This window comes from Heterodontus francisci, chromosome 3 (genome assembly GCF_036365525.1).
Source record: "Heterodontus francisci isolate sHetFra1 chromosome 3, sHetFra1.hap1, whole genome shotgun sequence".
Taxonomy (NCBI): Eukaryota; Metazoa; Chordata; class Chondrichthyes; order Heterodontiformes; family Heterodontidae; genus Heterodontus; species Heterodontus francisci.
Window position 1 is genome coordinate 141,050,045 of NC_090373.1, and position 576,716 is coordinate 141,626,760.

Genomic DNA, 576,716 nt, shown 5'->3' on the forward strand with positions numbered 1-576,716 from the left:
CTGTACAATTGAAGCAAGACTTCCTTATTCCTGTACTCCAATCGATTTGTAATAAAGGCCTACATGCCATTTGCCTTCCTAATTGCTTGCTGTACCTGCATGCTAACTTTCTGTGTTCCTTGTACCAGCACACCCAAGTCTCTTTGAACATCAACACTAACAAGTTTCACATCTTTTTAAAAATATTCTGCTTTTCTATTCTTATGACCAAAGTGAATAACTTTACACTTCCCTACATTATACTCCATCTGCCATTTTGTCGCCCACTCACAACATATCTTTCCACCTACCTTTGTATCATCAGAAAACTTAGATACATTACTCTGACTCTTCATCAAAATCATTAATATTGATTGTAAATAGCTGAGGCCCCAACACTGATCCTTGCAGCACTCCACTATTCACTGCCTGCCACCTTGAAAATGCCCTGTCTATGCCCACTCTTTGCCAGTATATTACCCCCAACTCCATTGAGCCCTTATCCTGCCTATTAACCTTTTGTGTGACACCTTATCAAATGCCTTTTGGAAATCCAGATATACAACATCTACTGGTTCTCCATCATCTACCCTACTAGTTATATTCGCAAAAAACTCTAATAAATTTGTCAAACAAGATTTCCCTTTAGTAAAACCATGTTGACTTGTTCTAGTCATACTGTGCTTTTCTAAGTGCATTGTTAAAACTTCCTTAATAGTAGATTCCAGCATTTTCCCAACGACTGATGTTAGGCCTATAGTTCCCTGTTTTCTCTCTCTTCCCTTTCTTGAAAAAGAGCATAACATTTGCCAACTTGCAATCTGATGGGACCATTCCCAAATCTAAGGAATTTTGGAAAATCATAGCTAGCGCATCCACTATCTCTGCAGCTATCTCTTTTAAAACCCGAGTGTATAGGCCATCAGGTCCTGAGTATTTATCGGATTTTAGTCCCTTAAGTTTCTCCAATACTTTTTCTCTGCTGAAATTAATTTCCTCACTCTTTTTAGCCCCTAGGTTACTATCTATTTCTGGTGTGACACTTGGGTCTTCTACTGTGAAGGTAGACACAAAATATTTGTTCGAAGATCTGTCATTTCCTCATTCCCCATGTTAATTTCTCCTGTCTCTGTTTACTTGGGATCAACATTTACTTTAGCTACTCTCTTCCTTTTTATACACTTATAAAAGCTCTTACAATGTTTTTATATTACTTGCTAGTTTGGTCTCGTATTCTATTTTTTCCTTTTTTATCAACTTTTTGGTGGCCCTTTGCTGGTTTCTAAAACACTACCAATCCTCAGACTTGCTACTCTTTTTTGCAACATTGTAATCTTAATACTATGCTTAACTTCCTGAGTGAGCCACAGACGGGTTTTTCTTGCTGAGTATTTGTTTCTCAATGGAATGTATTTTTGTTGAACATTTTGAATTTTTTCTTTAAAGGTTCCCACTGACCATTTACCTTTCAGTCTATTTACCTAATTTACCTTAGTCAGCTCTCCTCTCATACCTACGTAATTGGCTTTGTTTAAGTTTAAAATTATTGTTTGTGATTGGAGTATGTCACTTTCAAACTTAACATGGAATTCAATGGTATTATCGCTATTTCTCAGTGGATCTTTTACTATGACATTACTAATTAACCCTGCTTCATTACACAATACTAGATCCAAGATAGCTTTATCCTTAGTCGGTTCCACAACGTACTGCTCCAAGAAGCAGTCCCGAAAACATTCTACAAACTCGACCTCTAGATGACTCTTGCCAATTTCATTGTCCTAGTCTATATGAAGATTAAACTCCCCTACAATTATAACATTGCCTTTGTTACAGGCTGCAATAATTTCTTGTTTAATGCTCTGTCCAATTGTATAACTATTGTTAGGGGACCTATAAACTACTCCCACCACTGTTTTTCAGTTCTTTCTATTCCTAATTTCCACCCATACTGATTCTACTTCATGACCTTCTGAGGCCAGTTCCTTTCTCTCTTATGTCCTTATGCCATCCTTTACTATCAGGGCTACCCTCCTCCTTTGCCATTGTCTGTCTTTCCGAAATATTGTGTACCCTGGAATAGTTATTTCTGACCCTTGATCACCATGTCTGTGTAATGGTGAATAGATCTAAATTATTTACCTCTATTTGTGCAACTAGCTTATCTACCTTATTGCAGATGCTTAGGCATTCAGATAAAGACCCTTTAACTATTTTTAAAAAAACTACAATTCCCTGCAACGACCTTATTCCCTGATGTACAATTTTTGTTAAACTCTGTCCCTTCCCGTCCCATTCTGCTTGTCTTTACCCACAACACTATACTGTTCCGATGCCTTGACCTTTCTCTTTGGATTTCTAAATTTCCCTTCACCCAAACCCTCAACCCCTCCCCCCACCCCCCTTAGTTATCTCTTAAATTTGTACGCTCTGACCATTCCTGCCACACTCTGATTATCAATTCCCAGAAATTATCTTTGAGATTCTTTTTTTAAATTTAGCCCCTAGCTGCTCATACTTACGATGCAAAACCATTTTCCTAGTCTTATCCATCTTGTTGGTACCCATATGGACCATGACAACTGGATCCTCCCCCTTCCACTGCAAGTTCCTCTCCAGCCTTGAGCAGATGTCCCAAACCCTAGCACCAAGCAGGCAACACACCCTTCTGGACTCTTGCTCTTGGACGCTGATCACTGTGTCTACCCCCCAAACTATACTGTCTGCTACTACCACTACATTCCTATTTACTCCCCCACTTGAATGGCTTCCCGTACTACAGTGCCATGGTCAGTTTACTCATCTACCCTGCAGCCCTCGCTCTCATACATACAAGTTGAAAGAACCTCAAATCTTTTGGACAATTGCAAGGAGAGGCTCCTCCACTTCTGACTTCACAGTCACACCCTCCTCTCCTTGACCGCTGACCAAATCAGAAGACCCTATCCGAAGGGACGTGACTACCTTCTGGAACGAAGTGTCCAGGTAATTGTCCTCCTCCATGATGCATCGCAGTGTCTGTAGATCGATCTCCAGCTCATTAACTCTGAGTCAAAGCTCTTTGAGCCACAGACACTTACTGCAGACGCGTTTGCCATGGACCACACTAGTGTCTACCAGCTCCCGCATATTGCAGGCGCAACACATCACCTGCTTTGCCATCTCTATTATGTTAATTTATTTTTCTTAATTAATTTATAATTAATAAACCCCACTACTAATAAGCTTTACTATTGCTGGTATACCTTACTAATAAATTACCTGAGTCTCAGAAGATTCTAATTCTTCCAATTAATGTTATAGTAATTAATGTATAGTAATGGAAGATGGCAGGATCCCCAAAGACACATTGTACAGCGAGCTCGCCACTGGTATCAGACCCACCGGCCGTCCATGTCTCCGTTATAAAGACGCCTGCAAACGCGACATGAAATCGTGTGACATTGATCACAAGTCGTGGGAGTCAGTTGCCAGCATTCGCCAGAGCTGGCGGGCAGCCATAAAGACAGGGCTAAATTGTGGCGAGTCGAAGAGACTTAGTAGTTGGCAGGAAAAAAGACAGAGGCGCAAGGGGAGAGCCAACTGTGCAACAGCCCCAACAAACAAATTTCTCTGCAGCACCTGTGGAAGAGCCTGTCACTCCAGAATTGGCCTTTATAGCCACTCCAGGCGCTGCTTCACAAACCACTGACCACCTCCAGGCGCGTATCCATTGTCTCTCGAGATAAGGAGGCCCAAAAGAAAACCCCAATTAAAATTCCTTGGTTTAGATGAGGAAAAAGAGAAAGTGTTCACCATCCAATCACTTACCTTCTTTGCTGGAATGTCACACGTCAATTCTTCTTTCCCCCTTTGCACTGAATTCCCGTGTGAACCAAATTCCCACCTTCACACTCTGACTACGCCTCACTCAAAGTCTCCATTCTGTGTGCCGATTACTTAATCAGACGTATGTGAAAGAGGTGAACCAGAAGACACAGATCAAAAGGTGATTAGTAAAAGAACCAGAGGCAACATGAAGATTTCTTTTTACACAAAGCAAGTTGTTGTGATCTGGAATGCATTGCCTGAAAGGGTGCCGGTAGCAAACTTTATATCAACTTTCAAACGGGAGTTAGATAAATACTTCAAAAAAAATTAAAGGAGTATGGGGAAAGAGCAGGGGAGTGGGACTAATTGGATAGCTGTAGCCAACTGTGCTCACACTTTTTTGGTAAAGTGCCTGTCAAGCAAACAGGAGGTCCTGGGCTCAATTCCCAGCAGGGTCTTACTTTGCTTCTATTTCTTATGTTTTTATTGCAGGAAGGTCGAATTGAGGTAGATCAATGGTGGAGCAGACTCGAAGGGCCAAATAGCCTACTCCAGCTCCTATTTATGTAGCTACAATGGACCAAATGGCCACCTCCTGCACTGCATCACTCTGTGATTCTAAATGAGAATGAGATCAAGATGTTAGAGAAATAGAATGGAAAAGCAGTAAAGTTATGTTAAACCTACAGAATCATGGGGCTGAATTTTAAGTGCTTGCGGGAGCTTGAAAAAGCGCGTGGCACATGAAAGATGTACCGCGGAGTCGCCACAATATTACATGCCGCGGCTCATTGGTGTGGAGGGGGTAGAGCATCCGCCCCCGATGACAAATGGATTGGCGCTCTGTCCCCGGCAACGGCGTCCGGTGCCACCGTGCAGGCACCTGCATCATTTCTAAAAGGCTTCAGATCCTTCAGTCTCGTTTAAATTTTTAAAGGTCCCGTTTCAATAAAACCTGCAGAAAAATTTTATTTCAATTTTGATTCCCCTCTCCCACCCCCCAACTGAGTCCTCATTTAATAAATTTACATATCCCCCCCCAGTAAAGCACCTTTTGATTTTCTGAACTTTCCCCCACAACTTCAGCACCTATGACCCTCAACCCCTACCCATTATCCCCACAACCAATAGGTCTCCCTGCTCACCCCACCCCACCGAGAATTTCACTCCTTCTCCCTCCCCACCAGTGTCACACCTTGGATCTCCAAATGGAGATCCGAAGGCATGCGAGTCCAGCCACCAGTGGGAATATCGATGTGGGGCGGCCGTTGGGACAAGCTAAGTTGATTTGAATTTATTTACATATTAAAATGAAGATTCCGCCATGGGGCGGCTATGCGGAGGTCTCGCTGCCGCCGGTAAAATGTGGCAATGCCTTCCCGGCATCAGGGCGGGCCTCTCCAGGAAGTATTTTCCGGGACCCCCTGCCACGACCCCCAACATCAGCGAGCTGGTACAATTCAGCCCATGGTGTCATTTACAGCACAGGAGACAGCCATTCAGCCCATCATATCTATGCCAGCTCTCCACAGGGCAATCCCGATCGATCCACGTGGTCCTGCAAATTTATTTCCTTCAAGTGTTCATCCAATTTCCTTTTGAAAGCATTGGCTCCACTTCCACCACCCTTGTGGGCAGCAAGTTTCAGGCCATTACAACTCACTGCATAAAAAAGAGCTACATCACATTCCTCCTGCATCTCTTACCCAAAACCTTCAGTCTGTGTCCCCTAGACCCTTGTACAGTTAATGGGAAGTGTTTCCTTATCTCAGCCTGTCATAATCTCGTATGCCTCTATCAAATCTCCCCTCAATCTCCTTTGCTCCAAGGAGAACCCCAGCTTTTCCAGCCTAACCTTCTAACTAAAATTCCCCATCCCTGGAACTATTCTGGTAAATCTCCTCTGCACGCTCTCATCCTTCCTAAAGTGTGGTGACCAGAACTGGACTATTTGAGGCCTAACCAGAATTTTATTAAGGTTCAACAGAACTACCCAGCTTTTGTACTCAATACTTCTACTTACAAAGACCAAGATCCCATATGCTTTGTTATGTCCTGCCACCTTCAATGATTGATGTACATCAGTCACTTAGGTGAGACCACAGTTCTGATCTGCATATTAGAAAAAGGATATAAAGGCACTGGAGAGGTGCAAAAAAATGATTTAAGGTTGAAAGGTTATAACGATCAGTAAAGACTGAACAGACTTTGATTCTTTTCTCTAGAAGAGAAGGCTGAGTGGTGACCTATGAGAGGTCTTTAAACTTGAAGGAATTCGACAGGGTAGCTGTAGAGAAGATGCTTCTACATTGGCTTTGGAGGGAGTCCAAAACTAGGGACCATAAATATAAGATAGTCATTAATAAATCTAAAAAGTAATTGAGAAACCTTTTACCCAGAGATTGGTTAAAATGTGGAACTCATTACCACGGAGTAGTTGAGGGGAATACCATAGATGCATTTAAGGGGAAGCTAGATAAGTGCCTGAGGGAGAAAGGAATGGAAGGATCTGTGGAATGTGACAGGAATTTTATACAAGAAGTTGCTGTGAGCAAATTGACTGCTATGTTTTCCTATATGTTAACATGTCATTGGCCGTGAAGCACTTGGGAAACAAAGACTCAATGAGTGATCCTGTCTCACTGTTTCCAGTAGCACATAGTACAATCAAAGATGACAAATAGCTATACGAACTCTGAATAGAATATGTTGAAAACAAACAAGGCAATCAGGGAGGCCAATTAAATTTTATTTTTGGTTTTGAAATGTGCCAATTTGTAGGAACAGTACACGAGGAACAGTTAAATGTTGCAGCAAAATATCTTTATTTTCAAGGATGCCAGCATTGCTTCTGGAAGATACCAGTTATATTCCTCATTTAACAACCAGGCAATGCTATGTATTTTTTTTTTAAATCACTGGTAAATAATTGATGACTTGCATAGGGATAAAAGAAAATGTACCATCATCTCTATTCCAGCTTTTGAGTTTACACATTTGACCATCAGGTAGAATTATCATTTCTAGTATTATTGCAAAGCTGGACTAGAAAGATGCACTTGCCAGTGCATGACCCATTCTTTCAAAGATATCTAAAGTACTCAAAAGCTGGTGAGATGGTATTTAAGTGATATTTGTGTAGCCCACACAATATATTAGACCCAAAATGAAGTCACAGGATCAATAATTTCCCCCATAGAAGTGTAAACATCTCCATACTTTGTTTTTATCTGTGCTCTTAGAACTAGCATTCTAGTTATATGACATTTTAATAGCTAATTTAAGGAAACTTTTCCAAAACAACTGCATCTCAGACAATTACCAACAAATTTTGTATTTGTTCAGACATGCTGCTCAGAGCTCTTTTGTAATTTATGGCAATTCACAGTTGCAATTGACCAGTACCTGTCAATGTAATAATGGCCATTAACCAAGTCACAGATTAAATGACATATTATAGACTCGGACCAGGAAGATGAAAATATTTTTTGAAGAAATGTTTGAAATAGTTCTGTAAACAGGCAGAAATGGTGGTTTACAGAAAACAATCCAGATGTACAATACTGATGAAAAAAAAATCAAATTAACAGAGAAGGTCACATCCCTTATATTCTCAATAAAGATTGGCATCTGAAGTATAATATGGGTTTTTAACTCAATTGAAAAATGCTGTTTTTAAATCAAAGGAAATGCTCATTGGACTCTTGTACATCTTGGTTTGTTGTAGGGTCAGGACTGAAGTGAAGAGTCCAATTACCATTACTCTCCTAGAAATCCAGGAAAATACCCACAAAGGAACTGCCACATACTGGCCACAGTACAACCTCACATTGCAAAGCAGGAATAGAAAGTGTAGCAGATTTTAGTGATACAGCACTGAAACAGGCCCTTCGGCCCTGAGTCTGTGCCGACCATCAACCACCCATTTATACTAATCCTACACTAACCCCATATTCCTACCACATCCCCACCTGTCCCTATATTTCCCTACCAACTACCTATACTAGGGGCAATTTATAATGGCCAATTTACCTACCAACCTGCAAGTCTTTTGGCTTGTGGGAGGAAACCGGAGCACCCGGAGAAAACCCACGCAGACACAGGGAGAACTTGCAAACTCCACCCAGAATTGAACCCGGGTTGCTGGAGCTGTGAGGCTGCGGTGCTAACCACTGCGCCGCCCACTTTCAAAATGGAACTGTCAGAAATTTAGATGAGCTGACAAATGTCAATGTATAATTCATTGTTCCTATTGGTATTCACATTTTAGGCAATGATTGGGCAAATTGGTGAGGGAAATTATCAAAGCTTAAAAAAAAGTTCATCAATGGTATTTAGAGCTCAACAATTGCAAGAACCACAAAATTTGTATATCAACCTAGAGTTATTCTGTTCAACAGACCAAATTGTGGAAACACTTTGCTCTTTCTCTCCAACTAGAGCTTTAGTTAAATTTGGTGACAGACTTTAAAATTATTCACATTATATATTAAACACCCAGTAAGATGAAAGTGCATCTTGTTGATGGCAGTATCCTTCAGTAGTGCAGATAAAAGCAGTCACTTTTAAAAGCAGTGCTTGAATCATTCTATTTTTTTTAGCCCAAAGTTTTTTTTTCTTGTCAAGAACATGTTGCAGATTGTCAAACATCGTCAAAGGGGGTATATAACTACAGCTGTTTCTTGCATTCAGAGGATGTATAACTTTGAATGCTCAAGCTTTTACCTTGAGTTTTCCCCTTTTATATACAAAATATAACATTTAACTCTGCCCACCAACTGGTACAAGGCAACAAATTCTCATATGAAACTATAATTCCTTTCTTTCAAATTGAGTATATGAAAATATACAAATAATTACATGGTTACACTAATATACACAGTCCCATTTCATACTAGCACCACTTGCATATGGTTATCCCAAAAGCACTATGAGAAAATTACAATTGTCTAAAATGCAGGACTTTCTGCTGCAACAAATTGAATCTTGACTGAAACATTCTTAATTACAATGTTTAAGCTAACCTGAACTGCTCTTGAATTATGCATTAACTTTTAGTAAAGTCTTTAAGTGGACAGTCATTATTTCCTTACTCTCATCAGGATATTCAGTATGTGCTCCTACCCAGTGACTGGGTGGCTTAGGTAGAACACTGGGAGACGGTGGCTCACTAAACTTTGGCCCGGCATAGTTCTGATCTCCTTGAAGGCTCAGCACAGACTTCAGACCAACTTTCCGTAATTTTAGATTTTTGGAGTAGCTTCCAGAAATAATCGGCTTTTCCCCCTCTTTTTTGAGAATGTTGCAGCGTTCAAAAGAGGGAGCATTCTGACTATGGTTGTTTTCATTTCTTTTTATTGAAGTTTTTCTCAACAGTAGGTTACGCTTGTTTCTTTTCTTGGTATTTAAGGGTTGGCAGTACTCTTCTGTTTTATTTACACTATACATGAATTGTGGGTGTGGAGCTATTGCTTTATCCGATCTTCCCATGTTCGACTTAATCACCTAAATCAAAAAGAAAAAAGGATACATGAAATAAGTACAATGAGCTCCAATTTGACTACAACTTGGACAGAGCTTCAGCGATTACCTGAATTAATCTATTGCAGGTAGCAGGTATTCGCCCAATAGTCTCCCAAAGTTGGAAAATCCTGCGCAAGACTGACGATCAGCTCTGAGCCTCAAGCCCCTTTTTTGCAGAAACTAGTTTCCACTGTCCTATACATGACTCTTCCCCTTTTCAGTCCACCTCCACCCCCTCCCCACACCCCTCTAGAGTAAGGCGGGGGGTGCATCACCAGATAGAAAAATGGCACCGAGCAAAAAGGAGCTGTAAACAGCAAAGAAACACCTGCTTTAAACCCGACCCCCACACCACAAACTCCACGAGCTGTCACCGGGGTAACCGCGGCCTCTGGAGCCATTGGTCGCCGGACAAAGCACACTGATTGGTTGACTGTTACTGGCCCGGGGGGGACAGAAGAGCGCGCGTGCGTCCCGCTCGCCTCGCGGTGCAACCGCTTCCGAACAGCGGCAGCTTTTAAATCCGTTCGTCAGCTGGAGCTGCCGGCGGCTCGGCTTCCGACTGTCAGCCACCCTCCTCAGCGGCAATAAACAGGCGCGGGCAAGAAAACGTAGGCGGCGGGATTGCCAAATTCAAATAAACATTTAACGGAAACCCCTCCTCCACAGGCATATAAAACACTGTACCGACCGAGCGCTCGGCGGGGTATGAACCTGTAGAGTCTCCAGGCCATGGGCCCTCTTACCTTGCCCTCGTCTGCGGGTGCCACCGAAGAGCTGGCCATCGCTGATGGTGTTTTCTCACCAGCCGACGGCTGTTGGGTTTGTCTCTGGAGCAGCGCGGCGGACGAAGAGCAGCGGATCTTCCAGCTCCGGCTCACCGCCGCCTTGGTCTGATGCTGGTGTTGCTGCTGTTGGTGGTGGTGCTGGCGATGGTGGCAGGCGGCGACGGTCTTTGAGGTTCTGACGGGTAGAGGACCGGGTGGTGATCGGGGCACGGGTAACGGGTGCATCGCGACCTTACGCCGCCTCCTCCTCCGTTTCCGACTTGTGGCTAAAATCCCGAATTCAGCATCTGAGGTGCGACGGCCAGCGGCAGAGGCAGTCACCATGCAACGGGTGGCCCCCGTCTATCCGTACAACAACTTGGTGGGAGGAAACCTGCGCTGGCCTCCGCACTCGACACCTTTCTCCGTCGGTTAAAGGAAAAAGTTTCAAAGTCCGTAGGCTGAAAATGGCGGCGGCTGGACTGAAGCGACTTCCTGCGATTGTTCGCTCACTCGTAAACCCTCCCGCCTCCGACTCTTTCCCCTCCCAAAGAGATATATAAATCTCCTGCCTTAGGCGCCTTTATTAACGAATGGACGAGAAGGGGCCAGCTCCCGTTTACAGACAAGCACGACCATAAACACCCAGCAGTCAATCTGATCTCCAAACAACAGCCCCGAAGAGGCGCTGGGCGGCCACAGGACGTTATCACTCACGCTCCACTCACACGGCGTCGACCAATGGCAGCGCTCGGTGCTCGCATCACGTGATGGCCGTCACGCCGCGCGGGTTTTCCCGGCCCTAGCAACCGTGATGTCATCGGTCTGAGGTGGCCCCGGGGGGGAAGCGAAACAGAACCTTGGGCAACGGGCTCTCCTGACTGATTTCACTCAGGGCTTTCACGTAACGTGCTGTGAGTGCGTCGAATCGTGCGGAATGATATCTGTGAGGTTTCTTTTAGTATTTCATCCCAGTTTAATTTTTTGTTCTATTTGCTGACGCTCCTGCCGTCGTGTTTACGGTTGGAATTTGGGCGAGGAGAGGGGTTGATTTCGTGACGGGACTTTCCGTCCGCTGGAGCCGTGACGTCTTCGGGGCGAACTTCCTGAAACTTTGGGTCAAGTCACATCGAAACTTGGAATCCGACTGAGTGACGCTTTCTGTATTCACAGTTTTTGTGGCAATCATTTTCACTTCTTTCAGCATGGAATTTCCCCAAATCGCCGGGATTAGACGGATTCATTGCATGTTAATACGCATTTATTTTCGAAAAATTAAAACCGGGGAAGTGTTAAATGACTGAAAAGTTAATTGATTTCTGAATTTATTTCACGCATCATTACGCCAATATAAGTCTCGGAAAATAAAGTTTAAGAGAGGAACAAGATTTATTCCAATTTCTACCTGTATCTAAAATTCCACAAGCTTTTGAATTTTATAAACCGTTGAATTTTACTTATATAGAAAGTCTAAGCTGATTCTACACCATGTGGTCATTTAACCGTGTCACCAGGTTTCTTGGAGGCACCCAAGAACACGTCGTTGGCACCAGCTGGACCTCATCGTCACAAGGTGAGCCTCTTTAAACAGCGTTCAAATTACACGCAGCTTCCACAGTGCGGACTGCGACACTGACCGCTCCCTGGTGTGCAGCAAGGTTAGCCTCAAACCAAAGAAGTTGCATCACTCCAAGCAGAAGGGCCGCCCGCGCATCAACACTAGCAGAATTTCTCATCCACAGATGTTACGTAAGTTTCTAAATTCACTTTAAAAAGCCCTTCAAAACACTCCCACAGGGGATGCAGAGATCAAGTGGGCCCACATCAGAGACGCCATCTATGACTCAGCAATGACCACCTATGGCAAACGGGTGAAGCGGAATGCAGACTGGTTTCAATCTCACTTTGAAGAGTTGGAACCTGTCATAGCCGCTAAGCGCATTGCACTGTTGAACTACAAGAAAGCCCCCGGCGAGTTAACATCCGTAGCACTTAAAGCAGCCAGAAGCGCTGCACAAAGAACAGCCAGGCGCTGCGCAAATAACTACTAGCAACACCTATGCAGTCATATTCAGCTGGCCTCTGTCACCGGAAATATCAGAGGAATGTATGATGGCATTAAGAGAGCTTTTGGGCCAACCATCAGGAAGATTGCCCTCCTCAAATCTAAATCAGGGGACACAAACACTTGACCAACGCAAGCAAATGGACCGCTGGGTGGAACACTACCGAGAACTGTACTCCAGGGAAAATGTTGTCACTGAGACCGCCCTCAATGCAGCCCAGTCTCTGCCAGTCATGGATGAGCTGGACATACAGCCAACAAAATCGGAACTCAGTGATGCCATTGATTCTCTAGCCAGCGGAAAAGTCCCTGGGAAGGACGGCATTACCCCTGAAATCATCAGGAGTGCCAAGCCTGCTATACTTTCAGCACTGTACGAACTGCTTTGCCTGTGCCGGGACGAGGGAGCAGTACCACAGGACATGCGCGATGCCAATATCATCACTCTCTAAGAACAAGGGTGACCGCGGTGACTGCAACAACTACCGTGGAATTTCCCTGCTCAGCATAGTGGGGAAAGTCTTTGCTCGAGTCGCTTTAAACAGGCTCCAGAAGCTGGCTGAGCATGTCTACCCTGAGGCACAGTGTGGCTTTCGAGCAGAGAGATCCACCATTGACATGCTGTTCTCCCTTCTCCAGCTACAGGAGAAATGCCGTGAATAACAGATGCCCCTCTACGTTGCTTTCATTGATCTCACCAAAGCCTTTGACCTCGTCAGCAGATGTGGTCTCTTCAGACTACTCGAAAAGATTGGATGCCCACCAAAGCTACTAAGTATCATCACCTCATGCAATGACAATATGAAAGGCACAATTCAGCATTGCGGCGCCTCATCAGACCGCTTTCCTATCCTGAGTGGCGTGAAACAGGGCTGTGTTCTCGCACCTACACTGTTTGGGATCTTCTTCTCCCTGCTGCTCTCACATGCGTTCAAGTCTTCAGAAGAAGGAATTTTCCTTCAGGCGGCAGGTTGTTCAATCTTTCCCGTCTAAGAACGAAGACCAAAGTACGGAAAGTCCTCATCAGGGAACTCATCTTTGCTGACGATGCTGCATTAATATCTCACACTGAAGAGAGTCTGCTGAGCCTCATCGACAGGATTGCGGCTGCCTGCACCAAAGTTGGCCTAACCATCAGCCTCAAGAAAACGAACATCATGGGACAGGACGTCAGAAATGCTCCATCCATCAATATCGGCGCTCACACTCTCGAAGTGGTTCAAGAGTTCACCTACCTAGGCTCAACTATCACCAGTAACCTGTCTTTCGATGCAGAATTCAACAAGCGCATGAGAAAGGCTTCCTCTGCTATGTCCAGACTGGCCAAGAGAGTGTGGGAAAATGGCGCAATGACACAGAACACAAAAGTCCAAGTGTATCAGGCCTGTGTCCTCAGTACCTTGCTCTACGGCAGCGTGGACGACGTACGTCAGCCAAGAGCGACGTCTCAGTTCATTCCATCTTCGCTGCCTCCGGAGAATACTTGGCATCAGGTGGCAGGACCGTATCTCCAACACAGAAGTCCTCGAGGCGGCCAACATTCCCAGCATATACACCCTACTAAGCCAGCGGCGCCTGAGATGGCTTGGCCATGTGAGCCGCATGGAAGATGGCAGGATCCCCAAGGACACATTGTACAGCGAGCTCATCACTGGTATCAGACCCACCGGCCGTCCTGTCTCCGCTTTAAAGACATCTGCAAATGCGACATGAAATCCTGTGACATTGATCACAAGTCGTGGGAGTCAGTTGCCAGCGATCGCCAGAGCTGGCGGGCAACCATAAAGGCAGGGCTAAAGCGCGGCGAGTCGAAGAGACTTGGCAGTTGGCAGGAAAAAAGACAGAAGCGCAAGGAGAGCCAACTGTGTAACAACCCCGACAACCAATTTTATCTGCAGCACCTGTGGAAGAGTCTGTCACTCTAGAATTGGCCTTTATAGCCACTCCAGGCACTGTTTCACAAACCACTGACCACCTCCAGGCGCTTACCTATTGTCTCTCAAGACAAGGAGGCCAAAGAAGGTCATTGGTTGGCATCCTTCCATCTATGAAAGTTGATGGACGCACAACAAACAATCCATTGAGGTGGGTTGTCTTCTTTTGGCACGCCTTTGCTGATGGCTGTGGAGGCCAATCCTTGAGAGGCAGGTTCTGCCACAAGTGCTACATATGAAGCTGCCAAATGACGCTGTGAGTTGTTGTTTTTGACATTGGCGCCTGTTGCCATGTTGTAGCAATTGGTCAACGTGGTACTGAATACCAGTCCACAGGATGTGTTGCCGTTTTCCTCTTTTACCAGCTTGTGACTCCTGTGTGTGATAGTCGACTTTGAGGGCCTTCGTGTCATGCTTGCCAGCATCCTTGAAGCAGATCTTTGGGCGCTCCAATAGTCGTTTGGCCCCGGCTACCTCACCATACAGAAGGTCCTTGTGTATGCGACTGTCTTCCATCCTGCGAATGTGTCCGATCCACCAAAGCCGCCGCTGTTTAATTAGTGCCAACACACTTTGAGGCTCTGCATTTGAGAGGATTGCTGCATTTGTGATTTTGTCCTGCCAGGATAATGCGCCGCTGACAGCGAAGTTGGAAATTATTGAGCTTTTCCTGGTAGCTGTAAGTCACCCATGTTTCGCAGCTGTACAACAAGGTGCTGAGAATACAGGCCTTATAAACCATCAGCTTGGTCCTAAGCATCAGCTTGGTGTTATCACATGTGCGTTTTGCAAATCGGCCAAAGGTGGTAGCTGATTTCCCTATGTGTGTACCGAGCTCTGCATCAAGGGACAGGTGCCTGTCATCATGCACTCAAGGTAGCAGAATTTGCTAACCACTTTCAGTGGGGTGCTATTTAGTGTGATTGGGGCAGAAATGCAACATTTTGTCCCATGATCACGGTTTCTTGATGCTTTGGTCAAGGAGAACAATTTACAGGTACGGGAGAGACAATCCATGAGTCTTTGTAGCTGAGTTTCCATGTGAGTTACTATCACAGCATCATCAGTGTAGGGGAGTTCTCTGATCAGGACATAATGTGTTTTTGTCTTTGCTTTCAGCCTTGATAGATTATAGAACTTTCCTTCTGACCTAGTGTGCAAGTAGACTTCTTCCATATCTGCAGGGAAGGCAAAGGTCAGGAGCATGGAAAAGAAGATGCCAAACAGAGTGGGGGCTAAGACATAACTCTGTTTCATTCCATTCTTCACTCTAAAACTGTCGGAAGTGGAGCCATAACACTGTACAGTGCAGTGCATGTTGCCATGGAAGGAGCGGATGAGACAGAGGAGCTACTATGACAAACAGTCGCTACAGCAGCCTGGTAACCGGCGCCAATGCCGAAAACAACAACTCACAGCATACCACAGGAGGCACATTCCGCTTGGCCAAGCTGTCCTGCCATTACTTATCTTTACAATGAAGTTTAGCTAATGTAGTAACTTACCAGCTATTTGCAATCAGCTTTATCCCCTGTACCGTTGAGGCTGAAAAGGCAGAAAAGAAAGAGACCAAAGAGCACCTACCCCAACCCCCGCCCCCCCCACACTCAACTCACAGCCTCACTCTATGCAACCAGCACTATTCCAGCTAGTAATCACTAATAAATTACATCCTAGGGCTTTATTTTAAAGAACCTTTTTGTTTCCTCTGCTCTATCTAAGCTACCACCCACTGACCAATCAGCCCACAAAATTCCAGTATGTCACTGTTAGTTTTTTTTCTCCACTTATCAAACAGAGTGCGCAGCGACACAGCCAGAGAGCATGCCGCTGATTGCTGCTGCCCCGGACTTCGGGTAAGTGAGGGCCTCGAGCCCTGCTCTTTAATTAAATATCTCTGCTCCGGTCCTGGTTCCTCCCAGGTCCGCCGCTGACTACCGCTGCCCCAGACTTCGGGTAAGTGAAGGCCTCGAGCCCTGCACTTTATTTAAACAGCTCCGCTCCAGTCCCGGTTCCTCCCAGGTCTGCTCCTGCCCCGAACTTCAAGTAAGTGGGAACAGTTTCTCCCCATCTCCTCTGTCCAGACCCCTCATGTTTTTGAATACCTCTATCAAATCACCTCTCAGCCTTCTCTTCAAGGAAAGCAGTCCCAACTTCTCCAATCAATCTTCATAACTGAAATTCTTCATCCCTGGAACCATTCTCATAAATCTTTTCTGTACTCTCTCCAATGCCCTCACATCTTTCTTAAAGTGCAGGGCCCAGAACTGGACGCAATACTCCAGCTGAGGCCGAACTATTATATAAATTCAACATGACTTCCTTGCTCTTGTACTCTAAGCCCCTATTAATAAAACCCAGGATACAGTATGCTTTATTAACCGTGCTCTCAAGCTGTCCTGCCACCTTCAATGACCTATGCACATGTACACCTAGGTCCCTCTGCTCTTGCACCCCCTTTAGAATTGTACCCTTTAGTCTAGTGCCTCTTCCCTGCACATCCTCCAATGTGTGAATATCGCTCTCTTGTGTCTCAGTCACCAGAATTGGTGCCATCTGATCAGCCATAAAATGATACAGCGCAAAAGGAGGCCATTTGGCTCAATGTTCCTTTGACATTAATTCAATTAGTCCCATTCAACTGTCCTTTCCCCCTAGTCCTGCAAAATTTTACGCTTCAAGTATTTATCCATTCCCTTTTGAAAGTTATTATTGAATCTGCTTCCACCACCCTTTCACGAAGTCCATTTCAGATCATAACAACTCGCTGCATAGATTTTTTTCCTCATGTTGCCTTTGGTTCTTTTGCTAATTACATCAAATCTGTGTCTTTTGGTGACCGACCCTGTTGCTACTGAAAACAGTTTCAGTTGAAATATGAGTCAACACTAAAGCCTGGCTACCTGACCCGAAGCCGACTGCAAGTGTCGGGTCGGATTTGTTTTCCGTGTCCAGCATTCGGGCTCAGGTCGGGTTGGGCTGCACTGTACTGCTTTGTTTCGTATTGTTTTCATTTTAATCTACGTTTTTTATCTGTTTCAGTAATATGTTAGTTGGGTTGGGTCGGGCATTTAAAAAAATTAAAGGACTCTGGCCTGGGTCGGGTTCAGGTTGGCTGTTGTTGGGTCGGGCCCGGGTCGGGTTTTAACTTTATACCCGAGCCAGGCTTTAGTCAACACTCCAGAGATAGTGGATGCATTGATTATGATTTTCCAAAATTCCCTAGATTCTAGTATGGTCCCAGCGGATTGGAAATTATCATTGTCAGCGGGAATGAATCTGAAAGAATCACTCGACACTCGGGTCTGTTCCAAACGTCAAACAGTTTATTGGGTTACACCGGTGGGGAGTAGGTCACTGGGCCGTCCAGATTCCTCTCCACCGAACAAAGGAAAATCATCAATACTTACACAGTTTCAAACAGTTACTCAGCCCATCCTGGCTGGACATGGTCCAATCATAGTGATTATAGATGATATACATTGATTATTGGAACCAATGAAATTCGTTACAACCATTTGGGGAACTGCGTGACCAGTTCATGGACAGCTAGGGTGTTACTCATGAACTCATGATCTCTTCCAAACCCCCTTATCCACTGTCCTTGGGTCTTATGTATACATAACATCTTATCTTAACCTTGTTACAGGCTGGTATCTTTGTCAGCATTCCATAAGGGCATCTGCTAGAGGCTGCTTGATTAGAGATATTCCGCTGAATGAGCTTTTTTCTGTTTGAATCTGTGTGAATCAGCCCTTATAAGGAATGTAGTCAGTTAGCTAAGTCCCATGGTGCCTTGCAAACATTTCATTGCTAGTTAGAATTATATGTCATTGGTTATTCGTATAATATTTATTGCTGGTGCCTCTGCCCTGGGGATACACTTAAACAATCCCCCCTTTCGGTAGGAGACTAGCCCTAGTCCCCTTAACCGACACTATTTGTTGCCCTTTTTTTAAACTGCCTGGTATTTCCTGCCTCAGACATGCTGGCCAGTCTCATGATTTCAGGAATTCCGGTCGTTCTCGATCAAATTAAGGTGATCCAAATGACTCTGTCCCCAGGATAGGCAAATCATCTCCTTGCTTTCGCTCTGGTTTTCATCCCCTATCGTCGTACATATTGCTTGCATGATCGGCAGGCCAGTGTGCCCCATGTTATGGCCAGTATCAACTGTATCCCTACCAGTACGTGTGATAGTATCCGAATCCAGGGGTAGATGTTCACATTCATCCCCCAGTCCCAAATCTTCTCCCACCAACTCTGCTTCTGCAATTCTGTATCAGTATCTTTCTCCAGATTTTAGATTTTTGTCTGCAGTTGGTGGTAAAGCTTAACGGATTGACCCACCCTGAGCCTTAATTCCCTTAATACTTTGGCTAAGTGCGGGATGGGGGCCTGTTCTGGCTCCTTATAATCCTGTAGGTGGTTATGAAGTTGATCGATGACGTTAATGATTTCAGTACCTCTGTGCTCAATCTGAATGATTCGAGCTTGTCCTATAGCAACAGGTCGTAAAGGCAAAAAGCAAAAGTTTGGATCTGGGATAGGACATTGTAGGTCATTACAGCAGTAGGTACTTTCTGTGGTGGAGACGCAATGTTTTCCTTTACCTCCGTAGCCTGTTCTGGCGAAATGTATGGGGGCAGGTATGATTTCTGTGACACAACCATCGGTTCGATTGAACCCACATTCATCCAATTCTCCCTGTCCCACTGTAATGTCCCCCCTTTGCTTGCATCCTATAAGGGAGATTCCATATAGTGTATTGTTTCTGAGTATGGCGGAGGCTTCAGTTAAATAGTAGCGGAGGAGGTGTTACCCCGTATGACCCCAATATTTTCCAATTGGTAGTGGGGAAATGGCCCTGAGTCCTGTGTGACTATAGGGATCATCAGGACTATTCCCACTCCAGTAGCTTCTCCCATTTTGCAATCTGGGATCACTGGGTATACTCTGGTGAGTCCCTTCAGAGTACAATTGTCCAGTGTCCCTTTTCTCTCGGCTAGTCGAGCCAGATGTGGGCTGTCTATCCAATCGGGCACTCCCCCCCTGCCCTTGGATCTGATCGAGGTTGTGTCGTATCTGTCCCACCATCCACAAGCCATAAGTGTGACAGAGTTGTCCCTACCTTAGCTTTCCGGCATCTTCCTTTTCTCTATCAATGAGGTGATTGATGGTTTTGGCATGGGTTTCTAATATCATAATTCCATCTAATTATATTCCCATGCCCTCCTCTCCCAGATTGGCCTGATTCTCCTGATTTTTCTCTGCTCTCTCTAAGAGCTCCTTTATTACTCCTTTAAGTCGTTCCACCTTTTCATTTAGACCTTGTATATGTCAAGTGAGTTTATTACGGAGGTACCGGTATTGAATCCGGTAGCAATATCGTTAACTATTCCCCTTTTTGTTCTATAAAGCTGATCCTGGCCTCGAAATCTAGTGGCACCCATGGCACCGGCAGCCTGCTGCATTACAACCTTACTTAATGCACTATACATATTTCTCGCCTGTTCTGTACAATACTCCGGCATTTGTATTCCCGAGATATTGATCAGGACAGGCACAATCTCTTGGTTTAACATTGTCATATAATATTTCGCCTTCGTTAAAAAGTACAATTCCGTTCTCTGGTCCTTTAGTGATTATGGGACATGGCAATTCCTCAGATTGGGTGGTGCTTATTACGGGACGTGGCATCGGAGGGGGAGGAAAACATACATACAAAGGTAACACAGCTTCCCCCACCTCCTCATAGTATCCACATAACCCTACCCCCTTTCTATAGGTAGCTGTAGGCTGAGGTCCGACAGGTGGTGTGTAGATTATTCCGAACGCGCACCTATCAGGCTTTCTTGTTTCTCTTCGTCGGATGCAGCTGACTGTTGTTGCATCAGTAGAGCACTGTATGCATACTTTATCTTTTCCTGAGTGAACTTGGAACCATGCATTAAAATAAGTTTTATCTCTACTCCAGTCCTTGGCTGCTGGGATACATATACCATCAGTGAAATTATACAAAGCCCCATAGTTCATGTAGCTACGTTCCTCTTGTGTTTGTTGTAGCTCCAGTGGTGCATCAGCATTCTCTTGTGCTTGTATTCGTCTCAAAGTTCCCAGTATCACGAGTCCCCAGAGTCGAAGTGTCCACTGTTGTTTCATTGCTTTGGATGTTTAATCTGGGGATTTAACCAGAATAACCTGGTCGTCACCAGCTGTTAGTTCCTGGTCTACTCATTTCCTCACCTGTGTGGGCCGAAAACGTTCTATTGTTTAAGGGTTAATAGCTGTGTCATTTTATAATTGTACCATCTCTATCTCGTCAAGTTCCTGTCTGTGCTGCTGTCGGATTTGCATCTGAGCACGCTGTGCTCGTGCCTGCATGGTGATCCATTTGAATACCATCCGGTTAACATCATCACCACTCCCAGTCCCCCGAACAATCCATTCTCTAATGTGTTTTGCCACTCCTGGTATCATATGGCATACCAGGTGGTCTCCATGATAGGCACTATCTCGGGCTCAGCCATCATTCCCTTGATTATATTTTTTCAGTTCAGTAACTCAGTGTTTCCACTGGCTCTTCCCTTTTATATCGACACATGCACAGGTGTCACTAGTCATGATAATATCATATGGTCCGGTCCACTTTGGGGCAAATCCCGCCTGTTCAGGGGTAACCCGTACCAAAACTTTATCCCCTATTTGGGGTATAGGTTGGTCGGCCTTATCCTTGTTCTGTACCTCTAGGTCTCGTATGGTCTGCTGATCGCTCACCTCCTGTCGCATCTCCTTTAACTGCAGATATAATTGTCTTGTGTATTGCCTGATTCGGTCTCGTAGGGGTCCCATATCCTCCCCGCCTACTATGATGCTTTCGGGGAGTTGCATAGCCCTCCCTGTCATAAGTTCGAAGGGGGTCAAGCCTGTCGTTTGGTTGGGTGTGGCTCTGAGTCTCATTAATATACAGGGCAAGACGTCTACCCACCCCTTTCCGGTCTCGGAGATGACCTTTGCTATAGCCGTTTTTAGAGTGCGGTTCATTCGCTCCACCATTCATGACCTGTCCTGTAAAGTGTGTGCCCTGGTCTGAGTCGATTTGGAGGGGCACCCCCCCAGCGCGGTATATCGAATGCAAGGATTCGTGCTACAGTGGAGGCCCTGCAGTCCTTGTTGGGGAATGCTTCAATCCACCGGGTGAACTGATCGATGATCACCAGACAATACCTTTTTCCTCTACTGTTAGGTAGAGGCCCGGTAAAATCACTTTACAGGTTTTCCCACAGGCCTTTAGGTCGGGGCTGATCTGCCATTTTAACCTTTATGGGTTTCCCCGGGTTATGCTGTGCGCATATTATACAACGTTGGCAGTGTTTCGCCACGTCTCTCCCTACACCGGCCCACACCAGTCTTTAAGCAGGCAATTCAGCATCCCATCACGTCCGGTGTGGCCCGGTTCATGGTATAGTTTGAGTAACTCAGTCTGTATGGAGGATGGGGTGACTACTTGTAGTCCCTTTCACCATACCCCATCTCCCCCAATAACTGCCCCTTGATGTTCCCATCGGGATCGTTCTTCCGTGCTAACCTCTTCCTGTACTCCTTTAATGTTTAATTCCCTTGGTCCTAGCACGGCTACTTGAATGGCCTGTGGCACAGCCCTTTCTGTGGCATTCCGGGCTGCCTGGTCAGCTGACATGTTTCCCTGTTGTTCCTTACTTTCGATTTTCTGATGCGCTATGATTTTTATTACGCCTGCAGCGGCTGGTCGCTTAACTGCTTCTACTAATTCTCGAACCACGTTCTCGTGCTTAATATGTCCCCCACCTGACGTTATATACCCTCGTCTACTCCAGGCTGTCATATAATCATGTACCATCCCAAAATGCATATCAGCTGTCTGTAAACACATTTACGCGCTTTCCATCTGCTAAATTCAAAGCTTCAGTTAAAGCCACTAGTTCCGTGACTTGGACAGATATCATCCCTTCCAGTCCTCCTTGTAAGAGGATTGTGCCATTTTGATCTACCATGGCCCATCCCGTACGGAACTGTCCGTCTATATATCGTCTGGATCCATCGACATAGAGGGTTAGGTCGGGATCTGTTAAGGGTTCGTCCGCTATTTCTCCCTCTACTTCTTGATCTATTTCTGTCTGGCACTGATGTGGCTCTCCCTCAGCTATTATTCCCTCTGCTGGGTTGAGCCCTGTATCTCTAATGATTTTTATCGACTGGTCTTTTGGGAGGCAGTACTGCTACCTAGTGGCCCGTCGAGCATCGGACACTGTTTTCAGTCTCCCGGTGTTCAACAACTTCACTATAGTGTGTTTGGTATGTATAATCAGCTGCCCAGACATTGTGACGGGCTCGCATACTCTTGCTGCCCAGGCTGCGCAGTCGAGGGCAGCTACGCATTGGTGGAGCCCTCTAACTACCGGGGATTCTTGTGTGGAGTAGTATGCTACTGGTCTCATTGCCCCTCCCATTTCCTGGGTTACTACAGCATTACAGAAACCTCCATCAAGATCATAATAAATATGGAATGGCTTTGTCATGTCTGGTAGTCTGAGGGCTGAGGCTGCAAGCTGCCCAGCCTTTAATTTACTGTATTCTTCCTCTTGCTCAGTTCCCCATTCCACTTGTTCCATCCCGGGCTTTCCTCCTTTCACTAAACGTTGGATAGGTTCCGCCAGGGTAGAGAATTGGGGAATAAAATTTCTGTAGTAATTGAACAAGCTCATCACTCGCCGTACCCCCCGCACTGTCGTGGGTCGGGACATAATAGCGATTGCCGTTTTGCGTTCGGCGGGGAGGGTTTTACTTCCCTGACTTATGTCCCAAGTACCGTATTCGAGTCTGGCCAGTCTGTGCCTTTTTTGGGTTAATCTTGAACCCTGATTTTTCTAATGTCCTTAATACGTTTGCCAGGGCCCCTAGGTGCTCTCGGTCAGTCACCGAGGCTATCAGGATATCATCCACGTACTGTAAGACAGTACTATTATATGGGGCTAGGTCACACCCTTCCAGGGCTTTACTCATGATCCGATGAAAAATGTTTGGGCTATTGTGGAACCCCTGTGGGAGTCTGGTCCAAGTGTATTGTTTACCCTTCGAGGTGAAGGCAAACTTTTCCTGAGACTCGGGGTCCAATGGGATTGACCAAAATCCATTTGCGATATCTAGAACTGTAAAAATCCGATGTTCCAGGTTTAAACCGTTGAAGATAGTGGCTGGGTTGGCTACGATGGGGTGCTCCTTGGGTATTACTTTATTCAGGGCAGTACAGTCTATAGTTAACCGGTAACTCCCGTCGGGTTTTTTAACTGGCCATGTGGGGGAGTTCGTGATTGACACTGTTGACTGTAAAATGCCCTGTTCTACCAGATTCCCTCAGTTGCCTGCATGGCTTCTGGTTTAATAGGGTATTGTTTGAGAGGCGGGTGTGGCGGTCCAACAGTTTTTTCTGGCGTGGTTTTGATGAGACCGCAGTCTTGTTTGCTCTTGGCCCTGATTCCTGGTATAGCTTGACATAGTGTTCCCAACATCCCATCTCCAGACCAGTCTCTGGCCAAGGTATTAATGCTGCCTATCATTGCTATATTTCTTAGTGGGATCCATTTTCCAGTTATTTTGCCTTTGTGTCCCTTTTTTGTCGTCCAGATTATTTGTCTATTCTGTGCGTCTACTATTGTGCCCAGCTCATTGAGTAAGTATTGTACCTTCCGGGTTTGGGCACACCCAGAGCTGGACCGGCAGCATTATACCCTCAGTTTCTAATATCTGTGTTTCGCTTTTGTATGCAATGGTTCTGCTGCCCCCTACTCCATGTATCGTAATGGAGTGTTGGGTAGTGGGCAGGTCGAGGTTAGTCAAGGATACCGATGCTCCCGTATCTATTAACATATTGCATCACCGACCCCCTAACGATGCATCAATCCACATACGGGGATCGGATCCCTGCCTGGGGGCCGATGCAACTCATTGGGACTGTGTTTGTCGTCGAGTCAGGTGCTGTATGATGTCTAACAGCTGTTGATTACTCATTTTACTGGCGTCTGTGACTGTCTCGTCGGTCACCTTTCCCTTCTTTTGTTCCTGCTGGGCTCCCTTTCCTTCCTGTCCACACCCTCCCCTTTGTCCAGCAGTCCTTTATTTCATGCCCCATTTTATTACAGTTCTTGCATTTCTTGTGGCTATCACGCCTTGGGACTTTACACTCAGTGCGACGATGCCCTGGTTTATTGCAGTTAAAACAGGTTTCTGTTGTTTTTACAGCGGTTGCTTTGCAAGCTTCAGTTAGGAGAGTGGCTACTTTGGATTTTTGTTGATTATCTATGACGGTAGCCTAATTTTCCAGGTCATCATAATTATTGTAATTTACCAGTCCCGTTTTCAATATTGCCTGGTGAGCTTGGCTTAATCCGTCCCTATATAACTGGAGAAATGCCGGATATTGTCGATCTACATTTGCCATGCCACTGTGCGCTAGGAAAGCTTCAAACTTTCTAATCCCATATTCCTGCGATCCTCCCCCTTTGTTCTGGGTCACCCCTACTATCGAATTCCAATTTACGGGGACATGACCTAGGATGGCTGTTACATCGGCTTTAAAAGCAGTCATGTCTTGTTCCTATTGTTGTGGGTCGGCAGCCAGGTCCGCACACCAGGTACCATCCCGGTGAGTGGCCTGCAATCGTTCCCAATAGTTCTCAGGCATTTTGGTCCTGACTAATCCTGCAACATCCCGATTGTGGAGATTGTGACAGATTTGCATTTCTTTAATCTTCTGCCTGAAAATTGCATTGCTATGGCGGGGTTTTAAGAGTGGCAGTTTATCCAGTAACTTCATAGTATCCCCAGGAGACAGGGATATATATGCCATTCTTAACTGGTTGAGCTGGTTGCCCTGGGTGACCGCCCCACCCCGCTGCCCCTCGTTGTGCTGGGACCCCGGGGATGTATTCCACCTTTGCGGGAGCTGTTTTGGCTGAATTCGCCAGGGCGTAAGGGGGTGGGGTGTCTCCTCCTTCTTGGCTATAATTATATGCCTCCTCATTTAGGGATCCCCAATCAATGTCATCCTCGTTAGGCGGCGCACTAGGGCTGCCTGTCGGCGCTGGCAGGACTGTCCATCCGGACATGACAGTTACCTGCTGCTTCCTATCTTTTACATACTGATTTACTTGTTCTGTTAGTTTTACATGGGCATGAAGAATTAGAACCCAGGCTTTTTCATCCTTGTCTTTCGTTTCCTTCTTCCACCACTCCCGCTGGTCAGCCGGCGGGTCGTGGGTTTTCCAACCTGATTTAATCATTTTCTCTGTTAATTTTTTATGTTTCTCTGCCAAGTGGCGGATAAGGGACCCTTCTGGCCCCCATTCGAACTTTAGCTTTTCTATCTTTTCACTTTTTGGATAGGATTAGAACCGTTAGAAATCTACTCTCAGAGGTCCGCTTTCAATCTAGCGCAACTTGTAGTAGACCGTCTCCTGGCTAACTGTCGGGACACAAGTCTGTCAGTATTTTGTACAACAAGCTTATGATATAATTCTTCAATACTTTAAGCAATTCCTGACAGCGCTCTACGTATCTTAATGAAGTACCTACCACAGTTTGACTATAGATCAGACCCTGTTCACAGGTTTGAAATTCGTTGGTCGCTGAACACCACTCGGTCCTGGGATAAGTTTTTAGCAGTACTCATTATGAGTAAATATACTCACCTGGTATTTCTGATGGCATCAAACGACCGCCGAATCCTGCCGCCTATGCCAGACTGTTAGCAGGAATGAATCTGAAAGAATCACTCGACACTCTGGTCTGCTCCAAATGTCAAACAGCTTATTGGGTTACGCCGGCGGTGAGTAGGTCACTGGGCAATCCAGATTCCTCTCCACCGAACAAAGGAAAATCATCAATACTTACACAGTTTCAAACAGTTATTCAGCCCATCCTGGCTGGACACGGTCCAATTATAGTGATTATAGATTACATACATTGATTATTGGAACCAATGAAATTGGTTACTAGGCATTGAGGGACTGCGTGACCAGCTCATGGACAGCTAGGGGGTTACTCATGAACATGTCTTCCAGACCCCCTTATCCACTGTCCTTGGGTCTTATGTATACATAACATCTTAACCTTGTTACAGGCTGGTATCTTTGTCAGCATTCCATAAGGACATCTGCTAGAGGCTGCTTGATTAGAGATATTCCGCTGAATGAGCTTTTTTCTGTTTGAATCTGTGTGAATCAGCCCTTATAAGGAATGTAGTCAGTTAGCTAAGTCCCATGGTGCCTTGCAAACATTTCATTGCTAGCTAGAATTATATGTTATTGGTTATTTGTATAATATTTATTGCAGGTGCCTCTGCCCTGGGAATACACTTCAACACAAATGTAACTGCAATTCAAGAAAGGAGGGAGAGCAAAAACAGGGAACTACAGGCCAGTTAGCCTGACATGATTCATCAGTATAATGCTGGAATCCTATTCATAAGGAAGCCTTAACAATGCACTTAGAACATCATAGTATGATCAGACAGAATCAACAAGATTTTATGAAAGGGAAATCGTGTGATGTGCCATCGCTGTGTAGGCCAGCATTTATTGCCCTTGAGAAGATGATGGTGAGCTGCCTTCTTGAACCTTGAGGCATACGTACTCCCAACAGTGTGGTTAGGAAGGGAGTTCCAGGATTTTGACCCAGTGACAGTGAAGGAACGACAATATAGTTCCAAGTCAGGATGGTGTGTGGCTTGGAGGGGAACTTGAAGGTACTGGTGTTCCCATGCATCTGCTGTCCTTGTCCTTCTAGGTGATAGAGGTCGCAAGTTTGGAAGATGCTGTCGAAGGTGCCTTGGTAAGTTGCTGCAATGCATCTTGTGGAAGGTACACACTGCTGCCACTGTGCGTCTGTGGTGAAGGGAGTAAATGTTGGAAGCTGGCGAATGGGGTGCTGATCAAGCGGGCTGCTTTGTCCTGGATAGCGTGAGCTTCTAGAGTGTTGTTGGGAGCTGAACCCATCCAGGCAAGTGGAGGGTATTCCATCATACTCCTGACTTGTGCCTTGTAGATGATGGACAGCATTGGGGAGTCAGGAGGTGAGATACTCGCCGTAGAATTCCCAGCCTCTGACCTGCTGTTGTAGCCACAGCACTTATGTCAATGGTAACCCCCAGGATGTTAGTAGTGGAGGATTCAGCAATGGTAATGCCATTGAATGTCAAGCGGAGATGGTTAGATTATTGTTTGAGATGGTCATTGACTGGCACTGTGTGACGTGAATGTTACTTGCCACTTATCAGCCTAAGCCTGGATGTTGTCCAGGTCTAGTTGCCTCTGGACATGGGTTGCTTCAGTATCTGAGGAGTTGCGAATGCTGCTGAACATTGTGCAATCATCAGCAAACATCCCCACTTCTGACCTTATGCTGGAGGGAAGGCCATTGATGAAACAGCTGAAGATGATTGGGCCTAGGACACTTCCCTGAGGAATTCCTGCAGTGATGTCCAGGGACTGAGGTGACTGACCTCCAAAAACTAGAACCATCTTCCTTTGTGCTAGGTATGACTCCAACCAGTGGAGAGTTTTCCCCTTGATTCCAGATTTGCTAGGGCTCCATGATGCCATACTCGGTCAAATGCTGCATTGATATCAAGGGCAGTCACTCTCACCTCACCTCTGGAGTTCAGCTCTTTTGTGCGTGTCTGGACCAAGGTTGTAATGAGGTCAGGAGCTGAGTGGCCCTAAAGGAGCATTTTCAAGTGCGGCAAGGATCAGTGCTGGGGCCCCAGCTATTTAGAATCTACAGTCATGACTTATAAAAAGAGACAAAGAGTAATGTATCCAGGTTTGATGATAATACAAAACTAGGTGGGAATGTAACCTGTGAGAAGGACACAAAGAGACTGCAAAGCGATATAGACAGATTAAGTGAATTGGGCAACAAGGTGGCAGATGGAGCATAATGTGGGGAAGTCTGCGGTTTTTGACTTTGGTAATAAGAATAGAAAAGCAGAATTTTTTTTTAAAGTATGAAACTTTAAATGTTGATGTTCAGAAATTTGTACAAGGAGCTCAAAGTTCATATGCAGGTGCAGCTAGCAATTAGGAAGGCCAATTGCATGTTGTTTTTTGCATGAGGATTTGGAGTACAAGAACAAGGAAGTCTTGCAATAATTGTATAAGGCTTTGCTGAAAACACACCTGGAGTACTGTGCGCATTTTTAGTTTCCATATCGAAGGAAGGATGTGCTTGCCTTTGAGGCGGTACAGTGAAGGTTCACTAGGTTGGTTCCTAGATTGAGAGGGTAGTCCTATGATGAGAAGCTGAGCAAATTGGGCCGATACTCTCTAGAGTTTAGAAGAACATGAGGTGATCTCCTTGAAACATACAACATTCTGAGACGGCTTGACAGGATAGACACTGACGGGTTGTTTCCCCTGGCTAGGGAATCTAGGACAGGGGGGCACAGCCTCAGGATAAGAGGTTGCTTATTTAGAATTGAGATGAGGAGAAATTTCTTCACTCAAAATGTTGTGAATATTTGGAATTCTCTACCCCAGAGGCTTGTGGATGTTTCATCATTTAATATATTCAACGCTGGGATAGATACATTTTTGCCCTGAACCACAATCCATTAGTTCCATAGTCACCGTTGCTGATACTAACTTTTTTATTTCATCAACTGAATTTAAATTCTTCAATTGCTGTGGTGAGATTTGAACTCACATCTTTAGACTATTAGTCCAGGCCTCTAGATTACTACTCCAGTAACATAATCACCATGCTGCCATACCCTATCTAATGCTACTATCCTCATTGCTTCTTACATTTCCAGGTTTTGTGCCATCTGCAAACTTTGAAATTTTGCCTCCTATACCCAAGTCCAGGTCAGTATTATTATACCAAAAAGAGCTGTGGCTTTAGTACCAACCTCTGGGGGAGACCGGTGTATACTTCCCTCAAATCTGATAAACAACCATCCACCACTACTCTCTGCCTTCTGTTTTTTAGCTGATTTCCTATCCATGCTGGCATTGCCCTGCCCCTTTAATCCCATAGAAATTGATTTTGCTAACAAATCTATTATGTGGCAATATATCGAATGCCTTTTTGAAAGTCCATACGAACAATATCAAATTGAACTATGTTTGTCAACCTCCGTTATTTCATCGAAGAACTCAATCAAATCTGTCAGACATGATTTGCCTTTAACAAATTCATTTTGGCAGTCATTTATTAACCCATTTATAATTTTAAGTCTTGTTATCATTCTGGTGAATCTTCACTGTACTCTTCCAAGACATTATATCTTTCAGTGCCTAAAACTAATTGCAGTAGTCCAGATGAGGTCCGGCCAATGCCCTCTATAAATGAAGCATCACTTCCATTACTTATGAATTCCATCTCTCTTAAGACAAATGTTACGACCTGATGAGGAAGGTGTCTAGTGGTCCCTCTCAGCCTTCACCTGGTCTTACTGTAACAGGGTTTAATTTTTAAAACACTGTGTTTTTAGCTCCCCCTTGGTGAATCCTTGATTACCGCTTTCCAATTATAAGGCAAAGAAACCAGCACAAACAGGTTTTCTTAGGCTTAAAGAAGAAAAGTTGAAATTTATTAAACTTGAACTTAAACTTTAATTTGGTTGACGCCTATGGATACACAACACGCCCACGCTAGCAATGCAAATAGAGACAGAAAAGAGCAGAAGAAAAATAAAGTGGAAAAGTTTGAGGCAATATCTGAAGAATTTTTGTTACGATTCTTTGAGCTCACTGTAGAATCCTTGATTGTACAAAGAACAAAGTACAGTACAGCACAGGAACAGGCCATTCGGCCCTCCAAGCCTGCGCCGATCTTGATGCCTGCCTAAACTTGGGTGGAAATTAGAAACTCTAAGAAGAAAAAGTCATTGATAGGCGTAGTCTATAGGCCACCAAATAATAACATCACATTGGGGCAGACAATAAACAAAGAAATAACTAATGCCTGTAAAAATGGTACGGCAATTATGGGGGATTTTAATCTACATGTAGATTGGTCGAACCAGCTCAGTCAGGGTAGCCTTGAGGAGGAATTCGTTGAGTGTATCCGTGATAGTTTTCTTGAAGAGTATGTAATGGAACCGACGAGGGAGCAAGCTATCCTAGATCTAGTCCTGTGTAATGAGACAGGAATAATTAATGACCTCATAGTTAGGGATCCTCTTGGAAGGAGTGATCACAGTATGGTTGAATTTAGAATACAGATGGAGAGTGTGAAGATAAAATCCAATACCAGGGTCTTGTGCTTGAACAAGGGGGACTACAATAGAATGAGGGAGGACTTGGCTAAAGTAGACTGGAAACAAAGATTTTATGGTGGGACAGTTGACGAGCAGTGGAGGACTTTCAAAGCAATTTTTCAAAGTGCTCAGCAAAAGTATATTCCAGTGAAAAGGAAGGACTGGAAGCAAAGGGGTAATCTGCCATGGGTGTCTAAGGAAATAAGGGAGGCTGTTAAATTGAAAGAGAAGGCATACAAAGTGGCCAAAAACAGCATGAAACGAGAAGATTGGGAAAACTTTAAAGGTCAACAGAAAGCCACAAAAAGAGCTATAAAGAAAAGTAAGATAGAACATGAGAAAAACCTAGCACAGAATATAAAGACAGATAGCAAATGTTTCTATCAATATATAAAACGAAAAAGAGTGGCTAAAGTAAACGTTGGTCCTTTAGAGGATGAGAAGGGGAATTTAGTTATGGGATATGATGAAATGGGGTAGTCCCAGCAGATTGGAAAACAGCAGATGTGACGCCACTGTTTAAAAAGGGAGGTAGACAAAAGATGGGGAATTATAGACCGGTTAGCTTAACCTCTGTAGTGGGGAAGATGCTTGAGTCTATTATCAAGGAAGAAATAGCAGGGCATCTCGATAGAAATTGTCCCGTTGGGCAGACGCAGCATGGGTTCATGAAGGGCAGGTCATGCTTGACAAATCTTTTGGAATTCTATGATGACATTACGAGCAAGGTGGACAATGGGGACCCAGTGGATGTGGTGTACCTAGATTTCCAAAAGGCCTTTGACAAGGTGCCGCACAAGAGGCTGCTGCATAAGATAAGGATGCATGGCGTTAGGGGTAAAGTATTAGCATGGATAGAGGATTGGTTGACTAACAGGAAGCAGAGAGTGGGGATAAATGAGTGCTATTCTGGTTGGCAATCAGTCACTAGTGGTGTGCCTCAGGGATCGGTGTTGGGACCGCAATTATTTACAATTTATATAGATGATTTGGAGTTGGGGACCACGTGTAGGGTGTCAAAGTTTGCAGATGACACTAAGAGGGCGGCACAGTGGCGCAGTGGTTAGCACCGCACCCTCACAGCTCCAGGGACCCGGGTTCGATTCCAGGTACTGCCTGTGTGGAGTTTGCAAGTTCTCCCTGTGTCTGCGTGGGTTTTCTCCGGGTGCTCCGGTTTCCTCCCACAAGCCAAAAGACTTGCAGGTTGATAGGTAAATTGGCCATTATAAATTGTCACTAGTGTAGGTAGGTGGTAGGGAAATATAGGGACAGGTGGGGATGTTTGGTAGGGAGATGGGATTAGCGTAGGATTAGTATAAATGGGTGGTTGATGTTCGGCACAGACTCGGTGGGCCGAAGGGCCTGTTTCAGTGCTGTATCTCTAATCTAATCTAATCTAAGATGAGTGCAGAGCAAAGTGTGCAGATGACTGTGAAACTTTGCAGAGGAACATAGATACATTGAGTGAGTGGGCAAAGGTCTGGCAGATGGAATACAATGTTAATAAATGTGAAGTCATTCATTTCGGTAGGAGTAACAGTAAAAAGGATTATTACTTGAATGGTAAAAAGTTGCAGCATGCTGCTATGCAGAGGGACCTAGGTGTCCTTGTGCATGAATCGCAGAAGGTTGGTCTGCAGGTACAGCAAGTAATTAGGAAGGCAAATGGAATTTTGTCCTTCATTGCTAAAGGGATTGAGTTTAAAAGCAGAGAGGTTATATTGCAGCTGTATAAGGTACTGGTGAGGCGGCACCTGGAGTACTGTGTGCAGTTTTGGTCTCCTTACTTGAGAAAGGATATACTGGCACTGGAGAGGGTGCAGAGGAGGTTCACTAGGTTGATTCCGGAGTTGAGGGGGTTGGCTTATGAGGAGAGACTGAGTAGATTGGGATTATATTCATTGGAATTCAGAAGAATGAGGGGGGATCTTATAGAAACATATAAAATTATGAAGGGAATAGATAAGATACAAGTAGAGAGGATGTTTCCACTGGCAGGTGAAGCTAGGACAAGAGGGCATAGCCTCAAGATTAGAGGGAGCAGATTTAGGACTGAATTAAGAAGGAACTTCTTCACCCAGAGGGTTGTTAATCAATGGAATTCCTTGCCCAGTGAAGTAATTGACGCTTCTTCAGTAAACGTTTTTAAAGCTAAGGTAGATATCTTTTTTAACAATAAAGGAATTAAGGGATACGGTGAGAGTGCGGGTAAGTGGATCTGAGTCCACGAAAAGATCAGCCATGATCTTATTGAATGGCGGAGAAGGCTCGAGGGGCCGAACGGCCTACTTCTGCTCCTAGTTCTTATGATCTTATGAACTAACACCTTCTGCACTTCCGGGGACCGTATCCCTCTATTCCCATCCTATTCGTGTATTTGTCAAGATGCCTCTTAAACGTCATTATCGTACCTGCTTCCACCACCTCCCCCGGCAGCAAGTTCCAGGCACTCACCACCCTCTGTGTAAAGAACTTGCCTCGCACATCCCCTCTAAACTTTGCCCCTCTCACCTTAAACCTATGTCCCCTAGTAACTGACTCTTCCACCCTGGGAAAAAGCTTCTGACTATCCACTCTTTCCATGCCGCTCATACCTTTGTAAACCTCTATCATGTCGCCCCTCCACATCCGTCGTTCCAGTGAAAACAATCCGAGTTTATCCAACCTCTCCTCGTAGCTAATGCCCTCCAGACCAGGCAACATCCTGGTAAACCTCTTCTGTACCCTTTTCAAAGCCTCCACATCCTTCTGGTAGTGTGGCGACCAGAATTGCACGCAATAGATAGATAGATCTTGCTTTTTATTGGGGCCCAGTATTCTTCTTAAACCTTGTTCGCTGTAGAAGACTTCTTTCTTGGGGGTTCATGTGTTTTCAGTGGATTTGGAAGCTTGTGAGAAAAATTTGGGGGCAGACAGGAGAGATCTCAGTCCAGGAGCAAACAGTCTTTCTGAGTTCAAACTCTCTGTGGCCAGTTCAAAAACCCTGGAACAGCCAATTAGTCATGTGACCAGCTGGTCTAACCAGTCCTGGATTATATCACCTTAGCAAGCTCTGGAATGCTCCTCTTACGCACAATACCTGGTGATCAAGGTCCATTGTGGGTTGAATGTGCCAGGGAATGGCTGCTTTCTCCTTCCAAGCACTGTCTGTTAATATGCAAATGTCTTTTCCAGCCACAGCTGATCTGTTTAACAAATCCTTTGCTCGCTCCAGCAACAGTTTAAAATCAATGTTCATGACAAACTTAGTGTGCCTCATCCTTGGCAGGTAGGGGCCTAGCATGACATAAAGGTCAACATTTCATTAATGTTTTTGATTACTTTTTGTATCTATGTGATCTGGTGAATGCAGTGTAGCACATTACGCCTTGAAAGGTGCTACATAAATGTAAGTCTTTCTCACTTGCACCCCAAGTGCCACGGCCCACCTTGTCCCTTTCCCATCTCTCTCTGTACATACCCTTTCTTGGCTTCACTGTTACTGCCTCGCAAGCTCCTTTCCCCTCCCATCTGGTTTCCTGCACTTACTCCCACTCCATCACTTCACTCATTCACCTCACCTATTGCCTTCCCCTTTCCACCTGCTTACTCATTAACGTCAAATTCTGTCTGTGTATTAGAGTATTTCAGTTGGTACACTTTGGAAAGGCATGAATTTGAGTAGTTTTTTGTCCAAATGTTTAAATGAAAGGTATTAATCATTTTGACTTCAGAAAGCATCAACAGTGCTGATGAATAGTCTGCACCTGAGATTTTAACTTGTCTTAACTGCAGGCCCTGTTGAATGTTTACAGAATTTTCAGTTCTTTCTTCCACATCGGCAGTTTTTTGCTTAGATTGTTAACTGTTTTACTAATTAAAATTGAAAATCATTATTTTTAAAGCAGTCATGTGTCTGTTTAAAATTCAAGAGGCCCAGACACAGTTATAGAAAGTAGAATTTTCTGTATTTATTTTATATATTTATGGATCTGTAGCACATGATCTTATTGAATGGCGGAGCAGGCTCAAGGGGCCGAGTGGCCTACTCCTCCTAATTTGTATGTTCGTATTCATTTATTGAAGAAAAAGTAAGTCACAAAACACTTAATTCAATGTTTTCAGAACTTTCGTAGAAACTTAGCTGTCAATGTTGTCAGATCAGTATGTGACCTACCTCACTCCGACTTCTGACAAACACCAGAAATCTATCACTAAGCCAATCCCAACATTCTGAACCCCAATTCACCAAACCCTACCAGGCATCCCCCTCCATAATGCCACTGAATGCCAGAAACCCAATGCTTAAAATGGATTGAAGGATATAGGAACAGGGTGGGGAAATGTGATTAAAATATTTGCTTGGCTGGAAGGTAAATACTGACATGGACAGGTTGTAATGCAATGTTCCTTCCAAGCTGTGTGGCTGAAAGTTCCCACGCAGGCTGTGCACAAGTTGGCCCCTTTAAGTAACTGTGTGTGCGCAGCCATACAAAAAAATGTAATGGGGCCACACACTTAAACAAATTGCCTGCACACTTCAAAAACACGTTAGCAGGTATGCTGTTTCTATGTATTTATGAGTCCAAAGGTTGCCTAAAATTGTTCTGCTCCCACAATTTTAAAGTACTATTCCAGATCAACTGGTTGCTTCAGTGATGATGGTGTATGGTGTTGAAAAGCCACTCAAATCCAAGGAACAGGATGCTGCCATCAAGCCAAAAAGACATTCTGCCTACCAGACAAATGACTAATGTGGTATATGAATTCCAGTGCTGGTATGATGTCAGGAATGTAGGTCGTACGTCCCAACGATTGATGGATTGTATCAAAAACCAATCCCTTTGGCTGTTTGCAATAGGCAGAGGTGGATGTGATTCCACGATTGAACAGCACTGACTGAACAATCCTGACTCTGCTAAAAATTGCACTAACAACCAATTTAAGATTATTAGTCAGGCTTGCTAGAAGCTACATATATTCATATGCAGGGACTTGTCCTCTGCAGGTAAAAGGAACATGTCTAGGCATAGCACCTTTTATGAATTAACAAAAACGTGGGGGACAATGGTTCCCTGGTGCATTCTCCATGACAATGCCTCAACCAATCAGCGCCCTTTTCTCATGCAGTATAAATTGTTGCTTCCTTTGAAATTTGGCATTCTTGCATCTGTCCTGATGAGTGCATGATGAAAAGTTTCGACAACATGTCTCCTTTTTCAGCAATACTCAAGTTCAGTACAAATAGGGGCACCCCTATAATTTACTTAGAAAAAGCATGATCCTCAGAATTCACAGGTCCAGGATGAGTGTGATCTGTGGGATGGCAACTCTGGCTGTCTACATCCCTTCCATGGTCTTTTCTGTGCCCTGGGAAAGAGAATGCGAGTCATACACTGTTTAATTGAAATGGAAAATGATATGATTTACCATCAATGAAAGTTTCCTTTAAATTAAAAGCAGAAAATGCTGTAAATGCTCAACAGCTCAGTGTCTGTGGAAAGAGAAATAGTTAGTGTTTCAGGTCAGTGACCTGAACTGGGCTGAGAAACAGGCCAAAAATTTGCTCTCCAATTAATGGTCAGGTTAATAGCACTTGTCGTTATTTATGAACAAATGCCACAGCAACTTCTGGCAAGGGCAGATGCATGATTAAATGTGGAAATTGACAAGTTGCTGTCCGAGATGTGTCAGTCTGCTGTTTGTTTTGCGAAATTGACATCTTGCTGTTTGGATCCCCATTCAAATACATTAAGTGACATGAAGTTCTTATACTTGCAGGGCGGACATGCAGTAAAGTCGCCACAGAGTGTTAAGCTGTTAACTCAAGTCTAAGTAACCTTTTAATAACTTGATAAGTGTTAATTACTGCCAGTCAGCCTCCCTGACACTGAAAATTAACTATTAAAGTGTAGACTCTCATTCTTTCAGGTTTTAATTGTTGGAGTTTAAAAATACTATTTTTAAACTCTTTCTTTCTATCACTTTTCTCTCTCAGTCCAACTTTTCCCTCACTTTTTATTTCTCTTTCTGTACCTGATTTGAAATTGAATTCACCCACTCCAAATTACATGTTAAAAAAAATAAAAACAGAAAGTGCTGGAAATACTCAGCAGGTCAGGCAACATCTGTGGAGAGAGAAGTAGAGTTAACATTTCAGGTCAGTGACCTTTCATCAGAATTGGCAAAGGTTAGAAAAGAAACAGGTTTTAAGCAAGTGAAGGGGGTGCAGTTGGTGGAGAAGCGAACAAAAGGAAGGTGTGTGATAGGGCAGAGGGCAGGATAGATTAAATAACAAAGCTGTCCTGGGGCAAAGGCAAAGTGCGTGTTAATGCTTGTGGTGAAAGACAAAGCATTAGTCCAGAGAGAGTGTTAATAGCAGAATAATGAGCAGCTCTGTCTATGTGAAAAACAGGCACATGGTTAAAAAGTTAAAAAAATTTAAAAGAGGCCAGTTGTGCTCTTAAGTTATTGAACGCAATGTTCAGTCCGCAAGGCTGTAGAGTGCCTAATCGAAAGATCAGGTGCTGCTCCTTGAGCTTGCAGCTTCACTGGAACACTAGAGTAGACCAAAGACAGAAATGTTGACATGAGAGTGGGTGGGGGGTGGTGTTGAAATGGCAAGCGACTGGAAGCTCGGGGTCATGTTTTTGGACTGAGCAGAGGTGTTCTGCAAAGCGGTCATCCAATCTGTGGTTGGTCTCTCCAATATAAAGGTGACCGCATTGTTAGCAGCTAATAAAATATACTAAATCGAAAGAAGTACAAGTAAATCACTGCTTCACCTGGAAGGAGTGTTTGGGGTCTTGGATGGTGAGGAGAGAGGAGGTAAAAGGGCAGGTATTACATCTTCTGCGATTGCATGGGAAGGTGCGGACCAGGGTGTCGCGGAGGGAATGATCCCTTTGGAATGCTGATGGGAGGGGAAGGGAAGATGAGTTTGGTGGTGGCATCATGCTGGAAGTGGCAGAGCATGATCCTTTGGATGTGGAGGCTGGTGGGATGGAAAGTGAGGACAAGGTTCTGGGAGGGAGGGAAAGGGGTCAGAGTAGCAGTGTGGGAAATAGGTCGGACACGGTTGAGGGTCCTGTCAATCACAGTGGGAGGGAATCCTCAGTTGAGGAAAAAGGAAGACATGTTAGAAGCACTGTTGTGGAAGGTTGCATCATCAGAACAGATGCATTGGAGACAGAAACTGGGAGAATGGGATGGAGTCCTTAAAGATTATGCAGCCTTACAGAACAGTGCTTCTGACATGTCTTCCTTTTTCCTCAACTGAGGATTCCTTCCCACTGTGGTTGACAGGGTTCCCAACTGTGTCCGACCCATTTCCCACACTCTGCCCTCACGCCTTCCCCCCCTCGAACCTTGTCCTCACTTTCCATCCCACCAGCCTCCACATCCAAAGGATCATCCTCCGCCATTTCTGCCACCTCCAGCGTGATGGCACCACCAAACACATCTTGCCCTCCCTTCCCCGTCAGCATTCCGAAGGGATCATTCTCTCCGCGACACCCTGGTCCACTCCTCCATCACCCCCGACACATCATCCCCTTCCCATGGCATCTTCTCATGCAATCGCAGGATGTGTAACACCTGCCCTTTTACCTCCTCTCTCCTCACCATCCAAGGCCCCAAACACTCCATCCAGGTGAAGCAGTGATTTATTTGTACTTTCTTCAATTTGGTATACTGTATTCACTGCTCACAATCCCTGTATATTGGGGAGAGGAAATGCAGAATGGGTGACCGCTTTGTGGAACACCTCTGCTCAGTCTGAAAGCATAATGCCGAACCTCCGGTTGCTTGCCATTTCAACCCCTCCCCCCCCACTACCCCAACCCTTCTTGCTGCCATGCCAACATTTCTGGCTTAGGCCTACTCCAGTGTTCCAGTGAAAATTAATGCAAGCTCAAGATGCAGTGCTTGATCTTTCAGTTAGGCACTCTACAGCCTTGCAGACTGAACATTGAGTTCAATAACTTCAGAGCATGACTGGCCTTTTAAAAATTAAAAAAAATTTAACCATGTGCCTGTTTTTCATGTAGACAGAGCTGCTCATTATTCTGCTATTAACTCTCTGGACTAAATCTTTGTCTCTCACCACAAGCATTAACACACTCTTTGCCTTTGTCCCAGGACAGCTTTGTTATTTAATCTTTCCTGCCCTTTGCCCTTTCAAACACCATCCTTTTGGTCTCTTCCCTACCAACCACCCCCGCTTCACTTACTTAAAAGGCTGCGTTTGCTGACAACGCCATTACTAGGTGGCGCTGCAATGGCACATGCACAAAAGCAGCCTGTGCCACGAAAATGTCACAGTCTCTGACATCAGGCAGCTGCCTGACTTAAAGATGGCGCTGCTGAAATAATCACACGATGGCAACCTAAATACATGGCAGCACACAATGGCCGGAGGGGAGGGAGCGAGCGGGCTGGGGAGGGAGCGAGCCAGGGAGGGGAGGGAGGTGGCGGGCGGGCGTCAGTGGTTGGGGGGGGGGTGGGTGGGCCGGCTGCTGTGAGCGAGCGGGTGGGGGGGGGGGGTGAGTGAGCAGCTGGGTGGTGGGGGTCCGGAGTGGGCGGCGGGGGAAAGGAGGAGAGCACACCCGCCACCAGCAAGGTCTTTGGCCGCGCTGTCCCCACACCCGCTCTCTCCCCGCTCCCCAGACCCCCTCTCCCCCCACCTCTGCTCTCTCCCTGCTCCCCAGACCTCCTCTCCCCCCACCCATGTTCTCTCCAGCCCGGATCCCTCCACCATCTGCCCGCGTTACACGATGACGTCATCTGTGCATGCGCTAGCAGTCCTGGCACTGCGGAACTCAGCGAATGCGCAGCGGGTAGGACCCAATCTTCGCAGATTGGTGCAGTTGGATGACGTAAGCTGCCGGCTGCGTTGTCAGTAATCACTTTGTACTTAAAACCTAATTCTTTTCTAACTTTTGTCAATTCTGATGAAAGGTCACAGACCTGACCTGCTGAGTAATTCGAGCACTTTCTGTTTTTATTTCAGATTTCCAGCATCAGCACCACCCCCCTCCCCTACCTCAGTCTTTGTTTCAGTTTGAATGGTTAAGGAGTTATACAGTTGCTTGACCTGTTCACCCAGATTCCCTGCAGTGCCATCTTCCACTTCCAGTAGTAACTTGCAGGGCAATATATCATTGACATTAAATGGTCGAGGGTTCGTGGACCTGTCACAGCAATTTTTGGACGTGAGTTAACGTTTCAGACGGGTGAGCACTTTATGTTGTTATTTCAGATTTCCAGCATCCGCAGTCTTTTGCGGAGCCACTTGCAGAAATTTTATTGCTCCAATCCAAATGGGCACGGACGAGCCCTGATGCTCGAGAGCGCGCAGGCGCGGTGTATTGTGCACACGCAGCGCGGGGAGGGGGCGCGCACTTTCTGTCCCTCGGTGCCCGCCGGCGTCAGGCCGGTGACTGTGATCCGTTCAAAGAAAGCTCCTGCAGCCGCAGCCAAGCCTCGGAGCCGCTAAACTCGGGTTCATACCCTTTTCCTCGGCTGTTCAATCTTTAAAAAACAAAACTAAAGTGCCGGGATATTTAGGGGAGCGGCAGGTGGCCCAACCGAGGCCTCCAAGCCTGGGCCTTGCCTCTGATGTGAGGGAGGCAGCGAGGGAAGGGAAGGGGAACCTGCAAACAACTCGGCGGCGACATTTTTTCATGCTGCTGGTGGCGGCCGGTGCTGGAAAGGGAAAGCTTGTGTGGGTGTAAAATATCAGCATGTCAAACAGCGCAATCCCGCCGCGATGGCTGCACTGTCCGAGGAGAGGACAACCGGTGGCAGGTGGGCTTGGGGTTTGTTATCTCTGATCAGTTACATTGCAATGTAATTCACAATGTTCAGATCCACATCTGTGCACTTCGACTTGGGCCCTGGTGATAGCCGAATTGAAATGACTGGTGATAGCCGTGGTATTTAGCATCCAATCGTAGGTAGCAAATTTCAAAGAAGTTTAAGAGAGAAAGTTTTTCACGTGTGGGTGGGATCCTAATAACATTCATTGCGTTCTGTCTTACAAACCAATGGGTCAGCTCGTTCTCGGAAACAAAGTGTTAGTATTGTTTATTTATAAACTTACTTTGTAGCTGCTTAAATGTTGTTGAAACCTTTTTTTTTTAGTTTAAATTAAGCGGAATCTTGTCACAGTAAAATGCAGTATTGGTGGTGTATTTACTCCAGTGTGGTTTGTTCAAAACTTTACTGAGTACCAAACACCCTCGAACGCCTTCTCGTGCTTGTAACTAGTGGGTTCATTTGAACCTGGTGTAGATAGTTGTACAATACATCGACGATTTTTCTTCGCATAAGTACAAAAGTATAAATGTGAATAACTGTAAATATTCACGAAAAATTGAGTAGGAATAATTCACCACGTAGCTGCACGGCAAAAATGTAGACAGTCGAGCAGAACAATGTACTCTGTCGTTGTGAATTCCTTGTCCATATGACCTCTACCTGTAATAAATAAATCTGAATCAGAAAAGTTTGATTTTAGGTGTGGGAACAGGAAATTGAAGGAAGGGAGGGAGCTAATAAACTCTCCTTAAAAACTGTATCTGCTAAACTTCCTCAGATATTTTCAAATGGATCACAGGTGGGGGAGGAATGGACAATGAAATTATTAAAACCACATACAAGTGTTGAATCGGTTGTGAAACTATTGGCTTAAATAGTGTGTGCTGTATTTATAAATACAGTGCTACCACTGGTTGCTCTGACTTCAGCACTGGCTGGAGTCAAAGCTAGCACAAAGGAAGATAGTTGTGGTTTTTGGAGGCCAATTATCTTAGCCCCAGCACATTGCTGCAGGAGTTCCTCAGGGTAGTGTCCTAAACCCAACCATCTTCAGCTGCTTCCTCAATAACCTTCACTCCATCATAAGGTCAGTTGTGGGGATGTTCGCTGATGATTGCACAGTGTTCAGTTCCATTCATAACTCCTCAGTTAATGAAGCAGTCCATGCCTGCGTGCATCAAGAACGGCACAGCATTCAGGCTTGAGTTGAAGTGGCAAGTAATGCACAGACACGACCGGTGAAATGGCCTCCTTCTGTACTCTAACCGTTGTGTGGCACTAATGTTAGAATCATGCAAGTGCCAGGCAATGACCATCTCCAACAAGAGAGAATCTATCCATATCCCCTTGACTATAATGGGATCACCATTACTAAGGGGCGGCGCAGTGGTTAGCACCGCAGCCTCACAGCTCCAGCGACCCGGGTTCAATTCTGGGTACTGCCTGTGTGGAGTTTGCAAGTTCTCCCTGTGTCTGCGTGGGTTTCCTCCGGGTGCTCCTGTTTCCTCCCACATGCCAAAGACTTGCTGGTTGATAGGTTAATTGGCCATTATAAATTGTCCCTAGTATAGGTAGGTGGTAGGGAAATATAGGGACAGGTGGGGATGTGGTAGGAATATGGGATTAGTGTAGGCTTAGTATAAATGGATTAGTATAAATGGGTGGTTGATGGTCGGCACAGACTCTGGGCCGAAGGGCCTGTTTCAGTGCTGTATCTCTAAACTAAACTAAGTCCCCCACCATCAACATTGACCAGCAACTCAGCTGGACCAGCCACGTACTGTGGCTACAAGAGCAGCTCAGAGACTGGGAATTTTGTGCCGAGTAGCCTGCCTCCTGACTCCCTGTTTGCCTGGATGAGTGCAGCTGCAACAACACTCAAGCTTGACACCATCCAGGGTAAAGTTGCCTGCTTGATTGGCACCCCATCCATCACCTTAAACATTCACTCACTCCACTACTGGTGCATTATTACTGCAGTGTATACCATCTGCAAGATGCACTGCAGCAATCTGTCAAGGCTCTTTTGACGGCTGCTTCCAAACCCATGACCTCTACCACCTAGAAGGGCAAGGGCAGCAGGCACAGGTTTCCCTCCAAATGCACAGACAAAGATTGCAGTGGGAAACACTAAACTGAGTTTTCCTTTGTCCACTCTGGTAGTTCCTAGAGTCATAGAATTATACAGCACAGAAATAGGCTCTTCGGCCCATTGTGTCCATGCCGGCCATCAAGCACCTATCTATTCTAATCCCATTTTCTAGCACTTGGCCCATAGCCTTGTATGCTATGGCGTTTCAAGTGCTCATCTAAATACTTCTTAAATGTTGTGAGGGTTCCTGCCTCTACCACCCCTTCAGGCAGTGCGTTCCAGATTCCAACCACCCTCTGGGTGAAATTTTTTTCCTCAAATCCCCTCAAAACCCCCTGCTCCTCACCTTAAACCTGTGCCCCCTGGTTATTGACGCTTCCGCTAAGGGAAAAAGTTACTTCCTATCTATGCCCCTCAACCAGGTCCCCTCTCAGCCTTCTCTGCTCTAAGGAAAACAACCCTAGCCTATCCAGTCTCTCTTCATAGCTGAAATGCTCCAGCCCAGGCAACATTCTGGTGAATCTCCTCTGCACCCTCTCCAGTGCAATCACATCCTTCCTATAGTGTGGTGACCAGAACGGTACACAGTACACCAGCTGTGGCCTAACTAGAGTTTTATACAGCTCCATCATAACCTCACTGCTCTTATATTCTATGCCTCGGCTAATAAAGGCAAGTATCCCATCTGCCTTCCTAACCACCTTATCGACCTGTGCTGCTTCCTTCAGTGATCTATGGGCAAGTACACCAAGGTCCCTCTGTACTTCCTAGGGTCCTACCATGCATTATATATTCCCTTGCCTTGTTAGGCCTCCCAAAATGCATTACCTCACACTTCTCAGGATTAAGTTCCATGTCTAAATCATTAATGCACACTACAAACAGCAAGGGTCCCAGCACCAATCCATGTGGTACACAACTGGTCACAGGCTTCTAATCGCAAAAACAACCCTTGACTATCACCCTCTGCTTCCTGCCACTAAGCCAATTTTGGATCCAATTTGCCAAATTGCCCTGGATCCCATGGGCATTTAACTTCTTGACCAATCTCCCATGTGGGACCTTATCAGAAGCCTTACTGAAATCCATCTAGACTACATCAACTGCTTTACCCTCATCTACGCACCTAGTCATCTCCTCAAAGGTCAATCAAATTTGTTGGACATAATATCCCCCTGACAAAGCTATGCTGACTATCCCTGATTAATCCCTGCCTCTCCAAGTGGAGATTAATCCTTTCCCAACCACTGATGTTAGACTCACTGGCCTGTAATTACCTGGTTTATCCCTACTACCCTTCTTGAATAATGGCACCACATTCGCTGTCCTCCAGTCCTCTGGCACCTCTCCCGTGGCCTGAGAGGATCTGAAAATTTGTGTCAGAGCTCCTGCAATCTCCTCCCTTGCCTCACATAGCAGCCTGGGATGCATCTCATTTGGGCCTGGGGATTTATCCACTTTTAAGCCCGCTAAAACCGCTAATACCTCCTCCCTTTCAATGCTAATTTGTTTGAGTACATCACAGTCCCCCTCCCTGATCTCTACACCTACATGGTCCTTCTCCATAGTGAACACAGATGAAAAGTAATCATTTAAAACCTCACTCGCCTCCTCCGGCTCCACATTCAGATTGCCACTTTGGTCCCAAATGGGCCCTACTCTTTTCCTGGTTATCCTCTTGCCCTTAATATACTTATAAAACGCCTTGGGATTTTCATTTATCTTGCCTGCCAGTGTTTTCTCATGCCCCCTCTTTGCTCTCCTAATTACTTTTTAAAGTACCCCCCTACACTTTATATACTCCTCTATGGCCTCTGCTGTTTTCAGCCCTCTGAATCTGCCATAAGCCTCCTTTTTATTTCCTTATCCAACCCTCTCTATCCCTTGACATCCAGGGTTCCCTGGACTTGTTTGTCCTACCCTTCACCTTTGCGGGAGCATGTTGGCCCTGAACTCTCAATGTTTCCTTTATGAATGAGTCCCACTGGTCTGATGTAGACTTTCCTACAAGTAGCTGCTCCCAGTCCACTTTGGCCAGATCCTGTTTTATCATATTGAAATTGGCCATTCAGGTTCCGATGGCATTAAAGGTTCAAAATGTGAAGCTTTGATGTGCTGGTCAACATTTTTCCCTCAATTAAAACTACCAAAAATAGTGTTGCGACCAGGTGAGAAAGGTGTCTAGAGGTCTCTTTCAGCCTTCACCTGGTCTTATTGTAACAGGGTTTTAATTTTTAAACACACTGTGTTTTGATTCCCCTTTGGCGAATCCTTTTTCACCACTTTCCAATTATAAGGCAAAGAAATTAGCACAAACAGGCTTTCTTGGGTTTAAAGAAGAAAAGTGAAATTTATTAAAACTTAAACTCTAATTCAGTTAATGCCTACAGATACACGCCGCATCAGCATACATATACGATACACACATGCAAATAGAGACAGAAAAGAGCAGAAGAAAAATAGAGAGGTATGAGGCCATCTCTGAAGAGGGTTTTTTGTTGCTGTGCTTCGAGCTCGCTGTAGTCCTTGCTTGTCGGTAGATCTTGCTTTTCGTTGGGGCCCAGTATTCTTCTTAAACCTTGTTCACTGTAGGAGACTTTTCTCTCTTGGGGTTCAAATGTCTTCAGTGGTTTCCGAAGCTGGTGAGAGAGATGAGAATAGACAGGAGAGAGGTCTTTTTCAGTCCAGGAGCAAACCGCTTTCTGCTAGCTTTAAAATTCTGTGGCAAGTTCTTATTCAAAAACTCTCAACAGCCAGTTAGTCATGTGATTAAACTGGTCTGACCACGTCTGTTTGTGTATTCGGCCATCTTAGCAATTAACCTGGAATGCTAGCTTCTCCACCTTCAACGTCTGGTAATCAAAAGTCCATTGTGGATTAAATTGGAGCGGGGAGTGGCCCCTTTGTCCTTTCCAAGTACTGTGTGTTACTATGCAATTGTCTTTCCATTCAAGGGACTTTTTTTTTAAAACAAGTTATTTCTTTACTCCAGTAACAATTTAAAAATCAATGTTCATGTGGCAAAATTAATGTGTCTCATTCTTGGCAGGTGAGGGCCTGCATGACAGGTTGGCGTGTCATTCGTGTTTATGGGATCTTGCTATATGCAAAATAACTGCTGTATTTACTGACAACACGCCCACTGAGTTTAGAAATAATTTTTCTAACTAAAATGCTTTGGGCATTTCTCTGTCAAGTAATATGTTGGTTATAATAAAAGGTTTAAAAAAAATTTCTTTTCAGCAATGTAATTGTCACGTTGTAGGTCTTTCTGGAACTTCCCTAGGCATGGGCAGTAAATGCTGGTCTTGCCAGCAACACCTACATCCCATGAATGAATAAAAAAAAATAATTATTGAAAAAGAATAGACTTTTTATCAACTGTGTGCGGCACAGATTTTAGAGCACCAAGAGTGAACATCTACGCTACCACTTTTATTTAAAGCAATTCGGTACAATGTAAAGTCAACACAGTAAGAGTTATCTTGTGGTGAAATGCAACCTGCTTGTTCACCAAAGCTAGTTGGTGTGCTGGAGATATGGCGAATATCACAGCACTCCAGGTTATTTATGGTGACTGTGTCATCTTGGAGAGCAAAGATGGTGGCTGTATTCATTTTTCCAAAACCAACTGTCTCTTTTTAAATAAAAGCAAAATACTGCGGATGCTGGAAATCTGAAATAAAAACAAGAAATGCTGGATCACTCAGCAGGTCTGGCAGCATCTGTGGAAAGAGAAGCAGAGTTAACGTTTCGGGTCAGTGACCCTTCTTCGGAACTCCAGATGTGGTCTCACCAATACCCTATTTAACTGTAGCAAAACATCCCTACTTTTATATTCCATCCCTTTGCAATAAATGACAACATTCCATTTGCCTTCCTAATAACTTGCTGTATCTGCATACCAACCTTTTGTGATTTATGTACCAGGGCACCCAGATCCCTCTACCACAGAGTTCTGCAGTCTCTCTCCATTTAAATAATATGCTGCTTTACTGTTCTTCCTGTCAAAGTGGATAACTTCACATTTTCCCACATTATACTCCATTTGCCATTTTTTTTACCCACTTGCTTATCGTACCTATATCCCTTTGCAAACTCCTTATGCCCTCTTCACAACTTACTTTCCTACCCATCTTTGTGCCATCAGCATCTTCAATCTTCCTTTCTTTTCTGAAGTCCTCGACCATGGAGGCACTACCTAAATCCATGCCCATTTTTCCTTCAGCTCCCAGGTTGAATCTCTCTGGTCAGGTTCTAACCAAAGCCACAAATGCCATCCTTGGTGACTTGGCACGTTTTCCCTTCTTGATCTCTCTGCAGCTTTTGACATGGGTGACCCCACTATCCTTCAGTACTTTTCATCTATTGTCCAACTCAGCAGGACTTCCCTTGCTTGGTTCCACTGTTAACTGGACTGATTGTAGCCAACAATGGCTTCCTTTCAGTACAGTTTCATCCAGATCTTCCTGTGACTCCTACCTTTTGCTCATCTATCTGCTGCCCCTTGGTGACATCATCTGTTGACATGGGGCAACCTTGATGAATTGCTGCAGTGTATCCTTTAGACATTACATGCTGCAGCAATGGAGGGTGTCGATACTGAGCATGACTGCCACTCTGATGATCTGCGCTGTCCTGGATAATGACTAGCTGCACCTATCTGGGCAAGTGGAGGTGTTTCAGTGCCGTGACCAGTCTTATTTAGATAGTGGAGAGCTTTTGAGAGATTGGGAGTTGATCCATTCATCACAGAATGCGCAGCCTCTAACCTGCTGTAGTAGCCACAGCATTTATGAGGCCGACCCTATTGAGTTTATGGACAGTGGTTACTCTCCAGGGTGTCGGGTGGTAGAGACTTGATAATAGTAATGTCATCGAATGTCAAGGAGAGTTGGTTAACTTTTCTCTTGTTTGAGATGGTCATTACCTGGCACTTATAGCACAGATGTATCTGCCACTGGTCATTTCAAGCCCAGATGTTTTTTTAGGTCCTGCTGTTGGCTGGTATGTGCTGCTTCATTATCAGAGTAGATTAGGTGCATGGAAGTTATAGTTTTGACGACCGATGATAATACCAATGAAAAATAGGTGCCTACATCAATAAGAACAAGGTATGTGTGAATTGGATTGAAGGAGGTTTTACACTACTGCAGTGGCATTGATTCCCTTACCTGGGTCTTCCACAGTTGATGGCATTCCCAAGTGTAGAACACTTAATGTACCAGTCTGGTGTCAACACCTTTTCATGGGTCTGCTGATTTGGAACAATGATCTTGCAGCTGATTGACCTTCACTTTTGCCTTGCATTAATGGTGCTCACCCAGAACTCGGACTACACTGATCCATGATATAGAAAATCTGCTGAGACTCTTGATGTGGCAGTCAAATAACAACACCATCACATTTATAATATCTTTCTCTTGTCAGGAAATGAATGCACTCAAAGCTCAAAAGCAATACTGTACACTTAGTATGCAGCTGAGTTCCCTCCTGCCCCTGTCCCCCTTTCCCAGCTTCATAGAAATTAACATTTGAAACGTAGTAAAAACAGAAAATGCTGGAAACATGCAGCAATCCAGGCAGCATCTGTGGAGTGATTAAACAGAAGGTTAATGTTTTTGACTAATGACCGTTAGTTATTCCAAGTCGGCACTATTTTGCTTTCTCCCTGAAATATGTCTGCTGGAGTTGTGGTAAGTGCACAAGGATAGCCATTTCATCATAACTTGTGTCCCTACAGTTGGTAGTTTTATGCTGGAAGATTTGATATACTTCTCCCTCAATCATTGTTCACTGCTAGAACTTTATGTTTGGTACTTGGGCGGACTGTGCCCTCTTGGAGGTTTGGAAAAAATGGAAAACAGTTCCGGGCTTATGTGTCCAAGGCAGACATGGGCAGTCAGGAGGACTTGTTTGTGAATACTGCAAATACCAATTGCAATTACAAAAGACAGCCTACTTTTTTCAAATATTTTCCACAAGTAAGAACAGAAATATTCTTGTAATCTGAAAGTCTGTATATTACATAAACATTAAATGAAATAGAATCCCTTGCAAAGGATGTTGATTTATTTAAATCTCCTTTACACATTACTGTGCAAGGAGCAAAATTAAATTTGCAGTTCCATTTTGGTAAGTGGAGTTCCAGCTAGAATTATGCAAAACCCAATGCATCATGTATGCTGAAAACAAGATGATCTAAGATGTTTTTTCTGATTCCTCCTTTGTGTGCAAATAATTCGTGATGGTTGTGAAAGGGAGAGAAATAGGAAAGATGTAATATTTTGATTTACATTTCATGGTTAAATGAATAGAGATAGGAATCCAATAATGGCATCAGTGAGCATAGGCAAGATGTTTTAAAAGTCTATAATTAAGGGTGGGGTGACTGTGAGCACCTTGAAAATTTTCAGCTGATCAGAGAGAGCCAGCAGGGATTTGTAAAGAGTAGGTCATGCCTGACAAGCCTGATTAAATTCTTTGCAGAGGTGTCTTCAAGAGTGGACAGGGTACTGACTATGGATATTATTTATATGGACTTTCAGAAGGCATTTGATAAAACCCCTCATAAGGAACTGTTAGCTAAATTTGAAGCTTGTAGAATGGAAGGCAAGATATTGAACTGGTTAGGAAATTGGCTGAGCGGCAAGAGGCAGAGTAGGGATAATGGCGGCACTCTAATTGGCAGGATGTATCATAGGAACATAGAAAATAGGAGCAGGAGTAGGCCATTCGGCCCTTCGAGACTGCTCTGCCATTCATTATGATCATGGCTGATCATCCAACTCAGTAGCTTGTTCCAGCTTTCGCCCCATACCCTTTGACCCCTTTAGACCCAAGAGCTATATCTAACTCCTTTTTGAAAACATACAATGTTTTGGCCTATCATAAGGTTTAGACTGGTAATGCAGAAAAGCAAGGAATGATAGAAGGCAGAACGGCTAGATTGGAAGAGGGCAAATTTCAGTGTGACGAGAGGGGTCGGAGCAGGTCAGAGGCTGGGAATTCTACAGTGAATAACTCGCCTCCTGACTCCCCAAAGCCTTTCCACCGTCAAGGCACAAGTCAGGAGTGTGATTGAATACTCTCCAGTTGCCTGGAAGAATGCAGCTCCAACAGCACTCAAGAAGCTCGACACCATCCAGGACAAAGCAGTTTGCTTGATTGACACCCCATCCACCACTGGCAGCAGTGTGTACCATCTACAAGATGCACTGGAACAACTTGTAAGGCTCCTTTGACAGCAGCTTCCAAACGTGTGACCTCTACCATCATAAGAACAAGGATAGCAGGCACATTGGAACGCCACCACCTGTAAATTCCCCTCGACCTCGCACACCATCCTGACTTCGAATTATCTCGCTGTTCTTTCACAGGGTCAAAATCCTGGAACTCCCTAACAGCACTGTGGGTGTACTTCCCACAGTTCAAGATGGTGGCTCACCACCACCTTCTTTGGCCTCCTTGTCTCGAGAGACAATGGGTAAGCGCCTGGAGGTGGTCAGTGGTTTGTGAAGCAGCGCCTGGAGTGGCTATAAAGGCCAATTCTAGAGTGACAGACTCTTCCACAGGTGCTGCAGATAAAATTAGTTGTCGGGGCTGTTACACAGTTGGCTCTCTCCTTGCGCTTCTGTCTTTTTTCCTGCAAACTGGTAAGTCTCTTTGACTCGCCTCGCTTTAGCCCCGCCTATATGGTTACCCGCCAGCTCTGGCGATCGCTGGTAACTGACTTCCACGACTTGTGATCAATGTCAAAGGACTTCATGTCGCATTTGCAGAAGTCTTTAAAGCGGAGACAAGGACGGCCGGTGGGTATGATACCAGTGACGAGCTCGCTGTACAGTGTGTCCTTGGGGATCCTGCCATCTTCCATGCGGCTCACATGGCCAAGCCATCTCAGGCGCCGCTGGCTTAGTAGTGTGTATATGCTGGGGATGTTGGCCGCCTCGAGGACTTCTGTGTTGGAGATACGGTCCTGCCACCTGATGCCAAGGATTCTCCGGAGGCAGCGAAGATGGAATGAATTGAGACGTCGCTCTTGGCTGACGTACGTTGTCCAGGCCTCGCTGCCGTAGAGCAAGGTACTGAGGACACAGGCTTGATACACTTGGATTTTTGTTTTCCGTGTCAGTGCCCCATTTTCCCACACTCTCTTGGCCAGTCTGGACATAGCAGAGGAAGACTTTCCCATGCGCTTGTTGATTTCTGCATAGAGAGACAGGTTACTGGTGATAGTTGAGCCTAGGTAGGTGAACTCTTGAACCACTTCCAGAGTGTGGTCGCCGATATTGATGGATGGGGCATTTCTGACGTCCTGTCCCATGATGTTCGTTTTCTTGAGGCTGATGGTTAGGCCAAATTCATTGCAGGCAGCGGCAATCCTGTCGATGAGACTCTGCAGACACTCTTCAGTGTGAGATGTTAATGCAGCATCATCAGCAAAGAGGAGCACCCTGATGAGGACTTTCCGTACTTTGGTCTTCGTTCTTAGACGGGCAAGGTTGAACAACCTGCCACCTGATCTTGTGTGGAGGAAAATTCCTTCTTCTGAACTTGAACGCATGTGAGAGCAGCAGGGAGCAGAAGATCCCAAACAGTGTAGGTGCGAGAACACAGCCCTGTTTCACGCCTCACAGGTTAGGAAAGGGGTCTGATGAGGCACCGCTATGCTGAATTGTGCCTTTCATATTGTCATGGAATGAGGTGATGATACTTAGTAGCTTTGGTGGGCATCCAATCTTTTCGAGTAGTCTGAAGAGACCACATCTGCTGACGAGGTCAAAGGCTTTGGTGAGATCAATGAAAGCAACGTAGAGGGGCATCTGTTGTTCACGGCATTTCTCCTGTAGCTGGCGAAGGGAGAACAGCATGTCAATGGTGGATCACTCTGCTCGAAAGCCTCAGGGTAGACACCCTCAGCCAGCTCACCACCACCACCTCCATGGAAATGAGGATGGCCAATAAATGCAGGCCTTGTCAGTGATGCTCTCATCCCATGAATGAATATAAAGAGAAAGCACCACACCTTAGGAGGGACATGTTAGCATTGGAGAGAGTGCAGCGTAGATTTACCAGAATGATGCCTGGACTACGAGTTAAATTACGAGGTGAGGATACAGGACTTTAGGGTTGTATTCCCTTGAATTTAGAAGATTGAGGGGTGATATCATTGAAGTTATCAAGATATTGAGGGAAATAGTGTTAATTGTGTGATTATATGCAGGTGAAGGGAGTTAATTGGGATTTTAGTTGAGCACGTAAACACAGACACTCACTGGGACTGAGAGGGATTTGTGTGTACAGCTACATGTTTGTAATCCTTTTATTCTGCACAATAAATGTGAAACTGAGTAAATATAGGCTCCAGTCTTATCCTTCTATAAAAAGCTTTCTGGACTGTAACATGGTAACAAAGGATGGTTGCCTAAAGCTGAAGGTTGGAAAATAGGATTTTTTTTGGATAGGAAACTAAAGTCTCAAGGGCCATTGTGAAAAATACGGCAGAAAGCAAATGCAAATTGTCAGGGTATGATTACCCTCTGGTGTTTTCAGAATCTGAACCATATGACTAGTGGAAGAGTGAAGTGGATATGTGGACACGGGTTACATCTCGATCAAAAAGGAAACAAGGTATGTCCTTGGCGTTGTCACTTCCTACCAAAAGTAAAATCGGAAGTAAACTGTTTTCTGAACTGGATGCTCGTCATTTGGATACTGATGAAGGGTTGAATCTTCAGTTAGGATTTTTGGATGAAATTTACAAGAAAGCTGACCTATTGAATGTGTATGAGGTATGGTCAGACTTTGGTAGATTTTGGAAAACAGATGGTTATTCGGTGGAGGGATACACTTTAACAGCCTGTATAAAAGATTGAAGAAATTCAATTTGGAGATCCCTGGTTCAGTGCTAGCTTTTAAATTGCTAGATTGTGCTACGGTGTCACATATGGACAAGCTTCTGGTTCTAATTGGGGTTTGGTTCTTGGACAGAGACTCCTTGTTGGACCAAATGTTTGGAATTTCCCCCAGTCCTGGTAGAACAAACGGAACGCTCTCCGGTGCCACAAAGAATGGAGGACTCAATGTTTACAAGATTTAGAAATAATCCAGGTACTTGAAGCAGGCCCAAGTACAATGGAAGAGTTAAAAACAAGAGGAATGAGGATGAAAGCAGGTCTGAATATTACAATGGAAGACAGGGTTGGAATAGCAATCAAGAGCAAATGAATCCCAGGAATGCCCAAGGAACAGTGCTTCAGATGTGACTCAATGTATCATTATGCAGTGAACTGCCCTAAGTGGAGGGGCAGACTCTTCGAAATAACACATGATGCAGAAAATTCTGAGGCAGCAGAGGAAGATACTGATGGATCTTAAGGAATTGTACTAGTCACAAGGAGTTTTAGTCCTGTGATGAATGTGTTGGTTGCGGATTCATTCAACTGTACAGTACTGGATAGTGCTTGTACATCGACGGTATGTGGAATTGATTGGTTACAGTGTTATCGGGATTCACTCAGTAGTGAGGATTGACGCAAGGTTAAGGAGTATGAAAGTTCTACCAGCTTTTGGTTTGGTGATAACACATTGAAGTCACTGAAGAGAGTAGTAATTCCATGTAAAGTAGCGGGTAAGCCACTTTATCAGTACTGATGTAGTCTCCAGTGAGATACCTTTTACTCTTGAGTAAGCCTTCGATGAAACTTGATATGGAGCATGATGAGGCAATTGTTTTGGGAAGCCAGTGAATTTGCAATTTACCCAGTCAGGGTACAAAACCTGATATTTCTAGTCAGAGTATTAGAGAAGCATTGATGGCATCAGGTGTTACGAATCAGAGTTAAAAGGCAAATTATCTTAAAGTTGCACAGGCAATTTGCACACCCTTCTTGTCAGAGATGACAAACCCTACTAAAAGATGCAGGTGTGATTAAAGAGTATACGAGGATAATAGAAGAGATTAGTGAAAAGTGTGAGATTTGTAAAAAGTATCAGAGGACACCATTACGTCCTATTGTCAGCCTTCCATTGGCATGTGACTTTATCGAGGTAGTTGCCATGAATTTGAAGATATGGAACAAAGACAAGAATATGTTCATTAAACATTTTATAGACCTAGCAACTAGATTTAGTCTTTCTACAATAATAAACAGTAAGGACAAAAAGGTGATTATAGACAAAATTATGGAGAAATGGATAGGGACTGGACTTGAGGCACCAGCTAAGACTGACTGATAATGGAGGGGAATTTGCCAGTGACGAGTTCAGGAATATGTGTGAAAACATGAACATTATGATTATGAATACTGCAGCTGAAAGTCCTTTCAGCAGTGGACTTTGTGAAAGGAATCACGCAGTGGTGAATGAAATGTTATATAAAATCTTGGCTGACCAGCCAAACTGCAAGTTGACAACTGCCCTGGCATGGGCGGTTCATGCAAAGAATTCACTTCAGATGGTTAGAGGATATAGTCCCTATCAATTGGTCTATGGGCGGAATCCCAATTTGCCGCCTTTGCTGTGCAACAGTCCTCCTGCTCTAAAAGGTACTACAATTAGTTCCATTTTTTTCTACATATTTGAATGCTTTACATGCAGGGTGGCGGGCTTTCATCAAGGTTGAGGTCTGAGAGAACTTGCAGAGCTCTGAGGTATCGTTTAAGGCCATCTGAGATGGAATTTCATTCAGGAGATTTGGTCTAATATAAAAGAGAGGGCCATAGGGAATGGAAGGGCCCTGGTAAGGTAATTGGTTGGGATGGTAAGACAATAGTTATCAAGCATGGAAATCAAACTGTTAAGGTTCATTCTTCACGATTAATCGGGTTTGGTTACAAAATCTCTGAATCTGAGAAGCTGATAGAGGGAACAGGCACCTTGTACCTCAAATACTCATGTTTTGTGATGAAGGTCCTGAGGCACAGGGAGATCAAGAGTTGGATAGTAATGTAACCGATCATAATGCTCAGGAAAGAGCTCTCACATCCAAAGGCCAGTTGCCTCGAGTAGGTACTCGGGTGACATATATTCCAGAGGGGTCTGATAAATGGAGGGATGCGACAATTGTGGGGAGTGCAGGAAAATCTACAGGCAAGTTTAAATATTGGTTAAATGTTCAAGATGATGGCCAAGAGCTAGGGCCATGGACTGGCTGAATGGGGTGAAAGAGTGGAGGATAAGAAAGTACAGTGCAAGTTTTGATAGTGGGTCAGGAAGTGACTCTTGTGTAAGGAAGCGATCATGTACTGGAGAAAGAGCCTCTGATGAAGTGTGAGGGAGATCTTCTAGCAGTAGTTCCGAAAGACATCAACGTGCTAATAGAGGCTGTAGTATAAACAGAGTACACAATGAAACGAAGGCGAGAGAGCAGTCTCGGAATAGAACTGGAAGCAGAAGTCCTCATGATCGTGAAGCTTTAGTGGCTGCCAATAAACTTGAGGATAAACTAATAAGAGAAGCAAAACATAAGGAATTAGAGAGTTGGAGAAAGTTTGGAGTCTATTCTGAGCTATCAGATAGGGGACAGCTGGTCTTGTCACATAGATGGATTTGTACTGAAAAAGTCCTTCCCGATGGAACTTATAAGGCTAAAGTGAGGTTAGTTGCGAGGGGTTTTGAAGAGCGATTGGGGGATATCGATGTTAGAGTGGACTTTCCCACAGCTGGAAAAGTAATCCTAAAAATCTTTTTAGCTCTTTTGGCAACATATTCGTGGGGATGTAGATCCATTGACATAAAAGCTGCATTTCTGCAGGCTGATACTTTTCAGAGAGAAATATTTCTGAAACCACCTAAAGAGGCAGCAGATGCAGAAGGAAAATTATGAAAACTGAAGAAATGCCTCTGTGGCCTTAATGATACTTCCAGGATGTGGTATTTCTCGGTGAGATCTGTTTTGTTGAAAATTGGTTGTGTTCAACTAAAAGCAGATCCTGTCATATTTTATTGGTATCATAAAGGGAAACTTTCAGGCATGTTGATGATTTCTTATGGGGTGGTACTGCGGATTTTGAGAAATACGTTATTAAGATTGGGAGTTGGGCTTGTGGGGCCTTTAAATATATTGGTTTAGATCTTAAGCAGAATAAGTTTTAATCACCACCTTCTCAAGGGCAATTAGGGATGGGCAATAAATGCTGGCCTGGCCAGCGACGCCCACATCCCATGAATGAATTAAAAAAAAAAGTCTGGAATATGTTTGAATCAACAATCATATTTAGAGTGTGTTACTCCCATCCCGGTTAATCGTGTTTGGTCATCGCAGAAAGATGATGATTTATCTAAAGCAGAGATTGAGCAATTGCAAAGCCTGGTTGGGCTCTCAGGCTAGGCCTGATAGTTTTGATGTGCTGGAGTTAAGCATGATGATACAACATCCAAAAGTTGAGAATTGTTTTAAGGGCAAATAAAATGTAAAAAAAAAATTAAATCTGGAGAAATGTGTATGACGAACATATGAATTAGGAGCAGGAGTAGGCCACTCGGCCCTTTGAGCCTGAGTGATGCTTCATATGCTAATCTTGCTGATGGGTATTTGAATGCAGCTGACTTTTTAATATTTCTGATGTGAAAAAGGGAAATGTTGTACTTCAGCTTGGGAGGCTAAGAAAATAAAACTGGTTGTTAAAAGCACGTTAGCTGCAGAAACACTGGGTCTTGTGGAGGCAGTGGGCATGGGGTTCTATTTGTCAAATATGTTGGGTAAAATTCTGAACAAGGGACATCTTGAAGATAGGATACCCATTGAATGTTATGTGGATAATCGTTCTTTGTGGGGCAATGTACACTCTACAAAAAGTGAGTGAGAAAAGACTACGTATTGACGTCACTGGATTGAAACACATGCTGGAGAGAAAGGAAATCTCCAAACTTAAATGGATAGATGCAAGTCATCAGCTATCCAATTGTTTCACAAAGAGAAATGCAAGTGCAAAGAAATTGTTGGAGGTGCTGGATGAGGGGCGTCTCACAATGTTTAAAAAAAAACATTGTGCCCAATATGGAATTTAATTTTGATTCATTTTCAAGTATTCTTTGAGCATGTTAATCTAAGTTGTATTGTAAAAGAAAGCAAATCTGTTAATTGTATGCAGGTGAAGGGAGTTAATTGGGGTTTTAGTTGAGCACTTAAAAGCAGACATTCACTGGGACTGAGAGGGATTTGTGTGTAGAGCTACATGTCTGTAATCCTTTTATTCTGCACAATAAGTGTGAAACTTAGTAAATATAGGCTCCAGTCTTATCTTTCTATAACAAACTTTCTGCAGTTTTACAAATAGATAGGAAAACTATTTCCAATGTTTTGAGAGCCTGGCGCTAGAGGGCTAAAAATTAGAGCCAGACCTTTCAGGAGTAAAATTAGGGAACACTTCTACATGCAAAGGGTGGTAGAAGTTTGGAATTCACTTTTGCAAATGGCAATTGATGCTAGATCAATTAGTTTTAAATCTGAGATTGATATACCTTTGCTTAACTAAAATCTCCAGGGATATGGGGCAAAGGCAGGTATCTGCATTAGGGTGCATACCAGCCATGATCTCATTGAATGGTGGAGCAGACTTGAGGTGCTAAATGGTCTACTCCAGTTCCTGTGTTCCTTTCATTGAATTATGAAGGATATTTGAGTGAAATCCCCTTGTGCATTAGCAACGCTATGCCTGACACAGTTGCCTCCTTTGTATGAATCCATAGGGACCTCGCTCAACAGCATACAACTGGGATGAGTGGAAACGCAGTCACTTTTATAAGTTTCTCATGCAATGGACTCCTTGATTATTCCACATTGCTTTCCATGCATCCATATTTGTGAGGATTGCTTTGCTGTTAAGATCTCATGTCAAATCCAATTTAAAGCAACCATGATACTGATCTCTAGATGTAAAAGGGATCATCAACAAAGCTTTTGTAAGGTTAGATTTGCATGCATTGAGTTTGGGGAAACAATTTGTCTGAAGTAGAGGAATTCTGCTGCTAAAATAGTCGAAAGGAAGAAACCATAACTACGGAAACAGCCTGGACTGTTACACAGATGACAAAAATGTCCTATATTGGTTTTTAATCTCATGCATATTTCCCTGTAAGGAACAGGTCTGCTTTAGTTATAATTAGGAACAAACATTATTTTTATTTTTATTTATTTAAAGATACAGCACTGAAACAGGCCCTTCGGCCCACCGAGTCTGTGCCGATCATCAACCACCCATTTATACTAATCCTACACTAATCCCATATTCCTATCACATCCCCACCTGTCCCTATACTCCTGCCACCTACCTATACTAGGGGCAGTTTATAATGGCCAATTTACCTATCAACCTGCAAGTCTTTTGGTGGTGGGAGGAAACCGGAGTACCCGGCAAAAACCCACGCAGACACAGGGAGAACTTGCAAACTCCACACAGGCAGTACCCAGAACTGAACCCGGGTCGCTGGAGCTGTGAGGCTGCGGTGCTAACCACTGCGCCACTGTGCCGCCCGTGTTTTTGAAAATATTTGAAAAATATTTTTGAATAAATACTTAAAGGACTATGTGTTTACAAATTGTATTCATTTATTAGTAAACCATTTTTCTTGCTGTGTAAATTTCTGTTCCCCCAAGGTTCATGCATTCAGCATGCACCTACCCCTAACTAAGAGCAAGGGTGGACATATTGCTCAAAGTTTTCTGGCAGTGTCATTCTACACAGTCCAACAGTTCCTTTTTATAATTTGTTTTAATTTTTGAAAGATAGGTGGTTCTTTATGGGCACTGCTTTCCTGTGGTGTTGCACGCTTCCCTGCGGAGAAATGCCTGTCTTCTGCTTGACACCCCTCCCTCCTTTTGGTAGCCCAATGGAGGGCGAGTACTTTAGTCTAAATAGTAATGGTCATAAGCTCAACCCACATCACTCATACAATTATAAAATAGTACAGTACAGCAGATGGCTATTTGGCTTATTATACCTGCTCTTTTAAAGAGCTATCCAATTAGTTCCACTCCTGCTGTTACTCTGTAGCCCTCCTTGATGCAGTTTGCTGAACCACCAAGCTGTCATCTTCCAGTATAAAATATCCCCCTCTTGTTTCTGGCTGAATCAGATTGTTTGCGACCTCTGTGTCGTATTTGACACCTCTATTGCAAAGACGCCTACTCCCACTTCCCATAACATCACCTGGCTCCATCCTTGTCTCAACCCATCTATTGCTGAAACCCTCATTAGAGCTTTTGTCATCATGAGACTTGACTATTGTAATATAAAAACAGAAAATGCGAGAAACACTCAGATGAGAGGTTCTGATGAAAGGCCACAGACCTGAAACGTTATCCCATTCTCTCTCCACAGATGGTACCAGACCTGCTGAGTGTTTACAGCATTTCCTTTTTAAAAATTTATTATTGACTATTGTAATGATCGCCGGCTGGTTTCTCATCCTCCACTCTCCACAAACTTACGCATGTCCAAAGCTCTGCTGCCCGTATCCAAATATGCATCAAGTCCCACTCACCCATCACGCGCATGATTGCTGACCGACATTGGCTTTTAGTCTCCAAATGCTTCCAATTTTAAATTATTCTTTTACTTGTTTTGCAATCCCTTCTTGACTTTACACTTCCCCTATCTCTAACCTGCAGCCCTGCGTCCCTCCAACTCTAGCTTCTTGCCCATTCCCCCACACCCATTGGCAGCCGCAACTTCAACTGTCTAGGCCCTAAGCCTTGCACTTTTTCATCCCTCTCTTGTTCTTTCAGACCCTTCTTAAAACTTACTTCTTTGTTACCTCCCCTATTATCTCCTTTGGCCCGGTGTGAATTTCTGTCCAATTATGCTTCTGGTGAAGTGCTTTGGGATGGTTTCCTATATTAAAGGCACAGTATAAATGCAAGTTGTTTATGATGTACTATTTGATCTCCCTTATGTTAGACATGGCAAATCAGAGAATTTGGTCACTCTTGACTGTCACTGATGTCTTTGGGTTAGGGATTCTCATCTGTTTGTGCCTCTGCCTCTTTCTCTGCCCCCTGTAACTCTCTTTGCTTCTCCCTCCTCTTTTATCTTTCCTTTTGGATGGGAGGTAGCAGCTGATGTGGTGGTGAAAGGAGCTGTATTTGGGGTGGGAGGTGTCGATTCTCAGCAGTTCAATCACCTCACACCCATAACCTAACCAATCCCCCCACTCCCACGTGCACCCATCAAGAGTGGCTGCTGAGAGGCTAAATGTACCTCCCAGCCTTCTTCCTTCCATCCCTCTGATGCCTATCCTCCGCCTCTATCTGATTCCCTCAGAGGCCATGTCTACTTTTGGAATTTATCTTTTTTAAAAAAAAAAGGAAATCAAATGCCCCTCCCCATATCTCTCTCATCATCCCTCCCCACTCTGTCTTCCCGCCCTCACACTCTCTTCCGCACTCGTGTCTCCCCACACAAGCTTCTTGTGAAACTATCATAGAATGTAAATGGGTTAAATGTGACTCGTATATTGCAGAATTATTTGTGGTTGAATGGGGGACTTATTGCATCCAAGGACTTTCACCATAATGGCACACGATAGTGACAATTGCCTTACTCAATCTTTAGTGTTTGAGGAGTGCACATTTAATAACCTGGTATAAATTGTAGCTGAAAACAAACACCAATACTGAAACAAAGCAGGAGAGACTTGCATTTATATAGTGCCTTTAATATCGATGGAGGATTGACCACAAGCTTTGTCAAAGAGTGGGAGGTGGAGGAACTTAGAGAATTCCAGAGCATGGGGCCTAGGTGGCTGAAAGCACAGCCACAAATACTGGTGTAAAGGAGGACGGGGATTGTAGTTAGATGAATAGAGAATTTTGGTGGGGGTGGGGGGTGGTTACGGTTGGGGGTTGTCAGGCTACAGGACATTATGGAAGTTGAGAGGGATTTAATCCTGAAGGATTGTAATTTGAGATGTGTTGGTGGTTGACCAGGTACCAATGAAGGTCATTGAGGGTAGGGTATCGGCAACAGTGTTTTGGATGTACTATACGGACATGGGAGGGTGAGGAATAGCTAACAAATTTCTCTTGTCCTCCCTTCTCTTTTCCACCTTTTGATCAAGTGTGATATTAACAAGAAGTGCTGAAACAGGAGTGTGGACTCCATAAAATCTATTTGTGTCATTTATTAACTTAGTTTGGTTTTCTCTCATATTTTACAGGAAAGTTTTTGCCCCTGAAGACCATGTTAGGAGCAAGGTATGATGATCAAGTCCCTGAAGAGAATCGATTCCATCCTAGTATGCTTTCAAATTATCTAAAGAGTTTGAAGGTAAGTAACCAAATGTATGTCATAGAGCCATACAGCACTTAAACAGGCCTTTTGGCCCACCGGGTCTGTGCCGACCAACAACCACCCATTTTATACTAATCCTACATTCATCCCATATTCCCTACCACATCCCCACCATTCTCCTACCTACACTAGGGACAATTTACAATGGCCAATTTACCTATCAACCTGCAAGTCTTTGGCTGTGGGAGGAAACCGGAGCACCCGGCGGAAACCCACGCGGTCACAGGGAGAACTTGCAAACTCCACACAGGCAGTACCCAGAACCGAACATGGGTCGCTAGAGTTGTGAGGCTGCGGTGCTATCCACTGCGCCACTGTGCCGCCCAGTGGCACAGTGTCTTGAATGTGTTGCTGTAGAATGCTGCAGGTTAAACTGATGAGGTAGGGTCACATTTTAATTCAAATACCAAATGAACACTCTGGTTTTTATTGAACAGAAAACTTACTGAATTGTAACTTTAATGTAGAGAGACTGCTGGTCAAATATCCATCAAGTGAGACTTGTTAAGATGCTGATAGTCTTGAGAGAACTGATGAGTGATGGCAGGTCCTGTGGATTGGGAACAAATTAACTTGATAGCCATTTTTAAAAGGATAGCGATAGAACTCTTGGTCTTTTTACAGATACTGTGTAGAATACTGGAATTTATTAGATCTAAGCTCAAGGATTTCCTGCATGGGAACCTAATCGAAAAAAAGTTAAATTTAGATCATGGCATCCCAAACAGCAATTAGCTAAATGACCAGATTAGCTGATTTAGTGGTGTTGCTTGAGGGCTAAATGTTTTTTTTATTCTTTCATGGGATGTGTGTGTTGCTGGCAAGGCCAGCATTTATTGTCCATCCCCAGTTGCCCTTGAGAGGGTAGTGGTGAGCTGCCTTGAAGTGCTGCAGTCCGTGTGGTTGTAGTTACACCAACAGTACTATTAGAAAGGGAGTTCCAGGATTTTGACCCAGCGACAGTGAAGGAACGGCGATATAGTTCGAAGTCAGGATGAGGTGTGGCTTGGGGGGGGGGAACTTGTTCCCATGGATCTGATGCCCTTGTCCCTCTAGGTGGTAGAGGTCACGGGATTGGAAGGTGCTGTCGAAGGAGCCTTGGTGAGTTGCTGCAGTGCATCTTCTGGATAGTATACACTGCTGCCACTGTGTGCCGGTGGTGGAGGGAGTGAATGTTGAAGGTGGTGGATGGGGTGCCGATCAAGCGGGCTGCTTTGTCCTGGATGGTCTTGAGCTTCTTGAGTGTTGGAGCTGTATTCATCCAGGCAAGTGGAAAGTATTCCATCACACTGCTGACTTGTGCCTTGTAGATGGTGGACAGGCATTGGGGAGTCAGGAGGTGAGTTGCTCGCTGCAGAATTCCCAGCCTCTGACCTGCTCTTGTAGCCACAGTATTAATGTGGCTGGCCCAGTTAAGTTTCTGGTCAATGGTAACCCCCAGGATGTTGTTGATGGGGGAAATTCAGTGATGGTAATGCTGTTGAATGTCAATGGGAGATGGTCATTGCCTGGCACTGGTGTGGCACGCATGTTATTTGCCACTTATCAGCTCAAGCCTGAATGTAGTCCAGGTTTTGCTACATGCAGGCATGGGATATCTTCAGTATCTGAGAATTTGTGAATGGTACTGAACATTGTGCAATTATCAGCGAACTTCCCCACTTCTGACCTTGTGCTGGAGGAAAGGTCCTTGATGAAGCAGCAGAGATGGTTGGGCCCAGGACAATTCCCTGAGGTACTCCTGCAGCAGTGTCCAGGGGCTGAGATGATTGGGCTCCAACAACCATGACCATCTTCCTTTGTGCTAGGTTTGACTCCAACCAGTGAAGACTTTAATTTTGCTAAAAGCTCCTTGATGCCACACCCGGTCAAATGATGCCTCATCACTGGAATTCAGCTGTTTTGTTCATGTTTGGACCAAAGCTGTAATGAGGCCAGGAGCCGAGTGCCCTTGGCAGAACCCAAGCTAAACATTGGTGAGCTGTTTATTGCTGAGTAAGTGCTGCTTGATAGCACTGTCAATGACATCTTCCGTCACTTTGTTGATTTGATAGGGCAGTATTTGGCTGGATTGAATTTGTCCTGCTTTTTGTGGACAGGACATACCTGGGCAATTTTCCACATTGTCGGCTAGATGCCACTGTTGTTCCTGTACTGGAACAGTTTTGCTATGGGCACGGCTAGTTCTGGAGCACAAGTCTTCAGTACTACAGGCAGGATGATGTCAGGGCCCATAGCCTTTGCTGTATACAGTGCCTTCATCGGTTTCTTGTTATCACGTGTCGTGAACCAAATTCACCAAAGACTAATATCAGTGTTGCTGGGGATCTCGGGAGGAGGCCCAAGGTAGATCATTCACTCGGCACTTCTGGCTGAAGGTGTTGAAAATACTTCAGCCTTTTGCACTGGAATGCTGGACTCCCTCATTATTGAGGATGGGGATTTTTGTGGCGCCTCTTCCTCCGGTTAATTGTTTAAATGTCCGCCACCATTCACGACTGGATGTGGCAGGACTGTAGAGCTTTGATTGATCCATTGGTTATGGGGTCGCTTAGTTCTGTCTATCACATGCTGCTTCCGCTGTTTCGCATGGATGTGGTTCTGTGTTGTAGCTTCACCAGTTTGGCACCTCATTTTAGGTATGCCTGGTGCTGTTCCTGGCATGCTTTCGTGCACTCCTTATTGAACCAGGGTTGATCCCCTGGCTTGATGGTAATGGTAGAGTGGGGAATATGCCAGGTCATGAGGTGACAGATTGTGGTGGAATACAATTCTGCTGTGGCCCACTGCACCTCATGCATGCCCTATTTTGAGCTGCTCGATCAGTTCTGAATCTATTCCATTTAACACAGTGATAGTGCCACACAACACGATGGAGCGTATCCTCAGTGTGAAGATGTGACTTCGTTTCCACAAGGACTGTACGGTGGTCATTCCTGCTGGTACTGTCATGGGCAGATGCATCTGCGACAGGTAGATTTGTGAGGAAGAGGTCAAGTAGGTTTTTCCCTCTTGTTCTCTCACCACCTGCCGCAGACCCAGTCTGGCAGATATGTCTTTCAGGACTCTGCCAGCTTGGCCAGCAATGGTACTACCAAGCCACTCTTGGTTATGGTTGTTGAAGTCCCCCACCCAGAGTACATTCTGTGCCCTTGCTACCCTCAGTGCTTTTCCAAGTGATGTTCAACATGGAGAAGTACTGGCTCATCAGCTGAGGGAGGGCAGTAATCAGCAGGAGGTTTCCTTGCCGATGTTCGACCTGATGCCAAGAGACTTCATGGGGTCCGGAGTCAATGTTGAGCACTCCCAGGGTGACTCCCTCTTGTCTGTATACCACTGTGCGGCCTGGTTTCATTCTTTTTCTACTTTTCTGTAGCGGTGCAATAGAACTGAGTAGCTTGCTAGGCTATTTCAGAGAGCAGTTAAGAGTCAGTCACATGGCTGTGGGCCTGGAGTCTCACAGATCAGGTAAGGATTGGCAGATTTCCTTACCTAAAGGAGAGATGGGTTTTTATGACAATCCAGTAGTTTTATGGTCACTAGTACTGAGGCTAGCTTTTTATTCTAGATGTATTAATTCATTGAATTTAAATTCCACCTGTGGTGGGATTTGAACCCGTGTCTCCAGAGTGTTGGGTCTAGGTCTCTTGATTACTAGTCCAGTATCGTTCACGCTACGCTACTGTCCCCATAGTGTGCCATTTTCTCCAAAATCCTGTCACTTTGACAGTGGGCAGTAACTCTGCATTGTGCTTATAAAATGTTGAACGATGTTTATGGTTAGTTGTATAACACCTGAATAATTTGAGTGAAACATTTTTTTTACATTTGTTATGTGTTTCTTTTAGGTGAACATGGGACTCTTAGTTGATTTAACAAACACAAGCAGATTTTATGACAGGGCTGAAATAGAGAAAGAAGGAATTAAATATGTCAAACTACAGTGCAAAGGGTAAGTAGTACTTTATCTGCTTTAGTTTTATTGGAGAAATAAAATCCTGGTATGTTGATTTTTTAGCCTTTGTAAAGAAATGAATGAGAAGAGCAAGAAGGTTACAAGATAAATCTGCAAGGCCTCTGGATACTTAACTAAATTTCTCGAAGTCAAAGAATTTAAAATAGTTATTTAATTTGAAACATCATGCAAAAGATTACCGAATAGCTATTTTCGAAACTATGACCAAGATGCCATGTAAATTGAGCTTTCTGTTTGATTTTGGTATTGCTAGCAGCATGCCTCTTATACCGATGTCTGTCTATTGCTGTTTTAACAAATTCTCAACTTTATCAAATTGAAGTATTCACATCAAAGAGTAAGTTTCCACAGAAGACCTCCAATAGCCATAGCCATCTTCCTTTGCGCTAGGTTTTCCTTGATTGTACCTGCCAATAATTTTTCATGTCCTGTCTTTGCTTTTCTAATTTCCTTTTTTATCTCCCCCCTGCACTTTCTATACTCCTCTAGGCTTTCTCAAGGTTTTATGATCGTCATAAGCTTTCTTTTTCTGCTTTAACTTATCCCGTAAGCTTGTGTGTACATGTGTGTACACTGTGCCTGTAGAATCTTGCTTTTGAATGCCTCCCACTGGTTTGCCACTGATTTTCCTTCAAGTAGCTGTATCCAGTCCACTTTTGCCAGATCACCTCTCAGCTTCTTAATATTTGCCTTCCCCCAATTTAGAACTCTTACTCCTATTTATCTTTGTCCTTTTCCATTATTATGCTAAAAGTTAGTGTATTATGGTCACTATCTCCAAAATGGTCACCTACTCTTACTACTTCCACTTGCCCAACTTCATTACTGAAGACTCATCGCTGCAGCACTTACTCCTGCTGCTGGGTGGTGCTACATGAGTGAAGATAGATATGCAGTATTGTGTGCAGTGTTGCAATTTTGATTTCTGTTACATTGTTTCTAGAATCTGTATTAAATGTCAAAAATTAAAATCTTAATGTGCCATTGTGGCATTTTGAGGAATAGAAAGTGGGGAAAACAAGTCAGATAATTTGGAAGTAATCAAATATTGAGTGAACTGAGAATAAAAGTGAATTTGAAAAAACCTATGAAAAGAAAATAGTTGAACAGTATCCAGATAGTTACAAGAAAATAATTATTTCTAATTTTCTGGCTCAGTGATTTAGAAGTCTGTATCAATGGTAGCTTATGCACAGTGGTCCTGCTCCATTAACTAAAAAGAATTCTCTATTTGCGTTAGGAAATATTTTTACAAGCTAAAGGTTGCTCTGCATTAAGTTAAGCTTAAGATTAAAAATGGCAGGAGATCTCAGACCCGTGTTATGCTCCTCTTGATCAATGTGGGAGCTCAGGGACACGGCTGATGTCCCTGACTCCTTCACGTGCTGGAAGTGTATCCAGCTGCAGCTCTTGTTAGACCGCATGACGGCTCTGGAGCTGCGGATGGACTCACTTTGGAGCATCCGCGATGCTGAGGAGGTCGTGGATAGCACGTTTAGTGAATTGGTCACACCGCAGATTAGGATTGCTGAGGGAGAAAGGAAATGGGTGATCAAAAGGCAGAGAAAGAGCAGGAAGGCAGCGCAGGAGTCCCCTGCGGTCATCTCCCTCCAAAACAAGTATACCATTTTGGATACTGTTGAGTGAGATGGCTCACCAAGGGAAGGCAGCAGTAGCCAGGTTCATGGCACCGTGGCTGGCTCTGCTGTTCAGAAGGGTGGGAAAAAGAGTGGAAGGGCTATAGTTATCGGGGATTCGATTGTAAGGGGAGTAGATAGGCGGTTCTGTGGTCGAAAACGAGACTCCCGAATGGTATGTTGCCTCCCAGGTGCACAGGTCAGGGATGTCTCAGATCGGCTGCAGAACATTCTGAAGGGGGAGGGTGAACAGCCAGTTGTCGTTGTGCAGATAGGCACCAATGATATAGGTAAAAAACGGGATGAGGTCCTACAAGCAGAGTTTAGGGAGTTAGGAGCCAAGTTTAAAAAGTAGGACCTCAGAGGTAGTAATCTCAGGATTGCTACCAGTGCCACGTGCTAGTCAGAGTAGAAATGAAAAAATAGTCAGGATGAATGCGTGGCTTGAGAGATGGTGCAGGAGGGAGGGGTTCAGATTTTTGGGACATTGGGACCGGTTCTGGGGGAGGTGGGACTATTACAAATTGGACGGTCTACACCTGGGCCGGACTGGAACCAATGTCCTAGGGGGTGCTTTTGCTAACGCTGTTGGGGAGGGTTTAAGCTAATGTGGCAAGGGGATGGGAACCAAATGAGGAGGTCAGTGGACAGTAAGGAGGTAGTAACTAAAGTCTGTAAGGTACTAGATAATGAAGTCAGCGTGGCTAAGGGGAAGAGTAGGCAGGGAGCAGATGAAGAACGCAAAGGGAGTGGTGGTCTGAGGTGCATTTGTTTTAATGCAAGAAGTGGAGTAGGTAAGGCAGATGAACTTAGGGCTTGGATTTGTACCTGGGAGTATGATATGATATAAAGTAATAAGGTAATTAACTAAGTAGAGATGGCTGGGCAGGTGATGTGCTGTAGCTGTATGATGTGGGAGCTGGCTGACCCCATTGTGAACGGCAGGGACCAGATCTGCAGCAAGTGTGGGTTGCTGTAAGAATTCTGGCTCAGAGTTGATGATCTGGAATCTGAGCTTCAAACACTGCGGCACATCCGGGAGGGGGAGAGTTACCTGGACGTTTTGTTTCAAGAGGCAGTCACACCTGGTAGATTAAGTAATTCAAATTCAGTTAGTGATCAGGGACAACAGGGTGTGATTGCAAGTGAGGCAGGTAGGGGGATCCTGAGTTCAGGAGTGGAGGAGCCTCAGCCTTTGACCTTATCCAACAGGTACGAGATACTTGCTCCCTGTGTGGATGAGGAAAAGGGCTGCGGGGAGGATGAGCCAACTGACCATGGTGCAGAAGGTCATTCAAGAGGGGGGAGCAAAAAGACAAGTGGTAGTTATAGGAGATTCTATAATTAGGGGGATAGATAGTATCCTTTGCAAGCCGGATCGGGAGTCCCGCATGGTGTGTTGCCTGCCCGGTGCCAGGGTGCAGGACATCTCTGACTGGCTTGAAAGGATATTGGAGCGGGAGGGGGAGGATCCAGTTGTTGTGGTCCACGTTGGGACTAACAACATAGGCAAGGCGAGGATGGAGAACCTGTTTGGGGATTATAAAGCACTAGGGGCGAAATTAAGGAACAGGTCCTCGAGGGTCATAATCTCCGGATTACTGCCCGAGCCACGTGCAAATTGGCTTAGGGATAAGAATATTAGGGAAGTAAACACGTGGCTAAGGGAGTGGTGTGGGAAAGAGGGGTTCCATTTCATGGGGCAATGGCATCAGTTTTGGAACCGGGGGGATCTGTACCGATTGGACGGTCTCCACCTGAACCGATCTGGAACCAGTGTTCTAGCGAAACGGATAAATAGGGTGGTCTCTAGGACTTTAAGCTAGTGACTCGGGGGGAAGGGAAAGGGAAAACGACAGGGAGTATGATGATAAATAAAAAGGTAAGCAGCAGGCTAACGTGTGCAGGAGGGTTGAAGTTCAAGGCAGACTATGAAAGAAGCAGAAAGGAAGGTTAGCTCAGGAGTTATTATTAGAGATGTTGGGAATGGTGAGGGTAAGAAAGCTAGCAGAAAGGCACTTTACCTGAATGCTCGTAGTATTCGTAACAAGGTTGATGAGTTAACGGCACAAATCATGACGAATAAATATGATTTGGTAGCCATTACGGAGACATGGTTACAGGTTGGTCACGACTGGGAGTTAAATATCCAGGGGTACCAGACTATTCGGAAGGACAGACAGGAAGGTAAGGGTGTAGCTCTGATACTCAAGGACGACATCAGGGCGGTGCTGAGAGATGATATAGGTTCTATGGAGAATGAGGTTGAATCCATTTGGGTGGAAATTAGAAACTCTTAAGAAGAAAAAGTCATTGATAGGCGTAGTCTACAGGCCACCAAATAATAACATCACATTAGGGCGGGCAATAAACAAAGAAATAACTAATGCCTGTAAAAATGGTACGGCAATTATCATGGGGGATTTTAATCTACATGTAGATTGGTCGAACCAGCTCAGTCAGGGTAGCCTTGAGGAGGAATTCGTTGAGTGTATCCGTGATAGTTTTCTTGAACAGTATGTAATGGAACCGACGAGGGAGCAAGCTATCCTAGATCTAGTCCTGTGTAATGAGACAGGAATAATTAACGACCTCATAGTTAGGGATCCTCTTGGAAGGAGTGATCACAGTATGGTTGAATTTAGAATACAGATGGAGAGTGTGAAGATAAAATCCAATACCAGGGTCTTGTGCTTGAACAAGGGGGACTACAATAGAATGAGGGAGGACTTGGCTAAAGTAGACTGGAAATAAAGATTTTACGGTGGGACAGTTGACGAGCAGTGGAGGACTTTCAAAGCAATTTTTCAAAGTGCTCAGCAAAAGTATATTCCAGTGAAAAGGAAGGACTGGAAGAAAAGGGGTAATCTGCCATGGGTGTCTAAGGAAATAAGGGAGGCTATCAAATTGAAAGAGAAGGCATACAAAGTGGCCAAAAGCAGCATGAAACGAGAAGATTGGGAAAACATTAAAGGTCAACAGAAAGCTATAAAGAAAAGTAAGATAGAACATGAGAAAAACCTAGCACAGAATAGAAAGACAGATAGCAAAAGTTTCTATAAATATATAAAACGAAAAAGAGTGGCTAAAGTAAACGTTGGTCCTTTAGAGGATGAGAAGGGGAATTTAGTTATGGGATATGATGAAATGGCCGAGGCATTGAACAGGTATTTTGTATCGGTCTTCACAGTGGAGGACATTAATAACATGCCAGTAATTGACAAAGAGACGAACGTAGGTGAGGACCTGGAAACAATCATTATTGCGGAAGAGGTAGTGTTGGGCAAGCTAATGGAGCTAAGGATTGATAAGTCTCCTGGCCCTGATGGAATGCATCCCAGGGTACTAAAAGAGATGGCGGGAGAAATAGCAGGTGCACTGACGGTAATTTTCCAAAATTCGCTGGACTCTGGGGTAGTCCCAGCTGATTGGAAAACAGCAGATGTGATGCCACTGTTTAAGAAGGGAGGTAGACAAAAGATGGGGAATTATAGACCGGTTAGCTTAACCTCTGTAGTGGGGAAGATGCTTGAGTCTATTATCAAGGAAGAAATAGCAGGGCATCTCGATAGAAATTGTCCCGTTGGGCAGACGCAGCATGGGTTCATGAAGGGCAGGTCATGCTTGACAAATCTTTTGGAATTCTATGATGACATTACGAGCAAGGTGGACAATGGGGACCCAGTGGATGTGGTGTACCTAGATTTCCAAAAGGCCTTTGACAAGGTGCCGCACAAGAGGCTGCTGCATAAGATAAGGATGCATGGCGTTAGGGGTAAAGTATTAGCATGGATAGAGGATTGGTTGACTAACAGGAAGCAGAGAGTGGGGATAAATGAGTGCTATTCTGGTTGGCAATCAGTCACTAGTGGTGTGCCTCAGGGATCGGTGTGGGGACCGCAATTATTTACAATTTATATAGATGATTTGGAGTTGGGGACCACGTGTAGGGTGTCAAAGTTTGCAGATGACACTAAGATGAGTGCAGAGCAAAGTGTGCAGATGACTGTGAAACTTTGCAGAGGAACATAGATACATTGAGTGAGTGGGCAAAGGTCTGGCAGATGGAATACAATGTTAATAAATGTGAAGTCATTCATTTCGGTAGGAGTAACAGTAAAAAGGATTATTACTTGAATGGTAAAAAGTTGCAGCATGCTGCTATGCAGAGGGACCTAGGTGTCCTTGTGCATGAATCGCAGAAGGTTGGTCTGCAGGTACAGCAAGTAATTAGGAAGGCAAATGGAATTTTGTCCTTCATTGCTAAAGGGATTGAGTTTAAAAGCAGAGAGGTTATAGTGCAGCTGTATAAGGTACTGGTGAGGCGGCACCTGGAGTACTGTGTGCAGTTTTGGTCTCCTTACTTGAGAAAGGATATACTGGCACTGGAGAGGGTGCAGAGGAGGTTCACTAGGTTGATTCCGGAGTTGAGGGGGTTGGCTTATGAGGAGAGACTGAGTAGATTGGGATTATATTCATTGGAATTCAGAAGAATGAGGGGGGATCTTATAGAAACATATAAAATTATGAAGGGAATAGATAAGATACAAGTAGAGAGGATGTTTCCACTGGCAGGTGAAGCTAGGACAAGAGGGCATAGCCTCAAGATTAGAGGGAGTAGATTTAGGACTGAATTAATAAGGAACTTCTTCACCCAGAGGGTTGTTAATCTATGGAATTCCTTGCCCAGTGAAGTAGTTGACGCTTCTTCAGTAAACGTCTTTAAAGCTAAGGTAGATATCTTTTTGAACAATAAAGGAATTAAGGGATACGGTGGGAGCGCGGGTAAGTGGATCTGAGTCCACGAAAAGATCAGCCATGATCTTATTGAATGGCGGAGCAAGCTCGAGGGGCCGGACGGCCTACTTCTGCTCCTAGTTCTTATGATCGTATGATGTTATTGCTATTACTGAGACGGTTGAGGGAAGGGCACGATTGGCAACTTAATATCCCAGGATATCGATGCTTCAGGCGGGATAGAGAGGCAGGTAAAAGGGGTGGAGGAGTTGCATTACTGGTCAAAGAGGATATCACAGCTGTGCTGAAGGAGGGCACTATGGAGGACTCGAGCAGTGAGGCAATATGGGCAGAACTCAGAAATAGGAAGGGTGCGGTAACAATGTTGGGGCTGTACTACAGGCCTTCCAACTGGGAGCGTGAGATAGAGGTACAAATATGTAAACAGATTATGGAAAGATGTAGGAGCAACAGGGTGGTGGTGATAGGAGATTTTAATTTTCCCAATATTGACTGGGATTCACTTAGTGTTAGAGGTCTAGATGGAGCAGAATTTGTAAGAAGCATCCAGAAGGGTTTTCTAGAGCAGTATGTAAATAGTCCAACTCGGGAAGGGGCCATACTGGACCTGGTGTTGGGGAATGAGCCCGGCCAGGTGGTTGAAGTTTCAGTAGGGGACTACTTTGGGAATAGTGATCACAATTCCGTAAGTTTTAGAATACTCATGGACAAAGACGAGAGTGGTCCTAAAGGAAGAGTGTTAAATTGGGGGAAGGCCAACTATACCAAAATTTGGCAGGAGCTGGGGAATGTAGATTGGGAGCTGCTGTTTGAAGATAAATCCACATTTGATATGTGGGAGGCTTTTAAAGAGAGGTTGATTAGCGTGCAGGAGAGACATGTTCCTGTGAAAATGAGGGATAGAAATGGCAAGATTAGGGAACCATGGATGACAGGTGAAATTGTGAGACTAGCTAAGAGGAAAAAGGAAGCATACATAAGGTCTAGGCGGCTGAAGAAAGACGAAGCTTTGGAAGAATATCGGGAATGTAGGACCAATCTGAAACGAGGAATTAAGAGGGCTAAAAGGGGTCATGAAATATCTTTAGCAAACAGGGTTAAGGAAAATCCCAAAGCCTTTTATTCATATATAAGGAGCAAGAGGGTAACTAGAGAAAGGATTGGCCCACTCAAGGACAAAGGAGGAAAATTATGCGTGGAGTCAGAGAAAATGGGTGAGATTCTAAACGAGTACTTTGCATCGGTATTCACCGAGGAGAGGGACATGACGGATGTTGAGGTTAGGGATAGATGTTTGATTACTCGAGGTCAAGTCGGCATAAGGAGGGAGGAAGTGTTGGGTATTCTAAAAGGCATTAAGGTGGACAAGTCCCCAGGTCCGGATGGGATCGATCCCAGGTTACTGAGGGAAGCGAGAGAGGAAATAGCTGGGGCCTTAACAGATATCTTTGCAGCATCCTTAAACACGGGTGAGGTCCCGGAGGACTGGAGAATTGCTAATGTTGTCCCCTTGTTTAAGAAGAGTAGCAGGGATAATCCAGGTAATTGTAGACCGGTGAGTCTGACGTCAGTGGTAGGGAAGCTGCTGGAGAAGATACTGAGGGATAGGATCTATTCCCATTTGGAAGAAAATGGGCTTATCTGTGATGAGCAACATGGTTTTGTGCAGGGAAGGTCATGTCTTACCAACTTAATAGAATCCTTTGAGGAAGTGACAAAGTTGATTGATGAGGGAAGGGCTGTAGATGTCATATACATGGACTTCAGTAAGGCGTTTGATAAGGTTCCCCATGGTAGGTTGATGGAGGAAGTGAAGTCGCATGGGGTCCAGGGTGTACTAGCTAGATGGATAAAGAACTGGCTGGGCAACAGGAGACCGAGAATAGCAGTGGAAGGGAGTTTCTCAAAATGGAGACGTGTGACCAGTGGTGTTCCACAGGGATCCGTGCTGGGACCACTGTTGTTTGTGATGTACATAAATGATTTGGAGGAAAGTATAGGTGGTCTGATTAGCAAGTTTGCAGACGACACTAAGATAGGTGGAGTAGCAAATAGTGAAGGGGACTGTCAGAGAATACAGCAGAATATAGATAGATTGGAGAGTTGGGCAGAGAAATGGCAGATGGAGTTCAATCCTGGCGAATGCGAGGTGATGCATTTTGGAAGATCCAATTCAAGAGTGAACTATACAGTAAATGGAAAAGTCCTGGGGAAAATTGATGTACAGAGAGATTTGGGTGTTCAGGTCCATTGTTCCCTGAAGGTGGCAACGCAGGTCAATAGAGTGGTCAAGAAGGCATACGGCATGCTTTCCTTCATCGGACGGGGTATTGAGTACAAGAGTTGGCAGGTCATGTTACAGTTGTATGAGACTTTGGTTCGGCCACATTTGGAATACTGCGTGCAGTTCTGGTCGCCACATTACCAAAAGGATGTAGATGCTTTGGAGAGGGTGCAGAGGAGGTTCACCAGGATGTTGCCTGGTATGGAGGGCGCTAGCTATGAAGAGAGGTTGAGTAGATTAGGATTATTTTCATTAGAAAGACTGAGGTTGAGGGGGGACCTGATTGAGGTGTACAAAGTCATGAGAGGTATAGACAGGGTGGATAGCAAGAAGCTTTTTCCCAGAGTGGGGGATTCAATTACTAGGGGTCACGAGTTCAAAATGAGAGGGGAAAAGTTTAGGGGGGATATGTGTGGAAAGTTCTTTACGCAGAGGGTGGTGGGTGCCTGGAACGCGTTGCCAGCGGAGGTGGTAGACGCGGGCACGATAGCGTCTTTTAAGATGTATCTAGACAGATACATGAATGGGCAGGAAGCAAAGAGATACAGACCCTTAGAAAATAGGCGACAGGTTTAGATAGAGGATCTGGATCGGCGCAGGCTTGGAGGGCCGAAGGGCCTGTTCCTGTGCTGTAATTTTTCTTTGATCTTTGTTAAAGCTACTTGTAATTATCTAGCACCTTTAACATCGAAAAATGTCAATGTCCCATGTGGGGGTGACTGGGTGGCAGTTGGCAGGGTAAGTGTGGGAGAATTGGGTGGGGTGGCTGAAAGCTTTGTTAAAAAGATAGGTGTTAAGCTCAGCATTTCTATAACCACTGCTCTGCTCAGCCACACCCTGGCCTTCACCTTTGAAGCCCTAGTCATAATTAAAGCAATTATTGTGTCTCACCCTGACTGTTCTGCACTTTGCTCTCCACTCCTCTAAGTCCAAGGAATGTAGACATGAAGAGATATGGTGGTTAACGGGTTTAGCCATTCACTGCCAGATCTGGTTGGACCATATAAAGCACTATCTTGTCCTGTTCTTGTCTGCCAAAACTGCTCACTGTTCCACAATCATCCTGAAATGCAAAGATAAAACCTGGCATCTTTTCTCTACTGCAAACCGTTGTCTTAACGCTACCCCCACCCCGCACCCTCACCTCCTCCAACAATAAGTGTGAGGAGCTTATGGACTTCTTTGTTGCAACAATTGGGACCATCGGTTCAGCTGCTTCTGCTGCCTCACTCCCTTCCCCAGTCGACTAGGCCAAACTTGCTCCAGGGATTCCCCAACCCATCTTAGCACTGAACTCGCATCTTTCTTCTATCTCCCCTCAAGCCCTCTCTGAGCTCATCTTGTCCAAGAGACCCACCTCATGTGCCCCTGATCTTTATCCCACTAAACTACTGACCATCCCCACTTCCCTTCCTGATTTTCAGGTTAGCTGATATTCTCAACAGTTCTTTCTCCTCAGACACTGTTCCGTTCTCCTTCAAATCTGCTATCCTCGCCCCTTTCCTTTTAAAAAAAACTTTGATCCCTCCATCCTTCCAAACTACTGCCCCATCTCCAATCTCCCTTCCTTCTCAAGTCCTTTAACATGTCATCACCAAAAGCCATGCCCATCTTTCCCAGAACTCCATGTTTGAATATCTCCAATCAGGTTTCTGTCCCCTCACAATACCAAAACTGCTCTTATCAAAGTCACAAATGACATACTATGTGACTGTGAAATGGTCACCCTTCCCTCCCTCATTCTTCTTGACCTGTCTGCAGTCTTTGACATGGTCAACCACACCATCTTCCTCCAATGCCACTCCACTGTCATCCAGCTGGGTGGGCTGCACTTGCCTGGTTTCATTCTTATCGATCTAATTGTAGTCAGAGAATCACCAACGATTCTTCTCTTACCAATACCTCTGGTGTCTCCCAAGGGTCTGTCCTCGGCCCTCTCCAATGCTGCCCCTTGATGACATCAGTTTCCACATGTAGGCTGATGACACCCAGATTTACCTCACCATCACCTCTTGACCACTTCACTGTCTGTATTTTCAGACTGCTAGTCTGACATCCAGTACTGGATGAGCAGAAATTTCCTCCAGTTAAATATTGGGAAGACTGAAACCATTGTCTTCAATCCCCATCACAAACTCTGTTTCCTAGCTGTTGACTCCACCCCTCTCCTGTGTGAGGCTGAGCCAGACTTCGCAAACTCAGTATCATATTTGACTCTGAGATGAGCTTCCGATCACAGATCGGTGTCATCATTAAGACTGCCTATTTCCACTTCCATAACATGGCCTGACTCTACCCCACCTCAGCTCATCTGCTGCTGAAATCCTCATCCATGCTTTTATTACTTCTGGACTTGACTATACTTTTGGGCAGCCTCCCACGTTCTACCCACAACAAAATGGTGGTCATCCAAAACTCCCTCTGCTGCAGATTTCCTAACTCTCCAAGTCCTGTTCACCCATCACCCCATGTTCACTGATGTATGTTGACTCCTGGATAAGGAATGCTTTGATTTAAATTCTCATACTTGATTCAAATCCTTGGCCTTTCTGTTCTCTATCTTTGTAATCTCCTCCAGCCCCACAACTCTTCAAGATATCTGCACTCCTCTAATTCTGGTCCCTTGAGCAACCCCAGTTTTCATCGCTCCACCATTGGTGGCTGTGCCTTCAGTGCCAAGGGCCTAAGCTCTGGAATTCACTCCCGAAACCTCTCCACCTCTCCTTTTCTCCTTTAAGACACTCTGTAAAACATACCTTTTGAGTAAACTCTGCCCTAATATCTCCTTATGTGGTTTGGTGTCAAATTTTGTTCGATAGCTCGCCTGTGAAGCACCTTGGGATGCCTTACTGTGTTAAAGGTGCTATATAAACATAAGTTGTTACTTTTAAAGTTTGAGAGAAAGGTCATGCAGCTGAATGAGCTTACTGAGAAGTGGTAGGATGCAAGACTGTCGAGGGATTTGAGGTTGAGGATTCTAATGTGTTGGGAGACTGAGCCACTGTTGGGTGTGCACCACAGAGCTGTGGTATGCCCAGATTGAAGTTCATGTGAGATTTGAAGCTCAGCTTTGGGTCAGACAAAGTGACATGGTCATTCATGGCCTGATTCAACCTATGGTTAGTAGTGGTGGTGGTGGTGCGGGCTGATGGTGAGGAGAGAGAATGCTGCAGAGGATGATTTTGGTCAAGGTAGTCTCTAAGTCGAAGAAAGATTGAGGCTTTGAACAGGGATTTTTTTTGGCAGAGATGGGCAAGGATCTGGGAGCTGACAGCACACTTGAAAATTAGATGTACTTGTGCTATTATGTTGTATTAGAATGTACTTCCAATTAAAGGCCTGCCCGAGTATGAAATTGAAACCCAACCACATCCAACCTGGGCCCGAGTCCTTTGATATTTTCCTATGCCCGACCCCATCTGACTACCGTAATAAAGTTAATTATATCAAACATACCTTGTCCAAATGTTGTGATCCTCCGTTCTGGCAGCAGGCTATTCCTGCAGAAATTCCCTCCCTGACCAAAGCAGCACTGTGTCTGCATCCAGCCTGACCTGACCTGAACCCAACATGTTGTCGGGTCTGGCTGGGTTCGGGTTGGGTAGCCATGCTTTACTTAAAATAGAAACATTTTTCATTGTTCCGCGGCAAAATTAATAGTGTGGATTCATTAAAGAAAGCCAGCACGGATTTGTTAAAGGCAAATCGTGTATAACGAAGTTGATTTCAGTTTTCTGATAAGGTAACAGAGAGGGTTGGTGAGGGTAATGTGGTTGATGTAGTGTGCATGGACTTCCAAAAGGGATTTGGCAAAGTGTCATGTAATAAACTTGCCAGCAAAGTTGAAGTCCATGAAATAAAAGGGACAGTGGAAGCATGGATACAAACTTGGCTGAGTGATCGGAAACAGAGTAGTGGTGAACGGTTGCTTTTGGATTGGAGGAAGGAATGCAGTGGAGTTCCTCTGGGATTGGTACTAGGACCATTGCTTCTCGTGATGTATATTAATTGGGTGTACAGGGTACAATTTCAAAATTTGCAGATGACACAAAACTTGCAAGTATTGTGAACTGTGAGGAGAACAGACATCGACAGGCTGGAGGAATGGGTCAACTTTTGGCAGGTGAAATTTACTGCAGTGAAGTGATCCATTTTGGTAGGAAGGAAGCAGAGAGGCAACATAAGATAAAGTGTACAATTCTTAAAGGGGGCGCAGGAACAGAGGCACCTGTGGGTATATGTGCACAAATCATTGAAGGTGGTAGGGCAGATTGAAAAAGCGGTTAATTAGGCCAATGGGATTCTGGGCTTTATAAATAGAGGCATAGAGTAAAAAAGCACATGAAGCTATGGCGAACCTTTATAAAACAGGGTCGGCCTCATCTGAAGTATTGTTTTCGTTAGAGAAGAGAAGATTGAGAGGAGATTTAATAGAGATGCTCAAAATCATGAGGCATCTAGACAGAGTGGATGGAGAGAATTTTCCCATTGGCAGAAGGGTTGAGATCTAGGGGACACCAATTTATGGTGATTGGCAGAAGAACCAACGACGACATTAGGAAAAATGTTTTTACAAAGCAAGTGGTTAGGATCTGGAATGCACTGCCTGAGAGTGTGGTGGAGGCAGATTCAATTCTGGTTTTCAAAAGGGAATTGAGTGAGCACCTGATGAGAGAAAATTTGCAGGGTTACGTGGAAAGTGCAGGGGATTGAGACTAGCTGCGTTGCTCTTGCAGCGAGCTGGCATGAACACGGTGGGCTGAATGGCTGCCTCCTGTGCTGTGTCCATTCTATGATGAGTATTTAAACAAAACAACTTTTTTTTTCTTATACCTGGTATTTAAATTAGGGTGGGAAGCATTTATCATAAGTGACTGACCTCATTGCTGGCTGCTTCACATAATTTTGCATTTTTAATTACTTTCAGTGGAACTGCTCAAAGTCTGTCACATTTCAGCTTGTTTGCTGAATGTTAAATTGATTTTGAGTGCATCCCCTGAAACAATGAATTGGAGGTGACTGTTAAGCTCGATGTCTGATTTCAGGGATGGGCCTTAGAAATGGCTGTAGTCATTTGGAATCATTTTTTTCTTCCAAGTTTGGATGAATACCTAAATGAGGACCCTATCGTTCCTTATATTAGACTACTTGTTGGTATTGTCATGCTAGGCCCCCACCTGTCAAGAATGGGGCATGTCAATTTTGTCATGAACATTGATTTTTAACTGTTGTTGGAGCGAGGGAATGACTTGTTAAACAGATCATCCATGGCTGGAAAAAAACATTTACATACTAACAGACATTGAAGGTGAGGAAGCACATTCCAGGGCCTGCTAAGGAGGATACAACCCACAAGGGCCAGGACTGGTTGGTCCAGCTGATCACATGACTAACTGGCTGTTCCAGGGTTTTCTTTTGAACTGGCCACAGAGAGTTTGAACTCAAAGACTGTTTGCTCCTGGTCTGAGAAGATCTCTCCTGTCTGCTCCCATCTCTTTCTCACAAGTCTCTGAAGCCACATGAAGCCCAAGAGAGAACAGTCTCCTTCAGCGAACAAAGTTTAAGAAGAATACTGGGCCCCAACGAAAAGCAAGAACCACCTACAATCAAGGACTCTACAGTGAGCTCAAACAACAGCAACAAAAACTTTTCAGATATTGCCTCAAACTTTTTCCACTTTATTTTTCTTCTCTCTTCTATCTTTATTTGCACGTGTGTATTGTGTATGCACGCTAGCGTGGGTGCGTCGTGTATCCATAGGCGTCAACCAAATTAGAGTTTAAGTTCAAGTTTCATAAATTTCAGCTTTTTTTCTTTAAATCTAAGAAAACCTGTTTGTGCTGGTTTCTTTGCCAGATGAGAGTTCATCAAATTATGAACTGACAAAAAGTGCTATCCTCGGGGCATATGAATTAGTAACTGAAACCTGTCGCCAAATGTTTGGAACCCTCAAGAAGCAAGCTAATCAAACTTATCTGGAGTTTGAAAGAAGCAAGCAGCTGGCTTTTGACCTGTGGCTGAGGGCTCTTAAAGTACAGCTCAGCTATGAGAATCTCAGGGAAGTAATTCTGTTAAAGGAATTTAAACACACTCTCCCACTCTCCATAAAGACACATGTAGAGGAGCAGCGGGTCCAGAGAGCCTGGCAAGCGATGAGTTTGCTTTAATTTATAAATCGGTTTCCCAGGGGAGAACCTTTCCTAGTCACCCCCACAAATCCGACAAGGACAAAGTGTAGGAAGGTGATAGGAGCCCAAGCAGTCCTGGGAGAGAAAGGAAAGCAGGCGACACAGGGTGCTCTCCTCTAGCCAAAAAGGAAGGTGCTGTGAGCAAGAGTGAGACCCGGAGACCTGTGTGCTTCTATTGTAATAAAGAAGGGCATTTAAAAGCTGATTGCTGCAAACTAAAGGGAAAACCTGTCTGGTTAATCAGGGCACACCCACTCAGCGAAGAAGCGAACCTGATGGAAAGCACAGCAGAACAAGCTGTGGCTTTAACTGCAGTAAGAGTGAGACCAGGAAGCTTACTACTTGCTAGTGCAGGAAAATTTAACAGGATTCCTGAGGGCTATCAGGGTTTTGTGTCTGAAGGGAGAGTAATCCCATACCTCTCGAGTGGGCCCAGCAAGCCCATAGTGATTCTCAGGGACACAGGGGCCACTAGATCCCTTTTACTGGGTAAAGGCTTGACCTTTCCCCTGGAGAGTGCAGTGAATACCAAAATGGTGGTGAATGGTATTGGAGGGCAGTGTCTGCCTGTTCCTGCACCTAGAGTGCAACCTAATTTCAGGACCGGCGACCATAGGGTTTGTCCCTAGTTTTCCTGTGGATGGGGTTGACCTGCTCCTAGGTAATGATCAGGCGGGGTGAAGGTGGTATCCCCCCTGCAGTAGTGAAAGAAAGTCCGCAGGAGGTCAGAGAGACAGGGCAGTGGCAGGAGACGGACCGCTGCAGTTTCCCTGAATGTGTAGTGGATCAGGCCATGATCAAACCAGCTCCCCCAGAGGAGGCTGAATTGGCACTGCAGGCAGATGACCAGGTCTGTCTGTCTCAGACTTTCTTTGGAAAGTTAGGAGACCCAGGGAATGAATTAAATGGATTTTCTTGAGATGAGCCTCAGCGAGCTGTCCCAGTATTGAGAGAGTTAGCACAGGCTGCCCAGACTGAAAGTGAAGTAGAGGGAGTCCCTGATTGCTACTATTTAAAGAATGGGGTACTGATGAGGCAATGGAGTTCTCCCCACAAACCTGAGAGCAAGGAGTGGACAGTGGTTCACCAGTTAGTGGTGCCACAGAGGTACCGGAGAGAAATATTAGGAAGGGCCCACGAGACTACAGTGGCATTACATGTTGGTCTACAAAAGACTGAAGCCTGCATAAGACAGCAGTTTGACTGGCCAAAACTCCACAAAGATGTGGTGGAGTACTGGAGTTGCCACATGTGCCAGATTGAGGGGAAACCCCAACCTACAGTGAAACCTGCACCCCTAAGTCCTGTACCGATGTTAGGAGGACCCTCCAGCAGAGGGCTGCTGAACTGTATGGGAACCCTACTGAGAACAAAAGGAGACAGGCAGGCACAAGGCTGACAAAAGTTTAAAATGGGAAAAGGGAAATGTGACCAAGAGGGCAGATTAAAGGAAGTCCAGGAGGAATCCTGGATGAAAACCTTCACTGTCCCGTCAGGAAACCCCACAAATGTGAAAAGTTAGACTCCACATCCTCCTACATAAATGCAGACACGAGAAGTACCCCACCAGAGTTGTTAACAGCATTTGCAGGAACCTGCAGAGACAAAGAAAGACCGGGGGCAGAGAAACCGTGAGGCGATGCCTCACCTAGTTGAAGTGCCACAGGGGAGTACAGTAGAGTCTGCACAAGTACCTGCAGGCAGGAGTGTTCCAACCGACAAAGGGGAGATTAGCAAAGAATCCTCTCCCACAGTCAGAAAAAAAGAAAATCACCCATCCTCCTAAAGTCAAAAGCCTTTGCAGGACTCAGCAAAGCACTGAAAGAGAGTTCAGGATAGACCCACCCACTACTGACTCTCCTGAAATAAAAAAATTCAATTCAGGGCTAATTAAACCTAACCATCTCGAAGACCCATAGGCAGCCATGGAAATGGGCAAGCTGAAGAAAAACTTCCCCAAAGAACCACATGTTTACTGTGATGCCAAAAAAGGGGCAATTAAAGCAGCACTAGAAAAGACAGGCTGTAATAAGTTTTAGGATTTATGAATGGGAATGAATGAGAGAAATGCATGTTTTTTCCTGTATTATATTTTCTCTCGACCCTTTTAATGAAATTCGCTTTTCTCAAATCACATTTCAGTCCACTGGGTGTGGAGGTGAAATGCTAGGCACATCAATTGTGTCATGAACATTGATTTTTAAGTGGTGATGGAGTGAGGAAATGACTTGTTCAACAAATCAGCTGTGGCAGACATCGAAGGTGAGGAAGCGCATTCCAGGGCCTGCTAAGGAGGATATAATCCACAAGGGCTAGGACTGGTTCGACAAGCTGGTCACATGACTAATTGGCTGTTCCAGGGTTGTCTTTTGAACTGGCCACAGACAGTTTGAACTCAAAGACTGTTTGCTCCTGGTCTGAGAAGATCTCTCCTGTCTGCTCCCATCTCTTTCTCACAAGTCTCTGAAGCCACATGAAGCCCAAGAGAGAACAGTCTCCTTCAGCGAACAAAGTTTAAGAAGAATACTGGGCCCCAACGAAAAGCAAGAACCACCTACAATCAAGGACTCTACAGTGAGTTCAAACAACAGCAACAAAAACTTTTCAGATATTGCCTCAAACCTTTTCCACTTTATTTTTCTTCTCTCTTCTATCTTTATTTGCACGTGTGTATTGTGTATGCACGCTAGCGTGGGTGCGTCGTGTATCCATAGGCGTCAACCAAATTAGAGTTTAAGTTCAAGTTTCATAAATTTCAGCTTTTTTTCTTTAAACCTAAGAAAACCTGTTTGTGCTGGTTTCTTTGCCAGATGAGAGTTCATCAAATTATGAACTGACAAAAAGTGCTATCCTCGGGGCATATGAATTAGTAACTGAAACCTGTCGCCAAATGTTTGGAACCCTCAAGAAGCAAGCTAATCAAACTTATCTGGAGTTTGAAAGAAGCAAGCAGCTGGCTTTTGACCTGTGGCTGAGGGCTCTTAAAGTACAGCTCAGCTATGAGAATCTCAGGGAAGTAATTCTGTTAAAGGAATTTAAACACACTCTCCCACTCTCCATAAAGACACATGTAGAGGAGCAGCGGGTCCAGAGAGCCTGGCAAGCGATGAGTTTGCTTTAATTTATAAATCGGTTTCCCAGGGGAGAACCTTTCCTAGTCACCCCCACAAATCCGACAAGGACAAAGTGTAGGAAGGTGATAGGAGCCCAAGCAGTCCTGGGAGAGAAAGGAAAGCAGGCGACACAGGGTGCTCTCCTCTAGCCAAAAAGGAAGGTGCTGTGAGCAAGAGTGAGACCCGGAGACCTGTGTGCTTCTATTGTAATAAAGAAGGGCATTTAAAAGCTGATTGCTGCAAACTAAAGGGAAAACCTGTCTGGTTAATCAGGGCACACCCACTCAGCGAAGAAGCGAACCTGATGGAAAGCACAGCAGAACAAGCTGTGGCTTTAACTGCAGTAAGAGTGAGACCAGGAAGCTTACTACTTGCTAGTGCAGGAAAATTTAACAGGATTCCTGAGGGCTATCAGGGTTTTGTGTCTGAAGGGAGAGTAATCCCATACCTCTCGAGTGGGCCCAGCAAGCCCATAGTGATTCTCAGGGACACAGGGGCCACTAGATCCCTTTTACTGGGTAAAGGCTTGACCTTTCCCCTGGAGAGTGCAGTGAATACCAAAATGGTGGTGAATGGTATTGGAGGGCAGTGTCTGCCTGTTCCTGCACCTAGAGTGCAACCTAATTTCAGGACCGGCGACCATAGGGTTTGTCCCTAGTTTTCCTGTGGATGGGGTTGACCTGCTCCTAGGTAATGATCAGGCGGGGTGAAGGTGGTATCCCCCCTGCAGTAGTGAAAGAAAGTCCGCAGGAGGTCAGAGAGACAGGGCAGTGGCAGGAGACGGACCGCTGCAGTTTCCCTGAATGTGTAGTGGATCAGGCCATGATCAAACCAGCTCCCCCAGAGGAGGCTGAATTGGCACTGCAGGCAGATGACCAGGTCTGTCTGTCTCAGACTTTCTTTGGAAAGTTAGGAGACCCAGGGAATGAATTAAATGGATTTTCTTGAGATGAGCCTCAGCGAGCTGTCCCAGTATTGAGAGAGTTAGCACAGGCTGCCCAGACTGAAAGTGAAGTAGAGGGAGTCCCTGATTGCTACTATTTAAAGAATGGGGTACTGATGAGGCAATGGAGTTCTCCCCACAAACCTGAGAGCAAGGAGTGGACAGTGGTTCACCAGTTAGTGGTGCCACAGAGGTACCGGAGAGAAATATTAGGAAGGGCCCACGAGACTACAGTGGCATTACATGTTGGTCTACAAAAGACTGAAGCCTGCATAAGACAGCAGTTTGACTGGCCAAAACTCCACAAAGATGTGGTGGAGTACTGGAGTTGCCACATGTGCCAGATTGAGGGGAAACCCCAACCTACAGTGAAACCTGCACCCCTAAGTCCTGTACCGATGTTAGGAGGACCCTCCAGCAGAGGGCTGCTGAACTGTATGGGAACCCTACTGAGAACAAAAGGAGACAGGCAGGCACAAGGCTGACAAAAGTTTAAAATGGGAAAAGGGAAATGTGACCAAGAGGGCAGATTAAAGGAAGTCCAGGAGGAATCCTGGATGAAAACCTTCACTGTCCCGTCAGGAAACCCCACAAATGTGAAAAGTTAGACTCCACATCCTCCTACATAAATGCAGACACGAGAAGTACCCCACCAGAGTTGTTAACAGCATTTACAGGAACCTGCAGAGACAAAGAAAGACCGGGGGCAGAGAAACCGTGAGGCGATGCCTCACCTAGTTGAAGTGCCACAGGGGAGTACAGTAGAGTCTGCACAAGTACCTGCAGGCAGGAGTGTTCCAACCGACAAAGGGGAGATTAGCAAAGAATCCTCTCCCACAGTCAGAAAAAAAGAAAATCACCCATCCTCCTAAAGTCAAAAGCCTTTGCAGGACTCAGCAAAGCACTGAAAGAGAGTTCAGGATAGACCCACCCACTACTGACTCTCCTGAAATAAAAAAATTCAATTCAGGGCTAATTAAACCTAACCATCTCGAAGACCCATAGGCAGCCATGGAAATGGGCAAGCTGAAGAAAAACTTCCCCAAAGAACCACATGTTTACTGTGATGCCAAAAAAGGGGCAATTAAAGCAGCACTAGAAAAGACAGGCTGTAATAAGTTTTAGGATTTATGAATGGGAATGAATGAGAGAAATGCATGTTTTTTCCTGTATTATATTTTCTCTCGACCCTTTTAATGAAATTCGCTTTTCTCAAATCACATTTCAGTCCACTGGGTGTGGAGGTGAAATGCTAGGCACATCAATTGTGTCATGAACATTGATTTTTAAGTGGTGATGGAGTGAGGAAATGACTTGTTCAACAAATCAGCTGTGGCAGACATCGAAGGTGAGGAAGCGCATTCCAGGGCCTGCTAAGGAGGATATAATCCACAAGGGCTAGGACTGGTTCGACAAGCTGGTCACATGACTAATTGGCTGTTCCAGGGTTGTCTTTTGAACTAGCCACAGAGAGTTTGAATGAAGAAATACTTTTTGCTCCTGGACTGAGAAGATCTCTCCTGTTTGCTCCCTCCTCTTTCTCACAAGCCTCTGAATCCACTGAAGAACATGAACCCCAAGAGAGAACAGTCTCCTACAGGGAACAAGTTTTAAGAAGAATACTGGGCCCCAACGAAAAGCGAGATCTACCTGCAAGCAAGGATTCTACAGTGAGCTCGAAGCATCGTAACAAAACTCTTCAGATATTGCCTCAAACTTTTCATTTTTATTTTTCTTCTCTTTTCTGTCTCTATTTGCATGTGTGTATTACGTATGGATACTGGTGCGTTGTTTATCCATAGGCGTCAACCTAATTAGAGTTTAAGTTCAAGTTTAATAAATTTCAACTTCTTTAAACCTAAGGAAACCTGTATGTGCTGGTTTCTTTGCCTTATAATTGGAAAGCGGGGAACATGGATTCACCAAGGGGGGCTAAAACATGGTGTGTTTAAAATTAAACCCTGTTATGGTAAGACCAGGTGAAGGCTGAGAGGGACCCCTAGACACCTTTCTCACCGGGTCATAACATTATCTTATTCATTTGTTACTCTATGATCTAGCAGAACTTATAGTGAAAACCATTGAAGCTTTTATCAATTAGGATTGTGGAGTTCTCAGATAGCAAGGAAGGCAAAAGCAAGTACAGTACCTTCTCTGATTTCAGTCCAGTCAGCTCACATTCCCCTTCTCTGCAAAAGGTGGGAGCTGTTGAGAGAGACGGGCAATATTTCCTTAGCAGCAGGGATTGGTTTGAGGTGACAGGGATTTTGGCTCCTTGTGTAGTCTGAAATCTTTAGTATTGCAAATGGACATTGGAGTTGGCAGAATTAATTGGCAGAATTAGTTGGCAGTGATTGATTGAAATATTAAACAATGTTCAAGACTTTCTGCTACACCCATCCTAGCTTCACTAAGTCACTCACCCATCACCCATGTGTTCGCTGACCTACATTGGTTCCTGGTTCAACAACAGCTTGATTTAAAAATTCTCAACCCTGTTTTCAAATCCCTCCATGTCTCATCCCACCCTGTCTCTGTAACCTGCAGCCCTGCAACCTTGGAGATACCTGCTTTCCTTCAAGTCTGTCCTCGCACATACCCAATTTTAATCACTTCACCATTGGCAGTGTGCCTTCAGCAGTGGAGGACCTAAGCTCTGGAATTCCCTTCCTAAACGTGCACGTATACACACACACACACACTACTCCTCCTCACCTCTCCCTCTCTCTATTTTCCCCCCTTTCCTCCTCTTAACAAGCTCTTCGCTCCTATTTAACTAAGCTTTTGGTCATTTGCCATAATATCTCTTGATGTGGCCCAGTGTCAAATTTTGTTTGGTAATTCTCCTGTGACTTTTTACTACATTGTTCTTGTCGTGTTGCTACACCTTCCTTCGTCACTGTTCCACGCAGGCTCTTGCTCGAGAGTTGAAGACCTTCAGTTCTTCAGGGCTGCATGGGTCTGGTAGTAGAGGGCATTCTAGGAGATGTTTCATTGTTTGGGATGCCTTTCCGCAGTCACAGTTGACGTAATATGTTTGGTTGTAACCCCACTTCTGCATAAGAGCTTAACAGCGGCTGACACTATTCCTGAGGCAGTTGAGACACAGCCAAGCAGGCCATGTTTCATTGGCTCCTGATGGGAGTGATTCATTCCTCTGGGTCATTTGACAACTCGTGTGCCTTTGTCTGTAGATGTGTTGACTAAAAAGCAAGGCAGCAGCTATGGGAGTTACAGCCTAGGGGTTGGACAGTATGTAAGAAGTTGCCTTTTGACTTGAGCCTCTTTGTTGCCGGCTGTTTCGGGAAGAGAGGATGATGAGCATCACTGGTCTGCTTTGTCCGTTGAACTCTTGATGTAACTTACCTCCTTGTGGCAGGTGGAGCAATACGAGCAAGCAGGTACAGATTGTCAACTTTAGTAGGTTTCAGGCAACCAGTAGTAGCTCTGCAAGCTGCATTGAGGATGGGATCCAACTTCTTGGCTTGGGGAGAGTGTTAAAGACGTGATATAAATGCAAGTTGTTAGTCATCAACTGCTTATCATGTAATGGTGTAGTACACTTTGATCGTCACCAGATGGCAGTCTGTCTCTGTTCCAATACAAATGATGTGGACCAAAATTACTGTACAGAAAAAGCTGTGTTTAAGGTTTATATGTATAGCTCAGTGCTTTCTAACGTTTTGCGAATGCTACTTTTGTTTGTAATCCTGTCTTGTTTTGTTTTTAAATTTAAACTTTTGCACTTTTGGAGTGGATTGTTCCAATGAAGTGCTAGCTACTGTACCTAAATACTGGTAGATTGGGGAAGTCTTTGAATGCATGTGCAATGTTCCTTATAAATGTGTAACTAAGGTTTTGTCAGTTGAAACTTAAATGTCCTGATTCAGGAAACTCATGAATTTGGTTAGCATTTACCTTTTTTAAAAGCAAAAAGCTGTCTTGGGTTTGAGCAGTTGTCATTGTGTCTAGTGCAATATTATGTGTGTATGTGACTAGGTTTTAATTTTGTTTTGTTTAGACATGCTGAGTGCCCCACTGAAGAGGTAACAAACATGTTCATTCGGTTGTGTGAACATTTCATATTGCAGCACCCCATGGAATTAATAGGTATGTACCGAGGAAATAAAATTTGGGTGCACCACATTTTTAAAAATCTTTTTGTGATAATGCCTTTCACTGTTCTCTGTTATTGTAGTATTTGTAGGGAAAAATCCATACAGTAAGTCAAAAAAGTGTGAGAAAAAGACCAGTGGGACATATCAGCAGGGTGGGGACAGTCACCCAGATAAATGTTTGGTACATGAATGCAGAGCATAACATGTAAGTCAGTTAGAAGCACACATCCAGCTGATAGGGTATGATGTCGTACCATGTAGAGACCTGGCTACAACCTGCGCATGATTGGGAGCTAAATATCCCAGGCTGTCGGATCTTCAAAAATGATAGGGAAATTGGGAAAGGAGGGAGAGTAGCAATATTGATGAATAGTTTGTTAAATGAGTACTTTGTAGCCATTTTCACAGTGGAGAAAGAGGACAAAATACCAGTGGTACAAGGGAACCTAAAAATAAGTCAATGGGAGGAAATAAGTGAAATTATGGAACATCACTTCTCACATTTTGCCAATTGGAGAATGAACCCTTTGTCACCTATGACCCACGTCTCTAAGTTTCCTCCAATTCTGAATATATACAGTGTTTATATCTTATTGCGTAGATAAACCTGGATGAAGGAATAGAGAGTTCTATATCCAAGTTTACATATGACACTAAGTTAAAAGGCACAGCAAGTTGTAAGAATGGGAGCAGGAAGCTGCAAAGGGAATTAGAAAGACTGAGTAAGTGAACAAAACTATGGCAGATGGAGTTCAAATGTGTAGAAGTGTGAGGACATCCACTTTGGATCTGAGAGACAAAGTGGAATTTTTTTTAATGGTGCGAAACTAGGAAGTGTGGAGGAACAAAGGAACTAAAGGCTGGTACAAAAAGTAATCAAAGGCTAATGGAATATTGGCCTGAATCTTAAGGGGGTTGTAATTCAAAAGTGAGGACGTGATGCTTCAGTTATGTAGAGCACCTGGCCATGCCTGATCTGGAGCATTGTATTCAGTTTTAGGTACTGAACATCAGGAAAGATATATTGGCCTTGGTAGGGGTACAACGCAGATTGACCAGAATGATACCAGAGTTTAAAGGATTACATCATGAGGATTGTCACTATTTTTAAGTTTTCAAGGTTGAGGGTTGATCTAATCTTGAATTTTAAAATGATCAAGGGGTTCAACAGGGTCACTACAAACATACTTTCCTCTGGCGGGGGAATCCAGAACAAGTGGGCAAAATTAGAGCTGGGCAATTTAAGAGTTAAACCAGGAAGCAGTTTTTCACATACAATAGAAGAAATCTAGAACTCGCTTCCCCCAAAACTTTGAGGACAGACCAATTGAAATTTTAAAGATAGGTTTTAATAGATATTAATTAGGTGCGGGTATCAAGGTATATGAAACAAAGATAGGTACAAATGTATAAATCACCCATGATCTAATCAAATGGTGCAACTCATTTGAGAAAATGTAGGACCCACTGCTGTTCCATTTTTATTCGTTCTTGGAATGTGACTGTTGCTGGCAAGGCCAGCATTTATTGCCCATTCCTAATTGTCCTTGAAACTGAGTGGTTTACTAGGCCACCTTAGAGTCAGCCACATTCCCTAAAGGACATTAGTGAACCAGATGGGTTTTTATGACAATCCAGTAGTTACATGATATTGATGAGGCTAGCATTTCATTCCAGATTTATTTATTAATTGAATTTAAGTTCCCCCTGCTGCCATGGTGGGATTTGAACTCGTGTCTGCAGAGCATTTGTCTGGGCCTCTGGATTACTAGTCCAGTACCATTACCACTATGCTACCATTCCTATGTTCCTCATGCCAATTAAGCTTTTGTCAATGCTGCTTTGTAATCAGCTTATTGGAGTTTTGTGAAACAGATTCTTGTTTGTCTCCTGTTATTTGTTTTCTTCCATTGCGCGATACCTGACTTATTTTTGGTGTCTTCTCCAGTTGTCACTTGCAATATTATAAATTGTGGATTCAACTTCCCTCCTCACCTGCCACTCCACGCACTAGTAGGTGGAAAGTACCACTGCATCCTTCTTTCATGGAAAATCAGCACATGAAATGACCAACTAGTTGCTTCCAGTTACCTACAATAGTTTTTTTTAAAATTAAGGATAGTGTGTACTTTCTGTGCAAAGTACTCCCATCTTTTTTTGGGTAGAAGTATTGGAGCAAATATACACATAACTAATCTTAAAATACAGCATGTTTCCTGCCATAACTTGGGTAAGGGGGTGGGGGGAGGGTGGGGGGTTGATGGTGAAGAAGGGGACAGAACAGACATAAATGTTATATTTAATAAAGGAGAATTGGCATCACAACATAATCTCACAAGAATTAGTCACTTACTTTTGACTATTAAAACATTCATGTTTTCCTCTTGTGTTGACACCATCTCTTGTAACCAGGTTATTAGAAGTTTGGCTAACAATTTTGTAGACGTATCATAATATGATTAGTTAGCATTGGTTCCTCTGCTCAGAAAATGTTATAAAATTCACTTAGCATATCACCACTAGATGGCCCTTATGTAATGTTGCAGATAATTTTCTGACTGGGAAAGCAATACAGCCTTCCTTGTATAATGAATATATTGTCTGTTTTGAAATGTGGATCTTTGTTCATTGCAGGCTGGCTGTATAATTAAAGTTGTGTTTCCCCCCTTGTGTTCTGGCTGCTTTGCTGTAACTCTATTTTAGTTCCTATATATTTAAATGGAGAGAGATTGCAGAGGGTTTTGGATGTCCTAGTACACGAAACACAAAAAGTTAGTATGCAGGTACAGAACATGATTAATGTTGTTTATTGCAAGGGGAATGGAATGTAAAAGTAGAGGTATTTTGCTGCAGTTGTACACGGCATTGGTGAGACCACATCTAGAGTATTGTGTACAGTTTTGGTCTCCTTACTTAAGGAAAGATATAATTGCGTTGGAAGCAGTTCAGAGAAGGTTCACTTGACTCGTTCTTGGAATGAGAGGGTTATCTTATGAGGAAAGGTTGGACAGGTTGGAGTTTAGAAGGATGAGTGAGGGGTGATCTTATTGAAGCATGTAAGATCCTGAGGGGACTTGACAGGGTGGAGGGTGAAAGGATGTTTCCCCTTGTGGGAGAGACTAAAACCAGGGGCACAGATTTAAATTAAGGGATCTCCGATTTAAGACGGAGATGAGGAGAAATTTTTCCTCTGAGGGCTGTGAGTCTATGGAACTCTCTTCCCTGGAGAGTGGTGGAGACGGGGCCATTGAATGTTTTTAAGGCAGAGGTAGACAGATTCTTGACAAATGAGGGAGTCAAAGGGTATCGAAGTTGGGCACAAAAATGGAGTATAGTCCACAAACAGATCAGCCATGATCTTATAGAATGGCAGAGCAGGCTTGAGGAGCCGAGTAGCCTACTCTTACTCCTAGTTTGTATATTCGTATGTACAGTAAAACAATGGTAGTTTACATGTAATTTGCACATTTATTTCTGTACCTGGGGAATTATCTTAAAGTCACACTGAATCAAATTTGGGATAAATAGATATGCATGTTATAGGCATGCATTTATTAAATAGGGGTACACAGTGAGCAGAGATTAGTTTTGCTTTCTGGATGTTGTGTTTTTCCATAGAAAGGATCTGGAGAAGAATTGATTTTAAATGTTGAGTTTTTAAAGCAAAATATATTGATACTTTTTTTTAAACAAAGGGCGGAGGAATTGAAGATTTTCTCTAAAGACGATAAACAATTTGTTTGCCTGTCTCAGTGATCATTAAACCCCTCACACCATTGGTTCTGGGGTTGCATCAGGGTTTGCCTGGTGTAAATGACTCTGTTGGTAGCACTCTGGTCTCCGAGTCAGCAGGTTGTAGGTTCAAGTCCCACTCTAGGACTGGAGCATGAAATCTAGGGTAACACTCCAGGGCAGTACTGAGGGAGTGCTGAACTGTCAGAGTTGCTGTCTCTCAGATGAGATGTTAAACTGACTGAGACCCCATCTGCCTTCTCCGGTGGACATAAAAGATCCCATGGCACTATTTTGAAGAGAAGGGGAGTTATCCCCTGGTGTCCTGGCCAATATTTATCCATCAGCCAACATCACAAACATAGATTATCTGGTCATTAACACATTGCTGTTTGTGGGAGTTTGCTGTGTGCAAACTGGCTGCTGTGCTTCCTACATTACAGCCGTGACTCCACTTCAAAAGCACTTAATTGGCTATAAAACTCTTTGGGATGCCCAGTGGTCATAAAAGGTGCTACAAAATGCAAGTTTTTTTTTCTCTAGTTGTAAATGTTCTATTCCAGAAAGCCAGTTGGTAAAGGATCTTTAGCCAATCTTTACTCTGTCTTACATTTATTTACAGAGTGAAACAGACAGCTGCTAACTTAGCCACCTCCCAGATACATTAAGTGTCTCTTTATATGTGCTCGAGTGAAACTCCAATTAATGCCCTCCATCTGCATATAATTAAACAATTGAGATGCAATTAACAGTGAACATGGGAATAATTATTCTTTCATGGGATGTGGGCGTTTTTGGCTAGGCCAGCATTTGTTGCCCATCCCTAATTGCCCTTGAGCTGATTGGCTTGCTAGGCCATTTCAGAAGGCAGTTAAGAGTCAACCAACCACATTGCTGATGGTCTGAAGTCACATGTAGGCCAGACCAGCTAAGGATGGCAGATTTCCTTCCCTAAAGGACTGTAGTGAACCAGATGTGGGATGTTAGTTGCAAGTTATTTTCTTTTAAATCAAGTAAGATGACCTACTAATGTGGGGAAGGATAGTGTGTTTATTATTTTTCAAAGTCAAATTGTACCGAATTTGAATTAATTGAGTCCAATTATAACTCTTGCTGTGCCTGTTCACTTGCTGTTTGAGAAATAAAACTGTTTAATATTTTGTTTTGATCTGATCTCTCATTAAAGTGTGAATAGTGCACCTACTGGAAGATTGGAGAAGTACAATTGAGGGCATGTGCGAAGGCCATGCTACCCAGTTTTTATGTCAAGAGAGGTGAATTGTTCTATCCTCTGGATTATGCTATTACATAAGTAGATTTGAGGAGTGTGAGTCTGATGCATAAGGGAGATGGAATCTGCTGATGGGAGTGACCGACCCCACTGAACCACTGGCAGAGCTGAATTTGTAACACTAGAATTAGGTATTCATTTCATCTTATTTAAGATTTGGATCTTTTGAATGCATGTTTTATTTTTTGGTATCCTCCCCCTCAAGTTTCAATGGCCTTTATGAAAAATGAGTTAAAGAAATAATTTTACTCGCTGTTCATTATCAGAAGCGATAGTTGAAGACTAGAAATACATTATAGGAATGGTAACATAGTGGTAATGTCACTGGATTATCAATACAGAGGCCTGGACTAGTGCACCAGAAACATGAGTTCAAATTCCACCATGGCACCTGGCAGGATTTAAATTAAATTACTCTGGAATAAAAAGCTAGTCTTGGTAATGATGACCATGAAACCATTGGATTGTCATGAAAATCCATCTGGTTCACAAATCTGCCGGCCTTATCCAGTCTGGCCGATGTGACCCGAGACCCACAGCCATGTAATTAACTCTTAACTGCCCTCTGAAATGGCCTAGCAAGCCACTCAGTTGTATCAAACCACGACAGAAAAGTTGAAGAAGAATATAACAGGACAGACCACCCAGCATTGACCTAGGCACCAGATATGACAAAGGCATACCCAGCCCAGTCAACCCTGCAAAGTCCTCCTCAGTAACTTATGGAGAATAGTGCCAAAATTGGGAGAACTGTCCCACAGACCAGTCAAGCAACAGCTTGGCGTAGGCAACAGCCTGGCATAGGCAAACTCGCTGAATCATACCTTACAGCCATTGTCCCAGACTCCTCCATCACCATCCCTGGGTATGTTCTTTCCCACAGGCAGAGCAGCCCCATCAGAGGTGGGGGTACAGTGGTATACGGTTGTGAGGGAGTGGCCCCGAGAGTTCTCAACATTGACTCCAGACCTCATGATGTCTCATGGCATCAAGTCAGACATGGGCTAGGAAACTACCTGCTGATTACCACTTACTGCCCTTTCTCCTAAGAACATGGCTGATCTGATTGTGGCCTTAACTCTACTTCCCTGCCTGCCCCCTCCCATAACCCTTGACTCCCTTGTAGATCAAAAATCTGTTGAACTCGGCCTCGAGTATATTCAATGACCCAGCCTCCACTGATCTCTGGGGAAGAGAATTCCAAAGATTAACGACCCTGTGAGAAGAAATTCCTCCTTCATCTTCATCTTAAAAGGGAGACCCCTTATTTTGAAATTGTGCCCCCTGGTTCTAGATTCCCCCATGAGGGGAAACATCCTCTCAGCATCTACTCTGTCAAGCTCCCTCAGAATCTTGGATGTTACTAAACTCCAGTGAGTATAGGTCAACCTGCTCAACCTTTCCTCATGAGACAATCACTTCATCCCAGGAATCAATCTAATGAACCTTCTCTGAACTGCTTCCAATGCAAGTATATCCCTCAAGTAAGGAGACTAAAACTGTACAGAATTTTCTAGGTGTGGTCTCATGAATTCCCTGTACAGATGTCGCAAGACTTCCCTACTTGTATACTCCATTCCCCTTGCAATAAAGGCTAACCTTCCATTTGCCTTCCTAATTATTGCTGTACCTTCATGCTAACTTTTTGTGATTCATGTACCAGGACACCCAGGTCCCTCTGTACCACAGCATTCTGCAGTTTCTCTTAAAGTGGACAACCTCACATTTTCCCACATTATACTCCATCTGCTAAATTTTTACCCACTCACTTAACCTATCCATATCTCTTTGCAGATACTTTATGTCCTCGCAACTTGCTTTCCTACTTATCTTTTTGTCTGCAAGTTTGGCTACAATACACTCAATGCCTTCATCCAAGTCATTAATATAGATTGTAAATAGTTGAGGCCCCAACGCTGATCCCTGTGGCATTCCACTAATTACTGCTTGCCATCCTGAAAATGCCCCATTTATCCCGACTCTTTGTTTCCTGTCAGTTAGCCAAACCTCTATCCATGCTAATACATTACTCCAAATACTATGAGCTCTTAACTTGTGTAGTAACCTTATGTGGCACCTTTTGAATGCTTTTGGAAATCCAAATACACTGCATCTACTGGTTCCCCTTTATCCACCCTGCTTGTTATATCTTCAAAAAACTCTAATAAATTGGTCAAACACTATTTCCCTTTCATAAAACCATGTTAACTCTGCCTGATTGTATTATGATTTTCTAAATGTCCTGCTGCTACTACTTTAATAATGGATTCTAGCATTTTCCCAATGACTGGTGTTAGGCTAACTGGCCTTCGGTATCCTGATTTTTGTGCCCCTCCCCCCAACCCCATCCCTTTCTTGTATAGAGGTGTTACATTTGTGGTTTTCCAATCTACTGGGACCTTTCCAGAATCTAGGGAATTTTGGAAAATTACAACCAGTGCATCCACTATCTCTGTACCCACTTCTAAGACCCTTGTCAGCCTTTAGTCCCATTAGTATTCCCATTATTTTTTCTCTAGTGATAGTGATTGTTTTAAGTTTCTCCCTCCCTTTTGCCTCTTGATTTTCTGCTATTCTTGGGATGCTTTTTGTGTCTTCTACGGTGAAGACAGATACCAAATACTTGTTTAAAGTCTCTGCTATTTCCTTGTTTCCCATTATTAATTTCTTAGCCTCATCCTGTAAGGGACCAACACTTACTTTAGCTACTCTCTTCCTTTTTATATATTTGTCGAAGCTTTTACTGTCTGTTTTTATATTTCTTGCCAGTTTACTCTCGTACTCCAATTTCTCCCTTTATTTTTAGGCATCCTCTGCTAGTTTCTAAAATTTTCCCAACCTTCTGGCCTACCACTAATCTTTGCAGCATTGTATGCCTTTTCTTTCAATTTGATACGACCTTTGATTTCCTTAGTTAGCCCCAGCTGGTGCATCTTTCTCATAGACCTTTCTTTCTCAATGGAATATATCTTTGTTGAGAGTTATGAAATATCTCCTTAAATGTCTGCCACTACTTCTCTACTGTCTTTAGTTTCCAACTTATTTTCCCAGTCCACTTTAGTCAACTCTGTCTTAATACCTTTGTAATTGCCTTTATTTAAATTTAAGATACTCGTTTCAGACCCAAACTTCTCACCCTCAAACTGAATGTGAAATTGTCATGTTATGATCACAGTTGCCGAGAGGATCCTTTACTATGAGGTCATTTATTAATCCTATGTCATTACAAATTACCAGGTCTAAAATAACCAGGTCCCAGGTTGGTTCCAAAAGGAATTGTTCTAAGAAACTGTCCCTAATATGCTCTGTGAACGCATCCTCCATGCTACCTTTGCCAATTTTATTAGTCCAATCCATATGAAGATTAAAATCCCCCACTATTATGGCAGTATCTTTCCTACAAGCTCACATTATTTCTTGATTTATATTCTGTCCTACAGTTACTATTAGGGGGGCCTATAAACTACTCCCATCTGACTTCTTTCCTTTGCTATTTCTTATCTCCACCTAAAGTGATTCTACATCTTGATCTTCTGAGCCAAGATCATTTCTCACTATTGTACTGGTCTCATCCTTTATTAACAAAACCACCCACTTCCTTTCTCTCTCTCCCTATCCTTCCGAAATGCCCAATACCCTTGAATATTTAGCTCCCAGCCTTGGTCACCTTGGAACCACATCTTTGTAATGGCTATCATATCATACCCATTTATTTCTATTTGTGTTAATCATCTTGTTGCAAATGCTGTGTGCATTTAGATAGAACAAAGAACAAAGAAAATTACAGCACAGGAACAGGCCCTTCGGCCCTCCGAGCCTACGCCGATCCAAATCCTCTATCTAAACCTGTCGCCTATTTTCTAAGGGTCTGTATCTCTGTACTTCCTGCCCATTCATGTATCTGTCTAGATACATCTTAAAAGACGCTATCGTGCCCGCGTCTACCACCTCCGCTGGCAAAGCGTTCCATGCACCCACCACACTCTGCGTAAAGAACTTTCCACGCATATCCCCCCTAAACGTTTCCCCTTTCACTTTGAACTCGTGTCCCCCTTGTAATTGAATCCCCCACTCTGGGGAAAAAGCTTCTTGCTATCCACCCTGTCTATACCTCTCATGATTTTGTACACCTCAATCAGGTCCCCCCTCAACCTCCGTCTTTCTAATGAAAATAATCCTAATCTACTCAACCTCTCTTCATAGCTAGCGCCCTTTTAGCTTTAAGAGTCTTTAATTGTCTTTCTAAATTTCCCCTCACCTGAATCCTCCTCCCCATTATTTAATTTAAAGCCGTCTCTATAGCCGTAGTTATATGATTTGCCAGGACACTGGACCCATCGTGGTTCAGGTGAAGGCTGTCCCAGTGGTACAGCTCCCCATTTCCCCAGTACTGGTGCCAGTGTCTCATGAATTGAAACTCATTTCTCCCACACCAATCTTTGAGCCATGCGTTCAGCTGTCTAATCTTATTTACCCTATGCCAGTTTGCTCGTGTCTCAGGTAGTAATTGAAAGATTATTACCTTTGTAGTTCTGCTTCTGATTCAGCCCTTAGCTGCTCATACTCGCTCAGCAAAACCTCTTTCTTCGTCCTACCTATGTCGTTGATACCCACGTGGACCACGATAGCTGGATCGTTCCTCTCCATCCACAAGGAGATGTCCTTAACCTTGGCGCCGGGCAGATAAAACAGCCTTTGAGATTCACGCTCTCGGCTGCAGAGAACAGTATCAATCCCCCTCGCTATACTGTCCCCCTACTACATTCCTTTTTACTCCCCCACCTCAATGGCCTCCTGCACCACAGTGCTGTGATCAGTTTGCTCATCCTCCCTGCAGTCCCTGCTCTCATCCACACAAGCTGCAAGGGCTGAGGCTCCTTCATTGCTACCATCTGGATCTCCATATCTGCCTCACTCATGTTCACACCCTCCTGTCCCTGAGAACAGATCAAATCTGAGTACCTAGCCTAAGGGGTGTGGCTGCCTCCTGGAACAAAGTGTCCAGGTAACTTTCCCCCTCCCTGATGCATCACAGTGTCTGAATCTCAGACTCCAGCTCATCAACTTTGAGCCGAAGTTCCTCAAGCTGCAGATACTTACTGCAGATGTGATTGCAGTGGATCACGCTGGTGTCCATCAGGTCGTACATGCGACAGCTGCTACACATAATCAGCCCTGCCATCTTTATTGTATTTTATTTAACTAGTTTTCAAGTTTAGAAATATCACTGATTTGCAGTTATATAAAGCAGTTTAACTAGTTAAGTTACAAAATTTAATACAATGCTCATCTCTCCCCAGTACCAGTTTAAACTGCTGCCCCAGTTTAGAAAGGGGGGGAAAAACTTTTAAAACTCACTAATCACCTACCTGCTCACCTAATTAATGCCAGTGGGCTTCAGCTCTCCGGTCTCGCAGTCTCTGGCTCCCTCTTGGATCATTACTTGTTTTGTAAAAGACTAGAACTGCACTGTCTCCCTCACTGCACTGAATTCCCACACTTACCAAGTTCCCGAGTTAAGTACTCTCAGCACTCAGTTGAGCAGAGCTTTGTGCTACTTCAACTGATGAATCAGTGCATCTCCATGTTAAACACCACTTGGAAGAAGCACTGAGGGTAGTAAGGGCCCAGAATGTACTCTGGGTGGGGGACTTCAATGACCATCAACAGGAGTGGCTCGGTAGCACCAGTACTGACTGAACTGACTGAGTCCTGAAGGGCATATCTGCCAGACTGGGCCTGCTGCAGGTGGTGAGAAAAGCAACACAGGAGAAATCTAAAATAAAAACAGAAAATGCTGGAAATACTCAGCAGGTCTGGCAGCATCTGTGGAGAGAGAAGCAGAGTTAACAGTTCAGGTCTGTGACCTTTCATCAGAACTGGCAAAGGTTAGAAATGTAATAGGTTTTAAGTAAACGAAGAGGGGGTGGGAGGGGAAGAGAACAAAAGGGGAGGTGTGTGTTTGGGCAGAGGGCAGGAGAGATTGAATGACAAAGATGTCCTGAGGCAAAGGGAGTGCTTATAGTGTGGTGAAAGACACAGCATTAGTCCAGAGAGAGTGTTAATGACAGAATAATACAGCTCGATCCAAAAGCAAAAACATGAAAACAAAATTTAAGGCAGGCACATGGTTAATAAAAAAAGTATAATAAAGGCCGGTCATGCTTTGAAATGATTGAACTCAGTATTGACTCTGGAAGGCTGTAGAGTGCCTAATCGGGAAATGAGGTACTGCTCATCGGGCTTGCTGGAACACTGCAGCAGACCAAGGACAGAAATGTGGGTATGAGAGTAGGGTGCTGAATTGAAATAGCAAGCAACCGGAAGCTTGGGATCATGCTTGCAGACTGAGCGGAGGTGTTCCGTGAAGTGGTAACCTAATCTGCATTTGGTCTCACCAGTGTAGAGGAGACCGCATTGTGAGCAGCAAATACAACATACTAAATTGAAAGAAGTACAAGTAATTCGCTGCTTCACCTGGAAGGAGTATTTGGGGCCTTGCAACCTTCCACAACAGCACTTCTGATATGTCTTCCTTTTTCTTCAAATGAGGATTCCCCTCATTGTGGTTGACAGGGCCATCAGTTGCGTCCAACCCATTTCCTGCACGTCTGCCCTCACCCCTTCCCTTCCCACCCAGAACCACGACAGTGTTCCCCTTGTCCTCACTTTCCACCCCACCAGTCTACACATTTATTTATTTTTTAAATTTTTATTTATTTACATCCAAAGGATCATCCTTTGCCGATGCCACCACCAAACGCATCATCTTCTCCCCTCCCCGTCAGCATTCCGAAGGGATCGTTCCTTCCGTGACGCCCTGGTCCACTCCTCCATTACCCCTTTTACCTCCTCTCTCCTCCCCATCCAAGGCCCCAACCACATCTTCCTTCCCTCTCCATAGATGCTGCCAGACCTGCTGAGTATTTCCAGCATTTTCTGTTTTTATTTCAGATTTCCAGCATCCGCAGTATTTTGCTTTTATTACAGGAGAAATCTACTTGACCTCATCGTCATCAGTCTACCTATTGCAGATGCACCTTTCCATGACAGTATTGGTAGGAGGGACCATTGGACAGTCCTTCGGGAGACAAAGTTCCATCTTCACACTGAGGATGCCGTCCATTGTGTTGTGTGGCACTACCACCATGCTAAATGGGATAGATTCAGATCAGATCTTGCAGCTTAAAACTGAGCATCCATAAGGCACTGTGGGTCATCAGCAGCAGCAGAATTGTATTCCACCATAATTTGTGACCTCACGGTTCAGCATCGGAATTCTACCATTACCATCAAGCCAGGGGATCAACCCTGGTTCAGTGAGGAGTGCAGGAGATCATGACAGGAACAGCACCAGGCATAACTTAAAAATGATGCTCCACCCTAGTGAAGTTGTAACACAGGACTGCAAACATGCTAAACAGCAGAAGCAGCATGCTATAGAAAGAGCTAGGTGATCCCACAACCAACAGACCAGATCAAAATTCGGTGGTCCTGCTGCATCCAGTTGTGAATGGTGATGGACAATTGAATAATTAGTGGGAGGAGAAGGTTGAATGAACATCCCCAACCTCAATGATGGTGGAGCCCAGCACGTCAGTGCAAAAGACAATGCTGAAGCATTTGCAACCACCTTCAGTCAGAATTGCAGAGTGGATGATCCATCTCGGCCTGCTTCTGAGGTCCCCATCATCACAGATGCCAGTCTTCAGAATATTTGATTCACTCCATGTGATCTCAAGAAATGGCTGAGCGCACCAGATGCAGCAAATGCTATGGGCCCTGGCAACATATAGTGCTGAAGACTTATGTTCTAGAACTGGCCGTGCCCCTAGCCAAGCTAATCCAGTACAGCTCAACACTGGCATCTACCCAGCAATATGGAAAATTGCCCAGGTATGTCCTGTGCACAACATGCAGGACAAATCAAATCCGGCCAATTACAGCCCCATCAGCCCACTCTCAATCATGAACGAAATGATGGAAGGTGCTATCAAGCGGCACCTACTCAGCAATAACCTGCTCACCGATTCTCAGTTTGGGTTCCACCAGGACCACTCAGCTCCAGACTTCATTGCATCCTTGGTCCAAACATGAACAAAAGAGCTGAATACAGGAGGTGAGAGTGGCCTTCCTTGCCATCAAGGCAGCATTTGACTAAGTGTGGCATTAAGAAGTCCTAGGAAAATTGAAGACAGTGGGTATCGGGGGGCACTGGTTGCAGCCATAGTTCGCACAAAAGAAGATGGTTGTGGTTGTTGGAGCCCAATTATCTCAGTCCTAGGACTTCACTGCAGGAGTTCCTCAGGGTAGTGTCCCAGGCACAACCATCTTCAGCTGCTTCATCAGTGGCATTCCCTTCATCATAAGGTCAGAAATCGGGATGATTGCACAGAGTTCGGTCCATTTGTAACTTCTCAGATACTGAAACAATCCGTGCTGGCATGTAGCAAGAGCTGGACAACATTCAGGCTTGGTCAGGCAATGACCATCTCCAACAAGAGAGAAGCTAACTGTCTCCCCATGACAATCCAATGGCATTACAGTTGCTGAATTCCCCACTATCACAAATCCTGAGGGTTACCATTGACCACAAGCTTAACTGGACCAGTCACAGAAATGCTGTGGCTACAAGAGCACGTCAGAGGTTGGGAATTCTGTGATGAGTATCTTATCTCTGGACTCCCCAGTGCCTGACCACCATCTGCAAGGCACAAGTCAGGAGTGTGATGGAATGCGCTCCACTTTCCTGAGTGAGTGCAACTTCAACAACAACCCTCAACACTGAAGAGGCTCAACACCATCCAGGGCAAGCAACCCGCTTGATTGGCACCCCATCCACCACCTTAGCATTTGCTCCCTCTACCACATGCGCACTGTGGCTGCAGGATGCATTGCAACAACTCACCAAGACTCCTTCGACAGCACTTTCCAAACCCATGATCTCTACCAACCAGAAGGACAAGGGCAGCAGGTACGTTTGAACACTGCCACCTGCAGGTTCCCCTCCAAGTCCCACACAATCCTGACTTGGAAATATTCCTTCTCTGTGGCTGGGTCAAAATCCTGGCAATCCTTCCTAACTGCACTGTGGATGTACCTACACCACATGTACTGCAGCGGTTCAAGAAGGCGGCTGAACACCAGCTTCTCGAGGGCAGTTAGGAATGGGTAATAAATGCTGGCCTTGCCAATGATGCCCACATCCCATGAATGCATACTGTACCACGAGTTGCTCGTATTCTTGTTCTTTCTCTCCCACATTATATTTTTTTTATCAAGCCAACTCTCCTGAAAAGTCATTTTGCAGTATGAGGAACAACCTGGTCAAAACCAATATCCATGCATGTACTTTCTTCACACCTACTTTCTTCACCTGGACCTATCATAGCACAGATTGTGACTCCGACCACTCTTTTGGCAGCAGTTAAGGTGCACTCCTGAAAGTTCCACAGCTCCCAACATGACAGCCCACCACACATCAACATCCCTTGCATAAACAATGATGCCAAATACCAGCACTTTGCACTATTGCTAGAACGCTTACATCCACCAAAGCCCTAACGGGAAGTACTGATGCTGACATCGATTAAGCTTGGAAGTCACTAAGCTCAATCATCTATGAAGCAGCAGAAGCATCATTTGGTAAAGATGGAACCCACAACAAGGGCTGGTATGAGACCTCCTCAGCTGAGATGATCTATGTCATTAAAAACAAAGCCTTCGTGATGCACAACATACACCCAACAGCTAAGACACTGTGTGACCTGAAAGTAACCAAGACAGCTGTGCAAAGGAGAGGGAGATAGTGCGCAAGCACTGGATCAACTTATGTCAAGAAATCCAAACTGCATGTGACAAAGGAAATTACGAGCTATGTATGAAAGGATCAAGAGGGCGCTTGGCCCAGCTGTCACCAAGGTTGCACCCCTGAAGTTGGCAGATGGTGAAGTACTCACCTACAGAAGTAAACAGATGTTCTGCTGGGCTGAACAGTACTGTCAGCTGTACTCCTGTGAGGCGAACATCTCCCAGTCTGTGCTTGATGCTCTCCTGCAACTTCCTGTCATGGTTGACTTGGATGAAGAACCCTCATTACTGGAGCTTGAGAAGGCCATAGATGGCCGAGCAAACAGAAGGTCACCTGGCAAGGACGGAATCCAAGCTGAACTGCTCAAGCGTGGCAAGTCCTATCTATTGCCAGACCTATATGACCTCCTACTCTGCTGGAAAGTAGGCTGTGTTCCACAGGAGATACGTGATGCTAAAATCATCACACTGTACAAAAGCAAAGGCGACAGAGGAGACTACTGCAACTACAGGGGCATCTCACTCCTCAGCGTCACGGGCCTTTGCTCGGGTCATACTTAATAAAACTCCACTTACTTGCAGAATGTGTGTACCTGGAAGCACAGTGTGGTTTCAGTGCCAGCAAATCTATAACGGATATGATCTTCTCCATACGCCAGCCACATGAGAAGTATAGGGAACCTCTTTACCTTACTTTCGTAGATCTCACTAAGGCATTCGACACTGTCAGCAGAGCAGGGCTCTACAAGGTTTTGGGAAAAGTTGTCTGTCCACTGAAGTACCTCGGTCTCATCCGCTTCTTTGATGACAACATGCACTGCACTTACAGTTTGATGGCTCCATTTCCGACAGTTTCGGAGTGAAGAATGGAGTGAAATAGGGTTGTGCACTAGCCTCCACTCTGTTTGGCATCATCTTCAGGCTCCTGACCTTCGCCTTCCCTGCAGATATGGAAGGAGTCTATTTGCACACTAGGTCAGATGGCAAGCTCTACAATCTATCGAGGCTGAAAGCGAAGGCAAAAACACATCACGTTCTGATCAGAGAACTCCTCTATGCTGATGATGCTGCGCTAGTTGCTCACACGGAAACTCAGCTACGAAGATTCATGGAGTGTCTCTGCCATGCCTGTAATTTTTTCTCTTTGACTGTAAGCTTCACGAAAACAATGGTCATAGGACAAGGTGTTGCATCTCCACCCCTGATCACGCTAACTAACATCCCACTAGAAGTGGTTAGCAAATTCTACTACCTTGGGTCCATGGTGACGGACAATCTGTCCCTTGATGCAGAGCTCGATACACGCATAGGGAAAGCAGCTACCACCTTTGGCCGACTTGCAAAACGTGCATGGGATAACACCAAATTGATCGTTCGGACCAAGCTGATGGTTTATAAGGCCTATGTTCTCAGCTGTATGGCTGTGAAACATGGGGGACTTGCAGCTACTGTGAAAAGAAGGTCAATAATTTCCACCTTCAATGTCTGCAGCACATTAGGGGTATATCCTGGCAGGCCAAAATCTCAAATGCGGCAGTCCTCAAAGGCAGAGCTCCCAGGTGTGTTGGCATTGATCAAATTGGTGGATCGGATACGTTCACAGGCTGGAAGACAGCCGCATACACAAGGACCTTCTGTATGGATACGTAGCCATGGTCAGACGACCAGTGGGATACCAAAAATTCTGCTTCAAGGATGCTTGCAAGCGTGGCATGAAGGCCCTAAATGTTGACTGTTGCACCTGGGAGTCACAGGTTGGTGAAAGAGGGGAAATGGTGATGCATCCTGTGCACATGTGTGCATGACCACGATGACCAGTTGCTACAGCAGTTTGGCAACAGGCGCCATCAAAAACAACAACTCACAGCGTCACTTGGCAGCTTCACATGCAGCGGTTGTGGCAGAACCTGCCTCTCAAGGATTGGCCTCCACAGCCATCAGCAAAGATGCAAGAAGAGAAGACACCCCACCTAAATGGAATGTTTGCTGCGTATCCATTATCTTTCATAGATGAAAGGATGCCAACCACAACTTTCCAACTGGATGGTGATCAAAAATGGGAGCCTTGATTTATATTTTTCCTTCCCGGACCCATTCCTTTTCCAAAGTAGTGTGTACTAAAAATGTTTTGTTTCATGATGCAGTAATGTCCAGGCATCCCCACATGATTCATCCTTTTGCATGGCTTTAGAAGCCTTTTGCTTTCCCCTATGCTATTGTTTTGTTTTTGCCTTCCTGATATGTAATAAAGGATTATATCCAGATGCAGCAAGATTGATGGCGATGGTTGAGTGGGAATGTGGAGTATACTTGGCTGAAGAAAAATGAAAACTGTATCAAGGGTCGGTAATCTCTCAGACTAGGAAGAAGGAGGACCTTGCAAGGAAATAGAGATGTATATTACTATGACAGACAACAATTTTTACAACTGTCTAACACTTTCCAGCTGTGTGATCGATAACATCAATAGAAATCTGTTAGAAAAACATCTTATCTGTTGCCATAGAAACAGTAGAATTTCCATTCACTATCCCTGAATGTGTTTTATGTATTTTGTATTATGTATAAAAGTGCATTTTAGGGAATTATCATAACATGTATATTCACAAATTTATGAAACAGTTTCATAAATTGTATATGTGAATGTATATTATATGTTCTCCTGTGGTGTTGCACACACCAAGTCAAGACCATGTGCAGTATTCAGTTCAAGCAAGGTTAGAGGAGAGAATAACTATCAACTACCTTTCTCCCTTGCTGTCTCCCTGCCTTTTTCCCACGTGGTCCCCCTCTCCTCCTTGCCTTCCCCTTCCCTCTTGTTGCCTTCCATTTTTCTCTCTTGCTGCTATCCCTCCATCCTAGCTGCCATACTCCCTTCCTTCTTGCTGCCTTTCTCTTCTCTTTCTCGCTACCTTGCCCCACCCCTTGCTGCCTTACCCCTCTCTGTGTCTCTATTGGAGCCCACCCCCTGCCCTTGGATTATTCCCTCCCCTCCATTCACTCGACCATCCACTCCACAATTATACCATATTGTGGTATACCACTTCCCCGACCATCCACTCCACAATTATTTAAGAACTATATAATGGTTTTTCATGTCTGTTGTAAATTATCTGTTTTGCATATCAGTGGTATCTATTCATTTTTGAGGGCGGGGGTGGGGGGTGGTTTCTTAATTTTTTTTTTGTTCGTTAAATTTAAACTGCCTCAAATTAAGGAGGAAAAGCAAATAAATCTGAGCTTGGATTTTTTTTCCCTCAATGTGAGTGTCTTCTCAGCACAATGGTGATGCTGGAGGGGAGTTAATCTCAACTTGTTGCAGTGGAAACTTTTTTATTGCCTTTTTAAGTGTCTTGTTATTTACTGAAGAATGCAAATGTCTGTCAATAGTCATGGTTTTAATACCAGTGTTGTGCTTGTATTTGCAGATGACTAGCTGGACTTAATACAAAATATTAATTATTAGCTGTGCAATCAGTTGTTAATAGACAAGTTATACCATATATGGATTATCAGTGACATGCCAAAAAATAACATTTAATACCACATTAGAGATGAATTATGTTTTAGGCGTAACTATATTTGACTTGCGGTAGAATCTAGTGTGTATCTCCTTTCTCGAAAACTCTTATTTCTTCCCAAAAAGTGACTATTTCAAACTATTGCCACCTTTATTCCTGTTTATGATTGGTTAAACTTAATGAGATTGGTATGGCTTGTGGTAGGTTTTAATGAGTGTAACTTCACTGAATGCTCAGTAAATATCTTCACATAGAAAATAATGTCACTTGAACATTTTCCTGTTGTTACAAGTGTTTTGTTTTTATATTGAAAGCCTAGAATTTTGTGTGTTTTTAAAAACTGAGGAAAGGATTTTTCTCTGTGGACGTTGATTGCTGAAACTTGGGTTTGAACTGAGTGAAATACACAGATTGCAAGGCAACTGTTTCCAAACAACTTAGCGGGGGAATGACAGGTCAAGAGTTATGACTGTCATGTGACTGGATTGTAGAAGTTAGTTTCACTTTTGGATTGTGAAAAGACCAGTGAGTTGGACAAGGAGTAGGCAGTTTGAAATCTGGCTGTGACCTGCTTGGAGACTGGAGAAAAAGACCTCTCTCTCTAAAGGAAGACTTGCATCTCTTGAAAAGAAATCCTGTATTTGAAATGTGACTGTGATCTGCCTGGAGAGAGAAAAAAGACCCAGGAATAAAGAGTTCCTTCTCTCTGTAGAGGAAGACCTCCTTTCAGAGAAGAAACCCCTTTATGTCAGAAGTAGCAGATTTCTGTTGCATCCAGTCTTTGAAGAATCCCTGCCTTAAGAGTGGTTCCTGTTGCCTCCTGTTTTTTGGGAGATCCTGAAATCTCAAGAAAGCTTCTATTGCTAGACTGCTGCTTCAAAACCCAAGCAGACCTGTTACTACACCCGTTGCTAAAAGACCTGTGTGACGCCTGATGCCGACAAATTGCCCTGAACACCTACCCATCACAGACTGTTCATCAACCTCGCCTGGAGAGACTTCGAGTGGCATCTGACTATTTGACTCTGGGACACCTCACTGTACCAAAAACATCCTACCAGAACGTGATTAACTCAATCATTTTATTTTTTTCCTTTTTATTCCCAAGAAACAGCTGTAAACGAAAAATCCTTTTCCTTGGTTAACCCTTTTTTTGTATGTATGTGTGCGCGAGGGCTAAGGAAATAAGGAATTTTTCATATATATATATATATATATATATATATATAGATTTATCTCATTAATAGTTGATACTTACTATTTCTTTTCTAATAAATAGTTAATGTTGTTTAAAGAAACCTGATTTGGTTGTTTATTCTGGGGGCAAATAGTGTGTCCAATTTAGCTATTCTTTGGTAGGTGAAAAACTTTCTTAGTATGCTGTGACTCTGGAATAGTGGGACTGAATTAACAGTGTATTACTCAGCCTTGGTCATAATGCTGTAAAATGTCATTTCTGACTGCATTGTATGAAAGCTCATGCATTTATTTGTCAATTACTCTGTACAGAAAATTGCTATATTTTGATTATTCACTGGCTTTTCCCCATCTCGCTGAAGTGTAGTTCCGTGGGCCGTGGTTACCCTCCATTATCTCACCCTAGTGACCATTCTTCATGTATTTCGTCTTGGCAGTGAGTGTTAGCAGGCTTTGAGATTGTGGGCATCATGAATGAACTCAAACCTGTCCTTGCACAATGCCCACCCACACATGAATTTCTAACAGAGGTTGCTGAATAGTAATTGGGAGTAGAAACCTTTGGCTGATCTACCTGCCCCCTCACATTTAAGCAGAGTGCATAGACCCTTTCTAGCACCCATACTGCTGTCAGTTGAGTTCAGCTAACTGGCCACTCATTGGATCAACCAGCTGAGTCTTCAGGGAACACCAGTTTACTAGGGGAAGAACTTAAATATCTTCCTTATACCGAAAATGCATATCCTTATGAATCGAGGATGTAGCACAAAATCCTGTTAAAGTTTTTATTGTAAATCTGTGTTTTGTAGGAGTACACTGTACACATGGCTTCAATCGAACTGGATTCCTTATTTGTGCTTACTTGGTGGAGAAGATGGATTGGAGGTAATTGGTTTTCATAGTATATTTAGAATATACTCGAGTTTATTAATAGAGCTGTGTATAAGGAAACTGTCCTATTCTTAGTGAAATTTCTCAGAATAATGCTGTATGGTGGCTCCTTGAAAGTGTGTTGGTGTTAAGAATTTTTTTCAGTTCTATTTATATTTCCTGGTTTACAATAAAAAGTTGTAATTTCACATATAATATAGTGGTTAGTAAAACAGAAGGGCAAACTTTTTCTTGATTATGTTCATCCACTTAAAGGGGAAGTGTATTCTACTGATTTGTTGCATAATCCTAAATGTTATACAGGGAATTAAACCACATGTGTGGACTGAATATCGATGGTTTACTTGTGGATTATTTCTGAAACTGGCACTTTTTTGACTCCCAAATTACGTGATGAATGCACATGCATACTCAATGAAAGCAGCCTTTTGAACTGTCCACCCTCACGTGGAGCATGCAGAAGCCTTCCTCCATGGTAAGTCTCCACAGAATAAAGCCATTACATTGTCTCCAATCTAATTTTTTCTTTAAAAATAAAAATTATGAAATCCGTCAAATGAAATACACAAGAGGACTCCGATGTTTATTGATAAATAAGCAAATAAGCCACCAGTAAGTTCGTTTTGATGAATCATGTGCCTGGCATCATTGGGTGGTTTGTGTTTCCCCCCTGCCCCCACCCCCACAAACTACAAGGTTCATATATTTATATCTGCACCTTTGTGGTGTGTTCAATGACTCCTTGTTACCATATTTTATGGTTTAGAATTGCTGGTTGGAAAGCATCTCGGAGCTGAGTTTTTGTGTTGAACTTCACCTAATTCTGTTTTTAGTGAGTTGTTCACTGTTCTCTATTGTCACTGGAACAGAACACTGTGATATATTTGGGAGAACTGAACACAAAATGATTGTTCCCTGACTGCTTCTCGCTTTCTAAAGTATAGAATATAGTAACAGCAGGGCACTGAGATATGCTGGTAAATGCAAATACCTCCTTTTGTATAAGCAATTAGGATTATGTGGCAATTCAGTAAAAATACTTTCTGTTTCGTATTCCCATTGTTCCATACTTAGAACTGTATTTGAATTTCTTCCTGAGTTTGTGCAGTAATAGATTGATAGTGTATTTTGCTTACAGTGGTAGCAAAACCATGAAATAAAGTGAGCTGAATACTGATAAAACATGTCTTCGGTAAGATTTACATACAGGACTGATTTTGCAATCCTCTGTATGTAGAATAACACCTAATCAGTCAAAAATGACCTGATCAGTCAAAATATTTAGCAGGTCTGGTAGCATCTATAGAGAGAGAGAAACAGAGTTATCCAGCTATGATGAAAGGTCACAGACCTGAAACACTAACTCTGTTTCTCTCTCAACAAATGCTACCAGTCCTACTGAGTATTTGCAGCATTTTCTGCTTTTATTTCAGATCTTTCTGTTCAAAAGCCTGATAAGTTAGAGTTTATATTATATATATATAAATTTTACCATGGTCTTGTGACGATTGCATAACTGTCTCCACATGTTGCAGCACCACAAGGAAGTACTTGCCATAGAGGCTAAACAATAGACTCTGGTGGTCAGTAAGACTGCAGTTGAGCACAAAAGAGTTGAATGCAGCTAGTTTTCAGCTGGCCAACCTGGAGGTCTAAACCCTTCAATGCAGAATGACGTTACCTTACCATACTTTTGCTTTAACTTGGCCTGTCAAGGAACTGCCTGGATTAAACTGTTGCTGATATTGCTTTGACTTTAAGATTTTGAAACTTGATTCCAATTTGATTTATTTTAAACCCACTTTCTTATATGAGGTCAGTGACTGTTATATTTTTGTATTATTTAGCATTGAAGCTGCAGTTGCTACTTTTGCTCAGGCAAGACCCCCTGGAATTTATAAAGTGGAATACCTGCAGGAACTTTTCTGTCGCTATGGTGAGGTAGCAGATGCTCCTCCCCCACCAGAAAGACCAGATTGGTGCTATGAGGATGATGATGAAAATGTTGACGACGATGGGTGTAGGATCAGTAAAGATTCAGAACCTGGCTCTTCAGGTTCCAACCCATGCAAAAGGAGAAAAGAACGAATTAAGTTGGTAAGAACTTGGATTGCAAGCATATAGGGAGGGGTATTAGGGCCAATCAAATGTGTATAATGCTACGCATTCAGCAAAGTTAATTTGTTAGAAATATTAGATGTCTTTCCATGACTGTTTATGGGCCTAATAAATTGGCCAATTACATTAAAATTTGATTAGATGGCTGAAATCAGAAGAGAAGAAAACATGGAATGAGAAAAGAACCTTTAACTCATCAGGTTCTTTGTCCATTTTCCATCTATTTGCAGTTTGGTCTATTAGACACCACAAAAAAGCTTTAGTTTGCTCAAGTTGTTTTGCACAACCCTTTTGTCCATCCAAGATAAATTGGGCAAAATACTAGTATATTTAATCCTGTATTCTAGACCAGTTGCTGATGTCTGATAGATAAACACTAAATACAGATAAACACTAAATACAATAAATGCAATAAGCAAGAATTACTGTACCGAAAGTTCTAATCTGTAATATATATTGGCTAGGGGATTGGATAAATTCACCCCCCACCTTTTTAACATGTACATCTCTTAAAATTGGATTGTGATCTACTAGATATGTCTAAGCTTTTGTGCACAATAGGGGCAATTTTAACTTAACCCGCCAGGTTGGCAACTGATGGGATCAGTTCAAACAGACTTTTCACACGCCGCTTAATTTTACTCTCCATTGACCTCCATTCTAATGCAGATTTACTACAGCTGTTTAATTTTCTCAAAAGGGAGCAGTTTTTCTAGAGGGCATGCAAGTTAAAGGTGTGACACAAGTGACAATCCAATCCAAGTTCGGGGAGATCCAAAGGAAATGTCAGCAGTTTTGTGGATGGGAAAGGTGAGTGACTTCCTTTTGTGAGCAACTTGCATATTGTAGAATAAAAACACAAAATGCTGGAAATATTCAGCAGATCTGGTAGCATCTGTAGAGAGAGAGAAACAGAGTTATCCAGCTATGATGAAAGGTCACAGACCTGAAACACTAACTCTGTTTCTCTCTCCACAGATGCTACCAGTTCTGCTGAGTATTTCCAGCACTTTCTGTTTTTATCTCAGATCTCCAGCTTCCATGGTAATTTGCTTTTATATTACATATTGTAGGTGCCTTTTATGAAGTATTACCTCTGGCAGTGATGATGATTATTAGTTTTGGCTTATTTAGTTTTTGTTTCTAATTGTTTGCGGTTAATCTGTTGGTACAGTGGTCTGAAGTTTTAAAGTAAACGTAACCATTTTCTTCAGTAAAAATCACTGGAGAGGAATTATTTAATATATTCCCTCTGACAGAGGCATGCTTTTGGTTGAATCCCACTTGTGAGGAAGCTTTTTGTAAAGACCTTAGCATTACTCATGAGATTGCATTCTTCCGCACATGTTGGATCAAGAAATGTTGGCATGTATTAGCCATTCTAACTTCTCCCCACATTCATCGAGGCTATCCTATGTGCAAAATTTACAAATTGGTATTTATCAGTCTAAGATGACAGTAGAGGTTGTCTCACTGTACTGTTAAAAACTGGGTAACATGCTTGTTTCACTGCCTGATTGACCTAAAAGGAGAAACAGTCAGAGTCTTTGTAACTTGTTCTTGCCTAAGTGGTTATTTTCGCATCACCTATGCTGTCATTAAGAATAATTGTTTGAAATGGTGGGAGATTTGAATTTGTGCTGCTCTTCTGGTCTATAACATACATCACCTAAGGAGGGAAATGTAATCCTGAAATGGTGGATTTCCGTCAGCCTGAGCATGACCTTTAAAAATGAATGTTCAGAGGGGAGAACGAATATCATTACTTCAACCCCTGCTTCCCCAGATCAAACTGTAAGATGCATATTTTGTGCATTTTCTGTGGCTGTCTGGTAATAGAATTTCTGTTAATCCAGATCAGGATTTCCTGGAGCCCAGCCCGTTTCTATGGACAAACAAAATATAAAATTTCTCGAACAAAAGCCATACAAAGTCAGTTGGAAAGCAGACGGGGCACGGTGAGTATTTGTTTGCTTTGAGACTTTCCAAAATGATGCAGATTTAAAATGGTAACATACTGTTCCTCATCCCATTGTAACAGTCTTCAGGAACTATTGTAATTGGTAAATCTTGAATGTTCAATGATAAACCTATAGAATAAAATCTTGTTTACAATGCATGTCATATTTTAAATGTATTTATAACATGAAAATAATTTCTCTTGGTTCAAACTATTCCTTAATTTGACTAACCTTACAAACAGGTAAGTAAGAAAAGCTACCAATTGGGAACCAGTAACCCAGCCAAAAGCCATTAATCTGGGACCAACAACTGCACCAAAAGAAGCCAGTCAAAGTGCTCAAATGTTTTATTTTCTGATTTTCTTTGATCCTGTTCTTTCCTCGGCCAACTGAATATATATACATTCAATAAATTAAATCCCGAACATTTAAAAACCTAAATCAGAAAAAATTTTATAACTTCAGGAGAGAACAAAAGCATGGTTGTTGAGGTTTTTGAAAGGAGGTGTGTGCAAGTTGAAATAACTGAGGAAAGGAGTTTTGTGTGTAGGGCAAGTTGTCTAAAGAAGCGGCAATGATGGTGGAGTGAGGGGGAACGAGAAGTAGGCCGGTGTTTAAGGACTGGAGAATGACATTTTCTAAGTCTGTTCACTGGCCAATAATATAGTTTTAAAATTAGGAAGTTGGGCACGTTCTATTTCAGAATGTATTCAATTTGAAGTAAATCATTAATGTATTATACTATAGCCCATCCTGGAAGCAAGCATAGGTAGTCCAATAATAGCCTTTGGAAAAACTGAGTAGAGAGTATTTAATCTATTGCTTTGGCCCCTTTGACCTCTAATCTAGAGAGGCATGGATTTGAATTGCAGTCATAACTGGTAGTCAAATTTGCCTACCCTCGTTGGTTATGTTTCACCAGTTCTTAGTTATTACTTGGTGTCATTGCACAGCATGATGGCTATTGCCCTGCAGAAATAGCTTCTCTGTACTATGTCTAGAGCAGCATGAGATAATCTGTGACCTAAATCATCATTATCTTTTGGCTGAAGGAGTAAAATGTAATGGAGGGGTGGAAGGATACAGAGAATGCCTTGATTTTGCTCTCGGCAGTGAAGGAGCAGCTTTTGCGTCTAACTGCCCACAGAGTTTTCACGGACTTGTCAGCAGAGATTTCCACTAATCCGTCGTCTGTTTCAGGGATCTGTGGTGCTTGTGAACTGGGCAAGAAACAGTGAGGCTCTTCAATTATCAACGATTAATTTGCAACTTATCATTCTGGGATCAGTTGTCATTTAATTTTTATGTTCTGGTGGAACCCAGAATGCTAGATACTGCTGGGCCTTACAGTTGTCTATCTGCTGGACTTTCTGAGGGAACCTGGGACTGCTGCCCCAAATCCCCAGCTGAATTTTCTTTGGCCATTTCCTACTCCAACCTCCGTTCCATCCCTGTAACCATGCCTGACCTCTGCCCAAGGCTCCAGGCGTCAGTCTTATTTGTATGCTAAAGATCATATTTGACCAGTAACTTTTTTTTTCATTCGCTCTTGGGATGTGAGCGTGCAAGCAAGGCCAACGTTTATTTCCCATTCCTAAGGTGGTGAGCTGCCTTCTTGAACTGTTGCAGTCTATGTGGTGTAGGTAAACACACAGTGTTTTTTTCTGTAAGGGTTTGATATAACTTAGTGGCCATTCTAGAGGGCAGTTAAGAGTCAACCACATTGCTGTGGATCTGAAATCATATGTAGGTCAGACCAGTTAAGGATGGCAGATTTCCTCCCGTGAAGGACATTAGTAAATCAGATGAGTTTTAAGACAGTCAGGTAGTTTCATGATCATTATTCATGAGACTAGCTTTTTATTCCATATTTATTCATTAATTGAATTTAAATTTCCCCAGTAGCCGTGTGGGATTTGAACTCTTGTATCTAGAGCATTAGTCCAGGCCTCTGGGTTACGGGTCCAGTAACAGTACCACTACGCTGCCGTATCCATAACTATAAACAGGTCAGTTGTGTTTGGCATTGGGTGGGCGGGGGTGGTGCAGGTGGTGGTGCACGTGGGTGGAGAGCCGAAAGGTTAGAAAGCCGAAAGGTTAGAGGAACAGTAGAAAGATTGGGCTAAGTCTCTTTGCTGCAATAAAGTGGAGGAGGGGCCAAGCCATTTCTCTAACTAGTTCCATAGCCCCTGAGATATTAATGCCGATTACACACACGTGGTCTTATGATAGACAGTACTTCTAACACACATTTTTTTTCTGTTTCTTCATTGTTTCCCCCTTACGGAGGAGGTCCAGTGCTTCTGAGAAGAAATCAAAGTTGATAGATGACTGGATGAATTAACTTCCAATGAAAGCAAATAGCCTAACAGACTTGTTTGATCCAATTTTGCTCAATGTACATACACCGCATGAAAACAGCTCCCATCAAGCAAAGACCTGTTAAGGGAACAAGTTGAAGTTAGTCTAGAAATCTATAAAAAGTACCAGAAAAATTTTCATGCTGTATGTATTTTGACCACCAAGGATTAGCCCAAGTGGACCTGACATCAGTCTGAACATAAGTTTATGTGAACTGTTTTTTCCTGGTAGGGAATTATTTTAGGGAGAGGGGATGGAAGGAAAGGGAGGAGGGTCAGGCAGTAGGAGGGATCCAGAAAGAACAGGCCTAATATATAAACACTCTGACTCTCATTATCCCCACTGGATGTAGTGCATGCAGATGTGGGGCCACATTTCATTATTTAGTTACAAATTGGGATGTTGATCTTAATAGCTGTGCGAGGGACAGAAATGGCGAGTGGGAGGCTGTGTCTTTCACTTTTTGCCTCCAGAATTCAAGAGAGAGATTTCTTTGGGTAGTTTCTTTGGAACAGTGCGAGAATTTTCATAGCGAAACTATGCATACACAGCTGCCTTCTGCTTGGGTTACCAAAGAGGTACTCTGAAGCCAGGAAAACTCAGCGACCTACAGCCCTCCATTCCATATGTTGCACACATTGTATTTTTTTAAAATACAAAGCACACCCAACCTTGAACTTTTTATAATAGTCTTGGTTGTCATAATTTATTGATCATTATTTAATTCTTGACAATTTTACATATTTAAGTATGTGTGTAAGGCAACACCGTATGTGCACCTTACATTTTAGGATTTGGTAGGTTTCTTATAGTTTGGAACCAGTCTAACTCTCATGTCGCTATTTCAGTCCAGATGTGATCACTGGGCCATTTGGTCACATGCCCATTGAGTGTAGCAGTGATGTTGTATAGTTAAATTTGTACGAAGTCTAAATCACTGCTGGGGGAATGTGGCCCCAAGAAACTGTACAGTAGTACCTTTTAGGTGGTAATGGATCATGGATTAATTTGATAGAGGGGAAATGATTATTGTTGTATTGAATTATATCAATGGCCTCTTTTCCCAAAGCTACTGAAAGGTAGTTGGCTAGATGGAAAGCTTTATCCATCCATATGGCAGAAGTTATTTTTCTAAACATGCTCCTTTAACTTTTTTCTTTAGTAAATTTGAATGGATTACATTGAAGCTTCATTATATGTAAAATAGAGAGGTTCTGACATTTCTTGCTGAAGAATGAATGGTTTAACAGAAACTTTGCCTCTAAATTCTGAATTCGTGAGCGACTACTTGCTTAAACCTGATGAACTGAATGTAGCGTGTACCAGCTTGGTTCAGTTGATGGCACTTGTCTCTGAGTCAAAAGGTTATGGGTTCAACACCCGCTACAGATTTACACTTCAGATGTGCTGTTTTTCATATGAGACTTCAAACTGGGTATCCAACTGCCTTCTCAGCTGGAAGTCAAAGATCCCAAGGTAGTATTTGAAGATAGGGAGATCTTTGTGTGTTGTCCAACGTTCCTTTTCCTACTAAAACCGGTATAATACATTTTCTGGTCAGTCATTCATTTTGCTGTCTTTGGGACCACTGTGCACAGATTGGTTGTTCCTTGTATAGCAGGGTGTATTTAAAAGTAATCAGTAAAGCTCTTTGGGACATTTTGAGAACATTTTGCACTATTTAAATGCAAAATCTTTCTGTCATGAAACTCAGTAGATGAAAGCCATAGCAGATGTCTGCATTAATGAGATGGAAAATAGAACTTTCTATGAAGAGGAACAAATGCTACTTATGATGCATTAGCTTAGAGCTATTATGCTGATGACTAATGTATTTATAAGAACAAATGAGTAATAAGTGAGTATAAATTTAACAGTTATTGTCTAAGTGTATATCCCTAGAATAGAAAATAAAAAGTAGAATGAGGCGATTATAATTGCTAAATGAAAGTCGAGGAATTTGATAAATGTGTAGGCTCTACTGTTCTTTGATTAAGGCATGGCAGGTAAATATTTGTGTCGCCTGTTTTTTGTCACTTAACTTGATGCAAATTATTTTTCTAGAAAATTACTTTAATTGCAGGAGCTAAAAATAATATAAAGGGATTAAATATGTTGAATAGGGCCATTACATTGCAGTAACTGCATGGTGCCATGTGTTAGTAGCTTCTCTTCCTCCACTCTGAATTACTGATCTGAACCTTGCAACGCATGAAGTTGGAGGTTGTGTTTTTGCACTACGGGAAGAAAAATTGGAGGGGAAGTTTTTGCTGATCTGTTGTGCATCTGCTAACCAGCCAGCGGAAAAATAACATTCGCAGAAATAATTGAGTATAAGGCTCTACAACAGGTTGTCCAACCTTTTCGCGTGGGGGAGCCGCATTACAATTTTTGTCTTAAATAGGGGGCTGGTGAAACAATTTCGGAAAGATAAAGGCTTTAAAAAAATTATCTTACTATTAATTAAAATAACAACAAATGTGCATTTTTGTGAAAAGTCTTTAAATGAGAAGATTAATTTATTGACTGACTTTCTCGTCACTATGTTGGACATTAATTTACTGCGATACCTGACATTTATTTTTGCTTGCAAAATAGTCAGTGATTGCCCACACACTTGTGGTGATGTGGAGTATTCCGGATAAATGTCCATCTGTCAGGAGTGATCTGTCCCGCCCCTCTATCTCACTGTTCTCTCGTTCTTCCTCTTCTCCCCCCCCCCCCCCCAATCCCCTTGCCAGTTGCAGAGAGTGGGAAGACCCAGTAGAGCAGCTTTGTGGTTGGTCAGTTGCTGTATGTGAGCTCGAAAAGTGGTTTCACAACTTCGGATAGATCCGGAGATTTCCGCCAGGTTCCAAATTTTTTTTTTTAAAAGCCTGCCGGAAAACCCTAAATCTGTCCAAAACTGCTGTTCCCACGCTCATACAGCACCTGTCAGCTGTGAAACTGACTTGCATTTTTTTTTTAAAGCTGGTCTGGAAGAAGAAGCCTGTGGGAAATTTCTCATCTCTGAAATATATCCTTGGGCCAGGTGGAAACCTTTGGCGTGCCAGATCCTGGCCTGTGGTTCGTATGTTGGACAACTCTGCTCTGCGACTAAGATTGTCTGGCCTGAGGGGAGTCGGGAGACTGGGGAAAAAGGTGAAATATTGAAATATCACCAAACACTCACATTCTACTTTTTTAAAAAATATGTGAACTTTTTCCAGGTACCCATACTTTAATTGGCTTAGAAGAAACGTTTTGTAGCTGTATTTAGGAAGCAGAGCGTGGGGTTGGGGTTGGACGCTACAGGATACTCAATTTTAATTCTTCTGTTTCAAAATGTAGCAGATCTGCTTGTATATAAGGAGTCATAACTGTAGGCTTATGTAAAGTGATATCTGGTATATATGTGTGAGCATTGATGGGTGAAATATTAAGAACTTACCAGAGTTGGTCAAAGTTGTAGCCTGTACTTAGGTCTCACTGGATTACATTAGGAGTCCTGCTTCATTCCTGAGCGATGTTCAGCCAAGTTGTTTATCCATTTGCCTAAGTACATAGTTTTAATTGAATGCTATTTTTTATTGAAAAAAGCTGATGTTTTGCTGACAAGGTGGCTTAGTGCTTTGTTTGATTTAGATGCTGTGCCAAGGAATGGTAGGACAGAAGTTCCCCCTTATGGTGTCCTACATGGCAAAATTCCAATCTGAGCTGAGCAACTAGGGTGGGGGCTGGAGTGAAGAAGTGTGAAATAATAAAAAGAGCGACAGAAAATAGCAGCTGAGTCAACCCATGCTGTTCTTGTGCATCTCCCGGCAGCTGGCTCAGGAGCAGGATTGGCAGGTTGTATGCACGTCTATGAGTGCATTGAACAGAAGGGTATAAAATTGAGGATCAGCACGTTTTTTTCCCCTTGAGACTCTTTTATTAATGCAAAATATATTAATGCGTATAACCAATGGTTTGAATGCTATCACAAGAGAAAGCAGGGAGCCTTATAGAATTGCCATTCTGAACAAAGAAATTAGCTTAGAAAAGGTTATTAGAAACTACTGAAGCAAAGAAAATGCAGTCCAAAAGTCAGATCTTGTCTGAGGTTTACTCCAATGTTACTTCTGTGCATCCACTGATTGCTGAAGCTAGGTGGCAATACGGCTGGGCTTTGATAATCCAATTAAGTTTACCCAAACGAAACTCTGTGGTCTTAAATAATTTTTGAAAAAAAAGCTACTTGCTCAGCCATAATGGTTGGATAAAATTCCATTGGTCAGCTTCCAAAGATCCTGGCTATGCTTTTGCAGATTGTATTAAATGTATGGTAGCTGACAGACTGTTAGTATTTTTTTTAAATGGTAAAACTGAAATGAGCATCATTGTTTTGGTGTCTGACAATATCGATCCTGTCTAAGTGCACAGCTGAAAATCCAAAGTAATGATGCCTCTAAATTGTCACTTTACTATTGCATAACTAGAGAGGGTTTGATTTTCACTCTGGAAATAATTCAAAGATTTTCTTTTATATAATGCTTTATGTGTCTGACTCAGAGCTTCACTTACAATGAATTGCTTTGGCCTGCAATTGTTGTTGTTTGGGAAAACCTTGCACCTATATTGCACAAACAGGACCCACAAACAGCAATGAAATTAATGACTAGTTAATCTGCTTTTGGTAATGTAGGTTGAAGGAGAAGTGTTGGCTAGAACACTGGAAAAAAAACATGTGCTCTTTGATTAATGCAATGAGATCTTTAGCTTTATCTGGTAGCTCTCGTATTTAGGTCAGAAAGCTGTAGGTTTGAGCCCTGCGCAAGGGTTGAATGCACACTAAGTTGATACTCCAGTGCAGTATTGAAGGAGTACTCACTCTATATTGTCAGGTAGTGTATTTCAGATGAAACATTAAAGACTGGTAGATAATGTCATCCCAGTCGCAGCTATTTACTTGCTCAGAAGAACCTTGCTGTGCATTTGCCAAGATTATGGAATTATCTGGCAGAGGCTCCATCCAGTAGGTGGCATTTGGAACAGGTAGATGAGCTGGGACAACTCAATCATCTTTATTATACTTATTCGCTCCAGGAGTGATTATGGTATATTGTCCCATCTGTCCATATCAGTACACATTGAATGAATTGAGAACCGATAATTCTGCTTGCGCAGAGTCGAAAGTTCAGGGGTTATTGTTACACTAGTTATCTGAACCCAAAGGGGTAGGGTTTCCCTATTGTGCAGAAGTGTCTTGATGTGAAGAAGATGACCTCTGTTTTAGCAGAATTAAGTTTATAACCTGAAAGTTTCCCAGAGTGCTTACTGTTGGAAAGTGATGGGTAGCGGGTTAGTTGGAGTAGTCATCTCTGTTAATAAGCCATTAGTGTTCCAATCGTAACAGCCTGTGCTCCATGGGTTTATTTTTGCCCTTTTGGCTCTTCCCGGTGGTTCTTTGGCAAGCCGTAAAGAAGGGTGGCTTTTTGTGGAAATGCAGGGATGGTGTCGGTACTAGCATAAACTGTGGAAGTAGAGTGAGAATAAAGGGTTCCAATCCAATTGCTGAATTCTTTGAACAAAGCTTTTGGCCCTGGTATAGGGAGAAAAAAAATCACTTTTTCATTAAGTGCTTTCTTCCATTCACTGGCAGGGGTTGTAGCAATGGTGGACCATGTTAAAGGTATTTAGTGTTATCAACTAATTGGTGCCCTTGGCAAGAACCTGTTTGGTTTTAGTTTTTTATAATCCAAAATCATAGACCTTCAGACTGGAAAAAGCTATCTTACCTAACGAGGCTCCCTGCAACTCCCTAACCTCATGGATGGATAAATGCTGGTGAAGTTCTGCTAGACTGGCGCATTCCAATACAAAATTTGGTCTTATTCCTGAATCCAACTTGTTTGGGAGTTGATCTGAGATGACACAAAGAACATGAGCAGAATTAATATTCCGTCAGTCCTTTGTCCTCTTGGCTTTGTCTCTTCGGATCTGATGCTGGTTTGATCGGCCTACCTCCAAGGGTGTGACGTGAGCACAACTCTCATTTTTGTGTCAATACCATAGAATCATAGAATGGTCACAACACAGAAGGAGGCCATTAGGCCTGTCATGTCTGTGCCACCTCTCTGTAAGAGCACTTCAGCTAGTCTCACTCCCCCACCATTTCCCCATAGCCCTGGAAAATCTTTCTCTTCAGGTGCTGTTCCAATTAATTCCCTTCTTAAACTCACAATTGAATCTGCCTCCACCACACTCTCATGCAGTGTATTCCAGATCCTAATCATTTACTGTGGGAAAACAAGATCTTCCTCATGTCGCCTTTGGTTCTTTTGCCATTCACCTTAAATTGATGTCCTCTGGTTCTTGACCGTTCCACCAATGGAAACAGTTCCTGTCTATCTACTCTGTCCAGACCCCTCATGATTTTGAACACCTCTATTAAATCTCCTCTCAACCTCCAGCTTCTCCAGTCTATCCACATAACTGAAGTCCCTCATCCCTGAAATCATTCTTGTGAATCTTTTCTGCACCCTTTCTAAAGGTTTCACATCCTTCCTGAAGTGTGGTGCCCAGAATTGGACCCAATACTCCAGTTGAGATCAAACCAGTGTTTTATAAAAGTTGATCATAACTTCATTGCTTTTGTACTCTGTATCTCTATTTATAAAGCCCAGGATCCCGGATGCCGTTTTAACCACTGCTTCAAACTGCCCTGCCACTTCCAATGATTTGTGCACATATAGCCCAGATGTCTGTTCTTGCATCCCCTTTAGAATTGTACACTTCACTTTATATTGCCTCTCCTCGTTCTTCCTACCAAAATGAATCACTTCGCACTTCAAATTTGCCAGAATGCTTCCAGGGATTTGTAGATTTGTTGAGTTTGTAGAATGTTTTCAGGACAGTTTCTTGGAGCAATACATTGTAGAACTGACTACGGATAAGCTATCTTAGATCTAGTATTGTGTAATGAAGCAGGGTTAATTCGTAATGACATAGTAAAGATCCACTGGGAAATAGTGATCATAATACCATTGAATTCCATGCTAAGTTTGAAAATGACATTACTCCAATCACAAACAAGAATCTTGAACAAAGCCAATTACGTAGGTATGAGAGGAGAACTGGCTAAGGTAAATTAGGTAAATAGACTAAAAGGAATGGCGGTAAATGAACAGTGGGAAATCTTTAAAGAAACAATTCAAAATGTTCAACAAAAAATGCATTCCATTGAAAAACAAAAACTCAGCCAGATCCATCCATGGTTAACTCAGGAAGTTAGATAGTATTAGATTAAAAGAAGAGGCTTACAATGTTGCAAAAAAGAATAACTAGTCTGAGCCACACAAAAGATGATTTAAAAAAAAGAACATTGAATATGAGAGTAAACTAGTCAGTAATATAAAAACAGATTTTAAGAGCTTTTATAGCAGGGTTGTCCAACCTTTTTGCATGAGGGGCTGCATTATAATTTTTGTCTTACATAGGAGGCTGATGAGCAAATTTCGGAAAGATAAAAGTATTAGAAATTTATTTTGCTATTAATCAAGACCACAAAAATGTGCATTTTTGTGAAAAAGCTGTAAATGAGAAGACTAACTTATTAACTTTTTTATGTTGGACACTGATTTAGTGAGGTACCTTACGTTTTTGCTTGCAAAAGTAGACAATGTCTGCCCGCATGTTTGATGTCGGGACATGGACTATACCGGATAGATGTCCATTTGTCAGGAGTGATCTTGATCGCTCTCTGTGTGTGTCTCTCTCAGATCCCCTCACCTCCCCTCTTGGGTCCATTCCCTCCCCCCACCCCCGCCCCCCAATCTCGGTTCCACCACTCGTTTTATGAGGACATGTACAATGAGGCATCTCCGCTATGTCAGTCACAGAAGGTTTTGGCAGGCTGTAAGAAGCCAATGGCGGATTTCCAGTGGGCGGACTAGATGGGAACCTTTGGTGGGCTGGATTCTGGCCCGCAGGCTGTATGTTGGTATATAAAAAGGAAGAGAGTAGCTAAAGTGAATGCTGGTCTCTTAGAAGCAGAGGCAGGAGAAATTATCATGGAGAATGAGGAAATGGCAAAGGCATTGAACAAATATTTTGTGTCTGTCTTCACAGTAGAAGACACAAGTTTCATACCAGCTATAGACAGTAACCTAGGGGCTAAAAAGAGTGAGAAAATTAAGGAAATTAATATCAGCAGAGAAAAAGTATTGGAGAAACTTAAAGGACTAAAATCTGACAAATCCCCAAGACCTAATGATCAATACCCTAGGGTTCTAAAAGAGATAGCTTAGGAGATAGTGGATGCGCTAGCTATGATTTTTCCAAAAATCCTTAGAATCGGGAACAGTCCATAAGACTGCAAGTTGGCAAATATTACAGTGCTTTTCAAGAAAAGGAGGGAGAGAAAACAGTGAAGTACAGGCTAGTTAGTCTAACATCAGTAGTTGTGAAAATGCTGGAATCTATTATTAAGGAAGCCTTAATGTACTTAGAAAGGTATGTTATGATTACAAGAAGTCAACATGGTTTTACTAAAGGGATTTATTAAATTTATTAGAGTTTTTTGAGGATGTAACTAGTAGGGTAGATAAAGGGGAACCAGTAGATGTTGTATACCTGGATTTCCAAAAGACATTCGATAAGATGCCACACAAAAGGTTAATAAGAAAGATAAGGTCTCATGGTGTTGGAGATAATATATTGGCATGAATGGAAGATTGGTTAAAGGACAAGAAACTAAGAGTGGGAATAAACAGGGCATTTTTGAGTTGGCAGTTGAATAGTGGAGTGCAGAAGGTTCAGTGCTGGGGTCTCAGCTATTTGCAATCTATATTAATGACATGGATGAAGAGACAGAGAGTAATGTATCTAAGTTTGCTGATGATATAAAGGTCGGTGGAAAGGTAAGCTGTGGGGAGGATACAGAGAGGCTACAAAGAAATATACACACGAACATACAAGCATACGAATTAGAAGTAGGAGTAGTCCCCTCGAGCTGCTCCGCCGTTCAATGAGTTCATGGCTGATGGAGTATAATGTAGGGAAGTGTGAAGTTATTCACTTTGGTCTAAAGAATAGAAAAGCAGAATTTTTTTTTAAAGTTGTTGATGACTTGTAAGTGTTGGTGTTCAGAGACTTGGGTGTGCTTGTACAAGGAATGCAGAAAGTTAGCATGCTAGTACTGCACGCAATTAGAAAGCCAAATGGCAAGTTGGCCTTTATTGCAAGGGGTTTAGAGTACAAGAATAAAGAAGTCTTGTTACAATCGTGCAGGGCTTTGGTGAGACCGCACCTGGAATATTGTGTGCAGTTTTGGTCTCCACATTTAAGAAAGGATATAATTACATTGGAGGTGGTACAGCGAAGGTTCACTAAATTGGTCCTTGGGATGAGGAGCTTGTCCTATGATGAGCGGGTGAGTAAATTGGGCCTATGCTCTCTGGAGTTTAGAAGAATGAGAGGCAATCACATTGAAACATACGAGATTCTGAAGGGGCTGGGACATTGAGAGATGGTTTCCACTGGTTGGGGAATCTAAAACACGAGGGCACAGTCTCAGGATAAGGGGCCAATCAATTAGGACTGAGATGAGGAGAAATTACTTCACTTAAAGGGTTGTACCCCAGAGGGTTGTGGATGCTCCATTGTTGAATACATTTAAGGCTGGAATAGAGGTGGTTTCTCGTGGGATCCAGGGATATGGCGAGCAGGCAGGAAAGTGGAGTTTTTAGATTTTATTTAGATTTAGAGATACAGCACTGAAACAGGCCCTTCGGCCCACCGAGTCTGTGCCGACCATTAACCACCCATTTATACTAATCCTACACTAATCCCATATTCCTACCACATCCTCACCTGTCCCTATATTCCCCTACCACCTACCTATACTAGTGGCAATTTATAGTGGCCAATTCACCTATCAACCTGCAAGTCTTTTGGCTGTGGGAGGAAACCGGAGCACCCGGAGGAAACCCACGCAGACACAGGGAGAACTTGCAAACTCCACACAGGCAGTATCCAGAATTGAACCCTGGTCGCTGGAGCTGTGAGGCTGCGATGCTAACCACTGCGCCGCCCACGAGTTGAAGCCTAAGATCAGCCATGATCGTATTGAATGGCAGAGCAGGCTTGATGGGCCTACTCCTGCTCCTTTTTCTTGTGTTCTTATGTTTTTGTGGGATGAAGGATTTTAGTTGCAAGGGTAAATTGGGAAAGCTGGGGTTCTCTCTGAGCAAAGGAGATCGAGGGGACATTTGATAGAGTTGTACAAGATTGTGACAGACTTAGATAAGATAGACAAAGAAAAACTGTTTGTATAACTTATGGTACAGGGACTAGGAGACGCAGATTGAAGGTTTTAGGCAAGAGATGCGGGTATGTGAGGAAGAACTTTTTAATGCAGTGAGTGGTAATGACCTGGAACTCGCTGCCCACAAGGATGGTGGAAGCAGAAACAATCAATGATTTCAAAAGGAAATTGGATGGGCACTTGAAGGAAATAAATTTGCATGGCTACAGGGATTGAGTGGGACTGACTGCTCTGCTGAGTGCTGGAATGGACTCGATGGGCCAAATGACTTCCTTCTGTGCCGTAAATGATTCTCTAACTCTTTAAATCCCCATCATCACTACTCTATAGTTTTTGCACCTCTCTGTAATTTCCCTGCAGGCTAGCTCCTTTATAACTTTCCCATTAGTTGGTAGCCTATAGAATCCAGTCAGTAGCTTGATTGTTTCTTAACTCGAACCAAATAGATTCTGTCCTTGACCTCTCCAGGACATTCTCTCTTTCCAGCACTCTAATATTCTCCTTAATCAATTCAGCCAACCAGTATAACCAGATCAGAGAACTCCTCTACACTGATGATGCTGCGCCAGTCACTCACATGGAAACTCAGCTACAAGGACTCGTGGACTGTCTCTCCCACGCCTGTAACTTGTTCTCCTTGACTATAAGTGTCACGAAAACCATGGTCATGGGACAAGCCATGATCACACTAAGTAATAGCCCACTGGAAGTGGTTAGCAAATTCTGCTACCTTGGGTTCACGGTGACGGACAATCTGTCCCTTGTTGCAGAGCTCCATACATGCATAAGGAAAGCAGCTACCACCATTGGCCGACTTGTGAAACATGCACGGGATAACACCAAGCTACCCCTTAGGACCAGGCTGATGGTTTATAAGGCCTGTGTTCTTAACAGCTTGCTGTATGGCTGTGAAACGTAGGTGACTTAAAGCTACCAGGAAAAGAAGCTCAATAATTTCCAAATTCATTGTCCTGGCAGGACAAAATCACAAATGCGCAGCAGTCCTCTCAAAGGCAGAGCTCCCAGGTGTATTGGCACTAATCAAACGGGCATCTTTGGTGTATCAGACACGTCTGCAGGATGGAAGACGCTCGCTTACCCAAGGAACACCTGTATGGTGAGATAGCCGGGGCCAGATGACCAGTGGGGCACCTAAAGCCCTGCTTCAGGGATGCTTGCAAGCATGACATGAAGGCCCTAAATGTTGACTATTGCACTTGGGAGTCAGTAGCTGGTGAAAGAGGGAAATGGCGACACATCCTGTGGACTGGTGTGCCACTACCATGATGACCAGTTGCTACAGCAGCTTGGCAACAAGCCCCAACGTCAAATACAACAAATCTCAGCGTTGCTTGGCAGCTTCAAGTGCGGCACTTGTGGCAGAACCTGCATCAAGTGTTGGCCTTCCTGGCCGTCAGCAAAGGTGCACGAAAAGAAGACACCCTAATTAAATGGATTGTTTGCTGTGAATCCATCATCTTTCGTAGATGGAAGGATGCCAACCAATGGTGCCACGCCTCCTTTCTTTCCCTCCTGAACACCTTGTCTTGCCCCTTTTTGAACCACATCTCCATTATCGCCATGTCATATTGCCATGTGGCTGTCTGTGCCTGCAGCTCACCAGTCTTACTTACCATGCCTTGTGTGTATACATACATGCACTGCAAGCCTAATTTAAATCTTACTGCATTCTCTGTCAGTCTAAACCCACTTAATACCTTACAATTTCTTACTTTAGTATTCTCTATCACTCCTAATCCTTTGTGCACCTTGTTTCTCCTTTCCAATGTTGTATCCTGTGCCCATGCCCCTGCCAAGTTAGTTTAAACCCTCTTCAGCAGCACCAGCAAAGCGCCTCATGATATGGGTTCCGGCTTTGTTGAGCTACAACCCTTTCAGCCTGTATAGGTCCCAGTGTCCCAGGACTCTAAAGCCTTCCCTCCTGCACCATCTCTCCAGCCACGTATTCCTCTGCTCTATTCTCCTATTCTTAAACTCACTAGCACGTGGCTAGCACATTAACAAATGTGAGGTAATGCATTTTGGAAGGTCTAGTGCAGGTGGGAGGTATACAGTAAATGGCAGAACCCTTAGGAGTATTGATAGGCAGAGAGATCTGGGCGTACAGGTCCGCAGGTCACAAAGTGGCAACGCAGGTGGATAAGGTAGTCAAGAAGGCATTCGGCATGCTTGCCTTCATCGGTCGGGGCATAGAGTACAACAATTGGCAAGTCATGTTGCAGCTGTACAGAACCTTAGTTAGGCCACACTTAGAATATTGCGTGCAATTCTGGTCGCCACACTACCAGAAGGACGTGGAGGCTTTGGAGAGGGTACAGAGGAGGTTTACCAGGATGTTGCCTGGTCTGGAGGGCATTAGCTATGAGGAGAGGTTGGAAAAACTCGGATTGTTTTCACTGGAACGACGGAGGTGGAGGGGTGACGTGATAGAGGTTTACAAAGTTATGAGTGGCATGGACAGAGTGGATAGTCAGAAGCTTTTTCCCAGTGTGGAAGAGTCAGTTATTCGGGGACATAGATTTAAGGTGCGAGGGGCAAAGTTTAGAGGGGATGTGCAAGGCAAGTTCTTTACACAGAGGGTGGTGAGTGCCTGGAACTTGCTGCCGGGGGAGGTGGTGGAAGCAGGTACGATAGCGATGTTTAAGAGGCATCTTGACAAAAACATGAATAGGATGGGAATAGAGGGATATGGTCCCCGGAAGTGCAGAAGATGTTAGTCTAGGCAGGCATCAAGATTGGCGCAGGCTTGGAGGGCCGAATGGCCTGTTCCTGTGCTGTACTGTTCTTTGTTCTTTGTTTGTGGCACTGGGAGTAATCCAGAGATTACTACATTTGAAGTCCTACTTCCTAGTTTCATCCCTAGATCTCTAAAATTTGGCTGCAGGAGCTCATCCCTCTTTCTACCCATGTTGGTAGCAATATAGACCACAACCTCTGTCTGTTCACTCCCCCCCCCCCCCTTAGAGTGTTCTGTGGCATCCTTGACCCTGGCACCAGGGAGGCTACATACTATCCTGGAATCACATCTGTGGCCACAGAAGTGCCCGTCTGTTCCTGTAACTATAGAATCCCCTATTATCTACCCGACTGTGGTGAAACCCCACTCTCCCCATCACAAAAAGTGGTTTAGGCATCTGTTGAGCACTTTTAAATCACAGCATGCTATGTGTGGATTCGGTCTAGAACTGGGAAAACGACTAGTCTGGATACCCTTCCTAGACATCTATACAAAAGATCCCTGCTACAAAACTCTGAAAGTACCTTTACTGTGGGAGGGATGCATTAGTGCCAACGAGAGGTGACTCTGCCACTGGTTTGACAGCTGTACAGAAAAATGATCCAGCCCCAAAAATATCCTCACAGGCACAAGTTGGCTCTGTGCACTTATGTCTGATTACATTGATTGCACCTTTGTAAGATTTAGAACCTTACTTATAATTACAATAAGAATTCGGACAAGGAGACACCTGATGTAGTGATATCAGGATGATTTATTAAGGCTAAAAGCAATACTTAACAAGTCCAAGGCAGTTGATATCTTAGTCCAGATGGCCTTTACTTTCCACCGGCTCTAGTAGCACAGACGACTTGTGACTCCTGTTGTCTCTCCCTTTGTCATCTTCAGATCTGTACGCAAAACCTCTCCAGGTCTGTCCCTTTATTCTTTGTAGCCAGTGGCTCCTCCTGTGCTCTGATTGGTTGGTTGGTTCATACAAATTCCTGTTTCGGTCGTTCCTGCCATTTTGTTTGGCAGTACTTCCGTTTGTACATTAATCATGATCACATGCACAAAACAAGGCGTACAAACAGTCCATTATAACCTTAAGGTCCAGTAGATCATAACTTCTGGTGAGACTCATTCTGCTTTTCTGTTACCTTTTCATCATAACTTGTTGCATAGTTTTAAATATGTGTTCTTATCTTTCCCTTTAACTGTTCATGCTATTAGGTCGTACATTTACAGCGACACTCATCTTGCTTTTCTGTTACATTTTAATCACAACTTGTTACATAGTTTTCAATATCTGTTCTTTTCTTTCCCTTTATCTGTTTGTTATTGGTCTGTATCATAAAGTAATTCTGGTTGACTCAAACTGTATAGGCAGCATTTTTTCAAGTAAGATACACAGCTAAAGTTAACTCTTCATTTACCAAAAGCTTATACAAAACACACATTCCTTTTGTACATACCTACAAAATTCATAATACAAAAAAAAGCCGGTAAAAATGACAGAATCCACATTTCTTACACCTTAGCTTGGCTGTGCTTCCCAGAGTCCATGTGTAATTTGAATTTTAAGATTCTTAATTACTCTACAAGTGTGCTAACAGTCAACCCTTCTGTAACTGACCAAATATTCTCATCTACTGTACTTTGTTTCATTTCCATCCATTTCATTCAAATTTTTTGGAATCACTTTGTTCAATGTTGAGTGTGGATGACAATGCTGATTTGAAAGTAAGCTGTTAATTGTTAAGTTTGCAAATTTTTTCATTTTATAATCTGCTTGTTGATAATGTTTTGTTTTCCAAAATAAAATGCGGGGAAATAATATTATATAGTTGAGTGTTCCCAAATACAGAAAATTATATAGAACAGAAGTGATGCACTGCATTTGTTTCAATGTTGTTTAATTTGAATTATCTTTTAAAAAAAAAACTCTAAAATTTCCACTTGTGCTACTTAAATTTATTAATTCAGTTGGTAATTTCAATTTTTTTTAAAGCTCACAATGACTGAGTTAGCAGTAGATTTAACGTTATTTTAAACTGGAAAATTATGACTGGGTTATGGATAAGTTTTCCAGGCCAGCAAATACTCTTTGTTCCTACTGAGAAATTCTTCAGGCATGGAATCTACACAAAGGAATTTTCAATAAGTGAACGATATCTGCTGCATGGCTGATGTGGGCTACAATTGTGGAGGATGGATGCAATTTAAAAAGTAATTGTTTATTTCATAACACAGCTTATAGTACAAATGTTTTAGATTCTGTGCAATAAACTCTTTAATTGTATTAATCCCATCACCATTCTTCATATTAAAAGAACAGTCAAGATTCTTGTTGCCTGGCTCATGAAATAATCCTAAGCTTTGGTGAGAATTCTTGGAGATAATAGGATTGTAGCTAACTGCAATTGAATATTAAAATCTGTATTTATGTGATATTTAAAAAGCAGCCATTTTGATACATGGTTAGCATTGCTGAACATATTTAGACCATTTTAAATTAATACACACAAAACAGCAAGCAAAACATTCTTAGAGGAGTGGTGTTGCCATGCACTCAGATCACAATATACTTACAGATAAGGAAAACAACTTGGCCCATCTTAATTCTACACTTCCCTGCCTTTGTCATTGCTACACTTAATTGTTCTGAATTGCCTCCATCACTGCTCAGAAGTCCATTACAATTTTTGATCACTCTGTGAAAAAGTGCACCTGATATCATTCCTAAAGTTACTTGTACTGGTTTGAACTCTTGTCGTCTTTTCCTACGTCCACTGTTTAAAGTGTAGTAGTATTTTGGATTAATCTTTTCAATACTGTTTACCGCATTAACAAGCATAAGTCTTTCTAGCCTTGTATCTCTACGTTGCAATGCCTTGGGTGCTTTGTTTCTTGATCATTAGTACTGGATGCAGAATTCGAGGTGTGATTTGACTAGTGTACTGCAGTTGATTGTGACTTTACATAGTCAAAGCAGTATAATACACCATTGATTGTGGCTCTGTATTGGTTGGACATGTTAAATGTTGAGTCTCCCAAGATTCCAAGGTTCTTTTCTTCTTCACCCTTGGTTATTTTAATATCTTTCATCAGATTACACATTACCTATTTTCTTCTCTATATGCAATGCTACTACAACAATGCATTTTATCTCACATCATTAACAAAGTAAAACTTCCGAAGACGCTTCCAGGGAGCATTATTAAATAAAACCTGACACTGAGGCACATTAGGAAATATTGAGGCAGAGGACCAAAAAGCTCAGTCAAAGAGCTAGGCTTGAAGAAGGAAAGAGAAGTGGAAAGGTTTCAGCCAAAGGCTTTGCCACCAGTGCTGAAGTGATTAAAATTGGGGATGTTCAAGAGGCAGGACTTGGAGGAATGCAGATATCTCGGAAGCTTTTAAGGCTGGAGGAGATTACAGCGGTAGGAAAGGGCGAGGCAATGGAGGGATTTGATGAGAGAATTTTAAAATCGTGCAGTTGCTTAACTGGGAGCCAGTGAGCACAGGGGTGATTTGTGAATGGGATTTGTACGAATAAAGACACAGGCAGCAGAGTTTTCGATGACCTCAAGTTTACAGAGGGTAGAAAATGGGAGATTGGCCAGGAGTGTGTAGTTGATTCTAGAGGTAACAAAGGCGTGGATGAGGATTTCAGCAGCAGCAGATGAGCTGAGGCAGGGACAGAGTTCAGGGTAGAAATAGGTGGTCTTAGTGATGGTGCAGATATGTGGTTGGAAGCTCTTCCCGGGGTCAAGTATGACATTGAGGTTGCGAACTATCTGGTTCAGCCTCATACTTTTGTCAGGGAGAGGGATGGAGTTGGTGGTTAGGGAACAGGGCTTGTGGCGGGGACCGAAGGCAATGGCTTCGGTCTTCCCAATATTTAATTGAAGGAAATTTCTGCTCATTCGGAACTGGATGTCAGACCAGCAGTTCGGCAATTTTGAGACTAGCGGAGTTAAGGTGATGGTGGTGAGGTAGAGCAGGGTGTCGTCAGGTACTTGTGGAAACTGACACGTTTTCAGATGATGCTGCCAAGATGCAGCATGCATATGAAAAATAGGGGCCAACGATCGGTCTGTGTGGCACACCAGAGTTGATTGTGCGGGGGCAGAAAGAGAAACCATTGCAGGTGATTCTTTGCCTATGACTGGATAGATGTGAATGGAACCAGCCTCACCCAGCTGGACGATGGAGTGGTGTTGGATGAGTGTGGTGTGGTCAACCATGTCAAAGACAGGTTGAGTAGGATGAGGGTGGATAGGTTACCATTGTCACAGTCTCACAGGATGTCATTTGTGACTTTGATAGGAGCCATTTTGATATTGTGACAGGACTGGAAACCTGATTGAAGGGATTCAAACATGGAGTTCCAGGAAAGATGGACACGGATTTGAAAGGCGATAGCGCAGTCAAGGACTTAGGCGAGGAAAGGGAGATTGGAGAGGGGTGATGATGGCAGATTTGAAGTGGATGATGGACAGTACCTGAGGACAGAAAACCAGGGAGCCAGGACGAGAAGTTGGGTGGTTAACAGTCTCGTGGGAATATAGAGTTTAGCGAGCATGAGGTAGGTCACATGGACAAGATGAGCTCTGAGATGGCGTGAAGAAGGATAATTGAGAAACTAGAGAAAGATGCGAGTTCACGGCTCAGGTAGGGGCGGGGGGGGAGGGGGCAACCTTGGAGGAAGTCTGGCCCAGTGGGCTAGGGGTAAAGAGGGAAGCAACAGAGGCAGCTAAACGGATGGTCTCAACCTTAGCGACAAAGTATCTGAGCTCCTCACACTTGTTGAAGGTGAGATTGAAGAATTGAGGGAGAGGGGTGTAAGAAGACAGCTTGCTGCAGAGAAAAGAAAGCCAGTGGATATCATTGCATTCTAGGATAATCCTGGGAGAGTGAGCAGTTTGGTGGATGTGACAGGGACCCGAAGGTGCTTTATGTGGTCTAGCCAGATCTGGTGAATGGCTAAAGCAGTTTTCACCATACTTGTTCAGGTCTGTATCCATTGGACTTGAGGGAGTGGAGGTAAAGGCTGAATGAGAGGAAATTGCCAGGGTGAGAGAGCGTGATGGTTTTAATGAGAACGGGTGCATCAAACGTTGAGCTGAAGGTGTGGTTGAGCAGATGGGTAGCTGCAGAAATGTTGTGAATGGAGGGCCAAAAGCTAAACAACTGGAATTTTGAAAGTGCAGTTGTAAGTGACTTGGGAGATAGTTTTTCCGTGGGCAAACATAGAATAAAGTTGGGCTGGAAGGGGGATGTTGGAGGAGAGGAATACAGGGAAGTGATCAGAAATGTCCTTATCTGTGATTAACAAGATGGGAGTAGCAAGGCCACATGAGGTGGCAGAGTTGAGGGGTGGCTGTGAATATGGTTAGGGGTGTTTATATGGAGGGAAAGATGAAGGGAAGATTGGTGAACACAGAAATCGGGAAGGAGCATGATGAATTGAGATAAAGGTTGAAATAAGTGAGGATGAGAAGTCGTTCTGAGTAGACTAGACCTTGCTCCTTAAACCAAAGTGCATTGTTGGCTGGTAATTTGTAGTGAGATGAGGGAATAGAAAATCCTGTATATTTTGGCGTACTATTAGATCATGTAATCTTCTCTGACTTTGGAAGGTGGTCAAATAAGCACTTTGCTGAACTGTGACTCGTGCAACAAGCTGTCAAATCTATTTATTAAGCAGTAAATGAATAAGTAAACAGAAGCGATGACACAGCATTTTTAAAAAAATCAGTCTTGGGATGTGGGTGTTTAGATTAGATTAGAGATACAGCACTGAAACAGGCCCTTCGGCCCACCGAGTCTGTGCCGAACATCAACCACCCATTTATACTAATCCTACAGTAATCCCATATTCCTACCACATTCTGGCGTGACTCTCATTTATTACCAATCCCTAGTTGCCCTTCGTGAACTGCTGAAGTCCATGTGATGAAGGTGCTTCCACAATGCCCTAGGGTTGAAAGCTTTAGGATTTTCACCCAGTGATAAAGAAAGAGCAGTTCATGTCCAAGTCATGATCGCATGTGACTTGGAAGGGAACTTGGAGATGATGCTGTTCCCATGCCCTTGCTGCCATTGTCCTTCTGATTGGTACAGATCACAGGTTTGGAAGGTGCTGCTGAAGAAATCTTGGGAGAATTGCTGCAGTACCTTCAATGGATAATAGACAATGCATCCATGGTACGCCATTGATGGAGCAGGCAGATGTTTCGGCTGCTGGGTGAACTAACAGTCAAGCAAATTGCTTTGCCATGGATGGCATTGTACTTAAGTGTTGCAGCCACATCCATTCAGGCAAGTGGAGAGTATTCCGTCATACTTATGACTTGTGCTTTGTACAAAATGGACAGGTTTTGGTGAGTCAGGAGATGAACCACTTACCGCAGAATTGACAGCACTAGTTGCCATAGAATTCATTGACTGATCCAGTTAAGTTTCTAGTCCGTGGTTACCCCCAGGATGTTGTTAAGGGACTCGGTGATGGTCATGCATCAAAAGCCATGTGGTGATAGTAAGGTTCTCGCTTGTTGGAGATGGTTATTGACTGGCATGAATGTTATTTGCCACTTATCTCCCCAAGCCTGAAAGTTGTCCAGGTCATGTTGCATTCATGCATGGTCTGCTTCATTACCTGAGGAATTGCAATGGAGCTGAACACACTGCAATCATCAGCGAAGATCCCCATTTTTGACTTTATAATGGACGGAAGCTCATTGATGAACCAGCTGAAGATAGTTGAGCCTAGGATGCTGCACTGAGGAACTCCTGCAGAGATGTCCTGTGGCTGACATGATTGGAAGTAAAAAGGAGGGCATAGTACTCAATGACTGGTATTGAACTCATTGGAGGCAGGAGGCTGAAGTGATTGCCAACTCAACACTAACCATTTCCAGTCGTTGGAAAGTAACAATCAACAAAGCAAATGGAATGCTGAGCTATATTGCCAAATTTGTAGAATTTGTGGTTTTCATGCTGACGTGTATATTGCTCTGATCAGGCCACATCTTGAGTACAACGTTCTGTTTTGATCACTAAGTTAGAAGGAAGAATTCAAGTCCTGGAAGCCGTACACATAAAGGGAATCTGGGTGAGTGGTAGATTCAGTTATGAGAAAAGTCAGGCTATTTAGCATTGAAATTAGATGAATGCAAAAGAACCTTATTGAGGTATGTAAATTGGTAAATCCAATATATTAATCGAAAGCACCATTTCAAATTAAAACACAACTGCAGGGAAAGGGTAGATTTCAGAAAGAGTGGGTTAAAACCTGGAGTAGGCTTCTCTAAAAGTAGTACAGGCAAAAACTCTGGATACTGCAAGTTTCTATAGAAGCATAAACTAGGTGGTCTGTTCATCTGTGATCTTTGTGAAATAAAGTCTTGATTTTTCAATAGTTCAAGTATTCTAATTGTGCAACTGATTTTATTAGTTGAAACTATCAAATTTTTGGCCTTTCCCTCCCCCCTAATTACAGTTTTTTACCCCTTCCTCACAGGCATATTTACTCTCTGAAATGCATTGCAGAGAGGGACGTGCAAGTCATCTGCTTTGTAACCAATGCCTGATATTGACTCATCTGAATGCCCTTTACCTCCTCCATTCACCGTGCCTGCCAATGACACAGATGAGCTAAGAAACTTGCTGTGTGTGAAACTGCATGGTGCAGAGTGTTGGTATACTGAGGCACTGCATGACTGTGACACTTAGATTGTTGATCGTTACTAATCCTCAGATGTTTCAAGTTTATCTCATTAGTTAGCTAATCAAAACTTCAGTGCTGTTTTCCCCGACTACCACTCTTTTTGCTTAAGCAGTTAGTTCCCTGTGAACATAATAAGAGACTGCTTAATTGCATAACTTTGTTGTTGATTCCTTGGATTCAGCAAGCTTTTAATATGATTTTAAAAAGTGGCAATGTCAAAGTATTTCTGGGAAAATCTGAGTGGTACTATTTTTGTGGAATGCCATGATCATATCCAGAGTCGTGAAATCTGATTCATGGTCAAACTAAAAGTTGTAAAATAAGTGCAGTTTAATTGCCTCATTTAGGTAAGTCAGTTAAGCAATTCCCTTCTGTCTATTTGCTGTAACTAATTACTAACTAATTGGACAGTAGCTGTTCAATCTTTCTTCTTTTAGGATCCTTATCAACTAAAATACTTGTCACATTCGAATTGTATAAGTGATATATTAGGTAAGGATGAAGAGCCCACTTCTACTTTAGCAAGTGAGATATAAAGTTTAGAGATTTGTTGGTGCCTTCTGCACTTAGCTTGATATATGCCCTAGGGTTGCAAAGTGACAAAATATTTAATTTAGATTAAATCCAACTAGTAGCTGTTTCATTTCTGAAACAGTTAACGAAACAAAAAGTGCTGTTTCTGTAAAGAATAAAACTTGGAAATGGTTTGGCATCTTCGTTATTACTGTAATGGACTTGGGTAGGAATGCTTGAGATTTCCTTTAAATGGTTCTGGTAGACATTGTGTGCATGTTGCTTACAATGAATATTGTATAAATGTCACTCTCACCCCCTCAAAAAATGTTAGTCTGATTTTTTTGTGTTCTTGAAATATGGCACGACTGCATTTATTGCTCATCCGTAGTTGCCCTGGGAGGATGGTGGTGGGCCGCCTTGAACTGCAGCAGCCCTAGTATTGCTGGTGCTTCCACATTATGCCGTCAGTACAGCAACTGTTCAGTGTGTGCGTCACGTAACATTTAAATAGCATTGCTGCATACTTCTGAAGATGGCAGAAGCTGCTGTACTGTATTGGGTGCAAAATGTAATAAAATCTGATGTGGTTGAATTTGATTTTCATTTGACAGTTTTTCAGTGTCACTGCCAGATGCTTTCATGATTCATCAATTATTTCAAAATGGAGCTAAAGAACTACACGCAGTTTGACAGAACGGAATCTGAATAATGGAATAACTTTTATGGATTCAATCCTTTATGTATTTGAACACCCATTCTACAAATGGCACTGATTGTGATGCATTTTCCACCTGAGTATTGGAAACACAAAGCTAATAATTGGTGTACTGAAGATTCTAATTATGTCCACAAGTAACTTTAATTTATCATGGGGATTTAGCAGAAAATATTACTGACAAATATTACAAATTGAACTGTCTTTTATCAAGTTGTGGATTCCTGAACAATTTAAAAAAAAAGTGTTCCTGGGGATTTCTGAATTATTATACTGCAAACCATGCTATAAAGCTTTTCAACATGAATAGATTTGACACCACATCAAAAATACTCCCTTGTTTTATATATTTTCTTTAATGTAGAAAAACATCCCAAAATACTTCACAGGTGTAATCAACAAATGCGAAGACAAAGTCAAATATATTAGGAAGTGTGACCAAACATTTGGCTTTAAAAAGGGAGTTTTTAGTAGGAGAGAGTGGTGGAGCAGTCTAGCAAAGGAATTCTAGAGTGTTGGACCAAGGCGGCTGAAGACATGGATATCAGTGTGTGGGACCAAGTGTAGGAGGGATGCACAAAAAGCCAGAATCAAGAGCAAGTGTGTGTTTGAGCTGTGGGGCTGGAGGAGGCTACAGAGATCAGGAAAGACAAGATAAATTATTTGGTGGGTGGCAGGAGGAGCCCTTGACTCTGGAGATCATGGTGTGTGGGTGGGAAAAGAAGCCATAGCTTTGGCAATAATTGGATAGATAAAAGTGGAACCTGCGAGGGCAAACCCACTGAGCTGGACCACAGAAGAGAGGTGTTGGAGGTGGATGCTTTGATGGTCAAACTGTGCACCGAGGTCACAGAAAGAAAGGGTGGATAATGCACCATAGTCACAGAAAATGTCTATGATTTTGGTTTGGGCCATTTACTGTGGCAGAGATGAAGACCTGATTGGAGAGATGCAAACAGGGAATTCTGGAAACAATGAGCATTTAATTCAGAGGTGGCAACATTTTAAAGAGGAAAGGGAGTTGGAGGAAAAACTTTTTCATGCAGCGAGTGGTTAAGGTCTGGATTGCGCTGCTTGAGAACGTGGTGGAGGCAGGTTCAATTGAAGCATTCAAAAGGGAATTGGACAGTTATGGGGAGAAGGCAGGGGAATGGAACTGAGGGAATTGCTCTTTCAGAGAGCCAGTGTGGACACGATGGGCCGAATGGCCTCCTTCTGCACTGTGACGATTCTGTGAGGTAGGGTTGGTAGTCTGCAAGGGGAAGGGGGTTAGCGATGGGTTGTTTGAGGAGGTGTTGATGAAAGGGAGAGTGGTTCCCTCTGCTCAAACATTGAAATGCAAGCTAGTATGGGGGTCATGAAGGGAATTTAATGTGAATGTGGTAAAGGGTACAGGAAATAGTTCTCGAGGATGTGATGAGTTTGAAGGGGACATGGAAGGAGTTAGGAGAGAAGTTAGAAAGAGACACAGGTTCTGCACCAGGGCAGAGGGAAGTTTGGCTTAATGGACAAAGGAGGAAGCAACCAGGCATCTGGGTATTATTGGAAGTACTGAGCATTAATCTTATGAATAATTTTCAAATCTCAATTACAGCTTGACATTTCAGCAACTACATTGATTAAGAGCAGATTGCTGTTTACCACGTTTAGGCCAAATCATTTTCCATGCAGGATTAAAGCTGTATAAGCTATGAATATGCACTGGCTCGATCTCTGCTGCCTCTCCTCCTCCCCCCACATGATTTATTTTTTTATCCACGACTATGGAACAGCCTGAACAGTGGAATGCATGGTGGCAGGCAGTTATGGATTGTGCCACCTGGCGGAAACAACTACGGGGTTGCTTTGCATACATAGTTAACCTTCTGTAGTGTATAGTAATGTTTAAGTGTGAGATTTTTTCCAGGTTTCCAGGACTATGGCTCAAATGGTTTGGTACTTCTCTAGTATGAGGCAGAGGGAAATACCGCTCACTGTGACTTGTATGCGTGCTATAGGTGCTTTACTAGTAACAGTTAGGTTTCAGTCAGGGGGAGACGAGTCCATCTATCTCACTTACCAACAATATTCCCTCAATGCATTTCTAATAACTGAATCCCAAGTACGTGGTGCGGATGAGCAGTGGGGCTTTGCTACAGTAATTGCTAGGAACAAGAACTGTGCTTGTCTGTTCTCCCTTCTGAGCAAACATGGGAGTGAGTCTGAGGTACTACTAAATCCTGCATGAGTTATCTGGCATGTGAGGGTATGGCGCGTAAGTGTATAAAAGTGCACTTGTCCAACTGTAATCTTTTGAAAGATTGGATTTTGAGGTTTGGACAAAATGCTAGATTTGTAGAATTTGCAGCTCGTCTACTTCAGTGACGTAGGAGGAAGTTGATATCATCATTGTGTCTAAGGACTGAAGGGGATTTGGTGTGCAAGAGTCAGTGGCATAAGCAGCTCTCTTGAGTGGCTACCTATACAGTGGTTCTGATGAAGGGCCACTGACCTGAAACGTTAACTCTGCTCTCTCCACAGATGCTGCCAGACCTGCTGAGTATTTCTAGCATTTCTTGTTTTTATTTCAGATTTCCAGCATCTGCTGTATTTTGCTTTAATTACCTATACATACATGTCTTGGGCAAATAGGCTATTAATGTTGAGTCTTTCACATCCACCTTTATAAAGCTCTGGTTAGGCCACAACTAGAGAATTGCATCCAGTTCTGGTCACCACACTTTAGGAAGGATGTGAGGGTCCTTGAGAGGGTGCAGAGGATATTTACCAGAATGGTTCTGGGGTTGACGGATTTTTAGTTACAAGGTTAGGTTGGAGAAGCTGGGGTTGTTCTCCTTGGAGCAAAAGAGAGTTGATAGAGGTGTGCAAGATTATGACAGGTTTAAATAATGTAGACAAAGAAAAGCTGTTCCCATGAATTGATCAGACAAAGGCCAGGGGACACAGATTTATGGATTTGGCAAGAGGTGCAGAGGGGGATGTGAGGAAGAACCTTTCTATGCAGCAAGTGCAATGAGCTGGGATTCACTATCTACAAGGGTGGTGGAAACAGAGACGATAAATATTTTGAAAGGAAATTGGATGGGCACTTGAGGGAAATAAACTTGCAGGGCGACGGGGATAGAGCAGTAGTTTGGGACTGATTTGGATTGCTCTGTAGAGAGCCAGCATGGACTCAATGGGCCGAATGGCTACCTCCTTTGCCAAAATGGCTCTGACTGACTTATCTGCACTTTCCTTTTCAAAGGTGGTTTAATATGACTCTAATCTAACAGATTTGCTTATTTATACAGAAGCATAACTGGCTAGCTTTCAAAAACAAAGTCACTGATGTAACCTTGGCACAAATAAAACTGTCCTCTTGTATAAGTGTATCTCATGCTGTGAACAGCTGCTTGTATCTTAGTGACCAGAATTAGTATTTACAGTTTATTTTCCCATTTTTGAGAAATCCTGCTGGTGTTACTTTTTTGAACAACATTAGTGAAGTAGAAATTCTTTTGAGCATGTAGAATACTCATGTGTGTTGGTTGTTGTTGCAGGTATATGATGATTATTGATGGCAAGAATGAAGTTTACATGCTTGACAGAGACAGTACAGTCTTCCATGTAGCAAACCTGGAGTTTCCTCTTCGGAAAGATCCTCATATGCATCTGACTAACACTCTATTGGATGGGGTAAGAAAGCTTTTTACCTTTTAATTGTCTTTACTTTAGACAAAAAAAGTCATGTTACTGCTGATTTCTCCTGGTCATTTATTGTCAATTAAAGGAAATGAAAGGAAGGGCAGGGTTAGGGAAATTTTTGCACAGCTAGGTCTCACAAACAGAAGTGATCAGATGATCAAACAATCTGTTTCAGTGATGTTGGGTTGAAGGATAAATACTGACCAAGACACAGGGAGAACTCCCCTGCTTGACTTCAAGTAGCGATATGGGACCTTTTACGTCCACCTGAAAAGGGCAGATGGAGCCTTGGTTTAATGTTTCATCTGAAAGATGGCATATACGACAGTGCAGCACTCCCTCAGTACTGCACTGAAGTGTTGGCCTGCATTATGTGCTCAAGTCTCTGGAGTGAGGTTTGAACGCACAACCTTCTAACTCAGTGACGTGAGTCCCATCATTGAGCCAGGCTTGACATCTAAAATATTTTAAGTTGATCCAGATTGCTCCTGTATAGCAACATTGCTTGACTGTCTCATTTTAAAATGGTTTTTGTCATATGCAATTTCTCAACGTCTGTAACCAATGATTATCATAGAGGGTATGCATTGTAAATTGAAAGCAAGTCACATTAACAACTATTTTATTGAAACTAGCTTCGTATTGAGATATTTGAGGAAAACATTACTATTAAGAGAGAGGAATTTCTTTTATCTCACACCATTATTGTTTCTCAGGATGCCTGAAAGCTTGATGATTTCTTTTGAAGTGTTAGATAGGCAATGTCAAAGAACAAAGAACAGTACAGCACAGGAACAGGCCATTCGGCCCTCCAAGCCTGTGCTGATCTTGATGCCTGTCTAAACTAAAACCTTCTGCACTTCTGGGATCCGTATCCCTCTATTCCCATCCTATTCATGTATTTGTCAAGATGCCTCTTAAACGTCGCTATCGTACCTGCTTCCACCAGCTCCCCCGGCAGCAAGTTCCAGGCACTCACCACCCTCTGTTAAAAAAAAACTTGCCTCGCACATCCCCTCTAAACTTTGCCCCTCGCACCTTAAACTTATGTCCCCTAGTAACTGACTCTTCCACCCTGGGAAAAAGCTTTTGACTATCCACTCTGTCCATGCCACTCATAACTTTGTAAACCTCGATCATGTTGCCCCTTCACCTCCGTCGTTCCAGTGCAAACAATCCGAGTTTATCCAACCTCTCCTCATAGCTAATACCCTCCAGACCAGGCAACATCCTGGTAAACCTCTTCTGTACCCTCTCCAAAGCCTCCGCATCCTTCTAGTAGTGTGTGGACCAGAATTGCATGGAGTATTCAAAGTGTGGCCGAGCTAAGGTTCTGTACAGCTGCAGTATGACTTGCCAATTTTTATATTCTATGCCCCGACCGATGAAGGCAAGCATGCCGTATGCTTTCTTGACTACCTTATCCACCTGTGTTACAACTTTCAGTGACCTGTGGACCTGTACGCCCAGATCTCTCTGCCTGTCAATACTCCTAAGGGTTCTGCCATTTACTGTATACTTCCCACCTGTATTAGATCTTCCAAAATGCATTACCTCACATTTGTCTGGATTAAACTCCATCTGCCATTTCTCCGCCCAAGTCTCCAACCGATCTATATCCTGCTATATCCTCTGACAATCCTCATCACTATCCGCAACTCCACCAACCTTTGTGTCGTCCGCTAATCAGACCAGCTACATTTTCCTCCAGATCATTTATATATACTACAAACAGCAAAGGTCCCAGCACTGATCCCTGCGGAACACCACTAGTCACATCCCTCCATTCAGAAAAGCTCCCTTCCACTGCTACCCTCTGTCTTCTATGACCGAGCCAGTTCTGTATCCATCTTGCCAGCTCACCCCTGATCTCGTGTGACTTCACCTTTTGTACCAGTCTGCCATGAGGGACCTTGTCAAAGGCTTTACTGAAGTCCATATAGACAACATCCACTGCCCTTCCTTCATCAATCATCTTGGCCACTTCATCAAAAAGCTCAATCAAATTAGTGAGACACGACCTCCCCTTCACAAAACCATGCTGCCTCTCGCTAATAAGTTCATTTGTTTCCAAATGGGAGTAAATCCTGACCCGAAGAATTCTCTCCAATAATTTCCCTACCACTGACGTAAGGCTCACCGGCCTGTCTCACAAACAACAATGAGATGAATGCCCAGTTGATCTGTTTTTGGTTGTGCTGGTTGAGAGATTGTTGGCTAGGATGCAGAGAATTCCTGCTGTTCTTTGGGTAGTGCCCTGAGATCTTTCTCATTCATTTGAACCATCGTATGGGCTTTTAGTTAATTTATCTGATGGATGGCATCTCTGACAATGCGGCACTTTCTCAGTACTGTGCTGAATTCTCAGTTTAGAAAATATTGATAATTTTCTAAGGTTATGAGATTGGACAATCATTCCTTATGTGTTAAAGTCCTGGAGTGGATCTTGTGTTCTCAATCTTCAGAATTTAGTCTCAAATTAAAATGGTAAGTTGAATTGGTTGTGTAATTTTGTATTTCTTGCCAAATGTGCATAACCTTCAGTTTATTTTCATTAAAAGATTTCAGATATGCATGAGATTGACGAGATTAGTAAGCTGTCCAAATGCCTTAACAGGTACAGGCTTTTGATTAGTGAGTAGGAAAAATCAGTCGGAATCCATACTGGGAAGTATTTATGTTTAGGTATCAGATGAAAGCTGGATCAGGCATAGCTGATTTTCACCGTGTTCAAATGGCCAGCTGACACTCACTACCTGGACCCACGCGAGGATTGGTGGCTTTCATGAAGTATTGGAAGTCTTTAGGATCATAGAGTCATTGAGTTATACAGCACAGGAATAGGCCCTTCGGCCCATTGTGTCCATGCCAGCCATCAAGCACCTATCATAATCCCATTTTTCAGCAGTTGGCCCATAGCCTTGTATGCGGTGGCGTTTCAAGTGCTCATCTAAATACTACTTAAATGTTGTGAGGGTTCCTACCTCTACCACCCCTTCAGACAGTGTGTTCCAGATTCTAACCACTCTCTGGATGAAATTTTTTTTCCTCAAATCCCCTCTAAATCTCGTGCCCCTTACCTTAAATCTATGCCCCCTGGTTATTGACACCTGTGCTAAGGGAAAAAGTTTCTTCCTATCTATGCCCCTCATAATTTTGTACACCTCAATCAGGTCCCCCTTCAGCCTTCCCTGCTCGAAGGAAAACAACCCGTGCCTATCCAGGCTGAAATTCTCCAGCCCAGGCAACATCCTGGTGAATCTCCTCTGCATCCTCTCCAGTGCAATCACATCTTCCGATAGTGTGGTGACCAGAATTGTAGCTGTGGCCAGCTATGGTCGAACTAGCATTTTATACAGCTACATCATAACCTCCCTGCTCTTCTATTCTATGCCTCGGCTAATAAAGGCAAGAATCCCCTATGCCTTCCTAACCACCTTATCTACCTGTGCTGCTGCCTTCAGTGATCTATGGACAAGTACACCAAGGTCCCTCTGACCCTCTGTACTTCCTTGGGTCCTACCACCCAATGTATATTCCTTTGCCTTGTTAGTCTCCCCGTTTGAAACCACCCTGTGAAGACAAGGGGAGAAAAATAGAAGGAACAAAAACACAGCTGGGCAAAAACATTTTTACTCTGGGTTATAGAACTTGTGCCGATGTATTCTGACTCTGGTGCAGGAATGAAGAAGTAACTTTTCAACTGTAGCGAAATGTACCATGCAGTTCAGAGTCATAGAGAGATACAGCACTGAAACAGGCCCTTTGGACCACCGAGTCTGTGCCGACCATCAACCACCCATTTATACTAATCCTACATTAATCCCATATTCCCTACCACATCCCCACATTCCCTCAATTCTCCTACCACCAACCTACACTAGGGGCAATTTACAATGGCCAATTTACCGATCAACCTGCAAGTCTTTGACTGTGGGAGGAAACCGCAGCACCCGGCAGAAACCCACGTGGTCACAGGGAGAACTCTGCGCAGGCAGTACCCAGAACCGAACCCGGGTCGCTGGAGCTGTGAGGCTGCAGTGCTAACCACTGAGCCGCTGCGGTGCTAACAACTGAGCCACTGTGCCGCCCCAAGTGCTTGGCAATTATGTATGGTGCAACTGAAGTTAAGGCTCAACTGGAAAGCTAACAAAATTGAAATGTCAACATGATCAATGCGACTGTCAATTTGTGTGGGGTGTAAGCGTGCTGTAGCTACTGGCTTATGTATTATTGGAAATGAATGTAATATGTGAACAGCAGCCGGTGGCACAGATGGGATGGCTGTTGAGACTGACCCTTTCCAAAAATCACTCCACTAATGTTTGTAATGACTACAGAGAATGCAAGGCAGATCATATATTGCCAGTAGAGAAACATACACATTTTTTTCCTTTTAGGTTTAATTTTTTCATGTGTGAAAATTGATGTAGTCCAAGAGGGAATTGCGTGTTCCAAGAGGGAATTAAATATTTTCCTAGATTATAATGATGATCACATTTTTAAGTTCTTACTGAGATTATTCCAGGCCTAATTGCTGTTCATTATGTCGTCGACATTTTTCCCTCTTTGGTATACAGAATAAAAGCATGAGGCTAGTCTAGTTGCACTCCTCGTTGAAACACTGGATGCAGTGTTATGAAGTCGTAGGTTGCAGCTTTAGTCCCCTACTCTGCTAAGGTACATGCCAGAGGGGTTGCTGACTATTTCCTTGGAGAAGAGAGGGCAGGGATAAACTCTGTGTCCCAGAGTTGTATTGACGGAGGTTGAGTGCACGATTTAAGTATCAGTAAAGTCCTTGTTGGGATATTGGAGGAATGCACTGTCTTTTCTGGTTAGTTGCGGTTGTCAACTGCAGTGTAGAACAACATAGGAGTGTGATAAGAATGCTACAGTACATAGTTACTGCTTTGAAACTTTCTGGGCTGTGTTTCATATTGCAGAACTATTTCATAATGCCAACAGCTTATAATACTTCAGGATTCCAAATGTTTGGAATTATCAGCACCAGAGCAGGGACTACCTCACAATGAAGTTTATTTTCTGACCACTGGACCATCATAGTTTGATGGAGAAGATCCTAACAGCATGATTGGAAAATCACATGTGTGAAGCTGGGCAACTTGTTCAACTTATTAGTGGCAAGGAAGATGCATTTGCATTGTTCCTATAGTGCTGTGGTCTGCTGGCACATTAGACTCAGAATGCCCGCTTGATGAAAAACCTAACTGCGTAACTGCTGAAAATTGTATAATGCTAAGCCAACCGATATATTCACATTTGTGAACCATTCTGAATTACAGTGGCCAGTTACAGTTTAATGACAAGACGCCACTGTCCCTTGCTGCATTTTGGGAGCTTGTTATTTAAAGAAAGAATGGGAAGAGAGTGTCTTTGGTTTGAACAGCTCCTGTATTCCTTAATGATAAGTAACAGAGCATAGAGAGTGTGTGTTGCAAGAGAATGTTGTAAAATCAATGTCGTGTGGTCTGCACTGATGAGTTAATCATATCTCATTATAGTAAGCTGACTGTAAGGCGAGTAATGCTTGATCAGTTAACTTTTGAATATGTGTCTACCAAATTTGTAAATGCCAAGATGTTAATTCAACTTGTTTTCGTTTTCTTGTTGCTAGGAAATGATCATTGACAAAGTAAATGGAAAGCCTGTTCCTCGGTACTTGATATATGACATAGTAAAGTTCAGTGTAAGTACCAGTTTTGTTATATGATTACCCTTTAATGCCACTGTTTATTTCCTGGCAGTGTGGTCAGATGACAGAATTCAATGAAGATTTCTGTCTGTGTTGATTTTTAATGAGTTGAAAATAAAGTGATTTTAAGGTGGAAAAGTGGTTGAAATGTGTTAAGCTTGCTCTAATATCTTCTGGTGCACTTGTTTTATTTTTCACAAGTCCAAGTGAAGACAGTTGAGACAGTAGAGTCAATATTCCACAATGAACAATCCCAACATGAAAAGCTGACATATGAGCATGACAAATGTGCATCCTCACTGTTCACTGTTTACATAAATTATCACTTTTGTTTGGGAGCATGCCAGTGATATAGATTGTAGAGGACACTGGCCCAAGGGAAGGACATGTTGTTGACCTTGAGGTGATTGAGGGCTGGACTGGATGTGATGGTCTGCATTATAAAATAATTTAGTCTGATCTCATTAGGAATTTCTTGGGGAGGGCAAGGGTTTATGCATACATTTCAAACAGACATCCATTTATGGGCCTCAGAGATCAAAACCTGGGTGAAAATGTATAAATGGGTTATTTGTAAGGTTTTTTTTTTAAACTTCAATTTGATGAGTAGTTTAGTTTAGAGATACAGCACTGAAACAGGCCCTTCGGCCCACCGAGTCTGTGCCGACCATCAACCACCCATTTATACTAATCCTACACTAATTCCATATTCCTACCACATCCCCACCTGTCCCTATATTTCCCTACCACCTACCTATATTTACCTATCAACCTGCATGTGGGAGGAAACCGGAGCACCCGGAGGAAACCCACGCATACACAGGGAGAACTTGCAAACTCCACACAGGCAGTACCCAGAATTGAACCCGGGTCGCTGGAGCTGTGAGGCTGCGGTGCTAACCACTGCGCCACTGTGCCGCCCAGTAATCATTTTCTAAAATGCTGTAAATGTCATGAATGTCCAAAAATCCAATCGGCATGAAAAATGATGCTAAAATTGACATTGTTGAAGGTCTATTTATAAATACTGTAGCAGTATTAAATGTTTGCCAGTATTTTTCCAAAATTCAAGTGATTTTACAATACCATTCTCAACAAGTAGCTTTTAAGTACCCATAAATTCAAATACTTGATTAGATCAGAACATCAAATGTTGTTTTGGCTGTCATGTGATTAAATGATACTCTGGGAGCAATCAAATATTTATTTAATATTTTGAGGTGGGCATCTCAGTGATTAGTTGTTCATGCACTTATGAAAGTTGGAGTTGGAAAAGCATCCTTTCCTGCCAAAGGTGCAGCTAAGGATTAGAGCAGGGGTAACCAACCTTTCCGCATGGTGGGGTGGGGCACATTACAGTTTTGTCCTACATAGGGGGCCGGTGAGAAAATTTCAGAAAGATAAAGGCATTAAAAATTATCTTACTATTAGTCAAAACAAAACCAAACATGCTTTTTTGTGAGGAAGCTTTAAATGAGAAGACTAATTTATTGACTTACTTTCTCCTTGCTGTATTGAACACTAATTTAGTGACATACCTGGCATTGTTACTGCTTGCAAAAGGACTCATTCTCTGGCTGCACACTTGATGTAGTGATGTGGAGTATTCCGTATAGGTGTCCATCTGTCGGGGTGATCTTGATCTCTTTCTCTCCATCGCGCCCCCCCTTCTCTCTCTCTCTTTCTCTCCCCCCATACCCCCATCTGTCTGTCTCTCCTGTCTCTGCCTCCCTCTCTCTCTCGCTGCGCCCCTCTCTCTCTCGCTGCGCCCCTCTCTCTCTCGCTGCGCCCCTCTCTCTCTCGCTGCGCCCCTCTCTCTCTCGCTGCGCCCCTCTCTCTCTCTCTCTCTCCACTCCCCACTCCCCACACTCGCCATAAATGTGCATGATAGATGCAGGCTGTGAACATGGCCTGTCTGCTGGGCACAGCCATGTTATAGAGTCATAGAGAGATACAGCACCGAAGCAGGCCCTTCGGCCCACCGAGTCCACGCCGACCATCAACCGCCCATTTATATTAATCCTACATTAATTCCATTTCCCTCTGTGTGGGAGCAAGTTCCTGACAAGCATGTAGCTGCCCACCGAGGTACCTGGCAGTGCTGGGTTTGACCCCGGAGTGGCCTCCATAGCTGGCATTTGGAACTAAACTGGAGCCAAGTTTGAAATTCCAATTCAAGGAAAGAACAAAGCAAACGGTCAGGGGCAGAAACCATGCAGCGAGGAACAAAAACTGCCTGGTGCAGTTTACATTCATGGGCTGGTTGGAAACCTTTGGCAGGCCAGATTCTGGCCCGTATGTTGGTTAACCCTGGCTTGGAGGAAGGATGGTGAATGTTATAATAGTTAAAGTGTGTGTGCTTTAACGGTTTTGTGTGTTGAGAAAATTGAAAATTAGGAGCATGTTCCCTAACAGATGTGGAACAGATTACAAATGCACTTGGTGGAACCTCTTCTAAAATGTGCTGTGAGTTATTAAATCCTAGGAATGAGGGATAGAGAGAAGGTACTGATAATTGTGCTCCCCACAAGATGTGCTGACTGCCTCTGAGATGTCTCTTGGTCTCTCCACTTTTTCTTTCTCTTTACTGTTTGTCCGTTGGTGATTCTTGCAACAGTATATTGTAAATCACAGTAAAGCAGCATGTACGTTGAAATTCCAAAAGCAAAATACTGTTGATGCTGGAAATCTGAAATAAAAGCAGAAAATGCTGCAAATACTCAGCAGGTCAGGCAGCATCTGTGGAGAGTTAAACAGAGTTAATGGGCGGGATTTAAGCGTAGGTGGACGAGAGCCGGCCATCAACTGAAAAGTCGGTGGCGAACCCGCTTCTGCCTCGCCTCGGGATCTGACCAGTATTTTGCAGGTCCCTGGGCTTCAGTTGTTCTGAGGCGGGACTTCCACCCGCTTGAGGTAGGAAGTCACGCCTAATGGAGCTGCTGACCAATCAGCAGGCCGGCAGCTCCTCGACCCAACAGCGCCACCAGGCGCGGTGGCCATTAATGGGACTGCAGCCCAGCTAGAAGTAAAGATGCCAAGGAACCTGGAAGGCAGGTAAGTTTTGGTTGCCTTGCTGGGGGTAATCGGTTGGGCCTGAACTTTAGGGCCCCCTCCCACCCCCCCAGGACCTTCGAGAGTCACCTGCTTTTGTCAGGTGGCTTCTCTCGGGTCTTGGACGCCCGCTTGCCACGCGTAAAATACGCTTGGAGGTGGGCGAAGGCCCATAAGTGGCCACTTTAGGGCTTGATTAGCCTGGGGCGGGCGGGCTGTTTATCATCGCCGCCGCCCTGTGTAAAGTTGCAGCAGAGGCGGGAGCAGGTTGGGAAGGGCTCCCGGAGCCTCCCGCTCCATTTTACGCCCCCCCACCACCACCATCCTGCTCTTTGGGGTGGTGTAAAATTCAGCCCAACATTTCAGGTCGATGACTTTTCATCAGAGAGTTTATTTTGGCTCTCTTTTAGATTCTCTTTTATGATGCTCTCTATTTCTCTCCGAAGAATATGGGCATTTGATCTTCCAGGCAGTGGCTGTGCTGTTGTCAAGTTGGCAATTAAGAATTTTTGTCACTTATGTGGGGAAGGATTTAATTTCTGCTTGGTCCTTTTCAAAAGGAAGATTGAGAACTTGTAGTATGAGGAATTGAGTATAAAATTATTCCTTTGTAGACATTTGGTTGTCTTAATTTTACTTGACAGTTCTTTCAACTTTGTTTCCTACTGCTTTGTTTTTGCTATCTTCTGTTAATCTCATGCTCACACTCTCGTGCTCTCATTGTTTAAATTGGAGTGCAGGAGAAATTTCTTTGAAGAGAAATGCCAAGGATATAGTGAAAGTTGTATTACATTTGGTCTATTATGAATTTTATAATTGCTTTTTAAAGCTATTTTATTTTTGATTACATCAGTCAAGTTGAAAGCCATAAAAATCAGTTGGAAATCATTAGAATAGACAGACCAATTGAAAAAGATGGCATTATACTCCTTCATGTATTGTTCAGTGTGAATATCGTGGTGAAAATTGTTCCTCAGTTGCATAGGGTTGAAGGATTCTTTGAGAAGCATAGTTGGATAAGAATCAAAATATATTTTTTCAGTAATACAAATTTGAGACTGTTGTGTATGAAGCTAAGTAAAGATCGTAGATGTATAGTTGAAAGTAGATACCCGATAAGTAACTAGACAGTAGATGGAAAATTCCCCATTGCTCGGCCTCTAATAAAAAAAATCTGCAACTTACCATCTGTGTTCAGCTAATCGAGAGTACAAAAGATCCTAATTACTTGGTATACATTTGAGTTTAACAATACCTGCAATGTTAAATTATCAAATGAAAAGAATACCTTCACTACAACAAAAAACTTGTATTCTGTACTCTGACAAATTGTATTACAATAACCCTTTTAACATAGAAAAACATGTCAGGGCACTTCAGAGATGTGAAGAAAAATGGATACCAAGCCAAATATTAAAGTGTGACCAAAAGTTTGGGCAAACTGTAGCTTCCAAACACTTTCCCCAGTTCTGTTGCTTTTCTGGTCTGCTCTCATGAGAACACTTAACAACACCCACCGTCCCTTCCCCTTCCCCCTCCCCCCCCCCCCCCCCCCCAGATACCCTCTTAGTGGTCACAAACCCCTAGACTGTATTCTAAGTGCCATTCCCATTGTTCCAAAACTCCCGTCTTTTTAAAATGAGGAAAAGCCTATGTCAGCGTTTGATTGTCTCTGTATAATTGTGGGCCTTCAGACACTGGATGATGCCGATGCACATTTCACCCAGCTCCATCCACATGTGGGGTGATAACTTTTTGAAAGGAAACATAAAGAGAGGGCATGTATACTTTAAAAGGAATAGAGCAGCCTAGCGATATAGGGGTCAAGTACACAAATCTTTAAATATTGATAAAGCTTGGGGAAAAAAAGCTCTTTGAATTCCATGTTTTATAAATAAGAGGATAAAGTACGAAAGCTAAGGGGTAATGCTGAACCTGACCAAATCATTGATCAGGCTGCTGTTTGAACATTGTGTCCAGTTTTAGTTAGTTAGTTAGAGATACAGCACTGAAACAGGCCCTTCGGCCCACCAAGTCTGTGCCGACCATCAACCACCCATTTATACTAATCCTACACTAATTCCATATCCCTACCACATCCCCACCTGTCCCTATATTTCCCTACCATCTACCTATACTAGGGCAATTTATAATGATCAATTTACCTATCAACCTGCAAGTCTTTTTGGCATGTGGGAGGAAACCGGAGCACCCGGAGGAGACACAGGGAGAACTTACAAACTCCACACAAGCAGTACTCAGAATTGAACCCGGGTCGCTGGAGCTGTGAGGCTGCGGTGCGAACCACTGTGCCGCAGTGTACTTGAGGTCATTGAGACAAAGTAGCTAGCTCTTTGTGTGCCTTAATAGGTGTAATGGGTTGAATGCCTTCCTTCTATGATATATATTCAATATCCCAGAATAAAATGGAATATTTTAGGAGGTTGTTTTTGTTATTGAGAATTTCTGATTAAATATTGTATATTTGGCAAGCTTGCTAATAGTTCTTCAAGTTAGGAATGTAAAGGCAGGAATCAACTGGCAACAGGGAAAGCAGTGATAGTGTGCCTGGCTGTACAAAAGCTGCTGTGGATGTATCAGAGGAGGCGGCTGATGGGTGGGAACACAGTGGGAAGAGGTGTGACTCCTGATGGCCCAAAGGGGCCAATGGCAGTTGGATGCCATTCTCCTCTCCACAGGGCTGTTATACCCTGCCAACTTAGATTGAGAGTTCCAGCCTCTCCTGATGCTGTTACACTCTGGCTGCCCTGTCTCTAATCCTTCTGGATCCCAGGTTTTTGCCCTTAAGAAAGTTTTTTATTTATTTATTTTTATTTAGAGATACAGCACTGAAACAGGCCCTTCGGCCCGCCGAGTCTGTGCCGACCATCAACCACCCATTTATACTAATCCTACACTAATTCCATATTCCTACCACATCCCCACCTGTCCCTATATTTCCCTACCACCTACCTATACTAGGGGCAATTTTATAATCGCCAATTTACCTATCAACCTGCAAGTCTTTGGCATGTGGGAGGAAACCGGAGCACCCAGAGGAAACCCACGCAGACACAGGGAGAACTTGCAAACTCCACACCGGCAGCACCCAGAATTGAGCCCAGGTCGCTGGAGCTGTGAGGCTGCGGTGCTAACCACTGCGCCACTGTGCCACCCTAAAGTTTTCCCATCCTGCCCCCTCCAGTTGTAAATGTCGTCACAGCACCCCTCTCCTCTCCGCCCCCCCCTGCCTCCAATGGTCCCAAACCCCTCAAACCTGTTTCCGGTTGTCCCAAATCCTAGAACTGATCCTATCAGTTCCAGACTTTGAGATCTCACTTGGCTGGTACTGAATCCCAGGATATGCCCCAGAATGCTTAGAATTCTGCCATGTTCCTGGGGACTCCCTCCTTTAGCTCATACACCATGGGACATCCTATCATTGCTTACCAGACTTTGGTTTCCTTCTCAAAATACTGCCTAATCGTGAGACACCATCTCAGTACTGATGGATCCCAGGCCCTGTCCTAGTGCACACTGATATCTCAAAATCACTCATTGTTCCCAGACAGTGGGATGCCACTGTTGCAAATAGAGAGGAAGATTATGGAAGACTTCAGGAGGCCATCGACAGATTGGTGAAATGGGCAGATACATGGCAGATGAAATTTAATGCAGAGAAGTGTGAAGTGTTGCATATTGGTAGGAATAATTGAGATGTTATATAACTAATGGTGCAATTTTAAAGAGGGTGTATAGGAACCAAGATCTGCAGGTGTTATGCACAAAAATCTTTGAAAGCAGCAGGACAAGTTGACAAGGCTATTTTTTAAAAAAGCACATGACTCCTGGCTGTCATAAATAGAGGCAGAAAGTACAAAAAACAAGGAAGTTATGCTCAACCTTCATAAATCTCTAGATAGGCCTCAGCTGGAGTATTGTGGCCAATTCTGGGTATCACACTTCAGGAAGAATGTCAAGGCCTTGGAGACGATGCAGAGGAGATTTACGAGAATGGTACCATGGATGAGGGGTTTCAGTTATGTGGCAAGACTAGAGAAGCTGAGATTGTTCTCTTTAAAGTAGAGAAGATTAAGGGTAGGTATGATAGGGGTGTTCAAATTATGACCGGTTTGGATACAGTAGATAGGGAGCAAGTGTTTGCACTTTCAGGAGAGTCAGTAACTGCGGACAACTAATTCAGGTAATTAAAAAAGTGAACCAGAGGAGAGTTGAGGATAATTTCTCTTAACCAGTGAGTTATGATGATTTGGAATGGGTGAAGGAAACCTGTTCAATGAAATTATAGAAATTTGTGGCACAGGAAGAGGCCATTTGGCCCCTCATGCCTGTGCTGGCCAAAAAGAACTATCCAGCCTAATCACACTTTCCATCTATTGGCCCAAGGCCTTGCAGGCTACAATGCTTCAAGTGCATATCCAAGTATATGTTAAATAAGGTGAGGGTTCTTGCCTCTAATACCCTTTCAGGGAGTGAGTTCCAGACATCGACCACCCTCTGAGTGAAGATATTTCTTCTCGCCTCTCCTCTAATCCTTATACCATTTAGTTTAAATCTAAGCCCCCTGGTTATTGACCTCTTTGCTAAGGGATTTAGGCCTTTCCTATCCACTCTATCTAGGCCCCTCATAATTTTTACACCTCAATTTAAATCTCCCCTCACTCCTGTGTTCCAAAGAAAACAATCCCAGCCTATTCAATCTTTTCTCATGACTAAAATTATCCATTCTGGCAACATCCTTGTGAATCTCCTCTGTACTCTCTCTAGTGCGATCACATTGTTCCTGTAATGCAGTGAACAGAACTGTATGCAGTACTCTAGCTTTGGTCTAACTGATGTTTTATACAGATCTAGCATAATCTCCCTGCTGTTATATTCGATGCCTCGGCAGCAATGGCAACAACTTGTATTTAATGTAATAAAACGTCCCAGGGTGCTTCACAGGAGCATTATAAAACAAAGTATGACACTGAGCCACAAAAGGAGATATTTGGTCAGATGACCAAAAGCTTGGTTAAATGGATAGATTTTAAGGAGTGACTTAAAGGAGGAAAGCAAGGTGGTGAGGCTGACTGGTATAGGGAGGGTATTCCAGAGCTTGGTGCCTAGACCATAATATGATAGAATTCTTCATCAAGATGGAGAGTGACTTAGTTGATTCTGAGACTAGAGTCCCGAATCTTAGTAAAGGAAACTGCGAGGGTATGAGGTGCGAGTTGGCTGTGATGGATTGGGAAATGTTACTTAAAGGGATGACAGTGGATAGGCAATGGCAAACATTCAAAGAGCGCATGGATAAACTGCAACAATTATTTATTCCTCTCTGGCGCAAAAGTAAAACGGGAAAGGTAGCCAAACCATGGCTTACAAGGGAAATTAGAGATAGCATTAGATCCAAGGAAGAGGCATATAAATTCGCCAGAAAAAACAAAAGACCTGAGGATTGGGAGCAGTTTAGAATTCAGCAAAGGAGGACCAAGGGATTGATTAAAAAGGGGAAAATGGAGTACTAGAGCAAGCTTGTGGGGAACATAAAAACTGACTGTAAAAGTTTCTATAGGTATGTGAAGAGAAAAAGATTGGTGAAGACAAATGTAGGTCCCTTACAGTCAGAAACAGGGGAATTTATTATGGGGAACAAATAAATGGCTGACCAGCTAAATGCATACTTTGGTTCTGTCTTCATAAAGGAGGACACAAATATCATACCAGAAATGTTGGGGAACACAGGGTTTAGTGAGCGAGAGGAACTAAAGGAAATCCGTATGAGTAGAGAAATGGTGTTAGGGAAATTGATGGGATTGAAGGCCGATAAATTCACAGGCCCTGATGGTCTGCATCCCAGAGTACTTAAGGAAGTGGCCCTAGAAATAGTGGACGCATTGGTGGTCATCTTCCAAGATTCTATAGACACTGGAACAGTTCCTACAGATTGGAGGGTAGCTAATGTAACCCCACTATTTAAAAAGGGAGGTAGAGAGAAAGCAGGGAATTATAGACCAGTCAGCCTGACGTTGGTAGTGGGGAAAATTCTAGAGTCCATTATCAAAGATTTTATAGCAGAGCACTTGGAGAACAGTGGTAGAATCGGACCGAGTCAGCATGGATTTACGAAAGGGAAATCATGCTTGACAAATCTACTAGAATTCTTCGAGGATGTAACTAGTAGAGTTGATGAGGGACAGCCAGTGGATGTGGTTTATTTGGACTTTCAGAAGGGTTTCGACAAAGTCCCAGATAAGAGAATAGTTGTGAAAAATTAAAGTGCATGGGATTGGGGGTAGTGTATTGCAATGGATAGAAAATTGGTTGGCGGACAGGAAACAAAGAGTGGGGATAAATGGGTCTTTTTCCGAATGGCAGGCAGTGACTAGTGGGGTACCGCAGGGATCAGTGCTAGGACCGCAGCTATTCACAATATATATTAATGATTTAGATGAGGGAACTAAATGTAATATCTCCAAATTTGTAGACGAGACAAAACTGGGTGGGAGGGTGAGGTGTGAGGAGGATGCAGAGAGGCTTCAGGGTGATTTGGACAAGTTAAGTGAGTGGGCAAATGCATGGCAGATGCAGTATAATGTGGATAAATGTGAGGTTATCCACTTTGGTAGCAAAAAACAGGAAGGCAGATTATTATCTGAACGGCTATAAACTGAGAGAGGGGAATATGCATCGAGACCTGGGTGTTCTCGTACACCAGTCGCTGGAGGTAAGCATGCAGGTCCAACAGGCGGTAAAAAAGGCCAATGGTATGTTGGCCTTCATAGCGAGTGGACTCAAGTACAGGAGCAGGGATGTCTTGTTGCAGTTATACAGGGCCTTGGTGAGGTCACACCTGGAATATTGTGTGAAGTTTTGATCTCCTTAACTGAAGAAGGATGTTCTTGCTGTAGAGGGAGTGCAGCGCAGGTTTACCAGACTCATTCCTGGGATGGCGGGACTGACATATGAGGAGAGATTGAGTCAGTTAGGATTATATTTGCTGGAGTTCAGAAGAGTGAGGGGGGAATCTCATAGAAACCTATAAAATTCTAACAGGACTTGACAGGGTAGATGCAGGAAATATGTTCCCGATGGTGGGGGAGTCCAGAACCAGGGGTCATAGTCTAAGGATACGGGGTAAACCTTTCAGGACTGAGATGCAGAGAAATTTCTTCACCCAGAGAGTGGTGAGCCTGTGGAATTCACTACCACAGAAAGCAGTTGAGGCCAAAACATTGTATGTTTTCAAGAAGGAGTTAGATATAGCTCTTGGGACTAAAGGGATCAAAGGGTATGGAGCGAAAGCGGGAACAGGCTACTGAGTTGGATAATCAGCCATGATCATAATGAATGGCGGAGCAGGCTCGAAGGGCTGAATGGCCTACTCCTGCTCCTATTTTCTATGTTTCTGTGCTTCTATTATTATCTTCCTGTAGCCTGCAGCTTTCTTCTTCACTCAACTACACGACCCAACTTTTGTATCATCTGAAACTTCTTGATCATGCCACCTACATTTAATTCTAAATCATTGATATTTACCATAAAAAGAAAGGGACCCAGTTTTGAGCCTTGAGGAACTTCAATGGAAACAGCTTTTCAGTCCCAAAAACACCTTTTGACCATTACCCTTTGCTCCTTGCCACTGAGCCAATTTTCGATGCAGCTTGCCACTTTCCCTTGGATCCCATGAGCTCTTAATTTTCTGACCAGATTGTCATGTGAGACATTGTCAAAAGCCTTTGTAAAATCCATGTGGACTGCACGAAACCTCATTGACCCTCTTTGTTTCTTCTTCAAAAACCTCAATCAAGTTAGCCAGACATGAATTTCCCTTAACAAATCCATGTTGACTATCCTTGATTAATCCGTGCCTTTGTAAATAACGATTAATACTGTCTCAGAAATTTTTCCAGTAATTTGCTCACCATTGAGTTTAGGCTGATTGGCTTGCAATTACTTGGTTTATCCCGTTCTCCCTTTTTAAACAGCGGTACAATGTTAACAGTCCTCTGGCACCATGCCTGCAACTAGAGAGGATTGGAAAATGATGCTTAGAGCCTCTGCTATTTCCTCCCTTGCTTTTCTTATTAGCCTGGGATACATTTAATTTGGGCCTGGCGACTAGTAATTTTTTAAAGAGAAAATTGGATACTTACTTGAAATGGCGTTGGGGAAACAGCAAGAAAGTAGGGCAAATTGGATAGCTGTTTCAAAGGAGGACGTGAAGGACTGAATGACCACCTTCTATGCTGTATGATTCTGTTATCCTAATCAAAATATTGCTAGATGCTCAGACCCTATCCCACTGCTGCCAGACCCTGGACCCTCATCCAGTATATCCTACTGCTACCCTCAATTATGATCAGGCAGTTTCACGAGCAACTCTGTTTTTACAGAATCTCTAATTCACTGCGAGCAATGCACCCACAGGAGATCTGTAGCTTTGGCTTGTGTATAGCCTACTGTTGCTGTAAATGTCACTTATTTTTGGTTGTGTTATTCCCGTTGCACTTTTTTGACTGACTCAAAGTCAAACAGCAGAAGATCAGAACTGAAGAGGTAGAGACCAGAGGTATCAAAAGTGAGGAAAGCAGCGAGAAAACTACCAGTGAGAAGCAACTGATAAAAACATCCTCTTCTGAATGCTGAATAAGGAGAACCTACTAATAAAGAAAGATAAAAACAATTGCCACTGAAATTTTTTTTACAGTAACTAAAACTTCTGATGTCTAATAATTAATTTTTAAACTTTTTTTTATGTCTTTGGGAACATTAATTGATTTTACTTGAACAGTTACCTCAAAAGTTATTTTCGCTCAAAGCTGTCATTCTGCTGAAGGCAGATCTTCCAAACTGAGCAAATTTCCAAGATGTATCAACCAGTTTGCAAAAAAGTTTGTCCCTCCCTCTAATCTTGCATGTTTTTGAATCCTGTTCAGAAGCTTGGGGGCAAATTTCAATAAGTTTATTAAAAGTTACTGTTTCTTATTACATGGAATTGCTGTCTGTGTATGGGCGAGACCCAGTTGGTACGTGTACTGCTTATAACTTGCAGCTTTTGTTTAGTTTTTGCTGTCGTGAGATTCATGTCTGAATTCCAATTAGATTTTTCAATAAGAAATAATATTTCTCAAGGGAAAGTCACATTGAGTCTGTACAACAATATTTCAGTTTTGATGTATTGTCTTTGTATACAACAGTGTTTCAGTTTGTGAATACAATCTGGATGATGAATTTCAGCAGGTTTTCAACAAACATCTAAATAAAGCTATTCATTTTTTACTTCAGAAAGTGTGTCAAGATGTGAGAGACAGACAGCGAGGGAGCAGCTATGGTAGCTATTGGAGGAACAGAAATTTAACCATGATATTGTAAAATACATATTTTTGAGAGGATTTTTCAAAGATAAAATGTACTTTTAAAAATGTTGCGGTTATCTAGAGCAGGCTAATTATATTGCCTGAGTTTATTTATATATGAGTTACCTTTTGAGAAGCTAATTACATCATCTACATTATTAGATTGTAAACATTCTAATTAATTACAGCTATGTATACAGTCAATAATTAGAGGACTAAATGCATTTTCTTTGCTATAAATTGGTTTTAGACCAGAAACTGCACAGCCTGGGATTGTGGTGCAGGCTGCCTGTTGGTCTGTAACAGTCTAAGGCAGGTCAGTCCAGCGTCACGCTCACACAGGAAAAAATTGTAGACTATAAAATGAACTTATGAATAAACAAACCCCAAACAGACTTGATATCCATCAAAAACTACATGTCGGCAGAAACAGGAGTTGGCCTAAGATCATTATCTCCCAACCTGAGATATCGAACCAGGCTTTTGCAATTGAACTGTAACTGAGAGATAACCAGGGAAGACTACAACAACACATCCGTCCTCCTGAACCTTCTGAGTTTCTTTTTTTTTCTTCAAGCAAGTTTTACAGTGAACTCTAAAATCATTTGACCCGAACGCATCTCTACCTCTACCTCTTGTGTGTGTGAATGTGGTGTGAGCGTGGGTGAAGTTGTGTATAATTTTTGGATATTGTATAATAAACATTTATCTTTAATTTAAACTTGGGAGAAAACCTGTCATTTGTCTGTTGACCACGAAAACACTCAGGATTAAAACATTAAAAAAATACTGTCTTCAGTAAGTTGAGAGGTGATAAAGGGGAAACCAACCCTGTCATCTCCACCTGTCCGTAACACCAGATTCTCTTTCACCATCCTCCTTGATATCTCTAGATTATGACTTCATCCTAAATGCTCCGAGACACTGACTTCCAACTACTCTTTCTGTTGGTACCCATGGTTAACCCCCTTCAATGCATCTGGACCCTGGTATCCCATTCCCTGATTCTGGGACAACAATGAGCGTTCCAAACCTGTAGAACTTCCCAATATCCAGAAATTCTATTCCTGTGTTTCCCAATGCTGAAAATAACACTCCCAATATTGCAGACTCCAGGAACACTTCCCAGTGCTTCCAGAGCCAGTAAGCTGCTCCCTCACCAGTGCTCCCAGCTCCAGCCAATGCCGAGCATTTAAAGCCCTCCGAACCCTTTTTTTAATTCACTCAGTAATGCATTTGATGCTGCCTGTCAAAGTATCAGTCTGACGATTCAATGATGGGATAATTGCATCTTCTAAGTTCCTCTTGGTGGACAAAAGACTGCAAAGATGGCATGAGCACTGTAAGCTCTCAAAACAAGAAGGTGCACTTGACCTCCAAATTTCAGACTCTACTATTTGGCTACTTAGATCTAAGTGATTGTAGTATGGCCTCTGGCCTTTCAGTAAAACCAACAGCTGGGAATGGAGACCAGACATTCCTATCAACAGCTCTGAACAGCTTACTGTTTATGCCTCTTCAAAGTGACTAGTACAATGTAAGAAGCATTGTATTATTGTGGGAAGCCTCTCTGTCTGGAAGGAACTTGTGCATTCCTGAAGATCCCACCAGGTCGATCAGTGCTCTCTCCAATCTGACACAAGTGAGAGCTCCCAGGAGGACTTGCCTCAGGTGGATTCATAGCCTCGTATAAGAAAAGTATCACCAAATTCAGCCAGCTTCTCCGCTCGGGCTGCTGGTTAGCCAAATTACATAGAATTGTGACACGCCAACAGCACAGAAACAGGCCATTTGGCCCAACCAGTCTTTGCTGGCATTTATGCTCCACACTGGCTTCCTCCCATCCTTCTTTGTTTAATCCTATCAGCATCGCCTTCTATTTCTTTCTCCCTCATGTGTTTATCTAGCGTCCCCTGAAATGCATCTAAGCTATTCGCCTCAACAACTCCTTGTGGTAACAAGTTCCAAATTCTCACCACTCTGGATGAGAGATTTCTCCTGAATTCCATACAGGATTTATTAGTGACCATCTCAAATTTAATACTTCTAGTTTTGGTCTCCTCCGCAAGTGGAAACATGTTCTCTCCTTCTACCCTATCAAACACTTTCATTATCTTAAGGACCGCTATCAGATCACTCCTCAGATTTCACCTTCCTAGAAAAAAGAGCCCCTGCCTGTTCAATCTTTCCTACTAAGTATATCTGCTTAGTCCTGGTATAATCCTTGTGAATATTTTTGCACCTTTACTAGTGCCCCTATATTTTCATAATACGGAGACCCAGGTTCTATACAAGTTTAACATAATTTCTAGAATAGAAAAGCAAAGAAATTAACTCCAGTGCTTGATTTGCCTTTTTATGGCCGCCTTAACCTGCAGCTCTACTCTTTGTAATTTGTGTATCTTAGCTCCTAGATTCTTTTGCGCCTCTACCCCATTTAGGCTCATCATCCAAGCAGGACATGATATCCTTATTCTTCCTACCAAAATTCATCAACTCACACTTATCTATATTGAAGTTCATTTGCCAGTTTCAGGTTTATTAATGTCTTGTATTTTGTTGCATTCTTCCTCAGTATTAACTATGCCTTTCAATTTGGCGTCATCCGCAAATTTTGTTATTATACTTCTGCTTCCCGAGTCCAAATTGTTTATGTAAATTTTTAACAACAGTGGCTCCAGCAGCGCTGCTTGTGAATCACTACTTTCCAACTTTTGTCAGTCTGAGTGGCTACCCTTAACTCGACTGTGTTTTCTGTTTGGTAGGCAGTTTGCTTTCCATGCTATTGCTTGTCTCCTAACTCCGTATGCTCTGACCATGGTCATGAATCTGTGATGTGATACCTTATTGAAGGTCTTTTGAAAGCCAAATATGTTACATCTACTGCATTATCTTGTCTACCTTTTCTGTTAGATCTTCAAAGCATTCAACAAGGTTGGCTAATCCTGACCCTTGCCTTTTTAAATCAGTGTTGACTGCTCTTTATATTTTTTGATTCTAAGTTTTTTAAAATACATCTTTATATAAAGATTACATTATTTTTTCTACTGCTGATATTAAGCACACTGGTCTATAGTTCCCTGGACTTGTTCTATCTCCCTTTTTAAATAAAGGAACGACATTAGCTGTCTACTTGTCCTTTGGCACCATTCTCTTCTCTAATGAATTTTTGCATATATATGGGTTTTATCCTCTAAGTTTGATGAGTTTATTAATCATCTCCCCCCTTTCTATCTTAAATGTCTTTACATCATCTTTGATTTTATGTAAAGTCTCATCCACCTTTTTATTCTCCCAGGTAAATACTGAAGCAAAGTAACTTCTCAGTATTTCTCGCATTTCTTGTCATTACCTGTGAGTTTACCTTGTGCATCACTTTAGTGTCTTTGTTGCTATTCTGATTCTTCTTTTGTTATTGATGTGTCTGTAGTGTAATTTACTATTCACTTTTATATTCCTTGGTAATTTAATTTTGTAGTTTGTATTCCTTTGTATTTTTTGTATTCCTAATTTTTTTGACTTGCTTAATCTTTTCGTATTCCTTTTTATTATCCCCTCCTTTGATGTCTATGTACTTAGTGTATGCCTTTCTCTGTAGTTTCAACTTAACTCTTATCTCTATTTATCCAATAGTGTTTCATTATTGAATAGTTTGTTCTTGTTTTTTAATGGAATATATTTCTCTTGAACCCGTCGTCATCGCTTCAAATATTTGCTACCGCTGTTCTATCTTTGTCAATTGTTTTCCTGTTTATCTTCCCTAGTTCCATTCTCACACCTTCATAATTATCTTTTTTCTAATCTATTACTTTGATCTTTGTCTGATTATGTCTTAATCATTATTTTAAACTTTATTGCGTTATCGCTATTGCCTGGATGTTCCACTGTGCTTATTTCTTTTTACTCATTTTATAGATTTGCTTACACATTTCTTTGTTCATTTCCCTTCCACTATTAAATGCTCTGAAGAGTATCCCTATTGCTGCAATTGATACCTTCTTATTCTTTATCTCAACCATATGGATTCTGTTTCTATTTTAACATTAGTTATGTCCCTTATTACAACTACAATTACATTATCTCTAATTAGTATGCCCATTAGCAGATGAGGCTCCTCAATCTCATCCGCTTCTTCCATGACAACTTGCACTGCACAGTTTGATGGCTCTACTTCCAACAGTTTCAGAGTGGAGAATGGAGTGAAACAGGGTTGTGTCCTAGCCCCCACTCTGGCATCATCTTCTCCATGCTCCTGACCTCCGCCTTACCTGCAGACTTGGAAGGAGTCTGCTTGCGCACTAGATCAGACGATAGGCTCTACAATATCAAGGCTGAAAGCGAAGACAAAAACACATTGCGTCCTGATCAGAAAACTCCTCTACGCTGATGATGCTGCGCTAGTCACTCACATGGAAACTTAGCTACAGAGACTCATTGTCTTTCTCTTCTGTGCCTGTAACATGTTCTCTTTGACAATAAGCGTCAAAAAAACCATGCTCATGGAACAAGGTGTTGCATCTCTGCCCCTGATCACTCTAAATCGCACCCTATTGGAAGTGGTTAGCACATTCTGCTACCTTGGGTCCATGGTGACAGACAATCTGTCCCTTGATGCAGAGCTCGATACACGCATAGGGAAAGCAGCTACTATCTTTGGCCGACTCGTGAAACACACACGGGATAACAGCAAGCTGCCCCTTAGGACTAAGCTGATGGTTTATAAGGTCTGCGTTCTCAGCACCTTGCTGTATGGCTGTGAAATATGGGTGACTTACAGCTACCAGGAAAAGAAGCTCAATAATTTCCATCTTTGCTGTATGCCGCGCATTATGGGTATATCCTGGCAGGACAAAATCACAAATGCGGCAGTCCTAGCAAAGGTAGAGCTCCCAAGTGTGTTGGCACTAATCAAACAGAAGCGACTTCGGTGGATGGGACACGTCTGCAGGTTGGAAGATGGTCGCATACCCAAGGACCTTCTGTATGGTGAGGTAGCTGGTGCAAGACGACCAGTGGGCACCCAAAACTGTGCTTCAAGAATGCTTGCAAGTATGACATGAAGGCCCTAAATGTTGACTATCACACATGGGAGTCACTAGCTGTCGAAAGAGGGAAATGGCGACACATCCTGTGGATGGGTGTGCACTACCACGATGACCAGATGTTACAGCAGCTTGGCAATGGGCGCCAACGTCAAAAACAACTCTCAGCATCATCTGAAGAAGGGTTACTGACCTGAAACGTTAACTATGCTTCTCTCTCCTCAGATGCTGCCAGAACTGCTGAGTATTTCCAGCATTTCTTGTTTTTATCTCAGCATCACTTGGCAGCTTCACACGCAAAACTTGTGGCAGAGCCTGCCTCTCGAGGATTGGCCTTCACAGCCATCAGCAAAGGTGCACCAAGAGAGGACACCCCACCTAAATCGATGGTTTGCTGCGTGTCCATCATCTTTTGTAGATGGAATGAAGCCAACATAGTCATGAGTTGTAATGATCTGGAACTCGCCTATCAGGGTGCTGGAAGCGGAGCTGATCAATGATTTCAAACGGAACTTCAATGGCCACTTGAGGGAAATAAACATGCAGGGCTACGGAGATAGAGAAGGGGAATAGGACTGACTGGATGCTCTAAGAGAGTCATGGACTCGTTGGGTTGAATGGCATCCTTCTGTGCCATGATGACTCGAGCACAGCTACCCCATTCCCCCTTCTTCCTTCCCTGTGCTTCTAAATGTATTATACCCTATATTATTTAACTTCAGTGCTGTTCTTTTTGTAGCCATGTTTCAGTTATGCCTACTACCTCTGGCTCCTCACTTTAGATTATTGCTTCCACTTCCCCTGTTACGGATGCTGTGCATATTGTCGTACAGGCAATTTTAATTTGTTTGCATAGCCCCATTTATCCTTTGTGCATGGAGTCTGCCCTTATTCCGGTTGAGCCTGTCCCAGTGGTACAGCTCCTTCCTTTCCTAATACTGGTGCTGCTGTCCCATGAAGTGGAATCCCTCTTTCCCTTGCCAATCTTTCGCACGTTTCAGGGTCGTAATCCTGAGATTACCAGCTATGAGATCCTGCTTTTTAATTTAGCACCTAGCATCTGATAATCCCTTAGCTGCTCCTAATTTTGTTAGTGAATTTTGTGCATATGAAAATGTGAAAAAAAATTATTTTTTTACAAATTTTCTCAATTGTTGGAATCCAATGCTGAACACATGCTAGTTTGCAGTTCCCATGGAACTGAAATGCAGTCTGGTTGAGACTGTCTGTTGGAAGCATCTTGGAGAGCAGCATTTGATTTCAGAAACTCCTGATCCTGATTGCAATCTAACCTGCTGACTGCTGCCTTCCATGAACCTGCTTTAGATCGAATAGAATGTTTAAGTGTGGTCAGGAGTGTGGATGGAGTCTGTGGCAAGTAGGCAGAGTTGATGGGCACCAGAACTGTGACTTTGGTTTTCCCAATATTCAGTGACTTGTTGACTTGGTGTGAATCCTGAGGTACACGACACTAGGAAAAGATATTGGCAAGTTATACTTTATTACCATAGGTGTCAGCTGTGGCTCAATGATAGCACTCACACCTCTAAGTCAGAAGATTATAGGTTCAATTCCCAATGCAGAGACTTGAGCGCACCATGCAGGCTGATAGTTCATTGCAGTACTGAGGAAGTACTGTACTGTCAAAGGCATCATCTTTTGGATGAGACAAACTGAAGCCTCCTCGGCCTCCTTTTGTAGTTGTAAAAAGTCCATGGCACTGTTTGAAGGAGAGCAAGGGTATTCTCCCTGGTGTCCTGTCCAATATGTAGCCCTCAAACAACATTGCAAACAGATTATTTGGTTATTATATTGTTGTTTGAGGGACTGCACTGTGTGCAGTTGGGCTGCCATATTTCCTACATTGCATCAGTGACTACACTTGAAAAAATACTTAATTGGCAGTAAAATGCATTGGGATGTCCTGAGATCATGAAGGGAGCTATAGAAATGCAAGTTCTTTCTTACCCAGTCAGTGATATTGGTTTTATGTTGGCTGTCTTTTGAATTGTTTGCAGTTGGTGTCCCTGCTACAAGTCCTAGAGACATTTCAAATTGTCTGCATTGAAAATGTGGAGAAACAAGTCGGGGCTAATGGCACAGTTCTGGACTGTTTAGTAACAGGGGGACCCGGAGGGTGCACGTGCATTGATCTTTGAAGGTGGCAGGATATATTGAAAGAGTGGTTAGCAAAGCATGAGCGGTGGTGGAGTGGGACTGACTGGATTGCTCTGCGAAGAGCCAGCATGGACTTGATGGGCCGAATGGCTTCCTTCAATGTTGTAAATGACCCTATGACTCTAGAGGAATTGGTAAAAAAGGCCCTTTTGTGGACTCTCCTTTTCCTTTAAGTATTGTGCCCTTGCAGAAGAAAAAGTGTTGATTTTTGTTTTGCAGTATGGTGACCAAACTCTTGTTCAGCTGGATCACTGACTGTTTGACAGGCTGGGGTGATGAAACTAGTTGCGAAGTGCTGGAGGAGTGAGTAAGCCCCTTCATCACATCTCTTACGGTCTGGTTGCTGTTATTGAGCAGCATTAGCAAAGGTCTGTAAGCCAGTCACACACATTCTACTACAAGTACTAATGTGTAATGTGAACAGGAAGTTACAAAACTGAATCAGTTTGGAGATGGAGGGCCATATGCACACATATTAACAGTTATGTGATAGTTTGTGAAATGTTAAATTTTGATAAAGGTTCAGGAGTTTCATCAACAAAATATTTGAAATTCCAGGCTCCTGGGAGTTTGATTTGCTAAAGCCTACAAATGTAGAATTGCTGCTTAACAATGCTGTCAGAACTGTAATTTACTCTTTTTTTCTTCAAGGAAAGATGAGCAATTCCATAAAAGCATGTTGTACAGTGGTGTCATTTACAGCAATGAGTAGCAGCAGTTGGATTTTTTTTGTTGTTTCAATATGTTACGACTATAAAAATTAAATCATTGGACTTAGGCAATATGAATTATTGAATTCTGTTGGGGGAAATTGGCCAATGTGCAATACTCAGAGGTAAAGACCGAAATGTTGAATCAAATAATACAACCTAATGTCCCATTACAACATTGTTATATTGAAGTGCATTGCACAATGTTTGTTGATGTAACCTCAGTATCTTCTGTTGCTAAACTCAGCACCATCTATGTGATTTCTGAGATGAATTTTTGCTTTTTGTTGTCACTTGGTACTGTCAAGAAGGTAAAATCAATGCAATATCCAAGTTTGAAGATAATAAATTAGGCACAGCAAATAATTAGTAGCAGTGGAACAAGAATCAGAAGAGTTTGAATTGAAGTTTTCAAAATTATGAAGGGAATGGACAAAATCTGTTATTGTGACAGAGATCAATATTGGGGATAATAGGTTAAAAATGACTAGGTTTGGGAAAACCTTTTCTACCCAAAAGGTAATAAAGGTGTGGAACGGTTGGGACCAGGGCAGACCTTGGAGGTGAAGGGTAGCAATAGGATTCTGGAGAGGAAAGGGATTGAGGGATATGAGGATGTAATTGCTCAGGTTGCAATCCAGAATAAAGGAATAAGATTGCTGGGATTCATTCCTGTTCCAAATAAATGTCACACCATTACTCTTAAATCGCAGATTTCTACCTCGTTCTTTTGTTGACAAGAGTATAATGCATACTGTTTTTATTTGTTTTGCTGGTAAATACCTGCTCGACATGAATCTGGACTCTGCGTTTCATTAACGTTTAATGTTCTCACTAAAGGATTACAAATTGTGTCATCGCTGTGTGCTGAAGAGATAATTCTTTGTCGTCAATTTGATTTTTACTAATTAATCCAGTTCCCACAACTGATCAATAAAGCTAAGTTGTAACTAAATTGTGTGCTTCTGGGTGGGGGGATATACCACAACATCAAAACATTTCAGAAGATACAGTGAAATTGGCCAAATAGCATTTAGGAAGTTTGCATTCTGTATCCTCTGCTGCCATCATTTTAGCATTCTTTATGAATGGGAATTTAACTTTTTTTCTAAAGGTAAGCTTGTTACACATAGATGGCAGGTTGATCCCTTTCAGTAATCTGTTTTTGTGCAGTGTTGCCTCTTGGCCAAAAGTATTGAAATTAGGCATTTGTATAAGTTATAAAATTTTCATGGTGCTTTCTCCGATACTGGATATTATAGCTAAACCTTTTCAATATTTTAATGTCACAATATGATGATAATTTTTTTTGTATGAGATTTTGCTCTTAACTTATTGGGTGAGGTGAGAGTGACTGCCGTTGATATCAGGGCAGCATTTGACCGAGTGTGGCATCAAGGAGCCCTAGCAAAACTGAAATTAATGGGAATCGAGGAAAACTCTCCACTGGTTGGAGTCACCAGTGGTTGTGGTGCATTTGGATTTTTAGAAGGCTTTTGATAAGGTCCCACACAGGAGGTTAGTAAACAAAATTAGAGCACGTGGGATTGGGGGTAATATACTGCAATGGATTGAGAACAGGTTCACCGAGAGCCCGATTTACCTGATGAGATCCTTTCTTAAGTGCATTACTACTAACCAATTAATGAAAGTACCCCATCAGCATTCAGATCACTAGAGGACAATGGTGGGAGCTGATGAAATGTTTTATTACCTGCACCCCCCTCCCCCCCCCCCCACCCCTGCTCCTCCTTCCCAGCTCGCCCCCCTCGCATCCCCTTCCCCGCTCACCCCCCCCCCCCTCGCACCCCCTTCCCCGCTCACCCCCCTCGTACCCCCTTCCCAGTTCCCCCCTCGCATCGCCTTCCCCTGCACCCCCTCCCACTCGCATCCCCTTCCCTCCACCCCTTACACATATCAACGATTCTCGGAAGACCGCCATCATTAACAACGAGCTCAGTAGACTCAATGTGGACGTTGCAGCACTTCAGGAGACTCGCCTCCCTATGAGCGGATCTCTAAGAGAGCAAGACTGCACCTTCTTCTGGCAGGGTAGGGATCCTGAGGAACCAAGACAGCATGGAGTGGGCTTCGCCATCAGAAACTCTTTGCTCAGCATGATAAGGCCACCATCAAATGGCTCGGAACGCATACTGTCCATCCGACTGCTCACCGCCTCTGGTCCAGTACACCTACTCAGCATCTATGCTCCAACACTCTGCTCCCCACCTGAAGCTAAAGACCAGTTCTACAAGGAACTCCATAATATCATTAGTAGCATCCCCAGTACCGAGCATCTGTTCCTGCTGGGGGACTTTAATGCCAGGGTTGGGGCCGACCATGACTCATGGCCCTCCTGCCTTGGGTGCTATGGCATTGGAAGGATGAATGAGAATGGACAGAGACTGCTTGAGTTGTGTACCTATCATAACCTCTGCATCACCAACTCGTTCTTTCATACTAAACCCTGTCACCATGTTTCTTGGAGGCACCCAAGATCACATCGTTGGCACCAGCTGGACCTCATGGTCACAAGGCAAGCCTCTTTAAACAGCGTTCAAATCACACGCAGCTTCCACAGTGCGGACTGCGACACTGACCACTTCCTGGTGTGCAGCAAGGGTAGATTCCAACCAAAGAAGCTGCATCACTCCAAGCAGAAGGGCCGCCCGCGCATCAACACTAACAGAATTTCTTATTCACAGCTGTTACATAAGTTTCTAAATTCACTTGAAAAAGCCCTTCAAAACACTCCTGCAGGGGATGCAGAGACCTAGTGGGCCCACATCAGAGATATCATCTATGGCTCAGCAATGACCACCTATGGCAAACGTGTGAAGCAGAATGCAGACTGGTTTCAATCTCACTTTGAAGAGCTGGAACCTGTCATAGTTGCCAAGCGCATTGCACTGTTGAACTACAAGAAAGCCTCCAGCAAGTTAACATCCGTAGCACTTAAAGCGACCAGAAGCGCTGCACAAGGAACAGCCAGGCACTGTGCAAATGACTACTGGCAACACCTATGCAGTCGTATTCAGCTGGCCTCTGACACTGGAAATATCAGAGGAATGTATGATGGCATTAAGAGAGCTTTTGGGCCAACCATCAAGAAGATAGCCCCCCTCAAATCTAAATCAGGGGACACAATCACTGATCAAGGCAAGCAAATGGACCGCTGGGTGGAACACTACCCAGAACTGTCCTCCAGGGAAAATGCTGTCTCTGAGACCGCCCTCAATGCAGCCCAATCTCTGCCTGTCATGGATGAGCTGGACAAACAGCCAACAAAATCGGAACTCAGTGATGCCATTGATTCTCTATCCAGTGGAAAAGCCCCTGGGAAGGATGGCATTACCCCTGCAGTAATCAAGAGTGCCAAGCCTGCTATACTTTCAGAACTGTACGAACTGCTTTGCCTGTGCTGGGACGAGGGCGCAGTACCACAGGACATGCTCGATGCCAATATCATCACCCTCTATAACAACAAGGGTGACTGCGGTGACTGCAACAACTACCGTGGAATCTCCCTGCTCAGCATAGTGGGGAAAGCTTATGCTCGAGTCGCTTTAAACAGGCTCCAGAAGCTGGCTGATCGTGTCTATCCTGAGGCACAGTGTGGATTTCGAGCAGAGAGATCCACCATTGACATGCTGTTCTCCCTTCTCCAGCTACAGGAGAAATGCCGCGAACAACAGATGCCCCTCTACGTTGCTTTCATTGATCTCATCAAAGCCTTTGGACCTCGTCAGCAGCCGTGGTTTCTTCAGATAACTAGAAAAGATCGGATGTCCACCAAAGCTACTCAGTATCATCACCTCATTGCATGACAATATGAAAGGCACAATTCAGCATAGCGGTGCCTCATCAGACCCCTTTCCTATCCTGAATGGCGTGAAACAGGACTGTGTTCTCGCACCTACACTGTTTGGGATCTTCTTCTCCCTGCTGCTCTCACATGCGCTCAAGTCTTCAGAAGAAGGAATTTTCCTCCACACAAGATCAGGTGGCAGGTTGTTCAACCTTGCCCGTCTAAGAGCCAAGACCAAAGTACGGAAAGTCCTCATCAGGGAACTCCTCTTTGCTGACGATGCTGCATTAACATCTCACACTGAAGAGTGCCTGCAGAGACTCATGGACAGGATTGCCGCTGCCTGCAACGAGTTTGGCTTAACCATCAGCCTCAAGAAAACGAACATCATGGGACAGGACGTCAGAAATGTTCCATCCATCAATATCGGCGACCACGCTCTGGAAGTGGTTCAAGAGTTCACCTACCTAGGCTCAACTATCACCAGTAAACTGTCTCTCGATGCAGAAATCAACAAGCGCATGGGAAAGGCTTCCACTGCTATGTCCAGACTGGCCAAGAGAGTGTGGGAAAATGGCACACTGACACGGAACACAAAAGTCCGAGTGTATCAAGCCTGTGTCCTCAGTACCTTGCTCTAAGGCAGCGAGGCCTGGACAACGTATGTCAGCCAAGAGCGATGTCTCAATTCATTCCATCTTCGCTGCCTCCGGGGAATCCTTGGCATCAGGTGGCAGGACTGTATCTCCAACACAGAAGTCCTCGAGGTGGCGAACATCCCCAGCTTATACGTCCTACTGAGCCAGCGGCGCTTGAGATGGCTTGGCCTTGTAAGCTGCATTGAAGATGGCAGGATCCCCAAGGACACATTGTACAGCGAGCTCGTCACTGGTATCAGACCCACCGGCCGTCCATGTCTCTGCTTTAAAAACGTCTGCAAACGCGACATGAAATCCTGTGACATTGATCACAAGTCGTGGAAGTCAGTTGCCAGTGATCGCCAGAGCTGGCGGGCAGCCATAAAGGCAGGGCTAAAGTGTGGCGAGTCGAAGAGACTTAGCAGTTGGCAGGAAAAAAGACAGAAGCGCAAGGGGAGAGCCAACTGTGTAACAGCCCCGACAACCAATTTTATCTGCAGCACCTGTGGAAGAGTCTGTCACTCTAGAATTGGCCTTTATAGCCACTCCAGGCACTGCTTCACAAACCACTGACCACCGCCAGGTGCTTACCCATTGTCTCTCGAGACAAGGAGGCCGAAGAAGGATTGAGAATTGGTTCACAGAGTAGGAATAAATTGGTCATTTTCAGGATGGCAGGCTGTTACTAATGGGGTACTGCAAGGATCAGTGCTTGGGCCACAGCTGTTTACAATCTATAAAAATGATTTGGATATGGGGACCAATTAAAATATTTCCAATTTGCTGATGACACAAAACTAGGTGGGAATGTAAGTTTTGAGGAGGATGCAAGGAGGCTTCAAGGGGATTTGGCCAGGCTAAGTGAATGGGCAAGAACATGGCGGATGGTATATAATGTGAATAAGTGTGAAGTGATCCACTTTGGTCGAAAAAAAACAGAAAAGCAGCGTATTTCTTAAATGGGAAGTGCTGATGTCCAAAGAGACCTCGGTGTCCTTGTTCATGAGTCACTAAAAGCTAGCATGCAGGTGCAGCAAGCAGTTAAGAAGGCAAATAGTATGTTGGCCTTCATTTCGAGGGGATCTGAGTTCAGGAGTAAAGATATAATGCTTCAATTGTATAAAGCCTTGGTGAGACAGCAGCTGGAGTATTGTGTACAGTTTTGGTCTCCTTATCTAAGGAAGGAGATCTACTTGCCATAGAGGGAGTTGAACGGAGGTTCACCAGTCTAATTCCTGGGATGGTGGTATTGTCTTATGAGGAGAGATTGCAGCAACTGGGCCAGTGTTCTCTAGAGTTTTGAAGAATAAGAGGTGATCTCATTGAAACTTACAAAATTCTTCGAGGGCGTGACAGGGTGGATGTAGATAGGATGTTTCCTCTGGCTGTTGGGTCTCGAACAAGGAGGGCGAATTTCTTTACTTAGAGGGTGGTGAATCTGTGGAATTCTCTACCTCAGAGGGCTGTGGAAACTCAATCATTGAGTATGTTCAAGTCAGAAATCGATAAATTTCTGAATACTAACGACATCAAGGGATATGGGGATAGTGGGGAAAAATGGCGTTGAGGTAGATACTCAGTCATGATCTGTTTGAATGGCGGAGCAGTCTCGACAGGCCGCATGGTCTACCCCTCCTATTTCCTATGATCCTATATCTAGCACACAAGAAAATGGTTGTGGTTGTTGGAGGTCAATCATCTCAGTCCCAGGACATCACTGCAGGAGTTCCTCAGGGTAGTGTCCTAGGCCCAACATTCTTCAGCTGCTTCGTCAATGACCTTACCTCCATCATAAGGTCAGAAGTGGGGATGTTCGTTGATGATTGCACAATGTTCACCATTCGCAATAACTCAGATACTGAAGCAGTCCATGTTCGTATGCAGCAAGAATTGGACAACATTCAGGCTTGGGCTGCCAAGTGGCAAGTAACATTCACGCTACACAAGTGCCAGGCTATGACTATCTCCAACAAGAGAGAATCTAACCATCTCCCCTTGATGTTCAATGGCATTACCATCACTGAATCCCCCACTATCAACATCCTGGGGTTACCATTGACCCGAAATTGAACTGGGCCATCCATATAAATACTGCGGCTACAAGGGCAGGTCAGAGGCTGGGAATTCTGCAATGAGTAACCCATCTCCTGACTTCCCATTGCCTGTCCTCCATCTACAAGGCACCAGTAAGGTATGATGGAATGCTTGCCACTTGCCTGGATGAGTGCAGCTCCAACAACACTCAAGAAGCTCAACACTATCCAGGACAAAGCAGCCCGCTTGATTGGCATCCCATCCACCACCTTAAACATTCACTCCCTCCACCACCGACGCACAGTGGCAGCAGTGTGTACCATATACAAGATGCACTGCAGCAATACACCAAGGCTCCTTCGGCACCTTCAAACCCGCGACTTCTAGCACCCAGAAGGACAAGGGCAGCAGATGCATGGGAGCACCACTAGCAAGTTCCCCTCCTAGTCACACACCATTCTTACTTGGAACTATATTGCTTCACTGTCACTGGGTCAAAATCCTGAAACTCCTTTCCTAACAGCACTGTGGTAGTAACTAGACCAAATGGACTCCAGTGGCTCAAGAAGGCAGACCCTCATCACCATCTTCTCGAGGGCAATTTGGGATGGGCAATAAATGCTGGCCCACATCCCAAGAAAGAATAGAAATATTCGGCCAAATTTTCCTCAAAGGTTACAGCAAATTCACAGCGCACACTGTTATTGTGCAATTTGACCAGCGAGTTCAGGGGATGAAGGGACACGTGAGTTGCAAATCGCCATAACTCGCTGGTCAATTTACATGGCTCCACCGTTTACATTGCACAAACGTATTGTATTATCCACTTATTGCCAACAGAGAGTTGGGGTTCATAATTAACAGGATAAGTATTCTTTTAACAATGTGACATTCGTTAATACAATGTCATTCGACCTCTCTGACCTTTGTCTTTTTTCTCTCCCTTAATCCAATCTTTTTTCCCCTATCTTTATTTCGCTCTTTACTTGATTTGACCTATTTTATCACCGTTGCTTCTCAGTTGTTTAATCTTTAATCCTTAAATCTCATTGGTTAAGAAGATAAACTGTTAGTCAGCCGTTCACTAATGTTCCACATGCCCCATTGCACTCCGTGCGCTGTTGTCTGTTTGCACTTACGGCATATTACGTTGCAAATTATATTTGAGCTGAATGAAGCAGGCAAAGTTCTAACTTGTGACGCGCACTTGAAATGCCCTGTTCTTGCAAGATGTGATCTATTGAAATGTTCATAAGTGTTTGACAGTATAGAAAAAAAATCCAACATTTATTTTACATGTAACTCTTCTGTTTTTTTTTCCCAAATCAGTAAGTGGTTGGAAAAGTTTAACCATTATAAACAGAACGATAACTTAGCTTCATTATGGTCGTACCATAGGGCATAAGAACACAAGAAATAGGAGAAGGAGTAGGCCATTGTGAGAGCATGGTTGATCTTCTACTTCAACGCCATTATCCTGCACTATCCCTGTAACCTTTAATGTTTTTAATATGCAGAAATCTGTCCATCTCAGTCTTGAACATACTCACTGACTGAGTCTCCACCATCCTCTGGGCCAGATAATTCCAAAGATTCACCACCCTCTGAGTGAAGAAATTCCTCCTCCGCTCAGCCCTAAATGAAAGGCCCCTTATTCTGAGACTGTGTCCCCTGGTTCTGGACTCGCCAGCCAAGGGAAACATCCTTCCTGCATCAACCCTGTTGAGCCCTGGAAAAACTTTGTGTGCTTGAATGAGATTGTCTCTCATTCTTCTAAACTCCAGAGAATAAAGGCTCAGTCTATTTAATCTTTCCTCATTGGATAATCCCTCCATCCCAGGAATTAGTTTGGTGAATCTTCATGGCACTCCCTCCATGACAAGTATATCTTTCCTTAGGTAAGGAGACCAAAACCGCACGCAATACTCCAGGTGTGGTCTCACCAAGGCTCTATGTAATTGCAGTAAGACATCTTTGCTCCTATTCTCAAATCCTCTTGTAATGAAGGCCAACATACCATTTGCCTTCCTAATTGCTTGCTGTACCTGCATGTTAGCTTTCAGTAACTTGAACAAGGACACCCAAGTCCCTTTTGAAATTCAACACTTCCCAGCCTCTGTCTGTAGTTCCCTATTTTGTCTGTCCCTCCTTTCTTAAATAGCGGGATTACATTTTCCACCTTCCAATCTGCACGAACTATTCCAGAGTCTATACAATTTTGAAAGATGACCACCAATGCATCTGCTATCTCGACAGCCACCTCTTTCAACACACTGGGATGTAGATCATCAGGTCTAGGGAGTTTATCTACTTTAAGTCCCATTAATTTCTCTCGTACATTTTTTTAAACTAATAATATCTTGCAGTTCCTTGTTTAAACTAGTCCCTTGATTCTACTTTATATCTGGGAGGTTTTTAGTATTTTCCTCCGTGAAGACAGACACAAAGTATTTGTTCAGTTTCTCTGTCATTTCCTTATTCCCCGCTATAAATTCTCCTGACTCTGCTTGTAATGGACCCATATTTGTCTTTGCTAATCTTTTCCTTTTTATATACCTATAGAAGCTTTTACAGTCTGTTTTTATGTTTCTCACTAGTTTGCTCTCATATTTTATTTTCCCTGTTTTAATCTTTTTCTTGGTCCTTCTTTGCAGAATTCAGAAATGCTCCCAATTCACAGGCTTACCATTTTTTGGGCAACTTTATGCACCTCTTCCTTTGCTCTAATGCAATCCTTCATTTCTTTTGTTGCCACGGTTGGAACACTTTCCTTACTGGATTTTTGTGTATTAAAGGAATGTATTTTTGTTGTAAACTATGTATTATTTAAATGTTAGCCATTGCCTGCCTGCCGTCATACCTTTTAATGTAGTTTCCCAATGCACCATTGCAAATTTGCCTCTCATACCTTCATAATTTCCTTTGCTTAGATTTAAGATCCTAGTTTCTGATTGAACTACATCACTTACAAACTTAATGTAAAATTCACCATCTTATGGTCACTCTTTCCTAAATGCTCCTTTACAACAAGATTATTAATTTGCCCTTTTTCATTGCACAACACTAGATCTAAAATAGCCTGTGGCCTAGTTGGTTCCTCAACGTACTGCTCTTGAAAATCATCTTGCATACATTCAAAGAATTCAACCTCCACAATGTTAGTACTAATTGAGTTTAGTTTAGAGATACAGCACTGAAACAGGCCCTTCGGCCCACCAAGTCTGTGCCGACCATCAACCACCCATTTATACTAATCCTACACTAATTCCATATTCCTACCACGTCCCCACCTGTCCCTATATTTCCCTACCACCTACCTATACTAGGGGCAATTTATAATGGCCAATTTACCTATCAACCTGTAAGTCTTTGGCATGTGGGAGGAAACCGGAGCACCCGGAGGAAACCCACGCCGACACAGGGAGAACTTGCAAACTCCACACAGGCAGTACCCAGAATTGAACCCGGGTCACTGGAGCTGTGAGGCTGCAGTGCTAACCACTGCGCCACTGTGCCGCCCCAAAGTCAGTCTATATGTAGATTGAAATTCCCCATGATTACTGTGTTACCCTTGTTACATTTTTAAAAAATTCATTCATGGGATGTGGGAGTCACTGGCTAGGCCAGCATTTATTGCCCATCCCTAATTGCCGTTGAGAAGGTGGTGGTGAGCTGCCTTCTGGAACCGCTGCAGTCCATGTGAGGTAGGTACACCCACAGTGCTGTTAGGAAGGGAGTTCTAGGATTTTGATCCAGCGACAGTGAAGTAACAGCAATATAGTTCCAAGTCAGGATGATGTGTGACTTGGAGGGGAACTTGCAGGTGGAGGTGTTCTCATGCATTTACTGCCCTTGTCCGTCCAGGTGTTAAGAGGTCGCGGGTTTGGAAGGTGCTGTCTAAGGAGCCTTGGTGCATTGCAGAAGTGCATCTTGAAGATGGTACACACTGCTGCCACTGTGCGTCGGTGGTGGATCGAGTGAATGTTTGTGTATGGGGTGCCAATCAAGCGGGCTGCCATGTCCTGGATAGTGTCGAGCTTCTTGAGTATTGTTGGAGTTGCACTCATCCAGGCAAGTGGAGAGTATTCCCACACTCCTGACTTGTGCCTTGTAGATGGTGGACAGGCTTTGGGGAGTCAGGAGGTGAGTTACTTGCTACAGGATTCCTAGCCTCTGACCTGCTCTTGTAGCCACGGTATTTATGCGGCTACTCCAGTTCAGTTTCTGGTCAATGGTAGCCCCTAGGATGTTGATAGTGGGGGATTCAGCGATGGTAATGTCATTGAATGTCAAGGGGATATGGTTAGAGTTTCTCTTGTCGGAGATGATCATTGCCTGGTACTTGTTTGGCGCGAATGTTACTTGCCACTTATCAGCCCAAGCCTGGATATTGTACATGTCTTGCTGCATTTCTACACAGATTGTTTCAGTATTTGAGGAGTTGCGACTGGCGCTGTACATTGTGCAATCATCAGCAAACATCCCCAGTTCTGACCTTATGATGGAGGGAAGATCATTGATGAAGCTGCTGAAGAAGGTTGGGCCTAGGACACTACTCTGAGGAACTCCTGCAGTGATGTCCTGGAGCTCAGATGATTGATCTCCAACAACCACAGCCATCTTCCATTGCGCGAGGGTATGACTCCAACCAGCGGAAAATTTTCCCCCTGATTCCCATTGACTTCAGTTTTGCTAGGGCTCCATGATATACTCGGTCAAATGCTGCCTTGATGTCATGGGCAGTCACTCTCACCTTGCCTTGAGTTCAGCTCTTTTGTCCACGTTTGAATCAAGGCTGTAATGAGGTCAGGAGCTGTGTGGCCCTGGCGGAACCCAAACTGAGCGTCACTGAGCAGATTATTACTAAGCAAGTGCCGCTTGATGGCACTTTCCATCACTTGTGATTGAGAGTAGGCTGATCGGGCAGTAATTGGCCAGGTTGGACTTGTCCTGCTTTTTGTTTTCAGGACATACCTGGGCAATTTTCCATATTGCCGGGTAGGTGCCAGTGTTGTAACTGTATTGAACAGCTTGGCTATGGGCGCGGCAAGTTGTGGAACACAGGTCTTCAGTACTATTGTCGGAATATTGTCAGGGCCCATAGCCTTTGAAGTATCCAGTGCCTTCAGTCGTTTCTTGATATCACATGGAGTGAATTGAATTGGTTGAAGTCTGGCATCCGTGTTGCTGGGGACTTCAGGAGGAGGCGGGGATGGATCATCAACTCGGCACTTCTGGCTGAAGGTTGTTGCAAATGCTTCAGCCTTATCTTTCGCACTGATGTGCTGGGTTCCCTCATCATTGATGGGGATATTTGTGGAGCCACCTCCTCCAGTTAGTTGTTTAATTGTCCACCACCACTCATGGCTGGATGTGGCAGGACTGCAGAGCTTAGATCTGATCCGTTGGTTATGGGATCGCTTAGCTCTGTCTATCGCATGCTGCTTACGCTGTTTGGCACGCAAGTAGTCCTGTGTTGTCGCTTCACCAGGTTGACGCATCATTTTGAGGTATTGCCTGGTGCTGCTCCTGGCAAGTCCTACTTCACTCTTCTTTGAACCTCTAATTTCCTGATTTATCCTGTGATTTACATTACCACTGCTGTTTGGTGGCTATAAACAACTCCGACCAATGTTTTCTGCCCTTGTTTATTAATTCCACCCAAACTGATTCTACATCTTGATCTTTAGAACTAAGTTCTACAGTACTAATGTCCCGTTTAATTAACAGAGTTAACCCACCACCTTTTCTCAGCTTCTGGTCCTTCCTGAATGTCACGTACCCTTTGGATATTCAAGTCCCAGCTTTGGTTTCCTTGTAACCACGTTTCTGTTATATTGCGAATCCTGTGGGCATTCAGATACAGAGCCCATAATTCAGGTTTTATTTATTGTTTTTGTGAACTCTGGCCCTATCTGCTGGCACACTCTTACGTTTGCAATCACTGTCCCTTCCTGCCATACTCTGATCATCATTACCTTTATTGCTACCTTGATCTATTCTCTTGTCATTTCCCTTTAACTTACTCAATCTTCCCTTACGTGATACCTTCCTCCTTCTATTTAGTTTAAAGCCCTCTGAATTTCCCGAGTTATATGACTCACTAGAACACTGGTCTCAGCACAGTTCAGGTGAAGACTGTCCCAATGGTTCAGCCTCCGCTTTTCCCAGTACTCGTGCCAGTGCCCCATGAGGCAGAAGCCACTTCTCCCAGACCAGTCTTTGAGCCACACATTATTCTTTCTAATCTTATTTACCCGATGCCAATTTGCATTTGGCTCAGGTAATAATCCAGAGATTACTACCTTTGAGGTTCTGCTTTTTAATTTAGTGCCTAGCCCCTCATACTCCATATGCAGAACCCCTTTCCTAGCCCTTTGTATGTTGTTGGTACCTACATGGACCATGACAACTTGATCCTCCCCCCTCACTGCAAGTTCTGCTCCAGTCCTGAGCAGATGTCCCGAACCCTGGAACCGGGCAGATAACACAGCCTTCTGGACTCTTGCTCTCAGCTGCAGAGAACAGTGTCTATCCCCCTGACTATACTGTCCCTTACTACCACTACATTCCTTTTCACTCCCCCCACTTGAATGGCCGCCTGTACCATGCTGCCACGGTCAGTCTGCTCATCCGCACTACAGCCCTTGCTCTTGACCATACAAGCAGCAAGAAGCTCGAACGTGTTGCTCAATTGTAAGGGATGAGATTGCTCCACTCCCACTTTCGCAATCCCCTTACCTGCCTGACTCACAGTCACACCCTCCTGTCCCTGACCGCTGACCAAATCAGACGACCCTATCCTAAGGGGTGTGGCTACCTTCTGGAACAAAGTATCCAGATAACCTCCCCCTCCCTGATGCATCGCAATGTCTGCAGCTTGGCCTCCAGCTCATCTCCTCTGAGCCAAAGCTTCTCAAGCCGCAGACACTTCATACAGACATAGGTGCCATGGATTGCCATGGCATCCAGGAGCTCCCACATACTGCAGCTGTGATACATCACCTGTCCTGTCATCTTTAATTTGTTAATTAAATTAATTTTTGTTAATTTATAGTTCCCCTCTTCACCAAACTCCCTCACTCACCAGACTCCGACTTCACACTCTGTGTACTCGAGCAGCATTCCGAGACCCCTAAATTTGTGCTCTCTGAAAAACAATGATGAATCAGCTTTGCTGGAGTACTGCTAGAGCTCAGAAACCAGTTTACTCTAGCTGCAGCTACTCTCAGAGCTTAAATATCCCTATTTAAAACTGGAAGCAACTTAACTTGCCTCTTAACTTAAACAGTAATTTTAGTTAATTGCTATACGTAAACATAAACTAGACTTTAGAGAGAAATTAACCCTTAAAATCCCGTCATTTACCAAACTCGCTCCTTCATACACGGTGCAGATTCTCAGGTCAGGAGCTACAGTCCAAGAATCAATTTTCTGCAACAGAGGAGAGACTTAGATAATAAATCTGAAAATAACATGAAACAGGAAAGTAATGGAGAATGCTATCAGGCAAGTTTTGTACAGGTCAAGGCCTTGTATAAACAGAGCCAGACTAGTATTAAATGATGCTAAATCAAAAGGAGGAAGTAACTTACTTTCAGCAATTATGTTCCATCACTGCTATCTGTTAAAGAATGAATGCTGTTTCTCGGCAGACCTTTTCACAGTTGACTGCTTACACTATAATGGTGACGTTGGGAGTGCGGGGTGGTGACTTCATTAAATGTGGAAGTGTATCAACACCAATTCAGTTTCAATTTGCTGCTGAAGAAACAAATGTTTCAATCGGTACAAAAACAATCTCCGACTCATGAGGTCAATTTGAGGAGAGGAGGAATTGAGCATAATTCAAGATATAAAATTTCCCAAAAGAAAGCTGTTGTTTAAGTGAGGTGTTTGAAAAGTTTGTGAACATGAAACTGTACAGCAGTGCTGCTGGAAAGGAAAATGTACTCTGCCTATTCGGAAATGTAAACAATTAATCCAGCACATGCTGTTCTGAGAATATGTTTAATGGGCTAAAGCTTTTTACCCATTGCAGTGTTTTGTGTATTATTTTTGGCTTGCATTTATTTGTTTTAACGTATTAAATGTCTAATATATGTGTCAGCTAGGTTCAGCTTGTATCAACCTTACCTCTGGGTTTGAGTCGTACACCCAGAAGTTTGCGTTCATTTTCGGCTGACACTCTGGTGCAGTACTGAAGGATGTGGCATTGTTGGAAGAATCAAGCCTTCAAATACAATGTTAGTCCAAGTTCCCATCAACCTCATATTGGCCTCGGTTCAGTGGTAGTACTCCAAATTTTGAATCAGTAGATCTTGGGTTTAAGCCCCATTCCAGAGTCTTGGAACACATTATCTCAGCTGACACTTCTGTACAGTACTGAGGGATTGCTGCACAGTACAAGGTGCTATCTTTCAGATAAGACATTCAACGGAGACCCCATCTGCCCCCTCGGGTGAATGTACAAGATCCCATGCCACAATTTGAAGAACAAGGCAGGTCTCCCAGTTTCCTAGCTAACATTTCTACGCCAACAAATATCATTGAAATGGATTATCTTGTCATTTATCTCAGTGCTGTTTGTGGAACCCTGCTGTGCAGAAATTGGCTGCTTCGTTTCCCTACTTTGCAATAGTGACTACACTTTGAAAGTATACCATTGGGTGTGGAGCATTTTGGGACATGCTAAGGTCACAAAATGTGCAAAATAAATACAAGTTTGTTCACCATTACCATCCTTCCAGTGGTTGAGAGAGACTTTGGAGTCCCTTTGGCACTATTTGAAGTTTGGCGTTGGCCACTACACCACCTTCAATCAATGGTGCCATTAGCTAGGTTCAATCTAATATATAATTCACCACAGAATTTCAGTGTCATAGCCGTAGCTGGGTTCAACTTAATATAGCATAACTGCTATTAAGTTCAGATTGCAGTACATGCTTGGCAGGGTTGACCTTTCAATTTGTATACCAAAGTAACAAGCATGCTCTTTTTGTTTGTATCTCGAAGACTGAAACATTGTAATGTAGCAGTTAAATTTCTACCTAATAGAAGTGTTGTATTTTGATATTAATATCCAACCTGAATTCTTTTTAATTGTGGACAATTTTTCAAAATTAAAGAGCTCAAAAATAAAATGAATCAACCAAAGAACTGCTGCGGAGGTTGAGTTCTTTCAGTTCAAGAGTGGAGTATTGATGCACAAAAACACCATAAACTTCCCAGGATAGAACAGCTCCAGAGCAGAACTCTCCCATTCCCTGCTGTTTACAATGAAGTCTCTGGGGGATGTTTCACAGAATACACATTGTTGGAGAGGCTTGCAGGGAGTGAAGCACAGCACTAATGTTAGCAACTTCATGTTGACAGGAAGTTAATTTAAAAAAAAATTGTTCAAACAATAACTACTTGTATTCATATAGCACCTTTAAAATAACAACGACTTTGCCTTGCAAGAGTGTTATCAAACAAAATTTGAACACTAAGCCACATCAGAAATTATTAGGGGATATCACCAAAAGCTTGGTCAAAGAGGTAAGTTTTAAAGTAGGAGAGAGAGAGGGGTGGAAGGATTTGGGGAGGGAGTTCCAGAGCTTCGGGCCTTGGCACCTGAAGGCACAGCTGCCAGTGGTGGAGTGGTTTAAAATCGGGAATGTTTAAAAGGCCAGAATTAGAGGAGCACAAACATTTTGGAGGGTTTTGGGGCTGGAGGAGATCACTGAGATGGGGAGCAGTGAGGCCATGGAAGGATTTGAAAGCAAAAATGCAAATTTTAAAATTAAGGCATTGCTTAACTGGGAGCCTGTGTAGGTCAGCGAGGATCGGGGTCTTGGGTGAAGAGGACGAGATGCCAGTTAGGATACAGGCAGCCGAGTTTTGCATGGTCTCAAGTTTACAGAGGGTAGAATGTGGGAGGCCTTCCAGCAGTGCACTAGAGTAGTAAATTCTTGAAGTAACTAAGACATCGATGAAGGTTTCAGCAGCAGATGAGTTGAGGGAGGAGTGGAGTCAGGCAATGTTATGGAGGTAGAAATTGATGGTTTTAGTAATGGCACAGATATGTGGTCAGAAGCTCATCTCATGGTCAAATATTATACCAAAGTTCCTTGTTCCACCTCAGACAGCTGCCAGGGAGAGGGATGAAGTCAGTGGTTAGGGAATGGAGTTAGTTGCAGGGACCGAAGGCAATGACTTCGGTCTTCCCAGTGTTTCGTTGGAGGAAATTTCTGCTCATCCAGTACTAGATGTCAGACGAGAGGTCTGACAATTTAGAGACGGCCAGTGGAGGGGTCGAGAGAGGTACTGGTGAGGTAGAGCTGGGTGTTGTCAGCCAACGTGTGGGAACTGATGCTTCGTTTTTGAATGATATTACTGCGGGGCAGCATGTAGTTGAGAAATACAAAGGGGGCCAAAGATAAATTCTTGTGGGACCCCAGAGGTAATGATGCGGGTGCTGGTAGATAAGCTGTTGCAGTTGATTCTCTCGCTACAGTTAGATAGATGAGACAATGTTGCATTGCACAACAGAGGCCTTGCACTCTAAGTGTACTAAAATTTCACACGCCTGGAGGTTAACTGTTCAAATTTTTTTTTTAAAATTTATTTATGGGATGTGGGCATCGCTGGCTAGGCCAGCATTTATTAGAAATAGAAATCATAATTTCCTATAACTATAACTACCACAGAAATTATTTTCTACTGTGTATATTTAATTATGAGCGTGCTTACTGTTGGACCATGCTCCCTACTGCATCTTGCCACTTCTGTTATCAAATATTAACCATTGCTCTTGTTGCTGCTGCCCTCTCCACATGCTTCTTCCCAATTTCCATTGCTGTTCCTCCGTGTTGCTGAAGCAACTGCTGTAGTTGCCCAAGCAACAGACCATGCTTGTGGTGGCTCAGCTAACCAGAGAGGGAAGCTACACCATAGACAATTCCAAGAGGCACTTCAGCAAGAGGAAGACTGCAGGATGGCTGTTCCTACTCTAATTTCTCTCTCATGTCCAAACTGTGCTTCTTCGTCCACACTAAGAGTTGAGCTGGAATTGGCGGTGTTTAGGGTTGCCAACTCTGGTTGGACATATTCCTGAAGATGCTATCACATGACCACCTGCCTCCAATCACCCCACACCCACACTCCTGCCAAACACGCCCATAATTGTGGCGCACCAATTGGAACGCAAATAGACTCTACAATCCTGACTGGAAGATTATTAACTCTCAGTTAAATAGCCTTTTTCCCCATGTCTGATATTTTTATAACTAAGCAACAAAAGTAATCAAAGAAAATATAAAAAAAACTTTTTAATGCTCCTTAGAGTTTTCTTCTGGGTTGTTCACAGCAGTGTCCAGGAGATAAATCTTAAACTCCTGGAGACTCCAGGGAAATCCGTGAGCTTAGATGGGAGGAAATGATGACAAATGGGCAGCACAGTATAAATTCTCTTTCAGTGATGGATATGGTTTTGAATTCAAGAGGAGGGAATAAAGACTACCTGTCTTTGATGATTCTTGGTAATGTTCGATATTGTAGTTTGCTCTGACAGCTGAAAGAAATATTTCACTAGCAATGGACTATTGTAAGATATTTGATAGGTTTGTGATTTTTCTGAAAGTTGGAGGGTGGCAACTGCTTCTGCATTCAAATACTTATATTTTGCCTTGGAGTGTGAATGCTGTCAAAAGGAAAATTATATTTTGTTCTCTGTCCCCTTAAAGGAAAGTTTGTTGCTTATCAGCTAGAAATGAGTGAAACTGATTGTTGTGAAATTTCAAATGTTAATTTTGAGATCGTTATAGAAATGCTGCATTTCAACGTGCATTTAGAAAAAAAAATCAATTGTGAACTTTGTAGCATTGAGATGAAATCATGATGGCTGAACTGGAAATAATGGAATTTCCATGATATGATTTGGTCCATATGACTTATTATATAATATAGTCCCCTGGAGTGTGATGTTGATCTTCTATGAGTAACTATAATGTCATATATTTTTACTTAATCACAGTGCTTTTTAAAGGCTTGCACCTTTGTTCACTCGATTTTTTTTTTTGAAATTTGTTTTTAAGATGAAAATTTGAGAGTTTTAGGTGTGCACTTAGTGAACTCAGGTGACGTAGATACCTATGTAATAAAATAGAAATTAAGACCTGTCCAAAAGTTGAATATGTTGTGTCATTAACTGATCAGAGTAAATCTGAGTAAAGGTCTTGCTTAAACAGGAACTCTGTGTTGGCATTTTTTTCAATCAACTTAATTTGTTCTACAGCTGGAGTTTACTGTGAAGACTAAACGAACAGTATGAGAGAAAAAAAGACAATCCAGTGTTTTGAGTTTTATTTTGGGAAAAATCCCCAAATTGTGACTTTAATTCTAATGCTTCCATTATAAGTACTGCCTTTTATGTCTTCACAAAAGAGGGGGACAATATAGATATTGTAGTTAAGGAAGAGGGTTGTGAAGTATTGGATGTGATAAACATAGGGAGAGAGGAAGTATGAATGGGATTAGCATCCTTGAAAGTTGATAAATCACCAGGGCCGGTTGAATTGCACCCCAGGCTGGTAAAAGCAGCAAGAGAGGAAATGGCAGAAGGTCTGACCATCATTTTCCAGTCCTCACTGGATACAAGTGTGGTGCCGGAGGATTGGAGAACTGCTAACGTTGTACACTAAAATAAAAGCAAAATACTGCAGATGCTGGAAATCTGAAATAAAAACAAATAATGCTGTAATACTCAGCAGATCTGGCAGCATCTGTGGAGAGAGAAGCAGAGTTATTGTTTCAGGTCAGTGACCTTTCAACAGAACTGTCCATCAGATTGGTTTAAAAAAAAATCCCATGGGATCCAGGGAAATGCAGCAAGGTGGATACAAAATTGGCTCAGCGGCGGGAAACAAAGGGTAATTGTTGACAGGTGTTTTTGTGACTGGCGGGCTGTTTCCATTGGCGTTCTGCAGGGCTCAGTACTGGGTCCCCTGATTTTTGTGGTATAAACGATTTGGACATAAATGTAGGGGGCATGATCAAGAAGTTGGCAGACGACACAAAGGTTGGCCGTGTGGTAGATAGCGAGAAGGATAGCTGTGGGCTGCAGGAAGATATTGATGGTCTGGTCAGATGGGCAGAAAAGTGGCAAATGGAATTCAACCTGGAGAAGTGTGAGGTGACGCATTTGGGGAGGTCAAACAAGGCAAAGGAATACACGATTAATGGGAGAATACTGAGAGATGTAGAGGAAGTGAGGGACCTTGAAGTGAATATCCACAGATCCCTGAAGGTAGCAGGACAGGTCGATAAGGTGGTTAAGGAGGCATATGGAATCCTTTCCTTTATTAGCCGAGGTATAGAATACAGCCAATTAAGTACTATGAAGTGTAGTCACTGATGTAGGAAATGTGACAATGAATTTGTGCACTGCAAGGCCCCACCAATAGCAATGTGATGACCAATAAATCACTTTTTATAATGTTGGGTAAAAATAAATATAGGGGCGGTCTCTCTTGCTCCTCTTTGAATAGTGCCATTAGATTTATTATGTTCACCTGAGAGGGCAGGTTTAGCATCTCATCTGAAAGGTGGTCCTCTGAGTGCTGCATTCCCTCAATACTGCACTGGATGTTTTTGCTCATGTCTCTGGACTTGAACTCTGAGGTTCAGAGGTCAAAGCTTTGGTTACCTGTCTAGCTGGAAGGAAAGGCACTTACATAGGTTTGGTGTGGAAACAGACGCAAAGGAAGAGAACTCTTAAGGTCAGAGCTGACAAGTTTTAGGAATTTACTGTCTGTAAGGTAAATTCAGCTGTTAATAGAGTGGCATGCTTTTTGATTTTCTATTTTAGAGTGTTTGAAAAACTGTATTTTGATCTTATAAAATAAATCAATTGCTTGTTTCAAAATTGTCCTTGGTTAACTGTTTTATCAGTTGTCTTCTGGAAGATGGGAGAAAAGCACGTGGGTGCATGTGTGTGATTAGGGTATGCTGTACACAAAGAGGGATCTTGTGGTTTCCAGGTCGCGGTGTTGTATGAATAGGTCAGTAAAGCTAAACACCTGATTGCAAGAGGTGCTGTTCATGCTGAATCCAGAAAAATATCTAGTATAGCGCCAAAATTTACAGCAGGAAGTCATTTCTGAGTCAGAGTATGATTCACGTGAATAATTTAAACGTCAAGTCTGGTTCGTTATTTGCTGCCAAATGTAGAACTTTAATCTATGCATTGAGTTTCCTCCCCTTGTTTGTCTCACTTGCAGATTTTAAAAAAAGTTGCCCATTATGAAAAACAGCACATTGTTTTGTATTTACTCTCCCTGAGGGAGCCTTGCATTTTGGGTTGGGTAGAGCCATGGTTTCACACTTAGCTGGTAACAGCCTCAAACTTGATCAGATGGAAACCAAATGCAACTGTGGCCCTGGGGATTAACATCTGCGTCTGGTTTGTATCCTGTAACAAGAAGGATCTTGAGCTCTGTTGTGTGAATGCAATGACTTACTTGAGCAGAAATCAGGATCATCCAACCTAAAATGTTAGACTTCCTCAGGGTTGAATCACAATGATGCTGTTTTTTTTCTGTGTGGCAGGATGTTTATTATGTACATAATAAGGAACATAAAAGGCAGCACTTATTGGTATTGAATATTCTTCCAACATTTTTCACAATGTATACCAGTGAAAACAACTTGTATTTATATAGCATTTTAAAAATAATAAAATGTCCAAAGGTGCTTCACAGGAGCGTTACAAAGCAAAATTTTGAACACAGCCTCATGAGGCGATATTATGGCAGATGGCCAAGAGCTTGGTCAAAAGGGAAGTTATGAGGAGAGCCTTAAAGGAAGAAAGAGAGGTGGAGAGGTTTAGGGAGGGAATTCCAGAGCTTAGGACCTTGAGGTGGTGATTTCAGTTATCACAAATTGCTAAAAGCAATTTATCATTGGTAACCGTCACAATATATTTGGACTTTTGAGGATTGTTTTGTTTTGATACGGGGGGGGTGGGTGGGGGGGGTGGGGGAAGGTGGGTAGCAAAGATAGAATTTCACTCAATTTGTAATCTCAGGATTACAGCAGTAATTAAGAGGCCTCAATTAATGATTTGGAGACATGAGTTCAAATTGCACCATGGCAACTCGGGAATTTAAATGCAGTTAACTTAATAAATCTGAAATAAAAAGCTAATACCAGTAATGGTGGCCATGAGACAACTGGATAGTCGTTAAAAATAAAAAACCCATCCGGTTCACTAATGTCCTTCAAGGAAGGAAATTTGCCATCCTTAACTGGTCAGGCCTATATGTGACTTTAGACCCACAACAATGTGTACATGACCTCTGAAATGGCCTAGCAAGCCACTCGGTTGCCTTCAAGATGGAAGCTCACCACCACCTCTCAAGGGCAATTGGGGATGGCCAGTAAATGCCAACCTTGCCATCAATGCTGAAATCCCTTAAATGAATAAAAATACCTTCGTTAATAGCCATTGTCACCTCCCTGCTGGCCAGGGTTTCCTTTTTGAACCTTTATTTTAGTTCAAGACAAAATTGAGACTTATTAAGATTGTGTAATATTCGGGTTACCAACCCTTGTTGCAGGCAATCATGGAGGCCTGACCACGTGACCTCTGCAAATATTATTGCATTTACCTCAGAGTTTGGGTCCCTATAGCTGAGTAATTTTGCTCATGGTTTCATGCCAGCAGATGTTGTGCATGAAGTTTCAACAATTGGGAGGTCACCGTGAGCAGGTGAGCAAGAAAAACTGGAGATGGGAATAGTGGAAACCCAAGATCGCCACAGATTCCTTCAGCAACTAATAGTAACTCACTGTAATTGCACTAATCATAATACTTTTAACAATCAGATTTCCCTCATAACCAATGCTGATACAACAACTCTCTATATAACTGGTATTAATAGTTATAATGCTCTGATATCATACCTGTAACTAGTAATCTTATAACCTGCAGATATATATCTTGTAGCTACTGCCAGAATCCCATTCTGCTGCATGAGGTGCAGTCAGGCTCCCCATTTGATGTCATTTTTAATATCTTCCATCTCTCTCCTTTTAGCTTTGGACTCTAGTTCTGTTTGAAGGTGACAACTCTGAACTGAGAGCTTCAGTCAGAGCTGATCTGTACTTGGACTTAACACGTCAAAACCAGTATAGACTGACCCAAACCAAACAGATTGCACAAAGGACGGGGGATTTGGGACACTTCTTCTATGGCACATCATCCTAAACTTGGCTCAGCACCAACATTTCTGAATCACTAATAAAGATGTTCTGATGAAAGGTCACAGACCTGAAACATTAACTCTTTCTGTCTCCACAGATGCTGCCAGACCTGCTGAGTATTTCCAGCATTTTCTGTTTTTATTTCTAAATCACTTCCTGGGCTCAGACTCACTAAAGGAGTTTTCATAGAATGGTCGACATTATAGGACAAGAGGAGGCCAATCAACCCACTGTGCTGATGCTGATCTCTCATGAAATCCCATTCCCTTAATCCTTTTCTATACCTCATTTTCAAATACTTACTCCATTCAATTGTGAATGATGATTTAGTCTGTGCATTGATAGCCCACTTGTAATGAAGCATCCCATGGTTTGTAAGCTCTCAATTCAAGACTCTTTCTTCTCTCTTTCCCCCTTGGTTCTTGCAGTGAGAATGCTTGGTCTCCATCCCCTTACTGCCCATTGCCCTACCAATCTCTGTTCACTAACAGTAAAATCGCCAGGTTTCACTCACCTATTTACTGACTGCTCCTCTCACGCTGCCTGTCTCGCTCAGTTGCTGCTCCTGGCTCTGCAGGAAATGCTGGACCCCACCCCCATCCTATTCCCCCTCTTTTTTCACCTCACCTTTATACAAGCCTCAATCACCTGACCCCTCATGCTGCTTCTCCCTGACCCCTATTCTCGAATCTTCCTCTGCTCAATTGAAACTTCAAGTCTGATATCAACATATTTTTTGTTTGGTAAGGGTGTCACAGGCTATGGAACAAAAGTAGTTAAAATAGGGTTGAAGTACAGATCAGCCATGATCAATTGAACAGCAGAACAGGCTTTCAGGGGCAGAATGGCCTACTGTGTTCCAATGTTCCAATTTCACGGGAAGACCTACATCCAAATCCAAATTTTCCTCTTCCATAAACAAAATCTGTTGTACTAATTTTTTTAAATTTCGCTTTTCTTGTAGGGCAAGCCAGTTGGTGACTGTGATTTTAATGTTCGATTGAGCTGTATTGAAAAAGAGATAATACAACCACGGCATGAAAAAATGAAGAGTGGGCAGATTGACAAAACAAGGGAACCGTTTAGTGTTCGAAACAAGCCATTCTTTGATATCCACGCTGCGAGAAAGGTGAATAATTGTAATCATAAATGATGTTTGATGTTTCTGTTCTTTATCTTTGATAGTTCAAATAAGACAAATAATATATCTTAGACCAGTACTTTTATCCCATATGACGATGCTGAAGTACTTGATGTCTGGGCACTGTTGAACTGCAGATATTTTTGCATCTTTTAATTGTTTTCACTTGAGGGTATGCAATCCTTTTTCTCCACTTGCAATGGCCCTATCTGTGTTCAGCAATGAACTGCTCCCAAACTCCTGTTAAATCAACTCGTAAAAAAAAACTCGTATACCAGAGAAACTGTAGATGTCTTTTTCCTCCCCGTGATAAGATCTTGGTTTGACAGCTTCTGAAGTGAGGAATGTGGAGGGGGATTGAACAGCTATTGTACCACTTCTTACTGCTACGTAATGGCACTGATGAGTGCTATGTCAATAGATATTGTAAATATCTTCACAAATTAAGCTTTTTGAATATTCAAAAGTCATGAGTGAGTTGATTGTTCCATAAGCAACTTCTTTGGCCTCCTTATCTCGAGAGACAATGGGTAAGCGCCTGGAGGTGGTCAGTGGTTTGTGAAACAGCGCCTGGAGTGGCTGTGAAGGCCAATTCTGGAGTGACAGACTCTTCCACAGGTGCTACAGATAAAATTGGTTGTCCGGGCTGTTACACAGTTGGCTCTCCCCTTGCGCTTCTGTCTATTTTCCTGCCAACTGCTAAGTCTCTTCGACTCGCCACACTTTAGCCCCGCCTTTATGGTTGCCCGCCAGCTCTGACGTTCGCTGGCAACTGACTCCCATTACTTGTGATCAATGTCACAGGACTTCATGTCGCGTTTGCAGACATCTTTAAAGCAGAGACATGGACGGCCGGTGGGTCTGATACCAGTGACGAGCTCACTGTACAATGTGACCTTGGGGATCCTGCTGTCTTCCATGCGGCTCACATGGCATCTATGTCCTGGCTAAGCATGACATTCCATTTATGACACTTGAAGTAGATTTTCAACTGGAAAAGTAATTTTTAAAATATTTTATATATACATACATATACACACACACACACACACACACACACACACACACACACACACACACACACACACACACACACACACACACACACTTGGTTACAGTGATATGTATTTCTTTAAGTCGAATAAGGCTGGTACCTAAAACAAAGATGAAAGAGAACTTGGTTAGATAAACTTGGTATCCAGGTGCGGTATTTCTCCTTCCTTACATGTGCCTCCAAATGATGCTTTTACTGTGACATTGACCACATAGAATTAAACGCATCACTAGTAAAAGAAATGGAATGGATGCTGAAAAAGAAACCGTTTAAATGTTTTTTCTTTTTATTGTTTTAATAAGGCAAGTTGTTTCTGCAAACTTACTTTAATACAGGTTTGCAGAACCAACTTGCCTTATTAACACAATATTATATAAAATATATTATTTTCGAATAATATAGAACTCAAAGCACAGCAACAGGTCTGAAAATACTTTTTAAAATAGGTGGGGTAGATTGAACAGGATTAGGATAAATTGACATGGGTTGGGGTGAGTGGGAACAGAGGTGATGAGGCACAATAGGCCAGACTGGAGGAGATTGTTGAAGTACAGACTTGCATTTATATCGCACATTTCGTAACTTCAGGCTGTTCCAATGTGCTTTATAGTCATTGAAGTACTTTGGAAGTGTAGTCACTGTTATAATGTAAGAAACACAACCATTGTTCTCTGCACCGCAAGGTGTCTCAAACGGAAATGTGATCGTAACCAGAAAATCTGTTTTTAGCTGAGGAATAAATATTGGCCAGGATATCAGGAGAACTTTCCTTCTCCTCTTTGAAATGCCACCACGGTATTTAAACCCGTGAGAGGGTTTAAAGTCTCATTCGAAAGCTGACAACTCTGACAGTGCAGCACACACTCAGTACTGCGCTCAGGTCACTGGAGCGGGACTTGAACACTCAACCTTCTGGTTCAGAGGCTACCAACTGAGCTGCGGCTGACACCTAGTAAGGTTGGGGTGAAATCGTAAAGAGATTTATGAGCAGGATAATGAAATCCTTCCTTTGGGGACAGCAAACCACTTGAAAGGTAGTGTAGGGGTAATAACAACTTGCATTAAAGGCGCTATGTAAATATAATAAGACAAACCAAGGCACTTTTCAGGAGCGTCATAAAACAAAATTAGACACAGAGCAGCATAAGACGTTATTAGGGCAGATGGCCAAAAGTATGGTCGAAGCGAGGTAGAGAGTCTGAGAAGTTTAGGGAGGGAATTCCAGAACTTAGGGCCTAGGTAGCTGAAGGCACAGCCACCAAAGATAGAAAAATTTAAATTGAGTTTGCTCAAGAGGCCAGAATTAGATGAATGTGGATATCTGATGAACGAGAGGAGCGATCCAGGATAAAACCAGGCCCAAGAGCGGACCTGCGGGAGAGCGAGAGGAGCAACCCAAGATCAAACCAGATCTGAGCAGACCTGTGGAGGATTGGTGAATGGACAGGAAGCAGAAAGTAAGGATAAATGGGCATTTCTCAAGTTGGCAGGCTGTAACTATTGAAGTGCCACAAGGATCTATATTAATGACTTAGATGAAGAGTCACAGAGTAATCTATCCAAATTTGCTGGCAATACAAATCTCGGTGGGAATCTAAGCTGAAGGATTACGCAAAGAGGCTGCAAAGAGATATAGACAGGTTAAGTAAATCGGCAACAGGTTGGCAGATGGAGTATAATGTGTGTGAGGTTATTCACTTTGGTAGTAATAGAAAAGCAGAATATTTTTGAAAAGGTGTGCGGCTTCTCATTGTTGTTCAGAGAAACTTGGGTGCGGTCATACAAGGAACACAAAGTTGGCATGCGGATGCAGCAAGCAATTAGGAAGGCAAATGGCATGTTGGCCTTTATTGCAAGGGAATTGGCGTACAAGATTAAGGAAGTCTTGCTCCAATTGTATAGGGCTTTGGTGAGACCACACCTGGAGTTCTATGTGCAGTTTTGATCTCCCATATTTTTTCCATATTAAGGAAAGATATACTTACATTAGAGATGGTACAGCGAAGGTTCACTGGATTGGTTCCTGGGACGAGAGGGTTGTCCTGTGATGAGAGGTCAAGTAAACTGGGCCTATTCTCTCTGGAGTTTAGAAGAATGAGAGGTGATCTAATTGAAACATACAAGATTCTGAAGTGACTTTCTTGGCACTGAGAAGTTGTTTCCCCTGGTTGGGGAATCTAGAACATGGGAGCATGGCCTCAGGATAAGAGGTCGATCATTTCGGAGATGAGAAATATCTTCACCCAGAAGAATCTTTGGAATTGTGTACCCCAGATGGTTGTGGATGCTCCATCGTTCAGTATATTTAAGGCTGAGATAGACAGATTTTTGGTCTGTCAGGGAATCGAGGGAAAGTGGAGTTGAGGTAGATGATCAGCCATGATCGTATTGAATGGCAGAGCAGGCTATTTCTGATCTTGGAAGGTTGTGGGGCTGGAGAAGATTACAGAGATAGGGAGGAGTGAGGCCATGGAGCAATTTGAAAACCAGGATGAGAGTTTTAAAATCAAGACGTTGCTTGACTGGAGCCAGTGTAGGTCAGTGAGCACAGAGAAAATGGGTGAATGGGTTTTGGTGTGAGTAAGGATACATGTAGCAGAGTTTTGGATACCCTCAATTTCACGGAGGGTAGAATGTGGGAGGCCAGCCAGGATTACATTGAAATAATCAAGTCTACAGGTAAGCAAGACATTAATAGAGGAACAAAACTTGGTGATATATGTGGTGCAGAACTTTGAAATAGCTTATGAAGAGTCAAGAAAACTGATGAGATTATTGGATCCAATGGAAGAGAAAATTGGGTGTAGTGTAAAATGGACTGCAGATGCACTATCTGTGCTTTTTCACTATCACCAAAGATGGGTTTCTTTCCCTTTGCTTCTAGAGTTCACAAAAGCATGAGGGTTTCAGCAACAGCTGGATTTTTGAAGAAGGTGGTGGGCAATGCTGTGAAGGTGGAAATAGAGTGTGTTGATAATGCATAGCATTAGGAGTTTGGAGTTCTGCTCATGATCAAACAGGAGGTAGAGGTTGCACACTGATGTGTTCAATTTGACCAAGTAGCCATAGAAGGAGATGGAATCGTTTGGGATATTTTGGTTGGGGGGGAGTGGGGTGCAGGGTGGGGGGATACAGTAGGAATCTGTTGTAGAGTGCCTGGAGAGATTGAACATGATGGCTTTGGTGTTAATATTAAATAGAAGAGAGTCCCAGGGCATCCAGAATTTGTGATCAGGCAGAACAGTGGTAATTGAACTTGAGGGTGGTAGAGTTGGATGTTGTCAGCTTCCATAGGTTTGCTGACTTTGTGTGTGTAAAGATAATGAGCTGGATTTTATGTGGCCATTGCCATACTTGGCGGCGACCGTAAAAGACGGCGGCCTGCACGCACAGCATTCATTCTGCAGAGCCGCTGCGATCTTAAATGCGGTAGCTCGTTAACGTGCCCGGGGCGGTGCCCCCCCTCACGCCCAACCCAATGACGTGGAGGGGGCGGGTGAGCCGTCCACAGCAACGGCGTTCGGCGCCACTGTGCAGTCACCAGCGCCATTTTTAAAGGGCTTAGAGCCCTAAATGACAGTTTGAATTTTTAAAGAGGCAGTGCATCTAAAAGTACTAAAAATAATCTTTCCAGCCCATCTCCCACCCCCCCAATAGACTTACATGTCATTCCTGCCCTGTACCCCCACAAAAATACTTACCTCAGTACTTGACCCTGCTTCCCCGCCTCCTGCACTGAGAAAATTGCAAAATTACCTCCTCTTCTCCTCCCCACAGGTGCCGTGCCTTTGTCCTTTACCCTTTCCCGTCACCCCCTTGACTAATCAGGTAAGTTTGACCCCGCTCTGCTCCCCCCCCACCCCACTGAGAAAATTACCTCCTCCCCATAGGTGTCGCGCCTCGTTTCCGTGGACCGGGATTCGAAGGCGTGGCAGTGCCGGCCGCCAGGATGAAGATCGTGGTGGCAAATCAGGAGTCAGTGGGAACCTAATTTATGCAAGTAAGTTAACTTATGTAAATATGTAAATCGTGGTCCTGTCGCCGAGCGGCTGTGGGGGTTGCCACAAGGCCTCTCTGCCTCCATTGAGATTGGGACAGGTCCCATCGGGGTCAGTGGGGGATCTCATCCGGAGCGATCTTCATGACCCCCCCAGCCACCGTTCCCGAAGTCGAGGCCCCTATAAAATTCAGCCCAATGTCATCGAGAATCAGCATGGAGACGAGGAATAGAAGGGGGTCGGAGATGGAACGTTGAGGTGACTGAGCCTGGGAGCAGAAGATGTTGCACGAGATTTGTTGGCTAGGCTGGGACGGGCAGGACTGGATTCGTGCAAGGATGGTACCATGGTGGCAAACTGGAGGAGAGATGGAGGAGAATTATTTACCCTGAAAACTATGGAGAAGTCTTGGAGAAAACAAGGACAACAGCCACGGTCACAGTTAAAATAGATATGTTTGGTGTTTTTGGTATGTGTGTCAACCTAATTGTATCTAGTGGTACACCAGTTTTGCTCACTTCAGCATTAGCATAGCCGCAGGAGAGAATTGAGCAGGGAGTGATATATAAAATCAAGATGCAATTTATGGACATAAGCTTTGTAATTATAATTTCAATGGTGACTTCCTGAAAATTGCAATATATTTCAGTAAAAAGCATGAATAGAAACCTGAAAGTCCCATATTTGAAGAATTTAGGAATGGTCTCCCACAAATTGAATGACTACCTTAATTTGTGGATGGCATTAAATTCCAGTAATGTTTTCTTCTGTCCTGAAATACTTATTTTTATGAAGTTGGAGTGCTAGCTGGCAGTCTAACAAAGGATTATCTTGTCTATTGGTTGAAATACCTACATTGCCAAAATTGAATGCAGTTTAACTGGAAACTAAATTGGATATGACTTTGTTTTGAAGTGTGTCTTAAGAATGTTGACTACATTTGTAGGCTCCTGAAACTTGAGATTTGCTTCCTTTTTTTTGTCCCGGGTACTCTCGTACTATTAAATCCAATATACAAGTCAAATTGATGTGAAAGTGATTTTTATACTAGCTGGCAAAAGATTGTTTATAATGATGCATACATTGCACTTCCATGTTTACAGGTCATTAAAAACACCCCATGAAGATGTAGTTTGTGCAGTGGACTTTTAATTAATTTTGACTGAGAAATATCAAGCAATTGTAGAATGCAACTTTACACATATTGGAAGTATTTTAACTTAGGGTATGACTGTATTCATCATTTAGTAAAACAGGGCCTACTTTTATTAAATCTTCTAGATACGTTGAATTATAAAGAGCCATGGCATGATGTACCGTCAATGTAAACTGACTATTGGATTGGTTATCTTTTGCAGTGCAGTCACTATATAAGTGATTTGTGTCACTAACCTTTAAATCTATAATAGTTTCTATTATAAGTACTTTTATAAGTAAAAATGTCAGCTTTCAGAAGAGAGGAAGCGAGCATTTCCCCTTTGGTCGGATTTATATCCGTTCAAGTACTTCATGCCTGTGTATTTTTGTCCATTCGATGCAGCATGATTTCCATTTTCATATTGTGAATAGTTTAGTGGGAAAATTGAGTACATACTATCCGAAAAGTATTATAACATTTACTCCAAATACTAAAGTTAAAAATAATAGCTCTTGGAAGGGATGTGGTTGTGTAAGTATGCAAACAATCCTGCTCTTTTAATCCAATTCCTGTCAAGTCACGTTTTTTGTTGTAGAAGTGTTGCTCTGTTTGTAGCGTTTAAGTTAACAATGTTTACAAGTAATTTTGTATGATTTGATACTTGGCTATTCACTCAATAATTTATTTTACTATGTGGCTGTACACTATTCTGTGTAATTTTTAAAAAATTTGTTCTTGGGATGTGAGCCTCACTGGCAAGGTCAGCATTTATTGCCCATCCCTGGAGCCCTTGAGAAGCTGATGGTGAGCCGTCACCTTGAACCACTGCAGTCTGTGTGGTGTAGGTACATCTACAGTGCTGTTAGGGAGGGAATTCCAGGATTTTACAAATATTAGTAATTTCCAAAAGTATTTCTAAATCTTTTGTGTGCACTTACTGGAGTAAAAAATGAACTGTGCCATGGTGCTCCCTGGATGATGCATGCTATAGAAAACACAGAGGAATTCTGTCTTTTGGAAATGCTTAAGAAAGTTTCAGTGGAGTCAAATGAAGTAAAGTTGCCCTAGCCAGCTTGTATTGGTATTTCAATTTAATTCAACTGAGTCAGCCTTTACACTTCGCATGGAAAGGTTTGCTACCTAAAAAGTAGCAGAGATCAATTTAATTGATTTATATGCCTCTGATGCTTTTCGTTGGGGTCTCAAGCATTCTTGATTATATTTTTCTCTCATATACTGTGGGTCTTTGTCATTGTGCTGCATTTGCTTTCAGGAAATTTCTACAAATGTTTCTCACTTCCGCCATATGGATAAATAACACCTTTAAAAATATGCATCCCTGACTCATCCAGCTCAGTCTCTGCAACTAACTGATGAAAAGTATCCATACGTTTAGCTGAAAACTGATTATTCTGTGTCTCCCATCAGCTCAGTTGGTAGAACTCTCACCTCTGAGTCAGCAAGTTGTTGGTTAATGCTCCACTGAAGGACTTCAGTAACTAATATGGGCTAATATTTCGATTGCTGTCTTGCAGCAGCTGAGACGTTAAACTGAAGCATTGTTCACTTGTTAAGATGGATATCAAATATCTCAAAGAAGAGCGGGAGGTCTCCTGGTGTCCTGGCCAACATTTATTGCTGAACCAACACCACTACAACTAATTGATTTATTATCCATTTCATTATATAAATCACTCCTCTGCTTGTTCTCCATACCCTTTAATAGCCCTCAATTTTAAGCAACAGTCTGATGCCCTTTTAAAATGGACTGTTGCTTTAACATAGTTTGTCAGAAAATTCCACTTCATAACCATCCTCTATGCAAATATTTTTTCTAATCTCCATTAATTCTTCTTGATCATCTTAAATTTGTGTTCACTTAATGCCATAGTGCTCCGGTGAAAATGATCTATCAGTATTTACCTTATGATAACACTGGAGATAGCTATTAGGTCGTCCCTTTAACTTTCTCAGCTCCAGGGAAAATGTTCTAAATTCTCAAGTTCTCGTTATAACTGTACCCCACATCCTTGGTTATAGTTGATATAATCTGTGCTGCATATTTTCTTTTGCTTTTAGAATCTTCCTCGATAGGGAGCCCAAAATGCAACACAGTCCTCCCAACTGCAACCTAACTACAATCTTGTACAAGTTCAACATTTCCGTCTTAATTTTGTATTCTGTGTCTGTAGAGACAAAACCAAGGCCTCTGTTTGCCTTTTTTATGGCCATAACTATTGATGCCATCTATAAATCTTCACACCAAGATCCGACTGTCTTTCCATTTAAATTCCTGCCCTGAAGCATAATTCCTTTTTCTGTTCCTCCTTCCAAAATGCATTACTTCACATTTTTCTATATTTGTACATCCTGCTGGCCTATTGATGTCTTTCTGCAGGATTTTTAACAACCGTCATTTGGCAAATTACCAAATTGGTGTTGTCAGCAAATTTCAATATTGTTCCCTTCATTCCTAAATTCAGGTTATTTGTTTAAGTAAGAGTGATTCCAGCACAGATACCTGCAAAACATTGTTAACACATCTTTGTAGTGTGATGAAATTTCATTTTATCTTTGCTTTCTGTTCTCCAATCATCTCTGTATCCATGTTTCCACATTGCCTTTAATTCCACTTGTCCTTTATCTTTTCCATAAGACTCATACTATCTTAACAAGGCTATTTGATTTTTAAAAAAAGCACAGTCAATCCAATTTCTTTACCGTTTTATCGTTATTTCTTCACAAAATTCTATCAGGTTGGTTAAGCACAGCCTGCCTTTTGGAAATTTGTAATGACTTGATCCTAATTAACTCAGATTTCTCCAAGTGCTTAGTAATTTCACCTTGTATTACAAACTCAAGTTTAACAGGAACTGAAATATGATTAACTGATCTATAATTGCACGGTTTAATTCTATTTATTTTTTGAAGAAGGAAGTAATTTTGCCCCCCCTGAAGTCTTATGGCACAATTTGCTTTCCTAAAGTTTTGGAAAATTATAGTCAGACTTCTTTTGTCTTTTTGCTAGTTTCACTTGGGTTCGTCTAATCAAGGCTGTTGGGTCTCGGTGATTTGTCCACCTTAAATTTGAATAACTCTTTACTACCGCTTCTCTCTGAATTGGAACTTCAGCTACATCTTCTATCTGTTTTTTTTTCTATAATCCCAATACTCACCACCTCTATATAAAAAAAAAAAAATTGAAAGTGCTTATTTGGTTTCTCTGGCATTCCTTCACTTTGCACTATAGGCTTGTGTATTCATCTAACTTGACTATAGCAAGTCTTTACATTGCTAATTGTTTTTTTTGTTAATTTTCTGTCATATGTCATCCTCTTAGCAGTTTTCCTCTATTTAATTTTTTATTTTCTTCATCTGGTCTAGTGACTGTCAAATCTGATCTAGTCTCCCTGTGCATTCAAGTTATCAGAATACTTTGGTACAGTCCTTTTTTTTTTCTTTAGCAGAATACTTTTGATTTATACCTTTCCACTCCTGTTTTAAATATTTTTCTTTTCTGAATGCCGATATTTTTCCTGCATTAAATCAGATCAACACCTCTTTTTATTGTCTTGTAATTTGCTTTTTTTCCACTTTAAAAAAAAACCTTTTTCCTCAACTTTTCTTTTTCCTTTCCTTTCTATTCTAACGTTGAACTTATTTAGTGATCAATGTTTTCCTACTTTTAAGTTGCTACCTGCTCTGCTTTGTTTTTTAGAACCAGGTCAAGTAATGTTTTCTGCCCTGTTGGAGTAGCATTTAATGACTGAGGTAACAGTCCACAACACACTGCACTAAAAACATTTCTTCTGACCATAAACATTTCCCTATGTCAATCTTCTTTCTACAATTTCTATGATTGTAACTCAATTATTAACACACCCCTCTCTAATTTGTCTACAAGTTTCATTTTTCTCTACTGTTTGAACAATCTCTAATATATTTCCTGTAGCTTGACTGGTCTCTTGCTATCTTATTCTTCAGCTCAATTCAAAATTATCTTGTTTGGACCATTCAGTTAAGCAAAAATCCTTATGCTTTAGTGCTATGATATTGTCTCTAATTAATACTAGTTTTATGCTCAGAAATATTTAATTTCCAGTCCTGCCCCAGCTGTAGGCATGCTTGTTACAGCAGTTACATTTTGATTTTCTGTTTTAATCTGACTCTGTAAGTACTCATCTTTTTTTTCGGACTCTTAGTTTGGGTTCAATTGGTCCAACAATTTTTCTCATTAATTGCCTCTTGATTTCTTCTTCACCTATTTTCTTCTTTAACCTCATTCAACCCCCTTTGTACCAATATATAAAAAGCTTACTTTCCTCCCCAAAATGCTTATTGATTTCAACTGTGCACCGCCCCCCCTCCCCCCACCCACGTCCTCCCCCCAACCCTGATACCCCAGCTTCCCTCTACTCTTACTTTAAACCCTTCCTGCAGCTGCAGTTAACCTCCCTTAAGAATATTGATCCTAAAGTTGCTCAGTTATTAAATCATAGAATTTTTCAGCTTTTGAGGACCCATTGTGCTTGCACTAACTTGAAGATAATAAGTTAGTCCCATTTCTATGTCCTTTTTTTGTTGTACCTTTCTAACATTTTATTATTGTCTTTTTCTCCTTTTTGATTTTTTAATATGCTTTTTTATTTTTTTCCATAATTGTGTCAAACCCTTTATAATTTTGGACACCTCTATTCGAACTCTCGACTGTCTCTTGAAAATAGCCCAAGTATTTCTCATTTGCACTCACAATTAAACCTACTCTTCCCAGGTATCATAGAGAGATTAAGGCAAGGGAACATGGGTGCAAGCTGCTAAAATTCGTCTTCAAACAGGGAGCGATCAGTGTATAGAATAATCTTCCAGGGAGTGCAGTGGAGCCAGAAACCCTGAAATTTTTAAAGAAGTAATTAGATGCTGAGAATGAGGGAAACTTTATAATATATCTGGAAGGATGAGTTGAATCACCTTCATCCCTAATTATCTTGTGATATTGATAAATTGCTACTGTATCATCTCCATGGCCTTGACATCTTCCCTAAAGTCAGATGTCCAAAACTGGGCACAGTCTTCTGACTTTCTATTCTTTCGTGGGCCAGCCACATAAATGCTATGGCTACATTGTGCAATCATCAGTGAACATCTCCACTTCTGACCTTATGCTGGAGGGAAGGTCATTGATGAAGCATCTGAAGATGGTTGTTGGACCATGTATACTACCCTGAGGAACTCCTGCAGTAATATCCTGGGACTGAGATAATTGACCTCCAACAACCACAACCATCTTCCTTTGTGCTATGGTATGACTCCAACCAGCAGAGAGTTTTACCCCTGATTCCCATTGACTCCAGTTTTGCTAGGACTCCTTGATGCCATGCTTTGTCAAATGCTGCTTTGATGTCAACAGCGCTGTCACCTCAACTCTTGTTCAGCTCTTTTGTCCATGTTTGGACCAAGGCTGTAATGAGCTCAGGAGCTGAGTGGCCCTGGCGGAACCCCAACTGAGTGTCAGTGAGCAGATTATTGATGAGCAAGTGCTGCTTGATAGCACTGTCAACGACCCCATCCATCACTTTGCTGATGATTGAGAGTAGACTAATAGGATGGTAATTGGCCGGGTTGGATTTGTCCTGCTTTTTGTGGACAGGGCATACCTGGGCAATTTTCCACATTGTCAGGTAGATGCCATTGTTGTAGCTGTACTGGAACAGCTTGGATTTGGGCATGGCTAGTTCTGGAGCACAAGTCCTCAGTACTATTGCCGGAATATTGTCAGGTCCCAAAGCCTTTGCAGTGTACAGTGCCTTCAGTTGTTTGTTGATATCTCGTGGAGTAAATCAAATTGGCTGAAGACTGGTATCGGTGATGCTGGGGACCTCTGGAGGAGGACGAGATGGATCATCCACTCAGCACTTCTGGCTGAAGATGGATGCAGATGCTTCAGCCTTTTCTTTTGTGCTTATGGGCTGGGCTCGCCCATTGTAGAGGATGGGAATACTTGTGGAGCCTCCTCCTTGTGTTAGTTGTTTAATTGTCCACCACCATTCACAACTGGATGTGGTAGGACTGCAGAACTTAGATCTGATCTGTTGGTTGTGGGATCGCTTAGCTCTGTCTATCACATAATGTTTACGCTGTTTGGCATGCAAATTGTCCTGTGTTGTAGCTTCACCAGGCTGACACCTCATTTTTAGGTATGCCTGGTGCTCCTCTTAGCATGCCCTCCTGCACTCTTAATTGAATCAGGGTTGGTCCCACAGCTTGATGGTAATGGTAGAGTGGGGATATGTTGGGCCATGAGGCTACAGATTGTGGTTGAATGCAGTTCTGCTGCTGCTAATAGCCCACAGCACCTCATAGATGCCCAGTTTTGAGTTGCGAGATCAGTTGGAAATCTATCCCATTTAGCACGGTGATAGTGCCACACAGCATTGATTATCCTCAATGTGAAGACAAGACCTTGTTTCCACAAAGACTGCACAGACAGATGCATCTGCGACAGATAGATTGGTGAGGACAAGATCAGGTATGTTTTTCATTCTTGTTCGTTCCCTCACCATCTGCCGCAGACCCAGTCTAGCAGCTGTGTCCTTTAGGACTTGACCAGCTTGGTCGGTAGTGGTGCTACCGAGCCACTCTTCGTGATGGGCATTGAAGTCCCCCTCCCAGAGTATATTCTGTGCCCTTGCTACCCTCTACTTCTTCCAATTGGTGTTCAACATGGAGAAGTACTGAGTCATCAGCCGAAGAGAGGGCAGTAGGTGGTAATCAGTTGGAGGTTGCACTCTGCAGCTCAGTGTGCTGGTGATGGAGAGTGTGAATGAGTGACCTAACTAATGATTTGTATCAGTTTAATATTTCTTTCCTTCTTTATTCTATGCCACTTGATATGATCCCTGTGTGTGCTTTTGTTTTAACAGCTTTTTCCAACTTGTCCTCCTGCGTTTAAAGATTTTTATGCCGCCATATCTGTAATGCTCATTCATGCTCAGAACTGGTACCAATGCCCCAAGAATCTGAACTTCAGCTCCTGCAGCATGTCTCTAGCTGTGCCTTCACCTCATTAATTTGGTTGTTTCTTTTCTGGATATTGGATGGCAGTGATAGTATTTTTGAGGGAAGCTGTGAGCTCCTGCTGTATTTCATCTAATTTGAATCAATCTTCTGACAGTTGAGCATTAAAATCTTTGTGGTAGTAATGTGAACTACTGTAAATCCTTATGCAGTTAGTGAAGTGGATTTAATGAAATTATTAGCATGAACATCATAAACAATGCTTGTATCAACAGTTATAGTATATCACTGAATTATGAGAAGTATGTTATACTGAGATATTCTGAAAAACTACTCAGAAAAGTGCATTATTTTGTTTGATAATTGCTCCTGTGAAGCACCTTGGGAAGTTTTATTACGCTAAAGGTGCATTATAAATACAAGTTATCATCTCAACATTTATGCCTTGAGCAAAACAAAATGTCTCAAGGTACTTAAAACAGGAAATATTTCTGGACAGCGAGCAGGTATCCAAAGAAGCGCTGAGAGAGAGAGATGAACTAAAGAAGTGTGCTTGTTGGCGTAATTTGGTTTTGGCTTCTGCTTTCTCCCCGCACCCCACTGCACCCCCCAAGTACCTAACCTAACAGCTTGAAATCAACAACGAATCATCCCTTTCTCCTTTCACGTTGCCATTGCAAAGAACATTCTCTTTGTAATGTATGGCCTAATAGGCTGTGATGATCAATGTGCTTTTTTTTAATAAGCAAAGCATTTCATTAGCTGACAATTACCTGTTTTGTGCTTTGGAATGTTGAGGCAGCTCCTAAACAAATGTGTCATTGTTATCTTATAAATATGCTTCAAAGTACTTTTTTCAGGACTACAGTTGAAAATGTGAAATGCAAGTTATATTAATTACAAAACACACTTTTCCATATATTCAGCAGTAATGAAAAAATTATTGAAGGGTAATAAAATTTTGTATCTAAAATCTTAACTTCTGTTGCTTGATTGACTGCAGTATGGCTTTTTGGAAAATGTGTCCATTGGAGATCAGAAACCATTTTTTTTGGCTTGTTCTTTGATTTTAAAAAACGCTTCATGGAACTATCAGCGTATCCAAATTTTTCTTGCAAGATAGTTTAACACCTCAGAACTTGGTTTGCATAATTCCATTGTTATAGAAATTAGTAGTACTTGCCAAAGCTTAATAGTTACTTTGAAATTGATTTTAAATCTATTTTGTGCTGGAGTTTTAAAACAAAACCTTTACTGAATTTAATTTGAAGTGTTAGCTTTTTATTTCAATGCTATGTATGCCCCAGACTGCGTATGTTTTGGTCAGCCAGGTAATGGACTTTGTTTTTTGATTGCTTAAGTGTTTCCAAAGCAAGCTAATAAAAAATTCATACAGGTGAGGAATAAGTCTTTGGCTGATAAGAATCCTTTCCCAGGAGTCTTCAAAGAGCTGGTACAGGCATGTTGGGCCGAGTGGGCTCCTTTTGTGCTGTATCATTCTACGAGTGCGGACATATTTTGGCAAGAGCTACAAGTTTAAAGACAAAAGTATCAGTATATGTAGAGGTAATGCTGAAATTTAACCTATTAACAATGTGCTCTGATGATGATCCTGCTTGGACAACACTATCCATTATGGGAATGGGCTTGCAGGGTTATCTGGAATCGGTGATATTTTGTGACATTCATGGGGTCAGTTCCATATTTAATGTCTTGCTGTCAGTTCTGTTACAACACAAATGTGCAACTACTAGGATTAAAATTAAATTATATTTTCTTTGATGCAAGTGTGTATGTGGCTGTATGTGTGTCCTGCTCTTTGTCTTTGAACCCCCTTTAGACCCTGTATCATTGTGGTGAATCTGCACCGCATCCCCCACTGAAGCCAATATATACATACGAACATACAAATTAGGAGGCCACTCAGCCCTTCGAGCCTGCTCCACCTTTCAACAAGATCACAGTTGATCTGATTGTAACCTCAACTCCACATTCCCGCCTATCCCGATAACCTTTCACCTCCTTGTTTATCAAGAATCTAGCTACACAGTACTCCAGATGTGGTTTCACCAATGCTCTGTAGCTGAAGCGTAACCACCCTACTTTTGTATTTAATTCCCCTCGCAATAAACAATAATATTCGATTAGCTTTCCTAATTACTTGCTGTACCTGCATACTTATCTTTTGTAATTCTTGCACTCGGACACCCAGATCCTTCTGCATCTCAGAGCTCTGCAATCTCTCACCATTTAGATAATATGCTTCTTTTATATTCTTCCTGTCAAAATGGACAATTTCACATATTCCCACATTATACTCCATTTGCCAGATCTTTGCCCACTCACTTAATCTGTCTATATCCTATTGTAGCCTCCTTATGTCCTCTTCACAACTTTCCTACCTATCTTTGTGTCATCAGAAAACTTAGCAACCATACCTTCGGTGCCTTCATCCAAGTCATTTATTTGTGCCCACTCTCTGTTTCCTGTTAGCTTGCCAATCTTCTCTCCATGCCAAGATGTTACCCCCAACACCATGAACTTCTGTTTTTCGCAATAACCTTTGATGTGGCACCTTATCAGATGCCTTCTGAAAATCTAAGTACAGTACATCCACCAGTTCCACTTTATCCACAGCAGAATGTACTCTGGGTGGGGGACTTCCATATCCATCACCAAGAGTGGTTCGGTAGTACGATTGACCGAGCTGGCCGAGTCCTAAAGGACATAGCTGTTAAACTGGGTCTGCAGCAGGTGGTAAGGGAGCCAACAAAAGGGAAAAATATATTTGACCTCGTCCTCACCAATCTGCCTGCCGCAGATGCATCTGTCTGTGACAGTATTGGTAGGAGTGACCACCTCACAGTCCTTGTGGAGAGAAAGTCCTGTCTTCACATTGCGGTTACCCTCCATCATTTTGTGTGGTACTGTAACTGTGCTAAATGGGATAGATTTCGAACACATCTGACAATGCAAAACTGGGCATCCCTGAGACGCTGTGGGCCATCAGCAGCAGCAGGATTGTACTCAACCACAAGCTGTAACCTTATGGCCCGGCATAAACCCCACTCTACCATTACCATCAAGCTGGGAGACAAACCCTGGTTCAATGAAGAGTGCAGGAGGGCATGCCAGGGGCAGCACCAGGCATACCTCAAAATGAGGTGTCAACCTGGTGAAGCTACAACCCAGGACTACTTGCGTGCCAAACAGTGTAAGCAGCATAGATAAAGACAGAGCTAAGCGATCCCATAACCAACGGATCAGACCTAAGCTCTGGAGTCCTGCCACAGCCAGACGTGAATGGTGGTGGATAATTAAACAACTAACTGGAGGAGGTGGCTCCACAAATATCCCCATTCTCAATGATGGGGGAGCCCAGCACATCAGTGCAAAAGGTAAGGCTGAAGCACTTGCAGCAATCTTCAGCCAGAAGTGCCGAGTTGATGATCCATCTTTGCCTCTTCCTGTAGTCTCCAGCATCACAGATGCCAGTCTTCAGCCAATTTGATTCACTCAGCGTGATATCAAGAAGTGACTGAAGGCACTGGATACTTCAAAGGCTATGGGGCCTGACTACATTCTGGCAATAGTACTGAAGACCTGTGCTTCAGAGCTAGCCGCGCCCCTAGTCAAGCTGTTCCAGTGCAGCTACAACACTGGCATCTACCCGGCAATATGGAAAAGTATGTCCTGTATACACAAGCAGGACAAGTTCAACCTGGCCAATTTGTGCCCCATCAGTCTACTCTCGATCATCAGTAAAGTGATGGAAGGTGTCGTCGACAGCACTATGAAGTGGCACTTGCTTAGCCAATACATGCTCACTGATGCTCAGTTTGGGTTCTGCCAGGGCCACTCAGCACCACATCTCATTACAGCCTTGGTTCAAACATGGACAAAAGAGCTGAACTCGAGGTGAGGTGAGAGTGACTGCCCTTGACATAAAGGCAGCATTTGACTGAGTATGGCATCAAGGAGCCCGAGCAAAACCGGAGTCAATGGGAATCAGAGGGAAAACTCTCTGCTGGTTGGCGTCATTCCTAGCGCAAAGGAAGATGATTGTGGTTGTTGGAGGTCAATGATCTAGGCTCCAGGACATCACTGCAGGAGTTCCTCAGGGTATTGTCCTAGGCCTAACCATCTTTGGCTGCCTCATCAATGACCTCCTTTCAGCACCAGTCGCGACTCCTCAGATACTGAAGCAGTCTGTGTAGAAGTGTAGCATGACCTGGACAATATCCAGGCTTGGGCTGATAAGTGGCAAGTAACATTCGCGCTACACAAGTGCCAGGCAATGACCGTCTCCAACAAGAGAGAATCTAACCATCTCCCCATGACATTCAACGGCGTTAGCATCGCTGAATCCCCCACTATCAACATCCTGGGGGCTACCATTGACCAGAAACTGAACTGGAGTAGCCATATAAATACCGTGGCTACAAGAGCAGGTGAGAGGCTAGGAATCCTGCGTCGAGTAACTCACCTCCTGATTCCCCAAAGCCTGTCCACCATCTACAAGGCCCAAGTCAGGAGTGTGATGGAATACTCTCCACTTGCCTGGATGTGTGCAGCTCCAACAACACTCAAGAAGCTCGACACCATCCAGGACAAAGCAGCCCACTTGATTGGCACCCCGTCTACAAACATTCACTCCCTCCACCACCGACGCACCGTGGCAGCAGTGTGTACCACCTACAAGATGCACTGCAGCAATGCACCAAGGCTCCTTAGACAGCACCTTCCAAACCCGTGACCTCTTCCAACTAGAAGGACAAGGGCAGCAAATGCATGGGAACTCCACCACCTGCAAGTTCCCCTCAAAGTCACACACCATTCTGACTTGGAACTATATCACTGTTCCTTCACTGTCGCAGGGTCAAAATCCTGGAACTCCCTTCCTAACAGCACTGTGGATGTACCTACCCCAAATGGACTGCAGCGGTTCAAGAAGGCAGCTCACCACCACCACCTTCTCAAGGATGATTAGGGATGGGCAATAAATGCTGGCCTAGCCAGCGATGCCCACATTCGAGGAATGGATTAAAAAAAAAGGTCCTTCATCAAAGAACTCCAATAAATTGGTGAAACATGATTTCCCTTTCACAAAACCATGTTGACTCTGCCTGATTACCTTGAATTTTTCTAAATGCCTTTAAATGTCTTTAATAACAGCTTTTAACCTTTTCCCTCAGACAGATGTTAAGCTAATTGGCCTATAGTTTCCTGCTTTCTGTCTCCCTCCCTTTTTCAATAAAGGAGTTACATTCACTATTTTCCAATCTAAAGGAACCTTCCCCAAATTTTGGAAAATTTAAAGCCAACGCATCAACTATCTCACTAGCCCCTTCTTTTAGGACCTTAGGATGAAGTCCATCAGGATCCAGGAACTTATCAGCCCACAGCTCCAACAATTTGCTGAGTACCACTTCTCTGGTGATTGTAATTTTCTTGAGTTCCTCCCTCCCTTCCATTTCCTGATTTACAGTTATTTCTGGGATGTTACTTATATGCTCTACCGTGAAGACCGATGCAAAATATCTTTTCAATTCATTTGTCATCTCCTTATTTTCCACTATTAATTCCCCAGATTCACTTTCTATAGGACCAGTGCTCACTTTAACTGTTTTCTTATTTAAATATCTATATTGTTACAATCAGGTGAGGAAGGGGTCTCAGGCTCACCTTTCGCCTCATCTCTGGTTTGACCACAACAGGGTTTATCTTTTACAACACATTGATTTAACTTACCACCTCAATGAGCACTTGCTCCTTTTCCTCTAATATAATTCCAAATGAACCAATCAGGCAAGTTTTCTTGAGGTTAAACAAGAAAGATGTAAGTTTATTAACCTTGTCACTCTAAACAGGTTAAAATTACTAAAATATGCTATGCATCCATGCCTCACATTCACACAAGAGCCACACATACACAAATAGATTACAGAAGAAAATACAGAGTTGGGATGTTGGAGTAGAGTCTGTAATAAATCGAATTTAAATACTGAGTTCTTTGTTGAAATTGTAGTCCTGAAGTCTTCGCTGGGCCATGTGCATGGTTTGGGTTTGCTTCTCAGGTTCCAGAAGGCAGAATAGGGGCTTTATCCTTGTACCCTAGTTGCTGGCTGTGCTGGGCTGTTTGGGGCTTGGTAGTTGCAGCCGAGGCTTTTCTGGGACTTTACTGGAGAGAGGAGATAGATTACAACTCCCTTGATGACTTACAGTTACACTCTGCCTTCTGAGTCATAATTCACAATCTCCCAGAGTTGCACAAGCGGTCCCATGACATGACCACCTCTTGGTGTTTGAATGAGAATGTTCTGGAATGGTTTCTGAAATTCACGGCTCTTCCCTCAGGCTGCCCAGACATACTTGGTGTGGGGGCATTAGCTCTTTCAAAGTCAATGGTTTTCGATGGCTTTTGCCGACCAACAAGGCTACCTCAGGTAAGTGAATCAGAGAGCACTCCATTGTCCTAGCTAGGCTGAGTTATTCACATCTGTCTCCAACCTAATCCTTTGGTTTTTTCATGTGCACATTGTTTGTGGCCATCTTGGCTGCTCGCTGTTCTGTTTTAAAAGTTATTTGTAACAATTTCCAATGAAAGTCTTGGACAAAGTTCAACACGATGAAATTAATATTTCCATTTGGCATGCAGGGTTTTCGACACAATAGAAACTCTTACTATCCGTTTTTATATTTCTAGCTAGCTTTCTTTCGTACTCTAATTTTCTGTCCAATCTTCTGACCTGCCACTCATCGTTGCACAATTATGTGCTTTTTCTTTAAGTTTGATACTATCTAACTTTTTAGTTAACCACTTGAATCCCCTTGGGATTTTTCTTTCTAGTTGGAATGTATCTATTCTGTGCATTCTGAAATAGCCCTTTAAATGTCTGTCACTGTATCTCTATTGACCTATCCCTTAACCTAATTTAAAAGCAAAATACTGTAGATGCTGGAAATCTGAAATAAAACCAACAAAGTGCTGGAAATACTCAGCAGGTTTGGCAGCATCTGTGGAGAGAGAAGCAAAGTTAACGTTTCAGGTCAGTGACCTTTCATCAGAACCTTAACCTAATTTGCCAGTTCACTAGCTAGTTCTGCTTTCATGCCCTCATAATTGCCCTTATTTAAGTTTAAAATACTAGTTTTTTACTTCCTCAGATGCAGCATTCCAGCTGCAGTCTGACCAAGGCCCTACACAAATTAAGGATAATTTCCTCCCTATTGTAAGTCATGATCTCTGCCCTGGACTAAAATTGTTCCAGCTCTTTTTGAAGGTACACCGGGAATCTGCTCAAGCCTACAGCTTGCTGTATAGTTCAGCCATTCTCTGAGAAAAGAAGAGACTCTTGACATGTAACAGAATTCTATCGTTCTGCAACTTAAACACATGGCCCTGGTCCTTCATGACGTTTATCTCATTGAAGTAATATATTATGAACAAGTCTAGTCTCTTTGTATTTTAAATACCTCTATCATATCTCCCAGTCTACAATTCCAAAGCCAGTCTGGGTAATTCAGGTGTTTTAAGCTAGGTATCATTCTTGTGGCCCTCCTCTGAACCTTTACCAATGTCTCTATCACAATATGAGAGGTCCAAATCTCATTATTCAGACTTGGCGGAAGGTGTGAAGTGGTGCTCCACATGGATCGGTTCTGGGGCCTTAAATGATTTGGATTCGGGAATTGGAAGTACAATGTCAACTTTTGCGGATGACACTAAATTAGGGCAGTGTAGTTAATACTGAGGAAGACGGTAACAAAATAAAATAATTTAAAACTTGCACAATGGGTGTGTAAATAGCAAATGAATTTCAATATAGCCAAGTTGGAGGTGGTACTTTTTGGTTGAAGTATAAGTTCACCTTGATCACAAGTCGTGGGAGTCAGTTGCCAGTAATTACCAGAGCTGGCGGGCAGCCATAAAGACGGGGCTAAAGTCTGGCGAGTCATAGAGACTTAGCAGTTGGCAGGAAAAAAGACAGCAGTGCAAGGAGAGAGCCAACTGTAACAGTCCCGACAACCAATTTTATCTACAGCACCTGTGGAAGAGTCTGTCACTCTAGAATTGGCCTTTATAGCCACTCCAGGCGCTGCCTCACAAACCACTGACCACCTCTGGGCACTTACCCATTGTCTTTCGAGACAAGGAGGCCAAAGAAGAAGAAGGATAAGTTCACCTACTCCTTGGAAAATATTAGCCTCAATGGGGTAGAGGTACACAGGGATCTAGTGTACACATTCGCAAATCATTAAAAGTAGCAATGCAGGTTAGCAAAACGATTAAAAGTGCTAAAAAAAAGCACTGGGGCTCATTTCTAGAGGAATATATTCAAAAGTAGAGAAGTCATGTTAAAATGATATAGAACCTTGATTCGGCCACACTTTGCATACTGTACACAGTTCTGATCTCCTTATTACAAATAAAAGCATGTGGAAACACTGGAGAAAGTGATCTAGCCAACAACAACCTGCATTTATATTGCATCTTTAATGTAACAAAATATCTGCTTAACAAGAGCATTGTCAATTTAAAGAAACATTGGTACCAGAACTAATAAGATACAGCTATCAGAAAAGACTGTGCAGGCTGAGGCTCTTTTCTCCAGAAAAGAGATGACTGAGAGGTGACCCGATAGTGGTCTTCAAAATTATGAAAAGGGTCAATAGCGTAAGAAGTATGTTTCCACTTGTGGGGGTCTCTGAAACTAGGGACCAGAAATAAATCACTAATAAATCCAGTAAGGAATTCAGGAAACACTTCTTTGTGTGGGAATGTGGAACTTGCTACCATAAGGATTGGTTGAGGCAAATAGCATAGACAAACTTAAGGGAAAGGTACATGACAGACAAAGGAATAAAGGGCATGTTATTAAGGTGAGAGGAGACTCATGGAGAACAGACCTGTTGGACCGCTTAACTTTTCTGTGTTGTAACATTGTATGGAATATGGGGACATTTTAAGTGAGGCCTAAATAAAGTCTTACACAAGGTCTACATGGCGCGTCTTGTTTTATACTGAAACATCCTGACGATGTAATCTAATATACTATACTTGTGAACCTGTGGCAAGGAATTGCTCTGTATTCAGCTCAGATGCAGGATAAACATTGTACTCGCCACCTTTGTTTGTGATCCTGTGGTCAAATACAGTGCCAATGCCCAGCTACAACGTTGCAAGCAGCATACATTTTCACTTGCTTTGCAGTGCAGATATCCCACTCAAAACTCTGCAGCATGAGTTGACTGGTCATTCACTGTGGAACCCCAGAGTCAAGGAAACTTGAATGTTGTACCTGTTTTTCTTAAGTTGGTCTGTCAGTAATGTCTAGGTTTGGCTTTTTGGGTGGAAAAAAAACCTCATACAATCACCTTAAATGCACGTGTGTTAATATATAGGATCGTAGAATCATAGGAAATAGATTGACAGGACTGCTGAATGCTGCAATAGGATTTGCTTTCTGCTTCAGTTTTTTTTCCTGACTTGCTCATTTTGCATTACATTGATAAATGTATGGAGTTACAAACAGAAATTTAAATTGTCTTTTTGTCTATACCACTCAGTCCACAGTAGTATCGTATAATTCCAAAAATGTCTCAGACACTGCAAAAGCACTTGCTCTGGGAATGAGACCAAATATCGTGAGCCTGTCCTAAGTCCATGAGTGGTATTTATGTAACAATGCCATAGGGATAGATATAATTTAAGGTAATAATTTAGGTGCATGTGTTATGCCTTATACTAATGAATAATGACATAACCCTGAGGTCAGCGTCCTACTTGCACTTTAACAATTCCTGTGCTATGGTAGACCAATTTACAACTTGTAAAGAATATTTTTTTGAAACTACTGCTAGTAACCTCTCTCTAGATATATTTTGCAGGCTGTCTCTGTATTCGCAATACATTTCTTCTCATAACAGCTGTTTTCTGTGGTGTAGCTGTCGCTGATCGGAATTTGAATTCTTCAGACAGTACTGTATGCTCAGTACAAACCTTCTATCCAATAACATATGCTAGCCACTGAAGCACAAAATTAACAGCTGCTTCAAGTATGATCTCAATATATTGAACAACACAGTCTGTCCTAATTTTGTTGTAGATCACTTATTTTTATTTTTATGTATAATTTTAAGATATTCATTGGTATTAATTGCACATCTGTTGGTTTTTAGTTTATGTGTGACCTTTCTTTCTGTTGTAAAGTTTATCCTTTCATGACGCTGGTGCATAATTGTCCCATTTTATCAATGTGCTCTGTGGGAATTATGTTTTCATATACTTCACATTCAGCATAGAATTTATAGGCATGTAACAATGTAATTCACTTTCCATGCAAGTTTTCAGGTTTTTTTTAAGGATTACATTTGGAACTTGAGTGTTTTGAGCGTCAGCACAGATTGATTTGGAGAAAAATTTCCTCTGTGTGATGGTTTTTAAAACTCTGTGTGCAATGATTTTGGGTGACTTCAATGCAGTCTGTATTAAATATTGCCACAAACTCCAACACCTCATAGTCACCATCAACAATATGCTCCTCAACTCAGTTCAGAGGTTCTACTATCTAGGACATACTCTCTCCAACAACATCATGTTGGTTGATAAAATTACCCATCGCCTGGCAAAGCAAACTCAGCATTTGGCAGGCTCACCAACAGGCTTTGGAGAGACGATGCAGTCTGTCTCAAAACAAAGTCTACCAGGCAGTGGTTCTCATATCACTCTTCTATGGCAGTGAAGCATGGACAACCTTCCGATGTCAGATAAAACAATTAGATACATTCCACCTTTGCTGCTTAAGATCCATATGCAGGACAAAATCCCTAACACCGAAGTTCTTGCAAGGTGCTGCATACCTGGTATCGAGTGTATGCTCATCAGAGCTCAGCTTTGCTGGGTTGTCCAGGTGGTTCACATGGAGGATTCCTGCATGTCAGCTGAGTACGGGAACCCATACCATAGGGTGACCTGAACTTAGATACAAAGACCTTCTGAAAGCCAATCTCTCAGCCTGTAAGTTGGACCTCACTATCTGGGAAAAAACAACTATGGACAGATCCAAGCTGAGAAGTCTCTATCATCAAGCATTCACAACATTTGAGTGTGTGTGACTGTCTGTGTCTCCGTTTCTGTCTGTCTGTCTCCCGCTCTGACTTCCCCACGCTTCTCCCTCCCGCTGGCTTGCTCTCTCCCCTTTAATCTGTTAATTGTGTATCAATTGTTTGATTATATACAGGTGGAGGGTGTTCACTGGGGTCAGTCTTGAGCACTTATAAGCAGACATTTACTGAGATTTGGGGGTGGGGGGAGGGTTTTGAGTGAGGAGCTACATGTTTGTAATCCTTTTACTCTGAACAATAAATGAAACTGAGTAAAGATAGGTTCCAGCATCATCCTTCCACAACAAGCTTTCTTTAATATGGTAGCAGCGGATGGTTGCCCAAAGCAGAAGATTGGAAACTGGGAAATCTTTTTTACAAAGAAAACTAAAATCTGACTGGCTATTGTTACGACCAGGTGAGCAATGTGTCCAGGGGGACTCTTGCTGTCTTTACCTTACCTGGTCTTATTGTAACAGGGTTTTAATTTTGAGTACACTGTGTTTTGAGCTCCCCTTTTTGTAAATCGTGTTCACAGTTTCCAATTATCAGGCAAATAACTGAGCACAAACAGGCAGTGGGTAAGCGCCCAGAGGTGGTCAGTGGTTTGTGAAGCAGCGCTGGAGTGGCTATAAAGGCCAATTCTAGAGTGACAGACTCTTCCACAGGCGCTGCAGATAAAATTGATTGTCGGGGCTGTTACACAGTTGGCTCTCTCCTTGCGCTTCTGTCTTTTTTCCTGCCAACTGCTAAGTCTCTTTGACTCGCCACTCTTTAGCCCCGCCTTTATGGCTGTCCGCCAGCTCTGGCGATCACTGGCAACTGACTCCCACTACTTGTGGTCAATGTCACAGGACTTCATGTCGCGTTTGCGGACATCTTTAAAGCAGAGACATGGACGTCCAGTGGGTCTGATACCAGTGGCGAGCTCGCTGTACAATGTGTCCTTGGGGATCCTGCCATCTTCCATGCGGCTCACGTGGCCAAGCCATCTCAAGCGCCACTGGTTCAGTGGGGTGTATATGCTGGGGATGTTGGCTGCCTCGAGGACTTCTGCGTTGGAGATACAGTCCTGCCACCTGATGTCGAGGATTCTCCGGAGGCAGTGAAGATGGAATGAATTGAGACGTCGCTCTTGGCTGACATACATTGTCCAGGCCTTGCTGCCGTAGAGCAAGGTACTGAGGACACAGGCTTGAAACACTCGGACTTTTGTGTTCCATGTCAGTGCACCTTTTTCCCACACTCTCTTGGCCAGTCTGGACATAGCAGTGGAAGCCTTTCCCATGCGCTTGTTGATTTCTGCATCAAGAGAGAGGTTACTGGTGATAGTTGAGCCTAGGTAGGTGAACTCTTGAACCACTTCCAGAGTGTGGTCGCCGATATTGATGGATGGAGCATTTCTGACGTCCTGTCCCATGATCGTTTTCTTGAGGCTGATGGTTAGGCCAAATTCATTGCAGGCAGCCGCAATCCTGTCGATGAGTCTCTGCAGACACTCTTCAGTGTGGGATGTTAATGCAGCATCGTCAGCAAAGAGGAGTTCCCTGATGAGGACCTTCCGTACTTTGGTCTTCGCTCTAAGATAGGCAAGGTTGAACAACCTGCCACCTGATCTTGTGTGGAGGAAAATTCCTTCTTCTGAAGACTTGAACGCATGTGAGAGCAGCAGGGAGAAGAAAATCCCAAACAGTGTAGGTGTGAGAACACAGCCCTGTTTCACGCCACTCAGGATAGGAAAGGGGTCCGATGAGGCACCGCTACGCTGAATTGTGCCTTTCATATTGTCATGGAATGAGGTGATGATACTTAGTAGCTTTGGTGGACATCTGATCTTTTCGAGTAGTCTGAAGAGACCACGTCTGCTGACGAGGTCAAAGGCTTTGATGAGATGTATGAAAGCAACGTAGAGGGACATCTGTTGTTTGCAGCATTTCTCCTGTAGCTGGCGAAAGGAGAACAGCATGTCAATGGTGGAACTATCTGCTCGAAAGCCACACTGTGCCTCAGGGTAGACACGCTCAGCCAGCTTCTGGAATCTGTTTAAAACGACTCGAGCAAAGACTTTCCCCGCTGTGCTGAACAGGGAGATTCCACGGTAGTTGTTGCAGTCACCGCGGTCACCCTTGTTTTTATAGAGGGTGATGATATTGGCATCCTGCATGTCCTGTGGTACTGCTCCCTCATCCCAGCACAGGCAAAGCAGTTCACGGAGTGTTGAGAGTATAGCAGGCTTGGCAGTCTTGATTATTTCAGGGGTAATGCTGTCCTTTCCAGGGGCTTTTCCACTGGCTAGAGAATCAATGGCATTGCTGAGTTCCAATTTTGTTGGTTGTTCGTCCAGCTCATCCATGACTGGCAGAGACTGGGCTGCATTGAGGGCGGAATCAGTGACAACATTTTCTTTGGAGTACAGTTCTAGGTAGTGCTCCACCCAGCGGTCCATTTGCTTGTGTTGGTCACTGATCGCGTCCCCTGATTTAGACTTGAGGGGGCCGATCTTCTTGATGGTTGGCCCAAAAGCTCTCTTGATGCCATCATACATTCCTCTGATGTTCTGTAACTAAATGTCCTGATGCACTTTACAGTGAAATTGTGGAAATTGCAGCACTGAAGGAGGCAATTTAACCTACTGCATCTGTTGCAGTTATAGTGACTGCCACGATAACCACTGTGATAAAGCATTCTGTGCTCCAAGAACACTGTGCACGTATGTTTCTAACTTACCCTTTGTGGTAATTCAGAGACTGTGCTGCTCGTTGCAGATTCTTCAACCATTGAGAACAGTCTTTCACTGTTAATTATCTTTCCAAACTTGGAAAATCAGTATTATATTTCTGCATAACCTTCTATATTCTATTGAGCAAAGCTACAATTTGCCAAACCTTCCTTCCTTAATGAAAACCTTTCATTCCGTCAATCTTCATTGTCGCCTTCTGTGGCTCCAATATCTGTTTTACTATGGAGTGCTCATAACTGAATGCAGCACTGTAACTGTGGCCTAATCAATATCTTGCATCAATTTTCCATAATTTCCTTTTATTCAATGGCCATCTGTATAAAACACAAAATGCCATCTTCCTAGCAGACCTAAGCATCAAGGGGAAGGCAGTTAAGGGATTGGTCCAAAACTGTGGTCTGAGAGTCAGGTTTTGGGGCCTTTGAAGGTTGGGATCAGGCAGTGACCCCCCACCCCCCACAGTTATATCATCTGCCAACATTTCACTGTCCCAGCTCACAAGTCTATTGGATGCAGCTTGGCAAGGTACCAGATGGTGCTTTGCATTCAAGGTTCCAAACTTACTTCATCAGAAATATAAGGAATAATACTGATGAGAAAAAGGGGACAAAAATGTTACTAAAGCCATGCCACATTGTTTTTGACATCCTCCTTTTGATTGTCTAATAATGTGTGTTACAGGGCAAATCTATGTGTGTATCTCAGAGCAGCTCCATTTCAACGGGACTAGGTTGGGAAGCTGAATATTAAAATAGTAGAAAAAGTTCATGTTACAAATTCTAATTTGTTTGAGCTTTATTATTTGCTGCAATACAGATAAATGTTATCAGTGGTAAATTTTTGTATTTAATTTGTTTTCAGAAAACCTATAATAGGATTTGCTGTTAAAGTAGTTGATTATTAGTCATTTATTAGTTTTTACATAGAATTTACAGCTCAGAAACAACCATTTAGCTCAACTGATCTATGCCAGTGTTTATGCACCATGTAAGCCTCCTGTCACTATACATTATTGCGCCCTATCAGCAAATCCTTACTCACTCGTGTATTTACCTAGCTTCCCCTTAAGTGCATTTATGCTATTCGTCTCGACTACTCTATATGGTAGCAAGTTCCACATTCTAGCCAGTATCTGGATAAAGAAGTCTCTGCTGAATTCCTTATTGAGTTTATTAGTGGCTGTCACATTCACGGCCCATAGTTTTAGATTCTTCCTCAGTTTGAATTAGTTATAAACCTTGGCTCAGCGATAGCAATCTCGCCTTTGAGTCAGAAGGTTATGAGTTCAAGCCCCACCCGGGACATGAGCACATAATCTAGGGTTGACACTTTAGTGTCGTACTGTGTGCTTTACTGTCAGAGGTATTGACTTCTGGCACCATGTATGTCTTCTCAGGTGGACGTAAAGATCCCATGGCACCAGTGTAAGGAGAACAGGGGAGTTCTCCTGGTGTCCTGGTCATCATTGATCTCTCAAACAATTGGCAATAAAATAGATGATCTGGACATTTATTTCATTGCTGCTTGTGGAAGAATTGTGTGTGTAAATTGGCTGCAGCATCTTCTACATTATTACGGTGACTACAAGTTAAGTACTTCATTGGATGTAAAGCACTTTGGGATGTTCCAAGGTTGTGAAAGAGGCTGTATTTATTTACCTTTATTGCTACAAGAAGTGTGACTGTGATCTAAATGTCCTTTGTCTTTAAAACATGGGCTTGCAGAGACATTCAGTAATTATTTAAGCTAACCTTGTCCACAACATAACATTCTTCTGCATATTGTGCAGTAAATTTGTTCCACACTTAGTAATTGGTTAGTAGACTCATTGGGCTGGATTAAGAGCCTGCCGCCGATTTTGGCGACGAGCTCAAAAAATGGCAGCCCGCCTGTGTGGGCCGCACGTCAAAGAGTTGCCACAATCTCAAGCGCGGCAGCTCATTTAAATAGCTGGGGTGGCCCACTTCCCCAAATCTCGTAGAGGGGGCTGCTGTCTGTCCCCGGCAATGACGTCAGCTGCCTGTGCGCAGACGCTGACAGCGTTTTTAAAAGGCAGCCAGCCCTGCTGCCCAATTTAAATTTTAAAATACTACCCCAAAGTTAAATAAATAAATTTCTAATGCCCTTTTCCCACCCCGCCAATAACATTTACAATAACTATTTGCCCTTTCCCTCTTCAAAACACTGACCTTTTACAACTGACCGTCCCCACCACCCTCCCCAAACTGCACAAAGTTTAAGATTCAACCCTTCTCACCATCCCCTACACCCCAGCACATTGACAAACTTACCTCCTCCCGTTTCCCCACCAGTGTGGCGCTGCATTTTCCCGGACGGGGATCTGAAGGCACAGGAGTGCGAGCCGCCGTGCCGAAGATTACGGCTGGCCCTCAAGATCGTTGTTAAGTCTATGTAAATATATTAATTTTATTCATTTGAATATTTAAATTGTGCTCCCGTCGCCCAGTGGTGGGGTGGCTGCCACGGAACCTCACCACTGGTGGGAAGATTGGGCCGGGCCCTCCTGGCGCCGAGGTCCCTGAGGGGCCTCATCCAGAGCCATCATCAGGACCCCCCCAACCCCGCACGGAACCTGATGCCTAGGGGAGAACAAAATCCAGCCCGTTATCTGTGCTTTAGAGAAGCAGGGAAGCCTGAGTTTACTAATGTGCACTGCTCTATACATGAACAGAGTTTCAGGATATATTACAAGTCGATATATCAAGCATTTCACACATTCTTGGTAATTTCAGATAAAATATCGATTGTATAGAATTTGTTCTTCTGTGCAGGTGAAATTGAAGTTTGTTACAGCAAAGATTCACTAAATTGTTCCCTGGGATGAGGGGGGTTGTCCTATGATGCGAGGCTGAGTAAATTGGGTTTATACTCTGGAATTTAGAAGAATGAGAGGTGATCTCATTAAAACATATAAGATTCTGAAGGGGCTAGGATAGGGTAGACACTGAGAGATTGTTTCCGTTTGTTGGGGAATCTAAAACACGGAAACACAGTCTCAGGATAAGGGACAGATCATTTAGGACTGAGATGAGGAGAAATAATTTCACTCAAAGCGTTGTAAATCTTTGGAATTCTCCTCCTCTCTCTGTCTCTCTCTCTCTCTCTCCCACACCCACTTTCCCTCTGTCGTTTTGCCTCCTCCAGTTAGCTGAAGTGTCAGAAAGCTCTCTATCCTCTGCCAGACAGGGACTTTTTTCTCTGCTCCTCCGAGCATCCATTGATGTACTTTATTTTTGGGGGCTGGTAGTTCACTCGATGCCAGTCATTTGTTCGAACCCTTTTAACAATCTAACCAGTGAATACAGGACAGGTAACCAGGGTGTCAGGATCGTCGCCTCCCCCTTGTCCATCACTTCAGCTCGAAGTCATCTTTCAGTTTACATTATATTGGAGATCAAATGTTAGCTTTCATTCGACACTTGTACAGATAAGAGGGTACACAAGACACTAGAAGACTTCCTTGTGTCAACTTAGGAATGCCTATGGTCTCTAGTAGCTTCTATATTAATACCTTGGGAATGTCATGCTCTTCTTCCCCTATCTTGTTTACACCAGTGATGACCCTGGTGCTAGGAACTGCTTCTCTGTCCCTTTTGAGAGAGAAAGGAAAACAGCTCTGAGTCTTTTTCACACTATGCCTACTGTTTCTGTAAGAATTCTATATTACTCTGAGAAGTATTGTTTCTTAAAGGGGTCCCATTTCTTACCTGTGTATCAAACTATTTACATATTCAGTAGTTTGTTAATTAGTATTCACGCAGTTGAAACAATATCACAGCAGTTCCTTTCTTCCCGAAGCTTTTGTCACCTCCCTTGTGCTGTTGTGTTCCCCGAGGTCAGGGAAACCTGGCCAGCCAGAATTAAAACTGTAAAATAGGTTAAACATAGGCCTCCCAGCCTCATTATAATATTTAAATGTACAGCCCACCTCCAAGGAGCAGCTTGGCTGCTCATCTCTTGTCCCACCTCTGTTAAACCTGGAAGTTGGTGGGTTGGGGTCAGCTTTGAGAGTTTTTAAAATCTTACTATCTCTCCAGACCCCAACCCACTGGTTTCTGGGGGTTAAAATCCACCCCTTTTATTTCTTTTGGGATAGAAATAATAAAAACACAGTTGGTTCTGTTCAGTTAGTTATCTTGTATTTGATCAGGATAGAATATTGGTAACATTACTAATACACATATCATCACCACTCAATTTCATTAGTTATCTGGTGGTCAGCTAAATTTTGTGGTATGACTATGTTATTCCTTAAAAGAAACAGCAAATGTTAGTTTAAAGTAATGGTAAATACCAGGTTAGGAGCATGGCGGGCAGAGAGGGAGTGGGTGACTGCCAGGTAGTGTAAGAGAACCAGGCATGCAGTGCAGCAGTCCCCTGAGTCTATCATGCTTGCTAATTGATTTTTCATTTTGGATATTGGTGAGAGCAATGGTTCTTCGGGGGAGTGCAGCCAGAGCAAAGTCTGTGGCAGCATGGGTGGCTCAGCTGCACAGGAAGGGAGGGAAGAAGAGTGGAAGAGCGATAGTGATGGGGGATTTGACAGGCAGGGGATCAGACAGGTGTTTCTGCGACAGTAAACGTGACTCCAGGATGGTGTGTTGCCTCCCTGGTGCCAGGGTCAAGGATGTCATGGAGTGACTGCAAGACATCCAACTGGGGGAAGGTGAACAGCCAGAGATCATGGTTCACATTGGTACCAATGACATAGGTAGGAAGAGGGAGGAGGTCCTGAAAGCAGGTTTTAGGAAATTAGAAAGGAAATTAAAAAGCAGGACCTCCAAAGCAGTAATCTCAGGATTACTCCCAGTTCCACGTGCTAGTGAGCATAGGAGTAGGAGGATTCTTAGATTGAACATGTGGCTGGAGAATTGGAGTAGGGGGAGGGCATCAGATTTCTGAGGCATTGGGACCAGTTCTGGGGCAGGTGGGACCTGTACAAGATGGCGGGCTACACATAAATAGGACCAGAACTAATATCCTTGTAGGGAGATTTGCTAGTGCTGCTGTGGAGGGCTTAAACTAGCTTGTCAGGGAGGGAACCTGAAGGGTAGGTCAAATTGGAAGGAAGTAAAGCTGGTAACCGGAGGTAGAAAAGTAGCAAGTGACATTAGAAGGCAGGGGAAACAAAGGCAAGCATCAACTAGGCTTAGAATGCAGAATAATGTCACGGAGACAAGGTAAAGGGCACTCTACCTGAATGCATGCAGCATTCGCAACAAGGTAGATGATTAAAAGGCCCAAATAGAGGTAAATGGGTATGATCTAATTGTCATAATGGAAACGTGGCTACAGGGTGACCAAGACTGGGCACTGAATATTCAAGGATATTCGACATTTTGGAAGGACAGGCAAAAAGGAAAAGGAGGTGATGTTGCACTGATAATAAGGGATGGGATCAGTACATTAGTAAGGGAGGATCTCAGATCGGAAGAACAAAATGTGGAATCTGATTAGGTGGAGCTAAGAAACAGCAAGAGACAGCAAACATTGGTAGGAGTTGTTTTTAGGCCACCAAACTGTAGTGGTAGTGTAGGGCATGGTATTAATCAGGAGATTAGAGAAGCATACAGTAATCATGGGTGATTTCAATCTGCATATAAACTGGGTAAACCGAATGAGCACTAATGCTGTGGAGGATGAGTTTCTGGAGTGTGTTAGGGATGGTTTTCTAGAGCAGTATGTTGAGGAACCGACTAGAGAACAGGCTATTTTAGATCTAGTTTTATGTAATGAGAAAGGGCTAATTAATCTTGTTGTAAAAGAACGTTTAAGGATGAGTGACCATAATATAATAGAATTTTATATTCTGTTTGAAAGTGAGGTAGTTCAATCTGAAGCCAGGGTATTAAATTTGAACAAAGGAAATTATGAAGATATGAGGGGCGAATTGGCTGAGGTGGATTGGGAAAATACATTAAAGGTATGACAGTACATAGGCAATGGATAGTCTTTAAAGAGATATTACATAGTTTATGCAACTATACATTCCTTCAAGGCACAAAAACCCCAAAAGTAAAGGCAGTCAACTGTGAATAACAAAGGAAGTTAAGGATTGTATAAGATTAAAAGAAAAAGCCTATAAAGTTGCCAGAAATACTAGTAAACCTGAGGATTGGGAGGATTTTAGAATACAGCAAAGGAGGACGAAGAAACTGATAAAGAAAGGGAGAATAGAATATGAATGTAAGCTAGCAAAAAATATAAAAACAAAGAACAGTACAGCACAGGAACAGGCCATTCGGCCCTCCAAGCCTGCGCCGATCTTGATGCCTGCCTAAACTAACACCTTCTGCACTTCCGGGGCCCATATCCCTCTATTCCCTTCCTATTTATGTATTTGTCAAGATGTCTCTTAAATGTCGCTATCGTATCTGCTTCCACCACCTCCCCTGGCAGCAAGTTCCAGGTACTCACCAACCTCTGTGTAAAACAACTTGCCTCGCACATCCCCTCTAAACTTTGCCCCTCGCACCTTAAATATATGTCCCTTTGTAACTGACTCTTCCACCCTGGGGAAAAGGCTTCTGACTACCCACTCTGTCCATGCCGCTCACAACTTTGTAAACCTCTATCACGTCGCCCCTCCACCTCCGTCGTTCCAGTAAAAACAATCCGAGTTTATCCAACCTCTCCTCATAGCTAATGCCCTCCAGACCAGGCAACATCCTGGTAAACCTCCTCTGTACCCTCTCCAAAGCCTCCACGTCCTTCTGGTAGTGTGGCGACCAGAATTGCACGCAATATTCTAAGTGGCCTAACTAAGGTTCTGTACAGCTGCAACATGACTTGCCAATTGTTGTACTCTATGCCCCGACCAATGAAGGCAAGCATGCCGTATGCCTTCTTGACTACCTTATCCACCTGCGTTGCCACTTTCAGTGACCTGTGGACCTGTACGCCCAGATCTCTCTGCCTGTCAATACTCCTAAGGGTTCTGCCATTTACTGTATACCTCCCACCTGCATTAGACCTTCCAAAATGCATTACCTCACATTTGTCCGGATTAAACTCCATCTGCCTTTTCTCTGCCCAAGTCTCCAACCGATCTATATCCTGCTGTATCCTCTGACAATCCTCATCATTATCCGCAACTCCACCAACCTTTGTGTCGTCCGCAAACTTACTAATCAGACCAGCTACATTTTCCTCCAAATCATTTATATATACTACAAACTTACTAATCAGACCAGCTACATTTTCCTCCAAATCATTTATATATACTACAAACAGCAAAGCTCCCAGCACTGATCCCTGCGGAACACCATTAGTCACATCCCTCCAGTCAGAAAAACACCCATCCACTGTTACCTTCTGTCTTCTGTGACTGAGCCAGTTCTGTATCCATCTTGCCAGCCCACCTCTGATCCCGTGTTACTTCACTGACTGTTAAAGCTTCTGCAGGTATGTAATAAGGAAACGTTTGGCTAAGACAAATGTGGGCCCGTTACAGGAGAATTTATAATGGGGAATAGAGAAATGGCAGAGAAGCTAAATGATTACTTTGTGTCTGTCTTCGCTGAGGAAGATACAAGAAATCTCCCAGAATTCGAGATCCAAGGGATTAGGGGGAATGAGGAATTGAAGGAAATTAGTATTGGTAAGAAGGTTGTATTGGAGAAATTAATGGGGCTGAAGGCTGATAAGGCCCCAGGACCTGATATTCTACATCTGAGTGTTAAAATAGTGGATGCATTGGTGATCATCTTCCAAAATTCTATAGATTCTGGAGCGGTTTCTGCAGATTGGAATGTCGTAAATGTCACCCTACTATTTAAGAAGGGAGGGAGAGAGAAAACGGGGAATTACAGGCCTGTTAGCTTAAAATCAGTAGTTGGGAAAATGATAGAAACAATTATAAAGGATGTGATAAATGGACACTTGGATAATCTGATTGGGCATAGTCAACATGGATTTATGAATGGGAAATCATGTTTGACGAACTTGTTGGAGTTTTTTGAGGATGTTACTAACAGAATTGATAAAGGGGAGTCCTTGGACGTGGTATACTTGGATTTTCAGAAGGCTTTTGATAAAGTCCCCCACAGGAGGTTGCTTAGCAAAATTAAAGCACATGGGATCGGAGGTAATATACTGGCATGAATTAAGGATTGGTTAACGGGCAGAAAGCAGAGAGTAGGAATAAACGGGTCATTCTCGGGTTGGCAAGCTGTGACTATCGGGATAGCGCAGGGATCAGTGCTTGGGCCCCAGCTGTTCGCAATATTTATCAATGATTTGGATGTGGTGACCAAATGTAGTATTTCCAAGTTCACGGATGACACAGAACTCGGTGGGAAGATGCAAAGTGGCTTCAAGGGGATTTGGACAGAATTAGTGAGTGGGCAAGAATGTGGCAGATGGAATATAATGTGGAAAAATGTGAGGTTATCCACTTTGGTAGGAGGAATAGATGTGCAGAGTATTTCTTAAATGGTAAGAGATGAGAAAGTGTAGATGAACAAAGGGACCTAGGTGTCCTTGTCAATAAGTCATTGAAAGCTAACATGCAGGTGCAACAAGCAATCAGGAAGGCTAATGGTATGTTCGCCTTTATTGCAAGAGGATTTGAGTACAGGAGTAGTTAAGTCTTGCTTCAATTGTACAGAACCTTGGTTAGACCGCACCTGTGTGCAGTTTTGGTCCCCTTATCTTAGGAAGGATATTCTTGCCATGCAGGTTCACCAGACTTTTTCCCGGATGGCAGGACTGTCCTATGAAGAGAGATTGGGGAAACTGGGCCTGTATTCTCTAGAGTTTCAAAGAATGAGAGGTGATCTCATTGAAACCTAAAAAATACTTAAAGGATAGACAGGGTAGATGCAGGTGAGATGTTGCCCCTGGTTGGGGAGTCTAGAACCAGGGGACACAATTTCAAAATAAGGGGGACTGAGATAAGGAGAAATTTCTTTCCTCAGAGGGTTGTGAATTGTTGGAATTCTCTACCCCAGAGGGTTGTGGAAGCTCAGTCATTGAGCATGTTTAAAGCAGAGATTGACAGATTTCTAAATACAAATGACAAAAAAGGATATGAGGATAGTGTGGGAAAAAGGCATTGAAGTGGACGATCAACCATGAATGGCAGAGCAGGCTCGTTGGGCTGAACGGCCTACTCCTGCTCCAATGTTCTTATGTCAGTTGTTCACTCACCAAAATAGTGGTTAGCACTGCAGCCTCACAGCTCCAGCGACCTGGGTTCAATTCTGGGTACTGCCTGTGTGGAGTTTGCAAGTTCTCCCTGTGTCTGCGTGGATTTCTTCCGGGTGCTCCGGTTTCCTCCCACATGCCAAAGACTTGCAGGTTGATAGGTAAATTGGCCATTAGCAATTGCCCCTAGTATAGGTAGGTGGTAGGGAAATATAGGGACAGGTGGGGATGTGGTAGGAATATGGAATTAGTGTAGGATTAGTATAAATGGGTGGTTGATGGTCGGCACAGACTCGGTGGGCCGAAGGGCCTGTTTCAGTGCTGTATCTCTAAAAAAATAAATAAATAACAAGCCATTAGCCTAAATCGCAAATAAAGCAGCATCTGAAGTTTCATCAGTTAACTGTACTTGGAGATTTTTCTAAAGTTATGGCTACTGTTGGAATGTTATATGAAGCAGATTGTTCTTCAGAATTGGAAAAACACCAACTCTACACCAGTAGCCAAATGGTCTAGAGATTGGAAGATAACATATGGGCCCTCGTATGACTTAAATGAGCGAACCATCTGCATAATATGTGAATAATAATATCATGAGTTTGTTTTGATTGACTGCCTGAGTTGTTTAAATGTATTGGGCATGAGTTTGTTGCAGCTGGGCATCTAATGGCATTTTCTGTTAGTTAGACAGCATCTGTAGCTTCATCAGTTCACTGTACTTGGAGATTTTTCTGAAGTTTTGGCTACTGTAGAAATGTTGTATGAAGCAGATTGTTCATCAGAATTGTTCATCCAGGGGAAATATGTTAGCTGCATCTGCCCTGTCTATCCCTTTAAGTATTTTGTAGGTTTCAATGAGATCACCTCTCATTCTTTGAAACTCTAGAGAATACAGGCCCAGTTTCCCCAATCTCTCTTCATAGGACAGTCCTGCTGTCCTGGGAACAAGTCTGGTGAACCTTCGTTGCACTCCCTTTATGACAATAATATCCTTCCTAAAGTAAGGGGACCAAAACTGCACACAGTACTCCAGGTGCGGTAACTTAGTAAAATACCCCAAGGCGTTTCACAGGAGCGCTATCAAACAAAATGAGATATTAGGGCAAGTGAAAAGTCGATTTTAAGGAGTATCTTGAAGTCGAATCGGGAGGTGGAGAGGTTTAGGAAGACAGTACCAGAGCTTAGAGTCTTAGCAGCTGGAGACACAGATGCCAGTGATTGATCAATTAAAATCAGATGCTCAAGAGAACAGAATTGGAGGAGTGCAGATATCGGGATGGTTGAAGTCCTAGGGAATATTAGAGATGGAGAGGGATGAGGTCATGGAGGTATTTGAAAACGAAGATGAGTATTTTAAAATTGGCTTCCAGTTGAGCAATGACTCAATGTAGGTCAGCAAGCACAGGGATGATATGTGAATGGGACTTGGTGTGAGTTAGGAAATGGAGAGGGGTTTCCCTCATTTTTGGGTTATGAGATATATACTGGTATTCTGCAGGTAAATCTACTTAGTAAATTGTTTCTATGGTTATTGCATTGACACAGGTGCTCTTGCCTGCCCCCACCCCAGTTCACATTGACATTCCACTCCCCCTCTCCTCACCTGCTGTTCTTCTATTACCACCTTGTCCCATCCCCCTGCACTAGTTGCTGCTGGCACTCTTCTCTCCCCTCCTCCAGTTCATTTTGATATATTGATACTTTGCCCCTCAATTTGACTCCTCCAGTGATTGAATGGTGCTGCAGTCTGGGTGGGAATTCTTGACTTCTCTAAACAGTTTTTTTGTTCAATCATGGGATGTCAGTGTCATTGGCAAGGCCAGCATTTATTTCCCAAGTTGGGATGGTATGTGACTTGGAGAGGAACATGTAGGTAATGGCGTTCCTATTTGCCCGCTGCCCTTGTTCTTCTAGGCAGTAGAGGTTGTGGGTTTGGAAGGTGCTATCGAAGGAGCCTTGGCAAGTTGCTGCAGTGCACCTTGTAGATGGTACACACTGCAGCCATGATGCACCAGTGGTGGAAGGTGTTGAAGGTGTTGAATGGGGTGCCAATCAAGTAGGCTGCTTTGTCCTGGATGGTGTTAAGCTTCTTGAGTGTTGAAGCTGTACTCATCTGGCAAACTGGGGAGTATTCCATCACACTCCTGACATGTTTTGTAGATGCTGGAAAAGCTTTGGCGTGTCAGGCGGTGAGTTATTCGACACGGAATTCCCAGCCCCTGACCTGCTTTTGTAGCCACAGTGTTTATGTGGCTGCTCCAGTTAAGCTTCTGATTAACGGTGACCCTCAGGATGTTGACGGTGGGGGATTCAGCAATGGTAATGCCATTGAATGTCAAAGGGAGATGGTTAGATTCTCTCTTGGTGGGATCATTGTTGCCTGGCACTTGTATGTTGTGAATGTTACTTACCACTTATTAGCCCAAGTCTGAATGTTGTCCAGATCTTGCTATATTCAGGCATGGATTCTTTCATTGTCTGAGGAGCTGCGAATGGAACTGAACAATTCTGTGATTCTGTGCAATCATCAGCGAACATCCCACTTCTGACCACCTGATGAAGGGAAGGTCATTAATGAGCAGCTGAAGATGGTTGGGCCTAGGAGACTGCCCTGAGGAACTCCTGCAGTGATGTCTTGGACTGAGATGATTGGCGTCCAACTAGCACAACCATCGTCCTTTTGTGCTCGATATGACTCTGTGGTATAAAGGTTTGAAAGGATTAATGTCTAGGACAGTGTGAGTAACACTTCCCACTATGATGACATAAGAGATCACATGAGAGACAGACTTGAAGGAGGAGAAGCAGCATGGCATCAGAGAAGCTAGACATATTGAAGTGAAGTTGTACATAGTTCTTTAATGTGTAATAAACTAGTTATTGTTAAAACTTAACAAAAACTCAGTAACCTCTCTGAGTTAGACTAACCAAATATAAAGCAGACTCCAACCAGTGGAGAGTTTTTCCCCCGATTCCCATTGACTCCAGTTTTAGAATGGCACTTTGATGTCGCACTCAGTCAAATTTTGCCTTGATGTCAAGGGCAGTCACTCTCGACTCACCTCTGGACTGTTTGGACCAAGGCTGTAATGAAGTCTGGAGCCAAGTGGTCCTGGCAGAACCCAAACTAAGCATGGTGAGTAGGTTATTCATGATTAAGTGCCACTTGACAGCACTGTCAATGCCACTGCCCATCACTTTGCTGATAATTGAGAGTAGACAAATAGGGCAGTAATTGACCATATTGGATTTGTCCTGCTTCTCGTGGACAGGACATACCTGGGCAATTTTCCACTTTCTTGCGTGGATGTCAGTATTGTGGCTGTACTGGAACAGGTTGGCTAGGGCACAGCTAGTTATGGAGCACAAGTCTTCAGTACTACAGGCAGGATGTTCGCAGCATACAATGCGCTCAGCTGTTGTTTGATATCACATTGAGTGAATTCAGTTGATTGAAGACTGGCTTCTAAAATGGAGTGGACCTCAGGAGGAGGCCAAAAGGATCATCCACTCGGCACTTCTGGCTGAAGCCAGTTGCAAATGCTTCAAACTTGTCTTTTGCTTTCCCATCATTGAGGATGGGGATGTTCATGAACCTCCTCCTCCTATTAGTTGTTTAATTGTCCACTACAATTCACGACTGGATGTGGCAGCACTGCAGAGCTTTGCTCTGCTCTGTTGGTTGTGGGATCGTTTATAGCTCTGTATTTAGCATGCTGCTTCTGCTTTTCAGCATGCAAGCAGTCCTGTGTTGTAGCTTCAAGCCATATTGGCACCTCATTTTTAGGTATGTCTGGTGCTGCTCCTGATATGCTCTGCTAAATTCTATCAATTTTATCATTTAAGACACTTCTTGTGGATGACTTTATGGGGAACTGTTTTTGCTTTCTTCAGCATGTAGCAAAGTTAATCCCCAAGCAAAGCAACAGCAGGATTTGGTCGGAGGCAGGCCCAGCCAGAGTGGTACAGTGGACAGTTGACATTTTGCTACTAATTAAGTTGCTGTGTGCATTCTTGTCAATTTATTGTTTCAATTTTGTTTGTTTAAAGGGGAATGAGGGCTAATTTAATGCAGTAATTCAGATGACTGGATAAAATGCTTTTTTTTCCACACCATAAATACTTCCTGTGCTGTTTAATTTAAATTGCTTAATCTGAATTATTGTCCAACCCAATTTTTTTGTGCTGAAGCAACTTTCAATTAACAGATGTAGCTTGTATTTTAATTACCAAAAGCAGAACACGTCAATATTTCTTAAGATTGAAACAGTTTTAGACAATTATTAGGCTTGATTCTAAGGTAGTCAACATTTCACTTTTAATTGGATAGATAAAATTTTGTCTGTAGCTTGCCGTATTGCCTTCACGCACTGAAAATAAATTATGTGGATAATAATTTTATCTTACTGCATTAGAATATACAGATCTCCCAACTGATTCTATTGCTACCAATGGCAAGTAGACATGCTGATTTGATGTGTGGTTTGGTTTTATGGGACACAAGTTGGCTCATAAACTGTGTTGTTGGGTCATATTAGGTGAAACCAGCTAAGTCAAACCCGAGAGCTTGAAAATTGCCTTCCTTAATAGAGTGATAAAAGCTGTGGGGAAAATACTTTTTCTACAAACTACTTTTCTGATGCATTCTGGAGGATATCTTGATTTGAACACTGCATTTTCAGTTCCATAAAACCTTGCCATTTGGGGTCATACAGGTGGCACAGTGGCGCAGTGTTTAGCACCGCCGTCTCAAAGCTCCAGCGACCCGGGTTTGGTTCTGGATGCCACCTGTGTGGAGTTTGCAAGTTCTCCCTGTGACCGCGTGGGTTTTCGCCAGGTGCTCCGGTTTCCTCCCACAGCCAAAGACTTGCAGGTTGATAGGTAAATTGGCTATTGTAAATTGCCCCTGGTGTAGGTAGGTGGTAGGAAAACAGTGGGGATGTGGTAGGGAACGTGGGATTAATGTAGGATTAGTATGAATGGGTGGTTGTTGGTCTGCACAGACTCGGTGGGCGGAAGGGCCTGTTTCAGTGCTGTATCTCTCTATGATTCTCTATGATTGTACCAAGCTTCTCTGACTGTTGTGGTTTGGGTAATGTTTTCCTGGGCAAAATGCCACTAGAACAGTTAGAAATGATTGGTTCTACCTAGTTTCATGGAAGCATTCTCAAGCAAGGCATGTTTTCATGACAGTCATACGTAACTGCTGAGACCAAATGCCTCTACATTGGTGGGAAATATTTTGAGTTTGGTTTTAAATGAAACTTGGAGAAATACTTTCTAATAAAAGAGTTATCCTTTTTTTTCTGCTGAGCTTGATTTTTAATTTTAGACCAGATTATTGATTTATGCCAAGATGAGAATTCAACATTTTTGTTAACTGTAACATGTCCTGCTTATATAAATTACCTTCTTGTGAATTTCTGAAGTCATAGAAACAGAGAAAATAGGAGCAGGAGTAGGCCATTCAGCCCTTCGAGCCGACTCCGCCATTCCTTACGATCATGGCTCATCATCCAATTCAGCAACCTGTTCCCACTTTTCCCCCCCATATCCATTGATCCCTTTCATAAAGTTGTGGAAAGCTTATATGTTTTTAAGTACAAGCCAAACCATGAACTTTGCAATGGTTACATTCTGGGGAGTCAAGAATAAAGCATTGCGTTTCATATTGATATGGTAAAGTTGCACTTCTGATATTTGGGTTAAAACATGCATCTGGTCCAACCTTTCCTTGAACTTGGAGTGCTTGATGCCAGAAATGGATGTTTTCACATTCATCAGCATCAACATTTATTTGGCCAACACAAATATCAAGTAATTCCTTATTAACTGTCTTTTTCTATAAAATAAGATAACATAAATCCAAGATACCAGTCTTTGATCAATGCTTTCAATCCCTAAATAGCATTCATTGGTTACAACCATCTCTCTTAAGTGGGGTGCTATGATTAGTGTTTTATCCTTATTCTGAGACAAGAATGCTAAGTGGGTTGAAATCAGCATTACTCGGAAATGTGGACAGACTCCACCGACTCAATAAAATCTGTAGCATTTAGCCTTTTTCCCATAACCCTATGTGGAATCCATACACTAGTTTCAGCGAAGCCCACTGTATGGTTGAGCAGCCTGGTGCACCCAACGATCTAGGAAGGTGGATGCGTCATCTTGAAAGCACATGGCAGGTGCAGTTCAGTGTGTATCCATTTTTGCATTCTCCGATTCTCACCCAGTAGAGCTATGTGAGAATTATAAGCCCCACAGTGGCGCAGTGGTTAGCACCGCAGCCTCACAGCTCCAGGGACCCAGGTTCGATTCTGGGTACTGCCTGTGTGGAGTTTGCAAGTTCTCCCTGTGTCTGCGTGGGTTTTCTCCGGGTGCTCCGGTTTCCTCCCACATCCAAAGACGTGCAGGTTGACAGGTAAATTGGCTGTTATAAATTGCCCCTAGTGTCGGTAGGTGATAGGGAATATGGGATTACTGTAGGGTTAGTATAAATGGGTGGTTGTTGGTCGGCACAAACTCGGTGGGCCGAAGGGCCTGTTTCAGTGCTGTATCTCTAAATAAATAAATAAACTAACAAACCTGCTGGCTGTTGACATTTTCTTTTCACCAAATTGCTCTCCTCTGGGCAATGGGAAAACAATTGGATATTCATAAGCTGGTAACGATCTACATTTTGATTTTTTTTATTCGTTCATGGGTTTTGGGCATCGCTGGCCAGGCCAGCATTTATTGCCCATCCTTAATTGCCCTTGAGAAGGTGGTTGTGAGCTGCCTTCTCGAACCACTGCAGTCCATGTGAGGTAGGTGCACCCACAGTGCTGTTAGGAAGGGAGTTCCAGGATTTTGCCCGAGCGACAGTGAAGGAACAGCGATGTAGTTCCAAGTCAGGATGGTGTGTGTCTTGGAGGGGAACTTGTAGGTGGTGGTGTTCCCTTGCATCTGCTGCCCTTGTCCTGCTAGGTGGTAGAGGTTGTGGGTTTGGAAGGTGCTATCTAAGGAGCCTTGGTGCGTTGCTGTATTGCATCTTGTAGATGGTACGCACTGCTGCCACTGTGCGTTGGTGGTGGAGGGAGTGAATGTTTGTGAATGGGATGCCAGTCAAGTGGGCTGCTTTGTCCTGGATGGTGTTGAGCTTCTTGAGTGTTAGAGCCACACCCATCCGGGCAAGGGAAGAGTATTCCATCACCAGAGACAGAGTGAGAGAGAGAGGAGCAAGGCGGGAGTGGAGGTTTAAAAAGCGCACCAAAAGCCTAGAGTTGGAGACCGGAGACAGAGTGAGAGAGAGAGGAACATGGCGGGAGCAGAGGGAGAGAGCACCACAGCGGGAGCAGCAGGAGCGGAGCAGGGACAAATTGAAAAGATACATCAGAGCGACTTCACAATCAACAGAGAGAGCAGGGAAACAGAGATGCCAGGGTATGTTTACAGGGGTAAGCATTTAATTTAATTTAAATTAAACATAGCATCAAACATCACAGGCAAGCAGGTAGGTGATTGGTTTGGGAAGAAGTTACATGTTTGGTGAGTATCTGGTAAGTGATTAAGGTCCATTCTAATCCTGTTTAAAGCAGTAAAGGAACCAGTGGTAAGCTTAATAAAATATATATAAAAAAGGAAAATAAAATAAATAATTGAATAAAATAATTAAGTAGTTAATTAAAACACATTAAGGATGGCAGGACAGGTGATGTGTCATGGCTGCAGCATGTGGGAGCTCCTGGATGCCAGTGTGATCCAGGGCAAACAGGTCTGCAGTGGTTAGCACCGCAGCCTCACAGCTCCAGCGACCCGGGTTCAGTTCTGGGTACTGCCTGTGCGGAGTTTGCAAGTTCTCCCTGTGACTGCGTGGGTTTCTGGCGGGTGCTCCGGTTTCCTCCCACAGCCAAAGACTTGCAGGTTGATAGGTAAATTGGCCATTATAAATTGCCCCTAGTGTAGGTAGGAGAATGGAGTGGATGTGGTAGGGAATATGGAATTAATGTAGGATTAGTATAAATGGGTGTTTGTTGGTCGGCACAGACTCGGTGGGCGGAAGGGCCTGTTTCAGTGCTGTATCTCTAAAAATTTTTTAAAAATTAGTGCAATAGAGAGGGATGATATACGTTCAGGAGACCGGGATGTCGAAGCAGTTTGGGTAGTGATGAGAAATCATAAAGGCAAGAAGTCACTTGTGGGAGTGGTGTACAGGCCACCTAACATTAACCACACTGTAGGACTTGGTATAAAGGAAGAAATAATGGCACCTTGTCAGAAAGGTACAGCGATAATTATGGGGGATTTTATGTTTTCAAGAAGGAGTTAGATATAGCTGTTGAGTTTAAAGGGATCAAAGGATATAGGGTGAAAGCGGGAACAGGTTACTGAGTTGCATGACCAGCCATTATCATAATGAATGGCGGAGCAGGCTTAAAGGGCCGAATGACCGCCTCCTGCTCCTATTTTCTATGTTTCTATGTTTCTAACCTACATGTAGACTGGAAATATCAGATGGGCAGAGGTGGCCTAGATGCGGAGTACATGGAATGTTTTGGGGATAATTTCTTGGAACAGCACATTCTGGAGCCAACCAGAGAGCAGGCTATACTAGACCTGGTATTGTGCAACAAGATGGGATTAATTAATGACCTCATAGTTAAAGTGCCCCTCGGTAATAGCGATCATTATATGATTGAATTTTACATTCAGTTTGAGGGAGAAAAGAGTGGGTCCAAGACGAGTATTTTAAACTTAAATAAGGGCAATTATGAGGGCATGAAAGCAGAGCTAGCTGAAGTGAACTGGCAAACCAGATGAAGGGATAGGTCAGTAGAGATGCAGTGGCAGACATTTAAGGGGATATTTCAGAATACACAGAATAAATTAATTTCAACGAGAAAGAAAAATTCCAAGGGTGGGACCCGCCATCTGTGGTTAACTAAAACAGTTAAAGATAATATAAAATTTAAAGAAAAAGCCTATAATTGCACAAAGATGGGAGGCAGGTCAGAAGATTGGACAGAATATAAAAAACAACAAAGAATGACTAAAAGATTGATGAGGAAGGTAAAATTAGAGTACGAGAGAAAGCTGGCTAGAAATATAAATTCCGATAGTAAGAGTTGCTATAAATATTTTAAAAAGAGTTAACAAAGTGAACATTGGTCCTACAGAAAGTGAGTCTGGGGAATTAATAATGGATATTAAGGAGATGGCAGATGAATTGAACAGATATTTTGCATCGTTTTTCACTATTGAGGATACAAGTAACATCCCAGTATTAGCTATATATCAGGAAATGGAAAGGAGGGAGGAACTCAAGAAAATTACAATCGCCAGGGAAGTGGTACTGAACAAATTGTTGGAGCTGCGGGCTGACAAGTCCCCGGGTCCTGATGGACTTCATCCTCGGGTGTTAAAAGAAGTGACGAGTGAGATAGTTGATGCGTTAGTTTTAATTTTCCAAAATTCCCTAGATTTGGGGAAGGTTCCATTAGATTGGAAAATAGCGAATGTAATTCCTTTATTCAAAAATGGAGTGAGACAGAAAGCAGGAAACCATAGGCCAGTTAGCTTAACATCTGTCTTGGGGAAAATGTTAGAATTTGTAAGGAGCATCCAGGAGGGTTTTCTAGAGCAGTATGTAAATAGTCCAACTCGGGAAGGAGCCATACTGGACCTGGTGTTGGGGAATGAGCCCGGCCAGGTGGTTGAAGTTTCAGTAGGGGACTACTTTGGGAATAGTGATCACAATTCCGTAAGTTTTAGAATACTCATGGACAAAGACGAGAGTGCTCCTAAAGGAAGTGTGCTAAATTGGGGAAAGGCCAACTATACCAAAATTCGGCAGGAGCTGGGGAATGTAGATTGGGAGCAGCTGTTTGAAGATAAATCCACATTTGATATGTGGGAGGCTTTTAAAGAGAGGTTGATTAGCGTGCAGGAGAGACATGTTCCTGTGAAAATGAGGGATAGAAATGGCAAGATTAGGGAACCATGGATGACAGGTGAAATTGTGAAACTAGCTAAGAGGAAAAAGGAAGCATACATAAGGTCTAGGCGGCTGAAGAAAGACGAAGCTTTGGAAGAATATCGGGAATGTAGGACCAATCTGAAACGAGGAATTAAGAGGGCTAAAAGGGGTCATGAAATATCTTTAGCAAACAGGGTTAAGGAAAATCCCAAAGCCTTTTATTCATATATAAGGAGCAAGAGGGTAACTAGAGAAAGGATTGGCCCACTCAAGGACAAAGGAGGAAAATTATGCGTGGAGTCAGAGAAAATGGGTGAGATTCTAAACGAGTACTTTGCATCGGTATTCACCGAGGAGAGGGACATGGCGGATGTTGAGGTTAGGGATAGATGTTTGATTACTCGAGGTCAAGTCGGCATAAGGAGGGAGGAAGTGTTGGGTATTCTAAAAGGCATGAAGGTGGACAAGTCCCCAGGTCCGGATGGGATCTATCCCAGGTTACTGAGGGAAGTGAGAGAGGAAATAGCTGGGGCCTTAACAGATATCTTTGCAGCATCCTTAAACACGGGTGAGGTCCCGGAGGACTGGAGAATTGCTAATGTTGTCCCCTTGTTTAAGAAGGGTAGCAGGGATAATCCAGGTAATTATAGACCGGTGAGCCTGACGTCAGTGGTAGGGAAGCTGCTGGAGAAGATACTGAGGGATAGGATCTATTCCCATTTGGAAGAAAATGGGCTTATCAGTGATAGGCAACATGGTTTTGTGCAGGGAAGGTCATGTCTTACCAACTTAATAGAATTCTTTGAGGAAGTGACAAAGTTGATTGATGAGGGAAGGGCTGTAGATGTCATATACATGGATTTCAGTAAGGCGTTTCATAAGGTTCCCCATGGTAGGTTGATGGAGAAAGTGAAGTCGCATGGGGCCCAGGGTGTACTAGCTAGATGGATAAAGAACTGGCTGGGAAACAGGAGACCGAGAGTAGCAGTGGAAGGGAGTTTCTCAAAATGGAGACGTGTGACCAGTGGTGTTCCACAGGGATCCGTGCTGGGACCACTGTTGTTTGTGATAGACATAAATGATTTGGAGGAAAGTATAGGTGGTCTGATTAGCAAGTTTGCAGACGACACTAAGATTGGTGGAGTAGCAGATAGTGAAGGGGACTGTCAGAGAATACAGCAGAATATAGATAGATTGGAGAGTTGGGCAGAGAAATGGCAGATGGAGTTCAATCCGGGCAAATGCGAGGTGATGCATTTTGGAAGATCCAATCTATACAATAAATGGAAATGTCCTGGGGAAAATTGATGTACAGAGAGATTTGGGTGTTCAGGTCCATTGTTCCCTGAAGGTGGCAACACAGGTCAATAGAGTGGTCAAGAAGGCATACAGCATGCTTTCCTTCATCGGACGGAGGTATTGAGTACAAGAGTTGGCAGCTCATGTTACAGTTGTATAGGACTTTGGTTCGGCCACGTTTGGAATACTGCGTGCAGTTCTGGTCGCCACATTACCAAAAGGATGTAGATGCTTTGGAGAGGGTGCAGAGGAGGTTCACCAGGATGTTGCCTGGTATGGAGGGCACGAGCTATGAAGAGAGGTTGAGTAGATTAGGATTATTTTCATTAGAAAGACGGAGGTTGAGGGGGGACCTGATTGAGGTGTACAAAATCATGAGAGGTGTAGACAGGGTGGATAGCAAGAAGCTTTTTCCCAGAGTGGGGGATTCAATTACTAGGGGTCACGAGTTCAAAGTGAGAGGGGAAAAGTTTAGGGGGGATATGCGTGGAAAGTTCTTTACGCAGAGGGTGGTGGGTGCCTGGAACGCGTTGCCAGCGGAGGTGGTAGACGCGGGCACGATAGCGTCTTTTAAGATGTATCTAGACAGATACATGAATGGGCAGGAAGCAGAGAGATACAGACCCTTAGAAAATAGGTGACAGGTTTAGATAGAGGATCTGGATCGGCGCAGGCTTGGAGGGCCGAAGGGCCTGTTCCTGTGCTGTAATTTTCTTCTTTGTTCTATTATTAAAGATGTTATAGCATGGTTTACATAAGCTGTACCTGAGAACTTTTCAAAGGTAACCATCACAGATCTTACCCATATACCCTTTACTTGAAATTGTCAGAACTTGCTGTGCATAATAATATTTAAGTTTGCATACAGAGTCAGTGTTCTGTGTGCAGGCTATTTCCGCACCTCCCCCCCCCCCCCCCCCCCACATCTTGATGCTTAGAAAACAAATACAGCTGCAGCTTACTGTGCAGGGAACTTGATTTGCAATGCTGCAGAAGGTTTATCAGCATTGGGTTCAAGAACAGTGTGCTAAAGTATTTTAAAGTTAACATTACAAATAATCTTGAATAAGTGGAACAAGCCAGAACTTTGTTCCATTGAGTTTTGTTTTAGTTAAGAAAAATATGACTTTCGTGTGTTGAAGAGGAAATGCTGTATTCTGTTAAATTTATTAAAAAGCTCATTTGGTCCAAACATTTAAAAAGGTAAAATTGCGCAAGATATTAGATATTGTCACACCAAGGCAATTACGTCCAGCTCTGGTCACCACACTTTAGGAAGGATGTGAGGGTCCTTGAGAGAGTGCATAGGATATTTACCAGAATGGTTCCAGGGATGAAGGATTTTAGCTATAAGGTTGGGCTGGAGAAGCTAGGGTTGTTCTCCATGGAACAAAGGAGATTGAGGTTAGGTTTGATAGAGGTGTACAAGATTGATAAGTTTAGAAAAGGTAAACAAAGAAAAGCTGTTCCCATTAGCTGATGGTACAAGGACTAGGGGGCACAGATTTAAAGTTTTTGCATACGATGCGGGGGAATGTGAGGAAGAAATTTTTTGCGCAGCGGGTAGTAATGATCAGGAACTCGTTGCCTTCAAGGGTGGTGGATTGATGATTTCAAAAGGAAATTGGTGGGGCACTTGAAGGAAATAAACTTGCAGGGCTATGGGGATAGAGTGGAGGAATGAGACTGACTGGATTGCTCTACAAAGAGCTGGCATGGATTCACTGGGCTGAATGGTTTCCTTCTGTGCTGTAATGCTGTATGACTTTAGGTACTATGCAAGCTACTGGATGTAACCTTTATGCTTTCAATGTTCATGGCTGTTCTGTTAATGTTACTGAGAAATTTTCTAATTGGGATCTGGATCCTATATGCATTTTTTAAAATTGGTGTACCAGTTGGGGAAGATGCTCCAGTCTGATTTAACTAATATTGTCCTTTTTTTCTAGTTTATTTGTGAGCCATAAAAGGGCATCTGATTTAGTAAGTCATTGGTTTTCAATAGGACTGTTCTTGAGATTTACAGACAAAATAGTTTGTGCTATCACAAACTGATTTAAAGCTTCAAAACAAAAGCTTGAATATTGTAAAATAAAAACAAAAAATGCTGGAAATACTCAGCAGGTCTGGCAGCATCTGTGGAGAGAGAAGCAGAGTTAACATTTCAGGTCAGTGACCCTTCATCAGAATAGCTTGAATATTGTGCTTTCTGGGCAGACATTGTGCAGAGTTTGATCGTACTTTATCTTCGATAAATCTTAACTGTCAAGTATTCGACTGCTTTGCATTCTTGTAACTTGCCCAAACCATTGCAGTTGTCCTTCTTCGATCTTCTGTATAAGTGTTGCTTCTTGCCCAAGATGTTACTCAAATAAATTTTAAGCTTGTGTAACGACTGTATACAGAACTTGGCATAGTTAAATTTTGGGCTCCAAGATTTTGTTTTAAAGAAACCAGAATATGGCATTCTACTTTTATATCGTAAACTTGGAAAACTTCTTTGCCATCAGTGGATTGAAGAAACTTTGCTAATCATGCTGAGCATTGCATTCTGATTATAGACTTCTAATTGCCCTGCAATTCTCAGCATGCATGGCAAAATAAATTTAATTTAAAAAGCTTGGATGATGAGCTTTGTATGCCACTGATGAACCTTATCAAATAGTAAGTAACAAGAGTCTGACATGACAGAATATTTTCAAAGATTGACCTAGTTGCAGCTTTCAACTTCCAGAGTTCTGGACCTCAGTGGCTGAAAACGAAACAGTCTTTGCTGCTAGTTTTCAGCCAATTAGAGCCTTGTTTTGTTTCAGTGTTTCAGAATGTATGGTGGGACTTGGGGCGATACTGATAAGTTTGTAAAATGTATTTTTTGGGTTGCATTATTAGTTACAAAAATGTAAAAGTTAAGTTTAAATAAAAGAATGAGGGAAGAAAGGAAGGCAGGCTGGCATTAATAATGAAGTATATTTTTTAATGTCATTTACTTATTTAAGTATTGATATTGTATTAATAAATTTCTTCCTGACACCTGAATGGCTTTGTTACTATACTAGTATTTGGTTCAGTGGAAGCGTGTGAATTGAAAATGTTTTTAAAAAAAATAGCTGTCAGAAGATGGAAACTTTAATTTTCCTGTATCTATTGACACTTGAAAGATTAAAATTCTGAGAATAGAGTCATAGAGACATACAGCACTGAAACAGGCCCTTCGGCCCACCGAGTCTGTGCCGACCATCAACCACCCATTTATACTAATCCTACATTAATTCCATATTCCCTACCACATCCCCACCTTCCCTCAATTCTCCTACCACCAACCTACACTAGGGGCAATTTACAATGGCCAATTTACCTATCAACCTGCAAGTCTTTGGCTGTGGGAGGAAACCTGAGCAGCCGGTGGAAACCCACGCGGTCACAGGGAGAACTTGCAAACTCCGCACAGGCAGTACCCAGAATCGAACCCGGATTGCTGGAGCTGTGAGGCTGCGGTGCTGACCACTGCACCACTGTGCTGCCCTAAATAAAGTACAGAACTATATATTTTTTAAATTGAAACAATTGAATTAGATTAATTTGATTTAATTTACATCTCTAAATTAGATTATCGGTCAATATACTGGGTCATGGCCTCATTGTTCTAATGATTGTGCTATATTTTGTCCTGTTTCTGTGCATAATGCTAGTCCATATTTCAAATGCAGCATCCAACATTGATGAAGTCCTTCACACATGTTTTCTGCCAAAGTGTTTATCTTAAGGAAATATTTTATTTGAGAAATGTAAGCAAAAAAACAAGGCAATTCTGGGCAGATTTCCTTGCTAGAATGGTTTGCCTCTCCTGTTGTATTAGGAAAGGGAAGTTGTTCTCATTAGATTCTTTGGTTTGAATCTTTTTTTCTTAAAGTTGCAGCTGGCTCTAACTGTGGAAACATTCTTTTGAAATCACTCTGTCCACTGAATAATTTGCACCCTTTTTCTATCACCAAACTACAGCATATTTCCTTTTCTTGAAAATGAGAGTCTAAACAGAACATCATATTGAACAGTCATGCCCAGTTCGCAAAAATGAGCACTGCATTCCAATCAATATAATTCCGTAGCTGTTTGGAACGCTTTGATAGCTCACTCATTCTTAATAACCTGGATTTTGCAGTGGTAATGATAGTGAAATTGTCAGTGTTCACCTTCATTATTCCACTGAAACTGACAGCAACTTTGGGAGTCCGTGTAGACGCAGAATAACATAAATCCAGAAGATGCTGTGAGTGATTCTGCGCTGCTGCAGAGGGCGTGCTGTTGAGGTCTCTCCAGAGTGCAATCCCAAAGCAATCAGAAAATTGAGAAAAATCCCACTTTTACGCTCTTAGTCTCGCTATAAAAACTCTTAGATAAGTTACACCTAGTTCAATGAGGTGTGACTGGGTTTAATGGCACACTGAGTTCATAATTACTGCTAAGCAGCCTCAGTGGACCTGGAAAGGTGGTTTTATGTTTTATATTTGTGGAATGTCAAATTTCTTCATTATGATCAAACACATCCTGGGATCTGCCTAGTCTGTGCAGTTCAGTGCGATACTAAACAACATATTTTACCCACTAAACCATTAGGAGTGCTCTGGATTTAAACCCTTGAAGGGGCAGCGTTCCATCTACAAAGAATAAGAAAACTGTGCCAATGATTTTGGGGGTGGAGGCATTGATAATGAGGATGATTATGTAAATTGGGCCTGTCCTTGCTGAAAAAGTGACAATTGCAAGGTGATATGATGGCTATTTGTAGAATTCAAAAGGGACTAGAAAATGTAGACCATGACTAGCTATTTTATTACATCCAGAGCACATGGACTGTGCTTCAAGGGGAGAAAATTCAAAACTTATCATTGGCAACAGTATGTCAATGAGTGGTCAATCTACAACAACAACTTGTATTTATATAACACCTTTACAAAATAAAATGTCACAAGGCACTTCACAGGAGTGTTATAAAGCAATATTTGTCACAAAGCCACATATTAGGACAGAGGGCCAAAAATTTGGTCAAAGCGGTAGGTTTTAAGGAGCATCTTAAAGGAGGAAAGAGAGATAGAAAAGTGGAGAGTTTTAGGGAGAGAATTCCCATGCTTTGGGCCTAGGCAGCTGAAGCCAGGGCAAACAGTGATAGACCAATGGAAATTCAGATACTCAAGAGCCATTTTAGAGGATTGCAACTATCTCTGAGGCATGTGGGATTGGAGGAGATTAGACATAGGGAGGGGCGAGGCCGTGGAGGGATTTGAAATAAGGTTGAGAATTTTAAAATAAGGTATTGCTTAACTGGAGATCAGTGTAGGTCAGGGGTGATAGGTGAATGTGACTTAGTGCGAGTAAGGCCATGAGCAGCAGAGTTTTGGATGACGTCAAGTTTGCGGAGGGTCGAATGTAAGAGGCTGCCCAGGAGTGCGTTGAAGCAGTCAAGCCGAGAGGTAACAAAGGCATCATTGATGATTTTAGTAGCAGATGAGCTGAGGCAGAGTTGGAGTCAGGAGTTTGTACCGAAGTGGAAACAGGCGGTTTTAGTGATAGCGTAGATATGTGTTCGGAAACTCATCTCTGGGCAAAGTGCGACACTAAGGTTGCAAACAGTCTGGTTGAGCCTCAGACAGTTGCCAGGGAGAGAGACGGAGTTGGTATCTAAGGAATGGATTCCGTAGTGTGGACCAAAAACAGTGGCTTTGGCCTTCCCAATATTTAATTGGAGGAAATTTCTGCTTATCCAATACTGGATGTTGGACAAGCAACCTGATAATTAGCAACAGTGGAGGAGTCCAGAGGGGTGGTGGTGAGGCGGAATTAGGTGTCACCAAGCATACTGTGAAAACTAATGCTGTGTTTTCAGATGATGTTGCTGAGGGGCAGCATGTAGATAAAAACATAGGAGATGGCCAAGGATAGATCCTTGTGGGACACCAGAGGTAACGGTGTGGGAGTGGGAAGTGAGGGTATTGCCTGTGATACTCTAGATTCGATTACTTAAGAATAGAATCAGGCGAGTGCAGTCCCACCAAACTGGACAGTCGTGGAGAGACAGTGGAGGAGGTTGATGTGGTCAACCATGTCAAAGGTTCCTGACAGGTCAAGAAGGACAAGGAGGGAAATTTTACCTTTGTCACAGTCACAAAGGATATAATTTGCAACTTTGATAAAAGCTGTTTCAGTACTGTGACAGTGGTGGAAACCTGATTGCAGAGATTCAGACATGGAATTGCGGGAAAGACGGGCATAGATTTCGAAGGCGACAATGTGTTTAAGGACTTTGGAGAGGAAAGGCAGGTTGGAGATTGGGTGGTGGTTTGCAAGGATGGTGGGGGTCAAGGGTTGATTTTTCTTTTGAGGAGAGTGCTGCTGATGGCAATTTTGAAGGAGAGAGGAACAATACCTGGAGAGAGAGAACTGTTAACAGTATCAGTTAACAGAGGGACCGTGAACAGAAGTTGGGTGGTCAGACTAATGGGAATAGAGTCGTGGGGGCAGGTGGTGGGTCTCATGGACAAGATGAGCTCGGACAGGGGCGATAGGAGAGAAATTTGAGAAAGATACGAGTACAGGGCTAGGGCAGAAGGGAGCTTGAGAGGAAATTTGGCCCAGTCGGCCAATGAAAAGGAGGGAAGCAGTAGAGGCAGTTGATCGGATGGTCTTAATCTTACTGACAAAGAAGTTCGTGAGCTCCTTGCTCTTGTTGGAGGTGAGGATGAAGGAGATGAGAGAGAAAATAGTTTGTAGTTGACAAAAGAAGTTGGAGTTATTGTTGCATTCAAGGATTATCCTGGAATAGTGACCAGTTTTTAGCAGACGAGTACAAGACCAGATAGTGATTTATGAGGTCCAGCCAGATCTGGTGGTGTATGGCATATCCTTTAAAGTTTGGGTCACTTAAAATTAAGGGAGTAGAGATGAGGGTCATAACTGGAGGAACAGCCAGGGTGTGAGTGTGTAATGGTTTTAGTGGGGGCACGGGCATCCAAGTTAGACGTGAGGGTGTTAATTGTGTATCAATTCATTAATTATGATGCAGGTGGAGGGTGTTAATTGGGGTATTACTTGATCAGTTTGTAAGGAGACATTTGCTGAGAATGGTGAAGGGAGCTACTTGTATGTAATCCTTTTTATGATGTACAATAAAGATAGGCTACAGCATCATCCTTCAACAATAAGCTTTCTGGAACTTAACGAAAATGTGGTTGAGCAAATCACTAGCTGCAGAAACATTGTGGTAATCAGAGAGCGCCAAAGGCTTGACATATGGGATTTTGAGTGTGCAGTTCTAAATGACTTGATGTGTAGTTTTTTTCCAGGGGCAGATACAGAAGGAAGTAGGATTTGTCACAAATAGCATGTGACTGTGATAAAGGTAAATTATCCTTCTTTGTCCTTCTCGACCTGTCCGCAGCCTTTGATACTGTTGACAACACCATCCTCCTCCAGTGCCTCTCCAATGTCGTCTAGCTGGGTGGGACTGCACTCACCTGTTTCCATTCTTATCTATCTAATCGTAGCCAGAGAATCACTTTCAATGGCTTCTCTTCCTGCTCCCGCACCATTACCTTTGGTGTCTCCCAAGGATCTATCCTTGGCCGCCTCTAGGTAGAGATCAAGATAAAGAAGAAAAAGTGTGCTTATGATCGATGCCAGGTAGAAAATACTACTGAGAAACCAGGCTGAAGATAGAAGGTCCAAAGGGGAAGTGAAAAAGCAAGTAAAAGAAGCAGAGAGAACATGAAAAGAGACTGGCAGCTCGCATTAAAGGAAATCCCCACGTTTTCTATAGGCCTATAAATAGTCAAAAGGGTGCTAAAAAGGAGAAGTGGGGCCAATTAAGGACCAGAAAGGGGATTTACACATGGAGGCAGAGGGCATAGCTGAGGTATTAAATGAATACTTTGCATTTGTCTTGACCAAGGGAGAAGATGCAACCCAGGCAATGTTGAAAGAGGAGGTAGGTCAGACATTAGAGGGGTTTAAAATTGACTATGTGGACGTATTAGATATGCTGTCTGAACTTAAAGTGGATAAAGCAGCAGGACCAGTTGAGATGCATCCAAACATAGTGAGGGTGGAAATCGCAGAGGCACTGGCCATAATTTTTCAGTCTTCCTTAGACTTGGGTGGGGTGCGGGTGGTGGTGGTGCCAGAGGACTGGAAAATTGCAAACGTTACACCCTTGTTCAAAAAAGGGTGTAAAGCTAAGCCCAGCAACTCCAGGCCACTGAGTTTAACTTTGGTGATGGGAAATCTTCTAGAAAAAATAATTAGGGACAAAATCAATAGTCACATGGACAAATGTGAGTTAATTAAGGAATGCCAGCATGGATTTCTTAAGGGGAAATCATGTTTAACTAACTTTCTGGAGTTTTTTGAGGAGGCAACAGAGAGGGTTAATGAGAGCAATGCTGTTGTTGTGTATATGGACTTTCAAAAGGCATTTGACACAGTGCCACACAGCAGACTTATGAGCAAACTTGTAGCTCTTGGAATAAAAGGGACGGTAGCAACATGGATGCGAAATTGGCTGAGTGACAGGAAATAGAGTTGTGATTAATGGATGTTTTTCGGGCTGGAGGAAGGTGGAGTTCCCCAGGGATCAGTATTGGGACCTTTGCTTTTCCTGCTATATATTAATGACCTAGACCTTGGTGTACAGGGCACAATTTCATTTGCAGATGATATGAAACTTGAAAGCCAGTTTCTTTCGCGACATTTAAGAGGCATCTTGACAAATACGTGAATAGGATGGTAATAGAGGGATACGGACCCCAGAAGTGCAGAAGGTTTTAGTTTAGACAGGCATCATGATCGGCGCAGGCTTGGAGGGCCGAATGGTCTGTTCCTGTGCTGTACTGTTCTTTGTTCATTGTGAACTGTGAGGGGGAGAGTGTAGAACTCCAAAAGAACATAGATAAGTTGGTGGAATGGTCAGGCAAGTAGCAGATGAAGTTCAATGCAGAGAAATGCAAAGTGATTCATTTTGGCAGGAAGAACATGGAGAGACAATATAAAATAAAGGGTACAATTCTGAAGGGAGTGCAGGAGCAGAGGGACCTGGGTGTATATATGCATAAGTCATTGCAGGTGGCAGGACAGGTTGAGAGAGCGGTTAATAAGGCATACAGTATCCTGGACTTTAGGGGCATAGAGTACAAGAGCAAGGAAGTTATGTTGAACTTGTATAAGACACTAGTTCAGCCTCAGCTGGAGTATTGCATCCAATTCTGGGCGCCGCACTTGAGGAAAGACGTGAGGGCATTGGCTAGAGTACAGAAAAGATTCACGAGAATGGTTCCAGGGATGAGGAACTTCAGTTATGAAGATAGATTGGAGAAGTTGGGGCGGCGCAGTGGTTAGCACCGCAGCCTCACAGTTCCAGCAACCCGGATTCGGTTCTGGGTACTGCCTGTGCAGAGTTTGCAAGTTCTCCCTGTGATCACGTGGGTTTCCGCCGGGTGCCCCGGTTTCCTCCCACCGCCAAAGACTTGCAGGTTGATAGGCAAATTGGCCATTGTAAACTGCCCCTAGTGTAGGTAGTTGGTAGGGGATTAATGTAGGAGGGGATGTGGTAGGGAATATGGGATTAATGTGGGAGGGGATGTGGTAGGAAATATGGGATTAATATAGGAATAGTATAAATGGGTGGGTGATGGTCGGCACAGACTCGGTGGGCCGAAGGGCCTGTTTCAGTGCTGTATCTCACTATGACTCTGTGACTATGACTCTGACTCTATAAATTAGAGCTGTTTTCCTTGGAGTAGAGAAGGCTAAGAGGTGATTTGATAGAGGTGCTCAAAATCATGAGGGGTCTGAATAGCGTAGATAGAGAGAAACTGTTCCCACTCGTGAAAGGATAGAGAACCAGAGGGCACATATTTAAAGTATTTGGTAAGAGAAGCAAAAGTGGCATGAGGAAAAACTTTTTCACGCAGCGAGTGGTTAAAGCCTGGAATGCGCTGCCTGAGAACATGGTGGAGGCAGGTTCAATTGAAGCATTCAAAAGGGAATTAGACAGTTATATGAAAAGGAAGAATGTGCAGGATTATGGGGAGAAGGCAGGGGAATGGAAGTGAGGGAGTTGCTCTTTCAGAGAGCTGGTGCAGTTACAATGGGCCAAATGGCCACCTTCTGCACTGTAACAATTCTGTGATTCTTATTTCTCATCCACATGCTGGCCCTTGGCGTTAGTTTTCAATTGTCTACTGACGACACTCAGGTTCACTTCACCGCCACCTCTCTTGGCTCCTCCACTGTTGCTAAATTATCAGACTACTTATCCGACATCCAGGACAGGATGAGCAGAAATTTCCTCCAATTAAATATTGGGGAGACTGAAGCCATTGTTTTCAGTCCCCACTCCAAACTCTATTCCCTAGCTACCAACTCCATCCCTCTCCAGGCCAACTGCCTGAGAATTAACCTGACTGTTTGCAACTTTGGTGTCAAATTTGACCCAGTGATGAGCTTCGAACCATACATGCATGACATAATTTCATCCACCTATTTCCACCTCCGTAACATCGCCTGACTTCACCCCTGCAAAAAAAAACAATCACCAACCTCTGTTTGTTGCTGCTTAAGTAATAAGTTATTTAAAACACTTTATAGAAGTGTTTGTATTTTAAAGATAGGAAATAACATTCCAGATATAGTGAAATGACAAGTTGGCTAAAAGACTTGTTGACAGAATTTGTAGGTTAAATGATTAAAAGATTAAAGAAAAATTACAAGCCTTCGGCAGCTGACTCAGGATGTTTAATCAATACCTTAAGTAGTTTGCCTGATGAGTTCAGGGTTGTCAGTCTATACCTCCAGTAACCGGGAGTAACAAAGTTAGTTTAGCTAAACATAAACCTCTGATATAGTTTAGTTTAGAGATACAGCACTGAAACAGGCCCTTTGGCCCACCGAGTCTGTGCCGACCATCAACCACCCATTTATACTAATCCTACACTAATTCCATATTCCTACCACATCCCCACCTGTCCCTATATTTCCCTACCACCTACCTATACTAGGGGCAATTTATAATGGCCAATTTACCTATCAAGCAGCAAGTCTTTGGCATGTGGGAGGAAACCGGAGCACCCGGAGGAAACCTACGCAGACACAGGGAGAACTTGCAAACTCCACACAGGCAGTACCCAGAACTGAACCCGGGTCGCTGGAGCTGAGAGGCTGCGGTGCTAACCACTGCACCCTGTGCCGCCCTATATTGGAGGGAACAATTGATTTTTTTTGCTAGATGTTCAATGATATGATCCTACAAAAGATCTTATCTTTTGCATTAGTGCTGGTGCTGGAATCAAGAAAATTCTCCCTTATATTAGGATATTAGTGCAGCCAGCTCCTTGCATTTATATATTGCTCTGTGGCAGCTGAGCTCTTGTCCAGAGTGCTGATGTCTTACCACTTTCAAGCTTGGAGAGTAAATTATAAAATTACAATTTCTTGTTGCTTTTAGTGGATAAGTTGGATGGAGGTAGTGTTAAAGTTTTATGTTTCAATACTGAGTCTTAAAAATGATTAGTAATACAAGCTGCTGTCAGGAAACCAGTTATGTGTTTGATTTTACTTTTAATGCTTAATCCTTGTATGGGAGGTTGTGCACACATTCAATAAATTGCAATAGGGCGTTACCTTGGAGTGATGCTTTAATATTCCTATTTAACTAATCTAGTAGTGGTAGTAGTAGGCATCCGTCCATCTCGGAAGACGTTGGATTGCGCCTGGGGTGTATATCGCTTCTGAGTTGAACATAGCCTTGTTGTGGTTATAGAGGCCAACTTGTGAATGGCAATCCTTCCGCAGCTGGTACAGATAAACTTTGTGGGCCCAAGGTCGACTGATGTTTTTTCCTTTCATTGGGCTCTCTTTTCTGCCATCTGGTCATTTCTTTTTACCTCTGATTTTTCCCCTGCCTTCCTGACTGTCATTCTCCAGGAACTGCGATCAGCAGCAAGGACTTCCCATCCAACGACACTGATCCCGGTCAACTTGAGGTCTTGCTTGCAGACGTTGCCAATAGCACATTCGCCATAGAGCACACATGACTCAGCCAATGGAGTTGCCACTGACTCAAGGGCAAACATACTGGGGATCCCTGCACATTGGTGTACTTCTGTATTCGGTACTCTGTCCTGCCAGGAGATGCCCAATATTCATCTGAGGTGGAAGCTGTTCAGCTGCTTTTCTTGGCTTGCATAAGTTGTCCATGCTTCGCCACTGTAAAGGAGAGTGCTGAGAACGCAAGCCTGGTAGACACAGAGCTTTGTATTTTATGTTAGTTTGCTGTTAGTCCACACTTGTCTTCTTAACTTTGACATGACAGCTGCAGCCTTGGCAATCCTGGTTCTGATTTCGGCATCAAGGGATAGATATAACTAATCTGGTGTTGCTGCAAGTCTAGATACAGTTTGCATCTACAAGTTAAATATTAATTGCTTTAAGTCATTTAGGGGATTAACAGAAGTGTTAGCATGTATCATATTTATGAAGAGTGCATTTTACGCACTGTATAACACTGGTAATTTTGGAGTTTGTAGAACATTTATTTAGATGCAATTTGTAGCATTCTCTGGAAAAATTCTTTTGCTTCTGGTTGCATAACATATTATCCCCCATTCTTTTAGATTTTTAGTGTTAACAGGAATTTTTTTGCTATTCAGATGGCATACTTGTGCTGAGTTCATGCTATGTTGTTGCTGTGACAGCCAAGTTGCAGCTGCTGTTAGATGGAAATTGGATGTTGTGGAGAGAGCAAACAGTATGCTCCCAAACATCTGTGTTTTCATGTCAAGAAATGAACAGGAAGGATAAATCCACATGTCGTCTATTTGAGCTTGTTTGCATTATAGTGATGTAATAAAGTTTAACCTATGGGAGGTTACTGGTAAGCCACAAATAACAACGCTGCCTCTTTGTAAAGCTAATTCAGAAGACTCTGACATATATGTTCATCGTTCACATATGTTCAGTTATGCATAATGCTAATGAAAAATTCAATGTTTCACATTTTATATGAAAATGTGTCTGTGATTTCAGGAGGACATAGAAGTGGGAAGACACATGGCAGATATTATTTAGTGCAGAGAAGTGCAAAGTGATGCATTTTGGAAGGAAGAATGAAGGAGAAGCAATAGAAAGTAATTGTACAATTTTAAAGGAAGTGCAGGAACAGAGCGAGCTAAGGGTTTGCCTACACAAATCTTTGAAGGTGGCAGGACAAATTGATAAGGCTGTTAAAAATGCATTCTCGATTCCTTGGCATTGTAGAGTTCAAGGAGTTATGCTAAATCTTTATAAATCACTGCTTAGGTATCAGTTGAACTGTTGTGTCCAATTCTGGGTATCACACTTTAGGAAGGATGTCAAGACCTTGGAGAGGGGGCAGAGGAGATTTGCCAGAATGGCACCAGAGGATGTGTATGTCAATTGTATATTAATTGTGTTTAATCATATCCAGATGCGGAGTATGAATTGGGGTTTCACTTGAGCACGTATAAAAAGACACTTATTGAAACTGTGGTGTGGTTGAATTGGAGGGTATTGCTTGGAATGTTTCACTTTTTAAATAAATGTTAGACTGAGTATAGGTTGGCTTCAGTACTATCCTTCACCAACTGGCTTTCTGAAATATAACAATATGGAGAAAAAAAGCTGGGATTGTTGTCTTCAGAGCAGAGAAGGTTAAGGGGAAATTTAATTTAGTGGTTCAAAATTGAGAGAGCTTTGATGGAGTAAATAAAGAGAAACTATTTTCAGTGGCAGGTGGATTGGTAACCAGAGGACCCAGATTTAAGATGATTAGCAAAATAAGTCGGGGGGGTGGGGAGATGAGAATTTTTTTTTCTGTTATGAGAGTTGTTATGATCTGGAATGCACTGCCTGGAACTGTGGTGGAATCAGATTTAATGGAAACTGTTAAAAGACTACTGGACATATACTTGAAAAGGAAAAATTTGCAGTGCTGCTGGAAAAGAGCAGGAGAGTGGGACTAATTGGATAGCTCTTTCAAAGAGGCATAATGGACTGAATGACATCTTTTTGTGCTGTATGATGCTATGAACCTGTATCAAGTAGGAATTCCCCCCCTTGATATTCAGGTGTTGAGCAGCTTTCAGCAGAATGTCTTCATGGTGCTGACTGATGAACAACAGAGAATTTGGTGTAGCATCTTCATGATTAAATTAACTCTGGTGCAGATGTGATCTTTCATTCACAATTTAATGAGTAGTGCTATAATCTACATATGTACTGATCATCACCTAAAAGTATGTACAAAAATGGTGATATCCTTGTGCTATGGTGAAGGCCATTCTTAGGCTATTGAGAAACAGGTTAACAAAATAACAAGTGAAGTTACCTACGTTTGGCTGCATCTCAACATTTACGGCTTGGAATCCAATCCTGCTCTCTGAGGAGCATCCCAGTCAGCCCCACTCCCCTGCTCGATCCCCATAGCCCTGCAAGTTTATTTCTCTCAGCTGCCCATCCAATTTCCTTTTGATATCATTATCTCCACTTCCACCACCCCCGAGTGCAGCAAGTTCCAGGTTATTACCACTCTCTGCGTAAAAAAAAAGCTCTTCCTCACATTGCCCTGCATCTCTTGCCCAAAACCTTCAATCTGTGTCCCCTAATCCTTGTGCCATCAGTTAATAGGAACAGATTTCCCTTGTCTAACTTATCTAAGCCTGTCATAATTTTGTATCAAATCTACCCTCAGTCTCCTTTGCTCCAGGGAGAACAAATAGTCTAGTTAAAAGTTTCCAGTACAGAAATTAACAAGCTTAGTGGAATACCCATAATTACGTCATTTTGTGGCTTTTTCAATGTTTATCCATGTCTTCCTGGATTAAGTTTTAGAAAATAAGGAACTTTCATCATGATCTGGACCAACCTGTCCTCGTTGTGTCAAAGGTAAAGCTGTGGACATGACTTAGTTTTGGTATTTCTTCCTTATTTATTGAAAGGAATGTCATTGAAATGACACCGATTGAAGGCTTACAAGGCAAATTATTATATAATTACAGATTGTGGGGCCCTAGTATTTCCTTCAAACCTGCTGCTCTCCAGAGGAAAGATTTTACTTAAACTGCATATCTAAGGCATATTTCAGTTCAAAGTGAATTGTCGTCCATTTGATCTAAGCTGGGGCTGCACTTGAGATGCTCAAATTGGCCTTGTTGCCTGTGGAGCAAGAAAAGAAAAACCTGGCATGGTTCCCAATCCTTATTCCTTGTGCAGTAACTTCTGCTGGAAAGTGCTCAAATATTTAATGAGGTCAGGAATGGGTAGATTGTGATGCTCCATATATTAAAATAGCTCACTCATATTCACTGTTTCATCCCACATCAGAAGAGTAACCACTTTGGCTAGACACCAGGGGACGTATAAATTTACCCCTGTAAGACTTGTGGCCTTCAGGAGAGAAGGTGAGAAGAGTGGGCAACTCATTTTCCTCCTCCCTTACTGAATGATACAGATTGTCGCCTTAATAAAAACATTGTTGCTCATATATTTTAATAAAGAGATTTTGTAACCAGTGCAGAAATGTTCTGTTGTAACTGAGGTGATTCAAAGAAGCAGTGTTCCCGAGGCATAGTCTAAGAGCTGTTTAAAATTGGAGGAACTGCCATTTAAATTTTGGATGTCCAAAGGGTCAGTAGGTATATTATTCCATCCCCCTGCTGTCCAGCTAGGTTTTACGGGCAGTGCATGAGCAAGTCAAAAGGCTCAGTTATAACTGTCACTTTATTTAACCAGAAAAGGATAAAGGTCAGTTAAACCATACTTAGTTTCAGTCTTGTAAAATCTACCCCACTATCTTTCTTTTCAAATTGCTTTCTTTCTGTTTTTTCCCAAATGGTTTTCTCCTTTCTGTCCCATCCTGAGATAGAAAGTGGGTAACCTTCCTTCAGGTTTCTGCTAATGTTGCTTACAAGCTTTTTTATTCGTTTTGTGTGATGTGGGTGTCGCTGGCAATGCCAGCATTTATTGCCCTTCCCTAATTGCCCTTGAACTGAATGGCTTGCTTGGCCATTTCCGAGGCCATTTAAGAGTCAACCACATTGCTGTGGGTGTGAGGTCACATGTAGGCTCGACCAGGTAAGAATGGTAGATTTCTTTCCCTAAAGGACATTAGTGAACCAGATGGGTTTTTACAACAATCGGCAATGGTTTCATGGTCGCCATTAGACTAACGTTTAATTCCAGATTTATTAATTGAATTCAAATTTCACCATCTGCTGTGGTGTGATTGGAACCCATTCAAACCTATGTCCCCAGAACATTACCTTGGTCTCTGGATTACTAATCCAATGAAATTACCACTGTGCTACGGCCTCCCCAAGTGCTATCAAGTACCAAATCTGGAGATGACTCTTCACTTATAGGCATAAGTGCATCTGCTTTAAGTCACCTTTCTCAGCAATTTCGTATTGAGACAGTATTTGGTAAATGGAAAACTGCAAGGTGAGCCCATGTCCAACTATTTAGTGAAGTGCACACTGACGTTCCAGTTCATGATGCCGCTTCTAAAATTCAACTTGTAAAAATATCCTATATAGAATATAAATAATCTGTATTTCAGAATCACAGAATTGTTACAGCACAGAAGGAGGCCATTCGGGCCCATGTCTGCACCGGCTCTCCGAATGGGCAATTCACCTGGTGCCGCTCCTCTGCTTCCCATAACCCTGCACATTCTTCCTTTTCAGGTAACAGTCTAATTCCCTTTTGAATGCCTCGATTGAACCTGAAACCACCACACTCTCAGGCAGTCCATTCCAGATCTTAACCGCTCACTGCACAAAAAAGTTTTTCCTCAGGTTGCTTTTGCTTTTGTCAATTACTTTAAATCTTTGCCCTCTCGTTCTTGATCCTTTCATGAGTAGGAACAGTTTTTCCCTATCTACTCCGTCTAGACCCCTCATGATACAGATCAAATTTTTCAAGCAACCCATTTAAGTCCACATTTCCTGTTGTACTATTTCCTGTCATGCTTTTTGATTATGATTAAATGTCTCTTTGGTTCTGATTCCTCCAAGCTAGGGGACACTGTTGCATGTTTACCTCTGAGGCCTCCCAGTTCCATTTCCAAAATAAGTCATGCTGTTGCTCATGTCTTGCAGCTTCCAAAATTGGACATTTTTGGCCTTTTATGCTGCTGTTCTCACTGTTTTTGTCGTCTCCTGTACCATTTATTTATTTATTTAGAGATACAGCACTGAAACAGGCCCTTCGGCCCACCGAGTCTGTGCCGACCATCAACCACCCATTTATACTAATCCTACACTAATCCCATATTCCTACCACATCCCCACCTTCCCTATATTCCCCCACCACCTACCTCTACTAGGGGCAATTTATAATGGCCAATTTACCTATCAACCTGCAAGTCTTTGGCTGTGGGAGGAAACTGGAGCACCCGGCAAAAACCCACCTGGTCACAGGGAGAACTAGCAAACGCCGCACAGGCAGTACCCAGAATTGAACCCGGGTCGCTGGAGCTGTGAGGCTGCGGTGCTAACCACTGCGCTCCTCTGCTGCTTCATCCCAAGCTGAAGTTAGCTGGACGGCACTGGGAAAAGTTGTGTTATTTAAAATAAATACAGCTGTTTAAGTATTTCTAGAGTGCTAGAATCCTTTCCACACTTCCAGGGAATGAAGAGAATTAATTTTCCTTCAACACCTTCCTCCCCACTCCCACTCTGATCACTCCTACCTTTCTTACTCTTTCACTGACCGTACAATGCCCTTCTCTGCCAGGTCAACCCCCAGGATTCCCCTCCCAGTACTCCCACAGTCAGCAACTTGCCCTTGCCCAATGCTTCCACACCACATTACCAAGCCTGGTTCCTGCCATGCCCCGAAGTGACCCTCCCCAACCTTCCACATGTTGCAACCTTACCCCAGTACTCCCATATTATGGGACCCCTTTCCATTGCCTACCATATTTTAACATCTTTTCCCACTTCTATCAGATATTTGTAACCTTTTTGCAGTGCTTCCAATCATCATTACTTTCCCCTCCCAGTGGTCCCACTTGCTGCAACTGCCTCCCCCACCCCCTTTCCTGGTTTTATCACAAAAACACACTCTGCCCATTGCTCCCACAGGGTATGGCTCCTGCCTGTAATGCTGCCAAACCCAAGGACTACCACTCCAGATTACCGATCCATATAGCTCTTTCCAGTACACCAACACACAGTTCCTACAACTTAGCTACCTGGAACATCTTTCTTATCTTTAAAAAAAAAACTCTGTATGTGAACAACAGTGGCAAGATGAAATTTATTGCCTATCGTTAATTTCCTTGATAAGGTGATGGTGAGCCTTTCTGAGCCGTTGTAATCCTTATAGTGGTTGTGCTCTCACAATTGTGTTACGTAGGGAATTCCAGGAGACTGACCCAGCAACGATGAAGGAGTGGCGATATGTATCCAAGTATAGGTTGTGTGTGAATTAGAGAGGAATGTGGAGATAATGGTATTCTAATCTGTCCTTCTAAGTAGTGAAGGTGCTCTTTGGCATAATCCTTGGTAAGTTTTAAGAGTGCTTCCTATAAGGTTGTGCATTCTGCAGCCACAGTGCACGTGATGGTGGGGGTGGACATTGAGTCTAGCAGTCCAGGTCAGTCAAGTGCACTGGTCTATCTTGCATGATGTTAAACTTCTTGCTGTTATAGTTGCACCCATCCACAAGCATTGTGAATATTTCATCCCACTCCTGAGCCTTGAAAATGGAAGAGAGGCATTGAGGGATTTGGTGATGAGCCACTCATCAGAGTTCCCTTTTCTTGTAGCCACAGTATTGGTTTGGCAGATGCAGTTCAATGGTGAGCCCTATGATGTTGATAGTGAAGGACTCAGGAGTGGCTCATTACCCGACACATGTGGTGTGAATCTTACCTGCCATTTGTCAGCCACAAGCTGCAAAAGGATGATCAGGCTGGGTGTCTTTTCTCTTGGAAAAAAAAGGCTGAGGGGTGACCTAATAGAGATCTTTAATATTATGAAACCTTTTGATGAGTGAATGTTTCCACGTGACAAAGAGCTTAAATAGAGGCTGTTAATGTAAGATAGTTACCAGGAAATCCAATAGGGAATTCAGAAAAAGCTTCTTTATCTAAAGAGTGGTGAGAATGTGGAACTTGCTACCACAGGGAAAGTTTGGACGCATTTAAGGGGCAGCTGGGCAAGCAGATGAGGGAGAAGGGAATAGAGAGTTGCGATAGTAGATTTAGATGAGAAACTATGGGAGAAGGCTCAAGTGGAGCATAAACGCCAGCATGGACTGGTTCTGCCGAATAGCCTGTTTCTGTGCTGTATATCTTACGTAATTCTGTGAAATGTAAAGGCTGGTTGTTATCCAACTCCTATTGCAGGATGGCATGGGCTGCTTCCTCTGTGTCCTGGGCTTGCTTTGTTAGTGATGCAGAATAGCATTAAAACACTATTTTTCATTTCCATCTCTTGAAGAAGAGATGTTGTAATGTTTCTTATACAACAGGGCGGAACAGTGGTGCAGTGGTTAGCACTGCAGCCTCACAGCTCCAGGGACCCGGGTTCGATTCTGGGCACTGCCTGTGTGGAGTTTGCAAGTTCTCCCTGTGTCTGCGTGGGTTTTCTCTGGGTGCTCCGGTTTCCTCCCACAAGCCAAAAGACTTGCAGGTTGGTAGGTAAATTGGCCATTATAAATTGTCACTAGTATAGGTAGGTGGTAGGGAAATATAGGGACAGATGGGGATGTTTGGTAGGAATATGGGATTAGTGTAGGATTAGTATAAATGGGTGGTTGATGGTCGGCACAGACTCGGTGGGCCGAAGGGCCTGTTTCAGTGCTGTATCTCTAATCTAATCTAATCTAAGAATATATACGTTCGGCATTGTTTCAACATTCTGAATTGGTTTTGCTTAATTGACAGTCCAATGTACTGATTTTCACATCATCTCTATTCATTTCAAGAATGCAGTGTGATTAGACCTCCTTATCCTGAAAGGGATCCTATACCGTCGCCTATTTAGCATGTTGTAATGTTTCTTATACAACAGTGCAATCTCTGATTTATCATTCTCAGCGGTTCATTAGTAATCTCAAAAGCATGTTTAGTGCCTGATTTTGTTTTTGCCTGTCGCACTTTATTGCAACAGCTGGGTGTCACATTTCTTGCAATCATATTTATTTTCAATTTATTCAAATACTTGACATTAAAATCCTTCCAGTTGATTTATTTGTGTTCAATTTTTTCCCAGTGATTGATATGCAAATTAATAAATTGTAATTCAGTCTATTAATTATAATTTGATCAATGCAGATTTCTTAGGTGAAGCAATCAAATCATTGAAAATTTAAAAAATCTAACCCCTCTTAATCTGGCAAGTATGGACTAAAACTGAGGTTTGTAACGTAAGGCCATGGTAACATGTATTTCACCAATAACTTGATTAATCTTGCCCGTAAAGATGTCTTGTGTGTTTTTAGTAGCTTTATTAACATTTTACATGAAAGTCTCAGCTTTTCCTAAAAGTCTGAGGACGTACCAAATTTCCCATTAAATATCAGTAGGATTTTGTGATTCCATTCAATGGGATTTGATTATTTCATTCATTATTTCCAAAATATTTAAAAACACTCAAACAAGAAGTTAGCCTGTCATCCAACTAACAAAATCTTACTGATATTTAATGGGAAATTTGGCACATTGGGATCGAGCAGGATAAAATGGGACTGTCTGGATTGCTCGACAGAGAGCCAGCATGGACTCAATGAGCCAAATGGCCTCCTGTGCCGTAATGACTCTGACTTTGTGAAACAGGAAGGAAGAAAGGGTTATGAAAAGATTTTGGATGCTGAACACAAAGTGCAAGTGAAGAAATGTATGAAAAAGCAAAATAATTTTTATAGAGGTTTTTGAAAGGTGGAAGAATTTGCAAAGGGACATATGCAATTTCCCAAATAGAATAAACAGAATGTGAGTTTTCCATTTGTTTACAATACTTTAAAAAAAAATCACGTGCACTAGCGACTTAATCTACTGATGACTTCTGTCATGGTTGTCTTTGTTTGGATAGATATAAGGTATCGCATCACTGCATCATGTATCTTGTTGTTGTAGAGTAACCCCTTGTTTGCTTTTTTATATATAGACTATAATGAGCCTTTTCTGTCTTGCTATGGTTGAAATTTTAATGTTGCCTTGATAACTTTGCTTATTCTTCCTGTGTTTAACATTTGGTAAAATGGCCACACCTTAAACAGGGGCTGCTAAGATAACACATGTCTAGCTGCATTCATTAAAGCAGTCTAGTTTTGCATGGTGGGTTTTAGGTCTTTTAATCAACATTTGTTGATTGTTTTGGCAAAGTATAGCTGCTGGAAATTAATATTGTTTACTGGCATGATTCATTTAACTGCCCTCAAGATGAATAAATTCACGAGTGTAAATTAATTAATTTAAAGATGTCTTCTTAAACGCCACAAATGAATGTTATATGTAGAAGAACTTGCAATTTGACCAGAAGATAAATTGCTATAGAATTGTTCTCTAATTGCGACAAGTTCTGGACATCAAATGGCTGATAGAGGACAGTAAGTTAACTGACAGGTACAGGAGTTACACCACTTTCATATTACCAAAAAGAAAAATGCAGTAAGTGACCATTACTGGGATTATACTGTCTGTATGTATTTATGATGTAAAAACATTGTAATAAAATTCACTCATGCTTGAAATATTTTTACTTTTTCTGCAAAAATGTTCACCTTTTATCCCGTGAATACTCTTAGCTGGGATATGGGTTTACAGATGTCTTGCCCAAATGAGCACAACAGCGAATGTCAGTAGGCTATTTGACCACAGGGGACCTTGTAGAGAAACTTGTTCCTCCCACAATCTCCAAAAAGACATTGCTGGATTGTAAGCAGGACCAGTACCTCTGGTCAATTTTTTGCTCCCTAATGCATATTTGAATTTGAATAATAAGAAGTGTAAAGAACATATCAGTAAATTGTTATTAAATGGAACATACAACCTTTGTATTCTTTGTATATAGTATAATCAGTTAAATAAATGTTGGATTGGTAGGAGGGGCTTCGGTGGATCGGACATGTCCGCAGGGTGGAAGACGGTCACATACCCAAGGACCTTCTGTATGGTGAGGTAGCCGGGGGCAGATGACCAGTGAGACTCACAAAGCTCCGCTTCAAGGATGCTTGCAAGTGTGACATAAAGGCCCTAAATGTCGACTATCACACCTGGGAGTCACTAGCTGGCGAAAGAGGGAAATCACGACACATCCTGTGGACTGGTGTGCCAGAGTGCTGTGGAAGCTTAGTCATTGACTATGTTTAAAGCAGAGATTGATAGATTTCTACATACCAATGACTTAAAGGGGATAGTGTGGGAAAAGTCATCGAAGTGGATGATCAGCCATGATCGTATTGAATGGCAGAGCAGGCTGAATGGCCTAGTCCTGCTCCTATGTTTCTACTATGCTTCCGCTTGTGAGGAAGAGCAAAACTGGAAGCCATCAATATAAGATAATTAAGAAATCAAACAGGGAATTCAAAAAGCTAGCTAAAAATATAAAAACAGATAGTAAGAATTTCTAAATATATTTAAAAAGAAATGAGTTAGCAAAATAAGCATTGGTCCTATGGAAAGTGTCTGAGGGAATTAATAAGGGAAAATAAGGAGATGAATTAAACAGGTATTTTGCATTGGTCTTCACTATAGAGGACACAAGTAACAACCCAGAAATAGCAGTAAATCAGGAAATGGAAGGGAGGGAGGGAGGAACTCAAGAAAATCACAATCTCCAGGGAAGTGGTACTGAGCAATTTGTTGGAGCTGCGGGCTGACAGGCCCTGGGTCCTGATGGACTTCATCCTAGGATCTTAAAAGAAGTGACTAGTGAGATAGTTGATGAATTAGTTTTAATTTTGCAAAATTCCCCAGATTCGGGGATGGTTCCATGAGATTGGAAAATAGCGAATGTAACTCCTTTATTCAAAAAAAGAGTGAGACAGAAAGCAGGAAGCTATAGGCCAGGTAGCTTAGCATCTGTCTTAGGGAAAATTTTAGAAGCTATCATTAAAGACATTATAGTAGGGCACTTAGAAAAATTGATGGTAATCAGGCAGAGTCAACATGGTTTTGTGAAAAGGAAATCATGTTTAACCAATTTATTGGAGTTCTTTGAAGAAGTAACATGTGCTGTGGATAATGGTGAACCAGTGGATGTATTGTATTTAGATTTCCAGAAGGAATTTGATAAGGTGCCACATCAAAGGTTATTGTGGAAAATAAAAGCTCATGGTGTAGGGGGTAACCTACTTTGGCATGGATAGAAGATTGACTAGTTAACAGGAAACAGAGAGTAGGCATAGACGGGTCATTTTCTGGTTGGCAAGATTGGTTGCCACACAGGTCAGTGCTGGGGCCTCAGTTTTTAACAATTTATATAAATGACTTTGATGAAGGGACCGAAGGTATGGTTGCTAAATTTACTGATGACACAAAGATAGGTAGGAAAGTAAGTTGTGAAGAGGAGATATGTTAGCCGAGGTATAGAATAGTAGAGCAAGGCGGTTATGCTGGAACTGCATAAATCATTGGTTAGGCCACAACTTGAGTATTGTGTGTAATTCTGGTCACCTCATTACAGAAAGGATGTAATTGCACTAGAGAGGGTACAGAGGAAATTTGAGGATGTAGCTGGGACTGGAATGGCTGAGGGGAGATTTGATTGAAATGTGCAAAATTGTGAGGGGCCTGGATAGAGTAGATGTGAAGGGCTTATTTACCTTAGCAGAGAGGTCAGTGACTAAGGAGCATCGATTTAAAGTGATTGGTAGAAAGATTAGAGGGGAGATGAGGAAAACTATTTCACCCAGAGGGTGGTGGAAGTCTGGAACTCACTGCCCGAAAGGGTAGTAGAGGCCGAAACCCTCAACTCATTTAAAAGGTGTCTGGATATGCACCTCAACTGCTGTAACCTGCAGGGCTACGAACCAAATGCTGGAAGGTGGGATTAGGCTGGGTGGCGTTTTTTGGCCAGTGCAGACACGATGGGCCAAGTGGCCTCTTTCTGCGCCATCAACTTTCTCATGATTGGATGATTCTGTATGAGATATAGATAGGTTAAGTAAGTGGGCAAAGATCTGGCAAATGGAGTATAATGTGGCAAAATGTGAAATTGTCCATTTTGGAAGGATGAATAAAATGAAGCATAAATGGCGGGAGATTGTAGAGGTCTGAGATGCAGAGGGATCTGGGTGTCCGAGTGCACGCATCGCAAAATGCTAGTATGCAGGCTCAGCAAGTAATTAGGAAAGCTAATAGAATGTTATCGTTTATTGTGAGGGGAATTGAATACAAAAATGGGGAAGTTATGCTTCAGATATACAGGGTATTGGTGAGACCACATCTGGAATACCTGTGTACAGTATTGGTCTCCTTATTTAAGGAAGGAGGTAAATGCGTTGGAAGCAGTTCAGAGAAGGTTTCCTTGACTAATAGCTGGAATGGGCAGCTTAGCTTAGGAAAAGTTGGAGAGGCTAGGCTTGTATCCGCTGGAGTTTAGAAGAGTAAGAGGTGACTTGATTGAAACATCTAAGATCCTGAGGGTGCTTGACAGGGTGGATGTGGAAAGGATGTTTCCCGTGGGAGAATCTAGAATGAGGGTCACTATTTAAAAAATAAGGATGAGAAATGTTTTCTCGGAGGGTCGTGAGTCTTTGGAACACTCATCCTCAAAAGGGTGGCACAGTGGCGCAGTGGTTAGCACCGCAGCCTCACAGCTCCAGCGACCCGGGTTCAATTCTGGGTACTGCCTGTGTGGAGTTTGCAAGTTCTCCCTGTGTCTGTGTGGGTTTCCTCCGGGCGCTCCGGTTTCCTCCCACATGCCAAAGACTTGCAGGTTGATAGGTTAATTGGCCATTATAAATTGCCCCTAGTATAGGTAGGTGGTAGGGAAATATAGGGACAGGTGGGGATGTGGTAGGAATATGGGATTAGTGTAGGATTAGTATAAATGGGTGGTTGATGGTCGGCACAGACTCGGTGGGCCGAAGGGCCTGTTTCAGTGCTGTATCTCTAAAGAAAAATAAAGAAAGGCAGTGGAAGCAGAGTCTTTGAATATTTTTAACACAGAGGTAGATAAATTCTTGATAAGCAAGGGGGTGAGAGGTTATTGGGGATAGGCGGGAATGTGGAGTTGAGATTACAATCAGCTCAGCCATGATCTTATTGAATGGCGGAACAGGCTTCGAGGAGCCCAGTGGCCTCCTCCTCCTTATTCATATGTTCATTTGTAAAAAAAACTTGTTTACCCATTGAGTGGTGAGAATGTGGAGCTTGCTTCCACAGAGAGTAACCATATGTTGCAGTGGGGAATTTCAGGGTCTTTATGGATGTACAATCTGAAGGGCCAAATGGACTCCTTTATTTATAGTTACTTTGTGAAATGGTTTAGTAGTTTATAAATGTGACCATGTCCCTTTTGTGTGTTAGGTCCTGATAATGGCCTGAAGCCTTCAGACTTATCTGGGAAACAAAACAATGGCTATAGGAAGCAGAACAATAAGTCTTTGTTGCCTGAGTGGCGCCACAGCATATTGGTTTAAATATTTACCTTGTTTTCCCATTGCCATGACTTACAATAAAACCCATTATTAGCCAACAATATACAGCAGTTATGATCGATGCATTTCAGGGCTGTCTGTGCGGTGAAATTTTGTACTAAAAACAAATTAAAACTTTGTTGAAAAAGTTTTATAAGTGCATATTGGGAGAACTTGATATTTATCAGTCCTGGATTAATAGTGTGTGAAAAGTGCCCCAGAAATTACATCCAGCTGAGGGACATATTGAGTTATTTTTGACAAAAGTGGAAAGCGTTCCATATGTTAGTTTCTTACAGATGTGCATCTTTTTGGATGATAGTTTTCTTCCTCTGGTACACTTAACAGACTAATTTTCTGTGTGTTCCTGAATTTTTAGCTAATTCACTCCCTGTTGATATGATATATTGCAGACAATGGATAAAAGTTTCTTGGGGAAAGGCATAGTAATTTCTTTACTTGCTGAGGTGCTAATTAACACTTCCCACAGTTGCAGGGAGTCTCTCCGTCTCACGCATGGTGAATCATTTTTATTGATTCCCCAGCATTCTGGCAGTTCATTGGATGTTCAGTGAAATTGAGGTGTTTCTATGCTGCAGACAGTAATAGATTTACAAAACGTTTGTGGATTTTAATGAAGACTAATAGAAGAACAGCTGCTACAAATTAAAAATTCGCAACATCGTATAACCTAAATAACCTGAAGTCTTTGAACAAGGGATCTAGTAAGTATCACAGTGTTATCAAATTATTGACTGAAGCGAACATTCAATTTACCACTACTACCTTAGTGTGGATAATTGCATTGATAGCACCTGACTCGTGTGGGGCACTTTGTCCCTTACGAAGCTGCTGCACCTGGCTCGACGTTTCATCAGCTGGCCCGCCCAAACTGGGGTAGTGACCCTTAACACCCAACCACATCCCCCTACTCCTTTCACCTTCTCCTTTGAGCATCTCATCTTGTTCCACCCCTCTCGCCTCCTTTAAAATCTTTAATCTCCACCACCCTCCAAACCCCTCCGGAATTTCTCATGGAAGATCCTCTCCCTCCATATAAACACCTCTATCCATATGCACAGTCACCCCCTTGAGCTTGTCATCTCATGTAGCCTTTCTACTCCCATCATCTCATTCATGGAAAAGGTCACCTCTACATTGACTATATTGTATCTGTCACAACTCATTCCCCTACCCCTTTCTAAAACCACTTCCTTCTGCATCTGCCCTGGGGAAATTTTTTTTTTCCTCCATGCCACTTACAGCTGCATTTTCAAGCTTCAAGCTGTTGACTGTTGACCCTTCATTCATACCAAACTTCTGCTGCTGTCGACCTGCTTCATTACTTCCTCACCTCTGCCTTTGATGCCCCTTACCTCATCAAAATCCTTGCTCTCTATTCCACTGGTGGGCCCTTCATCTTTGCTCCTTCAAATTCATCATTCACCAGATCTGGATGGACTATATCGAGCACTATCAGGCCTTGCTATCCTCTGGCAAAATCACTCTCTATTCTATGACCATCCTGGAAAACAGGTAACCCCAATTTATTTTCTGCATTACTGTCTCCTTAAATCCCTCTCCACTTGCTGCAATGCCTTCACCTCCAATGTGAGGCGTTTATGGATTTCTTTGCTGCAAAGATCAAGTTCAGCTGCCTCTGCTGCATTCTCCCTAACCCTTGGCAACCAAGTCAAACGACTCTAGGCTCCCCTACCCTAGATCCCACCTAGTTGTCTAGTTTTTTTTCTATCTGCTATCCTGCCCTCTCTGAGCTAATCTTGTCCATGAGACCTACCTTCTGACCACCCAACTTCCTCACCTGGCATCAGTGGTACCTGACGTCAACAGTTCTTTCTCCTCAGGCGCTGCCCCTTACCCTTTCAAGACTGCCATCATTATGGCCTATGAAAATACACATCCCTGACTTTTCTGTCCTTGCAAACTATCACCACATCTCCAACCTTCCTTTCCTCTCAAGTCCTTGTCGTCACTCAAATCCGTGCTTGCCTTTTCTATAACTCCATGTTTGAATGTCCCCAACGAGTTTCTGTCCCTGCTCCAGCACTGAAATGGCCCGAATTGAAGTCACAAATAACATCCTCTGACTGACTCTGGTGATCTATCCCTTCTTGACCTCTCTGCAGCCCTTAACACAGAAAACTGCACTGCGCTGCTCAACACCTATCCTCCATTATCCACTGAGTGGGACCAAGCACAGTTCCACTCTTGCATATCCAATCCTAGCCAGAGTATTTCCAGCAATAGTTTCTCTTCCCACCCCACGCCATTACCTCAAGTCCCCCAAGAATCTATTCTTGGCCCCCTCTCTTCGTCATCTACATGTTGCGCTTTGATGATATTGTGAGACGACCTGAGGGCAAGGTTTTACTTGGATGTTGATGACACCAAGCTCTACCTTTTCCCCACTTCCTTGATCCGTTAACTGCCTCAGACTTGTCAGCCTGCTTGTCTGGCACTTAATCCTCATCAGCTGCAATTTCCTCCAGTTAAACAATGGAAAGAACAAAGCCGAAGCCAGTCAACAAGCTCTGCCACAAACTGTAACCTTGCCGCAGATTCCATCCCTCTCCTGGCCACAGTCTCAGGTTAAAGCCAGCTGTTTGTAACCTTGGCAACTTATTTGACTCCAAGCTGAGCTTACGACACCATATCTTCTCGATTACAAAAACTGCCTATTTCTACCTCTGTAACATCGATTGTCTCCAGCCCTGACTCAGCCCATCTGTTGACAAAACCCATATCCGTGCCTTTGTCACCTCCAGACTTGAATATTTCAATGTCCTCCTAGCCAATGCCTCGTTCTCCATCTTCCATAAATTTGAGCTCATTCAAAACTCTGCTGCCAGTATTCTGTCTCGTAGCAAGTCCTGTTCACCCAACACCCCTTGTTAACTTGCACTGGGTGACTAGGAGCCATTGTCTCTGATTTGAAATTATCATTGTCACATTAAAATCCCTTTATGGTCTCGCCCTCCTTCTGTAACCTTATCTCTATAACTTTCTGCAAGAAGCTGGGCAGCTACACTAACTTACGTGAATTAGCCATCTCTGTCAGGTGAACCAACCTTCAAGATTTAACCAGAATAAAATCTCTGCTAACCTCCTCACACCACTTTTTATTCTATTTTCCTCACTTCAAGCCTATTGAGCAATCGTGTACGATCTAGAAATGTCATTTTGATCCAGCAAGGGGAACCTAAGGCAAATAGTTGCGAAAGATTAGAAGAAATTATTCTTCAGCTGGCTGTGCTGTACCTGACTTTATGGTTCTTCTGCTAACACACGAACGAGGCCTGAATTAGGAAATGCTCTCTCCTAAAATTATGGATCTCCAAATGAACACGAGAATTTGATTAAAATACGTTGGATCTAGGTTCACACTTTTTTTTGCAAGTTAAAGATCAGTGAAAATATGTTTTCACTGCTTGAGTTCTGCTGATTGCTTTGCTGCTGATGAAACATCATTAATACCGTAAACATTTTTAAAATATTGTTTTGGGTGTCCAGTTAACATTTTAGACATTTTTTTGACAGGTCACTCAAAAAAAAACAGAATATGAAAATCCTAATGAAGTGACTCTGATCATTACCACAGGACATCAGTGCTGGTTACTGTTAACATTTTGCATTATATAGAATCAATGAAAACAAATTTTGTCAGAATCTGGATGCTGTAACTTTTACTAATTTATGATTAATAATGCCCCTATTTGCAGGAAACAGCTCACTGAATTAATTGTAGTTGCATGATATAATGTCTTTGAACGTAGCAAACATTACCAGGTTTTTACTGGCTAACCCGACTAAAATCATTATTTACAGTACAATGGAAATATACAGCTGAAATGATTAAGCAAATATTTCTGAGATGCATTGTGGAAATATATGGAGCATAGTATGTAATCATTATTTAATCTTTTCATGAAAAGTCTTTGGAAAATGGCCATTTCTGAATTGGACTTGAATTGTGATGTATACAACAAGTTTCACTGATAAATCAAGCCTTCAAATGCTTGAACAAACAACTGAACTGAAAACCACCTGCTTTTAACTGGTTCCTTATTTTCATGAGTCATAATCTGATTTAAAAGAGATGAATGTTTTTGATTTTGTAGATGGGTTTTTCGGGAAACAGATGCAGTTTAACAAAATTACCATTATAATATACAGACTAATTCAATGATTTCAAATATATAGAACATAGAACATTACAGCGCAGTACAGGCCCTTCGGCCCTCGATGTTGCGCCGACCTGTGAAACCATCTGACCTACACTATTCCATTTTCATCCATATGTCTATCCAATGACCACTTAAATGCCCTTAAAGTTGGCGAGTCTACTACTGTTGCAGGCAGGGCGTTCCACGCCCCTACTACTCTCTGAGTAAAGAAACTACCTCTGACATCTGTCCTATATCTATCACCCCTCAACTTAAAGCTATGTCCCCTCGTGTTTGCCATCACCATCCGAGGAAAAAGACTCTCACTATCCACCCTATCTAACCCTCTGATTATCTTATATGTCTCTATTAAGTCACCTCTCCTCCTCCTCCTCTCTAACGAAAACAACCTCAAGTCCCTCAGCCTTTCCTCATAAGACCTTCCCTGCATACCAGGCAACATCCTAGTAAATCTCCTCTGCACCCTTTCCAAAGCTTCCACATCCTTCCTATAATGCGGTGACCAGAACTGCACGCAATACTCCAGGTGCGGCCGCACCAGAGTTTTGTACAGCTGCAGCATGACCTCGTGGTTCCGAAACTCGATCCCCCCCTACTAATAAAAGCTAACACACCATATGCCTTCTTAACAGCCCTATTAACCTGGGTGGCAACTTTCAGGGATTTATGCACCTGGACACCAAGATCTCTCTGCTCATCTACACTACCAAGAATCTTCACATTAGCCCAGTACTCTGCATTCCTGTTACTCCTTCCAAAGTGAATCACCTCACACTTTTCCGCATTAAACTCCATTTGCCATCTCTCAGCCCAGCTCTGCAGCCTATCTATGTCCCTCTGTACCCTACAACATCCTTCGGCACTATCCACAACTGCACCGACCTTAGTGTCATCCGCAAATTTACTAACCCACCCTTCTACACCCTCTTCCAGGTCATTTATAAAAATGACAAACAGCAGTGGCCCCAAAACAGATCCTTGCGGTACACCACTAGTAACTGAACTCCAGGATGAACATTTGCCATCAACCACCACCCTCTGTCTTCTTTCAGCTAGCCAATTTCTGATCCAAAGCTCTAAATCACCTTCAACCCCATACTTCCGTATTTTCTGCAATAGCCTGCCGTGGGGAACCTTATCAAACACCTTACTGAAATCCATATACACCACATCCACTGCTTTACCCTCATCCACCTGTTTGGTCACCTTCTCGAAAAACTCAATAAGGTTTGTGAGGCACGACCTCCCCTTCACAAAACCGTGCTGACTATTGCTAATGAACTTATTCTTTTCAAGATGATTATAAATCCTATCTCTTATAACCTTTTCCAACATTTTACCCACAACCGAAGTAAGGCTCACAGGTCTATAATTACCAGGGCTGTCTCTACTCCCCTTCTTGAACAAGGGGACAACATTTGCTATCCGCCAGTCTTCCGGCACTATTCCTGTCGACAATGACGACATAAAGATCAAGGTCAATAGTTATGTGATTGCAGCTCTCTCAGTCCATTTAGCACTTATTTTGAGCTTGCCTGCACAGGTTCCAAACATACAGCCATTTTTCAGCAATGCTTTGTGGAAGTAAGCCACTTTTTCCTTCAGATCTTACCTGACTCTTAATTTCTCAATTGGAAATTACTGTCTGAACTTGTGAAAATTATACCAGGAAATATAATTTGAATAATTAACAATCCACAGAAAAATTAACTAATATAGTAATTATTTAAAAGGGATTGCAATACAATTTCTTTCTGAAAATTTTAATGAATCTCGAAGTACAGTGATGGCAGTACCATAATTGGTGGCCAACAAAATCTTGCATCGTGTATCATGATGTGCATTTCCTCCTGTTGTTTCCCACACATGGAAATCTTTCTACCAGATATGTTGCCCTGGGGGAGTGAGCAGAGCCCAAGTGCCTCACTGAAGAGGAGGCCAGTTGTTTCAGGCCACTTTGTGCCTATGTGATCACGTAGAATTACATAGAATTTACAGCACAGAAACAGACCATTTGACGCAACTGATCTTTGCCAGTGTTCATACTTCACACAAACCTCCTCCCACACTACTTCATCAGCCCTTTCAGCAAATCCTCCTTTTCCTTTATCGTCATGTACTTATTTAGCTCCCCCTTATTAAGAATCTATGCTATTTGCCTCAACCATTCTTTCTTTGTAATAGCAAATTCCATATTCTAACCACTCTCAGGGTGAAGAATTTTGTCCTGAATTTTTATTGGATTCATTGAATAGTGCTGGAAGGCACCCATGAATGAGTCTACAGCTTATTCAAAAAAGATGCTTGGAGAGTGAATAAAAGACTGAATTATCAGTAAAATGAATTACAAGTTTTGAAAAGTTCTAAACTTTAAATGCTTTTGAAATACTGTTATGTCATAAAGAACAAAGAAAATTACAGCACAGGAACAGGCCCTTCGGCCCTCCAAGCCTACGCCGATCCAGATCCTCTATCTAAACCTGCAGCCTCACAGCTCCAGCGACCTGGGTTCAATTCTGGGTACTGCCTGTGTGGAGTTTGCAAGTTCTCCCTGTGTCTGCGTGGGTTTCCTCCGGGTGCTCTGGTTTCCTCCCATATGCCAAAAGACTTGCAGGTTGATAGGTAAATTGGCCATTATAAATTGCCCCTAGTATAGATAGGTGGTAGGGACAGGTGGGGATGTGGTAGGAATATGGAATTAGTGTAGGATTAGTATGGATGGGTGGTTGATGGTCGGCACAGACTCGGTGGGCCGAAGGGCCTGTTTCAGTGCTTTAAAAAAAAAAGTACTCGTTTAGAATCTCACCCATTTTCTCTGACTCCATGCATAACTTTCCTCCTTTGTCCTTGAGTGGCCAATCCTTTCTCTAGTTACCCTCTTGCTCCTTATATATGAATAAAAGGCTTTGGGATTTTCCTTAACCCTGTTTGCTAAAGATATTTCATGACCCCCTTTCGCCCTCTTAATTCCTCGTTTCAGATTGCGCCTACAATCCCGATATTCTTTCAAAGCTTCGTCTTTCTTCAGCCTCCTGGACCTTATGTATGCTTCCTTTTTCCTCTTAGCTAGTCTCACAATTTCACCTGTCATCCATGGTTCCCTAATCTTGCCATTTCTACCCCTCATTTTCACAGGAACATGTCTCTCCTGCACGCTAATCAACCTCTCTTTAAAAGCTTCCCACATATCAAATGTGGATATACCTTCAAACAGCTGCTCCCAATCTACATTCCCCAGCTCCTGCCGAATTTTGGTATAGTTGGCCTTCCCCCAATTTAGCACTCTTCCTTTAGGACCACTCTCGTCTTTGTCCATGAGTATTCTAAAACTTACGGAATTGTGTTCACTATTCCCAAAGTAGTCCCCTACTGAAACTTCAACCACCTGGCCGGGCTCATTCCCCAACACCAGGTCCAGTATGGCCCCTTCCCGAATTGGACTAGTTATCATAGTTTTATGTGGTGTTTTATAACTATCATTATGCTATTCCAAACAAACATTACAAATATTACTTGTATTAATAATGCTAAATTCCTAAATACAGAATTTATTCTTGTGATGCACTGTACCATGTGGGAACTCCAGGATGCTTCTCATGTCCAAGACAACCACATGTGCAGGAAGCGTCACCAGCTGGAGCAGCTCGAGCTCTGGGTTTCGGTGTCATTGTAGTGCATCCGTGAGGCTGAGAGTTTCATGGATAGCATGTTTCTGGATGTGGTCATCCCGCAGCTTAAGGAAGTGCAGGCAGAGAGGGAATGGGTGACCATCAGACAATCAAGGAGCACTAAGCATGTGGTGCAGGAACCCCTGAGTGCATATCGCTCTCCAACCAGTGAGAGTGATGTTTCCTCTGGGGAGTGTAGCCAGAGCTAAGTCCACAGCACCAGTGCTGGCTCAGCTGTACAGTGGGGCAGGAAGATGATTGCAAAATCAAAAACAGGGAATTCTGCAGGGAAAGAGACAGGCGTTTCTTTGGCCACAGACATGATTCCAGGATGGTCTGTTACCTCCCTGATGCCAGGGTCAGGATGTCATCGAGCAGCTGCAGAGCACTCTGAGGGGGAAGGGTGAACAGCCAGTAGTCGTGGCGTGTATCGGTACCAATGACATAGGTAGAAAGAGGTGTGAGGTCCTACAGGCAAATTTTAGAATGCTAGGGAAGAAACTAGGAAGCAGGACTTCAAAGGTAGTAATCTCTGGATTGCTGTCAGTGCCATGTGCTAGTGAGTATAGGAATAGGAAGATAGAGCAGAAGAATGCGTGGCTCGAGAGATGGTGCAGAAGGGAGGGTTTTAGATTCATTCGGCATTGGGATCGGTTCTGAACAGAGCTGGGGCCAATGTCCTTGCGAGACGGTTTTCTGGTGCTATTGGGAAGGGTTTAAACTTACTTGTCGGGGATGGAACCAGGAGGTACATTAGAGAGGAAAAACAATGTGCACAAATAATTGGGAGAGACAGACAGCCCTAAAGTTAGAAATGGTAAAATATTAAATTGGGTCAGAGTAAAAAGAAATGTAGTAATGCCAATATTAGGTTTACTGTGCATGTGTGCTAACACAGTGTGATAAATAAGGCTGGTGAACTGTCGGCGCAGATAGCCACGTGGGGATGTGATGTTGTGGCGATAATAGAGATGTAGCTGAAAAAAGGGCAGGACTGGGCTCTAAATATTCCTGGATACAAGGTTTTGAGGAAAGATAGGAAGTAAAGCAAGGAAGAGGGATGGCAGTATTGATTAAGGATAATATAGTGCTGGCGAGAGAGGATGTCCTAGAGGGGTCAAGGACAGAGAACCTATTTGGTTATAGCTAAGAAACAATAGAGGTACCAGTACACGACAGGGTGTATTCTATACGCCATCAGCAAGTGGGAAAGATATAGAGGAACAAATTTGCAAGGAAATACAGAGAGATGCAAAAACGAATGGCAGCTCAACATCCCTGGATATAGAATTTTCAGGCGTGATAGAGAGGGAAATAAAAAAGGAGGGAGTGTAGCATTATTAGTTGAGGAATCAATAACAGCTTAGAGGAGGGATGATCTGCTAAATGAATCATGAAATGAGGTCATTTGGCTAGAGCTTAAATAAAAAGGGGGCAGCCACATTACTGGGAGTGTACTATCGACCCCCAAACAGTGAGAGGGAGATAGAGGAACAAATATGTATGCAGATTTCTGAGTGCAAAAACTTTAGGGCAATAATGGCTGGGGATTTCAACTACCCCAATATCAACTGGGATACAAACAGTCTGAAGGGCACAGAGGGGACAAAATTATTTTTTAGCCAGCTTCTAACAAGCCCAACGAGAGGGGGCGCAATTCTTGATTTAGTCTTCAGTAATGAAGCTGGGCAAGTGGATGAAATAACAGTGGGTGACCATTTTGGAGATAGTGACCATAACACAGTTAGAGTTAGCATTATTATGGAAAAGGGCAAAGATAAAACAGGAGTAAAAGTTCTAAATTGGGGGAAGGCAAATTTAACGAAACTGAGAGGTAATCTGACGAAAGTGGACTGGATACAGCTACTTGAAGGAAAATCAGTAGCAAACCAGTGGGCGGCATTCAAGAGCGAGATACTATGGGCACAGTGTAGACATATTCCCACAAAGATTAAGGGTGGTGTGCCAAATCTGGAGCCCCCTGGTTATCTAAAAGCTTACGGGGTAAGTTTAAGCAGAAAAAGAAAGCTTATGACGATCACAAATATCTTAAAACTTTAGAAAGCCTAGAGAAGTGTAGAAAGTGCAGGGGTGAAGTAAAAAAGGAAATTAGAAAAGCAAAGAGAGGACATGAAAAATTATTAGCAGGTAAAATCAAGGAAAACCCGAAGATTTTTATCAGTACATTAAGAGCAAGAGGATAACTAAGGACAGGGTCGGGCCTATCAGAGATGTAGAAGGAAACTTGTGCGTGGTTGCAGAAGATGTGGGCAGGGTTCTTTAATGAGTACACTGTCTTGACAAAGGAGAAGGTTGATGCAGACATTGTAGTTAAAGGAGTGTAAAATATTAGATACGATAAGCATATTGAGAGAGGAAGTGCTTGAGGGTCGGATATCCCTGAAAGTGGATAAATCTCCAGGACCGGATGCATTGCATCCCAGGTTGTTAAAGGAAGCCAGGGAGGAAATAGTGGATGTGCTGAGCATCATCTTCAAATCCTCAGTAGATACAGATGAGGTAGCAGATGATTGGAGGTCTGCAAACATTATACAATTGTTTAAAAAGGGTGCAAGGGATCGGCCAAATAATTATAGGCTAGTCAGTCTGAGCTCAGTGGTGGGTAAATTGTTAGAATCAATTCTCAGGGATAGGATAAACTGCCACTTAGAAAGGCAGTGATAAATCACGGATAGTCGGCATGGATTTGTTAGGGGAAGGTCTTGTCTTACTAACTTAATGGAGTTTTTTGAGGTAACAAGGAGGATTGATGAAGTTAGTGCAGTGGATGTGGGTTGCATGAGTCTTAGTAAGGCATTTGACAAGGTTCTGCATGGCAGACTGGTCAGTAAAATGAAAGCCCATGGGATACAAGGGAAGGTGGCAGGTTGGATCCAAAATTGATTCAGTGATAGGAAACAAAGGGTAGACGTCAACGGATGTTTTTGTGAATGGAAAACTGTTTCCAGTGGCATTCCAAAGGGCTCAGTGTTGGGTCTCTTGCTGTTTGTGGTATATATTAATGATTTGGACTTAAATGTGGGAGGCATGATTGGGAAATTTGCTGATGACACAAAAATTGGCCATGTAGTTGATAGTGAGGAGGAGAGCTGTGGACTCCAGAATGAAATCATTGTTTTGGTTGAGTGGGTGGAAAAGTGGCAAATGGAATTCAATCCAGAGATGTGTGAGGTAATGCATCTGGGGAGGGCAAATAAAGCGAGGGAATACACAATAAATGGGAGAATATTGAGAGGGGTAGAAGAAGTGAGAGACCTTGGAGTATCCACAGGTCCCTGAAGGTGGCAGGACAGGTGGATAGAGTGGTGAAGAAGGTATATGGATTGCTTTCCTTTATTGGCCGAGGTATAAAGTACAAAAGCAGGGATGTGATGCTGGAATTTTATAAAACGCTGGTTAGTCCACAGCTGGAGTATTGCGTGCAGTTCTGGTCACTGCATTACAGAAAGGACGTGATTGCTCTGGAGGGAGTACAAAGGAGATTTACAAGAATGTTGCCAGGGCTTGAAGGTTGCAGCTATGAAGAAAGATTGGATCGGCTAGGGTTGTTTTCCCTGGAACTGAGGAGGCTGAGGGGTGACTTGATTATGACGTACAAAATTACGAGGGGCCTAGATAGAGTAGATAGGAAGGACCTGTTTCCCCTGTCGGGGAGGTCAGTTAACAGGGGGCACAAATTTAAGGTGTTTGGTAGAAGGATTAGAAGGGACATGAGGGAAAACGTTTTCACCCAGAGGGTGGTGGGTGTCTCGAATTCACTGCCAGGAATGGTGGTGGAGGCAGAAAACCTCAATTCTTTAAAAGGTACCTGGACATGTACCTGAAGTGCTGTAACCTGCAGGGCTATGGACCAGGTGCTGGAAGGTGTGATTAGTTTGGGTGGCTAGTTTTTTCAGCCAATGCGGACACAATGGGCTGAATAGCCGCCTCCTGTGCTGTTATTTTTCTATGGTTCTAGGTCACCGAGGAGAACTCGCCTGTTTTTGTTCAAATAGTGCCATGGGATTTTTTACATCCACCCAAGAGGGCAGACGGTGTCTCGGTTTAGCATCTCATCATGAGAAGGCACTTCTGACGGTGCAGCATTCCTTCAGTACTGCACTGAAGTGTCAGTCTAGATTATGTGGACAAATCTCTGGAGTGAGGCTTGAACCCACAACCTTCTCACTCAGGCTCGAGTGTTACCAATTGAGCCACAGCTAATATCTGAGGGATGAAACATAAGACAATTTGTCGATGATTCTGTCTCTGACTTTTGTCTTGCCTTTCAACCAGTTTTAAAGGGACTTTGCTTCAACCGGATGACTCTCATTATAAAATGGATTTGATAAGAGCAGTGTCAGCCGTGGCTCAGTGGGCAGCACACTCGCCCCTAAGCCAGAAGGTTCTGTGTTCAAATCTCATTCCAGAGACTTGAGCACAAAATCCATGCTGATGCTCCCAGTGCAGTATACAGAGGTGCTGTCTTTCTTCACTCAGAAGGTAGTGAATCTTTGGAATTCTGTGCCCCAGAGGGTTGTGGTGGCTCAATCATTCAGTATGCTCAAGACTGATGGTGATAGATTTCTACATATTAAAAAGATCAAGAGATATGGGAATAATGCAGGAAAATGGTGTTGAAGTAGATCAGCCATGATCTCATTGAATGGTGGAGTGGGCTCGAAGGGCTGAATGGCCTACTTCTCCTATTTCTTGTGTCGTTACAATGAAGCTAAGATCACAGTGTTCGTAAGCAGGTGTTGTGATTTTTGAGCATTAATCAATGAGAAGGATCCATGAGATTCACTGCAGATCTTGAACTTTTCTGGTGGTTTTGACCAGGCTAAAGTTCATTCAGCTAAAACAGATGTGTTCAAAGCAGGCCTCAGTATTCTGGGAATGCATAAATAAATAAACTGGCTAAGGTTTTAATACAGTTAACTTTCAAAATTGAATAATCTATCAGTAAAAACTTACCCAAAACACTTTTTTTTAAAAACAGGTTTACACAAAATTAACCTGCAAGATTTCACTTAAGTGCAAGAAAAAGATAACCAGTATGTGTAGAAGAGTAAAATATTACAAGTAGCTAGAGCTTAAGAATGAAAGATTTAGGGCTAAACAATGATTAATTTATCATACAGCAATTGATCCATCCTGCCATACAAGATTGATGCTTTTTTCCTCCCTTTGCTACTGAAGATGCTCACCCTTAGTGGGGCATAGCTCCAGTGCTGCTGGCAACCTCTGATACCTTGGCAAGTGGCCATTATTGATATGTGAACTCAAGACAGTCAATTTGCTCTCACTACTTAAGCGGAGAGTGTATCACAACTGAACCTCATTTTGTTCTCACTCAGTGTTGACAAGTGGACACTTTGCAGTATGGGATAGCAATCAGAATCGGGAACTTTAGTTGATTTGTAATTTCCTCCTATTCCCTGGGGTTCTGAGGCAAATGATAGTACCCCCACTGCTGCTTTAGCCAAGTAAATACTGGGGACCAAACAGGAACTTAGTGATTACTTAGTCCTACTCCTGGTAGTGGCTTTATCCATTGGACCATCAAAACTAACAATATGCTTGGTGCTATAATATTACTTCATCAGTAGTTGATAACTTAGGGAAAAATATGAAGAGATAAACCTTTTTAAAAAAAAATTATTATGCATTGTTACTTTGGAATTATTGTACAATTATGTGAATGGTTATTTCAGTATGAAACAATTATAACTAGCAACTGTAGTTGTAGAGGTTTCTCTTGCTTGTAAAATATCAAAATTAAAAGTAACATTAATGTTCGAATGTTCCATAGAATGACACGGTAAATGCTTCAACTATATATTCTATTGACAGTTTCCAACATCATTTACCTTTCTATTAGTCAATCTTCGGTTCAAAGTATTGTTGCCGCCTTGTTGTGCGGCTGAACTTCAGATTTTCACATATCTTGAACTTGTTACCTCGCTAACCAGTGAACCGCAAGAATAATTCTTTTTTAAGAGATGTTTATTTGAGACAAACCAGTGTATTGCTCGTTTAATGCATCATAAGAACATTATGTGGCAGGGACTGCAAAGTACTTTTTTTCTTCTCCTTCATTGACATCTATTTCATAGGAACACGGGAATTCTTTCAGCCCCCACAAGCCTATTCCATCATTCAATTAGACTATGGCTGATGTACCTCAACTCCTTTTACCCACCTTTGATCTGTATCCCTTGATACCCATACCTAACCAAGTTTAATTGTGACAGAGGTACTGAGATGCCCAAAATGAGGATATTCAGTTACTTATGATCTTGTAAAGCAAACTTTAATTGAGAATAAATGATGACTGTCATTGTGTACAGGGTTGTTGCACATGGGGAACCACAGAATTCTTCCCTGCCTAGTTATTCCCCACCAGGTGGTGGTGTCTGATATAGTCTAGTGCTGAAGATCTTGAAATTAATACTTCATAGAGAGAAGTGTTGCTTCTATTTTCCAGATTTATTTTCCTGAGATTGTAGCAATATTATGTGTTTTTCTTGGAGTTCATATTTCCCGATAGACTTCTGCTTTTAGTTTGGGAACTTTTCATTTTGATGATGTTTGTGTTGATAAGTCCGAGCCTATTTTATAATTTATTATTCCTGTTAGGCATAGATGATCCTTGCTTTTAGCAGGTTTAATTTTCAGGAAATCTTGGACTTTGAACCTATGATCTCTAGATTTTGTAAAGTAATATTTGTCCTTCGGTGGTTTTGTATCTCTACCAGATATTTTACTTAGTTTAGTCATTTTTTAAATTCATTTTGTTTTACAGTTAAGTCCCACATATTTTACTTGGTGAAATTAAGGACGTGCATGCATACATTATATATTGCATTTTCTTTTTCGCTCTGAATTTTCTCCTGAAATGTGGACTCTTGCCTGGCGCAGCTCCTCGGGTACTCCGAGCCCTGTGGTATTTCACATAAGTGGCTGTTCTTTATTTGCAGTTTCCTACGGGGATCGTTGGATAGCTATCAGAGGTGTGAACCTTGGTTGACTTTTGCCCGCTCCCCTCAACCCAGGCTGAAGCTGTTTTCAATGCCTTGAGATAATTCAGTGTAGATCAGGGATTGAACCTTGTCTTTATGCCTCAAAACCGAGCTAACAGGAGAGCTTTTCATTTATTGTAGAAAATCACATAGACATCAACCCAGAACTACCTTGAGCACATTGAAAGTACACCCTCACTGCAAATGCTATATGTAATTTTAACATATCATTGCTGATTCTAAACATGTAAAAGTGCATCTGTGGTAATATTACATTTATCCAGAATATGTATTTTATAACCGTGATAAATTGACGATTATTGAAATTTAGTTTTGCCTTATCGTATGGGTTTGAAGGTTAATAAACCAAGTGAATGATATTTGTTATTTTATGGTAAAGTAATTTCATTCTAAATGCAGATGTCATTTTGTTTTTAAAAAAACTCTTCCCACGCAATAGCTTTCATTAATCTGGGCAAAGCTCAGTAATGTTGTGCAATTTCATTTGCACATAGAAACTGCAGGACAAATTACCTTGTCTGTACACTTAATTGCATGCAGTACTAAATCTATAAGGAACAACACAATTAGTAGGATCCATCAGCGTTTGTCTCTTTTCCCGTATTGCTCTTGCAATTCCAATATTCCACATCTCTTTGCTTGAGTGAGCTACTCAAAATGTCATAGCTAAAAGAAAATAGATTCTTTAAAGATGTTAAATATTTAACATATAAACTTCAATGTTGCGTTGTGAAACAATGCAAGTCTTCAAAAATGCTTAGTATGATGAATTAATTCTGATATGAAACATAATTGAATCTATATATGCAGTTTGCTAGTAGTGACATATGAAATTGACAGGCAGGAAAAGAACAGCAAGATCTGCCAAGCTCCATAATGATGGCCAGACCACCATGGCTGAACACTTCTCCTTACGCCCCTGCCTCCTACACACCCACCCCCCCACAGCCATGTAAGCTCCTGGAAGAGGCCAAAAAAGAGAGAAAAAAAACACACGGAATAAGGGAAGAACTACTCTGGAAGATTCGACTCTGACCTCCTTCGGCAATCAAAACAAGTCCGGGAGGTCCTGTGGAACAAGTGTTTATCAATAAAACATTTTCTTTCTGTATGATGTGATCTCTTCCCTGGTGAGGAACAGGTCCAGCTCCCTCTTGAAGGTGTGCAGAGAATCAACATCGCCACACCAGCCAGTAATGCATTCCTGTGCAATTCTCTCCAACAAAAGAACAGCTTAACATCTAGTCGTCTCCAACTCTTGCATAATTTAAACTTATCTCCCTGGTCCTCCAGAATCTGTTTATAACTGGAAAGATTTATCAATAGGGCACTATTCCACCCTTTCGTTATTTTATAGAACTCTTATCAGGTCACTCCTAAATCTTGACTACCCACTGTTTTTTCGTGTTTGTGCTTGGGGCCAGGCTGTTCAGTTTTCTGTCAATTAACAGCCTCCCTGTACTAACGCTTCGTCTTTCACCACACCGTTTGCATACTGTTTGCCTTTGCTCCATGACCTTCTGGTCAGTTATTGTCTGTGACCTTGTCCTATCAACACCTCTTTTGTGATCACTTGCCCCACCCCCGCTTTACTTGCTTAAAACCTATTACATTTCTAGCCTCTGCCAGTTCTGATGAAGGGTCACTGACCTGAAACGTTAACTCTGCTTCTCTGTCCACAGATGCTGCCAGACCTGCTGAGTATTTCCAGCATTTCTTGTTTTTATTTCAGATTTCCAGCATCTGCAGTATTTTACTTTTATTACACTCCTAAATCTACCCTGGTCTAAAGTAAAAACTGAGCCCTTGAATCTTTGAGTAACTGTGATTTTTTAAGCTATGATTCAGTCTTTAGCAATCCTAGACCTTTTCCAAGGCTACTATATCATACACCATGTGGGGGGACCAAAATTGGGCACAGCACTCTAGATATAGTCTGACTAGTGTCCTGTGTAGTGTCAAAATTGTGTCCTTTGATTTATACTCAGTGGTTCTATTAATACTACCCAATACCTTTAGGGGGAGAGCCAACTGTGCAACAGCCCCAACAAACAAATTTCTCTGCAGCACCTGTGGAAGAGCCTGTCACTCCAGAATTGGCCTTTATAGCCACTCCAGGCGCTGCTTCACAAACCACTGACCACCTCCAGGCGCGTATCCATTGTCTCTCGAGATAAGGAGGCCCAAAAGAAAAGAATTGTTTATCTACATTGGTCATGAACCTTTAGTGATCTGTACACAGTCATACAAAGATCTTTGATTCTCTAATGCAGTATTGTTTCTTGCAAATGATAAAGTATTCTTTGGCGCTTGTCACGCTCACGCAATACGAACTTATGAATCATAAATATGTACTTACGAAGTAGAAACCTAAAACAGACAATTTCCTGTAAAACAAAATGGAGTTGAGAGGTTAGGTGACCTTTTCTTTCCTGCCAGTGCACATGGAACTGCAAGAACCCTGAGCTAATTTTCATGTCTGGACATATCTTTGAGAAGTCATTAAAATGCAAACGACACTTACTGTGGTAATAGCTGCATTTCTCCAACTGATTTTTAAAAAAACTGGGTTCACAAGACTGTTGCAGCCTCCAACTCCAAATTTGAAATCCAGAAAATGGGTGTGAAAAGCGCTCTTTTTGTCAAGATGGTATGTGGATGAGTGATGCCCGGGACTCCATTGTCTGATAATGGCCTAACCATCTCAAACTATTTGAGAACAATGGAAAGTCATGCTTTGTCACATGATAGAAACTAGGTTTCTGATAAGGGGTTTTAATAAGGCGTATTCTGGACAGACAGCAACATCTATGCCAACAAAGAGTAAAGACCCTGCCTAAGACCACCAGCATTAAGCCACGTGTAGGCAGAGACTCAAGTTGCTCTGGATTGTCCACCTGAGGAACCATACGTGAACTTCCCCATTGAACCTTGACTGGAGTATAAGAGAAATCTGCTCCTGTGAACACAAAACAGCGAATCCGTCCTCCGAAGCCTCCAGAGCTTTTCTTGAGTGGACAGGCCTGCATCATTTCAAGTCTTTACCTCAGGGAAAAGCAAGTGCAACAGAGAGAATTCTTGAAATCATAAGACCTAATCGGATGCTACTTTTATAATCACAATCTTTTCTTGAGTGAAAGTGGGTGTAGTTGCGTATATTTGGGTGTTGGAGTAATAAACATTTATCTTTCTTTCAAAACTTGAGAAAAGCCATCGTTTGTTCTTGACAATTAAAGCACTGAGGAGGTAAAACATGTTTTTTTTTTAAACGTACTGTCTTTGGTCAGTTGAGAGGTGAAAAGGGGGGGCCCCATCCCTGTCATCTCTCCCCTGTCCATAACACCCTACCGACATGCATGATACTACGTTAAATACCATTGTGCAGCCCATTTCCCGAACACATTTAAATCTTGTTAGATTTGATTACACTGTCTACTGTTTTAACCATTGCCCAGATTTTGGTGTAATCTACAAACTTACTTACCATACTCACAACCCTACTGTTTAGGCCATTAATGAAGACAATGAAATGTAGTGAGTCTTGGACCAATTCCTGGAGGACATCAATACGAACATATCTCCAACCTGAACTGCAACCATTAACTACAATGTTTTGGCTGCAGGATTGGAAACAATTGCTAATCCAGCGTTTCAAATTTCTACTGATATAAGATTTTATCTTGTAAGGTAACCTAGTATGAGGACCTTATCTAAGACTTTCTGCAAGTCCAGGTAGATAATGTTTACCGGATTTCCCTCATCCACTGTCCTATTTTGGGAAGCTGTGTTGTGAATTTCTACTGGCCAGTTCCCTTCCCAGTGATCATAAAGGGTATCTCTTATGATCCCTTTTAGCAATTTCCCAATTGGTGGCAGAATAATAGGCCTGTACTTCCATGACTGATTAGCTGCCTTTTTTTGAAAATAGGATTATATGATCTAGTTTCCAGTCTAAGGTAAATATCCCTGACTCTATTAAAGATACAGGCAAGGGACTCACAGAGCAGCTGTTCCATTTCTTCAATCACCCTTGGATGGATATTATCCAGACATAGAGGCCTATCAATATTGAACTATCCTTATCTATTCAAGGTGACATTGCGATCGATTTTGATATTACATAGATATGGTTGAAAGAAAGGTCAGGAATCTGAAGTGTAAGACCATGTTGAAGATCAAATAAGTATTTACCTACTTGAGTAAATAGTGTTATATACAGAATGTGCAGAAAACAAGTACATTAAAACACCAGCAAAACCTTGGCAGAAACAGAAATCAGGAGAAGGGGAGAGGAAGAAGAAGAGAATTACTCCATTAGTACTACAAGAAGATGTCATGTTTCAGTGGAATATCCTTGTTTCATCCCACTTCCTTGTTTGATGAATGAAGGACATTTAATTTAAATAATCTAGGTATTCTACATATTAATTTGAAATGTTTACCTCCTTGTTATTCATTTGAATTAAAAAGAATTGCTGTAACTTTCACTTACTTTTTGTGGATATTAGTTGTACGAACTGAAGATTGCAGAATTTCTGTCTGAAAAATTTCTTTGGGGTACATAGAACAAGCTGCTTTTTGTCTCTTACAAGCTACTGATTTTTTTTCTTAATGCATATTTCGCTCCATGCAGCTGCTGGACCGCCTATTGCTGTTCCTATGACTTCTGTGCCATTTGAACATGATAGTTGTTGGGAGTGTGCACATGCAAATACTCATGGCTTGTATATTAATTTGACCATAATTGAATATCATGTTAATAGTGCATATTTTGTATCTTTATGCTTAGCCTAAGCAGAATACTGATGGACAATATGCAAAGAAATGTCATTTTGAAATTAACTTTCATATAGCTATACTTCATGTAATTACACTTTACATGAATGTTTCGATTTGATAGCTTGCTAATCCAAGGAGTAATTCTATTTCTCCAGATTCTGTTGTATGTATGCATTTTGGGAGCAAACTGTGCTAGAAAGTAGGAAAGAGAAGATTGAGGAGGTGACCTGAAAGAGAACTTTCCTAGAGTTACCATTTTTTTTTTATATCCAGACTTTTTGGGATGGTAAATATTTACTTTACATTGAAATAGTCACATAGTTAGCTCCTCTCCATTTTTTAAAAACACATTTTTTCTTGCAGGGAAGTAATAGTATAGATTTTACACACAAAAATTGGTGTAAACAAAGTGGAAGCTGGTAACCTCTGAACTGTAAAGGATATAGCTGTATCCTGACCAAATGAATAAAACTGCAAGCCTAATTATTTTGAAATTGTCTTTAGTTTTTTTTTGAGATACAGCACTGAAACAGGCCCTTCGGCCCACCGAGTCTGTGCCGACCATCAACCACCCATTTATACTAATCCTACACTAATTCCATATTCCATATCCCCACCTGTCCCTATATTTCCCTACCACCTACCTATACTAGGGGCAATTGCTAATGGCCAATTTACCTATCAACCTGCAAGTCTTTGGCTTGTGGGAGGAAACCGGAGCACCCGGAGGAAACCCACGCAGACACAGGGAGAACTTGCAAACTCCACACAGGCAGTACCCAGAATTGAACCCAGGTCGCTGGAGCTGTGAGGCTGCGGTGCTAACCACTGCGCCACTGTTCCTTTGTAGCAACAAGCAGGAAGGACGCTACAGTTATACTGTCCTTCTGCATTTCTGGGGGTTGGGGGGGGAGGGAGTAGTAGGCAGGGAGACCTCTGCTTGACACACTCGCGCTTGAACACAACTACAGATTCTCTGCATAGTGGCTTCAGACTCAGATCATTTCTTCCCATTGAGAAGAACTGATTGAATAGTCAGGGCACAAAGAAATAAATTTGTTTCTTTAAAAAAAAATTTATATACATAAGACCAGGGTCCTGGAGCGAGGGATGTTTATAAATCTAAAACATGTGATTTCGGTGACCAATATATTTTCTTGCTGTTTTGCCTCAAACAACAAACAGCACACAATTAATATTCAGTATTCTGAGACTTCAGTCACACCATTGTGATTTATCACTACAGCAAAGCCTGCTGACTGTACAACTTCAATGCATATTAAATGAAATGTGACACATGTTTTCAAAAAATTATGTCTAACAACAGGGTACAGGTTGAAACAATTCTAACAAGGGCATGTTACGTCTCACAAGAGTGACTTCGGTGACTGTTGAGTACATGGGAAAGATTTATATCTTTATTTTGAGGTAGTGGCAGATCAAAGAATTCTGTTAGCATGATTCAATAAATATTTGTTAATTTTGTGTTGAGATTTCAGCATATTTAGAGTAAAGTTCCAGGAGGAGACTGTGCCATAGATAAATGCTTCAGTGCTAATATTCTTCCTAAAGCAATTGATGCACACCTAGATTTATTGTGTGGTGCTGTATTTTGCTTGTTTGAGCTGTCCTACATTAAACCAACCCAAATAGCATGAATTTAGAAAAAAAAGTATCCTGCCAACAGTGTGAGTAAAGTGTAGCTTTGGTCGAAAACTATTTTAAGTCTTGACTTATATCAAGAAATGAACACCTACAGATTTGTATCCCCGACACCATTTATTCACTGCTCAACACATGCATGGATAATTTAAATATAAATGTAATGATCATGACAGTTAGAATAGTTTTGTAGTATAGTTTTGTCCACTTTGGCAGGAAGAATAGAAAAGCAGTATACTATTTAAATGGAAAGAGATTGCAGAACTTGATGGTACAGAAGGATCTCGGTGTCCTGGTACATGAATCATAAAAGGTTAGTGTGCAGATATAGGAAGTGATTAGGAAGGCAAATGGAATATTGGTGATTATTGCAAGGGGAATAAAGTATAAAAGTCGGGAAGTTTTACTGCACCTGTACCAGGGCCTTGGTGAGACAACATCTGGAGTACTGTATACAGTTTTGGTCTCCTTATTTGAAAATGGATATAATTGCATTAGAAGCAGTTCAGAGAAGATTCACTTGACTAATTCTGGGGATGAAAGGCTTACCTTATGAAGAAAGGTTGAACAGCTTAGGTCTTATACCCGTTGGAGTTTAGAAGAATGAAAGGTAATCTTATTGAGCATATAAGATCCTGAGAGGACTTGAGAGAGTGGACACCAGGAGGATGTTTCCTCTTGTGGGCAAGACTAGAACCAGGGGACACAGTTTAAGAATAAGAGGTCTCCCTTTTAAGATGGAGATGAGGAGAATATTTTCTCTGGGAGAGTCGTTAGTCTGTGGAATTCTGTTCTCCAGAATGCAATGGAGGCTGGTCATTGAATTTATTAAAGGCTGAGTTAAATAGATTTTTGATAGACAAGGGAGTCGAGAGTTATAGGGGGCAGACAGGAAAGTAGAATTGAGACCACAACCAGATCAGCCATAATCTTATCAAATGGTGGAGCAGGCTCAAAGGGCCGAATGGCCTGCTCCTAAGTCCTTTGTTCCTGTGCTTATTCCAAAGCAATTTTGTCTGATTAAAAAAAATTCATAACTCATTTCAGCAGAAATCTCCCTCTGCCTCTTTCCATCATTTGTTTCTGAGATCTATTATACACCCATCCACCAACTTCAACATTCACTCCCTCCACCACCGATGCACAGTGGCAGCAGTGTGTACCATCTACAAGGTGCACTTCAGCAACTCGCCAAGGCTCTTCTGACAGTACCTTCCAAACCTTTGACCTCTACCACCTAGAAGAACAAGGGCAACAGACCCATAGGAACACCACCACCTGCAAGTTGCCCTTCAAGTCACAAACCATCCTGACTTGGAACTATATTGCAGTCCTTCACAGTCGCTAGGTCAAAATCCTGGAATGCCCTCCCTATCAGCACTGTGGCTGTACCTACACCATATGGACTGCAGCGGTTCAAGAAGGCAACTCAGCACCACCTTCTCAAGGGCAATTAGGGATGGTCAATGATGCCATTGCAAGAACAAAAAGAAAAGATAGTGTTGTATGTGTCTGAGTAAATATTCCCCCCAAATCAACATTAGGAAGTCAAAAGCCTTTGTTTTTGGCTCCTGCAGTGAACTCTGCTCGCTTATCCTGAATTCCTTCCTTCTCCCTGCCATTCATTAGAGCTAAATTAGATTCAGTGCCACATTCAACCAAGAGCTGATCTTCAAACCCTAATTCCTAATCATTAGCCTAATACTTGCTGTCCCGCATCCTAATTGCCCCCTCCACTGACCATTTGTGTCCTTCCTCCACGCTTGCCCCTTGCTCTTTCTATCTCTGTGTCTCTATCTCTCTCCCCTGCCCTCCATATTTTACTAATAGATTAATATAATTATTCAATATTTAGTTTGTCTGTTTGAAAATTAATCATTCTATGTTTAGTTTGCCAGTAAGGTAATTATTCCATATTTACAATCTGCTCAATTGAATAATTCTGTATTTACAGTCTGTCTGCAGGCCATCATGCTGTTTTTTTCCCATTGTTGCTATTCCTCCTCCATTCGTTTCTGCGAGCTGTTTCTTAGTCAGGCATGTGTCAGTTTTTGCCTTCAATTTTTCTTTTGTATTAGCTGTTTATTCTCCTGGTTTTGTGTTGGTTTTGTTTTTGTTCTGATGGTAGAGGATGAGAAGAAGCTGTTCTGTGACACAGACTGCTATTTGTTCTTTGCAAAGCAATTGAGAGTTGTCCATAGATTTACAGTTGATATGTTTCTATTAAAACATATCTATCCTTTAACCAAACTTTGCCATAAGTTTCACTTTTATTTTCTCCTAAGCTAGTCTCCATGCACAGTCAAATTATCAAATTCAGTATCGGACTTGGTCTCAGGCATTTGCAAAACTCTGAACTGGATGTTGAAGTGAACATCAATTCCCTTTCAACAATTAAAAGCGAAGTGCACAGACCTTGATTTGTTTTTCCTAAATTTGCAGTTGAGATTTTTTTTTTAAAAATCAGCTGGGCATCTGACATGCAAAAACCGGTAACTAAGCATGATTATGAGAGTCCTTGAATCAAGCAACTGAGAAATCTTCAGTAGGTAGAACTTTTGTTTACCTAGAGTGCTTAGGTACTGTTGGCAAGAGCCAAGACTTGGGAACACGTATTAGGAACATAGGAAATAGGAGCAGGAGTAGGCCATTCAGCCTCTTGAGCCTGCTCTGCTATTCAGCTAGATCATGGCTGATCTTCTACCTCAATGCCATTTTCTCCACACTATCCCCATATCCCTTGATATCTTCAATATCTAGAAATCTATCGATCTCTGTCTTGAACATACTCAATGACTGAGCCTCCACAGCCCTCTGAGGTAGAGGATTCCAAAGATTCACCACCCTCTGAGTGAAGATATTCCTCCTCATTTCAGTCCTAAATGGCCTACCTCTTATTCTGAGACTTTTCCCTGGTTCCAGATTTCCCAGCCAGGGGAAACATCCTTCCTGCTGTAGTTTCAGCAGCTAAATCTGTGCAGTTTATCAGCACTGGCAAACTTCCCACTGCTGGTCCAATTGGGACCCTTAATTACCAATGTATCCATCAATTGCAGTATGCTCAAGGTGATAATGGGAGAAACCATAAAGACCATTTGTCCTACCTTGATAAAGGAGGAAATTATTCACTATTGTGGGCAGGCAATCAATTATAGAGTCAGATAAGTTTTAGTTCCGTTTTATTTTAAACTGAAATATTTCATTGGTCCTTGCAGAAACTGTCACCAGGTTAAAATGTCACCATCTTCTCTGTTGACTGCAATTTGCAGCTTTAATTGCCTTTTCAGTTCTTTGATAATCATTTCAGTTGTTAACATTATACCTAATCATTCAATTGTTCCATTTCTAATTTAGCTGCTGGAAGGAAGTTTTGCTCGTGAAGTCAGCCATGAAGTGGATGGACTGATTTTTCAACCAACTGGGGTAAGATTAATTTGCATGTGTTTGTAGTCTGGTTAATGCCCTTAATGGAGTGCACTCATTCTTTATTACTGACATTTGATTAATATAGAAAAAGTAAATAAAGGATCCTGTGAGAAGCTGTCATTGTCCAAGCAATCAGAGAAATATATAGCACAGAAGGAGGCCATTCAAATAATCACCCCTGTGTTGGCTCTTTGAAAGAGCTGTACCATTTAGTCCATTTTTCATCCCCTTTTAAAAACAACTTTTCAAATATTTATATATGAAGTTGACTGGGATTGAATCAGTTGTCTCATACATGTAAAGCACATGAGCTACCACTGAAGCCACATAGAGTCATAGAGTTATACAGCACAGAAACAGGCCCTTCGGCCCATCGGGTCTGTGCTGGACATCAAGCACCTAACTATTCTAATCCCATGTTCCAGCCCTTGGCCTTGTATGCTATGGCGTTTCAAGTGCTCATCTAAATACTTCTTAAAATGTTGTGAGGGTTCCTGCCTCTACCACCTCTTCAGGCAGTGCGTTCCAGATTCCAACGACCCTCTGAATGAAATTCTTTTTCCTCAAATCCCCTCTAAACCTCCAGCCCCTTACCTTAAATCTATGCCTCCTGGTTATTGACCCCTCCGCTAAGGGAAAAAGTTTCTTTCTGTCTAACCTATCAATGCCCCTCATAATTTTGTATATCTCAATTATGTCTCCCCTCAGCCTTCTCTGCTCTAAAGAAAACAACTCTAGCCTTTTCAGTCTGTCTTCATAGCTGAAGTGCTCCAGCCCAGGAAACATCCTGGTGAATCTCCTCTGCACCCCCTCCACGGCAATCACATCCTTCCTATACTATGGTGCCCAGAACTGTACACAGTACTCCAGCTGTGGCCTAACTAGCGTTTTATACAGCTCAATCATAACCTCCCTGCTCTTACATTCTGTACCTCGGCTAATAAAGGCAAGTATCCCATATGCCTTCCTAACCACATTATCTACCTGTGCTGCTGCCTTCAGTGATCTATGGACAAGTACACCAAGGTCCCTCTGACCCTGTGTATTTCCTAGGGTCCTACCATCCCTTGCCTTGTTAGTCCTCCCAAAATGCATCACCTCACACTTCTCAGGATTAAATTCCATTTGCCACTGCTCCGCCCTTCTTACCAGCCCATCTATATCATCCTGTAATCTAAGGCTTTCCTCCTCACTATTTACGACATCACCAATTTTCATGTCATCTGCGAACTTACTGAACATACCTCCTATATTCACGTCAAAATCGTTAATGTACACTACAAACAGCAAGGGTCCCAGCACCGAACCCTGTGGTACACCACTGGTCACAGGCTTCCAATTGCAAAAACAACCCTCGACCATTACCCTCTGCCTCCTGCCACTAAGCAAATTTTGGATCCAATTTGCCAAATTGCCCTGGATCCCCTGGGCTCATACCTTCTTAACCAATCTCCCATGCGGGATCTTATCAAAAGCCTTACTGAAATCCATATAGACTTCATCAACTGCTTTGCCCTCATCTAAACAGCTAGTCACCTCCTTGAAAAATTCAATCAAGTTAGACACGATCTCCCCCTGACAAAAGCCATGCTGACTATCCCTGATTAATCTCTGCCTCTCCAAGTGGAGATTAATCCTGTCCCTCAGAATTTTTTCCAATAGTTTCCCTACCGCTGATGTTAGACTCACCGGCCTGTAATTACCTGGTTTATCCCTGCTACCCTTCTTGAATTATGGTACCACATTCGTTGTCCTCCAATCCTGTGGTGCCTCTCCTGTGGCCAGAGAGGGATGTAAAAATTTGTGTCAGAGTCCTTGCTATCTCCTCCCTTGCCTCACATCACAGCCTGGGATACATCTTATCTGGGCCTGGGGATTTATGCACTTTTAAGCCTGCTAATACTTCCTCCCTTTCAATGCTAATATGCTCAAATATATCACAATCCCCCTCCCTGATCTCAACACCTACATCGTCCTTCTCCATAGTGAACATAGATGAAAAGTAATCATTTAAAACCTCACCTTTGTCCTTTGGCTCCACACACAGATTGCCACTTTTGTCCCTAATGGGCCCTACTCTTTCCCTGGTTATCCTCTTGCCCTTAATATACTTATAAAACGCCTTAGGATTTTTCTTGTTTTTTCATGTCATCTTTTCACTGACAAAATACATAGTTCTTTGGATAGCCATGTTGCATACCTCTGCAGTGGTTCAGGAAATATCTTTTAGGATTGTTGAAACTTTTGTGGAGTGTAAATCTAAGGTGTTTTTTATTATATAGTTTTAAAAAGACAAGTAACTCTGGATTCCAACTGGGCCTACTCCATTTTTATATAAACATGGTTTTAATTGTGAAGTTTTATAACTTAAAAGTTTTTCTTCCTGAAGGAGAATGCATAGTTTTTCTTTAAAAAAAAAAGCCAGTAGCTTATTTACAAAATCCTCCTGGTGAATGTTGAGAACCATATGCTGTCATGCCATGGAAAAATGAATTTTGAAACACCATTAGATGATTGTTTTCCTGAAATGTTCATTCATGGTTTGCATTTATTCTGTAATTTTTCCTTTGCACCTTTTCCGAAAATTGTGGTTCATAAAGGAGTGCTTTTTAAAAGTGAATATTAAGTAACAAAAGAATGAATTTGCATTTATACAATGTGCTTTCATATACTCAGGACATTCCAAAGCACATCATAGCCAATAAGTGAATTTTGAAGTTCAGTCACTGTTGATGTTTGGGAAAATGCAGCAGCCAAGTTGTATGCACAAGCTTCCACAAACAGTCATGAGATAAATGATGAGTTCATTCATTTGTGGTGGTGTTGGTTGAGATTAATGTCAGCCAGGGCATTAGAAAAACTCTCTACTCCCTCCCACCCTCTTGGTATAGTAGCATGGCATCCTTTGCGTACACCTGCACAAGCAGTCAGGGCTTCAGTTTAATGTCTCATCAGAAAGATGGCACCTCAGACATGCAGCTGCACAACTCACCCCTCCCCCAATCTCCCACACCAATCAAACTGCATTCAAGTTTCATCCTGGATTATCTGTTCAAGTTTTGGAATGCCATTTGAACCTATAACCTTCTGACTCAAAGGTGAGAGTGCTACCACTGAGTCAAGTTAGGAGCTTCTTGGCCAGCCTACTCCAGCAGCAGAGGAAAATTTGTCAGTCATTTGAATGGCATTGCCATTATTAGCTCACTGTTCACAAAAAGCTTTTACTATAATATAAAGCTTTTAGCTTCCGATGAAACTTTTTTTGATGGTGTTGTCAGGACCCGCAATTTTAATGCATTGCAGTGTGATGTATTGATAATGCTGTCTTATTTTGCAATTTTAATGCATTGAGATATGATATACTATGAATGCTGTCATATCTAAAATGCTTTGTTATGGACTTTCTCTCTAAGTGATGTTGCTGCAATTTGTGTTAACCACTCAATGTCAGCATGGAAGTGCAGCTGGAGTACAATTCATAGTGTAATGGGTTCATGTGAGCTTTCATTCAAAATAATTATCTTGCTAGCCTCCATTTTGGCATTGAGTTGCAAACAATGGCGGGTCCCACATGGCTTTGTTTGGTACGTAGATAAACTACTTGATGGCCCAATCGTTGGTCCTTTTCACCAGGATCTATAGCCAAGCCGCCGTGAATTTAGGAAAATTTTTATGCAAAAGATTTATTTTCTTGAATAGGTGTACCACTTGATAAGTTTGTGTGTATTATTGGCTTTTTGCATAAATAGAACAGGCATTTGTTTCATTTAGGAATAATATTTCAGTAAATTTTGCAATTTGTTGGCGGGGCAGGACTGTCAGAGAACAGACAGAGATTTCACCTCTTCGCACATTTTTGTTTCACTATCTTTTAATGCAATATGCAAAGCATTCCGCTTTAGGCCAACTACAGTGCAGTCACCTGGAGCAGTGTACATGCTTTCAGTAAAGGATTCTTGTCTGGTATTGACAGGATACTGTGGTAAGTGAGTTGGTGCTGTTGCTCAGACCCTTCCTCTCCTCCCCAGCCTTGGCTTCTTCACAACCTTGTTTTTCTCCTGTTTGAAAGAGGATGCAGAATGAATAAGGGAGGGTGTTAAACTTGATACATGTGGCTATGATTTTACTTATTGTTTGATGTTCAGCCTCCACATAAAAGAATTCGTCCCCAGGCTGTGTCTTGTACTCTGGTGTGACTGAAAGCTGCTGCTAGTCTTTGCATAAAGACATTTCAAATGCTCTTGCTATTGGTTGGAGCTAATGCTGTCTCTTTTAGTGAAAAAAAATCTAAAGGTGCTCTTCAGAATGAGTTATATAAAATGAAGGGAAACCTCTTGATGGTGCAGGATGAAAAGTTCTTAAAGCTACATCATTCTGAGGTGGTTTCTCGCCCGTGAATAATGACAAATAAATGTCAAATGTCTTTTAAAGAATGGGGCAGATATTCTGGCAAAGATAATCTAATATTTCTTGTAAAGCAAAAATGTAAGCAATAAACTGTCACAGTTTTGTTGTAATGCATAATATTCCTGAAGAAGTGTTGGCTGATTAAGTCATCTACTTAAGTTACCTGTTTAATCAGAGAAACCATAATGTTTAACTAAATTTGATGGTGTTTGAGTTGCAAAAACTTGAGAATCCACAGAAACAACTGATATTGGATAAATCTGTGGTAGTGTTGTCCAATATTTTAGCCACATGTGGCCAGTTGGGATCCAACTGTACTTTTGATTAAAGAAAATGAGCAGTATGGAATTGTTGGGTATGTGATCTTGATGCTCGGTCACATGGCGTGTGCATGCATAGTTTAACCTTCTTGTATGTATGTGGCAAAATGGTAACACAAAAGGCAGTGTACAACTATTTTTGATTGTTATGTATCCTTCACTTTCCCATTTACTGCTTGTTGCTATATGATATGGTTTGCAAATGCTGGGTTTGTGAACTAAGGGAACACAGGCAGCATTATATATAATGGGGAGCTGCCATCTTGGTTAGCTCGACCAGTCGTAATATAACACCTCAGAGTCAGCAGAAGAAAGCGTAGCTACTCAATAGCCAGCAGCTCCAACAGGGCATGTCATGAACAAAGGTTAAGCAGCATTCAACCATGTTCCGGATGGAGCGTAGGGGCTGGTCTGGCACATTTCATTGTGCAAGTCAACCTTCTCAGCCGTCACTCTGAAGAAGTCAAAAGTACTGCTTTCGACTGCTGGGCAACAGCCTAGAAGCTGCACTAAAATGTTCCGTCAGGTCAATTCCTGCCAGAATTTCAAACTTTAGTGAAAGAGAAAGACTGCAAAGTTATGTACTGAGTGTTGGTAGATAAGTAAATATACACCTGATGTATTCTACCTGTTTATGGTGCTAAAATTAGTACATGTAGCCATGCTTGTGGCTTGTCAGCAATATCTATTGTACAGTACTGAACTATGAGAATTTCATCTTGAACTGTGGCAATATTTACTTGACAGTGTTTTTTTTTAAAAATCATCATCCTCCATGAAGTGCACTGTACTTGAGTGCATTTGATGGGGTGCAAGCTATGGATTACATTTATTTTTACCAAGGGAGCTGCACAAACTCATTAGGAATTAGGAATCAGTTGCTCTTTGACTAATGCTTCTGTGTTTTTCTTGCAATAGAAAATCATCAACAAAGCTGTTTTTCCTGTTTTGATTCTCCATGTAATACTTTTACTGTTTTTAATTTGTTATGCTTTGTCAATCAATATAATTGGTATGGTCTTTTCTAACTGGTTCCATTGTACAGCTGTATATAGCAGAAACATCATGACAGTGGGATAAATACAACACACAACCCTTTTAGTACTGTATTAAACAGCTGTCCTGTCTATAATAATAGCTGTTAAATGAGATAATCGGATATGCATCTTAAGGAAACAAATCAAGCAGCAAATTTCTATTTGTGAAACCAAGCTGACTCTTTCCTACAAAGAATGTTTTGCCACCAACAGACTTGCCGTTTGTGATCTCCCTGGATCTTGGACCAGACAGTGCGGTAAGGTAAAATTTGCATGTCCTGCAACAGAGGAGATCTAAAAAAGGGAATAAGAGGGGCAAAGTGAGAGTATGAGAATAAATTAGCAGTGCTAAATGAGTACTTTTCATCTGTCTTCACGAGAGGAGAGGATGCTTCCAATGTAAGAGTAAAGGAGGAGGCAGTAGCGATGATGGATAGGATAGAAATAAAGAGGAGGCACTTAGAATATTGCCAGTCCTCAAAATAGAAAAGGCACCCAGTCCAGATGGGATGCATCCTAGGTTACTGAGGGAAATAAGGCTGGAAATTGCGAAAGCTTTGGCTGCAATCTTCCAACCCTCAGAAGGCCAGCCAACCTAACATTGGTGGTGGGGAAACTTTTAGAGACAATAATCCAGGACAGAATTAATTGGCATCTGGAAAAGTATGGGCAAATACATTCGTCAGCACAGATCTGTTAAAGGCAATTTGTGTGGACTAACTTGATTAAGTTCTTTGAAGTAATAGAGAAGGTTGATGAGGGTGGTATGTTTGATGTTGTGTATATGGACTTTCAGAAGGTGTTTGATAAAGTACAACATAATAGATCTGTTAGCAAAATTAAATGTCAATTAGAAATGAAACCGGACGGACCACCTGGCATCGACCTAGGCATCGACCTAGGCACCAGAAACAACAACAGCAAACGCAGCCCTGTCAACCCTGCAAAGTCCTCATTACTAGCATCTGGGGGCTTGTGCCAAAGTTGGGAGAGCTGTCCCACATACTAGTCAAGCAACAGCCTGACATAGGCATACTCACCAAATCATACCTTACAGACAATGTCCCAGACACCACCATCACCATCCCTGGTTATGACCTGTCCCACCGGCAGGACAGACCCACCAGAGGTGGCGGCACAGTGGCATACAGTTGGGAGGGAGTTGCCCTGGGAGCCCTCAACATTGACTCTGAACCCCATGAAGTCTCATGGCATCAGGGCAAGGAAACCTCCTGCTGATTACCACCTACTGCCTCCCTCAGCTGATGAATCTGTGCTCCTCCGTGTTGAGCACCACTTGGAGGAAGCACTGAGGGTGGCAAGGTTGCAGAATGTATTCTGGGTGGGGGAGTTCAATGTACATCACCAAGAGTGGCTCGGTGGCACCACTACTGACTGAGCTGGCCAAGTCCGAAAGCACATAGCTGCTAGACTGAGCCTGCAGCAGGTGGTGTGGAACCAACAAAAGGGAAAATATACTTGTTCTTGTCCTCCCTAATCTGCCTGCCGCAGATGCAACTGTCCATGACCGTATTGGTAGGAGCGACCACCGCACAGTCCTTGTGGAGACAAAGTCCCGTCTTCACATTGAGAATGCCCTCCATCGTGTTGTGTGGCACCACCACTCTGCAAAATGGGATAGATTTCGACCAGATCTTGCAATGCATCCATGAGGCGCTGTGGGCCATCTGCAGCAGCAGAATTGTACTCAACCACAAAATATAACCTCATGGCCTGGCACATCCCCCACTCAACCATTACCATCCAGCCAGGGGATCAACCCTGGTTCAATGGAGAGTGCGGGAGGGCATGCCAGGAGCAGCACCAGGCATATCTAAAAATGAGGTGTCAACCTAGTGAAGCTACAACCCAGGACTACATGAATGCCAAACAGCGTAAGCGGCATGCGATAGACAAAGCTAAACAATCCCATAACCAACGGATCAGATCTAAGCTCTGCAATCCTGCCACATCCAGTCGTGAATGATGGTGGACAATTAAACAACTAATTGGAGGAGGTGACTCCACAAATATCCCCATCCTCAATGATGGGGGAGCCCAGCACATCAGTGCGAAAGATAAGGCAGAAGCATTTGCAACAATCTTCAGCCAGAAGTGCCGAGTTGATGATCCATCTCGGCCTCCTCCTGAAGTTTCCAGCATCACAAATGCCAGTCTTCAGCCAATTCGATTCACTCCGCGTGATATCAAGAAATGACTGAAGGCACTGGATACTGCAAAGGTTATGGGTCCTGACAACATTCCAGGAATAGTACTGAAGACCTGTGCTCGAGAACTTGCCGTGCCCCTAGCCAAGCTGTTCCAGTACAGCTACAACACAGGCATCTACCCCAGCAATATGGAAAATTGCCAAGGTATGTCCTGTGCACAAAAAGCAGGACAAGTCCAATCTGGCCAGCTGCCACCCCATCAGTCTACTCTCGATCATCAGTGAAATGATGGAAGGTGTCGCCAATAGTGCTATCGAGTGGCACTTGCTTAGCAATAACCTGATCACTGATGTTCAGTTTGGGTACAGCCAGGGCTACTCAGCTCCAGACCTCATTACAGCTGTGGTTCAAACATGGACAAAAGAGCTGAACTTGAGGTGAGAGTGACTGCCCTTGACATCAAGGCAGCATTTGACCAAGTATGGCATCAAGAAGCCCTAGCACAACCAGAGACAATGGGAATTGGGGAAAGCTCTTCGCTGGTTGGAGTCACTGCCACTAGTGCAAAGAAAAATGGTTGTGGTTGTTGGAGGTCAATCATCTGAGCTCCAGGACATCACTGCAGGTGTTCCTCAGAATAGTGTCCTAGGCCCAACCATCTTCAGCTGCTTCATCAATGACCTTTCTTCAATCGTAAGGTCAGAAGTGGGGATGTTCGCTGATGATTGCACAAAGTTCAGCGCCATTCCTGACTCTTCATATACTGAAGTGGTCCGTGTAGAAATGCAGCAAGACCTGGACAATATCCAGGCTTGGGCTGATAAGTGGCAAGTAACATTCGCACCACACAAGGCAGTGAAGATCTTCAACAAGAGAGAATCTATCCATCTCCCCGTAAAATTCAATGGCATTACCATCGCTGAATCCCCCACTATCAACATCTTAAGGGTTACCATTGACCTGAAACTGAACTGGAGTAGGCATATAAATACCGTGGCTACAAAAGCAGGTTAGAGGCGAGGAATCCTGCGGCAATTTACTCACCACCTGACTCCCCAAAGCCTGTCCACCATCTACAAGGCACAAGTCAGGAGTGTGATTGGATACTCTGCACTCATTGGAGCCGCACTCATCCAGGCAATATTCAAGAAGCTCGACGCCATCCAGGACTAAGCAGCCCGCTTGATTGGCACCCCATCCACAAACATTCACTCCCTCCACCACCGACGCACAGTGGCAGTAGTGTGTACCATCTATAAGATGCACTACAGCAACACATCAAGGCTCCTTAGACAGCACCTTTCAAACCTGCAACCTCTACCAACTAGGAGGACAAGGGCAGCAGGTGCATGGGAACACCACCACCTGCAAGTTCCCTTCCAAGCCGCACACATCCTGACTTGGAACCATCCTTTACTGTCGCTGGGTCAGAATCCCAGAACTCACTTCCTAACAGCACTGTGGATGTACCTACTCCGCTTGGACTGCAGCGTTTCAAGAAGGCAGCTCACCACCAGCTTCTCGAGGGCAATTTGGAATAGGCAATAAATGCTGGCCTAGCCAGCGACGCCCACATCCCAGGAACGAATATAAAAAAACAAAAAGACCAAGGGATTAAAGGAACAGTGGCAGTGTGACTAGGAAATTGGGTAGGGGGCAGAGAGTAGTGGTAAGTGGTGTTTTTTTTACAATGGCAGGACGTATATAGTTATCTTCCCCAGCAGTCGCTATTAGGACCATTGCTCTTTTTGATCTAGATTAATGCCTGGAGTTGGGTGTTTAAGGCATCATTTCAACTTTTTCAGATAAAACAAAACTTGGAAATGTGATGAACAAGGTGAGGATATTAACACACTTCTGGAGGACATGGCACATATGGAATGATACAGTACAGAAGGAGGCCATTTGGCACATTGTGCTAGTGTTGATTCTTTGATCGAGCTTTCCAATTAATCCTTTCTGAATGTTACTATTGAATATGCTTCCACCACCCTTTCAGGCTATGTATTTGAGGTCGTAACAACTTGCTGTGTTTTGAAAAAAAAAAGTCCTCAGGTCATCTTTTGTTCATTTGCCAATCACTTTAAATCTCTGTCCCCTCAATACCAATGCATCTCCTACTGGAAGCTGTTCCTCCTTTGTTGCTATATCAAAACTATTCTCTAAATCTCTATAAAATCTCCCCTCAACCTTCTCTGCCCAGCTTCTCCAGTCTCTCCACATAACTGAAGTCCTTCAATTGTGGTACTATTCTCGTAAATCCCTTCTGTACCCCTGTCCATGGCCTTGACATCCTTCCTAAAGTGTGGTGAGCAGAATTGAACACACTACTCCTGCTGAGGCCTAATAAGTGTTTTATTTAGAGGATTAGCATAACTTACTTGCATTTTTATTCTATTCCTCTATTAATAAAGTCAGGGATATAGAAGCATAGAAACAGATTTATGGCACAGAAAGAGGCCATTCAGCCCACCGTGTCTGCGCCAACCAAAAAGGAGCTATTCAGTCTAATCCCACCTTCCAGCTCTTGGTCCAAAGCCCTGTAGGTTACAACACGTCAAGCTCATATCCAAGTATTTTTTAAATGCGATGAGGGTTTCTGTTCTACCATCCTTTCAGGCAATGAGTTCCAGACTCTCACCGTGCTCTGATTGGGGGGAAAAAAAAATTCCTCAACACCTTTCTAATCTTTCCACCAATTCTTTTAAATTTATTCCCCCGGTTATTGATTTCTGTGCTAACAGAAATACTACTCTACCTACGTCCCTCATAATTTTATACAGCTCGATTAAGTCCCCCCTCAGCCTTCTCTGTTTCCAAAGAAAACAAACCCAGCCAATCCAATCTTTCCTCATAGCTAAAATTCTCCATTACTGGAATATCTTTGAAAATCTCTTCTGTACCCCTTCTCGTGTGATCACACCCTTCATGTAATATAGTGACCAGACCTTTACACAGTACTGTAGCTGCATTCTAACTGGAAAGGTACCACAAATGACTCTGAAAGACAGAAGAAGCAAAGGTTAAAAAGTGTGCAGCACAGGAATATGGCTGTGTTAAAGGGTATTTATTTAAATGTAAGGAATATAATAAATGAAATGCATGAGCTGAGGGCACAGATAGACACATGGCAACACGATATGAATGCTGTAACAGAAACAGTTTAAAGAGGGGCAAAAATGGCAGCTCAACATCCCTGGATATAGAGTTTTCAGGCAGGATAGAGAAGGGAATAAAAAAGGAGGGGTTGTAGCACTATTAGTTAAGGAATCAATAACAGATTTGAGGAGGGATGATATGCTAAATTAATCATCAAATGAGGGGTGGAGCTCAGAAATAAAAAAGGGGCAGCCACACTACTAGTAGTGTACTATAGACCCCGAAATAGTGAGAGGGAGATAGAAGAACAAATATGTAGGCAAATTTCTGAGTGCAAAAACGATACGGAAATAATAGTTGGGGATTTCAACTACCTTAATATCAGCTGGGATACAACAGTGTGAAGGGCACAAAATTCTTGAACTGCATTCAAGAGAAACATAGAAAATAGGAGCAGGAGTAGGCTATTCGGCCCTTCGAGCCTGCTCCGCCATTCATTATGATCATGGTTGATCATCCAACTCAGTAACCTGTTCCCTCTTTCGCCCCATACCCTTTGATCCCTTTAGACCCAAGAGCTATATCTAACTCCTTCTTGAAAACATGCAATGTTTTGGCCTCAACTGCTTTCTGTAATAGCGAATTCCACAGGTTTACCACTCTCTGAGTGAAGAAATTTCTCCTCATCTCAGTCCTGAAAGATTTACCCCGTATTCATAGACTATGACCCCTGGTTCTGGACTCCCCCACCATCGGAAACATCCATCCTGCATCTACCCTGTCCAGTCCTGTTAGAATTTTATAAGTTTCTATGAGATTCCCCCCTCACTCTTCTGAACTCCAGCAAATATAATCCTAACCGACTCAATCTCTCCTCATACGTCAGTCTCGCCATCCCAGCAATCAGTCTGGTAAACCTTTGCTGCACTCCCTCTATAGCATGCACATCCTACTTCAGATAAGGAGACCAAAACGGCACACAATATTCCAGGTATGGCCTCACCAAGGCCCTGTATAATTGCAGCAAGACATCCCTGCTTCTGTACTCGAATCTTCTCGCTATGAAGGCCAACATACCATTTTCCTTTTTTACCACCTGTTGGACCTGCATGCTTACCTTCAGCAACTGGTCTACGAGAACACCCAGGTCTCCCTGCATATTCCCCTCTTTCAGTTTATAGCCGTTCAGATAATCTGCCTTCCTGTTTTTGCTACCAAAGTGGATAACCTCATATTTATCCACATTATACTGCATCTGCCATGCATTTGCCCACTCACTCAACTTGTCCAAATCACCCTGAAGCCTCTCTGCACTTTCCTCACAACTCACCCTCCCACCCAGTTTTGTGTTCTCTGCAAATCTGGAGATGTTACATTTAGTTCCCGCATCTAAATCATTAATATATATTGTGAATAGCTGGGGTCCCAGCACTGATCCCTACGGTACCCCACTAGTCACTGCCTGCCATTCGGAAAAAGACCCATTTATCCCTACTCTTTGTTTCCTTTCTGCCAACCAATTTTCTATCCATCGTGATACACTATCTCCAATCCCATACACTTTAATTTTACACGCTAATCTCCTATATGGGACTTTGTCGAAAGCCTTCTGATAGTCCAAATAAACCACATCCACTGGCTTTCCCTCATCAACTCTACTCGTTACATCTTTGAAGAATTCCAGTAGATTTGTCCAGCATGATTTCTCTTTCGTAAATCCATGCTGACTCTGTCCGATTCTACCACTGTTCTCCAAGTGCTCTCCTTTAAAACCTTTGATAATGGACTCTAGAATTTTCCCCACTACCGATGTCAGGCTGACTGGTCTATAATTCCCTGCTTTCTCTCTACCTCCCTTTTTAAATAGTGTGGCTACATTTGCTACCCTCCAATCTGTAGGAACTGTTCCAGAGTCTATAGAATCTTGGAAGATGACCACCAATGCATCCACTATTTCTAGGGCCACTTCCTTAAGTACTCTGGGATGCAGACCATCAGGCCCTGGGGATTTATCGGCCTTCAATCCCATCAATTTCCCCAACACCATTTCTCTACAAATACTGATGACTTTCAGTTCCTCTTTCTCACTAAGCCCTGTGTTCCCCAACATTTCTGGTATGATATTTGTGTCCTCCTTTGTGAAGACAGAACCAAAGTATGCATTTAGTTGGTCAGCCATTTCTTTGCTCACCATAATAAATTCCCGTGTTTCTGACTGTCAGGGGCCTACATTTGTCTTCAATAATCTTTTTCTCTTCACATACCTATAGAAAGTTTGACTGTTTTTATGTTCCCCACAAGCTTGCTCTTGTACTCCATTTTCTCCTTGTTAATCAATGCCTTGGTCCTCCTTTGCTGAATTCTAAACTGTTCCCAATCCTCAGGTCTGTTGTTTTTTCTGGCGAATTTGTATGCCTCTGCCTTGGATCTAATACTATCTCTAATTTCCTTTGTAAGCCATGGTTTGGCTACCTTTCCCATTTTACTTTTGTGCCAGACAGGAATAAACAATTGTTGCTGTTCATCCATGCACTCTTTGAATGTTTGCCATTGCATTTCCACTGTCATCCCTTTAAGTAACATTTCCCAATCCATCGTAGCCAACTTTTTAGCCAGCAGGTAACGAGCCCAATGAGGGGGCACAATTCTAGATTTAGTCTTTGCTAATGAAGCTGGGCAAGTGGATGAAGTAACAGTGGGTAACCATTTTGGAGATAGTGACCATAATACAGTTAGTTTTAGCATAATCATGGAAAAGGACAGGGATAAAACAGGAGTAAAAGTTCTATATTGGAGGAAGGCAAATTTTACAAATCTGAGAGGTGACCTGGTGAAGGTGGACTGGATACAGCTACTTGAAGGAAAATCAGTGGGAGGCATTCAAAGTGAGATACTACAGGCACAGTGTAGGCATGTCTCCACAAAGATCAACGGCGATACTGCCAAATCTAGAGCCCCTTGGTTATTTAGAATCTTACATGGTAAGTTAGATCAGAAAAAGAACACTTATGACGATCACAAATATCTTAATACTGTAGAAAGCCTAGAGGAGTGAAGTAAAAAAGAAAATTAGAAAAGCAAAGAGTGGACATGAAAAATTATTGGCAGGTAAAATCAAGGAAAATCCAAAGATGTTTTATCAGCACATTAAGAGCAAGGGGATAACTAAGGAAAGGGTAGGGCCTATCAGAGATGTACAAGGGAACTTATGCTTGGATGCAGGAGATGTGGGCAGGATTCTTAATGAGTACTTTGTCTCTGTCTTCACAAAGGAGGGTTGATGCAGACATTGTAGTTCAAGAGAAAGAGAGAAATATTAGATACAATAAGCATAATGAGAGAGGAAGTACTAGAGGGTCTGACATCCTTGTAAGTGGATAAACCGCCAGGGCCGGATGGATTGCATCCCAGGTTGTTAAAGGATGCCAGGGAGGAAATAGCAGATGCGCTGAGGAACATCTTCAAATCCTCACTGGATAGAGGCGAGGTACCAGATGATTGGAGATCTGCGAACATTACATCATTGTTTAAAAAGGATGTGAGGGATTGGCCAAATAATGATAGGCCGGTCAGTCTGACCTCGGTGGTGGGTAAATTATTATAATCAATTCTGAAGGACAGGATAAACTGTCACTTAGAAAGACACGGATTAATCAGGGACAGTCAGCATGGATTTGTTAAGGGAAGGTCATGTCTTACTAAATTAATTGAGTTTTTTGAGGAAGGAACAAGGAGGATTGATGAGGGCAGTGCAGTAGATGTGGTTTACATGGATTTTAGTAAGGCATTTGACAAGGTCCCGCATGGCAGACTGGTCAGTAAAATGAAAGCCCATGGGATACACAGAACGTGGCAGGTTGGATCCAAAATTGACTCAGTGACAGGAAACAAAGGGTAGTAGTAAACGGATGCTTTTGTGAATGGAAAGTGGTTTCCAGTGGCATTCTACAGGGCTCAGTATTGAGTCCCTTGCTGTTTGTGGTATATATTAATGATTTGGACTTAAATGTGGGAGGCATGATTGGGAAATTTGCTGATGACATAAAAATTGGCCATGTAGTTAATACTGAAGAGGATAGCTGTAGCCACCAGAAAGATATCAATGGTTTGGTTGAGTGGGCGGAAAAGTGGCAATTGAAATTCAATCCAGGTAAGTGTGAGGTAATGCATTTGGGGTGGACAAACAAAGCAAGGGAATACACAATAAATGGGAGGATATTGAGAGGGGTAAAAGAAGTGAAAGACCTTGGCATGCATGTCCACAGGTCCCTGAAGGTGGCAGGACTGGTAGATAGAATGGTGAAGAAGGCATATGGAATGCTTCCCTTTATTGGCCGAGGTATAGACTACAAAAGCAGGGATGTATATGTATAGGAAGGGAATAGAGGGATATGGGCCCCGGAAGTGCAGAAGGTGTTAGTTTCGGCAGGCATCAAGATCAGCACAGGCTTGGAGGGCCGAATGGCCTGTTCCTGTGCTGTTCTTTGTTCTTTGTAATGCTGGAACTGTATAAAACGCTGGTTAGGCCGCAGCTGGTGTATTGCGTACAGTTCTGGTCACCACTTTACAGGAAGGACATAATTGCTCTGGAGAGAGAGTACAGAGGAGATTTACAAGAATGTTGCCAGGGCTTGAAAATTGCAGCTATGAGGAATGATCGGATCAGCTAGGGTTGTTTTCTTTAGGACAGAGGAGGCTGAGGGGTGACTTAATTGAGGTGTACAAAAGTATGAGGGGCCTAGATAGAGAGGACAGGAAGGACCTGTTTCCCCTAGCGGAGAGGTCAATTACCAGGGGTCACAGATTTAAGGTGATTGGTAGAAGGATTAGAGGGGACATGAGGAAAAACTTTTTCACCCAGAGGGTGGTGGGTGTTTGCAATTCACTGCCAGGAATGGTGATGGAGGCAGAAACCTCAACTCATTTAAAAGGTACCTGGACATGCACCTGAACTGCTGTAACCTGCAAGGCTATGGAGCAGGTGCTGGAAGGTGGGATTAGATTGGGCAGCTATTTTTTTCAGCCAGCACGGACACGAAGGGCTGAATGGCCTCCTTCTGTGCTGTAATTTTCCTATGGCTCTATAGTGTTTTATACAGTTCTAGCATAGCCTCCCTGCTCTTATACTCTGAGCCTGGGCCAATAAAGGAAAGTATCCCATATACATTCTTGACCACCTTATTGACCTATCCTGCTACTTTCTGGGATCTGTGAACATACACTCTATGGTCTCTCTGTTCCTCTACACTTTTTCAGAATCCAACCATTTATTTTATATTACTTTGCCTTGTTTGTCCTCCCCAAATGCTTAACCTCACACTTCTCTGGATTGAATTCCATTTGTCACTTTTCTTCCCACCTGTCGGGTCCATGGATACCTTGCTGCAGTTTACAGCTTTATTCCTCACTATTAACCAAACGGACAATTTTCATATCATCTGCAGACTTCTTAATCATACCCCCTAGTCTAAATCATTAATATATGCTATGAACAGCAAAGGATCCAGTGCAGAGCCCTGCAGAACCCCACTGGAAACAGTCTTCCCATCACCAAAACACCAGTTGACCATTAGCCTTTGCTTCCTTCCACTGTGTCAATTTTGTATCTAACTTGACACTTTCCGTTGCATCGCATGAGCATTTAATTTTCTGACCAGTCTGCCAGATCTGACCTTGTCAAAATCCTTGCTAAAATCCATGTAGCCTACATCAAGTGTGTGTGCTATCCTCCTCGTTGTTACCTCCTCCAAAAATTGTCAAGTTAGACAAAACCTTCCCTTAACAAATCCATGCTGACTGTCCTTAATTAATCCTCTCTAAATGACGATTTATACTGTGTCTTAGAATTTTTTTCCCATAGTTTGCTTGCCACTGAGGTTAGGCTCACTGGCCTGTAATTACTCTGGCTATTTTTTTTCTTAATTTCATGGGATGTGGGTGTCGCTAGCAAGCACAGCATTTGTTGCCCATCCCTCATTGCCCTTGAGAAGGTGGTGGTGAGCTGCCTACTTACACTGCTGCAGACCATTTGGTGTGGGTACACCCACAGTGCTGTTAGGGAGGGAGTTCCAGGATTTTGATCCAGCAACAGTGAAGGAAGGGCGATATATTTCGAAGTTAGGATGGTGGTCAGCTTGCAGGGATACTTTCAGATGGTGGTGTTCCCATACGTCTGCTGCCCTTGTCTGTCTAGGTGGTAGAGCTTGCGGGTTTGGAAGGAGCCTTGGTGAGTTGCTGCAGTGCATCTTATATATGGTACACACTGCTGCCACTATGCATTGGTGGTGGATGGAGTGAATGTTTAAGTTGGTGGATGGGGTGCCAATCAAGCTTTGTCCTGGATGGTGTCGAACTTCCTGAGTAGTGTTGGAGCTGCATTCATCCAGGCAAGCGGAGACTATTCCATCACACGCCTGACTTGTGCCTTGTAGATGGTGGACAGGTACTGGGGAGACAGGAGGTGAGTTACAGCAGAATTCCCAGCCTCTGACCTGCTCTTGTCGCCACAGTATTTATGTGGGTGCTCCAGTTCAGTTTCTGGTCAATGGTAACCCCCAGGATGTTGATAGTGGTGTTTCAGCAGTGGTAATACTGTTGAATGTCATGGGGACATGGTTAGATTTTCCCTTGTTGGAGGTAGTCATTGCCTGGCACTTGTGTGGCACATGTTACTTGTCATTTATCAGCCCAAGCCTCAATGTTGTCCAGGTCTTGTTGCATATGGATACGGACGGCTTCAGTATCTGAGGAGTTGTGAATGGTACTGAACATTGTGCAATCATCAGCGAACATCCCCACTTCTGACCTTATGCTGGAGGGAAGGTCATTGATGAAGCAGCTGAAGATGTTTGGGCCTAGGACACAACCCTGTGGAACCCTTCCCTTTCGAACAATGGGAGAAAGTTAGCAGTCCTCCGGCACCACACCTTTAGCCAGAGAGGATTGGTAAAGGATGGTTGGAGCTTCTGCTATTTCCTTTGTTGCTTCCCTTAGCATCTGGGATAAATTTTTTCTGGCCTTGTGATTTATCCACTTTTCAAGGATACATTACTATTTCCTCCCTCTCTCTCTTTATCACAGCCAATCTTTCACACGCAGTGTCTGCTTTCTCCCTCTCTTTTGTGAAAATGGACAGAAGTATTCACTAAGAACCATGCCCAATTCTTGCACTTCAACACACAAGTTGCCTTTTTGGTCTCTAATTGGCCCTACCTTTTCCTTAGTTATCCTCTTGCTCTTTATGTATTTATAAAAACATATTTGGGTTTTCCTTGATTTTACTTGCCAATTTTTCATGCCCTCTCTTTGCTTTTCTTTTAGCTTAGTCTTTTAATTTTACCCTGCACTTTCTAAACTCCTCTAGGCTTTCTGTAGTATTGCGCTCTTGGCATCAAACGTAAGCTTTTTTTTTTGCCTATTCCTTATCTGTATGTTCTTTGACATCCAGGGAGGTCTAAACTTGTGAGTTCCTCCCTTTTTCTTTGTGGGAACATAATTGTCCTGAACCCTCTTTAGCTCCTTCTTTAATGTACTCATTGCCATGACACTGATTTACCTTCAAGTAGCTGTTACCAGTCCTCTTGCCAAAATACATCTCAGCTTAGTAAAAGTGGCCTTTCCCCAGTTTAAAACTTTTATTCTTGGTCTATCTTTATCCTTTTCCATAACTACTCTAAATCTAACTGAATGATTATCACCACCATTAAAATGCTCTCCCACTGATGCCCCTTCCACCTGCCCAGATTCATTCCCTAAAACCAAGTCCAGACCGCCCCTTGTTGGGCTTGCTGCATTCTGGCTAAAAAGAAGTTCTCCTGAATGCATTTAAGAATTCTGTGCCCTCTGTACCTTTCACACCAAATTTATCCCAGTTAATGTTAGGGTAGTTGAAATCCCCTACTATTGTTTTTTTTTCTGCACTTGTCAGCAATTTGTTTACATATTTGCTCTTCAATCTCCCTCTGACTACAGTATACTAGCAGTATGGCTGCCCTGTTTTTGTTCCTCAGTTCAATCCATATTGATGCTCCTTTTAGCATATCATCCCTCCTTCCAGCTGTGATTGTTTCTTTAACCAATGTTGTGACCCCCCCCCCACCCCTTTTTTTTAATCCCCCTCTGCACCCTGTCTGCAAACCATGTAAACAGGAATGTTGAGCTGCCATGCCTTCTCTTTAAGTCATGTTTTAGGAATAGAGTAATGGCTGTGATATCATACTTCCAAGTCTCTACCTGTGCCCTCAGCTCATCTGTCTTATTCACGTGACGACTTGCATTGAAGTCTATACCACTAATCACTGAGCAACTCCTTTGTTGTTTATTTTCTAGCCTTTGTTTCCTCCACTTTCCAAACTCATTTACTAATGTTCTGCCTTCTATTTCCAGTTTTGCCTCCCTTCTATGAATCTATGCTTGGGTTCCCATCTCCCTCCCCAACACCACTAGAAAATCTCCCCGCAAAGAAGGGTCACTGACCTGAAAAATTAACTCTGCTTCTCTCTCCACAGATGCTGCCAGACCTGCTGAATATTTCCAGCATTTCTTGTCTTTATTTCAGATTTCCAGCATCTGCAATATTTTGCTTTTATTATCCCCGCAAAGATATTGGTCCCAGCCCAGTTGAGGTTGGCTTGCACCTGTCCCAATGCCCAGGAATTTAAGGGCCTCCCTCCTGTGCCACCTCTCCAGCCATGCATTTAATTGCATTGTCTTCCTGTTTTCTGTACTCACTAGCATGCTACACTGGAAGTAATATGGAGATTTTTAGGGTCTTTTTAATTCCTTTCCTGGCTCCCTGAAATCTGCCTGCAGAACCTCATCCCTCTTTCTACCTATGCCATTCATACCAATATGGACCAGGACCCCTGGCTGTTTATCCTTCCCCCTCAGCCTGGCACCAGGGAGGCAACGTGCTATACTGGAATCACATATGCGGCTGCCGGAACACCTGTCTGCTCCCCCTACTATTGAGTGCCCTACCACTATTGTATCACCTTTTCCTGCCCCCCTGCACAGCTGAGAAACCCATGGGATTGTGGAATTTTCTCTGGCTACATTCTCCAGAGGAACCATTTCCCTCACAAATATTCAGAGCTGAATACGGATTGGAGAGCGAGCTGCACTCAGGACACCGTGCTGCCTGCCTGGTCCTGTTTGACTGTCTGACGTGACCCATTCCCTCTCTGCCTGTACACCCTTAAGCTGCAAGGTGACCACATCCAGAAACGTGCTATCCACATAGTTTTCAACCTTGCAGATGCATCGCAGTGACTCCAGCTGCTGCTCAGGCTGCAAGACCCGGACCTCGAGCTACTCCAGCTAATGACATTCCCTGCACATATAATTGTCCAGGACACAAGAAGTGTCTTGGAGTTTCCACGTGGAACAGGATGTACATTCTATGGGTCTGAAGTGCCCTGCCATTCCTCTATTTATATTAGCTAACTTAACAGAAATAAACTTGAGACTTACAAAAGTCAAAAAAAAGCAAACCGAGCCAAAGGAGGAAACAAAAAGCAAAATACTGAAGACGCCAGAAATCTGAAAAAGTATTAGAAAGAGTAGTGAATAATGCAGATATTAAAATTCATAAGTTTCCATCATATTTTGTTGTGCAGATTCTTTATTAGTTGCACTTGTTTTGATCAGTTGATCAATCAGCTCCTTCCCTTGTGCTAATGCCACTTTAGGTGTTTGTACCGCTTCCCCTGATGCGTCCTTTACCTTCGATTAGACACTAAAAATACTAAATGCAGAAAAAGTGAATTATAGATGCTCAATCGATATACTTGCCTTAAAAGTCTCAAGTTCTGTTGTTGCTCCTTCTGTGTTGATTGTGATGTCGCTTTTTTTAAATTCTCTGCTGCCGTACCTTTTCCATCCCTTGCGCCTGGGGTTCCATTGTTTTTAAAACAGGCTTCTCGACTTGTCCTGCTGCCTTCAAAGACTTGTGTACATGCTCTCCTGGTGTTTCTGTTCCTGCGCCCCCTCTAAAATTGCACCATTTAATTCAAGTTGCCTCTCCTCATTCTTCCTACCAAAAGGCTCCTTGAGGCCAAAAGCTTCAAAGACAGAACAAAATCCCTTGAGCAACAGTGCTTTGTTTAAGATTCACTAGTTAGGTGGCATCAGCATGAGGTTCAAAATGGTGCAACAATTGGCATGTATTTTGCTTTCCAGTTGTGTTGTTTGATATTGCTGGGAAGCTATGAAGCACTAGCTGGTTACCTGTTTTTAGAGCACTGCTTGGCAAAAATACTTGCCTTGTGACAACAGACTACTGCCAAGTTAGATGGCCTTTGTGGTGCAAGTGTATAGGTCTCCATGATTAGACTCCGTAAGACTAGTGCTGACTCTGACTGTAGGGCTGCCAATATGGCAGTTAATGTGGCCGATAATTTCTTTGCCTCTACAGGTAATGTCATGAGCAGCAAGGAGCCTCCAGCTTCAGCATTTTTATCACCAAGCAGTAGCCTTTCAAGGTAACTGTAAAGGGAAAAAAAGCTGTTAGAAAGCTTTTAATGTGGCACTTGAAGCCTCTTTGGAGCAATCAAGAGCTGTGATAGATGATAATGCAACCCGCTATGCGGCATGGAGACTGATTAGGAGATGACATGAATCGGTAGGTTGCATTCATCTGTAAGATCATGTAATTACGGGGAAAAAAAATTATTCTAATTCATTTTTTGTTGGACCAGACTTCGTTGTCAATGGTTTATCTGGGTTGGTGCCTATAATTGACACGGTCACTGCTCTCCATTTGTGTCCTGCACAGATAGAAGGATTTAATCAACAAGTTCAGTGGGAGAAAGCCAAAGTTGTAGTCTGTTGTCTAACTGTAGGGTAACAGGCATGGATGATATACCAAACTCTTAAAAGCCTCTCTAGGTGAAGAGGTAGGGGGAATTAAATGATCTTAAAAAGCAATAGCAGGAACAACCACCTTAACTTGGTTGCTGCCTTCTGAAGCTGGTGACTAGGTGGTATAGTATATCTTTGAGCTTCCAGAGTTCATTTATGGTTTCTATTCCTCAATGGAGGGGTGGGGGAATGGTCACAGTGAACCCAAACACTATCAATAAATCTCACTGATACTATTGGCTTTTAAAATGGCTCTTCAGGTATTGCAGTATGCATTTGTGGTGCTTTGTAGTCCTGCAGAACAGTCAGAAAGCAATAAGGTGATTATTGTTCTTGTGTGGAATGTATGGCTTTATATGTGATTGTTGACTGTTGAATATCTTTCATGCATCATCTTAAGGCTTTGTTTCTAGCTTCTTCACTAGCATTAACTAAAATGAGGTATCTTGGCAAAGTCCTCGATATGTACTGCAGCATTAAGATCAATTTAAGATTAGATGAGAAAGGAACTGAACCTATCTTCCTCAATAGAGTAGTGAGGCATAGTTGTCCACTTTCACTAATCCTATTCAGTGTCTTCATCGATGTTTTGCATGGCATCATAAGGGACAACCTTGAAGAGTATTATAGATATTACTGAAAAGATTATGGTGGTGCTTTTCAGATGTTGGTGTTGACTGACTCATCTGGGGATGCAGTACTCTCAGCATCTTGATCAATGGTCTAACTACGAAAACTTAGAGGTAGGTGCTGCAAGTGAGGTATAATGGGTTTTCATGGTTCAAGAGAGGACCTTGAAGATATTGATTGCTTGGAAGATAGAAGGGACATTCATCTTAATTGTTGATTCATGTGGGTTCTTGACCAGGACACAATCTATCAGGACCATATTGAAAGGGAGCGAAGAAAACTTCATTATTGGAGAAAGATAAAAGATGCAATACGAGTTAAACTTGTGGTGTAAATTTCTTGGCAAACGGCAAAAGGGCTTCTTCTGGTCTGTATGTGAGATCCAGGATCAAGTTGAGGTGGATTTATGATTGAAAAAGTGAATTAGTTGTAGGAAGAGAGGGCTGCTGACAACACTCTCCTGTTAGAGTATTCTGGCTGGGACTCTACTGCCTTTTCCATGTTTCAGTTGTTTTTATCCCGTTAGGGACTGTTCTCTTTTAAAAAGAAAAAGTCGAATTCCCAGTGTTAACTAAAAGAATGACATCACAAGATTTCATGTTTTCAACAAAAAAAACTTGACTCTACAAGATTTAAACAAAGCAAAACACTACGAACTTAACACTACAACTTGTGACATTTATATTTCAAACTCTTAACAGAACATGATGTATGCTTTAAACTCTAAATCTTAACAAAACACTCCTGTTTGACTCTTACTTCCACCCCAAGAATTTCCCCTCTACATTACAGGATCTTGGCAGTTTCTTCACTTATCCTGGGACCAATCCAAAGTGTACCACAGCTCTTAAGAATTCATTTTGATTTCCTTAGTTTCTCAGCTATCTTCTGAGTTGTGAGGTCACCTCCCGAATCTGGATTTCTCAGCTTGAGCACGGGCCTGCCTCAAAACAGAAACATCCCTGATTCCTGATGGCCTCTTTTCTCCCGAGTCCAGCTGACTTCTAAAAGCCAACTACTTATCTGACCAGCAGCCTGTCTGAAGCCAACCTGCTTTCCCAAAAGCCGACCGACTGACTGTGTCTATATGCACAAAGATCAAAAACCTAACAGGCACTCGCTGCATCATCTATCTCCATAGCATGTGGTACACGTATAATGTCCCAGATAGCAATTTAAACTAATTATTTCCAACTCCAAATCTTCTCTTTGTTCTGTGAAATGATATGAATAATTTAAACCCCTTACTGAGGTAGCTACAGACACACTGTCTCCATCAACAAGTTGAGGGGTTCCCATTGAGTAGGGTCCTTACACTTCCCAATATGACCTTATTAAATAAAAGGGCCACCTTTTGATTTGTAACCACCCTAGGTTTGTTTGCCAGCTTCTCAAACCAGGTGTTTTCATTTGTCTTGCATTAAAAAAAATTCAGTTCTCAAATTAAAAGTTAACTCTAGCAAATTAATGCAAACCATGAACTCAGTGATCGTAACAGTGTTAGCCTTGACTCAATGGTAGCCCTCTTGCTCTGAGTCAGAAAGATATCTCAATTGAGGAAAAGTTAAATAGTTTTAATACTATAATACTGAATATGTAAGATAATATGCTCATCTCCATTTGGGTATTCCTAATTTACATATTGGGCTTAAATTAATCAGGTATATCTGACCTTCACTTGGAATACTTATGAGGTATAGAGATGGTATAGACACTGTTCAAACCCTTGTTGGGTAATAAATTGGTTTGCTGACTAAACCTAGTACAGAACTGAAGTTTATGGCAAATTCCTTTTCTAAATGTATCAGTGCAGCTGTTACCAGAAGCAGTGTACATTATCAGGGTAGTGGCTTTTCAGCTGTGCCACCTGAGTGCATTATTGCCGGAATCTTTAATGTGAGCACCATTTGGCTTACTGTCGGAGTACAGGCAGTTAGCACTGGCAGTTGTCTATAATGCTTGGTGTACGAATCGAGAAAATGTGTTTATTCCCTGTATCAGCACTGAATTGTGCAAGACTTTGATCCAGTGGAACGGGAAAGTAAGATCGCAGGCAGAATAAGGACATTCATGACCAGCTTTTATTGAGTGATTGGTTGAAGGGGAAGTAGAGGATTATTGATCGGGGATACGATTTTTAGGGCAAGGGAAATTGTAGTAGTAGTAGTAATGTGGGTTCACAAATCTGGCATGCGATTAAGGCAACCTGTCCCCGTAAAGTAAACTTAGAGAGCAGCTCTGTGCATTTACCCTTAACATTTAATTGATATTAGCCGATGTACAATTTCAGTTGATTCGTCAGTTGAGGGAGCGGTGGGATGGGGATGGTGGGCAGTAGGTGATGATGAGAAGATTTACTTGACTTTGTTTGGCCTGAAACCATAAGATCCAGAGATGAATGTTAAAGACTCACAGGTCTATTCTCACCTGACTGAATATGATGTCTCCTCACTTCTGATTGTCATGGAGGAGTCGGGACATTGGCTGACCTAAATACGATTCTATGAGTACAAATATATATGGCTGCTGCTTGACTTATCAATAGACTGTTCTCCCAAGTTGGGTGCCAACCCCTAGATGTTAATGAGGAAGACTTTGTAGGATTGACTTGGCTGAGAATTATACAACGCCTGTATTACAGAGTCATAGTCATTTATGGCATAGAAGGAGGTCATTTGGCCCATTGAGTCCATGCTGACTCTCCACGGAGCAATCCAGTCAGTCCCACTTCCCCGCTTGATCCCTGGCAAGTTTATTTATGATTGGGCCACGTTAATCACGTAGTGTGGGACTGGACTCCCATGTACACCAGACCAGATAAAAATGGCAGGCTCCTTTCCTTGGAGGATATTAGTGAGCTGGTTAGATTTTTACAACTGAAAAATTATGACATTTAATTTCACAACTTGCCATTGGTAGGATTTAAACTTAAGACTTTTGGTTGATAGCTCATTACCAAAAGCACTAGGCTACTAAACCAGTGTCAACCACTAAATATCCTTAACATTGTGTATTTTGCATTTGGGTTTCTGGATTATGTTGCGACCAACACTTGACGCAGCATGATGCAAGGCCACTCACACAAGAGAAGAGCAGTTTTTCTTTTGTGTGTTGTTCAAGAAGGCACTAAGGAAAAGTATAATGATGTACTTAAGTTTACGGACCATGACAGAGGGAAGTGAGATTCCTACTAAAGGCTTTAGGGTTATGGCAATGTGCAAACGAAAGACTAGAAAATTTTCACTTCGTATTCCTAATAATATTTTAACAATGTGTATATAATTTGCAGACAGATGTCTTTGAGCTGCCTCTCAGGACGAGACTAGAAGATTGATCCTTACAGATTGAATCTATTGCATAGAGTCATAGAAACACTTGGAGCACTGTTAGCCAACAATCAGAAAAGATTCTGAGTGGAATTTTCAGATATAATGTCAATCAAACTGATTTTGTGTAAGGATTACATTGATTTTGCTGCTGTTTTTGGCAAGTCTTGAAATATTCAGTTAATTTATGGGGAATTTTAACTGTTTCCCTCCAAAAAACTATTCCCTCCTCCATGTCCCTCAACCATTTAGGAGTTCTGTTTATTTAAATAGTCTTTGTCATGAAACCGACTGATCAAATACATTAATTGTTACTGTGGTATGATTTTCATGAATGCCACTGGACTCTAATATCCTTCAAAGTGAGAAGTCTGTTCAAAGATAATGGCCGGTGTTCTACTCTGAGTATCAGCACCCACTCAATTATTTTCTCAGGATTTCTCCCCACATGAGTCATTTATAAATTCTTTGAGTGGCAGGGTTCCATATTTAGGAAAACAGGTTTTTACATTTACAGGTGCGCCCCCACTTAATTTTTGCAGCAATCCTCAGAACAGTGCATTTAGTGTCTGATGGTGTTATTGTTAGCTTTGTGGCAATATAACATCAAAAGCATGCATCTATTTTGGCTTGGACCCCATGTTAGAGCAGCATGAATGTAAGTGGCTATTGTTACGACCAAGACGGGAGGAGTGCACAGTTTATTCTAGTTCCACTTCTCCATAGGTCACAAAGTATATTTAAATGTTTTCCCACTTTCCGATACAATCATAGACTCTGTTTTTATCCCAGAATAAAACACACCAACTAGGTTTCTTTAATAAACAACAAAATTATCAGTTTATTATAAACCAAGTCTTGACCAGTAACGTAGCAAAGCATAAACACACAGATTGAAATATAGAAGTTCCCTTTTTACCTTAAGCCCCCTCTCTCTCTCACTCTCTCTCTCTCACACACACACACACACACACACACACACACACACACACACACACACACGTTAACTGGAAAAATAACGGGATTTTTGTTTTAGATCTCTATTACCGAGAAAAAAACACTTGGACTAAATACTTGCTCATTCTTGAAGAAAGAGAAGATATGGAAAGATGTCCTTTGTGTTGGTTTGGCGTCCCAATTGCGTATAGATGACTGTCACTGGGATCTCCCTAGAACAGTTCTTTTCAGGCCACGTTGAAGATCAGTTTGGGTAGGCTATCCAGGAATGTAGCCACAGAGTTTTTAGACAGGCCTTACAGCAGAAATGTGGCAACACTTGCAGTCTGCTTCTTACACTTGTTTCTCAGCTTCTCAAGAGATGGAAAACTGGCAGTTTTTTTTCCCCAAAGACCTGGAACAGGCTGTGTTGGGGTGGTTTTTTCTCTTGGCAAGCTGATTCTTTACTCCAACTGTCTTTTCAAACCATTGTCAATATCCCAACTCACAAGAGACAAGCCTCCTGACCCCTATAAATCTTGACCAGTCACTTCTCTGCAAACATCTTTCACCAAGTCAAAAACAACCCCTGCTGGATAATTATCTGGTTCTTTCCAGTAAGGGCTGGTTTTTAGCATTCCTTGATCCTTTCAGTAATTGTTTTCAAAGCCAGACCTCTCAGTGACCCTAGTAAAAACCCATCCATGGAATCTTTTCAGTTTTCCCAAAATAAACCAATGCCCATCTCTAAAATATGAGTCCTCAAAAAAAAACTTCAAAATATAGAAGCACTCGTACCACTATAGAACATGTTCAGAACCATCAGATATTGGTCAGTAAAATTATTATAAGTAAGAAGTATCCATACTGAAAGACATAATCCAAATTAGTGTTTTCCTCCAAGGTGTCGGTTCTTGTACCTCATTTGGATTTTTAAGCAGTTTCCTGTGATATACAGTGTAAATCTGTAGCAGTATACTTGGTTGGGAAGTGATAGATAAGTTATGCAATTCTCTTCTGGTTTACTTAATCTAAAGTATATTTTGGATTGAGGAAACAGTTTTGGGAAGAGTAGGACAGGCAACATTTACTTTTTTAAAAGGAGTAGTGCTGCAGGCATTCAACCTGTTCATACTCCTCAGGGACATGTGTCTCTCTCAATTTCTACCTTTCTGTCAGTATCTTCGGGTGCATCTGATCTGGTGACTTATCAACTTTATGTACAGCCAGTCTTTCCAATACCTCCTCTTTATCATTTTTTAGCTCATCCAATGTCTCAACTTCCTCCTTTTTCACTGTGACTTTGGCAGCATGAGCTTTCTTGGTAAAGACAGATGCAAAGTATTCATTTAGTCATGCTCTCTGCCTCTATGCATAAATCCCCATTTTGGTCACTAATTGGCCACACCTCTCCTTTTACCACCCTTTTACTATTTATAAGCCTATAGAAGACTTTTGGATTCCCTTTTATGTTAGCTGCCATCTCTTCTCATACTCTTACTTTGCCTTATTACCTTTTTCACTTCCCCTCTGAATTTTCTATATTCAGCCTGGTTCTCACTTGTATTATCAACCTGACATCTGTCATACACACCCCTTTTCTGTGTCATCCTACACTCTACCTCTTTCATCATCTGGAGAGCTCTGGCTTTGTCCTACTTTTTCCCCTCGTGGGAATGTACCCAGACCATCTCCACTTCGAAGGCAGCTGATTGTTCTGTTACAGTTTTGCTTGCCAATCTTTGATTCCAATTTGCCTGGTCCAGATCTGTTCTTACTCCACTGAAATTGGTCCTCCCTCAATCAATTATTTTTACTTTGGATTGCTTCTTGTCCTTTTCCAGAGCTAGCCTAAACCTTATGATAATTAGCTTGAAATTTGACACAGGATTCAATCTTTTGGCTAATAGCTAAGCTTTTTTCTTCACTATTGTTCCTGACACAGATACCACAATTGTGTGAATCCCACAACATCAAGCATGTCATCAAGATTTACTCGTGTTGTCATGCTTTGCTTTCCACCTCCAGAAATGACCGAGCTTGAACTCATCCTTGATCCAGCCACATATGGACCCTTCTGGCACCCCAAGATCCTTGGCACACTAATGCTGAGTCACCTCAATCATAAGCGCTCCACAATGCAAAGGCTAGCATGCATTTCCCATCCTAATTGCCCTTGCGAAGTTGGTGAGCCACTGCCTTGAACTGCTGCAGTTCATATGGTGAAGGTACTCCCACAGTGCTATTAGGTAGGGAGTTGGTGAATTTCGACCTATCAACAATGAGGAATGGCAATATATTCCCAAGTCAGGATAGTGTGTGACTTGAGGGTGGTAGTGATCTCTTGCACCTGCTGCCCTTGTCCTCCTAGGTGGTTAGAGCTCTTGGATTTGAGAGGTGCTGTCGAAGAAGCCTTGGCGAGTTGCTGCAATGGATCTTTCAATGGCACACACTGCTGCCACAGTGCACCAGTGGCAGAGCGAGTGAATGTTTAAGATGGTAAATGGGCTGCTGAGCAAGTGGACTGCTTTGTCTTGGATGGTGTCAAGCTTATTGTGTGTTCGAGCTGCACTCTTCTCGGCATTCCATCACACCCCTGACTTGTGCCTTGTAGGCGGTGGAAAGACTTTAGAAAGTCAGGAGGTGAGTTACTCACCGCAGAATTCCCAGTCTCTGACACCTGCTCTTGAAACCACCTCATGGCTGGTCCAGTTATGTTTCTAGTCAGTAGTGACTCCCAGGATGTTGATGATGGGGAATTTGACAATTTAATGCCCTTAAATGTCAAGGGGAGTGTTTAGACCCTCTCTTGTTGAAGATGATAATTGCCTGGCACTGAGGCATCAACGTTACTTGCCTCTCATCAGCCCAAGCCTGGATGCTGTCCAGATCTTGCTGCATGTGGGCACGGACTGCTTCATTATCTGAGGAATGGTACTAGACACTGAAATCATCAGCGAACAGCCTCACTTCTGACTTAATGATGGAGGGAAGGAACTGATTCAGCAGCTGAAGATGATTGGGCCAAAGGCACTGGCCTGAGGAACTCCTGCAGTGTTGTCCTGGGGCTGCAATGATTGGCCTCCAAAAACAACAATCTTCCTCTTGCTTGTATGACTCCAGCCAGGTTTCCATTGACTTCAATTTTACCAGATTTCCTTGATGCCACACTCTGACAAGGGCAGTCACTCTCATCTTACCTCTGCAATTCAGCTCTTTGGTCCAGGTTTAGGTCAAGGCTGTAATGAGGTTTGGAGCTGAGTAGTCCTGGCAGAGCCCAAACTGAGCATTAGTGAGCAAGTTATTAGTGAGTAAGTGCCACTTGACAGCACTGTCAATGACCCCTTCCATCATTTTGCTGATGATTGCGAGTAGGCTGATGGGAAGGTAATTGGCTGGATTGGATTTGTCCTGCTTTTTGTGGACCGTTGCATCTTTTAACTTGAATGATTAGCAGTGCTTTTTTCATATATTTGGATCTGTATTATCTACTGATAATTTCTCTCAATATCTTGACTTATGAGGTTGAAGCCAGTGGGATCAATGTAGGAATTATGTCACTTAAATATAACATAGGAACAGAGACATTCTATCAGAAAGTTCACAGACTTTCACTCAGATATCTTGCAGATTAGAAAACTGAAGGAACTATTTTCTGAAGATATTTTAATCTCTAGTGATTTAATTTTTATTGTTGGCTCTGTATTTGTATTTTGGTGTATTGTTATTTCTGAGCATTATCTTATTGTAAATAAGCCTGTGTTAAATTTCCACTCAATTTAATTTGCAACAATGTGGAATGTAATGGGTTTTAGAAAAGACATAAGAGTTTGGACATCACGTAATCTTTGGTGTGTTAAACTATAATTCATGTTGGTTCTGTGCTGTAGTGCAGTATCCATTTACAGATTATATAAAGATGCAGATTTTGGTAGTGGACTTGGTCTTCTAATGGAAACAGCCTGCATACCATGAGCAGAAGGAAAGAGAGCCAAGAGCCTGAATTGTAATACTTAACTGGACATTAACAACTTCCATTTATAAAGCATCCTTTATGTACAGCACACTTTACAGGGACAATATAGAAGAGTGAGGGGACCAAAGAGGTTTTAAGAGGGATTTGAAGGTAGGAAGAGTGAAAGTAAAATGAAGCAATTTTGGAAAAGTGTTTCAAAGAGTAGGGATGTATTGGTTGAAAGATTGATGTCTGGTGGAGCAAGCCATGAATGTTTTTTTTTAAAGAAGACAATTAGGATAAGGGCCTTGAAGTCAATATGCTTGGGTGTGAGTGATGGGATTGTAGTGTGGTGACAGGGAGCCAGGGCAGTTTTGGAAAGATGAGATTGTTAGTGTGTGGGAATTTATGTGACCCAAGACTAGGCCTCGAGATTGCAGTCAGAGGTTGCACGTGATGGAGGAAGTTGTACATCACTTGAGCAGATAGCCAGGGAGGGAGTTGGACCCAGAGGCTGTTGCTAGCTAATACTTAGCAAACAATAAAAATAGAATTAGTCCTCATGGTTTCATAGGATCATAGAAAATAGCAGCAGGAGTAGGCCATTCGGCCCATCAAGTCTGCTCCACCATTCAAACAGATCATGGCTGATCATCTACCTCTATGCCATTTTTCCCCACTATTCCCATATCCCTTGATGTCATTAGTATCAAGAAATTTATCCATTTCTGTCTTGAACATTCTCAATGATTGAGCTTCCACAAACCTCTAGGGTAGTGAATTCCACAGATTCACCACCCTCTGAGTGAAGAAATTCTTCCTCATCTCAGTCTTAAATGGCCTGTCCCTTATTCTGAGACTGTGTCCCCTGGTTTTAGACTCAACAAGCAGGGGAAACATCCTATCCAAATCTACCCTGTCACTCCCTGTAAGATTTTAGTAAGTTTCAATGAGATCACCTCCCATTCTTCGAAACTCTGGAGAATGCAGGCCCAGTTTCTGCAATCTCTCCTCATGGGCCGAATGGCCCCCTTCTGTGCAGTAGCGATTCTGTGATTCATATGCCATCCCAGGGATTAGTCTAGTGAACCTCTGTTGCACTCCCTCTATGGCAAGTATATCCTTCCTTAGATAAGGAGACCAAAACTATAAACAATACTCCAGGTGCAGTCTCACCAAGGCTTTATACAATTGCAGCAATACATCCTTACTCCTGTACTCAAATCCCCTTGCAAGGAAGGCCAACATACCATTTGCCTCCTTAATTGCTTGCTGCACCTGCATACGAGCTTTTAGTAATTGATGAACAAGGACACCCAAAAGAGCTGAACTCCAGAGGTTAGGTGAGAGTGACTGCCCTTCACATCAAGGCAGCATTTGACCGAGTCTGGCATCAAGGAGCCCTAGCAAAACTGAAGTCAATAGGAATCAGGGGAGAACTGTCCACTGGTTGGAGTCATACCTAGCGCAAAGTAAGTTGGTTGTGGTTGTTGGAGGTCAATCATCTGAGCTCCAGGACATCACTGCAGGAGTTCCTCAGGGTAGTGTCCTAGGCCCAACCATCTTCAGCTGCCTCATCAATGACCTTTCTTCAATCATAAGGTCAGAAGTGGGGTTGTTCGCTGATGATTGCACAATGTTTAGCACCATTCGCAACTCCTCAGATACTGAAGCAGTCCGTATAGAAATGCAGCAAGACCCGAACAATATCCAGGCTTGGGTTGATAAGTGGTAAGTAACATGCGTGCCACACAAGTGCCAGGTAATGACCATCTCCAACAAAAGAGAAGCTAACCATCTCCCCTTGACATTAAATGCCATTACCATCATTGAATCCTCCACGATCAACATCCTTGGGGTTACCATTGACCAGAAACTGAACTGGAGTAGCCATATAAATATCGTGGCTATAAGAGCAGGTCAGAGGCTAGGAATCCTGCAGTGAGTAATTCGCTTCCTGACTCCCCAAAGCCTGTACACCATTTACCAGGCACAAGTCAGGAGTGTGATGGAATACTCTCCACTTGCCTGGAGGGGTGCAACTCCAACAACACTCAAGAAGCTCGACACTATCCAGGACAAGGCAGCCCGCTTGATTGGCACCCCATCCACAAACATTTACTCCCTCCACCACTGACACATAGTGGCAGCAGTGTGTACCATCTACAAGATGCACTGCAGCAATGCACCAAAGCTCCTTAGACAGCACCTTCCAAACCCGCGACCTCTGCTAACTAGAAGGACAAGCAGCAAATGCATGGGAACACCACCATCTGCAAGTTCCCCTCCAAGTCACCCACAATCCTGACCTGGAACTGTATCGCTGTCACTGGGTCAAAATCCTGAAAGTCCCTTCCTAACAGCACTGTGGGTGTACCTACCTCACATGGACTGCAGCAGTTCAAGAAGGCAGCTCACCACCACCTCGAGGGCAATTAAAAATGGGCAATAAATGCTGGCCTTGTCAGTGATGCCCACATCCCATGAACGAATAAAAAAAGGTTTCTTTGGACATCAACAATTCCCAACCTCTCACCATTTAAAAAAATACACTGCTTTCTGTTTTTCCTACCAAAGTGGATTACTTCACACTTATTCACATTATATTCCATCTGCCATGTTGTTGCCCATTCACTTAGCCTGTCCAAATCCCCTTGAAGCCTCCTTGCATCCTCCTCACAACTTACATTCCCTCCTAGTTTTGTGTCATCAGCAAATTTGGAAATATTGCAATTAGTCCCCATATCCAAATCATTGATATAGTTTGTGAACAGCTGTGGCCAAGCACTGATCCTTGTGGTACCCCACTAGTAACAGCCTACCATCCTGAGAATGACCCATTTATTCCTACTCTCTGTTTTCTGTCTGTTAACCAATTCTCAATCCATGCCAGTATATTACCCCCAATCCCACGTGCTCTAATTTTGTTTACTAACCTCCTGTGTGGGACCTTATCAAAAGCCTTCTGAAAATCCAAATACACCACATCCACTCGTTCTGCTTTATGCTACAAGTAACATCTTCAAAAAGCTCCCAACAGGTTTGTCAAACATGATTATTCTTTGACAAATCCATGTTGATTCTGCCCAATCATATCATTATTTTCCAAGTGTCCAGTTTGCCCGTCCTTTATAATAAATTCTTTTATTTTTTTCCTACTACTGACATCAAACTAATAGGTTTGTAGATCGCCATTTTCTCTCTCTCTCCCTTCTTAAATAGTGATGTTACAGTCTGCAGGAACTGTTCCAGAATCTATAGAATTTTGAAAGATAACCACCAATACACCTTTTATTTCTAAAGCCACCTCCTTCAATACTCTGGGATGTATGTCCTCTGGTGTAGGGGATTTATCAACTTTCAATCCAATTAATTTTTCGAGTAGACCTCTTTATTGATGCCAATTACTTTCAATTCCTCATTTTTACTAGTTCCTTAGTATTTCTGGGAAATTTTCTGCATCTTCCTCTATGAAGACAGACTCAAAGTAATTGATTCGTCTCTCCACCATTTCCTCAATCTCCACCACAACTCTCCTGTCTCGACCTGCAATGGACCCACATTTATCCTTGCTAATCGTTTCCTTTTCACATACCTGAAGAAGCTTTTACAGTCTGCCTTTGTTTCTAGCTAGCTTGCATTTATAATCCCTTTAAAATAAAGGTTTTTAAATATCCTGTGAATCAAAGAGGATGCCTTCAGTTTTACCATTGTTAAGCTGAAGAAAATTTATACTCACCCACTAAGTTGTGTTGCACAGGTAGTCGGATACTGTGACAACAGTCTGTAAGGTAATGAAGGAAAGTGAACTATGAAAGGTGTGGCTTGTTTGGAGATTGGATTTCCAAACAATTACCTAACTCTTACCACTCCTGCTCTGTGCTCACTGACTTTCATTGGTTCCTGGTTGAGCAATGCCTTGGTTTCAGAATTCTCATCTTTGCTTTCAAATCTCTCCATGGCCTCTCCCCTCCCTATCTCAGTAATCTCCTCTTGCCCTACAATCCTCCGCGATATCTATGCTCCTCCAATTCTAGCCGCTTGCGCATCCCTGATTTTAATGGCTCCACCATTGGAGCCATCAGCTGCCTGGACCCGAAGCTCTGGAATTCCCTCTTTTTGTCTCTCCACCTCTCTGCCTTGCTTTCTCCCTTTGAGGTGTTCCTTAAAACTTAATTATTTGGCCAAGCTTTTGGTTATCTGCTCTAATATCTCCTATGCGGCTCGGTGTCAAATTTTGTTTGATAATGGTTCCTGTGCAGAGCCTGGGGACTTTTTACTACGTAAAAAGTTGCTGTATAAATACAAGTTGTTGTTGGACAACAGATTGGTTAGATGCAGAGGAATCTAGATAGTTTGGGAATTCGTACTGAGAAATGGCAATGAAAGTCAATGTTGCCATGCAAAATGATGAAACTGAGGATGTGAGAATAAAACATTGGAACTTTCACCTTAGTGATATAGCACAGGTAAAAGATTTTGGCATATTGATGGACAAATCATTGAAACCTTCTGCATAGTGTGCAGCAAATCGGTTTTTGGCTTGTAGAAAGCATGGAATCGAACACAGATTACAGCTGTGATATTAACCCCAGTAGAATAGATTGTTGCCAATTGTTACTCACTAAGTAGGTTCATACCTGAAAATATGGGAACTTGAGTGAGGCATTGATACTGATGGAAGCATATCCATATGGATAGTATCAAACTTAAAGAGAAAGCATATAATTGTGCAAAGTTGGGTGGCAGGTCAGAAGATTGGACAGAATATAAAAAGCAGCAAAGAACGACGAAAAAGATTAATAAGGAGGAAAAAAATTAGAGTACAAGAGAAAGCTGGAAAGAAATATAAAGACAGATAGTAAGAGTTTGTACAGATATTTTAAAAAGAAAAGAGTTAACAAAGTGAGTGTTGGTCCTATAGAAAGTGAGTCTGAGGAAATAATAAGGGAAAATAAGAAGATGGCAGATGAATTGAACAAGTGTTTTGCACCGGTCTTCACCATAGGGGATACAAGTAATAATCCAGAAATAGCTGTAAATCAGGAAATGAAAGGGAGGGAGGAACTCCAGAAAATTACAACCATCAGGGAAGCAGTACTGAGTAAATTGTTGGAGTTGCGGGCTGACAAGTCCCCGGGTCCTGATGGACTTCATCCTAGGATCTTAAAAGAAGTGGCTAGTGAGATTGCTGATGCGTTGGTTTTGATTTTCCAAAATTCCCTAGATTCAGGGAAGATTCCGTTAGATTAGAAAATAGCCAATGTAACTCCTTTATTCAGAAAGGGAGGGAGACAGAAAGCAGGAAACTACAGGCCAGGTAGCTTAACATCTGTCATAGGGAAAATATTAGAAGTTACATTATAGTTGGGCACTTAGAAAAATTGATGGTAATCAGGCAGAGTCAACATGGTTTTATGAAAGGGAAGTCATGTTTAACCAATTTATTGGAGTTCTTTGAAGACATAACATGTGCTGTGGATAAAAGGGAACTAGTGGATGTACTGTACTTAGATTTCCAGAAGGCATTTGCCACATCAAAGGTTATTGTGGAAAATAAAAGCTTGTGGTGTCGAGGGTAACATTTTGGCATGGATAGAAGATTGGCTAGCTAACAGGAAACAGAGAGTAGGCATAAATAGGTCATTTTCTGGTTGGTAAGATGTAATGAGTGGTGTGCCACAAGAATCAGTGCAGGGGCCTCAACTTTTTAGAATTTATATAAATGACTTGGATGAAGGTATGGTTGCTAAATTTGCTGATGACACAAAAGTAGGTAGGAAAGTAATCAAAACAAGAAATGCTGGAAATACTCAGTAGGTCTGGCAGAATTTGTGGAGAGAGAAGCAGAGTTAACATTTCAGGTCAGTGACCTTTCATCAGAACTCATGATGAAGGGTCACTGACCTGAACCGTTAACTGTGCTTCTCTCTCCACAGATGCCGCCAGACCTGCTGAGTATTTCCAGCATTTCTTGTTTTTATTTCAGATTTCCAGCATCTGCAATATTTTGCTTTTATATATTGGTAGGAAGTAAGTTGTGAAGAGGGCATAAGGAGGCTACAGAGGGATATGGATAGGTTTAGTGAGTGGCAGAAATCTGGCAAATGGAGTATAATGTGGGAAAATGTGAAATTGTCCATTTTGGCAGGAAGAATAAAAAAGAAGCATATTATCTAAATGGTGAGAGATTGCAGAGCTCTGAGATGCAGAAGGATCTGGGTGTCCTAGTGCCTGAATCTCAAAAGGTTAGTATGCAAGTAATTAGAAAAGCTAACAGAATGTTATCATTTATTGCGAGCAGAATTGAGTACAAAAGTAGGGAGGTTTATGCTTCAGTTATACAGGGCATTGGTGTGACCACATCTGGAGTACTCTACAGTATTGGTCTCTATGTTTAAGGAAGGAGGTAAATGTGTTGGAAGCAGTTCAGAGAAGGTTTACTAGACTAATACCTGGAATGGGTGGGTTATCTTATGAGGAGAGATTGGACAGGCTAGGTTTGTATCTGCTGGAGTTTAGAAGAGTAAGTGACAACTTGATTGAAACATCTAAGATTCTGAGGGGTCTTGACAGGGTGGATGTGGAAAGGATGTTCCCTCTTGAGAGAATCTAAAATAAGGGGTCACCCATTTAAGACAGAGATGAGGAGAAACTTTTTCTCTGAGGGTCTTTGGAACTCTTCCTCAAAAGGCAATGGAAGCAGAGTCTGAATATTTTTAAGGCAGAGATAGATAAATCCTTGATAAGCAAGGGGCTGAAAGGTTATTGAGGGTAGGCAGGAATGTGGAGTTGAGGTTACAATCAGATCAACCATGATCTTATTGAATGGCGGAGCAGGCTGGATGGGCCGAGTGGCCTACTCCTGCTCCTAATTCGTATGTTTGTATCCCACCATAGGTTGGTGCTTTTGGGGAGCAGGAGATGAAAACTTATGCGAAATTTGAAAGGTCAGCTTGATTTAAGAGGAGTTTAAGTGGGGTTTGATGTTTTCAATTTGGATAGTTTGGTTATTAAATAATGAATGGCAATTTAGGACATTAAAATCTCCATTTGACATGATGAATTTATAGTAATTCATGAACCCCTAGCACATGGAGAACATTTCTGCAATTCAATCTTTTTGTCTCTCCAATGAGAGAGGATTATTCAGTTTGGTAGAATTTACACTAGAGTGCTACAACTACTGATTTCAGTCTGGTCGAAACTTAATATTAAACAGCGCATAGGTTTGCAAATCTAAAAGGATTCTTGAGGATAATGCATAGTGCTAACTAGGTAGTTAGATTTCCATCTGTCTGGGCTTGGTATAATGCATGCCAGAGTTAATGGTGTCTAAGAATTCTCTATCCTTGGTTTTGTTTTTATTTGTTTATTCACTCTAGTATTAGAATGAATATATAATAAAAATCAGTTGATCGCTTATGGCACTGTGCAGCGTAAGTCATAGAATATTGTCTTTCTGTACCTGATTCTGATGTCCTAATGTTACTGTTTGTGTCTCTGTTGTATGTTTGGTTAGTCTGTCACTGTTTTGTATATTTGGTTAGTCTAGCTGGGAGAGATTACTGAGTCTTTAGTAATTTTAACATTAACTCGTTTATTACATTAACTATATACAGCTTTACATAAGTCTGTATGACTTCTCTGAAGCCATGCTGCTTCTCCTTCATTTCTCACATGTGATCTCTTACATCATCACGGTGGGAGGTGTTCCTCACACTGTCTCAAACATTAACCCTTTTAAACCATTGTACTACACTCTGTCTCACCTCTATTGCTTCTGTCACTTCTTTTCCTTTCACATGCATAATATGGTAGGGAAAAGGGCTCACCAATGAATGCAGGCTGCAATTGGAGCACGGATCATTGGGGCAATGTGTACCTCAGCAGTTTCCTTACCATCCCCTCTCACAGTCATTCATGCTTTTACCCACTCCCGTTACTTCCCCTACCCATTTCAACTTACCACTATCCTTCTCCCTTACCTACCATCCTCTTTGCCCCATTGCTTCCATTTCCCCTTTGAAATATCCATTCAACCCCTGTATCCTCTTTTCCCCCTTCCTTTTTTGTAGTTCACCTCACCCGAACCTTCCATCCACTCTGCCATTTTACACTAAGCATGGATGGTGCCACTAGCCTCCCTGCAATCAAACTGTTTACCTCTCTCTCCCCACCCTCCTCACCCTCTCCTACCTCTCCTCCTTCACCAGTTCCCCCCCCCCACTCCTACTCCTCCTCTTCCTTTCCCATCCCATCCCCCCCCCCTCCCTTGACAGTTAAGTTTAAAAGCTACTGAAAGAATAACATTAATTTCAATTGTTCAGTGCACTGTTGTTCTTACAGCTGTGGGTGCAGAATATACTAACTGCATTTGTGATCACTGTAAAGTGAATTAATTAAGCCAATATTTAGCTTGCTATCTGAGATTATATCTGTACAATTAATAAAAACTTGACATGGTTAATGAGCAGCCTGCATATTGGCTCAAATGCTGTGCATTGACTTGCATTTATTTGATTTTGGGAATGTTTAATGTCAGCACCACTTTATCATATTGTTTGCATTGTATTACTGTGCTATTTGCATGCAGGAGCACACTGATGCTGTCTTTATATTGAACCCTTCGGAGATAAAATTTCCATGATACTATTCAGTATTTGTTTACGCATAGGGGAGCATTAAAGCCTTGTTTTCTATTGGTGACTGCAGCTGCTCCATTTTAAATAGCTCCAGGCACCAGCCAGATCAATTTTAAACTGTCTCATTTGCACTGCAGCACAGAGCAGGGTGACTAGCCAAATAAACCACAACAAAAAGTATGCTACTGGTGGTCATTTAAAATGTTCTTATTTATAAGATTGTGTATGTTTACCCAGTCCTCCTCACTGGGCCAACTTAGGTTCATTTCATTAGCTTCTAAAATGTGGATGGATTGAATTGTTTTGTCATGCATTACTTGTTGTATTTGAAGCTAAGTATTTTGTCCTATCTATGTAGCCTTTGCATCGTTCAAAATTAAATCTGAAATATATTGGGCTGCTTTACATTACAGCCATAGCCCTGACTTCAGCAGCATCTCTGTAAAATGGGGTAGTACTTCAAGAACTGTTGTGAACCATCTCAAAAAATGGTTTTTCTAGAGGCAGCAACATTGCCAATCCCAAACACGAGTGCCAGCCATTTGTTTGTTTGTGGATGAACTGTGCGCCCATTTGCTAGCAATGTGTTTCTCCAGACTTTGAGTATTGTGCTCAGTTTTAGTTAACGCATTGCAAAATATATATACTCTTTTTGTAAAGGATATAGGGAAGAGTTACAAAGCTGATCCCCAAGTGTAAAGCAGATGAGCTATCGAGGAATTTAATCATGACAGTCTAAAAATGAGATGGCTAAGGGGGTGATTGGGTAGGGGAGACCCTACTAAAGTATCCAAAATGCCAAATGATATAGGTCAAAGGACCAGAGGAAATAAATGTGGTTTAGTGAAATGTAAATACAAACTGAAATTGAGAAGGGTTTCTTTTTTCAAAAAGTAATATATGTTTGAATGGGCTGGCTGGAAAGACAAACAATGCACAAGTTATTGGGGATGTTCCAGATAGATAGATAGATTCTGTGATAGGGTGGTTAGGGTACTTGAGGGAGCTTCAATGCACCCCAACTCCCAGGGAGATGCCATAAAGAAAGTCAGAAACTGGAATTGCATTTTCATGTCCCTGACTTTCCTTATGGTGTCGGCCCACATCTTCATCTGCCACGAGCTGATTCTCAGCAAAGAGTTTGAGGCAGACCTGTTCTGGGAAATGTGTATTTTTTGGATCTCTAAATGGAAAACACAATAAAAGGAACTAGATAGATGAATCTGTTCAAATTTGTTAGGCTACAGTTGGAAAGATTGTTTGCAGTTTTAGGCGACCTATTACACAAAGGATACGCAAACTATGGAAAAGTTGCAACGTAGATTCACAAAGATGGTGCCAGGGATGAGTTATACTGGGAGACTTGAAATAACTAGGACTGAATTCAGTGGAAATCTAATAGAACTGCTCTAAAATTTGAAAGTTTAAATTTGAAAATTTAAAATAATGAAATATTATTTCTACTGGTCAACAAATTGATCATAAAAGGAGCACAAACTTTGAATTAGCACTAAAAACGTAAAGTGAGCATTTAGAATTTTTTCCATTCATGGGGACCATGGAATACATTACAGCTATCAGCTATTGAAACGAAATCAACTGTGACATCTAAGAGGGAATTTGATAAGCAATTGAAAAGGAAAATATTAAAAGCTACAGGGAAAGAGAACAGGGGACTAGGATAAGAGCAGTAGGTCTGATATGAAGCCAACAAAGGCACAAGGGCCTGAATGGTTTCCTTTCTTGGAATTTCTGTGATTTACAATGCCATTGCAGGTCAGCTCGCTCTTCAGTTTTCTTTCCCTTTCTTTGGAAAATTTTTGTTACCTCTGCCAAAAAACTCATATAGATGGAGACTCACAACAGTGGTTGAAAGGAGGGGGAGAAGACATTAATTCATGGAACACAATGCTGATATAAACATTCCCGAAAAGTCTAGCTGAGAATGGGATTGACTGTTGAGGAAGGGCTTGAGGGCAAGGGTTTGTTAACCCATGGCAGAGTGCATTGATATATTGATATGCCTTATTGATGGGATATCTGTGGTCAATTTTTAAATAAGTATGACTCCTAGATTTTGGTCTGGTATTATTTAATATAGAGTACTATACTGGGACTTCTCCAATTTTAAGTTTTTTTATTTCTCAATGTTAGGATTACTAATGGTACAAAATAAAGACTGAAAGTGTAAAATAAAGAACCTTGAATAAACATAATCCTACATTAGTTTGCAGAAAAAAAGAAATTGGATGAAATGAAAACTACTTTGTTGCATATTTAATGTTTTAAAAACCTTGAACAGCTTTTTCATAGTAATATATTTAGAAATAAAATTATAGTGTAGCTCTTAATCTTCAGTCATGCGATAGAAAAGCTTAATATTTGCTTCTAATCAAAATATGCACCCTTCTGTGAGAACTGTAAATCTGGTTTACAAGAATGGTTCAGAAAGTTGAGTATCATCAATGGTGCTTGATCAAAGGGTCAACTGACCAAAACACACATTAGTACCTCCTACAGGTAAGTTGGTCTAGTATCTTTAGTATTGAGCTTGTAACCCAGAAGCCGCGAGTTCAAATTTAATCTCGAATGAGGATTTCAGCAAAAGTGCAGAGTTTCTGGCGTTGATCGATGCAGAAAGGTACTGTAAGTATTACTTAATCTGAAGGAATAGTCTGAAGAAGCGCATAATTCTCAAGAGGAGAAGCTTGTACTTGAAATATGCAGATTCATAACATGCTCATATAATTACATAGAATCTATTGCACTGGATCAGGCCATTGAACCCAACTTTTAAAAAAATTCTTTCATTTGATGTAGGTGTCACTGTCAATGCCAGCATTTGTCGCCCATCCCTAATTGCCCTTGACAACTGAGTGACTTGCTAGGCCAGTTCTGTCAACCGCAATGCTATGGGTCTGGAGTCAGATGTAGGCCAGACCGGTTAAGGATGCCAGATTTCCTACGCTAAAGGACAGTAGTGAACCAGATGGGTTTTAGTGACAATCGATGATGGTAATGGTGCCATGAAACTGAGACTAGCTTTCAATTCCAGATTTTTATTAAGCAATTGAATGTATTAGTTAATTGAATTTAAATTCCAGCAGCTGCCATGGTGGGATTTGCACCAGTGTCCCCAGGGCATTAGCCTGGGCCTCTGGATTACAAGCTCCAGTGACATTACCACTATGCCACCGTCTCCCCATCTAACTTATGCCAGAGTTCATACTCTACATGCTGCTCCTCCTGCTCCAATTATCTCTTTGCACCCAGCCCCATATCTCTCTCTTCCCTCCTCCCCCATGTAAGCATCAAGCTTTCCATTAAAGGCAGCAATGCTATCTGCATCAACCACTCCATGTTGTAGCGAGTTCCACATTCTCACCACTCTCTCACGAAATTCATCCTGAATTCTGTTAGTGGCTATCTTATATTTATGCCCCCTTGGAATTAAAGGCTGCAAGAATTCAGCAAACCGCCAGGAAAAATACTTTGAAGAGGCAATAAAAACCAGCAAGAATATTGTAAATCCAGAAACTAAAACAACAAAGTGCTGAAAATGTGTAGCAGGCTAAGCAGCAGGGGAAAAATACCCTGAAAATCTGAAATAAAAATATAAATGGCATGAAAAACAAATGATTAATGTTTTGGGTAGAGCTATTTGTCAACTAGAAAGAGCAGCTAGCTGAATCCAAAACAGACTGACCAGATAGTTTAGTTTAGTTTAGAGATACAGCACTGAAACAGGCCCTTCGGCCCACCGAGTCTGTGCCGACCATCAACCACCCATTTATACTAATCCTACACTAATTCCATATTCCTACCACATCCCCACCTGTCCCTATATTTCCCTACCACCTACCTATACTAGGGGCAATTGCTAATGGCCAATTTACCTATCAAGCAGCAAGTCTTTGGCATGTGGGAGGAAACCGGAGCACCCGGAGGAAACCCACGCAGACACAGGGAGAACTTGCAAACTCCACACAGGCAGTACCCAGAATTGAACCCGGGTCACTGGAGCTGTGAGGCCGCGGTGCTAACCACTGCGCCACTGTGCCGCCCTACCTTCTCTTTCCAGTTCTGAGGAAGGGTCACTTTTCTAAAATGTGAGTAGTTTTATTGTCTTTTTGGATGATCTGTTCTACATTTTCACCATTTAGAGTTTTCTTTTCTGTCTGCATATTTAATGTTTTTAGTGGGATCCTTCATCAAAATCAGTACAATGCAGATACACTATCTGTGTTTGTTGATTCCTTCAGTATTGAGTGTCTTTATTTTTGGTTAGGAAATAAATGACTTCTTGCTTTTAAAAAAGCTATTCATATAAATTATCTGTTCAAGATAACTTACCTCTGAAGTTGCTGTAAGAGCAAAACATATATTTTATTAAAAGCTTACACCTTATTTCAGAAAACTTATTTCAGAATGCAGATGCTATAAAGGATTCCTTGTGTTTTTTATTCATTCATTGACAAGGGCATCGCAGGCAAGGCCAGCATTTATTGCCCATCCCTACTTGGATTCAAGAAGGTTGTGGTGTAGGTACACCCATAATGCTGCTAGTTAGTGTTCCAGGATTTTCTCCCAGCAATGATGAAGGAATGGCATGTCAGGGTGGTGTGTGACTTGGAGGGGAACCTTGGGGTGGTGGTGATCCCATGTGCCTGATGCCCTTGTCCTTTTAGATGGTAGAAGTAGCAGGTTTGGGAGGTACAGTCTAAGCGGCCTTGACAAGTTGTTGCAGTGCATCTTGCAGATGGTGCACAATGCTGCCATGTTGCGCTGGTGGTGGTGGAAGTGAATGTTTAACGTGGTGGATGTGGTGTCAATTGAGCAGGCTGCTTTGTTCTGGATGGTGTCAGACCTCCTGAGTGTTTTTGGATTTGCACTTATTCAGGCAGGTAGAGAGTATTCCATCAAACTCCTGATGGTAGATGGTGGAAAGGCTTTCTACACACAGTATTAATGCAGCCTCTAATAACATTTCTTAAGGGATCAGCCACTTTCTGATTGACAGGAGAGGTATTTCAACTCCCTGCTTTGAAATGAGCCATGGGGACCACCCTCTGCAGTCAACAAAGAATTGATGTAAATGAAAATAGATGTTTGAACAGTCCTCACAAACAACAATTGTGTTTCCTGACATGAACCAACTCCTTAAATTCCTTTTGTACTTGAAACAAGTACAAATCCATAAGCTGTTTTTCTCTTGAATAAATGTGATGAATTGAATTTTTCTGTAGCATGATATCTTATGTGGAAAGGGAAGTATTACACTTTGATCAGCTGAGTAGAATATTCATATTGACCAGCATTCAACAAAACTGAATAACCAGCAGCTTTCCCCAATGGCTACGTTTTTCTTTTGTCACTCAATAAATGATGGTCACGTTTCATTTGTCTGTTATTGGGTGTGTGTATATTCTCTCTGTGTACTGTATGGGGGAGGTACAAGTTTCTCTCATCAATTTTGACTGCATATTTTTACTTTGTTTAATGGGTTTCTGCAGCCTCACCCAAACAGTTATTTTTCATATATGAGCATAGATGTGGAGAATGTTGGCAGATCGTTCAGCTGTGGACTGAGAGTATCATTGCCAAGCCTGATTCTTTCCTTGCTTCTTTAACTCCTAAACTCATTCAACGCTTCACATGATGTGTACACGTACGTTTTCAATTTTGCTAGTTCTAGAATTTAAAAAGATGTGGTCACCATTAACACCATATGCACACCAGCTAGCAACCTCCTTCCATAGGAACGTCACCAACCTCTTGGTAACCACATAACAGTACAACTGTGTTTCTGAATGTGCAGCAGTATTTTAATATGGTTAAGACCCTGCAGAATCAAGTCTTTATGTTGTCTGTCAATAGCATAACTGAGGCACACAATGGGATTCTGAGATGTACAGAAAAATAAACCACTGAGTGGGTTGGCCTTCATATCTGAATCCCCCTGCGGGTCCATGAACTTTGCACTCATTGTCACGATATATTTATTACTTTGAGGGAAATCAGGTTTGAATCATAACAGTAAGGGGAGGAATTACTGATCTGTCCATCCTTTTCTGCAGCTTCCTAAAATAGCAAATATTGTCACTAGCCACCTGAAAGGCAACTAACAGGGTGGTAAATTATGTTTAAGGAATAGTCTGTATAAGTTCAGCAAATGCTAATGAGTTAGACTTTAAAAAAGACAAAAAGAAAGCTGTGTTTAGCACAGCCATAGGTAGTAATGATCCTCATTTTGTTTTGCATTTGCTCTCACAAATCCTTCGTCACAGCAGGGCAGCAGTGTTTCTGTGTTGTGACAAATATGTGCCATCACACACCGGGACAAATGCAGATCCTTTTTGTGAGAAATGTATAAACCTATTCTAGCTTTCTTTTAAAGCTAAATAGATATATGAATTCTAAAGAATGCAACACCAAACTGGTGTCTTTCTTTTCTGGGGAAATCCTTTGAAAAATAGTTTTGGTAAGTGCCCACTCTGAGGCTGACTAAGGGAAGTAACAATTGGAGGTAATGTCCTTCTGTGTAGATAGAGCAAAAGAAGGGCAGGTCAACTGCATTTAAAAATCTTGCATTTATAAATTATAGAGGAGTTTTACCAGAAATCTAAGTAGGTTGTTTGCCTATATTTAGTGAGTGGTGTGCACATGCTGAGATTGGAATTAAGGAATTTTAAAGCATAGCTTGAAAAGCAAATGTGAGAAGGAGGAAAGGAAAGGGAGATTTAATATAGTTTTCCAGAAATTGTGCTTTTGGGTAATGGCCAAAATCAGGCAGCGGTCAACTCATTATTCAAGTGTTCTCAGCCAGACTTAAGAAATGTAAATAAATACGTTTGCACAGGCTCCAAGGTTCTGTCCATCCAAATGAAAAATGTACCTGTCATAGGTACTGAGCTGAAGAGATGAGTTTAAAGACTTTGAACAGACCTATTCAGTCACTTTGTCACTTCTAACACTTTTTCTTTCCAGTATTGCAGAAAATGAAAATTGATGGTTTTGAAGATAGTGCTTCACTTTGTTACTTGTGTGTTTGGCTTTCTGTATTACAAATTGCTGAACTAAACTGGTAACAGAACACTGTCCACAGTAGAGCAACAGATGCTTCAAATTATATGGAAGGATCATAGTGACTAATCTAGAAGTGTGAGATGATGCATTTTGGGAGGACTAACAAGGCAAGGGAATATACAATGGTAGGACCATAGGATGTACAGAGGGACCTTGGTGTACTGTTCCATAGATCACTGAAGGCAGCAGCACAGGTTGATAAGGTGGTTAGGAAGGCATATGAGATGCTTACCTTTATTAGCCGAGGCATAGAATATAAGAGCAGGGAGGTTATGATGGAGCTGTATAAAACACTAGTTAGGCCACAGCTGGAGTAGTGTGTACAGTTCTGGGGACCACACTATAGGAAGGATGTGATTGCACTGGAGAGGGTGCAGAGGAGATTCACCAGGATGTTGCCTGGGCTGAAGCATTTCAGCTATGAAGAGGGACTGGATAGGCTAGAGTTGTTTTCCTTAGAACAGAGAAAGCTGAGCGGGGACCTGATTGAGGTGTACAAAATTATGAGGGGGGTAGATAGGAAAAAACTTTTTCCTTTAGCATAGGTGTCAAATACCAGGGGGCATAGATTTAAGGTAAGGGGCAGGAGGTTTAGAGGGGATTTGAGGAAAAATGCTTTCACCCAGAGGGGGGTTGGAATCTGGAACGCACTGCCTGAAGGGGTGGTAGAGGCAGGAACCCTCACAACATTTAAGAAGTATTTAGATGAGCACTTGAAACACCATAGCATACAAGGCTACGGGCCAAGTGCAGGAATATGGGATTAGAATTAATAGGTGCTTGATGTCTGTCACGGACACAATGGGCTGAATGGCTTGTTTCTGTGCTGTATGACTCTGTGGCATCATCTGGGTAGACCCATATTTTCAGCCTTGTATTTTAAAAGCAAGATCAAATGCCCTTCCTGTGATCTTAGCAATTATATTGAGCCCTCAAGCAGCTGACTTTCACCTTGCTCGAACCAACATTGCTTTGTATGAGTTTTCACCTTGTTCCCATCTCAATGAGGATCAACTGTAGCCATTACACTCAATGGCAATTTAAGAGTACAAGCTGGGGTTATGTTCTCAATTTACTGTGTATTGGTAGTAATAACAGGAGTACATGTAGTTCAAGGGTGAGGATAAGTGCTTAAGGTGAATTTGAAAGGTCTAATAGTGGTGTTAATAGACTCATTACTCCAAGTTTCAGCATCATGAGTTGGCAATAAACAAAGCAAATGGTATGTTGATAATGCTGCTAAATCAGATGAATTCAAATCCCTGTATGTGCTCCTATGAAAATATAACTATATGAGGATGACCAACAGCAGAAGTTGTTGCTGGGAAGAATGGTTAAAGTTAGGATACAGGATAATTTAATAAAATAGCTAGATGCTGTAATGCAAACACAGCGGGCTGGGTTTTTTAGGGACCTCGAAGTCGGGATCTGTGGCAGGAGGACACGAAGGTTGCCCCGGATGAGGCCCGCCATGGACCTCGACGCCGGCAGGGCCCATCCTGATATTGCCGGCGACAGTGAGGCCTTGTGGCAGCTCCCCACCACCCCCCCCGCCGCTCGGTGACGGGACCATAAATTAAATATTCAAATTCATTAACTTATCTGAGTTAATGACATCCTGTCCTTAAGTGCCGCCGCAATCTTCATCCCAGTGGCCGGCACTGCCGCACCTACGGATCCCCGTCTGGGGAAGTGAGGTGCAACATCTATGGGGAGGGGGAGGAGGTAAGTTTCTCAGTGTGGTGGGGGGGAAAGCGGGTTCAAACTATTCTGATTGGTGCAGGGGAGGGTGGGAAGGGGTAAAGTTAAATGTTTGTGAACTTTACGGGGGTGGGGGGGGGGGAAGATCAGGTAGACATGCTAAGTATTTTATGGGGGTGGAGAGGGCAAGTCTGTTGTTAATGGTGGGGAAGTGGGGGGTGTGGAGAGTGGGAGAGGGTCTGGAAAGATGTAACTTTTTTAAATCAGTTTTATTGAACTTTCCCTTCAAACATTTAAGTTAAATGTAAGAGCTGAAAGTCTTTTAAAAGTGGCGCCTGTACAGTGGCACCAGAAGAAATGGGTGGTTGTTGGTCGGCACAGACTCGGTGGGCCGAAGGGCCTGTTTCAGTGCTGTATCTCTAAATAAAATAAAAAAATAAAAGACAGGGACGGCTTGCCCGCCCCCTCCATGTCACCGGGGGATGGTGGGGGGGGGAGCGGTCCGCCCTGGCCATGTAAATGAGCCATGCTGTATAATATTGCGGCAGCTCCGCGGAGTAAAACCCACGCTTGCAGGCCGCCATCTTTTACGGCAGCGGCAACATAAAATTCAGCCCAGTATTATTTGTATTCTGGAACTGATGAAAGGTCATTGACCTGAAACGTTAACTCTGCTCCTCTCTCCATAGATGCTGTCAGACCTGCTGAGTATTTCCAGCATTTCTTGTTTTTACCTCCAATTTGATGTCTGCAAATTTTGAAATTGTGCTTCGATCCCGAGTCCAAATCATTAACGTAAATCGTGAACAACCCCAGGTGATGGTGTTCCCATGCATTTGCTGCTCTTGTCCTTCTAGGTGGTAGAGGGCGCAGGTTTGGAAGGTGCTGTTGAAGGAGCCTTGATGCGTTGCTGCAGTGCATCTTATATCTGGTACACACTGCTGCCAATGTGTATCGGTGTTGGAGGGAGTGAATGTTTGTAGATGGGGTGCCAATCAAGTGGGCTGCTTTGTCCTGGATGGTGTTGAGCATCTTGAGTGTTGGAGCTGCACCCATCCAGGCAAATGGAGAGTATTCCATCACACTCCTGACTTGTGCCTTGCAGATGGTGGACAGGCTTTGGGGAGTCAGGAGGTGAGTTATCTTATCTATTCTTTCTGTTACATCTTCAAAAAATTCAATAAGGTTGGTCAAGGCTGACATTCCCTTTTGAAATCTGTGCTGACTACTCTTTATTATGTTTTCTGTTTCTAGATGTTTTTCTATTACACCTTTGAGTAAAGATGCCAATATATTTTTTACCACTGACATTAAGCTAACTGGTCTATAGTTCCCTAGACTTGTTCCATTTACCTTTTTAAATATAGGAATAACGTAAGCTGTCTGCCAGTCTTGTGGCATGATGTCTTTTTCTAAAATCCTTATGCAACTTTAAACTTGCATAACCTTGGACATACACATGATGGAAACCTTTTCATCTACTTGTTAATTGAGTTCCTATGTGGTGCATTTTTCCTGTAATGAGCAGTGAATTTTTTTCATCTCGGTTGTTGTGGACTTCTATTCTGTCAGCCATAGCGCACATCTTTTTTTCCACTGTCACATTTTTAATCAGGAAAACATTAACACAGAATTAACAATAACATTAGCAGTAAAAAAAAAACCTTATGCTCTCATGTACAATTTACAGTATTCCATTAGATATACATCCAAAGTAATTACACTTTAAAATTGCACAAGGACTTTCTGAACACCCTGAATATGTAACAATGCCTCTGCTGTCTGTTCCCTAACTACCTTTAATATGCGTGGATGTAATCCATCCAGATCAGGAGTTTGATTAGTTTATCCATTATCTGTCACCCTTTTCCCTTCTTAAATATCTTTATAACTTTTTGATCTCCTGTTCTAATGTAATGACCACCCTGGTAAATACAGAGGCAAAGTAATTATTCAATGTTTCTGCCTATTCGCTCTCATTACTTGTGCGTTCAGCTTGTGCATTCTTCTGTTGTGCTATTCTCATCCTGTTTTCTCTTTTGCTATATATGTGCCTATAAAATGCTTTATTTTTTTCTTATATTCCTTGATAATTTACTACTAGTTCCTCTTTGTTTTCCTAGTTTTATTTTTAAATTCTGTCCTAACCTCTTAGTATTGCCTTTCGTCAGCCTTCTCTTTTTTTTCTATCTTGTTAGCTCACAGCCATGCTTCTCAACTCATGGATGCAAATCAAAAAAATTAAGGCAGAATCTTTGTAGCTGTTAGGTATTCTACCAGGTGTTCAAATTTTTGAGTATTTTTATTTTGTTGTGCAAACATAAACACAGAGAGCTCCTATTATGTGAGGGAAAAGGTCAGTTGGCTGTTGATGTATGTAACTTTTAAAAAGTCAATTTAAGACTGGGGAGAATCAAATACTTAGTTCCTTGGAAAGTTCTAGCCTGGAGAGCAAAAAAAAAATTCAGAGCTCATACTTGCAGCTTATTTTTTTAGCTACTGGGGAATAAAACAGATAATGCAATAACAAATATCTAAATGCAGGTTCTGTCCATAAGAGCAATATTGTGTCAGCTTTATGCAGCAGCATGTTCTCAAAGTTGCCTTGCCTTTGTGTAGTGAGCTGACTGATGCATATAAGCTTGGCAGGCCCCTCTTAGATCTTCCATAGCCTTCTAACCTCCTATTGGCTAATCTACCTGCAAATAATCTAGTAATGTCAAACACCAACTCACAGGTAGACCAAGCAAAGAAACAGTCAGGTAACAAGACAGGTTGAAGAAAATGGAGTGCATACTTTTCCGGATTTAGAAAAAACATATTAAGAGCATAATAAAAGCAAGAAATGCTGGAAATACTCAGCAGGTCTGGCAGCATCAGTGGAGAGAGAAGCAGACCAAGGGTCACTGACCTGAAACGTTAACTCTGCTTCTCTCTCCACAGAAGCTGAGTATTTCCAGCATTTCTTGCTGTTATTTCAGATTTCCAGCATCTGCAGTATTTTGCTTCGATATTAAGAGCATGATTCATTTTTAAAAAAAAATTGGCTTTGGGGATTTTGTCATCTTGTATCCATTTTTAATCCCCTCCAGTTTAGTGGGAATGAGATCAAGGGAACAGGAAGCAGTCATGGACAAGATGAATTCAGAGAAGGCATGAGGGTAAATAGGAGTGAAATTGGAGAAAACTGCCACTGGGGCGGGGGTGAATTGGAGTGGGGAGTTTGGTTTGGTGAGGCGTTGAGTGGGGAAGCAGCAGAGGCAGATCAATGGATGATATCAAACATAGTGACAAAGAATTCCATGAACTCCTCACACTTGTTGGAGATGGAAGCATGGGAGAAGAGTTTAAAGAGACGCTTGGTAGTGGAGTAAAGAAATGGGGTGTTATCTTGGCTCGCCAAGTTGAGCCTGGAGCAGCAAGCAGTTTTGGCAAAGGAAAATTAAAACACAAAGGAAGAATCGGAAATTCAAACAAATGAAAAGGAATTTAACTCATTCATTCACTTTGAAGGAGTGGCCTTCGTCTTTGATTTTTGAGGTGTCAGCTTTTTTGACGTCGTTTGTTTGTCTTTCTGGATTTGTAGCTTTTGCTAGCCTGTACTTTGTTGGTCCTCATTGACGGATATAAGACAATTCACATCTCATCCCTGCTTTAACTTTGAACTCTTGTCCCACTCCATCTCCTACTTTGACTAACTGCTCTGCTCCCTGGCCATGAGCAACACAACTGCAGATTTGGTCATAAAGCTGGTTGCTGTTAGGTATTCTAGTTGTTGCTGTAAATGTTTTGCTGTAAAATAGATACTGTTCATAGTCAACTAATTTCACACCCTTTTTTCTTCTATGTTTGCACAGATCAAAACCGCTTGCCAAAAAAAATGCATTCCATTACAAAACAAAATTAAATTGTACATTAAACCATGCAGACAGCTCTATGGAAGCATTTCATTTTTTTGAAGGAAGCACAGAATTATGTAACACTGACTTAAGATGGACATTAATTAATTACTATCTAAAATATTTTATGATACCTATGTAAAATCTACATTCTTATAAGTATTGCTTCTCATTTGCTTTCATCTATGTGTTCACAGTGTTCTTTTGACCTTCAGTTAGCAACTGACATTGTCATTATACTTATTCTATATCGTGATTTTTACATCTGCAAAATATTTTCTTATTTATTTTAATTGCTATTTTTGTATTTTTCCGATTCATTTTTCCCTCCCTTTAAATTTAGATTTGCCCAGTGCCAGTCCTCCAGCTGTATAGTTAATAAGTGTGCTGAAGACCCCCTTCACTGCTTTTGATGGCTGATGTGCAAATTAGTCAGCAGTAGACATGCTAACGAGGGATGATGGACCAGCCTCGTTCAGCTTTTTCTCTCTTTCTTTCTCTCGATTTCTCTCTCTTCTCCTTTATTTCCCTTCAGGTTTCTCTCTCTGTCCACTCTCGCAACCCTTTCCAGCGTGCAATTTTTCCCCCATCTTTCTCTCTCCCTCTTGCCCGACTGTCTGATTTCCTTTCTGCTTTTCCCTTTTTCACCCTCCCATACAGCTGCTACTCTTCCTGCCACCTCCTGTCCCGTGCCACCCCATCCCTTCTTCCTTTGCTTCCTCCTCCATATCCCTTCCTTCCCTCTCTAGCTCTCCCACTCCCTATTCCCCCTCTTCCACAGACAGAGAATGATTGGAAGATGGGGCAATAGAGACTAGGAGGGGCAATTTTGGTTTTCCTTGTGAGCAGTACCATAAGAAATGAGCTTAATATTATAATAATTAACCCAATTTAGCATTTTTATTTTTGTCTTTTTAAATCTGCCCTAGGACCAGAGGCATTCATTCAGACTTTGTTATAAAGATGTCATCTGTAAAATCATAATTTATCAGCTTAATATAGAGGAGGTATTTGTATGTAAATGAAATATTTCCCAATGCTATTGCAGGCGAATGCAGGATAAAGCCTAAGTCAAATATTTTCTTAAATCACAGATTTGTTCTGAGAATTGCAAATTATCAAGGTATTTATTTGCTGTAATGAGATAATACTGAATTTTTTCATAATTTACTGGACAGTATTCTAGTTAAGGTTGTAATATTTGAAATTCACTGAAAAATTCATTGAATATTTTTAGGACCAGTTTACTGTTGCACAACTCCATCTCATATTGCAAGCAGTTGTAACTCAGTTGTAACTTTAAAAAAACAAAGTATTTTGTTTCCCTTCGGTTTGGAAAAAATCATTACTGTATTTTATTCAGTTCTGCTCACGAGTATCCCTATAGGCTGTTTACAAAAAACATTTAGAACTGCTAACTACAAAATCTGCAGCATTTAAAAGTAAAAATTGCAATCCTGTGAAATATCTTGTGGCCTAATTTGTTTTCATTGGATTATGAGAGTTGCCTTCCAACACATCACATCACATAATTTAATAATATTCTTCATTCCCTTTAATAGGGAATATACTAAAGACCTTCTTTCATTATAACGACGTTTTCTATTGTATTGGAGATTACTGTGTGAAAAGGGTATTTACCAGCACACTGGCCAATATTCCTCTTCAATGAGCACCAGCAAAAATAGATTAACTGATCATCAGTCTCATTGTTTGTGGATTTGTGGTGTCTGTAAAGTGTGTATGCTTGCATCCATTGCACTTCTAAAGAAATCCATTTATAGTTCACTTTGACGCATTTCCGAGAGATATAAAGCATTAGGTACATGCAAGTCTTTTGACTACAGAGAAAGTCTCTTTGATGTCTGTGATCTCATGCCTTTGTAAAATAAGGTCAGATTTTCCTGTAATATTGTGCCCTATGGATTGCAGCAGAAAATGGAGATTTACCAATGCTTCCCTGACTTGAATTTTCCAATCCCACTGGGACTTTTGGTGACTATACATGTACCACTCATCACATATAATTGCTGGTGGGAGCCAATGGCCACCATCCTTGCCCGTTTCACTGCCATCTGCCCTTTTTACCGCTGCTTTATGGGACCATTCGATGGAAGTTTACAGTAGGCCCAGGGTAGTGGTGATGTTGCCCACAAATGGCGAGAGGGGGCCTAGAAGAGGCTTGCTCAGCTTTCAATTTAGCCTTGAGCATTTATCTTTAGAGACCTCATTCTCTTCCGTGACCTATTATTACTGAAACTTCATTCTTCTGGGGGCTGTCCTGCACCTCTCTTGCCACTGCCTGTACTGTAACCACTTCCCTGCTGCAGCACTCCCTCATTCCCCTCTTCAGTCATGGCCATGTGAATCCTGCTGGGAGCCTGTCAGTATGGCCAGTGACCCCATATCCAGAGAGATATTGGTGGTGATGTAATTTCTGAGGAGTGGGCAGAAGGAAAATCCCGCCCAAACCTTTAACACCCACAGCCTGCTGTGTTTTGGTGCACCTGCCTCCTGTGACTTCACTGGATAATTGAATGAGATCTGGAATCTACCTTATGAAGAATTGAGGGGGGAGAATAAGTAATTTATTATTATATTGCACTCCCTCTGCTCTTTCAGTTTTACTTTTGTTGTATGATGGAACTGATGAGCTAGGCTAACAGTGTACCACAGTAACTACTGCACATGCTTGCATTATTGCAACTTCAACTTACCAGTATACCTTGATAACCAATACTTATTAGTTGCATTAATGTTTTTTAATTGAATGTAGTATTTTACAAAGGTCAGTAAATGAGTATAATCATCTAGAATGGATTGTTTATATTTGCACCAGCCAAAGCCATGATTATCAGCTGAAGCAGATCATTGAAATTCTTCAAAAGAACTTTGCTTTTTTACATGTTGAAAGTTTTAATCTTTAAGGAGTATCCTAACAGTTGATGTGTTCAATTCAACATTATTGTAATTTCTGCAAAATTATAATTTGCAAAATGACTTGGAATTATATCAGCATTCCTTCACTGTTGCTGAGTCAAAATCCTGGAACTCCCTAATAGCACTGTTGGTGTACCTACACCCCAAGGACTGCAGTGGTTCAAGAAGACAGTGCACCATCACCTTCTCTAAGGCAATTAGGGATGGGCAATAAATGCTGGCCTAGCCAGCGACGCCCTCATCCCATGAACGAATTAAAAAAAGGGTTCACATTGTGATTTGGTTGAGTTAGATCTTAGTTTTATTTCTAGCATTAATGGTTTATATTCCAATTTATATATTTGTCAATTTGAGAATGACCTAACTTGTTCAATTTGGACAATGTCAGTATGCTTTTTTATCACTGACACTCTGATTGCATATTCTATTGTACAAAGATTGGAAAAAATGCCAAAGATGGAGCATCGTTACTTAAGTAACTTCTGCCATTGTATCCAGTTTCCTTAAAAATCAGACATAAGAGCCTGAATGGGTATCAAGGTTTCAAATTATAGACCTGTAAGTAGTGTGACATGATGCAGAGTTTGTAGTCTTACAAATGAATCAACTATTCTACTGCTCTTAACTATAATTCTTTACATTTGGTGCTGTAGTATTTTCTTTGTAAATGATGCCTATATCCCATTATTAAATATTTTAATGGTTCTGTTTGCTTGATCTATACAGTGGAAAAGAATAAATGCCACTAAATGCTTTTTTAAAAACTTTATATAGAAGTACAAGCCTGGTCGATGCGATGATATACTTAAGTGGAAACCTCCAAGCCATAATTCTGTTGACTTTCGTCTGAAAATAACAAAAGTTGGAGGAGAAGGGTGAGCAATCTCTACAAAAATTTATTTCAATAACTTTGACCTGATTTTTCTGAAAGCATGTCATGAAATGTTGTTTTGTAAACCTGTGGGTGAATTTCTTGTGCTCTAACTCATTTTTTTCATGATATTCATCAAGTACATAGTTTTCAAATATTGCATTTGGAGTGACTTCACAATGGGAAAGAAAGCATTTGTTTCTATCGTGTGAAAGACTAGAACTATTTAATTATATTCAGATGAATTAAATTGTGAAAGATGCAAATATACATCTTGAATAGAGATGCAACAAAGTTACAGAGCTTAAGGCTTTTCATTCTATTTAGATTCATTGTTAAAATTAAAGCTTTGACATTCTTACCCTTTGTTTCATGTCCTAATTTCAATCCTTTGCTGATCAGTTAAATTACACAACTTTTAAAATGTCAAATCGTATTCAGTTCCAGTACTTCTGTTAAATGTCTAATTTATTTTGCATGAAAAGTCTTGTGCATGTATTTCCTGTTGAAGATTTTTGGTCTTGCTTTTAATGGCAATATTTAGCAATTGCAAATGCCTGTGTAATCAGCTACGATGGAAATTTCCTATGTAAACAAATTTTGGCAGCAGGCTACAGAAACTCGGTGGTATGTAGTTGCTCTGTAAACTATATCACTGTATCCTCTGACACACTGAGACTATCACATTCCAGATAGCCATTTGTTAAAATTATTATAGAGCAGAAGCAGACCATTCAGCCCAGCTGGTCCATGCCAGTGTTTATGCCACATGAGCCTCCTCCCACACTATTTCATCTAATCCTATCAACATTTCCTTCTAATCTTTTCTCCCTCCTGTTTATCTTGCTGCCCCTTAAATGCGGCTAGGCTATTCGCCTCAGTTACTCCTTGCGGTAGTGAGTTCCACATTCTAACCACTCTTTGGGTAAAGTTTTTCTCCTGAATTCCGTAATCATGAATGTCCTATATTTCTCACCCATAGTTTGGTGTCGCTGTCAAATGGAAACACTTGTACATCTTTCAAAATCTTTAAGACCTCTGTCAGATCACCCCCACAGCCTTCTCATTTCGAACGAAAAGAGCCCCAGTCTGTTTAGTCTTTTCTGATAGGTATAAACCTCTCCATTTGATAAAGTGCTGCACAACAGACTTGTGAGCAGGCTTATATAAAAGCAAAATACTGCGGATGCTGGGAATCTGAAATAAAAACAAGAAATGCTGGAACCACTCAGCAGGTCTGGCAGCATCTGTGGAAAGAGAAGCAGAGTTAACGTTTCGGGTCAGTGACCCTTCTTCGGAATCCAAAGAAGGGTCACTGACCCGAAACGTTAACTCTGCTTCTCTTTCCACAGATGCTGCCAGACCTGCTGAGTGGTTCCAGCATTTCTTGTTTTTATTTGCGAGCAAGCTTGTAGATCATGGAATAAAATGGACAGTAGCAACGTGAATATGAAATTGGCTGAGTGACAGAAAACAAAGAGTAGTGGTTAATGCATGTTTTTCGGGCTGGAGGAAGGTTTGTTGTGGAGTTCCCCAGGGATCAGTGTTGGGACCCTTGCTTTTCCTGCTTTATATTAATGACGCAGACCTTGGTGTACAGGGCACAATTCCAAAGTTTGCAGATGATACGAAACTTGGAAGCACTGTGAACTGTGAGGAGGATAGTGTAGAACTTCAAAAGGACATAGACAAGTTGGTGGAATGGGCAGACAGGTGGCAGATGAAGTTCAATGCAGAGAAATGTGAAGTGATTCATTTTGGTAGGAAGAACATGGAGAGACAATATAAAATCAAGGGAACAATTATAAAGGGGGTGCAGGAGCAGAGGGACCGAGGTGTATATGTGCATAAGTCATTGAAGGTGGCAGGACAGGTTGAGAGAGCGGTTCATAAAGCATACAATATCCTGAGCTTTATTAATAGGGGTGTAGAGTACAAGAGCAAGGAAGTTATGTTGAACTTGTATAAGACACTAGTTCAGCCTCAGCTGGAGTAATGCGTCCAATTCTGGACGCCGCACTTGAGGAAAGACGTGAGGGCATTGGAGAGAGTACAGAAAAGATTGACGAGAATGGTTCCAGGGATGAGGAATTTCAGTTATGAAGACAGATTGGAGTAGTTAGGACTGTTTTCCTTGGAGAAGAGAAGCTGAGAGGTGATTTGATAGAGGTATTCAAAATCATGAGGGGTCTGGACAGAGTAGATAGAGAGAAACTGTTCCCACCCGTGAAAGGATTGAGACCAGAGGGCACAGATTTAAAGGAATTACTAAGAGAAGCAAAATTGACATGAGGAAAAACTTTTTCACGCAGCGCGTGGTTAAGGTCTGGAATGTGCTACCCGAGAACGTGGTGGAGACAGGTTCAACTGAAGCATTCAAAAGGGAATTAGACTGTTATATGAAAAGGAAGAATGTGCACGGTTATGGGGAGAAGGCAGGGAAATGGAACTGAGGAAGTTGCTCTTTCAGAGAGCTGGTGCGAACATGATGGGCTGAATGGCCTCCTTCTGTGCTGTAACAATTCTGTGATTCTGTAGTGTCATCCTTATAACGCAAGTAGTTTTTCATTAAAGGTACTCTTCCCTAGACGTCAATTCTCTGTGAAATGTTTATTTTTTTACATTTTACAGTTACTCTATTTCGGATTCGGATTAGGAATACCACTATTACTGTTACATTTGAAGCTACATTTCTATTTGAACACTTAAAAAGAAAATGCAAGCAGCAAAAAAATTCTATTTATTTTCTGCCATTCTTTTCTGATCTGAAGGCAATATTTAGAGATTGTTGCCAATCTAGAGATTTCAATTACCCTCTACTTCCATCTATTTTGACATCTTTCCCACTGAGTAACTCAGTAATGGGCTTAAAGGGACAGGCCCAATTCACAACTGACCATTATAACGCGCTGAAGACCTCAAAATATATGTGAGCGAAACCAAATACGTAATTGTACTCTAATAATGTTTGACAAGGTAGGTTGCAAAAAATATTGTGCCAAAGAAACAGTACTAACTTGAAAATAAGTTGCACATTTTTGGTCAAAATTATTTTTTGTCTGGACTTTTAAGATTTTTGAAATTGTATATGAGGCTTCATCAGCTACAGTAGTGCATCATAAGCGCCCTATATATGATGCGACTTTGTTTTTAAAGTATTAATAAATTTAATTGTCTGAAAAAAGAATCATCCAATTGCAAAGGAATGAATATATCATCGTGCAATGCGCTGATCAATAGTGAGGGATGTATCGGGTAACACACAGTTTACAGTGTGTCACGATGCAGTCACACATCTAAACCCCAGAATGTGTTGCTACCTTGGAATGTACCGGATGGTGTGTTATTCATCTATGATTGTTGATTATTTTTGACCAATGGGGTTGTCATGGTATACATTGATGGATGGTAGATTTTGTTACTCAGTTATACCATGTGGTTCAGTATATAGAAATAATTACAGTTTAGTTTTACTGACAGATTCGGAGTAATAAATTTTCTGTACATCATAAATGTATAAGCCCTAATGAACATCTAAATATGAAATATATTCTATCTGCAGGAAAAGCAATGCTCCACTTTGATTCCTCATATATAGTATTATATTATAGTGCATGGAGGGATGATTGTACTTCTGTCCTCAATGAATTAATTGCTCAACTTTCTTCAACCCAGGGGTCTTTTGGATTGTTCCAATATAATCAAATTGATGTAGCCTTCTTAATATGCATATTGCACGCACATAATTTTTGCTATACAACGCAAATATGGGATTTTACCCCATTGTAAAATGTGTTTCTAAAATCAGGCTGATAGTTTACTGTTAATGGTACATGGTTGCATATCACTGGTTGCTTACCATTTAGTTTGCCACTATAAACATCTCTGTCGCATGATTAAATAATTGTTAATATTAAACTAGAATTTTATTTTAAGTTCTTAGTGCCTCAGGCACAATGCAGAAATGTCATTCATATCGTTTGAAATATTTTACTGTGGACTTAAATATTTTATGTATTTTTAACTAAACTGTTCATTACTTCAGGATCCGATTTAACTCTGAGCTGATCTTTCAAACACATATCTTTCCCATCACAAACTGCCTATTTTCAACTCTATAAGGCTTTGCCCACCTCTGCTCCCACCTCAGCCTAGCTCCTGTGGAAACCTTCATCCATACCTTCACAAACTTGTCACTCAAATATTCCAAAATACACTCAGCTGGTATACCAAGCCAACACCAAGCAAACTTCAGCTCATCCAAAATGCTGCCTGCATCCTATCCTGCAACAAGTCCTATTCACCTACCTCCCCTATCATAGAGTCATAGAGTTATACAGCACAGAAACAGGCCCATCGTGTCCGTGCCGGCCATCAAGCACCTAACTATTCTAATCCCATTTTCCAGTACTTGGCCCGTAGCCTTGTATGCTATGGCGTTACCACCTCTTCTGGCAGTGTGTTTCCGATTCCAACCACCCTCTGAGTGAAAAAATCTTTCCTCAAATCCCCTCTAAACCTCCTGCCCCTTAACTTAAATCTATGCCCCCTGGTTATTGACCCCTCCGCCAAAGGAAAAAGTTTCTTCATATCTAACCTATCAATGCCCCTTATAATTTTGTATACCTCAATCAGGTCCCCCCTCAGCATTCTCTGTTATAAGGAAAACAACCCTCGCCTTTTTAATCTCTCTTCATAGCTGAACTGCTTCAGCACATGCAACATCCTGGTGAATCTCCTTTGCACCCTCTATAGTGCAGTCACATCCTTCCTATAGTGTGGTGCCCAGAACTGTACACAGTACAGCTGTGGCCTAACTAGCATTTTATACAGTTCCATCATAACCTCCCTGCTCTTATATTCTATGCCTCAACTAATAAAGGCAAGTATCCCATATGTCATCCTAACCACCTTATCTACCTGTGCTGCTTCCTTCAGTGATCTATGGGCAAGTACACCAAGATCCCTCTGACCTTCTGTACTTCCTAGGGTCCGACCACCAATTGTATATTGCCTTACCTTGTCAGTCCTCCGAAAATGCATCACCTCACGCTTTTCAGGATTAAATTCCTTTTGCCACTGCTCTGCCCATCTCACCAGCCCATCTATGTTATCCTGTTATCTAAGGTTTTCCTCCTCACTATTTGCGACACCACCAATTTTCGTGTCAGCTGCAAACTTACTGAACATACCTCCTATATTCACGTCTAAATCATTAATGTACACTACAAACAGCAAGGGTCCCAGCACCGATCCCTGCGGTACACCACTGGTCACAGGCTTCCAATTGCAAAAACAACCCTCGACCATCACCCTCTGCCTCCTGCCATTAAGCCAATTTTGGATCCACTTTGCCAAATTGCCCTGGATCCCAAGGGCTCTTACCTTCTTAACCAATCTCCCATGCGGGACCTTATCAAAAGCCTGACTGAAGTCCATCTAGACGACATCAACTGCTTTACCCTCACCTACACATCTAGTCACCGCCTCGAAAAATTCAATCAAGTTAGTTAGACACAATCTCCCCCTGACAAAGCCATGCTGATATCCCTGATTAATCCCTGCCTCACCAAGTGGAGATTAATCCTGTCCCTCAGACTTTTTTCCAATATTTTCCCAACCACTGATGTTATACTCACCGGCCTGTAATTACCTGGTTCATCCCTGCTACCCTTCTTGAATAATGGTACCACATTCACTGTCCTCCAGTCCTCTGTTACCTCTCCTGTGGCCAGAGAGGATTTGAAAATTTGTGTCAGAGCCCCTGCTATCTCCTCCCTTGCCTCACATAACAACCTGGGATACATCTCATCTGGGCCTGGGGATTTATCTACTTTTAAGCCCGCTAAAACAGCTAATATTTCCTCCCTTTCAATGCTAATATGTTCAAGTATATCACAATTCCCCCCCCACCGATCTCTACACTTACATCGTCCTTTTCCATAGTGAACACAGATGCAAAGTAATCTCAACTATGTCCTCCGGCTCCACGCACAGATTGCCACTTTGGTCCCTAATGGGCCCCACTCTTTCCCTGGTTATCCTCTTGCCCTTAATATACTGATAAAACGCCGTAGTATTTTCCTTTATCTTGCCCGCCAGTGTTTTTTCATGTCCCCTCTTCGCGCTCCTAATTACTTTTTTAAGTAGCCCCCTACACTTCTATACTCCTCTAGTGCCTCCGCTGTTTTCAGCGCTCCGAATCTGCCGTAAACTGCCTCCTTTTTCCTTATCCAATCCGCTATATCCCTTGACATCCAGGGTTCCCTGCTGACCTACTTTGGTTCCTGGACCTCAATGCCCCAATTTAAAATTTTCTTCTGTGTGTTTAAGTCCCTCCATGGTCCAACCCCACTGTACTCCTGTGACCTCATCCAGACCTACAACCATCCACCAACCCCCTCAATCCCATAGTTCCTCTGACTCTTCTGTGTATCCTCTTCCCTTTGCTCCATTTAGTAATCCTGTTATCTTTCAAATATTAATCATTTGTTTCCTAGGGGCAAGAATGTTTGTTTAGTATGTATACACTTGGGCATTTTCAACACTGTTCTTAGTGGGTGTGGGCACATAGCCACCACCTGGAAGTTCCCCTCCAAGTCACACACCGTTCTGACTTGGAAATATATTACTGTTCCTCACTGGTGCTGGGTCAAAATCCTGGAAATCCCTCCCTTACAGCACTGTGAATGTACCTACAGCGGTTCAAGAAGGCAGCTCACTACTACATTCTCGAGGGCAGTTAGGATGGACAATAAATTCTGGCATTGCCAACGATGCCCACATCCCATGAACGAATAAAAAAAAAGCTCAAAACCAGACTTAATTGGCACTAAGTTGGTCATGTAAATGAGAGGGCTAGGCAATGACTGGGTCAAGATAAAAGTGTCATATTTGTGCAGTAAGGATTGTTCTTCTGTAGTCATGGCTACCATGCATTTTTGGAGCAGAGAAAAGGGAGATTTATTCAGCAGCTGGCAGTGCTGCACCTGACCTGTGCTTGTTTGAAGCCTAGGCATGATGCCAGCATCTCTCAGCTTGATCAGCACAAAAGCTATACTATTGAAGTGAGATCCCATCTTAGTACTAGTTCAAATTAACTTAATGCTGACCATTTGAGTGATATGTATAATATTATCAATAATCAATTCTTGGTTTGCAATGTCAATTTTTGACCAAGATAATGGATAACAGTCATATACTTTGAACATTAATCCTATAATTTGACAATATAGTGTTATAACCTCAGAGAGATCGTTAATGAGAGAAATGCAAGATATGAACCCCCAGACCAATTTAACAAATTACACAAGATTTTGCATTTTAAGACTTTTATTACAAGAACTAAATTAAAAGAAATCCCCAATTAGCTAAACAGTACTTTGTAAGTTGCTGATACCCCAAATTATAAACAAAGGTGTTTTCTTTACTTATTCAATACCTGAAACCCTCATATCACACTTATACATTACACAGTCCTTTTTGATAAAATCCTTTGCAGTTACAGGTCTCAAACTCCTCCCAGTTGCATTGGGTTGGATCTCCCACACTTTTCAAAAATAAGTATTATCTTCAGTCCCTTCTCCGTGCACTTCCAACCTGGACATCCGTGGATAATGTGATTTTCCGTGATCTTGTGGGTCCTTTACACCTCCACTAACTTCAATTCTCAAAACAGGTTCATGTCTGCAGAACCTTTTGCTGTACATCTTCAGACAGCAGGCGTTTCCCTCTCTGTCTCTCTCTCTCTCTCCAGCTGCCACTGCTAGATGTCTTAGTGCTTGTTCTGAGGCCACACCCTGATGGGTTCTCTTCTTACATTCTGTTTGAGGCCACAACCTGATCGTTACTCCCTTGTAGTCTGGTTTTCTTCAGAAAGTCTGTTAAATTTAGATGGACTTAGAATTCAGTAGTTTATTGTTCTGCTCCAAAATGCAGATACCAGTAGTCTGAATTCTACAAAGCTACTTGGCCTTTCCATTGTCATAGAGTCATAGAGAGATACAGCACTGAAACAGGCCCTTCGGCCCACCGGGTCTGTGCCGACCATCAACCACCCATTTATACTAATCCTTCATTAATCCCATATTCCCTACCACATCCCCACCTTCCCTCAATTCTCCTACCTATACTAGGGGCAATTTACAATGGCCAATTTACCTATCAACCTGCAAGTCTTTGGCTGTGGGAGGAAACCAGAGCACCCGGCGGAAACCCACGTGGTCACAGGGAGAACTTGCAAACTCCGCACAGGCTCCCGGGTTCTAACACCTGCCCGGTGTATTTGCATCTTCTGAATGGCTGACTCCTTGTTTTATGATCCAAAAGTCTGGGAAGACAAAACCCATTGTTCTTCATGTGTTAGTGCTATTGTCTCTGTTCTTTAGAAGACAGTCTTTGATCTGTTCTTTGTTGTCCTGGTAACCTTTCGCAGAGTGGAGGTGAGCTCAGCTGACCTTCTGGACTCCATCTTGAACTTTTAATCATGTTACAAGGTCCAGCATTCATCATCATCGAAACAGAAAAAAGGCCACTTAGCTCCATAAATGCTTGTTTTCTTCAATGAGTCTGAGGAACATATCCCATATGTGCATTATTCAATATATGAAATAGTTCTGACTCAATTTCCTAGTTAATCAAGAATTTCCAATCATATGTCTAGTTTTAAAAACTATTTGGCAATTTAATTTACCTAGATCAACCTTTACCCATTCCCTTCATAATTTTGAAAATTTCTATATGCCATCTTCTCTTTCTTCTTCTTTCTTTGGCCTCCTTGTCTCGAGAGACAATGGGTAAGCGCCTAGAGGTGGTCAGTGGTTTGTGGAGCAGTGCCTGGAGTGGCTATAAAGGCCAATCCTAGAGTGACAGACTCTTCCACAGGAGCTGCAGTTAAAATTGGTTGTCGGGGCTGTTACACAGTTGGCTGTCTCCTTGCATTCTGTCTTTTTTCCTGCCAACAGCTAAGTCTCTTCGACTCGCCACTCTTTAGCCCCGCCTTTATGGCTGTCCGCCAGCTCTAGCGATCACTGGCAACTGACTCCCACGACTTGTGATCAGTGTCACAGGACTTCATGTTGCGTTTACAGATGTCTTTGAAGCGGAGACATGGACGGCCAGTGGGTCTGATACCAGTGACGAGCTCGTTGTACAATGTGTCCTTGGGGATCCTGCCATCTTCCATGCGGCTCACATGGCCAAGCCATCTCAAGCACCGCTGGCTCAGTAGGGTGTATATGCTGGGGATGTTGGCCGCCTCGAGGACTTCTGTGTTGGAGATACGGTCCTGCCGCCTGATGCCAAGGATTCTCCGGAGGCAGCGAAGATGGAATGAATTGAGACGTCACTCTTGGCTGACATACGTTGTCCAAGCCTCGCTGCCATAGAGCAAGGTACTGAGGACACAGGCTTGATACACTCGGACTTTTGTGTTCTGTGTCATTGCGCCAGTTTCCCACACCCTCTTGGCCAGTCTGGACATAGCAGCGGATGCCTTTCCCATGCGCTTGTTGATTTCTGCATCAAGAGACAGGTTACTGGTGATAGTTGAGCCTAGGTAGGTGAACTCTCGAACCACTTCCAGAGCGTGGTCACCGATATTGATGGATGGAGCATTTCTGACATCCTGTCCCAGGATGTTCGTTTTCTTGAGGCTGATGGTTAGGCCAAATTCGTTGCAGGTAGCTGCAATCCTGTTGATGAGTCTCTGCAGACACTCTTTAGTGTGGGATGTTAATGTAGCATCGTCAGCAAAGAGGAGTTCCCTGATGAGGACTTTCCGTACTTTGGTCTTCACTCTAAGACGCGCAAGGTTGAACAACAATATATATGCCATATATGTAGCTAAATTAGGTTTCTTTAAAATCTCCTCTGTTCCAATGACAGCAAGCCCAACATTCATAACCTTTACTCATAACTTGAATTTTTTAAAACTTTGTTCGTTCTGTGCCGTAAATGACTATACAGCTGACACTGGGAAGTGCCACGCTTATTGTCCATCCTTAGTTGCTCTGAGAAGATAGCAATGGGTCTTTTCCTTGAACTGCTGCAGTCCTTGGAATGGTGTTTCCATAATGGTGCTGGGTAGAGAGTTCCAGGTTATAACCCAGTGACAGTGAAGGCATGTTGATATACAGCCACGCCAGGATGGTGCGTGACTTGGGAGTGGTGGTATTCCCATGGCATTGCTGCCCTTGTCCAGAGGAGGGGAGGTGCTGTTGAAATAACATTGCTAAGTTGCTTCAGAGCACCTTGCAGACTGGATATATTACAACCACAGTCCTCCGGTGGTAGAGGGGGTTGATATTGAATTCAATGGCAGGGGCATCAATCAAGAAATCTGTTCTAGATGGAATGAAGATTCTTTAGTGTTGATGCAGCTGTACACATTCATGGAAATGGTGAGTGTTCATTGTATTTCAGACTTAAGTCTTGTAGATGGTGGAGAGAAATTGTGAAGGGTCAGGAGGTGAGCCATTCATGGGTGTGGCAGATCGACTGAGAATTGTTCTGATCTGTTGGTTATGGGAGTGCGTAGCTCTGTCTATAGCCTGCTGCTTTTGGTGTTTAACATGCACTCTGTAGTAACTTCACTCGGTTCCTGTCTCATTATAAGGAATGCTACCTGGCACACCCTCCTACCCTTTACATCGAATCATGACATCTCAATGTGCTTCATAGCCAGTTATGTACCTTTTGAAGTGTAATAACTGTTGTAATGTGGGAAACATAAGTCATTTATTTGCACACAGCAAGATTCCACAAATGGTATTGAGATAAATGATCAGATAATCTATTCAGTGATGTAAGTTGAGAGATTGTTGGCCAGGGACAACTTCCTTGCTCTTCTTGAAATATCTTTTACACTGTGTTTGCTGACAACGCAACCACTAGGTGGCGCAGTATTTGCACATGCGCGAATGCAGGTTCTTCAACTGGAACGTCAGTGTGAGACGTTCAGGCAGCTGCCAGGATTAGAGATGGCGCTGCTCAATTTATCACAGGAAATGCTTATGGCTAGATCGTTCTAACAAACTATCCTTACATTAAGTTGGATGGAAGCCTGGTAATATGCTATGTAGTTATAGGATACTAACTGTAATCCTCAGATCCATTTAATATTTCAGTAATCCTATTAAATACAAAAGCAATTTTAGGATCGAATTTCCATTGGAAGATAGTGAATTGTCACCCCGATCGAAAATCAGACAGAGTATTGTTATGACTGTCAAAGCCCGCAATCAAAATATACGATTCTGATTGTGGTGGGAGAAAGGCACTGATAATTCAATCCCGTTGCTTCACAGATTGCCGAACACATCATTTGAAACTTTCCAAATTAAAGAAAGACTCAGCCAAATTGTATCTTCTATTAACCCCCGAATGAAGCTAACCAAACCAGGTGTCTTTAAATCAACAAATTTACTCTTTAATTAGAAGAACTAAATTTTGAAACACTATGAAGATATAAACAACATTTAAAATAGAAAAAATAGAGTCCTTGCAAATTTACAGTCCAATGTTGCTTGAATTCCCCACAGAATGTTGCTTTTCTTCTCCAAATTTCAACAATTAACGACTTACAAACACTTTCAACAGAATCAATCTGACTTTAGAGTTTTTGAGGGATAAAAGATTGTCACAGTCTAACTTCCCTTCCTTCAGTTTAAATTACCAGAGATCTCTGTTTTGGCTTGACTTTTTTTAGAATTTTGAAAGATAATTAAACAGACTAAAATCCTAATCCTTCAGTTTAAATGGCTGAGAGCTCTTTCTTCAGGTACCAACACCAGCTGTGTCTGTATGTCTCTGTCTCTGTGTCTGTGTTCTCTGTTAGAACAAACTGTCTTCAGCTGAAAGCCAGTTCAAAACTGAATTCTAACAAATGTATCGCATGAGACTCACTCCCAGTGACTATATCTATGGTAATGAGAATACATCCTTTGAATCGCAGTCTCCAAATGGTTGTTTCAATGGCAACCGAAAAACACCTTTCGATAACTCTTGAGGCTTGCTGGTTCTTAAAGCGATACTGATCCCTTGCAAGCCTTAAAGGCAAACTGCATATTCTGAAAAAAACTACAGGACCATGACAGTATAAAATGTGCTGGCCAATTCGTTATTGTGATTCGTTTATATGACTGACCAGGACTGATTTCACCCAAATGCAGCTACTTGCTCCCACCCACTGGCCACTTCACCTTTCCCCTGCTCCAGACCTCGCTGCTCCCCAACATTCCCCTGGCTGATTGTTACCTGATCGCACCACCCCATTCTCCTGTCACTTGCTAGCTCCACTCCCCCCCACCCCCACCTCCAGCCGCTAGCTCTCGGCCACTCGCTGCCACGTTTGATCAGTCACCACGCGCCGCCCGAAGAAGCAAGGCGGGCTGCAAGGAGTGACGTAGGAGTGAGTGGCCGAGAGGAGGGAAACGGTGCGACTTAGAGCTAGCGGCTGGAGGGGGAGGGGAGGGGGGTGAGCGACCGACCGACTGGAGAATGGGGTGGCACGAGCGGGGAACAATCGGCCAGGGTTGTGGGGTGGGGGTGGGAGCAGTGAGGTCAGGAGCGAGCGGCTGAGGGGAGGAAGCGTCGAGGCCTGGAGCGAGTTACCGATGGGGGAGAGCACCAGCCTCTTAGTCTCCCATTCATTCACTTCCTCCAGGCGAGTGGGGGGCTGGATACCTTATGACCCTATAGCGCAGATACACATCATCCTGCGCATGCGCCACTTAGTCCTGCAAGATGTAGTTGCGCATTTGCGCAACCTGGCGCACTCTGATGATGTCAGCCGACTGCTGCATTGTCAGGAATCACTGAATCTGTTATGCCCACCTGAGAGGTCAGATGGGGCTTTGGTTTCATGAAAGATGACACCTCCGAAAGTGCAACTCCCTTAGTGGTGCACTGAATTGTCAGCCTAGGTTACATGTTCAGGTCTCTGGAGTGGAGCTTGAATCTACAACCTTCGGACTCAAAGGTGAGAATGCTAACAGACACCTTATGAGACTTTATGGGGTCCAGGGTCAATGTTGAGGACTCCCAGGACCACTCCCATGCGATTGTATATCACTTTGCCTGACCTCTAGTGGTTCTATTCTGCTCGTGGGATAGAACATACCCAGGGATAGCTATTGAGGCCTCTGGAATGTTCGCTGATAGACTTGCTTCTCTGAATATACCTATGTCAAACCTTTGCTTGACCAGTCTGCGGGACAGCTTTCCCATCTTGGTGAGGATAACCGTGCTGACTTAAACTGCTAACACTAACATTTTGTTGTGATGCCTCCATTATCAAGTCCATCCAACATTTTTTTTTGATTCATAGGAGCATTGGAGCAGGAGTAGGCCATTCAATCCATCGAGCCTGTTCTGCCATTCAATATGATCATGGCTGATCATCCACTTCAATGCCTTTTTCCCACACTATCCTCATATCCCCTTATGTCATTTGTATTTAGAAATCTGTCAATCTCTGCTTTAAACATACTCAATGACTGAGCTTCCACAGCCCTCTGGGGTAGAGAATTCCAAAGATTCACAACCCTCTGAGGAAAGAAATTTCTCCTCATCTCTGTCCTAAGTGGCTTCCCCCTTATTTTGAAATTGGGGAGTCTAGAACCAGGGGATACAATCAGGGGACACATCTTAGCTGCATCTACCCTGTCTATCCCTTTAAGTATTTTGTAGGTTTCAATGAGATCACCTCTCATTCTTCGAAACCCAAGAGAATACAGGTCTTGTTTCCCAAATCTCTCTTCATAGGACAGTCCCACCATCCCGGCAACAAATCTGGTGAATCTTAGTTCCACTCCCTCGAAGGCAATAAAATCCTTCCTAAAGTAAGGGGACCAAAACTGCACACAGTACTCCAGGTGCGGTCTAACCAAGGTTCTATACAATTGAAGCAAGACTTCACTACTGCTGTATTCGAATCCTCTTGCGATAAAGGCTAACATACCATTAGCCTTCCTAATTGCTTGCTGCACCTGCATGTTAGCTTTCAGTGACTTATTGACAAGGACACCCAGGTCCCTTTGTACATCTACACTTTCTAATCTATTATCATTTAAGAAATACTCTGCACATCTGTTCCTCCTACCAAAGTGGATAACTTCACATTTTTCCACGTTATATTCCATCTGCCACGTTCTTGCCAACTCACTAAGTCTGTTCAAATCCCCTTGAAAGCACTTTGCATCTTCCTTACAACACACATTCCCACCTAGTTTTGTTTCATCCGCGAACGTGGAAATACTACATTTAGTCCCCACATCCAAATCATTGAGATATATAGTGAACAGCTGGGGCGAAGCACTGATCCCTACGGTACCCCACTAGTCATAGCGTGCCAACGCGAGAATGAACCATTTATTCCTACTCTCTGTTTTCTGACTGTTAACCAATCCTTAATCCAAAGCTACTAAGTATCATCACCTCATTCCATGACAATATAAAAGGCACAATTCAGCATAGCGGCGCCTCATCAGACCCCTTTCCTATCCTGAGTGGCGTGAAACAAAACTGTATTCTCGCACCTACACTGTTTGGGATCATCTTCTCCCTGCTGCTGTCACATGCATTCAAGTCTTCAGAAGAAGGAATTTTCCTCCACACAAGATCAGGTGGCGGGTTGTTCAACCTTGCCCGTCTTAGAGCGAAGACCAAAGTATGGAAAGTCCTCATCAGGGAACTCCTCTTTGCTGATGATGCTGCATTAACATCTCACACTGAAGAGTGTCTGCAGAGACTCATCGACAGGTTTGCGGCTGCCTGCAATTAATTTGGCCTAACCATCAGCCTCAAGAAAACGAACATCATGAGACAGGACGTCAGAAATGCTCCATCCATCAATATCGGCGACCACGCTCTGGAAGTGGTTCAAGAGTTCACCTACCTAGGCTCAACTATCACCAGTAACCTGTCTATCGATGCAGAATTCAACAAGCACATGGGAAAGGCTTCCACTGCTATGTCCAGATTGGCCAAGAGAGTGTGGGAAAATGGCGCACTGACACAGAACACAAAGGTCCAAGTGTATCAAGCCTGTGTCCTCAGTACCTTGCTCTACGGCATCGAGGCCTGGACAACGTACGTCAGCCGAGAGCGACGTCTCAATTCATTCCATCTTAGCTGCCTCCGGAGAATCCTTGGCATCAGGTGGCAGGACCGTATCTCCAACACAGAAGTCCTTGAGGCGGCCAACATCCCCAGCATATACACCCTACTAAGCCAGCGGCGCCTGAGATGGCTTGGCCATGTGAGCCGCATGGAAGATGGCAGGATCCCTAAGGACACATTGTACAGCGAGCTCGTCACTGGTACCAGACCCACCGGCCGTCCATGTCTCCGCTTTAAAGACGTCTGCAAACGCGACATGAAGTCCTGTGACATTGATCACAAGTCGTGGGAGTCAGTTGCCAGCGATCGCCAGAGCTGGCGGACAGCCATAAAGGCGGGGCTAAAGCGTGGCGAGTCGAAGAGACTTAGCAGTTGGCAGGAAAAAAGACAGAAGCGCAAGGGGAGAGCCAACTGTGTAACAGCCCCGACAACCAATTTTATCTGCAGCACCTGTGGGAGAGTCTGTCACTCCAGGCGCTGCTCCACAAACCACTGACCACCTCCAGGCGCTTACCCATTGTCTCTCGAGACAAGGAGGCCAAAGAAAGAAGAAGAATCAATGCCAGTATATTACCTCCGATCCCATGTGCTTTAATTTTGCTAACCACTCTCCTGTGGGGGAGTTTAGCAAAAACCTTCTGAAAATCCAAGTATACCACGTCCACCGACTTCCCTTTATCAATTCTGTTAGTAGCATCCTCAAAACTCTGCAACAGGTTCGTCAAACATGATTTCCCATTCATAAATCCATGTTGACTATGCTCAATCAGATCATTATTGTCCAAGTGTCCATTTATCACAGCTTTTAGAATAGATTCTAGCATTTTCCCAACAACTGATGTAAGGTTAACAGGTCTGTAATTTTGTTTTCTCTGTTTTGTGTGTGTGTATGTCTCTGTCTCCCACCCTGTCCCCCTTCCTCTCCTATTAATCTATGACGTAGAATTATAGAAATTTCAACACTGAAGGAGGTCATTCAACTTGTAATGCCTGAAGTATTGCTAGTTCTTTAGTGGGAGCTGCGTAATCTAGCTGCCCTGTCTTTTTTTTTTTTCATTCTTCCTTTTCAAATACTTATCCAGTTCATTTTTATAATAGTTTCACTCTCTACCTCAATTGACATTTATGGTAAAATATTTCTTCAATTTCTCCCTTTGTTTTATTAGTGTTGTTGCATTTATGCCCTTTGCAAATTCACCCAGCTTTAGAATTAATCTTTTGCAATTTACTGTCTCATTACTTCAATTTATACTTTTCATAAAATGCAGGCTATTGAAACTTATTTCAAAGATTTAAGTGATTAATATTGCTGACTGAGATTTAAGAAATCTATTTTCTTCGCTCCCCTTTTTGTCAATTACCTCGTCACTATTTCGAAGGTAAAATGCCCTAAAACACCAGCGCCATGCAATGACATTAAGTTTACAGTGTAGCATTTACACTGACTTTTTTTCTGTCCAGAGCTTAGAGCTGCTCTTTGGACAGCAATATGTTCATTCAGGTTCCAAGTGCAATTTCTATTTCAAAACTCTAAATGTTCTTTGAGTCCTCCTACGTAGGACTGGATTTTAAGCGCCTGTCACCAAGAGCAGCAGCGGGTGAAAAAATGGCAGCCAGCTCATGCAGGTCGGTGCCGCAATGCCGCAGCGACCTCCCACGCAGTGGCTCATTTAAATACCCCCGATTGACCACCTCCCCCCCCCCTCCCCAAAACACATGGAGGGAGCAGGCTCTCCGACCCTTGCAATGGCGTCAACTGCTGTGTGCAGACGTTGCCGCCATTTTCAGAGGCAGCCAGCCCTGCCGGCCAATTTAAATTTTTAAAGGGAACGATACCTCCCACTAAAGGCCTGCTCGGGTCTGCAAATGAAACCCGACCCGAGCCTGACAGAACCACATCCGGCCTGAGTCCTTTCATTTTTTCCCGCACCCGACCTGACCCGACCCGTCCACTGGAATATAATCAAGTTTATTGAAGAGGTTGTGCTCTACCTTGGATGGAATCGCTCACTGCAGACTAGTGCGGAGTGGTTCGAACCTTGACATCCTGGCTGTCACTGTGTCCGACCCGACCCAAGCCCGAATGCCGGACCCAGAAGAGCGACCCGACCTGACCCGAACCCGACACGTGTCGTCGGGTCCTGTCAGATTCGGGTCGGGTAGCCATGCTCTACCCCACACTGTTCAAATCAAAATTCAATCACCCCTTTCCCGCCCCCCCCCAACCCCCAAAACACTGGACCTATAAATATGACCTTCCCCCACCCCCCCCCCCACCCCCAAAACTGTACAAAGTTCACAGTTCACCCCTTCCCACCATCCCCTACACTAATGACGAGCGTTTGACCCCATTCCCCCAACACACTAAAAATCTCACGTTCCCCCCCCCCCCCCTCCCCACCCCACCACTGCGGCGCCTGTTTTTCCCAGACGGGAAGGTGAAGGCACGGGAGGGCCAGCTGCTGCTCTGAAGATCGCGGCTCAACCGTAGGATCGTTGATAAATTTATTTAAATGTATGTATTGTGCTCATTTCAATATGGTAAGCCAAGTCCCAGCAGCAGGGAATGTGGGGGGAGGGGCCGCCCACCATGGAGCTTCATCACCGCTGGGAGGATCGGGCCCGGCTTCCTGGTGTCCAGCTCTGTGGCAGGCCACTGCTGGAACGATCTTCCAGCCCTCCCTGCCACGGAGCCAGATGTCGGGAGCCCCATAAAATCCAGCCCTTCGTGTATGTGACAAGTGTAGACAAACACTTGATCTGCAGGACTAAGCAATAGGTTTAGAAGAGTGTGATAATATGTGCTCTTATTGATGCTTATTATAAAGCTAAGTTAATATTTTTTTCCAATAACCTGTTAATAAAATCCCATTTTGGTTGAGCGCAAGAGTTAGATCTTTATTAGAGTGAGTTGTGTGTATTTATTGAAACCATCAAGAAACCATGGATCTAGTAGAAAGATGTGTTCTATCACACTGCCTATGCTGTGTGACACCTATATTGATCTTATGTCTGTGTTTCATCATTCAAGCCCATGTGGCTTATTAGTAAATAAACATCCACTTCTACTACACACCCACCATTAAAATGACATCTTGCACTTCAGCATATGCTCATTATACTCCAAAATGCCCATGGCAAAGATGATGAGAGCTCTCTCTCCACAGGAACAGATAAATGGCCTTTATATGTGTGCCGTCAATGATTGACAGCCTTTTGTTATTTTCATTACTTTTTAAAATTTTACTTTCTGAACATGTGCTGTTTTCTCAAGGATTTAGCACAAAAATCTGTCTTTAAATTGTACTTTGGGTCATTTTAGATACAGCATTGTTGGAAGCAGAATTCTGTTGCAAGATTGTTGAGAGGGATTAATTTGCAAGTATTTGTCGAATATCTTTTTTATTTGTGAACCTTTAGAATGCTAGTCACGTATACATCTGAGTAGACAATGCTGTCGACATGTAGATGGAAGTGTTTGGTGTGCGGTCTCTGATTCCTACCCAGTCTCGTACTCTGAAAAGCTTACAGCTTCTTTTGTGCTCTCTCTCTTTCTTTGCCAGTTGGTAATTGAGAGGGAGAGCATGATGTCTGAACACTGGGATTTAATTAATTTGGGAGAAAAAATAAAAATGGACAATTGTATTGCGAATTACCTACACTCTAGTTGTGGTTTCTGTGCACCCGCTTTTCATTTGCTCACCCAGTCAATTTTTCTTCGCTAACAAGGTGTCTAGAATTGGGCTAAAATAATGGTGTGGTCGCCTTGCTTCTCAAATATCCAAGCATTCGTGTTTTGATTATATTCATTTTGAATACAGTAAGATGGTATATATCTTTATACAGTCTGTTAGTGTTTGCACAAAAAAGTGAGTGCATATTTTTTCTACACCTTTGCCCAGTCTTCATTATCACTGAATGAGTGTTAAATTCTGTCTGAATTTACTCAGTGATGAACCCCTCTCTATTTTAAAGGTTTTCAGTAGGCAATCACAATCTAGTTCCAAGTGTAGACAAGTTCGGAGTATTAAACTATTCATTATGATTTGTCAGTTGCTAGCAATTTTGAGAAATTAAATTCTCCTATTGCTTCAGTAAGCTGGTGATTTTCCTTGATGGCATTTATCTTCACAGATGAACAGAAAAAAATCCAAGTGATCTCTATAATGGTTACTGATTAACTCTGGTAACTAGTTTAATTACTTTCCTCATCCAATTGCATTTGCTACATTTCAAATTCAGCTTTAATAAGCAGATTTTTTTTTGCTTAATTCCTATATAAAGTAAATAAGGGATGTCAAAAGAGATTTTAATAGGTTGAAAAAAAAAACTTACTGTTTTAAATCATAGTAAAGGCAGTATGTGCTGCAGTGTATTTTTATGTAAGTCACATTTTAAAAGATGGCCTTGGTGGGTCCATATTTTGTTAAATGAACATCTGAAATCCATAACTAAAAATAGAATGTTTTTAATCAGTTATTTAAAAAGTACAGGACCACTTAACTACTGCCTAGTTTATATTTCTTCATTATATATTTATTTATGTGTTCATTTATGTATCATAAATAATATATTTATAGCTTGATCCATTATGGAGCAGCACCACCTAAAGATATGTGCGCAACATAAATCATCAGATTGCAGGTATATAGCTGGAGAGCTGAACCAGTCTGCGTCATGGAATTCAATTCAAGAAATTGATAGCTGGTATCACTATCACTAATAAATCAACTAATAATTGGAACTACTGCCATAACAGGGCATAGCCGTAATTATCAATATAGATTAATTTTGCAAAATATGCAGAACTGATTGAAAATTATAAAAGGTCTTCAGTGTATTGGTGAATGCTAAGGATTGTAAGTATTTAACTGCAGATGAGCCTCAGGTACTTGCTTTCTTTATGATTTTTTCCCCCATAATAATCCCATTGGCATAATTTCTCCATGGAGCTTATCTGTCTTTCAGCAAATGAACAGATATGATGGTGTGATGCATACCAAAGGATCTCACTTTTCTCGAATCTCTCACCCCCAATCGCATCTGTTTCTTGTTATTGATCTCCGTGTGATTGATCCAATTCATTATTATGATCTCTTTTTGAAAAACATAAAATATAGTTTCATCAAGTATTTGCTGAATCGTCACATGAACAATGCACTTTCGGAAGCAAACCTATTATTTACAACCTGTAGTTATCGGATCTTTCTTGTCTAATAAGTTTTCTTGACAGGCTAATTAGTGGAGGAGACACCAATAACATAGCCAATGATGACTCTTCTGATTCTACACTGTCATGTTGTAACAGATATAGTGGCTGTCATGGAAACTTTATCAGAAAGAGATGTAGCCAAAGAGACCAGTACGGTGGGGTTTTCAAAGCTCAGCTAACCCGAAAATGATTATTGGAGTAAACATGGCTTTTATATCCACGAGGTACGAGGATCTGTTATATCAATTTAAATATTGGGAGACTGAAGCCATTTTCTTTGGTCCCCATTACAAACGTTGTTCCCTAGCCACTGACTCTATCCATCTCCCTGGCAATTGTCTAAACCTCATATTTGGCCCAGAGATGAGCTTCTGAGCACATATCTGCGCCATCACTAAGACTGCCTATTTCCACCTCTGTAACATTGCCCAATTCTGCCACAACCTCAGCTCATCTGCTGCTGAATCCTTCATCCATGCCTTTGTTACCTCTAGACCTGACTATTCCAACATACTCCTGGCTGGCCCTCTACTCTGTACCCTCCGTAAACTTGAGGTCATCCAAAACTCTGCTGTCCATGTCCTTACTTGTGCCAAGTCCTGTGCACTCATCATTTCTGTCCTTGCTCATCTACACTGGCTCCCAGTTAAGCAATTCCTTGATTTTAAATTGATTATCCTTGCTATCAAGTCACTCATAGGCTTCGCCTGACTCTATCTCTCTAATCTCCTCCAGCTCCACAACCTTCTGAGATATCTGCACTCCCCTAATTTCGGCCCCTTGAGCTTTCTCGATTTTAATTGCTCCACCCTTGGTGGCCATGCCTTCAGCTGACAGGTACTAACTGGATATCACCAATCTAAAATAGCCTTATATTTACTGTGATGCATAAACAGAGGCTTCTGTTGAACTAAGGGGCAAGCATTCAACTAATGTATGGTAAGCTCTTTTACTATTAGAGACTCTCTGTTGGCAGTGCATTGTGTGTTCTGACTGGTGCATTATTGATTTAAAAGGCCAGCAATTAGTTGTATAAGCAGCAGAGAATTTTGCTGTGAGGCTCTTGGATTATTTGGAAATAAAAGCACAATGATACTGCAGTGAGTGAGGTTGCAATGGAAACACATATTAACTAAGGTAAGATTCTTTATATTCAGCTTTTACTGACCACCCCCCCCCCTCCCCTTCTCTCCCTCTTCCCCCACGTTAATATTGTCTTTATTCTCTCATGCCTTAATTTCTTTTTTCCAATTCCCCCTCCCCAAAAATTCTCCCCATAGTTTCCCAATTAGAATTCTTTGTCTGCAAATCCTTTAATGTCTGTCTCACCTTTTTGTATGACTTACTCCCTCTCTGATTGTGTAACCAGCCTGTAGCATTAGTGCTCCTGAAGGGTCCCATCTGTTATTTTTAACAATATTTTAAAATTTGTTTTGAAATAAATATTTAAAACAAACTGTTCACTTCCAATAAAATCCTTCCCCCTATCAATTTTCAAATTCTTAAAGGCTAAAAAAAACCCCCCCTGAAAACTTGAGTCAGTCATTCTGCAAAGCACTGTATATAGTTTTTAATATTGTTTTATTTTTACAACATCATTAATTTAGCATTTAACACTTGCGTGTTCTGTAAATGTTGTAAAGCTAAGTAAAATTTATTGCATTTCTGCAAATCAGTCATGGGTCAGTGAAAACAGTATGCTAATTAAATAATATGTGGCCTTTTAATTATTCTGTGTTTCATTTGTGGGTCCACTTAAAGGTCGGTACAGTGCTGCCATTCTAATATAGCGACAGGCCTGTTTTCTGTGGACCTCTTGTGAATTAATTATTCTGAAAGCAGGAGTTATAAATGGTTGTCAGTCACAACTGATGAGCTTTATTGTGGGAAAGGCCTACTGTCAGAATAGGTTCAATTGCATAATGGTCGACCAAGCATAGTGGGTGTTCAGGAGGAGTTTGAAATTAGGGCAGAGATAACAATGGCAAAGTAATTTTTTATTAAAAGCACAGCTTTTGCAATTTTAATACTTTCAATATTTGTACTGTAACGTAAATATATTTAAGTATTATTGCAGTAAGCTACAACAGACGACATCAGATCTGTCATAATTATAAGGTCATATTTACTGACTATTAACTGTGATGTGCAGTTTTATCTAAAGTTCTACAGAACAAAACCCATTCAGTTGTTACCACATTACCCTGATTAATGCTTTTTAAAATGTACTTGTGAAGTTAATTACTTGTGAATTGCCAGTTTCACTTTAGTTTCCTATCAACACTTATTAGAACATTTTTTTAAAATTTAGATTTGTTCACAGCTCCTGCTAGGTTTAATCGATACAAATAAGACATAAATGTCGCAGGTCTTAATTGAATCTATTACCTAGAGATACTTAAGTGTTATCCTTGGTTTTGTAATTTTGTTGAATAGATCATTTCCGATTTCGGGAGAAGAATCATTTGTGAACATTTCTCTTCCTCCCACCATCTCTCCCTATTTCAAACACAACTTGTTTACATAGTAAAATGTCCCACAGTGCATCACAGGCATGTTATCAAACAATATTTAACACTGAGCTACATAATGAGAATAGGGCAGATGTCCAAAAGCTTGGTCGAAGAGGTAGGTTTTAAGGAACGTCTTAAACTAGGGCAGAGACGAAGTGAGGTGGCAAGTTTTAGAAGGGGAATTCCAGAGCTTGGGGCCTAGGCAGCTGAAGACACTGCCACCAATGGTGGATGGTTTTAAATCTGGGATGCTCAAGAGATCAGAATTGGAGAAGCGTGAATAGTTTGGAGGTTTGTAGGACTGGAGGAGGTTACTGAGATAGGGAGGGGCAAGGCTATGGAGAGATTTGAAAATAAGGAAGAGAATTTTAAAATCAAAGCATTGCTTAACCAGGAGCCAATTTAGGTTAGTGAACACAGGGATAGAGTCATAGGATCATTTATAGGCATAGAAGAAGGCCATTCCCTTGTGAGAGTCCCACTCCCTTGCTCAATCACCGTAGCCCTGAATTTTATTTCCATCAAGTGCCCACCCAGTTTCCTTTTGAAATCATTGTTTGTCTCCACTTCACCACCCTCGTGGGCAGCGAATTCCAGGTCATTACCACTCGCTGCATAAAAACAGTTCTTCCTCACATTCCCCCTGCATCTCTTGCCCAAAACCTTCAGTCTGTGTCCCCTAGTCCTTGTAACATCAGTTAATGAGAACAGTTTTTCCTTGTCTAATCTGTCCTGTCATAATCTTGTTTCTTTGGCCTCCTTATCTCGAGAGACAATGGGTAAGCGCCTGGAGGTGGTCATAATCTTGTACACCTCCATCAAATTTCCCTCGCTCCAGGGAGAACAACCCCAGCTTTTCCAACCTAACCTTGTAACGAAAATCCCCCATCCTTGGAACCATTTTGGTAAATCTCCTCTGCACCTTCTCAAGGACCCTCACAGCCTTCCTAAAGTGTGGTAACTAGATCTGAACACAATACTCTCGTTGGATGATGAGTGAACGCAACTTGGTGTGAGTTAGAAGATCTGCAGCAGAGTTTTGGATGACCTCAACTTTACGCAGGGTAGGACGTGGAAGGCTGGCCAGTAGTGTGTTGGAATAGTCAAGTCTAGAGGTAACAAGGCACGGAAGAGGTTTTCAGCAGCAAGTGAACTATTAGGGGCAGAGTTGAGCGATGCTACAGTAAAGCCTGACTTGGGTATAAAATTAAAACCCGACCCGGGCCCAACCCAACAACAGCCAACCCGGGCCCCGAGTCCTTTAATTTTTTGAAATGCCCGACTGACCCAAACCTGACACATGTAGTCAGGTTTGGTCGGGTAGCCAGGCTCTACTGCAGAGTGCGGACTGCACGTTTCCCGCCTTGACGTTCTGAATGTTCATTTGAAGATTAGTTCCACGTTGAGCCCGACCTGACCCGAGCCCAAATGCTGGACCCGGAAGAGAGTCCTGACCCAAACCCGACACATATCGTCTGGTCTGGTCGAGGTCGGGTAGCCATGCTTTATGTTACGGAGGTATAAAAATAGCTGGTCTTAGTGATGACATGGATATGTGGTTGGGTGTGGATATGTGGTTGGAAACTTATCTCGGGGTCAAATATGACACCAAGGTTGCAAACAGTCTGGGACTGTTGCCAGCGAGAGGGATGGAGTCTTTCTTTCCTTTCCCCCATCTCTCCCCTCGTCTCTCCCATCCCTGCCTCAAACTATCAGCTTTGGCTCAGAGGTAGCCTGCATGACAGAAGGTTGTCGGTTCAATTCCCATTGCATCTCCGGTGTCTGTGATGCATCCCGGGCATCACTTGGAAAGACAAAGTCGCTAATGAAGCAGTCCTTTCTAGGGTAAACATGCCGAGCATGCTAGTGCTAATCAAGCAAAGAAGGCTTGGGCGTGTGCATAGGATGGAAGATGGCCGCATCTCCAGAGAGATAGCCTGTGCCGAGGGACCAGCAGGGCACCCAAGGCTCTGATTCATGGATGCTGTCAAAAGAGACATGAAAGCCCTCGACATCAGTCATGACAAATGAGAAATTCTAGCAGATGCTCGTTGCAAATAGCGACACCAATTTTGGGCAGGAATTAGCCACCATGATGGCATGTGGTTTCAGAAACTCCAAAGTAGACGCCAGCCCTGCAAACATGGCATCAGCAGAGATCACACCGCATCGCTGGCAAGGGATAACTTCATGAGTGGTACTTGTGCCAGACTTTGCCTTTCCAGAATCAGCTTGTTTAGCCATCAAAAGCAGTGCAGCAGATGATCTCATGTGACCTCACCAAAGTTCTGAGACTGCATTCCATCATCTTTCACAGATGGAAGGATGCCAAATCACGAAGTTCTGGACAGTCAGAGCCAAAACTGAACTGCCCAGCTCAAGTACACAGTTCAAGACCAATACTTAATAAATCAGCTGTCTGCCTCCTGTTGAGATGTACAATATAGTTAATTTATCTTATAGTATTGAAAACAGTATAGGACAAGTGAGCTAATGCTGCTGTCTGCAGCAGTGCACGGTACCACTGGCAAAGGTGTGGTTTTCTGCAATGAAGCTAGAGCAGCAATAAGTTGGATTTGTGTTGACATTGTTGCTACTATTAACTTTTTGAGGCTCTGGGCAGCTTCAAACAATTCTTGTCTCCCAGGGCATGATGATATTTCAAAGTATAAGCTCCCTGAATGTGATGCAAGTAAGAATGAGAGGGGGAAACGAGGAAATAATAGGTCACTTAGCTTAACATTGGTTTTTGGGAAATTGCTAGGGTCTATAATGGTAGGTTGGCTGAACACCTTAAAAACATTTTCAGCTGATCATAGAGAGCCAGCAAGAGTTTGTAAAGGATAGGTCATGCCTGACTAACCCGATTGAATTTTTGAAGATGTGACTTAAGTAGTGGAGGGTGGAATGCCTTTGGATGTTATTTATGTGGACTTCCAGAAGGCATTTGATAAAGTCCTTCATGAGAAATGTTTAGCTAAAGTTGAAGCTCATGGAATTGAAAGCAAATTACTGACCTGGTTAGAAAATTGGCTGACCATCAGGAGACCCAGAGTAGGGATAATGGGCACATACTTGAATTGACTGAATGTAATTAGTGGCAGCCCGCAGGGATCTGTGCTGGGACCTCATCCATTCAGCTTATTTATTAGCAACTCAGATGACACAAAGATAGGTGGCATTGTAAGCAATGTGGATGGAAATCTAAAATTACAAAGATATTAACTGATGAAGTGAATGGGCAAAACTGTGGCAAATGAATTTCAACATAGAGCAACAACAACTTGCCTTTATGTAGGACTTTAATGTAGTAAAATGCCCCAAGTCTCTGGACAGGGGTGTTATCAAACAAAATTTAACACCAAGACAAATAAGGAGATATTAGGACATAACCAAAAGCTTGATCCAAGAGATAGGTTTTAAGGAGCATCTTGAAAGAGAAAATAGAGGTGGAGAGGCTGAGAGATTTAGCAAGGGAATTTCAGAGCTTAGGGCTTGGACAGTTGAAGGATAGGCTGCCATTGGTGGCATGATTAAAATTTCAGATGATCAAGGGCCCAGATTGAAGAAGCGCAAATATTTTGGAGGGTTGTAGGGCTTAAGTTTATGAAGGGTGGAAGCTGCGAAGCCAAGCAGGAGTGCATAGGAATAGTCTAGTCCAGAGATAACAAATGCATGAATAAGGTTTTCAGCAGCAGATGAGCTGAGACGGGGTCAGAGTCAGGCGATGATACAGTACAGGCATGTTGGGGTCCACTTCAGACTTGAAAAGGATAAATCAGAGTACTTTCTAAATGGTGAAAAGCTAGGGATGGTGAAGGTCCAAAGAGATGAAAACAAACTACTGGGGACGCTGGATATCTGAAATAACAACAGAAAATACTGGAAATACTTAGCAGGTCTGGCAATATCTGTGGCGAGAGAGTTATAGAGACATAATACTTTGATTTTCAATTCGGGAGTTGGGAACCTGACGCCCAGATAATTTCCAGGGCCCTCAATACTTCACTGGAGTGACTCAAAGATCAAAGCCATCGTTTTTGGCCACCACAACAAATTCTGTACCTTTGCCAGTGATTCCATTACCCTCGCTGACTTCTGTCTCATATTGAATGAGCTGAGCTTCTGACCCCATATTCTCTCCATCATAAAGACTGTCTGCTTCTACCATGGTAACATTGTCTGCCTCCCCCACATCCTCTGTGTTCTGTAAACCTAAGCTCATCCAGAACTCTGCAGACCATTTCTATCCTGCACACAGTCCCACTCAACAATCAGGCTTGTTCTTGTTGACCCTGTATAGACTCCCAGTCCCCCAACTCCTTCAATTTAAAATTCTTATCCTTGTGTTAAAATTCCTACATGGCTTTGCCCCTAGCTATCTCTGTAACATTCTATTACCTTCTCAGAACTCTCTTCTGCTAATTCTGACCTCTTGTGAATTCCCCACACCACCCCCACCCACAGATTTGCCCCACCATTAGTAACTGTATCTAGCCCTCATGCTCTGAAATCTTCTGTGTCTCCACTTCCCTCTCCTTTTAAGATCCTTCTTAAAACTCTCCCCTTTGACCAAATCATCCCTTCTTATATCTCTCTTTTCTGATTGCTCCTCTATGAAGAACTCACATTTTTCTACTTTACAGGTGTCAGCCATGGCTCAGTTGGTAGCACTCTCGCCTCTCAGTCACAATGTTCTGGGTTCAGGTCCCATTTCAGAACTTGAGCACAAAAATCAAGGCTGACACACCAGTGTAGTACTGAGGGAGTGCTGCACTGTTGGACGTGCAGTTTTTCAGATGAGATGGTAAACCAAGGCCCAAACTGTCTGCTCTGGTGGATGTAAAATGCACCATTTTGAAGAAGAGCAGGGGAGTTATCCCCAGTGTCCTGGTAAATATTTATTCCTCAGTCAACATCACAAGAACAGACTAGCTGGCCATTATCATATTGCTGTTTGTAGGAGTTTGCTGTGTGCATATTGACTGCCACGTCCTCCATTACAACAGTGACGACACTTCAAAAGTACTTCATTGGCTGTAAAGTGCCTTGAGATGTCCGGTGGTCATGAAAAAGTGGTACATAAATGCAAGTCCAGACCTGCCCTCTCCTCCCCTCCCCCTCTCTCCCCTCTCCCTTCCTTCCTCCCTTTCCTTTCCCTCCTCCCTTTCCTTCCCTCTCCACTACATTTAGTCTGCAGTTCTATAAATGTTGCCAAATTATTAACAACTGATGCAATGGCCCCAGTAATAACTCCAAGGCATTAAGAGAACCTTGTAGTGAGGGGGGACGGTGCATTGGGTGGGAAATCTGTGGGAACTCCCACAGGTCCTGCTGAATTGCTATTGGTTCAGGGCATGTGGATGTTACTGGCTAGGCCAGCATTTATTGCCCATTCCTCATTGCCCTTGAGAAGGTGGTGGTGAGCTGCCTTCTTGAACTGGTGCAGTCCTTGGGGTGTAGGTACACCCACAGTGCTGTTAGGAAGGGAGTTCCAGGATTTTGACCCAGTGACAGTGAAAGAACAGCGATTTAGATTAAATCAGAATGCTGTGATTTGAAGGAAACTTGGTGTTCCCATACATCTGCTGCCCTTGGCCTTCTAGGTGATAGAGGTCGCAGATTTGGAAGGTGCTGTCGAAAGAGGCTTGGTGAGTTGCTGCAGTGCATCTTGTAGATGGTACACACTGCTGCAACTGTGCATCTGTGGTCCAGGGAGTAAATGTTGAATGTTATGGAATGGGGTGCCGATCAAGCGGGCTGCTTTGTCCTAACGGTGTCGAGCTTCTTGAGTGTTGTTGGAGCTGCACACATCCAGGCAAGTGGAGAGTATTCCATCACAATCCTGACATGTGCCTTGTAGATTGTGGACAGGCTTTGGGGAGACAGGAGGTGAGTTACTCCCCGCAGAATTCCCAGCCTCTAACCTGCTCTTGTAGCCACAGCATTTATGTGGCTGGTCCAGTTCAGATTCTGATGAATGGTGACCCCCAGGATGTTGATAGTGAGAGATTCAGCGATGTAATGCCATTGAACATCAAGGGGGGATGGTTAGATTCTCTCTTGTTTGAGATGGTCATTTCCTGGCATTTGTGTGAGGTGAATGTTACTTGCCACTTATCAGCCCAAGCCTGGATATTGTCCAGGTCTTGCTGCATCTGGACATGGGCTGCTTCAGTATCTGAACATTGTGCGAACATCCCCACCTCAGACCTTGTGATGGAGGGAAGGTCATTGATGAAGCAGCTGAAGATGGCTGGGCCCAGGACACTACCCTGAGGAACTCCTGCAGTGATGACCTGGGACTGAGATGATTGACCTCCAACAACTACAGCAATCTTCCTTTGTGCTAGGTATGACTCCAACCACCTGATTCCCATTGACTCCAGTTTTTCTAGGGCTCCTTGATGCCACATTCAGTCAAATGCTGCCTTGATGTGAAGGGCAGTCATTCTCACCTCACCTCTGGAGTTCAGTTCTTTTGTCCATGTTTGGATCAAGGTTGTATTGAGGTCAAGAGCTGAGTGGCCCTGGCGGAACCCAGACTGAGCGTCAGTGAGTAGGTTATTGATAAGCAAGTGCTGCTTGATAGCACGGGCGACAACCCCTTCCATCACTTTGCTGATGTTTGGGAGTAGACTGATATGGCGGTAATTGGCCGGGTTGGATTTGTCCTGCTTGTGTGTACAGGACATACCTGGGCAATTTTACACATTGCCGGGTAGATGCCAGTGTTGCAGCTGTACTGCAACAGCTTGGCTATGGGTGCGGCTAGTTCTGAAGTACAAGTCTTCAGTGCTATTGCTGGAATGTTGTCAGGACCCATAGCCTTTGCAGTATCCAGTGCCTTCAGCTATTTCTTGATATCATGTGGAGTGAATTGGATTGGCTGAAGACTGGCATCTGTGATGCTGGGGAATTCAGGAGGAGGCTGAGATGGATCATTGCCTTTGCACTTCTGGCTGAAGATAGATGCAGATGCTTCAGCCTTCTGTTTTGCACTGATGTGCTGGGCTCCCCCATCATTGAGGATGGGGATGTTTGTGGAGCCTCCTCCTCCTGTTAGTTGTTTAATTGTTCACCACCATTCACAACTGGATGTGGCAGGACTGCAGAGCTTCGATCTGATCCATTGGTTCTGGCATCTTAGCCCTGTCTATTGCATGCTGTATCACATGCAATTAGTTCTGTGTTGTAACTTCACCAGGCTGACGCATCATTTTGAGGTATGCCTGGTGCTGCTCCTGACATGCCCTCCTGCACTGTTCATTGAACCAGGGTTGGTCCCTCGGCTTGATGGTAATGGTAGAGTGGGGGATATGCCAGGCCATGAGGTTACAGATTATTGTTGAATGCAGTTCTGCTGCTACTGATGGCCCACAGCGCCCCCAGTTTTGTGTTGCTAGATCTGTTCGAAATCTATCCCAATTAGGATGGTGGTAGTACCACAAAATGCAATGGTGGGTATTCTCAATGTGAAGACGGGACTTTGTCTCCACAAGGACTGTGTGGTGGTCACTCCTACCAAGGCTGTCATGGAGAGATACATCTGCGACAGGCAGATTGATGAGGACGAGGTCAAGTAGGTTTTTCCTTCTTGGTTCTCACACCACCTGCCGCAGACCCAGTCTAGCAGCTATGTCCTTTAGGACTCGGCCAACTCAATAGTAGTGGTGCAACCGAGCCACTCTTGGTGATGGACGTTGAAGTCCCCCACCCAGAGTATGTTCTGTGCCCTTGCTACCTTCCGCGCCTCTTCCAATTGGTGTTCAACATGGAGGAGTACTGATTCAACAGCCGAGGGGGTTGATAGGTGGTAATCAGAAGGAGGTTTCCTTGCCCATGTTTAACCTGATGCCATGAGACTTCATGGGGTCTGAAGACAATGTTGTGGACTCCCAGGGCAACTCCCTCATGACTGTATACCACTGTGCTGCCAATCCTGGTGATGGTGATGATGATGATCAGGGATGGTGATGGTGGTGTTTGGGACATTGTCTGTAAGGTATGATTCCATGAGTATGACTATGTCAGACTGTTGCTTGACTAGTCTGTGGGACAGCTCTCCCAAATTTGGCACAAGCCCCCAGTTTTTGTAAGGAGGACTTTGCAGGGTCGATAGTGCTGGGTTTGCTGTTGTCGTTTCCGGTGCCTAGGTTGATGTTGGGTGGTCTGTCCAGTTTCATTCCTTCTCTTAGACTTTGTAGCGATTTGATACAACTGAGTGGCTTGCTCAGTCATTTCAGAGGGCATTTAAGAGTCAACCACATTGCTGTGCGTCTGGAGTCACATGTAGGCCAGACAATCGACAATGGTTTCATGATCATCTCTAGACTATCTTTTGAATTCCAGATTTGTTAATTGAATTCAAATTCCACTATCTACCTTGGTGGGATTTGAACCCATGTCCCCAGAGCATTAGCCTGGGGCTCTGGGTTACTAGTCCAGTGACATTACCACTATGCCACCTTAACGGCAGGAGCTACTTTCATTTTTTTCAACAGGTTTCCAGCCCAACAGCTGCCCAGAGTGACAGGAAAGCAGCTGGGGAGCAATCAGGATCTTCAGAGTTTGGGTCAGGGTGGGATTTCAGGAAGTGATCATGGTCTTCAGGGTTTGAATTGGGGTGGTGGGGTAGGTCGGTGGAAGCTTGGTTTTTGTATCAGATTGTCGGGGAGTGTTCGGGATCTTCAGAGTTTGGGGAAGTGTTCAGGGTCTTGTCTGTTTGTATTGTGGGCCTCTAATTGTGGAAAAAACGGCTTTGCTTTGTCAGCCAGAAGGGAAGCACTGCTGCTCATCCTGGCCCATAAGCCGTGCAGTAAAAGCACTTTCCTGATGGATCCGGCTGCTCTCACCACTTCTCATCTGCTGAGATTCCCTTTTTTTATTCTTTATCCCCAGCTGTCTCCCCCTTCACCCCGATGGTTAAAATTCCACCTAATGGTTGGTACATACAATCGCCTTCCTTAGTCCTAACAATGTAGTTAGTACCTCCATAGGCAACAAGAATTGACTGCCCACCAAGGCATCCCAGAGGACTGTCTAAGTGCCTTGTGATCTCTTTCACCCTGGCACCATTCTGGACTTCAGGTTGGACCCACAGAGATACCCGTTTCTTCATTGAATTTCCCACTACTGGTAGATGTCATCTTCTGTGCTCACTGCTTGTACTTGTTTTCTTCAGAAACTGCCCCCAGAGATTGATCCTCATTTATTGACATTCCATCAGAGTGAACAAGCTGCTTAGTTTCAGCTCTGGTGGGCCACAAGGCTGTAATGTCAGACAAATTTATGATGAGGAAAGGTTAGAAGAGCTCAGACTCTTCAACCTTGAATGGAGGCAAATGAGAGCGACCTGATGCATGATAAGTGGGATAGGAAAAGTTAGTATGAAGCTTATTCAATTTGAACCATGATTTTTGGATAAGGGGAGGTAGGTACAAAGTAAAAGATAACAGAAGGACTGATATCAGGAAACAAGTTATTCATAAAAATATTAATACTTTCAGAAGCATACATGTCAATCTACAATTAGACAATACTAGCTAAGAGCAGATTTAGCCCCCAGAAATCTCAGCTCATGCATGACCATTACTTACCCTAAGGTTACCTCATTAGTTGCTTTTTTTCTCCACCTGGAGAAGGAAGGAGTGCCAGTATGAACTTGGAGGATTAGAAGAATGTTTCTGTGAAAGGGTTGGGTGGTATCCAGTGTCCCTGAACTGAGGTTCAGTGGGGATTCATATCAGAAACTGACTATTTAGGTAATTTCTGAAAAAGTGATAGTCTTGTTGGCCTGTTGGAAATCCAAATGTCACTTTCTTTAAAAAAAAAGGTAAAACAAGCACTTTAAACATACTGCACTCTAGTTAATGTTATGTTTTTTTAAAAATTCATATCCGGTAGTTAACAGAAGTGTTGTAATTCAGTGAATGTAACCTCCGTTTAAAAGGTGCATTCACCCTTTAAAAATGCTACCTCAGAACTTCTGTCCGATACCTCGCAGAGAAGGTGGGCTGCTGGCCAAACTGCCACTCGAATGAGACCTGACAGCTAAAATAAACTCAGCACCCATCCATGCCGTCTTTTGAGTGCAGTTGCCTACCTTGGCATCTCCATGTGTCGAACCCACTCTCACTTACACCTGATCACTGTCAGTCAATCAGCTTTTGCTAGTTTTATAAATTGTCTAGTTGTCCAGAGTTTTATAAATTACTGCTACTGAGATTGTTTCTGAAGAATGAAACCTGTTTATCCAGAAAGAAAAAAACTTTGTAGCAGCTCCGCGTACTAACACAATCAAAGGCATGAAAATACTTCTAAGTTAGACTGCAATTTGAAATCACTAGTCCTTTTAGTTGTCCTTTAGCTAGATTTCTCCAGTGTGTTTCATAATGAACTGATACTATGCAAAATGCATCACGATTCTGTGGTTGACAGTACATCTTACATTAGCCTCTTAATGTCTGCTGGACATTTGAAGGCAGATCAATTAAGTTTTATTAGATGCTAACAATCCATAACTTGTGATGTGCTAACAGTGTTCGCATAATGTAGTGCCATTAAAAGCCCAGGAATAAAAGCATCTGATCGATGTTCTGCCAATTAGTATTTTTCAATTTAACCTTGAATATCCTTTATTGTTGGCCTTAATAAATTTGGGAGTCTTTTGATGTTTGTGGCTTTTTTCCTTGTCTTCACCTTTGCAATGTCAACTTGGCTAAGTGGTAATAGTCTTGTCTCTTCAGTCTGAAGGTCGTGGATTCAAACCCAGCTCCAGGACTTGACCACGTAATCTAAACTTGACAGTTCAGTGCAATACTGAGGGTCTGTTGTATTTTTGGAAGTGTTGCCTTTTGGGTGAAATGTTAAATTGATCTGTGTTTGTAATGGATTCAGCATATGTTGGATATTTCTATTGTGTGCTTTGAGAAAAACTGAATAATTTTATTATTTTTTTGAGGGATGAATGGAGCTAGTATCGATTACTATGCCATTTTTCAATAATTATCATGTTATGACTTAAATAATTTGGTGACAAATTAAAATGAAATTGTGTTGGATAAAACCTTGTTCTACTGAGATATGAATCATAGGAATGAGTTCAACCACTGGAACCTGCTGACTACAACGACTTTCATTTATATAGTGCCTTTTATGATCAGACATAATATGACACCGAGCGACATAGAGATAATACAGTTGACTGAAAGCTTGGCCACAGAGGAAGGTTTTATGGAATTACTTAAAGGAAGAGTTAGAAAGGCGAAATGGTTTAGGGATGGAATTCCAGAGCTTAGGGCCTAGACAGCAGAAGGCACGACTGGCATTGGTGGAGTGTTAAAAATGAGGGAAATCAGAATTGGAGGAATGCAGAGATTTTGGAGGGCTGTAGGACTGGAGAAGGTTAGAGATGGGAAGTGATGAGACCATGGAGGGATTTGAACACAAAGATGAGAATTTTTAAATGATGATGTTGCTGGACCCGGAGCCAGTGTAGGTCAGTGTGCACAGGGCTGATGGGTGAACAGGATTCATCGAGTTAGGATGCAGACAGTAGAATTTTTGATCATCTCAGGTTTACAGAAGATGGAAAGTGGGAGGCCGACCAGGAGAGCATTGGAATAGTTGAATCTGGAGGTAGTAAAGGCATGGGCTAGGAGTTAGTTGTGCATTTTGTTTAGATTAATGTTCTACTTTGACCTAATACTCATCTCTAGGGATGTAATATCCGAGCAGCCTGAAGCAAATTAGATAGTTAGTTTCATGCTCAAAGGAATTGATTCATCCTGCAGCAAAGGCATTAAGTGGTAGACTTCCTGAAAAGGAAATGTTCTGTGTATACCAGTTTAATATGCCATTGTGAATAAGCTAGACAGGAATCATTAGCAGAATTTGGTCAGAAAGCATGTGCCTCCAGTGTGGCAGTGTAGATGTTCATAAGGAGATAATGTTAAGCACTGTTTTGGGAGTAATTTGAATGGTAATTTCAACTTTTAACTACATGAAAATAGATTTGCTCACCACTAGCAAAATGCATCTCTGTTTTACAATATGTACCAAACTGCAGTATTGTAAATAAAGGAAGAGCTAGGATAGCTGTAATCATTTCACATTCGGCACAGAAACTGTGATTTACCTGTGGCTTCCGACTGGAGATAGAACATGTGACGACCTCATCTGGAAAGATTTACTCTCTCTAAAATCCTGCTGTGGTCAGTCTTGCCCTTGTGGAGGGGCTATCAAAAGGAACAGGCAGTGTAGTTTTAGCTGTGCACTGCTGGTGATTAATGCAGGAAGCTTGGAACAATAAATGGAAAGGATTTTGCCAGGCCAAAAATTGCCCCAAACCTTGAAGTGAAGGTTTAATCCAATCTTGATGCATGCAGCAGCTAAATCAGTATTTCACTTCCCCTCTCCGAGAGCGAAAATCAGGAGCACCCCATTCTATTGATATTTAATAATGGACGTTGGAAGACCAGACTCTGCATAAACTATTATCCCCAATAATAGTTCATATATCTTTTTCTATAAATAGTTTAATTTGCCTTAAAGTTCCTGACATATAAACTTAAAGTTATGGTTGCTTTAGTGTTATTGAAGTACATTAACTAGTCACTGAACAAACACTTGTCCTTCGCGTGTCATGAATCAAGACATAATTTCCCCCATGTCATGGTATTTGAACTCACCCAACTCAGAATTATCCGTCCAGTCTTTTCTTCCAATTCCATGTGAAACAGTTGATTCTTGCACGTAACAAATTTATTTTGATATATTTATCACTTAAATTCTGTACCTGAAAAAAAATGCTTTACTTATGCATTCGGATTTGGGAATGACCCTTTTAGTTTATGTAACAGAAGTTTTTTCCACAAGGGTAGCGGATATCTGGAATTCTCTCCCAAAAGACTGTGGATACTGTGTCAATTGAAATTTCAAAACTGAGATCAATAGATTTTTGTTAGGTCAGGGTGTAGATCAAAGGCTGGTAAATTGAGTTGAGGTACAGGTCAGCCATGCTCTGATTGAATGGCAGAACAGGACCAAGGGGCTGACTGTTCTACTGCTGTTCCGATCTTACATCAGCATTTCAACACCTTATCACAGCTTCCTGGTTGCCTCCAAAAACACACTTTGAAAGGCTCAATCTGTGGCAAGTTATGATCTGAAAGGTGGTAGAAGCAGATTCATTAGTAACTTTCAAAGGGGAATTGGATATATAATTGGAGAGGAAAGATTCACAGAGCTATGGAGGAAAGATCAGGGGAATGTAACCAATTGGATAACTCATTCAAAAAGCTAACACAAGAATTAAAGGCTGAATGGCCTCTGTACTTTAAATTCTATGAAGTGGTTTCTTCTCAAACTTCTGGTTACTTTTAAAATAAATATATATTTTAATTTTTTATATATATATATATATATTAAAATTATTGAAAGAACAGGGTGGACAAATGGGCTTAGGACTGTTGCTAATGTGAGGGATAAACCAATAGGGATTGGTTGTGGGAGATATCTGTTTCTGTGTTGATAATTTGTGCAATTCTGCATAGATATTACTGTCTTGACAAGATACTCTTGAATACTTGTCTACCAATTCAACAACTTATAAATTAATTCAAAAGACAATAACTTCCTGTTAGGAATATAGTAAGAAGAGTAGGCCATTTAGGCACTTGAGCCTGTTCCTCCATTCATTGCGATCATGGCTGCTCTGCATCCTAACACTATCCATATACCTTGGCTCCATAACCATTCTTCTAGCAAAAATCCATCAATCTCAGATTTAAAATTATTAATTGAGGTGGCATGCATTGCTTTTTGCGGCGGAGAGTTCCACACTTCTGCCACCCTTTGGGTGAAAAAGTGTCTCCTAATTTCCCTACTGAATGGCTTGGCTCTGGTTTTAAGGTTATGTCCCCTTGTCCTAGACTCTGCCGCCCGTGGAAAAAGTTTTTCTCTCTCTGTATCCTATCAATTCCTTTCAAAATCCTAAAAGCCTCATTCAAATCACCCCTTAACTTACTTTATTCCAAGGAATACAGGCCTAGATTAGGTAATCTCACCTTATAATGTAAACCTTGGAGCCCTGGTAATATTCTGGTGAATCTTCCAAGGCCAATATTTCTTTCTAAGGTGCGATACCTCAAACTATACACAGTACTCCAGATGCAGTCTAACCATGGCTTTGTATAGCTGTAGCAAAATTATATCCCGTTTACATTCTGATTGTCTAGTTATAAAGGCTAGCAGTCCATTAGCCTGTTTTTGTACATGACCAGTGCACTTTAATCCCCGTACATAGGCTCCTAAATCTCTTTGGACCTCCATTGTTCTTAACGTTTCACCATTTAAGTAATATGTTGAATTGCCCATTTTTGGTCCAAGGTGGATGATTTCACACTTACCTGCGTGAAATCCATCTGCCGCAGCTTTTTCCACTCACTTAATCTCTGAATGTCTCTTTGTAATTTTGTGCTCCTGTATACAGTACCTACTATGGATATATGGTCCTTCATTGTGTTATCTAAGTTATTGATAAATATAGTGAGTAGTTGAGGCTCCAGCACAGATCCTCGTGCGATACCGCAAGTCATTTCCATCAAATTTGAGTACACGCCCATTATCCCTATTCTCTGTCTTCCACTGCCTAAACGAGCTCCTAACCAACTCAAGAATTTGCCTACAATTCCATGAGCTTTAATTTTACTTAGTCTCTTACATGAAACCTGATTGAATGCCTCTGGAAGTCCATATAAACTACAAGCAACGACATTCTCCTGTCTAGTACTTCAGCTATTCCTCAAAAAATTCATTCATTCAACATGACCTACCCTTTAGAAATTCACGTCTCCCTCTCTCTCATCAGCTTAAATTTCTCAAAGTTGGCAGTCACTCTGTCCTTAATTATAGATCCTCATAAATTTGCAGAATAGATGTTAGACTAACAGGTCTATAATTTCCTGGATTTTCTCTCTCTCTCCATCCTTTCTTAAATAATGGTGTTACATTTACAATTTTCCAATCTAAGAGGACAATTCTTGAATTAAGCGCTTTGAAAGAGTATGGCTAAAGCGTCTAGAATTACCTCACCTTCCTTTTAAAGCTCCACGGTGGAAGCTAACATGTCCTGGGGGTTTGTAAGTCTTCAGTGCCATTATAATTTTCTAATACTGTTTTCTTGCTTAACAAACTTCCTCTCATCAGATTTGACATTTTTCTATCAAATATTGAAGAACGATTTGTGTATTCTTTGTTGAACAGTATGTTGTTACGACAAAGGCAGGAGAAATGCACTGTTAATTCAGTCCCACTACTCCACAGGTCACAGCATCTCAATACATTTTCCCACCTACTGAAGAATCGCCAAATTAGACACACTATTTGTCCTCAAGAATAAAGCACACCAAACCAGGTTTCTTTAAACAACATTAACTATTTATTAGAAAATAAATAATAAGTCTTAATTACTAATGAAATAAATAAATCTATATATAATATATATATGAGAGATTCGGGGAAGGTTCCATTAGATAGGAAAATAGCGAATGTAACTCCTTTATTCAAAAAGAGAGGGAGACAGAAAGCAGGAAACTACAGGTCAGCTAGCTTAACATCTGTCTTAGGGAAAATGTTAGAAGCTATTATTAAAGATGTTATAGCAGGGCATTTAGAAAAATTCAAGCTTCTAACATTTTCCCTAAGACAGAGTCAACATGGTTTTTTGAAAGGGAAATCATGATTAACCAATTTATTGGAGTTCTTTGAGGGAGTTACATGTGCTGTGGATAAAGGGAAACTGGTGGATGCATTGTACTTAGATTTCCAGAAAGCATTAGATAAGGTGCCACATCAAAGGTTATTGCAGAAAATAAAAGCTCATGGTGTAGGGGGGGGTAACCTATTGGCATGGATAGAAGATTTGCAAGCTAACAGGAAACAGAAAGTAGGCATAAATGGGTCTTTTTCTGGTTGGCAAGATGTAACGAGTGGTGTGCCACAGGGATCTGTGCTGGGGCCTCAACTTTTTACAATTTATATAAATGACTTAGATGAAGGGACCGAAGGTATGGTTGCTAAATTTTCTGATGACACAAAGATAGGTAGGAAAGTAACTTGTGAAGAGGACATAAGGAGGCTACAAAGGGATATAGGTGGGTTAAGTGAGTGGGCAAAGACCTGGCAAATGGAGTATTATGTGGGGAAGTGTGAAATTGTCCACTTTGGCAGGGAGAATAAAAAAGAAACATATTATCTAAATGGTGAGAGATTGCAGAGCTCTGAGATGCAGAGGGATCTGAGTGTCCTAGTGCATGAATCGCAAAAGGTTAGATGCAGGTGCAGCACCTAATCAGGAAAGCTAATAGAATGTTGTTTATCGGGAGGGTAATTGAATACAAAAGTAGGGAGGTTATGATTCAGCTATATAGGACATTGGTGATACCACATCTGGAGTACTGTGTACAGTACTGGTCTCCTCATTTAAGGAAGGATGTAAATGCGTTGGAGGCAGTACAAAAAATGTTTACTAGACTAATAACTGGAATGGGTGACCTGTCTTACAGGGAAAGATTGGACAGGATAGGCTTGTATCCGCTGGAATTTAGAAGAGTAAGGGGCAACTTGATTGAAACATATAAGATACTGAGGGGTCTTGACAGGGTGAATGTGAAATGGATGTTTCCCCTTGTGGGAGAATCTAGAACTAGGGGTCACTGTTTAAAAATAAAGGGGTCGCCCATTTAAGACAGAGATGTGGAGACAATTTTTCTCTGAGGGTTGTGAGTCTTTGGAACTCTCTTTCTCAAAAGGCGGTGGCAGCAGAGTCTTTGAATATTTTTAAGGCAGAGGTAGTCAAGGGAGTGGAAGATTATCGGGGGTAGGTGGAAATGTGGAGTAATCAGTTCAGCCATGAACTTATTGAATGGTGGAGCAGGCTGGATGGGCCGAGTGGCCTACTCCTCCTAATTCATATGTTCATATTAAAAGCTCCTTCGTTCCTTAGCCCTCATGCGCACGCACATACATTTAAAAAAATGTTTTACTGGGGAAAAAGGATTTAGGTTTACAGCTCTTTCTTAGGAATAGAAGGAATAATAAAAAAATGTCAGTTTGTTTCGTTCTGTTAGGTAATCTTTGGGTGAGGTGTCCCAGAGTCAAATAGTCAGGTGCCACTCATAGTCTCTCCAGGTGAGGCTGATGAACAGTCTTTGATGGGTAGACATTCAAGGCAATTGAACTACAGCAGGCGTCACACAGGTCTTTCAGCAGGGGTGCTGCAACTGGTCTGCTCAGGACTCACAGCAGCAACACAGCAGGAGAAGCTTTTTGCTGGTTCCAGGATTTCCCAAAACACAGGAGGCAACAGGAACCACACTGGATGCAGGAATTCTTCAGAGACAGGAGGCAAATGGAATCTGCCACCTTTCAATGCAGGATTTCTTTTCAAGTGATGCAAGTCTCCTTTACAGAGAGAGGTCTTTTTCTCCAGACTCCAGGCAGGTCAGGTCTAAGTTTGTCCAACTCAATGGTTTTTAAAAGTCCAAAGTGAAGGCGATATCCTGGAGCATATCAACATTACAAAGGTGGAGGTGTTGGAGGTTTTGAAGCGCATTAAGGTGGATAAATCCCCAGGGCCTGACTAGGTGTATCCTAGGATGCTATGGGAAGCAAGGGAGGAGATTGCTGGGGTCCTGGCAGAGATTTTTGTATCATTGTTAGCCACTGGTGAGGTACCGGAAGACTAGAGGATAGTTAATGTTGTGCCTTTATTTAAGAAGGGCAGCAGGGATAAGCCAGGCAACTACAGACGAATGAGCTTTACATCAGTGGTGGGAAAGTTATTGGAAGGGATTCTGAGAGAAAGGATTTATATGCATCTGGAAAGGCATGGTCTGATTAGGGATAGTCAGCATGGCTTTGTGCATGGGAAATCCTGTCTCACGAATTTGATTGAGTTTTTTGAGGAGGTGACCAAGAGGATTGACGAGGGCAGGGCGATGGACGTTGTCTACATGGACTTCAGCAAGGCCTTTGACAAGGTCCCGCATGGTAGGCTGGTCCAGAAGGTTCGAGCACATGGGTTCCAGGGTGAGCTAGCAAATTGGATACAAAATTGGCTTGGTGATAGGAGGCAGAGGGTGGTAGTGGAGGGTTGTTTTTCAGATTGGAGGCCGGTGACCAGTGGTGTGCCGCAGGGATCGGTGCTGGGCCCTCTGTTGTTTGTCATATATATTAATGACTTGGATGTGAATGTAGGGGGCATGATTAGTAAGTTTGCAGATGACACCAAAATTGGTGGTATAGTGGACAGTGAAGAAGGTTGTCTAAGGTTACAACAGGATATAGATAAACTGGGAAAGTGGGCAAGGGATTGGCAAATGGAATTTAACGCAGACAAGTGTGAAGTGATGCATTTTGGGAAGTTGTTTATGTTTAGAGATACAGCACTGAAACAGGCCCTTCGGCCCACCGAGTCTGTGCCGACCATCAACCACCCATTTATACTAATCCTACACTAATCCCATATTCCTACCACATCCCCACCTGTCCCTATATTTCCCTACCACCTACCTATACTAGGGGCAATTTATAATGGCCAATTTACCTACCAACCTGCAGGTCTTTTGGCTTGTGGGAGGAAACCGGAGCACCCGGAGGAAACCCATGCAGACACAGGGAGAACTTGCAAACTCCACACAGGCAGTACCCAGAATTGAACCCGGGTCGCTGGAGCTGTGAGGCTGCAGTGCTAACCACTGCGCCACTGTGCCGCCCATAAACCAGTGCAGGACATATACAGTGAATGGCAGGGCACTGGGGAGTGTTGTTGAGCAGAGAGACCTTGGGGTTCAAGTGCATAGTTCCCTGAAAGTGGCAACACAGGTAGACAGGGTGGTGAAGAAGGCGTATGGCATGCTTGCCTTCATCGGCCAAGGCATTGAGTACAAGAGTTAGGATGTCATGTTACAGTTGTACATAACGTTGGTTAGGCCGCATTTGGAGTACTGTGTGCAGTTCTGGTTGCTGTACTACAGGAAAGATGTGATTAAACTAGAGAGGGTGCAGAAAAGATTCACAAGGATGTTGCCTGGTTTGGAGGGCTTGAGTTATAAAGAGAGATTGGATAGGCTTGGTCTGTTTTCCCTGGAGCGAAGGAGGCTGAGAGGGGACATGATAGAGGTCTCTAAAATGAGACGCATAGATAGGGTAGATAGCCAGAGTCTGTTTCCCATGGGAGGGGTGACTAAAACTAGAGGGCATAGATTTAAGATGAAAGGGAGGAGGTTTAAAGAGGATCAAAGGGGTAAATTTTTCACTAAAAGAATAGTGGGTATCTGGAATGAGCTGCCAGAGGAGGTGGTGGAGGCAGGAACAGTCGCAACATTTAAGAGGCATCTGGACAGGTACTTGAATGAGCAAGGCATAGAGGGATATGGAATTAATGCAGGCAGGTGGGATTAATCTCGGCGGTGGGCCGAAGGGCCTGTTTCTGTGCTGTACGACTCTATGACTCTATGAAAGCAAAAAGCCTTCTTGAGCCTATCATGTGATGAGACAGAGAGTCTGCACTGTCTTTCTAAGTGTTGCTTTGAGGAGGTCAAACTCCTGGCTGGCTTCCTTGAAACTGCATGCTTTTCTTATTCTTGTATACAAAGTCAACATGCAAAATATCCAGCTATTTGCAGGTGTCCAAGTCCACTGAAAAACCTTTTTTTAGTTTTTTAAAACACACAGAAGTCTCAGATTTTTAGTACAAAAATAAAACCTTTTGTAACAATGTTATTTCTGAATTTAATTCAAATATGTTGTTCAGCTTTCTCAAAGCATATATTGCCATGGAATATTCTTTCTCTCTCTCTCCTATGTACACAATTTTACATATTTTAGTATTTCTGAAGAGTATAAATTGCAGTTTAATGCCATAGTCAATAAGTAAGATTTCCAGTGAGCAAATCTGCCAAGGTTACAAGGACATCATGCAGTACTGTATAATTTGAACTTATTTTTTAAAAAAGAAAAATGATTAGGTTTTTTTGTTGGGGGATTGGAACTAGCTAAACTGCTTTTCCAGAGAATTGACATGGGCTCGACTAGCCGAATTGCTTCCTTCTGTGCTGTAACCACTCTATGATTCTGTATTCAACAATTCCATTCCATTCAATGCACAACTTAACCTATTTCCATATTATTTAATGAAAACATAGTGACAGATCATGTTGATCCCATTCAAGCTTTTCAATAGGTTAGGGAAAATTTCTGTCTGCAGCAATAAGGAAATCTAAAGAAAAAGTAATTTTTATGTTTGTAGTTTCTTTTTAATAGGGATGAGGGGATTATGTAGTTCTCAGAAAATTGCAGGAGGCAAAATATAATACGGCACTACCTTAGGCTGGAAACCAGATAGCAAAAACTGCATTTCATTTATGAGCTTATTAGCAGCAAGTAGTTCCATAGTTTTCCACATAGTAGTCGTTCTGGTCCCCAAAGACAATTGAAAAGTATTTTGGCCTGAACGTTCAGTGCTCCCAGTTGGAACTGAGTACTGCAAAAAATAGGGAGTACAGTAGAAAATTATGGAGCCCACTGTTGCTCTTAGCTTGCTTGTATCTACGGAGCCAAGTCTCCAACCTGTTCTCTTGGAATTGGGTATAGTCGGTGCCTGATGCAGGACAGATGAAACTTGTAATATCTGATTACAACCTAACCTTTAAACAAATAATTTGGGGTAAAGGGCATTGGTTGATCTAATTCAAAAATGTATTAAACATGCTCATAGTACTGTATCAAATGCTTTACCGATTCCTTTTTATGGTTCAATGTTTATGGATTTATGCCAATATTTTCTTTTTGCCATTAAGAAAAATTCATTGAGTTGTATTACAATCAGTATGTCAGTGAAATCCTTGATTTTGCTGCATTAATAAAAACCCTTGATGAAAAATTAGTGAATAGTCCAGTAAATTGCCAATTCCATTATGTTCCTATCTGCACTATCTCGAATCTGCATGCCCTTTGAATCATCAATGGACACCAGGACAATGGGGAAGGCATATAAGAAAAGATTATGACTTGATTGCATAATAAATTTGCTAACTGTTAGAGGATTCTATGCTTGATAGTGAGGTTTTTTAAATAAAGGAACTTGGAGCATTTTTCTTCTCGAAAGGATGTACTGGTGACCGTTGCTGCCTCTAAGCTGTGAAGCTGCACAGCAACCCAAAGGTTCCTGTGCAGACGTTGGCCCCTTTAAGTTACCATGCATGCGCAACCATGCAAAAAAATTTAAAGGGCTTGAACAAATCGCCCATGCACTACAAAGAAAATTAGAGGGTATGTTGCTGGTGACGAGGAATAAACAGAGAATAGAAAATATTGTTGTTCTTCTTCTTTGGCCTTGTCTCGAGAGACAATGGGTAAGCGCCTGGAGGTGGTCAGTGGTTTGTGGAGCAGCGCCTGGAGTGGCTATAAAGGCCGATACTAGAGTGACAGACTCTTCCACAGGTGCTGCAGATAAAATTGGTTGTCAGGGCTGTTTCGCAGTTGGCTCTCCCCTTGCGCTTCTGTCTTTTTTCCTGCCAACTGCTAAGTCTCTTCGACTCGCCACACTTTACCCCTGACTTTATGGCTGCCCGCCAGCTCTGATGAGCACTGGCAACTGACTCCCACAACTTGTGTTCAATGTCACAGGACTTCATGTCGCGTTTGCAGACGTCTCTAAAGCGGAGACAGCTGGTGGGTCTGATACCAGTGACAAACTCGCTGTACAATGTGTCCTTGGGGATCCTGCCATCTTCCATGCGGCTCACATGGCCAAGCCATCTCAAGCGATGCTGACTCAGTAGGGTGTATAAGCTGGGGATGTTGGCCGCCTTGAGGACTTCAATGTTGGAGATACTGTCCTGCCACCTGATGCCAAGGATTCTCCGGAGGCAGTGAAGATGGAATGAATTGAGACGTCGCTCTTGGCTGAGATACGTTGTCCAGGCCTCGCTGCCGTAGAGCAAGGTACTGAGGACACAGGCTTGATACACGTGGACTTTTGTGTTCCGTGTCAGTGCGCCATTTTCCCACACTCTCTTGGCCAGTCTGGACATAGCAGTGGAAGCATTTCCCATGCGCTTGTTGATTTCTGCATCGAGAGACAGGTTACTGGTGATAGTTGAGCCTAGGTAGGTGAACTCTTGAACCACTTCCAGAGCGTGGTCGCCGATATTGATGGATGGAGCATTTCTGACGTCCTGTCCCATGATGTTCATTTTCTTGAGGCTGATGGTTAGGCCAAATTCGTTGCAGGCAGCCACAAACCTGTCGATGAGATTCTGCAGACACTCTTCAGTGTGAGATGTTAATGCAGCATCATCAGCAAAGAGAAGTTCCCTGATGAGGATTTTCTGTAATTTGGTCTTCGCTTTTAGACGAGCAAGGTTGAACAACCTGCCACCTGATCTTGCGTGGAGGAAAATTCCTTCTTAAGACTTGAACACATGTGAGAGCAGCAGGGAGAAGAAAATCCCAAACAATGTAGGTGCGAGAACACAGCCCTGTTTCACGCCACTCAGGATAGGAAAGGGGTCTGATGATGAAAATATTGTTACACCATCTAAAATTGAAGACTCGTCTGCAAGACTGGTGTAAGAGTGTGAATATCAAGTTTTGAAGCATAAGTTTTCATTCCTAACACTAGGCTCAAGCTCTCTTTCAAACCAGTGCCATTTCTCAACTGCTTTCATCCTTCATTAGTCAATCAAATGTCAGCTAGAGCTAATAATCTTGCTGGCTTCACTGTGTCCTTATCTTCTAATATTTCCTTTGTGAGCACTAATGCTCTGCTTCATCAAGATCCCACCCGTGTTTCCCCGCTGTGTTTCCATTGAAGCTTTTGGGGAGACCCTAAAAATGGAGGGAGGTAAAAGTGGTGGGTAAGTCAAATTGTTTTTACATTGCATTTGTGGCTGGCTCAACTCTGACATTGACAAGTGGTTGGAGAGGTCACGTGCTCATAGTTTGTTCGAAGAAAAAGAAAACTGTCAAAATTGTGATGGGAAGAGTACCAATGTGCTGCTGCAGCATGGTTAAACACGAGTGTTAGGGAGATTAATAGAAATAGTGGATGCATTGGTGGTCATCTTCCAAAATTCTATGGACTCTGGAGCAGTTCCTACAGATTGGAGGGTGGCAAATGTAACCCCACTATTGAAAAAAGGGAGAGAAAAAACAGGGAACTACAGACCAGTTAGCCTTACGTCAGTAGTGGGGAAAATGCTAGAGTCTATTCCAAAGGATGTGATAGCAGAACACCTGGAAAGCATAAACGGGATTGGGCAAAGTCAGCATGGGTTTACGAAAGGGAAGTCATGCTCAACAAATCTACTGGAGTTTTTTGTGGATGTAACCAGTAGAATAGATGAGGGAGAACCAGTGGATGTAGTGTATTTGGATTTTCAGAAGGCTTTTGGTAAGGTCCCACATAAGAGGTTAGTGTGCAAAAGTAAAGCACGTGGGATTGGGGGTAATATACTGGCATGGATTGAGAATTGGTTGACAGACAGGAAATAGAGAGTAGGAATAAACAGATCTTTTTCTGAGTGACAGGCACTGACTAGTAGGGTACCGCAGGGTGCTTGGGCCCCAGCAATTCACAGTATATATTAATGACTTGGGTGAGGGAACTAAATGTAACATTTCCAAGTTTGCAGATGACACAAAGCTGGGGGATAATGTGAGCTGTGAGGAGGATGCAAAGAGGCTCCAATGTGATTTGGACAAGTTGGGTGAGTGGGCAAATGCATGGCAGATGCAGTATAACGTGGATAAATGTGAGGTTATCCACTTTGGTTGTAAAAACAGAAAGGCAGATTATTATCTGAATGGTGACAGATTGGGAAAGGGGGAGGTGCAACAAGACCTGGGTATCCTTGTACACCAGTCGGTGAAAGCAAGCATTCAGGTGCAGCAAGCAGTTAGGAAGGCGAATGATATGTTGGCCTTCATTGCAAGAGGATTTGAGTACAGGCGCAAGGATTTCTTACTGCAGTTTTACAGGGCCTTGGTGAGACCACATCTGGATTATTGTATGCAGTTTTGGTCCCCTGATCTGAGGAAGGATGTTCTTGTCATGGAGGGAGTGCAAAGAAGATTTACTAGGCTAATTCCATAAATGGCAGGATTGACGTATGAGGAGAGATTATATCGACTAGGCCTATATTCACTAGAGTTTCGAAGAATGAGAGGCGATCTCATAGAAACCTAACCTAAAATTCTAACAGGACTAGACAGGCTAGATGCAGGGAGAATGTTCCCGATGGCTGGGGAGTCCAGAACCAGGGGTCACAGTCTCAGGATACTGGGTATGCCATTTAGAACCGAGATGGGGAGAAATTTCTTCGCTCAGAGAGTGGTGAACCTGTGGAATTCTCTACTGCAGAAGGCAGTGGAGGCCAAGTCATTAAATATATTCAAGAAAGAGATAGATATATTTCTTCATGCCAAAGGGATCAAGGGATATGGAGAGAAAATGGGAACAGGGTACTGAATTAGACCATCAGCCATGATCTTTTTTGAATGGCGAAGCAGGCTGGAAGTGCTGAATGGCCTACTCCTATTTTCTATGAGTTCTTACCTGTGGGTACCTGCTGTAAATCCTGTTGCTTAAGGAGATGCTGAGCAGCAGAATTTTCACTTATCTCACAAGGAAAAGCATGTCCTCCACAACTGACTTTTTAAGAAAAAAAATTTGAATGAAGAATACTTAAAATAGAATTGAAGAAACTGGTCTGCCAAAAAGCTTGCTTCAAGCCTGACTGTCACTCTGCTTCATTTGTTCCTGGCTATTCGGTAGGATCCCGGAGAGCAGAAATTAGCTGCATTTGTGTAACCTTTACCATTGCTTCTCTGAAAAGAAACGTACCTAGATTATGTTTGAAATGAGAATTTTAACAGATATGTCTCTATTGCTGTACCTCTTCATAAAATATCACTTCTCTGGACGTATTTGTGAACTGAACTCTGCTGCCAGTCGAGTTGTGATGAAACTGTGACATGTTGCCTGATCATTTAATGTATTTTGATATCTTCTGCCAAATTGATGAAGTACTGAAAAAATGAATAATGAAAACGTCCTCATTTGCATGTTAAGCTGTTCATACCTATGCTGCTCTTTTTACTTTGCCCCTTTGAAGGTTTCAAAATGCAGATTTCATGTCTGCGTTCCTCATACTCTGAGGAAAATATAAAAATTCTGTCAGTTTAAAACAAAGATTGTTGACAGGACTCTGAAAAGTCTGTATTCCTCTGCTTAGCAGCAAGATTATTTTCTTTTCATCGAAAGAATTTACACCATCTCGTGCATTACCTAAAGTCTAAATCAAGGTTTATGTGCATGTATGTAAATTCACAGAGTGTTGTTCATAAGATTGGTGAGTTACAGGTGCAGATTGACATGGAAATATGATGTTATGGCTATAACAGAGACCTGGCTCAAAGAAGGGCAGGACTGAGTGTTAAATATTCCTGGATACATGGTGTTCAGGAAAGATAGAAAAGGAAGAAAAAGTGGGGAGGGGGGAGATGGTGGCGGTATTGATTAAGGAGGGCATTGCAGTGCTGGAGAGAGAGGATATCCCTGAGGGTTCAAGCACGGAACCTATTTGGCTAGAGCTAAGGAATAAAAAAAGTGCAATTACATTGCTCAGTGTAGTCTATAGGCCACCAACTAGTGGAAAGGATGAAGAGGAACAAATTTGCAAGGAAATTACAGGGAGATGCAAGAATTATAGAGTAGTTATAATGGGGGACTTTAATTATCTAAATATAGACCGGGATAGTAGTAGGGTGAAGGGCAGAGAGGGGCAAGAGTTCCTAGAGTGTGCTCAGAAAAAATTTCTATAGCAGTATGTTTCCAGCCCAATGAGAGAGGAGGCACTGCTGGACCTGTGCTTGGGAATAAGGTGGGCCAAGTGGATCAAATCTCAGTTGGAGAGCGTTTAGGGGACAGTGATCATTGTATCATAAGATTTAGATTGGTTATGAAAAAGGGCAAAGAACAATCTAGAGTAAGAATAATTAACTGGGGGAAAGCCAACTTCAATTGGGCAAGAATGGATCCGGGTTGAATTAATTGGAATCAAAGGTTGGCAGGAAAAAGAGTAGCTGAGCAATGAGCTACCTTCAAAGAAGAAATATTTCGGGCACAGTCAAGGTATATTCCCTTGAAGGGCAAAGGTAGGCCAAATAAATCCAGAGCTCCCTGGATGACAAAGGAGATAGAGATCAAGATGAAGAAGAAAAAGTGTGCTTATAACAGATGTCAGGTAGATAATACAATGGAGAACCAGGATGTCTATAGAAGGTTCAGAGGGGAAGTGAAAAAGCAAATAAGAGAAGCAAAGAGAGAGTATGAAGAGAGACTGGTAGCTAACATAAAAGGGAATCCCGAAGTCTTCTGTAAGCATATAAATAGTAAAAGGAGGAGTAGGGCCGATTAGGAACCAAAGGGCATACGTGTGGAGGCAGGGGGAATAACTGAGGTATTAAATGAATACCTTGCATTTGTCTTTGCCGCTGAAGAAGATGCGACCCAGGCCACAGTGAAAGAGGTGGTAATTAATACGCTAGAAAGATTTAAAATTGATAAGGAGGAGGTATTAGATAGGCTGTCTATGCTTAAAGTTGATGAAGCACCAAGACCAGATGTGATGCATCCAAGGATACTGAGGGAAGTGAGAGTGGAAATTGCGGAGGCACTGGCCATAATTTTCCAGTCTTCCTTAAACTCAGGGGTGGTACCAGAGAATTGCAAATATTACACCCTTGTTCAAAAAGGGTAAAGATAAGCCCAGCAACTACAGGCCAGTCAGTTTAATTTTGGTGGTGGAGAAAGTTCTTGAAACAATAATTCAGGATCAAATTAATAGTCACATGGACAAATGCGGGTTAATTAAGGAAAGCCAACACAGATTCGTTACGGGAAAATCATGTTTATCTAACTTGCTGGAGTTTTTTGATGAGGTAACAGAGAGGGTTGATGAGGGCACTGCTGTTGATGTGGTGTACATGGACTTCCAGAAGGCATTTGATACAGTGCCGCACAACAGACTTGTAAGCAAAATTATGGCTCATGGGTTAAATGGGACAGTAGCAACATGGATGCAAAATTGACTGAGTGACAGGAAATAGAGAGTAGTGGTTAACAAATGTTCTTTAGGATGGAGGTTTGTAGTGGAGTTCCCCAGGGGTCAGTGTTGGGACCCTTGCTTTTCCTGATATATATTGATGACCTAGACCCTGCTGTACAGGGCACAATTTCAAAGTTTGCAGATGATACGAAACTTGGAAGCATTATGAACTGTGAGGAGGATAGTGTAGAACTTCAAAAGGACATAGACAAGGTGGTGCAATGAGCAGACAGGTGGCAGATGAAGTTCAATACAGAGAAATGTGAAGTGATTCATTTTGTTAAGAAGAACTTGGAGAGACAATATAGAATAAGGGGTACAACTCTAAAGGAGCAGGAGCAGAGGGACCTGCTTGTTTTTGTACCTAAGTCATTGAAGGTGGCAGGACAGGTTGAGAGAGCAGTTAATAAAGTATATAGCATCCTGGGCTTTATTAATAGGGGAATAGTGTACAAGAGCAAGGAAGTTATGTTGAACTTGTATAAGACGCTAGTTTCCCCTCAGCTGGAGTAATGCTTCCAGTCTTGTGCGCTGCACTTTAGGAAAGATATGAAGGCATTGGAGAGAATGCAGAAAAGATTCATGAGAATGGTTTCAGGGATGAGGAACTTCAGTTATGAAGATTGGAGAAGTTAGGACTGTTTTCCTTGGAAAAGAGGAGGCTGAGAGGTATTTGATAAAGGTATTCAAAATCATGAGGGGTCTGGACAAAGTCGATAGAGAGAAATTGTTGCCACTTGTGAAAGGATCGAGAACGAGAGTGCACAGATTTAAAGTGATCGGCAAAAGATGTAAGAGCGACATGAGGAAAAACCTATTGATGCAGCGAGTGGTTAGAATCTAGACTGCACTGCCTGAGTGTGCATTGGAGGCAGGTTCAATCAAGACATTCAAGAGGGAATTGGACTGTTATCTGAAAAGGAAGAATGTGCAGGGCTACAGGGAGAAGGCGGGGTAATGGCACTAGATGAATTGGTCATTCGGAGAGCCGGTGCAAACACAATGGGCTGAATGGCCTCCTTTAGCACTAACAATTCTGTCATTTTATGATACCCAATGTCTCAACAACACCTTGCGTTTATATAGTGCCTTTAACATAATAAAGCGTCCCAAGGCGCATGAAATATTAGGACAAGTACCAAAAGCTTGGTCAAAGAGGCAGGTTTTAAGGAGTATCTTAAAGGAGGGGAGAGAGGCAGAGAGGTTTAGAAAGGGAATTCTGGAGCTTAGGGTCTAGGCAGCTGAAGGCAGGAGGTTGGCCAGGAGAGCATTGGAATAGTCGAGTCTAGAGGTGGCAAAGCAACAGCATAAGAGCTGAGGTGGGGTGGGAGACAGGCAATGTTACAGAGGTTGAAGTACATAGCTTTGGTGTTGTAACCTCAGCTCAGGGTCAAATAGAAAATCACAGTTGCAAGCAGTCTGGTTCAGCCTCGGAGAGTGGCTAAGGAGTAACAGGTCTTTCCAATATTTAATTGAAGGAATTTATGCTCATCCAATGGATGTCATTCAAACAGCGAGACAAATCAGAGATGGCAGTGAGGTCTCAAAGCATCACATAGTGTTTTAGAGACAACTAATTAATTTTGAAGCACAAGCACTTGTTATATACCATCTTTCACATTGCAGGTATTTCCCAAAATGTTTCACAGCAAATTGATTTACTTTTTGAAGTGTAGTTACTGTTGTTACACAGGCAAATAGAACAGCCAATTAGCACACAGCAAGAAACCACAAAAGGCAACAAAATAAATGACCAGTTAATCAGTTTTGGTAGTATTTGTTAACAGATAAATGTTATCCAGGACACTGGGAGAACTTCCTGTTCCTCTTTGAGTATAGTGCCACAGAATCTTTTCCACCACTTGTAAGGGCAGATGAGGCCCCGGTTTAACGTCTCATCTGAAGGGTGGCACCTGCAAAAATGTGCCATTCAGTGTTGCACTGAAGTGTCAGCCTCTGTGCTCAAGTATTGGATTGAGACATGAACCTGCGATCTCCTAGCTCAGAGGCGAGAGCATCAACACTGTAGGGAATGCACAAAATAAGCAATAAGATGAATGGCGAGTTCATTTGTGTTTTGGGGAAGAATGCTGGTCAGGACGCCGAGAGAACATTTTGTTTTTCTTTGAATAGTACCGCAAGATTTGAAACATTCACCTGAGGCAGCAGATGTCTCATTTGAAGGAAGGAACTTCTGACAATGCAGCATTCCATAATGAATGCGCGTTCAGCCAGAATATTTACTTGAGTCCTGGGTGGAGCTTGAATCCACCACAATTTGTTTCAGAGGCAAGAGTGCTACCAACTGAGACACGCTGACACTAGAATTAAGCAAATGCCTAAGGAACACGTTTCTCAATTGAATAGTATGCTTAAATGAAGGGTAATGTTTAAATACATCTCTATTTTTAAAAAAATACATAAAGTTTCTTGTCAATCTGGCTTGCTTCCATTAGATCAGTTGTGTCTCTGTTTAGCAGGATGCAAACGATCCCATAGCAAAATTCTAATAAGACCAGAGAGATCTCCTGGTGTTGTGACTAGTATTCCCCCTCAACCAACACCACCAAAACAGATTAACTAGTAATTAATCAAATGTTATGCTTGTGGGATCTTGCTATACATAAATTTACTGTCACATTTGCTTGCAAAAACAATAGTGACTACACTTCAAAGGTATTTCGTCAGTTGTGAGTAATTTTTGGTTCATCCTAAGGATGTGAAAAGTGCTAGATAAATTCAAGTTCATCCATTCGCAGCATGGTCACTCATCTCATTCCAACGAGAAAGAAAAACTCCAAGGGGAGGACCCATGATCCATGGTTAACTGTAAAGTTAAAGATAGTATCGAACTTAAAGAAAAAGCATATAATTGGACAAAGCTGGGTGGCAGGTCAGAAGATTGGATAGAATATAAAAAGCAGCAAAGAACACCCAAAAGATTAATAAGGAGGGAAAAATTAGAGTACAAGAGAAAGCTGGCAAAAATATAAAGACAGATAGTAAGACTTACTTATAGATATTTAAAAAAGAAAAGTTAAAGTGAGCGTTGGTCCTATAAAAAGTGAGTGGGGAATTCATAGAAAATAAGGAGATGGCAGATGAATTAACAGGTATTTTGCATCGGTCTTCACCATAGAGGATACAAGTAACATACCAGAAATAGATGTAAATTAGGAAGTGGAAGGGAAGGAGGAACTCAAGAAAATTACAATCACTAGGGAAGTAGTACTGAGCAAATTGTTGGAGCTGTGGACTGACTATTCCCCTCTACCTGATGGACTTCATCCTAGGGTTTTAAAAGAAGTGGCCAGTGAGATAGTTGATGCATTGGTTTTAATTTGTCCAAAATTCCCTAGATTCAGGGAAGGTTTTATTAGATTGGAAATAGCCAATGTAACTCCTTTATTCAGAAAGGGAGGGATCAGAAAGCAGGAAACTACAGGCCAGTTAGCTTAACATCTGTCATAGGGAAAATGTTAGGAGCTATTACTAAAGACATTCTAGCAGGACACTTAGAAAAATGGAAGGTCATCACTCAGAGTCAACTTGGTTTTGTGAAAGGGAAATCATGTTTAACCAATTTATTGGAGTTCTTTGAAGAAGTAACATGTGCTGTGGATAAAGGGGAACCGGTGGATATACTTCACTTAGATTTTCAGAAGACATTTGATAAGGTGGAAAATAAAAGCTTATGGTGTAGGGGGTAACATTTTGGCATGGATAGAAGATTGGCTAGTTAACAGGAAACCGAGAGTAGGCATGAATGAGTCATTTTCTGGTTGGCAAGATGTAACGAGTGGTGTGCCACAGGGATCAGTGCTGGGGCCTCAATTTTTTACAATTTATTTAAATGACTTGGATGAAGGGACCAAAGGTATGGTTGCTAAATTTCCTGATGACACAAAGATAAGTAGGAAAGTAACTTGTGAAGAGGACATAAGGAGGCTACAAAGGGATATAGATAGGTTAAGTGAGTGGGCAAAGACCTGGCAAATGGAGTATAATGTGGGAAAATGTGAAATTGGCCACTTTGACAGGAAGAATAAAAAAGAAGCATATTATCTAAATGGTGAGAGATTGCAGAGCTCTGAGATGCAAAGGGATCTGCAGGTCCTAGTGCATGAATCACAAAAGGTTCGTATGCAGGTACATCAAGTAATTAATAAAGCTAATAGAATATCTTTTATTACAAGGGTAATTGAATACAAAAGTAGGGAAGTCATGCTTCAGTTATACAGGGCATAAATGAGACCACATCTGGAGTACTGTGTACAGTAATGGTCTCCTTATTTAATGAAGAATGTAAATGCATTGGAAGCAGTTCAGAGAAGGTTTACTAGATTAATACCTAGAATGGGCAGGTTGTCTTATGAGGAAAGGTTGGACAGGCTAGGCATGTATCTGCTGGAGTTTAGAAGAGTAAGAGGTGACTTGATTGAAACATCTAAGATTCTGAGGGGTCTTGACAGGGTGGATATGGAAAGGATATTTCCTCTATTGGGAGAATCTAGAACTAGAGGTCACTATTTAAAAATAAGGGGTCACCCATTTAAGACCGAGATGAAGAGAATTTTGTTCTCTGAGGGTCATTAGTCTTTGGAACTCCCTTCCTCAAAAAGTGGTGGAAGCAGAGTCTTCGAATATTTTTAAGGCAGAGGTAGATAGATTCTTGATAAACAAGGGGTTGTCATGCAGGCCCCCACCTGCCAAGAATGAGGCATATTAGTTTCGCCACAGACATTAAATTTCAAATTGTTGCTGGGAAGAAGAGAAGGCCTGTTACAAGGACTGCCAGACCTTGGCTGGAATTTTTTTTTTACATACATTGAAGGCAGGGAAATGCATTCTATTCCCTGCTCAGATTATACAATACACAGAGCCAAGACGTGGTCAGACCAGTTAGCCACATGACTAACCTGCTTGGTAACATGGGGGTTACTGAATTGTACAGTTTGAACTGAGAGCCTGCAAAAAGCAAAATGCTCCTGGACTGAGAAGAACTCTCCTGGCTGGCTCGCCACAGCCTCTCCTGTCTACTCTCATCTCTTTCTCACGGAACTCCAAAACCCACTGAATACACATGAACCCCAAGAGGGAGTCTCTTACAATGAACAAGGTTTAAGAAGAATGCTGGGCCCCAACGAAAAGCAAGATCTACCTACCATCAAGGACTGTACAGCGAGCTCAAAGCACAGTAACGAAAAACCCTCTTCAGATATTGCCTCAAACTTTTCCACTTTATTTTTCTTCTCTTTCTGTCCCCATTTGCATGTGTGTATCGTGTATGCATGCTACTGTGGGCACTTTGTGTATCCATAGGTGTTACCGAATTCGAGTTTAAATTTAAGAAATTTCAACTTTTCTTCTTTAAACCTAAGAAAGCCTGTTTGTGCTGGTTTCTTTGCCTTATAATTGGAAAGCAATGAACAAGGGTTCACCAAAGGGGAGCTAAAAACACCGTGTATTTAACATTAAATCCTGTTACAGTAAGACCAGGTGAAGGCTGAAAGGGAACACAAGACACCTTTCTCACTGTCGTAACAGGGTGAAAAGTTTATTGGGGGTAGGCGGGAATGTGAAGTTGACGTTGCAATCAGATCAGCCATGATCTTGTTGAATGGGGGAGCGGGGTCGAGTGGCCTATTCCTCCTAATTCGTATGTTCGTATGTTTGTATCTCAGTTCAGTCCCTCTCCCCAACCCACACCAATTCGGTTTTTGGTGGAATCAATCTGTTAAACAACTGCATTAACTCCTGAAAAGATTGAAGGTACTTTTAATATGTAAATATTAAAGAGATAATGCTCTGAGTTTTTCAAGGCCCTTTGACAATAGCAGGCTTCTGCACAGCGAACAGCTTATCAGCAAATAGCAAGTGTTTTGTCCACAGTTGATCATCCATTGACATCAATGGTTGGATAATTCTGCCCTCTATCTTTAAAGGCGTAGGTGTGGCTATAGTCACTTATACCCATTTTCGGTACTGGCTTTGCAAGGAGTTTGTGGGATTGCTAGCTGCTTATGTCTTTTATGCATACAGATTTTCCACATCCTATTGTTTGAAATGAATATATGTATATTTTTTCCCAAAGGTTGCTCACACAGACTGTTGGACTGCTATATGTCGGCAATTTTGAACGCCCTTTTGCACAGATGAAGGTAAGTGATAACAGCAGTACAGTGATTTGAAATTCAGTGGAACTTTTGTCCATTGACATTTGTGTTGTATGAAATCCTGAAAGTTCATGTTACCTTAGTAATGAAATTTATGTGGAGAAAATCAAACCCAAAGCTGAGTGACATTTCATATTAATGAAATGATTTTTGTTCCAGATATAATTGAAAAGAAAAGAAAAAAGAATGATCTTAAACATGCATCATTGTTTATGGGCATGTTGTGTTCCATACTGAAACATGCCGGTTGTGAATTTATTATTCACAGTAAGCATATTGATAGATTTGAGAATTTGGCACAAGTGAGAAAACCACAGTTTACAATATATTGAGGAAATCATATGTAGACTAAGTTGTCTGAGGCATTTTTCAGCTCTTTTTGTCAAGAATTAAAAGGTTACTTTTTGGAGCTGCGGCAAATACGGTCTGAATTAGCAGATATAAGGCCACAATCAAAGAACAGTACAGCACAGGAACAGGCCATTCAGCCCGCCAAGCCTGCGCCGATCTTGATGCCTGTCTAAACTAAAACCTTCTACACTTCCGGGGTCCGTATCCCTCTATTTCCATCCTATTCATGTATTTGTCAAGATGCCTCTTAAACGTCGCTGTCGTGCCTGCTTCCACCACCTCCCCCGGCAGCAGCTTCCAGGCACTCACCACCCTCTGTGTAAAGAACCTGCCTCGCACATCCCCTTTAAACTTTGCCCCTCGCACCTTAAACCTATGTCCCCTAGTAACTGAGTCTTCCACCCTGGGGAAAAAGCTTCTGACTACCCACTCTGTCCATGCCACTCATAACTTTGTAAACCTCTATCATGTCACCCCTCCACCTCCGTCGTTCCAGTGAAAACAATCCGAGTTTTTCCAACCTCTGCTCGTAGCTAATGCCCTGCAGACCAGGCAACATCCTGGTAAACCTCCTCTGTACCCTCTCCAAAGCCTCCACGTCCTTCTGGTAGTGTGGCGACCAGTATTGCACGCAATATTCTAAGTGTGGCCTAACTAAGGTTCTGTACAGCTGCAGCATGACTTGCCAATTTTTATACTCTATGCCCCAACCGATGATGGCAAGCATGCCGTATGCCTTCTTGACTACCTTATCCACCTGCATTGCCACTTTCAGTGACCTGTGGACGTGTGCGCCCGGATCTCTCCACCTGTCAATACTCCTAAGGGTTCTGCCATTTACTGTATACTTCCTACCTGTATTAGATCTTCCAAAATGCATTACCTCACATTTGTCCAGATTAAACTCCATCTGCCATTTCTCCGCCCACGTCTCCAACCGATCTATATCCTGCTGTATCCTCTGACAATCCTCATCACTATCCGCAACTCTACCAACCTTTGTGTCGTCCACAAACTTACTAATCAGACCAGCTACATTTTCTTCCAAATCATTTATATATACTACAAACAGCAAAGGTCCCAGCACTGATCCCTGCGGAACACCACTAGTCACAGCCCTCCATTCAGAAAGGCACCCTTCCACTGCTACCCTCTGTCTTCTATGATCAAGCCAGTTCTGTATCCATCTTGCCAGCTCACCTCTGATCCCGTGTGACTTCAGCTTTTGTACCAGTCTGCCATGAGGGACCTTGTCAAAGGCTTTACTGAAGTCCATATAGACAACTGCCCTTCCTTCATCAATCACCTTCGTCACTTCCTCAAAAAGCTCAATCAAGTTAGTGAGACACGACCTCCCCTTCACAAAACCATGCTGCCTCTCGCTAATAAGTTCATTTGTTTCCAAATGGGAGTAAATCCTGTCCCAAAGAATCCTCTCTAATAATTTCCCTACCACTGACGTAAGGCTCACCAGCCTATAATTTCCTGGATTATCCTTGCTACCCTTCTTAAACAAAGGAACAACATTGGCTATTCTCCAGTCCTCTGGGACCTCACCTGTAGCCAATGAGGATACAAAGATTTCTGTCAAGTCCCCAGCAATTTCTTCCCTTGCCTCCCTCAGTATTCTGGGGTAGATCCCATCAGGCCCTGGGGACTTATCTACCTTAATGCTTTGCAAGACGCCCAACACCACCTCCTTTTTGATAACGACATGGCCCAGACTATCTACACTCCCTTCCCTGGACTCATCATCCACGAAGTCCTTCTCTTTGGTTAATACTGATGCAAAGTACTCATTTAGTACCTCACCCATTTCCTCTGACTCCACACATAGTTCTCAAACAGTTCTCAATCATGTCAAAATTAAGTTAAATGAGAAACTGCAAGTCATGAGAAGTCTATGCCAAAATTAATTTGAAATGTTCTTTTAAAACAGGGATTCATATTTTTAAAAAATGTAGTAATTGAAGGAGCAAGTAGAGTTAAGATTTAAAAAAATGATTTACAAAGTATTCAATTTTTCCTTATTGAAAATTTTCTTTCCTGAATTGATGCCTAGGGTTTAAAATTGTTTTTTCTGCTTTTTGTACATTTTGATAAATTGAAATGCTAAGTTTCAGAACAATGTAGATATCATCAGAAATTAAAGCAGATACATTCTCAGATCTATGCATAAAATTGGAAGAATATTTAGACAACTAGGTTGTGCACATAGTGGAATTCCATGTTATTTAAAAAATAATATAAACATGACAATTAAAATAGGTGAGTGTTTGGTTCTCAACCATAAGATTGGCAGTAGTGGCGCAGTGGTTAGCACCGTAGCCTCACAGCTCCAGGGACCCGGGTTTGATTCTGGGTACTGCCTGTGTGGTGTTTGCAAGTTCTCCCTGTGACCGCGTGGGTTTTCGCCAGGTGCTTCGGTTTCCTCCCACAGCCAAAGACTTGCAGGTGATAGGTAAATTGGCTGTTGTAAATTGCCCCTCGTGTAGGTAGGTGGCAGGGAATATGGGATTACTGTAGGGTTAGTATAAATGGGTGGTTGTTGGTCGGCACAGACTCGGTGGGCCGAAGAGCCTGTTTCAGTGCTGTATCTCTAAAAAAAAAATAAATAAATAAAATTATCTAAGCTGTCACTTAGGCTCATTTGTACCGATTGGATGAGTTTTATCTGTTTTCCAGCAGGCCTTTCAATAAAGAGTGCCACATGAAAATTGAACTTAATGTTCATATTTGGACAAAGGAAGTAAATAAAATGTAGTGGCTTCACATACAACACTTCATAGCTCTGCACTTTAAAATAGTTGTCGGTAAATGCATAGCAATAACCCACAAACTGAAATATGTTCCGTGATCGGTTAATCTGCTTTCGGAAGATGGTTTGTCTGGACAGTGAGAGAGTTCCCTGCTCTTTTAATAATGTTGTTAGATCTTTATAACATCCACCTGAACTGCTGGAACAGCAGTAGGAGCTTTGTTTTAACATCTCGCCTGAAGGATAGCACCACTAACAATGCAGCACTTCTTCAGTACTGCACTGGAGTATCAACCTGGATTATGTGCTTTATTAGGCCTTGAACCCACATCTTTCGACTCAGTGAAGTACGGTACTAACTGAATCAAGCTGACACTTCACTTGCCTCACCATATAGAATTGAACAGATTGTAGATGCTTGAAAATTTCCAGCTCCAGATAAATCTGCAGACTCACTTCATCATCATCAAGAAACTTGTAATTAGCCTTGGCATGGAATATTTGACTGTCTTACACTTTTTATTAAATATGCTTAACTGGGCGGGATGTGGTGAAGTTTAGCTTTAATGAGAGTTTAGTGTTAGGATTCTTTCTTCAGTTGCAGTTGACCAAAATTATACTTGGGTTAAATTACTACATTATTGTACTTGTTCAACTTTGAGAAGCAAGCAACATAGAACGAGGGAACAGCTACAGTCTGTGATGTGAGAGATCCTGGCTATTTTGTGCATTCAAGTTGACCATGCGGGAAATGCATCACCAACTATATGCACTCCAGCTTTCAGAGTTTTGAGGGTGAAGTGTTTGAGGAATGTATATTTCAGGAGGTGATCAATCAACAAGTAGAACAAGATAGTGAGGAAAAAAAGTATGTAATCATCCATTGGAATTGGAAGAACAGACGGGAGACAGTATAGGCGGCACAGTGGCGCAGTGGTTAGCACTGCAGCCTCACAGCTCCAGGGACCCGGGTTCGATTCTGGGCACTGCCTGTGTGGAGTTTGCAAGTTCTCCCTGTGTCTGCGTGGGTTTTCTCCGGGTGCTCCGGTTTCCTCCCACAAGCCAAAAGACTTGCAGGTTGGTAGGTAAATTGGCCATTATAAATTGTCACTAGTGTAGGTAGGTGGTAGGGAAATATAGGGACAGATGGGGATGTTTGGTAGGAATGTAGGATTAGTATAAATGGGTGGTTGATGTTCGGCACAGACTCGGTGGGCCGAAGGGCCTGTTTCAGTGCTGTATCTCTAATCTAAAATAAGGATCACCTGAGAGTGTTGAATTAACAAACATATTCAGTGCTGAATACCTGTGACAATGACAGCACCTCAGAGAATGGCAACACGACTTATAATCTGGAATGCATTGCCTGAAAGGCTGGTGGAAGTCGTTTCAATAGTGACTTTCAAAAGGGAATTGGATATTTAATTGTACAGGAAAACTTTGCTTGGCTATGGTGAAAGAGCAGGGGAGCTTTTACAAAGCTGCACAGGCACAATGGACTGAATGGCCGCCTTTGCTATAGGAATCTATGAAGTGATTGTTTATCAAACTCTTGGTTCATTTGAAAAAAAAACTTTTAGAATAGGTTGAATATATTGTTGAAGGGAAGCTCACAGGATCCAAAGGAAAGTGGCAAGTTTGATCCAAAATTGGCTCAATGGCAGGAAATAATGGTCACTGGGTATTTTTGTGACTGAAAGCCTGTTTCCAGTAGTGTCCACAGGGTTCAGTACTGGGTCCCTTGCTGTTTGTGGTAAATATCAGTGATTTATACTTAAATGTAGGAGCATGATTAAGACGTTTGCAGATGATATGAAAATTGGTTGTGGATGATGGTGAGGAAGGAAGCTGTAGACTGCAGTAAGGTTTCAATGAACTGGTCAGGTGAGCAAGTGAGTGGCAAATGGAATTCAATTCCAGAAAAGTATGAGGCAATGCATTTGGGGAAGGCAAACCAGGGAAGGGAATATACAGTAATTGGTAGGGTACGGAGAAATGTAGTGGAACAGAGGGACCTTGAGGTGTATGCCCACAGATTCCCGACAGTAGCAAGGCAAGTAGTTAAGGTTGTCAAGAAGGCGTACTGGATACTTTCATTTATTTGTTGAGGCCTAGAGCATAAGAGCAGGAAAGTTAGCTGGAACTGTATAAAACATTAGTTATACCATGTTGTGATATTGCTTTAACAATAAGTATGCCACACAGCATCACAGGAACTGCTGTCAGTCAGCATGTGATCAGGTAGTTGGAGTTGAGCAAGGCACATGTCGCAGGTGTCAGACAGAACTCTCTTATAAATGTGTTACCACACAAATAAAGAATTCACAGTTTATGACTACTCAACTTAAGGTTGTTTGGTTACTTATTGCTATGGTGGCAGTGATGAGATCGATGGCATCGGTGACACCATTTGGTTTCTGAAGAATCACACCTTCGTCGACATCACAGCAGCGTATGGTGTCTGAAGAAGCACCCCATTCTCAACATGGTGATAGCGACATGCAGGGAAGATCACAGCTCCAAGGTAACAGTAATATAGAGAAGCAAAGGGACCAGTGATCTTGGGCAGGACATCGAGACCAGTGATCTCTCCCTTTGTGGTCCGGCATGGACGGGGCGGCAGCGATTTGGCATGGTAAGTTGACGACCTTCCATAAAGTGGGTGCTCAGGACACAGTGAGTCCATGAAGGGGGTTGTTCACATCAATGGTGGCTGGAAAAAAGCAGCAGGAATCAAGCGGAATCGTGCTCAGAGACAGCGAGCAGTGTCCGTTCTATTCGTGGCTGCAGATCGGCATCGCCATTATGCGCCGGGTGTTTTGCCACTGTTATTCCTTCGTGGGTGGGGCCTCCGCGATCACACGCAGAAAGCTGGGCATGGCTGAAGCTCAACTCTGCAGAAAGAGTAGACCTGCAAGATTTTTTCCCCTCCAGTGAAAGGCCCCCCCCAAAAAAGAGACTGCAAATTAAAGGGGAAAGCTGCAGCCACATTTTTGACCGTGGGAATTTGGCACCATGTCCACTAAATATCCCTCCATTGGAAACCCCAAGACCTCCTCCACGAGTTTCAACTTTTTAAACAACAAGTGGACTACACTGGATTAACACCTCAGGACTTTCTGAAGCTGAACAGAAGAACCCAGCAAGACTATGGTCTATGTTACAGGACCAGCTCGAGGTCAGGATTAATTTCAGATTCACCGCCTACACGCATCAATCGAGAGACCATTGACCAATTCAGGAACAGGTGCCGAGAGAAAGGCAAACTGTGATGTCTTCGAGGTATAATTATCAGAACGAATTATGGAGTTGGTGATTGTGTCTACCCCGATAGAAGCTTTTCAAAAAGAGCTACTAGACGAGGAAAAAGGGTATGATGTAGAAAATCTCCTAAGAGAAGGCAGGCAATTTGAAGCAATTGCTGCAAGTAGGCAATGCATAGGGGCACTTGGCACTACAGCTATAGGTGAGGAAATCAGGACACCTCAGCCAGGTAGGATATGTGGCAAGTGCCGCCTGATGCACCAACGAAGGAACTGCCCGGCAGTGCAGGAGCTCGAATAATGAAAAACTGGCCAGGAGTCACAGCAGACTGAGACCTGATAAGCAGACACCACCTGGTGAAAGAAACAGGAATACATCTGCCAAACGCCAAATCAAACGCCGACATGTCCTTGAGATTGACAGCGATGTGAATAGCACAAAGGGTACTGAAAGTGAGCAAGCTTTCCACACAGTAACCCTGATGCACCAGATGGATATGGCCACACAGAGGGAAGTGTTCACAACAATTGACATTGTGTGCCCAGAGAAGAGTGGTCAACATAGGTTGATACAGGGGCAAGTGCAAACATATTGCCACTGAGAATATTGAAGGACTTGCACCTGGTGAGATGGAAAGCTATGATGCAACCAATGAAGACAAGGCTCACCACATACAATGATACACCAATCAACTGCATAGGTACTCTAAAGCTGAAGTGCAGGTATGGAACCTTGGCTTGGTCACAAGTTTTTTCAACACAGATGGTCCAGCAGTTGCAGACCTGCCAGCCTGTAGTAAGCTCCAAATCGTAACGATCCATGGGATCAGTAGCGTACCAGAGACATGCAATCAGAACAGAATTGATCTTATTGAGTCCATCCGAGAATCACAAAGAATGTACCCAGACTGTTTGGACAGAGTGGGAAGCTTCAAAGGAGAAGCCGTCCTACATGTGAGGGACAATGTGGTTCCTTCTATATATCTGCCAAGGAAGCATAGCGTTCCCATCATGGACAAGCTGAAAACAGAGCCGGATACTATGGAGAGACAAAGAATCATTCGGTATGTTCAACAGCATATAGATTGGTGCAGCACAATAACAGCTGTAGTCAAAAAGGATGGCACCCTCCGAGTTTGTTTGGACACCAGAAGGCTGAACAAGGTGTTGAAATGCGGTCGCACAAGATCCCCACAGTAGAAGAGCTGAATCCGAAATTGACAAAGGCCAAGTTTTTTTTGAAACGAGATGCAAAGCACGGGTACTGAAAGATCTATCTCTCCAAAAGTTTGCAAGAATTAACAACTTTCAGGACTCTGGACAATGTTGCTTCTTGCGCCTACCGTTTGGATTATCAGTAAGCCAGGATATATTTGAGCAACACATTACAAGAAATGTGCCAGGGTGTATATGTATTGTTGTTGATATCGCAGTTGTGGGCCCCACAAAAGAACATGACAGGAATTAGCACATCCTGATAGAAAGAGCCAGGATAAAGGGCCTTGTATTTTACAGTAAGAAATGTGCCATAAACACAAGACACACTAACTTCTTTGGCTCCATTTATTCAGAAACAAGCATTAGACTGGGCCACAACAAGATAGAGGATATTCAGTCCATTCCAAACTCACAAAACAAAGAAGACCTGCAAAGATGTCTCGGCTTCTTCAATTTCTCAGCTCCTTACATTTCAATTTCTCTGAGAATCTTCAATTCTCGGGGAACTGCTCAGAAAGGAAACGCCATTTCTATGGTGTGAGGACCACCAGCATGCACTTGATTTGCTGAAGCAGTCAGTATCAACAGATGCATGTTGGCAGTGTTATGATCTGAGCAACGATACCATTCTCAAAGTAGATGTCTCACAAAACGGCCTTACAGCATGCTTGTTGCAGGATGGACATCCAATAGGTTTCAGTTCGAAAAGCTCATCCCCCACACAGACCAATTATTCCAATATAGAAAGAGAAACAGTAGCACTGGTGTTTGGAATCACAAGAATTCACACTTATCTCTTCAGGAAACACTTTGTAATCGAAACAGATCAGAAACCATTAGTGATGATCTGGCAGAAGCCGCTGACTAGTGCACCTCCCTGGCTGCAAAGGCCATTGATAAAAGTACAAGGAAATGATTGCGAAGTCAAGTACAAGCCTGGGAATTTCATGGTGACCTCTGATGCTTTAAGCAGATTACCTAATCCCAGAAAGTGCGAAGATGTTCCACTAGACATCCAAGTTGACACGGTTAACATCGAGCTAGAGGACGTATATCGGATAGATTTGATGCCTTTTGAGCAGAAGAAGCATGAAGAATTACAGGAAGAAATCTCAAAAGACCCAGTCTTGAAGATGCTATGGCAATTCATTGTTAAAGGATGGCCTGACAACATACAAGAAGTTCCTGCTGAGCTCAGAACTTTCTGGCCATACAGGGATGAGTTGGGCATTTCTAGCAGTGTTATTTTCAAAGGCAGGCAGGTAATAATTCCACACTTTGCCCTGACATCCTTTCACCATTATATATTAGCCATATGGGTGTTGAGAAGTCTAGAAAACCTGCACGTGAGACGTTTACTGGCCGGGTATGAATAGTGACATTGAGCGAGTGGTAAAATCATGTGATGCTTGCCAGCAGCACCAACCATGCTACTCCTTCCTCATGACATTCTGTCGCATCCTTGGTCAAGGATAGCAACCGATCTCTTCACAATCAAAGGCAATGATTACTTGTCGATCATCGATTATTACTCTAAATTTCTGGTAGTACATCAATTAAGGGACACTTGGAGTGCATCAGTTGCCAATAGTATCAGTGTAATTTTCAGCTTGTTTGATCCCCTGGAGGAGATAGTAGTGGACAATGGTCCACAATATGTTGCCAAGCCATTCCAAGACATGTGAAGGAGATGGAGTATAAATCACATCACCTCTTCGCCACATTACCCTAGGTTACTGGCCTAGCAAAGAGAATGGTGCGTACAGTCAAATCGTTGATTATAAAATGCTGTGAGATGAAGCAGGATCTACATGATTAGATTTTAGATTAGATTAGATTAGAGATACAGCACTGAAACAGGCCCTTTGGCCCACCGAGTCTGTGCCGAACATCAACCACCCATTTATACTAATCCTACACTAATCCCATATTCCTACCAAACATTCCCACCTGTCCCTATATTTCCCTACCACCTACCTATACTAGTGACAATTTATAATGGCCAATTTACCTATCAACATGTTACACCTGAGGGCAACACCAATCGACACAGAGCTACCATCCCCTGCAGAAATCATATTTAGAAGACAGGTTAAGTCAACACTCCCAAGTCATCATCTCATGAAACCCTCCTCAATACAAGATAGGCTCCGAGCAAAACCAGAAAAGATGAAGACAGCACATGATAAGCACGTGGGTGTGGAATTACCACCATTACAGATAGGGCAGAAAGTCAGGGTGATCAATCCACAAGAAAAAGTGTGGTTCCCTGCAGAACTGTCCAAAGTCTGTATCAAGAAAACCCTATATACCAAATGAGAAATATTGATTTCATTGGTTGGAAACTTACATGAGACTTTTGATGGAAAAATCTTACAAGTTAATTTAAAAAAAAACTAGCAGCCAAAATGGCCGCTGCATTTTGCATCTGAAATACCAGGAGATTGAACTGGAGACAAAAAGTCTAGCAAGAAGCCCAGCCAGAACAATGCTTTGGCTAACTGAGTAGATTAGCCAGAGCACCCTAGTTAGCGGGACATTCCAAACCATCTTGAGGCATTCATAAATGGAGATGTCCCTGCAGGGGGTAAACACTGCCAATCCCACCTGAAAAAGGTTTTAGGTTTTAGACTTCGGACCTCATTAAAAACAAAGGGGATTGAGCGAACCATGTGACTGTCTCTGAACAAACAGACGAGTTGTTACACGGACAAAGAAACGATCAGTAACTGAGTGGACAGCAGCAGGGAAGGCTACAGGCCTCCCTTTCTTTCTCTCTGTCTTCGCAGAAAACATTAAGTTTGAAAACCATCTGCGACTGGGGGACCCTCCAAGCCTACAGACTGCTACAGCCAGCGACTAGGGGATGAGACACAAATACAATTCTGCCTTCGGGAAAACCCTGAGCAAAGCAAGTCAGCCAAAGTGCACTTTGACCAGAAAGGACTTCAAAAATACAGCTTCAGTAGGAGAACCACTGGATCATCCACTTCAGGTTGTGTATTGAAGTTCCATTTATTCAGGACTTTAATTCAACCACCAAATCTATTTTTGCCTCTGTAATCTATTTGTGCGTGTGTGAGTCCTCTGTGAATGTGTAGCGTTTTTAAAAATCAGGTTAGAGTGTTAAGTATATTACTTACCTCTTTCATGTTTAAACTCAAGAAAACCTGTCTGATTCGTTCTTTCACAATCACAGGAAAGGAAAAAGGTAAAACACTCAGAGGTGGTAAGCACAACCACTGTTTAAAAAGGAATAAACCCTGTTGCGGTCAAATAAGAGGAAGGACTAGAGAGGGGAGCCTGAGACCCCTCCTCACCTGGCTGTAAGAGTTGGCAACGACCCAAGATCTTATGAAGTAATCACACCCAGTGGAGCAGTGCTAAGAAGGAATCGCAGTCAACTAAGAGAGCAGTGCGAATAACACTATACCTGATTATCCAATTGCTTTGAGAACACCGTCACAGTCTGATCAGCAGCACATAGCAAAAGAAGATGACCAGCATAACAATGGCACATAGGATGACTGCCAGAATATACACAAAGGTCAAGCAAAAGAAGCTGATAAGTCTAGATCTCCATTAAGCGACACTGTGACAAGATCAGGCCAAGTCAGTAGCCCGCCTGTACGGTTCCGAGTCACTTGACTAAAGAACGTTAGTCATTGCATGTGTAAATATTTTGCAAAGTCGTTTCAAAGACAGTAGGAAGGAACTTAAGCAAGGAGGTAGGAGGGCTAAAAGGGGTCATGAAAAGTCATTGGCAAACAGGATTAAGGAAAATCCCAAGGCTTTTTATACATATATAAAGAGCAAGAGGGTAACTAGGGAAAGGGTTGGCCCACTCAAGGACAGAGATGGGAATCGATGTGTGGAGTCAGAGGAAGTGGGTGATGTGTTAAATGAGTACTTTGCATCCATATTCACCAAGGAGAAGGACTTTGTGGATAATGAGCCTAGGAAAGGGAGTGCAGATAGTCTCAGTCATCTCATTATCAAAAAGGAGGAGGTGTTGAGTGTCTTGCAAAGCATTAAGGTAGATAAGTCCCCAGGGCCTGATGGGATCTACCCCAGAATACTGAGGGAGGCAAGGGAAGAAATTGCTGGGGCCTTGACAGAAATCTTTGCATCCTCATTGGCTACAGGTGAGGTCCCAGAGGACTGGAGAATAGCCAATGTTGTTCCTTTGTTTCAGAAGGGTGGCAAGGATAATCCAGGAAATTATAGGCTGGTGAGCCTTACGTCAGTGGTAGGGAAACTATTAGAGAGGATTCTTCGGGACAAGATTTACTCCCATTTGGAAACAAGCGAACTTATTAGCGAGAGACAGCATGGTTTTGTGAAGGGGAGTTCGTGTCTTACTAATTTGATTGAGTTTTTTGAGGAAGTGACGAAGATGATTGATGAGGGAAGGGCGGTGGATGTTGTCTATATGAACTTTAGTAAAGCCTTTGACAAGGTCCCGCATGGCAGACTGGTGCAAAAGGTGAAGTCACACGGGATCAGAGGTGAGCTGGCAAGATGGATACAGAACTGGCTCAGTCACAGAAGACAGAGGGTAACAGTGGATGGGTGTTTTTCTGAATGGAGGGATGTGACTAGTGGTGTTCCACCGGGATCAGTGCTGGGACCTTTGCTGTTTGTAGTATATATAAATGATTTGGAGGAAAATGTAGCTGGTCTGATTAGTAAGTTTGCGGACGACACAAAGGTTGGTGGAGTTGCGGATAATGATGAGGATTGTCACAGGATACAGATCGGTTGGAGACTTGGGCGGAGAAATGGCAGATGGAGTTTAATCCGGACAAATGGGAGGTAATGCATTTTGGAAGGTCTAATGCAGGTGGGAGGTATACAGTCAATGGCAGAACCCTTAGGAGTATTGACAGGCAGAGAGATCTGGGCGTACAGGTGCACAGGTGCACAGGAAAGTGGCAACGCAGGTGGATAAGGTGGTCAAGAAGGCATACGGCATGCTTGCCTTCATCGGTCGGGGTATAGAGTATAAAAATTGGCAAGTCATGTTGCAGCTGTACAGAACCTTAGTTAGGCCACACTTAGAATATTGCGTGCAATTCTGGTCGCCACACTACCAGAAGGATGTGGAGGCTTTGGAGAGGGTACAGAGGAGGTTTACCAGGATGTTGCCTGGTCTGGAGGGCATTAGCTATGAGGAGAGGTTGGAAAAACTCGGATTGTTTTCACTGGAACGACGGAGGTGGAGGGGCGACATGATGGAGGTTTACAAAGTTATGAGCGGCATGGACAGAGTGGATAGTCAGAAGCTTTTTCCCAGGGTGGAAGAGTCAGTTACTAGGGGACATAGGTTTAAGGTGCGAGGGGCAAAGTTTAGAGGGGATGTGCGAGGCAAGCTTTTTACACAGAGGGTGGTGAGTGCCTGGAACTTGCTGCCAGGGGAGGTGGTGGAAGCAGATACGATAGCGACGTTTACTAGACATCTTGACAAATATATGAATAGGAAGGGAAAAGAGGGATATGGGCCCCGGAAGTGCAGAAGGTGTTAGTTTAGGCAGGCATCAAGATCGGCACAGGCTTGGAGGGCCGAATGGCCTGTTCCTGTGCTGTATTGTTCTTTGTTCCATTATGTACATAGTTATTTTTTGTGTATTTCTGATTTAGTAAAGGGGGATGCTGTGATATCACTTTAACAATGTAAGTATTCCACACAGCATCACAGGAAGAGATGTCAGTCAGCATATGATCAGTTAATTGGAGTTGAGCAAGACACCTGGTCACGTGTGTCAGTCAGAGCTCTCTTGTGTAATCAAAACAGAAAATGCTGAAAGGTCACAGACCTGAAACATTAGCTCTGCTTCTCTCTCCACAGATGCTGCCAAACCTGCTGAGTATTTCCAGCAGGTTGTTATTTCAGATTTCCAACATCTGCAGTATTTTGCTTTTATTCTAGAGCTCTCTTGTAAATGTGTTACCAAACAAATAAAGAATCCACAGTTTGTGACTGCTCGACTGAAGATTGTTTGATTACTTATTGCTACATAAATGCAATCGTGCAACAGACCGCAGCTAAAGTACTGCATAGAGTTCCGGTCACGGCATTATAGGAAGGATGTGATCGTACCGGAGGTCTGAGAATATTGCCAGAAATGGAGAATTTTAGCGATGAGGAAAGATTAGATAGCTTGGAATTGTTTTCTTTGGAACAGAGAAGGCTGAGAGGAGATTTGAAACAAAAACAAGAAATGCTGGAATCACTCAGCAGGTCTGGCAGCATCTGTGGAAAGAGAAGCAGAGTTAACGTTTCGGGTCAGTGACCCTTCTTCGGAACTGACAAATATCAGAAAAGTCACAGGTTCTAAACAAGTGAGGTGGGGGTTGGGCAAGAGATAACAAAGGAGAAGGTGCAGATTGGACCAGGCCACATAGCTGACCAAAAGGTCACGGAGCAAAGGCAAACAATATGTTAATGGTGTGTTGAAAGACAAAGCATTAGTACAGATTAGGTGTGAATATACTGAATATTGAACAGCAGCAAGTGCAAACCTGAAGAAAAACAACCTGAAAAAAACAGTGGGTAAGCAAACTGAACAAACTAAGATGAAATGAAATAAATGCAAAAAAAGATTGTAAAAAATGTAAAAAGGAATGGAAAAAAAAGGAAGAAAAAATAACTAAAAATGACTAAAAATGAAAGTAAAGTGGGGGGCTGTCATGCTCTGAAATTATTGAACTCAATGTTCAGTCCGGCAGGATGTAGTGTGCCTAATCGGTAGATGAGATGCTGTTCCTCGAGCTTGCGTTGATGTTCACTGGAACACTGCAGCAATCCCAGGACAGAGATGTGAGCATGAGAGCAGGGGGGAGTGTTGAAATGGCAAGCAACCGGAAGCTCAGGGTCCTGCTTGCGGACTGAGCGGAGATGTTCCGCAAAGCGGTCACCCAGTCTGCGCTTGGTCTCCCCAATGCAGAGGAGACCACACTGTGAGCAGCGAATACAGTATACTACATTGAAAGAAGTACAAGTAAATCGCTGCTTCACCTGAAAGGAGTGTTTGGGGCCTGGGATAGTGAGGAGAGAGGAGGTAAATGGGCAGGTATTACACCTCCTGCGATTGCAAGGGAAGGTGCCCTGGGACGGGGACGAGGTGGTGGGGGTAATGGAGGAGTGGACCAGGGTGTCGCGGAGGGAACGATCCCTTCGGAATGCTGACAGGGGAAGGGAGGGGAAGATGCGACTGGTAGTGGCATCACGCTGGAGGTGGCGAAAATGGCGCAGGATGATCCTTTGTATATGGAGGCTGGTGGGATGAAAAGTGAGGACAAGGGGAACCCTGTCACGGTTCTGGGAGGGAGGGGAAGGGGTGAGGGTAGAGGTGCGGGGAATGGGTCGGACACGGTTGAGGGCCCTGTCAACCACAGTGGGGGGAAATCCTCGGTTCAGGAAAAAGGAGGTCATATCAGAAGCACCGTCATGGAAGGTAGCATCATCAGAGCAGATGCGTCGGAGACGGAGAAACTGGGAGAATGGAATGGAGTCCTTACAGGAGGTAGGGTGTGAAGAAGTGTAGTCGAGGTAGCTGTGGGAGTCAATGGGCTTATAATGGATATTGGTAGACAACCTATCCCCAGAGATGGAGACAGAGAAGTCGAGGAAGGGAAGGGAAGTGTCAGAGATGGACCATGTAAAGGTGAGAGAAGGGTGGAAATTGGAAGCAAAGTTGATAAAGTTTTCTAGTTCGGGGCGGGAGCAGGAAACGGCACCGATACAGTCATCAATGTACCGGAAAAAGAGTTGGGGGAGGGGGCCTGAGTAGGACTGGAACAAAGAATGCTCGACATATCCCACTAAAAGACAGGCATAACTCGGACCCATGCGGGTACCCATAGCGACACCTTTTACTTGAAGGAAATGCATGGAGTTGAAGGAGAAGTTGTTCAATGTGAGAACAAGTTCAGCCAGGCTGTGGATGGGGACTGGTTGGGCCTCTGTTCCAGGAAGAAGCGGAGAGCCCTCAAACCATCCTGGTGGGGGATGGAGGTGTAGAGCGATTGGACGTCCATAATGAAGAGGAGGCGGTTGGGACCAGGAAACTGGAAATTGTCAAAATGACGTAGGGCGTCAGAAGAGTCACGGATGTAGGTGGGAAGAGACTGGACCAGCGGAGAAAAGATAGAGTCTAGATAGGAAGAAATAAGTTCAGTGGGGCAGGAGCAGGCTGACACAATGGGTCTGCCGGGACAGTCCCGTTTGTGGATTTTGGGAAGGAGGTAGAAGCGGGCTGTCCGGGGTTACGGGACTATGAGGTTGGAAGCTGTAGAGGGAAGATCTCCAGAGGGGATGAGGTCAGTGACAGTCCTTTGGACGGTGGCTTGATGTTCGGTGGTGGGGTCATGGTCCAGAGGGAGGTAGGAAGAGGTGTCTGTGAGTTGGCGTTGAGCTTCTGCAAGGTGGAGGTCGGTACGCCATACAACAACAGCACCACCCTTGTCTGCAGGTTTGATGACCATGTCGGGGTTAGACCTGAGAGAACGGAGTGCCTCAAGTTCAGAGGGGGACAGGTTAGAGTGAGTGAGGGGGGCAGAGAAATTGAGACGACCAATGTCTCGCCGACAGTTTTCAATGAAGAGATCAAGAGCGGCTAAGAGGCCAGGGGGAGGGGTCCAGGTAGAGGGAGAATGCTGGAGGCGGGTGAATGGGTCTGCTGGTCGGGGGGAGGACTCCTGGTCGAAGAAGTGAGCCCGGAGGCGGAGGCGACGGAAGAAGAGCTCAACGTCATGCCGAGCGCGAAATTCATTGAGGTGGGGGCGTAAGGGGATAAAACTGAGACCTTTGCTGAGTACAGAACGCTCAGCATCAGAGAGGGGGAGGTCAGAGGGTATAGTGAATACCCTCGTGTCTACCAATATCCATTATAAGCCCACTGACTCCCACAGCTACCTCGACTACACTTCTTCACACCCTACCTCCTGTAAGGACTCCATTCCATTCTCCCAGTTTCTCCGTCTCCGACGCATCTGCTCTGATGATGCTACCTTCCATGACGGTGCTTCTGATATGACCTCCTTTTTCCTCAACCGAGGATTTCCCCCCACTGTGGTTGACAGGGCCCTCAACCGTGTCCGACCCATTCCCCGCACCTCTACCCTCACCCCTTCCCCTCCCTCCCAGAACCGTGACAGGGTTCCCCTTGTCCTCACTTTTCATCCCACCAGCCTCCATATCCAAAGGATCATCCTCCGCCATTTTCGCCACCTCCAGCGTGATACCACTACCAGTCGCATCTTCCCCTCCCTTCCCCTGTCAGCATTCCGAAGGGATCGTTCCCTCCGCGACACCCTGGTCCACTCCTCCATTACCCCCACCACCTCGTCCCCGTCCCAGGGCACCTTCCCTTGCAATCGCAGGAGGTGTAATACCTGCCCATTTACCTCCTCTCTCCTCACTATCCCAGGCCCCAAACACTCCTTTCAGGTGAAGCAGCGATTTACTTGTACTTCTTTCAATGTAGTATACTGTATTCGCTGCTCACAGTGTGGTCTCCTCTACATTGGGGAGACCAAGCGCAGACTGGGTGACCGCTTTGCGGAACATCTCCGCTCAGTCCGCAAGCAGGACCCTGAGCTTCCGGTTGCTTGCCATTTCAACACTCCCCCCTGCTCTCATGCTCACATCTCTGTCCTGGGATTGCTGCAGTGTTCCAGTGAACATCAACGCAAGCTCGAGGAACAGCATCTCATCTACCGATTAGGCACACTACAGCCTGCCGGACTGAACATTGAGTTCAATAATTTCAGAGCATGACAGCCCCCCACTTTACTTTCATTTTTAGTTATTTTTTCTTCCTTTTTTTTCCATTCCTTTTTACATTTTTTACAATCTTTTTTTGCATTTATTTCATTTCATCTTAGTTTGTTCAGTTTGCTTACCCACTGTTTTTTTCAGGTTGTTTTTCATCAGGTTTGCACTTGCTGCTGTTCAATATTCAGTATATTCACACCTAATCTGTACTTTTGCTTTGTCTTTCAACACACCATTAACATATTGTTTGCCTTTGCTCCGTGACCTTTTGGTCAGCTATGTGGCCTGGTCCAATCTGCACCTTCTCCTTTGTTATCTCTTGCCCAACCCCCACCTCACTTGTTTATAATCTGTGACTTTTCTAATATTTGTCAGTTCCGAAGAAGGGTCTCTGACCCGAAACGTTAACTCTGCTTCTCTTTCCACAGATGCTGCCAGACCTGCTGAGTGATTCCAGCATTTCTTGTTTTTGTTTCAGATTTCCAGCATCCGCAGTATTTTGCTTTTATTATAGCTGAGAGGAGATTTAATTGATGTATATAAAATTGAGGGGCCTGGATTGAGTGGCTAGGTAGGGACCAATTTTGCTTAGCGGAGAAGTCAATAACCAGGGGTCATAGATTTAAAGTAATTAGCAGAAGGATTAGAGGGGAGTTGAGAATTTTTTTTCACACAGAAGCTGGTGGAGGCCTGGTACTCACTGTCTGAAAGGGTGTAAGAGGCAGAAACTCTTTTTATATTTAGAGATACAGCACTGAAACAGGCCCTTCGGCCCACCGGGTCTGTGCCGACCAACAACCACCCATTTATACTAACCCTACAGTAATCCCATATTCCCTGCCACCTACCTACACTAGGGGCAATTTACAATGGCCAATTTACCTATCACCTGCAAGGTGGCAAATGTTATTCCCTTGTTCAAGAAAGGGAATAGGGATAACCCTGGGAATTATAGACCAGTCAGTCTTACGTCGGTAGTGGGCAAATTATTGGAGAGGATTCTGAGAGACAGGATTTATGATTATTTGGAAAAGCATGGTTTGATTAGAGACAGTCAGCATGGCTTTGTGAGGGGCAGGTCATGCCTCACAAGCCTTACTGAATTCTTTGAAGATGTGACAAAACACATTGATGAAGGAAGAGCAGTGGATGTGGTGTATATGGATTTTAGCAAGGCGTTTGATAAGGTTCCCCATGGTAGGCTCATTCAGAAAGTGAGGAGGCATGGGATACAGGGAAAGTTGGCTGTCTGGATACAAAATTGGCTGGCCCATAGAAGACAGAGGGTGGTAGTAGATGGAAAGTATTCAGCATGGAGCTCGGTGACCAGTGGTGTTCCGCAGGGATCTGTTCTGGGACCTCTGCTCTTTGTGATTTTTATAAATGACTTGGATGAGGAAGTGAAAGGCTGGGTTAGCAAGTTTGCCGATGACATGAAGGTTGCTGGAGTTGTGGATAGTGTGGAAGGCTGTTGTAGGTTGCAATGGGACATTGACAGGATGCAGAGCTGGGCTGAGAAGTGGCAAATGGAGTTCAACCTGGAAAAGTGTGAAGTGATTCATTTTGGAAGGTCGAATTTGAATGCAGAATACAGGCTTAAAGACAGGATTCTTGGTAGTGTGGAGGAACAGACGGGTCCATGTCCATAGATCGCTCAAAGTTGCCACCCAAGTTGATAGGGTTGTTAAGAAGGCGTATGGTGTGTTGGCTTTCATTAACTGGGGGATTGAGTTTAAGAGCCGCGAGGTTATGCTGCAGTTCTATAAGGCCCTGGTTTGACCATACTTGGAATATTGTGTTCAGTTCTGGTCGCCTCATTATAGGAAGGATGTGGAAGCTTTAGAGAGGGTGCAGAGGAGATTTACCAAGATGCTGCCTGGACTGGAGGGCATGTCTTACGAAGAAAGATTGAGGGAGCTAAGGCGTTTCTCATTGGAGCGAAGAAGGATGAGAGGTGACTTGATAGAGGGGTACAAGATGATGAGAGGCATAGAGTGGATAGCCAGAGACTTTTTCCCAGGGTGGAAAGGGCTATCACCAGGGGGCATAATTTTAAGGTGATTGGAGGAAGGTTTTGGGGAGATGTCAGAGGTAGGTTCTTTACACAGAGAGTGGTGGGTGCGTGGAATGCGCTGCCAGCGGTGGTAGTAGAAGCAGATACATTAGGGACATTTAAGCGACTCTTGGATAGGTACATGGATGATAGTAGAATGAAGGGTAGGTAGTTAGTTTGATATTAGAGTCGGTTAAAGGTTTGGCACAACATCGTGGGCCGAAGAGTCTGTACTGTGCTGTACTGTTCTATGTTCTAAACTCTCACTGCATTTAAAAAATACAAGGATGTACATTTGAAGTGCTGTAACCTGCAGGGCTATGGACCAAGAGCTAGAAAGTAGGATTAGGCTGGGTGGCTCTTTTTGGGCCAGCGTAGACACAATGGGCTGAATGGCCTCCTTCTGTGCTAAAAGTTTTCAATGTTTCTATGAAAGAGGAAATGAAGGAATATGGGAACAGGATGGGCCCATGGGATTCGGACTATTTCTTATGTGGGGGCTAAATACCAATAAGGACTGGTTGTGATGAATGATCTGTTTCTGTGTTGATAGTTTCTTTGCAACTCCATATGGATGTTGCTGTATTGACTAGATATCTTTGCACACTTGTCTACCAGTTCAACAAGTTATGAATCAGTTCATAAAACAAGGACATCCGCTTGTCAAATAAAATGACTTCCTCTCATCAGACTTGAGGTCTTTGTACCAAACATTGGAGAACCTGTTATTCCTAAACAATATGCTATTACTTCACAACAACTTACATTTATGTAATGCCATTAATGTAGTAAAATGTCCCAAGGTGCTTCACGGGAACAATATCAACCAAAATTTGGCGCTAAGCCACACAGATATTAGGACAGGCGACCAAAACCTTAGCCAAAGAGCTTTAGCACTTCAAAGAAAGAGAGAGATAGAGAGGCGGAGAGGGTTAGGGAAGAAATTCCAGAGCTTAGGACGTAGGTAGCTGAAAGCACAGCCATCAGTAGTTGGGAAATTAAATGTGCAAAAGAGCAGAATTGGAAGAATAACTTAGTTTAAGTATGTTGTTCAGTTTTCCCAAAGCTTTTATATTGCCATAGAATTTGTCTCTGTCTGTTTCATATATACATGTCGCATATTTCAGTATTTCTGAAGTTTCTATTGAAATGCACAATATATTGTGAGTAAAATTGGTGAGCTAGAACAATGGTTCTCACTTTTTGGGTTGAACAACTCCTTTTAAAATAGATTTGTAATCACGGACCCCCCCCCCCCCCCCCCCCCCCCCCACCCCAATCTAACTTACAAGATTGTATAATACTGGGGAAGCAGTGGCATCGTGGTCATGTCACTGAACTAGTAATGCAGAGGCTCAGGTTAATGCCCTGGGGACACAGGTTCAAATTCCGTCAGCTGGTGGAATTTAAATTCAATTAATTAATTTTAAAAATCTGGAATTGAAAGCTAGTCCCAGTAACAGTGCCACTAAACTATCAATTGTTGCAAAAACCCATCTGGTTCACAAATGTCCTTTAGGGGAGGAAATCTGCTGTCCTTACCTAGTCTGTCCTACATGTGACTCCAGACCCACAGCAATGTGGCTGACTCTTAACTGCCCTCTGAAATGGCCGAGCAAGCCCCTCAGTTGTCAAGGACAATTAGGAACAGGCAACAAATGCTGGCTTTGCCAGCAGTGCCCGCGTCCCATGAAAAAAAACTCAATATGGAAGTGCTACATTTAAGGAGTGTTTTAATCATGCTTTTAAGAAAGCAGGTATTTACTTTTAGATATCAGTGAGATTGATGTGCCTGCTTCTTACTGCAGTCTTTGTATCTTTGCAGTGATGTTTGACAGTGACACTTCTCCACTTCCAGACAGGACTTGTACTCTTATCTTTTTTGTTGCCATAGCAGAAAATTTTACAAATGTATATTGTTGGGAAAGCGTAGTAACACTTTAGTTGCTCCCTTGACTAATTCTGGGTACTCCACAGCAACAGATGGCCAAAACTGGAGGTGTTTGTCCCTGAAATGTAATTTTCAGCGAGTGGTCGCAGGACAGTTCCACTAGCTCCTGTTCTGTTTTTCCAGTCAGGCAACAAGATGACATAGCAACTGTTGGAAATGGATTCCAAACCAACCGTATTTATCTGTTTATATATTTAAAGTGAACACTGAAGTACTCTGCCAAGGTTGCAAGATAAACAATGGTGCTTTCTTCCCTTCTTTCATGCACTGAACTGTCATTCTGTTTGCATCCAGAAACTTAGTCTGTAATGGGTAGGTATCTGAAATTCCAATGCTCAGTCTAATTTTCCAAATCCCAATTTTCTTCCTAAATGTTGCAATCTTGTCACTCACTTCAAGTATTACCCCCTTGTATTGATAAATTTTGTGTACTTAACAGGTTAAAAATGTCAGCAATGTTTGCAAGTTTTGTTATCCATTATTAGTCAGAAACGTTTTCAGTTAATGCAGGATTGCGCACAGAAAGAAAAGCCAACAGCTCTTTATGAAGCTCCAAAACTCTTTCTAGGACTGTCACGAGATAACTAATGCACTTCGGTATAAAGCAATAACTTTTCATGTCCTGCATCCATTTCTGAATGCAGCTTTGCAAACAGGCCAGTTCTGGTGAGGCGTCACCGACCTTAACTCTGTTTCTTTCTCCGCATATGCTGCCAGACCGGCTGAGTATTTCCAGCATTTCTTGTTTTTATTTCAGATTTCCAGCATCTGCAGTATTTTGCTTTTATTATATTACTGAATTAACAAGTATGGACTTCACAAAATTTATAGCTGCATTTAGCATAGCATCGAATTCAGGTTTCATTCTTTTTGAAGCAAGGTCTTGGTGATGCAACATACGATGTATCATGATTACCTGTGGGTTTACAGCTCTTTCAAGAACACCACTCCTTTTGCCTATCTTAGTGCCAGTCTGTGCGAACAACAACACAGTTCTCCCACTTAAGATTCCAAGAAATTATCCAGTAACTTAAATATTTTCACACTCAGTGTTTGTTCTGGTAACTCCTGAAAAAAAATCTTCTGAAATTTCCCCCAGCCAAACATAGCAAATGTAAACTAATAATTGCATTGCGCTATCAACATCAGCCGAATTGCAAACAGCTTAAATTCATGAAACCTTTTTGTCAATTGGTATTTCTCTTGAAAGTTCATCAATTTTTCTTTTAACCACGTCATTAGAAAGTGGCATGGCCTTCAACTTTTGTGCTGCGTCTTCACTCGACATCAGTTTGCACATTTCTACAGCATCTTGAAGAATCAGCTGCTCTCCAATGGTATTGTGTTTCTTGCTTTTCGCAATAAGGATGCTTTCAGGAACATTTCTGAAACCGATGTTATGTTTGTCATTTGATGACTGTTCTTTTTTGTGTTCAAAGAAGTCTTTCGATTTTCTTTATATTGTTGTGAGGTGTCGCTTTAGTTTTGCTGCTTTGCATGAAATTTGTAAGCACACAACGCATTGTGACAATCTATCACTGAGCTCTATAAATCTGAATTTTGTATAACACTCCTCATGCTTTTTGTTCTTCATTTGTTTCTGTTACTGGGCTCAGGACTGTCCATGGCTTAAGTTGAAGTACTTGCAATGGCAGTATGAGGTCATTTCAAGTACTTTTCCATTTTAAAGTAACTTGCTTACACTCCATCATCGATCAACGTTTTTTAACGGTGCTTGTGTTGCACAGAAGTACTTAGTTGCCAGAATGACAAAAATGCTGTTAAGGTAAAAAAGGAGAAAGACCAGCATTTGTACAACGCCCTTCACAATCTCATGATGTCCCAATCTGCTTTACAGCCAATTAAGTAATTTTGGAATGTAGTCACTGTTGTAATATGTAAATATATTTGTATTTGTTTTTGTTTACTCTATATGACAACTGTGACCTTCCGCAGTTCACTATTGTGGAGTTTTCTGGCACTGTAAACAACAATTAGTTTGTACAGTTATACTGGGTAACAGGTCTGGCTTTAAGGAAACTGGCCCCCTGAGCAAACTTGAGTTTTGGCACCCTTTCTTTGAGTTTATGTATATGGCACTTAAATATTTTTTTAAAGCTCCCCTCTCTTGAACAAGGCTGTACTTACCTGGCACCCACTGACAGCCTTGGTAACTGTGGACCTGTTTGGCAATCTTCACGCCACTCTCAGTGCTCCTCCATGCACGCTCCCTTCCTAGGTGAGATAGCCAATCCAATCTGCACTGCACCAAACCTAACTCTGGCTGCCGCTCATTTGCTTGCTCAACTATTTTGCAGACCTCTGGAAAATCTCTACAATTCTGAGGGGCCCATGGACCCCAGTTTGAGAATCACTGAGCTAGTCTCAAATTTCCATGTATAGCTCAATGTGACATTTTTAAATTTTACATACTAGCCATCCTGTGACCTCTGTGAGTGAGATTTGTTAAATTAAAGGCAATTTTACCAAAATGGAGATAATTTTATCATATGGACCCATGCCCACTAGGAACTGGATTAACATTCCCCAAACTCGATTCAGTTGACTTATAGCCAGCAATTGTGGCAGACTTCAGTCTAATCAGTTTTGGGTCCGGTTTGAATTCACATTCCAAAGAACAATACAGCACAGGAACAGGCCATTCGGCTCTCCAAGCCTGCGCCGATCTTGATGCCTGCCTAAACTAACACCTTCTGCACTTCCGGGACCCATATCCCTCTATTCCCTTCCTATTCATGTATTTGTCAAGATGTCTCTTAAACATCGCTATCGTATCTGCTTCCACCACCTCCCCTGGCAGCAAGTTCCAGACACTCACCACCCTCTGTCTTGCCTCGCACATCCCCTCTAAACTTTGCCCCTCTCACCTTAAACCTATGTCCCCTAGTAACTGACTCTTCCACCCTGGGAAAAAGTTTCTGGCTATCCACCCTGTCCATGCCGCTCATAACTTTGTAAACCTCTATCATGTCGCCCCTCCACCTCCGTCGTTCCAGTGAAAACAATCCGAGTATATCCAACCTCTCCTCATAGCTAATGCCCTCCAGACCAGGCAACATCCTGGTAAACCTCCTCTGTACCCTCTCCAAAGCCTCCACGTCCTTCTGGTAGTGTGGCGACCAGAATTGCACGCAATATTCTAAGTGTGGCCTAACTAAGGTTCTGTACAGCTGCAACATGACTTGCCAATTTTTATACTGTATGCCCCGACCAATGAAGGCAAGCACGCCGTATGCCTTCTTGACTACCTTATCCACCTGCGTTGCCACTTTCAGTGACCTGTGGACCTGTACGCCCAGATCTCTCTGCCTGTCAATACTCTTAAGGGTTCTGCCATTTACTGTATACCTCCCACCTGCATTAGACCTTCCAAAATGCATTACCTCACATTTGTCCGGATTAAACTCCATCTGCCATTTCTCCGCCCAAGTCTCCAACCGATCTATATCCTGCTGTATCCTCTGACAATCCTCATCATTATCTGCAACTCCACCAACCTTTGTGTCGTCCGCAAACTTACTAATCAGACCAGCTACATTTTCCTCCAAATCATTTATGATTCCTGAGGTGAAAAGGCCATGTCAATAAATCGTGTTACAGATAATCTGAGGGTTGAATGTTTTTGTTGGTGGCAGAAGTCACTTATGTGGATGAATCAGCATTGAGAGAATTCATTATACTTCTGTGCTGCTAATGATTGCAAGTCGCAGCTTGGAATATTATCGAACACTTCTGATATATTTAGTGTTTCACCCATATAGGCATTCATTGGTCATCCAGTCACAGTGCCAAACCTATTTGAAATTATTAGTCTGTTTTCACTTCCAAAAGACAATGGAATAATTTGACATTTGTTACCACTGAGATGGGAGGAGTGCACTGTCTTTTCTAGTTCCACTTCTCCACAGATTACGACATATATTTAAATGTTTACCCAGTTACCAATGCGGTCAATCATATACTCTAGTCTTTATCCCAGCATAAAATAGACCAACCAGGTTTCTTTAATAAGCAATTTTACGGTGGGCAGACGGGAGCTGGCCAGAAGGATTAGAAAGGGAAGCTGTTAGTAGTGTTGCCTCGCTGATGGTTAAATCCTAAGCTAGAACACCTAGAAACTTTATTTTACATTGGGCGGACAGAAGCTGGCCCCCGACATACAAGTCAGTGGCAAACCCGCTTCTGCCTCGCTTGGGGATCCGTTCTGTATTTTACGGGTCCTCAGGCTTTAATTGTTCCGAGGCAGGACTTCCACCCACTTGAGGGTGGCCACTACTGGGACTGTAGCCCAGCATGAAGGGAAGATGCCTGGGAGTCGGAAAGACAGGTAGGTTTTGGTTGCCTCGCCAGGTGTAATCAGTCGGGCCCCGGCAAGGCAAGGGTGGCCAGTTGGGGGGCAAGGGGGATGTGTTGGGTGCTGGGGGTGGTTGAGGTAGCTGGGGCAGCCCTCCATTGGACACCCTGTGCCCAATGAGCAGGTCCCCCCCCCCACCCCCACCCCCAGGACGATAGCAGCCGCCTGGTTTTCACAGGCGGCTTTTCCCGCCTCCAGGATGCCCGCTTGCCACGCGTAAAATCCGCATGGAGGTGGGCAAAGGCCCTTAGGTGGCCGTTAAATGGCCACTTAAGGGCCTTGATTGGCCTGGGGTCGGGAGGCAGAGGAGGGAGCAGGTCGGGAAATCCTCCTGGAGACTTTCGCTCCATTTTATCCCCCCCCCCCACCCCCCTCAACCACCACCATCCGGCTCGTTGGGGTGGTGTAAAATTCCAGCCGTTAGTTTATTATAAAGCAAGATTTAACCAGTAACGAAGCAAAGCATTAACACACAGATTGAAATATGAAAGTCCCCTTTTTACCTTAGCCGCTCAAACCGGATAACTGAAAAAATAGAGATTTTCTCTTTAGAGCTCTGTTACAAAAAAACATTGGCCAAATACTTGCTAATTCTTGAAGAAAAAAAAAGAGATGTGGAAAGATGTCAGTTGTCCCTTTATTCTGGCGTCCCAGATATGTGTAGACGGCTGTCACTGGAATCTTTCTAGAACAGTTCTTTTTAGACAACGTTGACTATCAGTTTGACAGACTTTCCAGGAGAAATGCAGCATCAGTTTTCTCTATGTCTTACACTTGATTCTCAAAGAGATGGGAAAGGCTGAGCTGGGCTTTATCCTTGGCAGGTTGATTTTTAAACTCCTTTCAAAACACTGTCCACACCCCAACTCACTGTCCAAAGCGAAACCAAAAACAATATCTTGAGTCAAACCTCCTGACCTTGATACATCTTGACCTGTCACTTCCCTGTAAACGTCTTCACCAGGTCAACCCACCCCCCTCCCCCCCCAAAACTGGGTACTTACCTGAAGACAGGTGACTTCCAGTAAGGGTTGTTTACAAACCAAGTGCAAAAGACCTTCCAATGACCTCTTTTTTAAAAAAAAAACACAGTCCAGCATCTGTGGGATCCTTTTCAGTTTTAAAACCCAAGTCCTCAAAAAAATATTTAACAAAAAATGGAAGCACTTTTGTAACACATTATACATTGTTACGATTCGGTGAGGAGGGGTCGCATGGTTCCCCTTTTTTCCCTCCTTGTTTGACTGCAACAGGTTTACTTCTTTTTGGAAGTGGATATACTTGCCAATTCAGTGAGTGTTTAACTGTTTGTGCACAGTGATCATAAAAGAACCAATCGGGCAGATTTTCTTGAGTTTAACAAAGAAAGAGTTTACCTTTATTATACTTAAACCGATCTAAGTAAAATTACAAAATGCACTTCAACTTTCGTATCCACGCACACACGCAAATAGGTTACAGAGTGGGGAAGGAAAGATTGATCAAATTAGAGGCGAGCAATAAAAGGGATTTACAGTCTGTGGAGGTTGGTGACTCGGCTGGCTTTGGGCTGAATTCGATGGTGGTGCGACTTTTCCTCGGTGGTCCTGATGCTTCTGATTTGAAGATGTGGACGGCTGATTTGGCTGTTCTCCTTCAAGGAGTCTCTGTCTGCAGCTGAGGCATCCCTGGGTGGTCACAGTCAGCAAACAGGATTCAAAGATTGCAAGGTGGGTTCAAGGGAGAAGGAGGAAGGAGGGATCCCACTCAGGTCTTCTCTCGTCAGCGTCTAGCTGCTTGTCTTCCTGCAGAGAAGCATCAAGTCCTCTTTAGTCTCTTTTTTTTAAATTCAATTCCAGTTGGTGGATTAAAAATCATCATTCGACAAAAAGCACATTTTCATGTCAACGTATTGAGGTAAAATTAGCATTGCAAGTAACACATCAGAATATATTGGCCAAGAATAATGGACCTAAGATCGATAGTGTTTCAGAGCCTGATTTATACTAGAGTGACACAAAACTAGGTGAGGAAGATGCAGAGGTTTCAAGGAGATTTGGACAGATGTAGTGAGTGGGCAAGAACATGGCAGATGGAATATAATGTGGAAAAATGTGAGGTTATCCATTTTGGTGGATGAATAGATGTGCAGAGTATTTCTTAAATGGTAAGGGATTAGAAAGTGTAGATGTACAAAGGGACCTGGGTGTCCTCATCAGTAAGTCACTGAAAGCTAACATGCAGGCGCAGCCATCTTCCATCTTTGGTCTCCTTGTCTCGAGAGACCATGGGTGAGCGCCTGGAGGTGGTCAGTGGTTTGTGTAGCAGCGCCTGGAATAGCTATAAAGGCCAATTCTAGAGTGACAGACTCTTCCACAGGTGCTGCAGACAAAATTGGTTGTCGGGGCTGTTACACAATTGGCTCTCTCCTTGCGCTTCTGTCTTTTTTCCTGCCAACTGCTGAGTCTCTTCGACTCGCCACGCTTTAGCCCCGCCTTTATGGTTGCCCGCCAGCTCTGGCGATTGCTGGCAACTGACTCCCACGACTTGTGATCAATGTCACAGGACTTCATGTCGCATTTGCAGACGTCTTTAAAGCGGATATAAGGACGGCCGGTGGGTCTGATGCCAGTGACGAGCTCACTGTACAATGTGTCATTGGGGATCCTGCCATCTTCTATGCGGCTCACGTGGCCAAGCCATCTCAGGCGCCGCTGGCTTAGTAGGGTGTATATGCTGGGGATGTTGGCCGCCTCGAGGACTTCTGTGTTGGCGATACGGTCCTGCCACCTGATGCCAAGGATTCTCCAGAGGCAGCGAAGATGGAATTAATTGAGACGTCGCTCTTGGCTGACGTACGTTGTCCAGGCATCGCTGCCGTAGAGCAAGGTACTGAGGACACAGGCTTGATACACTCGGACTTTTGTGTTCTGTGTCAGTGCGCCATTTTCCCACACTCTCTTGGCCAGTCTGGACATAGCAGAGGAAGCCTTTCCCATGTGCTTGTTGAATTCTGCATCGAGAGACAGGTGATAGTTGAGCCTAGGTAGGTGAACTCTTGAACCACTTCCAGAGTGTGGTCGCCGATATTGATGGATGGGGCATTTCTGACGTCCTGTCCCATGATATTTGTTTTCTTGAGGCTGATGGTTAGGCCAAATTCGGTGCAGGCAGCCGCACACCTGTCGGTGAGTTTCTGCAGACACTCTTCAGTGTGAGATGTTAAAGCAGCATCGTCAGCAAAGAGGAGTTCCCTGATGAGGACTTTCCGTACTTTGGTCTTCGCTCTTAGACGGGCAAGGTTAGATTAGATTAGATTAGATATACAGCACTGAAACAGGCCCTTCGGCCCACCGAGTCTGTGCCGACCATCAACCACCCATTTATACTAATCCTACACTAATTCCATATTCCTACCACATCCCCACCTATCTATATTTCCCTACCACCTACCTATACTAGGGGCAATTGCTAATGGCCAATTTACCTATCAACCTGCAAGTTTTTGGCTTGTGGGAGGAAACCGGAGCACCCGGAGGAAACCCACGCAGACACAGGGAGAACTTGTAAACTCCACACAGGCAGTACCCAGAATTGAACCCGGGTCGCTGGAGCTGTGAGGCTGCAGTGCTAACCACTGCGCCACTGTGCCGCCCAGGCAGGTTGAACAACCTGCCACCTGATCTTGTGTGGAGGAAAATTCCTTCTTCTGAAGACTTAAACGCATGTGAGAACAGCAGGGAGAAGAAGATCCCAAACAGTGTAGGTGCGAGAACACAGCCCTGTTTCACGCCACTCAGGATAGGAAAGGGGTCTGATGAGGTGCCGCTTTGCTGAATTGTGCCTTTCAGATTGTCATGGAATGAGGTGATGATACTTAGTAGCTTTGGTGGACATCCGATCTTTTCTAGTAGTCTGAAGAGACTATATGAGTCCTCATCAGTAAGTCACTGAAAGCTAACATGCAGGCGCAGCAAGCAATTAAGAAGGCTAATGGTATGTTGGCCATTATCGTAAGAGGATTTGAGTACAAGAGTAGTGAAGTCTTGCTTCAATTCTGTAGAACCTTGGTTAGACCGCACTTGGAGTACTGTGTGCTGTTTTGGTCCCCTTACCTTAGGAAGGATATTATTGCCATAGCGAGAGAGCATTGAGACTTGTTCCCGGGATGGAGGGACTGTCCTATGAAGAGAGATTTGGGAAACTGGGCCTGTATTCTCTAGAGTTTCAAAGAAGGAGAGGTGATCTCATTGAAACCTACAAAATACTGAAAGGGTAGATGCAAGTAAGATGTTTCCCCTGGTTGTGGAGTCCAGAACCAGCGGACACAATTTCAAAATAAGGGGGAAGACACTTAGGACAGAGAAGAGGAGAAATTTCTTTACTCAGAGGGTTTTGAATCATTGGAATTCTCTACCCCAGAGGGCTGTGGAAGCTCAGTCATTGAGTATGTTTAAATCAGAGATTGCTAGATTTCTAAATATCAATGACATAAAGGGATATGGGGATAGTGTGGGAAAAAGGCACTGAAGTGGATGATCAGCCATGATCGTATTGAATGGAGGAGCAGGCTTGATGGGCTGAATGGCCTACTGCTGCTCCTATCTTCCTATATCATCCTAGAGTGCCTGAGGAAATGATAGCGGTCATGCATGAGGCATTGGTTGATGGTTTCAATAGTTTACTGTGTGTGGTTTAGTCCTGAGAATTGGAGGTTAGCTTGTATGTCCTGTTAAATAAAGAAAATAAATCGGACTGTGGAATCTGTTGGCTGCTAAGCTTAGCTTCATTTGTAGGTAAGATATTATATGAGGTACTATTAAATAAAAATGATCACTTCATTGATTATCACAGCTATTGGGAATACCCACAGCTCATGCCTTACTAACTTAATTGAGTTTTTTGAGAAAGTGACTCAACCAATTGATAATGAAAGTCCAGTAGATGTTGTTTATTTCGGGCTCCAGAGGATTTTTGATGAACTTCTGCAAAGATGATTATTAGAAAACAAAAGGTAATGTCTTATTAGAGCAAAAGAGCAGAGTCTTATTTGACACTTGATCAGCTCTCTAACATTTTTTTCAAGTTTTACTGCATTTCACTGTTGTGGCAAATTATGGTGCAAACATTTTACCTGGCACATTGTATTTCTGTTGAACAGGAGGGTCAGTAGTGGCTGGAGAACTCTGCAAGAGGGTGGGCATCAGATTTCTGAGGCATTGGGACCTGTTCTGGGGCAGGTGGGACCTGTACAAGATAGATGGGTTGCACCTTAGCAGGACTAGGACTAACATCCTCACCGGGACATTTGTTAGTGCTATTGGGGAAGGTTGAAACTAGATTGGAAGGGGGTTGGGAATCTGAGAGGGAGCTCAGATTAGAGGGAAGCAAAACTGGTAAGAGAAAGTAGTAAACAAATTTAGAAGGCATGCGAAACGAAGGCAAACATCAAATAGGCTTAGAATGAGCAATAATGTTAAGACAAAGTTAAGGGCACCCTGTCTGAATGCACGCAGCCTTTGCAGCAGGGTAAATGATTTGAAGGCACAAATAGAGGTAAATGGGTATGATTTGATTTCCATTACGGAGACATGGTTGCAGGGTGACCAGGACTGGGAACTGAATATTAAGGGATATTTGTCCTTTAGGAAGGACAGGCGCTGGGGACAAGATCAATACATCAGTGAGAGAGGATCTTAGATCAAAGGAGCAAATGTTGAATCAGTTTGGATGAAGCTAAGAAACAGCAAGGGGCAGCAAACGTTGGTGGGAGTTGTTTATAGGCCACTAAACTGTATTGGTAATGTTGGACATGGTATAAATCAGGAAATTAGAGCTGCATGTCGCATGGGCAATACAGTAATAATGGGTGACTTAATTTACATATAGACTGGGTAAACCTAATTAGCACTAATACTGTGGAGGATGAATTCCTGGGCCTGTATGAGTTGGGTTACTGGAGCGGTATGTTGAGGAACCAACTGGAGATCGGGCTATTTTAGATTTAGTATTACGTAGTGAGAAAGGGCTGTAAAGGATCCATTAGTAAATAGTGACCACAATATGATGGAATTTTACATTGCGTTTGAAAGCGATATAGTTCATTCAGAAACTAGGGTCTTAAATCTGAACAAAGGAATCTATGAAGGTATGAGGGGCAAGTTGGCTATGGTGGATTGGGAAAATACGATAAAAGATTTGATGGTAGACAGGCAATGGCTAGTATTAAAAGAAGTATTACACGGTCTGCAACAAATACATTCCTCTAAGACACAAAAACCCAACAGGGAAGATGAATCAACTGTGGCTAACAAAAGAAGTTAAAGATTGCATTAGGTCAAAGGAAGTCGCTTATAAGGTTACCAGAAAAAGTGATACGTCTGAGGATTGGGAGCAATTTAGAATCCAACAAAGGGGAAGCAAGAAACTTATAAAGAAAGGGAAAAGAGAATATGAATGTAAGCTAGCAAGAAACATAAAGGTGGACTGTAAAAGCTTCTTTAGGTATGTGAAAAGGAAAAGATTAGCAAGGACAAATGTGGATCCATTATAGGCAGAGACAGGAGAATTTGTGGCGAAGAATGGGGAAATGACAGAGAGAATAAACAATTAATTTGTCAGTCTTCACGGAGGAAGATACAGAAATACTAGGAATCCAAGGGACTTGTAAAAATTATCAATAAAGAGGGAGTGTTCGAAAAGTTAACAGGATTGAACACAAGAAATAGGAGCAGAAGTAGACCATATGGCCCATCGAGCCTGCTCCGTCATTCAATATGATCATGACTGATCTTGGGCTTCAGTTCCACTTTCCTGCCCACTCCCCATATCCCTTTATTCCCTGTGAAACCAAAAATCTATCTATCCCAGCCTTAAATGTATTCAATAATGGAGCATCTACAGCCCTCTGGGGTGGAGAATTCCAAAGATTCACAACCCTTTGAGTGTAGTAATTTCTCCTCATCTCAGTCCTGAATGATTGGTCCTTTATCCTGAGACTGTGCAGCCACATTCTAGATTTCCTGACCAGTGGAAACAATCTCTCAGCATCTACCCTATCAAGCCCTTTCAGAATCTTCTACATCTCAATTAGATCGCCTCTCATTCTTCTAAACTCCAGAGAATATAGGCCCAATTTATTCAGCCTCTCATCATATCCCAGGGATCAATTTAGTAAATCTTTGCTGCACTGCCTCCTTTCTTAAATGTGGAGACCAAAACTGCACACAGTATTCCAGGTGCGGTCTCAGCAAAGCCCTGTACAGTTTTAATAAGACTTCTTTATTCCTGTACTCCAATCCCCTTGCAATAAAGGCCAACATGCCATTTGCCTTCCTAATAGCCTGCTGCACCTGCATGTTAACTGTGCGTTCCTTGTACGAGTACCCCCAGGTCCCTCTGAACATCAACTTTCCAGTTTCACACCTTTTGAAAAATATTCTGCTTTTCTATTTTTACAACCAAAGTGAACAACTTCACACTTCCCTACATTATACTCCAATTACAATCTTGTTGCCCACTCACTTAGCCTGTCTATATCTCTTTGCAGCCTCTCTATGTCCTCCCCACAGCTTACCTTTCCACCAAGCTTTGTATCATCAGCAAACTTAGATACATTACTCTCTGTCTCTTCATCTAAGTCATTAATATTGATTGTAAATAGCTGAAGCCCCAGCACTGATCCTTGCAGCACCCCACTATTTACTGCCTGACAACTTGAAAATGCCCATTTATGCCCACTCTGCTTCCTGTATGTTAACCAATCCTCTAACACCAAGAGCTAAAGGCCTGCTACCCGACCTGAACCCGATGGGACCTGACGACGGGTCGGGTTCGGGTCGGGTTGCTCTTCCGGGTCCGGCTTTCGTGTTCAGGTCCGGGTCCGGGTCGGGCTGAGTCCGGTTCGGGGACACACAGTATTAATTGGACTTGAAAGGTTGTTTAAAAAGGTGAAGATTGGAACCACCAAGTTAGTGATCGTTTGGTCACGAGTTAAACAGAAACCCATGGAGTTGTGCCCAGACAGGTTGTGCCACACTGTACCAGTATCTGTATTGCTTAAAATAAACACAGCAATTGCCCAAAGGCTCAGAAAATATTATACATTACCTACACTATTGCTTTACAGGTTGAAATACTTGCTGCAAGTTTAACCAGTGAGCAGCTGAGATGCAGAGACCAGGAAGGTCCTGAGTGATTATTATAAAATATACAATATTTATATAAAAAATATAAAATGATCACTGTCAGGACTCTAGTCTACACACACAGTACAGTACGGGTCCCGGGTACTTGTCAGATTTTAGTCCCTCAAATTTCTCCAATACTTTTTCTCGGTTGATTTCCTCACTCTTTTTAGCCTCTAGGTTACTGCCTATTTCTGGTATGGAACTAATGTTTTCTACTGTGAAGACAGGCACAAAATATTTGTCCAATGTCTCTGCCATTTCCTCATTTACCATGATGATTTCTCCAGTCTCTGCCTCTAAGGGATCAACATCTACTTTAGCTACTCTCTTCCTTTTTATGTACTTATAAAAGCTCTTACAATCTGTTTTTATATTGCTTGCTAGTTTACTCTCATATTCTATTGAAGGCTGATAAATCCCCTGGACCAGATGATCTACATCCCAGAGTATTGAAGGAGGTGGCTGTAGAGATAGTGGATGCATTGTTGGTTATCTTTCAAAATTCTATTGATTCTGGAAGGGTTCCTGCAGACTGGAAAGTAGCAAATGTAACCCCACTATTTAAGAAAGGAGGGAGAGAGAAAACTGCGAACTATAGACCTGTTAGTTTGACATCAGTAGTAGGGAAAATGTTAGAATCTATTATAAAGGATTTGATAACTGGACACTTGGAAAATAATTATATAATTGGACAGAGTCAACATTGATTTATGAAAGGGAAATCATGTTTGACAAACCTGTTGGAGTTTTTTTGAGAATGTTACTTGTAGTGTAAAAAGGAGATCCAGTAGATGTGGTGGATTTGAATTTTCAGAAGGCTTTTGATCAGGTCCCACACAGGAGGTTAGTAAACAAAATTAGAGCACATGGGATTGGGGCTAATATACTGGTATGGATTGAGAATTGGTTAACAGACAGAAAACAGAGAGTAGGAATAAACGGTTCATTCTTAGGATGGCAGGCTATTACTGGTAGGGTACTGCAAGGATCAGTGCTTGGGCAACAGCTGTTCAAACACTATATTAATGATTTGGTTGTGGAGACCAATTGGAATATTTCCAAATTTGCTGATGACGCAAAACTAAGTGGGAACATAAGTTGTGAGGAGGATGCAAGGAGGCTTCAAGGGGATTTGGACAGGCTAAGTGAATGGGAAAGAACATGGCAGATGGAATATAATATGAATAAGTGTGAAGTGATCCACTTTGGTAGGAAAAAAAACAGGCAGAGTATTTCTGAAATGGTGAGAGGTTGGGAAGTGTTGATGTCCAAAGTGACCTGGGTGTCCTTGTTCATGAGTCACTAAAAGCTAGTATGCAGGTGCAGCAAGCAATTAGGAAGGCAAGTGGTATGTTGGCTTTCATTGCAAGGGGATTTGAGTAATGGAGTAAAGATGTCTTTCTGCAATTGTATAGAGCCTGGGTGAAACTCCACCTGGAGTATTTTGTACAGTTTTGGTCTCTTTATCTAAGGAAGGATATACTTGCCATAGAGGGAGTGCAACAGATGTTCACCAGACCAATCCCTGGGCTGTTGGGATTGTCTTATGAAGAGAGATTGCAGAAACTGGGCCTGTATTCTCTAGAGTTTAGAAGAATGAGAGGTGATTTCATTGAAACTTACAAAATTCTTAACAGGGCGTGACAGCGTAGATGCAAATAGGATGTTTCCTCTGGCTGGTGAGACTAGAACCAGGGGACACAGTCTCAGGATAAGGGGTAGGCCACTTAAGACTGAGATGAGGAGGAATTTCTTTACTTAGAGGATGGTGAATCTTTGGAATTCTCTACCCCAGAGGGCTGTGGAAGCTCAGTCATTGAGCATGTTCAAGACAAATCGAAAGACATCAAGGGATATGGGGATAGTGGGGAAAAATAGCGTGGAGGTAGATGATCAGCCATGATCTGTTTGAATGGCGGAGTAGGCTCCACATCTGCTGCTCCGATGTCCCCTAATATGCCTTTTATGTTGGTAAACTGAAAGACTTAGCAATCAAGCCAGTACTTCGTTTCCTTTAGGAAAAAGAACTTTACTAAACAGAGTTTAGTGTTTTATATCTCTCTACATTGCCTGGTGCTAGGTCAGGACCCACCAGGGAAAGTAAAAGCTCCTTTCACACTACTCCACTTAATTCAAATTATCTAATAATTTACATTTTTAAGCTCCAAACTCCCACTTTGAATTAAGCACATAACAAAACAGCAAATTATTAAATCGTACATTTTTTTCTTGCACAAAAAGTGTTTGAATTATTAGGAGTAAACTGTGTTTATGTATTGCTACTAGTTGCGGCAACTTTTGGAGGGTTGCACTGTAGACCATCTGTAAGGCAGATACCCCGAACGAAATATTTGTTTTATTAACCGTTACTGTCTTAAGTTTACTCTTGCCATTGCATTGCTTCTGATGAAATGAAAATGTGAGTTTTTAAAATCCCACCAACATTATTTGTGTGGCAAGAAATGCTCCTTTTTGTATAAAGGTTGAATATATGACGAAAATGTTAGCTAAGGCACCATTAGCAGAGAAATCCACTCTGTAGGAAGTTCAGCCTTTACATTCAAAGCTTTCACCCTGTCTCCCCCTTATTTTTTTTATTGTCCTGGCATGGCTTGATGTTTCTGTAGTTTTGTTTTATTGTTTTGGTGCTGTTGTTTCATTGTTTTATTTGTTCTCTAAATGTTGGTGATGCTTGAAAGTCATCAGTGAACCACTTGGGTTTTTATGTGCCAGCCCAAAAATGATCAGATTTATTAAATTCAGTTGTTGTTCATGAGCTCTGGGTTGCTGCTCCAGTACCGTAACCAATACAGTACTGAAGCCTTCTAAATTCTCAGCGTGGGCTCTTCTGTACAAGGAATTCTGGGATGTAGTCCAGAACAAAGTATTGCATTGAGTGTGAGAAGATCACCTGACTATTAGCATGCTTACTTAAAGCGGCAGTATCCAGATTCTTTTTCCTGTTATCAGGTGATAGCAATATCCTAATTTTATGTGAAGGCTGAACTTCTCTTAAAGTATGAGGAAAATTGTACCCCTGGTATGACATGCAGGTGTCAGCTGTTAAACTGTGGAGCTGATGTAATGGGGATGCCATAAACCTTTGGCTGGATCAACTGTCATTGTAGATCTCTGCAGTTGTCCTGTTTTCAGGTTGATTGGGGACATGCACAGTCCTTCCTCTCTCGATTTGTCAGAAATTCAGCCCCCACCCCACTAATATTCACCATTTAAAAATCAGATATTATTTAGAATTATAATTCTTCCTGGTTTATTCAGATTCTATTTAAATACATTTTAGAGAGTAGTTCAATCTTTTAACTTTCACTTCTGTGCTGTGTTATAACTACTTAGTGTTTAAATGAATATAAAGATATACAAAATTAATCATAATTATGTATTTTCACAGTTGGATTCCACAGGGCATTCAAGCTCCACAATTCCTAGCAGTGTGATGAAGTGCTAGTTGCTAGGGAATTGTGGAGCCTTACTAACCACTAGTGAGAAACATTATGGAAAAGTAACAGAAGCTCCTTTAACCAGCCATCAGAGCAGGTGCTGGGAACATGCAAGACAAAGAAATAGAAGTCATGGCTATTAGGAAAAACATATGTGGAAACATGAAAGATGATTAAAACTTGAGCAGGAGGAAGGCAAAGTGCTGATAAGGGATTATAACTATATATGTCCAAAAAATATAATGATGAATGGAGACCAGGAGAGGTACATCAGTAATATCTGTTACCTGACTGACTGAGTACTAATGGTTCAAGAAGGAAATAGAGGAAAACTGGAAAAACTGAAGATCTGTATGATAAACAAAACAAATAATAAAACAACATTGAATAACCAGAGAGGTGAAAGTTATCAGACTGAAAAATCAGACGTGAGAAGTGTGGCAGTGATTAAGGAACTACATAAAGGAGATGTACTGAAATTCGATCGGATGCTACAAGAAATCTGAGAGACTGAATTGAACATGATGCATATAGCATGTTTTGCAACTCTGGAATGGAGACATCCTGACACACACGGCTGAATTTTATGATATTGCGCGCGGGGGCTCATTTAAATGGAGGAGACAGAACGACTGCCCCCGATGACGTAGAGAGGGCTGCTGCTCCGTCCCCAGTAATGGCGTCTAGCGCCACCATGCAGGCGCCAGCGCCATTTTTAAAGGACTTCAAGCCCTTAGCAAAAATTTGAATTTTTAAAGGTATATTATTGTTCACTTCTTTAAAAAAAATATTAAAAGCTGGAGACCCTTTCCCAACTCCCACTAGCAACCACCCCCCCCCCCCCCCCCCCAAAAAACCTCAATGGTTTTTTTATTGGCCTATATGCAGAAAATTTATTTTCGTCCCAACCCGAACTTACCCCCGCAACCTCTTCACATTTGCCCTTCAACCCCTTCCCACCATCCCTACTGCCAATAAGAAGTGTTTTTCCCGCGTTCCCCCGCCCTAATAATTTCAGTCCTTCCTCCCCCTCCCCAATAATTTCAATTCTTCCCCCCCTCCCCACCAGTGTCTCGCCTCGGAACTTAGAATGTGCGCGAGTTGCGGCTGGCAGCCATAAAGTCGGCATGGGACGGCTGCCGGGGCCAGATAAGCTTATTTGCATTTTGTTTTAATATGTAAATGAAGGCCCCGTCACTTGGCGGTTAGGGAGGGTTCGCACCAAGGCCTCGCCGCCGCTGGTAAAAATTCAGCGGGGCCTTCATGGCATCGTGGGTTGTGGCGGGCCTCTCGCGCAAGTATTTTACGGGCCTCCCCGCCAAAACCCATGACGTTGAAGGGCTGGTAAAATTCTGACCTCAGTGTCACAGCTTATTGAAGCTTCAGTACAGTTTTCAACCATGGTGTTCTACAATGTCTGCTTCAGACTTGTATCTGCAGTGCACTGCAACAATTTTGACAAGATGGCAACAGCTGGTGATACATGGAACTATATTAGGAAAGGAAAGTAGTGTTCCAGTACTTCACTCATTCTTCCGATATGAGCTAAAACAGTAACTTTTGGCAAACGTCCAGCCATCACAGCCCTGTCCTTACCTACTCACTCACAAATGCACTTCCAGTGCCAATCACAGGAGTCGTTTTTGTCCCTCTCTGGACTGAGAGTGCTGTGGCCAATTTCAACATCTTTGCCTGCTAACCCATCTGACATTAACTCAGTACAGATGAAGGGTTTGAAATTGGAATCATGCTGGTTTGTAGAGCTCACTAGTCCACCATTAATTTATCCATTTATCGATTAGAAGACCAAACACTTCAAATACAGCCTTCAGAATCTTAAATCTATTCAGTGAAATGATGACATACGTGTCCACATTTTTTACATTTTCCAAGAAAGCATGAAAAGGCTGGGTCTCTTTTCTCTTGAAAAGTGAAGGCTGAGAGTTGACCCATGGAGTTCTTTAAAGCTAGGAAATGTTTTAATGGATTAGGCATAGAATGTTTCTCGTTGTGGGGAAAAAGCAAAACTAGAGGCCATTAATGTGAGATAGTCACCAAGAAATCAAATGGGAGATTCTGAAGAAACTTCTTTACCCAGCGAGTGATGAGAATGTGGAACTTGCCACCACAGGGAATGGTTGAGGCTATTTGATGCATTTAAGGGGAGGCTAGATAAGCATTTAATGGAGAAGGGAGTAAATGGTTATGCTGATAGAGTTAGATGAGGAAGGATGTGAGGAGGCTTGAGTGGAGCATAAATGCCAGCATGACCTGTTTGGGCTGAATGGCCTGTTTCTGTACTGTATATTCTATGTAATTCTCTAAGTAGTTTAATTTGGAAGTTTACTTGAGTGCAAAGCTAATCTGACATTAGTTACCACCCATAACCATTGTGTTAACATGATCAGGTTTACATGCAAATTTGGAGAGCTCATGCTTTGAAGGGTAGAACTACAAATTTAAGCTGGTACTTTGAACATAAAACTGGAGAGGGACACTACAAGAGAATGCAACTTTGAATTGACAGATCAAATCCAGGAGAAAAATCAGTTGTTTCAATGTAGACCACAGTGTTTGCACTAAATTTCACTTGGGTGCCCATGGTGCAGTGTTTAATTAATAGGTAATTTCATAGGTAATTAACTTGGACACAGTTAACCAAACTCTAATACAAGCAACAAAGCACTATAAAAAGGTGATATCTCACCTGCTGTGTAATAAATTACCTTGGGAAATGAATTAGCCAAATTTTTCACTTTGCATAAAGTGCACGAGAGAGGAGCAATGCCTGATGAATAGGAACAAACTGTAAATGCTGGAAATCGGAACTAAAGCCAAAAATTGCCAGAAATACGCAGCAAATTCACCAGCATGTGTAAAGAGAAGACAGGTTAACATTCAAACATAGACTGTTCTTCATAACTGGAAAACAGTACCCCAAGATGAGTCGGAAAGATTATGCTTTGTTCTTTAAGATCACCCCCAATCAACAGGACAGAAGTTTTCCAACAGTAAGAGAAACTAAGCAAAGCTTCATAACTTTACACTGGATTCTAGAATGAGGAAGGAATTTGTTGGAGATGCCAAATGGAGCAGTTTATATTATTTGCATTTTTAGCTCTACATGCCGTGAAAGTTGCCCAGCAACAAACTTTTAGTTTTAAGCTGGTTTCTTAAACTTTCCAACCTTCTTAAAAAAAAATTATTACAATATGTAAGCTTTTTTAAGGAAACCTGTCTTATTTTTATAAGGCTCAATCAGACAGTGATAATTTGGACTATCTTCCAAACAAGTTATCACAATCAGATTCCACAATAATTGGTTAGAGGGGGTACTCCAGTTATGGGAGGGTTTGATTATTTGCTTCAAATTACATCTCAAAACATCACACTGATACTGAAAGTAGTATGAGAGGTGAAATGGTGGATTTGACAATCCGAGGCAAAATTCTTTCCAATGAGTATCAGAAACTTTTTTTTAATATTTGAAAACATTCTTTTGAAGGCTGACTGACTCATTGCAGACTTTTATTATAATTAGTTTATGTAGTTTTTGTTAAACACAATTTTTCTAGTTAAAAGTTTAATAATTGTAAATATATTTTGTCTGTACACTCTAACGAGGGTAATGCTCACCATTTTGAAGAGAGTGTATTAGTGTAGTGTGAGACCAGTACAGTAATCGTATTACTGCAGTTAGATTAAAAGGTAAGAACTTATATTTATATAGCGCAATTCAGAACCTCATCCCAACGCATTTTACAGCCAATGAAGTACTTTTGAAGTGTAGTCATTATGGATTAACTGTTCAAAATTTGGTATTTCAACCCTGATATCTCCTCAGTAACTCAAATGTTTTGTTAGATTTTTATTCTTGGTTTCTTTAATACTTTAGTACTATTTTCTTTAATACCATAGAAAGCCTAGAGGAGTATAGAAAGTGAAGGGGTGAAGTAAAAAAGGAAATTAGAAAAGCAAAGAGAGGACATGAAAAATTATTGGCAGGTAAAATCAAGGAAAACCCAAAGATGTTTTATCAGTACATTAAGAGCAAGAGGATAACCAAGGAAAAAGTAGGAATAAAAACAAGAAATGCTGGAACCACTCAGCAGGTCTGGCAGCATCTGTGGAAAGAGAAGCAGAGTTAACGTTTCAGGTCTCTTTCCACAGATGCTGCCAGACCTGCTGAGTGGTTCCAGCATTTCTTGTTTTTATTTCAGATTTCCAGCATCCGCAGTATTTTGCTTTTATATAAGGAAAAAGTAGGGCCTGTCAGAGATGTACAGGGAAACTTGTGCATGGATGCAGAAGATGTGGGCAAGATTCTTATCTCTGACTTCACAAAGGAAAGGGATGATGCAGACATTGTAGTAAAAGAGGAGTGTGAAATATTAGATACGATAAAGCATAATGAGAGAGGAAACATTAGAGGGTCTGACATCCTTGAAAGTGAACAAATGGCCAGAGCCAGATGGATTGCATTCCAGGCTGTTAAAGGAAGCCGGGAGGAAATAGCGGACGCGCTGAGGATCATCTTCAAATCCTCACCGGATATGGGCGAGGTGCCCGAGGATTGGAGGTCTTCGAACGTTATACCGTTGTTTAAAAAGGGTGCGAGGGATAGGCCAAATAATTATAGGCCAGTCAGTCTGACCTCAGTGGTGGGTAAGTTATTAGAATCAATTCCGAAGGACCGGATAAACTGCCACTTAGGCATGGATTAATCAGAGATAGTCAGCATGGATTTATTAAGGGAAGGTCATGTGTACTTGATTGAATTTTTTGAGGAAGTAACAAGGAGGATTGATGAGGGTAGTGCAGTGGATGTGGTCAACATTAATTTTAGTAAGGCATTTGATAAGGTCCCACATGGCAGACTGGTCAGCAAAATGAAAGCCCATGGGATACATGGAATGTGGCAGGTTGGATCCAAAATTGGTTCAGGGACAGTAAACAAAACGTAGTAGTCGATGGATGTTTTGCGAATGGAAAGCTGTTTCCAGTGGCATTCCATAGGGCACAGTGTTGGGTCCCTTGCTGTTTGTATATATTAATGATTTGGACTTAAATGTGGGAGGCATGATTGGGAAATTTGCTGATGACACAAAACTTGGCCGTGTTAGTGAAGGTGATAGCTGTAGACTCCAGAATGATATCAATGGTTTGGTTGAGTAGGTGGAAAAGTGGCAAATGGAATTCAATCCAGAGAAGTGTGAGGTAATGCATTTGGGGAGGACAAACAGAGCAAGGGAATACACAATAAATGGGAGGATATTGAGAGGGGTCGAAGAAGTGAGAGACTTTGGAGTGCATGTCCACAGGTCCCTGAAGGTGGCAGGACAGGTAGATAGAGTGGTGAAGAAGGCATATTGGAGTGCTTTCCTTTATTGGCTAAGGTATAGAATAGAAAAGCAGGGATGTAATGCTGAAACTGTATAAAACGCTGGTTAGTCCACAGCTGGAGTATTGTGTACAGTTCTGGTCACCACATTACAGGAAGAACATAATTGCTCTGGAGAGAGTACAGAGGAGATTTACAAGAATGTTGTCAGGGCTTGAAAGTTGCAGCTATGAAGAAAGATTGGATAGGCTAGGGTTATTTTCCTTAGAACAGAGGAGGCTGAGGGGTGACTTAATTGTGGTGTTCAAAATTATGAGGGGTCTAGGTAGAGTAGGCAGGAAGGATCTGTTTCCCCTAGCGGAGAGGTCAATTATCGGGGACACAGATTTAAGGTAGAAGGATTAGAGGGGAGATGAGGAAAAGCTTTTTCACCCAGAGGGTGGTGGGTGTCTCAAATTCACTGCCAGGAATGGTGGTGGAGTCAGAAACCCTCAATTCTTTTAAAAGGTACCTGGACATGCACCTGAAGTGCTGTAACCTGCAAGGCTATGGACCAGGTGCTGGAAGGTGGGATTAAATTGGGCAGCTAGTTTTTTTGGTTCTATGGTTCAACATTGGATAGGCCAAAAACTGTGCTTCCATATGCTTCAAACATCCATAAATACTGTCCTGTGGCCTCAGTAATTGAAGACGTCACTAGATATTCCTCATTTAGATGATTCTACTGGATTTTAACCATAAATAGTATAAATTAATTTTCACAACAGAAATGCAGCACATTGGAACACATGTATAGCACCAGTAATTTCAATTTTTCACAGTATACTAAGGTCCATATTTCAGCCATGTAACCAAAGATGTGTCATCAAGTAAATTGTTAGAACAGCTATGTTCTGAATTACAAATGATTTTAGCCTAGAGAGAAAAATCACTTTTTTTTTTCATCAACCTGATCAGAGATTGGATTAGTTTTTTTTTGAAATGATACCACCAGGTGAGGAAGAGGTTTAGGGCTCCCTTTCAGCTTTCACCTGGTCTTACTGTAACAGGGTTTAATTTTTAACACACCGTGTTTTTAGCTCCCCCTTGGTGAATCCTTGTTCATCGCTCTCCAATTATAAGGCAAAATCAGCACAACAGATTTTCTCCGGTTTAAAGAAGAAAAGTGAAATTTATTAAACTTAAACTCTAATTCGGTTAATGCCTATGGATACACGACGTGGCCACGCTAGCATGCATACACGATACACACAAGCCGATAGGGACAGAAAGAGCACAAGAAAAATAAACTGAAAAGGTTTGAGGCAATCTCTGATGAGGGTATTTTTGTTACTGTGCTTTGAGCTCGCTGTAGAGTCCTTGATTATAGGTAGATCTTGCTTTTCGTTGGGGCCCAGTATTCTTCTTAAACCTTGTTCACTGTAGGAGATTTTTCTCTCTTGGAGTTCATGTGTCTTCAGTGGGTTTTGGCGTTCTGTGAGAAAGAGATGGGAGCAGGCAGACAGGAGAGGAGGTCTGCTTCAGTCCAGGAGCATTCTGCTTTCTGCAGGCTCTCAGTTCAAAACTGTACAATTCAGAAAAAACCCAGACTGCCAAGCAGGTTAGTCATGTAACTAGCTGGTTTAACCAGGTCTGTTTGTAAATTGTATTGGAGCAAGGGATAGATCCATTGTTCCAACACTGTCTGTTAATATGCAAAAATGTCTTTCCAGCCAGGGGCCTGGCAACCCCTTGTCACAGGCCTTCTCTTCTTCCCAGCAACAATTTGAAATTTAATGTCCATGTGGCAAAATTAATGTGCCTCATTCTTAGCAGGTGGGAGCCTGCATGACCATGAGTATAGTAAGGAACTCCAGTGTCTGCTGTGTGTGTGCCTACAGTTTAGCTCCTTTAACCTTGCACTAAGTTTTTGGTCATTCCATTTCAATAAAAGTTGGTTTCTAAAAAAATCAAGAATGCTAAATGAAAGCACGCTGATTTAAAACCACCTGTATGTACTTACAGCATTTTGAATGATTTCTATAAACTTATGCATATGAAAGGATTGTTGCTGGCCTGATTAGTTCCATTTTGCATTCACTGATTGCACTGAGCATTCTTGAATGAGGTTAGCACCAGATAATGTCTACATGTTGTATCAGTTTGGTTTGTTGGTAGCACTCCTGTCTGAGGCAAAGATTGTAGGTTTGAGCTTCACTATAGGATTTAAGCATATAATCTAGGTGTCATTTCAATTAAGGAATGAGAGGCTGCTGCATTGTTTCTTGAATGAGACATTAAACTGAGATTAAGTAAACCTGTTCAGATCACATGGCACTATTCAAAGAAGAGCAGGGAAGTTTCCCTGTGTCCTGGTCAACATTTATCCGTCAAGCGATACCATCCATAACAGATTAAGTGGTCATCATTCAATTACTGGTTTTGGGATCTTGCTTTATACAAATTGGCTGCTGTGTTTCTCTACAAAACGATAACCTCAGAGAAGTACCTAATTGGTTGTGAAGTATCTTGAAGCATACTGTAAATGTGAAGGGATTATATAAGTATAAGTTTTCTTTTCACCACACCGTCTGTTCTTCTAGATGCTGTGAGTGAGATTGCTCAAATTCATGTCCAATCAGTAGTTTTGTTTTCATAGAATTGTACAACACAGGAGGCCATTCAGCCCCTTGTGCCTGTGCTGTCTCTTTGAAAGAGTTATCCATTTAGTCTCACTCCTTGCTCTTTCTCCATAGCCCTACATCTACTTTCTCTGTGAGCTTATGAACATTCTGGCTTGAGAATACCCCTGCCCATTTTAATGTAGACTCTTAACAGAACATTTGAGAAAAAAGATTTAAATTCAAACTATCTGAGCATTCAAAATCAAAAGAAAGAACTGTTCTAAACTATTGTGTCACTCAGTGCAAGAATTCAAAGACTGTCAATTGCTACAGAGTAGCTTTTCCAATTTTATTGACTGCATTTGCTAAATTTCATCATCACTAACCCTTACCAAATGTTAAAAAGCTATTGAGAATTATGATTAAAATTCCTTTGCAGTTCTGGTAAATAATAGGAACGTAGAATTTGCAAGAGTGATTTAGATTATGAACCTATTTAAATACGAAACGCTATTTATTGTCAGTGAAATGTATCGGAGCAAGTTCTGAGACATTTGGTAGATCTGATTCTTTTAAACAAGTGAATTTTCCATGAAATTGTTTATGGTGAGTCAGAGGATGGGGAAATTTGTAGGGTTTAAGTTTCATATTTTGGAGGTAGGGAAGGACAGGAGGTATGGTTTGCAGAAATGGCAACATCTCTTTTCATTTCTCTGCAGTAAGATTAAAGGTGATAGATGTTTTGTGTGCCTGCAATAGGTCACAAATCGTTGAGTAGTGTTCTTTCCTGGTTTGGCAGAAATTGTAGACAGACAGCCCATTTACAGGTCAGTTGTGCTGATTTTAGCTGTGAAAAACGAGAGCCTCAAGCAGATTTTGTAGTGCTGGTCAGTGTGCACTGAACATAAAATGGAGAGGGAGAGAAGGACTGTGGGTGCTGTACATAATTAATGCTAGTTAGTAGGAATTGTAGTTTGTGGGTTGGGGATCGATCCCTTAGACAGCCAATAATATATGTTGAATCATGTAGGATAAGCAATACACTTATTAACAGAAGTGATTAAAAAATGAAGAATAAGTGGCAAGAAACAGGCCTGACTGGAAAGATAAGTACTAAAACCAACTGGAAAGGAAATCAGTAAAATGGAGAGTTTGCTGGTTCTGCAATGATGGAAGTAAATGAGCAGAAATTACCCCACATTGAAATAAATAAATCTAAGTAAAGCAAAACAATGCAGATAGGGTGAATAGAATGAATACGAATAGCCAAGAGGTGAGTGGAATCAAAAGAAGAGAAAAAGACCAATTTGGATACAAAAATGACTTGTGGGTAGTTGGAGGGGAGGGGGGATGGGATTGGTGGGGTGATTAATTTTAGAGATACACTGAAAGACATTAGGGCTGAAAATGCACAGCTTTTCCAGCACAGTTCCAACAGAAATTCTGCAAATTATGCTTGGGCCCTGGCCTACCCTGAGTATCCATTCACACCAAACAAGGACAGTGGTTTAAGAGTAGACATGATTGGGAAGTGGGCACTTGGAGATGGAGCTGGCAGACCTCTGAGATAAATATGCAAAAGCATCATCTACCCTGAAGAAGATTCATTCAGAAGTAAAATTATTAGGTCTGTTTAATGATGCATGAAAATTTTATGCATTTTAATAGTGCCTTTCATGACCTCAGGGCATCCCAAAGTGCTTTACAGCCTGTGAAGTCCTTTTGAAGTGTAGTTGCTGTTGCCTTGCAATCAGTTTCTGCACAGCAAGGTCCCACAAACAGCATTGAAAGAAACGACCAGATAAATCTTTTGGAGATGTTGGCTCAGCAATAAATGTTGGAGAACTCCCCTGCTCTTCAAATAGTGCCATGCGATCTTTTACATCCACCTAAAAGAAAGTGGGGCCTCAGATTAATGTCTCAACAGAATGACGCCACCTTCATTTAATGTAGCATCCCCTCAGTACTGCCCTCAATTGACGACCTAGATTTTTTTTCACTCAAGTCTCTGGACTGGCACTTGAAACCAGAACCTCCTTACTCAGGTGAGAATGCTACCACTGATCAAAGCTGACAACATCTTGGTAGGAAAGCAGCTACAGGAAGTATGTGTTGAATGCAGCAATTTTATTACGTTAAGAAATAATAGCCAGAATGTCTAACCGTTTTGTGTTCATGGACTACTTGGGTGCACACTATAGAATTTGAGAGACCACATATAGGCCGGAATTTTACGCCACCCCAACGAGCCGGATGGTGGCAGGGGGTGGGGTAAAATGGAGCGGGAGCCTCAGGAAGTCTTTCCTGACCCGCTCCCGCCTCCACCTCCCTTTACGTGGTTGGGGGGGGGGGCAGTGGTGAAATACGGCCTGCCCACCGCAGGCCAATTAAGGCCCTTAAATGGTCACTTAAGGGCCTTTGTCCGCCTCCGTGGATTTTATGCGTGGCAAGCGGGCGTCCTGGAGCCAGGAAAAGCCACCTGGGAAAAGCAGGCGGCTTCTCAGTGTCCCGGGGGGGGGAGGGGGGGTGCTGCTCATTGGGCACAGGGAGCCCGATGGAGGGCTGCCCCCGCTTCCCCAACCACCCCCAGGATCCAACATGCCCCCCATTTCCGACCCTTGCCTCGCTGGGGCCCGATCGATTACCCCCGGCGAAGCGACCAAAAGTTGCCTTAAATCCCGGCTCCATGTCTTCTTCTGCAATCGTCTGGGCTGCAGTTCCAGCAGTGGCCACCGCTCCCGATGATTGGCCAGCAGCTCCACGAGGCAGGACTTCCTCCCTCAAGCGGGTGGAAGTCCTGCCTCGGAAATATTAAAGCCTGGGGACCCGTAAAATACGGAACAGATCCGCAGGCGAGGCGGAAGTGGGTTCGCCACCAACTTTTCAGTCGGTGGCCAGCTGTCGTCCGCCCAATGTAAAATCCAGCCCATAAAGTTTGTTGTTTTGAAATACGTCAAGCTGCTGATTTTTAACAGGTGTTTTAGCTTAGGATTTAACCATCAGTGAGGCAACAGTACTAAGAGCTTCCCTTTCTAATCCTCCAGGCCTACAATATTCAAACCACAATATGAAATGGAATCTCAGATGGGACTTAATCACCTGGGAACTATGGACCAGATTGCCAGAGTTTGAGTTCTGATATTGCCAGCAGGCTGTAATCTTAACGTCCCTCGACTTTGCAGATAGATAAATAGCGATCACAGGAGTGATGATGGCTGGGACCAGTTAATAACTGTGTCAAAAAAAAAATTCCATATATACAGTTGAAATCATAGGGTTGTAGCATTGTGGGTTACTGACTGTATAAATTGTTAATCTGCCCTTTCCACTGTTAGACGCAGTCATTCCTTCAGTTCAGTTTCTGCAATGAAATCATTAGCAATGATTGTTTAGACAAAAATATAGACTCATTTTAAAAGTAGGAAGTTCAAATGTCATGCAGTAGTTCATAATTTTGCTTTTAAAAAGGTGAGCTGCCTTGAGTGCTGCAATGCATTAGTGTTCCAATGTGCTGCATTACAGCATTGATTGGATGTGAAAATGTGGCATTAGGTGACTACACAGTGACTTCTCTAATTTCAGGCAGGCCATCAGATGTGCTAAGTAAAGGATATGTACTTCTCCTGCATAGTGAGAAGGTGAAAAACAAGTTACACTCAGGCATTATTGCACAAAGTCTAATGGCCCATGCAGAGATATGGACATGTATCCCCCAGCTACCCTCATACTGGGAAATTGATTCACTTAGTAACATAGCACAGATGTGTGTGTGTTTTTTATCGAGTTTCCTGTTTGGTACTTTGACTTCAGTGATTATAAGGTTGTGGCAATTACTTAAACAATAAAATTGTCAAAAAAAATTCAGATCTTAGACCATATTTTTGAATCTGTAGTATTATATCACAGATCTAATTTATGTTCAAAGATATAATGTTTTATTAAAAAAAAATTATATATAAAGGGAAATTTATTTGCAGTATCCTGTTGTATGGATTTTATGTTGTGTTGCCTGTATCAATATCATGCATAGTTGCTTTGCAGTTGCATATTTCCCTAAAAGCTGATCTATTCTGTTTCATACATCACGCTTCAGATTATAGAAACAGGAGCAGGCCATTCAGCCGCTTAAACCTGTTCTGCCATTCATTTAGAACATGGTTGATCCAGAGCTTAACTCCTTCAATCCACTTCAGTTCCTAAACATTCCAGGAAATGGAATAGAAAAAATACTTGTCTTCACTGATCATGTGAGAACTTTATTAATAACCTGGTCCTAGTTATAAACAGTTTTCTTATTTCTCATCTGTGTTTGTATTTTAGGTGAACAAAGAACTGAGAATGTATGACAACAAGATCATTGAATGCAGGTTTGAGAACAACAGCTGGGTTATTATGCGAGAAAGAGTAGACAAGAGCTTCCCAAATTCCTATGACACCGCTTTGGGTAAGCAATTTTGGAAAAATTGCAAGTGGGCCAATCATCCAAAGAATATGTCGATAAAATTATTTATGCCATATGTAAATATCATTAAATTGTTCCCTTATATCACATTGCATTCTAATTAATGAAGCTATTTCTCTTTCAAAATGTCATGATGCTTTTAAGGCCAAGGGAATCATGGTGAGACGTGGAATATGCCCTTACAACAGAAACTGGGGGGAGCTATGGAAACTTGGCTGCAATAGACAATGCAATTTGAGATGACTAGCTTAAGTTGTATGCCAGGTGTACTTTGCCGTGTATAGTAATATAATACACATTCCAACACCTTGCTTTCAAATAAAAGCTGAATAGCTTCTGGCTACATGTGCACACTGTTAGGTATTTTGGCCCTGTACTTCTCAATCCCACAGGACCAACTGCAAGGCTACTTACCTTCCTACCTAGGCACACAGGGATGCTGGTGACGAGGAAGTTAGCCTCCCCCCCCAACCCCCCCAAACAACGACCACAAATGTGAATAAATGCGAGTTTGAATGAATAATACATAGACTATGCCTGGAGCTGACTATCTGTGCCCCTTTCTATTGGTTTAACATCCAGGCCAACCGTGGATGCGATTGATCAAACTGAGACAGAAGACACTGACCACTGAATCCCAGAAGTGCTTCCTAAAACTGTAATCTCAATCTAACCCACCATTGCACAATAAAAACATTCCTCATCCCTTTCCACACAAATTTCTGCTGTCATTGACCACCTTCATTGACTTCCTATGCCAAATGTATTCATTTCCAAACCCTTGTCCTCATTTACAAATCACTCCATGGCCTTACCTTGCTTGACCTCTGCAACTTCCAACAACCTTGTCTTTCTGCCTCTACACTTGCCTCTTGCCTTCTCACTTCCACCTTCAGTGGGAGAGCTTTCAACCACCTTAGCCCAATGCTGTGCAAAACTTTCCCTTAACTCATCTGCCTTAATTGCTACCTCCTTCACTTCAAACGCCTCCTCAAAACTGTAATATTACTTGTTCCTTTGATATGTGACCTGTTGCAAGACTCACAGAACTACAAGTATTAGCCAAAGAAAACGTGGGTTTTTATTATACTTTAACTAGCACATGTATATTCCCTGGTCATGTGTGATGGAACATCACTTCCTCCGGTGACCTTTACTTACAGTTTCTTAAGGTGGACTGCTCTTAAGGTCGTCCCACAACAAAAGCCATTCTCTTTGATCACATCTTCAGTCATACCCTGATCTTTCTCCCGGTGTCTTGTTACTTGTGCCACGCTTGAAATGCTTTGGATTTTTTTTTTAAGTACGAGCTGTTGTTATCTGAGAAATTCCATCACACAGCTATCACCATAATCATAGCCCTCTGCCAGCAGGCAGCAGGGTTGCTTCCCTCTAAGGTGTACCACCCTTCATACATATATAACTGTCTCTTTGATTTCATTTGGTGTTGAATTGTAGTCTTGAATGTGTTGTGTAAACAAAATTCACATGATTATCACTTATTTCCATCTTATAAGCATGAATAAAGGACTTTTTAAAAGGAAAAATAAGAAAATGTTTAAAAATATATATTTTAAACCCACGCAAGAAGCTAATAAGCATTCACACTGCCTCCAGTTTCATGGGAATCAAACTGCTAAGAAATATTGTGCGTCATTTAAATTCATCCTGTTAACCACCTAACCTTCTTATTTTACAGTGTAGGAACAGAATAAATGTATCCTGTTAAGATCCTGAACTTTATTGTTTTCAATTATTGGTTTATAGATGGACTACCAATTATATCTTGTAGGTATTCATACTTAAGGCAAGTGATTTGGTGTAGCTTAACATTCGGTGGCAAATCCGCAAATGTTTACTCGTTCTGTGTGGCATTATTTGCTGCTTGAATATCACAGCTTTACATAAAAAGTCCTGAAGGAAGTGAAATTGCAATTTTTGAGCAGATGCAAGTGATAACCAGTCACTGGCTGCAACACATTTCTTTTGTTCATGTTGCTTCCTCCATCACATGATAGAGTGTTAAAGCAAGCGGAGTAGCAAGACCCAAATATAATCCCTGAACTGTGCCAAGTTAGCTGATCCCGGACAGGGCACCAGTAAAGGTTGCACAATTTTCCTCACCACCATTAGGAACAGGAGAAATCAGCCTGCTCCGGGTTGTTACCCTGTGAATCCTAATGGAGACTGTGCTTTTTTTTATTTTTTATTTTTATTTTATTTAGAGATACAGCACTGAAACAGTCCCTTCGGCCCACTGAGTCTGTGCCGACCAACAACCACCCATTTATACTAATCCTACATTAATCCCATATTCTCTACCACATCCCCACCATTCTCCTACCACTTACGTACACTAGGGGCAATTTACAATGGACAATTTACCTATCAACCTGCAAGTCTTTTGGAGGTGGGAGGAAACCGGAGCACCCGGCGGAAACCCACAGGAGAACTTGCAAACTCCGCACAGGCAGTACCCAGAACTGAACCCGGGTTGCTGGAGCTGTGAGGCTGCGGTGCTAACCACTGCGCCACTGTGCCGCCCATGTTGTTCGAAGGACAACAAGGATAATAATCTAGGCTCTGATGCCATCCAAAGTCAAATAGCCTGCCAGCACTTGCCATTTAGGTTTTTGTGGACAATGGCCATTTGATTCAGGTAGTAGAGGGATCGCCATGTCCATAGAGCCTTCCGCCAGCAAGAGGGAAAAAAAATATACATCATTAAAGAAACCACTCAAATTAAGGAAGCAGAAGTAAATATATAGATATATTGTGGAAGGAATTGGTCCCAGGCAGTCATGCAAAATGGGTGATGCTGAATTAGCATTCCTTTTTACGTGTTTTGAAAGTAGCAAAACATTTTTTAAATAAAATGGATAACCACTTCTGAACATATTTTTAAATTTCTGGGGTTTTTTTGGCTCTTTGAACAATAAGTACAGATAATATTGTAGGTGTTGCCAAACGTAACAATATGAGAGAGCTGCAGCTCAGATAATCACTGGGTTACTGCCTTTTGTTCACTGTGTTCACTGTTCAAACACAAATATAATTGAAAACAGACAAAAATAGAGTAAAGAAGGACAAAAGGATGTTGATGATAATTCTTTGTTACTGCATGATTTGCGAAAGCATGGTGACATTTGCTCCCCTGCATTCCTTTTTCTAACTATTTCTATAAGCCTCTTCATCACTGGGGTTTCTCAGGATCCTGCTTAAATTAAATATTTTGCTACTGTTCAAGAAAGGAAAGATACAATCATATTATGCAGTTCACTGCGCACTGATATCATGTGTCCAGAAAAGATTACTTGTTTTACTGAGTTATAATTTGTCACTGTCATTTTAGTTGTCACTGTACCTCCAATTCGGGTAATGTATTTGCTTTCGCCAAACAGACTGTCAAACTGCTTTCCAAAAAATGAGCAGTTTCTTGTTACAATCATTCATTTGTTACTAATCATAGAGTCTATTAACCCAAGTCAGTCGACAAATCACAAGGACTGAGGCTTCTTTAAAACTATAGGGTCAAATTCCTCGGCCTTGTTTTCATGTGGGGTGGGGTGGTGGGTGAGGGATATGGCAATGCGAGTGCAACAGTCGGTAACACTAGCCATGGAAATATTTTAATACTGCCCTCTTTATAAGGGGGCCAAAAAGAATCATGCGGCAGTGTTTGTGAACATAGGAAATAGGAGCAGGAGTAGGGCATATGGCCCCTTGAGCCTGCTTCGCCATTCAATAAGATCACAGTTGATCTGATCCGTGGCCTCAACTCCACTTTCCTGCCTGTTGCCCATAACCCTTGACTCCCATGAGTATAGGCCCAACCTGCCCCGCCTTTCCTCACAAGACAATCCCTTCATCCCAGGAATCAGCCTAGTGAGCCGTCTCTGAACTGCCTCCAATGCCAGTATATCCCTCTAATAAGGAGACCAAAACTGTATGCAGTGCTCCAGGTGTGATCTCACCAACACTAAAACAGTAATGTGGTTATGGCCAGATAATCTGTACTTTTAGTGATGTTAGTTGAAGGATAAATGTTGACCAGGTCATCAAGGAAAATTGTCATTTACGTCCACCTGAGCGGGCAAATGGAGCCTCGGTTTAACACCGCTTTTGTGGAAGTGATCATAATTCAGCTAAATTTAGGGTAGTTATGGAAAAGGACAAAGATAGACTGGGAATCAGGGTTGGGGAAAAGCTAATTTTACGAAGCTGGGATGTGATTTTACTAAAATGGACTGGAAACAGCTACTTGAATGTCAGATCAGATGCAAGGCATTCGAATATGAGATGGTGAGGGTTCAGAGAAAGTATGTTCCTTTAAAGAAAAAGTCTGGGACCAACAAATCCAGAGCCCCCTGGCGGTCAGGGGGCTTAAAGGAGAGGATAAAGAAAAAAAGGGAAGCTTATGACAGATACTGAGGGTTCAATACTGCAGAAAACATAGAGGAGTATAAAAAGTGTAAGCATGAAATTAGGAAAGCAGAGAGGGCATGAAAAATATTAGCAAGTAAAATCAAGGTAAACACAGATTTTTTTAGAAATACATAAAGAGCAAGAGGATAACTATAAGAAAAGAGTAGGACCTATTAGGGACCATAAGGGTAACCTGTGTGTGGAGGCATAGGATGTTGATATGGTTTTTAATGAATACTTTGCACATGTTTTCACAAAAGAGAGGGACGATGCAGACATTACACTCAGAGAGGAGGAGTGTGAAATATTCAATGAAATTAACATAGTGAGACTGGAAGTATTTACGGGGTTTAACATCTTTGAAAGTGGATAAATCCCCAGACCCAGACAAAGTGTATGCTTGGCTGTTAAGGGAAACAAGAGACGAAATAATGGAAGCTCTAATCATTATTTTCCAATGCTCTCTGACTACAGGAGCAGTGCCTGAGGACTGCCGGACAGCTAACATTGTTCCATTGTTTATAAAGGGAGAAAGGAATAGACCAAGTAATTACGGGCCAGTCAGCCTAACCTCGGCGGTGGGAAAATTGCTGGAAAAATTCCTGAAGGACAGGATAAATCTTCATTTAGAAAGGCACGCCTTAATCAAAGACAGTCAGCACAGATTTGTTAAGGGAACGTTGTGTCTGACTAACACGATTTTATTTTTTTGGGAGGTAACAATGATGGTCACAGAGGGTAGTGCATTTGATGTTGTCTGTATGGATTTTAGCAAGGCTTTGATAAGGTCCCACGTGGCAGACTGGTCACAAAAGTAAAAATTCAATGGGATCTAAGCTAAAGTGGCAAGTTGGATCCAAAATTGACTCACAGGCAGGAGGAAAGGGGTCATGGTCGATGGATGTTTTTGTGACTGGAAAGCTGTTTCCAGTGGGGTTCCACAGGACTCGGTACTAGGGGCCTTGCTTTTTGTGGTATATATATCAATGAATGCAGAGGGTATGATTAAGAAGTTTGCAGATGATACACAAATTGGCAGTGTGGTTGATAATGAAGAAAGCTGTAGACTGGAGGAAGATTGGGAGAAGGCTAACAAGGCAAGGGAATACACAGTAAATGGAGGATACTGAGAAGTGTAGAGGAACAGAGGGATATTGAAATGCATGTCCATAGATCCCTGAAGGTAGATAAGAAGGCATACTTGCCATTATTAGCCGAGGCATAGAATGTGAGAGCTGGGAGGTTATGCTGGAACTGTATAAAATGGTAGTTAGGCCACAGCTGGAGAACTGCCTGCAGTTCTGGTCACTGCACTATAGGAAAGATGTGATTGCACTGGAGACGGTACAGAGGAGATCTATGAGAATGTTGTCTGGGCAGGAGAATTTTAGTTATGAGGAAAGATTGGATAGGCTATTGTTGCTTTCTTTGGAACATAGGAGTCTGACTGAGGGGAGACCTAATTGAATTGTGTAAAATTATAGTGTTTTCTTTGGATCAGGGGAGGCCTAATTGAAGTGTATAAAATTGAGGACTCCAGATAGAGTGAATAGGAAGGCCCTCTTCCTCTTGGTTGGGGGGTGGATAACTGGAGAGCATAGATTTAGGGCAAGAGGTCGGAGGTTTAGAAGGGATTTGAGGGGAATTTTTTCATCCAGAGGGCAGTGGGGATCTGGAATTCAGTGCGTGAAAGAGTGGTAGAGGCAGAAACCCTCATAACATTTAGAGAGTACATGGATGTGCACTTGAAGTGCCATAATCTGCAAGGCTACAGACCAAGAGCTGGAAAGTAAGGTTAGGCTGGATGGCTACTTGTCAGCTGGCACGGACATGATGGGCCAAATGGCCCCCTTCCGTGCTGTAAATTTCTATGATTCTATGCATTCTTTCTCAGTACTGCATTGGAATATCAGTCTAGATTTTGTGTTCCAGTCTCTCGAGTTATACTTGAACCTTCTGACTCAGAGGCAAGAGTGCTACCACTGAGCCATAGCTGACACCAGTAAAGTTCAAGTTACTCATGTCAGTTGGAGAGCTTAGACACAATGCGTGTATCAGACAAAGTTTGATTACCAACCCCCAAAATAGTCATTTGTGCGCACTAGATCACATATATTGGTGCCATACAGTACTGATATATCACAGTTTGAGACTGATAACATTGAATTGTGTGATGCTCTTAAGTCCCTTGTCTTGAGTGCACCCACTCAAAAATAGGTTTTCACCACCATCAGTGGATGATGCTTCTACTTTGCTATCTCTCTCGCCACCTTCAAAAACTCTCTGAAAATCTACTGTTCAGGCTCATAGATGAGAAATAGCCACTTGGGTGAGGTACCAGAGGGTGTCAGTATCTGTGGAACTCACCCAGCAATGATTTTTCAGGAGAGGAGAAAATTGGTGGAAAAATTGGAAGAAAAAAAACACTGCATTCTGTTAACTACAATATAGTCCTAGCTTCGGAAGTGAATTCAGAACAAAGAATTGAACTATGTTTTGGCAATCAGGCCTTCTGCTATTAGAGCCTTAGGGGAAGGAAAAATTGACATAGGGCTGAATTTTACAAGTCCGCCGCCGAAATCGTCGGCAAGCAGAAAAAAGACACCGAAGAATCGCAGTGGCTCATTTAAATAGACATGGCGGGCCACACGCCATTCCCCCCCCCCTGCCCAATCACGTGGAGGGGGTAGGCTGTCCGTCCCCAGCAATGGCATCAGTTACCTGTGCACAGGCGCTGATGCCCTTTTTAAATGGCTGTCAGCCCTACCGGGAAATTTAAATATTTAAAGTTAAGGGCCATTTAAAAAATACATCTTTTTTGCCCCACTCCCACCCCCCTCCCCCATAACAAATTAATTAATTGCCCGTCACCCCACCTCAAAAAGCACGCCTTTACCATCTGACCTTCCGCTCCCAAACTGCACAAACTTTCACCTACAACCCTTCACACCATCCCCTACACCCATGACTGTAATTTGACTCCATTTCCCCCCCCTCCCTGCACTGGTAAACTTGCCTCCCCACCCCCCCCCACCAACTTCCCACAATTGTTCCGCCACATTTCTCCGGACGGGGATCTGAAGGCTTTGCAGTGTTGGCTACCGAAGATCGTGGCGGGACATCAGGAGGTGACGTGAGAGTAATTAATATGTGCATTTTAATTTATTTAAAAATTTAAATTGCGGTCCCATCAGCGAGCAGCGGTGGGCTGCCATGAGGCCGGTCATATCAGGCCCCTGCCAGCATCTTGGTCCGTGGTGGGCCTCATCCAGGGCCATCTTCGGCCTCCCACGCCCCCCCCCCCCCACTACCACTCATCCTGACATCGAGGGCTCCTTAAAATTCAGCCCATAGTATCAATTAATATTAATAGTATAACCACAAAAGTGTGTTTCTGTTTGTTATATTAGTTAACATCGCAGTCTGTCGGTGATTCTGTCTTCCCAGATGTCAAGGTTAATATAGCATTACTTCTGCCCATCACTGTTAGGATATCTGGACTGCAACTCGCCATAGAAAATGGCTTTGGGAATTCTATAATCAAGCATGTGAATGTCGTGTCCAGACCAATGAAATAATTGTGACCTCAATTCCAGTTATACTGTATTGCTTGGAGACATCAGTATTGGGAACCTTGTCCTGTCACTTGATGCCAGTGATACGACAGGTGGGAATGGTCTAGCTGTTTGTGATAGCAGTAGCGGATCCACAGCTCTGATCCATATAGTGGGATGATGAGGACAATAGTTTGGTATATAGCGACTTTTTTTGGCAGACTAACCCCTCGTTCCTGCCAGCGTCTCTGCTCCAGTTTGCCAAAGGCAGAACTAGCCCTGCCAGTTCAGTGAGTGATAGTGTTGCTGATTGTGGGGTTCTGCTGCCAAGGTATCAGAATTTGCCTGTGATCTCAAGTGGCGCATTACTGATAGCAACCACAGGGAGTGTAGCAAGATGGCAATGTATGTGCAGTTGGATGTCCTTGAGTATGGGCGTGTGTCTGATGGGTGGGTTTGAATGTATTTGAGGTTGCTGAGCACCTGACATACAAAGCAACTCATCTATCCACCTCAACTGTCTTTTAATGTGATACATGTGACCGTATATGTGTGCTCAGGATAGGGCTCTTCTCCCAGCAGTGTGCTGATATAACTAAGACTCATCCTTTGAATCAACGGGTGAAATCATCCATCACAGAAAAACGTACACATCAGAACAATCAACTATGGAGGAGCCACCTTGGGTTTGATTATAATTGTAGTATAAATCTGATTATAAGCAGCAGGATCTGAATTTAACATTAATTTGAGGTAATTGCTTGCTCTCTGCTATGTTAAATTATCACCCATAATGGCTCTCCTGGGGATGTAAATTAAGCTCTGTCTTTAATCTGGCTACCTGCCAGCCGCACCTTGCCTCAGTTCCTTGGTAATACAGCAACTAACAAAATGTAGAGTAAGAGCCGGAAAGTAAAGTTAAGTTGATGGGTAATGGAGTCAGTGTGAGACTCCTAAAACAAAACAGATTAACAGGGGATTTGTGAAAATTGCCAGGGGATGTGGTCATAGAATTTCCAGCACAGAAGGAGGCCATCCGGCAAACTGCGCCTGTGTTGGTGCCACCTCTTCAACTGTAGTTGTCGACTTTTCTTTGCTCTTTCTCCTTATCTTTTTATAGTCTTCCTTTTCAAATACTCCACTCAATTCTGTTTTAATTGAGGTTAAAGTCTCTGCTTCAAAAGCCGGTTGTGGTAAAGTATTCTTGTATTCTAATGTATGAAAAAATTCTTCTAACCTCCTCCTTTATGCTTAATAATTCTTTGCCAATTATTTGAAGGAATCGTTTGCTATTTATCTTCTCAAAGAAGATAATTTTGAAAGTCTATTTTAGATCCCTCTTTAAAACTTATTTCATTTATTGCTGATAACTTTCTCATGACTCATTGGATATCGGTCTCGCCTCTGCGTCAAAGGGCTGTGGGTTCAAGTCCCACGCCAGAGTACAGAATCCAAGCTGATACTCCCAGTGTGGTACTGAGGAGGTACTGCACTGTTGCATGTGCTGCCTTTTGTATGGGATCAAGGTCCTGCCTGCTAACTCGGTGGATGTAAAAGATCCCATGGCTCTATTTGAAGATGAGCAGGGGAGTTCTCCCCAGTGTCATAGCGAACATATATCCTCAAGAAACATCGTTACAAGAAAACAGATTATCTGGTCATTATAACATCGCTGTTTGTGGCAGTTTGCTGTGCACAAATTGGCTGCCACATTTCCTACACAGCAACAGTGACTGGACTCAAACAGTACTTCATTGGCTGTAAAATAGTTTGGGTGGTCCTGAGGTCCTGTAAGGCACTATATAAATGCAAGCCATCTTTTAATATATAATGGGTTGCCAGAACTGCAGGCAATATTCTGTGGCCTAATCAGTATCATTACAAATTCAACATCACTTGCTTGTATTTATTCCCCCATATATAAAACCCAGAATTGCACTCTGACCTTTAAAGAAGTATGTATCCATACCCCCTAGATTTCTCTGTTCTTCACTTTGTTGATAGTTTACCATTTAATGTATAATTCCTTTTATTCTTTTTCCCAAAATATACCACTTAAAATGACATGGAAGTTGCAACTACTTCATACTTCTCTGTATTGGACTGCATCGGCCAGCTATTTGCTCACCTTGCTAACCTGCTTATGTCCTCCTGCAATCTCTTGCATTCATCCTCGCAGTTTTCCATACATGTGCCTATGGTATCATAAACAAACTTTAATATTCATTTTGTGCCAATGTCCAATCCTATTATATAAATGGAAAAAGGTCCCTGGAGACATTCTAGCAATTTAAAACATATCCATTTATTCCTGCTGTCTTCTTTCTGTCTCGTAGCAATGTCTCTATGTGGCTGCATTCTCTTGAATATCATGTGTCTTAGTTTTCAAACCAAGTCTTTTATGTGGTACGTTTATCAGAAGCCTTCAGAAAATCCTTATATATGGGATCCATTGTATTTCCTTTATTTGTGCATTCTGTGATTTCTTCAGAAATTCAATCCAATTAGTCAAACACAACCTATCCTTTAGAAATTCAGATGCCTTTTCTTGATTAGGCCATGCCTTTTGAAGTGTTCACTAATTTCATCCTATGGTAATGGACTCTACAGGCCTGATTTCTCAAATTTGCACTGTTTTTGGGAAACCTTGCTTACTAGCAATGCAAAATGTTTGAAAAACTGTGGTTCGTACACAAATATTTTCTCCCTAGTCACCTTAAATGTTTTAGGATGTATACTATCTATGCCTTGAGCTTTCTGTTTTCATTCTCACTAACTTTTTTATTAGTATGTTTTTTAGTACTTATGGATAATGTCTACATTTACCTCAGGTACTCCTACAGTCCTACTGCACCACCTACTGTAAAAGCTCACTCCCTTGCTGCCATCTGTACCTGTTAATTACCATAGATTTCTTCTGTTACCTTCCCTATATTTACGGTGTGCATCATTTTAATTTGTATTTTTGCTCCAACCTCTATCTATTTACCACTGCTTTTGACATAATCCCACTTTACTGCCGGTTGGAATGTATTCCAACAACATCTCATTCATGCCATAATTTAGATATCTCCCAATACAAGACTGCTATTTATTCTGAAATTATATTGTTACAACCGAGATGGGAGGAGTGCACTGTTTTTCTAGTTCCACTTCTCCACAGGTCACAACATATATTTAAATGTTTTCCCAGTTACTGATATGGTCAATCATGGACTCTATTTTTATTGCAGAATACAATACACCAGCCATGTTTCTTTACTAAGCAACACAATTATCAGTTTATTATAAAACAGATCTTAACCAGTAACGATGCAGTGCATTAACACACAGATTTAAATATAAAAGTTCCCTTTTTACTTTAGCCCCTCACATACACATATATCAGTTAACCAAAAAAGATTTACTCTTTAGAGGTCTATTTAAAAAAAAAAGAATATTTTGGCCAAATACTTGCTAATTCTTGAAGAAGAAAAAAGATATGGAAAGATGTCATACGTCCTTTGTTTTGGTTTGGCGTCTCAAATGCACATAGACAGCTGTCACTGGGATCTTCCTAGAACAGTTCTCGTCAGGCGACATTGAAGATCAGTTTGGGCAGGCTTTCCAGGAAAAACGCAGCAACAGTTTCACTCTGTTTCTTATACTTCTTAAGGAGATGGAAAACTGTTAGGCTTTTCAAAGAGCTGGAACAGGCTGAGTTGGGGCTTGTCCTTTGGCAAGTTTTCTGCAACTGTCTTTTTAACACTGTCCATATCACCAACTCTCTGTCCAAAGCGAAACCAAACACAATGTCACAAGAGACAAGCCTGCTGACCCCTATAAATCTTGACCTGTCACTTCTTTGTAAGCATCTTTCCTCAAGTCAAAAAGCCCCTGCTGCATAATTATCTGAAGATGGGTTTGTTCCAGTAAGGACTTGTTTTTAGCAGTCTTTGATTCTTCCAGTAACTGTTGCTTTACAAGCTGAGTCCAAAAGAGCTTCTGATGACCTTTTGTTTAAAAAATTCCAGCCAAGTTCCAGTATCTATGGAATCTTTTTCCAGTTTTAACACACAAATCCTCATAATTTAATAAAAAAAATAGAAGCACTCGTAACAATACCCAGCTAATTAATCTGGGTTAACATCCCCTTCAAGCCAAAAGACTTGCAGGTTGGTAGGTGAATTGGCCATTGTAGATTGCCCCTAGTATAGGTAGGTGGTAGGGATATATAGGGACAGGTGGGGATGTGGTAGGAATATGGAATTAGTGTAGGATTAGTATAAATGGGTGGTTAATGGTCGGCACAGACTCGGTGGGCTGAAGGGCCTGTTTCAGTGCTGTATCTCTAAACTAAACTAAAACTAATGTCACTGAAATTAGCTAATGATAACTCAATGTTTTGTTTGGACAACTTTTCTTTTACGATTTTTATTATGAACTCTGGTTATTTCTAAAATGTTCACCTATAGTCAAGTCACTTTCTTGCTCCTACTTTGTTACCCAGATCTAGTGCTGCACGTTTCCTTGCATGTGCCACATACTGGCAAGTGCTGGCAAATGGGATTAGGTAGACAAGTCAGGTGTCTTTAATGCATCGGTGCAGACTCGATGGGCCGAAGTGCCTCTTCTGCATTGTATTATTCTGTGATACTGATTAGGGAAATAGGCCTCGATATATTCCAAGAATCTTTTCCCACTTTGAAAACGCACTTTTGTCTTGTACCAGTCTAATTGTGAATAGTAACCAATGCAAGCCTACAAATCACATTGATTTATTTTTTTACTATATAGTGTAGTCCTAATATAGTAACAAACCCTTCCTTATTTCTTAATTCTACCCAGACAGATTTTCTATGCAATCTCTTCTGAAAATTTTGTACCCAAGAGTATTGGTTCTTGATCTTGCCCTTATTAAAGAAAACCAGGTGAGATCAAGACTGCAATATCATGCATTTTAATTAGTGCCTCCAGCTTCCCAATTTATTTTGAATGCTTTGTGCATTTGCATATAAACACTCCTACCCTGACCCATTCATATTCCTCGGAACCTTTTTCACTTCTTTTTCTACTTCTCTTCACTGCCTTTTTCCTTAACCTCCTATCTGCTCTGACACATTTATAACAACAAGCATAGCGCCTTTAATGTAATAAAACATCCCAAGGCGCTTCACAGGAGCATTCTAAAACAAAGTATGACACTGAGCCACAAAAGGAGATATTAGGTGAGATGACCAAAAGCTTGCTCAAAGCGATAGGTTTTAAGGAGTGTCTTAAAGAAGAAAGTGAGATGGAGAAGCTTAGGGAGGGTATTCCAGAGCATGGGGCCGAGGCAACTTAAGGCCCGGCCATCAGTGGGGCAGCAGTTAAAATCAGGGATGCACAAGAATTAGAGAAGCGCAGATATCTTGGAAGGTTGTCGGGCTGGAGGAGATTATAGAGATAGGGAGCGACAAAGCCATGGAGGGATTTGAAAACAAGGATGAGAATTTTAAAATCAAGATGTTGCTTGACCGAGAGGTAATGTAGGTCAGGTGCACATAGCCTTCAGCTGCTCCATCAATGACCGTCCTTCCGTCATAAGGTCAGAAGTGGGGATGTTAACTGGTGATTGCACAGTGTTCAGTACTATTCAAGACTCCTCGGATATTGAAGCAGTTCGTTCCCATGTGCCGCAAGAGCTGGACAACATTCAGGCTTGAGCTGATAAGTGGCAAGTAACATTTGCGCCACGCAAGTGTCAGGCAATGACCATCTCCAACAAGAGAGAATCTAACCATTTTCCCTTTACATTCAACTGCATTACCATCACTGAATTCCCCTACCATTAACATCCTGGGGGTTACCATTGACCAGATTGGCACCCCATCCACCACCTTAAACAGTCTCTTCCTCCACCATTGGTGCACAGTGGCAGCAGTGTGTACCATCTACAAGATGCACTGCAGCAACTCACCAAGTCTCCTTCATCAGCACATTCCATATCCGTGACCTCTGCCATCTAGGAGAACTAGGGCAGCAGACACATGGGAACACCACCACCTGCAAGTTCCCACACACCATCCTGACTTGGAACTATATTGCTGTTCCTTCACTGTCACTGAATCAAAAATCTGGAACTCCCTTCCTAACAGCACTGTGGGTGTACCCACACCAATGGACTGCTGCAGTTCAAGAAGGCAGCTCACCATCACCTCCTAAAGGGCAATTAGGAATGGGCAACAAGTGTTGGTTTTGTCAGCGACACTCGCAACCCATGAAAGAATTTTTTTTAAAACTCCCACCCCTGAGGTTTTTAGGCTGCTTTGGCCCTTGACTGTGCTCATTTTAGCCTCTCCTCGAGATTCTCTAAAATTTACCCTCCCATTTTAGTTTAAATAAAGAAAAGACTATTGAGGTGCACTTGGTAAACCATGAAGGATATGCACTAAATCCCAAATTTGAATATTGAGTTGTTAATTATCTGGCACCAGTAAATGGATTGTTAGTGTTTTCAGAATGTATCGTGTGCTTGTTTGAAATATAATGCTACTTTTGATGGCACATAAATTCATGAATAATTTTCTTTTGTAAGGGGAAGAGATTGAATATGTATAGTAGTCTTATTAATTTTGTCAATAGAAATGCTCACAGTGCATTCCATATACTCCTACCTTAGCAGTCACAATTTCATTGTTACATTTGTTCCATTTTGCAATGTTAGCATGAAGTCCAGAAAAAAAGAAATCTGTTTGGTCAAGTACATTCAACTTGTATAATAATTAAGTGAGCAAAAATGTTAATGAGTATAATTTTTCTGGATTTTATTACTTTTATCTTTTCCTTCATAACTTATTGCAATCTCCTCAGTCCAGTGTGAGAAAGTAATCAGTCATATTGGAAGAGTATTTCTGCTGATAAGGTTATAGCTCTATGACCAGTCCATCCATTTTTTAAGATATTTCAAATATGTATTTATGTGGGATAAGGTGGTAATATAATGTATGCAGCATCCAACACAGCCTCAAAGTTATGTTACTGTTCTGTGAGTATGAGTCATGGATACATGCAATGTGTATTAGAGAATGGATGAGCTCTTCAAGGCAAATAAATCTGTAAGTAACTGTTGCTGCTATCCCTTATGTAAGCGCAGTTTCTCTTGTAAAGATGTAATTCCATGAATTCCTAATGGTGACTCATGTCTGTTCAATTATTGAATGTAGTTTCTTTAAAATCCAGATGTCGTAAGTGGATAAAATGGTGTTTTATTTGTGTGAGGGTGATTTTTGGGTCAGCATTTATGTTACCTCCTGCTTTCTACCTAATGGAGCATGGTAATTTGATGTAATTGCACTTTTGATGGTATTACTGTTAAACCACATTTTCCAACAAGGATATGATTACCACTGCTTAAATAAAAACACCAATTAAGCCAATTATTAATGGTGGACCTCCTTTGAATTAATTTGTTTTCACTTTCTGCCTTTTTAAAAACCTGGCTGATCTTAGTTCATTGCAGCCAAAGACCGACAACACAAAATTCAATACAAGTGGGCATTAAGTTGACAATCTCGCTAGTTAGCTGGTTTGGAAAATGCTATAGTGGTGCAGTCAGTGTTTGTTCTCCAAGGATGGAGGGAAAGGGACATTGTTTCAACAGAGTAGAGGGAGCTTTACTCTGCATCTTTTTATTTTGTTTGTTCATGGGATGTGGGCATCGCTGGCTAGTCCAGCATTTATTGCCCATCCCTAACTGCCCTTGAGAAGGTGGTGGTGAGCTGCCTTCTTGAACTGCTGCAGTCCATCTGGTGTAGATACTCCTAGACTGCTGTTAGGGAGGGAGTTCCAGATTTTTGACCCAGTGACAGTGAGGAATGGTGATATAGTTCCAAGCTAGGATGGTGTGTGACTTGGAGGGGAACTTGCAGGTGGTGGTGTTCCCATGAGCCTGGTGCCCTTGTCCAAGGTAGTAGATGTTGTAGGTTTGAAAGGTGCTATTGAAGGAGGTTTGGCAAGCTGCTGCAGTGCATCTTTTAGATGGTACACAGTGCGGCCACTGTGCTCCCATGTGGGAGTGAATATTTTTAAGGTGGTGGGCGGTGCCAATCAAGTAGACTGCTTTGTCCTGGATCGATTTACAGAATCACAGAATTGTTGTCTGCACCAGCTCTCCAAATCAGCAATTCACTTAATGCAATTCCCCCACCTTCTTCCCGTAACCCTGCACATCCTTCCTTTTTAGATAACAGTCTAATTCCATTTTGAATGCTTCAATTGAACCTGCCTCCACCACACTCTCAGGCACTGGGGCAAATGGTACATACCACTGGTCAGCCATCCGCACATACGAACTAGGAGCAGTAGGCCATTTGGCCCCTCGAGCCTGCTCCGCCATTCTATAAGATCATGGCTGATCTGTTTGTGGACTCAGCTCCACTTTCCTGCCTACTCCAGATACCATTTGACTCCCTTGTTTGTCAAGAATCTGTCTACCTCTGCCTTAAAAACATTCAATGTTCCTGCCTCCACCACTGTCCGGGGAAGAGACTCACGACCCTCTGAGAGAAAAGATTTCTCCTTGTCTCTGTCTTAAATGGGCAACCCCTTATTTTTAAACTGTGACCCCTAGTTTTAGTCTGTCCCACAAGGGGCAACATCCTTTCAACATCCACCCTGTCAAGTCCTGTCAGGATCTTATATGTTTCAATAAGGTCACCTCTCATCCTTCTAAACTCCAAAGAGTGCAGACTCAACCTGTCCAACCTTTCCTCATAAGACAACCCCCTCATCCCAGGAATCAGTCGAGTGAACCTTCTCTGAACTGCTTCCAATTCAATTATATCCTTTCTAAAGTAAGGAAACCAAAACTGTACACAGTACTCTAGATGTGGTCTCACCAATGCCCTGTACAATTGTAGCAAAACGTCTCTACTTTTATATTTCATTCCCCTTGCAATAAACAACAACATTGCATTTGCCTTCTTAATCACTTGCTGTACCTACATACTAACTTTTTGTGTTTCATGTACTAGGACACCCAGATCACGATGCATCTCTGAGCTCTACAATATCTCTCTCTCTAAACAGTATGTTGCTTTTCTATTTTTCCAGCCAAGGTGGACAAATTCACACTGTCCCACATTATACTCCATCTGCCAAATCTTCGCCCACTCACTAGACCTATCTATATCCCTTTGCAGACTCCGTAGGTCCTCTTCACAACTTACTCTCCCACCTATTTTTGTGTCATCAGCAAATTTAGCAACCATACATTCTGTACCTTCATCCAAGTCATTGATATAGATTGTAAATAGTTGAGGCCCCAGCACTGATCCTTGTGGCACTCCACTATTTACAGCTTGCCAACCTGAAAACGACCCATTTATGCCTACTCTCTCTTTCCTGTTAGCTAACAAATCCTCTATCCTTGCTAATATGTTACCCCCATATCATAGGCACTTACTTTGCTTTGAGATTTTCTTTGATGTGGCACCTTGTCAAATGCTTCCTGGAAATCTAAGTACACCAGATCCACAGGTTCCCCTTTATCCGCATTGCTTGTTACTTCCTCAAAGAATAATACATTTCACAAAACCATGTTGACTCTGCCTGATTGCATTGAGATTTTCTAAATGACCTATTATGACCTCTTTAATAATGGATTCTAGCATTTTCCCTATGACGGATGCTAAGCTAACTGACCTGTAGTTTCCTGCTTTCTGTCTTCCTCCTTTCTTGAATAATGTTATTTTCCAATCTGATGGGACCTTTCAAGAATCTAGGGAATTTTGAAAAATTAAAACCAATGTATCCACTATCTCAGCAGCCACTTCTTTTAAGTCCCTAGGATGAAATCCATCAGAACCTGGGGACTTGTCGGCTTTTAGTTCTAATAATTTTCTCAGTATCCTTTCCCTGGTGATGGTAATTGTTTTAAGTTCCTCCCTTCCTTTCAACTCTTGATTCACAATTATTTCTGGGATGTTATTTGTATCCTTTACAGAGAAGACAGATGCAAAAAATCTGTTCAATTCCTCTGCCATTTCCTTATTTTCCATTATTAACTCCCCAGTCTCTCACTGTAAAGAACCGACACTCACTTTACTTACTCTTTTCCTTTTTAAATACCTGTAGAAGCTCTTACTATCTGTTTTTATATTTCTAGCTAGGTTTCTGTCACACTCTATCTCTCATTATTCTTTGTCATTCTTTACTGTTTTTCATTTTCTATCCAATCTTCTGACCTACCACTACTCATTGCTGAATTGTACACGTTTTCTTTTATTTTGATACTATCTTTAACTTACTTGCTTAGCTACGGATGGTGCGCGCTGACTAGGTTCTACTATAGGTTGGCATGGCATGCTTCAGTATCAAAGGACTTGTGTATGTAACTGGACACTGTAGAATTACTCCACTTCTGACCTTATGATGCAGTTGAGGAAGGTTGCTACATGGATTCTGTCCTGAAGAACTCTTGCAACAATGTCGTGAGCAGTGATAATTGGCCTTCAACAATCACAACCAACTTCCTTTGTGTCAAATATAATCGTAACCACTGGAGAGTTTTCCACTCAGCCGCCACCTCTGCATTGACCTCAGGATTCCTTGCAGCCTTACTCTGTCAAACACTGCCTTGACGTTGAAGGCAGTCACTCTCACCCTCCTCTGACAGTCAGCACATGCCCAAGCTTGGATCAAGGTCTGAGCTAAGTATTTCTAGCAGAACCCAAACTGAGTGTCAGTGGTGTTGCAGAGGTTGCTTTCTCACATTAGTGAAGACTCCTATCACTTTATTAATGATTGTGAGCAGACAGGTGATTTGGGCCAAGTGGGTAGATCTCAGAGTGCCAACCCAGAAGGCTGAATGTTTCCAAGCTTTCAATCTTAGCTGAGTAAAAGATAAAAATTGAAATCCACAAACACCAAATTTGTGTAATTCTTTAAAATTTGTATAATATCTTCATTTTTCAGTAATTGCAATACTTTTTTCAACTTTGATGCCATAGAATTTCTTAATTGTAAGCATAAATTGTTACGTCCAATCCTGCTGCAATCCCAGTGTTGACATTGTCATTGGAGCAGTTATAGTGCAGCAGGTGTAAAGCTGAAGTCATGTGGTGGTCTCACGTGATATGCTTAAATATGTTTTGTGTGACTTTGCACCAAATTAAAGTACACAGTTTGTATTGATGTGAAGCCAGACTCACTGTGAAGCTGCCGCGTAAATTGCATATAAATCACTGAATGCTTAAAAAAAATCCAGATCCAAGTGTAAAGGGGAAAAGAAATACTTCTGGAATCCAGCGCCAGGCTTTCTTTTTATTATCACGTGGATGCAAACGGCAGAAAAGCGATGAGAATTTATTCGGGGGTCTGTGTGAAAAGCTATTTGAACCTCAGATGGGGGAATTCTCACAAATGTTAGAAGTATTTTGTAAAATGGCAGTTCATAAACAAGAATCTGTTAACAATAGGGCTATATAAGCATCACAGAAACATCACACATGTATCATGAAGGGAGAAACCTAAAGGTGCATTTGAATAAAAATGTTTTGATTTTATTTTGCAAGATGTTATTTGACAAGTACTTAATCGTAGAAAGTACAATGGCAAAAAAAGAAAGGCTTGTTAGCCTAAGCATTTTTAATTGGTCTTTGATTTTCCTTTGCAAAAAGAAGATATTGTAGTGGTAACTGGACAATTTTCCCAAACTATAATCTTTCTGCAGCTATAAATTGATCAGGTCCTGTGCATTCACTTCACCTTGTCTTCTGGTGCAAGAACATTTAATAAAAAAAGTATTTAAATCAACAGATAAAATACCCATCACCTCTGTAGCTGCAGCTGGAATTCTGTTCCATTCCAACCAACGATATAAGTTTGAATGTTGAACATAAATTTGTGAAATTGGGTTTCAGCATAAGCAAAGTAAAAGACAAATCTTTATTCCTGAGATATGGCTTGCAGAGGTTATGATCACTGACAATTCAGAGTATATATTACCTAACCGTGTTTTTATGAAGGAAGCTATTTCATTACGGTATATTTATCTTCGACTGGTACATCGCATTTTCTTTTTGGACTAGCAAGGAAACTGAAATAATTATAATTTTCAGAATATGTTTTCAAGCACAAGTAAAGTATAGGCTTAAGTCTTGAGCATAACTTGGAATTAAATAGATGCAGATATTCCATCTCATTCAGGTGCATAAAGGTGGGGTGGTAATGACGCTTTAGAAAATTAAACTATTTCCATCTCACTGTCTGATTCCCATCTTCTTTTCTCAGCTGTCTGCAGCAGTATCTCTAATCCAGTTACGAAGGAATTCCTGTTTGAATTCATTGAAAGGGATCAGATGCAATCCCAAAAAGAGCCAAGGAAAAGGTCTTTGGATATGGACTCTGAGCTAATGCCACCACCACCTCCAAAGCGACCAAACCATACTTTGTAAGCGTCAGATTTGTAAACGTTACATCTCTGTAAAAAAAAAAATTCAAATACAGTGTCATTGTTTTTGCAGGTCTGCATCGACTGATATTAAAACTATCTTCTCTCGGGGTTGGTGGAGGGGGATAGATTGAGGTTGCTTTTAGCATCATTAGATTTTTCTCTCTGATTTCAACAAAGTGTAACATGTAAAAATCATTGCTTATTAGGAGCAGTTATTTTTTTATTTTTCTTTATATATACACAGGGCTCTTTATTTCAAAAGCTGTGGATTCTTTTACTATTGCATTGCAACCTTTAGTCCCCATTTTATATTTGCAAGAGACTACAAATATATAAATATTTCTTCTGTGGAGAAAATCATGCTTTTTCTTAGCTTTTCGCAGTCTAGATCAGTTGATTCAAAGTACCCAATGCAACAGAACCATTTTGCTCTCTCATTTTTGCAGTCTGTTCTGGATATAAGGTGGAGACTAAATTATCATACAGTTTTCCAGTTTTTATTTTTAACTTTAATTCACTTGATAGTTTTAACAGACAGACTATGCAGACCAAAAAATGAAAGAATCTTCTGTTCAACAGATTTATTTTGTGTACGAAGACAGTACTAGCGCGTTCTGTAAATTAAATTGAATAAAGATTTCCCCAGTCTTTTCTCCCCACTCCCCACCCACTACAAACACACACACATACACTACCATGTATTTGCTTTAATTTAAAAAAGGTAGGCTTATCAGCCTAAGTGCTTCTCCATTCCACTTCCCTTCTGCTGGATCACTAAGTTTTGTGTTTTCTCTTTTAAATTGTAGGGGACTTGATGTAAACAATTGCAATAAGTAAGAGACAGCACCTTCTACCTGCTTAAGATGGAGTGTGTTGGATTATGTAATTTTTAGAACTTTGTTGCATCTTTTTGTCTGTTAATTAAACAATTATAGATGTTTTGAGCCTGTTTGTCAGGTCCCTCATTTTTAACGTCTGTCTGCTAGCCTGCATAGACTAGCACTGTAACTTATCCAAAAAGCACACACTTGAAACAATTAGCATTTTTTAATCCACTCTACAACTGTTGTCTTAATTAACTAAAAGGTGTTTTTATATTATTGAAACTTTCAGGAAAATGAAAATAAATGAGCACATTTCGGGCAGTACTATATTCCAGCAAATTAACAAAGTTCATTTTTTATGGTTGCATCTAACCCAGCAAAAACAAACAGTATAGAGGCATATTTAAAATCAATTTGAAAATTCTGTCCATGCTTTGCCTGGATTCCACTTCTTCAGTAAAAATGGATAGAAAAAAAATGCCCTAAGATGTGACATTTTGTTTTGCATTGAGTTTTTACGAGATTTGGATTTTCCTTCGTTTGTTCAGAAGCTGTTGTAGAATGTAAATGGTGAATCACACTGTCATCTTTCAGATGAAACTATTGCTATGAGAGGTCAAAGTGTTTCCATAGGACTGAGTCACTCGTTAGAGGATGCCATATTCTGTTTTATGTTTAAAAAAATGTTTGTTTAGTGTTTTGTGTTTTACGTTCCAACCTAGGTAGGCTGCAAGAAAAAGATTCTGTCTTTCCAAATAATCTTACCTCCGTTCAGATTATTTTTGCTCAAAATGCAAATATTTACATAAATTTGATAGTGTAATTTTTTTCTATTATTCATTCTTGGATGTAGGCATTGTTGATGAAGCTGATATTTATTGCTAATCCCCAGTGGTCCTTAAGAAAATGATGATGGGCTGCCTCCTTCTTGGACCACTGCAGTCCGTGTGGTGATGGTACTCGCACAATGGAGTTAGGTCAGGAGTTCCAGTATTTTGACCGAGTGACAGTGAAGGAACAGGGATATCTGTTCAAGGAAGGACTTGGAGAGAAATCTGGAGGTCATGGTGTTCCTATGCGCTGCTACCCTTATATCCTTCCAGGTGGTGAAGTGTTTGGGAGGTTGCTACTGAAGAAGCCTTTGCAAGTTGCTGCAGTGTACCCTATAGATAGTATACACTGCAGCCACTGTGCACCAGTGGTGGGGGAAGTGTATATTTAGGCTAATGGATGGGGTGCCAATCAAGTGGACTGCTTTTTAAAAAATTAATTCTTGGGATGTGGATGTCACTGGCAAGACCAACATTTGTTGTCCATCCCTAATTGCCCTTGAGAAGGTGGAGGTGAGTTGCCTTCTTGAACCGCTGCAGTCCATGTGGGGTAGGTACACCCACAGTGCTGTTAAGGAGGGAGTTTCAGGATGTTGCTCCAGTGACAGTGAAGGAACAGCGATATATTTGCAAGTCAGGAGTGTGTGTGGCTTCAAGGGGAACTTGCAGATGGTCGTGTTCTCGTGTGTTTGCTGGCTGAATGGTGTCAAATGTCTTGAGTTTTGTTGCAGCTGCACTCATCCAGACAAGTGGAGAGTATTCCATCGCACTTCTGACTTGTGCGTTGTAGTTGGTGGAGAGACTTTGGTGAGTTACTCACCAGGGAATACTCAACTTCTGACCTGCTTGTAACCATGGCACTTAACATGGCTGGTCTACATTGAGTTTCTGGTCAGTGGTGATCCCCAGGATGTTGATGGTGGGGGCTCAGCAATTACAATCAGCCATTTAATGTCAAACAGATAGTTAGGCTCTCTTGTTGGTGATGGTCATTGTCTGGCAGTATTCTGGTGTAAATGTTACTTGTCACTCATCAGCCCAAGCCTAGATGTTGTCCAGATCATGCTGCATGCCAGCACAGACTGCTTCATTATCTGAGGAATTCCAAAGGAGCTGAAGACTGTAATCAATAGCAAACATTCTGATGTTATAATGGAGGGAAGGTGATTGATGAAGCAGTTGAAGATGGTTGAGCCTAGAACGCTGCCCTGGGGAACTCCTGCAGTGATGGCCTGGGGCTGGGATGATTGGCCTCTAACGGCTACAACCATCTTCCTTTGTGCCAGGTATGACTGCAACCATTGGAGAGTTTTTCCCAATCCTCGTTAACTTCAGCTTTACTATAGCTCTTTGTTGCCACACTCGATCAAATGCTTCACTGCTGTCACTCTCATCCTTCAGAATAGCTATCCTGCTATTGTCAGAATAGGATTTTTAAAACCTGATGAAAACCATTTTATAGTTTTATATTTTCTATAAAACTATTGTTGCATGACCTTGCATAGCTCAACAGTGGTAGCATAATAGGTCAGTGAAAATACTTCTCGCCTGTGGCGAAATGATAAGCTCACAATCTCATTGTTTTTAATGAGAGGCATGACTTCTCTGCAATTGTCAGTTCATCTTTTAGATGAAATTTGATTTCACATTTTTAGAAATAAAGCATATTTTAACCCCATACTCCTTATTAAAAGATAGGTAGTTAAAATCTTGCTGTGCAACATTATGATCTTGGCTGCGGATAAAATGCATCTACTCAGCCCTAAAAAGCGCTAGAAAATGCAGTAATTTGTTAATATAGTACATGTGAATAGTTCTGATTCTTCATTCGTCATTCTCTACATACAAATGAGATAAGCAACCGACAACAATTTGTCTTTATACAGCATCTTTAACGTCGTAACATGTCCCAAAGTACTTCACTGGAGGGCAGTAAAACAAAGCTTGATACTGAGACAAAAGAGATATTTGGACAGTAACCAAACGTTAAGTCAAAGAAGTAGGTTTTAAGGAATGTCTTAAAGGTGGAGAGGTTTAGGGAGGGAATTCCAGAGCTTAGGACCTACATGGCTGAAGGAACGGCTGCCAATTGTGGGGTAAAGGGAGTAGGGAGCATGTGAAAGGCCAGAGTTAGAGGACAGCAGAGTTCTCAGAGGTTTGTAGGGCTGGGTTTACAGAGATAGAGGCAAGACCATGGAGAGATTTGCCCAGAAAATCATCTGGAGATCCTGGGCTGGATTTTTAAAGCCCGTTGGCGGTGGGCGCAGGTGCAAGCGTGATTTAAAGATCGCGTTGTCAGCGGTCGGCACCAGAATGCAAAGCCATTTTTAAAGGGACGCCAGGAGAGTGGGAACGGCAACCCCGCACGCCTCCAATGAAGTCCTTGTTGAGCTCATTAACAGGCTTGTCAGCAGCAGTTTTCAATTTTTAAAGGAAGAGAATGTGGAAAATGCCATGTCTGGAACACGAGTGTACAAGTCATGAAAACTGCGGGGGGGGTGGTGAGGGGGCGGGGGGCCATGAGAGCTGATTAAAGTGATTCAGAGGTACAAAATAAAGTTCAGCTGCTTCAAAAGTGCCACAGAGTAGCCATTGCTGGAGCTGTAAGACTTGCTTTTCTCAATGGTGCGTGGCAGGCATCCAGAGAGGGACGTTGACCTGCTGGCATCACTTGGGTACTTGGGGTTGGCAGGGGAAGGCCTGATGAACGGACAAGTCTCAGCTGAGGAATTTCAAATGGGACAGGCTACTCTGACATTGGACAAAGCAGCCTGGATGAGCTGCAGCAGATGCAACTTCCTGGACAGCAGGAGACCAGAGGAACACAGCGGGGTGCTGCAAGGGGAAGAAGGTGCTATCCAGTCCTGCCGCATCCAGTCGTGAATGGTGGTGGACAACTAACTGGAGGAGGTGGCTCCACAAATATCACCATCCTCAATGATGGGGGAGCCCAGCACATCAGTGCGAAAGTTAAGGCTGAAGCATTTGCACCAATCTTCAGCCAGAAGTGCCGAGTTGATGATCCATCTCGGCCTTATCCTGAAGTCCCCAGCATCACAGATGCCAGACTTCAGCCAATTCGATTCACTCCGCGTGATTGTAGTAAAAGAGGAGGAGTGTGAAATATTAGATACGATTAGCATAATGAGAGGGTTTGACATCCTTGAAAGTGGATAAATTGCCAGGGCCGGATGGATTGCATCCCAGGTTGTTAAAGGAAGCCAGGGAAGAAATAGCAGATGTGCTGAGGATTATCTTCAAATCCTCACTGGATACGGGCAAGATGCCAGAGAATTTGCCGGATAGGTGCCAGTGTTGTAGCTATACCGGAACAGCTTGGCTAGTGGCGTGGCAAGTTCTGGAGCACAGGTCTTCAGTACTATTGCCGGAATATTGTCAGGGCCCATAGCCTTTGCAGTATTGGGTGGCGCAGTGGTTAGCACCGCAGCCTCACAGCTCCAGAGACCCTGGTTCAATTCTGGGTACTGCCTGTGCGGAGTTTGCAAGTTCTCCCTGTGACCGCGTGGGTTTCCGCCGGGTGCTCCAGTTTCCTCCCACCGCCAAAGACTTGCAGGTGATAGGTAAATTGGCCATTGTAAATTGCCCCTAGTGTAGGTAGGTGGTAGGGAATATGGGATTACTGTAGGGTTAGTATAAATGGGTGGTTCTTGGTCGGCACAGACTCGGTGGGCCGAAGGGCCTGTTTCAGTGCTGTATCTCTAAATAAATAAATAAATAATTAGAGGTCTGCGAACGTTCTACCATTGTTTAAAAAGGGTGCGAGGGATAGGCCAAATAATTATAGACCGGTCAGTCTGACCTCAGTGGTGGGTAAATTATTAGAATCAATTCTGAGGGACAGGATAAACTGCCACTTAGAAAGGCACGGACTAATCAGAGATAGTCAGCATGGATTTGTTAAGGGAAGGTCATGTCTTACTAACTTAATTGAATTCTTTGAGGAGTATGGGCGGCACAGTGGCGCAGTGGTTAGCACCGCAGCCTCACAGCTCCAGCGACCCAGGTTCAATTCTGGGTACTGCCTGTGTGGAGTTTGCAAGTTCTCCCTGTGTCTGCGTGGGTTTCCTCCGGGTGCTCCGGTTTCCTCCCACATGCCAAAGACTTGCAGGTTGGTAGGTAAATTGGCCATTACAAATTGCCCCTAGTATAGGTAGGTGGTAGGGAAATATAGGGACAGGTGGGGATGTGGTAGGAATATGGGATTAGTGTAGGATTAGTATAAATGGGTGATTGACAGTCGGCACAGACTCGGTGGGCCGAAGGGCCTGTTTCAGTGCTGTATCTCTAAACTAAAGTAACAGGGAGGATTGATGAGGGGAGTGCAGTGGATGTGGTCTACATGGATTTTAGTAAGGCATTTGACAAGGTCCCGCACGGCAGACTGGTCAGTAAAATGAAAGTCCATGGATACAGGACAATGTGGCAGGTTGGATCCAAAATTGGCTCAGTGACAGGAAGCAAAGAGTAGTAGTCGACGGATGTTTTTGTGAATGGAAAGCTGTTTCCAGTGGCGTTCCACAGGGCTAAATGTTGGCTCCCTTGCTGTTTGTGATATATATATTAATGATTTGGACTTAAATGTGGGAGGCATCATTGGGAAATTTGCTGATGACACAAAAATTGGTTGTGCAGTTGATAGTGAAGAGGATAGCTGTAAACTCCAGAATGATATCAGTGGTTTGGTTGAGTGAGGGAAAAGTGGCAAAAAAAGGACTAACAAGGCAAGGGAATATACAATGGATTGTAGGACCCTTGGAAGTACAGAAGGTCAGAGGGACCTTGGTGTACTTGTCCATAGATCACTGAAGGCAGCAGCATGGATAGATAAGGTGGTTAGGAAGGCATATGGGATACTTGCCTTTATTAGCCGAAGCATAGATTATAAGAGCAGGGAGGTTATGATGGAGCTGTATAAAATGCTAGTTGGAGTACTGTGTACATTTCTGGTCACCACACTTTAGGAAGGATGTGATTGCACTGAAGAGGGTGCAGAGGAGATTCACCAGATGTTGCCTGGGCTGGAGCATTTCATCTATGAAGAGAGACTGAAAAGGCTAGGGTAGTTTTTCTTAGAGCAGAGAAGGCTGAGGGGGGACATGATTGAGGTACACAAAATTATGAGGGACATTAATAGGTTAGATAGGAAGAAACTTTTCCCCTTCGTGGAGGGGTCAATAACCAGAGGGCTTAGATTTAAGATAAGGGGCAGGAGGTTTAGAGGGGATTTGAGGAAAAAGTTTTTCACCCAGAGGGTGGCTGGAATCTGGAATGCACTGCCTGAAGAGGTGGTAGAGGCAGGAACCCTCACAACATTTAAGAAGTATTTAGATGAGCACTTGAAACACCATAGTATACAAGGCTACGGGTCAAGTGCTGGAAAATGGGATTAGAATAGTTAGGTGCTTGATGGCCGGCACAGACATGATGGGCCGAAGGGCCTGTTTCTGTGCTGTATAACTCTATGACTATGACTATATCAAAAAACGACTGAAGGCACTGGATACTGCAAAGGCTATGGGGCCTGACAATATTCCGGCAATAGTACTGAAGACCTGTGCTCCAGAACTTGCCGCGCCCCTCGCCAAGCTGTTCCAGTACAGCTACAACACTGGCATCTATCCAGCAATGTAGAAAATTGCCCACAAATTGTACACAAAAAGCAGGACAAGTCCAGCCCAGCCAATTACCGCCCCATCAGTCTACTCTCAATCATCAGTGAAGCGATGGAAGATGGTATCAACAGTGCCATCAAGCGGCACTGGCTTAGCAATAATCTGCTCAGTGAAGCTCAATTTGGGTTCTGCAATGGCCACCCAACTCCAGACCTCATTGCTGCCTTGGTTCAAACATGGACAAAAGAGCTGAACTCAAGAGGTGAGGTGAGAGTGACTGCCCTTGACATCAAGGCAGCATTTGACCGAGTATGCCATCAAAGAGTCCTAGCAAAACTGGAGTCAATGGGAATCAAGGGGACAAGTCTCTGCTGGTTGGAGGCATACCTAGCGCAAAGGAAGATGGTTGTGGTTGTTGGAGGTCAATCATCTCAGCTCCAGGACATCACTGCAGGAGTTCCTCAGGGTAGTGTTCCAGGCCCAACCATCATCAGCTGCTTCATCAGTGACCTTCCTTCAATCATAAGGTCAGAAGTGGGGATGTTCGCTGATGATTGCACAATGTTCAGCACCATTCGTGACTCCTCAGATACTGAAGCAGTCTGTGCAGAAATGCAACAAGACCTGGACAATATCCAGGCTTGGGCTGACAAGTGGCAAGTAACATTCACGCCACACGAGTGTCAGGCAATGACCATCTCCAACAAGAGAGAATCAAACCATCTCCCCTTGACATTCAATAGCTTTACCATCGTTGAATCCCCCACTATCAACATCCTAGGGACTACCGTTGACCAGAAACTGAACTGGAGTAGGCATATAAATACCATGGCTGCAAGAGCAGGTCAGAGGCTAGGAATCCTGAGGCGAGTAACTCACCTCCTGACTCCCCAAAGCCTGTCCACCATCTACAAGGCACAAGTCAGGAGTGTGATGGAATATTCTCCACTTGCCTGGATGGGTGCAGCTCCAACAACACTCAAGAAGCTCGACACCATCCAGGACAAAGCAGCCCGCTTGATTGGCACCCCATCCACAAACATTCACTTCCATAACATATACGTGGGCTGATGTTCCCCTCAGTTATGTCCCTATCTGAATGTTGCCCCATATTCTGAGGGTAGCTGCTTCTCTGTATTGCGTCCTTTCACTTACTTTGACAATATGAGGGGGAACAATGGACATTCTGCGAGGTCAGCTCCCATGCTTTCCGGTGCTTAGAGAGTTGGTGCCTAATGAACCAGGTAACGCTAGCCAATCATCTTCCCAGACTGCAGGGGGTCATTGAACAGTTTTCTACACTGGACTTAGTTCCTTCCCATGGATTCCTGGCTGCTGATCTCCATGGCCATCTCCATCCATGAACTCTTGGTCTCGCTGGGTGGATTTCTCCTTCCTGAGGCTGTGAAGAGCAGGTCTCTCCTCTCTGACACTGCATCAACGAACCTCCTTAAAGCTCTGGTTAGGCCCCAACTGGAGTATTGTGTCCAGCCAGGTGTCAGAGAAACAGGGTGCCACCCGGGATGCATGCCCGTGCCCACAGAGGCCCTCTGATTTCCTGATGCTGCATTACTGAAGGCAATGGCAAGCCCAGTCATGGCTGCCGCTTGCCTTTTAAAATTGCCCTCGGTGACATGCTCCCGCCTCCAGGATGCTTCCAGTGTCCCTAACTGGACTCTGGACTCGCACCCAGGCCAATTAGTAACTTTGCTGGCACGGCGTGGGGTTGGGACCAGGAAATATTCCAGGCGTCAGGTTTCCGACCCCATAATGAAAATTCAGCCCCCTCTGTCTTTAGGAATTTCCTGCGTATACCCAATGGTCCTTCCAAACTCAGCTGCATTCAGGAGTTCAATCTGTGTAACATCCTCAGTTCTCTTTCTACCATCATTAGAACAAGACTCTGCTTTTAGTTAGTTCATCAGACATACATTGTGCAGTATTTCCTGATCACAGCAACAACTTATATTCATCTAACGCCTTTAACATAATAAAACGTCCCAAGGTGCATTCTAAAGCAAAATTTCAAACTGAGCCACATCAGGCAATATTAGGGCAGGTGGCCAAAAGCTTGGTCAAAAAGAAGCATCTTAAAGAAGGATGGAGAAGTGTAGGGAGGGAATTCCAGAGCTTAGGACCTAGGTAGCTGAAAGCACACTCACCAATGGTAGCGCTATTAAAAGCAGGGATGCTGAAGAGGCCAGAATTAGATGAGCACAGATATCTTGGAGGATTGTAGGGCTGGAGGAGATTACAGAGATAGGGTGGAACAAGGCAATGGAGAAAACAAGTATGAGAATTTTAAAATTGAGCTGTTGCTTGAGCGGGAACCAATGCAGGTCACGGAGCACGTAGGTGAGGGGTGAACGGGACTTGGTGCGAGGAAGGACCTGGGCAGCAAAGTTTTGGATGACTTCAAGTTTACGGAGAGTAGAATGTGAGAGGTCAGCCAGGAGTGAAATGGTCAAGTTTGGAGGTAACAAAGGCATGGTTTCAGAAGCAGATGAACTGAGACTTGGGTGAAGTCAGACGATGTTATGGAGGTGGAAATAGGCGGTCTTCCTTATGGCGCGGATATGTGATTGGAAGCTCATCTCAGGGTCACATATGACATCAAGGTTGCAAACGGTCTAGTTCAGCCTCAGACAGTTGCCAGGGAGAGGGATGGAGTTGGGAGCTAGGGAACGGAGTTTGTACCCATTTGATAGATGAATTGTTTGATTTTTTTTTTTCAGACTTTTCTTAATTTTGACAACTATTTTGAGAGCTCCAACTTGGCCAAATAGAATCTCTTGTGGTCAAGTTCCAGTCAACTCATTGTCAGCCTCTGGACCCCAAATTTAAAGTGTGTATTGAATATCATGAATCCTTCCCATGTTTGTGACTCGTGACTAGTACTAATGGTGTATGTCAACTCTGCATAGCTTTCTGTGATATGTCGTTCATCCCCAAGTATGGCAAGAGACTTCAGCATAACCATCTAATTTGTTGGAAAGCTATCCTGTTCAATTTTGATTCTCCCATGCTTAGAGACATTGAGAATAGGCCCTGTAAAGAAGCATCTTTCCAAGTCAGTAGATTATCAATTAGAGACTGGGATCATTTGTTTTCTGAAGGTGAGTTACGTTCTGCACTCACTCATGTCTGAAGGAGCAGGTGATTGATTCAGTTGGCATCTTTCGTTTTAATCTTCAGCTGCCAGGTCCTTATCCTAATTTCTCAGTTGAAGATGAAATATTATTGAAGAGAAAGATCTTATTCTTTTCATGGGCCTCAACTAGTTCATACTATGCCTTTGTTCATGACTTATCACCCAGAGGGGCATCCAGATTATTAGTGTGTTCTTCCAATAAAATTACATTGTCTGGCTGATGGATGTAACAGCTTTCAACTTATTTGTGGACTCCACAAAGATCCTTTAAAGCAGGCTGCTCCATTGTAATAGAGGAAGCCATGTTCCTGCATGCAGTTGCAAGTAAGGTGTGGAAATTTTCTCCATTCAAGGTAAGACTCTGAAGAAAACAAAAATACATATATGCCCCATTTATATTGCAGGACCACTTCCACATGAGAAGGAATGGAGAAGGCGAGTGCCAGCATGGGGTGAAAGAGCAGTGCCGGTATGAATTTGGAGCATTGGAGGAGAAGAAAATGTCTCCATGAAAGGATATGAAGTTGGATGGGTTGCAGTGTTTTGTGAACTGGGTCTGGAGAGAAGAGAAAGTGCGTTTTTGAAATGCGGGGGTGGGGGCAAGGGGGTCTGTGGGGGTGGTGGGTGGTGGACGTTGGGTATTGGAATGTGCCTGTTGAGGTAACCTTTGGCAAATTGCTGGTCTGGTTGAAAACCTAAACATGAATATAGATTGTTAACCTCTAAGAAAGGAAAAACAAATATTTGTGAAGTACAAGAGTATTTGAATTAACCAATATGCATCAATTTTAATATAAAATTTGAAAATTTTGTATGGAACATTGTTTCTAGAATGCCCCTCTTCGCCCTGCCTCTCCCCCTCCCTCTCCCCCTCCCTCCACTCTCCTGCCAATTGATTGGCATATATGCAAAATCTGTTAAAGTTCAAGCCAATTCTCATTTTTGGAGGGAGTTGACAGCTAACAACTTGAAAGTTATGACATTGAATTCCATGTTCTATGTTTGAGGGAAAAATAGAATTTTATTTTTTTGGAGAATTATCAGTTAGATGGTTACTGACTTGTTCTTCTGTGTAAACGGCAACTAGCTTAAATCTTGGTATGCTGTGGCCTTTAAGAAGATCAATGTGCAGAGGGTTCTCGGGTCTTTGTACTGCAAGCTGAAGCTCTCATGATGTCGTCATTGCTCTAAGCTGAGGATATGAGTTCACGTCATCACATTTCCATCTCCATTTCTGGCATGGGTTTGCAACATTCTCATTTGAATGTGAAGATTGATGAATTATAGAGTGTTGGATTATCTCTCAGGTGGTTATTCATTCCTTGAAAATATTCCAGTCTGTGTATAAATCTGTCACCCAGCCTACTCCTTGATTCTCTGACCTGCTCAGATTGGAACTATTGCAGCTTAAAATAATCACGTGTTATATTGCTTAGGCAATACATGCATGATCTCACTGCTGCATCCTCTGCTTGAAGAAACTGAATGTGTATCCGGGACAAGGTCTTTTTTTAACAGCTGAATGCAGAGTGTCACTAGGTGTGGAGAGTATGAGATCCTAAAGTGACTTCTTATGTATGTGATACTATTTGCATATTTGAAGAATACCACTGTATAGATAACCGAGCATTGTAAAAAATAGTTTCTCTGTATAAACTGCAAGTAGATTAAACTCCATTAATATAAAAATGACAGATGAAAGTTATCTGCAAGTTGTGTTTAAAATTTATGTAGGATAACTTGCTGTGCAGAAAGATATATGCTTCTTACAGTATATTTAGATAGTTCTCATTTGTCAGATTTATAAGAAAATAGTCTATCCATGGTGTAGATAGCACTTGTCTTTTCCATAGGGATAAAAACGTATCTGTCAAGCAAAATTCTAATGAATTTTTCATTTTGAATCATATGCATTCTGATCACTAACAAAATGTACTACTTATGTTGAGTCCAGCATTTTAACATTTCAAAATTCAGCCTTTGTTTTCAGTCGGATTATTTTTGCTGATGGAAAAGAGCATTTGTTTATGACAGTTACAGCTATTAGCAAAAATGTAGTGCTCACAAAAAAATAATAATGTTAAGTTCAAGACCTACCTTATTTTATGGAGTATTTATGGGCTGGAAGGACATACAGCTGAGCGTGCTCTCCATTTATTACAACAGTCACGTAATCCTTTTCTTTTCCAGTACTGCACCATATAGGAACCCTTCCAAATCACAGTTATAGGAGATATAAGGCTTCTGTGGAGGACCAGGAGGAGAATACAAATATCTACTTGGTATTGTATTTGGAAAGCTTAATTAAACAGCATGTTAGTGAATTGTGGGTAAACGCACAGATGTTTGACCTCTGGACAAGGGTGTGAATTATGTAACATCTGATTTACAGCACAGAAACAGGTTGTCTGGCCCAGTCAATCTGTGATTTTTATCCTCCATATGATCAGTAGCCATGTTCACCCTATTCCTATATTCCTATATGTTCCTTTTCTCAATCACCTATCTAGTTTATTCTTAAAAGTTGACATAGCCTCTGCTTCAATCACTAAATCTGGTGGTACATTTCACAGCCTCATAACTCTGTTGTTTAAAAAAGGTATCTCCTGCTTTTCTAAATCTCTTACATTTAACCTTGTATTTATGTTTCCCCATTCAACCACTGAAAGCAGTTTATCTACCCTGTCCCATTCCTTCATAATTTTAAACACCTCTGTCAAATCACTCCATAATCCCCTCTGTTCAGTTATAGCAAAAGTAGTGTGGAGCCCAAAACTACACACATTACTCCAGCTGTGGTTTTACATAGATTCACTGTTGCATATCAACTTTTATATTCTAAATGTATTGCCATAATCTACTCTGCAAAACTGTCCTTAACTCTTACTCTTTGTCTCCTTCCTAAAATGTGGGGACCAGAACTGGACACAATGCTCCAGCTGGGGCCTAACTAGAGTTTTATAAAGGTTCGGCATAACTTCCCTGCTTTTGTACTCAGTGCCTCTATTTATGAAGCCCAAGATTGGATATGTTTTACTAACCACTCTCTCAATATTGGGGTCAAGCGAGGTAGAAACTTGGGGTGCGACTTTCAATCCCCACTGAGAGCGGGAACAACAGTGAGCACAATTTGAAGATCACATTCTCGGAGGGTGGCACAGGGACACCGGCTCTGGAAGGTGATGCTATTTTTAAACTTCAGCCAGCAGGGAGGGAACGGGTTGGGTACCCACATCCAATTAATTGCCTATTGAGCTCATTAACAGGCTTGTCAGGAGCAGGGAGCTATTTTTAAAGTCTGGGAACAGGGAAAATGCCATAGTGTGTATACGGCAGGGGTGTGAAGACGTGAGGATTGTGGAGGGACAGAAGGGTTATGGGATGGGCTGATTAAATTAAAGCAGAGGCAGCAAATAAAGCTTAGCTGTTTCAGTGTGGATACTGTTGAAATTGGAACTGTTAAATGTTACATTGGAGAGTGCCATGAAACTGGATATGGAAGAGAGCCTGCTGGAATCGCAGTGGCAGCTAGGGTTGGCATGCGAAGGCCTGGTGAGGCAGTGAGGCCCTGGAAGGAGACAGCTCATCGGGGGAGGAACAGGAGGTAAGAGAGGAGGAGGTAGAGGGGGATAACACTGAACAGAGAGGTATCCTGGCTGCATGACGAGGTGGCTTCCTCCAGGGAGAGGACTTGGTGATGTGTCTAGAGGAAGCTATGACTATGTCCTTGACAAATATATATTTGTTGAAATAATAAACAAAAGCAATGTATTGGAGATGTTAATTCCAGCTAAAGGAGACGGACAGTGCCTGGGCCTGATTGGATACACTCAAGAATCATTAGGATAATGAGATGGTGCAGGCTATAGTGGATGTGGTGTACATGAACTTTGGCAAGGTACCATACAGGACACTACTGGAGACGATTAAGGAGCATACAATTAGCGGAAAGGCTTAGTAAATTGGATTAAAACTGGTTAAAAGAGAGGACACTTCTATCAGATTTCCCCTCAACCTCCTTTGTTCCAAGGACAACCCCAGAATCTCCAACCTAACCTTGGAGCTAAATTCCGTCATCCCACAAACCATTCTGGTAAATCTCCTCTGCATCCTCTCAAGAACCTTCACATCTTTCCTAAAGTGTGGTAACCATAACTGGACACAATACTGTAGTTGTGGCCTAACCAAAGCTTTATAAAGGTTGAGCATAACTTCCCTGCTTTTGTACTCAATACCTCTATTTATGAAGCCCAAGATTCCATATGCTTTGTTAACTATTCTCTCAATATGGCCTGCCACCTTCAAAGGTCCATGTACATTAACCCCAGGTCTTTCTATCCTTATGCACTCCTAAAACAGTACCATTAAGTATATATTGCTTCTCCCTAACCCTTCTGCCAAAATACATCACCTCATACTTTTCTGTATTAAATTCCATCTGCCACCTGTCTGCCCATTCTGCCAGCCTATTTCCTGTTGCTGTTGATTGGTATCATCCTCACTGTATTTTATTTTATTTTATTTACAGATACAGCACTGAAACAGGCCCTTCAGCCCACCAAGTCTGTGCTGACCAACAACCGCCCATTTATACTAACCCTACAGTAATCCCATATTCCCTACCACCTACCTACACTAGGGGCAATTTACAATGGCCAATTTACCTATCACCTGCAAGTCTTTGGCTGTGGGTGGAAACAGGAGCACCCGGTGAAAACCCACGCGGTCACAAGGAGAACTTGCAAACTCCGCACAGGCAGTACCCAGAATCGAACCCACATCCCTGGAGCTGTGAGGCTGCAGTGCTAACCACTGTGCCGCCCAATTATTGGCAAATTTTGAAATTTTACTCTGTAGTCCAATATCCAAGTCATTTATTTATATTAAGAGAAGTAGTGGTCCCAGCACTGAACCTTGGCGAACACCATCCTCCGGAGTGAAAAACAACCATTTACCGTGACTCCCTGTTTTCTGTCCTTAAGCCAATTTTTAATGCAAGCTGATACTGATAGTCCTATTCAATGAGCCTTAATTTTGTTAACCAGTCTTTTATGTGTTATTTTGTCAAACGCTTTCTTAAAATCCATATAAATAATATCCAGCACATTCCCTTCATCTGTTACTTCATCAAAAATTCAAGTAGATTAGTCAAGCATGATCTGCCTTTCACAAATCTGGGCTGGCTCTCCTCAATTAACCCAAAACTCTCCAAGTTCCTGTTAATTTTTCCCTCATTATTGTTTCTAAAACCTTGCCCACCTTTGATGTTAGACTGGTGGCCTGTAGTTATTAGGAATGTCATTGCACCCTTTCTTGAACAAGGGTGTCACATTTTCCATTTTCCAATCCTCTGGTGCCTCCCCCGTATCTAGGGAAGATTGGAAGATTATAGCAAGCCCTTCAGCTATCTCCACTACCACTTTCTCGAGGGCAATTAAGGACAGGCAACAAATGCTGGCCTTGCCAGTGACACTCACATCCCATAAACGAATAAAAAAAACACTTCCCTTAGCAGCCTGGGGTGCAAGCCATCCAGACCAGGTGACTTATCCACTCTGAGCATAACCAGCCTTACATCCCGCCTATCAATTTTCACCCCCTCCATTACCTCGACCATCTCTGCTTCTGATATTTTGTCAGCATCCTCTTCCTTCATGTCAGCATCCTCTCAGTAGATATAGCCTCTGACCTGCTCTTGTAGTCACAGTATTTTTGTGGCTTAGTTATGTGGAAAGAATAGAGTAGCTGGAGCTGTTGTCAGAAAAGTTTAAGGGGTGATTTAATAGAGGTGTTCATGAAGGGTTTTAATAGAGTAAATAAGGAGAAACTGTTTCATCTGGCAGAAGGGTTGATAACAAAGGACACAGATTTAAGGTAATTGACAAAAGAACCAGAGGCGATGCGAAATTATTTTACGCAGTGAGTTATCCAGATTCAATATTAACTTTAAAAAGGGATAAATACTTCAGGGATATGGGAAAAGAGCAGGGGAGTGGGATTAATTGGATAGCTATTTCAAAAAGCAGGCAAAGGCCTGCTGTCATTCTATGGTTCAACAGTAATGTATCTCACCTCAAACACAAAAGTTTACTCAAGAATAGCAATTTAAAAAGGGCTTCTATTAAAACAGGTTGATTTCAAAAACAATATAGTTCTTCTTGGACCCTTCTTTAAACAATGCAATCAAAACCATTGCCGTCAAATACGATTTGATGCTGTAATGACGTAGCACACTCCAGAACATGAACCATTATTCCAATTAAATAAGCAACAGTTGATTTTTTTTTTAAAGTGTGTGAAGAAATTAAATGTACAGACAAATCTGACTAGTTCATATTTATGATAAAATGTTGAATTTGGAGAGTTCTTTAATTGGAAACTCTGAACTGAATTCCTTTTCAGTTAGTAAAAGAAAAATACTAATCAAAATATTGAGAAACGGATTTGTATTCTGTCACATGGCATCCAAAAACAGATAAATTAACCTGCAACACTATTCTGTGCACTTTGTTATGGTTAATTTACTCACTTGTGGCTTCTATACGGTAGATTTACTTCAAATCTACTTTCAAATCCATTCTGCTGTCTGCTGTTAATATGAAATCTGTAGTTTGCATCAATCGATAGTGAGAATTTTGGTTCATGGTAGCAAAGCACTTTTAAATCCATTTCCTTTTTTTTGTTAAAATTCCCGGTTTCCACTTGAAATATTTTTTGAGTGGAAAAAATAACTCCTTCAATTATTAGCAAATGTACTAAATTGCCCTGAACAGGAGTAGTGATTATGGGATGCCGTATTGTGGAGTTAACCAGAAGATGGCACGCCAAAATGTCCAAGAGCACTTCAACGTCCAGCCATCTGGAAAAGCAGTCTTCACCTGCTTTGGATCATTACCAACCGTACATGAATAATTCAAAAAATGAAAATTGTTACAAAGTTGTTCTCTTTCCTGCATAAAGCAGTTTACATAGTTAGGTTCCTACACATAAACCTATTATACAAGAATGGTTGGTATCTGTATAAATCCAGGATTCTTACAATTAGATTTTAAACAGGGAAAGCAATCATGCAGTTGACCCCTGTCCACACCTGTGCGATGCTCATTATGGAACTCGGACCAGTAACAATATAAGTGTTCCGACCCGACCTCCAAAGGAAACTGTGACATTGTCACATGACCATTGAACTCTGTTCAATCAAATTACTGAGAGGTCAGATGACTCTGGTTTGAACTGCAACCTCAAAGTGGGAAGTCACTTACCAGTGCTCAACTTCCCTGCTCCAGGCTGTACATTCTATTTCAGCAATGGCATGACATCAACTGGTTTTATGTAAAAGTGCAAAATTTAAAATTTTGAGAATAGTAGTATTAATGTTAATCAGAAAAGCATTCCAAAGGACAAGAGGAAATGACAGATTCGGTAGAATTTGAATACCTCACTGATGGGGAAGTCATATCAGCACATTCACAATGAGGCAATGGCCTTCCTTCCTGAACTTTATTAATCTGTTCAGGCTATTAAAAGGCAAATTGATTTAGAACTTTTAATAAAGAATAAGCAAGTATTATTTGTCAGTTTTAACAAAATTTTATTAAAATTTCTAAGCACACTGAAGTATGCTTTATGTATTTGGGGGTTGAATAAAAAATGTTCTGAACTATGAAAGCAACATTAACTTGTGAACAAATATGTCAAGATAAATGTAGAACCTCAGTGCAAATAAAATGACCTTGGAATCCTCAAATTCTAAATTACAGTAATGGCACAAGCCATTTCCAGATTGATCCTTCTATTTATCCAAGCTTATATATTACAACAATAACTTGCATTTATATAGCACCTATAACAGAGTGTTATCAAACAAAATATGCCACTGAGACCCATGAGATGTGAGGACAGTTCACCAAAAGTTGGTCAAAAAGCTATGCTTTAAGGAGTGTTTTAAAAGGGAGAGGCAGAGGGGCTCAGGGAGGGAATTCCAGAGCTTAGGGCCTACATGGCTGAAGGCACAACTGCCAATGGTGGAGCAGTGAAAATCGGCGATATGCAAAAGGTCAGAATTGGAGGATCGCAGAAATCTTGGAAGATAGTAGAGTTGGAGGAGGTTACAGAAATAAGGGAGGGTTGAAACCATGGTTGATAATGAGGATGAAAACTTTAAAATCGAGGTGTTGCCGAACCAGGAGCCAATGTAAGTTGGTGAGCATAGGATAATCGTACCAATCACAGATAATCTCTGATCTCTGATCTCCTTGTATCGCTGTCCATCCACAACCCCCTTTCCCCTCCCAACCTTACTTCCTTCTGTGTCTGCCCCTGGAAAATCATCTTCCAATTCACTTATCACTGCACTTTCAAATCCCAACTCTCTAGCCTTTGGCCCTCCATTTACCATGGCATTTCTGCAGCTCCTGATCTGCTCAACCACAGCCTCACCTCCACCTTCAATGCACTTGTCTCCGTTAAAACCATTACTCTCTCAGCTTGGCCATTCCCCTGGTATGGATCTCATCTCCACTTCCTTACATCCAAGGGACACAGACTTCTATGAGTATGGTGAAGAACTGATTTAGCCATTCACAGCAAGATCTGGCTGGACCACATAAAATGCTATCAGGTACTGCTGTCATCTGCCAAAACTGCTCACTATTTCAAGATCATCCTGGAATGCTGTGATAACCACTGGTTTCTTTACGTGACTGCAAACTCTCCTCTTAGATAGGAAGAAACTTTTTCCCTTAGCGGCGGGGTCAATAACCAGGGTGCATAGATTTAAGGTAAGGGGCAGGAGGTTTAGAGGGGAGCTGAGGAAAAGTTTGGAAAAGAGGGTGGTTGGAATCTGGAGCGCACTGCCTGAAGGGATGGTAGTGGCAGGAGCCCTCACAACATTTAAGAAGTATTTAGATGAGCACTTGAAACGCCATAGTATACAAGGCTACAGGCCAAGTGCTGGAAAATGGGATTAGAATAGTTAGGTGCTTGATGGCTGGCACAGACATGATGGGCCAAAGGGCCTGTTTCTGTGCTGTATAACTCTATGACTATGACTTCACCATTTTCGCTGGCCTCGTCTCCAACAAGTGCAAGGAGCTCACGAACTTGTTCCCATTAAAACAACTCTCTCTCACCCTGACACCAAACCTGGAGGTGCGGAAAACAGTGAGGATGATATGAACCGCCTGCCACAGGGCATAAATAGGCTAACAGAATGGGCAGGGAGGTGGCAGATGGAATTTAATACTGACAAATGTGAGGTGATGCATTTTGGCAGAAGGAATGGGAAGAGGTAATTTATACTTAATGGCACAGTTCTAAAGGGGGACCTGGGGATGCATGTGCATCAATCTTTGAAGGTGGCAGGACATATTGAGAGAGTGGTTAGTAAAGCATATGGGATCTTGGCCTTTATAAATAGAGGCATTGAGTACAAAAGTAGGGAAGTTATGCTGAACTTTTATGAAGCGCAGTGTAGGACCCAATTGGAGTATTGTGTACTGTTATGGTCACCACAATTCAGGAAGGATGTGAGGGTCCTGGAGAAGGTGCAGAGGAGATTTACTAGAATGGTTCCAGGGATGGGGGATTTTAATTACAAGGTTAGGTTGGAAAAACTGGGATGTTCTCCTTAGAACAAAGGAGATTGAGGGGAGATTTAACAGAAGTGTGCAAGATTATGACAGGCTTCGATAAGTTAGACAAGAAAAAGCTGTTGCCATTACCGAATGGTACCAGGACTATGGGACACAGATTGAAGATTTTGGGCAAAAGATGCAGGGGGAATATGAGGAAGCACTTTTTTACGCTTTGGGTTGTAATGACCTGGAACTTGCTGCCCACAAGGGTGGTGGAAGCAGCGACAATCACTGACTTCAAGAGGAAGTTGGATGGCCATCTGAGAGAAATTGACTTGCAGGGCTATGGGGATCGAGCCTGGGAGTGGGACTGACTGCATAGCTCCATGGAGAGCCATAATGGACTTGTTGGGCCAAATGGCCTCCTACTGTGCTGTATATGACTCTATGATTTCTTTGTCATCCGATAAGCTGCTCTGCCACCTCCCTCACTTCCCCTAGCCAAGCAGACCAAACATTCTTTAAGGTTACCCCCCTCTATAGCCCTGAATTTGTATCATTCTCTAGTGTCTGTCTTACCTCCTCTCGTGCCTTCTCTCAGATGATCTTGTCCATGAGACCTAGCTCCTGTTCAGTTGACCCTACTGGACCTGGTATTGGGGAATGAGCCCGGCCAGGTGGTCGAAGTTTCAGTAGGGGAGCATTTCGGCAACAGTGTCCATAATTCCATAAATTTTAAGGTATTTGTGGATAAGGATAAGAGTAGTCCTCGGGTGAAGGTGCTAAATTGGGGGAAGGCTAATTATAACAATATTAGGCAGGAATTGAAGAATTTAGATTGGGGGCGGCTGTTTGAGGGTAAATCAACATCTGACATGTGGGAGTCTTTCAAATGTCAGTTGATTAGAATCCAGGACCAGCATGTTCCTGTGAGGAAGAAGGATAAGTCTGGCAAGTTTCGGGAACCTTGGATAACGCGGGATATTGTGAGCCTAGTCAAAAAGAAAAAGGAAGCATTCGTAAGGGCTGGAAGGCTAGGAACAGATGAATCTCTTGAGGAATATAAAGACAGTAGAAAGGAACTTAAGCAAGGAGTCAGGAGGGCTAAAAGGGGTCATGAAAAGTCATTGGCAAACAGGATTAAGGATAATCCCAAGGCTTTTTATACATATATAAAGAGCAAGAGGGTAACTAGGGAAAGGGTTAGCCCACTCAAGGACAGAGAAGGGAATCTATGTGTGGAGCCAGAGGAAATGGGGGATGTACTAAATGAGTACTTTGCATCAGTATTCACCAAGGAGACGGACTTGGTGGATGATGAGCCTGGGGAAGGGAGTGTCGATAGTCTCAGTCATCTCATTATCAAAAAGGAGGAGGTGTTGGGTGTCTTGCAAAGCATTATGGTAGATAATTCCCCAGGGCCTGATGGGATCTACCCCAGAATACTAAGGGAGGTAAGGGAAGAAATTGCTGGGACCTTGACAGAAATCTTTGCATCCTCATTGGCTACAAGTGAGGTCCCAGAGGACTGGAGAAAAGCCAATGTTGTTCCTTTGTTTAAGAAGAGTAGCAAGGATAATCCAGGAAATTATAGGCCGGTGAGCCTTACGTCAGTGGTAGGGAAATTATTATAGAGGATTCTTCGGGACAGGATTTACTCCCATTTGGAAACAAACAAACTTATTAGCGAGAGGCAGCGTGGTTTTGTGAAGGGGAGGTCGTGTCTCACTAATTTGATTGAGTTTTTTGAGGAAGTGACAAAGATGATTGATGAAGGAAGGGCAGTGGATGTTATCTATATGGACTTCTGTAAAGCCTTTGACAAGGTCCCTCATGGCAGACTGGTACCAAAGGTGAAGTCACACGGGATTAGAGGTGAGCTGGCAAGATGGATACAGAACTGGCTCTGTCATAGAAGACAGAGGGTAGCAATGGAAGGGTGCTTTTCTGAATGGAGGGATGTGTCTAGTGGTGTTCCGCAGGGATCAGTGCTGGGATGTTTGCTCTTTGTAGTATATATAAATGATTTGGAGGAAAATGTAGCTGGGCTGATTAGTAAGTTTGCGGACGACACAAAGGTTGGTGGAGTTGCGGATAGTGATGAGGCTTGTCAGAGAATACAGCAGGATATAGATCGGTTGGAGACTTGGGCGGAGAAATGGCAGATGGAGTTTAATCTGAACAAATGTGAGGTAATGCATTTTGGTAGGTCTAATGCAGGTGGGAGGTATACTGTAAATGGCAGAACCCTTAGGAATATTGACAGGCAGAGAGATCTGGGCGTACAGGTCCACAGGTCACTGAAAGTGGCAACGCAGGTGGATAAGATAGTCAAGAAGGCATACGGCATGCTTGCCTTCATCGGTCGGGGCATAGAGTATAAAAATAGGCAAGTCATGCTGCAGCTGTACAGAACTTTAGTTAGGCCACACTTAGAATATTGCGTGCAATTCTGGTCGCCACACTACCAGAAGGACGTGGAGGCTTTGGAGAGGGTACAGAAGCGGTTTCCAGGATGTTGCCTGGTCTGGAGGGCATTAGCTATGAGGAGAGGTTGGATAAACTCAGATTGTTTTCACTGGAACGACGGAGGTGGAGGCGTGACATGATAGAGGTTTACAAAGTTATGAGCGGCATGGACAGAGTGGATAGTCAGAAGCTTTTTCCCAGGGTGGAAGAGTCAGTTACTAGGGGACATAGGTTTACGGTGAGAGGGGCAAAGTTTAGAGGGGATGTGCGAGGCAAGTTCTTTACACAGAGGGTGGTGAGTGCCTGGAACTTGCTGCCGGGGGAGATGGTGGAAGCAGGTACGATAATGACATTTAATAGGCATCTTGACAAATACATGAATAGGATGGGAATCGAGGGATACAGTCCCTGGAAGTGCAGAAGGTTTGAGTTTAGGCAGGCATCAAGATCGGCGCAGGCTTGGAGGGCCGAATGGCCTTTTGCTGTGCTGTACTGTTCTTTGTTCTTTGTACTCCCACTGAACTACTGACCCCCTCCCCCACCCCCCCAGCTTACCTTCCTGGTTACCATGTTTGCTGATATTGTTAATGGTTCTCTGTGCTCAGGTACTGCCTCCCCACCCCTTTTGAAATCTGCCATCGTCACCCACTTTTCAAAAAAATCAACCCCTGACCCCACTGTCCTTGCAAACTACCATCTCCAACTTCTCTTTCCTGTCAAGGCCTTGAACGTGTTGTTGTCTCCCAAATCCATGCCCATCTTTCCTAGAACCCCATGTTTGAATCCTTATTATCAGGTTTACAGCGCTGTCACAGTACCAGAGCAGTTTTTTTAAAATATCAAAGTCAGAAATGACATCCTGTGTGACTGTGATAAAGGTAAACTATCCCTCCTTGTCCTTCTCAACCTGTCTGCAGCCTGACTCAGTTGACCACACCATCCTCCGCTAACGCCTCTCCACTGTCATCTAACTGGATGGGATTGCATTTGCCAGATTCCATTCTTATCTATCTAATTGTAGGCAGAGGATCACCTGCATTGGCTTCTCTTTCTGCCCCTGCACTGTTGCTTCTGGTGTTCCCCAAGGATCTATCCTTGGTCCTGGCCTATTTCTCATCTACATGCTGCCCTTTGGCGGCATCATCCGAAAATACAGCATCAGTTTCCTCATGTACGTTGACGATACCCAGCTTGACCTCAACACCACCTTGCCCTCCACCATCACCCCTCCCCCCCCCCCCCCCCACCCCACACACACACTGTCTGTAAATTGTCAGATACTTGTTCAATATCCAGTACCGGATGAGCAGAAATTTCTTTCTATTAAATATTGGGAAGAATAAAGCAGTTGTCTTTGGTTCCATGACAAACTCCATTCCCTGGTCACTAACTCCATCCTTCTGCCCGGCAACTGTCTGAGGCTGAACCAGACCCTTTGCTATCTTGGTATCATATTTGTCCCCGAGATGAGCTGCCAACCACATATCCATGTCATTACCAAGATGACATATTTCCACCTCTGTAACGTTGCCCAACTCTGTCCCTGCCTCAGCTCATCCTTTGCTGAAACCCCTATCCATCTAGACTTGACTATTTCAATGCACTCATCCTTCTTTTCCAAATCCCTCCATGGCCTGACCCCTCCCAATCTCTGTAATCTCCTCCAGCCCCAAAACACTCCATAATATCTACATTCCTCTAATTCTGGCCTCTTGAGCACTCCCTGTTACACCCCCAATATTAATTGCTCCAACTTTGGTGGCTGTGCTTTCAGATGCCTGGGCCTTCGGCTCTGGAATTCCCTCCCTCAACCTCTCCAGCTCTCTACTGCACTTTCCTTCTCTAAATCGCTTCTTAAAGCCTACCTCCTGACCAAGCCTTTGGTCATCTGCCCTAATATTTCCTTATGCGTCAGTGTCAAATTTTGCTTTGTAATGCTCCTGTGAAGTATCTTGTGACATTTTATTGCATTAAGATGCTATATAAACATAGGTTGTTGTTGCTGTTGTAATGGGTGAACAGGACTTGGTGTGATTATATACCAGGTATATATTGCTATTTAATCTTTGAAAAACATTTGAGAGTTTTCTCTTTTTGGCTTAACTGTAACACTCTCTTGGTCATCATAAGTGTCACTAAAGCCATCTTACGTTGCAATGAAGCCTCTAGTGTCCCAGTGGCTTATAATATGTACTTAGTAGGGAATTGAGGGCCTGAACTGGCTTCCAAAAGGGAACAACAATGGTACAATATCAGACCATATCCATTAATATAACTTTTATCAAATGAAACTATAGCAGAGAAGAATTCTAATGGGGTTCTCATATTTGAAATCTTGCATTGGATTAGACAGATTTATACAAGAATGGAGGAAAGTTCAGCCTCAGCAGGTATGTATCCACATCGAAATGCTGGAAATAATCTGCTGATCAGTCAGTTATGCAACGAAAAGGACAGATTAATGTTTCAGACTGGATCTTTTATCAGAGAATTCCCACAGACTTGGCTGGTTTGGGAAATGGAAAGTGTCAGATTGGTATAGCTGGAAATGCTGTCATCCTGTTGTGGCAGTGTTGTGGGAGCGTCACTCTTTCTCCAACCACGCCAGTCAAATGTTCCATGCTGTCACTAGGTTCCAGAACACCATTCCTTAACACGTTGGTAGATCAAATAAGCTGAATTGTCAAATAGTGCTAATAAATTATGTCACCAGGCTTTTCAATTGAGGTTGAATTCAGATGGTTTAATCAAATAACCTCATGAAATATTTTGCTAAAAAATCTAATATAACCTGCTCTCTGGTTGGTTCCAGAATGTGCTACTCGAAGAAACTATCTGAAAGCATTCTATGAACTCCACATCCAGGCTACTATTAGGGCGGCACAGTGGCGCAGTGGTTAGCACCGCAGCCTCACAGCTCCAGCGACCCGGGTTCAATTCTGGGTACTGCCTGTGTGGAGTTTGCAAGTTCTCCCTGTGTCTGCATGGGTTTCCTCCGGGTGCTCCAGTTTCCTCCCACAGCCGAAAGACTTGCTGTTTGATAGGTAAATTGGCCATTATAAATTTCCCTCAGTATAGGTAGGTGGTAGGGGCATATAGGGACAGGTGAGGATGTGGTAGGAATATGGGATTAGTGTAGGATTAGTATAAAATGGTTAATGGTCGGCACAGACTCAGTGGGCCGAAGGGCCTGTTTCAGTGCTGTATCTCTAAAAAAAAACATGATGAGACATGATGAACTAAATATCATCTGTGAAAATGTATTTAATAGTTGAGTGAGGCATTGACTAAAATACTTTCCTTAGCACAGAAGATAGATTTAATGTTATGGAACAAAGAGTTCTAAACTATAGGATTTAATGAAAACATAGAAAGCTGAATAACAGAGAACCATAACGAGGGAGATTTTTCAATTAGTGGGAATCTCCTAGAGATGGAACAGGGTCAACCTCTAAAATTAAGGAAAATACCTGTTTAAAAAAAAAAGTCCTGGGGTTTTTTCCTGCAACCGCACTTGAGTAGTCCTGGCACCTGAATCTGGTCAGGAAACCTGTCACACAAATCTTTTTTTCAACTGTTTCACATGTGGACACTTAGTTGGGGGTCCTGGAAGATTTTCTTGACATTATCAGTAAAATGATGGAATGGGATTTTATCCAGCCACCTGATGTTGCCAGCACTTGGTTGCATTATCCATGCAGGACCTTCTTGGAATATGATGGTTGGGATTTAAATGTGAATCCTGTTCTGCTTCTGGGAGGGTGGGAAATTGGAGTGGACTGCGGCAGTGGAAAGGTTGTTGCAGCTGAGATGGTCACTAGCACAGAAAGTCACGAGGGGGAGAGAGAGCAAGCTGGAATTGCACATGAACATTGAAATGAGCAGAATAGAGGGGCACCATCTGGGGCAATGGAGGAGGGTCTGCAATGACTCAGGAGCCAAATATTCTCAAAGTAATGCTGAAAGGGATAAGAATGAGATGACATGAGTTGATTAGCACACAAAAATTTCTATCAGAGAAAATGATTGTACAGTCTGGAGAAACTCACCTCATGAATACCAATTTAGTGTTTGAAACATTTCAATGACCCTCCCCCTCCCCACCACCAGACTCATTACTTGATTTAGTCTGTCTATGCCGCTTTGTAACTTCCTGCTAATATCCACACAACCTACTATGCCTCGTAACTCAGTGGGTAGCTTTGACTTTGTGCAATATTGTAAAATGGATGATCGGGAATCGGCAGTCTGTTTTACATGTCTCCGATTTTTATTTCCATTGAGGTCAATCAGGAGAGATGTAAAATGGGATGCCCATTCATTGTTTTGCACCCCTTTAGTGTAATTTGCAAACCTGGATATACCCCACTCCATTCCTTCATCTAAGTCATGAATATATATCGTGTAAATCTGAGGCCCCAACAGATATCCCTGCGGAAACATTATCTCCACTTGGCAACAGATGCTGCCTGATCTGCTGAGTATTCACAGCATTTTCTGTTTTCATTTCAGATTTCCAGCATCTGCAGGGGTTTGATTTTGTATTAATTGTTAACTTTATCCCTACTCTAAGTTTTAACTCTTTGGCTGAGGCAAAGGTATTTCTATCCTAGAACTCAGTTCACAATTGAACCTGCTCCAAAGGGCTTTGTAAACTGATGTGTTTGCAGTTGTACAAGATAACTCAGTGTCAACCTGTCCCTTAAGGATTGTCTTTAAATGAAAATAGCTTTTGGCCTTTTTGAAGGACAGGTTACTTCTCTTGCCTGCAATCTAATCTTAAAGTTATGTAGACAACTAGGTTCGATTTCCCTATGGGCAGCTAGTGGGATTCATGATTTTCTGTTGTACTCTGGGCCATTTTTCATATAAATTAACATGCTTACTTATACTACTACAGTTTTCTTTTTTGTTGGGATGAGATTGGAACACTGTTCCTTCACCACTTCCTTAGTATTGTTTCTCTCTCTCTAAATTCCTTGTTTTAATTCCTCCAGTCTTTGCTCCTACTGGTAGTACTAAGATGACTCTAGTTAAAGCCATGAATTATATCCTTGTGAGTATACTGCATTTGATATGATTGACCATGCCTTTCTCTTCTATTGCCACTTCTCCATTGGCTAGTTCTGTGGGACTGCCATTGCGTGATTCCATTCCACCCTATCCAAAAGTAGCCCTCGCCTCTCCAGTGGTGGCTTCTCGTTATTCTCCTGTCACCTGAAGAGTCCCATAATGTTCCATTCTTGATCCCCTCTTTTAATAAAGGATATGAAACTAAACATATCTGGAGGGTTTTACATTGGTTTATTGCTCCACTGCATTACTCATATGTGTGCTTACAATTAGGTTTAATTTACTTAAACAGCCTTTCCTTAATGATCCTTTCATTAATGTCTCAAATCATGTGGCCATGTGGATGGAGTTCATCACTTAAGATGCAGAGGTTTATCCCATCAAAGATGTTTTCCTTATAGAGCCTGAGTAAAACACTCAGTTTGAGATATGACAGAAAGAAACTCAGTCCTGTACAATGCAGTCACATTGCAAGTTCAGCTGTTTCTGTTTCATACCACTGCTACATTTGTGGAGATAAAATTAGGTGTCCAGATGTGAAATCACTGAAGTGAAATTACCTTTTTCAACAAGTTTTGCCCTAGTGTTTGTTTGGGCCTGAGCTCCAAAATAAGACTGCATTTGCATTGTGGAGACATCGGGGATACCAAATACAGATTGGGTGACCGCTTTCCGGAACACCTCCGCTCAGTCTGCAAACATGACCCCAAGCTTTCGGTTGCTTGCCATTTTAACTCGCCACCCTGCTCTCATGCCCACGTTTCTGTCCTTGTTCTGCTGCTGTGTTCCAGTGAAGCTCAGAGCAAGCTGAGGAACAGCATTTCATCTTCCAGTTAGGCACTCAATAGCCTTCTGGACTCAACATTGAGTTCTACAATTTCAGACAATGATCCCCATTTTGATTGTTTTTTTTACCATGTGCTGGTCTTAAACTCATTTTTCATGTTTTTGCTTTCGGACAGAGCTATTCATTATCCTGCCATTTGTACTCTCTCTGGACTAATGCATTGTCTTTTACTACAACTATTACCACTCCCTTTGCCTTTTGTTCCATGACAATTTTGCCATTTAATCTCTCCCGCCTTTTACCCTATCACAGACCTTCCCTTTTGTTCTTCATCCCCTCCCTCTATCAACAGCATAAAACACATCACATTTCTACCTTTCTTCGGTTCTGAAGAAGTCATATCCGACTCAAAAAGTTAACTCTGTTTCTCTCTCCACAAAGGCTGCCAGACCTGCTCAGCACTTTCTGTTTTTATTTCAGATTTCCAGCATCCGCAGTATTTTGCTTTCATTTTATGCATTTGTACTTTTACTGCAGTGTTATTGCAAAGTAGAACCACTTTGGCTCTTGGGTCATTGAAGGCTTCTGCCTAACCCCCCCCCCCCCCACACTATCCCCCAAGTGATGAGTATTCCGTCACGCTCCTGACTTGCGTCTTGTAGATGGTGGGCAGGGTTTAGGGAGTCTGGAGGTGAGCTACTCACTGCGGAGTATCCAGCCTCTGACCTGCGTTTGTATTTATGTGGCTGGTCCAGCTAAGTTTCTGGTTATGTTTCTATACTACTTGGTGCTTTTACTGTTTACAGGTAGTATGTTTTTTTTTTTCAGACGCTCATGCTATCCCTATTGGTGGAGATTGAAAAGTTTGGTTAACTATTAACTGGCTAAGCCTGTGGGCTGGATTGTTCTCTCAGTTCTGATGTCCTGCCTTATTCTAGAAATAGTCTGCGATATTTATGAGTTGCATTTTCCACTGGCTTGACTGTGTCTATTAATCTTGCCTACTTGCTGATTAAGATTGACATACTGAGGTGATAAAGGCCTTTTCTTTCTTCGTGAAGCCAGCTGGAAAGATTCAAAAAAATGGAATCATGCCAACCTCGAAAGCCAGCTAATGTTGATACAGTCCTCTGAGAGCTGATGGTTCTTAATAATGATCTATGATAGGTAAAGATAAAAAGTTAGACTGAGAGTGCAGTGGGGTTTGGGCTTGTCATCTGTGCTGCAGGTTCACCCAATATTCCATAATTCGTACTGCAGTAAACAAAAGCAGAGTTGGCATTGTGGAGATTTAGAAATTAGTGATTTGTATGTTAGTGCTGAAGACATGAAAAATACTTTCAATGGGGATATTTCTATCAGGATATTTACATTTTTGACTCTGGTTTTGGCACATTTATTGGCATTTCATACCTATTATAATTCTGAATGTGAATGTCAGCATAATTTTTTTTTTAATTAAGTAAAACATATCATCACTTCAGTCCTCCTCATTTTGTTTTCAAACCATGGCAACTTCAAATGTAATTGTCAAATAAAACCAGTTACATAGGAACTGGATAGGGACCCTTGAGCTTGTTTTGCCATTCAATGAAATCACTGCTGATCTGCGACCTAACTCCATATACCCACCTTTGCTCATATCCCTTAATATCTTTGATTAACAATCTATCAATCTCAGAATTAAAATTATCAACTGATCTAGCATTAATTGCCATTTGTGCAAGTGTTCCAAACTTCTATCCACCTTTGCGTGAAGAAGTGTTTCCTACTTTCACTTCTGAAAGATCTGATTCTAATTTCGAGACTATGACTCCAATTCCTAGACTCCCCAACCAGCAGAAATAGGTTCTCTGTATGTAAGTTACATTCATGCCACACAAGTGCAAGACAATGACCATTTCCAACAACAGAGAATCAACAATCCCCCCTTGACAGTAAATGACATTACCATCGCTGAATCCCCCACTAGCAGCATCCTGGGGGTTACCATTGACCAAAAACTGAACTGGCCCAGCCATATAAGAACCGTGGCTGCAAGAGCAGGTCAAAGGCTGGAATTCTGCGGCGAGTAACTCACCTCCTGACTCCCCAAAGCCTGTCCACCATCTACAAGGCACAAGTGAGGAGTGTGATGGAATAGTCTCCATTTGCCTGGATGGGTGCAGCTCCAACAACACTCAAGAAGCTCAACACCATCCAAGACAAAGCAGTCCACTTGATTGGCACCACATCCACCACCTTAAACATTCACTCCCTACACCACCGACGCATAGTGCCAGCAGTGTGTACCATCTACAAGATGCACTGCAGGAACTTGTTACGAAAGTGCTTCTGTTTTTGTCAAAAATATTTTTTGAGGATTCATAGTCAAACTGAAGAAATGTTGGATCAGTTTTTTTTCAAGAGGACACTGAAAAGACTTGTTTGAAAACAACATTTACTTGTCACATGACTCAAGTTAAAAATAGAACAGAAACCCTGGTAACTGGGGAAGATGTGTGCAGAGAAGTGACAGGTCAGAAGGTGGACTTTCTGTTCCTGGTTTCATTTTGAATTGTTTGGAGTTGGAAATGAACTGTATGAAAGGGGTTGGACGTTTTTTTTAAGACAACTGAAGGATAGAACCCAAGCTCAGACCAGCCTGTTCCATCTCTTTAAAAAGCCTGCAGAAGAAGGAGAGAAATTCCAAGGAGAGAAGAGAACTTCCAAGGAGAGAAGAGAATTCCCAAGGAAGAAGACCACAACCCAGTTCAGCTTTCCAGCACCCCTCTAAAAGATGTTGAAAAGTCAACTCATCTCGTCTCCTGTCTTTGAAGAAAAGCCTGCTAAATTAATTCTCAACGCCCCCTGAAAAGAACTGTTCTAAAAGATCCCAGTGACCCATCAGCGTTGTTATGACCAAGGTGGGAGAAATGCACTCTTAATTCAATCCCACTTCTCCATGTGTCACAGCATATCAATGAATTTTCCTACCTACTGAAGAATAGCCAAATTAAGCACTCGATTTGTAAAGCAGGTTTCTTTAAACAACAACAACACTAACTATTTATTATAAAAAAATAATAAGTCTTAACTACTAATGAGATAAATCTATATGTATGAAAAGCTCCTTAGTCCTCATGCATACACACATATTTTTTTTTAAATGGTTAACTGGGGAAAAGGGATTTTGGTTTACAGCTGTTTCTTAGGAAAAGAAGGAATAATAAAAAAATAATTCAGTTTGTCAATTTCTGGTAGGATGTCTTCGGTTGGGTGAGGTGCCCCAGAGCCACATAGTTGGATGCCACTTGCAGTCACTCCTGTTGAGTTTGATGAACAGTCTTTGATGGGTAGGTGTTCAAGGCATTTTGACTACAGCAGGAATCATACAGGTCTTTTAGCAGGGGTGCAGTAACACAGCAGTAGAGGCTTTGTTCAGGTCCCAGGATTTCCCAAAACACAAGAGGCAACAGGACTCTCACTAGATGCAGGAATTCTTCAGAGGCAGGAGGCAATAGGAATTTGCCAGCTTTCAAATGCAGGATTTCTTTTCAAGAGATGCAGGTTTCCTTTACAGGTCTTTTTCTCCAGTCTCCAGGCAGGTCAGGTTTTAGTTTCAAAGGCCTGCTCTTCGTCCAACTCACTGGTTTTTAAAAGTCCAAAGTGAAAGCAAAAAGCCTTCCTGAGCCAATAACGTGACCAGACAGAGAGTTTCCACTGTCTTTCAAAGTGTTACTCTTAGGAGGTCAAACCCCTGGCTGGCTTCTTTGAAACTGATTGCTTCTCCTATTCTTGCATACAAAGTCAACATCCAAAAATTCCAGCTATTTACAGATGTCCAAGTCCACTAAAAATCCTTTTTTCAGTTTTAAAAACTCACAGAAGTCTTAGATTTTAGTACAAAAATAAAAATTTTTGTAACAACATGTAATCGGAGGCCAGACTGTATGCCAGTTTTGGAACACAACATATCTAATCTGCTGTTTCTTCAAGAATGAGCAAATATTTAGCCCAACTGTTTTTTTGTCTGTAATAGAGCTCTAAAACAAAAATCCCTTTATTTTTCAGGTTAACGTGTGTGTGTGTGTGTGTGTTGCAAAGGTAAAAAGGGAACTTTAATATTTCGATCTGTGTGTTCATGCTTTACCTCATTACTGGTTAAGACATGTTCTATAATAAACTGATAATTTTGTTGTTTATTAAAGAAACCTGGTTGGTGTGTTTTATTCTGGGATAAAAATAGAATCTATGATTGACTGTATCGGTAAGTGGGAAAAAATTTATATATATGTTGTGACCCATGGAGAAGTGGAATTAGAATAAACAGCGCACTCCTCCTGCCTCTGTCGCAACAAACTCACCAAGTATCCTTAGACAGCATCTTCCAAACCCGCAACCTCTACCACCGAGAATGACAATGGCAACAGATGCATGGGAACACCACCACCTGCATGTTCCCCTCCAAGCCACACACCATCCTGACTTGGAACTATATCGCCATTCCTCACAGTCGCTGGGTCAAAATCCTGGAACTATCTTCCTAACAGCAGTGTGGGTGCATGTACACTACATGACTGCAGTGGTTCAAGAAGGCAGCTCACCACCTTCTCAAGGCCAATTAGGGATGGGCAATAAATGCTGGCCTAGCCAGCGATGCGCACATCCCATGAACAAACACAATAAAAAGATGGAGAGTAAAGCTCCCTCTACTCTTAAAAAAAAACGAGAGCCCCCTGCTGAAAATTAATCCCAATATAAAACCTTTCAATAAAAACATAGTGGTACAATGAAGTGAAAACATGGTGTACAGTCGGGAGGGAGTTGCCCTTGGAGTCCTCAACATTGACTCTGGTTCCCATGAAGTCTCATGGCATCGGGTCAAACATGTGCAAGGAAACCTCCTGCTGATTACCACCTACTGCCCTCCTTCAGCTGATGAATGAGTACTCTTCCAGGTTGAACACCACTTGGAGGAAGCACTGAGGGTGGCAAGGGTGCAGAATGTACGCTGGGGGACTTCAATGTCCATCACAAAGAGTGGCTCGGTTGCACTACTACTGACCGAGCTGGCCGAGTCCTAAAGGACATAGCTGCTAGACTGGGTATGCAGCAGGTCGTGAGGGAACCAACAAGAGGGAAAAACTGACTTGACCTTGTCCTCACCAATCTACCTGTCGCAGATGCATCTGCCCATGACAGTATTGATAGGAGTGACCACCGCATAGTCCTTGTGGAGACAAAGTCCCGCCTTCACATTGAGGATACCCTCCATCGTGTTGTGTGGCACTACCACCGTGCTAAATGGGATAGATTTTGAACAGATCCAGCAATGCAAAACTGGGCATCCATGAGGCGCTGTGAGCCATCATCAGCAGCAGAATTGTACTCAACCACAATCTGTAACCTCATGGCCCGGCATATCCCCCACTCTACCATTACCATCAAGCCAGGAGACTAATCCTGGTTCAATGAAGAGTGCAGGAGGGCATGCCAGGAGCAGCACCAGGCACATCTCAAAATGAGCTGTCAACCTGGTGAAGCTACAACACAGGACTATTTGCATGCCAAACTGAGTAAGCAGCATGTGAAAGACAGAGCTAAGCAATCTCAAACAACGGATCAGATCTAAGCTCTGCAGTCCTGCCACATCCAGTTGTGAATGGTGGTGGTTAGCACAGCAGCCTCACAGCTCCAGTGACCCAGGTTCAATTCTGGGTACTGCCTGTGTGGAGTTTGCAAGTTCTCCCTGTGTCTGCATGGATTTCCTTCGGGTGCTCCGGTGTCCTCCCACATGCCAAAGACTTGCAGGTTGATAGGTAAATTGGCCATTATAAATTGCACCTAGTAGAGGTAGGTGGTCGGGAAAATATAGGGACAGGTGGGGATGTGGTAGGAATATGGAATTAGTGTAGGATTAGTATAAATGGGTGGTTGATGGTCGGCACAGACTCGGTGGGCCGAAGGACCTGTTTCAGTGCTGTATCTCTAAACTAAACTAAACTAACTGGAGGAGGTGGCTCCACAAATATCCCCATCCTCAATGATGGGGGAGCCCAGCACATCAGTGCAAAAGATAAGGCTGAAGCGTTTGCAACAATCTTCAGCCAGAAGTGCCGAGTTGATGATCCATCCTGGCCTCCTCCTGAAGTCCCCAGCATCAAAGATGCCAGACTTCAGCCAATTCGATTCACTCCACGTGATATCAAGGGTGGCGCAATGGTTAGCACCGCAGCCTCACAGCTCCAGCGACCCGGGTTCAGTTCTGGGTACTGCCTGTGTGGAGTTTGCAAGTTCTCCCTGTGTCTGTGTGGGTTTCCGCCGGGTGCTCCGGTTTCCTCCCACAAAGACTTGCAGGTTGATAGGGGAATTGGCCCTTGTAAATTGCCCCTAGTGTAGGTAGGTGGTAGGAGAATGGTGGGGATGTGGTAGAGAATATGGGGTTAATGTAGGATTAGTATAAAATGGGTGGTTGTTGGTCGGCGCAGACTTGGTGGGCCGAAGGGCCTGTTTCAGTGCTGTATCTCTAAATAAATAAAAATAAATGACTGAAGGCACTGGATACTGCAAAGGCTATGCGTCCTGACAATATTCCGGCAATAGTACTGAAGACCTATGTTCCAGAACTTGCCGCGCCCCTAGCCAAGCTGTTCCAGTACAGCTACAGCCCTGGCATCTACCTGGAAATGTGGAAAATTTCCCAGTAATGTCCTGTCCACAAAAAGCAGGACAAGTCCAACCCGACCAATAACTGCCCCATCAGTCTACTGTCAATCATCAGTAAAGTGATGGATGGTGTCATCAACAGTGCCATCAAGTGGCACTTGCTTAGCAATAACCTGCTCAGTGACACTCAGTTTGAGTTGCGCCACTCAGCTCCTGACCTCATTACAGCCTTGGTTCAAACATGGACGAAAGAGCTGAACTCAAGAGGTGAGGTGAGAGTGACTGCCCTTGACATCAAGGCAGCAATTGACCGAGTATGGCATCAAGGAGCCCTAGCAAAACTGAAGTCAATGGGAATCGGGGCAAACTCTCTGCTGGTTGGAGTCATACCTAGCGCAAAGGAAGATGGTTGTGGTAGTTGGAGGTCAATCATCTGAGCTCCAGAACATCACTGCAGGAGTTCCTCAGGGTAGTATCTTAGGCCCAACCATCTTCAGCTGCTTCATCAATGACCTTCCTTCAATCATAAGGTCAGAAGTGGGATGTTCACTGATGATTGCACAATGTTCACCACCATTTGCAACTCCTCCGATACTGAAGCAGTCCATGTAGAAATGCAGCAAGACCTGGACAATATCCAGGCTTGGGCTGATAAGTGGCAAGTAACATTTGCGCCACACAAGTGCCAGGCAATGACCATCTCCAACAAGAGAGACTCTAACCGTCTCACCTTGACATTCAACGGCATTACCATCGTTGAATCCCCCACTATCAACATCCTGGGGGCTACCATTGACCAGAAACTGAACTGGAGTAGCCATATAAATACCATGGCTACAAGAGCAGGTCAGAGGGTAGGAATCCTGCAGCGAGTAACTCACCTCCTGACTCCCCAAAGCCTGTCCACCATCTACAAGGCACAAGTCAGGAGTGTGATAGAATACTCTCCACTTGCCTGGATGGGTGCAGCTCCAACAACACTCAAGAAGCTCAACACCATCCAGGACAAAGCACGCCACCACCGGCACACAGCGGCAGCAGTGTGTATCCTCTGCAAGATGCACTGCAGCAACGCACCAAGGCTCCTTAGACAGCACCTTCCAAACCCGAGACCTCTACCAACTAGAAGGACAAGGGCAGCAAATGCATGGGAACATCACCACCTGCAAGTTCCCCTCCAAGTCACACACCATACTGACTTGGAACTATATTGCTATACCTTCACTGTCGCTGGGTCAAAATCCTGCAACTCTCTTCCTAACAGCACTGTGGGTGTACCTACCTCACATGGACTGCAGTGGTTCAAGAAGGCAGCTCACCACCACCTTCTCAAGGGCAATTAGGGATGGGCAATAAATGCTGGCTTAGCCAGCGCCGCCCACATCCCATGAATGAAGTTGAAAAAATGAATAAATAAAAAAATCTACCCAAACTGTTCCCCTTAATGTCTTGAAAATTCTGTTTTAATCACCCCCCAACCTTATGAGGAATGCAGCCCCAGTTTGTGTAAGCTCTGCTTGTACTTTAACCCTTGGAGTCCAGATATCATTCGGATAAATCTACACTGTAGTCTCTCCAAGGCCAATAATCCTTCCTCACATGTGATGCCCAGAACTGCTTACAGTACTTCAGGTGTGTTCTAACCAGTGCTTTGTATAGCTGAAGCATGACTTTTACCTCCTTGTATTTTAGTCTTCTATATATAAAGCATTTCATTAGCCTTTTTGATTATTTTCTGTGCCTGTTAATGACATTTTAATGTACCTGGACCCCCAAGTCTCTTTGAACCTCCACATTTTCTAGCTTTTCACCATTTAGAAAGTAACACAAGGGAATATATTCTACCTCAAAAAGCAGCTGTAAACTTCACATAAAACAACAGGTAGGCATGGCCCATGAAGTTCCTATTGAAGAGAAGAAAAAGTTTTTAGAAGCTGCATTTTTATCAGCTCATTTGTTATAAATAACTCTTTTGTTGGGGGGACAGGAGGACACTAGCTAAACACCCCTGTAATTGGAAATCTCTGAAACCAATGGTTCAAATCTTTTCTGCCTCTTCTGCTGTGCACAATAAGCAATGGGACAAGTAACATGTTATTCTAGCCTATCTGATTCTGACAGTTGTAGTGATTTAACCTCCAACACCACTGAAAAGGCAGATTTTCTTGTACCATACTGACAAGCTGACTCAAGCGTTGTTAAGATGATGGTTGGCGTATACAAATCTGATACTGAGGCTTCAGTGTCTGTGACAACTTTTCCTTGTACAAGTTAGTATGGTGATCTTTACAAAGTCTAGCCCTATGACTTTGAAATTTGTTATAGCAATGGAGAAGAAAGGCTTTTGCTCATATGTTAAGGACATCAAGTAACTTGGGCCTTCCAAATGTAAGTTAATGCTGTTTAGAGTATCAGATTCGGCCACTGGTCCTAGAATTATTTGGATCCTTATTTGATGTGTGGAAGGAGAATTAAATAACAGTTCTTCACTGAGATCCGGCACCTTTAGATATAAAATGAAACTCTCTTCAGTTTGCCCGACATCAGAAAAACATTAATTAAAAACAAGAAATGCTGGAAATACTCAGCAGGTCTGGCAGCATCTGTGGAGAGAGAAGCAGAGTTAACGTTTCAGGTCAGTGACCCTTCTTCAGAACTGGCAAATATTAGAAATGTAAAAGGTTATAAGCAAGTAAAGCGGGGTGGGGCAAGAGATAACAAAGGAGAAAGTATAGATAGGACAAGGTCACAGAATAGCTGACCAGAAGGTCGTGGAGCAAAGGCAAACAATATGTTAATGGTGTGTTGATAGACAAAGCATTAGTACAGATAGGGTGTTAACGGACTGAAAATTCAACAGCCGCAAGTACAAACATGAAAAAACACTGTGGGTAAGCAAACTGAGCAAACTAAGATGAAATAAAATAAAATAAACACAAAAAAAATATTAAAAAAGGAAAAAGAAAAAAAAACTAAAAGTAAAATGGGGGGCCTGTCATGCTCTGAAATTATTGAACTCAGGCTGTAATGTGCCTAATCGGTAAATGAGATGCTGTTCCTCGAGCTTGCGTTGATGTTTACTGGAACACTGCAGCAATCCCAGGACAGAGATGTGAGCACGAGAGCAGGGGGGAGTGTTGAAATGGCAAGTAACTGGAAGCTCGGGAGCCTGCTTGCGGACTGAGCAGAGGTGTTCCGCAAAGCGGTCACCCAGTCTGCGCTTGGTCTCCCCAATGTAGAGGAGGACCACATTGTGAACAGCGAATACAGGATACTACATTGAAAGAAGTACAAGTAAATCACTGCTTCACCTGAAAGGAGTGTTTGGGGCCTGGGATAGTGAGGAGAGAGGAAGTAAATGGGCAGGTATTACACCTCCTGCGATTGCTGGGGAAGGTGTCATGGGAAGGGGACGAGGTGGTGGGGGTAATGGAGGAGTGGACCAGGGTGTCATGGAGGGAACGATCCCTTCAGAATGCTGACAGAGGAAGGGAGGGGAAGATGCGTTTGGTAGTGGTCCACATGGTTGTACTTGCGGCTGTTCAGTTTTCAGTCCGTTAACACCCTATCTGTCCAATTGCTAGGGATGTGTTAATGCTAAAGGTGTGCTTTTGTATCCTTTATGGGGTTCTGCACATTTTACTCATGTTTTATGAATATCTCCCTCTTTAAAGTATTAGAGGATCTTCTTCTATATAGGAAAGACTCAGAGAATGTTATGCAGTCTTTAGTAAATAGAAAAACATCTTTATGAAATGATCCTTCCATTATCTGCTTTATTACCTGGATCTGACAATTGAACATGTTGGTATTTTCGGGAAAAAAATACATTGAGCTAATAAACCTGAGATTAGCAAAACTAGCATGATCTTGATGTTCATAGTCTCTGACTGTGCTCTCATTAGATAATATATGCAATGTGGGGAGGCTGCAGGCCAACACTGGATTTATTCCTTTGTATCTCTTTACACATCTCAAATATCCAGAAGCATTAGTAAGCTGAAGTACCATTTATCACAGACTTGATACATCTTCTCACCGTTTATTCACAGAATTCACAGAATTGACAGAATTGTTACAGTGCAGAGGAGGCCACTCGGCCCATTGTGTCTGCACCGACTCTCCGAAAGAGCAATTCACTTAATGCCATTCCCCCGCCTTTTCCTCGTAACCTTGCACATTCTTCCTTTTCGTATAACAATCTAAGTCCCTCTTGAATGCTTCAATTGAACCTGCCTCCACCACACTCTCAGGCAGCATATTCCAGACCTTAACCACTCACTGCATGAAAAAGTCTTTCCTCATGTCGCTGTTACTTCTCTTACCCATTACTTTAAATCTGGGCCCTCTCGTTCTCGATTTTTTTTTATGTTGGAGTGATCCATTTCCATGTTTGAATACCTCCAATCAGGTTTCTGTGCCCCGCCACAGAACCAAAACTGCTCTTATGGAAGTCACAAATGACATCCTTTGTGATTGTGACAAAGGTAAGCTGTCCCTCCTTCTCCTTCTCAACCTGTCTGCAGCTTTTGACGCAGTTGACTACACCATCTTATCTAATCGTAGCCAAAGAATCACTTGCAATGGCTGCTCTTCCTGCCCCCACACCATTATCTCTGGTGTCCCCCAAGGATCTATCCTTGTCCCCTCCTATTTCTCACAAAAATCACAAAAAGTTAACATGCAGGTACAGCAAATAATTAGGAAGACACATTGAATGTTGGCATTTATTGCAAGGGGGATAGAGTATGAAAATAGGGAGGCCTTGCTACAACTGTACAGGGCCTTGGTGAAACTGCATCTTGAGTACTGCATACAGTTTTGGTCTCCATACTTAAGGAGGGATATACTTGCATTGGAAGCAGTTCAGAGAAGGTTTGTTAGGTTGATTCCTGGGACGAAGGGGGTGTCTTATGGGGAAAGGTTCAGCAGGTTGGACCTATACTCATTGGAGTTTAGAAGAATGAGAGGTAATCTTATTGAAACATCTAAGATTCTGAGGGGACTTCACAGGTAGATGCCGAGAGGATGTTTCCGCTTATGGGGGAACCTAGAAGTGAGGGGAACAGTTTCAAAATAAGGAGTCTCCCTTTTAAGACAGAGATGAGGAGAGAGTTCTTCCCTCAGAGGGTCATTAATCTTTGAAATTCTCTTCCCCAGAGAGCATTGGAGGCTGGGTCATTGAATATATTCAATGCTGAGTTCGGCATATTTTTGATCTACATTGGAGTCAAGGGTTATGGGGAACAGGAAGGAAAGTGGAGTTAAGGCCACAATCAGATCAGCCATGATCTTAATGAATGACGGAGCAGACTTGAGGGGCTGAATGGCCTACTCCTATTTTCTCCTATTTTTTATGATCTTATATTCTCATCTACATGACGGATCCTCCAGTAACGACACTTAGCAAGACTGAGATTTAACTCGCTTCACAGACTTTATTTAGTCATCTTTACAGATACAGTTCTTCAACATGTGCTTTATGACCTTTGAACCCCCAGGTCAGTGACCTCTTAACTAGTACAATTACTTACACTAGTGCAACATGTACCATATTGCATCTAATATGTGAGTACCATATTGTATCTAATATGCAAGTCCACACAATGCTCAGTTATCATCATAACATCCCTTCCTTATCAGACTGAAAACATGTCCATGATTTTCTGGCATTATACAAATGAATACATGCACATTAGATAAAATCCTCATATCTCTTGGGTGGTCTCCTCCGATGTTTGGCTCTGCCTGCCATCTCAGGAACTCTGGTTATCGTCCCTGGACTTGACAGTATCAGCTTCCTTTTATGCGCCTTCATCTGTGCCTCTGCACTGCAAGCTATCAGAAACGCTGGAGTCTCTGTTCCCTGGTCCAGGTGCCTCATCTCAATGTCAAACTGCTCTTTGTGTTCCACCATCTGTGCATCTTGATTTGGAATCAGATTTAGCTCAGATTCTGGATTCTGCATCACAAAACTACAATGATGCTGATATTTCTTGACATATGACCTATTTCTGTCATATTCTATTCCTTCTGGTGACCTCACATTCACCCTATTTCCAGTCTTGGAAATAATAACATTATGCGGTTCTGGAAAAAATTTTGTATCCATCTTGCTCAGACTCTCTCATTTAGCCAACACTTATCACCTGGCATCTCATCAGACTTTCAGGCACACTTTCCATGATCTGCATAAAACTTTGACACACCCTTCTTCTCAGCATAATGGTCTCAAACATCTTGATCATCAATTGTGTCTCTGACTTCCTTGGTGCGGAATTTATATCTAAACAGCAACTCTGCTGGCTCTTGCCTGTTGTAGTATGTGAAATTGTTCTGTACATAGCCACATATGATAGAACTGTCTCCTTCCAGTCTTTGCCTTCAGCTTGGGCAATTCTCATCTCCTTCTCTAGAGATTGGTTCTGACGTTCCACCTCTCCATTAGCTTGTGGCCATTTTGGTATCACTTTGTGGTGATGAATCCCTGTAATCTGCATGCAGTCAGCAAACATCTGTGAGATAAATTGCGGCCCATTCTCTGAGTAAAGATAACAGGCAAACCATGCCTCGCAAATATCTCAGTTAATGTTGTCACTGTTTTCTCTGCTGTTGTAGACTTCATCACAATATACTCATAGTAATACTGTAATAGTCAATCACAACCAGAATTGACCTTCCTGACGGAAACGGACCGAAAATCTTTATGGCTCCATCTTTCCATGGTTTGGCTGGTAGCAATCTGCTGTGTATTGGTTCAGGTGGGTTATGTCTGCTAACGTCTTGACATCCATGACAGGATTTGACAAATATTTCTGCATTCTTCTCCATTCCAGGCCACTAAACCTTGGTTCTCAGGTTCTGCTTTGAACCGACCACTCCTAAATGACCTTCATGAGCCAATGCCACCATTCTATTCCTAAGCTGCCCTGGCAGTAGAAGTCTCTGAGTACACATTTCCCCATTGTGCACAGTTTATCTCTCAGCAATATCGGACTTGTGTATACACTTCTCCTACTCTCCTGTCTGCCTCCTCTGCCTGATGTCTTCTAGTTCTGGATCTCTGTCTGACTCTCTTTCTATTTCCCCAGTTGTCATTGCTCTGGGTGTCGAGTGTACTGCTACAAATTACACAAACGATTCTGCTTCCTTCTCTATCATTGGCCATTCCATTTTGTCCACCTTCAGTAGTCTTGATAGCAAATCCGCAATGTTCATCTCCACAGTGTGACTAACCTTGTACTTGTATTGCTGAAGTCTAAGTACTCACCTCTCAATCCAAGCACATGGTTTTGACCTCAGGGAGTATATCGCCTCCAGTGGTTTATGGTCTGTCAACAACTCAACTTCAGTGCTAAATAAATATGCATGAAATCTTTCACGTGCCCAGACCAGTAGCCTCTCCACATCCGTCAAAGACTGGCTTGCGTAACTGATGAATCTTGGCCCTCTAGCCTGTGTCTGTACTAGCACCGCTTCTAGTCCAACTGGATTGACGTCAGCAATAGCCTTGGTTGGTGCTTGGGGATTGTAATATCCAAGAGTGTGAGCACTCATCAGACTTTCCTTCAGTGGTCTGAATGTATCCTCCTGCTCTTGGCCAAACACAAATCATTCATTCTTCCTCATTAACATCCTCAATTGATCAGTTTGGTATGAATTTTGCACAATAGTTTACAAGACGAAGACAACTCATTGGCATTTTGTGGTTCTCTTGCCTCTGCCACTGCCTTAACCTTCTCTCTTGCTGGATTAATGCCTTGGCTTGTCAACTTGTGACCCATAAATACCAGCTCTGATATTCCAAATAGGCATTTGGCTGCATTCACCATTAGACCCGTTGTTTGCAACCTTGCCAACACTAGTCTCAACCTCTCATCATTTTCTTCACGAGAGGCACCATGAACAATGATGTCATCTGAAATATTGGCTGCTCGTGGGACACCTTGAATTACTTTATGGATCCCGTGCTGGTAAATCTCAGGTGCTGTGTTTATGCCAAATAACAGCCTTTTGTATTGGTACAGTCCACAGTGTGCGACAAGCATCGTCACTTTCCTAGAATCTAGGTGTAACTCTAGCTGGTGGTACTCGCACTTTAAGTCCAACAGTGAAAAACACCTTACTTGTTGACATCTCCTGAAGTATCTCATCTACAGTTGGTATAGGATGGCGTTCTCTAACCACTGCCTCATTCCCCTGCCTCATTCCCCTGCCTCATGGCGATGCACAGTCTTATGTCTCCATTTGGCATGGGCATTAACACTACTGGGCTCACCATGTTGGTCTTTCTATTGGTTCAACAATATCTTGATCAATGAGCTCTTGGATCTTGGTTTCAACCTTACTCCTCAATCCAAAAGGTGTTCTTCACACAGGCTGAGCTATTAGCTTGATGTTGTCATCAATGGTCAGCTTCACCTGATGATCACGAAGCTTTTCTATTCCTTGGAAAATAAGTTTGAATTCCTCCTTCAGTTCAGCATATGACTTCACAAAGTTCACCTTCAATCCAATATGCAACACCCCAATGTTTGAGCCATCTCTCTGCTCATGAGTGATTCCACTTTCTCTTCGATGACCATGAGCTCTGCCTCTACCTTTTTGTCACTTACTTGCACTACAGCCTTGAAATATCCCACAGTTTGAAGCAGTATCTTTGAGATGTATGGGTACAACTTCTTCACACATTTCCGTGATTCTCTTCTGCAGTTCTTCCCACAATATCCTATCAATCACATTGCTATCTCTTCCAGAATCCACAATGATGTCCCCCTTCACCCCACCAATCAGCCATGGAACTGTTCCATGTTTCTCATCATTGACTGCAAACATGTATCCCTCATCACATTCACTATCATTCTTGCTGTCATCGTCTAATTGACATATATTTCTGCCTTGATCATTCCTCTGTCCTCCATTTTCCATTCCAGACTTTCTGCTCTTCTCCATTTTGCTTCTGCACTTCCTAACAAGGTGATCCTTTCTCCCACAATTTCTGCAGGTCTTGTCTTTAGCAAGGCAGCAAGAATCTTTCCCAAAATGTCTCAAATTTCCACATTTGAAGCACTCTTTATCAGTCTTATTTGCACTTCTCCTACCTTGCCCTCTGGAGGGTCTAAGCTTGTTCACTTGGCTTGAGTTTGATCCAGGACACCCTGAAGCTGAAGCATCTGCATCCAACTTCACCAACAGGAATTGAGCTTCCACAGCTTCAAATAAAGCCAACACCCTCAATGTTTCTGTCAAGGTCAACACATCTTTTTCAAGCAATTTGCGCTTCAAGTAGTTTGATCGGCAACTTAGTACCATTTGATCCCTGAGCTGATTATCCAAATCATTTCCATAATTGCATCCCTTAGATGCTTGGCGCAATCTAGTGACAAATTGGAAACATTTTCCCCCTTTGTCTGCTTCATCTGCTAAAAAATATGTTGCTGAAATGTTGCATCCATCTTCTCCGCGTAATGATTGTCTAATGCATCCATGGCCTGGTCATAATCATCCCGTTTCCCTGTGCCATTAAATATTTTGAATGTCTCTCTCACCGATGACCCAGCACGTAGAGCAACAAAGCCCTCCATCGCGCTTCCTGCATTGGTGTCGTACCATCGAGAAATAGGCCTCTGTTGTCCACGTAAGCCTCAAACTCTTCCTGCCATGTGACCCATTGTGCACTCACTACACTGGCTTCGCTGTTGGGTTCAAACAGATTTATGCCTCAAAGCCATATCGGACTGCAATGGTTCACTCACCTAATCCAATATTTTACTCCTCATCGCCACTGTCGGATCCTCCAGTAATGACATTTAGTAAGACTGAGATTTAACTTGCTTCACAGACTTTATTCAGCCATCTTCACTCGACAGATACAGCCCTTCAATAAGTGCTATCTGACCTTTGAACTCCCAGGTCAAATGACCTCCTAACTAGTACAGCATGTACCATATTGTATCTCATGTGTGAGTACTGTATTGTATTTAATATGCAAGTCCAAATCTACATACTAGCCCTCGGCAACATCGTCCTAAAGCACAGCATTAGTTCTCACATGTACGCTAACCGCACTCAGCTCTACCTCACCACCATCTCTCTTGACTCCTCCACTGTTGCTAAATTATCACTGTGAGAATAAGAAATACTGAAATGTTGTTTCTACAGCTTGTGGAAAATTACCGAGAAGTTATTTCTACACAACATAATGAAATCACTGAAAAAGAGAACTGATAAGGGTATGTAAGTAAAGACCTTGAGACAGTACAGCAGTTAAAAATTGTACTTAGGCAGAGAAAAGAAAAACAGCAAGAGTTAGAACAAAGGATGTAGTGAATAAGAAACTGCCCCACTAAGATAAAGGCTGACAGCTGCAAGTTAACACACACAATGGAGAGCCAAATAAGGTAAAACAAAAACAAGAGTTAGGGGCTAGAAAGTTAGAGTAGGGGGAGAAGTAAACATAGGAGGAGACTGTAGCAACCATAGGATAGGTTAGTGTCATAATACGTTATAACCAATAATGTAAAATAAAGGCGTGGACAAATGGATTTGTATTGTATAAACATGAACTGAATATGTTGATGGGTGTGCCTGCTTGTAGGACACCCGATCTTGCAAGAACGTTAAATAAACTTACTTCTTCAGAGTTTGACTTGGTGTAAATTATTATTAAGTGGGCTACGTTTCTCACATCACACTGCTTATCCGAGATCCAGTACTGGATGAGCAGAAATTTCCTCCAATTAAATATTGGGAAGACTGAAGCCATTGTTTTCATTCACCACACCAAACTCCATTCCCTAGCTACCGACTCCATCCTTCTCCCTGACAACAGTCTAAAATTAAACCAGTCTGTTCGCAACCTTAGTGTCATATTTGACCTTGAGATGAGCTTCTGACCTCATATTCGTGCCATCACTAAGACCGCCTGTTTCCACCTCCGTGATATCACCCGACTTCACCCTGCCTCAGCTCATCTGCTGCTGAAACCCTCATTCATGCCTTTGTTACCTCAAGACTTGACTATTCCAATGCACTCCTGACTGGTCTCCCACACTCTAACTCTACCCTCCATAAACGTGAGGTCATCTAAAAGCTCTGTTGCCTGTGTTTTAATTCACATCAACTCCCGTTCCCCTATCATCCCTGTGCTTGCTGACTAACATTGGTTCCGGTCAAACAATGTCTTGTTTTCAAAATCCTCATCCTTGTTTTCAAAACCTTCCATGGCCTCACCCCTCCCTACTTCTGTCATCTCCTCCAGCCCACAACTCTCCAAGATATCTAAGCTCCTCTAATAATGGCCTCTTGAGCATCCCCAATTTTAATCTCTTCACCATTGGTGGCCGTGCCCTCAGTTGCCGAGGCCGAAGCTCTGAAATACTCTCCCTACACCTCTCCACCTCACTTTCCTCCTTTAAGGCAGTCCTTAAAAACTACCTCTTTGATCAAGCCTTTGGTCATCTGACCTAATATCTCCTTATGTGGCTCGCTGTCATATTTTGTTTTATAATGCTCCTATGAAGTGCCTTGGAATTTTTTGTGACATTAAAGGTGCTATTTAAATATAAGTTGTTCTTGTTGTGGTGACATCTCCAACAGTGCAGTGCACCTTCAGTAGTGCACTGCAATGTCAGCCTATCAAGTGTCTGGATTGAGGCTATGAACCCACAACCTTCTCACTCTGAGAGTGTTATCCGGTTGACAATTAGGAGGACGAAAAGGGGCCATGAGATTTTCCTGGCAGATAAGATAAAGGAGAGTCCTAAAAGATTCTATAAGTATATTAAGAGTAAAGGGGTAGCTCGGGAGAGAGTAGGTCCCCTTAAGGATCAGTGTGGTAATCTATGTGTGGAGCCACAGGAAATGGGCAAGGTCTTAAATGAATACTTCTCGTCTGTATTTACCATGGAGAATGTCATGGAAGCTAGTGAGTTCAAGGGAGGGAACAGCGATATCCTGGAGCATATCAACACTACAAAGGAGGAGGTATTGGAGGTTTTGAAGCGCATTAAGGTGGATAAATCCCCAGGTCCTGACCAGGTGTATCCTAGGACGCTATGGGAAGCAAGGGAGGAGATTACTGGGGCTCTGGCAGAGATTTTTGTATCATCGTTAGCCACGGGTGAGGTACCAGAAAACTGGAGGAGAGCTAATGTTATGCCTTTATTTAAGAAGGGCGGCAGGGATAAGCCAGGGAACTACAGGCCGGTGAGCCTTACATCAGTGGTGGGAAAGTTATTGGAAGAGATTCTGAGAGACAGGATTTATATGCATTTGGAAAGGCAAAGTCTGATTAGGGAGAGTCAGCATGGCTTTGTGTGTGGGAAATCATGTCTCACGAATTTGATTGAGTTTTTTGAGGAGGTGACCAAGAGGATTGACGAGGGCAGGGCGATGGACGTTGTCTACATGGACTTTAGCAAGACCTTTGACAAGGTCCCGCATGGTAGGCTGGTCCAGAAGGTTCGAACACATGGGATCCAGAGTGAGATAGCCAATTGGATATGAAATTGGCTTGGTGACAGGAGGCAGAGGGTTGTTTTTCAGATTGGAGGTCGGTGACCAGTGGTGTGCCGCAGGGATCGGTGCTGGGCCCTCTGTTGTTTGTCATATATATTAATGACTTGGAAGTGAATGTAGGGGGCATGATTAGTAAGTTTGCAGATGACACCAAAATTGGTGGTATAGTGGACAGTGAAGTTGGTTGTCTAAGGTTACAACAGGATATAGATAAACTGGGAAAGTGGGCAAGGGATTGGCAAATGGACTTTAATGCAGACAAGTGGGAAGTGATGCATTTTGGGAAGTTATAGCAGGGCAGGACATATACAGTAAATGGCAGGGCCCTGGGGAGTGTTGTTGAGCAAAGAGACCTTGGGGTTCAAGTACATAGTTCCCTGAAAGTGGCAACACAGGTAGACAGGGTGGTGAAGAAGGTGTATGGCATGCTTGCCTTCATTGGCCGAGGTTTTGAGTACAAGAGTTGGGACGTCATGTTACAGTTGTACATAACGTTGGTTAGCTCACATTTGGAGTACTGTGTGCAGGTCTGGTTGCCGCACTACAAGAAAGATGTGATTAAGTTAGAGAGGGTGCAGAAAAGATTCACAAGGATGTTGCCTGGTTTGGAGGGCTTGAGTTATAAAGAGAGATTGGATAGACTGGGTCTGTTTTCCCTGAAGCGAAGGAGACTCAGAGGGGACATGATAGAGGTATATAAAATTATGACAGGCATAGATAGGGTAGATAGCAAGAGTCTGTTTCCCATGTTAGGGGTGACTAAAACCAGAGGGCATAGATTTAAGGTGAGAGGGAGGAGGTTTAAAGGGGATCAAAGGGGTAAATTTTTCACACAAAGAATAGTGGGTATGTGGAATGAGCTGCCAGAGGAGGTGGTGGAGGCAGGAACAGTAGCAACATTTAAGAGACATCTGGACAGGTACTTGAATGAGAAAGGCATAGGGGGATATGGAATTAATGCAGGCAGGTGGGATTAGTATAGCTAGGCATTATGGTCAGCATGGACGCGGTGTGCCGAACAGCCTGTTTCTGTGCTGTACGACTCTATGACTCTATGACAATGAGAATCATAGTGTTCAACAATGTGGCAGTAGTAGAAGTGAACATTGGAGTCAGCCCAGGCTGTTCTTCAAAAGCTAAAAGATCCTTTTACTGTGGTACGGGCAAAGCATTTGGGAGCAGATTACCATCCTTTCGATCAGAGATGATGAAGGATGCAGGACACCCAAGAAATGAGATCGGGAGAAAGTATTATTTTATTCAAAAAAGAAATGTTCAACATTAAACTTCAAAACAGTAGGCAATTCAATAAATCAAGAATGTTATCATAACAAAATGTACTTTGCCTTTGGCATCTTCGTTTGAGTTCAGGCAATAGATTCATGACCATGAAAACAAATTGTCTGTCTCACAACCTATTTTTTATTATGAACACAGGATAATTTTATGAATCTGATGCTGCTAAATTCCCAAAAGAATACTGTCTGCACAATCCCTTAGGTCTTACTGATTTTCTATACTGGGGTATATGTTTGGATTTTTCTGAAAAGTTCTCTTCTATGCTCAATGCACATGAGAACTACCCAGGAGGGGAATGCTGCCAATCAAATGTTGCTGAACAGAGACTTGAGGGGAGCTGAAGGTTGGAACAACAAATATAAAAGTTAGAAGATCAAATGACTGATGCTCACCACATTCACCCTTACTGTGAAATTTGAATTAATTCCTTCACTCCTGTGTTGTTTCGTATTTATTTGATGGATCTACATCAAATCACAGCAGACATTTGCTTTCAGGCCTTATTAATTGTCTCTACTGTGCTCTCCACATGTTTTTATTGAATAAGAAGGGCATTTTCATTTTGGATTTTATGGGTTCCAATTAAGATTTTGCAACTATCTCAACCTTGATTGTATTTAGTGCATCAGCACACAAATGAATCAACTCAATCCTTTGATCATAGGCGTCTCAGTAAATATAAATCTATACTTCTTGAACCTTGAAGGCATTTCTCTTATATGTCCATGGGGAGAATGGGTGGTCTTGCATAATTTTGTTTAGCGCTAGGCTCACCACCCCCATCCCCAATCCTCCCACCTTCCCATTCCACCTCACCCCCCACCGTTAATAGTTGAATGTAAATGTATTAGCAATCTACATAAATAGCAGAACCAGCAATTTCAATAGTCGAATCCTGAGCTGCTCATCTCCATCGGTAATAACAGACCATCATTATGTGTATAGTATATTACCTCAGGCTTTTTAATCAAATTTTGTCAAATGAAGTAGCAATGTTTGGACTAATAATTTATTCAAACATATCATTTGGCTACTTTGAGTGAAGTTAAGGTCAAAGGCACCATGTTAAATTGTAGCTGTCCTCTTAGGATGCCTGTCAATATCCACATGTATTACTTTCGTACACTTCTTTCCATTCTTTCATGGATTGTGAGCATTGCTGGCTAGGCCAGCATTTATTGCCCATCCCTAATTGCCCTTGAGAATGTGGTGGTGAGCCACCTTCTTGCACCACTGCAGTCCATCTGCTGTAGGTACGCCCACAGTGCTGTTAGGGAGGGAATTCCAGGATTTTGATCCAGCGACAGTGAAGGAACAGCAATATAGTTCCAAGTCAGGATGGTGTGTGACTTGGAGAGGAACTTGCAGGTGGTGGAGTTCCTATGCATCTGCTGGTGGTAGAGGTCGTGGGTTTGGATGATTCTATTGAAGGAGGCATGGCAAGTTGCAGCAGTACATCTTGTAGATGGTACACACAGCTGTCACTGTGTGCCAGTGGTGGAGGGAGTGAATGTTTAAAGTGGTGGTTGGGGTCCTGATCAAGTGGGCTGTTTTGTCCTGGGTGGTGTTAAGCTTCTTGAAAGTTGTTGGAGCTGCACTCATCCAGGGAAGTGCAGAGTATTCCATCACACTCCTGACCTGTGCTTTATAGTTGGTGAATAAGCTTTGGGAAGTCAGGAAGTGAGTTACTTGTCGCAGAATTCCCAGCCTCTGACCTGCTCTTGTAACAGTATTTATATGGCTGGTCCAGTTAAGTTTCTGGTGAATGGTTTAGAGGGGATTTGAGGAAAAAAACATTTCACCCAGAGGGTGGTTGGAATCTGGAACACACTGCCTGAAGGGGTGGTAGAGGCAGGAACCCTCACAACATTTAAGAAGTATTTAGATGTGCACTTGAAACGCCATAGCATACAAGGCTATGGGCCAAGTGCTGGAAAATGGGATTAGAATAGATAGGTGCTTGATGGCCGGCATGGACACAATGGGCCGAAGGACCTGTTTCTGTGCTGTATAACTCTATGACTCTATGACCCAGGATGTTGCTGGTGGGGCATTTTGCGACGGTAATGCTGTTGAATGTTAAGGAAAGATGGTTAGATTCTCTCCCGTTGGAGATGGTTATGCCTGGCCACTTGTGTGGCGCAAATGTTACTTACCATTTATCAGCCCAAGCCTGAATGTTGTCCGGGTTTTGCTGCATATGGACATGGACTACTTCCGTGTCTGAGGAGTTGTGAATGGTACTGAACATTGTGCAATCATCAGCAAATATCTACATATCTGATCTTATGATGGAGGGAAGGTCACTGATAATTTACAACCAGATTGCAAATTTAGTATAATGTATTTAAATGTTAAATTGAGATTCCAGCTCTCACAATTATTTTATTCAATTTCCATCTGATTGTGCTCAGAACAATGTTGTTTACCCAGGTTATACTTACTATAGATGTTATTACCAGTACAGGCATAATGGTCCAAATGGCCTCCTTCTGTGCTATATCATCCATGAGGTCAATGCATTGTGTTATCACCTCTGGGGACTGGGAATAAACCAAATACCTAATAAAGATGGATGTCTTCTCTGGTTGCTGACTACATGGAATGAATTTGATCAATCCCAGACCCAGATTACAATTCTATCTATAATTTGGTACAAATTGGAACTAAATTGGAGATCTTATGAAAAAACCTGTAAGGCTGATTTATTTGTTGCATTTACTTTATTTCTTTCCAATTCTCTTTTTTAAGAAAAATGTGGGTAAAATATTTTTAAAAATGTAACTTTAAAACTGCACCATGTTTAATTTTTCTGCTGTCTATTTTGAAAGTATAAGGGACATGAAAATACAGAGTACTCATTGAACGAAAAATCAGCTCTAAAAGATGTTTTTTAATTCTCTGTTGTCCCTACATTTACTTCCCCTCAAGGTATTGTCTAATGCTGGTGTATGGATCCCCAGTAGCTCACATAAGTCTCATTCTTAATGTAATGGTCTATATAGTTAGTGTGAGCAGGCTACTTGATCACAAGGCAAAACAAATATGAACATTCCAGCAGGAGCTACTGGATAGTGACCAAGCAGGGATCCTGGCAATTTTTGGCCCCTCACTAACCTTGAACTCAACAGGACACTACCTTAGCTTAACTTAATTCAGTATAGATCAAGAATTAAACAGGAGTCTTGCTGGTTGTATAGCTCGGTACCACATAAGACAGTGCTCATTATAAGGCTGAGATATTTAGGTACTACAGGCTATCTTTCAGCCAATTGAAAGCCTGGCCACTGGCAATGTTATTACGTTAATCAGGTGACTCTGGGCTGGATTTTAAGAGCCCGCCATTGCTCCCAGTAGCAAGCTAATTTAAATAGCTAGGATACCACCCCACCCCCCGCACCCCCCCCCCCCCAATCACGTGGAGGGGGGTGGGCTGTCCAACGCAGCAATGGTGTCAGCTGCCTGTGCACAGGCACTGTCCCCTTTTTAAAGGGCAGCCAGTCCTACGGCATATTAAAATTTTTAAAGTTACAGCCCCCCCCAAAGTTTATCAATTCTAACGCCCCTTTCCCAACCCCCAATAACAATTACATTAACGATTTGCCCTTCCCCCTCCCCCGCCAAAACGCTTACCTTTTAAATCTGACCTTCCTCCCCCAGCCTGCACAAAGTTTAAAGTTCACCCCTTCCCACCATCCCCCACACTCATTACATTTATTTGACCCCGTCCCCACCCCCCACACTGAAATTCTGAACTCCTACCCTCCCCCCACCAGTGTCACACTGGCTTTCCCCAGATGGGGAATTGAAGGCGTGGGAGTTCAACTCCATGGCAGGCCTCTGCCGGAACCATGTTCCGCATCCCCCCACCCTCACCATGGAGCCTGGCGTCGTGGGCTTGGTAAAATTCAGCCCTCTGTGTGTAAAAAATTCATCAAAACAGGGGGGCTTTTAACAAGTTACAACGTTCTCTTTTTTCCTCTTTTGGCATTGTTTACCAGCTGAGAGAGGGGACAAGCAACCAACATGAAGACCTCTGGCAGTGCTCCCAGTTTCCTCCTCATCTCTCTAAAATCTGTTTTAAACAATTCTGATATTCTAGTTTTTGTCCTGACTGTTCCCCTTTCTAGTTGGATCTTATCCTGATCACACTGTGGTTACTACTCCCAAGGATCTCATGTTCAGCTCATCCACCTGATCTATTCCATTACTCAGGAGCAGATCTAATAATCTTCTCTCTTCCTTAGAGCAGAGAAGACTAAGAGGAGCTTTGATAGAGGTGTTTAAAATCATGAAGGGTTTAGGTAGAGCAAACAAAGAGAAACTGTTTCCAATCAATACCCAGAGGGCACAGATTTAAGGTAACTGGAAAAAGAACCAGAGACGGAATGAGGAAAAACTATTTGATGCAACGAGTGATTAGGATTTGGAATACTCTGCCAGATAGGGTGGTGGACACAGATTCATTAGTAGCCTTAGAAAGGCAATGGATAAATACTTAAAGGAGAAAAGATTGTAGCGATATGGGGAAAGTGGACTAACTGGGAAAGTGGGACGAACTGTTCTTTGAAAGAGCCGGCGATGGGCTGAATGGCCTCCTGCTATGCTGTATACTAACCTATGATTCTACCAGATACTAACTAACTTATGTATTCATCTGGAGTCGATATGGCTACCAACTTTCTCTCTTCCCTTTTGAGAAACCCTTGACATTTTGAAATTTTCTCAGTGTTGAATTGTGTGTCCTGGTACTCCAATTCTCGTCACTCTCTTCCCTTTCCCCTCCAGTTGCATTTGTTGAGATTGGAAAAAGGTTGGCACTGTACTCTTTGTTTACAGCCATTCAATAAAAAATCTAAACTGTTTCCATTTTATATTTTCCATATGATTTTGCATTTTCACATTAATGATACATTCCACTAAATTCCGCGGGAGCTGGGACAAGCCTCCAGTGCTTTAATTGTGAAGCACACTGATTTATGTGACTTTATAATCTGGAATGGCACTGTAACAGCATTGAATCAGCAATTCTGACATTAAAATAGTATTAATTTAATAGTTTGAAATATAATATATGCAGTCCAGAGACAATCCAGAGTTTTGTTCCAATTTTCTATGACTACATCTGTGCTGTTTAGAAAAAAATGGTGATTAGAATTCTGGACTCGGCATACTTTCTGCACCATAGTCATTATTTAATTCAAACTGCTTGCCTAATTGTGCATGAAGTGAAGGCTGTGTTTATATATATATATATATATTCAATCTTAATTCCAGAACTTAGTGTTGCTTACTATGCTGATTGATAACCTGTATTTAGTGTCTCGATAAACGGCTTTCCTTTTATTCAGCTGCATTCTTTGCTTCATTCAAATTTAGGTCAGAATCCACCTTGATAAAATTGGCCTATGAAAATCAACAATTTATCCGTGGCACCAATGTTTAGTCCCCTACTAATTCTACTTTAAAACAAAAATATAATTGTTTTACATGAATTATATGGTAATTTTATCTGCAGCAATAAGATTATAGCAGTCTTTTACTGTCTTAAATCTGCATAATCTGAATTTGCCTCTTAATGTGCCTTATCTTGGTCTTTATTTGAGATTATAACTTCTTTGTTTAAAAAAGTACTAAACCATGAGTTATAATGTAACCTCAATCCCACAGACCATTTGAGCCATTTTGTTTCTTGTGATGATACCTGATCTCCCAAGAGAAAATGACAGCCTTATAATTCATTCTCAGTTACTTGGCATTCAATATGTCACTGCAGGTAGATTTCATGTTACTGAAGAAATAACACTACCATCCATACATAATTCAGTAAAATACCCTTGGGCCACCCATTTGTCACCCGTGAATTGCCAAAGTCTTCACAAACCCTGTAGTAATTAACTTAACATGGATGTCAGCACAACTCATGAATTGGGAATTACAGATCCCACAAACAAAAAAGGCTAGAAAATTCTTAAACTGCTGCTTCCAAAAATATTACAACACTTCAGTAATTTATCTTTACAAATGAGACATCTAGATGAAGGGCAAAAGCATGGTTTGTTTTGCATGTTGGACCCATTGTCACATGATACTATGCAATCTTAGCAGGATAACATTAAAATAATAGATCCAACAATGCACTCAACCACTTGTGTCTTATCGAATCGTGCTGAAGACTGCTGAACCCGTCTAGGGCTGTAAAGCTTCCAAAATTCAGTTTGCAAAAATAGTGCAACCGTGGTGGAGAAGGTGCATGCATTTTACAAAAACTTGCATGACCATTATAAAATGATAAATATGGGACATGAAATTGCAAGAAGAATAAAAAGAGATTCTTTGCGTAAATTCATAAAGCATTGGAGAACATTAAAAATGAAAAAGGGTGTGAAAGATTTCCTTTGTTATGTGTTAATAACATTGTGAACATAATGGGGAAATTTCCCATTCTCACTATTTTTAGTAAAATTATAAAACTATTCTAAAACAATGGGTTTATGATTTTCCTAGGACAATGATCAGAGCAAGTCTTTCCATTCTGTTTACAATATCACCAATGTGGCAACTGGAGGAAATCATCCTCCATTTTGAGCAAGGGAGAATTTGAAAAATGTGTTTTTTATACCACCACAGGAAATATGGGTAGGATTATCTTTCAGTACTTGTAGGATGGGGGATGCATCTGAGTTTGAAGAAAAATTGGAAATGATAAGATGGTCATTAAAAAGCTGTAGTGCTTGAATATTCATGAGTGATCAGACCAGATGGAGTGCATGCTAAACTACTTAAGGAAATGAGGGCAGAACTGGAAGGAGCTGTGGCTGAACATTCTCACAGCTCATTGAGCACGTGGGTGGTGGTTCCAGAAGAGTGGAAAATAGCTAATGTTCTAATTTAAATAAAACATTCGGAACAGAAAGCTGTGACTTATAATCTTGTTCATTTGACATAAATGGTGGGGAGAATATTAGAGCCTATTGTAAAGGAATCAATTAAAACATAATTAATGACAATAATATCAACATTCCCTTGGTAACATAGATCTAAGAAAGGTAAATTGTGATTCACAATTTTATTGGAATGCTTTGAGGCTGACTGGATTAAGATGATGTAGTGGGTACTGTGTATTTTGAATTTTCGTGGATAAAATGAAAGCTCTTAGATAAAGAAAGGTATTGTAAATTGGAAAATAAATTGGTAAAATAATGGGGAAAAAAGGGAATAATCAATGGTAGTCGATCTAATTAGACAGCTGTGACCAGCAGACTATCCTTGGGTTCAGCCCTGGGGCCCATGCTCTTCACTTATCTTGACATCTAGTTGGCAGATGATACCAATTCGTCTGGAAAAGCAGGATGTTTGAGCAAGGTGATAAAGTTCAGAATAATTTGCAGAGACTTCACTGGGCAGAGCAATGACAGATGGGATTTAAAAATGATTAATGCACAGCAGTGTTCACTGGTACTGAAGCAAGAAATATGATTACAATGAGGAGACATCATTTCCCATTTCTGTATTTTGAAAGTAGTGTTACATAAGCATTAAAATGTTGTGAAAGTATATTCTGGCACATAGTGCTGATCTGATATTTCTTCATGTCTCTGTTTATAAGAATTCATAGTTCTGTTAATTGAACACAACTTTTCTATTCAATAATATTCTCTTAAGGTGACAGAGAAATTAGGCTAACTTTTACCTGGACATTATACACACGAAAAGTAAGTAAACTGATTCCACATTTTCCTTTTGCAAAAGTAAAAATGATTAATAGAAGTAAAAAAAAGCAACAAACCAATAGAAACCAGACGCATAAGGATAAGGCTGAATGAGTTGTATTGCTATCAGTCGAAGCAATAATGCTGATGGACAACTTGAAATGAGAAAAGGTCATTTGAGGTAATTATGTGTGTACAGTGGAAGGTGTGCAGCTGATGGGCCAATTGTGGACTCCTTCTGCAGCAAGACCTAATCCTTTCTTCCAACAAACATATCTATTGCTTTCTGATTCCCATTTGTTTGTGGGTTTACTGCTTTCATTTAGGTTGGCCAACCTTTATCTTCTCTATGTAATTTTTATAGTGATTATTTTATATAGAATAGTTCAAGCATAAAATGCAATACTGCAGAGTTTAATTGTTTTTGACTATTATTTAGTACATTTGTTTTAATCAGGAAACATAATTCTAATCAAATTAATTGACAGATTTATTAAGGTATGTTACATCTTTCATTAATGTACCACATTAATTGTATTACTCCACTAAACGGTTATTTTTCTTCCAGTCCTGTTTAAATCATAATAGTTAATTTTATAGACTTGGCAAAATAAAACTGAATTGTAATCATGCAGAAATAAATAATTTTAACTAATTAGAAGTGAAAGCATATATTCCCTTGATGAATCAGTGGGTAAATGCAGTGCATGGTCTGGCACTAAACCACACAGGAAGGTCCCAGGTTACTGATGTGTGCTAAAGCAACTAATTCATCCAGTATATCTGTGGGGAATAGGCCACGACAATTGACATCAGGGCAGGAGGGAAACAAAAAAGGCAGGCTTGGATTCTGGTGCTGCTCACTCTCCAAGAACTGCCGCTGAAACGTTTGTGGGCCTGAAAATATACAGGCCACCCATCGAGTGCCCGCCAGAGGTTGGAGACCACAAAATCATGGAGGAGGGTACCAGGTCAGGGCAGATGCCAGGACTCCAACTCTTGGAAAGATCACACAAGTGTGTCTATCACCACCCTTTGAGAGGGCTACTAAATGCTGAAAGAAAGTCCTTCCATCCAGCAATGGAAACCGCTGCATGTGCTAAATGGCACAGGTTGGGAACATGGCAGATTAAATTTAATGCAAAGAAGTGTAAAATGATTCATTTTGGGAGGAAGAATGAGGAGAGACAATATAAACTAAGTGGTACAATTTTAAAGGGGGTGGAGAGAGATATGGGGTTGTAAGTACACAAGTCTTTGAAGGTGGTAGGACAAGTTGAAAAGGTTGTTAAAAAGGTATACATGATCCTTGGCTTTATAACCAGAAGCATAGAGTACAAAAGTACTGATGAGGCCCCAGCTGGAGTATTGTGGCCAGTTCTGGGCACCACACTTTAGGAAGGATGTTAAGGCTTCAGAGATGTGCAGAAATAAAATGGTACCCGGAATGAATGGCTTCAGTTATATGGTAGACTAGAGAAATTGGTGTTGTTCTCCATTTAACAGAGAAGGTTAAGGGGAAGTTTAATAGAGGTATTCAAAATCATGAAGTGTTTTGATAGAGTAAATAAGGAGAAACTGTTTCCAGTGGCTGAAGGATTGGTAACAAAAGAACACAAATTTTAAGGTAATTAGCAGAGGCAACATGAGAGAGAGAGTGAGACTAATTGGATAGTTATTTCAAAGAGCTGGCACAGGTATGATGAGCTAAATGGGCTCCTTCTGTGCTGTATCATTCTATGAATTTGATTCTGACCTAAATTTTTCTCCATGCCCAATTTGTGTGATTTCTATACCGGAACAATGAAGGAAATTCAGGGTTATGAGCTATTTAGCTTTTAATGGAGGTAACTGAGTGCACATACGAACTAGAAGCAGGAGTAGGCCATATGGTCCCTCGAGCCTACTCCACCATTTTACCTCAATTCCACTGGCCCACCTGATCACCATATCCCTTGATTCCCTTATAGTCCAAAAATCTATTGCTCTCATCCTTGAATACACTCATTGACAGAGCATTCAGAACCCTCTGGGGAGAGAATTCCAAAGATTTACAACCCTCTGAAGAAATTTCTCCTTATCTTAATCCAAAATGGCCGACACCTTACCTAAGACTATGGCTTCTAGGTCCAGACTCTTCAACCTCTTGTCATTTACCTTGTCAAACCCTCTTAGAATCTTATATATTTCAATGAGATCACCTCAATCTTCTAAACTGCAGAGTATTATATAGGGCCATTCTACTCAATCTCTCCCCATAGGATAACTTTCTTATTCCAGAAATCAAACTGGTGAAACTTCATTGCACCCCTTCTAAGGCAAGTATATCCTTCCTTAGGTACGGAGTCCAAAACAGTGCACAGTGCTCCAGATCTAGACTCACCAAGGCCCTATGTAATTGCATCGACTTCCTTACTCTTGTGCTCCAATCCCTTTGCAATAAAGGCCAGCATACCATTTGTTTTTCTAATTGCTTGCTGTACCTGCATGTTAACTTTCTATTTCATGTACAACCACACCCAAATCTCTCTGACTAGCAAAATTTAATAGTTTCTCACGATTTAAAAATGTTCTGTTTTTCTATTCTTCTTACCAAAGTGGATAACCTCACATTTCCCCATAATATACTCTACCATCTTCTCGCCCACTCGCTTAACCTATGTATTTTCCTTTGCAGCCTCTTTGTCTCCTCCTCACAGCTTACTTTCCCACCTAGCTTTGAACCATAGAACCATAGAAAGATTACGGCACAGAAGGAGGCCATTCAGCCCATCGTGTCCGTGCCGGCCGAACAAACTAGCCACTAACTTTGTATCATGAGTAGGAGATCTCATAAAGTTAACCATAATTCCCGTTGGTATTTTTAGTCTAAATTTTATGATGACCTATTTCTATTATAAATACCTTTGTCTACATTGGTAATGGAGACGCTGATGTAAACCTGTCCTATTAGCTGGAATTTTAGGCCACCCCAGGGAGCTGAATGATGGTGGGGGGGGGGGGGGGGGGTGGTGGGGGTGGCATAAAATCGAGCGGGAAGATCCGGGAGGCCTTCCCGACCCGCTCCCACCTCCGTCCCACTGTACATGGGCTAGGGGTTGGGGGGGGACAGGGAGCGAGAAACGGGTCGCCTGCCCCAGGCCAAGCAAGGCTTTTAAGTGGCCACTTAACGGCCACTTAAGGGCCTTCACCTGCCTCCATGGGGATTTTGCCCGTGGCAAGCGGGCGTCCAGGAGACGTGAAAGGCCGCCAAGTGAAACTTGGCAGCCTCTCAGCACACCAGGGTGGGGGGGCCTGGACAAACAGGCACAGGGTGCCCGATTGAGGGCTGCCCCCGCTTCTTCAACCACCCCCAGGACCCGAGGTGCCCCCCTTCCCCCAAAACGACCATCCTTGCCTCGCTGGGGCGTGACCGATTAGCCCGGTGAGGCAAACCCCAACTTACCTGGACTCCTGGCTCCATGTCCTCGGCTGGGCTGCAGTCCCAGCAGTGGCCACCGCTCCCACCGCTCCCACCCTCAAGCGGGTGGAAGTCCCGCCTTGGATCAATTAAAGTCCGGGGATCCGTAAAATGCGGGGCGGATCCCTGGGCCAGGCGGAAGCGGGTTCGCCACCGACTTTTATGTTGGTGGCCAGCTCCTGTCTGCCCAACATAAAATCCAGCCCATTGTAATTACACCGACCCACTAGTGATGGTGCTGTGGTATCTCAGCATCTCCTGGATTGTACACCAGAGAAAATCATGTTCGAACCAATGATACGTCTCAATATGCTTCTCATATTGCTATATATTAGATTAGATTAGAGATACAGCACTGAAACAGGCCCTTCGGCCCACTGAGTCTGTGCCGACCATCAACCACCCATCTTTATACTACTAATCCTACACTAATCCCATATTCCTACCAAACATCCCCACCTGTCCCTATATTTCCCTACCACCTACCTATACTAGTGACAATTTATAATGGCCAATTTACCTACCAACCTGCAAGTCTTTTGGCTTGTGGGAGGAAACCGGAGCACCCGGAGAATAGCTATTTGACTATAAATCTTTCTATTCTTACAGAGAGGTGGGAATGGGTGTAGGTGGTTCCCACTTTCACCTCCCAACTGACCACAATCGTGTTTTGTTAAAATGATGCTTTAGCCCCTGAGTGTCTTTAGGGTCAAATAAACAGACAAATGACAGGTTTCTCATAGGGAAAAACAACTATTTATTTTTAAATATATCCTGAAATGATTGCAATCGCACTCACACACATTCACCTGCACATATATACACAAGAAGCGATAGAGAGAGAGAAAAGGATAAAAGGTAGTTTAAAGTCCCAAGATAGGTAAGTGTTCATAGTTTACAGAAGATTATTGATTATTCTCGGGAGGAAAAGTTTTTTAACAGTTGCAGACCTGATTATTCACAGTCTTGAACTTGCGGAGGTATTTAGAGCTCGAGTGGTTGTAATACAGCTCAAATCTGGTAGTCAGTAGTTTTTTACCTTCACAGATGGTTAGTCTCAAAGCCACTTGTGATGTCTCTGTTGTGGTGACTGTTCTTGGTCAGCTGGTTTCTTCTCTTGTCTGCTGGATTCTTCTCACAAGCTTTCTGTGATGTTGGCTTGATCTCCCCCTCTCTCTCCAGACAGGTACCTTTTTAAGGTCTAAATTTAGCACATTGGAGTTCCTGTTAGGAGATGCATGGCCCTGTTGTAACCACACAATGGGCCAGGATGATAATCACAGACATTGTATGATATTTGGATGGGAATCATTCTGTTATGATATTGCTGCTTCACACCGTATTCATCTTGGTTTGGCTATGAGTCAGACTATCTCCAACATCCTCTGTTAATCCATTCCTGGTGATCAGATTCAATTTCAAAGGGATTCTCCCCAGGGCTATTTCAGATGAGGTTAACAAGCCTCATCTTTGTGAATGAGTTTGTGGATTTCCAGTACAGAGGGGTTCACATGGCCGCTACACCATTTTGACTGTGTATAAGTCTCCATGTTCTTGTGATTTTGTTTAGCAGTTGACTTTTTAAATTCATAATTCTTCCATTTCATTGTTTATTTAATCACGGCTCCCTCCATGGATGACATTATTATATGTTAAATCTTACCTCTGCACTATATTCAAATCTGCACAATTTGACTTCCTATAGTCTTTTTTAAAATTCGTTCATGGTGTTATGAAAACCCTACTTGCCAAATGGGAAATCTTAATTTCATTGATTGGAAATTTGCCTGAGACTTTTACTGAAAATTGTTACAAATAACTTTTCAAAAGGCACAGCAAAAGGAACAGATTCAGAGGCTAGAGAGAGAGAGAGAAAACAGAGCGGGAGCAGAGCCAGGGGAAAATTGAAAAGTGACATCAGTGTGATGTCACAATCAACAGAGCGAGCAGGGAAACAGAGAGCCACCGGGGTGAGTACACAGGTAAGCTTTTAATTTAATTGAAATCAAATATATAAGACTTAAATCGATTTATTAGTATATAAACTAAAAACTAAAGCGGATTTTATCATTTATAATAGAGTGAATGAGAGACTAGTAGGGAGTGTATTAGTTCTAATAGGACAACTTAGTACATAAGCTGCATTAAGTATTATTGGGTTTATCAGTATTTATAAGGTTTACTAATAGTAGTAAGGTTTATTCGTATTGGCAAAGCTTTATTATCATTGGTAAGTTCTATTGGACTCACGGTGTGCAGATTCCAAGCTGATTGTGGAGATTCGAGTTTGGTGAGTGGCGAGTTCGGTGACAGGGGGCGAGATGCTTTATTTTTCTTTTTTTTATACTTTTTAACCCTCCAGTATTTGGTTTTTGCTTTGGTGGAGTGGAAGGAGGTGTTTGGTGAGTACCTGGTTAGCTATTGTACTTATAATAGTCTGCAAAGTTAAGGTATCGCAGGGCAGCTTGGCCGAGTGGAATGTACAGCCTGTGGCATGTAAGAAGTCATGGATGCACCATGTGTCCTAGACAAACACATCTGCAGGAAGTGTCACCAGCTGCAGAAGTTTGAGCTCTGGATTTTGGAACTTGAGCGGCAGCTGGAGTCACTGCTGTGCATCACAAGGCGGAGGACTATTTGGATAGCATGTTTAGGGAGGTGGTCACACCACAGGTTAGGAGCATACAGGTAGACAGGGAATGGGTGACTACCAGGCAGTCGAAGAGAACCAGGCAGGTAGTGCAGGAGTCCCCTGATATGATATCACTCGCCAATCAGTTTTCCATTTTGGATACTGGTGAGGGTAATGCTTTCTCAGAGGAGTGCAGTCAGAGCCAGGTTTGTGGAACCACAGGTGGCTCAGCTACACAGAAGGGGAGGAAGTGGAGTGGAAGAGCAGTAGTGATAGGGGATTCGTGAGTTAGGGGAACAGACAGGCGTTTCTGCGGCACCAAACGTGACTTCAGAATGGTGTGTTGCCTCCCTGGTACCAGGGTCAAGGACGTCAAGGAGAGGCTGCAAGACATTCTTCTGCTGGAGGGTGAGCAGCCGGAGGTCATGTTCCACATTGGTACCAATGACATAGGTAAGAAAGGGGATGAGGTCCTGAAAGCAGATTTTAGGGAGTTAGGAAGGAGATTAAAAAACAGGACCTCAGAAACAGTAATCTCAGGATTACCCCCAGTCCCACATGCAAGTGAGCATAGGAATAGGAGAACTGAGCAATTGAACATGTGGCTGGAGAACTGGTGTGGGAGGGAGGGCAGGTGGGACTTGTACAAGATGGACGGGTTGCATCTTAGCAGGACTGGGACGAATATCCTCGCAGGGAGATTTGCTAGTGCTGTTGGGGTGGGTTTAAATTAAATTGTCAGGGAGATGGGAACCTGAGAGGGAGCTCAGATTGGACAGAAGCAAAACTGGTAACGTGTCAGAGGTGTGGGAACCAGGAGCAAGTATTAGAGACGAATAGCAAGCAGCACAGAATACTGGGGGAAATAGATAGCACGAGAGTAGGGAATGGTATGTTATTAGGTGGGGTCAGAGTAAGGGAGAAAGTAATGAAGTTTCAGTCAGGGTTAATGTGCATGTATGTGAATCCACAGAATGTGATTAATAAGACTGGTGAAGTACAGGTGCAGATTGCCATGTAGAAATATGATGTTGTGACTATAACAGAGACCTGGCTCAAAGAAGGGCAGAACTGGGGGTTAAATATTCCTGGATACAAGGTGTTCAGGAAAGATAGGAAAAGGAAAAAAGGGGGAGAAGTGTCAGTATTGATTAAGGAGAGCATTACAGTGCTGGAGAAAAAGGATGTCTTAGAGGGGTCGAGGAGAGAAACAATTTGGCTAGAGCTAAGAAATAAAAAAGGTGCTGTTACATTGCTCGGTGTTGTCTATGGGCCACCAGATAGTGGGAAGGGCGTGAAAGAACAAATTTGCAAGGAAATTACAGAGAGTTGCAAAAATTACAGGGTAGTTGTAATGGGGCACTTTATTCAAATATAGACTGCGATAACAGTACTGTAAAGGGCAGTGAAGGGCAAGAGTTCTTAGAGTGTGCTCAGGAAAATTTTCTACAACAGTATGTTGCTTGTCTAACAAGAAAGGAGGCACTGCTAGACCTGGTTCTTGGGAATGAGGTGGGCCAAGTGGATCAAGTATCAGTAGGAGAGCATTTAGGGGACAGTGATCATTGTATCAAGGTTTAGGCTGACTATGGAAAAGGACAAAGAGCAATCCAGGGTGAAAATAATTAACTGGGGGAAGGCCAACTTCAGTGGGGTAAGAATGGAGCTGGGGCAAATAAATTGGAGTCAAAAGCTGGCAGGAAAACCGATAGATGAACAATCTTCAAAGAAGAGATAGGTCGGGCACAGTCAAGGTATGTTCCCTCGAAGGGGAAAAGTAGAGCAAACAAATCCAGAGCTGCCTGGATGACAAAAGAAGTAGAGATTAAGCTAAAGAAGAAAAAGTGTGCTTATGATAGATGCCAGGTAGAAAATACTATTGAGAACCAGGAAGAATATAGAAGGTCCAGAGGGGAAGCAAATAAGAGAAGCAAAGAGAGAGCATGAGAGGAGACTGGCAGCTAGCATTAAAGGAAATCCCAAAGTTTTCTATAGTAAATAGTAAAAGGGTGGTAAAAGGAGGAGTGGGGCCAATTAGGGACCAGAAAGGGGATTTACACATGGAGGCAGAGGTCAAAGCTCAGGTATTAAATGAAGACTTTGCATCTGTCTTTACCAAGGAAGAAGATGCAACCCAGGCAGTGTTGAAAGAGGAGGTAAGTCAGACACTAGAGGGCTTTAAAATTGATAAAGAGGAAGTATTAGATAGGCTGTCTGTACCTAAAGCGGATAAAACACCAGGGCCGGATGAGATGCATCCAAGGGAAGTGAGGGTGAAAATTGCAGAGGCCCTGGCCATAATTTTTCAGTCTTCCTTAGATTCAGGGGTAGTGCCAGAGGACTGGAGAATTGCAAATGTTACACCCTTGTTCAAAAAAGGGTGTAAAGATATGCCCTACAACTACAGGCCAGTTAGTTTAACTTAGGTGATGTGAAAACTTCTAGAAAAGATAATTCGAGAGAAAATCAATAGTCACATGGACAAATGCAAATTAATTAAGGAAAGCCAGCATGGATTTCTTAAGGGGAAATCATGTTTAAAGAACTTGCTGCAGTTTTTGAGGAGGTAACAGAGAGGGTTGATGAGGGCAATGCTGTTGATGTGGTGTACATGGACTTCCAAAAGGCATTTGGTACAGTGCCACACAACAGACTTGTGAATAAACTTGTAGCTCATGGAATAAAAGGGACAGTAGCAACATGGATACAAAATTGGCTGAGGTACAGGAAACAAACAGTAGTGGTTAATGGATGTTTTTCGGGCTGGAGAAAGGTCTGTAGTGGAGTTCCCCAGGGATCAGTGTTGGGACCCTTGCTTTTCCTGATATATATTAATGAACTAGACCTTGGTGTACAGGGCACAATTTCAAAGTTTGCAGATGATACAAAACTTGGAAGCATTGTGAACTGTTAGGAGGATAGTGCAGAATTTCAAAAGGACATAGACAAGTTGGTGGAATGGGCAGTCAGGTGGCAGATGAAGTTCAATGCAGAGAAATGTGAAGTGATTCATTTTGGTAGGAAAAACATGGAGAGACAATATAAAATCAAGGGAACAATTATAAAGGGGGTGCAGGAGCAGAGGGACCGAGGTGTATATGTGCATAAGTCATTCAAGGTGGCAGAACAGGTTGAGGGAGCGGTTAATAAAGCATACAGTATCCTGGACTTTATTAATAGGGGCATAGAGTACAAGAGCAAGGAAGTCACAGATGCCAGACTTCAGCCAATTCGATTCACTCCGCATGATATCAAGCAACGACTGAAGGCACTGGATACTGCTAAATTTATGGGCCCTGACAATATTCCAGCTATAGTACTGAAGACCTGTGCTCCAGAACTTGCCGCGCCCATAGCCAAGTAGCTACAACACTGGCATCTACCCTGCAATGTGGAAAATTGCCCAGGCATGTCCTGTATACAAAAAGCAGGACAAGACCAACCCAGCCAATTACTGCCCCATCAGCCTACTCTCAATCATCAGTAAAGTGATGGAAGGTGTCATCAACAGTGCCATCAAGCGACACTTGCTTAGCAATAGCCTACTTAGTGACGCTCAGTTTGGAATCTGCCAGGGCCACTCAGCTCCTGACCTCATTATAGCCTTAGTTTAAACATGGAAAAAAGAGCTGAACTCAAGAGGTGAGGTGAGAGTGACTGCCCTTGACATCAAGGCAACATTTGACCGAGTATGGCATCATGGAGCCCGACCAAAACTGGTCAATGGGAATCAGGGGGAAAATTCTCCGCTGGTTAGAGTCATACCTAGCATAAAGGAAGATGGTTGTGGTTGTTGGAGGTCAATCATCTGAGCTCCAGGACATCACTGCAGGAGGTCCTCAGGGTAGTGTCCTAGGCCCAACCATCTTCAGCTGCTTCATCAATGACCTTCCTTCAATCATAAGGCCAGAAGTGGGGATGTTCGCTAATGATTGCACAATGTTCAGCACCATTCGCAAATCCTCAGATACTGAAGTGGTCATGGAGAAATGCAGCAAGACTTGGACAATATCCAGGCTTGGGCTGATAAGTGGCAAGTAACATTCGCGCCACACAAGTGCCAGGCAATGACCATCTCCAAAAAGAGAGAATCTAACCATCTTCCCTTGACATTCAATGGCATTACCATGGCTGAATCCCCCACTATCAACATCCTGGGGGCTACCATTGATGAGAAACTGAACTGGAGTAGCCATATAAATACCGTGGCCACATAAGCAGGTCAGAGACAGGGAATCCTGAGGCAAGTAACTCACCTCCTGACTCCCCAAAGCCTGTCCACCATCTACAAGGCACAAGTCATGAGTGTGATGGAATACTCTCCACTTGCCTGGATGGGTGCAGCTGCAACAACACTCAAGTAGCTTGACTCCATACAGAACAAAGCAGCCCGCTTGATTGGCACACCATCCACAAACATTCACTCCCTCCACCACCGGTGCACAGTGGCAGCAGTGTGTACCATCTACAAGATTCTCTACAGCAATACACCAAGGCTCCTTCGACAGCACCTTCCAAACTCGCAACCTCCACCAACTAGGAGGATAAGGGCAGCAAATGCATGGGAATACCACCACCTGCAAGTTCCCCTCCAAGTCACACACCATCCTGACTTGGAACTATATCGCTGTTCCTTCACTGTCGCTAGGTCAAAATCCTGGAACTCCCTTCCTAACGGCACTGTGGGTGTACCTACCTCCCATAGACTGCAGCGGTTCAAGAAGGCAGCTCACCACCACCTTCTCAAGGGCAATTAGGGATGGGCAATAAATGCTGGCCTAGCCAGCGATGCCAACATCCCATGAATGAATTAAAAAAAAGTTCTGTTGAACTTATATAAGATACTAGTTCATCCTCAGCTGGAGTATTGGGTCCAATTCTGGGTGCCGCACTTGAGGAAAAATGTGAGGGCATTGGAGACAGTGCAGAAGCGATTCACAAGAATGGTTCCAGGGATGAGGAATTTCAGTTATGAAGGTAGATTGGAGAAGTTAGGATTGTTTTCCTTGGAGAAGAGAAGGCTGAGAGGTGATTTGATAGAGGTATTCAAAATCATGAGGGGTCTGGACAGAGTAGATAGAAAGAAACTGTTCCCACTCGTGAAAGGATCGAGAACCAGAAGGGCACAGATTTAAAATATTAGGTAAGAGAAGCAAAAATGACTTGAGGAAAAACTTTTTCACGCAGCGAGTGGTTAAGGTCTGGAATGTGCTGCCTGAGAACATGGTGGAGGGAGATTCAATTGAAGCAGTCAAAAAGGAATTAGACAGTTATATGAAAAGGAAGAATGTGCAGGGTTATATGGAGAAGGCAGGGGAATGGAACTGAGGGAGTTGCTCTTTCAGAGAGCTGATGCAGACATGATGGGCTGAATGGCCTCCTTCTGCACTGTAATCAATTCTGTGATTCTGTGATTCTGTGAAAAAAGAAAAGCTAGCAGCCAAGATGGCCATGGAAATTTGCACAGAGCAGAGTGGAGACAAACATGATTGACTTAACTTACCCAGAACAATGGGGTGCTCTCTGATTCAATTACCTGAGATGGCGCTTTCAATGTGGTCGTTAAGAGCCATCGACATCCATGGACTCTGATAGAGCCAACATCACCACCAAGAACCTCATTAAAACACAAAGAGGTGGTCATGCCATGTGACAGCTGTACAGTTCTGGGGAGACTGAGAGTTTTTGTCAGTCAGAAAGTAGAACAGTATCTGAGAAGCCACCCAAAGAGCAGTTCTCTCTCTCTCTCTCTCTCCCTCTCTTCAGTAAAGATCCAGAGAAGCCTCAGCTGTAGCTGGTAAAGCCAAGTCTACAGACCACCACGACCAACAACGAGGATGCAAGGGTCAAAACCCCCTCTTCTGCCTTCCAGAGCCTGAGAAGCAAGACCAAACCCTGCACGTGGCCCAGCAAGGACTTCAGGTCTACAATTTTGACTAAGAACTCTAGGATTGCTGATCTGTATATAAATTCCATTTGTTTCAGACTCTACTCCAACTACCCAACTCCGTTTCCCTCTGTAATCTATTTTTGTGTGAGTATCTCTCGTGTGAACGTGAGCATGAATGCATAGTGTATTTTAGTAATATTAACCAGTGTAAAGTGTTAAGGATAATAAACTTACATCTATCTGGTTTAAACTCAAGTAAACCTGTCTGATTGGTTCTTTTGCAATTATATTGGAGGAACAGGAGCAAGCGCTCACTGAGGTGGTAAGTTCAATCACTGTGTTAAAAAAGGATAAACCCTGTTGCAGTCAGACCAGAGAAGGGGAGAAAGGGAGCCTCAGACCCCCTCCTCACTTGGTCATAACAATGGGATGCAGGCATTTCTGGTTCGGCCATCCCTAATTGCCCTTGAGAAGGTGTTGGTGATCTGCCTCCTTGAACCGCTTCAGTCCTTGGGGTGTAGGTACACCCAGAGTGCTGTTAGGAAAGGAGTTCCAGGATTTTGACCTAGCAACAGTGAAGGAACAGCTATATAGTTCCAAGTCAGGATGGTGTATGGCTTGGAAGGGAACTTGCAAGTGGCGGTGTTCCCATGCGTCTGCTGCCCTTGTCTTTCTAGGTGGTGGAGGTCGCGGGTTTGGAAAGTGCTGTTGCAGGAGCCTTGGTGAGTTGCTGCAGTGCATCTTGCAGATGGTACACACTGCTGCCACTGTGCATCAATGGTGAAGGGAGTGAATGTTGAAGGTAAAGGATGGGGTGCCAATCAAGCAGGCTGCTTTGTCCTGGATGGAGTCGAGCTTCTTGAGTGTTGTTGGAGCTGCACCCATCCAGGAAAGTGGAGAATATTCCATCACACTCCTGACTTGTGCCTTGTAGATGGCGGACAGGCATTGGGGAGACAGGAGGTGAGTTACTCGCCGCAGGATTCCTAGCCTCTGACCTGCTCTTGTAGCCACAGTATTTATATGGCTACTCCAGTTTAGTTTCTCATCAATGGTAACCCCCAGGATGTTGATAGTGGGGGAATTCATCAATGGTAATGCCATTGAACATCAAGGGGAGATGATTAGATACTCTCCTTTTGGAGATTATCTCTTGTTGGTCATTGCCTGGTGCTTGTGTGGTGCAAATGTTACTTGCCACTTATCAGCCCAAGCCTGGATGTTGTCCAGGTCTTGCTGCACCTGAACAAGGACTGGTTCAGTGTCTGAGGAGTCACGAATGGTGCTGAACATCGTGCAATCATCAGCGAACATCCCCACTTCTGACCTTATGATTGAAGAAAGGTTATTGATGAAGCAGCTGAAGATGGTTGGGCCTAGGACACTACCCTGAGGAACTCCTTCAGTGATGTCCTGGAGCTTAGATGATTGACCTCCAACAACCACGACCGTCTTCCTTTATGTTAGGTATGTCTCCAACCAACGGAGAATTTTCCCCTTGATTCCCATTGACTCTAGTTCTGCTAGGGCTCCTTGATGCCATTCCCTGTTAAATGCTGCCTTGATGTCAAGGGCAGTCACTCTCGCCATATTTTTTCTGTCAATTTTTTCCATTGTATAAAAGTACATATTTATGATGGGTTTTGTCGAAATAACATTGTTATCCTGTGATTGTATAAACTGGCCTGTGGTTTCAAAATGCTTTCTGAAAAAAAAATGTTTAGCACTTTTTTCCATAATAACTGAAATTTCTAATGTCCAAGCTAAGGATTGAAACAATATAACAAGTTCAAAAAATTACATATTTAACACTAACTTGATTAGATTTATGCATTGAATTGTCTTTTGTGTTTTTTTAAAAATCCTTTCATTTGAGTTTTACTTAAAAGCTTAAGAAACAGAGTTAGCTTTTCAGGTTGATTACTTTTTTATAACTCTTTGCTTGAAAGCATTATAACTCTTGCCACATGGCAACTGAGGATGAGAAATGCAAACTTTTTTTTGTGGTAGTGTGCATTCGTGAGAGTGATTTGTGCTACTTTTTAGGCAAAGGTGTACGTTTCTATTGGGGAGTGAGGCTGGGGGTCTCCGGTACAATGTTGCTGCATTTTCTGATTCTTATTAAATCTCAGATGCTGCTCTGAAGCCTCAGCCAGAACCAGAACACACACTTCTATTGAAAAGCTCCCTTTGCTGGTTTTATGAAGTGATCCATTGAAGTATTTTGCCATTCTTTCCCCAAAAAACCTTCCTTTTACTCCATTACCTAATTATAACAACCCCCATTCAGTTCTGTTCTCTTTTCATATGAGTGTGAAATATAAAGCCAAGACTTTTTCTCATTGATACAAGTATTGTTCTGAACAGCTAATGTTGTTATACTCGCCAAACAGTATAGCATTATGCACTGTTGGGTGAACTTTCAGCTGTGTGTAGGCGGAAGTTAAAGCCTATTTCTTCAGAGTTCTTGATTTAATAATATAGTTTAGCTATTACCTCCACTCTGTCAGATTGATGGGAATCTGAATCTACTGCACCAAGCCATAATAACCTTTTAACTCCCTCTCCTCATCTTTTATAAGTTCCACTCTCCTCCTCAGGGGTCTTTATTGTTATTTTCCTGGTGTTTGTCATTTCCTTTTAATGCTCTTCTGATATTTGTGTACTTTTTTTTTAAGTGTTGCCCCCAGTGTTTTTGTTTATGGCTATAGCTCTGTTGTTTCGTATTCATTCGTGCTTTTAATGTTTTTCTCTCACAGCTCTGCTATTATTAGTTTTTTTGCTGTCTATTCAGCTACAGTTTTAACTGCTGTTCCCAGTGCTTGTGTTTCCCTTCGTGCCACTCTGAGTCTTTGAGGGCAAAGTTCATTCATATAGCATCGCATCCTGTGGTGCCTCGCAGAGATACTTGAAGAGTTGAAGTGTGGGAAGTGCCGCTGGCCGCTTCCCACATGACCCAAGCAGCATGCGATGATTGGACCAGTGCACTCAGGTGTGTCCCCTGTGTGTGTCTGAACAGGTTGAAGGAGCAAGATCATGGCGTCATAGATGTCAATGGGCTGGTGCAATGCACAGATATTAAAATTGGCCAATGCATGTGCAGGGAATGTCTTCCTTATTTACTACTGAAACAAGAAGTGTTATCAAGCACGGTTGTCTCTGGGGCTATTTAAAGAGCCACTCAAAAAGTTGGAGGTGAGGTGCTTTTGATTTACTTGTGCTCGGGCAATATTCGTGGAAGTACTATGATGAGTTGCTGGAGGAGTGTGAAGGTTTCTGCTGACCACAGCAAGGCTGAGAGAATTGCATAGCCATTCATAAATGTGGGAGCAGTAATTGCAAGGGTGTTGTTCTCCTTAGAGCAAAGGAGATTGGGGGGAGATTTGATAGAGATGTTCAAGATTATGACAGGTTTGGATAAGGCAGACTAAGGGACACAGAATTTGGTTTCAAGCTAGAGATACAGGGGAATGTGAGGAAGAACTTTTTTACCTAGCGAGTGGTAATGACTTGGAACTCACTGCCTATAAGGATGTTGGAAGCGGAGACGATCAATGATTTCAAAAGGAAATTGGATAGGCACTTGAGGGAAATAAACTTGCAGGGCTATGGGGATAGAGATGGGGAATGAGATTGACTGGATTACTTTACAGACAGTTGGCACAGGAACTAATCACAGCTGTGCATTCCCTTACTGCCTGTTTTGTCGATGCCCTTACCTGGCCTAGTGCTTCTACAGTGCTAGCCCAGTGACTGCAGGATAGCTGGTGGAGGGCTGCTGACTTTCCCTGGTGGAGATTACGAATGACGTTGGAGGAGGCCCTTGAGCACTTCTGGGCATTGGGGGCCTGGCTTCGGAGGGCAGCACCTCAGCATGGGGGCTGAGAAGCACCAGTGAGGGCACTGGTGGAGTGTTGAGAGAGGACAGCAGGGTTGTGCTCCATGGTGCCGCTGCCACTCCCACAGATGGCACCTCAGCACTCCTCATCATCTGCTGGAGCACAGATTGCTGCACTGCTGTGAGAGCCTGCATTTTCCGTTGAGCATTGAAATCTGCATCCACGATGGCAGCAATCTGACCCAGGCAATCAGGAGCAGAGCAATGGCCAATTCACACTAATCCAGGGATGCTGAGACCAATTGCCTTTACCACAGCCCCAGTGGAAATTGGCTAACTCAGCATGGACCAGGCATCTAACTGTTAAGTATCATGATGAACCACATGATTTTTAATTGTTATAATGTTATATAATCAGAAGGAGGCCATTTGGCCTACTGTACCTGTGCCGGCTCTTTAATATAACTATCCAACTAGTCCCACTACCCCACTCTTTCCCTATGGACCAGTATGTTTTACCCTCAAATAATTATCCAATTCCCTTTTGAACATTACTATTGAATTTGCTTCCACTAACCTTTCAGGTGGTGCATTCCAGATCGCAACAACTCACTGCATTTTTTTTATTCATTGGATGTGGGCGTCATTGGCTCAGCCAGCATTTACTACCCATCCCTAATTACCCTAAGATGGTGGTGCCTTCTTGAACCGCGGCAGTCCATGTGGGGTAGATATACCCTCAGTGCTGTTCGGAAGGGATTTCCAGGATTTTGACCCAGTGACAGTGAAGGAACAGCGATATAGTTCCAAGTCAGAATGGTGTGTGGCTTGGAGGAAAACTTGCAGGTGGTGGGTTTCCCATGCTTCTACTGCCCTTGTCCTTCTAGGTTGTAGAGGTCATGGTCTTGGAAGGTGCTGTTGAAGGAGGCGTGGTGAGTTGTTGCAGTGCATCTTGTAGATGGTACACACTGCTGCCATTGTGCATTGTGGTGGAGGGAGGGAGTGTATAACATGGTGGATGGGGTGCTGATCAAGCCAGCGGCTTTGTCCTGGATGGTGTTGAGCTTCTTGAGTGTTGTTAGAGCCGCACTTATCCAGGCAAGTGAATGAAGGGTCACTGACCTGAAACGTTAACTCTGCTTCTCTCTCCACAGATTCTGCCAGACCTGCTGAGTATTTCCAGCATTTCTTGCTTGTGTTTCAGATTTCCAGCATCTGCAGTATTTTGCTTTTATATAAATTGTATTTAGTGCTGTGGATTTGGGGCTTGCAAGTAAGTTTTCCAAAAATGGATCAGAAATTCTAATCTGATGGGGATAAACTGAAATCCTTTAAAATGGTGGCAATGGATACTCCTAAGTTCTTTTGGGCCTCCTTATCTCGAGAGACAATGGATACGCGCCTGGAGGTGGTCAGTGGTTTGTGAAGCAGCGCCTGGAGTGGCTATAAAGGCCAATTCTGGAGTGACAGGCTCTTCCACAGGTGCTGCAGAGAAATTTGTTTGTTGGGGCTGTTGCACAGTTGGCTCTCCCCTTGCGCCTCTGTCTTTTTTCCTGCCAACTACTAAGTCTCTTCGACTCGCCACAATTTAGCCCTGTCTTTATGGCTGCCCTATGGATACTCCTAAGTATAGGATCATAAATAACAGAATAAAAAAGTCGCTGGAAATACTCTGCAGCCCGGCAGGATCTGTGGAGAAAACGGACCTTACAGAGTTGACCCTTCATTGGAACAAGAACATATTACAGAAGAAAAGCATTTTTAAAAAGGGCGGAGAAGGGCAGAGGAAATTAAAACAGGAGGGGAAATACAAAAGCACACATTGTCGAAGACAAAGAGCTGGAGAAAAAGTGGAATGATCTGTGAAGTTGTGCATTTGTGTTTTTTTTAACTCATTCCCCTTCCTTTTGCTCTCTTTTTAAATGCTACTCATCTGTAATATCTTGAGTTCTGATGAAGTGTCTACACCTAAAATGTTAATTTGCCTGTCCCCTCCACTGATGGTCACTGACTTGCTGTTTTTGTTCCATATTTTCCAGCATCTGCTTTGCTTGTGTTCACAGGGTCATTAATAATATAGACGAGAGGTGAAAATAAATCTAGAAGTTGAAAGGGATAGGATTAATCAAGAAAGAAATATTATTGTGAGAGCTTTATATGCAGCAAATGTGAGGAATTGGAAAGAGTTGGAACAGAAAGTGGAAGACTAAGGATGAGAATTTGGTGAATCTATATTTTGCTCATTTGGTGTCAAAAGTGGAAGAGATGCAAAATCGTGGTAGCAATAACAAAGGGAGCAAAGAACAAGGAGAAAGAGTGAATTTGTTATCATGGATACCAAAAACAGATAGACTGTGCTGCAAGAGAATGGTGAGAAGCAAGGAGGTGAGAGATCAATAGGCAGTCACATAGGTAATTGACTGCAGAAACAAAACAAACAGGATAAGGATAAGACAATGTGGAGGCCTGAGTAAAGTCAAGACAAAGACTCAAGCAAACGTTTGTAACTAGGGATTCTGTTGTAAGAGGGGTAAATTTGAGATTTGTTGAAATAAAGAAGTACCTGAAGCCAAACTTGAGGAAGGAATGGACAGTTATTGGATTCAGAAGATAAGCCAGTGCTTGTGCTGTGCTTTGATGAAAATTAAGTAGGAGAGTGTTTTTTAAAAATTCTTTCATGGGATGTGGGCATCGCTGGTAAGGCCAGCATTTGTTGCCCATCCTTAATTGCTCTTGTCAACTGAATGGCTTGCTCAGCCATTTCAGAGGGTAGTTAAGAGTCACCCATATTGCTGTGGGTCTGGAGTCACGTGTAGGCCAGATCAGGTAAGGATGGCGGATTTCCTTCCCTAAAGGGCATTAGTGAACTGGATAGGTGTTTATGACAATTGGTGATAGTTTCATGGCACCAAACTGAAACTATCTTTCAATTCCAGATTTTTATTAATTAACTGAATTTATTAATTAATTGAATTTAAATTCCACCAGCTGCCGTGGTGGGATTTGGATCCACAATGCCAGGGCATTAGCCTGGGCCTTTGGATTACTCAGTGACATTACCACTACACCACTGCCTTCCCTATAAAGCTGGAGATGATAAAAGGAAGTTAGAAGTCTGTAGTATGAGAGCTTAGGTATTTTTGATATTGATTTCACACGTATTTCGGATATGACAGGTAAGTAAATGCCACATGCCAAAGACTTGCAGGTTGATAGGTAAATTGGCCATTATAAATTGCCCCTAGTATAGGTAGGTGGTAGGGGAATATAGGGACAGGTGGGGATGTGGTAGGAATATGGGATTAGTGTAGGATTAGTATAAATGGGTGGTTGATGGTCGGCACAGACTCGGTGGGCCGAAGGGCCTGTTTCAGTGCTGTATCTCTAAATAAATAAATAGACTGAAGGGCAGGTAAAATTTTAATATAGCAATATAGGAACAGGAACAGGCCATTCAGTCCCTTGAACATGTTCTGCCATTCAATGAGATCATGACTGATCTGTATCCTAACTCCATCCACCTGCCTTGCCTAATACTCTTGGCAAGAAAAGTCTGTTAATCTCAGATTGAAATTATTAATTGAGCTAACATCTATTGCTTTTTGTGGGAGAAACTTCCACACCCCTACCACCCTTTGTGTGAAGAATTATTTCCTAACTTCTCTCCTGAATGGTTTGGCTCTGATTTTAAGGTTATGTCCCCTCATCCTAGACACCACCCCAGCAGAAAGTGTTTCTCTCTATCCCTTTCATAATTCTAAAAAATTCAATCAAATCACCCCATAGTCTTAACTAGCTTGAAATCCATCTGTCACAGTTTTACCCACTCACTTAATCTCTCAATTTCTCTTTGCAGTTCCATGCTTCTGTCTACATTACTTATTCTGATTGCCTCAGCTCCAATCTTCCAGACCCCGGAGCCCCATCACCGCTCCCTCCTTTTGGCCATAATCTTCAGGATAATTTACAAATTTTTGGTGAGCACCTCATAGGGTTACCACCTGGCATGGGAGGTAGCCAGTGCAAGAGATGGGTAGGAAATGGCTCCTGCTTTAGGAGTCTGGCACCTGCAGCATCCTCTCTAAAGAACAACAAGCAGCCTCTGCTAAAGAATGGGGAAGGAAACTGCAGAGAAATATTTGGAGACAGTCCCTGGACCATTGATATGCCTGCATTATATCTTTCGAAGTTTTGTTTGCTGTTCTTCCTCACCTAGCAACACTGGATGCCTATTGAATACTGACATTCCTCACAGCTTGCATTGCTGAGGTGATAATGATGGAATATGTAAGGTAATGGGGCTAGACATCCTTTCATTATCTTGCCTCAAAATCATAGAGTCATAGAGTTATAGAGCACAGAAAAAAATTCCAGCACTTGGCCCGTAGCCTTGTATGCTATGGCTTTTCAAGTGCTCATCTAAATACTTCTTAAATGTAGTGAGGGTTCCTGCCTCTACCACCCTCTGGGTGAAATTTTTTTTCCTCAAATCCACTCTAAACTTCCTGCCCCTTACCTTAAATCTATGCCCTCTGGTTATTAACACCTCTGCTAAGGGAAAAAGTTTCTTCCTATCTACCCTATCATAATTTTGTACACCTCGATCAGGTACCCCCTCAGCCTTCTCTGCTCTAAGAAAAACAACCCTAGCCTATCCAGTCTCTCTTCATAGCTGAAATGCTCCAGCCCAGGCAACATCCTGGTGAATCTCCTTTGCACCCTCTCCAGTGCAATCACATCCTTCCTCTAGTGTGGCAACCAGAACTGTACACAGTACTCCAGCTGTGGCCTAACTAGCATTTTGTACAGCTCCATCATAACCTCCCTGCTCTTATAGTCTACGCTTCGGCTAATAAAGGCAAGTATCCCATAGGTCTTCCTAACCACCTTATCTACCTGTGCTGCTGCCTTCAGTGATCTATGGGAAAGTACACCAAGGTCTCTCTGTACTTCCTAGGGTCCTACCATCCATTGTATATTCCCTTGCCTTATTTCTCTTTCTTTTGGGCCTCCTTATCTCGAGAGACAATGGATACACGCCTGGAGGTGGTCAGTGGTTTGTGAAGCAGCGCCTGGATTGGCTATAAAGGCCAATTCTAGAGTGACAGGCTCTTCCACAGGTGCTGCAGAGAAATTTGTTTGTCGGGGCTGTTGCACAGTTGGCTCTCCCCTTGCACCTCTGTCTTTTTTCCTGCCAACTACTAAGTCTCTTCGACTCGCCACATTTTAGCCCTGTCTTTATGGCTGCCCGCCAGCTCTGGCGAACGCTGGCAACTAACTCCCACGACTTGTGATAATGTCACAGGATTTCATGTCGCGTTTGCAGACGTCTTTAAAGCGGAGACGTGAACGGCCGGTGGGTCTGATACCAGTGGCGAGCTCGCTGTACAATGTGTCTTTGGGGATCCTGCCATCTTCCATGCGGCTCACATGGCCAAGCCATCTCAAGCGCCGCTGACTCAGTAGTGTGTACAAGCTGGGGATGTTGGCCGCCTCGAGGACTTCTGTGTTGGAGATACGGTCCTGCCACCTGATGCCAAGTATTCTCCGGAGGCAGCGAAGATGGAATGAATTGAGACGTCGCTCTTGGCTGGCATACGTTGTCCAGGCCTCGCTGCCATAGAGCAAGGTACTGAGGACACAGGCCTGATACACTCGGACTTTTGTGTTCCGTGTCAGTGCGCCATCTTCCCACACTCTCTTGGCCAGTCTGGACATAGCAGTGGAAGCTTACCCATGCGCTTGTTGATTTCTGCATCTAGAGACAGGTTACTGGTGAAAGTTGAGCCTAGGTAGGTGAACTCTTGAACCACTTCCAGAGCGTTGTCGCCAATATTGATGGATGGAGCATTTCTGACGTCCTGCCCCATGATGTTCGTTTTCTTGAGGCTGATGGTTAGGCCAAATTCATTGCAGGCAGCCGCAAACCTGTCGATGAGACTCTGCAGGCACTCTTCAGTGTGAGATGTTAAAGCAGCATCGTCAGCAAAGAGGAGTTCCCTGATGAGGACTTTCCATACTTTGGACTTAGCTCTTAGACGGGCAAGGTTGAACAACCTGCCCCCTGATCTTGTGTGGAGGAAATTTCCTTCTTCAGAGGACTTGAACGCATGTGAAAGCAGCAGGGAGAAGAAAATCCCAAAAAGTGTGGGTGTGAGAACACAGCCCTGTTTAGTCCTCCCAAAATGCATCATCTCACACTCTCAGGATTAAATTCCATTTGCCACTGCTCCGCCCATCTTACCAGCCCATCTATATCGTCCTGTAATCTAAGGCTATCCTCCTCACTATTTACAACAGCACCAATTTTCGTGTCATCTGCGAACTTACTGGTCATACTTCCTATATTCATGTCTAAATCATTATTGTACATTACAAACAGCAAGGGTCCCAGCACTGGTCACAGGCTTCCAATCGCAAAAACAACCTTTGACCTCAATGGGATAGTGGCAAAAATGGTCATATTTGCAAAACTTTGGATATAAGCTGTATTTGTTTAATTTAAAAAGTGTAGACAATGTTATTTAACGAATATTGGTTGTAAATGTCAGAACTTCATTTGTTAAACATCTACAGTGAAAAGGAGAGCATAGCAGCAAGCAGCTTACTAACTAGTCAAGAACAGCATAAGTGGGTTATTCTTTTTTATTCATTCAGGGGATGTGGGCGTCACTGGCAAGGCCAGCATTTATTGACAATACCTAATTGCCCTTGAGGAGATGATGGTGAGCTGCCTTTTTTAACTGTTGCAGACCATATGGAGTGGTTATACCACAGTACTCTGAGGGAGGGAGTTCCAGGATTTTAACCCAGTGACAGTGAAGGAACAGTGATATGGGTCCAAGTTAGGATGATGTGTGATGGAGGAAAACTTGTAGGTGGTGGTGTTCCCACGTGCTGCCCTTGTTCTTCTAGGTGGTAGAGGTTTGGAAGATGCCGTCGAAGGAGCCTTGGCATCCTGTAGATGCTTCACACTGCTGCCACTGTGCACCAGTGGTAGAGGGATTCAATGTTCAGGGTAGTGGATTTGGTGTCAATCAAACAGGCTGTTTTTAACCGTTGCAGTCCATATTAGAATTAGAATTAGAATTAGAACATTACAGCGCAGTACAGGCCCTTCGGCCCTCGATGTTGCGCCGACCTGTGAAACCATCTGACCTACACTATTCCATTTTCATCCATATGTCTATCCAATGACCACTTAAATGCCCTTAAAGTTGGCGAGTCTACTACTGTTGCAGGCAGGGCGTTCCACGCCCCTACTACTCTCTGAGCAAAGAAACTACCTCTGACATCTGTCCTATATCTATCACCCCTCAACTTAAAGCTATGTCCCCTCGTGTTTGCCATCACCATCCGAGGAAAAAGACTCTCACTATCCACCCTATCTAACCCTCTGATTATCTTATATGTCTCTATTAAGTCACCTCTCCTCCTCCTTCTCTCCAACGAAAACAACCTCAAGTCCCTCAGCCTTTCCTCGTAAGACCTTCCCTCCATACCAGGCAACATCCTAGTAAATCTCCTCTGCACCCTTTCCATAGCTTCCACATCCTTCCTATAATGCGGTGACCAGAACTGCACGCAATACTCCAGGTGCGGCCTCACCAGAGTTTTGTACAGCTGCAGCATGACGTCGTGGCTCCAAAACTCGATCCTCCTACTAATAAAAGCTAACACACCATATGCCTTCTTAACAGCCCTATTAACCTGGGTAGCAACTTTCAGGGATTTATGTACCTGGACACCAAGATCTCTCTGCTCATCTACACTACCAAGAATCTTCCCATTAGCCCAGTACTCTGCATTCCTGTTACTCCTTCCAAAGTGAATCACCTCACACTTTTCCGCATTAAACTCCATTTGCCATCTCTCAGCCCAGCTCTGCAGCCTATCTATGTCCCTCTGTACCCTACAACATCCTTCGGCACTATCCACAACTCCACCGACCTTCGTGTCATCCGCAAATTTACTAACCCACCCTTCTACACCCTCTTCCAGGTCATTTATAAAAATGACAAACAGCAGTGGCCCCAAAACAGATCCTTGCAGTACACCACTAGTAACTAAACTCCAGGATGAACATTTGCCATCAACCACCACCCTCTGTCTTCTTTCAGCTAGCCAATTTCTGATCCAAAGCTCTAAATCACCTTCAACCCCATACTTCCGTATTTTCTGCAATAGCCGACCATGGGGAACCTTATCAAACGCCTTACTGAAATCCATATACACCACATCCACTGCTTTACCCTCATCCACCTGTTTGGTCACCTTCTCGAAAAACTCAATAAGGTTTGTGAGGCACGACCTACCCGTCACAAAACCGTGCTGACTATCGCTAATGAACTTATTCTTTTCAAGATGATTATAAATCCTGTCTCTCATAACCTTTTCCAACATTTTACCCACAACCGAAGTAAGGCTTACAGGTCTATAATTACCAGGGCTGTCTCTACTCCCCTTCTTGAACAAGGGGACAACATTTGCTATCCTCCAGTCTTCCGGCACTATTCCTGTCAACAATGATGACATAAAGATCAAGGACAAAGGCTCTGCAATCTCCTCCCTAGCTTCCCAGAGAATCCTAGGATAAATCCCATCTGGCCCAGGGGACTTATCTATTTTCACACTTTCCAAAATTGATAACACCTCCTCCTTGTGAACCTCAATCCCATCTAGCCTAGTAGCCTGAATCTCAGTATTCTCCTCGACAACATTTTCTTTCTCTACTGTAAATACTGACGCAAAATATTCATTTAACACTTCCCCTATCTCCTCTGATTCCACACACAACTTCCCACTACTATCCTTGATTGGCCCTAATCTAACTCTAGTCATTCTTTTATTCCTGATATACCTATAGAAAGCCTTAGGGTTTTCCCTGATCCGATCCGCCAATGACTTCTCGTGTTCTCCTTGCTCTTCTTAGCTCTCCCTTTAGATCCTTCCTGGCTAGCTTGTAACTCTCAAGCGCCCTAACTGAGCCTTCACGTCTCATCCTAACATAAGCCTTCTTCTTCCTCTTGACAAGCGCTTCAACTTCTTTAGTAAACCACGGCTCCCTCGCTCGACAACTTCCTCCCTGCCTCACAGGTACATACTTATCAAGGACACGCAGTAGCTGCTCCTTGAATAAGCTCCACATTTCGATTGTTCCCATCCCCTGCAGTTTCCTTCCCCATCCTACGCATCCTAAATCTTGCCTAATCGCATCATAATTTCCTTTCCCCCAGCTATAATTTTTGCCCTGCGGTATATACCTGTCCCTGCCCATCGCTAAGGTAAACCTAACCGAATTGTGATCACTATCACCAAAGTGCTCACCTACATCTAAATCTAACACCTGGCCGGGTTCATTACCCAGTACCAAATCCAATGTGGCATCGCCCCTGTCTACATACTGTGTCAGAAAACCCTCCTGCACACACTGGACAAAAACGGACCCATCTAAAGTACTCGAACTATAGTATTTCCAGTCAATATTTGGAAAGTTAAAGTCCCCCATAACAACTACCCTGTTACTCTCGCCCCTGTCGAGAATCATCTTCGCTATCCTTTCCTCTGCATCTCTGGAACTATTTGGAGGTCTATAAAAGACTCCCAACAGGGTGACCTCACCTCTCCTGTTTCTCACCTCGGCCCATACTACCTCCGTAGACGAGTCCTCAAACGTCCTTTCTGACACTGTAATACTCTCCTTGATTAACAATGCCACACCCCACCCCCTCTTTTACCATCTTCTCTGTTCTTACTGAAACATCTAAATCCCGGAACCTGCAACATCCATTCCTGCCCCTGCTCTACCCATGTCTCTGAAATGGCCACTACATCGAGATCCCAGGTACCAACCCATGCTGCAAGCTCACCCACCTTATTCCGGATGCTCCTGGCGTTGAAGTAGACACACTTTAAACCAGGTTCTTGCTTGCCAGTGCCCTCTTGCGTCCTTGTAACCTTATCCCTGACCTCACTACTCTCAACATCCTGTACACTGGAACTACATTTTAGGTTCCCATTCCCCTGCTGAATTAGTTTAAACCCCCCGAAGAGCACTGGCAAATCTCCCCCCCAGGATATTGGTACCCCTCTGGTTCAGGTGAAGACCATCCTGTTTGTAGAGGTCCCACCTACCCCAGAAAGAGCCCCAATTATCCAGGAAACCAAAACCCTCCCTCCTACACCATCCCTGCAGCCACGTGTTCAACTCCTCTCTCTCCCTATTCCTCGCTTCGCTATCACGTGGCACGGGCAACAACCCAGAGATAACAACTCTGTTTGTTCTCGCTCTAAGCTTCCACCCTAGCTCCCTGAATTTCTGTCTTAAATCCCCATCTCTCTTCCTACCTATGTCGTTGGTGCCTATGTGGACCACGACTTGGGGCTGCTGCCCCTCCCCCTTAAGGATCCCAAAAACACGATCCGAGACATCACGAACCCTGACACCTGGGAGGCAACATACCAACCGTGAGTCTCTCTCGTTCCCACAGAACCTCCTATCTGTTCCCCTAACTATGGAGTCCCCAATGACTAATGCTCTGCTCCTCTTCCCCCTTCCCTTCTGAGCAACAGGGACAGACTCTGTGCCAGAGACCTGCACCCCATTGCTTACCCCTGGTAAGTCGTCCCCCGCAACAGTATCCAAAACGGTATACCTGTTGTTGAGGGAAACGGCCACAGGGGATCCCTGCACTGCCTGCTGGTTCCCTCTCCTTCCCCGACGGTAACCCATCTACCTACTTCCTTTACCTGAGGTGTGACTACCTCCCCATAACTCCTCTCAATAACCCCCTCCGCCTCCCGAATGATCTGAAGTTCATCCAGCTCCAGCTCCAGTTCCCTAACGCGGTTTTCGAGGAGCTGGAGTTGGGTGCACTTCCCGCAGATGCAGTCAGCAGGGACACTCTTGGCGACCCTTACCTCCCACATTCTGCAGGAGGAACATACAACTGCCTTAACTTCTATTCCCTCTATTCTAAATTCCCAACAAATCTACTGGAAAACCAAAAAAAATGTCAAAACTTGTAAGGTTAGCAATCCAACGGACAGAACTTCTTAAATAAAAAGCTTACCTTATCAACACAACAGAGCCCTTTTTTTTTGGTTAGAGGAGGAGGGTGGGTGGGAGACACTACACGTGGACTGTCTCGGGTACAGCCACCACCCAAATATATAGTTTTTACTTACCCAGCAGTCTCTGGTCCTCCGAAAACAAAAGGGAATTAACTTTTTAACTTCCACTGAAATTAACTTCCCAGCTGTAAGCTCGCTCTCGCACCTTCGCTACTGTCAAAGCTGCAGTCACCAAAACGAATATGGAGTAGTTATACCACAGTGCTCTGAGGGAGGGAGTTCTAGGATTTTTTCTAGGGCTGTTTTGCTCTGGATGGTGTCGAGCTTTTTGAGAGTTGTTGAAGCTGCACTCATCCAGGCAAGTGGGGAGTATTCCTTCACACTGGTATCTGGCTAATGGAGAGCAGACAGCAGGCAGCACTGGTGTGAACAGGAGCAAATGACTTGTTATTTGGAATATATGGTGATTGGGAAGCAATAGCTCTGCAGCTGTCAACATTGACAACCAATTGTATATTTTTTAAGGAGGCTTAATCTTCAGAAAATGTCTGACTGCACCCACGTGGCTTCCTGTTGTGTCCTGCCTGTGAACCTACTATTGCCTTACTGAAGAAGGTGAGGGATCTTCTTTGCTGTGAAAGGCTACACAGGAACAGATTTGATTGCTTCAAAGACAAAAGCAGAGAAGGGCATTTAGAGTTAGGAAAACAGCAGCAGACATTCATTGCTCCAGCAGCCACAAATCAAACCAACAAAATCCAGTTATGGGGTTACTTATCAAATTCTGCAACAGCGCAAGCTGTGTCGAGGAATATTTGTTTGATATGGTCAATAACCTGCATCCTAGGGATATCTCGAAATGTAATCTGTCAGCCTAAGGCAGCATACTGCTCAATAGGGAATATTAGTCGTGGCAACTGAGTATTTCCATTTTATTAGCATAAATTCTGGGGAAGATGGGAGCTATTCTACAAAGATGTGCTGCATCTGAACAGGAAGGGGCCAGCAAAATGGTTAAATGGAGAAGTGCAGAGTTATTTAAACTCGGAAAGAAAGGGTAGGGAAAGTAAAACAAGCAGAATAAGTAGAGAAGGTTAAAATAGCTGAGATAAATACAAAAATATAAAATGAATTTGCCAAAATGAACAGGATGCAGACAGAAACGTTAACAATTAGAATCGACCAACATGGATTTCAGAAAGGAAGATTGTACTTGGTAAACTTGATAGAATTCTTTGAGAGGGTGACAGGTGGAGGAAATGCAGTGGAAGGGGAGAATGCAATGAATGTGGGGCACATAACCTTTCAAATAACCTTTGACATCTACTAGAGGAGCCTGTAGGAGAAGGTTCACGGCTAGAAGTTGGATAGCCCTATTTTTTGGGCGTGGAGTTCGTAATTCATGACTTGCCCACACTGGTTATAAATGAAGTGGGCAGCATGGAGAATTGGTGCATGCACCTCATTTCAATAATTGTAGCATGGCCCCAAGCGGATCCCACACTGCATCCTCTCAGTAGCACTGACAGTGCCCTTTGCGCACCACAGGGGACTGAGAAGCATTCTAGAAACATAGCAAATTTACGGCACAGAAGGAGGCCATTTGGCCTGTCGTGTCTGTGCTGACCAAAAAAGAGCTAACCAGCCCAATCCCACTTTCCAAATCTTGGTTCTTAGCCTTGTTGGTTACAGCACTTCGAGTACATATCCAAGTAGTTTTTAACTGTTGTGAGGTTTCTGCCACCCTTTCAGGCAGTGAATTCCAGACTCCACCACCCTCTGGGCAAAATACTTCCCCTCAACTTCCCAGTAATCCTTCTTTAAGTTCCTTTAAATCTATGACTGCTGGTTATTAACATCTCAGCCAAAGGATCTATATCCTTCCTATCCACTCATCGGCCTCTCATAATTTTATACAACTGAATTAAAGCTCACCCTCAGCCTCTTCTGTTCCAAAAAAAACAACCCCAGCCTATCCAATCTTTCCTCATAGCTAAAATTCTCCATTCCTGGCAACATCATCATAAATCTCTTCTGTATCCCCTCTAGTCCGATCACATCCCTCTGTAATGCGGTGACCAGAACTGTATGCAGTACTCTCTCTAGCTGTTGTCTAACTAGTGTTTTATATAGTTCCAGCATTACCTCCCAGCTCATATATTCTTTGCCTCAACCAATAAAGGAAAGTATCCCTTATGCCTTCTCAACCACCTTATCTACCTGTCCAGCCACCTTCAGGGACCTGTAGACATGTACTTCAAGGCCCCTCTGTTCGTCTGCACTACTCAGAATCCTACCATTTATTGTGTATTCCCTTGTCTTGTCTGCCCTCCCTAAATACATTATCTCACACTTCTCTGGATTGAATTCCATTTGCCACTTCCCTGCCCACCTGACCAGTCCATTGATACCTTTCTGCAGCTTTCTTCCTCACTATCAACCACAATTTTCGTATCATCTGCAAACTTTGTAACCATGCCCCCGACCAAAGCAGCTTCAGGCAGCCTTCCCTTTTTAAAGGCACTGCTCCTATTAAAGGGAAGCTACACTAATACACCGCAGGCTGCAATGAACAATTTTGAAAGTCAGGGTTAAGGAGGCTGTTGTACTTGGGAAACAGCTCCTGCTTTAGTGGCACTGCCCTGGAGGGCACTGGTGAGACATGTGGAGGCCAGGAGAGATGCCATGTTTCCGTCAGGGTGCAGGAAGCCTTCCAGACAGAGCTTCAGAAGGGTTTGAGAACTGATTGTTGTGTCTTTTCTGTTACTACAAACACACCAACTACACAGGAGGATTGGTAGTTAAAATAAATGGGTTCTTTATTTGAAGATATGCAACTATGTACAACAGTAACAGATCTGGTCTCTCTCACTGCTCCAAACTGCTGCCTGATGATTATATCATATCCTGTCTGGTGATGGACAGCAGTTTTAGATATGCCCCTTAAAGGTATACGACGACAGTCCCCTTTTACTAAATCAAAAATATACCCTTAAACAATCAGAACTACATTATGTCATGAGAAAACTGTTGTGTTTCAATATATGAATATTGTTACGATCAGGTGAGCAGGGGTCACAAGGCTCCCCTCTTTTTCTTCTCCTTGTTTGACCGCAACAAGGTTTATTCCTTTTTAAACAGTGAATGTGCTTTCCACTTCAGTGAGTGCATAACCTTTGTTGTGATCATAAAAGTACCAACTGGACAGGTTTTCTTGAGTTTAAACAAGAAAGAGGTGAGTTTATTGTACTTAACCAAAAAACCCAATCTAAATAAAATACGCTACATTTTCACGCACGCAAACACATGAGAATCACACACACACATAGATTATAGAGTGATGAAGAATAGTTTCAGTTGGATTAGAGTCCAGAACAAATAAAAATAATATAAAATCTGTGGTGTCTGTTAATTCAGCTGCCTTCTGGCTGAATCTGGAGTTCTGATGTTCTTGGTTGGTAGATGTTCTTGGAGACAGTTGAGCAGGTGGTCTTCTTCCCAGGGATCTTTGTCTTGGATGTCTTGGATCTTTTCCAGCTGGCAGGCAAGCTTTGAATGCCCCAAGGTCACCTGGAGAGAGAGAGAGACCCCCTATGGGTTCACCTTCAAAGTTTCAGGAGCTTGTGTGTTTGTAGCAAAAGGCTGCTAGTTTTCCACAGATGGGGAGGCAGTCACATGATTGTTCCATATCCTTGGTGCAATTTAATTAGATTCCATCTAGGAATTCTCAATCTCTCTTGGATCTAATTGTTTTAATGTTTATCCCCTGGAGGTACGTCTCCACTCATGAATGCTTCAAGATGGCTTTGAATGTCCCACTAATGAGAATGATTCTGGATAATCTACTCAGTGATCCAAGCCATTGTCCTGGATGGGGCCTCATTAGACATGCGTCTCCAATTCGATGTCCTGGAATGTGAGGTATTTCAATGCAAATTGTGGTGGCCATCTTGGCTGCCAGCTTTTGAAAGGTTAAACGTAGGATCCCAACTTTCCGTTTTAAAAGTTTAATGTCAGTTTCCAACTGATGAATTAAAAATCCTCATTTGGCATTAGCATGTTTTCTTGACATTATACAAAATGATAAACTTATAAGTCTCTGAAGTATAATAGTGGATTCCTGATACAACCAGACTTGGTTACTGTGAAGTTTGTTTGTGATTGCTGTATGTTCTCACAACTCTGGTTAGATCATATCTTCAATCGTGTTTGACTCGTGATTAGGCTACTTGGTGATACCTGTTCTGGAACTTCCCTGATTTGACGCCGATTTCTTCACAGTGTCATGCCGTTAGGTGTTTATACTCGGTATGATCATGGTTCTGGACACATACTTAGATTTCTGTTGGATACCACGTTCCATCAGTTGGGTGTTGCACTTTTTGTCCGATGTTTAAATTGGGTAATTCTTTTAATTGAAGGAATTTCTTCTTCAGGGTATTGAGTTGCTGTGTTTGTGCTCTCAGTTCTGAGATGGTGTTGCTCTTCCTCCGAAGGTCATTTTGTCGTGCCTCGATCTTCAGATTAGTTTCCAGTTGGACCCTGTAATGCTTTGTTGGCTTCTTTAATCATCTCGATTTTGAGTTTTGACTCGCTGAGTTTGTAGCCCAGTTCCTGCAGTGCCTGCTCCTGTTCATCACAGATCATCTGCAGTTGTCCTGTGGTCTGTTGTCTTCGCCATTATCATGTCTTGCTATGAAAGGTAGCCAAGGTCAGGTCTCTGCATGCTGGATGGCCTACAATCGCTGGACTTGTGGTGTCCATGACGTAGAATATCTGGGCTGACCATGGTGAGTTGTTGTAGTGATATTCAAGTGCAATGGATCCCAGTGACGGAATCCCTGAGTCGTTGTGTGCTTTGAGCTTGCCAGTGGTTGGTTGAGCCATCACTGTGAGTACATGCTTTTCAGAATGCAAAGTGGGAAAATGTTAGCATTCTCACCTGTATCGATTTTTGTCTACAGCGTAGGCCTACCAGGCTTCTGTAGGCATATAATGTAAACAGTGGCGAAGGCTTCTGATGGTACCACAGTGTCAACATGTTCCGTGATGTTGACTGTATGGAATGCCTGCTCACTTTGCCATCGTCGTCATCCAACCTTGTCGTCTGGCATCGTTTCATGGATTTGCCACTTACGAACTTAAGTACTGTGTGCAGTTCTGGTCACCTCATTACAGAAAGGATGTAATTGCACGAGAGAGGGTGCCAGGGCAATTTACGAGGCTGTTGCCTGGACTGGAAAAATGCAATGATGAGGAAAGATTGGATATGCTGGCGTTGTTCTCCTTGGAACAGAGAAGGCTGAGGGGAAATCGGATTGAAATGTACAACATTTTGAGGGGCCTGGATAGAGTGGAGGTGAAGCATCTATTCACATCAGCAGAGAGGTCGATGACGAGGGGGCATAGATTTAAAGTGATTGGTAGAAAAATTAGAGGGGAGATGAGGAGAAAGTTTTTCACCTAGAAGGTGGTGGGGTCTGGAATTCACTGCCTGAAAGGGTAATTGAGGCAGAAACCCTCAACTCATTCAAAAGGAGTCTGGATATGCACCTCGAGTGCCATAATCTGCAGGGCTATCGACCAAATGCTGGAAGATGGGATTAGAATGGGTGGATTGTTTTTCGGCTGGCACAGACACAATGGGCCAAGTGACCTCTTTCTGTGCATTAAACTTTCTATGATTCTATGATATCTGGTACCCTCCTTTTGCCTGCTGGAATGCTGTACCTATCTTGCATCCAACTGTGGCTTGTCCTGGTGTTGAACCACCTGTTCTGGCTTTAGCTTCCTGCATTGGCGCTTCTAGTGTCCTCTGGTGCCACACGCCTTGTATATGTCGTGAAAAGCTGTACAATTTCCGGGTGCATGTATAAAGCCACACCTGCATGGCTTACCAGGTTTATTTGAATTGGCTACCGTGCCAATGGTGGACGTAGTGCACAGCGCCTGTAAACTCGGCCTACCCGTAAGGATTGCTTCATACTTGCATCTGCTTTTGAGCAATGCTTCTAAGCTGTAAACTTTGGGTTGGTCCAAACGTTCTTTTTGAAATGCCTCGAGTCGGGTAGAAGCCATCTAGAGCTTGATGATCCTCTGAGCCAGCTTTGCCTCTGAAAAGTTGCAATCATGCGCTTTATCTCTGCAGCAGCTCACAAACTGATCTATCGTCTCCTTGCGTTGTTGTCTGAGAGACGTAAACTCGAGATGGTGTATTCGAAAGTTGAGCTTCACCCTAACTGGTCTTCCAGTGAAGGCCATATTCTGCTTGGGTCTTTGAGTTCATCCTCCAACAACCCTGATATGTTCGGTCTGTGGAGATATTCTTTCCCTATGGCTATTTTAACCTTTATGGCTTGTCTGTTTGGTTTGGAGACAGCCATGTCCAGAAAACATAGCCTGAACAATTTAAATTTAATAAAGAGGTCTGCCACCTTCCAAAATGGATGGGAATTTTGTAGTCATCCTGTCAGTTTTCTGTGGCTCCATTGGCTTGCAGTACCTTGGATGGCCACACCTAATTGTTAGACTTGGGATCGATGGTGCTGTTGCTCCCGTCCTGCTCTTTTCCTAGACTGTGACCACAAAGCTGAGTTTTCGAGCCAAAGTTTTAATGGCGATGAAAGTCTTTTTCAGCCTTCGCACAGCTGTTGAAGGCTGCTGTTTGACAGTCGTCTGATTTTTTATTTTCTGGCCTTGTCTTGAATGTCTGGTCATTCCCCGCCCCCCCCCCCCCCCCCCCCAACCCCGGTGCTCCCAATCCAGTGCCTCGATCCCAACACCACATCTCATGGGGTCAGTTATATATATACTATTTCCGTGCAAGCTGTATCAGCAGTTGGACTCAGACTAGGCTCTCCCGATCTGCAGTTGTTTTACTAGGACCACGTGACTCTACTGTGTAATGGATGCCTACACTGTTGCAGAATCACTCACAGCGACTTCCGGGCTGCTGTAAGTACTACAGATGTACTTGTTACATGTTCAACCTTCCACACACTGGAATCCTATAGCATGTGGCGGGGTTCAGTGTTGCAGATTCGGCAAAGTCTTTGAATCAAATCTTCAAACACCACCAGCTGCCACCATAATGTGTTTCTATTTCTTTAACACAAACACACCAATCACACAAGGAGGACTGGTAACTAAAATAAGTGGGTTCTTTATTTGAAGATATGAAACTATATGTAACACTAACTAGGCAGTTCACTAACACATCTGGTCTCTCTGATTGCTCCTAACTTTGCCCGATGATGACAGGAATATATATATCATATCCTGTCGAGTGATAGACAGCAGTTTGAGACGCGCCCCTTAAAGGTATACCACAACACAGATCACAGCATGGACATGACGGGCTGAATGGCCTCCTTCTGTACCATTCTATGATTTTAGGTAGCAAGGGGGGTGTTAATGTTCAGATTGTTGCACCCAGGACATGGCAGCAGTGCAGAAAGAAGCTTCATGACCTCACTCAGGTGGTCAAGTGGGTGAATGCATCTGCACATCATGGGCTGAATTTAACGGGCTCCCTGGAGACGGGTTAGGAGCCGGGGCCCATAGAATTGCAATGGGAGGCAGCGGTGGAGGACCTGTAGCCTTCCTGTTGTAACATGATTAAGTTGGGGGCGGGAAAGGCCGAAGAAGGCCTTCACACCCAGAGGCTAATTGAGGCCTATAAGTGGCCTAGTATCAGCTACATAAGGGCCTCTTCCTGCCGCTGCTGGAATTAAGCCAGCGATGGCGGGGACCTCTCTCACGCAGGGAGGTCACCCAGTGAAACGTGACGACCTACCTGCGGACTTGGTGCGGGGGCCTCCTCCATGGACAATCTATGGCCCTTGGAGGGCCCCCCCTGGCAAAAAACCCACCTTCCTTAACACCAGCCCCCTGCACTCATCACCCACCCTTCCCCACCCCCATTTCCGGAGCCTGCCAGACTGGTTTGTGCAGTGTCAGTATCTAAGCTGGTGCCTGACAGACAACCTGCAGTCACCGGCTAGCAGCATGGAGGAGCCCTGCTCCAAAGTGGCAGAGGGTATCATGCAAAGTTTGAAGGCCATCCTATCCACTGTCAATGTGGTGACTATCTCCATGGCAGCACTACCAGACTGACCCCTGATGGAGGGTCTACTGGTTCTGTCTGAGCTTCCACTGCAGCACAGGCAGAGGCCTCCCGATGTATCAGTGCTGCAGTGGAAGCTCAGATGGAGGTCATGAGATCCCTAGATGCTGGCATGTAGGCACAGACTGCTGCCAGCATCGGTACGGATCAGAGTGTTCAATGGGGCATATAAGCTCTCACAGCATGCAGCAATCTGTGCTCCAACAGATTACTACAATTGTTGAGGTGCTGCCCAGTGAGATTGGCAGTGGCACTGTAGAGCACAAACTTGCTGTCCTCTCTCAAGGTGACCGCATTCATGGTTGTAGTACTGCCACTCGGCCAGTGCTCTTGCTATTGCCTCTCCAGCCAGCTAACCCGGACTGTTGCCATCCAAGCTGAGATAGTGCAGTCCGAAGCCAAGCCCACAAGATCCAGAGCTGATCAAGGGCCTCCTGCAAGGCCATCTGCAGTCTCTTCTTGGGAAAGTCAGCAGCTTCTGGGGTAGCACTGTGTAGTCGCACTAGGACAGACAAAAGTACCTCCTACAAGGCACTAAGGGGAGGCACAAGGGTGATTAATTCTGTTCTTTTTTGTATTATCAATGTGTTACTGGATAAAGATGTTGAGTGAAGGTATTTGCTCTTGACCTTTATTAAATAATGTTAGCCAAGGGGACTTTGTGATGGGGAGTCTGATATGAATGTATATTTGGGGGCTGGCGGGTCTGTGTTGGCGTAGGGAAGTTCCTTTTAACTGAAGCAAAGTCTCACAACGCAGTCCCTGTCTCTTTCTGCTCAGTTGCATGTGGTGGATGTGGTCACCTCCCTGCATCCTCCTCCCTCTGAGATAGCCTCTGGATCCCAGGAGGCAGTGGCGGGGTTATGGAGGACGCAACACACCACCACAAATATAGACACCTCTTGGGTGTGTACTGGAGAGAATCTCCCTCCCCCGCAAGCAATCTAAGCAATGAAATCATTTCTCAAGGAGGCCAATAGCTTGCTCCAGGGTGTTGTGAGTTAAGGCCCTCAAACTGTTGTGGTGGGATGGTGGAAGGGGATTGTCAGCCATATGTACAGGGGATATCCCTTGTTGCCGAGCAGCCTTCCTCTGATGTGGAGGCCCATGTATGATAGGTATTGTGGACCATTGCAGGATAAAAGCATCATGGGTGTTGCCAGGACAGGGGGCATTCACTGAGATAAACTTCTTGGTGTGGTCACATTCCAACTGCCCATTCACAAAGTGGTAGTCCTGGCAGATGCTCCAGAATATCGTCTGGAGCAGGGGTATCCAATCTTTTTGTGTGAGCAGCCACATTACCATTTTTGTTCTACATAGGGGGCTGGTGAGCAAATTTCAAAAAGATAAAGGCTTTGTAAATTTTTCTTACTATTAATCAAAACAACAAAAATGTGCATTTTTGTAAATAATATTTGAATGAGACTAATTTATTAACTTACTTTCTTGGCACTATGTTGTACACTGATTTAGTGAGATACCTGGCATTGTTTTTGCTTGCACAAGAAGTCAATGTCTGCCTGCACACTTGATATAGCGATGCAGAGTATTGGGATCAATGTCCATCTCAGGACTGATCTTGATCTCTTTCTATCCCTTCTCTCCTTCCCCTGTCTGTGTCCATCTCCCTTTCCCCTCTCTGTGCATCACTTTCCTCTCTCTCTGACAATCCCTCTCCCCTCTCTGTGTCCATCTCTCTCCCTCTCTCTCTCCCCTCTCTGTCCATCTCTCTTCCCCCCTCTCTCTTCCATCTCTGTCCATCTATCTCCCCTATCTCCCATCACTCGCCCCTCTCTCTCTCCCCCACCGTCCCTCTCTCTCCCCTTCTCTCTTCTCATTCTGTGTCCCTCACCCCTCTCTCTCTCCCCCCTCATGTTTCCCCTCTCCCCACTTCTCTGCCCCTTCCTCTCCCCCCCCCCCCCACCTTCTGTCTTACCTCTCTCTGTGTCAATCTCTCTCCCCTCACTCTGCATCTATCCCTCCCCATTCCCCTCTCTCTGTTTCTCTCTCTGCTTCCCGGGTCAGTGTTTGTTTAAAGAGCTGCCTGATTCTCTCTCTTTCTGTATGGTTGCTCAGCGCCACTCCACCCCGTGCCTCTGGCTGTGTGCTAGCCCACTTTCTGCTCTCCCCTCAGCCTCTCTTTTCCCGCAGCAACCATTCCCATTCACTTGCTCACTCCCTGGACTGCCCAACAACAGCAGAGGTGGTCGATCTCAGTGCGCCTGCACCGCGAACCACCAATCAGCGCTCACCCCGCCTGGATAACCTGCAGTCAGTCACAGACAGTGATCAATCACACACAGGCATCCATGGTCCATCAGATACGGGTCCCACCTACTCCCTCTGCACTTTAATAGGAGAGCCATCTATCAAAAACAAGCTATGTCCCTCCTTCAATAACTATTGGCCAGTCCCAGAGATCCTGACATCAATCAAAGCCAAACCATGGGCAGCCTGCTCTCAGTCACACAGGATTTGCAGGCCGGATCAAAACCTTTGGCCGGCTGGATTCAGGTCCATGGGCCGTATGTTGGACAACTCTGGTCTAGAGTGTCACAGAAGTGATCTTTGTATTTGGCTGTCCTCACAAGCTTCACAGTCTCATATGGTCCTTCCATGATAACGTGCACGGCACCATTCAGTTCGACAGCTCCAACTCTGACAGTTTTGAGATGAAGAATGGGATGAAGCAAGGCTGCATCTTAGCCCCACTCTGTTTTCTATCTTTTTCTCTGTCCTCCTGACCTATGCTTTCCCTGCTGACATGGAAGGAGTGTACCTTCACACATGATCAAACGGGAAACTCCTCAACCTATCAAGACTGAAAGCCAAGACAAAACTGCAACATGTCCTGATCAGAGAACTTCTGTATGCTGATGATGCTGCACTCATTGCTCTGAGAGAAGACTAGCTCCAAAGGGCTCATGATTGTCTGTCCCATGCCTGTGTCATATTCTCCCTCACCATCTGTGTCAAGAAAACTGCAGTTATAGGACAAGGTGTTGTGTCTCCACCTGTGATCAAACTCAACAACACACCACCGGAAGTAGTCAGCAAATTCTGCCAACTCGGATCTATGGTGACAGACAACCTATCTCTTGATGAGCAGCTCAGCATATGCATTAGAAAGACAGCTGCCAACCATGGCTGACTAACAAAATGGGCATGGAGAAACGACAAACTGACTCGCAGGATCAAGATGCTTATCTACAAGGCTTGTATCCTCAGCACATTGCTAAATGGCAGCAAAGTCTGTACAACTTACAGCTACCAAGAAAAAAGGCTCAATTAACTTCCATCTCCAGTGTCTGCAACGCATCCTTGGCGTCACATGGAAATACAAAGCAACCATTGAAGCAGTCTTTTCTAGGGCAAACGTGCCAAGAATGCTACCTCTAATCAAGCAAAGAAGGCTTCGCTGGCTTGGGCATGTACATGGAATATTGGGCCCGCATCCACAAGGATATGCTATACGGGGAGTTAGCCTGTGCCAAGAGACCAGCGGGGCACCCAAAGCTCTGATTCAAGGATGCTGTCAAAAGAGACGTGAAAGCCCTCAACATCAATCAAGACAAGTGAGTAACTCCAGCAGATGCTCTATGCAAATGGCGACACCAGAGTGGGCAGGAATTCGCCACCATGATGGCATGTGGTATCAGAAGCTCCAAAGTAGACGCCAGCCCTGCAAACATGGCATCAGCAGAGATCACACCGCATCACTGGCAAGGGATAACTTCATGAGTGGTACTTGTGCCAGACTTTGCCTTTCCAGAATCAGCTTGTTTAGCCATCAAAAGCAGTGCAGCAGATGATCTCATGTGACCTCATCAAAGTTCTGAGACTGCATTCCATCATCTCTCACAGATGGAAGGATGCCAAATTACCAATTAGTTCACCGTGTACATCAATGATTTGCATATAGGACTAGAAGGAATGATGCCCAAATTTGCAGACAATATAGGAAGCTATGTTTTAAAAAATGAGGACTAAACAAAGCTACAAGGAGATGTTGACAAGGTGTGCAATGGAAGACAAAAGTGACAGATGGAATTAAATGTAAATAAGTGTGAGGTGCAACATTTTTATTCAAAAATAAAGGTAGTAATTGCATTTTGAATAGGAGAAGATTGGGTCATATGGAAAAGTAGAATGGATAGGGGTTCAAGTTCACATGACCTTAAAAAGGAACAATTCAAGTGGGTATGGCTATTAAAAAAAACTAATGGAATATTGCTTTTATAGTAAGTGATATACAATATAAAAGTTGAATCTATATAAAAGCTTAGTAAGACCACAGTGAGAGTACTGTGGGCTGTTTTGGACTACACACTACAGGAAGGATGTTGAGGCAATAGAGAGGGTATAGCATAGATTTACTAGAAAGCTGCCTAGTAAGTGAGAATATAAATATGAAGGAAATCTTGTGTTACGGACAGGTGAGAAGATTACCCGTTTCTCACCTCTCGTCTGACCGAGGACAGCATGTTTTTTAAAAAGGTGTTTTTAACCCCTGAGTGCTTTAATTGTCAAAAGCAGGCAAATGACAGATTTTCTCGTAAGTTTAAAAGAAAGATAAATGTTTATTATATAACATCCAAAATATTTGCAACAACATCCACTCTTAGACTCATACAGATGCACACACACTCAAGAAAAGATAGCGACTATAAAGATAACATTCGTTAGGTCTGATGATTTGTAAAGAGTTCACTGTTAAACTTGCTTACTCCCAGGATAAAGACCTGAAATGTTGCAGGCCTGTAATCGTTTCCCTTGTTCACTGAAGAAAGACTTGGGAGGTTCAGACAGACGGATGCTCTATTGCAGACTTCTCTTGTTATATTCCAGCCAAAGGTCACTGGTGAAGACCCGGTATGCTTTCTCAGGTAGGGAATTCAAGGCCAACTCTAGTCGCTGCTACATGTAGTTCAAAACTGGTAATCTTAGGTAGTGTCCTGTATCTTCGATGGCATAGATGGATCTCCTTTGCCTGCCCAGAATATACCTTTATTAAAGTTCCTTATCAGAAATCTAGTTTCTGTCATGTGACCATAGTTTCTCTTTCCATGGCCCTCATAAATGGAGTCCAGGTATCATTCACGCTCATCTTGCCTTTGATAAAGTAGAGCTTTTCACATGCATTCTTTGGAATTTGAGTTTGACATCAAAAAGGTCTGCAACATCATTGTTAACCCAAACAGCTGGAGAAAAGCAGCTATTACTACAGAAAGGGTCATATGTGTTTTAATGATTTCTCAGGGATGTGTCCAGAAAGGTCATTTGTATTTTAATGACTTCTCTAAGACTTATCCATACATGAAAATTAGCTCAGGGTTCTTATAGTCCTACGTGTATTAGCAGGAAAGGAAGGGTTACCTGACATCTAAACTCCATTTTGTTTTACAAGCAAAGTATCTGTTTCGGGTTAATTTCATTAGTTCTTTTTATAGTTCATAAGATTGGATTGCGTGGGTGTGACAAAAATTGGAGCTATTTTCATTAGAACAGAGGAGATACTTGGAGGAATTTGATTGAGGCATTTAAAATTATAGGATTGTGGGATTAGAATGGGCGCTAGCTTTTTTCAGCAGGCACAGACACAATGGGCAGAATGGCCTCTTCTGTGCTGTAACTTTTCTATGGTTCTATGGTCCTATGAAGGGATGGGACACAACAGATAGAAATGGACTATTTCCAGGAGTGAAGGGGTCTAGGATACAAGATTAATCGTAAGAGATTTAGGAAAGAGAAATAGTAACCTTTTTACAGTGAGTTTTGTGATGCTATGGAATGCACTACCAGAGATGATGGAGTCACATCACTTTTAGCTGTGGTGAGAAACTGGCAATGGAAAGAAAAATGGGGCATATCATATAATGGGCAGCTGATCCACTAGCACCAGCCTTCCACCATCGCTGAAAGTGAAAATTACCCATAGTGATTGAAGCAGAGACCATGGCATACATTGAAGAATAGGGTGGAAAGGTGGTTGAAGGAAAGGAAATAAAGGGCAAGTACATGAGGTGAGCACTACAGCTCATGTAGGAGATAAAACACCAACATGGACTAGTTGAGCTGATTGGCCTATTTCTGTGTTGTAATTTCTATGTAAGTTTAGGCAAAGAATGTCCAAGTGCAATTGAATTAAGAAACAGACATTTTCCTTTTTTCCCCCATAGCATTTGATGAAAATACAGAAGCTAATGATGTGAGACATCAACGAGCAGTTTAAAACCTACATGACATGAAAGGGGTTCTTTTAAAAGTTTGAGTTCCAACAGGAAGCATTGCCTGTGATGCTTCCACAGGTTTCCTTCCATTAAAATGAATGGACGGAATATCCTAACAGGTACACCCAACTTTCCAATACACACTCCCAGTGGCGAGGCTCTGTGCCGGGAGCACAAACTCGTAAAATTGCTGCTGGCAGAGGAACTGGTATTGAAGATAGAAAACTAATGAGAACTAATAAATAATCAGGAAAAAGCTAGCTGATATAAACAAAGAAGGAACTAACATTTGATTCAATACAGTACAGAAAGAGCAAGCCTAATAATGAGCTATGCGTGTGAAGTAGCTACAAGAACAATATGATGATTCATCATTACAATATCATACATCGGAAGCATTGTGTGCTCAGGAGCTGCCAAATAAATATCAGTCAGTGACATCTGATTTTTTTTTCTAATATTAATTTACTGCATGGCCAAGCTCATCACTAATTTGGTCTTTTCATTGATGAAATGAAGAACAAATATTCAGACGGTTAGTTGTTTCAGGCAAAGTACTGAAACAATACTTACGTCTTCCAGGCAGAAATAATTACATTTCTTAAGGAAAAGGAAGGGGAGATAGGTTGGTGAAGCCTGCACTTGTAGTTTTGGCTTTCCTTGACTAGCTTAACAAATGCTAACAACAACTTTCATTTTTAAATTGCTCCTGGTGTCAGTAAAATGTTGCTGAATGCTTTACAGAAAAGGTAATGGATTGAATATCAAAACTTTAGGCGAGAGATACAAATAACTGCAGCTCATGGTGTTACTGTATAATGACTTTTGATGTGAGGTTGAAAAAAAATACTTTTTCAAAACTGGGGAAATGATGCTATGGTCAAACCATAAATGTGCAACAGGGTTGCAAAGGGGGTGGTTAGGAATTAACAAGTTTAATTCAACATTTTGCAGACTTCAAAACATTGCCACTCAGCTAGCTTTGAACTTACACACTTTTGAGAACAGATATAAGCAGTGTTGATGAATCCTTGTTATATAAATTGATTGACATCATGGCTTAGATGTAGCATTATACCTTACTGGACTGCTGGAGACAATCTCAATAGCCTGTAATCTCATGTACAGTGCCTGTTTTGATTACCTGGGAGCATATTTGTATTTGAACAAGTGATAAAGCACCATGGATGATGGCTGGATGCAAATCTTTTAAACTTGCAGCTTTTAGCTTCACTCCCAGCAGAGACAAGTTGTTGAAAGAGCTGGTGTCATGCTTTGCAGTGAAACTGTTAAAGAAAGACAAAAAGAGAACTTTAGTTTAACTTCAATAAGTAACATAAGTGTTACCTTTAATAAAGTTCTCCTTGCGTTTGGGGTTCTGTCTGTATCTGGCCAGGGTCAGCAGTTGAGTGGGACATATAGAGAAATGTTTGCACACTGCAGCCCAACTTTTCTGATTGTGAATGTTTTTCTGGCATATAGTGGCTGTTCCCAATTGGGAGCAAGAGGAACCCAATACTTAGTGGATGACTGCATGTTGTTACCACCAAGGTGGGAGAAGTGGATTGTTTTTCTAGATCCACTTCTTCACAGGTCACAACATATATTTAAATTTTCGCCCAGTACCGATACAGTCAATCATAGACTCTATTTTTATCCCAGAATAAAACACAGCAACCAGGTTTCTTTAATAAATAAAAAAAATCAGTTTATTATAAAACAAGTCTTAACCAGTAATGAAGCAATGCATAAACACACAGATCGAAATATAGAAGTTCCCTTTTTACCTTAACCGCTCACAAATACACACATACCCCGGTTAACTGGAAAAATAGAGATTTACTCTTTAGAGGTCTATTACAAAAAAAACCCCAAAAATACATTTGCCAAGATACTTGCTAATTCTTGAAGAAAAAAAGAGAAGATATGAAAATATGTCAAATGTCCTTTGTTGGTTTGGCGTCCTAAATACGTGTAGACAGCTGTTATTAGGATCTTCCGAGAACAGTTCTTGTCAGGTGACATTGAAGATCAGTTTGGGGAGGCTTTTCAGGAAAAAGTGGAGCAACAGGGGTTTAAGGCAGTTTCTTACAATTGCTTCTCAAGAGATGGAAAACTGGCAGGTTTTTACAATGAGCTGGAACAGACTGAGGTGGGGTTTGCTCCCTTGGCAAGTTTTCTCTAACTGTCTTTTCAAACCATTATCATATCCCAACTCACTGTCCAAAGCAAATCCAAAAACAATGTCACAAGAATCAAGCCTCCTGACCCCTATAAATCTTGACCTGTCACTTCTTTGTAAACATCCTTCCCCAAGTCAGAAAAGCCCCCTGCTGGTTATTTATCTGAAAACAGGTGCCTTCCAGTAACTGTTTACAATCCAGACCTCTCAGTGACCCTTGTAAAAAAAACTCCATGGACTCCTTTTCAGTTTTAAAACACAAATCTTCAAAATTTAACAAAAAAAAGCACTCATAACAATATCAATTGATGAATAATGAAGTGACAACATTGTTCATGTAAATTTCCATAATCTCCTCCGTTTTTCCTTGTTTTCTTTAGTTTCCCATATATTGGTCATTCAGTGGTGTAAGGTGCAAAGCTGTATATGGAAGTCAGTTTATAGAGACTAGTATTGAAATTGCCCATTGTCAGGAAGTTGCTGAATTGTTCCTTTTGTTTTGTTTCCCTGTTGTCACTGAGCAATTTGAAGATCCTTTATGGCTATTACTGTGATGCTGCCATTTTTCTACTCATAATGCCAGAGTGTCACAGTGAGTTTTTCACAGGGAATCATCTGCTTTTTGAAGGAAGAATACAAGGGCCATCAGAGTGATACCAGGCAAATCCAATTGGAACCAGCAACACTCTGTACTCACCTACTGGTCTTACAGGTTTTGAGTCTGCTTTACATAATATATAGATATCCTCTTCCCAGGTTCAGCGTAGCCAGTCAGTCCTGTAAGCCGGTCTGTTGCCTCTTGTGGTTAGGAGTACATCTGCAGTGCCCAATATCTGAATATGCACAAGCGTAAACAAGGGTTATTGGTGGGGATTTATGGATTAGAAACTGGACTGAAATAACAACATTTGAGCTGCTGTAGGTAGTTAGTTCTAAGATGTTCTTTGCACTTTTTAATTTGCACTATTGGTAGGTAGAGGTTTTTAATCACCGTTCTCACTGTGGATCCTGTTGTGATCAGAATTGGATATTGTGCCATTTGTTACTGCCCTCACATGCACCTTTTCAAATCTTCAGTGGGCAAACTGATAAACATTAGTGGAATGAGGAAGATTAAATTTATTTATTTTACAGAGAGCAAAGGAACACAAAGAGTGACAGTAATAATTCAAACTCAACTACTTTATTTAGCTCTAAACTCCTCCTTGTGAATAGAAAAATAATAAACCACACTATATTATCCCATATTAATGTGTTAACTTGCAGTATGATCTGCCTTCTGGTTCTGACTGGCTGTTACCTTAAGGTAAACGAATTTCCCTTCACTAGATCCGATTCCCTTCAAAGATCTAACTGGACTGACTAAGCCATATGTTTCTTGTTTTCTTTTGTCCTCTGCATCCATAGGATGTCTGGAGCTCATCTTCCCACTTCTCCGTTGTCACCCAATTAAGCAGTGTCACCATCCCCAGAATAGACTTCTGTCAGACAACCCCCGCTGAGATTGCAACCTACCATTTGTGAACACAGGCTGGAATCATCTGAACACTTACTTATTTCATAAGATCACAAGATAATTATGGATTAAGATGATCATTCTGGCCATATTAGTTCATCCAACCAGAAACACCTTACTATGTAATTGTTCTTAAATGCATCTAGGGCTTTCATTTCCATCACTCTATTTGAAATTCCATCTGAAGTATTGATCACCTGTTGTCTAAAAAAGAACTTCCTGATATCAGTGCTAAGCCTACCATTTACTTGATTGACCCTATGTCTCCTGTCCGACTCCTTATTTTAATTATCCATACCATTTACTATCTTGTACACATCCATAAGATCAATTCTCAGAAAGTTCCTTTCCAGGCTAAAAAACCCAAATCTCCCCTCAAATCTCAGGTGCCTGACACCCGGGATCAACTTCATGCCTCTTCTCAGCACTGCCTCCAGTATTTGAATGTCTCCCTCATGTCCTTACGATCAGAACAGGACACAATATGCAGGGTGTGGTCAGACCAGAGTCATAATATCGTTTGATCTTCTGACAGCAAGTTCAATTGTTGTTCTGCGTTGACTTTTGGGATTTAATTGTACTTCTAGCTTCAAGAAGAAGAAATCAATGTTGAAATGATGTAGGCTATAGGAAATAACAGGTAATGATGTTCCTTTAACCTGAAGGCTAGCAGCATCACATGAGGTACAGAGGTATAATATGCTTCCTCTACCCAACCAGAAGAACTTGCTTCTGACCTCTCATCTTGAGAAAAAATGGGCCAAGAGAACTTGATTCAACCTATCAAATCCACTCCTTTCAAAAGACTTTACAATTTGCACTCTTGTAGAATCGCAGTGTATTCAGTCTGCTGAGGTAGTCTAATAACACAGATAAACTCTGCAGTCTGTGAAATTTCCCCTGAACCTCTAAGGTAATTGAACAAAAACTCCAGATTATCAATGTTACATTATAATTTAAGTTATTAAACTTCTGACTAGCTTGCGTTCCGCAGCTGACATTTCTGTGCTCCCAAAAGGACTGCAAGCACTGTGTTCGGCAAAGTATTTCATCACATAATGTCTATATTTTTCTCTGCTTATCTGAGCTTTATTGCTGGGCTCCACTTTGCCCCCTACTATCCTCAGGAGTGAATCACAGCAAGCTCTGTGTGACAATTTACTTCGTTGAACAGAGCACTTAAGGAAACAATTCAAGAATGGGGCTCTGTATTTGACTTATAGTCATAGAGTCATAGAGAGATATAGCACCGAAACAGGCCCTTTGGCCCACCGAGTCTGTGCCAACCCTCAGCCACCCATTTATACTAATCCTACATTAATCCCATTTTTCCCCTCTCACATCCCCACCTTCCCTCAGTTCTTTTGAGGGCCATCCCTCTGAACTTTTCCATTGAAAAAATATGAAGAACACAACTGCTACCACGTATGAAATGCAGTATCTCTAAACTCAAAAGGTGGCAGTGCAATTAACAATACTGGCAGTAAAGGAAGAAATGAAGCTACATCGTGCAACACAATCACTGGGGGTGAATTTCCTCAGTGCTTCTCCTGATTTGTCACTGTAACTTCACCAGATATCCCATTTCTATGCAAAAGTTACAGCAGGAGAATCTTGGAGGAAATTCCTCCCCCCCTCCCCATTGTCTCTGATGATACCAATTTAAGGGCACAGTTTGCAGAGATTTATAAGTGTGAGATTCAGTTTCAAATGATTGAGATTGTTGGACTTAAGTGCATGTACGTGTGTATACACATATGCATGTATATACACACACATCTACATACTTAAAAAAAATCAGTGAAATTAGCAGAACTATTTATTATTCATTTGTGGGATGTGGGTGTCCCTGGTTAGGCCAGCATTTGTTGCCCGTCCCTAATTGAACTGAGTGGCTTGCTAGGCCATTTTAGAGTATATTTTAAGAGTCAACCACATTGCTGTGGGTCTGGAGTCACATGTAGGACATTAGTGAACCAGATGGGCTTTTGCAACAATCGACAGTGGTTTCATGTTCACCACTAGACTAGGTTTTCATTCCAGATTTTATTAATTGAATTCAAATTTCACCACCGGCCATGGTGGGATTCGAACCCATGTTCCCAGAGCATTAGCCTGGGCCTTTGGATTACTAGTCCATGACATTACCACTATGAAACTGCCTCCCCGTAAATGGATAGAAATATATTCGGCCAGTCCCACCATGGGTTAGGTTAACCTCAGCAATGTAATATTTAGGTCGTTCAATGCCACAGTCACCCCAAATTCAAACACTTAGTTGATGGCAGCCAAAGCACATGCTAATTGTGAGGTAGTTATAAGCTGCACATTTCTACAGCTGTCTTATCTGACATATTTGAAGCTCTATCTAAACTATTAATTTCGAAAAACATACTCAGATCTGCAACTGGCTGTGAGTAAAGATTATTCTGTTAAAAAGGTGTTCTGTGGAAAACAGGAAGGGCCCATCCATTGGAATTTGTTGATAGATCACACTTTAAAAAAAAACGTAAATTAAACAACCAAAAATTACTCGATGCAAAATGATGACTTTTATACAAAACATTCTTGAGATATGGGCATCGCTGGTAATGCCGGTATTTATTGTTCATCCCTAGATGCCCTGAGTAGGTAGTAGTGAGCATTCTTGTTGAACTACTGATAGTGGTTTTATGCAACTGAATGGCTTGTTAGGCTACTACAATGGGTAGTTAATAGTCAACCATGCTTGTGTGGGACTTGAATCAGATATAGGCCAGACCGAGTAATGAAGGTAGACTTCCTGCCACAAAGCACATTAGTGAACATGTCGGGTTTTTTATGACAATCCAGCAGCTTCGTGGTCACTTTTTCTGGTACAAACTTTTTACTTCCAGAAATTTTAAGCTAAATTTCAAATTCTCAAACTTCCACAATGGGATATAGTAGCAGATTTCCTGGTACACAGGTCCTCTGATACATTACTCCAAAATAACATGACTAACAGTAAATCCCAACCACACACAACAAAAAAGGGGAATTGTAATATAAGGCACATCAACAAACATTAGTCACCTCATCATGTTGACTCTGAGGGAGAAGGGAGGGGGGGGGGGTGGTGCGAAAAAACCCAAGACCACATCAAAAAGCTTAAAACTCTGTTTAGAAAAACACAGGCATCCTCTGAAGCTTCCTGATGCTGCTGGCTTCAGATATCAAAGCAGGAAGTAATGTGTAAGTAATATCCGAAAACAGAAAAAAAAGTAAATTGTTTATTAAAATTAAAAAGCAAAAATACTGGAGATGTGAAAATCTGAAATAGTAAAACAGAATGATGGGAAACACTCAGCAGGTTGATCGCTCATCTGACCTGCTGAGTGTTTCCAGCATTTTTTTCTTTTATTTATTAACATTGTTTTATACAACAGATTATATGGAATGGACACTAGCACCAAGGACTTCAAAGAAAAATAGGTTCATATATCTCATCTTTCAAGGCCCAAAAACAATCGAAGTCCGGAGTTGAATCTAACCAGGAAGTTCACTGTAACTTAGATTTGAGCACCAAGAATGGCATCTAGGAAAAGCCAAGCATGCTGATCTCCACTTTGGTCACTGGCAGACAGTTGAAGTAGACATGCCTGACTCTTTAATCTGAGCAATTTAGTTTTATTGCTTGCTTGTCAGATAATACATGAACCAGATCTCAGAAGACTGTTTTCATACCTGCGCCAAATGAAGTATGTCCGCTTCAAACCTATCTGAAGGTGTACTTCAGATTGACAGTCCTCCGAGAATGCATTCCCCTTCAAGTGGAAGGTGAGAGCGTAATTATTATTACCTCTCCTCCACCCCACTGCGCGTTACAAAAATACAAATTCTTTGTGAAATTTAACAAGTCGTTTTTACAGCACATTTCAATGAATGTTTGAATTTTACTAACAATCAGTAGCTAACTGTATGGTTGGTTAAAAACCTTGATTATAACTTGCACTTCCTGGCCACAAACCTTACTTTATTTTGTCACAATTTTTGGTCACGCTTCTCTGCCAACATTTCCCTTTTAACTTTGCTATGTCAACTGTCACAATGTACTAGCAGGCTCTAATCATCAAGAGGCTCTGTGCAGTGAGTTTCTTATCCCTCTCTTTCAATTCAGTTGCTGACTTGAACATATCAAAACTTCTATTCATCAATCCATCAACCTCATGGGTGAGTATTGGGTTTTCCTCTATATAGTTGATTTGGACTTAGGCATGAAGAACAGAATATCAAAACTTGCTGCTGACGCAAAAGTAAAGGATTTGGCAAACAGACAGGCTGTAAAAGACTTCAGGAGTTTAGCAGAATGGGTAGACAATTTAATGTGAAGAAGTATGAGATAATATATTTTGGGAGGAAAACCAATACAAGGTAGTACACACTCAATGGAAAGGCCTTCTGGGTATTGTTATATTTACATTGATATTGGGTAAGTAGATTCATAGAGAAAGTCCACTTAAAAGGAGAAACCTGTGACAGCAAAATGAACGATATAATAGGAACATAAAAACATAGAATTAGGAGCAGAAGTAGGCCATTCGGCCCTTCAAGCCTGCTCTGCCACTCGATAAGAGCATGGCTGATTTGGTTGTGGTGTCAACTCCACTTTCCTGTCTGCCCCCTCAAACCCTTGATTCCCTTGTGTATCAAAAATCTATTGAACTCAGCCTTGGATAAATTCAATGACCCAGCCTCCAGTGCTTTCCGGTGAAGAGAATTCCACAGACTAATGAACCTTTGAGAAAAAAAATTCTTCTCATCTCCATTCTTAAACTGTGTCCCCTAGTTCTAGTCTTGCCCACAAGAGGAAACATCCTCCCGGTATCCACTCTCTCAAGTCCTCTCAAGATCTTATATGTTTCAATAATATCACCTCTCATTCTTCAAAACTCCAATGAGTACAGGCTCAACCTGCTTAACCTTTCTTTATAAGATAAGCCCTTCATCCCTGGCTGGCCATCAAATGTAAAGCATTAAGGTAGATAGGTCCCCAGGG

At 42.7% G+C, this 576,716-nt stretch overlaps 2 protein-coding genes across 4 annotated transcripts; one reads left to right on the plus strand and one right to left on the minus strand.

The window, feature by feature from the left end:
• Positions 1 to 6,517: 6,517 nt before the first annotated feature.
• On the minus strand, positions 6,518 to 10,837 carry pnrc1 (proline-rich nuclear receptor coactivator 1). Its single transcript, XM_068026608.1, has 2 exons — positions 10,059 to 10,837; positions 6,518 to 9,294 (listed from the first exon to the last, which is right to left on the minus strand). Exons 1-2 carry the CDS (start codon positions 10,422 to 10,424, stop codon positions 8,830 to 8,832), a joined length of 831 nt encoding a protein of 276 aa, XP_067882709.1. The 5' UTR covers positions 10,425 to 10,837; the 3' UTR covers positions 6,518 to 8,829.
• Positions 10,838 to 39,736: 28,899 nt separating this feature from the next.
• On the plus strand, positions 39,737 to 481,263 carry rngtt (RNA guanylyltransferase and 5'-phosphatase). Of its 3 annotated transcripts, XM_068026609.1 has the most exons (17): positions 39,737 to 40,161; positions 60,428 to 60,537; positions 64,410 to 64,513; positions 87,482 to 87,570; positions 107,939 to 108,014; positions 109,868 to 110,117; positions 110,839 to 110,948; positions 111,995 to 112,096; positions 139,991 to 140,126; positions 145,771 to 145,842; positions 189,884 to 190,048; positions 287,903 to 287,971; positions 343,761 to 343,861; positions 399,976 to 400,042; positions 449,695 to 449,818; positions 470,068 to 470,227; positions 481,073 to 481,262. In XM_068026609.1, exons 1-17 carry the CDS (start codon positions 40,098 to 40,100, stop codon positions 481,086 to 481,088), a joined length of 1,815 nt encoding a protein of 604 aa, XP_067882710.1. In that variant the 5' UTR covers positions 39,737 to 40,097; the 3' UTR covers positions 481,089 to 481,262. The 3 variants fall into 3 exon arrangements, with proteins under 3 accessions (XP_067882710.1, XP_067882711.1, XP_067882712.1); XM_068026610.1 differs by lacking the exon at positions 481,073 to 481,262 and having other exon boundaries at positions 470,068 to 471,174; XM_068026611.1 differs by lacking the exons at positions 39,737 to 40,161; positions 60,428 to 60,537; positions 64,410 to 64,513; positions 87,482 to 87,570 and adding an exon at positions 108,324 to 108,495 and having other exon boundaries at positions 481,073 to 481,263.
• The last annotated feature ends 95,453 nt before the right edge of the window (positions 481,264 to 576,716 follow it).

What these genes read in the sequence shown, in the direction of transcription:
- pnrc1 (XM_068026608.1), bottom strand. Translation starts at nt 10,424, where the DNA reads ATGGTGACTGCCTCTGCCGCTGGCCGTCGCACCTCAGATGCTGAATTC. An exon ending in CACCCGCAGACGAGGGCAAG is followed by an intron (nt 9,295 to 10,058) that starts GTAAGAGGGCCC and finishes TTTTTGATTTAG; the next exon opens with GTGATTAAGTCGAACATGGG.
- rngtt (XM_068026609.1), top strand. Translation starts at nt 40,098, where the DNA reads ATGTCAAACAGCGCAATCCCGCCGCGATGGCTGCACTGTCCGAGGAGA. An exon ending in GCACCCCATGGAATTAATAG is followed by an intron (nt 87,571 to 107,938) that starts GTATGTACCGAG and finishes TGTGTTTTGTAG; the next exon opens with GAGTACACTGTACACATGGC. An exon ending in TGGAAAGCAGACGGGGCACG is followed by an intron (nt 112,097 to 139,990) that starts GTGAGTATTTGT and finishes TTGTTGTTGCAG; the next exon opens with GTATATGATGATTATTGATG.